At 46.7% G+C, this 480454-nt stretch overlaps 9 protein-coding genes and 1 long non-coding RNA gene across 57 annotated transcripts; 3 read left to right on the top strand and 7 right to left on the bottom strand.

Moving 5' to 3' along the window:
- Positions 1-10133: 10133 nt before the first annotated feature.
- Positions 10134-46668, bottom strand: LOC106739882 (uncharacterized). 28 transcript variants are annotated; one of them, XR_009455989.1, is made up of 20 exons: positions 40668-40868; positions 39625-40273; positions 35459-35525; positions 27157-27260; positions 26188-26544; positions 25934-26005; positions 25147-25309; positions 24965-25060; positions 24637-24718; positions 23779-23936; positions 23572-23674; positions 23279-23410; positions 16774-16971; positions 16622-16690; positions 15864-15990; positions 15690-15778; positions 15344-15407; positions 14147-15215; positions 13461-13540; positions 10134-13255 (listed from the first exon to the last, which is right to left on the bottom strand). It is a non-coding gene; the product is annotated as an uncharacterized LOC106739882 (long non-coding RNA). The 28 variants fall into 28 exon arrangements; XR_009455991.1 differs by lacking the exons at positions 39625-40273; positions 40668-40868 and adding an exon at positions 46546-46668; XR_009455993.1 differs by lacking the exons at positions 39625-40273; positions 40668-40868 and adding an exon at positions 37619-37650.
- A 32095-nt stretch (positions 46669-78763) lies between these two features.
- Positions 78764-196127, bottom strand: GARNL3 (GTPase activating Rap/RanGAP domain like 3). Of its 9 annotated transcripts, XM_059715786.1 has the most exons (31): positions 196042-196123; positions 193903-193963; positions 193620-193805; positions 165808-165877; positions 146452-146526; positions 138000-138099; positions 131089-131207; positions 129869-129933; positions 127451-127514; positions 126668-126694; positions 126230-126305; positions 124948-125046; positions 120207-120310; positions 116277-116385; positions 113282-113327; positions 111241-111347; positions 109430-109545; positions 104740-104844; positions 102771-102845; positions 102139-102250; positions 101382-101480; positions 94058-94174; positions 93439-93614; positions 92925-93083; positions 88642-88708; positions 86024-86131; positions 85318-85436; positions 83582-83717; positions 81068-81277; positions 80504-80615; positions 78764-79211 (listed from the first exon to the last, which is right to left on the bottom strand). In XM_059715786.1, the coding sequence occupies exons 3-31, from the start codon at positions 193706-193708 to the stop codon at positions 79055-79057; spliced, it is 3018 nt and encodes a 1005-aa protein (XP_059571769.1). In that variant the 5' UTR covers positions 193709-193805; positions 193903-193963; positions 196042-196123; the 3' UTR covers positions 78764-79054. The 9 variants fall into 9 exon arrangements, with proteins under 9 accessions (XP_059571769.1, XP_059571770.1, XP_019350860.1 ...); XM_059715787.1 differs by lacking the exon at positions 193903-193963 and having other exon boundaries at positions 196042-196127; XM_019495315.2 differs by lacking the exon at positions 196042-196123 and adding an exon at positions 185515-185814 and having other exon boundaries at positions 193620-195993.
- Positions 196128-196929: 802 nt separating this feature from the next.
- SLC2A8 (solute carrier family 2 member 8) lies at positions 196930-208530 on the bottom strand. Its single transcript, XM_059715774.1, has 10 exons — positions 208396-208530; positions 208092-208254; positions 207270-207476; positions 205423-205522; positions 205010-205221; positions 203919-204065; positions 202284-202392; positions 199858-200031; positions 198441-198586; positions 196930-198290 (listed from the first exon to the last, which is right to left on the bottom strand). Exons 1-10 carry the CDS (start codon positions 208458-208460, stop codon positions 198147-198149), a joined length of 1467 nt encoding a protein of 488 aa, XP_059571757.1. The 5' UTR covers positions 208461-208530; the 3' UTR covers positions 196930-198146.
- A 171-nt stretch (positions 208531-208701) lies between these two features.
- Positions 208702-217994, top strand: FBXW2 (F-box and WD repeat domain containing 2). Of its 2 annotated transcripts, none has more exons than XM_059715775.1 (7): positions 208702-208807; positions 209499-210008; positions 211606-211800; positions 212642-212775; positions 213758-213844; positions 214871-215040; positions 216237-217994. In XM_059715775.1, exons 2-7 carry the CDS (start codon positions 209519-209521, stop codon positions 216523-216525), a joined length of 1365 nt encoding a protein of 454 aa, XP_059571758.1. In that variant the 5' UTR covers positions 208702-208807; positions 209499-209518; the 3' UTR covers positions 216526-217994. The 2 variants fall into 2 exon arrangements, with proteins under 2 accessions (XP_059571758.1, XP_059571759.1); XM_059715776.1 differs by having other exon boundaries at positions 208704-208807; positions 209591-210008.
- LOC132244498 (uncharacterized) lies at positions 208954-225030 on the bottom strand. 4 transcript variants are annotated; one of them, XR_009455977.1, is made up of 4 exons: positions 224511-224812; positions 218655-221356; positions 212839-212894; positions 208954-209418 (listed from the first exon to the last, which is right to left on the bottom strand). XR_009455977.1 is itself a non-coding variant. In XM_059715781.1 (2 exons), exon 2 carries the CDS (start codon positions 221291-221293, stop codon positions 219989-219991), a length of 1305 nt encoding a protein of 434 aa, XP_059571764.1. In that variant the 5' UTR covers positions 221294-221356; positions 224899-225030; the 3' UTR covers positions 218645-219988. The 4 variants fall into 4 exon arrangements, 2 of the variants coding, with proteins under 2 accessions (XP_059571764.1, XP_059571763.1); XR_009455978.1 differs by lacking the exon at positions 208954-209418 and adding an exon at positions 210004-210703; XM_059715781.1 differs by lacking the exons at positions 208954-209418; positions 212839-212894; positions 224511-224812 and adding an exon at positions 224899-225030 and having other exon boundaries at positions 218645-221356.
- A 1659-nt stretch (positions 225031-226689) lies between these two features.
- Positions 226690-256511, bottom strand: LOC132244499 (uncharacterized). Of its 3 annotated transcripts, XM_059715783.1 has the most exons (3): positions 255923-256511; positions 235319-235368; positions 226690-232398 (listed from the first exon to the last, which is right to left on the bottom strand). In XM_059715783.1, exon 3 carries the CDS (start codon positions 232351-232353, stop codon positions 231052-231054), a length of 1302 nt encoding a protein of 433 aa, XP_059571766.1. In that variant the 5' UTR covers positions 232354-232398; positions 235319-235368; positions 255923-256511; the 3' UTR covers positions 226690-231051. The 3 variants fall into 3 exon arrangements, with proteins under 3 accessions (XP_059571766.1, XP_059571765.1, XP_059571767.1); XM_059715782.1 differs by lacking the exon at positions 235319-235368; XM_059715784.1 differs by lacking the exons at positions 235319-235368; positions 255923-256511 and adding an exon at positions 234129-234217.
- Positions 244124-255406, bottom strand: LOC109285056 (uncharacterized). 2 transcript variants are annotated; one of them, XM_059715779.1, is made up of 4 exons: positions 255009-255406; positions 252847-252944; positions 248874-249010; positions 244124-247065 (listed from the first exon to the last, which is right to left on the bottom strand). In XM_059715779.1, the coding sequence occupies exon 4, from the start codon at positions 247008-247010 to the stop codon at positions 245664-245666; it is 1347 nt and encodes a 448-aa protein (XP_059571762.1). In that variant the 5' UTR covers positions 247011-247065; positions 248874-249010; positions 252847-252944; positions 255009-255406; the 3' UTR covers positions 244124-245663. The 2 variants fall into 2 exon arrangements, with proteins under 2 accessions (XP_059571762.1, XP_059571761.1); XM_059715778.1 differs by lacking the exons at positions 248874-249010; positions 252847-252944.
- A 1993-nt stretch (positions 256512-258504) lies between the features above and the next one.
- RALGPS1 (Ral GEF with PH domain and SH3 binding motif 1) lies at positions 258505-475760 on the bottom strand. Of its 6 annotated transcripts, none has more exons than XR_009455975.1 (23): positions 475665-475756; positions 463709-463786; positions 457546-457633; positions 442621-442746; positions 436749-436856; positions 434128-434178; positions 419047-419130; positions 415422-415511; positions 411887-411979; positions 394743-394869; positions 315052-315189; positions 311173-311266; positions 295657-295724; positions 275255-275381; positions 274124-274275; positions 271887-271938; positions 268894-268974; positions 265830-265935; positions 264761-264853; positions 264500-264605; positions 263372-263463; positions 261546-262836; positions 258505-259139 (listed from the first exon to the last, which is right to left on the bottom strand). XR_009455975.1 is itself a non-coding variant. In XM_059715769.1 (22 exons), exons 4-22 carry the CDS (start codon positions 442675-442677, stop codon positions 262807-262809), a joined length of 1749 nt encoding a protein of 582 aa, XP_059571752.1. In that variant the 5' UTR covers positions 442678-442746; positions 457546-457633; positions 463709-463786; positions 475665-475756; the 3' UTR covers positions 258505-262806. The 6 variants fall into 6 exon arrangements, 4 of the variants coding, with proteins under 4 accessions (XP_059571752.1, XP_059571753.1, XP_059571755.1 ...); XR_009455976.1 differs by having other exon boundaries at positions 261580-262836; XM_059715769.1 differs by having other exon boundaries at positions 258505-262836.
- On the top strand, positions 359589-385637 carry ANGPTL2 (angiopoietin like 2). Its single transcript, XM_006262394.4, has 5 exons — positions 359589-359707; positions 371442-372302; positions 381996-382189; positions 382829-383099; positions 383481-385637. The coding sequence occupies exons 2-5, from the start codon at positions 371495-371497 to the stop codon at positions 383678-383680; spliced, it is 1473 nt and encodes a 490-aa protein (XP_006262456.2). The 5' UTR covers positions 359589-359707; positions 371442-371494; the 3' UTR covers positions 383681-385637.
- On the top strand, positions 459282-463201 carry LOC109285055 (uncharacterized). The gene is made up of 2 exons (XM_019495310.2): positions 459282-459489; positions 460724-463201. The coding sequence occupies exon 2, from the start codon at positions 460728-460730 to the stop codon at positions 461511-461513; it is 786 nt and encodes a 261-aa protein (XP_019350855.2). The 5' UTR covers positions 459282-459489; positions 460724-460727; the 3' UTR covers positions 461514-463201.
- Positions 475761-480454: the final 4694 nt, after the last annotated feature.

Below are 480454 nucleotides of genomic sequence, written 5' to 3'. Positions count from 1 at the left end.
TCGGCACGACACGATGCAGGGCCAGGTTCTGGACCAGGAGCTCTCAAAGCAGTTGCGGGAACCACACGTGCCTGGCCTGGGGACAGAGATGGAAGGCCGCCCGCCAGGCCCACACCATGCTGCGGTAGAACGGGAAAAGAACCGCCCCGTTCAGGAAGGTGAGGTCCAGTTGAAACAGCTCCCGGTCAAAGCCGAGGCCCCCCACTCGCCACAGGAATCGGCACGCCACCTCTAGCCACGGGAGGTGGCCTTCGGTGTACACAAGCCACTGAAGAGCCTCCAGCCGATAGGCGGCCACCCTGCTCGCCAGATCGATCAGGCCCTGCCCCCCTCACCGGTGGGCATGTAGAGGGCAGCTCCTGGGAGCCAGTGGCGTCCGTCCCACAGCAAATCCACCAGGAGTCCCTGCAGTCTATCCAGTAGCTCCACCGGAGGGTCCAGCACCACGCAGCGGTGCCACAGGGTCACCACCACCACGTTGTTGATAACAACGACGCGCTACCAGTAGGAAAGGCTGGGCAGGCGCCAGCGCCACCGCTGCAGGCGGGCCTCCACTCCCTCCTCGAGGCCGTCCCAGCTACACGCCATGAAGGGCATCAGCCCCAGGAACACGCCCACGACCTTGATGCCCTCGCAGCACCAGACAAGGCCCCCAGGCAAGTCTGGGAGAGGCATGCCACTCCATGCGCCAAGCAGCACAGTATCGCTTTTGCCCCAGTTACTGCGGGCGGAGAAGACACACTCATAGGCCCGCTGCCAATCTGCCAGAGCCTGCACGTCTTCCCGGCTGTTGAAGAAGACGGTGACATCATCCGCATAGGCCAACAGCCGGAGACGAGGGCCAGCGGACGGGCCCGTGGCCGATGGCAGGGCCATATCACTCAGGCGGCGGCGCAGCACGTCTAGCACCAGCTCGATGGCCACAACATACACCATGCCCAACAGTGGACAGCCCTGGCAAATGACCCGGCACACGGGAAACGGAGCGCAAAGCACCCCGTTCACCTTGAGCAGCCTGGAAATGTCTCGGTGCAAGACCCAGAGGGCCCCGGTGAAAAGGGGCCCAAAACCAAAGGCCTCCAGTGTCCGGAAAAGATAAACGTTGCCCACGCAGTCAAAGGCCTTCTCCTGGTTTAGAGAGAGGAGCCCGACGTCAAGGCCAAAGAACTCGCTAGCCATGAGTAGATCCCGCAGCAGGAACAGGTTCTCTTCAATGATCCTGCCCGGCACACAGTAGCTCTGCTCGGACCCCGAGAGAGAGGCCATGACCGCATGGAGGCGGGTGGACAGCACTTCAGCCACAATCTTATAGTCCGCACACAGCAGGGATACCGACCACCAGTTCTTCATGTAGACCAGGTCTCCCTTCTTAGGCAGCAAGCTCAGCACCGCACGGTGGCAAGTGATCGGCAAGACCTTCTCGGCAATGCTCTCCTGTAAAACGCGCAGGAGGCTGGGACCGAAAAGAGGCCAGAAGGTCTTGTAAAACTCAGCAGGCAGCCCGTCAAGGCCCGGCGCTTTGCCGGAGGCAAGGCCGGCCATGGCAGCCAGTAGCTTTTCCAGGAACAATTCCCGCTCAAGCTCACCAGCCTCCAGGGCATCGAGACGCAGTAGGCCCTGATGCAGTTCCCACGTGGCCTCGGGGCACGACGGCTCGGCCGTGAACAGGTCACAACAAAACGCGACGGCACGTTCGTGTATTTCGCCCGGCTCTGTAATCACCCGGCCCTCAGGAGTCTTGAGATGATCCAAGACTTTGCTTGCTGCTCTCTGCCACTCCAGATTGAAAAAAGAAGTAACTCGGGGCATCAGTTTCCACCAGCTCCTGGCAGTTGGCACAGAGCCTTGCGTCATGGGCCGCGCTCTCCGCCAAGTCGTGCAGGCATTTCCTGTGGAGCCGGAGGCTCTCGCTCAGTGCTGCGTCGCTGCCAGCAGCCAGCAGAGCACCCTCGAGCTCCGCCACGTCCTCCTCCAACTCCCGGATACGGCGGCGCGTCTCGTTTGCGGCCAGCTGGCTGTATTGCTGGCAGAACGCTCGGATCTGTACCTTGCCCACATCCCACCACAGCTTCCAGGAGAAGTGGCTCAGTCTCGCAGCCTCCCACCTCCGCCAAAAGTGGGCAAAGCAGTCCCGGAAATAAGAGTCCTGAAGCAGGCTGACATTGAAACACCAATACGGTGCCCATGCACAGGCTCTCCCCGGCAGGCTCAGTTCACTGAACGCCAGGCCATGATCTGGTAGACCCGAGGGAGCAATGCGGCTGCTGCACACAAGTGGTAGGTGGTGCCTGGTGATATAAAGTCGATACAGGCGAGCTATGGTGAGACCACCGGTACCCATCTTGCCCTAGGTGTACTGGCGCTCATCAGGATGCAAGGCTTGCCAGATGTCCATCAAGTCTGCCCCCTCCAGGACAGCTTGCAGCTTGCGAGCAGAAGGCAGGTGGGGCTCAGGCCCTGTGAGGTCAAGGCACAGAGCAGTGGTGCAGTTGAAATCCCCACCGAGCAGGAGCGGGTCATCATCCTCGCTAGTATCGCACAGGAGGCCAGCCAAGGTCTCGCAGAAAGCGACTCTCTGCTAGCCATCGGAGGGCGTGTAGATGTTGACGAGCAGCAGGCAGTGTTGTGCGAGGGTGACGCGGACGGTCAGCAGGCGGCCGGGGACAACCTCCTGTGGCACCGCCGTGTCAAGCTGCAGCTGCGGTGATAACAGTGTCACGACCCCAGTGCTGAGGTTGGTACTCTGGCTCAGGAACACCTCTCCTCGCCAGGGAGCCCACCAGGCCGCCTGGTTGAAGCTGTCAGAGTGCGTCGCTTCTAGGAAGGCGACCGCCAGCCTCTTCTGTCGCAGGAGCTCCAGGACGGCCTCGCGCTTCACCGAGTCTCGACAGCCGTTGATGTTGATGGTGCAAATGGTTGTGGCTACCGTGGGTGTGGGTGTGGGAGAGGAAGAGCAAAGCAAAGTGCGGGTGGAAGAGCGAACACCCAAGAGCAGAGCAAGGCAATACAGACAGCTCAGGGAAGGACTACCGTGCCCTACTCTAGTCAAGCAACATGCCCAGGCCCCACTCCACTCTCACCCTCTAGCCAAGCTTGTCCAAACGGTAGGCCATCTGTCATCTGCCGCGATCCTACTGCATGAGCTTGACTGTTGCCCTGCCAACCTTGACAAACACTTTGGGACCCACACACCACTGAGTGATGCGCCGCGCTACGTTCTTCTGCCCCATAGTTAGCTTCAGCAAGGTCAGCAGTCCCCCATAGTCAAGAGGGACCCAGAGGGGCTCCGCCAGCTTGGCGTGGATGTTCCCTACGGAAGAGCGGCGTGGTTGCACCCCAGTGTGGGAGTTTGCCCACAACTACAGTGTCAACACCCTCAATGTCCACGCACATCGCCCGCCTCTCGTCGTCCAAGGCAAGGACCAGCTCCGTGAGCACATTCCCTCTCTTCTTCTGGGGGGGGGACAGGCCATCCCGCTCACGACGTCTCTTGCAAAACTCAGAGAGCTGGATCTCCATCTCGCTAACTTCCCCATCTGATCCGCTAGGCTAGGCCGTGACCAAAGGGGGAGCAGGCTCTCCCGCCACCCCCGGCGCCAGGCCATGGGAAGAGAGACATTCGCCACTATCCCTATTCTATTATATTCTAAAAAAAAGAAAACAAAAGAAAGAAAAGAAAAAGAAATGAAAGATAAAGAAAAGAAAAAGAAAAGAAATAAAAAAAGAAAGAAAAGAAAAAGAAAAGAAAAAAGAAAAAAGAAAAAAAAGAAAAAGAAAGAAATAAAAGAAAAAGAAAAAAAATAACAGAGAAAAGAAAAAGAAAAGAAAAGAAAGAAAAGAGAAAACAAAGAAAAAAAGAAAAAGAAATAAAACAAAAGAAAAAAAGAAAAAAAAAGAAAGAAAGAAAAGAAAAAAGTAAAGAAAGGAAAGAAAAAAGGAAAGGAAAGAAAAGAAAAACAAAGAAAATAAAAAAGATAACTAAGAAACAAAAGAAAAAAGAAAGAAAACAGAAAATAACAGATTAGAAAGAAAAGAAAACAAAAGAAAAGAAGAGAAAGAAAAAGAAATAAAGGCAAGAAAAGAAAAACAAAAGAAAAAAAGAAAAAGAAAAAGAAACAGAAAAGAAAAAAGAAAAAGAAAAAAGGAAAGAAAAAAGAAAAGTAAAGAAAAAAAGAAAAGTAAAGAAAAAGAAAAAAAGAACAGAAAATAAAGAAAAGGAAGTAAAAAGAAATGAGTAAAAAAGGAAAAAAAAGAGGAAAAAGAAAAGAAAAGAGAAAAAATAAAAGAAAAAGGAAAAAAGAAAAAAAGAAAAGAAAAAAGAAAAAAGAAAATAGAAAAGAAAAGAAAAGAAAAAAGAAAAAAGAAAACAAAAGAAAAGGTAAAGTAAAAGAAGAGAAAGAAAAAGAAAACAAAAAAAATAAAACAAAAAAAGAAAAGAAAAAAAGAAAAGAAAAAAACCAAAACAAAGCAGAAAAAAATAAAATAAAAATAAAAGAAAACAAAGAAAAGAGAAAAAAAGAAAAGACAAACAAAAGAAAAGAAAAAAGAAAAGAGAATACAAACAAAAGAAAAGAAAAAGAAATAAGAAAAGAAAAGAAAAGAAAAGAAAAAATGCAGGGAGCTTGGAGAGAGAAACAGAAGAGGATGCAGGGACCTTGAGCAGGCCAGAGGCACATTAAGGCACCACACTGCTTGAGGGGACATCCAAGAGGCTCAGGGAGCCAAGGGGGGAACTGCACAGGGGGCTTGACAGGACATGGGAGGAGATGCCAGCACCTTCAGGGGGGAAGAGGGGGATGCAGGAACCTTCAGGGGGGAACAGGGCAGATGCAGGGACCTTTAACCGGTGACAGGGAACATGCAGGAGCCTTCAAGGACAAGGACGGGCGATACAGAGGGCTTCAGGACCAAAGACAATAAAAAGAAAAGAAAAAAAAGAAAAGAAAAACAAAAGAAAGAAAAAGCAAAAAAAGAGAAAGAAAAAATAAAAAGAAAAGAAAGAAAAGTACAAGAAAGAAAAGAAAAAGAAAACAAAAAAAGGAAAGGAAAGAAAGAAAAGAAAAAAGAAAAAGAAAAAGAAAACAAAGAAAAGAAAGAAAACAGAAAAGTAAAGAAAGAAAGAAAAAGAAAAGAAAAAAAGAAAAAAGAAAACAAAAGAAAAAAGAAAAGAAACAAAAAAGAGAAAAAAAAAAAAGAAATGCAGAGAGCTTGTAGAGAGAAACAGAAGAGGATGCAGGGACCTTGAGGGGGCCAGAGGCACGTTAAGGCACCACACTGCTTCAGGGGACATGCAGCAGGCTGAGGGAGCCAAGAGCGGAACTGCACACTGGGCTTCACAGGACATGAGAGGAGATGCCGGCACTTTCAGGGGGAAAGAGGGGGGATGCAGGGACCTTCAGGGGGGAATAGGGCAGGTGCAGAGACCTTCAAGGGGTCACAGGGAACATACAGGAGCCTTCAAGGGCAAGGACGGGGGATGCAGGGGGGCTTCAGCACCAAAGACAATGAAAAGAAAAGAAAAGAAAAGAAAAGAAAAGAAAAGAAAAGAAAAGAAAAATAAATAAAAAAAAAGAAAAAGAAAGAAAAGAGACAAAATAAAGGAAAGAAAAGAAAAAGAAAACAAAGAAAAAAAAAGATAAAAGAAAAGAAAGAAAAGAAAGAAAAGAGAATAGAAAAGAAAAGAAAAAAGAAAAGAAAAAGAAATGCAGGGACCTTGGAGAGAGAAACAGAAGAGCATGCAGGGACCTTGAGGAGGCCAGAGGCACATTAAGGCACCACACTGCTTGAGGGGACATGCAGGAGGCTGAGGCAGCAAAGTGGGGAAGTGCACAGGGGGCTTAACAGGACATGGGAGGAGATGCCGGCACCTTCAGGGGGGAAGAGGGGGGATGCAGGGACCTTCAGGGGGCAACAGGCAACATGCAGGAGCCTTCAAGAGCAAGGACGGGGGATGCAGGCGGCTTCAGCACCAAAGACAATGAGATAGACCGAGCTTGAGGAGACCAGAGAGGGGTTACCACACCAGGACACTTGAGGAGTGATGAAGGAGGAATACAAGCAGGTTGAGAAGGAAAGGTAAAGGGGGGGGGGCGGGATGCAGGCAACTTCAGGCAGAAACACAGGGGAATGTTTGAGGGGACCTTGAGACGCCCGGAGAGGAGGACATTAAGGCAGCAGGGGGTTAAGTGAACATGCAGGGGCCTAAACAGGAAAGAGGGACAGATGCAGGGGGCTTGAGGGGCAAACAGCAGGATTTAGGAACCTTGAGAGGGCCAGAGGGTGTTAAAGCAGCACGGGGCTTGAGGGGACATGCAAGCAGCTTGAAGGGCAAAGAGCAGGGATGCACAGCGCTTGAGGGGGAAACGGGAGGATGCAGGAACCCTAAGAGGGCCGGAAGCTTGTTAAGGCAGCACGGGGCTTGGCGAGACATGCACAGGGCTGGAGGAGCAAAGAGGAACAACGCACAGGGCTTGGAGGGAAAGCAGCGGGGATGCACAGGGCAGTTAAGGCAGCAGGACGCTTGAGGGGACATGCAGGGGGCTGGGGGAGCAAAAAGGGAATGCAGAAACCTTGAGGGCACACAAATGTGGATGCATCATGCTTCACAAACCCAGAGGGGGAATCCACGGCACTTGCCAGAGCCAGAGGGGGATTAAGGCAGAAGGACGCGTGAGGGGACAAACAGCACACTTGACAAGCAAACAGGGGGGGGTACAGGGAGCTTGAGGGGACGCAAGGGGCAATGCACAGAGTGTAATGCAGAAACAGAGACTGTGCAAGGAGTTTGACAGGCCTACAGGGGGATAAAGGCAGCAGCAAGCTTGAGGGGACATGCAGGAGGATGAAGGAGCAAAGAGGAGAGGTGAAGCAAGGTTAACAGGACACAAGGAGGGATGCAGGGAGCTTCAGGCAGAAACCGGGGGGGGGGAATCCAGGGACCCTGAGGGGGCCAGACAGGGGTTAAGGCAGCACAGTGCTTGACACGGCATGCACGAGGCTTGACGCGAAAACACAGGCAATCCAGGGAGCTTGAGGGGGCCAGAGGGCACTTAAAGCCCAGGGGGGCTTGAGGGCACATGCAGGAGGCTGGAGGAGCAAAGGCAACGCTCCAGGCAGCTTGAGGGGCCACAAGGGGGAATGCAACGAGCTTGAGGCAGAAAAAGTGGGAGATGCAGGGACCTTGAGAGGGGCCACACACACGTTAAGGCACCAGGGCCTTGACAGGGGATGCAGAGGCCTGCCGGAGCCTTCAGGAACACAGAGCAGGGATACACGTCGCTTGAGGGGGCCAGACAGAGCTTAAGGCAGCAGCAAACTTCAGGGGCAAAAAGACAGGATACATGGAGCTTGAGCCAGAAACACTGGGAGATGCAGGGGGCTGGAAGAGCAAAGACAAGGGATGTAGGGAGTTCAAGGGGTAAATACAGGGGATGCATAGAGCTTGACAAGGAAACGGGGGACACAAGGACCTTGAGGGCACAAGAGAAGGGTTGCAGCAGCAGGGGTCTTGACAGGACATGTAGGGCACTTGAGAGGCAAAAAGAGGGGATGCAGCGGGCTTGAGGGGGAAAGGCAGAGAAATGTAGGAACCTTGAGGGACCCAGAGCACAATTTAAGAGAGCAGGGGGCTTGACAGGGCATGCACAAGGCTTCAAGAGGAAAACACAGGGGATCCAGGGGACGTGACAGGCAAACAGGAGGAATGCAGGGAGCTTGAGGGGGCCAGAGTGGAGTTAAGGCAGCAGCAAACTTGAGGGGACTTCAGGAGGCTGGAAGAGCAAAGGGGGGGGGGTGCAGGGGGCTAGAGGGTACACAAGGGGGGATGCAGCAACCTTGAGGCAAAAAAAGTGAGGGATGCAGGGACGTTCAGGGGGCCCAGACACAGCTTAAGGCAGCAGGGGCTTGAGAGGAGATGCAGGGGCCTGCAGCGGGCTTGAGGGGCAAAGATCGGGGCTTGCGGGGGCAAGAGGCAGGTTAAGGCAGCAGGGGGCTTGACAGCAGATACAGGTAGCTTGAGGCAGAACAAGTGCGGGCTGCAGGGACCTTGCAGTTAAACAGCAGGGAAGCTAAAGGCCTTGGTGGTTAAACAGCTCTTCCACTTTACAGAGCCAAGGGACACTGCCAGTAAGGAACAAGGAGTGAAACAGACAAGGGGCAGGGTGTTAAAGGGCATTGCAGACGGTTACAGGGATAAAATAAACGGGCCTTAAAAAGGCACACATGTTATGGACTGGCCACAGGCTGGCTGGCTTAGTGCAAAAAATGAAGCAGCCAAAACCGGCCAAGTTCACAGGTCAAGGCAAGCAGCAGGACAAAGGGGGCAACTGGTGGGGGGCAGCAGGGACAGGTTGGGTAACAGAACAGAAGCGGGGCAAGCAAGCGCAAATATATGACCTTCGCCGTCGGTCTCTGTGGTGTCCGGTGCTCGGTCCAGTGTCAAACGAGCCAAAGAAACCAGACCTGTGTTTTATTAAACTGCAATATGCCAGGACCCAGGTTTTCAGCTCCCTGCACGTTCCTTCGGGCAGCCCTGAGGAGCACCCCTGAACTTTCACTATCCATTTTCTACTTCGGGAACAGCTTTGTATCTTTTGAAAAAGTATCGTATCTAACCAAGGGCATAGAGTAGGTTGTTTAGGCAGGGGGAGATCGCTTGTTGCTTAGTTGCTAATTGCTGGCCTCCCTAGTAGGAAAAGCTGTATCATCAAAGTCCGGGGAAAGTTGGAAGGGGGGTTACTTGCTAGGCTGGCTGAATACCAGGTGCTACATGAGCAAATTACGTATTAGGAAGCCCAGTTCAGCTGGCTAGGGGTAGTCTGTACCTAGGGGGCGAAGTGCGCATGGACCAAAAGAGGCAACCTCTAGTGACTGTACAGTGTGTAAGGCTAGAAGAGGCTATATAAGGCTGATACCCACTTGGGTGGGTGTGCTTGCTTTGCAAACGATTGCCAAGCACTGCTTTCTGTGCAGAAATAAAGATTAAGTTGGATCCTTCACCCCTCTGTCTTTACTGGCACAAGCGCACCAGGCATGAACTCACTGTCCTTTGGCGACAACAGCCCATTCATGTGCATGCACGCACACAAGCACGCACACACACAGGGCACACCAGCATTCAGGCCCCACCAGAGGAAAAGTGTCAGACAAGGCTGCAGGCAGGCATGCATGGGATCCGAGGCAAAAATGTGCAGCCAAAGGGCGGGGACAGGGAGCAGAACAGAGCCCCAGGCAGCTAGATGGGCGGGGGGGGGGGACTCCCAAGCACAGCACGGGGCACAAGACCCCCGCATGTATATGCCAGGCAGGCACAGATGCAGGCTGCCAGCTGCAAGTGCATTCCGCCCCACCCTGCACCACACCCGGGACAGGAGATCCGAAACAGAGCCCGGGGGCGCCAGTCTGCTCGGGGCTCCGCGGCCCGCTGCACGCCCCCCACCCACGGCAGGGACCGCCGGGAGAGCGAAGCAAGTGGAGCCGGGTGCTCCGGCCGCCGGGAGCGCCCCCAGCAGCCTGCAGCACCGTCACCTGGGCAGCACGGGACACGCGCGGGGCCACCGGCGACCCCGGGTCTCCCCCCACTGCACAGTGAGTGGCCACGAGCCGGGGCGGGACACGCCCGGAGCCGCGATCTGCTCCCGCCCCGGGGCTCTCCCCACGCGCCCCGCGCAGCTTCCGGCCCCGCCGCCGCACCCACCACGGGGGGGGAAACCTCACTTCCCCCCCACCCAAACTTACCGCACGGAGCCGCTCCCCACCGCCGCCCGCTTGCACGTGGCCGAGTCACGTGACGACCCCCCCCCCCCCCAGCCCCATGCAACCATGCGCAGGAATCCGCGCTCTTCTCGCAGCGACCGGAAACCCCGGACGGGGGGGGGGGGGGGGGGGGGGGGGGGAGCAGCCGGGATGGACCGGAGCGAGCACCGGGAACACAGCCTCCGCCCTCGGCCACAGGGCCCGCTTCGGCCCACGACCCCTCCCCACCTCGGGGACCCAGGGCCCAGCCACGGGGAGCGCCCCTGCCCGGACCCGTGCGACCCCCCTGGCAGCGCACAGGACACGAGCACCCAGCCCTGCCCCTGCCCCCCACGAGAAAAGTAATAAATACAAGAAGTAAATAAACTCAATGCAGCAGGTGCCAAAACCATTTCTCCTTTATTTTATTTTTCCTGGTTGGCCCACAAGTTCCTCTACATGTTAAATACAAAAAGCTCAGCAGACAGGAGGTGAGCAAACAGCCATGTACAAAACAAACCACCAGGAAGAAAACATTGCCAGCCTCACAACAAACAGGCAGAACACAAACACCACAAGGACACACACAAACATCACCAAACAAAGCAAACAAGCAAGGGATCAGAGCAAGATCCCACCACACCCAGGCAGCTTCGCACCCCTCTCACCCCACCAAGCACACACCAGGGCACAAGCCACACCCCACACATCCTCCTGGCACCTCTTCCACCTCACACTCAGTGTGATGGGCAAGTTTGTCTTTACACTGAAATAAAATAGTTTTCTGTAGTATACTATTAACAATAATTTAGATTATTAAATATTATTAGCTTTGTAGCTAAACACTAGGTATGACCTGTGGCCTAGCAATCTTGCTGACCACAAGACAGAATGATCTCTAAGCCAACCATTTTCTTATATCAAGTGCCTTAACCATTTTGTTAGAAAAAAGCAGAAATTAAGTCTGTGTACTGGGTACCAGCTGCAGCTAGGAGTGAGATAAGATAAGGGGGGGGGGGCCACAAGGAAGAAGATGGTACAGCACAGCACAGGAAAACAGATTGGAATGTGTAAGGTAACACTAACTTTTTTCCTCTGGAAAAGTATTGAGATTTGTAATGCACCATGTAAGGAGATGATTACCATAAGTATTGCATATTCAATAACCTTGTAGTTTCTTTCTTAGAAAATGTATACAAGACAGCCTCACCCTTAAGTCAAGGCCATTTTACCTCTTTGCTGTTTTATGCTCTTTACTCGAGTAAATAAACTGCAGTTACCCCTTCACCCGTGTTTGTCTGGTCTCTAAGCCTGCTAGACAACGAACACCAGGGAGTTTTCTCCCACGACATCAGCCCAGCACCCAGGCTCTTCGTAACTACTTCTGCTTCTCCTCCCCTTCTCCACAGGAGCCATCACCTTGGCTGCACACCCCTCACACCCCCCCCCAAAAAACACAACGACCAGCAACACCACACAGGCCCAAGAGGCACTACAAGGCAGGGGCCTTGGACGGACGAGAGGGTGGTTAGGCTGACAGGGGGAGGGGGGTGCTTCCCTGTTGTGCCTCTGTTGCACAACCAGCTAGATTCGTGTTTCTGGAGGCTTTTTCCATATACCTCAAGAGAGAGTTATACACACTTAGGCTGGATCCATTTCAAGTATGTTTGTTTGCAAACAGATCGACAACGGAGCTCAAAGCCATGTTCACCCCTAGCCATGCCCGACGATACATTTTTATACCTCTCCTGAACAAGATTCCATTGCGGCAATCTGTCATTTGCTACAGTTTTCTGCAAAGTTTGTGCGCAAAGCAGGCAGTAACTAATCTGTGTTCCCACAGGAGTCAGCCTTATCGTGAAGCAAGCATTGTACAGACTATTCTCGCCCCCTAACACGACCCCCCCCCCCCACAGTGATGGGGGAGAGAGAAGAAGAAACAATTTGCAGTTTACAGTTTTCAGCTGAGAAGCCTTTTGTGTAGTGAGATGATACATTTTTGCAATACCTCCACTAGGGGCAACAACAAAACAAAGCTGAGTAACAGACAGCTCTGCTTTCGCCTGTGGGAGAAATTGTCTGACCAGGCTCCCAATCTCGTAAGGCAACACCTGCAGACTCTCTTAACCCAAACAGGGCTCGTTTCCCAGCTGAGACTCCAATAAGCAGCAGATGAAGGTGTGCTCTTTTCAGTTTATTCGGCCGAAGGTCCCCTGTCCTCGTAAGGGCAGAGAGAGACCCTGACTGCAACTCAACACATATATTTATAAACTCTGGTTACATAAGCTTCTTCATAACACACGCGCAAAACTCAGAGAAAAATCACCAAGATGGCTTGGCTTTGCTTACCCCGCATGGTTGGGCCCAATCACCTTGTTTGCCTGCCTATATTGACAGACCTTGGCAATCTTACTGCAAGGTTGCATCAGCCAGCATTGACCAAAGGTCATACAAAGGTCTCACTGATTTTCCAACAATATTTTCTAACCTAAGTAACAGTAACATTATGATATGTTAGCAAAAACTTGCACAGTACTAGATACTTCTTAAGGACACGATCACTGTACTTAGAACAACGGCTTCTTCCTCTTATCTTCTTCCTTGCTGCATCTGGTTTACAGCACGCAAACACAGATTCACTTGCTGCATTTTACTCAGAAAATAGTCAACACAGTTAAAATGATTACTTAACATAAGCAAAGGCTTAGCTATCATTCTGCCTTGTGGTCAGCGGCATTGCTAGGCCACAGGTCATGCCTTGTATTCAGCTGCAAAGCTAATATTTCTTAATAATCTAAATTATGGTTAGCCTAACAGTAGGCTATCAGAAAACTATTTTATTTCAGTGTAATAACAAACATGCTCACCACACTGCTCAGGGACCAAACCAGACAACCACCCCGCCCCAGCCAAACACACGCTGCTACGACAGGCTCCCAGCCCTGCAGGACACTGTAAACATGGCAGCCAGGCAGAATAAAACCCATTGCTCTGACCCAGCAGAACCAGCACCCCAACACCAACAAGAACCCTGCACAAGCAGGTCCAAAACCTCCAACCCCCCAGCACTGCAATTCTCAACCTCACTAGCACAGAAGCCACAGAGGCAGCCCGGGCCCTGCGCCCGGCCAGCCCTTCTGCTTCCATGCTAGCTGGCTCCAGAATTGCCGTGCTCAACAGTTGGAAGCTCTGGGCCTGCTTGGCCAGAGGTTCCTGCAAGTGTCTGGGTGCTGGTCCAACTGCAGGGTCACAGGAATGGATTTCACCTCTGGTCACCCTAGGTCCACCCACAGCACACACAAACTGACCCAAACATACTACTTGCAAACCCCTGGCTCCAGGATCATAAAGCTGAGGACACTCCCAAACCCACCCCACACCCCCACGCAGAATCCCAATACAGAAGGGACATTCCAACGTAGCGGGCAACATCCGGCCGGTCCGCGTCTGTCATCCAACACTGTCCCACGGCTCTTCCACGATGCAGTCCTCTCACCTACTTCCCTCCGTGCAGCCCAGGACCCTGGCAAGAACACAGAACACGCTTTCAGCACAAGGGAAGCAAGGCAAGCACTACACACACTGCGCATCCCAACACCACCGGCCACTGGGCTCTGGCAATTTGTTCCACTTGCAGCCAGGAAGCCGCCTCGACAAGGCAACTGCAGGCTCCGCCACGCAGCCGCTACCGAGAGGCTCCAGCCCCAAGAGTCAAATACACGCCGTACCTGGCCACACGGCTCCTTTTCCAGGCCTCCAGTCATTGCAGCCCATCCTCCTCACCACACAGGGAGCAGCAATCCAACATCTACAGACACAGAGGGGAAAAAAAAGAAAACCCCTCAAATACAAATGCAAAGCTAGACACATCAAAACAGAAGAAAACCCCGCCCCCCCACACCAACAAAAATGCCCATGGAAAAAGCTCCCCGCAAAACAGGAACAATGCCCCACACGGCTCACACCACAGGTCTCCCAGCTCCGACTGGCACAGCCACAGGACTCCATGCAAGGCGACTCCAAGTAACCTCCCGATTCCTCCAACATGGCCATGGCACCAGGTCTGGGGCTCTTCACCGTGAACCCAACACCTCATCCCACACCACAGGAGCCAGCAAAGCAACACACAGCTGCACCCTCCCATCCCCAAAACAATAATACATCTATTAACACTTGCAGAGCACTGAGACTACAGCACCCCCCCACCCCCTACGTAGGGCGCACACAGCAACCCACATGCCCACCAAGGAGACACGAAGCATTAAGACCCCTCTGAACTTCCCCCCCAATTAAGAGGGCAGAACTTCAGCACTACAGAAAAGTCCCCTCCTTTCAGTCCGGCAAAGAGCAAAGACAGGCAGCAGTGAATTCAGGCACAGTGAACAAAGATGAGACAGGCAGAAACCACACAAACCATTCCCAGCACTGCGAAGGCCCTCTCGCAACAGCAACAGGCACGCCAACACAAACCCAATCGTCTGGCCCAAAACAACCTAGAAGTGCAAAACCAACACCCAAGTGCCACAGGCAAGCACAGTCTGACAACCCTAAATACACCCTGTGACCAACGGCAGGAGCCCACAACCCTTCCCTCTACAGGACCGTCACCAGCACCACCGAGGGAGGCCAAGAGATGCTCCCCCCAAGCCCGCTCAAATCCACCTCCCAACTTCCACGGACCAAATGTCTCACACCGCTCCGATTCAGATCTCACGTATCGCAGGCTTCACGCAACAAGGCTTCCAGCCCAGGGCCACCACACGGGCAGAAGTCTCACACCCGGCAACCGCAAAGCGAATGCGCCGACATCCATTTCTTTCACCAGTTTCCTCAGGTCACAGGCGCTGTCTCCACCTCTTCTTCCCGATGCCCGCTTACGAGCCTTGAGCCTCAGCCAGATGACTCCCGTACATGTCACCAAAACAAAAATAAATTAGGAAAAGTCACGCGGCACACGGGACTCACAGCCCTGAGGGCAAAAGCAACCCCCGAGAATCCAAAGGCAATACCCCCACCCAGCCTAAACACGGCACACGGGGTGCAGTCAGACCCCTCCCCGAGGTGGAAACCATTTTAGGTGGCAGGAAAAAACCCACCACAGCCTTCCCTCCAGTCCTGACAAGAGCAGAAAAAGAACAAGTGCTGCAGACATTTTGCAAAGACGTAGAAAGAGAGAGACACCAGTGACACCCCCAGGCACACAGGACATAGCACTGTTCCCAAGACTGAAGGGAGGCCTGTAGCAACAGCAAGTCAGGGGCACGAATGCAAACCCAGAGCTCACCCTCAACACACCCCAGAGAGGGGCCAGGCCTGCAACCCAAGTGCCAGGGATGAGCCCGGATCAAACACCCCACAAGCTCCTTAGACATCCGTCGTTTCTCCTATACGTGGAGTCCGACAGACTCGGACCGGCCGGCCCAGCCCTACACCAGATTTCACAGCAGCCCTGGCCAAAAAAGCCTCCCGCTCGACTTGTTGCCCTGGAAGCAAAAAGCTCAGGAGGCTGTTGCAAACCAGGGCCGTCCTACCCCACCCACACCGCCCCCAAACAAAATACAGCCACCACCCGACCCCCTCCCCACCAACCACTCCCCCATCCCTTTTCTACCTCCATCCTGCGTGTGTGCTGCACGACTCTCCTGGCTCACATACTTCACGCCTGACCAAGGCCTCTGGGACAGGGGAAAAACCACACGTACCTTGTCAGCCCAAAACACGGATGATAAATAGGTGCAAAGCAAAACGTAGGCGGAAGGTCCTCCCCAAGCCCCAGGCAGATGCAGCCAACCCACCTCACCCACAGACTCATAGCTCACAAAGGCTTCCCTTGGGCCTGCCTGGGCAGGGTGTTCAACATCCAACCCGAGGAAACATCTACTTCACAGCAACCAGACCGTTTGCAGGACACGGCCACCACAGAGAACACCTCATCATCACCAACATCTACTGCTCACCACAGCCATCTTTGTGGTGCTCCTTCTCCAGCTCTCAGCGTGTCACTGCCCATGCCCCGCTCCTCACAACAGAGCTACAGCGCAAGCACCTGTGAACATGCACAAGTAAAACCTCGCCAAAATGTGCCAAGGCAAAACCAGGCAGCAACAGCTTCCCCCAAAGCAAGCTCTCACCCATCACATGCTCCACGCACCAACGACAGGCAGCTCCATGGTTCATGACTTCAAGGTGTCTTCTCTTCTTCTGCCCAATCTCCACTTCTCCTCCCTGCCCCAAAAGTCTTGGTAAAAAGACCCCCCGCTGCAGATAAAGCAGCAATTACCACAAAACAGCACAACTCGCAGGCCTCACAGCACTGGCGGCAGGGGCCCCTTCCACCCAAAACCACCCTACTTAGCTCCCACAAAGCTGACAGGATGCAGCGAGACCTGTCTCACAGCTCTCCCCTCCCAACTAAGGGAGGCCATTTACATGTGCACACACAGGCCTCCCCCTTCACTTCTGGGAAGAGCAAAGAAAAGGACAAAAGAGGCAGAAATAGTGCAGTGATGTTGACTCCAAGCCATCAGTAACACCCCCAGACAATTCCCAGAACTGAAGCAGGAAGCTGTGGTAATGGCATCAGCAAGGCAGACACCCAATCCTCTGCCCTGCTAGAGCCTAGACAGAGTCAAGATCTGCACCCATGCCAGAAGCAAACCCTGCTCAAAGGACCAGAAATCCCCCACAATGGAGGGGAACGATTCCCATTCTTTACACCGAGGCAATTGTGGGACTCCCAGGTACACCAGCACAGCCTTGCACCGGTACAGAGAGGGGCCACCCCTTGTGCTACAACCTCCTGCCGGAGCATCGCTGGCCCAGGAGCGTGAAGCTCAGTACACCAGGGACTTGTCACCCCACCCCACCCCCCTTCCAAAACAAAACACACCTTGCACCATCCTCTCTACCTCCATCTTCAACCCTTCTCTGCTCAAACTTCTCTCCAAGGACCAGGACCCTGCAAACAGAAATACATTCAACAGCCAGGGACTCCAACAACGGAAGCAAAGGCACAATGCCATCCCATCCCCTGGTCCACACCTCTGAGCTCTCCAAGGCTTGCCTCTGTTGGGACCACAGCACAGCAGCCACAGCATATGCTGGAGACACCACCACAAGAAGGACCTTTTCTCTGACATCCAGTACTCTCCACAGTCAGAAACATGGATCCATCTCCAGTTGTCTACCCTACCTAGTCAATGCCCAACACCCAGGACTGGGCTGGAGAAAAACAGAAACCTGCAAGATACAGAAAATCTTCACCAAAACACAAGAACAAAAACATGGAGGCAACTGGCAGATTAGAGAGAAGTCCCACGCTGCTCCAAGTAAGGACTCGCCCACCTACCACAGGGACCACAGATGCATAGGGATCCAGCCAAGAGACACCACAAAGCCAGAGGCCTCAAACCAGGCAACCAGGGACTGACCGCACCTCCTCCAGCACCTCTGGGACACTTCACCCTCTTCCCACAGTCTGGTGCACATCATCGTCCTCAGAAACCTCAGGACAAACACCAAACAAACCCTCCGCCCGCAACAGAGAAGCCGTTACTGCCATCGGCGCAACGCACGCACCTCACTACTAGCACCCGCGGCCCTCCCGCCCAGGGCTCCGACACCAGCCTGCTTTGCCCCGCAGCGCAGACGGGGCGCAGACAGACCCTTCTCCGGGATTCCCCCTTCCTAGCAGGGGATTCTGTTTGCACCTGCCAACGCAGCCCTCCCGCCTTCTCTTCTGGGAAGGACCAAACTAAACACCCCGGTGATTTCACTAACAAACGTAACAGGACAGACACGCACGTGCAGACACGCAAGCAGCAAACATTGTTCCCAGCACTGAAGGGGAGCCTGTGGCAATAACAATGTCCAGGCAGAGACGGACCCAATCCTCTACCTTAGCAAAATCTATGTAGGGGCAAAAATCGACACCCACATGTCAAAAGTTAATCCGCTACAAGTCCAAAAACTCCCTACACAAAAGACAGAGGCTTTCCTCAAGCACAGCAAGACACAACACCCCGGCTGCACCCACCAGCACCAAAATCACAAATCAGACACCCAAGGTGCCTGCCCCGCATACTAGACAAACTGACCGGCAAGCACGAAGCTTCGGACACCATCCCACACAGGGGCCTCACACACAACTCACAAGCAAAGGCCTCCCACACAAACTGCCAACACACCTCTGCCTGCTTCAGCCTCCATGGGCATAGCTTGGCTCCACTCCCTGAACCAGCATTCACTTGCATCCACACAAGCCACAACCCTACAAGGCACAGAACAGACCGTAACCCCAGGAGAGACAACCAAACACAAGACAGGACCCATTGGGAGAACTCCCACTCCACACACCCAGCCCCCACCTCAAAGCTCTCCAAGGCAGGCCTGGCCAAGGTGCGCCCCATCCAGCCCTAGGAAAGGGCTCAGCCCCAACAGCCACACCTGGCATCACGCTGTTCCTTCTCCACCCCTCCCTCATCCTGCTCACCATCCTCCCCACACAGGGGACACAGGCACCGCCCGAGGGCACACGGGAAACTTCACTACCAAACAGAAGGGCAGACCGCAAACGACTGCCTGACCGGAAGACAATCCCACGCCGCTACGAGTAACATCTTACCTGCTGCAGGCTCTGTCCACGCACACAGCTCCACCCAACAGGCAAAGGCCTTGCTCAAGGAGAACCAGAAGTGACGACAGGGACACAGCCACCAACTTCTTCCACCTCCTTCTGCCTGGTGGTGGCACTAGGTCACTTCACCTCTACCTGATCTCTTCCCCGCTCAGGGTCCAGATATTTGCATCACCCCCCAAACAACAAGCAAGTACTACACGAAACAGTATTCACATCTCATAGTACTAAGGAGAGAGATGCACCCGCCCCAGTCTCCAAAAGCAGCACACAGCCGCCACCCCCACACAAGGCACAGAGGGTACAAGCAAACCCCTCCCAAAGGAGGCGACCAATTTACATGCAAACACTCCCATCCTTCCAGCTCTGGGAAGAGCAAAGGAAGAACAAAAAGTGCTGCTGTGATTTTCAACATCAGAACAGAAAGAAACACCAGTGACACACCCAGAGAGACAACACAGAGTACAACTCCCAGAACTGAAGGGAGGCCGGTGGCAGCAGCAACACGCAGGCAGAGCCTGGAACCCCCCCCGAATATCACCAGAGCAAGCCAGCCACTCCACCCCGCTACTCTAAACCAACCCACTTTTCAGCACCCTGTTCCTCCATCTTCCATCACTACAGCACAACATGCCCTCACATCCTTCTCCCCCACAAGATCAAAGCCACTGGAAAAAGAACAAAACCCTCGTCACCCCAAACAGGGGACACAAGGGAACCAAGTCAGAGCCAAGGCAAGCTCCTCTCCAAACCTCCAGCACCACAACCCACTACCTGAGCTCTCAAACGCTTGCTTCTGGCCAGCCTGAGCTGGATATTCACAGGCAATCAAAAACCCACCTAGCTTACACAGGGCACAGCCACCACAGGACAGCCCTCATATCTCCAACAGGCACTGCTCACCACAGCCACAGCCATGCGGCTCCTTATCCAGGCATCCTCACAGCCGGAAGAGGGACTGGGGACACACCACCTGCACAGGTACACGCACAAAACCTACTGGAAACGTGAAAGAATAAGCGTGGAAGAAGTGACGAACCAGGAAGACAAATACATCGCGCTGCTCCAAGGGAGCTCAGACCCACCACACACTCCAGCCAGGTGACACCGTAGAGGTAGACGCCTCACACAGTGCCAAATTGGGAAGTCACAACAGGCCTGCCCACTTCCTCCTCCACCATCTCTGGGCTCTTCATCTCATCTTCCCAGTCTCTGGTTCATAGGCCTGCAACCTTCACAAGATGGCTCCTCCACACATGTAAGAGAAAGGCAATTGGCACTATCAACAACTCCAAGGCTTCACAGCACTGGGGACAACGGCCGCTCCCTGCCGAGACGCCGCACACGACTTATTCCCCACACCCCAGCCCACAGCTGTCACAGGACAGCCAGACCCCTCAGGCTTTTCCCTTCAATAGCAAGGGAAGCAATTTAGGTGTGCAAACGCAAGTCTCCTGCCAGATCTGGGAACAACAGAAAAAGGCTGCAACAACTTTCAAGACAACAAGACAAACAAAGGCACACGCACAGAGGACAAGCCAGTCCCAGCACCGGTGGGAGAGCCTGTGGCAAGACAGCCAGGTAGGCAAAGACGCACCCAACTTCTGCCCCACCAAATCCTGAAGAGGGCCGGACACCGGCACCCAAGTGTTGTAGCAAACCCAGCACAAGGAGCCAAAAAACCTGCAGGCAGGGACAGGCACGCATTCTCAAGCCACGTGAAGAGCCGCACGAGGGACCCCTGGCCACAGCAGGCCACCGCAAGAGATGTGAGGAAGCTCAAATGCTGCAACACCCTGCTCCAGCATCACTGACTGGGATCACCTAACACAGACACCATGCCAGACCAGGGCCTTCCCACCTCACAGCATCCAATTCCTCCCCCGCTGCTCAGCTCCACTCCCTGAACCAGCATTCACTTCCCTCCACACTAGACAAGATCCTACAAGGGGACAGAACAGGCAGTCACCCCTAGGGGCACAAGTGAACAGACAAAGGGACCAACGGGTACAATTCCCACCCCACGCACCCAGCCCTGAGCTCAAAGCTCCCCAAGGCATGCCTGGCCAGGGTGCACCCATCCAGCCGTGACAAAAGGCTCACCCCCAGACGCAGCACTCGCCCAACCTGGCATAACGCTGCTCCTTCTCCAGCCCAGTCTCATCCCTGCTTGCCTTCCTCTCCACACAGGGGTACACAGGCACCTCCTGAGGCCACACGGGAAACTTTGCTACCATACAGAAGTGCAAAGCACAAGCAACTGCCCTACTGGAACACAATCCCACGCCGCTCAGTGTAACATCTTACGCACTACAGGCTCTGCCCCCAAGTCCAGCAAAAGGACAGAGGCCTCCTTCCCGCTGACACAGAAGTCACCATAGGTGTACAGTCGCCTAAATGGTTGCGGCTCTATATCGCTTCACCTCTACCTCAAGCTCTCTTTTGCTCACGGTCCAAACATTGGCATTACCCCAAAACAACAAGCAATTACTACATGGGACAGTATTCATATCTCATAGTACTGAGGGGAGACACCTTCCCCTCCAAACCACTCCCAAAACCAAGTCGGCAGGGTGCAGTCAAGCCACTCCCCAAAGGGGGAACCAATTTAGGTGCCAACATGGCCTTCTTTCCAGGTCTAGGAAGAGCAAAGGAAGAACAAAGGAAGTGCTAGAGTGATTAAAACAAAAAACCAAAACGAAGAAAAGCCACAAACAAACAAGGAAGGAACACCAGTGACAAACCCAGAGAGACAGAACAAAGTGCAGTTCCCAGAGCGGAAGGGAGGCCAGTGGCAGCGGCAACAGGCAGGCAGAGGCACAGACGCACACATGCGCTCCTCTACCCCCGCACATCCAAGGGCAAGATCTGCACCCAGATGCCAGGGATAAACCCTATATAGCCAAGGGCAATTCTGAGACTTCACACAAACACAACAACTCACAACCAGGGTAAAATCTAATCCAGGGTTATACCACCCAGCTCTAGAGCACACTTGGTGCCCACAATCCCCTCCGTCACCATCACTGCCCAGGAAGCATGGAGCTCCAGACACTATCCCACACTAGGTATTACCTCCCCCACCTGAAAACCACCAGGGCAAATCCCACCCCTGCAACTCTAACCCAGCCCACCTTTCACCATCCTGTTCCTCCACCTTCCATCATCACGCCACAACATGCCCTTGTATCCTCCTCCCCCAAGATCAACGCAGCTGAAAAAACAACAAAAACCTCATCAGCTCTAAGAGGGGACACAAGGGCACAAACTCAGAGGAAGAAAGCTCCTCTCCAAACCCCCACCACACACATTCATCCCCACTACCCACCAACTGAGCTCTCAAAGGCTTGCCTGTGGTCACCCGGAGCCACCTATTCACAGCAATCAAGGAGTCACCAATCACAGCAACCACCACACATACGGCGCAACCACCACAGGAGACCCCTCATCTCCTACAGGCACTACTCGCCACAGCCACAACCGTGCGGCTCATTCTCCACTCAACCTCACAGCTGGAAAGGGGAGGGGGTACACCACCTGCAAAAGGTACACGCACAAAACCACCTGGAAACATGAAAGAGCAAGTGCGAAGAAGCGGTCCGACAAGAAGACAAATACGTTGCGGTGGTCCGAGGAAGCTCCAACCCGCCACGGGCTCCAGACGGGTGACGCCACAGAGGCAGATGCCTCACACGAGACAAAATGGGAAGGCGTGAAAGGGCTGCCCATTTCCTCCGCTGCCACCCGTGGGTCTCTTCACCTATTCTGCCAAGTGTCCGCTTCACAAGCCTGAAGCCCTGGCAAGATGGCTCCTCCACACGCACACGCCCAAAAAGAGGCAATGGCCACTATCAACAACTCAGAGGCCTCAGCACTGGGGACAGTGCACCCTCCCTGCCAACACTCCCAAGCAAATTTATTTTACCACCGCCCCCCCATAGCTGTGAATATCCAGCCAGAGCCCGCTCAGGAGTTTCCCTCAGCAAGCAAAGGAAGCAACTTTAATGTGCAAACGCAGGTCTCCTGCCAGTTCTGGGAAGAGGAGAGAAATGCTGCAGCGACTCTCAACGCAACAAGACAAACGAAAAAGCACACGGACACAGGACAAGCCATTCCCGGCACTGGTGGGAGAGCCTGTGGGAAGACAAACGGCTAGACAGAGACGCACGCCCAACTCCTGCCCCAACAAAACCTGGGAAAGCCAGACACCGGCACCCAGATGTTGGACCAAACCCAGCCCAGGGAGCCAAAAAAGCTAGTGGCAGGGGCAGGCGGGGATGCTCAAGCCTCACGCAGAGCCAGATGAGGGACCCCTGGCCACAGCAAGCCACCGCAAGGAACGAGGGAAACCTCACGTTCCGCGACACCCCGGCTGACCGTAACTGCTTGCACTAATTGAACTCATTACAACGTCCCACACCAGGGCCTTCCCACCACACCCAGACACCCCCACCATCCCACAGCACCTTCTAGCATCCTGCTCGTCTTGCTCCCTTACCACTGCTCTGCTCCAGTCCCTCGCCCTCTCCCTTCTCCTCAGTGGCTTCCTTCTCCTGTGTTTACTTCTGCTCCTTGGGCTGAACTCCAGTCCAGGGTCCTGATTTTTGCGGAGGCATTCCCACCCTACACGTCCAGCCAAGGGACCACCTCTCCCCACCACTAAGGGCACACACAGGGTACACAGGCACAAGGGGAAAGGCCTCACCCCTGACTGCCAGCACTTGCCACACCTGGCATCACTCTTCTCCTCCAGCCCTCAAGCATCCTTGCTTGCCATCCCCTCCCCATACGGGAGACAGGCACCTGCTGAGGCAGCCAAGGAAAAACCTCAACACAACTAGCAACAAAGAGCAAAACAAAAACTAACTGCCAGACTCCAAAAACCCTAGACCGCCCCACGCCATTTCGTACCAATTGCCAGACCTGCCCATCCGGCACCGACACGCCGTGCGGCATCGAGTTCCTCCTGCTTCACCCTCCGTGGGCGCTGCTCAGCTTCACTCCTTCAACCGGCAGTCATTTCCCTCTGCACAGGTCAGGACCCTGCAAGGGACAGAACACGCAGGTCACCCCAAAGGGGACAAGTGAACCGAAGAAGAAACCCACAGGTACAATTCACACCACACACACCCAGGCCCCAGCTCACAGCTCTCCAAGACGTGCCTGCCCAGGGTGCACCCATCCATCTGTGAGAAGGGCCTCACCCCAAGAGACAGCACTCATGGGACCTGGCATCGCGCTCCTCTTCCTCCGGCGCACTCTCCTCCCTCCTTGCCATCCTCTCCACACAGGGGAGGCAGGGACCTCCTGAGGGCACACAAGAAACGTCACTGCAAAACAAAATGGCCAAGCACAAGCAACCGACCCGTGGGAAGACCACGCCACACCGCTCCAAGTAACATCTTACTCACTGCAGGCTCTGCTCGTGCACACAGGTCCACCGAACAGGCAGACGCCTCCCTCCAGCTGACCCAGAAGCGAGCATGGCTGCACGACCACCTGCTTCCTCCACCCGCTTCTACCTAGCACTGGCTCTAGGTCTCTTTGCCTCAGCTCTTCTCCACTCACGCTTGACATATTAACATCACACCCAAAACAACAAGCAATTACTACACGCAACAGTATTCACATCTCATAGTACTGACAGCAGAGACAACGCCCCCCACCCCCAGCAGCCTAGGACACCCAAAGCATAACACCCCCACTCACACACGAGGCACACAGGGTGCAGTCAAAGCCCACCCAAATGAGGGGATCAATTCAGTTGCAAACACACCTATCCTTCCAGCTCTGGGAAGAGCAAAGAAAGAAAGAAGAAGTGCTGCTGTGATTTTAGATATCAAAGTAGAAAGAAACACCAGTGACACACCCAGAGACATAGGACAGAGTGCAATTCCCAGAACTGAAGGGAGACCAGTGGCAGCAGCAACAGCCAGGCAGAGGCGGACACGCACTCACCCGCTCCTCTGTCCCAACACATCCAATGCTGTCACCTGCACCCAGAAGCCAGGGGCAAACACTGAAACCCCTAATATACTCAAGGACAATTTCCAGCCTTTACAAGGAGTCAGGTCTCACCACCAAACTAAACCCAATTCAGGCTTACACCCCCTGCTCTGCAGCATCCCTAAGGGCCACAAGTCCCTGCTTCAGCATCACTTCCCAGACAGCACGGAGCTCCAGACCCCATCACGCACAAGGCGTTTCCTTCCCCACCCAAACACGACCAGGGAATACGCAACCCAGCCTCCCACTTTAACCCAGCCCACCTTTCGGGATCCAGTTCCTCCATCTTCTACCACCACCGCAGAAGCCTCGCTTCTATTCCTCTCCCCCACAACATTGAGGCCACTGGAAAAAAAACAAAAACCTCATCAGCCCACCGAGGGAATGCAAGGGCACCGACTCAGAGATAAGGGATGTTCCCCTCTCCAAACCCCCAGCATACATCCAGCCCCCCTATCCACTAACTCCGCTCACAAAGGCATGCCTGTGGCCAGCCTGAGGTGCATATTTACAAGCAATCAAGGACTCAGCTAACCGACACAGGGGACAGCCACCGCAGGAGAGCCCTCACCTCCAACAGGCACTACTCACCCCAGCCACAATCATGCTGCTGCTTATCCAGGCATCCTCACAGCAAGAAGTGGGAGCGGAGACGCACCGCCTGCAAAGCTACACACACAAAACCTCCTAGAAACATGAAAGAACAAGTGTGGAAGAAGTGGTCAGGCAGGAAGACAAACGCATCACACTGTTGCAAGACAGCTCAGACCCACCCCAGACTCCAGCCAGGTGATGCCACAGGGGAAGAGGCCTCACACCACGCAAATCAGGAAGTCACAACAGGGCTGCCCGTTTCCTCCTGCACCACCTCTGGGACTCTTCACTTCATCTTCACAGAGTCTGCTCCACAGCCCTCAAGCCTTCAGAAGATGGCTCCTCCACACACATACAGAGACAAAGAAAAGGAAATTGCCACTATCAGCAACTCAGAGGCCTCACGGGCTGGGGACAGTGGCCCCTCCCTGCCAAGGCCCCATGGGCACCCTTTCTTTTCCTTTTTTTTTTTAACCCCCCCCCCATAGCTGCAAGGGTGCAGGCAGAGTCCTCCTAGGGCTTTCCTACAGCAAGCACAGGAAGCAATTTAGACATGCAATCACAGGTCTCCTGCTAGTTCTGGGAAAAGCAGAGAAACGCTGCAGCGACTTGGAAGACAATACAAATAGAAAGGCACATGGACACAAAACAAGCCGTTCCCGGCACCAGTGGGAGAGCCTGTGGCAAGACAAACAGCTAGGCAGAGACGTGCACCATCTTCTACAGCAGCAAACCCTGGGCAAGGCCAGACACCAGCACCCAAATGTCAGACCAAACCGAGCTCCTGAAGCCAAAACAGCTAGTAGCAGGAACAGGCACAGATGCTCAAGCCTCATGTAGAGCCAGATGAGGGACCCCTGGCCAGAGCATGCCACCACAAGACAGGAGGGGGACTTCAATCCCCACAACACCCTGCCTGAGCCTTCCCACCAGACCCAGATACCCGCCATCCCAAACACAAAACACCTTCTCGCATCCTGATCCTCTGGCTCCGGTCCCCATGCCCCCTCACCCTTTCCTTCCACGCACACCAGGACCCTGGAATACAGAGAACAGGTATTCACCCCAAGTGGAAGAACAAAACACAGTCAAAGGGAACCACTGGGGGAACTGCCACCCCACACATCCGTCCAAGGGAGCACCTCAACACACTGCTATGGGCACGCACAGGGTAGGCAGACAGCAGGGGGAAGGCCTCAGCCCCGAGACCCAGCACTCACCACACCTGGCATCAAGCTGCGCTTTCAGTCCTTGTGCGCCGTCAGTCCTCATGCTTGCCATCCCTTTCCCAGATACGATGCAGGCACCTGCTGAGGACGCAAAAGAAAAGCCTCAGCATGAAAAACATCAAAGGGCAAAGCATGAATGTCTGAGTCTAGCAATTAGCCCCACACTGCTCCAAGCAACCCCTTACCAGCTGCAGGATCTGTCCATCCAGAGCTGCAACCTGCAAGAAGCAAATACCTCGCTCCAGGTGATCACATGAGCATGGCTTCGGGCCGTCTCCAACTCCTTCCACGCCATACCAGCTCCAGGGCTCCTCAGCTCTTCTCCACTCAGGACCAGACTTTGATCATCTTGCCAAACATATCCACACCACCAAAAATGAACAGCAATTAACATTTGCAGCGCTATGCGCACGTCTCACAGCACCAACAGGACAGCACCCCCCCCCCAACCAGGGGTACAACAGCAGCTTGGACTGGCCCCACTAACAAACCGCAGGGGGCTGCAGCTACACCCCTCCCAAGTGAGGGGATCAATTTAAATGCAAACACAACCCTCCTTTCAGTCCTGGGAAGAACAAAGTAACAAGTGCTGCAGTGATTTTTAAGAACAGAAGTACAAAGACAGACACCAGTGACACACCCAGAGAGATGAGACATAAATGCAATTCCCAGCACTGAAAGGAGGCATGTGGCAACAGGTACAGCCAGGCAGAGACCCAATCCTCTGTCCCACCGCAACCTGGAGACTCCCCATCTTTGCACAGACTCAGAGCAACTCTGGGCCAAGCCAGCCCAGCCGTACACCACTCATCTCAGAGGCACTCCTGGGTGCCATGGCCCTCCGCTTGAGTAGCCCTGCCCTGGGAGCGTGCAGCTCAGGACACCAACCCAGAGCAGGGACTTCCCAGCCCACCCAGACACCCCCACTCAAAACACCACCCCCGCTTAAGGTAAGTCCACCTTCCATCACGCTACTCCTCCTGCTCTATCCTCCAACACCATGGCACGCCTCCACTTCTTTGCATCCATCTCCAACCCGAAGTCTCTCCACAACGGCCAGGATCCTGAAAGAGAAAACAAGCCATGAAGCCCACAGAGTCAATCAAGACCAGGCTGAAATCCCTCCCAAACAGCATACACAGGCATCCAGGCCCCACCACCCAGTGTCTCCAAGCTCCCAGAAGCCATCCCTGTACCTTTCAACAAACTGACAAATCAAAGACAACCCCACACCGATCCAAGGAAGCTTGCACCTCCCCCAGGCTGTGACCATGTCCTGCTCCAAGGCAGCTAAGGGCACAGGGGCAGAGGCCTCACCACAGGGAATCCAGAAGCACAAACCCAGCCTCTTGGCTCCCTCCTCTACCCTCCACGACTCATCAGCTCTAGGTCTCTTCATTACACTTGCTTCTCAGACCCTAGAAACTTTGGCAGAAAGGCCAACCAACCCCACCACAACCAAAAAAACCTTACAAGCAACTCCACTTACAGTCCTCACAGCACCGAGGGCAGAACAACTCCCACCCAAACAGGAACAGAAGCAGCTCTATTCCACCCCGCACCCCCTCCATAGGAACCAGTCATCCCCTCTATAAGTTTTCCCTTTCCAGAGGCTTATTCCGTCTCTCCAGAGCGCTCCGACGGGTTATCTCGGCAGCTAATCCCAATGCTTAACGAAACAACCAGAGTGCTCTGGAGCCTGCACTCAGGCTGGGGGAGGGGGAAGAAGGGAGATCAGGCCCCTCATTGCTTCCCCCCGCCACACCCCTCAGCAGAGCCTGCCAATACGAGCTGCTGGGCATTGCACAACCCCCGAGTTGCAGGGGGCGGGTGCTTCCCTCCACAGCAGCCGTTTCCCTCAAGGCTGCCCAGGCAGGGTGCTAGCTGCACGGCTGCAGCCCCAGTTCACAGGCTGCACCTGCTGCATCCAATGGTGCACCGGTTTCTGGAAGCCTGGCTGTGCTCCGAGAAGCTCAGGCTGGATGGGTTTCCAGTGCCCCGGGAGCACAAGAGTGACTCTTGAAATAAAATTACTGCTTTTTTTTTTTTTTTAAATAAAATTAGTCGTCGTTGTAGATGTTCTCTTTTTAGAATATAACTCAGTATTTTTCTGCTTCTGAGATGACAAAACCCCTTCCTGAAGGGAGTGTTTCCAGGGAGCAAAGAGAGGGACTTCCAGTGGCAAAGGTCAGGGTTACAGGATAGGACTCGCAGCCACAGGAGAGTGACCAAGGGGCAAGGCACCGAGCCAGGGGCAGGGCTGCAACAGGTGCCACCACTTGGTGAGTGGCCCTGCACCTGAAATAAGTGCTGATGCTTTGTTAAAGTACGCACTCAAAGGGTAACTAAAAATCCTGGACTTCAATAAATACTTTTGGAATAAAAATGTAATTCCTAGCGTTTTGGGGGCTGCAGCTAGTAAACTAGCATTAAACACAACAGTTAACCCAGCACAGCACAAAGGAGTTTAGGAGCGGCTGACACACAAGGGCAGGCGCTCTCTGGGGCCACAGGCAGAAGCAGCCCCGGGCACCGCAGGCCCCTGCTGCAAAACCGCGGCCTGCGAGCGCAGAGCTCAGGACGCCGCCCCACAGCGGGACCGCTCACCCCCACCCCGCACGAGACGCATTTCTGCCAGGCCCCGACACCAGCCGGCCGCAGCTGGCTCCCGGCACCCGCAGGGTCAAGCCTCCCGCGCCCGCCCCCCGGCAGGACAGGCCAGGTGCGCCTGGGGCACCTCGGGGAAGGCCCAGCCGGCACAGGGGACACTCCTCGCACCCAGGCCCCGCGGCCCCCTTCTCCTCGGAGACCAGGCACCGCGGCGGAAAGACCCGCCCCGACTCGAGGCAATTAACGCGGGTAATTAACAGCACTCCCAGGCCAGGACTCGGACCGAGGGCAGGTCTCAGCCAACGGCTCCCAAAACACCCCCGGCCCCAGCAAAGCAGGGCCCCAGGCCCCCGAGGGACAGCACCCCACGGAGCAGCGCGCCCGCCCGGCTGGGAGCAGCGCAGAGAAAACGGCGGTTTAACAACACGAAAACGGGGACGGACAAAGCGCGGGGACACGGGGCAGCGCCGCCCCGGCGCGGGGGACCGGGCACGCCCAGCCCGCACAGGCGGCCCCGCGCCAGGCGCTCCCCGCAGCGCGGCTCCTTCCCCGGCCCCGCCTCCAGCGCCCCTTCCGGTCACGTGCCGCGCCGGCCCGCGCTCGGCTTTTCACGGGACGAGAGCCCCGGGCGCGCAGGGAGGCGGCTCCGCACGGGCCGCCGGGCCCCGCCGCACAAACCGGGCCCCGTGGCCGCGACCGCCCAGCGCTGCCCTGTCCCGCCCCGGCGGCACCAGCCGCACCTCGGCTTCCCGCTGCCGCGCCGGGACCCGAGGGCGGCCCGGAGGATCCCGCCCAGGCCCCCAGGAAAAGCTCCCGGGCCCCAACCGCCCCCCGCCCGACCGCAGGGCAGTGCGCGCTGGGTCTAGCTCTGCCCCCGGGGCGGGCGGAGGGACCGGTACTACAGACTCTGCCCTCCCCGTCCGCCAGCGGCGTCCTCAGCAGCAGGCAGGGGCCGCTGCGGCTCTCAGCGCACCCCAGCCGCAGGCAGGTACGCGGTCCCGCAGCTGCCGGGCTGCGCAGGCCCCAGGCAGGTCCTACCTGGGAGGAAGCGCTAGCGGGCATCAGGCATCACCGCAGCAGGTGCTGCCTTGTCTTGCAGAGCTGCGCCCAGTCTTGTTCCTTGGCCGTGTGCGACAAGCACTTGTTTCCAGCACCTGTCCCGACCCCGGCTTGGCTCTAATGCCATAGCCCCCAAAACCTCTGCCGGTGAGGCACCTAACCCACTCAGCCAAGAAAGAGCACCTGGCCCACACCACACTACCTGGCAGACGGCTTTAAACCCAACCCCCAGGTGTTGGCACCTGGCTCCCACCCCAGACCTTTGCTTCCGGTGTCTGCAGGATGGGGCGAGCTGGAAGGTAAAGGCGAGAGAAACTGCACCAATTCCAGTCCTGCTGCCAGTCAGACCCACCACCTCCCACGCCGCGGGGGAGAACGTGCGTGGTGCTGCACTACTGCGTGGGGGACCTTTGGGGTATGACAGGCAAGCTCAGGCTGCAGCTTGGTCTCCTGCCTCTTAGCTGCCTGGGTGGCCACTGTAGTAGGACCTGCCTTTTGCATTTCAAGGGTAATCATAAAGGGAGCCGTAGCTGCGTCATTTCTGTGCCCGCGTCGGCCTGCGAGGTTCCGAGCGCAGACTGGCCGCAGTCTCCTTGGCCGAGGCCCGGCGGTAGCGAGCTGTTAGAACACGAAATGGGGGAAACTCAGAAACCAAAACAGTATTGTGACACTAAGGAAGCAAGCAGCAGTATGGGGAGGCCTTGCTGAGCCTCAACTTTGCCAAAGTGCTTTCAGCAGTGCCATGCCAGAGCCTGTCCTTGACCCGACTGCCTGTTGGACGACCCACCCGCTCCGCCCACAGAAAAAGCGTGGAGAACAGGCCGGGGTGTCCACCGGACCCTTCTCAGCAGGCACGACCTTTCCCATTTGCCCAGGCAACAAGAACTCAACTGTGCTCAGCTCAGTCCTCGTCCTCAGGTCCAGTGCTGAAGCAGCCTCCACTTGCTGCACGGGGCCCACGTCCATCTTTATACCCTAGCTCTGCTCACTGTGCCTCCAAGATGGGAGGACAGGAAGAGGCTCCCTACCTTCCTCCCTGTTATCTACACCACCAGCCAAAGGGAGCAGAGAGGTTCCTCTGCAAGATTTGAAAGGGTCACAGCAAGGTAGAGAGAAACGCTGCGAGGCTGCCTGGGGGCAGGGTAAAGGAACAGGAGGGAGGGAGGGAGAGACTCTCTGAATCACAGACCAGGATGGTGGGGGGTCCTAGAGTGAAAAAGGGCTAGAACCACCGCTTTAAAAGTTGGCCAGGTAGCAGTGAGAGGGGCTTGAGGCTGTACCTGTGCTCAGGGAGAGAGGGAGGAAGAGGGCAGCAAGAGCCAAGGTAAGCAACATATAGGACTCAGGCACAGCATTCACCTGGCAAAGCTGTGCAAGTCCTGCCACTCCTGGTTTAGGAAAGAGCCCCATGTTCCCCAGCCTGGTTGCATGGCCTTGTGCTGCTATCGCTGACCACAAACTTTCTCCTGCCGTCCGCTTCTGAAAATGATGAGGAGCATGCACGAACCCAAGTGTGCTTAGCGCTCCCCTCTCATCTTAGAGCGATCTAGGGAAAAAGCTGAGAAATGATTCCAACACCTCCCTACTTGGGTACTCCTAGCAATGGCAAGGCCAGACTACCCTACAAATGAGCATCTCGCTCTGTGTCCATGCTCTGCTCTGCTCTGCTCTGCTCTGCTCTGCTCGCTTGGAGTTAGGTGCAATCTTTCCTTGCAGGGAAGGGCCGTTCTTTTGCCGTTGTGCACCGTTGCCGACGGGACAGGTTGCTCCCCAGCAATCTCCACAGGCTGTGAAGGGACTCAAAAGAAAAAGGCAGGGGCCGGGACCCTGGGGAGGCTGCTTCTGCTGCAGCACAAAGAACAAACTGAACACAGTGGCAACAGGCTGCTGGGGATGTCCCTGCTGCTGTCACCATGGCAGTGTGCTGCTCCTTGGTTGAACTGCTACAGGCTAGAACCAGTTTCTTCACAGGCTGGATCCAAACCACAGGCCATAGGTTTTTTGACCCCTGTTTTACCAGACCAACTGTAAGATGGGCATAGATACAGGCAACCTTTGGGGTATGACAGTACCTTTCCTCAGGATGCTGGGAAGGAACCAGGACTGAAAAAGGGGACTGGGATGCCTAAAACCTTGCTTCTGTCCGTCCAAACCGTGCTGTTGTTGCCACACAAGACATAACAAAAAATCTTGCCTCCCCCATGGTTCCTGAACCTTCCCAACAACACTGCCGCCACCACCACCACTTGCATACTTAAATCATTTGGTTTCCTTCTGTCACCTGTTTGGAAACTTCCTTTTCTTACTGGACCTGCCAGGTGCTTTGTTGGCAAAGTACATGGGAAAACAAATAGTAGTAATAGTAAGAATCAGAACAGGGATAATATTAGTAGTACTAACATTACTTACAGAAATATGCTGAACAAAAGATGCAGGGCTCATCCATGCCTCTTCCTTCCATTCCCCGCCCCTCCAACTATCCTGCATGGACATACAAGAAATAAGCCCCTGGGGGGTCTCAACAACAGGGTGCAGTCCCACAACTGAAGCCTGTACTACAAGGCTGTTTGCTTTCTTACCACAGTCCAGAAAACCAAGGTGTCACAGCCCACATCTGCCAAGCAGTGCAGGCTGCTTACAAGGGCCTGCCAACTGCTCCAGACAGAGTCACTGCCAGTAGCAGGTAGCGCAGCCCTGTGGGAGGCAGGGGGAGACCTGGCCAGTCCGGGGTTGCTGAGCCTCCCCCTCCCTCCTAGCTCTTCCCCCAGGCACTTGGCCAAGCAGCCAAGAATGCCCCCGCCCCCAACCCTGGTCCTTTAACAATGACAGTCAACACACAAGCAGTGAAGGAGGGACATGCACCCCCTCACCCCCAATCGCTGACCAATGCACTAAGACTCTAACATGGGCCCCTGCTCACGTCCTTTTCTTTTTCGTGTCCTTGTGATAAGCTACATGTGAGACTTGACAGATTTTGTTGGAATCTGACAGGCCACACTCTGAGCGCTTCCATTGCAGCCTTCAACTTGCAGTCTGGGCTGTCAACCAGGTATCTTGGCCCCCCTGCCATGCCACTTCCCCTGCTCAGATGGCTCAGGTTTGGACAGGGGATGTGATGTCTCACAGGTATCACCCTGTAAAGCTCAGTAGTGGGGAGCAGAACAATTTTGCTTCCCTTTGTAAGCGACATCTCCAAAGCGTTCCTCTGACAGCTGCGGCTCACACGCGGCACACCCCAGAAATAGCAACACACAGCTGCAAGTCTTCATTGTAAACCCGTGACCACAGAGGACTTCTGTGAGGCCCTCCGTGCAACTCCTTAAACCGGTCCTCCACCACGTACAGGAGACAGGGTGGGTACCCGGGGAAAGCACCAGGGAACAGAAGCACTGGCACACAACAGCTCCTGAAATGAGCAACAAGTAAAGAGGCAGGGATGTTACGAAGATGGTGATGAGAAAGGGGAAGGAAGGCTATGGGCAGATTCCCCTCGGTGTAAACTGAAAATATGGTCAGGGCCTGACAAACCACGCTCAGTATTGCAGACTACACACCTACCAGAAGCCTAACTTAAGAATGACACGTGCTTAAGCTGGCATACAAGGAATAGGCCGTGAGCCTACACTTACATCCCAAGGAACGGCCAAAAAAAGTGGAATAAAATTCTATTTCTCAAGACTTTAATACCAGACAAGACCAAGAGCGAGTAGCTGCTTTCTGGAACGATGGGAAACAGCAGCTACGAGCAGCAACTGGCATTTGGTTTTGTGACCCTGTTACAAGTTAAAATAGGTCTAAATGGCAGAGTCTAACAAACACAAGGCAAGGAGCGTTCCCAGGCAGGCAGGGAGAGAGATGAGCAGTGTTCCTCCCTTCCAGACTCGGAGTTTCCCCAGGGACACGGGCCCCAGCCATCGGCAGGTCCAAGTGCACAGGAAAATGGGTTCGGTCCCGTTCCCAAAGTTTCAGCAAAACGAGTCTACGTGATGCCCGTCAAACTATCGACTTAAAAAGCCCACATAAAAATTAGGTTTAAACAAAAGGAAACTACAAAGACCTTTGCAAAGTGGAGACAACCTCCTGTTAGCCTCCTCCTCCCTCCTGCATCTCCCCCAGCCGGTAGACTGGACAATCTGTATTGTGGTGTGACAAGTCACTAGGTAGGCATAGCACAAAGGGTTTATTCTTATGCCTCGAGGTGTGATCAATAAAAGTGCATATTCTAGCCCTGTCTCTAGCTGCTTTATCCAATTTGGAGGGTTGTAATCCTTTATACGCTAAGAGCATCACTGGCAAATGTCATAGCGTCTTCACTTCACGTACAAAAAGGGTAATTGGCAGGGACCCGGGTTTTGCATTCACCAGGGAAAAATGCAGTAAAACCCAATATGTCACCTTAAGGACCCCGACCCAGTAACGACTGAAAATCATGTAAAGCTTGGCCCTACTCACAAAAGTTAAAATACTGAATAATAACGCTAACTGCATAATGCAAGACAATGCAATTTCATGGCCAGGCCATCTAAGAAAGAATTATTGAAGTCTCTTCCATCTTATCGGGCTATATTCAGGATGATTTCACACAGACTCTTAGTTGTCTGGTATGTAACGGTATGAAACGTCTATCCTCAATTAATTAGCACGATAAATATCTCTTTTCCGACTAAGTCGCGTTTATATGCTGAAACACATTCTCCGTATGTAATAGATGTCTCCTCCTGATTTAGTATGTTTTTCCTAGCCGTTAATCGGTTTCTCGATACGTTCCAAACTGAATAACCTCTCGTTACCGAAGAAGCTAACTCGTTCGCATTAGAAATTTCTGATAACCGGTACTTGGCAGGTTTTTCCTGTCGGTTACTGTTTGGGACTCCATCTTAATTTACACAACTAAAAGAATGCTTTAAAGATGCTAAAGTAAGGGGATAAAAAGTAAAACAGCACACAGCACACGCACGCTTCAGGAGTGAAAAATCTCTCTGACACGGCTTGCCGACGCGCCCAACTTACTCTACAAGGTGAAGGGAAACAGACCGCCTCTTTGTCGCCTGTTTGGCGAGAAATCATCACCTTACAGCTAATTACTGGACTTTGATTTGGTTTGGATTCGCCTGACTTGATCTTAAATACTTGTAGTAAATAAAGCCTTTCCGTCACTCCTCAAACCGAGTGTCGTGTCAATCCCTGGGCTAGTCCGGAAACCTAGGTTTTTATTTGCTGATACCCAGCGCCCCCAGATTTTCTCCTTTAAATGAGAAAAATCCAGATTTTCACCTCTAAAGGGGAACAGCATGACCAATGGTGGGTTTCTCCTTGCAGGCTGCCAGACTTCCATCCTGCAAGGTGCTCAGGGAAACAGGAGGAGGGGTCACAAAGGGGTGCTATGTGCATGTGACCATGTACACAGGTACATGCCTGCCCACAGGCTGGAGAGTGGGTCCCCACATGTAAGTCAGGTGTGGCGGGAAGAGGTGAATTGAGGCCCCCATAAATGGGGAGTGACACGCAGATGATGCACCTCCAGGCAGAAGCCTAAGCAGCTGCGGGTGCATTTTGCCCGATGAGAGTGTTTAAGGCAGAAACTCACACTCACCTGTTACCCGTGGTCCCTTGGATATTTCCAAGTCCCACTTCTTTCACGCTGCAGCTCCTCGCTGACACTGCTTCCATGAACAGGTGCACAAGGAGCAGTTGGAAAGAAAGGGAAGACCCACGTTAGACCGTTTCATTAGTGAGAAGACACGCACCGTTAAACGCACCGCAGCGGATGAAATGACCCCCGTGGGCCAGCCCAGCACATTCCCGTTCAGACTTATCAAATGACCACACACACACACAAAATCACACTTTTCTACATGCACTACTACAAAAAAGGTTTCCAAATCACCATGCATTTTCCCTCATACAACATACCCATATTTCCATATGCTTACCCCACCGCCACACAATTTTCCACAGGTCGCACAAAACAGTTCCCAAATCACCCTAAAGTTACCACACTGTTTTCTAAAAATTAAATCACCATATTTCCACGCAAAACCCCTATAGTTCCAAACAAATGTCCTATATACCTGTAGGTCCTAAATTCCACAACAAAAATCACATTTCCAAACATTTCCAGTAAAAAGTTCCCAAAGCACCACAGAACTCTCCCAAAACCACCATATTTCCCCAAACGTTTCTACAAAAAAACTTCCATATCGCCACACAAAATGACCAACCTCCCACTCAAAAAAACCCAACACCCTACCACACTGCCAGAAAAAGGGTTTTCAAATCAGGGCCAGTTTTCGACATGGAAACCACCACGTGTCCAAACACAGGCGCACACATGCCCACAAAAATTTTTCCAACCCCTGCCTACCATTTCCCTCACACAGCACAAGCATATTTCCACACTTACCCAGTCACCACAAACTATTCCACACGTCCCACAACACACAAGTTCCACAAAAACGGTTCCTAAATCACCCTAATATTACCAGACCATTTTCCACACACACACAAAAATCACCAGATATTTCCACTCACATTTCCACATACACCTGCCAGATCATCAGTTTTCCACGCAAAAAAAAAATCACATTTCCAAAACAAATCCTTTTTCACCACACACCATCACATCTTCCACAAAAAAGCACATTTCCACAGACACGCTCCCCAGTCCCCACAGAATTCTCCCACACGTTTCCCCACACCTTTCCACCAACGCATCACCAAATTACCACAAAATGACTCACCTCCCACCAAACAAAATCAGCACTTCCAGATAAAAAGGGGGTTCTCAAGTCACCACACAGAACAAACTTTTCCACACAAAAGTCGCCACATGCCCTCAAAAAAGGTTTCCAAATCCCCACACCGTATCCCCCACACAACATAACCATATTCCCATGCACACACATTTCCACAGCTCCCACGAACATCAGTTGCACAAACAGTTCCCAAATTACCCTAAAACTACCACACCATTTTCCACTGGCATAATCACCACATTTCCACAGACATCTCCACAGAGTTCCTAAATCACTAGTTTTCCACACAAAAATCACATTTTCCAAGAAACAACGTCCTTTAGTACCACACACCATCACCAGTTTCTCACAACATTTTAACATTTCCACACACTCCCCCAATAAACGTCCCAAATCCCCACAGACTTCTCCCAACATCACAGAACATCTCCAAACATTGCCACAAAAACGCCTCCAACTCACCACAAAGGATGTCTGGTTTTCCACACGCAAACCACCACAAGCCCACACACGAGCCCACAAAAAGGGTTTCCAAATCCCCAGACCATTTCCCCTCACACAACACAGCCGTATTTCCATACAGTGAACCAATCCCCATACAGTTTGCCACAGGTCCCACGACACACCAGTCACACAAACAGTTCCCAAATCACCCTAAAATTACCACACCACTTCCACACAAAATCAACAGATTTCCACAAGGTTCCCAAACCATGACGTTTCCACACAAAATAGCAGTATTTCCAAACAAGGCACTATATCACCACACACCATGACCAAATTCCCCCCAATCACGTTTCCACAATTTCCAAATGAAGGTCCCAGCTCCTCACACAATTCTCCCAATACCACCATATTTCACACATTTCCACAAAACACCTCCAAATCGCCACACTAAATGACCAACTTCCCACCAAAAAGATCATCACACTGCCACAAAAAATGTCTCCCAAGCCCCCCACACAAAACAGGCAACATGAAAACCCCCCGGGGCTCACACAGCTCCACGCCCCTGCTCACAGGCACATTTCCACCCCCTCCCCCGGGTCCGTCCGGCGCCGGGGCCCGCCCGCCCGCACCGCGCTGCCCCGCCGCGCAACGAGGCCGGGCGAGGCGAGGCGAGGCTGCACCAGGCGCCCCACGAGAGCGGCGGCTCCGACCCCGTGCGGGGGGCGCGGGGCGAGCAGCGCGCCCAGGGCCAAGCGGAGCGGGGCGGAGCAGCGTCCCGCCAGCACCAGCTCCAGGAGGAAGGGGCCGAGCTGCGGCACCGCGCACAGAACACCCGCCCGCCCCCCCCGTGGCCACGGGGGATCCCGCCTGCAGCGCTGATGCCTCCGCTGGGCAAGCGGCTGCCTGACAGCCCCGAGGGTCGCGCACAGCACCCCGGTCTGCTCTGCCCCGAGCCAGCCTTGCAGACGGCCCCACACGTGCCGGCTCAGAGCTGCCCCTCGTGTCCAGAGCGCACGGCAGCGCCGGAGCCCGGGTGCTGCTGCGGAGCGTGCCCGCCACCCACCGGGCTCTGACTGACACCGGGAACCGCGTGTCCACCCCACGCCTGATAACGCTGCAGGCCCTGGCTCCCACGTGCTGCTCTAACGACGAGGCATCCTGCTTTTCCCAGATTAAAAAAAAAAAAGCAAAATCTCTGATAGATAACCCCACTAATTCTCAAATAAAAACACCAAAATGCCTGATTAAAATGAAAAGCCCCTCAACTCCCCACTCCGCCCAACCTCCTGGCCCCCAGCTCTACCAGAGGGGGCCCCAGCTGCCAGCACTATGGGGCCAGGGACCCGTGTCCACGGCGCCCTGCCCGGCAGGAGACAGTGGCTGCTGCAGCAGACCAAAGCCCAGCTCCCCCCACCCACTGCCTGCCTGCTGCCGGCTCAGGCTGGGTGGGGGGGTTCCTCACAGCTGTGCGCATTCCCAAGGGGCAGCGGGAACCCGTGCCCACAATCCTGTGTGCAGGGCAGGGGCAGGCTGCCCACTGCAGACTCGGGCTCCCTCCCTGCTGCCCTCGCTCCGGGGCCTCTGCAGCCCAGCAGGTGCAACCCGTTGCTTTCGGGAACAGTGGGACCACATCCCCAGCCCACACAGCACCAGTGAGGGACACAACCGCATGCCACCGTGCACTTAGGGGACACGTTGCCCCCACTCCCCCACCAAACCCAGCCCTGGATCACCTGTTCACCCACCTGAGTCGCATTTGGGACTGATCTTTTCCATGGGGACAAGGCTGCAGGTCAGGAGTGAGGGCAACAGAAGACAAGCAGAGGCTGCGGGCTGGGAGTCAGGGGCACCAAAGCATCCCAGAAGCACGGGCTGGTGGGCAGCAGCACAGAGCACCCCCAGCACCGGGCTCCTCCCCCACTAGCCAGAAGCACAGGGACCCCCCAGTGCCCTGGCCTGCCCTAGGACGCTGCCACGGACCTGCATGCACCCCTCACCTGGTCTGGAACACATCTCTGACACCCGTGCATCCTGGTCCCTGCTCCTTTGTAGTTCAAACCCAACCATACCATCAAGTCTCCCCCTGTCTCTACGCTCAGGTGACTGGGCCTGCACAGGCAGTGTCATGTCACCCAGGGGGAAACCTGCACCCACACCCCATGGGCATGGAAGAAAAATGGTTGCGCTGCCCTGCCACCTACATGAACCGCACCCTGCCCCAAGTGTTTCCCAGGAAGCTCACAGAGGGCAACACAGTGCAATTCCCTCACCTCTGTGCCTTACCCCATACACCTTCTACCGCTGCAGACCCGGAGGCACTTTGCAAGATGCTCTGTACAGCAGTTTCAGCTTAACTCCATAGAAAAATTGGTCCTTCTTAAGGGCAACTGTGCACCCCCTTACATCACCTTCCTACATACACAGGAGGCAGAGTGGCTATACAGCAGAAGCACAGACAGAGGAGGAGAGAGAGGAAAAAAAGGCCCTGAGACAAACAAACAGCTTCAGGCTGAAACAAGTAAAGAGTACGGAGGCATAAAACTCTCTTTCCCACCTCCCTTGCAACTCTCCACGTGCGGCTGGGAAATACCGGTGGAGCCAACCTGCAGACTACGATGGGACAAGGGATTTCATGGGAGGCCTTCAGGGGAAGGGTGAGACAGAGGCTGACAGAAACATTAGGGTCACGGGCTCTGTGGTGTTGGCCACAGGAGGACGAGAGGTTAATATGTGCTGAAGCTGCCAGAGTTCCAAGTGCTCGACACCTAAACCAGACACCGGGAGGTACAACAGCAAGTCTCTGGGTCTCAGCCACTGGTATCAGCCTGGCCCAGGGGCAGGCCATTGCTTTTGCAAGGCTCTCCTAGTAGTTGGGAAGCAACAGCTGCAGCCGCTGGAGGTGCTAGCTTTGGATGCTTGCGAGCGTGCGTCCGGTCAGAAGCCGAGGCAACTGCTGGCACGTTGCGTTCCCTGACTGTGTCCGAGGCAGGAACGCACAGGCGCCTGCTGCCAGGGCTGGCTCGGATGTTTCCGAGAGACCGGTGCGGGCCCCAAACGCTCGTTTCTCAGTAGCTCACGCAGGGACCCGTTGCAGATGCGACAGATGTCGGGGGCCCTTCTACTCCGGGCCTTTTGGTGCCGAATATCACGCTGCGCCTCCTCGCCGATAAGCTGGTTCCAAGGACAGGAGCGCAAGGACTAGCCTGTGAGAAAGGGCAGACACACTTCAGACACTTTCACGCAAAGTTAAATGCTCACACTGTTAACCCCAGAACAGATAACGATAAGATGACCCCGCTGCCAGCCTCGGCCATTTTCAAGGTGCCTAGGCTGAGCCGCACTTACGCTGTTAAGCACAAGGGCCGAGCCTTTGTTCTGAGTAACCGCAGCGTGAACCTTCACAGTTGTGACAACTAACTTGGGCAGCAAGTAAAGGAAACCATCAAACACAATTAAACAAAGCACAAGGCCTAAAAGGAGCTAACAGACCATACATAAATGATCCCTATATGGTATATCATAGGTTTATCTTTAGCTAGCAGTGTGGCAATTGATGTAACTAAATATACTGCATGTTATTTTCTATAATAGATATACTTTTGCCCTCCTCTGAACCCTCACAAGGTTGTCCACATCCCTCTTGAAGTGTGGCGTCCAAAACCGGACAGAGTACTCCGACTGCAGCTTGACCAATGTTGCATAGAGGGTAAGCATCACCTCCCTAGACCTGTTTGTCCTGCACCTGCGAACACATGATAAAGTGCAGTTAGCTTTACCAATCGCTTTGTCACGTTGACAACTCACGCTCATCTTGGTATCAGCGCTGACTCCCGAGATCCCTTTCCGCTGCTCTGATGCTGAGAAAGCCCTCCCGCAGCCTGTAAGCGTGCCGGTGATTCCTTCTCCCTAGGTGCAGCACTTTGCACTTGTCTTTGTTCAACTGCATCCTATTCTGGTCTGCCCATTTTTCCAACCTGTCCAGGTCCCCACAGATTTGGTCCCAACCCTCTAGTGCACTGGCTCTCAAACTTTGTTTTGCGTGGACCGCTTGAAAATTGCCGAGGGTCTCAGCGGACCGCTTAATCTCCGTCACCAGAAAAAAAATTAATCAACTGCAGGGCCAAATGCAGAGATTCTCAATTGTTCTGCAACCTTTCTGAGGACCACCTACATGGAGCTTGCGGACCAGTGCTGCTCCAGAGACCACAGTTTGAGGACCTCTGCTTTAGCATATTAACGTTACCCATAAATTTGGTATCATCTGCATATTTGGACAGAGTGCTTTCCACGCCCTCATCCAAGTGACTGATGAAGACATTAAACAGCACAGGTCCAAGGACCGAGCCTTGTCAGACTCCACTGCCCACATCTTTCCAGGTCGATACCAACCCATCCACCGCCATTCTCTGGGTATGACACTGAGCCATTTTGCCACCCACCTGATCGTGTAATCATCTACGTGACAGCGGCTCAGTTTATTAATTACATTAGAATGAGATACCATATTGAAGGCCTTCTTAAAATGCAAGTAAATGACATCTACCTCAATTCCTGTGTCTAAGCATTTTGTGACCTGGTCATAAAAAGAAACAAGGTTAGTCAGGCAGGATCTACCTGCTATGAATATGTGCTCACTGCCCTTCAGCATCCCCCCACCTTCCAGGACTCCCACAAATGTGATCCTTAATGTTTTCAAACGTTTTCCTCAGAATAGAAGTGAGACTAACTGGTGTCTAGTTACCCGGATCCTCCTTTCCCTTCTTAAAGGTAGGGACCGCATTGGCCCTTTTCCAGCCCTCTGGGACCTGACCCGAGTGCCACGAATGCTCAAACAGCTGTGCCGGGGCTCTCCTATAATGCTGCCAAATCCTTCAGCACCCTTGGATGAAGATCACGTGGGTCTGCTGACTTAAACACACCCAGTCTTTCCAAGTGCCTCTTCACCAAGTTGGCACAAACACCTGGTGGGCTGGTGTCCCTTTTATGCCTGTCTAGCATCCAACTGGGAGATCTGTACTGATCCATGTTCAGGAATACAGAAGCAAAAAACTCACTGAAGAGCTCAACCTTGCCCCACTCACCCCACCTATCACTATTTACCCTAGTTTGTCCTGTAGGGTTCCTATGCTACCATGGCACCTTCTTTTTACTCCTCATACACCTAAAGAAACACTTTTTAGTTGTTTTTAATTTTTGTTGCCAGCCCAAGCTCCATTTCTGCTTCACCTTTCTAACTGTCTCCCTGCAAGTGCAGGCCAAGTAGGTATACTCCACCTTGGTAAATCTCACATGCTTCCACTGTCTATAAGCCCCTTTTTTGCCCCTAGGTTTTCCTGCATTTTGCTGTTCAGCCAAGAGGGTTTATTGGCCTCTTTTTCCCCTCTCCTGTGCAACGGGATCATCTTCTCCTACACTTGTAGGATTGATCCCTTTAGGAACAACTGCCCTTCCTGGACTCCCATCTTACCAGTGCTCTTGTCCTTCAGCGCCTCGCTAACTAATCTCCTGACCACACTGAAGTCTAGCACTCCTACCCTACTGGTTATCTTTCCCACCCTGTGACTGATAGTGAATCCAATCAATGGATGGTCACTGTCCCCTAGGTTACCTTGTGTCAGTCGATTCCCTACCAGGTCATCCCCTGTAGCCAGCACCAAGTCCAGTAAGAGGTCCCTAGTGGGACCATATACCTCCTGTGTTAGATAAACATGCTCTTTGCAACAGTTAACAAGTAATAAGCCTGCATTTACATCACAAGCAATGGCCTGAGAAAGTACAATAATAATCTGTTTCTCCAGCCTTCAATACCAGGTGAGACCAAAGATGAGTAACTACTTCCTGAAAAGGTGGGAAAAAGCAGCTTAAAACACCAACTGATTTTTGGTTTTGTGAACCTTTGTAAATTAAAATAGGTCTAGACAGCAGCTTAAAAGAAACAAAACAGGGCAAAGAGGCATTCCCAGGTGGGCAGGGAAAGAGATGAGCAGTGCTCTTCCCTTCCAGAGTTGTATTTTTTCCAGGGACACAGGCCCCAGCTCATTGGCATCTCCCAAGTCCATGGGAAAATGGATTCACTCCCATTCCCAAACTTCCAGTGACACCAATCTGCTTGACATGTATCGGAATATCCATTTAAAAAACAAAGCACAAACCACACGTAAACATTAGACGTGAACAGAGGAAAGTTTTAAAAGACCTTTGCAAAGTGGAGACGACCTGTTGTTAGCCTCCTCCTCCCTCCTGCACAGGTGAGAATCTGTATTCCAAACATCTCAAACTCCCCTGAAGTTGAACTGATGCCCTGCGGTGCTTCCTGAACAACAACAGGTTTTTTCATTTCTTTTTCTGCTTAAAAAATTAAAATTTGGTGCTTTGCAAGCTGCTCTCTAGACAGGTTTCGGCATCAGCATAGAAAAGGGGAACGAGGGGCACTGGCCTTGAGGGGGGTGTAGCTTGGGAGGGAGGGAACATGCCATGGGCAGGGCACGAGCGTATTATGGCTGCTCAGCACCACAAATCCATGTGGGGAGACAGCTGCAGGCAGACAGTTTTTCAACAGTAGTCCTCCTTCCAGATACTCTGCTCCTAAAACCTGTTCCATATGAAACACCATGAGTAGCATGGGCAGATGTGGACCATGGAGGGACTCAGTCTGCCCCTTGGCAGGTACATCAATCCTGTCTTGCCCAATCACTGTCTAGCCTCTAGTGCATCCCACTGCCTCTGGGCATGCAGCGGGGTGTGCCTGGACTGCCTTTCCAGGCTGTACAGGAAAAGACAGCTGCTTCTAGTTTCTCCCGCCACTGCCCCAAACCCAAGCTACTGGCAAGGACCCACACGCACAGCTTCAACTCCATCCAGCCAGTGCCCGCTCAGGACTAGGCCCGGCAGAGTAGACGAGCACCAGCCCAGCCAGAACCCGTGCACACAGCCCAAACCGCACTGCACCTCCTCTACACATGCCCACCCACACTGAGCAGCGGCCATAGCTGCTGGAGGTGAACAGAAGATCATGCTTGGCACAAGGGACAAGTGGCCCCACACCCTTCACAGCTACCAGGCTCTTCTGGCTGCAACCACTACGAGCCTGAGGCTGGACTGCGCTACGGTTCCTTTGCACAGCCGCCATGGCCCTGCTGCATGGCCCGGAAGCAGCAGTGATGGCAGTGGAGACAAGCCCCAGGGCAGGCCACATGTAGACTCTGCACAGCTGCAGGAAGAAGGGACTGACCACCGTGACGAGGAGGAGTCATGTTTCTGCCATGTCAAGCAACAGCTACTGCTGCTGCTCAGTGTGCACGGGTTGTCTGGAGCAGGGGCACAGCGGGCCAGGGTTATGCACACAGGTTCCATCTGGTCAACTTTGTCCAGGGAGTCCAGAGAAGGTGCAGGGTGAGCTGGGGGTCGGGGCTTAGGCTGGGCACTGTTGGCAGTACAGGGAGGAGCCGTAGGGCACACGGGATCTGGGCTATTCAGGATCGGCACCACTGACCGGCCCGCGTCACCTCCCCAGTACCGCCTCTGTGGCCCACAGGCCCAAAGAGCTGCCGGCCCCTGCCTTACACCAACATCCTCCATATGCGCAAGACACAGGCAGCACAGAGGAGGGGAGAAAAGGAAAACTGAAATACATAAACATCTTAAAGCTGACAGAAGCAAACAGCAGGGGGCAAGGAAGCACCACCCCCACCCTACAACTCTCTAAAGCAAGCTGGAAAACATTGGTGCAGGCCTGCTGCACGCTGGGACAGAAGACGGGATTTCATGGGAAGCCTTCCAAGGAAGGATGAGACTAGGAGAGGCTGACAGAGGCTGTCAGGTAGGACAAGGTCACAGGGGTTGGGTGTGACGCACATAAGGAGCGGCTAACAAGTGCTTAAGACTGCAGAGATCAAAGGGCTCAACACCTCCCCCAGGCACAGGGGAAGAGAATACAAAGTCTGTGGGGTCTGGGCCCCCAGTATTCTGCAAGTCAAGGGGCAAGCCATAGCTTTTTGAGGGTGCTACCAGCAGTTAGAGGCAAGAGCTGCAGTCAGTGGAGGTGTTCCCGTTGAAGCAGGGCACGTGAATGACGTGCCTCCAGGCAGAAGCCTAGGCAACTGCTGGTGCGTTCTGTCCGCTTGGCGTGTCGAAGCAGAAACACGTACTCACCTGTGGTGCTTTGGCTATTTCCAAGGGACCGCCACACCCGTCTCGGTACCCAGAATGACCCTTGCAGACACGACAGCTCCTGGGGGCCCTTCTGCCCCAAGTAACACTTCTGTCACACTGCAGCTCACCACTGATATGCTGGTGCCAAGGACAGGTGCATGAGGAGAGCCTCAGAGAAAGGGCACGCCCATGTTAGACCGTTTCACACGAGTGAAAACGCACACGCTGTTAACCGCACCGCAGTGGATAAGACGACCACCATGGGCCGACCCAGCACATTTCCATTAAGGGTACCCAAATCACTACACAAATATCACCACTTATCTATACACATTCCTACAAAAAGGGTTTCCAAATCCCCAGAAAATTTCCCTGACACAACCTGACCATATTTCCATATGCTTGCCCAATTGCCACACAATTTTCCACACATCCCACAACAAACCAGTCCCCTAAAAACCCTCCCAACTCACCCTAAAATTACCACACCATATCTCTAAACACATTTCTACAAACTACTCCTAGAGTAACCAGTTTTAAATACAGAGCCACTGTGTTTTCAGGGAAAGGAGCTATCATCACACACAATTCCCAGTTTCCCACAGCAAAACACACATTTCCACATACATCCAGAAAAAAGGTCCCAAATCCCCAGATTTCCCCAAACATTTCCACAGAAACGCCCCAAATCACCACACTAAATGACCAACTTCCCACCCACAAAATCACCGCACTGCCAGAAAAAGGTTCCCAACTCACGTTTCCACACAGGACACATCCCCCACAGACACCCCCGGGTCCTGCCCCCGCCGCTGCGGAACGACGCCGGGCCGGGCGCCCCAGGACAGCGGCGACGAGCAGCGGGGCCAGGGGCAGGCGGCGCGGGGCAGCGTCCCGCCAGCACCAGCTCTGAAGCTCCCGGGCTGCGACACCGCGCACCCCGCACGTGCCCCGCTCCCACGTGGGTGACAAAACCAAGGTCCCCCCGGCGCCGCACCACGGTTCGAAGGAGAGCGCGCTCCGTGCTGCCCCCGGCGGCTCACGCCGCGCACTGCAGCGGGGAGGGGGGGGAGAGTGGGAGGGGGGCACGGACGACTCCTGAGGATGGCTCAGTGCTGCTCTCCTGTGGTCACGCCGGGCATTACAGCCAGCGGACAAGGACAGGGACTAAAGCGGCTCCACGTGTCCTCCTGTTCCTGCAGCCGGGCGCGGAGCCGGGACACAACGGCGGGGAGGGAGGAACCGCTCAGTGCTGCCGCGGGGCTCCCGCATCTATTCTACACGCAGCACACGCACTGTATACACATCTGCACACGCATCCCACCTCCACGCATTTCTGTCATGACAAGGACGTAGAATACGAATAATACGGGCAATTCTTCGCTCCCCCGCACCGGGCTCAACATGGTACTTATGTTAAAACAAGGACCCCCGGCCCCGCACAGCCCACGCCGCGCCCCGCCAGCGCAAACCGAGCTGCTGAAGATCAGAGTCGGACCAATCAGCGCGCAGTTGAGCCTACTCCTCCTACCAAACCCAACAGCCAATCAGACTGCGGAGAACGAGACTTCCTCCTGGACCCGCCTCCACCGGCAAAGGCCAATCAAAGCGAGGAAGGGCGGAGTCTTCGAGACCCCACCCATACAGCTCTTCCACCCAATCGCGGCTCGCCTCAAGGCGGCCAACGGGAACACGCGCCTCTGATGCCGGCCCTGCCGCGCGCTCCAGGACACGCCCCCAGCCCCGGCTCCTGGGGTGATCGCTGCCGGGAGCCGCACGCGGGACCGACCTTTTCCGTGGGGACAAGAACGGGGAGCGGGGGCTGCGGGTCAGCGGTGACGGCATCATAAGACAAGCGGAGACGAAGAGCTGGGAGTCAAGGGCGTTAAAGCATCTAACTAGCATGGGCTGCGGGGGCAGCAGCAAGGGGCACCCCCAGCACCAGGCTCCTCCCCCACAAGCCAGAAGCACAGGGACCCCCAGTGCCCTGCCCCAGGCATGTATGAAACCCCTCACTGGTTTGTAACCCAACTCGGACCAGTGCATCCTGGTCCCTGCTCCTTTGCATTCAAACCCAACCATACCATACAGTTCCCCCTGGCTCTGTGCTCAGGTGACTGCGCCTGTACAGGCAGTGTCATGTCACCCAGGGGGAAACCTGCACCCAAACCTCATGGGCTAAAGCTCAGGCATGGAAGAATGGTTGTACTGTGACCCACTCGACTGCCCACAACAACGTGGTTCCCTGGGATCTCACAGAGGGCAACACAGAGCCATCCCCTCACCTCTAACCCTTACCCCATTCGCCTTCCACTGCTGCAGATGTGTAGGCACTTCGCATGATGCTCTGTAGAGGGGTTTCAGCTTAACTCCGTAAGTAAATAGTTCTGACTGGAGGCCTAAGTACACCCTCATACACCACCTCCCAGCATACGCAGGAGACAGGAGGGCTACGCAGGGGCAGCATATACAGAGGAGAACAGAAAAGGAGAACTGGGACAGACAAGCAGCTCCAAGCTGAAAAAATGAAGGAGCGTGGAGGCAAGGAAGGCTCTTTCCCACCCACCTCACAATTCTCATTGCAGCTAGGAAATACTGTTGCAGCCCCACTGCACATTGTGATGGGACAAGGGTTTTCATGGGAGCCAGCATGGGAAGGCTGAGACAGAGGCTGACAGAGACAGCATGGTCATATGCCCTCTGGTGTTGGCCACAGGAGAATGAGAGGCTAATACGTGCTGATGCTGGAAGAGGTCCAAGTGCTCAACACCTAATCCAGGCACAGCAGGAAACAACAGGAAGTCTCTGGGTCTGGGCCACTAATATCAGCCTAGCCCAGGGGCAGGCCATTGCTTTTGCAAGGCGCCCTAGTAGTTCAGAGGCCAGAGCTGCAGTCACTGCAGGTGGTACCTTTGGACATGTGCAAGCAAACAACGTGCATCCAGTGAGAAACCAAGGCAACTAGTGGCACGTTGTGTTCCATGAGGGTGTCCAAGGCAGGAACACGCACTCACTTGCTGCCAGGGTTGGCTCGGATCTTTTCAAGAGATTAGTGCAGGCCCCGTAACCCTGTCTCTCTACAGCCTGCACAGGGACCCTTTGCAGACGTGTCAACTGTCGGGGGCCCTTCTACCCCAGGCATTTTGGAGCCCATTGTCACACTGAACCTCTTCACCAATAACCTGGTGCCAAAGACAGTTGCACAAGGACTAGCCTGTGAGAAAGGGCGGATCCACATCAGACACTTTCACACGATGTAAAAAGCTCACACTGTTAACCACAACACGGATGACAGTAACAGGATCCTTCTCCCAGCCTCGGCCATTTTCAAGGCACCTAGACTAAGCTGCAGAAGTGCTGCTAAGCAGAAAGCTCAAAGCCTTCTTCTCACTGAACGCAGCATGAACCCTTGCAGATATGACAACTAACTTGGCCAGCAAATAAAGGAAGGGCCCGAGAGGGGAGTGGGCGGGGGCCTGACTCCCTGCCACTGCACACACTACCAGGGAGAAATGGGGGCACATGCCCCCCAGATTTGCACGTAGGGTGGTGGCAGGCTGCCGGCAACATGCTGTATCTTCCCAGACTGCTGGCCTCTCCTGGGGTCCTCTCTGGCCCAGCAGGGCACACCCAGCATGGCAAGGCAGTCCAGGGTGGGGAACATCATTGGCATTGCTGCGAGCCCTGCATAGCAGTGACAAGGAGCCCCCTGCCCACCAGCCAGCAAGGGTGGCAGTGTGGAGGTGCGGTCCTTGGTCCTGGTGAGCAGGCATGGGGTGCCTCACCACACTGGCGGAGGGTTCGCAATAGTGGCAACAAGCTTTGCTCTGCCCTGCTGTGACGGGTCCTACCCACTGAGGCAGGAGGGCAGGGTGCCCAAGCCCACAGCAGGCAACCCCCATTCAGCACCCCCACCTCCCACAGGGACCAATCCAGCTGTGCAACCCATGAGAGAGGGGAAGCTGGGCTCCACACTCTCCGCTCCACTCAGGCCGCAGCAGCCACCACCTTCTACATCCGGCAGCCAGGCACAGGTGCTGCTGTGGGGGGCAGGAGCCTGCAGATCTGGGTCTCCAGTCATCTAGTCTGGGAGCACCGGCAGGGCCAAAGGGGCTGTGGGTGGAGAGTGAGGGGCTTGGGGGGGGGGGGGGGGCTGCAGCATATCACAGATGCTCATCGCCACAAAGCCAGGCAGGGGGACAGCTCCTCCTGGACCCGCGTCCCAGTGAACAACAGGGGCAGGGGGAGCTCTGATGTTCCATGATAAAAAACCCAAAGTCACATGCCAAGATTTATAGCTATTTAGAATTTATTTTATGATAGTGATTGAGGCACTGGTAGGAGTCCCAATTACTCAACACGCACATGCACACACACACACACACACACACTTCATTGCAATAACAGAAAAAGGAAGGTTTGGGTGGGGGTTTAAATCAGAGAACTTGTGATTTTTTAATTTACTTTTTAATAAAAAAACCAGCCTGCCTAGTAATAAGTTAAAAAAAAAATGCTATTTTCCAAGAATTCTGGCTCTAAGCTTGCCAAATTGTTCCAACCATAAAAGTGCTGTAGTCCTGCCTCGCAAAAGACTGAACGGTATACCCGGCTCTTAATAGCCTGCATCACTGAGTAAAAAACCCTCTATGTAAAGGGTTCCATCGTACACAGGTGAAACTGTATAAAGGAAAGCCAGCTTTTAACCTGCCAGTCTTTCCAGTGCTAAGCAGCAATGGCTACAAATGTGGCACTGAATATGCTGAGATCAGCCAAGGAAATCCTGGGTTAAACTCACTGCTAGTATCTAAAAGGTAAAAAAATGTTCATATTTCATACCCCCATTCATACTCTCAGAAGCAATATCTGGGAATTTTTATCTGGAATGATTATACAGCAAAAGCTTTGTTAACCCGCATGAGTGGGGGTGGTGGGGAGGGTGGGGGCGGAGCAGGTATCTAAAATGTCTGGTTATCTGAGACAGGGGTTTTCATCTTTTTTGAAAACCCCTGAAGAGTGGGGGGAGGGGAGATGGTGGCACCAGCAGTACAGGGTGGCAGGTGGCAGCCACCACGTGCGAGCTCTCCCTCCCATCTCCTGCAGCCAGCCAGGAACTCTGGTTAATAGTGTATTCCAGATAGTGAATGCTGGTTAACACAGCTTTTACTGCACTTAGGTGTCAAATGAGGCCCCTCAATGCAAAGCCATATTTCGTGACTGCTAAAGTACCAAGAGTCTGTATTAGTCCATGGGAAAGAGTCTTAGGGAGTCCTGAACAACCCGCCCCCCTCTTTTTTGCTACACTACATTACCCCTCCTTCCACATTCTCTGAACCCAGAAACAGTTCAGTCTATCACATCAAGAGTAGCATGTCAGAAAAGATTCAGGGGAGCTGAGATGTATAGTCCAATGATGACATCCAATGCTAATGGGGTGACTTCAGGTAAGAATAAAGGTCCCAAGCCCTAACTGGCTTTCCCTGCTCTCTACAAAATGGGCCAAGAAATCCTTATCTCAGAGAAGGGGGCTGGAGTACAGAAATTTCAACCTGAACTCTACAAAATCTCCAAAGGCAAAGATGTGGGATTCTGGAACTGGCTTCAAACCTGAAGGACAGATTGCAAGAGGCCCTGGCACTCGCCCCCTGGTACTAAGTAAGTCTATGTATTCTTTGCTGTATGTAGCTGCTCTGGCCAAAGGTCCCTGATTACTAACGTCCCAATAATCTGGTGTACATTTTATGGAGGAACTTGCTTTGCCTTGTCTTCTACTTCTCCAGAGACATCCTGGGTGTAAAACGTGCATCTGATTATGCCGGGGTGGGCAACATATAGATCAGAGTCTGGATGTGGCCCATGGAGGGACTTTGTTTGGGCCAGGGCAGGCCCTCAGTCCTACCCGACACAGGCGTTGTCCAACCCAGGACGCAACCCGCCGTCCCCTGCCCACACAGCAGGGCTGCAGCTGGACAGCCTTTCTAGCTCTGACGCAGCTCTGCCCCCATCCACCCTGCTCCTGCTTTGGACTTGGCAGACAGGACCATCTCCAGACCAGCCAGAACCCACGAGCACAGCCTCAACCCTGGCCTGCCCTACACATGCTCCAGAGTCATCTACCCATTGTGAGCAGCAGGAGCAATAGCAGCGGCAGCCAAGCAGAAGCTGCTACTCAGCACAAGAGAACAGTGGCCCCACACACTTCTCAGCTGCCAGAACCTTCTTGCTGCAGCTGCTCAAAGCCAATGTCCAAACTGCCCTGCAGCTCTGCTAAGCTGCCACCGCTGCCCTGCTGGGCAGCCTAGATGCGGCACTGAGGAGCCGCAGGGCAGCCCAGGCGGGGACTCCTAATAGCTGCAGCAAGAAGGGCTTGGCCAGGGTGAACAGGAGGGGCCACATTTCTCCGACGTGCAGCAGCAGCTTCTGCACTGCTGCTGCCACTCCTCAGCATCAGCAGGCACCCCAGAGAAAGTGCATGAAGGGCCAGGATGAGGAGTGTGCATGCAGGTTTCAGCTGGTCCACCCTGGGTAGGGAGAGTTTGGAGTGGGCTGCAGGCCAGAGTCGGGGCTGGGACTGTGCACTATTGGCGGTGGCGGGGAGAAGGCACTGGGCGCATGGGCTGCAAGCTATTCAGAGTGGGCAGTGCTGACCAGCCCGCTGCAGCTCCCCAGAGCTGCCTATCTGGCCTGCAGGCCCAAATACTGGGCCATGCTTGGCTTACACCAATGTCCAGCATATACACAAGACAGTAGTAGCATAAGGAAAGGTGGAGGGAAAAAGGGGAACTAAAACAGAGAAACAGCTTCAAGCTGAGAGAAGCAAGGAAGCTTTCTCCCCACTCTCCTGCAACTGTCTGAAGGAAGCTGGGAAACAGGGGTGCAGGCCTGCAGCAGACTGGGACAGAACAAGGGATTTCATAGGAGGCCTTCAGAGGAAGGATGAGACTAGGAGAGGCTGTCATGTAGGACAGGGTCACAGGGGCTGGGTGCCTAACAAAAGGTGAAGCCTGCAGAGATCAAAGTGCTCAACACCTCACCCAGGCACAGTGAGAGAGAATACAAAGCCTGTGGGGTCTGGGCCCCCAGGATCCTGCGAGCCAAGGGGCAGGCCATTGCTTTTGGAGGGTGCTAACAGCAGTTGGAGGGAAGAGCGGCAGTCACTGGAGGTGTTACCATTGGAGCAGGGCACATGAATGATGTGCGCCCAGGCAGAAACTGAGGCAACTGCTGGTGCGTTCTGTCCGCTGAGTGTGTCAAAGCAGAATCATGAACTCACCTGTTGCCCGTGGTGCCTTGGCTGTTTCCAAGGCACCCCCGCAGGACCGCACACTTGTCTGAGTGCCCGGAGCGACCCTTGCAAACATGACAGCTGCTGTGGGCCTTTCTGCCCCAAGTCCCGCTTCTGTCACGCTGCAGCTCCTCACTGGCTGTTGGAAGTTGCTGGCTCCAAGGACAGGTGCACGACAAGTAGCCTGCGAGCAAGGGCAGACCCACGTTAGACAGTTTCACATGGGTGCAATCACACGCCGTTAACTGCACCATAGTGGATCACATGACCACCATGGGTCAACCTAGCCCATTCCCACTAAGGGTTCCCAATTCACCACACAAATCACATTTTTTTTTTCTTTTTTACACCTATTCCTACAAAAAAAAGTTTCCAAATCACCATTTGGGTTGGTCTAATAAAAGGTATCAACTTCATCCAAGGAACCTTGTCTGCCTAGGTCCTTAGACCAACACGGCTACAACCTACACCCCTCCAAATCACCATGCACTTTCCCTCATGACATAAGCATATTTCCATATGCTTACCCATTCGCCACAGATTTTTGCACAGGTCCCACAAAACAGCAATCGCACAGAACAGTTCCCAAATCACCCTAAAATTACCAAGTAATTTTTCTATGAACAAATTGACCATATTTGCAGAGACATTTCCACAAGCATTTCCTAAATCATCAGTTTTCCAGACAAAACCCCTATATTTCCGAAGAAAGGTCCTAAATTCCACAACAAAAATCACATTTCTACACCTTTTGCACAAATAAGTTTTTAAATCAGCCTAAAATCACCACACCATTTTCTACTAACTCACATTTCCACAAACAGCTCCCAAATCATCAGTTTTCCACACAAAATCACCATACTTCCGCAAAAATCCCTTCAACACCACACACAATCAGGTCTTTCACAAAAAACAAACAAACCCAAAAAAACCCACCCAAACATTTCCACAAACAAGTTCCCAAAGCCCCACAAAGTTCTCCCAGTACCATATTATCCCAAACCTTGCCACAAACACATCTCCAAATTACTACAAAACAACCAACTTCCCACCCAAATAGTCACATTTGCCAAAAAAAAACAAAGCTTCTGAAATCACCACACAAAATGGCCTGTTTTCTACAGAAAAACTGCCACATGCACATCCAAAAAGAGTTCCAGATCCCCACGCAATTTCCATTACACAACAGAGCCGTATTTCCACACACTTACCCAATCACCTCAAAATATTGCACACGTTCCAGACCACACCAGTTGCACAAAAAAGTTCATTTATCACCCTAATACTACACCATTTTCCACACACAAAATCACCATATTTCCACAAACAGTTCCCAAATCCTCAGTTTTTTCCCCCACAAAAATCACAGTATTTCCAAGAAAAAAGGTCCACACACGATCCACAAAAAATTATCACATTTCCAGATAAAGGTCCCAAATCCCCACAGGACTCTCCCAACGTCCCAACACTTCCCCAAACATTTCCACAAAAACACCTCCAAATCACCACACAAAATGACTGACTTCCCACCAAAAACATCACGGCACTACCAGAAACATGTTCCCAACTCACCACACAAAACGGCCGGTTTTCCACACACAAACCGCCACGAGCCCCCACACGTGCCCACAAAAAGGGTTTCCAAATCCCCAGACAATTCCCTTCACGCAACATAACCATATTTCCATACACTTAACCGATCCCCACACAGTTTTCCACAGGTCCCACACCACACCAGTCACACAAAGAAGTTCCTAAATCAGCCTAAAATTACTACCCCATTTTCCATACACAAAACCACCATATATTTCCACAAACGGTTCCTAAGTAACCAGCTTTGCACAGAAAACCCTGTATTTTCAAGTAAAGGTCCTGTACCACCACACACAATTAACAGTTTTCTGCCCCCCAAAAATCACGTTTCCACACATTTCCAACTAAAGGTCCCAAATCCTCACAGAATTCTCCCACTACCACCATATTTCCCCAATCATTTCCACACAAACACCTCCAAATCAACACACAAAATGAACAAAAGCCTACCAACAAGATCACCACACATCAGAGAAAAAGGTTCCCAGCTCACCACACAAAATGGCCAGTTTTCCACACACAAACCTCCTCGAGCCCACGCGGCTCCACGTCGCTGCACGCAGGCACCTTTCCACACGGCCCCCCATGACTCTGAAATTCACACCAAGCTGGGGCCTCCTCACAAAACCTGGAAGGCAAAATACTGATGCCGACTGCGCAGTGCAAAAGCCTGCGAGTCCATGGCTAGGCCATCTGGGGAGAAATAACAAGGTCTCCCTTCCAGCTTATCTTACGAGATTCATGACCATTTCGAGCAGGCTCCTAGCTGTCTGGTATGTAACCCTGTGAAATGTCTATCTTTGATTACTTAGTATGGCAAATATTTCTTCTACACTTAACTTGTGTTTCTGTGCAAGAAGAGACATTCTCCGTTTGGGACACGTGTCTCCTCCCAATTTAGTTTTGTCTCTGCTGTTTTTCCGTGAGTTACCTTGTTTTCCAACGACACTTGTGTTTTTCTTGGTGGTTAATCAGTTTCTAGATACGTTCCAAACTTCATAGAAATGGATAACCTCTTGTCCCTGAGGAAGGTCATTCATTTCAATTGGAACTTTCTGATACCTCTTTGGACCTATTCGTCATGCATCTGCTGATGCACAATAAAGTGCCATTAGCTTTTCTGATGGCTTCGTCACACTGCCGACTCACGTTCATCTTGGAGTCCGCTAGGACTCCAAGATCCCTTTCCGCTTCCGTGCCACCCAGCAGGTCATTCCCTAGGCTGTAGGTGTGCTGGACGTTTTTCCTCCCTAGGTGCAGCACTTTGCATTTCTCCTTGTTGAACTGCATTCTGTTGTTTTCTGCCCATTTGTCCAACCTGTCCAGGTCTGCCTGCAGCTGTTCCCTGCCCTCCGGCGTGTCCACTTCTCCCCACAGTTTTGTGTCATTCGCAAGCTTGGACAGAGTACACTTCACTCCCTCGTCCAAGTCGCCAATGAAGACATTGAAGAGTATCGGTCCCAGGACCGAGCCCAGCGGGACCCCACTGCCCACACCCTTCCAGGTCGAAACCGACCCATCCACCACGACTCTCTGGGTGCGACCCTCTAGCCAATTCGCCACCCACCGGACTGTGCAGTCATCCAAGTCACAGCCTCTTAACTTGTTCACCAGTATGGGGTGGGATACCGTATCGAAGGCCTTCCTGAAGTCTAAGTATACGACATCCACCCCTACTCCTGTGTCCAGGCGTTTCGTAACCTGGTCATAAAAAGAGACTAGATTAGTCAGGCATGCTCTGCCTGCTACAAACCCATGCTGGTTTCCCATCAGCATAACTTGTCCTGCCGGGCTCTCGCAAATGTGAGCCTTGATAATTTTTTCAAAGACTTTGCCCAGGATGGAGGTGAGACTGACTGGCCTATAGTTGCCCGGGTCCTCCTTCCTCCCCTTCTTGAAAATGGGGACCACATTGGCCCTTTTCCAGTCCTCCGGGACTTGGCCCGTGCGCCACGAGTGTTCAACTATTCCTGCCAGTGGCTGTGCAACGATGTCAGCCAGTGCCTTCAGTACACTGCAGGTTTTTCTTTTCTCTGGCTTTAAAGCCCGGCTGCTCGGCGCAGGTTGAAGGGCAGAGAGGGCGGGACGGAGTCGGCTTTGTTCCTGGCCCTTGTCTTCGGGCTCCAAGCCCCGCGCCAGCCCCAGGCGGGCAGCGCGGAGCCGGCTTGGGTGCCTGCCCGGGTCTCCCCGCCGCAATGCCCGGCGCGGCCACAGGAGGGCGGCTCTGAGCAGGGCTTTTTCTGCGCCTTCACGCGCTGGATCAAGGCCCCGCCGGGACCACCGCAGGGCAGCACCGAGCAGCGGGTTGGTCTCCCCTCCTTGACACCGATTGCGAGGCAGGAGCCAAACGCAGCGCAGAAGCGACGTGCACGGGGTGCAGGCGGGTCCTCATGCATCCCTCGAGTGTGGCGGTGCACCCCCTGCAAAAAGGGGTCCACGATTGCCCCCGGCCACCGCTCCTGGAGGTAAGTGGTGGGGAGCTGGGGAGGAAGTGAGGCCCCCATCAGGAGGCAGGGAGTTGGGCAGGGCTGGGGCTGCAGCCCAGCTTGGCAGTGCATGGGGCCGGGGGCTGCAGTCTGTGGCTGCAAGGCCCTGGTGGGGAGCAGGAAGGATGGGTGGGGCCGGCTGGCTCCCCACGGCTGCGCACATTCCTGGAGGGCAGTGGGGACCTGTGCCCCCAGACCTGTCTGTGGGGCAGGAGTGGCACCAGTGAGGAGCGCAACCCTGCACCGCTACCCCCACGCATGCACTGGACATGTTGCCAGAACAGGGCGGAGATCATAGTGGCAAGCAGCTTCCCTGTGTGGCTCTGCTGTTCCCTGCCATGCCAGGTTGCACCCACCAGGCTGCAGAGGCCCCGGGGGGAGGATACCAGGGTGGGAGCACACGCCCACCCTGAGCACAGATCTAATGGGCAGGAGTCCCCACTGCACCCCAGGAGTGCACACAGGAGCGGGGAGCTGGCCTCACCACCTGCCCAGTCCCACAGCAGACAGGGAGCAGGGGGGAACCAGGCTCCATGCTCTGCTCCACTGCAGCAGCCGCAGCCTCCTCCCAGGGACAAGAGGCATAGTCCTGGCAGCTGGGGCCTCCCTCTGGCATGGCTGGCAGGACTAAGGGCACCAGCAGGGCTGGCAAGCACGAGGGTGGAGGGGACTGAGGGGCACAAGCAAGCGTTTCATTGTAATAACAGGAAAAGGCAGGTTATAATTTGTGAGTTTTAATCAGAGAATTTGCAATTTTTTTAACAGAGAAAACCAGGAACCCCAGTAATAAGTAAAATAATTGCTACTTTCCAAGAATTCTGGCTCTAAGCTTGCAAAACTCTCCCGCCCATAAAGGGGCCATAGTCTTGTCTCTGAAAAGACTGAACATTACTAGGTTCTTTCTAACGTGCCTCACTGATTAAAAACCCCTCTATTTAAGGGGTCCCATTGCACACAGCTGAAACTGTAAAAAGGAAGATCAACTTCTAAGCTCCAAGTGATGACAGTGCTGAGCAGCAATGGGCACAAATGCAGCACTGGATATGCTGAGATCAGTCAAGGACATCCTCAGTTAAAAACTTACCCCTAGTAGCTAAAAGCAACAACAACAACAAAAAATGAATACATTCCTCCCCCATTCCTATTCTCAGAAGCAATATCTGGGAATTATTATCTTGAATGATTATCCTTAGGTGTCAAACAAGGCCCCTCAATGCAGAACTATATTCTGTGACTGCTAAAGTGCCACGGGTCTGTCGCAGCCCATGGCAAGGACCTCTTTTTTGCTAGGCTACATTCCACAACATTACTCCTCCCTCCAGGTACTCTGATCCCAGAAGCAGCTCAGTCTAAAAACGCCAAGAGGAGCTTGGCAGAAAAGTTTCAAGGGAGTAGGGATATATAGTCCAATAATGACACCCACTGCTCATGAGGCGACTTCAGGAAAGAACAATGGTCCCAGGCCATGACTCAGTTTCCCTTCTCTCTGCTCAATGAGCCAAGCGATCCTTACCTCAGAGAAATGGGCTGGAATACAGAATTTCAACCTGAGCTTTATAAAACCCCCATAAAAAGGCAAAGATGTGGGATTGTGGAACTGGCCTCAAACCTGAAGGATATATTGCGAGAGGCCCTGGTACCTGGCCGCCCCAGTTCTGAGTACGTCTCTGTATTCTCTGCTGTAAGTAGCTGCTCTTGGCAAAAATGCCTGATTAGTAATGTCCCAATAATCTGGTGTACATTTTATGGAGGTTTCATAGTAGGTAGGGTTGGAAGGGACCTGAGCAGATCATCAAGTCCGACCCCCTGCCATGGCAGGAAAGAGTGCTGGGGTCAAATGAAGTGAAGTAGCGCCTCCTGATGTCTAGTCTGAATCTACCCTCTGCCAGCTTGTGACCGTTATTTCTAGTGACTCCTGGTAGTGCTCGGGGGAACAGGGCTCCCCCAATGCCTGCTGGTCCCCTCTGACTAGTTTGCAAATGGCCACTAGATCCCCCCTCAGCCTTCTCTTGTGGAGGCTGAACAGGTTCAGGTACTTGCTTTGGTTCTCTTGCACTTCTCCAGAGACATCCTGAGTGTAACACCTGCATCCCATTATACCAGAGGTGGGCAAAGTACAGCTCAGAGGCCAGATCTGGCCTGTAGAGGAAACTCTGTTCGGCCTGCGGCGGGTCCCTTGGTCCTACCTGACCCAGGCACCATCCAGGCCATGGCGCATCCCACCACCCCCTGGCCATGCAGCAGGGCAACCTCGGTGGGGACTCCAGGCAGCTGCAGCAAGAAGGGCTTGGCCAGGGCGAGGACTGGCCACGTTTCTCCCACGTTGGAGCAGCAGCTTCTGTCCTGCTGCTGCCACTCTTCGGCATGGGCAGGTGGTCCGAAACAGGTGCAAGGAGGGCTGTGGTCATGGGTCTGTACGCAGGTTCTGGCTGGTCTACCCTGGTCAGGGTGTCTGGAGTGGGCATGGGGCAGGCCAGGGTCAGGGCTGGGACTGTGCAATATTGGCAACGGCAGGGAGAAGAAATAGGGGACACAGACTCCAAACTATTCAGGGTGTGGGGGTGCTGACCAGCCCGCTGCAGCTCCCCAGAACTGCTTATGTGGCCCGCAGGCCCAAATACTTGTCCACTTCTGGGTTAGACCAAAGCCCAGCGCAGACAGGAGACAATGGCAGCACAGGCAGAGGAGAAGGGAAAAGGGGAACTGAAACGGATAAATACCTTAAAGCTGACAGAAGCAAAGAGCAGGGGATCAAGGAAGCATTCTCCCCCACGTCCCCTCCAGCTCACTAGAGGAAGCTGGGAAACTGGTACAGCTCTGCTGCAGACTGAAACACAAGGCATTTCATGGGAAGCCTTCAGGGGAAGGATGAAACTAGGAGAGGCTGACAGAGGCTGTCAGGTAGGACAGTCACAGGCGCTGGTTGTTGAGCACATAAGGATGGGTGGCTAACAAGGCCTGAAGCTTGCAGAGATCAAAGATCTCCACACCTCACCCATGTGCTGAGAAAGAGAATACAAAGTCTGTGGGGTCTGGGCCCCCAGTGTCCAGCAAGCCAAGGGGCAGGTAGTTGCTTTTGCAGGGTGCTATGAGCAGTTAGAGCAGGGGGTGGAAACCCCAGCATGCGTACCGAGCATGGCATGCGAGGCCATTTTGCTCAGCACACCACAGCCAGCCCTGGCTCTGGGTGGCTGCTGGAGCCTGGGCTGCTCCCAGCAGGGCTTGCAGTGTCCCAGCTGCCTGCTGGGAGCAGCCTGGGCTCTGTGGCTGGCAGCAGTTACCTGGAGCCAGGGTCGGCTGCAGCCGGGAGGCTCCAGACAGCTGTGCTGGGCTCTAGAGCCAAGGCACGAGCTCTATACTGGCACGTTCACCCGCGCATCAGAGCGGGCAGTGGGGGAGGGGCCTGAGGCAGCGGTCTCTCCCCCACTCCCAGCACAGAGCTGATGACTGAGCTCCCGAGCTCCACGCAGCTGTTTGTAGCCAGCCTGGGCTCTGGGCAGCTGCAGCAAGCAGCTTCTGGCTCCACAGCTCTGGCATCAGCTCCATGCTGGCAGCAACTGCCCATGCACCTTGGGGCAGACAGCAGGGCAGCACAGCCTACCCCTGAGTTAGAGGAAAGAGCTGCAGTCACTGGAGGCATTACGGTTAGAGCAGGGCGTGGGAATGATGTGCATCCAGGCAACTGCTGGTCCATTGTGTCTGCTGAGCGTACCTGTCGCTCATGGTGCCTTACCTGTTTGCAACGAACCACTGCAGGCCCCGCACACCCATCTGAGTGCCCGGAGTGACCCTTGCAAATATGACCACTCCTGGGGGTGCTTCTGCCCCAAGTCCCACTTCTGTCATGCTGCAGCTCCTCACGGACACGCTGGCTCCAAGGATGGGTGCACGAGGAGTCGCCTGTGCGAAAGGGCAGAACCACATTAGATAGTTTCACGCTAACCACATTGCAGTGCATAAGACAACTCCCATGGGCCGACCCAGCACATTTCCATTAGGAGTTCTCAAATCACCACACAAAATGGCCAGTTTTCCCACACACAGACTGCCACGTGCCCTTAAACAAAGTTTCCAAATCCCCATGACACAACAAAGCCATATTTTCATATGCTTACCCAATTGCTACACAGGTCCTGCTACACATCAGTCCCACAAAAAAAAGTTCCCAAAATGACTCGAAAATTACCACACAATTTTTTACACAGTGACAGTATGTCCACCCACATTTCTACAAACAGTTCCCAAATCACCAGTTTTCTCCCCCCACAAAAAAAAATCACATTCTCACTGATTTCCAGAAAAACGTCGCCAGGGCCCACCGCACTCCCCCAGCACCACCATGTTCTCCCGAACACTCCCGTGCCGCACTGCCCGGAAAGGGTCCAAGCGACCCGCCAGGATTTCCACGCTACGCCCGCCCCGTGCCCGCATAGCCCAGGCCCACTTGTACAGTCACTGGCGGCGCCTGGGACAGGGTACAACCCCCCGACCCCAAGGAGGGCAGGGCAATAGCTGGGGAGGTAGCAGGGATGCCCCTCCCCTGTCAGCACAGCGCTCAGCCACGACCAGCCCGGGGCGCGGCGCTGCTATGCGGGAGCACGTGTGCACCGTTCCATCACTGGGGGAGAGCCAGTGCACATGCGCGGCACAGAGACATCATAACCACGCGTGCGCACTTCGGCACATAGATTCATAGGTTGAGTCAGAAGGGACCACAATGGATCATTGTGTCTGACCCCCTGGCAGGAAAGAGGACTGAGGTCAGACGACCCCAGCACCACCTCTCTTGGAAGCCCATTCCAGATTCTGGCCACCCTTACTGTGAAAAATTTCTTCCTAATATCTAACCTAAATCCACTCTCAACTAGTTTACACCCATTATTCCTAGTCACTCCCTGGGGCACCTTAGTAAACAGCGCTTCTCCTATTCTGCATTGACCTCCCCTAATAAATTTATAAGCGACCACAAGATCTCCCCTCAGCTGTCTCTTGTGAAGGCTGAAGAGATTCAGCTCTCAACCTCCCCCTGTAGGGTCTATCACAAAGGCCACTAATCATGCGAGTGGCCCATGAATGGGTAAAGAAAGTAGGCATGCGCTGGTGGGATTCATGAAACCGTTTGCGCATGCGTTGTGGGAATGAGGGACCGTTGCCTCGCATCAAAATTATTAATGGGGTGCCATGGTTACACAGGCACTGACAACAAGACGATCGCCCAAACTAATCGAGGCACTGGTCTCTCAATGCTCACTGGAAATGAGTACTACACAGTTCCCGCCACGGGAATCAGACAAGGTTCCTTGGGTGAATCTGTTATCTTTTATTAGACCAACCCAAATAGTCGGAAAATAATTATTAAGCAAGCTTTCGGGTTCAAAAATCTTTCGTCAGGCTAAGGAAGTTTCAGCAGTTGGTGTGTGCTCTTCCTGGATGGAATGAAAAGTCAAGAAGCCAGCAGCTGGGCTGGTCTGCACACAGGACAGGTAGTCAGTGAAGATGTAGATTGAGGAGTGAATGGGTGAGAAGCAGGCGGGGGGGGGGGGGGGGGGGAAGAAGGGGGATGAAAGTGGAGAGAGACCTGGGGAGTCAGATGTCAGGCAGGTTATAATGTGTCAGAAATCCAGTGTCTATATTTAGTCCATGATTTTAGTATCCAGGAGGTTGATGAAGTGGAGTTCATAGGCTTGTCTCTGGGAAGTGTTGTGTAAGTTTCCTTTGAGGATCAGGACTGAGAGGTTGGAGAGAGAGTGGTTTTCTTGTGAGAAATGTGCCCCCGCCGGTAATTGAGTGTTTCTGTCTTTGATAGATTTCCGGTGTGCGTTCATCCCGGTGCGCATTTGTTGTTTGGTCTCTCCTACGTATTTTCAATTGGGGCATTTGGTGCATTGGATGAGGTACATTACATTCCTGGAGGTGCAGCTGTAAGATCCAGGGATGCTGATGGCTCTGTTGTGGGGTGTAGTAATAGTGGAGGTGGTGGAGATGTGGGGGGCAGGTTTTGCATCTCTTGTCCTGGCACAGTCTGGATCCTTTTGGTGTGTTCTGGGCTTGCGGAAGTTTGCTTCTGGTGATGAGGTTGGCGAGGTTCGGTGCTTGTTTGAAGGCTGGGATGGGTGGCTCTGGGAGTCAGTGAGAATCAGGAGGCTGTGCCAGAGCAGGAGTTATGGGCGCGTTCCTGTAGTTACAGGGCCAGTGATGGCATGACTAGCGCCGAAACCATCAGGGCCCGACTCTAAGTATGCATGTGGACTGGAAATGAGCCCTACAATTCCCACTAGGATCAATACTCCTGGCGGCGTACCCCCACTACGTCTCTCCCAGGCGGGACCACAGCCACGTGGGCCGTGAAACCAGCGTTGGGAAAAGCGGCCCTGGCGTTAAAAACAGCTAGAGGTAACCCAGTGCGCATGAGTTTCACGGGCCAGGCTCGCAGTGGTGCAACGAAAACATCGATGAGCGGCCATAAGCACGCATGCGCACTCCGGAGGAGGCGGTCTATAGGGTTTGCCCTTCGATGGGGAAAGCAAGTACGCATGCGCATGGAACAACACCTTGATCCGCTGAACTCCCAATTCATCGATGGTACCACAAGGAGCGCATGCAGCCTAGTCGCAGGCAAGATGTCGATCGCCGATATCCTGGATTGTGGCACATGCATCGTGAGAGCGGGAGGCATGCTTGCATTCCCATGGTTACAGAGGCAATGATTGCATGACGAGCGCCGAAACTTTCAAGGCGCGCATCTCAATGTGCATGCGGACTGGGAATGAGCGCTACAGTTCTGTCTGGGGCGAATACTGGTAGGGAAAGGTCAGGGACACTGCCTCCCATCTTATTCTGCGCCCGCAGTTGCAGCTAACGGGGTCGCGCCGCCGGTACCTAAGAAAGCGGCCGTGGCGTTAAACTAGCGTTTGTCGAGACTCAGTGCGCATGCACCGTACAAGGCACACTCCCACTCAAAGACCACTAACTAGGGAACGGTCACGCATGCGCATTTGGAAAGGCGAGCTGCATCGAGTTTGCCCTTGAATGGGCAAAGCAAGTACGCATGCGCATGGCTACGAGAAGCTGAACGTGGAATTTAACAACGGGGTGACTCGCGCATGTGCGCTGGCCACAGCCAAAATACATCGAACGCTGATGTTGCAGATTTGTGGTATACACGGCGCATGTGTAGTGTGAATAAGGGATACAATCCATTCCGAGTGGGGAGCAATACTTAGGGAAAGGGGCAGGGTGTTCCCTCGGTACTCCGGACGCACAACCTCAGCCAGCCCGAGGTGAGAAGCTGCCGTGCGTGAAAATATGTGTGGCTTTACCCCATCGCTGGGGGACACCCGTTGTACACGTGCAACAGGATTGGCGCCCAATGGAAATACTGTCAGCATCGAGGCGTGGCCATGAGTACGCATGCGCACTTGGGAACAGGTGGTGCACAGTATTTGCCCCTCAGTGGGCAAGTGAAGCACGCATGCGCTGCGAGGGGAGAGCCCCGCCCCCCCCGTTCGGTACCTAATTCATCCATTATACTGCTTAAGTGCGTATACGCTGCACTTGCAGTAAAACGCATCGACCCCTTATCATGTGGAATGGTGAAGCTGTACGCCCATTCGTCCTGAGAATCAGGGGCCAATACCAAGTGCAAATACTCGGAGAAAGGGGCAAGAACGTTCCCTCCGGGCCCGGATCCGCGGCCGCAGCCACACGGGGCATGGCATCGCTGTGCTGAAAAGCGGCAGCGTTTTCAAACTCTGGCGGAGACCCAGTGCGCATGCGGAGTAGAACACTAGCTCCCAGTCGAATGACCATTAGCACGCATGCGCACTTGTGTACGGGTGACACTGCATTTGCCCATCAATTGGCAAAAGAATTCCGCCTGACAGCCCACACGGGTACCCACAAAAAAGTCTTCCAAATCCAGACAGTTTCCTCTCACACAACATTGCCATATGTCCATATACTGAACCAATCGCCACACAAATTTTCCACAGGTCCCACAAAATACACCAGTCACACAAAAAAGTTCCGAAATCACCCAAAAATTACCACACCATTTCCACACACAAAAATCACCATATTTGCACACACGCTTCCACAAACAGTTCCCAAACCATCACTTTTCCACACAAAAACACCATATTTCCAAAAAAGGCACTATATCACCACACACAATTACCAGTTTCCCCACAAAGAAATCACATTTCCACAAATTTCTGAATAAAGACCCCAAATCCTCACACAATTCTCCCAATACCACCATATTCCTCCAAACACTTCCACAAAACACCTCCAAATCTCCACATTAAATGACCAACTTCCCACTACAAAAATCATCACTGCCACAACATTTCCCCCCCCCCCCCAAGTCCCCACACAAAATGGCCAGTTTTCAACACAAAAACCACCAGGCGCTCACACAGCTTCACGTCACTGCTCACGGACATTCCCCCCCCCCTTGCACAACACTACCGAGACACCCTCTCCTCCCCGGTACATCCGGCGCCGGGTCTTGCCCACCCCCATCGCCGCAGCCCTGATGCGCAACAAGGCCAGGCAGGGCCAGGCTGCACCAGGTGCCCATCCCCTGCTAATTCTCTGATAAAACCCCCAAAATGTGTGATTAAAATAAAAAAACCTCCCAATCCCCCAATCCCAGCTGCCAGGGCTATTGCTCCAGGAACCCAGGTCCACACCCCCCTGCCACTGGCACAAGGCAGCAGCTGCTTCAGCAGAGCAAAGCCCAGAGCCCCCACACACTGCCTGCCTGCTGTCAGCTCGCGTGGGGAGGGCCGTCTCCCCGCTGCTGCACGCATGCCCAAGGGACAGGTGGGACCCATGCCCCCAGATCTGTGTGCAGGGTGGGGGCAGACTGCAAGCTGTGGGCTCATGCTTCCAACCTGCTGCCCTCCCCCAGGGCCTCTGCAGCCCAGCAGGTGCGACTCATTGCTGCAGGGAACAGCAGAGCCATGTACACATCTTGCCACTACAAGCTCCACATTGCCCTGGGAACATGTTCCCTGCCCATGCGGCAGCCATGAGGGACACAACCCTGTGCTGCTGACCTTGTTGCTGCCCTGCACTCAGGGACGCTTTGCCAGGGCAGTGCAGAGGTCACAGTGGCAATGTAGTAAAAAGACGTTAGCCCCCATAATTTTGCAGTAATGCTTGAGCAACAACCTTATGATAGAAGTGTCTTATGACCATCTTATGACCCTTTTGTGTAAAGATCAGGAGGTCTAATGTCCAAGCTGTGGTTCTTACTGCTTGCCTTGCATTTTTAAATCATCTCTGTCCAGTGCCTTAAGGTTACGTTAAGATAAGAAGTTACTAAAGTTTAACTAACTTTGTTGAAATTGCTCTTTTCTTCTGAGCATGCTGCAATTCTACCTTTGAGTGCGCACGTACTAACCCTGATAAGTCACATTAACCAATAACTAGTTAAGTACAGCCTACAAGATAAGACGTCACAATTAGGAACTGGTACTGCAGCCAATAAACTTCTAGTACGTCAAGACTCGGTTGAATGTAAGCTATAAAAATGTGATTCCAGGCCGGACTTATCGTCGGCCCTGATTTGAGCTCTCTGCTCCTCGGTCGAACTGTTTGCAAACAATAAACCTAGATGGACCCAGCCTGTATGTGTGACTCTTTCCTTGAGGGTAATTGAACAAGCCTCCAGGGGAACGAAACTAGCTGTTTTGGCAACAGCAAGCAGCTTCCCTGTGTGGGCTCACTCTGCCCTGCAGTGTCAGGTTGCACCTGCTGGGCTGCAGAGGGCTCGAGGGAGGGTAGCAGGTTGGGAGCCTGAGCCCGCAGCTGGCAGCCCATACCCCACACACAGATCTGGGGAGCATGGGTCCCCCCTGCCCCATCACAGGAGAGCACATAGTGGCAGGGAGCCAGCCTCAGCCCCTGCATAAGCCACCCACAGCCCTGCCCCACTCCCTGCTGGGGCCATGCAGCTACACACTGCAGCCCTAAGCCCCATATACCCCCAGCTGGGCAGCAGCCCCAGCCAACTCCCTCCCTCTAGGGGCCTCAACCACTGCCCCCAACCCCCCGGGCACTTACGTGCTGGAGCTGCTCTCCAGGATGCCTGGTGGCCCCCTGCCTCACCACCCCCCTCCCACCCCTTTGGGGCTGGACCTCTGCCAGTCTGCAGAGAGCTCTTTGCAGAACTGGAAAATCTGTGGGCTTCTCCACTAAAATGAGAAATCCATGTTTTCCACTGGGAAAGGAGAAATCTGAGTTTTTCTCCACTTTTCTGTGGGAAATGGAATCCCTGCTAAGGACACACAGAGCAGAGTTTTTTTACCTTTGTCTCTTGGCTGCAACGCACAGCGTAAGCAACGGGAGGGCAACACTGAGCAGCCTTTTCTCCCCTCTCTGCCTTTATCTCCAGGCTTCATGCCCAGCTTGAAGGACCAAACAGGGGGACAACACAGAGCTGGTTTTGGCACCTGCCCTTGTCTCCTGGCCCAGGGGCAGAAGTGATGGTGGCAGACAGGAGCCCCAGGGCAGCCCAGCTGCAGACTCTGGGCAAGTGCAGCAAGAATGGTGCAGTCATGGTGAAGTGGAGGGGCCGTGCAGTGGCAGCATAGACAGAGGAGGAGGGAAGAGGAACAAAAACAGATAAACAGCTTAAACCTGAGAGAAGCAAAGAGCAAGGGGCAAAGAAGCATTCTACCCCCTCCCCTACAACTCCCTAAAAGAAGCTGGGAAGCAGAGGTGCAGGTCTGCTGCAGACTGTGACAAGATAAAGCATTTCATGGGAAGCCTTCTGAGAAAGGATAAGACTAGGAGAGGCTGAAAGAAACTCACGTAAGATGGAGCCCCAGGGGCTGCGTGGCCAACAAGGGCTGAAGCTTGCAGAGATCGACGTGCTCAACACTTCACCCAGGCACAGGAAGGGAGAATAGAAAGTCTGACGGGTCTGGGCCCCCAGTAGCCTGCAAGCCAAGGGGCAGGCCATTACTTTTGGAGACTACTACCAGGAGTTAAAGGGAAGAGAGGCAGTCACTGGAGGTGTTACTGTTGAAGCAGAGCACAGGAACGATGTGCGTCCAGGCAGAAGCCTAAGCAGCTCCTGGCACGTTCTGTCTGCTGAGCGTGTTAAAGCAGAAACACGTACTCACCTGTCGCCTGTGGGGCCTTGGCTGTTTCCAAGGGACCCCCCCACACCTGTCTGAGTGCCCAAAGTGACCTTGCAGCCACGATAGCTCCTGGGAGCCCTTCTACCCCAAGCCCCGCTTGTGTCACGCTGCGGCTCCTTGCTGACATGCTGGCTTGGAGGATGGGGGCACGAGGAGGAGCCTGCGAGACAGGGCAGTTCCATGTGAGTGAAAACGCACATACTGTTCATACACCGCAGTGGAGAAGATGACCCCCACGGGCTGACCACAGCACGTTTCCATTAAGAGTTCTCATATCACGACACAAAATGACCAGTTTTCCATGTAAGAACCGCCACGTGCCCTGAATAAAGGTGTCCAACTTCCTACACAACTTCCCTTACGCGACATAGCCATGTTTTCATATATTTACTTCATCGCCCCACAGTTTTCATGAAATGTCACACAAAACTTTTCCAAATCATGTTAAAATAACCACACCACTTTCCACACACAAAATCGAGGTATTGCCACACACATTTCCACCAACAGTTCCCAAATCACAAGTTTCACACAACATTACCCTATTTCCAAAATAAGGTCCTAGATCAGTGTTTCCAACCAGTGCGCCGCAGTGCTTGCCGTACGCCCCCGCCCTGGTCAGCCGGTGTGCCACGCGACAGAAAAGGTTGGGAAGCACTGCCCTATATCACCGCACACAAGTTCCGGTTTTCCACAAATAAATCACATTCCCACAAAAAACCCTTCCCCAATCCATACAGCACCCCCCCAGCACCACCACCTTCCCCCACACAAGCGCCTCCGAATCGCCACACAAAATGACCGACTTCCCACCCAAAAAAACCCTCCCCACGCTGCCAGACAATGTCTGAAATGCCCGCATGGCCCCCGGGATTTCAACACCAAACCCGGCCCCACCCCGCCGGCACCCCCAGGCCCTCCCGCAACGTCACTAGTGTTGCCAAAATGGCTAGTTTCGTTCCCCTGGAGGCTTGTTCAATTACCCTCAAGGAAAGAGTCACACATACAGGCTGGGTCCATCTAGGTTTATTGTTTGCAAACAGTTCGACCGAGGAGCAGAGAGCTCAAATCAGGGCCGACGATAAGTCCGGCCTGGAATCACATTTTTATAGCTTACATTCAACAGAGTCTTGACGTACTAGAAGTTTATTGGCTGCAGTACCAGTTCCTAATTGTGACGTCTTATCTTGTAGGCTGTACTTAACTAGTTATTGGTTAATGTGACTTATCAGGGTTAGTACGTGCGCACTCAAAGGTAGAATTGCAGCATGCTCAGAGGAAAAGAGCAATTTCAACAAAGTTAGTTAAACTTTAGTAACTTCTTATCTTAACGTAACCTTAAGGCACTGGACAGAGATGATTTAAAAATGCAAGGCAAGCAGTAAGAACCACAGCTTGGACATTAGACCTCCTGATCTTTACACAAAAGGGTCATAAGATGGTCATAAGACACTTCTATCATAAGGTTGTTGCTCAAGCATTACTGCAAGATTATGGGGGCTAACGTCTTTTTACTACACTAGCCGCAACCAGAGCAGGCTACGAGACCGAGCGCATCGATGCTCTAGACCCAGCGACTGCCGAGAGGATCAATAGGCGCAGCCGACGGAGAACGGTGTCGAGACAGGGACAGGTGGAACATACTGCGCATGCGTAGTGGGAACAAGGGCTACAAGCCCCCCCCACGGTGGGGGGAACGGTCAGGGAGTCACTGCGGGCCCGCAGCCGTAGGCGCCACTGTGCTGCAACACGCGTGCAGCATTCGAACACGAGGGGGCGACCCACTGCGCACGCGCACCACAAGCACGCATGCGCGCTTGGGAACACACGGTACATGACGCTTGCCGGCAACTTAGTACGCGTGCGCTGGGAAGATTCTTGAAGCCGCATGTGCATGAGTCCTGGGAATGAGGGTCCGCTGCTTCATTTCTCTATCATTCCTGAGTTTCCATGGTTACAGCGGCAGTGACGAAAGGACGAGCGTCGAAACGATCGAGCAGTGAGCCTCAATGCACATGCGCACTAGGAACTAGCACTACAGTTCCCACCCCGCTCCACCAATATTCAGGGACAGGGACGCCCCTGCCCCTCACTCTCGACCCGCAGAGGCAGCCACTACGGGACGCGACGCCGCTATGCGGGAAAGCGGAGGCCGTATTAAATAACCGCTGGGGCAGACCCAGTGCGCGTGCGCTGTACGTAACAGGCTCCCAGTTGAACGAGAAAAACAGCGATGAGTGGCCATGAATACGCATGCGCACTTGGGAAGAGGCGGAGTATCGCATTTACACACCAGTGGGCTGCCCGAGTACGCATGCGCACTGCTGTCAGGGACGGATCACCCGAACTCGGGGGGGGGGGTGAAGCTGGCGCATGCGTAGTGGTTGCTGTCAAAAGACGTCGATCACCGCTAGCCTGAATTGGTTTGGCGTATGCGTTCTTGGAATTAGTGGTCGTTGCGAGCAGGAGCCATGAACGGATTTATATGGTTACAGAGACCGTAACGACCGGACGAGTGGCGAATCTATCAGGCGAGAGTCTTAAAGCGCATGCGCACTGGGAATGAGGCAGTACTCAGCGCACAAGCAGCGGAACCGGAGTGGGGGTCTGCGGCGTTAAGCCATCCCTAGGGAAAACCCAGTGTGCCTGTGTGGGACAGATTGGTCTCCAGGTCACGCGATGAAACATCGATGATCCGCCCTGAGCACGCATTGGGCGCTTGGAAAAAAGGTCACGTCGCGTTTTTGGCATGGGCAAATGGAGTACGCATGCGCGTGGCGCTGAGGCCGGTATCAAGTTAACAAGGCTACTGGTACTCGCGCATGCGTACTAGTTCCAGTAAAAACATCGATCGTAGAGCAGGCTTACAGTCGTACGAAAAAGATATCGATGAGCGGCCATGAAGACGCATGCGCACTTGTGAAGCGATGCATCGCGCTTGCCTATCTACGGGCAATATGAGCACGCATGCGCAGCGCACTGACCGTTTTACTTGAATTTAAGGCGGTACTGGGCCGTGCGCGTGCGCAGAGGTCGCTGTCTAAACACATCGATTACCGATATTCTGGATTGCACATGCGTCTTGGGAAATCGTGGGCGCTGCCAGAGGCAGAGCCGTGAATGGGTTTCCATGGTGATAGCGGCAGTGACAACAGGACCAGCGCCGAAAGGAACAAGGTGCTATTCTCACTGCTACAGTTCCCCCGCGCCCTTCAAGCCAGTCCTGGGGAGAAGGAGCAGGGACGCCCCCTCCACTCCCACTCCGGGCCGGCAGCAGCAGCCACGGGGGCGCGGTGCCGCTAAGCGAGAAAGCGGCCGCATTGTTAAACCGGCGCTGGGAGACACGGTGCGAAACCGCTCCGCTGTATACGGATGGCTCCCGGTCGCACGATGAAAATATCGGTGAGCGGCCATGAACATCCATGCGCACTTGGGAAGAGGCGGTGCATTAGGTTTGCCCATCAATGGGCAAATCGAGTAAGCATGCCCGGGGCCCTGAGGGGTTGGCTAAATAAGCTCCGAATTTAATGGTAGAGTTGAACCTTGCGCATGCGCAATGGTCTTTGTCAAACTGCATCGATCCCCAGTATTCTGGGTCAGCTAAATACCGAATTTATCGATGGCACTAGAAACCGCGCTGTACGCCCAGGCAAAACACCGAACGCAGCTACTATGAATTGGCGCGTGCAGGCGTCCTGTGATCAACGCAGGAATCATGAATGGGTTTCCATGGTTACAGAGGCAGAGACGGTAGGATGTGCTGCAAAACCAGCAAGGGCCATCTCTTAATGCGCATGCGCACTGGGAATGAGCGCTTCAGTCCCCTCTGGGACTAATACTGGGGGAAAGGAGCAGGGATTAACTCCCCCCACGTCTCCCCCTAGCCGCAGCCACGCGAGGAACAGAGCCTGTATGCAGGATAGGCCACAGACTTAAGCCATCACTTGGGGGCGGGAACCCTACGGACATGCGCGGTACAGAGCTGGCTCCCAGTCTCGCGATGGAAACGTAATGAGAGGACATAAGCACGCATGCGCACTGAGGTTTGCCCATCAATGGGCAAAGCAAGTACGCATGCGCGGAGTTGTGATGGGCTGATCAGCTCAACGCCGAGTATCTTGTGCAGGTGCCTCGGTCACAGTCAAAATACATGGATCTTGGATATTATGGATCTGCTTGTGCGTCTTGGGAATCAGAGGACCTTGCCAGCGTAGGAGTCGTGGATGGGGTTCCATGATTATAGAGACACTGACGACAGGACGAACGCCGAAACTATCAAGGCGCAGTCTCAATGCGCATGCGCACTAGGAATGAGCGCTACAGTCCTTTTTGGGGCTAACGCCCGGGGTAAAGAGCAGGGATGTGCCCCACCCCGGGTCACTCCGGACCCGCTGCCGCAGCGGGCGCGGAGCCGGCGTGCAGGAAAGCTGCAGCGTTGTTAAAAACCCAGTGCGCATGCGCTGTACAGAGCTAGCGCCAGGTCGCCAAGTGTCGGTAGCGATGAGCGGCAATAAACACGCGTGCGTACTTGGGCAACCTCGATGCGCACCGATACCCAGCTCTAGGTAAAGAAAGTACGCATGCGCATCGCGGGGCAGGCTGACCAGCTGACTACCGAATTCATCGATGAGCATGGGCAAGTGCGCGTACGTACTACTCCAAGTCAAGACATCAATCGCCGATATTATGGATTGGTGCACGCGCCTTGGAAACCAAGGGGCGTTGCCAAATGCCGGAAACATTGATGGGTTTCCATGGTTACAGAGCCAGTGACCACAGAAGAAGCGAAGAAACTAGCGAGTCGTTAAGTCTCTGTGCGCGCTGGGAACAGGTTGCAGCAACATCATCGATTCGTGGCTGGAAGGGCAAGTGGGCAACAAGGCTGAGTGCTGAAAGTATCGATGGGCGAGACCAAGTGGGCGTGGCCGGGCCGAGAGCAGGGAGCACGCGGCCTCTCCCCTCCCCCCCGCGAGCCGGTCGTGCGCCCCGCGTGCCCTAGACGCGCCCGGCCGACCCCCCCCAGAGGGAGCAGGAGCCGCTCGCTGGGCGCAGCCCCCACCAGCTCGGATCCAGCGCACCGCCCCCCGGCGCAGCAGGCGGGGACTTTCTGAAGGCCCCCCTCCCTGCCCTGCACCACGTCCCTCCTGTTCCCCCACCGCCCTCTCTGCTTGCAGACAGGAGACCCAGCGCCTGCCGCCCCCGTGCTGTAGGGAGCTGCTGCGCAGAGCTTCTCTGGCTCCTCGGCCACTGCTTCTTGACCAGACTCTGACCAGAAACCGTGCTGGCACGGACCTAGGCTCTTGGCTGCAGCAGAGGTGTTTTTAGATAGCAGCTCTTGGGCGCAGTCTTGCGGGCGCAGACATTTGGTTTTTCAGGTACGCTCTTTGTCCTCTGTGCAGACAACCTGATCCCACACACCTTCTTCCAGATCCCTTTGCCCATCTTCATGTCCTCTTCTGCATACCTTGCAGACGCACCGATTAAACACTAAATGAGAAATCACACAGGAGGGAGACCTTATAGCTCTGTGTTCTGATGCTTTCTTACTTAAATGACAACCCTAAAGCAAAACGGCACCACTGTGACTTCCTACGCAACATGGGCCATAGACCTCCATTCAGTGATCTGTGCACCAAACCCAACAACACGGCCCTAACTTTTTTTGTGTAAAGGTGTGCTGTCCCCTCAAAATTGTTCTAACCACTAACACTCTTCCTGTTACAAACACGTCCTGAATTACCAGTTTAAAACTCATCTCGTTTCAACATCAACCTTCTCCCCGTTTACCTCGGGTGATGCTACCTGGGAGCCACCCAGCGCTGTGTGAGATCACGTGCAGAATTCAGAGGTTCTGTGAAGGTGAAGAAAACTAACCCTTGGGAAATGCCACTTTGTGGCTACTGTGTTTCAGCTGTTCTGATCTCTGCGCTGCCCCCTCCCCCAGGCCTTTCCAGTCCCTGGTGGATGGAAGACGCCTTGGTTTGTTCAGGCCCCTCAATTTGCCTTTTTAACTCCCCCTGTAGCGTTGGGCTCTAGCCAACTCTCCGTGATTCACAGGCTGCCACATGTGGACCATGCTACAGCAGTGGGGAACAGAGAATTGTGTCATATTGAATGAAATAGTTTGAATGTTTGTAATAGTTGCCCATGAGCCAGTTTAGGAAGAAGACAAGATACATCTTCTTATCTAGGCCATTGTTTTGGTCTATGTGCAGAAGGTCCTGACTTTGCTCAAAGTCTTAACTTGAATTTTATCTTTAGACGCCTTTAACAAAGTTAACCTAAAAATGACCCTTAAGCAAACATCCCACATTCCAAAAAATCAAACCCTAGGAGCCTTTTAAAAGCTTGGAAAGAAAGGAAATTCCTCAAAGTAATTAAAATGGTCAAGAAAAGAAACTGAACCCAGCAGAAATCTGTTGAGTAAGATCCGAGCCCAAAGGCTCGGAGAGTAGTGACAGGTTTGGGTAGGAGGGGCCCAAGACGGCAACTCACTCAATAAAAACTGTAACCTACTCTCCCAAATTGGAGGTAACCTCACTTGCAGAACAACGAAGGAAGAATCGCAAGTGTAGGCCAGATCAGACTGATCACGGGAACCACCCTCTCCGTGAACACGAATCTCTTAGTTCACGCTGAAGCCGCGGAGCGCCCGAAAGGGACTGAAGGAAGGGGACTTAGTCCTCTCAGTATTGAGGCCAGCCCATTGAACCGTACTACTGAGGCCAACCCATTAAATTGTACTACTGAGGAATGCAAGCATATTTAGGTGTTTGGCTTCTCGGAATTCTAGGATTGTAAGTATATTATGAAAATAATAGTACAGATTCAAATTTAACTTTGAGTTGTAATTGTAGTTGTTTTTGTAATACTAATTCTTACAGCATTGTTTGGGAAGGAAGTGCATTTGGAGCATTGTTTCTGATATATGTAGTTATTGTGTTCTTAATGTTTGTGGTATTTCTTGAAGCTAAGCAGTGTTATATGCGTAGCAAAGAATTTTAAAATAAAATTGTGTTGTATGAATTAAGTGTGCAATCATTGTGAAATCGTGCAAGTAGCTAAAAATTTCCCCGGCCAGTGCATCAAACGAATCAGTAAGTTGTGTGGGATCTTCTCTATTCCATAACCCACTAGAGACATGGTGTCATGAACAGGATGCGCTGGTTGCCCATTTCAAAATGGGGTGAATGTGTTGCAGCATGGCACGTTCCACAATGATAATGAGGGAACTTGGAAGGTAAATATAAGGGATCTTAATAATGAGGATGAAACAATCATGTACAGTTTTGTGTTTACACAAGAAAGTTGAAGATGCTGTTTGGGAAAAATTCAGAAATCATATGGTCCACAAAATTGGAGCTTAGAAAACAAGGAAGTAAAGCCAGAAATAAAGGTGTGTACGAAGAAAGAAAGTAGAAAAGAAGAGGGAGGTTTTCGAGAAATAACGCATTTAAGGGCAGGAGAGATACTAAGAGAGTTAGAAGTAAGTTGGAAACAAGCATCAGGAGGTCCTTTGAAAAAGCCTAATTACACGTCCCTCTTAGGAGAGGCAGCTTGGGGAATCATTCACTTATTGCATAAGGTAGAAAATTTAGTGGCAGAGAATAATGCTTTAAAATTGGTTATGAACCAGAGTAAAGTGAATGAAACAGAGGAGCACGGAGAGAAACCAGGTAAAATATCTGCAACCTACTGCACCCTCTTCAATTGCTCCATCCATTCCACCCCGTATGGAGAAGTTACAGCAGCATTGAAAGAAGTAAAAGCTGACTATGAGGTAGGAGAAGTAGCTAAAGGTAAAGCAGAGCCAATACTGGAGGCATGCCCTATAGTAACTACCACTTGGAAACAACAAGGGACAAATCCTGCAGTTAGGCAGAATACCTATAGAGAAAGGAACAGGGAGGAAATAGAGGATTTGACTAGGAGAACGGCACGACATACTAATAAAAATTGCTGTGTGTGGCTAGGAAGGATTATAGAGGAAGAAAATGGAATAGGGACCCTATTAAGTTCAGAGGAGGCCCTTCCACTAATGAGAAATTCGGGATGGAGTAAGGGGGCAATCCTCATAAATACCATGAATATAATTCTGGGAGGCATATCCCCCATAACTTTAGCTGGATTAATTGCCACCGGGGTTAAAAATCATTTGGGAGCTCTAAACTTTCATCAAAATTTAGAAGGGGGTATGAATAACATCAGGTACATGATATGGGGAATTAGTTTTGCCCATTGGACAACACCCCCAAACACCCTAACAGGGGTACAACAGAGATTAAGGAATGATTGTTTGTTTATCAGCACTCCTGAACAAGTAATTTGGAACAGGATGTCGTTAGAGGTAGCAGCAAATGTACTGAAAACCCCAGGAGTAAAAGCCTGGTTACTACCACCGGTGGGGCAGACACCCTGGGAGGTAGCTGATCAAATAGGAACTATAGTGCAGGAGGAAGAAATCAAGAAAAAGCCCAAATTAATAATATAGAACACCATGTGCACACTCCTTACCATCCACAATCTAATGGGGTTGTGGAAAGACATTGGTATTTTGAAGACACAACTGAAAACAAATTTAAAATCAATTTCCTTTAAAAATTGGGATGCAGTATTGCATGTAACCTTAATTCAGGGCAATAATGATAAGACCATGTGGTTGAAACACAAAAAGAAAGAATCTCCAGCGTGGACATATAAGTGTAAAAAAAGTGGTGAGGTGTGGATACACTTACCCAAAGAAGAAAAAGTAACAAAAGGTGCAATTGATCAACTGGGGAAACATCCCAACACTTATTTTTGTTTAACTGAGGAAAATCAAACATTAACCTCAGGAAGCTAGGTCTCAGGAGGACCTAAGCAATCATTTAATTTTGTTACAGGTGTCAAGGATTGAAGTGGCAACAGTGGGAGATCAAGAATGAAAATGATCCCAGAGATGAAAACTGGATGTGGCTAACCAATGCAACATTATGCAGACCAGTACCTAGACCACCCAACGTGATTCTGGGATATAATGCTGACGTATGGAATCTCACAATATATCGTTTAACTTGGAAACTGGACAATTAGTGATGTTGTCAAATTGCACAATCTTTTCCGGTCTACAGTCTAATATTTTAACATTTCAAAACAAAATTTCCAATTATAGTTTAACTAAAGCCTGGGATTGCAGCACATCAATACAGGCTTCACAACGACTAGAACATGGACACATGAGCAACATGGAAGTGGCACAGTGCATCCAGAGAGGGATCCATGGAGTAAGTAGCAGAAGATATTGTTCCAGCCTTCATTGGCAGCTGGTAGTGCAATTAGTTTTCCTTACACGGGTGCAATGAGCCCACCTGAGGGTCAGATGACATGTTCACATAGTTTGCCCTGAATGCAGTTACATAAAGAATCTCTTGCACAGAAATGTTACAACAGGCATTGACAATGTTTTTGGGCAGCCTGCCAAAAACACCCCAAACCCTGACCTGTAAGATGCTGGCATGCCAGGGGCAGATGGGGGAGCCACAAGGGGCCCAATCCTTGTTGTGGGAGCACAGCCCCTTCCCCGTCATCTGCCCCAAGGCATGCGTGCCAAACAAAATGCTTTGGCATGCCACACGCTGGGACTTGTGCCTCATCTGGCAGTTTTCAGCTTGATTGCTTAGCCTGAGCTGAACTGGTAAATGGCACAGGGTGCATATAAGCTCCTTCCAGTCAGTGTGGAATGGAAATTTGTGCCAAAAACATTTAGCTAGCTTTTGATGTTTTGTCTTAATAGTACAACCTACAGGTTTACAGTTTAAAAAATGTTGTGATCGTAACCAATCGCAACAGCAAAAAGTATTACTTCTTTCCTTGGCCAGCTGCTACAACCAAGAAGAAATCATCCTTTCCATTAAGCTAATCTTTTAAGGGAAGCAATTACGACTACATATATGTTAGGAAAGGGGAACAGGGTACTTGATAGAAAACTATATATTCAGATACACTGAATAAAAAGGCAGAAAGTTGCAAATGTTTCTGCTTAGAAGACACAGGAAATCATAGCATAAGGATGACATCACAAAAGAAATAAGGGGTGCAGAAGTATTTCTAGTTACAGAGCCAGAGGTAATTTGCAAACAGCTAAAATCTTAATTTTTTAATAGGATAAGAACAATTCATTTTAATTAAAAAGCCTCTCTAATTTCTTCTTGAAATAATTTTGCTTTGTTTTATTTAGTTGGGTTTTTTTTTAAATACAGGAAAGGCACCAAAATCACATTTTGTTAACAAAACCCTGCCCTTCCAACAACCCATGTTTTACTTCCATTATTCCACTGTAAAAAGATTGCTGCTCCCCACCTGACTCTTCAGCCTGGATCTACTAAACAAAGTATGGCTTTTAGAAATACTCTATCATTGTACCTTTCATATATTTGATGCACACGTACACAACATCTACTACTGATATCTGCCTATTAACAAGAGATTTACCTGTGAACTCAAATATTATGGACCATGGAAGGAGAAATCAGATCTTGCTCCTACACGTTATTTATTATAAAGTCTGTAGGAACACCAAAGGGATAATATTCTGGCTGATGGGTAAACCTGATGCATTTCTCTTCTTGCTCTGTCCCAGATTATTCATTTTTAAGTATAATTTGAATGTATGTGGTTTTAAAAAATCTGCATTTCAGGACATTTGCACTCAAGCCTGTTTTCAGGTTCCTCTAAGAAATTTGTGCAGAGAAAGATCAGCATGAAGGAAGGAGTATACTCTTATCTTACCTGATGTCCTTGGTTCTTCAGTAAACGTAACAGAACAGCATCACATCAGGGATAGTGGATCTTGACTGAAAAGAATCTAGTTACAAGGTTGACATTTTTTAAAGATAAAAATCATAGAGGTGGATTTCCTTATAAAAAAGTATCTTACTAGGTGACACTGAGGCTGTACTGTAGAACAATTCAGAATCCAGATGGTTGCAAGTCACTTAGTTACATTTTACTTTCAGCCAGGTGCTTGAAAGGTAGTAACTGTAGAGTAAGTTAGAATGAATACTTTTATTTACTTAAAAGTTTCAGCCTAAACCTCGTGTTGTTATCTACCATCTTATTACAACCAGAACCACTGGTTCTTTAACTGAGAGAGACAAAAACATAAGCATCACCAATTCAGGCCCAGTTCACGAGAACAAGTTGAGTTCTATGGAGGGTAATCACCAATACATTCCATTTCCAGGTCACATTTTACCACTGGAAACAGTGCTGTGACATTCCTACATGGCCTATAGAATTATAAGAAAAGTAAAGAAAAGAACAGGGATCTTTAGATTGTCTTCACTTCAAGTCAATGATGTCTTCATCAAATGAAGCAGTAAGCTGAAACAGGTAGCTAGATGATGGACTCTCTTCCCTGCTTACTGAAGTATCAGGATCCGAACTGGTGGAAAGGTGGCGGCCTTCAGAATTTCTTTCAAAGGAGCTTGAAATTATCCTGGAAGGAGGAAGAGAGTTGCTGTAAACATTTCCAGATGAAAGAGAATAGCAGTTTAAGTGCCTATCCCTGGACTCAAGCAGGTTAATCTATGGGCAGAGTCAAAGCACTTGCTGTCCTGAGAATTGCAGTTCATTCCTCCTCTTTTGAGAAAAACAAAAAAACACTTGATTTTCCACTCATACTCACTAACTTGGTCAGTAGGAAACGGTAACAAATATCACATTCACAAACTTTTAATTTTACTCAGTAGCCAGTGTGGTAGAAGTGATCTTTTTTATTAGGCCAACTAGACAGTTGCACCCAAAAAAACCCCCTTTATTTGCAAGCTTTTCAGGCACGTGCGCCCTTCTACAGACATCAGAGAATGCAAAGCCTGTAAAATTTCTACCAGGTAGAAATGAGAAATGTTACAACCTTTGCAATCTCTGATGCCTGAGGAAGGGTGTGTGTGCCCAAAAGCTTGCAAATAAAGAACATTTTTTTTGCAACTGTGTAGCTGGTCTAATAAAAGGTATCACACCTCTACCACACTGACTGCTTGTACTTTTAGACCAACATGGCTATAACCTTTATCGGTAAATTTACTCACATGTTCAGTTGCCCTCTCCCCCCCAGCCCAAGTATTTTTTTTCCTTCCTTTTCAAGGTCCTGAAATCAGTTTCATACTGTTTTAAATAACAGAGAATAAACGTAATGAAGCATCATTAGTAATGAGTCAAACCCTGCTGCCTCTGCCCTGAATAAGTAAGGATTCCATCACGCAGAGTGCTATGGCATAGGATCAGATGAGGAGGACTGGACAGACAAATTCCGTACATGCAGCTCTGCCAAATATCTTTGCGGCAACAAGGCCTGTGGGAAGGAAGGAAGTGGCCAATAAGTTCATACCGTGTGGGTCTGCTAGAAAAATCCCTATTGATGGAGGTTGAGCCACGATGCCAACCATACAAAGACCCACTTCTTTGACTGCCTGTTAGGTTCAGTCAGATGCAACATACAAGCCTTTGTTATAAAACAGCAAGAAACCCAAGATGCATCTTAAAACGGCAACAGAAGCTTATCCAAAAAGTCGTGGACCAGTTCTGACCCACCAAAGCAATGTGAAGAACAGCCTCTTACTTAAACAGCTCATAGGCTAAATTCACTGTAGAAGAACAGCTCTGAGGTCCAATTTAAGCCAAGGTGATTATGACATGCGTTGTGTACATACCATTAGGACAACTCCGTTTGCATCCCAAGGACATAATGCTTTAATTTAGTGAGAGTCTTTTAGAGGTCTCCTTATTTACCTGTCACTGCTAGTTGACCTTATTGCTCCATGCTTATGGTCTGACTGTTTTCGAGGAAGTTTCTTTTGCTTCTGCACTCCTTCTGACTTAGGAACTGGCTCATCCAAGAGGCCTCAAGGAAGGAATAAAAAGTTTAGTTGCCAAAAGAGGCTAAATGTTAATTGGGATGTTATAGCTATAAATCTCTCACTGCCTTCTATCAGTGACTAGCTACATTCCGATTGGCTTAAAATACCAACCTACTGTGTGGATTTCATAGGATTATAGGAAGGAAGGCTGGGAGAGACCTCATGATGTCATCTGGTCAAGCCCTAACTCAAGGCAGGATCATCCCCAACTAAACAGTCCCAACCAAGTGTCTGTCTAACAGAAATCAGATAACTTATCCAAGGATTTATGTAATCTATGTATACTGAGGCTGGTTTTTTTTAATTGATCCTGTTTCATTTTTTTAATATTGTCTTCTCAATACCAATCTATCTCCAGAAGCAAGTGGGTGACCCAGAATTTCCCAGTGATATAAATAGCAACTGATCACTACAACCAAAAATAAGGAGATTCTACCCAGTAGTTCTTTGCGTGTCCTGATCGCTATTTCTTTAATTTCCATACGCGATAAGGATAATGAATGAGTAACAGGGACAGAGGTGATTCCACTTGGCATTGGGGTAGCGATGACCTTAGGGACTAAAGGCGACTTCAGAGGACGTTCAATGCTCCTACCAACCAGGTTACTGAGAGGAATTTTGTACAAGTTTTTATACCGCACTTCACCTGAAACGGCAAGAAAAACAAACAGACAGATCCTTCATTCTTTCACAGTAATTAGAGTTTCTCGTGTTAGTCTTTACCACTTGAGTGCTGACAGCAGGCACCACACTGCTACATGTAATCTAAGATACTGCCCCTTTCCCCGCAAAGCTTGCAATCTACATAGATAATTACTGGCCATAAATACGTACTGGAGTCAGACAGATAATACTGCTAACAGGACTGGTGTTATAGCAGAGTAATGACAGTATTTTTCAGTCACAGGGTGAAGCTGAGGGAGAAACAGACATGCACAATGCAATTCTAAATCTCCACAGGACAAAACATATTCCAAAACTGCGCCAAGAACTGAAATTATACAGCAATACACATGCTATCTAGGTGCCTAAAGTGAAACAGTATTCTGTCCTAAGCATCCATTGTTTAAAAAAAAGTTCTTAGCTGAATGTGAGGCAGACAAGGTTCTTTGGGTGAATCTGATCTCTTTTATTAGACCAATTTACGTTGATCTAATAAAAGAGATCAGATTCACCCAGAGAACCTTGTCTGCTTTTGTCCATGGACCAACATGACTACACCCTACACCCCTGTAACAGAATGTGATAAACTATCCCCCAATTCACACTTTTTCATGGCCCAAATCTTCTATGACTCTACCCCTAGAAGGCCAAAATATAGCCTGTATATTTATGCATATACTTGTATGCATCCACCAGCTCTCTTTTCTGAGGGTCTGCCTCACATAGTTTTCTGCTTTTCCTCCACCTCAAAGAAAAACCATGATTTTCTGAAACATCGCTACTTTACCTTTTTTTTTTTTTTAACAGGCTCACTTTGCTTCCTTTATATCTCTTTAAATTCCACAGTTAATCTCACATAATCTGGTCAATTGTGCCACCATTAAAATTATCACTCTCTCACACTTTTATCTTTTTTACAAAAAATAAAATATCAGCACTCATCAAGAACGAGCTAAAGAATGATATGGAAAAATATTATAATCCCAGACTGTAAATTAAAAAGGACGACTTTAGCACTAAAGATGGGCAGAACTGCATGCTACATTCCCTTGGAGGTGTTTAGGAAAATAAAGGGGGAGGGGGCAGACAAAGGAAATCAGCCTGAGCAGGGGCCCACAACAACCCTTGTATGAAGGCAGACTGGAGAGATTGAGGTTGTTTCCCTAAGAGAGGTAATGAAAAAGCAGCGACAAGATAACATAAAAGAACAAATGATAGAAAATTTAGTGGGGCCTGGGAGGCTGCAACTGGATGTAAACAACGGAGCTATTTATGGGAGCGTCAGTTTTACAGAACCATAGTTAAAGCTGTGCTTAGATTCCCATTAAAAGACCCATTTTCAGTCATTAAAATTTTTGAGCACAGAAACCATTTTTGTAATTATCCAGCAGAGACCAAGTGGTATTTTGAAAGCTTCTGATTAAAAAAAGTCTTAAATAAAGTCAGTCAGAATCACTCCCCAAGATGGGCATGCAGCACTCCCGCTACCATAGCCAGGATCCTATCGGTCATTTTTTTTTTTTCAGGAGCAGCAGCAGCAGACTGTCAGCTTATACGCAGCTCCTGGGTCCGCCATAGCCCCAAGGTACTTTTCTGAAACGCACAGGACAACAGGACTGGAAGTAGCCTCCTAGACCACTGTGCCCAGCTCCCTATGTTGGCAGACTTTTGTTACCCAAGGGAATCCCCACAATCATAAGTTCAGACCCTTATAACTCCAAGGGGAACTACCCAAAACAACAACACCCACCTCTGGCATGCCAGAGGTAAAAAGCAAAGGAGATGAGCACTTATAACTGATGAGTTCACTGTTTTGCCAGGCCAGTCTCTTATTGCACATCCCATACTTCCTTTGCATCGGGGCAGCATGCTCTTGCACCCTTCATACCATATTTTAAGGTGCTATTAACTTTTCTTCTTTGACCTGGGGTTAGGCATCTCTTAAGCAAAACGTATTCTGTAGATTGGGTATTTCAGTTCAGCCCTTTGAAGGCAAGTGTCCCCAAAACTGGTATCTCTTGTCTGCAACCATAGCCACAGCAGTGTCAAAGATTCACTAGACCACTGAGACTTATCCCTCACCCCAGAGAACAGGCAATGGAAGAGAACATTGGCAAGAAGTAGCCTAGGCATAGCTTCCACAGTCACACATGCTCCATGATGGAATAGAAAATTCTAGTCCTTGGGCCTCACAGTTGCAATCAATTTAAAGTCTTTCACACTGCAAATGTGCTAATTTTCAGCATAAGCCAGTACCCAAGCCCAGTTAGGCCCCGTACCGCTTTACCTTCTGTTGAGGACAGAGGGAATTCTGGTGTTTCATGAGCTATTGGTGTCTGAGGAGAGCTCTTTGAACTGGTCTCCTTGGAACTGCTATTAGATGATCCAATTGCCACCGCAGTAGCTTTAAAATAAATGTCCAACTGAAATGACAAGAAAAACAATATTAGCACAGCAAGTCTTTCCAGTCACTTGCTGAGATGCAGCCCAGGTTTCCTCTTTCCACATGCTACAGTGGTTGCACAAAGGCCTCAAAGTCACTGAACCCTGACATGGAAGGCTCCACCACAGCAGCTGGTCTGTATACAACGTCTCGACCATATTTTAACAAACCCCTGTGGCATGCTAGGGTGGTATGCCTTGCGGCTGCGTGACAAGACTGACCGTGTTGTTTTACTAGTAGATTAGACAAGGATTTGTATGGTACGGTTTGGACAGGGATATGGATGATCGTGTCTCAGGCAGGGGGCTGGACTAGACGACCTCCAGAGGTCCCTTCCAGCCCTGCTTTACTATGACTCCGTGGGCGTGTCTACATGAGACATTTACTGCGGAGTAGGCTAATTGGCTCCACAGTAAATGTCTCAGCATCTACACATGCAGCTCTATCAGGTTGGAGTCAACTAATAAACTCCACAGCAGGGTAGTACTTGTAAATACACAAGTACTATCTTGCTGCAGATTTATTTTTACTCACCCTGCCCTATTTTTTACTAGCACTGAAGAACCCTTGTGCCCCAGCCAGTCACTCCACAGCACATTAAGCCAGGTTGCAGCAGCCCCAGGCTGGCAAGCTGACCCCCTGGGCCTCTTGCCAGCGAGGCTGCTCCAACCTGGCTTAATGTGCTGTGGTCCTGGACACCCATGTAAACACAGCACCTGGAAGCAATAAACTCCAGCACAATAAGCACTGGAGTTTATTGTGTCACAGTAATATGCACAGGTAGACACGCCCTGCGATTCTAACCCTACTCCATGCAGCTAGAGGAGTGAGAGTGGGCCTGTCAAGTCCTGACTGATGTACAGGCATAGTAACCAGTGCACATCAGAGCAGCCTGAAAGATGGAAAGTGGCCCTCTGGTTCTGGGTTCAGAACTAGGGGAAGGGCAAAAATAACATACAGCTACCTCTGCACTCTCTCCCCAGCCCCAGGGATAATACATGTCGTGTTCCTACATGTTCCACACGCACGTTAAAGGATCTGGGCTAGAATCCCAAGGTTTGGTACAACAACTGGTGTCATAAGTGAGGTATTGCTGCTGCTTATTGCTTTCTTTTATGGCTGTCAGTGCTTGTTAAAGATAGATTCTCTCTTTTTCCGGGTGCAGCATTAAGTGTCCATCACAAAACACATAAGTCATCCTCCACCCCTACAAGACACTCACAAGCAAACAATTCCATGCTCTTCTTTACCTTACGTTTAATTAGGGAAACGTCCAGTGGGGAATGGAAGGGACATTTCTAATTATGTAAAGAATAGGGAAAGAGCTTGGAGAAGGATCTCTGTATGAGACATGGTAACAGACAGAAGAACAGTGCTGCCCCTCAGTGTCAGATCAATACTTGAGCAGGAAAGAAGCTTGTTATCACCATTCTTAGGATCAGCTATTTTTGAGATTTTTACCAGGTCCTCCTGAGAAGGTTTGTCTCCATTCACAGCTTAAGTACCTGGGAGCCTGCATCACATATGCAGGAATCAGACCTCACACAGGGGACCAGATATGCTTTTTTCCTGTGTCTTACCCTTGATGCTACAAGTTGAAGCTCAGGCACTACAGCTGTGTGGACTAGGTTCCCATTCACCACTAACCGGATCTCGATGGAATCAGTAGTGAAGGCCAGGATGTAAGGAAAAGCACAAACTACAATGAAACAAGAGTTAGTTTTACTGTGAAAAATAATAAAACCAATGATCTGTATCAGCAGTTTTACTGACATTCCTCCAACTTTAAAACCGTTGTAGAGGGCTTGCCTAGATGACACTTGAGGTCCCTTTCCCTTCCAACCCTATGGTTCTGAGTTCAGAGGCTCCTGGAAACCTGACCTGCTCTCGTATCTCTCCTACCTCACCCATAAATGATTCAGCAGTTTAGAACAGTCTCTGAAATACTAGCATGTGTCCAGATGCATGAAGTCTGTAATTGCCTGCCTCACCATGCCTGTTTGGATGTACACTTTGTGTCTCTAAAAGGGAGCAAAGGAAGTAAATGAGCTGAGAAAGGCAAGAAAAATAAGGCAGCAATTTCAGTCCTTCCTTCATGCACTGAGAGAGAGAGAGTCAGTCCCCAAGGTTCCTTACTGTGAGCTATCCCATGCAAAACTAGTTGGACTGGCAGGACACCACTTTGTTCTTGTAACACTCACTTGTGCTTCCCAAAGGCAAGTGTGATTCCTGACCTAATGAGAAAAGGTAAGCCCATTGAAAAGGGCTGCTATAGTTTTGTCTTACCCACAGAATAAGGAACCTGGTTCCAGCTAAAATGAAAGTCAGATGCTGATGGCTGGACCAAAGGCGAACCCCCATTAAAGGGGCATAACTTTCGGTAGCAGCAGACATCTGCAATGAAAAACATCTGTCACCTCACACAGAAAATGATGCACATGCTGACATTCAAGAAAATGGCTCAGATGCCTGGTTACATATACAGTATAGATACATGTGTGGAAATTCCTATATATCTGCTAAAACCATTAAAAATGTGAGTTTACTAACTGACTACAGTTTTTTAAAAGACCAAATGGGGCTAGCATAGCACATACATACACTGAGTCCCATCTACCAATCCATGGTGCACCCACATCTTGATTTATTGTGTACAGTCCCAGTCTCCACAGCTCAAATAAAGGTGCAGTATAATTGGAAAAGGTACAGAGAAGGACAAGCAGTGCAATCAGGGTTACGGAGCAGTTGCCATACCATGAGAAACTAAAATTGCAAAGGCTCTTAAGTTTGGAAAGGAGAAGGCTAAGGGAGGATATGATAGAGGTCTATAAAACCATGAAGGGTACAGACAAAGTGAACGAGAGACTGTTATTCACCAAGTCCCAGAAAACGAGAAGTAAGGGGCACCCACTGAAATTAGCAAAAGATAAGTTTAAAATTAACAAGAGAAAGTAGTATTTTACACAGTGCATAGTTCATTTGTAGAATTCATTGCCACACGAGGTGGCAGAAACATACCATAGCTAGGTACACTAAGGGACTAGGGAAATTCATGGATGATAGATCTATTAGTAGCTGTTGAGCAGAACAGTTGGAGATACTTCCTCTGATATTTCTAAACCAATAGTGATGGATGCTAGGGAGGGTAATGAATTGAGGACAGATGTATTTAATTTAATGCTCTCCCTCTAAAGCTTCCACTCCGGCCACTGTCAGAGACCGGATACTGGGTAGATGGCACTTACGTTCTTCTGGCCCTATATGGCACTTCTTTTGTTAAAATCTAAATGTAAAACTACCATCTATCTGTCATTTATAAGTATATGCCTGTTTTACAGTTCATAGGCAGACAAGGTTCTTCGGGTAAATCTGATATCTTTTATTAGACCAACTGAAATAGTTGGAAAAATTCTTCTTAGCACACTTTCAGGTTTAAATACCCTTTAAACCTAAGTTTGTCTGATAAAAGATATCAGATTTACCCAAAAAACCTTGTCTGCCTGTGTCCTTAGACCAACACAGCTACAACCTATACCCCTGTATTTTACAATTCAGGAATATTTATGAAATCATATGTTCACCTACTTTCCCAGTTCTCTGTTACTTATCTGTGGCTAGAGACAAGTCAGGAAAGATACTGTGCCACTGAGATCTCCCTCAGAATCAGGCAGCAGTAATTGCCTTTTCAGAAGTTATACACTGGCACAGTTCACATTCCACAAAGACTGTGCCATATATGTGAGATATCAGGAATAGAGGTCAAAATTCTATCGTCCTTATTTTTTCCAATCAGCAAGTGCTTTCATAGTCCCTTACTCTAATAATTAAATGACATAAATTAGTGCTACTACTGAACTAAAAATAATGTTAGTTTTCAATAGTAAAAAACTACAGAATCAAAGAAAGGATAGGGCAACCAGTAAGAGGCAGCATTCCATTGACTGCAAAAAGTGTGACTTTTTTAAAACATGGTTTCATAGACTGCTGAAAGAAAAAAAATTATAGCAGAGATTTCTCAGTTCAGGCTAAATATCACCAGCTAGTTCCTAAATTACAGGATTCATTCCCCATGGCAATGAATAAGCTAAGTCAAGGAATGAAATGTACTTAAAAAGGATGAATGCAGCTACAATGTCAAAGTTTCAATCAGGGAAGAAATATTTTTGGTAGGTAGAAGCATTAGCATATTGAGAATTTGTATGAAACTGAAAATTAACCTGATATCCCCAAACCTTTCTGTTTACTCCTATTGTTTGATTGAACTCTCTTGAATTTTGGCTGAAAGGTTACCAGCATTCACTCATGTGGTTAGTTTTTGCTAGCAACAGACCTCTCTCAAGTTCCTCATCACATAAACATATTAGACTAGAAGTTGGCAACCTCTGGCTGTGGGGCTACTGGATTTGGCCTGCGAAGCATTTGGCAGCAGGGGGGCTTCGCTCGCACAACATTGTGTTGTGGCCATGCAGCCAAATGGTTGAGAACTTTGCCCATGCCACACCACAGTCAAGCAGCAGGGAGAAGCAACGGTGGTAGCAGCTGGGTCTTAGCACTAGCCTGCTATGGACCAGAGCTGGGTCATTCCAGTCTGTGACTGGAAAATGTTGCAGACCACTATATTAGACTGAAAAAACATCACAAAGACCACATTTGGTCTTGGCAAGGGATTGTGAAAGGATCATGGGATGCTAAGAAAACAATGATCAATGTCCAAAAGTATGACAACAATTTAGGTATGTCCATGCCCTTCGAGTCTATGTCACACATCCTCTATTGGTTCTGTATTTTGCTTGGTCTGTCATCTGCGTATCATCTTGTTTTCCTTGTTGTTTTCTATTCCTTGATAATATTAAGACTAAGGCCCTAAGCAGGCTAATGCCCAAGTAAAATCAAAACATACTTACAGTTATAGCACAACAGTAAACCAGCTTCTCCATCTTCATATACATCAATAACTGCAACAAAATTAACCTGCAATGATAATGGGTAAGAGTAGTGGGCAGATTGGAGACTCTGGTCACTACAAATTGATTTTGAAAAAAAAATGCAACACTGTGTCAAAGGATTGCACACCTGAAGGTAGGAGTAAAGTTTCACCTTTTTAAATGCAGCCTTGAAAAACTAAGACTTTACTTTGCATTCATTGTAAATGCACTCAAAGCAGGGAATTCAAATTGTTTTCCACTCAAGTTTTTCCTATGCCTTCATCATCATTCAGCATAGGAAAGATTTCAGCAGAACTGGCTTGTGTCACCCCACAGGACTAAAAATATTACTCTAACAAAGAAACTTGTCTAAATGAAAAGTTAAAAAAAGAAAAAAACACTGCACATCAGGACAGGTGGGGTGGAAACAACATAATCAGAACCTCTGTCACAAAGACAAAGCATATCAATAAGGAAGTTCTTTCAGATTTAATGAATAAATTATAATAAAACATTACTGAACTGACCTGATGACTTGGAAAATAGTCTAGAATTTAGAGGTGGAGAATTCCTGGAATGAAGACAATATGGACACTGGAAAGAGTGGTTTTGTTTTTTTTGTTGTTTTTTTCTCCCCCCAGTATGGATGACACTAGGGCAGCTAACTTCTGAGAAGCCAGGGGCTGTACCTGCCCAGGTGTCATGTCTAGGTGGGAGCCCACAGGCTACAGTTCAACCCTTTGTGGCCAGGGAGTCAGACAGGCCTGGGTTGCACAATCCTCAGACTGGAACCATCTAGCCACCCTTTTCAACTAAACTATGACATCCAAACACTTACAAAGAAGCTTCCCATAAATCTACCACATGTGATGATGTGCAATGCAGTAACCAGGAAGAATGAAAATCTACAAGCAGCATAATCAAAACTATAAATCAGGCATAATGGATATGGACTGAAATTGGACAGTCTGGGGATGAGCCTGAAGTAAATCCCTTGATGGACTAAAATTAGTTTACATAGATACTTTCCAATTTCCACTACAGCATGGTACTGGATTAATAAAATAAACTGGCAATATAATAAAAGAAAAATACTATAAATAAAAGAGAAAAAAAATCAGTACAATGAGGACTGTCTCCTCAACATTCCTTTAGCCAGAAAATCTCAGATCATCCTGGACGCTTACATTGGGTTAACGGGACTGCATGTCTTAGGAAATGGGTAACAGGATAGGGAAGCTTACATATCAATGCCATCACTAACAACTGACAGGTGTTACCAAACAGCAGCCGTTTTCTAATCTATGTGAAATGATTTAACGAGTGTCAGTCCAATTCCTCAAAGCCATAACAACAGTAACTGGTACTAACTGGCAGACTAGTTGGTATCCCTAGCATAAAAGACAATGATTAAATGGACCACAACGCATGAAGCGCGTTTCTCATTTTCTAGAGCAAGGTTGTCAAACTCATCGGGCCCCACGAGCCAGATGAGTAAGCTTGGAGCTAGTCTATGGGCTGAATTAGGCCCACAGACCTCATCCCCTGCCCACATGTGTGGGACCTGGCCCCACTGAGTGCCACCAGCACACATCCAGGTACTAAGCATGGGGAGGGTCTGCACAACATAAGGGGCAGCTCCAGGAGCCAGATCACAGGGCTCTGCAGGCTAATTTTGACCCACAGGCCATAGGATTGACACTCTTGTTCTAGAAGTAATATGTCCAAAACAAGCATTCAGTAAATTGGCAGGGTTGCATGAGGAAAGTTCACATTGCCATCCACTATGCTGTACCTGCTCCACACATTACCGTCCAGGGCTGTCAGTCCTGGCCCCTCTTCTTTTGCACCAATACACTAGCACAAAACATGTAAAAGATAAGCCACTAACAGAAAAGAATTCAACCATCTGTATTTTGAGCAAGACTGTCAGTTCGAAAATGGCTCAAATCTGAGTGTCTAAAGTTGGGCACCTAAATCCATATGTAGGCACAAACAAGAATGTCCTGATTTTCAGAGAGCCTGCACTTCCTGGTGGTCTATACCAGTCAGAAGCTGTCAGTATTGAACAACTGAGAAAACTCAATTCATTTATTTAAATGTTTGACTTCACACCTAATTTAGAAAACTTTGGCCACTTTAATTACAATACGGATGCTGCTTGTTTCTCTGTTTCATTACTGTACTGGACAGCAACTTCTAAGATCAGACTAAGAGCCACATAAAAATGTTAGTTCAAAAGTGGTGGGTAACAAAAAGTTGAGTCTCCTACTAGAATATGAATCTCAACACACTTTGGGAACATGCACTAAAAGGGAGACAAGCCTTTTGGCCAGAAAGAAGAGAAGGAAGTTTGTGCCTACTCTGCACACACAAGGCAAAGGCTAGGTGATATTCCAGACTCCAAGGTCATGGATACATACATGCTTAGAGAACTTTCAAAAGGCATCAGCTAGTATGCATTATCTGTTTATGTGGGAATGAGCTGAGAATGATTCCAGTGTAGCAAAACCCTCCAACTTTATCCATGGATGAAGGTGTGCTAAAGCTAGAGGGTTTTGCTACATCTGAATGATTCTCAGCTCACTGACACACAACAATCAGTAGGTACCACCTGCTCTCCTTGTGGTTCCCTTTTTGAAAAGTCTCCAAGTATTTGTATAACCACGTTCAAGAGACAAGCATTTGTATAAATCACATCCACTTGTCTCTCTACTGAATAGTGTTCCTTTTAAGTATCTTAATGATTACCTCTCTTGGGGACAGTTACTTTATTTACCTAAATCCAAAATAACTCTGCAGTTATAATGACCCTCCAATAATTAGTTTGTATCCATGGAAAATTATAACAAACTTATGAATCTTCCAGGTATAGAATCTAAATACCTCGGAGGGCGATCCAGGCTGACATGGACAGGCTCAGCAAATGGGCGGACAAGAACCTGATGGTGTTTGACACTGAAAAATGCAAGTTTCTCCACCTTAGGAGGAAAAACCTGCAGCATCCTTATAGGCTTGGCAGTGCTACGCTGGCTAGCACTATGCAAGAAAGAGACTTGGGGGTCATCATTGACCACAAGATGAACATGAGCCTTCAATGCAATGCTGCGGCTAGTAAAGCAACCAAAACGCTGGCTTGCATCCATAGATGCTTCTCAAGCAAATCCCAGGACATCATTCTCCACTTGTACTCGGCCTTAGTGAGGCCGCAGCTGGAGTACTGTGTCCAGTTTTGGGCTCCACAATTCAAAAAGGATGTGGAGAAGCTTGAGAGTCCAGAGAAGAGCCACACGCATGATCAGAGGGCAGGAAAACAGACCTTACGATGACAGGCTGAGAGCTATGGGGCTCTTTAGCCTGGAAAAGCGCAGGCTCGGGGCGATCTGGTGGCCACCTTTAAGTTTATCAGAGGTGACCACCAGTATCTGGGGGAACGTTTGTTCACCAGAGCGCCCCAAGGGATGATGAGGTCAAACGGTTATAAACTACTGCAAAACCACTTCAGGCTGGACATAAGGAAGAATTTCTTTACTGTCTGAGCCCCCAAGGTCTGGAATAGCTTGCCATCAGAGGTGGTTCAAGCACCTACATTGAACGCCTTCAAGAAAAAATTGGATGCTTATCTTGCTGGGATCCTATGACCCCAGCTGACTTCCTGCCTTCGGGCGGGGGGGCTGGACTCGATGATCTTCTGAGGTCCCTTCCAGTCCTAATGTCTATGAAATCTATAAATAAATCCCCCCACCCGTCCACAGTGGAGGAGGAGAAAGCGGTAGGGAAGTCAAGTAGCCTGACACTGCTCCTTGGCTCCCCTACACCTTGCCCCCTGCTGCCTGTCCCACCCACTACTTGCTCCCCCACTGCCTGCCCCTCCCCTGCCCTCCCCCCCACATGCTTGCATGACCCAGCACCTGCCCCTACCCCAATGCCTGTCCCCCTGCCACTTGCTCCTGGTACCTGGCCCCCCACCACCCATGTTAAGTAAAGGGGGGGGAGGGGGGGGGACACACACGATGGACCCTAGTCTTAGATTCAAGTAAATGAGGTATTTTTAGGTACCCCAGAAAGAACTTATGTTTCAGGCTGAGTGGAAGCACAGGCAACAGCTTGAGAACTGAAGTATAAAGCAAAGGAACTGAGAGAATCCTTCCCAAAGGATGCTTTGAATTTGGCCGAGGCCACAGTGGATGCAAGAACTACAGAATGTTTTGGTGCTATTTGTCCTCACATCAGTAAGCCATTTGTTGATGCAGAAAACTTACCCTGCTTGCTTCAACATGATGCAACCTGTAGGATTCTCCCGTACTTTCATTAATTAAATCAAACTGATGCCGATATGCTACACAGATCATATTATCATTGTCTCCAGTCGGTCCGTCCACAAGAGTCATAATCACGGGAGTGTCAGAGAGACAAATCTCCTGTAATGCAAATCACTTTAGATTAACATGGAAATAAATGAGAGAAATTATTCTATTGGTCTGCATTCTTCACTGGCAGTAGTTTATACGAAAGGTGGCATCCCATGTTCTGTGCTTTGGAGTAGGCGGCATGCATGTTGTACAATTGTAAATGTCACTAATGAACACCCAAGAGCCCAAGTAAGAAAAGGGAGGATTTCTGTTAAAATTTCTCAAGTGCAACTCTGGTGCTGGGATTCTTCCCTGAACCAGCCCTACGGTTCAGAGGGTGAAGTGTACCCCTACAGAAGCATGCAACACTGGTGAATGCTGACTAGTCTAAGAAGATAAGTTTTAGGATTTGACTCGCACATACCCTGATATACTGGAATTCCTCTACTGGTGATTCAGATGGAGGTGACATCAAAGAGGCGTTGGTTAAACTGTTGCAACGATTGTATTTCTTTGTGATGAGGAGCAGTTTGTTCCGAATAGCCGCAACAATCCTCAGCTCACTGCTGTGATGAGTGTTAATGGCATACAAATGACAGCCTGAGGAGAAAATGTTCTAGATTGTAAGTTCTTTGGGGCCAGGTTTGCTTTTTAGTTCTGTATTTCCACAGCACTTAGTACAATAGGGTTTTGATATGTGATTAGCGCTCCTAGGAACTACAGTAATAGAAATCAATGAATGCATAAATAAATAAATAAAGACAGCAAAATTCATTTAAAAAAGCAGCAAACAGAGTTCATTATGAAGCGAAACCTAATTATTTTTCACTCGGAAATTTGCAAATTAACAATTTCTTATTGAGTAAAGGACTAAACGCACAGAAATTGGGATAAGTCTAAACCAATGTCCGTGTAAAACCCAATGTAGAACTGGCTTTTCAGGGAAAGAGGGCTAAGGGTCAGTTCCTGCATCAGCGCCAGGGAGCCTGTGAGACCTCCAGCACAGTGGCTGCACTGGGGCTCCAAAACAACATTCCCATCACCTTTGGTTTTCTCCAGTTTATTCTCTCTGCAGTCATACTTGTTCTTTGCCATCTGCTTTGTCTCAATGCCTTTCTGTACAGCACTCAGCCTGAAGACAAGAAGTCGAGAATCCTTCCCTATCAGGTTGGAGAGAACCAGGGAAACAGGAAGATAAAACAACGAATGAAACTTGTTTTTCCAAAGACAGTATTATTGCCAAAGCATCAGTTCTGAACATGGAGAGCCACAGCCACAATCAATCAGCTATAATGAGGCAATTCTCTCCACACGCGCTTGGGAATGAGCAGAATAGTGACAGGAAGGAAAAGATACTTATGAATCCTACTTAAATTATAAAACTGCCACAGGGTGGGGATCTCTCCAGTTAAAGCTGCACAGAACTATCATTATCGGTCATGGTATGAAACTAAATCTAGCAACATAAAAGCCAATTCCAGAGACTAACGGATTAATTCAAATCAGAACATCAGCTTTCCTTCATCAAGTGCCGCAGTGAAAAACAAGGTGAGAACTGGAGATAAAATGAACCTTGGTTACTACAACATAATGAAAATTCACATGGAATAAATATAAATTATAGCATAAGACTGAAGCATTACCTTTCTGTTTAGAAAGAATCTAATGAGTCTATGATTACTTGGTCCACTGCATATTCTGAAAACTTAAAACAAACTCAGCCTGCCTTAAAGAGCCATGTGGCAATTTTAGCAAATTTATATCAAATAATTAGTATTCAGAACTGCAGAAATGAACACACTGGGCATGTTTACACGAGATGCTACGACACCGTAGCAATGTGCTCCCTCGCTATAGCACAGTGCTACAGTGACATAGCAGCTAAAATAACCATGTACCACCACAGTGCAGCGCAGTATGGGCTGTTACTGCACCGTCATTTAGTACTTCCAAGAGGAGTTGTAGGGGCACGTGTAGACGCCCGTTCACTGCCACTTCTAAACTTTCAGTTTCTAACAAAGAGAAAGTGTTTGAAGTTCAGTTATATAAAGCAGCAGCTATGATCATTTAATAAAATGGATTTTCCTGCCACCCAACTGGAAAAGAATGATTATTTGCCTAGCAGGTGTAGTTTTTGAGATGGTGTAGTCAGCATAGATCCAGCTTCAGGTGCACAGATGCACACGAACAGCAGAGTCAGTCAGGTCTGCACACAAGCTTTGTACCTCCCTTGTGTTCATGTGCAATAGCATACAGTGGAAGGGCTGCAACCCTTCTTCCATTCCACTGGAATCTGAAGCTCAGGTTAGCCGAGGACTCAGAGCTGGATGGAGAGATCCACACCCAGTACACAGCATCTCAGAGACCCAGTTCCTGTAGTACTGCAAGAAACGATTCTTCTCTGACTGTGTCAGCATAGGTCTCACAGTAGACTACCAGCAAAGAGCATCCCATTGGACTCCAGGAGAAGAGACGTCTCAATTGCGCAGGCCAAACAGGGACTGCAATGCTGCTCCAGTGGCCGTGCAAAAGGCATCATGCTTATTGAGTCACTCCACAGGACTCCTGCAAATTTAACAAAATGGCCTACTTCGAGGCAGGCAGAGGATGTCAGCAATCACTGTTCGAGCAGCGCTTCATATTCAGCAAACTGGCAACAAACATGTACAGATCGTCTCTGATGAACAGAGCGTGTCTTTGTCAGAAGGCAGCCTGACCTCTGGAACTGCTGACTGGAGCAACAAATAACTGCTAAGACAGTCTGAACAACTTGGTTCTGTCAATGCAGCAAAAGTAAGGCTCTAAAAACACACATCTGTAATGTAATATGCAGCCTTGGGAGGAAAACAGGTAACCGGGGGTCATGGACAAACATCTGTTTGGAGTGGCTTCAAAAGAGAAAGAGGGTGGGGGTCGGGGGGCTCTTGTTCCAGACTGCTAACAAGTGGGGAGCAATACAAATGCAGCAAACAACTCCAGTTTTAACCCTTCTCCAACCAGGGTTAAAGTTGAAGCACTTTTGCCACATTTGTATCACTCCTAGCTCCTGCACCCCTAACTGTTAGAACCTCTCAACAGCAGTTCTCCTCCCCCTTCTGAAACTGCTCCAAATGTATGCTTGTCCATGCCCAAACTGACTGATTCAGATAGAAATTTGAGACCACCTAAGAAGACAATCATCTATGTAACACCAGTGGGACAGACACTGATGCATGCCGGGATTGTAATCATTCTTCTGGTTCAACTGACAGCAACTAGGAAACCCATTTTAAGAGTAACATTAAGCAACATTCTGAAAAGAGGTTCAAAGGGGGACCTGATGGGTCCCAGAGGATGATATTAAGATCCCAAGTAGAAGTCAACTATCTGGTCCATAGGTACGTAACAGGCTCTTGAGAAATGTCAAGATTGTTGGGTAAAAGAAACAGAACATGGATGAATGGCAAGCTGAGACTGCTGTAAGACCTACCTTAAATACAGCTGAGCAAAGGGCTGGAGTGTTTTAAATGCAGCAGGTAGACAAGGGAACTTTGCATCAAGTTATGTTGGACTATCCACATAGAGAATACAGTATAGCCAACATTCAGTCAGTCAGATGGAGCGAATTTGAGGTATGGATGGAGTACTTGATTGAAGTGCGATGAAATCACAGGTGGATGCCTAAGGGTGAAGGGCACAGGGGCTCAGGTGGTGTTCTCAATCCTCCCAGTCAAAGGGAAGGGCCTGGGCAGAAGTGGATGCATCCTACAGATCAACGCATGGCTGCACAGAGGGTGTCGCCAGCAGGGCTTTGGCTTCTTTGACCACAGGATGTTGTTCCAAGGATTGCCAGGAAGTGATGGGATCCACCTGGCAAAGAGAGGGAAGAGCATGTTGCAGACAGGCTTCTTAACCCAGTGAGGAGGGCTTTAAACTAGACTTGCCAGGGGATGGAGTCCCAAGCCCTGAGGTAAATAGGTAAGTGGGTGATCTGGAGGAAGCAGAAGCAGGAGTGGGAAACAGGGGAGGCCTCCTTGTTCTTCCTGAGAAGCTAGGGCTATTGGTTAGTTGTACCCTCAGTCATCTGTACATGAATACATGGAGCCTAGGAAACAAGCAGAAGGAACTGGAAGTCCTCGCACAGTCTGAGAACTATGATGTGATTGGAATAACAGAGACTTGTCAGGAGCTCGCATGACTGGGCCACTGTCCTGGATACATAAAAACTGTTCAGGAGGGACAGAAAGGGAGAAGAGGAGGAGGAGCTGCACTCTATATAAAAGAGCTGTATGATTGCTCAGAGCTCTAGTAAGAAACTGGATATAGGCCTGTTGAAAGTCTCTGGGTTCAGGTCAGAAGGGAGAGCAACAAGGGTGATGTTGTGGTGGGGGTCTCCTATAGACACCAGGCCAGGAGCATGAGGTAGATGAGGCTTTTTTCAAACACCTAGCACACGTTTCCTGATCACCGGCCCTGGTTCTCATGGGGGACTTCAATCACCTTGACATCTGCTGGGAGGCCAATATAGCAGTGCGCAGGCAATCCAGGAAGTTTTGGGGAGTGCTGGTGACAACTTCCGGGTGCATGTGTTGGAGTGGCCAACTAGGGGCCATGCTCTTCTTGACCTGCTGCTCACAAACAGGGAAGAATTGGTGAGGAATGTAGTAGTAGATGGTAACTTGAGCAGCAGCAACCTTGAGATGATCGAGTGCAAGATCTTGAGGAAAGGAAGGAAGGAGAGCAGACCCTGGACTTCAGAAAAGCAGACTTCAACTCACTCAGGGAACTGATGGGCAGGATCCCATGGGAAGCCAGTCTGACAGCAAAAGGAGTCCAGGAGAGCTAGCTGTATTTAAAAAAAAAATCTTACTGAGGGCACAGGAACAATGTGCAGGAAGACTGGCAAGTATGGCAGAAGACCAGCCTGGCTTAGCAGAGAATTCTTCAGTGAGCTAAAACACAAAAAGAAAGCTTACAAGTAGAAACTTGGACAAGGGACCAGGGAGGAGTATATAAGTACTGCTCAGGCATGCAGGGATCAAGTCAGGAAGCCAAAGCACAATTGGAGTTGTAACTAGCAGGGAATGTAAAGAGTAATAAGGAGTGTTTCTACAAGTATGTCAGGAACAAGAGGAAAACTGGGGAAAGTGTGAGTCCCTTACTGAATGGGGGAGGCAGCCTAGTGACAGAGGATGCAGAAAAGGCTTAAGTGCTCATAGCTTTTTTCATCTCAGTCTTCAAAGGCAAGGTGAGCTCCCAGACTGCTACACCAGGCAGCACAGTTTGAGGAGAAGGTGAGCAGTCCTCAGTGGTGAAAGAGCAGGTTAGAGACTACTTAAAAAAGCTGGACGTGTACAAGTCCATGGATCTGGATGCAACGTACTCAAGGGTGCTGAGACAGTTGGGCAATGCGATTGCAGAGCTGCTGGCCATCAACTCTGAAAACTCGTGGTGGCTGGAAAAAGTCCTGGATGACTGGAAAAGGGCAAATATAACTCCCATCTTTAAGAAAGGGAAGGAGGAAGGTCCAGGAAGCTACAGAGCTGTCAACCTCACCTCAGTCCCTGGCAAGATCATGCAGCAGGTCCTCAAGGAATCCATTTCTAAGCATTTGGGGGAGAAGAAGTTGGCTAGGAACAGTCAGCAGGGACTCACCAAGGGCACGTCATGCCTGACCAACCTCACTGCCTTCTAATGACGAGATGAATGGCTCTGTGGATGTGGGGAGGGCAGTGGGCGTGATATACCTTGACGTGAGCAAGGCATTTGATATCGTCTCCCACAACACTCTTGCAAGCAAGCTGAGGAATTAAGAGCTGGATGAATGGACTACAAGACAGACAGAAAACTGGCTGGACTGTTGGGCTCACAGGGTAGTAATCAAAGGTTCTATCTCTAGCTGGCAGCTGGTATCAAGTGGAGTGTCCCAGGGGTCAGTCTTAGGGCCATTTGTTATCAATATTTTCATCAACGACCCAGAGGATGGGATGGAGTGCACCCTTAGCAAGTGTGCGCATGACACCAAGCTGGGGGGGAGTAGTAGGTCTGTAGGAGGGTAGGGCTACGATTCAGAGAGCCCTTGACAAATTGGAGGATGGGACCAAAAGAAATCTCGTGAGGTTTAAAAAGGACAAGTGCAAAGTCTCGCACACAGGATGGAACAATCCCATGCACCAGTACAGGCTGGGGACTGACTGGGGCTTAGAGTGGATAACAAGCTGAATATGAGCCAACAGGGTGCCCTTGTTGCCAAAAAGGCTAATGGCATCCTGGGCTGCATTGGTAGGAGCGTTGCCAGCAGGTTGAGGGAAGTGATTCTTCCCCCCTATTCGGCACTGGTGAGGCTACATCTGGAATTCCGTGTCTAATTTTGGGCTCCCCACTTCAGAAAGGATGTGGACAAGTTGGAGGAAGTCCAGCACAGGGCAACAAAACTGGTTAGGAGGGCTGAGGCACATGACTTCTGAGGGGAGGCTGTGGGAACTGGGCTTATTTAGACTGGAGAAGACAAGACTGAGTGGGGATTTAATAACAGCCTTCAACTACCTGAAGGATAGTTCCAAAGAGGATGGAGCTGGACTGTTCTCAGTGGGGGCAGAGGACAACACAAGGAGCAATGGGCTCAAGCTGCAGCAAGGGCAGTTTAGGTTAGCTACTAGGAAAAACTCTCACCAGGAGGGTAGTAAAGCACTGAAACAGGTTACACAGGGCACGTCTACATGAGACGTTTACCGTGCAGTAGGCTAATCAGCTGTGCAGAAAATGTCGTGGTGTCTACGTGTGCACCCCCATCAAGCTAGAGTAAACTAATTTACTCTACAGCAGGACAATATTTGTAAATACAGTACTATCCTGCTGCAGAGTAAAAAAACTCCTCAGTAGTATACGTATAGATGTTGCCCTGGGGCTGGCTGCCTGCTGGCTAGCCCTGCACTGAAGCACCCTCGTGCCTCAGCTAGCCCCTCTGTAGCATGTTGAGCTGGGGGGGAACAGCCCCGGGCTGGCAGTCTGACCCCTCAGGCTTCCTGCCAGCCAGGGCTGCTCCAACCTGGCTTAACATACTGCACTCCTGGGCGCACGTTCAAGCAGCAATAAACTCTGGAGTTTATTGTTCCAGAGTTTATTGCTTCACATTAATTGCGCATGTAGATGTACCCTCAGAGAGGTTGTGGAATCTCCATCCTTGGAGGTTTTTAAGACAAGGCTAGACAAAGCTTTGGCTGGGATGAGATAGCTGGGGATAGTCCTACTTTGAGTAAGGGGATGGACTAGATGACCTCTTGAGGTTCCTTTCACGGCTATTTTTTTATAATTCTATGTGGAAATATGTATCCTATACATTTATCAACCACAAACCCATCGTGAATCTGAAGAGAGAACTGGAGGTAAGCGTCACCATTCTGAACCCGACGTGGTATGTTTCTGTTTAGTCTCTACCAGGTCCAAAGCAAAATTAAGCTCCCCCTTTTTCAGGATGTGACCATATCTGGAGTTGAAGTATTACTTTGCTCACCTGAGTATGCCTCCTAACAAGGCTACTTTTTATAACAGGTTCTTGTGAAAAGGGTTGCTTGAGAGGGGTGGAAGAGGAGACTGGGTAAGGTGTAAGGTACGGAACTGAATATACATTACACACAGGCACACAGACTTATTTTGACAAAAATAACTTTGGCATGCTAGATATTTTCCACGTAGCAATTTGCAAGCATGGCAGGTCATTCTAAGGTCCAAAGTTGAAAATTAACTGACTTGGTTTTGCCCATTAATACTACTAGACACTCCCAATTAACTGCATATTGGCATCTCATTTTTAATTACTGGGATCTCTTCTGGCAAAAATACTAACTACTGAACTTGTTCTTGCATCAGTGGACCAGAAACTGTCAAAGCAGAAGATTTGGGGAAGATTCAAAGAAAGCAATGAAAGAAAGATGCAGCTACCTGTGCTAACCACTAATAAAGATAGCAGGGGAAAGCAAAATACACAAAACCTTTAGAAGACAATTACTGCCAAAATGCAACAGCATTCTCAAAGCCAAGATTTCAACTGTTACCATCCACTGACCACTCCATCAAACACACACCAAACACATTCATGTTAGAACTGAGGAACTGTTAGGGCAGTGGTTCACAAATAATCCTGGGCTACGTGCTCCTTTTCTAGTTTGCTCTAATGCTGTGCACGCCCCTTTAATTCCATGATATGGCTAATAAAAACCAATGCTTTATACCACTGACTACACTGTAATCTCGTCAGCAACCTAACAACTACTGTACAGCTCTTCATTTTTCCTTCCTCTTCCTTTTTCTCATTTTATATTTCTCATTTTCCTGCTTTCTTCCCCTCGAGTACCCCAGTCTGGGAAACAAGGGATTAGAGAGTCCTACCTCTGTCTGCTCTGGTAATCAGAAGATCCAAAGCTTCCAGCACGTGCATCTGCTTTACTTGGAGAGTTTTATCAAATACTTGTATTGAAGGCTGGCCATCTGGAAAGAAAACATGACACTAAGTGTTAGAATGAATTTCTTTAAAACTCTACACTGTCTGGACCAGTAATATTAACGGAATGTGTTGCTTACAGCAAAGTTTGTTGTTGGTTTTTTTAATGTGAAAATAAAGCAGCAGTGTACAGCTGTTTCCTGTACAGTACCAGAGACAGTACTTTCTTCCAAGAGGAGCATATCATGCATGCCTAAAAAAGGCTTTTTTTCAGAAAGTTTGAGAAAAGTCCCTGAGAACCAATGGCCCTTGATGTAATTCCCTGCCATATATGGCACACATGGGAAAAGGAGTCAGATCCACAAAATCAGTGATAGGAAAAAAAGGATCGAGGACTGAGAAGTCCAGGCAGGTCACTTGGATGCTGTTTAAACTTGGACTTGGCTTAAGAAATGATTTCAAACTGTCAAGACTATGTTCAGAAACCTGCATTAAAAATGGATTAACAAAACGACCCAGATTTGCCCAGTTTTTGGTGTGGAGCAAAATTATGCTATTAAATTACAAAGCCCTGACAGTAAAGATGTTTGAAAATACACATGAAATGTTAACGATCTTCATTAGTGATCAGCTGCTAACATCTAAATAGGGGCTACTGAGTCAGTTTTAGTAACTTGTTAGACAAGTGTTGGATCATTCACTGACCATCTATAAGCAGAACGCCAACATCTGTAGAAACTAGCAAGGACTGGCCCCAAGAATCCGCACAAACAACTTCATAAGGAAAATTATTGCAGAAACACTGGGACTCCCAAGGCTGTAAAACAATATGGGTAGGCAATAATTATACTAGGAAGCACTAAGTTTATAAAACAGAGAAAATGCAAAAAACATTGGCTAAAACAGTAACATATGGACACTTTGGTGGGACAGAATAAATTAATCAGTGTTGTACTTTGTGGAGGTAAAATTTCAGGGCTTGGTCTGTTCCTTAGAGGAGGCAGTATTCTCTACAACTGGTATAGCAGATTAATAAATGCAAGGTACATTTCTGGGACTCTAAGATGGAATACCCTTTGGTAGGTCACATCTTGCAACTGCAGAGTGAGATAACACTTTGTATACAACACGATCCTTCGCTTCAAAATAGACCACATATGGTAAGCTCTCAGAGGTGTAGAAGGTGAACAGTTTGACTTTCCTGCATTCAAGTGTGCAGAAGCAGATGCTTTCTCTTTGCTCTTATTGCATCCAATTACAAATACATTGTAAATTGCATCTGGAAGGCAAAGTTTTTGAATGACTTTACACTGCATCAAGTACAAAGGTCCACTTACCTCCTTTTTACACAGGCCTGTCGCAGCCAAACTAGTTGGTGCATCCCCTTTTACAATGCTTTTCAGTTTCAGTGCCTTAACCAAGATAGAAATTTTATTTAAAATATGTTTCCTGTCAGTAACACCAATGCATAAATACTAAAATATTGGGAAGCCGAGAGAAGCAAATTCAGATTAATTAAAACAGTTCCAGTTCTTGACTTTCTGGATGACAATAATTTCTACATGAGAAAAATAGCTGTTTCATGTGTCTTAAGCAGAGATTAGTCCAGTTACTGAAGGGTTAGAACTACTATATATATCTCACTGGAGAAAACTTCAAACAATAAAAAATTACTATGCAGATATCTTTTATGGGACTAGCTACATGTTTGGTCCAATAAATATGCCTCTGGGATATTTCCAGGACCACCATGACTACAATTACACTCCAACATAACCAAAAATTCTCAGCAAGCTAACTGGAAGCAGGCCCTTCACTTGGAGAGTTGGTGCTATGCCTGCAAGGTCACATTCCCAGAAATACATTTTGAGGTACTAAAAAATCTTATATAATCAATTTCATATAATGATGAAAACTATCGTCATGAACACAATCACTACACAAACTCTTCACTATACAAATGGATAGACGCACAGTGATTGTCAGAAATACTTAGCACACAGTAAAGAATGCTACAGCAAGGCTTTGCAAGTATTAAACATCAGTGTGATGAAAAACAAGAGAATTCAAATAAGCTTTTCCTCCTGCATTATCACGGACAAAGAACTTCACAGCTAAATTAAGAAGCAGTGTTTTAATGCAACAGATGCATGAAACCAGTGTAAATTAAATAAGGCACTTATTTTTTAAAGTGCTTCTCTGTGGAGTAACTTCCTTTTAATAATTTATTGGAAAACTAATTCTAAGCAAGCAATACAAAACGCTTATTTGGTCTGTTAGATTCCCAAGTTCAGTATGTGTGTGTAACACATCCATATACCTTTGCACCACTTTCTCCTGGGCTGTATTATTGAAGAGTGGGTACCTCAGCCAAAGGCTAGGTTCTAAACCAAATATTCTATCCTATAGAAACATACTTATCCCCTTTGGTGTTTGTTTTAATCATTGTTTTCTGGTAGCTTCCTAACCTCCTCTATTCATTCTTTCCCCAGAAACAAACCTATAGTAAACATCTTAAACTCATTTACGTATAATTTTTATTGTAATCACCTTCCTTAATAAGTGGTCCACTAATAATTATCCTACATGTAAATGCAATTGTGTTTGGTTTCCAATTTAACCCTGCTTCCCTCATTTTATGTTGTTGCCTATGCAACTGATTAATTTTCAGCCTTCAAATTCCCCACAGTGTGTGTTCATTTATTTTAAAGGTAAAGTAAAAAGCAAAGACTGTAAATTGAATCTGTACTTGAACACTATACAATTTTCCCAATTATGTGTACTCATCAAGGTCTCACTTGCATCAATTTGAGTTACCAGAACCATTTTTGTAACTGTTTCTCAAAATCCAATTTGCCAGTTTGTTAAATAAAGGAAATGATTTAGATAAGCATTCAATGCCTTCGTAGCTTAAAATAGATTAAACACAGTTCACTTTCCTCTGCCAGATTGAGTCCTGAAAGTATAGGAAAACCTGGATGTTTTGCAAAGGGATGATTTGCAACCCGCTTAATTAACAGCGAGATGTCAAACAAAGGATGAGCCACTCAACTGTTTGCTGCAGATTTTACATCAAAGGACACTATTTCTCCAATCAGCAGGACACCACCAAGATTCAGAACAGCAAAAACTGCAGCCAACAGCTTGGTTTACTTCTATTTTTCTACTTCAGATAAGCTACACAACATGGATCTAGCAAGTTTGTTTCTGACCACAGAGAACTACGCTCATCTTTGCTGTAATTACACCCACCAGCCAACTTGCACCAATGATGAATTTGATCCATAATTTCTAAATAAAGCCTACCTGACCGAGTCGGACAAATTCCGCTTGACGGGCCTCCTCCTTCTTCCGTGCTGATTTTGGGGACTCTGGTAATACATCGCTGAAGGACCTCCGATTAAGCATGTTCTAAAATAGAAAGTATTACCAAACCAAGCATTTTATATTATTTTTCCCACAATTTAATTTGACGTTACCTGATTTTGCTATGTTCTTTCAACATTTTTCTGTTGCATAAACTTACCTTAATAGCAAAAGTAACTTTCCTCTGAGTGCAAATCTTCTGATAAAACCAAGAGCATGTAGTTTAACCTCTGCAGGTTCCTATGGCCAACCTTAATTCAACCTCACACCAGAGTTACAAAGAGGTTTAACATACAGTTCCTTTACCAACACAGAACGTGCACAGCTAGAGGATTCCATTCATGGGGAAGGAAGGGACATCACAGAACCTGGGTATCACAGAATCATAGAAGTCGGGTCGGAAGGGACCTTGTACATCTTCAGGTCCGACCCCCTGCCTGGGCAGGAGGCAAATTGGGCTCAAATGACCCCAGCCAGGTAGGCATCGAGCCGCTTCTTAAAGCCCCCAGGGTAGGAGCCAGCACCACTTCCCTTGGAAGTTGGTTCCAGATCCTAGTCGCCCTAACTGTGTAGTTTCTACGGATGACTAATCTAAACCTACTCTCCAACAACTTGGGGCCATTATTCCTTGTTATCCTGGGGGCGCTAGGGGAAACAAGGTCTCCCCCAAATCCTTCTGGTCCCCCCTAGTGAGTTTATAGACGGTCACAAGGTCCCCCCTCAGCCTTCTCTTGTGAAGGCTGAACAGGTTCAGGTCCCGTAGCCTCTCATTGTAGGGCCTGCCCTGCTGTCCCCGGACCATGCGGGTGGCCTCCTCTGGACCCTCTCCATGTTGTCCACATCCCTCTTGAAGTGGGGTGCCCAGAACTGGACACAGTACTCCAGCTGTGGCCTGACCAGAGGGATTGTGCACAGCTGGATGCACAACACTCAAAACTTCTCAGAGAACAAGAGCTAACGTAAGAAATTTCTCTTCCAGTAATTACTGTATGGATCCTTCTCCAGGTGACTGACAAGCAACTCCTTCTAACGCGGTTGATGCCAGGATGTATTCTAATATTATAAAAGCCTTAGTCTGTGTGTCTGTCTGTCCGTAATGCTTTATTCACACTCCGACTGGTTGTCTGAAACAACTCATCAGAGTGCTCCAAGAACATTCCAGACAGGAGGGGGCAGCAGCGGTGGCGGCGTGGCGAAGCACTGCCACAATAGCAGCAACAGAGCGAACGGAGCAGGGGGGCAAGGCCAGCAGTGCTGGCTTTGCCCCTCCCCCTCGGCCCTGCTCCCCGGAGGCGGCAGCAGCAAGGGGTGCTGCCCAAGGGGGGCAGAGAGAACAGTGGGGAAAGCATGAGTGATGTATGCCCCCGGCAGCTGGGGGGGCATGGCAGTGGCGGGAGTGTGGCGGGGGTAAGCGGGAGCTCCTGCAGACACTGCTGACGCTGTCAGTGGGTAAGGGGGGGCGGGGCAAGTGCCGAGCCGCCAGTGGGGATCATGGACTGCCCACAGATGCCACCGGCGGTGTCGGTGCCAGGGTGGCGAGCAATGACTCCCCTTTTTGTAGGGGATGCACTGCCACACTCAGAGGGTGCGCATGCACCCACACTGACCCCCTACGCATCGTCGCTGGGGGAATGCTTCCCTCCCCCTACCCTGGTCCTGGCAGACAGCAGTGTGGGGTGCTGGTGGCGCAGCACTGGCCTCACCCTGCCGCTTCGGCCTTGCTGCCACTGCTGCTGGGCCCCAACAACAGCCGGCAGGGAGCGGGAGGTGGTGGGGAGGGAAGCGGGAAGGGGAGGGGGGGCGCGCAGTGGCAGCACCCCACCACTGCAGGGCCCTGACAACAGCAGGGAGGGAGGGGATTGTGCACAGCTGGATGCACAGCAGTGGCAGTGCGGGGTACTGGGTGGTGGCTGCAGCCGCCACATGCAAGCTTCTGCCCCCCCCCCCCAACGTCTAAGAGGCAGTGGCACCGTGGGGTGGAGTAGTCGGGGCACACGGAGCTGGACTGGGTGGGGGGGAACATGGGGCCAGAGGCAGGACGGCACTCCATTCCCCCCCACCCCTCCACCGCCCATCATTCTCAATGGGCAACTGACTAGTAGTTAAATAACAACTGTTAGGCTGCCCTACCAAATCATGCAACAGAATTAGAGGCCAACAGCAAACAATAATCATTTATAAAGTTATGTATGAGGCTCTCTGTAGTAGCTCTACAGATGTCAAGTGTAGAAGAAATGTCTCATTAAGAGGAAAAAGTTCTTGCTAAAGCTCCTATAAAATGCAAATTGTCATAAAACAATGGAGGCAACAGAGTCATTACCTAATACATTCTAAGACGGTACGGTTTCTATTTTGAGCATCTCTTTGCTAAAAATATTTATTACCAAAATATATGAATAATCCTGATTATCTGCAGAATGCTTTTGCCTGGCAGAAGTAATATAAGATGCCCTTAAAATATCCTGTTAAAATTTCTGGAGAGGATGACTGAGGTCTTGGGGGGGAACACTAACAAGTGAACAATTACATCTGAGACCAGTTCAGGCCAAAAAAAAAAGTCAGGCCAGGACCAAAGAGTGATTCTTTTCTTGTGGTAGTATAAGGTGGTCCTGGCATGAATTTCGCTCATAAGGCCATTGCTGCAGTTTGAACCTCTTTTGCAATACCTGGTGATTGGAGTCAAAATGCTCTAGAAATGGCAACTACAGCTGCTACTGATACTGTGATAATGCTGGAGATGTCCTTTGAAACTTGCCAAGAAATTCAGACCTAGAACACCATCCTAGCATTTTGTCCTTGGATAATAAGCTCTTCTTCCACCCTGACAAGAAGTCTCCCTCACAAGCTGAAGTCAGTCAAAATAGAGGGGATCAGTGAGCATGAGAAGCTTGTATTATTATTTCCTGTACACACATGCTATGTCCTACATTCAGGACCTAAAGTCCAATGCAACCATTCATAAATTTCTTCTCCCATAAATCTCCAATCTGAGTGTCCTTTCAGTAAACTCAAACCTCTTTATCAGCTACCTCTGAAACCTGCCAATAAAACCCTGATCTGTCTTCCCAACAATTTTTCTGACACGCACCTAACACCAACAATTTACAGGCTCTCCTCCTACTCCTGACCTGCCCCTGCCAATGAACAGTTAAGAACAGGCACGAGTCTTCTCTCTCGCTCAAGCATCACCCACTTCTTTAGGGCAAATTTTTGATAATCACGTAGCAAGCTTGTAAATCCTCTTTCTCAGGTGACAATCAATGCTGTTTCCCAGAACCCACCAGACCCATTTGTGCACGCAATGCAGTGCAGAACCAACACCCTACTGCTTCTAAACAAGCCTCTTGTCCTGAGATGCTAGCACTCTTAATGTTCCCAACATTCAAACACTCACTGGGAAACGAGGCAACAGACTAAAATACTTATTTAAAGTCATAGTAATGGTTGTGCTGAACAGAGAGCAGTCATTCCATTTTGTAGAAGATTTTGAAATTCAATTTCATTCCACTTCAGAATGAAACATGAAAATTTCAAAAGTCTCTACAAAACAGAATCACCATTCTTTACCCAGCTCTGCAGAGACCCTGTGGCAAGCCACATCAAAGCAAGGCACCCTGCAAACTGCAAGTGACACGGCAGGCAAGACCACCCACCCAACTGACCTGGACTAAATAACCATGGAAGCCCCAGCTCTGAGGGGCTGTCTTGGAACCTAGAGAGCAGTAGCCTGGACTGTAAAGCAACCAGGAGCCTAAAAGAGCAGGAAGATACAGACCTGTCAAGGAACTGGGAACTTGGAAGCCCAGCCTCCCCAGCTGTCCACGAGGTGAACTACCCAGGAGCTGAGCAAGCCAGCTAGCAGCACACCAGGAGAGTTACTGATGGGAACATGCCAGACAGACAGAGCTCAATTAAAAACCTGCCCGAGTGCAACAGCAGAATTTTGCTGAAATTGATTAATAAGCAAACTCCGATAAAAAACTTTTGTCAACAATTTTCCGGCCAACTTTGACGGGCACACTTTTCCACTGACTCTCTTTAAAAGTCATCCAATTTTCAAAGATTATCATTCTTCATCTCCCTCATTCCTGCAGACTCCACCTGAAATAAAGATGGCCTTTTGATAAACAAAATACCCACTCTCTTAATCTCTCTGCATCTAAGATTGTAAAAATCTGTTGCGCAGTTTGTGGATATGGAAATATAAAACTGCCTTGTTTAGCTAAACTAAGAGAAATAAATGGAAGAAAAAGCCCTCTGATTTTGTACATGTTCAACGCACAATAAGGAACCATTTATAGTCACACCAGAATGAATGATTTTCCTAGGATAGGCATTATATACATCTGTGTGCAGCTGCAGTTCTTATAGTAATTAAAACCTGGTCTGCACTCCTTTCCTATTCCTTTACTAACGTAAAATTATCCAGATTACAAGAGTCTTTGATATTCAACAGTCACAGAGACGATCCTTTCCTAAGAGACATAAAATGGAAAATCATCTCTTTCTCATTCAGCTTAGTGTGGAAATTGAGAAGAATGTCTTCTTGAACAACAGGCCACCCTACATGCCAACAAGGATAGGAGGCAACATATGAAGTGCATAGAGATCGCTCAGAGCTTGCATTTACCTTGTGTAGGTCAGGCATGAGGTCCTGGTATAAAGAGCGAATCAGCATGTCCAGAGTGCGTTGCCGTTTCTGAGCAAATGTTGGAGTTTCCAAGGTGGCTTTTTCCCCATTTATTACTAAAGCACAGTGAATAAAAGGACTCATGTTACTTAAAAGGGGTTTCATATCCTTTCACTGAATCCAAGTTCTCTCTTTACAACTCACTTTATTGTTACTAATTTGGATTAGCTGCACATTATTACACAGTTCTGAACTAGAAAATGTGGTTGTTTTGTCATCATGACTACAACCAATTTTTCTAAAGCCTGTTTGTCGTTGAGCTTCTAAACTTTATCTAGCTGCTATCATTCTTTCTACTTAAAAAGATGCCATTGAATCCTGAAATTCCTGAAAAGTACCATTTCAAAATCAAATAATGTAAAATTACTCATTTCCTGGATCTCAAACACGCTGAATTCCTCAGATAATATATAAGAGTACCACAGAACTGTTAATGTCACGGACAGTTCGGTTTTCCTATGTTTTAGAGTCACAGTGAAGAGATTACCATTCTTTGTGGCTCTACTGAAGTCACTGCAATGCCTGAGCACATTAAGTACTGCTGTAATTGGCAAAACAGTTTCCTAAAAGCTAGGTAATCTGCCATTTTCTAACAGGATTGTTCCTAAGTAATTAGAGTTATTTGTTTAGTTCTAAAGGCCAAAAGAGCAATAATAATTCTCTACCAAACATCTCAATCTCCTAACTAATCTGAACAGTTAAGTAACAGGTCAAATGAAATGTACATACCAGTTCAGATCTGGTAACTTGGGAAGCACTGATTGCAGGGCGTTTGGTTCTTAGAACTAACTGGAAATGTTTGAGGACTGACATAGCACTGATATTAACACAGTTAAACTTTTAAAAGCCTTTATATGGATTCACTGTGACATTACAAAACTGAAATCGTATGTAATCTACATTATCCCAAACCGATTAAAACCAAATCCTATTTCACCACTATGCACTGAAATAGCATCTACACAGCTGTGTAAGTGCCAACGCTGGCATTTACGCAGCTATTTCCTGATTCTGTTTTCCTGTCTGCCCAAAACGAGGCAGCCACAGCAGCAAAAGACCTTTCATCCCAATCACCTAGCGGTTAGGGCCTTGCCCACAGAGTACAAAACCCAGATTTCTAGACCCGCTCACCAAGAGGGAGCTTGAAGCTTCACCTCTCACTTCCCAACCACCAAGCCGTGAGCTAGGAATTATCCAGAGCATGCGCCAAATTGTCACAGGATTGCCAGGGACCTACTCAAATTGAGGAGGAAGGCGGCCTATTTTGCAGGTAGATCGTGGGGCCGGCCGCCATTTTTGCAGGCTTATTCGGGCAGTGCCCCTCCCCCCACCATGCCTCTGATTGGCTGAGGGGCCCTGTTGGCCTCACTGCTGATGGGCTGGGAGGGCTGCCTGTTGTGTGGGCCCACCCCTCTCTGCCAATCAGTGGTGGGGGCAGGGCTGCAAAATGGACAGGCCGCTCAGCCAATCAGCGGCAAGGCCACTAGGGCCCCTTAGCCAATCAGAGGCATGGGGGAGGGGCACCCTGCCACAGAAAGCCTACAAAAATGGCGGTTGGCCCCATGATGTACCTGCAAAACAGGCCACCTACGTCCTCAATTTGAGCAGGTCCCTAGCAATCCTATGCAAGAGCCGGCACAGGAAAACAGGGCCTTCTGAGCATACGCAAGCGCCACATGGGCCTGTCAAGGTGAAATAGGCTTTGACCCTAGGAGTTAAAATTACTGTTAGCATTAAAAAGACTGACTTACATTTTACTAGCACAAAGTCCCTGAATTCCTGATGATCTGTAAACACAGGTGGAGATGGAAGAGGTGGCCCAAAGAGAGGTACACTTTCTTCTGAAAATATTTTCAGCCTAATGAAAAAAATAAAACAAAACTATTTATTTGGGTTGAAAGTTACCTACAAGAGACATCAGATTTGAAGAGGCATGCAAGAGCTAGAAACTGCTATTGGGAAATGTCAGCCTTTCTACAGAGCTATCAGATGTCAATACTCATGTGGGGTTAAGTTACGTTATATCACCCTTACAAGTACCTTCGTCTACAAGTACTTTAAGTGGGACTCTTCCAGAACAATGGACAGCAGGATGACCTGTGTCCTGAGTCAAAGTGGAAGCCAGGCCTGTCCACCTAGACAGAAGTTGGGCTGACACTACAGCACACTGCAGTCCTACAAGAGCAGAACTGGCCATGAGGTGGTTTCTCCATCTGACTGTGTGAGAGGCCTTTTTCATCAGTGTCTCTAGAAAACAACTGCCCTTTTTAGCTGTCAAGGGCGTGCGTCAAACAGTGCTGCACCGAGAACAGCCCTTGGGCACGTGACCCATTCTAAACACAATAAGGCTCTAGAATAGACACCATCCCTGGCTTTTGCCTTATCATATGAGGGGCATATCTTGAATATTGTACATTCCATACAGTCATTTTGGGCTTGTGTACAGGAGATGACAGCAAGGTGTGGTGGAAGAACCTTACTGCCCTGTTTCTGAAGGGAAAACTAATTTAATTTTAGTTAAAATGTTGTGCATAATTAGCCTAATTACAATTAACATAACATCCTTGATAGCTATTAGCTAACAATTAGAATAACAATAGTTCTAGCTCTTCTCTTTCACAAGACACAAGGATGGAGCAGGGTTCTAGCGTAGAGCTGTAAACAGTAAGAAAAAACTGAGGGGCAACTGAGACCGTCCTTCCCCAATTTGCTCAGCTACAACAGTCATGAGGGCTCCCAGCAAGCAAGCATGGCCCTAAAAGACCCAGGATTCTGTGAAGAGCAATCTTGCATGCCTGTAGCATTTGTGCCTCAGAGGCATAATTCATGTGGACAATCGTATGAAAAAGCTTAACATTTCATAGTCTAACTTTAAGATAAAATATACATTGCCTCCTACACCTTACTGACTGCACCCCTCCCCACCCCCCAACATGTTAAAAGAAAAGCCTAGGTCCACATATCAAAGTAGACAAGGAATGAAGTATGACGATATCCTACGGTTAGTATATTGGCTTCTTCTGGGAGCCTACATTTAATCAGGTAAGGAACAAGCAAACAAACAGAACGATGCTAGATTCCTCTAACATTGTTGAAGCAAGACTTAATTAAGTTGCCTGCTTAGGCAGTACAGCACAAAGTATATGTGATGCATTATTTACAGGGAAAATAACCATTGGTCATGGACCCCTGGTGGTCCACAAGCTATGTCTAAGGGGTCTGCAAAAAATGACTATGATCAATCAAAAGTATGTGAATACCACCATTTGCAATTCAAAGGGGTCTGCACCTCCACTCACAATTTTCTAGGGGTCTGCAAATGAAAAAAGGTTTAAAGCCACTGGTCTAAATGCTTTATGTGCAGGCATAGAACCATTAATCATTCACACTATGATGATTTAAACTAAAACAGTTCATGAATTTAAACAGGACCTGGAAGCAGCATCCTTTGGTGTGAATCCGGTCCACTGTTACTGCAGAAAACTATGTAGTGTACTCCCTTTAAAAAACTGATTACGCACCATCTTAAAAGCAATGGATATTCCTCCCTCTTCATCTTCTCCCACCCCATGTGTATATGAAGACTATTCCAGAATCTGATTCTTCTGATGGTAATAAATCTTGTTTCCCTGGATTTCAAACGTAAAAATGTATTCACAGCCAGTTTATGCCCCTTTGTGTGGTTCTTTTCCCTTACTGGTAGTTTGATGCATCAGCAATAAGGAATAATCTGCTGCTGCTCCTGTCACATCAGACTAACAAAGTGAGCAACCTGATTAAAAAACCACCTACCTGTAACTATCATTTTGCTTATTATATCTCACTAAGGCAAAAATATCTGCCATGAAAGTTAAAGAAATTAATCCACTGTTTTCATGGATATGAAGTTTACTTGCATTTTGTAAATGTCCACTTTGCTGAAAGTCAGATGGTATGGTTAAATATAAAAATCACTTTATTACTTTTTATATCATTCTATACTATGCATGTATATTATTCTGGGAGGGAAAATGTATTGCATTTAAACACTATTTTTGGCAATCAAGCTAACTAATACAACAATCACCACAGCACTCTCGTCAGCAGAGACAAAGACAAGTTACACTCATAATCATGTTAGCTAATCATGCTTGGGTTTAATGATGAAGAAAAACTTTCCTTGCCCACAGTGACCACACAGGTGATTGATTTAAAAAAAAAATGTTTCAACGTAACATTTCCCTAACAAACACAGCTTTCCTGACATTCTTCTGGCCCAAGCTTATTAACATAGGTCCAAGTTGGATAACAAGATAAAGTACCAAAACTGCAGTATGATCTACCACCAGTGTTGACTCATGACATGGGGTGAGTTCTAAACACATGCCCACAGAGCACTGTGTAGCTTTCCTGCAAGTCTTACTACTACAAGAAGTTTCTTCAAGCTGAAAGAACCTTTGCATTGCTCAGTCCTTCTAAACTATAAACGGTGGCAAGGGAAATAAATCTGATGCAACTCTAGGGGCTTAAGGAAACTCTAAATAAAAAGAAGGGGCCTTTTTTTTCCAACCATGAGACTCTGGAATTTGCCAAAGCTAAGACAATCAGGACCTGTGGAAAGCTTCTATAGCAGCTTCTGGAGTCTGTCATAAAGACAGGACTAAAGTATTTTACCTCTGTCTCTCCTAGCCCTGCTAAGTATAGGATCATTTAACCCTGCATACACTATAGAACCCAAATTGCTACCAATAGTGAAGCTACACACCTACATAACTGCATTTTTCACTTTACTTAGTGGAAATAGGAACAAGACAATGAGCCATGTGAAACACTAGCACCACTTCTGGAAAATAACGTAGGGCATATCTGTAGCTTCAACTTACCTTGAAAGAATTAAGTATAATACAGATCAGAACCTAGGCCTTGATCCTAAGAGAAGGTAGTAAGGTAGATGCAGTTGCTCAGCAAAATATCAGGATCATGCTCCAACCCTGACAGTTGAAGTTGCTTCCGTTAGGAAAACACCTTTCCCTGTAAAAATTCTGACCTAACTAACATCAACTGGCTCAACAGCTTTCAGCAGGTCAGCCAGGACCACGTTAATATCATACGAAGGAATCTTTTTAACAAGTTTTTCATGAGTATTAAATCAAATCCCATATGATAACAAAGAGCTGTAGACACAGGGTCCTAACTTCAACACATTCCCTGAAGGCAAAAACAGCCAAGTCAAGTGACTTTGGAGGGAAGTGCCAGATATGGACTGGAAAGGAGGGGCCCACAGAATTTTAGACCAACCCAAGAACATTTTTTGAGAGACAATGTAATTTAGGACACCTTCATGGAGTAAGCAAGACTCCCATCTCTCTTTGGGGAGTTATGCCAACAGGGAAATAAATCCCACATTGCATGAGGAGGTACCTTGCTGTGATGTAATCACATATGTTCAGACTCAGCTTATTAGGGTGAGTAGTACGCTAATACATTCCAGAACCTATTTATCTCATTCTAAAAGGTACTGTTGTAAGATCTGTCTCTCCTCTGCTAACACTATAATGAGAAGAAGGGTGCACGTTAAGTTTTCAGTATGTAAGGAGGTGGAACACAATTACTACCCACGGTCAGAAAAGAACTAGCAGCTTCAGCACCGGGGCGTGTCCATATTCTATAGTAGATTCTGGTGCAAGATCAGCCTGCTCATTGAGACACAAGTGTGATCTGTATCTCAAAACAAGGGATAAATGCTGTTTTCAATGTTTGTTAGCCAACTTGTCCAATGACAAAGCAGCAAGAATCAGCATTCCCACTGTGCAAATGTTGCAACTGAGGCCTGGAAACATGCAATGACTTGCCCAACGCCAGCATCATTAATGTTTATATTATGGAAGTATCTAAAGATCTCTAAAAAGTAGGATCTCTTCTGCACTAGACACCTTACTGACCTACGATAAATGAGATTCCCTCACACAAAGAAATCTAAAAGAACAAAACAAAACCAAAGAAAAATCCCCCATAACAAATGGATGAAACAAACAAGTGGACCAAGCAGTAAGAGATAACAGCAATAAACCACATGAGGACTCAGAACTGGAATTCCTGACTCCCTGCCTTGCATTCATTTCTATAAACCACAACGCCATATCATGGCATAGAAATGTCACTGATAATTCTGCATGTTTTACTTCAATGGAATGGAATACACAATTAAAGCAAACAGCTGATCTTTAGGTATTATGGGACAGCATTTAGCAGATACTGCAAATTATTTTCACATCAAAATTTATGAACAAATATTTTATGAGATACTAATAGAATTTTCTTGGTGAATCTGTCTGAAGAAATCCCCAGTGACACATACAAAACCATTTGTACAACTTGAAACCATCAAATATGAAACATTTTAAACCATCTGTATTCAAACTACAGAACTCTTCAGTGGTTCTGGAAAAATTTTCCAAGGTCAGCTTGGGAATATAAAAATCAAGAGATCTGTAAAGGTTGGTGGGGAAGTCCTCCTTTAAAACAGTTTGTAAAGTCTGTAAATGGCACACACTGGGGGTCGGCAAACTAGTCTGCAAGCTAAATCCTTGCTGTACCGCTGCACCCATCCCTTCTTCAGCAATCCCCTCTGCTGCACAGCCTGCTGTTCCGCCGTGTCTGTGCTTACCCTTGCTGCAGAGGGGATGGGATCAACAAAGTGCAGCCCCCCACTGGTGGCTGAGCTCTGCAATCCATAACAGAGCCAAAGGCGGCTTGTACCTGAGCTGTAGTCATGTAAAAATACAAAAAACAGAAGGAAAAAAGATACGTGTAAAGTGAGAGCGAATCATGGATGGTTTAAATGCTGAAGAAGATTCATCCCCTTCCTGGAACACAATAGTGACAATGTCATTTCCAATATGCCGCTTCCTTTCTACCTGAAAAAGGAAAGACACCATCACTAGAATGCAAACCTAAGCTTTAACAATACAGCAAAAGAACGATGATTCACAGAGAAACTGATAAAGATTATGGGTTTTTTTTCTATAATGAGAGTTGGCTGCAAACTGAAGTCCACGGAGGAACCTTTTATAAAAATACACCATTCTGTTCCTTTCCTTTTTTTAACTGAGTCAAAAATAAAATGAAAACTCCAACACCGGAGAAATGCACAGGATTTACATGAGGTAGGAATTATTACACATCTACAAAAGAAAGAATATGCAGCAATAATTATAACTTACCTGTACTATCAATATGTTCATATATGTAAATATAACAATCATTAATATTCACACAAGTTGGCTATAGGCACTGGCTTACTGGCTGGTGAATATATCATCTATGGAAACAATGAAGTAATTTCAGAGCACCGGGAGCTTTTTTACATTTTAGAATAATTTTCAATTCCATTTGTAAGGACAAGAAATCATGACATACATCCAAATACATGGAATATACGTGTGCTCAATTACTTCATAGAGCATTACGATAAGTCTAAACAAAACGAGATTTCATTATCTTGAATTGCAGGACCATGCATCTAAACTTAAGCAGTCACTGCTGAACTTCAGACTGAGCCACAAGAGATGCTGCAACCCAATTCAGATCTTGCTTTACAAAGATTAGTTACTGCATGTTCTCACATCCTGCTCCCCAGGTAAGTCATGCAGCTTGTCTGGAGACAGCACAATGAAAAAACAAAAACGATTTTTCCAAAGCCATTGTTGAATACTGGCCATAGGCAGCAGGGACAGAGGCTACTGGTCAGCACCACTAGCCCCTCCCTTGCTGCTCAGCAATTGCCCCCGTCACAGCTGCTAATGAAGTTTCAATCTGACAGCTAAACCTTTAGCTTTTGGCTAAGCAGCAATGCTGAGGGATGGGCTCCGCCTGTCCTGTGTGCACCCAGGAAGGTAGCACAGCCTCCAGCAGCCATTCTAGGCATCAGAAGTGCATTGCCTGTATGGAGCTGTTCATATGCAGATTTGCCTAGTGCGCAAGAGCTCCATAAATGCTCAGTCTTGCACTGCAGGAAGGTTTCTTACTGGAAGTATATGACACTAGTGCTCTCTGATCTACACTAATGGTTCTTGGTTTGCAGGTGGTTTTCAAGATACTAGTTCTAAATTCTAACCTCAACCATTAAAAACAGTCTGCTCTGTAGATTCTTTCTCCCTATATCATATTACTTTGTGGTCATATGAGGTGCTCAAACTGTAGTCTCATTAACAGAAACAGGAGCTGGTGGTAGAAGAGGACAGTTATCTGTGGCAAGACAGGAATTCAAGTTAAAGCCTTCTTAGGTTAGTTCTTAGCACACTGCTGTTTTCAAATATATCAAGAGATATCCAAGGCAGGCGGTTGATTTTTTTTATGTCACTAAAAATGAAAATAAATAATACTGGCTTCTGACATTAGCCAACTGGGCATCATAAACAGCTCTTGAATCGAGCTTTGTTCATTGCAAAGCGCTTTGGAACCTTCAGATGAAACATGCCACGTAAGTGTAACCATTCTTATTTGGCAGTCATACAATCATAGAAAATCAAGGTTGAAAGGGTCCTCAAAAGGTCATCTAATCCAACCCCCTGCTCAAAGCAGGACCATCCCCAGCTAGATCATCCCAGCCAAGGCCTTGTCTAGCCAGGTCTTAAAACATCTGGGGATGGAGATTCTACAACCTCTTTTGAGTAGTCTGCAGATTAAATAAACCCAGTTCCCTCAGCCTCCCCTCAGAAGTCATGTGCCCCAAGCCCCAAACCATTTTTGTTGCCCTCTGCTGGACTCTCTCCAATTTGTCCACATCCTTTCCGTAGTGGGGGGCTCAAAACCAGATACAGGACTCCAGATGTCGTGTCACTCATGCAGCCCAGGATGCCATTAGCCTTCACCACAACAAGGACACACTGTTGGCTCATATTCAGTTTATTGTCCACTGTCACCCCCAGGTCCTTTTCTGCAGAGCTGTTGCTTAGCTAGTCAGTCCCCAGCCTGTACTCATGAATGAGACTGTTCCATCCTAAGTGCAGGACTTTGCACTTGCCCTTGTTGAACCTCATGACATTTATTTTGGGTCAATCCTCCAATTTGTTGAGGTCTCTCTGAATCCTAGCCCTACCCCTCAGTCCATTTACTACTCTCCCCAGCTTGCTATCATCTACAAACTTGCTGAGGGTGCACTCCATCCCATCCGCCAGGTCCTTGATGAAGATATTGAACATGAGAGGCCCCAGGACTGACCCGTGGGGCACTCCACTTGATACTGGCTGCCAGGTACGCATCAAGCCATTGATTGCTATTGTTTGAACCTGATGATCCAGCCAGTTTTCCATCCATCTTGCAATCCATTCATCCAACCCGCACTTCCTTAGATTGTTTGCCAGGAAGTTGTGGGAGACCATATCAAAAGTCTTGCTATCGTGTCCACTGCTCTCCCAACATCCACAAAGCCAGCCATCTCACCATAGAAAGTAATCAGGTTTGTCAGGCATGACTTGCCTTAAGTGAATCCATGCTAACTGTTACTAATCACCTTCTTCTCCCCCAAGTCCTTAGAAATGGATTCCTTCAGGACCTGCTACATCATCTTTCCGTGAACTGAGCTGAGGCTGACCGGTCTGTAGTTCCCCCAATCCTCATTCTTCACTTTCTTAAAAATGGGCACTATATTTGCCCTTTTCCAGTCATCCAGGACCTCTCCCTATCACCATGAGTTTTCAAAAATAATGGCCAGCAGCTCTGTAATTACATGGGCCATCTCCTTCAGCACCCTCAGGTGCATCCCATCCAGTCCCATGGACTTGTTTATGCCCAGCTTTTCTAAATAGTCCCTAATCTGTTCTTTCACCACTGTTGGCTACTTACCTCCTCCCCAAACTGTGCTGCCTGGTGCAGTAGTCTGGGAGCTGACCTTGCCCATGAAAACTAAGGTAAAAAAGGCAGTAAGTACTTCAGCCTTTTCCACATCCTCTGTCACTAGGTTTCCCCTGGCCCCAAACCCCCATTCAGTAAGGGACCCACACTTTCCCTGATCTTCCTCTTGTTGCTGACATACTTGTAGAAACCCTTCTTGTTACCCTTCATATCCCTTGTTAGCTGCAACTTCAAGTGCACTTTCGCCTTCTGTGCATATTTTTCTAACTTGGAGAAACATTCCTGCTAAGAACAACAAAGACTCAGATAAAAAGTCTATGTAATTCTGTATTGTGTGTTAGACAGATGCTTCAAAAGAAGATGCAATATATTCTACAGACAGTTATGATTAATCCAACTGTTCAGGCAAATTGTTCACAAATTATATAACCTAGAGACTAGGTTATACTCTAAAATCAATCCAGTACATACACACACACACTCTTATTCCAGCTAATATAAACAGAATGCTATTTATTTAAAGGTCACATTTTTAACTCTATAAAGCTCTTGACTTGAAAGACATTGGGGCAGTATATCCTATAACTTATATGTGTGCTGTGTATAAAAGTGACATGAATTTTTAACCAGGTTTTTTTTATTCAATGTGCCATTGTATCTTGTACTAGGAGCCATATAATGTAATCCAGTGCCATGATAACAATAACATAAAATAACTGTTGTGCATCAGGCATAAGTGTGGTTGCCTGAATCATGAAGAGATTTTAATCTTACATTTCAAAAACAAGTATCACTGAGAAACCAAAAGAAAAAAGAATACTAAAAAAAAAAAAGTCTGTGGTGTTGTGGTTCACTAAGAAAAATCAATATGAAAATTGCATACTTGCTGCTTGTTCTCCTTAGAATATGGTAACATTGTTGAAACATGAAACATAATCTCATGCCCTTGGTACACTGTGTAGACAGAGCATATTCCTGTTGTATCATCTGCAATAAAAAAGAAGTACTCTCAGCTGACTTATGCAATACTGGCAGCCAAAGGGGAAAAGGAATTTTCGATCCTATTACTGAACATCCTCAGATCAGTTCCTTTTCCAATTCACCCTCTCTCACTAGTTTATTGTCTTTTTTCAAAATAGGTTGAAGTCATTTATGTTTTTCCCCATACTAAATAACTTAAATTGTACATAAAGGCAAACTATCAAAAGTAGAGCTTTATCAAAATGAATATGCCTGCTAGCAGGTCCAGTCGACTTACCCTTACAGAATATTTCAACCGGAAAAATACTACTGTACTTACCAGTATTTTCAAAGAAAGAACTTTTTTTCTTCATTCTGCCTTTCAAAAAAAAACAATCAGTGCATCTAATTTGGGGGCATGGTGAATGTAAAAAAATATGGCAGCTAAATCTGAATCTTTTTAGAGTGTGCAAATCTGTTATCAACCTGGATTCTATTACCATAACATAAAACATGGGCCTTGTTCACAATAGGAAAGACACAGTCCAGGAGGAAACAACACAGATTTGCAAGACCTAAAAAGGATGATAGGCAGACAAGGTTCTTTGGGGAGATGTGATATCTTTTATTAGACAGACCAAATAGTTGGAAAAATTGTTCTTTGCAAGCTTTCGGGCACAACCAACACTTCTTTAGGCACAACCAACAACCCTAAAAAGGATTAAGCTTTTATCGTAGAAATACTTCAAATTCTAGACAAGGGGTTGGCAACATTTTTGGCCCCAACCATGACCCACCCCAACCGTGACCCACGCCTTGACTTGGCGTGCCACAGACAGACAGCAGGGAAGCAGCAGGGGGACCGTTCCTCAATGCTGGCAGCGGGTACACGTGCACCTTCAGGCAGAAAGCAGGGGAGGAGCCAGGATTGTGCTGCCCCAGCCCCTTCCCCACCACACGCCCCGAGTTGCATGTGCACCTGCCACTGCTACGGAGCTGGTGACGGGGCTCCAGACCCCAGTGCAGCTGTTTGCAGCCTCCCTACTGTCTGCTGCAGCTGCCCAGAGCCCAGGTCAGCTGTGGCAGGTAGCCAGGAGACTTCAAGTGGCCGCAGTGGGTTCCAGAACCCCAGCTGGGCTCCATGGCAGTAGTGGCTGCACTTGCACCTTGGGGCACACAGCCAGGAAAGGGCCTGGGGACGCGCAACCCCAGCCCCTCTCCCACCGTCTGCCCCAAGTCACGCGTCCAGCAGCCACAGAGCTTGGTGCAGCAGCTTGCAGCCTCTCAGCCGCCTGCTCCAAGCAGCCCAGGCTCCATAGCCAGTGGCAGCTGCCCAGAGCCCAGGTTGGCTGTGGCACGCCTAGCAAAATGCCTCATGTGCCATGCTCTGGCATGTGTTTTGGGGGTTGCTGACCCCTATTCCAGACAGCATGAGGAGGTATAGTGACATATTGGGATAGGAACGCATGCTATACCCATGCTGGAGGACAAAAGTCTAATGCATTATTTCCTTATTAAAGGCAGTGTGGTGTCATATTAAGATGCTTGTCCACGCTTGCCACCCCCGCCCCCAACACGGTAGAAGAACAGTATTGAAGGAACTTTTAAGGAAGTATAAAATAGCAGCCATGGGAGTGTAAGAACAAGAACAGTGCTGCTTCCAATTCAGGTGTAGGGGAAAAAACAAAGGGTCTGAATACAGAGAGAAAGAAACAAAGAAACAAAAATATTTAAAACTTATTTTTTAATTATCATAAAAATGTATACCATATTCTATAAAGATTACCAAATATTCCATCCCTGAAGATCTTAAAATGGAAATAGACCAAGTCAAATCACTCTGCAGTAATTTGGGGGAGAGAGATCTAAGGAAAGGTAAGAGGAAAGGGACTGCTGGTGGAGGTGGATTAGAAGGAAAGGTAGTTTTCTTGGCAGGCAAAGGGGAGTATTTCAAGTAGACAAGACAGAATGAAAAAGAGCTCTAAGTTGAGAGTGAAAAAGCAGACAAAACAGCAGTAAACTAAGGGATTCAGAAGAACATAGCAGGAAGCAAGAAAAAATTGAAGTAGAGAGTATAGCTGTGGAAACTGACTACAAAAGAGTTTCTAGGTAAGGTTCTTACAGCTATATAAACCCTGAACCTGAGGCTACAGATCTGTAATCCCTGTTTAAACCAGATTTCACGCCATCTAGTCTGGCGATTCCTTGTCCTGCAATTTCCCTTTCAGGTCAGTTTTTAAAGTTTTGCTGCCTAAGAACAACAATGCTGAGGTCAGCAATGAAATCTCCATTCTATATGCTGCTCAGTGCACCCTTTCACAGCATCTGATGAAGTAAGCTCCAGCTGCCCAAAACTTTATGCTACATATATTAGAGATATAACTAAATGTATCAATCTATAATGATAGACAGAGAGAGATGGAAACGACTAATTTAGTCTATAGGTGCAAATCTACTCTACCTTCTACACCAGGGGCGGGCAATTATTTTGGCTGGAGGGCTGCTTAACAAATTTTGGAGAGCTGTTAAGGGCTGCATGGGTAGTCCCGCCTCTTGACAGTTGCCCAACCCCCTCGTCGCCATATTGGGACCAGAAGTCTGCCCCACTAACCCCATACCTTTGCCACCAGAAGTCCCTCCCCTTGCCCCCCCAGAAATGGGAGGGGGTTTGCCATGTTAGAACCAGAAAAAAAACACAAATCATACACTAGACGTCAAACACATACTATAACATATTTTAATTTTATTACAAAAAGTATCTGGCATAATTTGTGTACTGTATATAGAAGGGATTGCACAGTAACTCAAAAATAAAGTCTCACTCTTTTATATTGTGTGTCAGGGTATATGGTGGGGTGTGTGTGGAGGCATAGGGTGTGTAAATATGTCAGTGGGGGATGTGAGGGCAGGGTGTGGGTGTGTGAGATTTGTGGGGTGTGGGGAACTCCCCCACATTCCCCAACATGGCACACAGCCTCTGCTGCCAGCAGCAGCAGCAGGTAGGGGGGCTCAGGGAGCTCATGGCCAGCGCAGGCACTGGCGCCCAGCAGGATGCGGGCTCCAGGCAGTGCTACGCACAGGGGTGAGAATCTCAGCCTGTCTGGCTGCCTCTATCATGGGGGCTCTGTGTCACGCACCTGCAGCTCCCGCACTCCCACAGGCGAAGCCCTGTGCTGGACTCCACAGGGAAGCAGGGGACAGGACTCCCTCTACTCTGGGCAGTCTGGGGACCTGTGCAGCAGGAGGCAGGGAAGGCAGCAGGCTCCAGTGTGGGGTTTCCCCCACTGCAAGTGTGGGAGCTGCAGGCACGCTGCGGTAGAGGCAGCAGCAAAAGCAAGCTGGGAACTGCAGGCCTGGGCTGGCTCCTACTGCATTCTGTGATCCCAGCGTTGCAGCCAGGAACCAAGCAACACAGCACAGCTGGGCACCTCCCGGCAGCATGCTGTTCCTGGCTGCTGGGCCATCCCTGGTGGGGTGCGAATCGGGACAACTGTCCCAGGCCCCATGGAGCTGGGCGGACCAGCAGCAGTGTGGACCTGGGCAGAGCGGCGGCTCCACATCCAGCCACTCGCTGTTCCCCCCCCGCCCCCCTGATGCCACCGATGGCAGCAGCCTCTTCAAGTCTGGAATCAGAGAGGGGTGGGTCCCTGCATGGGCAGATTTGCCCCGGGCCCTGCACCCTGCTTAGGTCACCTCTGCCTGGCTGCAATGCCAAAACTGCAAAACGCAGCAGGAGCCAACCCTGCCACTGGCCCCGACTCCCAGGGCCCCACACTCCCACCCACTGCCACTTCTCCACCCCTCACAGCCCCCACACCTGCCCCTGCTGCCTTTCCCCTGCCGCTTTCCTTCTTTCCCTGCCCACCACCACCACCACTCCCCCCCGGCCACAGCTCTGGCACCACGCGGTTCCAGCTGCAGGGTTGGGACCATACGATGCAGCAGGAGTACCACACAGCTGCCAGCTGGGAAACATATGGTGCCAACTGGGCCCAGCTGGCTCTTGTTGCGTAGGTGATCCTCCATGTCCTCATGCCATTCTTACCTGAATTTCCCTCTCAGGATGAGGGAGCCAGGGAACAGCCCCAGGGTCCCAGGCCAAAAGCCTCTGCTAAGGCAGAAGCTTCTGGCTGGGGATGGGGCAAGGCCGGTAGGCCTTGCTGCTATTGGGTCCTGCCACCAAGCTCCTCCTGAGCCCTACTGCTGCTGGCTCCTGTCATCTTTGACAGGCAGTCAGAGGCAGATAAATATTCATTAAAAACAAAATTTAGGGGCCCCAGGGGCCAGACAGAATGGCCTGGTGGGCCAAAACCAGCCCACAGGCCATATTTTGCCCACCTCTGTTCTACATGATATACACATGCCAGTCCCGTGACCAATCTGAAAAATTTAGTCCATACTTTAATAGCTCCTTCTGGTCTTAGGCATCATTTTACATGCCCATGTGGATGTTTGGTTGCTGCTGAGGAGCTCTATGGTTTCTGTACATACTTCACTGAGGATTTTTAACTCCTTTCAACACAGAGAAAACACAAAGCCTTCTCCCTACAATGAGTCCAGTCCTAAGTCTATTGCTATCACTTCTTACCAATTTTTTTCTTTAGCATTTGAATAAAGTAACAATACATTTAAAATGCAACCATCCACAGAGTCTGAAATCTTACTTTTGGTGTCCAACCCTCCTCTGTAGCCTGTCCAGCCCTTCAGTGTAATTGTGTCACCCATGAGACTCAAAAATCTTTGAAAACTTTCACTTCCAGTTTCTACAGGTGAAAGAAAAAAAGTGTTAGAGGAACTAAAAACTTAATTGGTGAGACAGCTACAACTGCAGATTGTCCACAATACAGGACACTGGGTCTAACCCCTGGGCATGCTCTGGCATGCAATATCAGTCATGTGACCATCTGATCTGAAGTCATTACATTGGGAACACTTGCATGTCCTGATTTACCATGACCAGAGCCTCAGTTTCTCTCCCTACAACTCAGTTGCATTTAAGGCACTGGCCCCAAAGTAGAGTAATACCCCCCTGAGTATGGCCATGAATTAAAACTCTGGTTCCCTACATTTTTCTTCATGTCATCCAAGTGGGTAGCTATAGAAAAGCAACATTTTCAGCCTTGTTAAACAACACTCCCCACTTGGTAATTCTAGAGCAAGATGGGATAAAGATAGCCATCATGATGCACACACTTGCAAATCGGATGATAAAATGGGAAATGCAAGCAACCTTTTGGTTCCCAATAGCCACATCTTTAAATCTTTGAAAACTTATGGAGGTTTTGTTTACAATTTGGCTTGTGTACTTAAGAATACAAATTATAAACAATAAATGAAAACAGCACTGAGACCAGAATCTGGTCAAAATTTCAATCTTACAAAACACAATATTTTTCAACTTAAAATTTAATATAAACATATAGGCCTCATAAAAATATAATGAAAGCAACACCCAAAAGCCTGGCAAGTGATGAATATAAAAATGTACAGAAATACTTAAAAAAAATAAGTTTCAGAAATTAGAGTTATTTGTTATAAAACTATTCAGTAACCATCTCAAGCTCTGAAAATTGGATCTAGCAACTGTTCTACTGAACCAAAGTAATTTACAAATATCTTCAGAGCTTATTGTAAATAAAGTACATTTGCAATATCAGAAATGTGTTTTTGTGCCAAGATAACTGAAAGTGTCAGACATTTTTGCCACTATTTTAAGATGTGGGAGTAGTAAGGCACATTTCACATAAACACCAGCTCATCCTTACAGTGGTTTAATTCTGCAGGCTACTGCAATACCAAGCAAACCTACCATGAGCATAGCGCTAATGACCACCTCTTTTCTGGCTCCTCCATGTTCAATATATAAGTGTGCTCCTATTGTATTTCCAAGTTGGCAAACCAAAATATTCAGTTATCTGAATAAAAATGAAAAAAATGCAGACTCACCATTGCTGAACATTTCATCATCCGTAAGCTGCCCATCTTTTGCATAAAGAACTCCAAACTTAAAATTTACAGAGCCCTGAGAGGGGGGAAAGAGAGACAATGTGCAACACAGAGAATATTAAAAAACAAATCTTTATGATTTTTCCACTAAAGATTTGTATATAGTTCTTCCTTGCAGAAGAATAAATCTGTGCTACACCACTACTCAGATTTGTACTTTACTCTCCTCATTTATCCAAACTGCACATCAAGATTCTACTCTGCACTTCAACATGCACAAGGGTACTTACAAAAATCCTCAGTTTTATGCCCAAAGTACTTCATACTACTGTACTTTGTGCATGAAATAACTGATCTTTCTAAGTCATTGTAAACAAATACAAAGATAATTTCCACTAAGTGGGTTTTGTGAGCTCAAAGCAATCAGTCTGTATTTACCTCTTGCTCTTCTAGAACCAGTAGATCCTGTAAAGAGAACAGCATGTTTAGCATTATGATCTACAAAGGTATAACTGCTTTATTTTCACTACCTTTAAATTTAAAACTATTTTTTTCAGGACAAGTGCAGTTCATGCCATACAGAAACTTTGCAATACCACAGAACAAACACATCATGAACTACTGCAACGGAGTACCGGCTAGTAGAGTGCATGTTTAATGGCTTATTTTTTCTTCTAAACCAAGGCCATCCAACTTTAGCGGCTGGGGGCCACATGGCACACAACAGGGGCCACTTGCTGTGGGTGGAGGCCAAACCAGCACAGGCCCCTGGCCTTCCTGCATTGCAGCAGGCACACTGGGACTCCCCTCCTTCCCTCACTGCTCGTGTGGGCACTTCTCCCTCCCCCAACATTACATTGCACATGTGGGCACTTCTCTGCCCCCCACTGCACTGCACGGGTGGGCCCAGGTACCCCAGCCCGACCTTCAGTTTCCTAAGCCACACCCATGTTCCCACACAACAGGCTTCTCTGGGACTGTAAGCTGTGCCAGACTGCTCTGCCCCACCCCTGGGGTGAGGCAGGAAGTAGAAGCCAGAGGGAGCGGGAGCCTGGAGCCTGTGGCTGCTACTGCAGCAGCCAGAGGTGGAGGGAGCCAAGCCAGGGGCCAGAAACTAATCCTTTGTGGGCCACATGCAGCCCATGGGCTACTAGCTGGACAGCCCTGTTCTAAATAATTTATAGTCCAAAGTATCAAAGGAAAATATGAGCTCTCACTTACCTTTTGTATCTCAGGGTGAAGAATTTCTCTAGGGCTTTTTTCAAATTTGTCAAGGCTCATGGCACTGAAACACAACAGAAATAATTTTTGTAGAAGGGCAGAGATATTTTCAATACTAGGCCATTAACGATGTGCTCCTTTGCACAAGGAATTAAACAAATCATTATCTTTGTGGAACCACAGAAAACAGGGATGGAAGGACTTCCAAGGGACATCTGATACAGGCATGATAAAGTATACCTAAACAATTTCTAACAGATCATTTTCTACTCTACTCTTTAAAAACGTCTCATGGTGGTGATGCTAAAGACTCCATAAGGAAGCCACTTAACTAGCACAAGTTTTTTCCTGACTAAAGATCAAACCTAGGCTGCAGCAGAAAGAGCACCAAATTGTAACTACTAGACCACCAAGGACTTCTGGGTGATACATACCAAAAGTATGTCATTTTATCATAGATACTTATCCCTTTTCCAGAACAGATTTGGGTGGCCTTACCTTTAGAGAAAGATACTAGTAAGGTATTGTACTGTCACAAATTTAAACCTTATTTTGTTTGCAGGTAAAGTTCTAGGCTAAATGTTACCACACTGATCCTTTTAAGGCAGCATAATAATGCATATTTTTGGTAAAATAGCATTTGGAAAGTTCAAAATAAAACCAAAAAAATATAGGAAAAGATAAAAATAGTAAGCTATACTATCAATGAAACAGAAGAAACCTCAAAACAGAAAAATATAAAAGTTATGTTGTTATCAATACCTCTCTATGCAATTTTATACATCATTTCTAGTTTTAATTTACCCAACCAAAAAGCATTTCAATACACATGGGATGAAGCCCTGTCAAGGCAAAATGAACTAGTTGGGAGGAATAGAAAACATAGGGCACAGAAAGACTTCACTTGTGTTTTTTAGAACCTCATCAGTTCCTATTTTTTTTTAAGTTACTTTGTAGTTCAGTACTTCTCCACCTTTTCCAACTCAAAGCACCCCTTTGAAAATACCAACTCTTAGCTTTTGCTCACTTCTTGACTATAGAAAAATAACAGCAATTAATCTGTTGCAAAAAAAATATTTTTGACACCATATTGAACTCTCTGGCTTCATCTTGTGAATCGTGTAGCTGTTTGCACAGCTAACACTGCTATTATTGCAAGACATCTTTAAAAGGATTCCATGACACCCTAGTTGAGAATCATTGCTCTAGCTATTGTGGCCATGACAAAACAAAAACAAAACAAAACTTTAAAATGGCAAGTATACTTAATGTAGTAACGTTTGCAGAGAACCTGAAACAATATAGCAGCTCTGAAAGACATGAACTGCCAAGGTGTTAATTCAGATAAAATATATATTCTAAACAGTAACACTATTAACTAGTGCATCGCAGGTAACTAGGTGACAGGCTGGGAATGTGGGTAGGAGACGCATACATTAAGATGGTTAAGCCTATTAAAAGATGCAGGGTGATTTTTGTAGAGCTTGCAACTGATTTAAATCCCTAAATGGAGATTCAACTTTCAGAAAGTTGGTAAGTGCAGAAAAAAGTCCCCAAATGCCAGGTGATATCCCAGAGACTGTTTGGTTTTCTGATAATGGTGAAGTCTTGTTGTAGCCATGAAGGTCACAGAATCATAGAAGTCGGGTCGGAAGGGACCTTGTAGATCTTCAAGTCCGACCCCCTGCCTGGGCAGGAGGAAAACTGGGCTCAAATGACCCCAGCCAGGTAGGCATCAAGCCTCTTCTTAAAGACCCCCAGGGTAGGAGCCAGCACCACTTCCCGTGGAAGTCGGTTCCAGATCCTAGCCTCCCTGACTGCGAAGTAGTTCTTACGGATGACTAATCTAAACCTACTCTCCAACAACTTGTGTCCGTTATTCCGTGTTATCCCTGAGGGTGCTAGAGGAAACAAGGTCTCCCCCAAAAAGGTCCAGGAAATATGGTCTCCCCCCAAAAGGTCCAGGAAGTATGCGAGAGGCAAGGATTTTTGTGGATATCTTTTATTGGACAAGCTGCATGGCTGGGATGGACTTAGACAAAGTTTGTTTGCCCTGGCCCTCCACTTAGCTACAACATAGTCTGAGTCCTCCCCCAAACTGCAGTTTCCTAGGCCTGGTTTCTCCTTTTCTCTCAAACATCAACTTTCAAATTTCAGTTTCTAACTGGAAAATTATCTCTCTCCCCAAAGAAGGAACTTAGAATTGGACACATCTACTACCATGGAGACACGATTTTGCATTCTTCAGCACTTATAATGAAAGCTTTTGTATACGTGCGTACCTTCACTGATTAAGAACTGTGTTCTTTGTCTCACTGAATTCTACATTTATAATGAAAAATATATTAACAAGAGTTTTTGAATGACTGAAAGAAAACACCAACATATATCTTTAATAACTCATTGGTGAATACTTACCTTAAAATAGATTTCACTGATAATGTTTTTGTGGGACTGTAGGGTAGGCATATTTTCTGAGTACCCTATAAAAGGAAAAAATACTAAGAGAAATTAGAATCAAATATATTGACATTTTCTATACATTTAACGGTGAACATTACTAAAGTTTAGCAACCTAAAAAAAGGAAAATAATCATGAGCCACAGCAGCTTTGGTTTTACTTAGATATCTTTATTAATGATGTGAACAGAGGTAAGGAAGAGTAACATGCCAAAAATGGGGATGGCACAAAATGGTTTAGGCAAGTCTAGACTAGAGAGAGATGCAAAGAACTTCAGACACAACTAACAGCACTTGATGGCCAGCATGAGGGCTGATGAAATTAAACTGCAGACAAGTTCAGGCCAATGGCCACTGGAGGGAGCAGCTTGAACCATGAAGTGTGTTCTAAAGTAACTAATTTGGAAACATACTAAAGCATATATGTAGACAGCTAAATTAATATGCTCAGGTGCTTCTGTGTTGCCACATAATACAAAGAAAGAGAAAAATCAGTGATAAGACATAACTAAATATTTTACATCATTAGACTTTGGCACTCAGTAGTACAAGATCTGAGGGCTAGAAGTTCATCATGAAGCAAAAAAGAATAAGCTTCTTGTCATCACCTTCAGGGCTCTTACCACCTACAATTCCCTTCTCATCGACTGTGCCCCCTCTTCCCACACTGCCTTACTAAACACTCTCCCTGTGTCCTTCCCATTTTACTCCTTGAGTGCTGCCCCATAAGCCCTCCTCTTCATTCTTGTCACTGAAGCCACACAGCATTCCTCTGCACATTCAAATATCTTTATAATGTGTCCACTTATGCTTGGACCAAAACAGTTTAGACCCTTAGTATTATTTACAGATCTAGATGGAAACCCTTTGGAGCAGAGCATCTCTCCCCTCTTCTGTTTTATGCACTGTTAACCGTAATGACAGTGCTTGGACTTGAGGGGACTCAAAGGCTTCCTGTAGGTGAACTTAACCAAGATGACAGAAAAGAAATATTCGTAGCATGGTTCCTTCAGAGAAAGCTTTTCCATATTTCCGTTGGGGTTTGCTAGTCCAGTATCTGTGACAATCGCTACATGGTAGCTAAGGAGTAATGTTAAGGATGTTGTGATACAATGGAAAAGAAGGAGATGCACTGTAGGGGAAGTTCAGACAGGCAGTCATTAGGATCTGTTTCTTACTGTTTTTTTCCAGAGAATTGAGCGGTATTGAGGAACACGTTGGTTGTTTTGGTCCGAGAGTACAACAGACAAAAAGAAAGGGTTCTTCTCTGCATCTGTACCTACATAATTCTGATGAACTGTAAAGAAAACATGACAAATGTTATCAAATGTGAAAAAAATTATAAGGAAAACTTCCTTTTTACAAAAGGAACTTTATTATTATTAGGATTCCAGCAGTATTTTGCACAAATCCCCCTAGTCATAGCACCACTGCTGAAACTGCTGTACAAATCTCTTCACACGATCAAAGCAAACTCTTCTCCGATTTCCTGCCATTCACCTTTCCCCAGCGTTCTGGGGATAGTCACTTGCCACTCGTTCTGCCCCACTAACTCCACCGTTTTCTGACTACTACTTCTTTTTTAATCCAATTTGTTTCCTCATTTCACTTATATCTATGGTCTCATTTCCCTCTAAAACCTATTGCCTTACTATGCCACTTAGAGTCCCTTTCCTCATTTATTTGACTTACATGCCACCCTGCACAAAAAAGGATCATAGAGGCTTATGATAAAAGGCAAAATAGCTTATTAAACCAATAAAAATATTAAAACAAGATAGCATAATAAAACAAATTATGGGCTAGTAACGGACAGTATGATTATGATTATTAGACTTTAAAAACTGAGAGGGGCCTACTGATTTATCCAACTACATCCTTACAATTCCAAGGGATTACATAATCCAATATAATTCCAAAATAAATGAACCTAAACTTTGAATCAGTTTTAAAACGAAGCTCAAACTTTTGTGAGGTGCAATTACATTAGTTTTTAACAGGCAAGGGTTTCAAGCGCATGTCTTTATTCTGTTAGGGATCTGAAGTTGCAACAAAACTTCAAAATCCGTTCATAAAACATTTCTACCAAAAGGAAAAGGGGTGGTACCAGAATTACTGCAGAAAAGTCTGATATAAGCAATAAGGGGCCCTTTGGGAATTGGAGCTGGGGGGCAAAAAAGGCACCAGTAGCAGGGCTCAAGTGCCTATATACTAACGCTAGGAGCATGGGAAACAAGCAGGATGAACTCCTGCTTGCAGAAAGCCCTACTAAGTCGTAGGTGTTATCTGAAACCTGGTGGGATTCTTCCCACGACTGGGCAGTACATATTGAGGGTTACAGGCTGTACAGAAAGGACAGGGTGGGGAAGAAAGGGGGAGGGATTGCGCTCTATGTCAATGAGCAATATACATCGACCCTCATCAAGACGGAATCGAAGGAGGAGAAAGTAGAAGGGTTGTGGGTTAAGTTACATGGGGGGCAAGGAGAAAGGAATTTGGTGGTAGGGGTCTGCTACACACCCCCACACCAAGGGGAAGAAATAGATGCGGGGCTCCTGAGGCAGCGCTCAGAGACCATAAAAACTAAGGAGGCAGTAGTCGTGGGGGACCTAAACTACCCAGACATCTGCTGGGAGACACAGACAGCAAAGTCCCACCATTCACGCACGTTCCTATCCTGCGTACAGGACCTCCACCTGACACAGGAGATACATGGTCCCACTAGGGGGAATGCCATACTGGACCTGGTATCGGCAACGGGGAATGATACGGTAGGGGACCTACAGATTGGTAGTCACCTGGGGGACAGTGATCACCAAATAATAGAATTCACCATAAGACGTCAAGTGGGAAAGGTAACTAGTAGGGTGAAAGTGCTAGATTTTAGGAAAGCTGATTTCAATGAATTCAAGCAATTAGTCAAGGACGCACTGCAGAGTAGGAGTTTTGAAGAGATGGGAGCCCAGGAAGGGTGGCTGCACCTTAAGGAAATGATCCTTCGGGCACAGAGGGAGACGATCCCGATGCGAGGAAAAAGAGGGAAAGGGGCCAGGAGGCTTCCCTGGCTGACCAGAGAAATCCAGGGCAGCCTGCGGACTAAAAGGGGAGCATATAAAAAGTGGAAACGGGGAGAGATTACCAAAGAGGAGTATACCTCCTCTGCTCGAACTTGTAGGGAGGCAGTTAGATGGGCCAAAGCTACCATGGAGCTGAGGATGGCATCCCAAGTAAAGGATAACAAAAATTTGTTTTTTAGATATATAAGGAGTAGAAGGAAGGCCCAGGGAGGAATAGGACCCCTACTAAATGGGCAGAAGCAATTGATGACGGACAGGGGGGACAAGGCTGAACTCCTCAACGAGTTCTTTGCCTCAGTGTTCCTAAGCGAGGGGCACGACAAGTCTCTCACTGGGGTTGTGGAGAGGCAGCAGCAGGGCGTCAGACTGCCAAGCGTAGACCCTGAGATGGTACAGAGTCACTTGGAGGAACTGGATGCCTTTAAGTCGGCAGGCCCGGATGGGCTCCATCCGAGGGTGCTGAAGGCACTGGCCGACGTCACTGCACAGCCACTGGCGGTAATATTTGAACACTCGTGGCGCATGGGCCAAGTCCCGGAGGACTGGAAAAGGGCCAGCGTGGTCCCCATTTTCAAGAAGGGGAGGAAGGAGGACCCAGGAAACTATAGGCCAGTCAGGCTCACCTCCATCCTAGGCAAAGTCTTCGAAAAAATTATCAAGGCTCACATCTGCGAGAGCCCGGCAGGACAAATTATGCTGAGGGGAAACCAGCACGGGTTCGTGGCAGGCAGATCATGCCTGACTAATCTAGTCTCTTTTTATGACCAGGTTACAAAACGCCTGGACGCAGGAGTAGGGGTTGACGTCGTATACTTAGACTTCAGGAAGGCCTTCGATACGGTATCCCACCCCATACTGGTGAACAAGTTAAGAGGCTGTGACTTGGATGACTACAGAGTCCGGTGGGTGGCAAATTGGCTAGAGGGTCGCACCCAGAGAGTCGTGGTGGATGGGTCGGTATCGACCTAGAAGGGTGTGGGCAGTGGGTCCCGCAGGGCTCGGTCCTTGGACCGATACTCTTCAGTGTCTTCATCAGCGACTTGGACGAGGGAGTGAAGTGTACTCTGTCCAAGTTTGCGGATGACACAAAACTGCGGGGAGAAGTGGACACGCCGGAGGGCAGGGAACAACTACAAGCAGACCTGGACAGGTTGGACATGTGGGCGGAAAACAACAGAATGCAATTCAACAAGGAGAAATGCAAAGTGCTGCACCTAGGGAGGAAAAATGTCCAGCACACCTACAGCCTAGGGAATGACCTGCTGGGTGGCACGGAAGCAGAAAGGGATCTTGGAGTCCTAGTGGACTCCGAGATGAACACGAGTCGGCAGTGTGACGAAGCCATCAGAAAAGCCAATGGCACTTTATCGTGCATCAGCAGATGCATGACGAACAGGTCCAAGGAGGTGATACTTCCCCTCTGTTGGGCGCTGGTCAGACCGCAGTTGGAGTACAGTGTGCAATTCTGGGCGCCACACTTCAAGAGGGATGTGGATGACCTGGAGAGGGTCCAGAGAAGGGCCACTCGTATCGTTAAGGGCTTGCAGGCCAAGCCCTATGAGGAGAGACTGGGGCACCTGGACCTCTTCAGCCTCCGCAAGAGAAGGTTGAGAGGCGACCTTGTGGCTGCCTATAAGTTCATCACGGGGGCACAGAAGGGAATTGGTGAGGCTTTACTCACCAAGGCGCCCCCGGGGGTTACAAGAAATAATGGCCACAAGCTAGCAGAGAGCAGATTTAGACTGGACATTAGGAAGAACTTCTTCACAGTTCGAGTGGCCAAGGTCTGGAATGGGCTCCCAAGGGAGGTGGTGCTCTCCCCTACTCTGGGGGTCTTCAAGAGGAGTTTAGATGGGCATCTAGCTGGGATCATCTAGACCCAGCACTCTTTCCTGCCTATGCAGGGGGTCAGACTCGATGATCTATTGAGGTCCCTTCCAACCCTAGCATCTGTGAATCTATGAACCTACGAATCTATGAACAAGACTTTGCAAATTTTAGGATTCACCCTACCTAGTGAAGCATCAGCTTTAGAAGTTCATGCTGTATAGTCTGTACAGTGAATAATTAGTTGCTGTGACAACATACTGCTCTGTGTGTGTCCCGAACTGTATTTATGGGATGGGTACAAACTGTTCAGGAAGAACAGGCAGGGGAGAAGAGAAAGAGGAGTTGTGCTTTATGTAAAAGAGCCATATGATTGCTCAGAGCTCCAGTACGAAGCTGGAGATAGGTCTGTTGCAAGTCTCTAGGTTAAGCTTAGAAGGGAAAGCAACAAGGATGATTGGGGGGGGGGATGTCGGTCCTGCTATAGGCCACCAGACCAGGAGGAAGTAGCAGACGAGGCTTTCTTCAAACAGCTAGCGCAAGTTTCCCGATCACAGGCCCTGGTTCTCAAGGGGGACTTTGATCACCCTAACATCTGCTGGGAAGGCAATGCAGCAGTCTGCAGGCAATCCAGGAAGTTTTTGGGAGTGTCAGTGACAACTTCCTGGTGCAAGTGTTGGCACGGCCAATTAGGGGCCATGCTCTTCTTGTGTGCTGTGCTCTTCTTGACCTGCTCACAAACAGGGAAGAATTGATGGGGGATGTAGTAGCAGATGGCAACTGAGGCAGCAGCAAACACGAGATGATTGAGTTCAGGATCCTGACAAAAGGAAGTAAGGAGAGCAGAAGAGTAGAGGACCCTGGACTTCAGAAAAGCAGACTTTGCCTCCCTCCAGGAACTGATGGACAGGATCCCATGGGAAGCCAATATGAGGGGGAAAGGAGTCCAGGAGAGCTGGCTGTATTTTAAAGAAACCTTACAGAAGGTGAAGGAATGAACCATTCTGATGTACAGCAAGAATAGCAAATATGGCAGGCAACCAGCTTGGCTTAGCAGAGAACTCTCCGGTGAGCTAAAACACAAAAAGGAAGCTTACAGGAAGTGGAAACTTGGAGATGACTAGGGAGGAGTTATAAGAATATTGCTCGGACATGCAGGAATGAAATCAGGAAGACCAAAGTGCAATTGGAGTCACAGCTAGCAAGGGACATTAAGGGTAACAAGAAGGATTTCTACAAGCACATTAGCAACAAGAGGAAGGTCAGGGAAAGGATGGGTCCCTTACTGAATGGGAGAGGCTGCTTAGTGACAGATGAGGAAAAGGCTGAAGCACTCAGTGCCTTTATTGACCTCGGATCTTTACAAGCAACATCAGCCCCCAGACTACTGCACCTGGCAGCACAGTTTGGGGAAGACGTAAGCAGAGAACAGCAGTGAAAGAACAGATCAGGGACTATTCAGAAAAGCTGGATGTGTACAAGTCCATGGGGCTGGATGCAATGCACCCAAGGGTGCTGAGGGAGTTGGCTGATGTGATTGCAAAGCTGCTGGCCGTTGTCCTTGAAAATCTGTCGTGATCAAGGGAGGTCCCAGGCAATTAGAAAAGTACAAACATAGTGCCCATCTTTGAGAAAGGGAAGGAGGGTCCAGAGAACTACAGAGCTGTCAGCCTCACCTCAGTCCCTGGAAAAATTATGCACCAGGTCCTCAAGAAATCTATTTCTAAGCACTTGGAGAAGAAAGTGATTGATCAGGAACAGTCAGCATGGATTCACCAAGGGCAAGTCATGCCCGACCAACCTGATTGCCTTCTATGACGAGATGACTGCCTCTGTAGATGTGGGAAGAACAGTGGACGTTGATATCCCTGGACTTTAGCAAGGCTTTTGATGCTGTCTCCCATAGCATTCTTGCAAGCAAACTGAGGAAGTACCGGTTGGATTAATGGACTGTAAGGTGGATAGAAAGCTGGCTGGATCGTCAGTCTCAACAGGCAGTGATCAATGGCTCGAGGTCTAGTTGAAAGCTGGTATCAACTGGAGTGCGCCAGGGGTTGGTCCTGGAGCCTGTCTTGTTCAATATCTTCATTAACGATCTGGAAGATGTGATGGAGTGCACCCTCAGCAAGTTTGCAGATGACACACCAAGCTTGGGGGAGTAGTAGATATGTAGAAGGGTAGGGCTAAGATTCAAGGAGACCTCAACAATTTGGGGGATTGGGCCAGAAGAAATCTCATGAAATTCAGCAAGGACAAATGCAAAGTCCTGCACATAGGATAAAAGAATCCCATTTACCACTACAGGCTTGGGACCAACCAGCAAAGCAGTTGCTCTGCAGAAAATGACCTGGGGGTTACACTGGACAGTAAGTTGAATACGCACCAACAATGTGCTCTTGTTGCCAAGAAGGCTAACGGCATCCTGCACTGCATAAGCAGGAGCATTGCCAGCAGATCGATGGAACTGATTCTTCCCCTCTATTCAGCACTGATGAGACCACATCTGAAATCCTGTATCCAGTTTTAGGCCCCCCACTACAGAAAGGATGTGGACAAGTTGGAGAGAGTCCAGCGGAGAGCAACAAAAATGATTAGGAGCTGGGGCACATGACTTCTGAAGAGAGGCTGAGGGAACTGAGTTTATTTAATTTGCAGAAGAGAAGACTGAGGGGGGCATTTAATAGCAGCCTTCAACTCCCTGAAGAAGGGTTCCATAGAGGATGGAGCTGGACTGTTCTCAGCGGTAGCAGATGACAGAACAAGGAGCAACGGTCTCCAGCAGGAGCAAGGGAAGTTTAGCTTGGATATTAGGAAAAAACACTCTCACTAGGAGCTTTTGAAGCACTGGAACAGGTTACCTAGAGAGGTTGTGAAATCTCCATCCTTCGAGGTTTTTAAGGCCCAGCTCAAGAAAGCCCTGGCTGGAATGATCTAGTTGGGGACAGTCCTGCTTTGAGCAAGGGGTTGGACTAGGTGGCCTCCTAAGGTCCCTTCCAACCCTAATTTTCTATAATTGTATGTGGTGTGTCTTCAGATTATAAAGACTTTGGAAGACAGGCCTGATATGGTCTGCCAGTCCACCTTCTATACAACACTGTTCAAGTCTCCTTAATACAATTAAAGTTCATACCATGCACTTCTAAATAATTACAATTATTTAAGGCTACTTACAAAAGTTTAATTACCTTTTCCTAGGAAATATTTAAAATACCATCTGGTGTGGTACTCTGGATTTTCCAAGTGCACATCTGTTCTGCACCATGTACCTGGGGTATAATCTGTATTCTGGAACAAAAACAAAACTGGAAAATTATTAGCCATTAACATCTCAACATTAAAGGAGGAAAAATAATGCAAGAAAAAACAAACAAAAATTGTTCAAATGCCACAAAGGAGTTTGATCATTTTGCCTACTCTTTATTTGAAAGCACAAGGTTGATTTAGGAATCAATTTTTTTATTCAACAAAAATAAACATTTCTTACGACTCGTCTAAAACCAAACATTTTCTCCATTCCTTCAGCCTTTCCTCCCTGGCTCTCCCCCTTTGTACAACTGAGGTTTGGATGGCCCCTTAATATTCCACGGACAGTGACAGTAAGTTTGGATGCAGGAGTTATTGCTAATTAGTAGATTTTGAAAACTCGTCCAAAAGTTCTGCCTTGGGATTTTTCTCCCTAACACAATCCTCAATGCTTCCTGTTATGGCAACCCATGCTTCTGGGATGAGGGAATCCCATTACAGCCCTGCTGGCAGTAACAAGGGGTGTGTGAGTGGAACATAGGCCCCAGGCATTGATTTAACTGGGGTGCCACAACAATATAGCCTGGGATGCAGCCTCAGCAGGAACAGCAGCTTGTGTGCCATAAGACTGATACTTGGTATTCCTTCTCTCCCTACAGCTCTCATTGACTGGCTGCGTAAACCCCCTAAACTCGACCCTCAGCAGGAGTCCAGTGCAAAGTAGTTATTTTGCTTTAAAAATCATACCCTATCAATTTTAAATTAATTTCCCTATGAATTTTCCATTTTAACAAATCCTTGGGGAATAATCACGCTACCTCCACTGCAACCTGAAAATAGATGTCATTTTAGCCACTGTCTCTTGCCATGAGGACCTTCGCTCCATATTCTGCTCCATGATTTTAGACAGAACAACCTACTTTCAATTTTAAGTACAGGCAGTCCTTGGACTTACGACACAATTGGTTCCTGAAAACCGCGTCTTAAGTCGAAACGTTGCAGCTTGGAACCAATTTTCTCATAAGAAACAATGTTATAAAGGGGGGATTGGTTCCTGAACCAAGGTCCCATACCGTTTTCAACAAAAATACCCCAGGATTTTGTACTCGAACAATTATAGATGAGTAATATAGCTACATGAATGTATTTATATTGTAAACAGCAATCATATTGATTTGGAAGGACTTCTTTGAGGTCACTTTGCTGAACTTTTTGAAAGGCTCTTGGTTGGACTTTTTGAAGGGTTCTTGGCTGGAGTCTTCTCAGGAGTCCTGGCTGCAGGTTTTTCTGGAGTCTTGTCTGCTTTCTTAAAGAAAGTGTCCAAGGAAGTTTGGACAGATGTTCTCCAGGGAGATGAGCAATGCAGCGAACTCGTTCGCTGGTGTGGCGTCGCATTGGATCAGGCATTGTAAAGTCGAAACTGATGTCATAAAGTTGAAACAGGGTGTCAATTTATAAACCTTGTAAGTGTGAAACACTGCAACTCGAAACGTTGTAAGTCAAGGACTGCCTGTATTTTACGGGGTCTTGGGCCCAGCTGTGCCTGGCCTTGTACATAGAGAGCAGGGCAGTTAAAGGGACCTTATTATTTCTTTTTGCACACCTATGAATAAATAAGCACCACGGCAAACCTCACACTTCCTTGGAAACCAAGACCACTTGGGTCAAGGCCTCAAGCAGACTGGTGCAGTAACTGGAACTACATGTGCAGAGGAAGTGGACCTGTCTGACCAATGCTTTTAGGAGGTCCTACTACTATCATGGGTCACTGCCACAGATTAACTTTACACTGTAGCAAAACTCCAGATGTTTCTTCCATCATTCCAATGTGTTTTCAACACACAGTCCTTTTACTATTTCATGGCTGCAATACCATTTGGACACTTGATATAGAAATATTTAATCTTTTCTCTGATTCTCATGTGCAGCTGTATTATAAGCTATTTATATTTAAGAACAAGCACGGCATGCCAAGACCAAGGTTCTAAGCAAGGAACAGCATCCAAGTTTATCCCAGATTACCTTTCAGTACAGTAATAACATATGGTAGTGATTCAGCTGCTTTCCAATAAGAAAACATAAGCACTGCATGTTAACATTCAGTAATACTGATACTGATCGCTGTCTTATAAGGAAGCATGAACTACTCTGTGCCAATGAAGCTAGAAATGGCCTGAAGTCGCCTGTTGAGAATGCAAGTAACGCATGTCACTACTGCATAAGAAAACCTGGCGGCAGAGACACTGTCACACTTTCAGCAGCAATTCTAAGGCTTGGCCAAGTCATAGCTACGAGGCCAGTGGGTAGATAAGTTTTTATCTTGTGGATCATGTAAACTATTATGAGCCGATTTTCCATTTCTGCAGCATAAAGCCTGTTATAATTGTAATCATTTAATCTCAGGTGTGCCTGAATGATGTGAAGAATGTTGTAATTCTAATGTTTAAGAGCTTACAGCTGACCAGGGCTAGGTATACAAGCAGAATTCAATCCTGCTTGGAATTATGTGAAGACACAATGACAGAGAACAGACACAAAAATGATGATGGCAAAGAGATGAAGGCAAATTTTATGGTCAGAATCTTAAAAAGCTTAATTTTTTTCACTTCTTCAAGAGTTACAGACGGATCAAGCCACCTTTTATGTACCTACATAAGGAGAAAAGAGCCTTCTGCTATCAAAAATTATTTAGCCAAAGACCTTATCTGAACCAATGTCTGCAAGCTGAAGTAAGACAAGTACGCACTAAAGTAACATGCATATTTCTACAACAGAACTTATCAGAAGTCTTTAAAAATCAAGAGGTATAACTTTAAGATGTACCCTGCCATTCTTCCATAAGTTATTGGGCATATTGCAGGCGTTCTTTGGTAAAGATCTATGCCTTGTGTTATGTACACATACAGCATACAATTGATGTTTTACAAGGGAAAGTTTCAGAAAGCTAAAAACAATGAGTTTGGAAAAATCATTTACATTTTTCTGTTTAAATTCTAACTCGGAGTTTTTTTAAAACATTTACCTATCATACACTTTTCCGTAATTGAGGAAACAAAAGGTCCCACTGGTTAAACCACCAGCATGAGTTAGTGGGAAGTAAAAGCAGCTATAAAAACAAGTCATATAACAGGGTCAAACTCACCCGGCCTTGTGTGCTAGAGGAGTAGTATGTGGGTGGTCTGTGGGCCAGATCAGGGCCACAGACCACTCCCCAACCCCCACACCAGATCCAATGCATGCAGCACCCACTCAGGCTGGTCTGGGATCCACACTACACATAGCGCCAGGCCAGCCAGAATGCTGCAGAATGTGCAGCTTCCACCCCAGCCAGTCTAGGATGTGCACTGTACATGGTGCTCTGAACCAGCTGGAGTAGGCACCACACCTGGTGCAGTCCTGAAGCAGCTGGGCTGGGGCACAGGGGCATGCAGTGCAGTTCGCAGAAAGGGCACCACAAGCAGCACAGTCCAGATGGGGCAGGCACTGGATGCAGCACGGATCCCTGATCTACCAAAGTACGGGCTGCATGTGAAACGTGTCTCGGACCCTGCCCCTGGAGCTGATCCAGAGCATGTCATACATGGATTGACTCAGATCCAGGGGCAACAACACAGGCTGGACAATGGAGCTCCACAGGCTGGGATCCAACTCATGGACCATATCTTTGACACCTCTGTTAGACACTAAAGGAAGAAAGAGGAAGTAGGTGATCACTGATAATGAATATAAAATAAGAGCCAGGAACTGTATAAAATAAGGGAAGAAAAAACACACAATGAGAAATCTACAGTCAAAGGGAAATGCAACAAAGAGCTTGTTTGTTTGTTTAAAAGAGATTTATTGGCCCATTGCCTGACCAACTTGATTGCCTTCATCATATGATGAGGTAACTGGCTCTGTGGATGTGGGGAGAGCAATGGACACGATATACCTTGACTTTAGCAAAAGAAATCCTTTTGCCTCTAGACCAATAAGGCTACAACCTGGATACCTGACTTTAGCAAGGCTTTTGATACAGTCTCCCATAACACTCGCACAGGCAACTGAGGAAGTACAGGTTGAATGAATGGACTGTAAAGTAGATAGAAAACTGGCTGGATTGTCGGGCTCCGAGGGTAGCAATCAATGGCTCGATGTCTAGCTGGCAACTGGTATCAAGTGGAGTGCCCCATGGGTCAGTTTTGGGGCCTGTTTTTTTTCAATATCTTCATCAAGGTCCTGGAGGATGGGATAGAGTGCACCTTCATCAAGTTTGTGGATGACGCCAAGCTGGGGTGAGTAATAGATACGCTGGAGGGTAGAGCTAGAATTCAGAGAGACCTCAACAAATTGGAGGATTAGACCAAAAGAAATCTCATGAGGTTCAACAATGACAAGTGCAAAGTCCTGCACTTAGGACGGAGCGATCTCATGCACTGATACAGGCAGGGGGCTGACTGGGTAAGTAGCAGCTCTACAGAAAAGGACCTGGGGGTGACAGTGGACAAGAAGCTGAACAGGAGCCAGCAGTGTGCCCTTGTCACCCAGAAGGCTAACAGCATACTAGGCTGCATTAGTAGGAGCGTTGCCAGCAGATCAAGGGAACTGATTCTTCTTTTATTTGGCACTGGTGACACCACATCTGGACTCGTGTCCAGTTTTGGGCCCCCCACTACAGAAAGGATGTGGACAAATTGAGGAGTCCAGCAGAGGGCAACAAAAATGGTTAGGAGCTGGAGCACATGACTTCTGAGGAGAGGCTGAGGGAACTGGGTTTATGTAGTCTGGAGAAGACAAGACTGAGGGGATTTAATAACAGCCTTCAACTCCCTGCAGGGGGGCTGCAAAGAGGATGGAGCTGGAGTGTTGTCAGCAGTGGCAGATGACATAACAAGAAGCAATAGGCTCAAGCTGCAGCAAGGGAAATTTAGGTTAGATATTAGGACAAACTTTCTCACAAGGAAACAGGTTACCCAGAGAGGCAGAGGAGTCTCCATCCTTGGAGGTCTTTAAGACACAGCTAGACAAAGCCTTGGCTGGGATATAGTCGAGGATGGTCCTGCTATGAGCAGAGGGTTGAACTAGATGACCTTTCGAGGTCCCTTACGATCCAAGTTGTCTTATTATTCTACTAGATGGAAATAGTAACATTTTCAATTATAATACAGAAAATCAGAATCATTCATTCATATTTTTGTTCCATATTTGGGGAAAATACCTGATTATGTATCCAGGTTATCAAATGATGGTGAAATGCTTCATTTCCACAGTAAAGCCAGACACTTTCACATCAGCACGTCTACATAATTTGCACTTGGTTTTAAAAGAGGTGACGAAGGAGCCCTTTGGACCATTAATGTTGATATTCAATAAGTATGGAGAACTGGGAAAGTTTTAGAAGACATAGCACACCTACTATTGGTCCAATAGTTAAAAAAGTAAAAATAGTTAAAAAGATAAATCAGACTGCCTAGGTAGATGGTCCACAGTGTATTTAATGTCAACCTGATACCAATCCCAGGTAAAAGAATAATGGATTAGGACTCAACAAATTAAAGGAATACAATACAATGAAAGTCAATCAAAATGTGCTGAAGTAAAAAAGATATCTTGCTAAAAAAGCTTAGTACTTTTTTCATGAAATTACCAATTTGTTTGATAAAGTGTTGGTGTACCATACTAGATAAGGTATTTTACTTCGAACTGCACAACATTTTGATAAAGAAGCTGAAATAATCTCTATTACTTGGGAAGTCAGGCACAAGCAAGCAACGTGCATGATCTAATATAAAGTCATGCTTCCAGGAAGAAAGAATTCTGACCATACTTACAGGATAGGAAAATGTTATCTTGGGAAGCAGCAATTCTAAAAAGGACATAGGGGTCATAGTGCATAATCATATGAAAATAAGTTTCCACTGTGACTGTGGCCAAGAGGGCTACCTTTTTTTTTTGGATGCATAAACAGGATTATCAAGGAGAAACGGGCAAGTTATATTAAGAGTGTATTTGGCATCAGTATGGCCATTACTAGAATGCTATGTTCAGGCCTGCTGTCTACAGCTGACAAAGAATTTTGGACAAGATTTAGGAAATAGTCACAAGAATGATAAAGGATTTTAAAATATGCCATACTGTGATTAAGGATAATTTGATCACAGTCTGTAAGTACCTATCCAGAGAACAGAAATTTGACAGAAGGCTTTTCGATCTAGGAAACAAAGCAGCTAGAAGGATTAGCTAGATAAAAACTAAGCTACAGCCCCTGGAACAGTTTATCATGGGTTTAAATACATTTGCCATCACAAGGAAATTTTAAATTAAGGTTTAATGTTTTTGTCAAAGATGCACTCTAAGCCAATAAAGAATTAATTTGGAGTTCTCTTGACTGTGCCATATGGGAGGTCAGACTACATGGTCATAATAGTCCCTTTCAACTTCAAAAACAATATAGATATGATATGTATTCTGCCCTACGAAGTAAAGAAACCAGAATAACCACCAGGAAGGCTACTACAGTTAATTGAGAGTCTTAGAGTTAAATATTTTCCTCACTTTAAGTTAACTGGATCAGTCTGAAGGCCATTTGGTTTACTATGAGTGAAATGATGCAAAATACAGAATCAGTAAGATATTTTAGACATCCCCTGAAGTCGTACTGAGCTACCTTTCTGTAAGACGTGACATTTGCAGGACATACTATTATTAATGTGATTTGAAGATTGTATTGGTAGTCTTTTGGAATGACTTGCATAGACCATCAGGACTTTACTGTTTGTGCAACTGCTCAAAACCCATTTCTTGCCTGCAGACACTAACAACAAGCCTAATTTTCTTCAAAGTCAAATGTATACAGCCTCAAATCCTGTCTCATATGCTTTAAGTATGTAGAAGACTTAAAGCTTATTTGTTAATAACATCATAAATCATACAGAGATTGCAACTTTACTACACTTTTTGAATAACATTTTTTTTTCATCTCTGTGGATTGTTTGATACAGAGAGGCAAGGATTTTTGACGATATATTTTACTGGAACAATTGTATAGTTGCAAGAGATGTTAGACAAAACTGTACAGCTGTCCCAATAAAGTATATCACCACAAAATCCTTGCCTCTCATTTTCTGGATGATGACAGCTATATTACTCCATACTTGTTTGATGCAACATGTGCAACTGCATTATAGTGCATTCCCATTCTGTTTTAAGTTTCAAAAGAAAGATCCATTATCACACAAAGCTGTCAGAGAGCTCAACAGAAAACTTGCAGTATTATGAAGCCCCTTTTTCAGCTAGCGCAAGTACATTGCTAAAGACAGGTAATGAGCACTATTTCTAAATATTCGGGCAGTATTTTTTTTGTTGGACAGGTAAGGAACTTGTGTAAGCAACAGATCCAATACTTATATAAAACTGCCCATATAAAAATGCCCAATAATTTATTCTTGAAAGTTAAGCAGTTACAAACTTACCACATTTCCTTACTTTTATAATTACTTTCTTACACATGATGCTTGGACAATGTTCTCCAGATATTTCCACTTTTCATTACTTGATAAAATTAAATGTTCAAACTAATTAAAGAAAAGTTGCTTAAGCCTGTCTTTTGCCAACCAGTAACAGGCATAAAAAGTTATATCCTGACAAAGGCCTTAATTTTCTGACATCTTGCCACCTAAGTGAAGTCCACAGCTTCAAAATTTAGCCATTTATCTTGTCAAAAACATAGGAAAATAATTTTAGAGTAAGTGCATGTTCCACATGCAACGATACTGAACTAACTCAGTTGCTCAAATCAATCAGTCCTTTATTCTGATTCTGGCAAGAGTCAATACCAAATGCTTCAATATACTCCTAACCCACAGCACTACTCTGTTCTGTTAATTTTGTAATGATTGTTGGGGGCTCCTTTCCAACTGCAAGGTCACCACATTGTGTTCTAAAGCAGGGGTCAGCAAGCTAGGGCCTGCACACCACATCTGGCCCACAAAGCCTTTGATTCTGACTCTCAAACGTGGGGCTTTAGCAGAGTTTGGCAGTGGGGGACTTTGGCAGCAGTTGTTCTTCCAATGCCGCTGTGGAGAGAAGTGACAGCTCTGGGAGCTCTCATCATACCACCACGGAGAGAAGCACTGGTGGTGGCGGCCAGGTGCTAGAGCTGACCCATCTCTGACTCAAGCGGGGTCATTCCAACCTGCAATCTGAAAAGGTTGCCAACTGCCATTTTTAAGTGCTGTTTGGTTTGACCAATACATATGCACGTGAATACTTCTGAGAAAAATACCCTGAAAAAGTCCATCCAGAGCAGCCAGAAAAACATCCTACTATTGAACATACAGCACTTAGCTGATTTAATTGTTAATATTTGCAACCGTAAAAGGAAAAAACAATAAACAAACAGAGATCTTCTCTTACCTCGTCAGAAGAGCCATTTTCTACCCGGAATCGTCCAGCTCTTTGAATGGCTCCATCAGCATCACTAGATATAAGCTGTAAAAAAGATCTTAAATTACTTGTTCTAGTTTCAGAAGCCCCTGCCAAATCAAAAATTAAAACATGATCACCCAAGTTTGGCTTTCCCCATCACAGCCAATGGCATGTAACTTCAGTGGAAATCAGGTCAGCTTAGAGCAGCTACTACCAGGGATTGGGGAAAACCAACTTCCCTCTGAAACAAGTTCACTGCAGTTCTAAGATCTCTTACAGGAAAAAGAAGTCTTTTTCTTGCCTCATGGAGCTGCTGCCCACTAGTGAGAAGCTTTATCTCAATTACTGACTGGGCTGACATGTGAGCTGCTTATAACGAGGCCTGAACCATCAGAAACGTTGTTCTGCTAAGTGGGTATCAAACAAAAGATAGTTTTATCCAGCACTAGAAGGGTAAATTGCCTGGATTATGGCAACATGCAAACTACAGAAGGAAGAAAAGGAAGAAAAGGACATTTACAGTAGGCCCAACTTTAATTCAAAATAAAGTAACCACAATATGTGTTATCATTTAAAGCCAAATAAGCAATGGGCTTCCCTCCCTGTGAGTGGGGCCCCAAGCAGGTATGCTTGGAGAGGAAAGCCAGGGAAGGAGAGTTAAGTGCTCTTCTAGTGGACAAGGTCCCCTGCTGCCAGGTCTAGGGAAAGCACGTTGGATTTTTAAACCAGGACTATCCAACTTCTAAATGACCAGAGACCACATGCCCCACAGGCTGCAACAATGGGCCCCCTGCTGCACTGTGTGCAGGCACACCCCTAACCCTGAACTCCCCGACTGCTGGCTCCCCCACACCCTGGACAGTGCTGCTCAGGGGCTCGAAGTGAAAGCCAGAGGAGGGAGGCTGCTGCTGTAGCCAAAGCAATGGGAGCAGCAACGGCTAGGTGGAAGCTGGGGCTGCATGTTAAACCCCCAAGGGCTGTCAGTCAGACAGTCCTGTTCTCAGCAGTGCAGTATGCCCTCATTCCTTTGCATAGCCATGATACTACAGACTGGTGGGGCCACCAGCCAGCGCTGCTATTTTCCCTCATCAGGCCCTACAGGACTCAGCAGCAGGCTTTTAAAATGCAAGGATCACCTCTACCTGGACCAGTTTATTTTCTCTGGCAGTGCTAAACACCCCTTAAAATCTCAACAGAAAATCCGTTTTGTCAGACCGTGAATATAGCCTACAAATTTCCAAGCACAACCTGTAAACACAGACAGCCCCAGTTTCAGCAGCTTCTGCCTTTCCCAAGGCCCTTCCTCAGTCCACTTTGTCAAAAAGCCACGTCAGCACTTTCTGATGGGGTCCTTCCTTGTCCCTACCAGCAGCAACTCCCCAGACTTCCCACCTGGGAAACATTTGTTCTGTCAGGCACTGGTCATGGTCAAGCACCTCAATACTCTCCTTGGTCCAATAGTTTCCGCTATCTAGCGGAATGAGTTTTAGTTCAAAGTGCCCTTTAAGTTAGCAGGTAAGCCCCTTCATACCTACAGTCTCTCAAATCCTCTCCAGCTCCCTAGTCTAGGGGCATTTTTACACTTGCTCCGGGAAGCACAGGGGGAGCACTTTAATTAGCGAGTCATGCTAATTAAATGTGCCCGAGCGTCACGTTATCAGCATCCCCCACGCTGAAAAATGATGGCGGGGCTAAAACCCATTGAACAAGCTTTAGTTCAATGCTCCCCACCGCCATTTTTCAGCACGAGGATGCTGATACACATGATGCCAGAGTCTGCTGAAGCGCGTTTATTTCCGTGACTGAATTGAGTCTGCTCCGACGCACTGGATTTCCAGTGCACCGGAGCCAGCTCCCTGCACATGTATAGGAGCCCTAGGACACTCCTACACATCTGTCCAGGGACCTTTCAACAGATCCCAACTGGTCATCTCCTGGAACTCCTACAGATTTCTGCATCTTCTCTATATTTAGTAGTCTTAAGTGCATGCCCTCTAACTCCTCTAACCAGGTGCAACAAGTATGTACTATGTGGACTACAAGGAACTAAACAAAACTCAACAGCTGATAACCGACACTCAGGAGAAAACCAAACTCCTTAACGAATCCTTTGTGTCGGTATTTCACCAGTCCAAGGGTGTTAGCCTGCTTGACAGGATACAGGATGAGTGAGGTGGGGGTGATCACCCTCCCATAGCTGGCAAAGATCTTGTGGGAAAACATCTAGAGGCTGGATATCTACAAAGTCACCAGGACTGGATGAACTACACCCAAGAGTGCTGAAAGAATTGGCCAACATCATCGCACAACCTACGGCAAAGCTATTTGAGGACTCGCAGCACTCAGGAGAGATCCCAGAAGACTGGAAGAGGGCCAATGTGGTGTCTACCTTCAAGAAAGGGAGAAAGGACCCCCCGGGAAATTACAGACCAATCAGTTTGACCTCTACCCCTGGAAAAATACTGGAAAAAGTTATCAAAGAATCCATTATTGATAAGCTAACTGAAGGCAGTATTCTAAACGACAGCCAACATGGCTTTATTGTGGGCAGGTCATGCCTGACCAACTTCATTTCCTTTTATGATCAGGTAACTCACCACCTGGATAAGGGAAATGAGGCTGATGTCATATATCTGGATTTCAAAAAGGCCTTTGACTTAGTCTCCCGCAATGTCCTCATGATAAAATTGGGAAAACGTGGCCGTGACTACTTTATGGTCCAATGGCTAGGTAACTGGCTCTGAGGTAGGACCCAGAGAATATTAATAGGCGGAACCGAGTCAATATGGCAGAAGGTGACCAGTGGCATCCCACAGCACTTGGACCAGTGCTTTTCAACCTGTTCATCAACGATTTGGATTCAGGTATTAAAAGCGACTGTCAAAGTTTGCGGACAACACCAAATTATGGGGGAGCACAATCATGCTTGAGGACAGGCTTGAAAGGTGGGCAGATCAAAACCTGACAACGTTTAACACAGAGAAATGTAAAGTGCTTCATCTGGGGAGAAATAATCCACAACAGACTTACAGGTTCGGCACTGCTACACTTGCCAGCACCACAACTAAGAGAGACCTAGGGGTCGTAATAGACCACAGAATGAACATGAGCCACCAATGTGATGCTGTAGCTGGCAGAGCAAACAAAACAGTGGCATGCAACTACCAATGCATCTCAAGCAAGACTAAGGATGTCATCCTCCCACTCTAGTCAGCCGTGGTGAGACCACAGATGGAGTGCTGCAATCCAGGTCTGGGCACCACACTTCAGGAAGGATGTGGAGAAGCTTGAGAGAGTCCAAAGGAGGGCCACGCATATGATTAGAGGTCTGGAGAGCAGGTCATACAAAGAGAGACTGAAAGACATGGGACTGTTCAGCGTGGATAAAAGAAGACTTAGAGGGGACTTGGTGGCCGCCTGTAACTATAAAGGGTGTACACATCAGGGTCTGAGGGAACATCTGTTCACCAAGGCACCTCAGGGGAAGCCAAGAACCAATGGCCACAAACTGCCTGAAGATTGCTTCGGCTTGGACATAAGGAGAAACTTGTTTACGATTCGAGTGCCTAGTAGGGATGTGCGAAGCGGGCCCTATTCGATTCGGATTCAGCCCAAATAAGGGACAGTGATTCCATTTGTTGATTCGGACCGCTGCCCCTGATTTAATGCAGTCAAATTCAAATCTGAAGATTTGGAGAATCAGCGATTCGGACACAGACACAGCTTTAAATGTTTTTTCTACATACCTTGAGGTAGCAGGCATGGCTTGTGAACGCTGCAATGATGGGACGGATAGAGCATCCCACAGGAGTGCAGGGCAGCCCTCCACGTGCTCAGCGGCAAACCCAGAAGTGAACTGGAAGTACTTTCAGTCCACTTCCAGGTCAGCTGGGGAGCAAGCAGGGGGAGGGGGACGGGTGCCCCCCACCCGAATTCAATTCGGAGATTTGGCCACCAAATCGGGCCAAATCAAATCAGGGACCAAAGTTTCACATAGCCCTAGTGCCTAGGGTCTGGAACAGACTCCCACCCCACAAAGGTGGTACAATCACCTACCCTGGAGAGCTTTAAAAAACATCTTGATGCGCACCTATTCGCACCAACGTTCTCTCCCAAAGAATGAAAGTCTTTAAGGCCTTCTAACCTGGCATCACTGCAGTCTATACTCACACTCTATACACTCTGTTGCAGGTGACATTGTCTTGATCATGCAGTACTATAGTCCTGCAACCAGGGAGAAAATTTGTTCCCCCTCTTCTTTGGGGCATCCTTTTAGATATTTGAACACTGCTATCACATACCCCCTTAATCACCTTTTCTGCAAGCCTAACAGGCCTAGTTGTCAACCTTTCCTGGCACGACTTGCCTACCAACTTCTTTTCTGTTTCTGTCACCTCCTTTTGGAGCCTATCTACCTTTGCAACATCCTTCTAAAAATGCAGAATCCAGAACAGCCCACAATACTCTAAATGAAACATAACCAGCACTGGATAGAGTGACACTATCGCTTGCCATGTCTTCCGTCAAATATTCCTTTTGATGAAACCCAAACTTGCATTTTCTTAAACAACTGCATAAAACTACTGATTTATGTTGAGTCTGTGATCCACCAAAACCCTAAAATCCTTCTCAGCAATGCTCCCTTCCAGTCAGGTAGCTCCCATCCTGTATTTGTGTTTCTGATTATTCTTCCTTGGGTGCAGCACTTAGCTTCTGTCTGCACTGCCAAAAGTGAATACTTTTATAATGGATTCCACAAGCTCCCAGTTTCTATGGCAGAAAGTCTCTTCTTTAGCTGCTGAAGACTTCCTAAAAATACAAATGATAAGATAAATGGTCCCTGTCATTCTTCTGTATGGTCAGCAATGGCTACCTCTGTGCCATGGCTCCAGCATACCACAGCTAGGACATTCTCAATTTATGTCCTGCCTACCACTTCAAATGTCTTTCAAATGCAGTGGCGATGCGTAGGGGGTGCACGGGGGTGCCTGCGCACCCCCTGAGAGCGCCAGTGCACCCCCTGACCAGCCGTGCTGGGCAGTCAGTCCCCCGCTGCAAGTGCCAGCAGGGGTGTGGGAGTGCCATGGCTGCTTCGCAATCGGCTGGGGGAACCATCCCCCCCCCCCCACCAGAGAGACTGGCCACGGGGAGACTCCCTCCAGTCACTGACTGGTCGCTGTAGGGCAGGGCACGTGCCCCCACTGACTAAGGTGGCACCAGTTGCCCACGTTCAAATGCAAAACATTCTTCTTCAGGTCTGACCAAAAGAATGCCTTGCAATCAAAAGCTTCTCTAAGGCTACCCCAACTGGGTGGCTGATCCAATAAATAGCGGTACACCAACAGAATTTTGGGGCCGATTTTTAACGAGCCATATCGGCCAGTACCAATCCAATTGCTGATATGCAGGTCCGGCTGGTATGTCTGTTTAGGGGGGAAGGAGGGGGAGGAGGAAGGGGCTTGTGGGGGGGAGGGCAGATTGAGGCCCCCACAGTGAGGGATGGAGAGGGGCTAGGGCTGAAGCAGGGGCAGGCTCTGCGCAGCCAGGGCAGGGTGTGGGATGGAGCCATAAGCAGCAAATTCAGGGGTTGCGGGGGCAGCTCCCGCCTCTGCACGCACCCCAGGAGGGCACGGGGTGCATATGCCCCCAGATCTGCGCCTAGCGCGAGGGCAGGCTACCACTGCGGGCTGGGGCAGCATCAGGCTCTTCCAGGGCGGACACTGGGTTGGGCTGCACTCGAGGCAGGCAGTGGTGGTGCTGGGAGTGGGGTATGGTGCGGCTACAGCCACCCTAGAATTTGCCATAGCGCCCCCCCCTTGGTGGCCGGTGGCCTCCCCTCCCAGTGCCATAGCCCCCCCCCCCCCCCCCCGGCCTCCCCTCGGTGGCCGGTGGCCTCCCCTCCCAGTGCCACTGTTGCCACTCACCTCCAGCACAGCCCTGGCCCAGACCCCTGCCAGGAAAAGGCCAGTGACACCCCTGGCCCCAGCGGCAGCCCACCCTCACCCCGCATGCAGATCCAGGGGCACATTCCTCCATGCCCCCCCAGGGTGCATGCAGCAGTGGGAGCCACGCCCCCGCCACACATTTCCCGAACAAACCACTCACAGCTCCATTCCCCAACCTGGCTATGCAGCACCTGCCCAGTCCCAGCCCCACTCCCTCCCTCACCATGGGGGCCTTGATCTGCACCCCCCACTTCCCTCACAATAGACTTACCAGCCAGACCTGGCTACTCTCCATGCCGCCAGGCTGCGCTCCTGGCTACCTGCATGCTGCAGCTGCATATATGCACAGGGAATTTATCGGCCACATTATCAGCCACATCAGCCAAAAAGGCTGATTGCCGATACTGTCATTTTCCCTTATATTGATGCTGATACAATATGGGACCCATGTATCAGTGCACCTCTATAATAAAAGATATTATGCTAAGAAATCCTTGCCTCTCACACGACTGGACTGACAGACTAAAATGACAAATCAAGAGTTTAAAATAAAACAGCTAAAATCACTTTGCATTTTTCATATATAAATTGCTGTTTCCCTTGCTACAGTTGATATCATCTCACATACAGTAAGGAATGAGGTTCAGTAATTAGTGGTGCAACTGCTATTGCAGGGTAAATTAAAAATGTGAACTGAATTAGCCTTTAACTAAACGTGGGCTAAGTTCAAACATGGCACCCAGAAGCAATACATTCCGCGGCACGATATGCACCCGAGTTTATTGCTTTGAATTAACTGCATGTGTAGATGTGCCCAGGTTGAAAATAACTGGCTGACCATCATGATCGTACAGTCTGCAATGACAGCATACAACACTACTGATTTCAACCATTCTATTAACCTTCACAGCACTAACAATAGCTTTAGAGCAGGGGTTGGCAACATTTTTTGCATGGGGCCAGAATGACCCAGGTTGGAGCAGCAGCAAGCTACCACTTCTCCCAGCCACTGCTGTGACTTCTCCCTACTGCCCAGCTTCCCTCAGCGCAGCACAGGGAGAGCTACTCCCCATCCCGGAGCTCCAGGCACTCGGCAGTGGTGCAGCACATTGGCAGAACCTCCTCCCGCTGAAGCCATTGCTCTGCGGGCCAGATCTAGCCTGTAGGCTGCTGACTACCAGTTTAGAGTTTTTGGTTCTGCAGCATCTTTTCTTCACATCATGTTATCGCCCCTGCCAAGAGCTCCATGAAACTGGTAATAAAGAATTTATATATATCTATATATATATCACTTTCATTAGCCTTAAAACACTGTTGTCTTACTAAACAATCTCTCTCATACCCCATCATACCAACCTACTCAACTTAGCCAGGCATTTCCTCATTGATTACTTATTCCTGGTTAACTATCCTCTATTTCAAGAGAACCAAAGTGGATGGCATTGTGACCTAAATCCTATTCCACCTTTATTCATTTCAGTGGGCCACAGAACTCAAACTGTGTATCTCCATGTGTGGCAACAAAAGATTACCCCAAGTCCCTAAGTACACATGTTCCTCCTGGAAGTGAAATGGCAGAGGAAAGTGGCCCTCCTACCTTGTAGCCAACAGCACTGCCGTTGGGTCACCTGCCCAGGGAACAGAAGAATCAGTTCTTCTCCATGTCCCTCACCTAGGAAGAATGGGTGTTGTACCTACATCTCCTACTTCCCAGAAAAGAGCTATATAAATCACCAGGACCCCACTATCTCTCCTCCTAAAGTTGTTCCCTTGGGCAGTTAGAAGGGGAGGAGCTGAGTAAGCCAGAAATAACTTGACTCAGGAAGATGGACATTCCCTTAAAAGGGCGGGGGCCCTGGGTTCTGGGATCTGCCTCCCAAAACTTTTCTGCACCTTGCATTTAAATATCAGTTACATCAGCATTTCCCAAACCTTATGAGTTTATGATCCATTGCAGTTAAAGTCAGTCATTCTCACAACCTCCTACTGCAGTTGCCACTTCCTTCACCACAGATTCCTCTCACCAGCAGGAATCAACAGCAACTGGCAGTGAGGGGAAGCAGCTGAGGTAGGGAGGCATCACCGAGTACCAAAAGCCAGTACTATAGGCTTCCTAAGGCCAACGTGATTAGAAGAGCTACTGCCAAGAATTAAATCATTTGAATTCCAAGCAATGAAAATGGCAGGTGGCCATGTATGAAATCATAGGTTATTTAATCCACACCATACTGCTGCATGCATCCTGTTGCACTGCATGGAAGCTCCATAAAAGAACCTACATGCAGTTGCACTATCAGCTGAAGGACCCATAAGTCAACTATATGCACCAGGAGATGCACCACCTTTCCACAGTGGTGCACTGATCATGCAACATCATCCTGGAGGAGGTGGGGCAGTCAGCAAGAGCAAAGAAAAGCAACTAGATCACATGCAGTACTTTTTTTCTAGACTCTATTTTGACTTCAGCACAGTACTAGTAATATGACACAATCAGTCAATTAAACACATTTACAGCACCAATTAGCTTAGTAGTTTGAAAGAAGGCTCTTCCTATTACCTACAGACAGCAAGAGCATACCAAGACATGCTGGATCAGAGAAATAATGCAGGTAATTTTTGCTTATAGAGAATGGGGGAAGGCGGGCGGGAAGAGCAAGACAGAAAAGAAAAAGAATAATAAAAAAAGAAACCAGTAAAAACCCCTTTCCACAGATCTGAACAACAGTAAAAGCAGAAATCTCACTCACATGCATTCCATTATCCCAATTATCTAGCTACCACCAAGCTTTTGCCTGGATAATCCTGATTACACATTCCTGGTAAACTGTTAAAATAAACAGAATATATCTGCATATGAAATAGCAGCAACAAGTCACTAGATAAATGTGTAGTGTACTCACTTTCCCTGTTATAAGATGCGTGTTGGGAATAGTAAAATTTATTTCCTCCCATTCTTCAGAAAATTAGGTAATGCAAGAGTCCTGTTCACAAACTGTGCTGCATATATTAAGCTTCAGCCATTTCTTGGTTAACAACAAACTTTTTAAAAATTGTTTTAAAAAAAGTAAAAGATATAATGCATAAACTTGAAATTCATCTAGAGTAGAGCACAATTAGGTATAAAAGACTAACTGCATATGGTGCATGCCAAGAAATAAAGGACACGTATTTATCATGAAGAAAACTGAAGTCCTTTCCAATTACACTAGGTTTTCTCAATGCACCTGAAAGCAGGGCTTAGTTTTTCTCTGCTGCAGCCGCAACGTAAAACAACAAAAGTTAAGATTTTTAAATTCAGACAAACTGAAAACCACCTTTTAATTGTAAGGCTGTATTTTCATTCCTGCAGCACAGAATATACTTTTGCCAATCCTGCCTCAAACTGTATCCTAAATTTTCTACCTTGGAATGAAAAGTCAGCATCACACTTACTCAAAGGACACGAAAATGAAGTGAGGGATGAACGGCACAGCAGCCATTCCAATTAGAAAGTGCTTAAGCTGTTTCCTTTTGCATAACCACAGTTCTGCAAAGACTTGCAAATGTATAGCAGCCCCATCCAAAGCCTAACCTGATTTCAACAGCTGTGCAGTGGTATGATGGTAGCAGGACTACTAACAGTCAGGGTCAATAAAAGCAAAATCATGAAAAGCAATTCCATTTAACTGTAATATGCTCCAAATGACCAGAAACATGTTAAAAGTCATTGTTACAAAAAGAATGGATTTCTCATGTATCACTAACTGGAAAAAAAATTAGTATGGCCAGCACAGACTTCACTTGCTGTCCTGAGCCACTTTTGAGTTACAAGACAGGAAAAATGATACCTAAAAAACTTAAAATACCTTATCTATGCATTTCTATAATTTTAACTGAGAAAACTCTAAATGTTTTAAATGCTGTTTTAAAAATGAATCCCCTGAAGGCAGCACTTCAGTGAAGAAAATGCCAACTCAACCTTACTGTACAATTAATGGGGGAAAAGTTGCCTGCATTCAGTTAAGGTTGCTCATACTGGTAATTGGTTTTTTTTTAAACCAACAAGAGTCATTATTTCTCATTTCATTAGTAGCCTGCACAGATGACAGAGACCCAGTAGTAATCTGCTTTCCTCAGTGTGAAGAAAGAATCACTGGCTGCCGCTAACGTAAAACACAAGGCAGAATGATCCACAAACTCACCACCTACTGGAAAAGAAGGGGACACTGACAGGAATTAGGTTGGTGCTGAGCCAGTTGCTACCCTGCAGGAGTGAGATACCACTGCTGAAAATACACAGCAGTGCCCTGCAATAAAGCAAAGCCCATTAAAGAGTGCAAAAAAGAAAGTCTGCACTTTCTGATAACCTGTGAAAGATAGGGGGAAAAAACAACTCACGTGCATAGGTACTACACTTCCACTTACTGGCGAAAAGAGGGCAAGGGGACAACAGCAGCAGATGGCAAATGGGCAGCAGAAAGAGGTTAATTATCAGGCTACAAATGAATAATGGAGAAGCAAAAGTGGTACTAGACCTAACAGCATCAGAATTAAACTAAAGCAGGGCTGTCCAACTGGCAGCCCACAGGCCACATGTAGCCCCACAAAGGACCAGCATTCTGCTTGAATGTAAGTCTACCTGCTTACACCTCTCCCACTGCCATTCCATGGGGAGGGTGTGTAGAGGGGCTGCATGTTGCCAGCGTAGCCCAGGGGGCCAAACACCACTGCACTGCCCATGTGGCAGGGAAGCCCCTCCCGCCCCCTACTATGCAAACAGTGCTGATGAAGGCCGTGCCAAAGTTGGGCAGCCCTACAATACAGCAAAGCCCATTAAAGAGTGCAAAAGAAAAGAAAAGAAAACAAAAGAAAATCCTGCACTTCACTTTAAAGGAAGCAACTAGGATTGTATCCATGAAATAACATGGAGTGAGGGACAAGTCAGGTGTTGCCCCTCCAGAGTCTGCAGAACTGATAGAAAGTGCCCTAAGCAACCTCATGGACCTCAGGAACCAGAAGCAGAACAAGAACCACCACCTTCTCTGTCCTCCCCACTGCTGGGAAGGAGCTGGCTGTGGGGAGGTGGCAGCAGGGGACAGAAGGGTGTCACCTCCTTAGGTCCATTCTGGCAACCCTCCAGGGGCAGTGATCAGAGCTTGCGCCTCACTTATCCACCCATTGTTATGTTATTGACTGAAAGAAAAGGGGGTAGATTCAAAGAACTAGACTCCATGCCTTCAAGAGGCAAAGCTCTTAGAATACTGAAGGACATGGGGAGGAGGACTAAGTCTTCTCTTTTGATATCCTCAAACTTTCCTCCTGGGTTTCTGATGAACAGCACCATTATGCTAACTGTTCTGTGCTCCAGCATGATTCATGGGAAAGAGGAATCCCTTGACAATTGCTTTCTTCATTACAGAGGTTCAATTAAACATCTCCTTCTCTGTGGCAAACTAAAGTAGGGTGGCCAAGGCAAATGCCCAAGGTGCAGACTTGGGGGGGGGGGGAAGGGTGAAATAAAACAACTGCACCAGCAGCTACACAATTATGCCAGTGGCACAGCAGCAACTGGAAGTCACCACTGCCCCATGTTCCCAGCACCTGGCTTCACTGCTGCTCCCTCTCCATAACATCCCTGCACTTGCTGCAGGACACTGAATGAATTGGGTTAAATGCCAATCAGTCCATACGTCTCCTGACTATAATCTAATCCTGTTGGAGCTCAACATATTTATTATACAAACATGCCAAACTTCCCATTAATAACTGTAGACCAAATACAGTTACACTTCTATGGCTACAAGCACAAGTGGACTGTGTCTACAAGATGGGACTCAGGTAACTACTGGGACTAGGACGTACTCAGAAGAACTAAGCTCACCTCTCTTTTCTTACATTTAAATGGCAAAGACACGTATGAGGCAAGGATTTTTTTGGTGATATATTTTCTCGGACCAACTGCACAGCTGGAGAGGTGTTAGACAAGCTTTTGGGCACAGACTGCCCATCGTAATGTCCTGAAGAGCATAAGGAAGGGCTTGTTCCCAAAAGCTTGCCATACATCTCTCCCAACTATACAGTTTGTTCAATAAAGGTAAGTAAATCCTTAAATAAGTAAAATACATAAAAGATAAATAAAATCCAAAAAATCCTTGCCTCTTGCATATTTTCTGGACCATCACAGCAACAATATCGCTCTAATCCTACTGAAACTATATATAACATTTCTTTTTAACCACATAAAGGTCCAACAAGGGCCCACAGAATTGAACAATTAAACCGTATACCCTATTTCTTTTTCATTCCACTGGTTCAGTTATTTACCTTCTTCTTAAAATGTACTTCTTTCATAGAAGGCAGTTGTTGTTCGAAATATTTAACAACAAAACCAAGCCTCTACACAACAACCGTCAAGATCAATTACACAGAATATTGCTTTGAATAGACCCCATTCATATTTCTTACAAAGCAATGTGCAGAAAAAATTGCTAACCACATCTAAGCATGTTCATACTACTATGGACAAACTGCTGTGTGCACAGCACCTTCTACAAAGGGGTCCTGTCCATCAAAAGGGTACAAAGGTGCCACCATACTAAGAACTCTGGATTTGGTGGGGGCTGCCTTTCCAAGAGGACATCCACTCAATCCACGTCACACCACCAGTCACCAAACACCACAGCAGCACTATGGTCTCCTGTGGAGGAAAGGCAAGGGGGAAGAGGGGATGGAAAGGCATTCTGATCTGCCCTGCTGCCCTGTCACCACAAGACAGACACTTCTTGACCACCTCAAAGTGACAAGTCCTCCAGCAGGTTTTAAAGCTAAAGCTTTACTGTTTTGGGTTATATTTTTTTTGCATTTTTAATAAGTCTAATGAAGATACCTACTTTGTTAGCTTGGTGTGAAAGTTTAGCATGGTATTTTCAAAAGAAGCCCAGAGAAGTTAGATACCAAATTCTCTACGCTCACTCTTAGTGCCTACTTGGTCTACAACAAAATTTTCTCTTTTTGAGAAAATTATCCTGGTGCATGTCCATGAGTGGCCAGCAGAGGAGACTATGCTTAGGGGCAACCAACATGGGTTCATTAGAGGCAGGTCCTGTCAGACCAACCTGGTGGCCTTCTATAACCAGGTCACAAAATCGCTGGATGCAGGTGTCGCGGTGGACGTAGTCTTTCTGGACTTTAGGAAGGCCTTTGACACAGTCTCTCACCCCTTTCTCATTAAAAAACTAGGGGGCTGTGGTGTCGATGCCTACACAGTCAGATGGGTCACTAACTGGCTGGAGGGCCGCACCCAGAGAGCGGTGGTGGACAGGTCATTTTCGACCTGGAGGGACGCGGGCAATGGGGTCCCCCAGGGCTCGGTCCTTGGGCCCACACTGTTCAACATCTTCATCAGTGACTTGGACAAAGGGGTAAAATGCACCCTGTTAAAATTTGCAGATGACACTAAGATGTGGGGAGAAGTGGGCATGCTAGAAGGAAGGAATACGCTGCAATCGGATCTGGACAGGCTACAGGTTGGGCAGAAGAGAACAGGATGGGTTTCAACACTGACAAGTGCAGGGTGCTGCACCTGGGGAGGAAGAACCAGCAGCAGACCTACACGCTGGGGAACTCCCTTCTCGTCAGTGCAGAGGTAGAGAAGGATCTAGGAGTCATTATTGAGGCCAATATGAACATGGGCTGATAGTGTGGGGATGCGGTTAGGAAGGCCAAGTGTACCTTGTCATGCATCCACAGATGCATCACAAGCAGGTCCAAGGAGGTGATCCTCCCCCTCAATGCGACACTGGTCAGGCCGCAGGTGGAGTACTGCGTCCAGGTCTAGGTGCCATACTTCAGGAGGGATGTGGCCAGCATGGAGAGGGTCCCGAGGAGGGCCACTTGCATGATCAGGGGGCAGCAGGGCAGACCCTACGAGGAGAGGCTAGGGGACCTGAACCTGTTCAGCCTCCACAAGAGAAGGCTGAGGGGGGATCTAGTGGCCGTTTACAAACTAGTCAGGGGGGACCAGCAGGGAGAGCCCCTGTTCCCCCGAGCACTACCAGGAGTGACAAGAAATAGCGGTCACAAGCTGGCAGAGGGTAGATTCAGGCTAGATATCAGGAGGCGCTACTTCACTGTCAAGGCAGCTAGGATCTGGAACCAACTTCCAAGAGAAGTGGTGCTGGCTCCTACCGTGGGGGTCTTTAAAAGGAGGCTGGATGAACACCTGGCCAGGGTCATTTGACCCGAGTACTCTTTCCTGCCATGGCAGGGGGTCGGACTTGATGATCTGCTCAGGTCCCTTCTGACCCTACCAACTATGAAACTATGAAAGCACAAAGAGTTATGCACTAGGTGATAAACCAGGTGTTAGCAACCCCCGGCATGCGTGCCGAGCATGGCACACAAGGCCATTTTGCTTGGCACACCACCGCCAGCCTGGGCTCTAAGCAGCTGCTGCCAGCCACAAAGCCTGGGCCACTACCAGCAGGCAGCTGGGAGGTTGCAAGCAGACCAGGCTCCATGGGCCGGCTACAGCTGGGAGGCTGCAAACAGCTGCTCTGGGCTCTGGCATGTCGGCACTCCGGCACCTTCCTAGGTAGACATTGTGGTTTTTTCGGCACTCCGGTCAAAAAACGTTGCCTACCCCTGTGATAAACACTTCCTGTTAAGAGGTCACATTCCATCCAGAAGTTACTTCTGTTTAACTTCAAACACTGATCATAAAACAACACAAAAGAATAATTGTGCTTCAAAAAAAAAAAAAAACTCACAAAAAGCCCTACAGGCTAAAATGCTGATCTTCATTAGGGACTCATGTCTCAGGTTGATTTTAAGTAAAAATGGTTCAGCCATTTCTCAAGACAAGGTTAGGGGAAAAATGTTGTTTTGAGCAAGGTAAAGGCATTTTTACCTTTCACTATGAAAGCTCAGGTGCTTCATACTGTGGAGTTGAAATGTGAAATATGGCATGGACACAGCTTTTGCCATCCTCATGAAAATTCACATAAAATAGTTCAAGTTTTGAGTAGATGAATATCTCAATTCACACATGCTCAGTATTGACTACTTATAATTTGACAGCTAAGTTCTATGAGCCATGGGGGTAAGATTCCACAGGAAGGAATTTAGAGGAGGGGAGAAAAACACCTAGGAAATGCACACAGAACTGACATGAAACGCTTTTCATCCTTCGTGTTCAACACTCAGAAGTCAAATAATATCAAGAGAGAAGTTGCTCTGGCAACCTTACTTTGGCCCCCTTCTATGGATCATAACAGTACTGAATGATATGGTCAGCTACCACTTTTTCATATGACCTCCGTCTCACTCAATGCACATGATGAATACTGCTCAGGAAATTAATCAGGTTTGGGTTATTAAGGAGACTGTTGCCTGTAGATAACATCTTCATTCAATATAGAAGTTGGAAAACGGGCTGTGAATAAGGCCTGAGCAGGCAAGATGAGAGAGGGCGTTTGCATGCTTTTGTCAGTGCCCATTAGGAAACTGGATTCTGTTTATGCCCCTGCTATTAACTACATGTTCCTCATTTTCCGAGTGCCCAACTTCAATAAAAAAGGTCCAGTTGGCAGAAGTGCAAGTAGTCCCAGCTGTAACTCTAGTCGTTGAGAGATACAGCCTGGGCAAAAACATGCTGCAAGTCAGTACATTCTACAAAAAATTAAAATCAGGCCATAGACTTCTCAAACTGAGCACTTGCCACATTAATGGATCCTAGTTCCACATCTGTAAAAGGGGAACAGTACTACCGTATTAACTCACAGATTCTTCTGATATTAAGTTCATTGTTTATGAAGAACCAGATATAACGGTGATAGCCACCTTAGAAAACCCAATGAGGAAACTGAAATTTCTGTATTCCAAGCAAACTAGGAATAAGTATGCAGTAATTCAAGCATGGGACATGCACTGAAAATAACATTCTAAATAGATTCAGCAAGTCCCACTGACCCAAGCAGATGTCCTGTGGAAAAAATACTATTATTTACAATTAAAGACTGACTCACAATACCTACACATAGGGGACCATATTAGGGTTCTGCAGGTAACTTTAATTCCTTCACTTCCTAATTTTGAGTGTTTTAATAACTCTGCAGTTTAATGGTCTTTCAATGTATTGTTGTATGTCATTGCATATGGGTTCTCATCCCACCTTCATCACCACAATATCTGGGTGTCTACCAGGACTATACCGGGTGCATCTACACGTGTGCTTTACTCAGGAGTTGACTAATTAGTTCTGCAATAAAGTGTCACCATCTCCACAAGCACCTATATTAGGGTGCAGTAAATTAATTAACTCCACTGCAGGATAGTACCATCCAGGACAAGTACTAACCTACGGTGGAACAATTTACACTGCCGCAACACATCTAGATAGTGACTAGGGCTGCCTGGGACATAAGGGTACTACAGTGTAAGGGCTGCCTACTGGCTAGCCCCCCTCACTGTAGCAACCTTGTGCTTCAGCCAGCCCCAATGTTGCATGACACCACCACCTGGAGCCTGGGGCTGAACCCCAGAACCTGCTCCCCGCCCAGGGCTGCTCCACCCTGGCCCAATGTGCTGCAGTCCCAGGCACACTTATAAGCACTGCTCCCTGGAAAAATAAACTATGGCATGAACTGCACCAGAATGTATTTCTTCACCCTAATTGCACATGTAAATCCACCCAATAATTAACAATTAATTTCTTCTCCTGGGGAAGAACTGCATGTAGTGTTACATACAGAATTTTTTTTACGTATCACACACTCCTTTCTGTTTATTTCGCGCTTAAGAATGCAAAACCAAAAAAGTGCACAATGTATTTGGTAAAGACCGTTGGTTGAAATTCGGAGGCCGTTGGTTGAAATTTGCTTCCCCTCTATTCAAGAGCCAAGAGGTGGGATTTCAATGTGGGTTAGGCCACTTTCACAAATCGCATACGATGAACATTTTTAGAACCATGGTAGAAAGCCTCAGAATGAGCCCATCATTGTTGAAAAAAGTTTACCATGAAACATGACCAAAACTAGATACAGCCAGGCAACTGGACCTGTGAAAGGTAGTTTCTGAGCCAGACTGTTAAACCTGTCAGTCCTCTGGACCAGGAACTAACAATACAGACTTCATCTTCCTTCAAAGGGCCGTCTTCTGTAGGGTAAGGCATATATATATATTCACCTGTTTTGCATAGCTGGTAACAACTAAATTCAGAAATAAAGGCAGCTTCCTTAGATCAAAAGATAAGGTGGGTAGGGAGGGTGGAGGGCAGGCTAAGAAAGGGAAGATGTTATTCCCTCCCCACAAGAAAGCAAGAAGTACTGACAGGCTCAATGGGGTCAGTCGATATAAGCTACTCAATTTCCCTCACCCTCACCCCCTGTAATTGAGCACAAAAAAACCCCTGCTTTATCTAGTTTGACTTTAGAAATGTAAATCTAGTTATATTAAGTAAGCCATTTTTTATTCTATTTTCTTTGTTCATAAAATGTTTTTTGTTAAGGCTTGGTTATCTCATGAAAATTTGATTTAATACATGAAACTCATAAACATGGCAGCTCTGATCTGTGTGATGATCTCTAAACTCCATTTACTATGCATTAGTTAATTAAGCTGGATGTATATTTAGAAATGTGTAATACTTAAGTACACTGAAAGAAGCAGTGGGTGTAGCATTAAGTTGCAACAGGAAGTCATGACTGCTGGGTTCTCTACATTCCATACACAGCTCATTGTATGGCCTTGAGAAAGTTATTTGTCATCTTTGCCTCAGTTTACCCCTTTATTAAGTGCAGAAATAATTCCTTCCTGTATGAGGGTATTGGGAGAATGAATGTTCATAGAATTGGATTTAGACACATCATACAAAACCAAAGCAGAGCAGGCCAAACTAGCATAGCAGTACAAAGACTAGCAGCTGCTTGTACATTGTCCGGGGAGGACCTTCCACCCCTGGTACCAGCAGAAAAAAAAATAGGGGAAAAACTCAAGGGTAGACCAGGACAAATAGATTCACTGCAATAAGATTTAAAATCATTGTCTCAGTGTTTTTGTTTTCATCTGGGAAAGGAGCTTAAACAAACCGTCATTCAATATTTTGTTTGTATAAATTTGAAGAATTACATGCATTTTTTCTAAATGTTAAGGGGAAAAAACATTAATACTAAGCCTAGTATTGTCCCAGTTTCAATACTAGATCTGTCTTTGTTTTAACATTTAAAATCCATTACTAGAGAAACAGAAGTCTACTACACAGAAAAGGTTATGATTTCACAGGAAAAAACAGAAGTTTTCTTACTCTCATGCAATACTAGTAGATTTTGCAGCATATCTTAAACAGATCAAGTATAAATAAACCAAAAAGTAAGGTCATTTGTCATAAATAGCTGTTGTATAGAACCATTAATAAAATTCTGCATTTTTTCCACTAAATTCACTAAATGTCTAAAGTATGACACATTACCTGTTAGCGGACAAGAAAGCAAAACGAACCATTGTTATTACCTTGTTAATACATTCATTATTAAGTTACCAAAGTATAAGGACTCCAATTACTAAAGAATTTCTTTTTTAAATCTGATCCTTGGTCTTCATACAATGCTAATGCTAAAAGCATAATCTGCTAATCAATGTAGGTTATCTAGATATTTCTTAACAAATACACTTTCTAATGCCTTGAGATTACAATTCTATCTAATGCCTAAGATGTTAGAGATCTCTTCCTATAGTAGTCGAGTAAAAAATAAATAAATAAATAAATAAAAAAATTGAGATCCACCCATTCTAGTTTCCCTGTAGTCAATTTGGACAATCTCATTCTGGCTATTCATAGGTAGCAACAGTTTTTCAATACCAGATACATAGTTACTGTATGCATTACCCATATTTTTCTTTCATTAAAATGCTTATTTCAGACCTGTGGTACTAAGAAAAAGCTTATAATAAACCAATTTATTTCTGGGCACAGATTTTTTTCATGATCAAATTCGGTCTTCTTTTTCTTCAATACGAACCCTCCCACCCCTGAATGTACACACACATATTTTAACATATCAATCTGCCACAGTCAACATAAAATTAGAGTCATGTTTTGTCAATATTCAATTTAAATGAAGAAAACAGATTCAGTTGACACTCTTCTGGCTATCTTTTGGGTATTTATACACAATTTTTCAACAGACAGGCAGAAAAAAATAAGAACTGAGATACGAGATCTGCAAGCAAAGACATTTAATAACCCCTTAAGAACAGATTTAGAATGTTATAATGGTCAAACCCTAAGTATCTTGTTTTTCCAAGCTATTTCTTATGCTTTTATTTCACCTGTCAACAAAGAAGTATAGATTTTGTGAGCTCTCCTTTACAAGCTGCTACAATTTTAGTCAATTTAAAATCATAGAAAGGACTGTAAACTTACAAGTTCCACAGATCCATAATGCTTTCTGCTGAACTCTCCACGTCTACAGCCCAGATCTTCGGAGACAGAGCTGGAACAGAAGTGCTTCATCAGTATACATAGTTAACTGGCCCTACAAGCTCCTGCAATACTCAGCTACCATTGACAAAAATCATTCCTGCTGAACAAGGTTTGCACTGCACAGGCTCCTCACTGCAGGGGACCCTCCTTACAACATGCACAAGCTCTAGCAGCCATTGCAGAGTCTGGCTTTCATATTACCCTGAAAGGGAAAGAAAAGCATGAGCCCTGATTGGAAGGAAAAGCCAAGATTAAATTAAATATTTAGTCATGATGTAATCAACTAAGGGTATCAAGATAAAAGGCAGAGAATAATTGCATTCGAGATCTCTCCCTAAGCTAACAGAAGAGAAACCTGCAGTAAACCGAATGCCTGGAACAGGGTAACCTCACTGAGCTATGCTCAATCAACACTTGCTCTGCTGCAATTTATGCAGAAGATTCTCTCTCTACCCTAGACACTCCTAGAAAACAAAAACATCATCATTCTGTTTCTGAAGTTTACAAGTCCCTCCTCCTCCAGGCTTTAATAAGAGAACTAAAAATCTCCTACAGAATAAATTAAAACCCAAGTCTCAAGTACATATATATGTTCATATGGTGTTATACAGAATTAAGCATAAAGTACATCAATTCATGCACTTGGCATAGTTAAAACAAATTGGCAAATATATATTCTGTCAAAACCTATAAGAAAAATACAGTGAGCCCCAGATAAGTAGGGTTGATATGTACACAACAAGTAGAATAAAAGTTGGGCTGTAACTTACCAGTCTTTGACCTGCACTTTGCATCTAGCCCATCTCCACAGCACTCACCCCGGCAAACTTAAAACTAGTTTTCAACACCCACTACAAAAAAAAAAGACCTGCCACTAAAATGTTACCCTCCATAAATCTACATTGGTTTAATGCGTAGGATGGGAAATAGTCAATCCCAGCTCAATAACAGATGTAAGGTTATTTTGAAAATCAGCAGTGCTAGTAACTGTAGCTTTATCCCACCTAGCAGGAGAAATCAACTTTTAGTGGGACACATACCTCTTGCTCCTGGAGCATCACAATATGGTGGTCTCTGAAGTCATTATTTTTGTATACAGAAAATGAAATTATGTTTTAGGTATTTTTAAAAAATATATTAATTACAATTATTTCCTTTTGAATTCTGTTCCAAATCCAAGACATAGTAAAGCTGCTCCAGTACAGGTCATAAAAATGAGTTGCTAATACTACCCATTTTTTCTGTTGAACTTGTGTCCAAAACATGTCAGAATTGTTTTTGCTGAAATTTTTTTTTAAATCAACCTCTGACAAAGTTCAAACATGAAAATGTTCATGCTAACAAATTTAATATTGGCATAGTTATAAACAACCAAAGCCAGAATTATGATGGACCACTTTATGCAACATTAACAACAGGATTTACTAACAGCCACCTATATAATATAAACAGTCACTCCCCACTGGTTCTCTACCAAGCCACTGTCTACAACTTCCCACATGCTTCACAGAAAAAAGTAGGTTTTAGGAAGGATATTTTTATATAAGGATTATGGCCTTACATTCTAATTCCACAAAAAGGCAGAAGAGCAGACGGGCAAGAAGGGCAATATGAAAACCTTCATGGGTTGACAAGCTGGGATTTGATGTGGTGGAAAAAAGGAGGAAGTGGAAGGCTAGAGAGAGGGTTATGCAGGAGTATCTGTCAGTGGAAAGGATCTTTGTGCTTGTGTATTGAATGCACTGTAGGGCGCAACGTGTTACAGGAAAGGCCAAAGAAAAATAAGATGCTCTGGGTCAGAATACAAGGGGGTCATGGGGGAAAGGGACTTAATGGTGGGGGTCTACTACAGGCCACCCAACCAGGGGGAAGAGCCGGACCAGGAATTCTCAGGTCAAGCTCACCAAGGCAGTTAAGTCAAGGGATGTGGTCATCATGGGTGACCTAAACTAACTAGACACCTGCTGAGAGGAGCAGTCAGCCAGGTCTGACTGCTCATGTAGGTTCCTAGCCGAGTTACAGGACCTCCATCTAACCCAGGAGGTGTACAGTCCCATCGGGGAAATGCCTTGCTGGACCTGGTCCTGGCCGTGGGCAACGACCTGGTGAGTGGACTGCGGGTGCTCCACCACCTGGGCAATAGCAATCATTGCCTGCTGGAATTCACCTTCCAGCGCAGGGTGTCAAAGGCCTGCAGCAAGGCAGCAGCCCTGGACTTCAGGAGGGCAGATTTCAAAGAGATAAGGAGACTAGTCGGGGAGGCACTGAGGTCCCAGAGGGGATGGGAGCTGGGAGTCCAGGAAGAGTGGTCATTCCTTAAGGAGACGATCCTCCAAGCCCAAAGGGTGACAATCCCAATGCAGATCAAAGGGGGCAAGAGTGCTCAAAAGTCCCCATGGCTCACCAAAAGCATCAAGGATTGTCTCAAAGCTAAAAAGGAGGCGTATACCCAATGGAAGGGAAGGGCCATCACCAAGGAGGATTATACCTCCATTGCTCAAGATTGTAGGGGGGCTGTTAGGAAGACTAAGGCGGAGATGGAACTGGGACTAGCAACCCGGATCAAGGATAACAAAAAGTACTTTTTTAAATACAAGGGGGGTAAAAAGAAGGTACCAGGTAACGTAGGGTCTCTGCAGGATACGCTAGGAAATCTGGTGGTCACACCAGACGACAAAGCTAACCTCTTTAACAATTTCTTTGTCTCCATCTTTTTGAGCAGGGACTGGGGCATCCCCCCCACCAGGATCCCAGACAGACCCAGGGGAGGCGCTGCCAGGCCCAGGATCAGTGAGGACCTAGTCAGGAAACTTCTGGTGAGACTAGACGTGTTCAAATCAGCAGGTCCTGACGATCTCCAGCCCAGAGTGCTGAGGGAATTGGCAGAGGTCATTGCAGGACTCCTGGCACAGCTTTACAAGCACTCGTGGTGCTCTGGCGAGGTGCCGGAGGACTGGAAAAGGGCCAATGTGGTCCCCATTTTCAAAAAAAGGGAGGAAGGAGAACCCAGGAAACTATAGGCCCATTAGTCTTACCTCAGTCCTGGGGAAGCTCTTTGAGAAAATTATGCAGGAGCACATCTGCAAGGTCCCAGCAGGGGAGATCATGCTTAGGGACAACCAACATGGGTTCATTAGAGGCAGGTCTTGTCAGACCAACCTGGTTGCCTTCTATGACCAGGTCACAAAATCCTTGGACGCAGGTATCACGGCGGACACAGTCTTTCTGGACTTTAGGAAGGCCTTTGACGCTGTCTCTCACCCCATTCTCATTAAAAAAATAGGCGACTGTGGCATCGATGCCTACACAGTCAGATGGGTCGCAAATTGGCTGAAGGGCTGCAGCCAGAGAGTGGTGGTGGACGGGTCTTTTTTGACCTGGAGGGACACGGGCAGTGGTGTGCCCCAGGGCTCGGTCCTTGGGCCCGCACTGTTCAACATTTTCATCAGCAACTTGGACGAGGGGGTGAAAAGCACCTTGTTCAAATTCACAGATGACACTAAGAAGTGGGGAGAAGTAGGCATGCTAAAGCAGAGGGACAGGCTGCAACTAGATCTGGACAGGTTACAGGGGTGGGCAGATGAGAACAGGATGGGTTTCAATACTGACAAGTGCAAGGTGCTGCACCTGGGGAGGAAGAACCAGCAGCATACCTAGAGGCTGGGGAAACTCCCTTCTCGTCAGCACAGAGGCAGAAAAGGATCTTGGAGCCACTACTGACTCCAAGATGAACACGGGCCACCAATGTGAGGACACGGTCAGTAAGGCTAACCGCACCTTGTCATGTATCCACAGTTGCATCACGAGCAGGTCCAAGGAGGTGATCATCCCCCTCTATGCAACACTGGTCACGCCGCAGCTGGAGTATTGTGTCCAGTTTTGGGCACCGCACTTCAGAAGGGATGTGGACAGCATCGACAGGGTCCAGAGGAGGGCCACTCACATGATCAGGGGGCAGTAAGGCAGGCCCTACGAGCGGAGGCAACGGGACCTGAACCTGTTCCACCTCCAGAAGGGAAGGCTGCGAGGGGATCTAGTGGCCGTCTATAAACTGGCCGAGGGGGACCAGCAGGCAATGGGAGAGTCCCTGTTCCCCCGAGCACTACTGGGAGTAACAAGGAATAACGGCAATAAGTTGACTGAGAGTAGATTCAGGCTGGACATCAGGAGGTGCTCCTTCACAGTCAGGGCGGCTAGGATCCGGAACCAACTTCCAAGGGAAGTGGTGCTGGCTCCTACCATGGGGGGTATTCAAAAGGAGGCTAGATAATCACCTAGCCAGGGTCATTTGACCTCAGCCTTCTTTCCTGCCCATGGCAGGGGGTCGGGCTTGATGATCTGCTCAGGTACCTTCCGACCCTACCAACTATGAAACTGAAGATGGAGGAATCAAAACAGATCAGGAGTTGGCAACCTACCGTCAGCATCTGGCCCACAGAGCTGATGGATCCAACCCTCAGAGCTTGGGCTTCAGCAGCATCTAGCACTGGGGCTTTGGTGGCATTCGACACCTGTCACGTGCCTGGGCAGGAGCTTTACTGGTGCTGTGCTGCAGCCAGGCAGTGGCAATAAGCAGTGTCAGCCAGGGCCCAGAGCTGGCCCAGTTCAGACCTGAGCTAAGCTATTTCCAACCCACTGCTGGGAAACATTGCCGATCACTGAACGTGATAATAAAGAAATGGATAAGAATAGTTGTGTGGCCAGAAAAAAAGCCATCTCTTCAAAACATTACGCAGAAAGAAGTTGTAAGATGTGGAAATCCTGGGTGAATGTAACGAGAGAGAGAGAGGAGTAAAGATGGATGAGAATGTTAGGCTACAAATGGACACCGCATTAGTCTCAGTGTGGACCACTTTATCCCAAGACAAAGTGCACTCATTCAGATGTCCATGTCCATTGTCTCAGGATAAACCCTAAAAAGGTTCACAGGTATCCTAAGACAACAGATGTGAATGAGGTATCCCAGGACATCACATGGTGCATCTGAACTATTATCCCAGGATTGCATCATTGAATCAATGGCAGTAAAGCCATACACTAAACCTTGATTAGAAGGGCGATGTCTATACACAGCAAAACTGAGATATTTCTGTTCTGGGACAAACACAGGGACAACTGGGGAGTTTGGGAAATGAGTGAAAAGAAAAAATGTGTTGTTCTTCCCTCCCACATAAACCTCGATAATTATATTCATTTAGAAGAGGAAAAAAGTGTGCTCTGCTCTGCCTATTAATTTCAGCCAGAAAAGAACTGTTGGGTTATTATTCAGTAAACATTCTGGAAACTGATGGTCTTACCGGTTAATGTTAAATTCTTTAAATTTCCCTGTAATTGGAGAAAAAAAAAGTTACAGATTTGCTATTGAGGCAGCAGCTGTGGCAATTTCAGAAACCTTTAATTTCTTTGACAACAGTTCATCCATTTTTTAAGCCTGGTTACTATATTGAGACTGCAATTATTTCATTGATAAAAGAATGGATTTTAATTTATTCTGCTGTCTTTGATACTGTTGACCACAAGATGTTGCTGGCACAACTATCAAATCTGATAGAGATGGAAAAAATAGTTTAAGTAGCTCATTCTTTTTTCCTTGGAAAGTTCTAAGGTTCTCGTGTTTGCTTTATTATTTGGTATTTGTACCTGGTATTTACTCAATCTGCCTCAGAGGCTAGGGTGTCTATGGTATGAAAACTGAGTTTGTTTCAGTAGGCCTAGTTAATAAGCTGTCCCTATTGCCTCGGTCAGATCAGAACTTGTTGAGGATGAGCTAGTCAGTGGTCATACGTCAACCCAGAAAAGATTCATCCAAAGAAATTACCAAGTGGCATGCTAGAGATAGCAACTGCTTTCTCTGACAGAGAAAATTTGCCTGCCTTTTTTATTCAGGTTAAGCAATCCTCTTGGGCCTCCAAATGCCGCTCAAAGCTCAGCATGAGAAAATGGGCAGAAGTATATCAGGAGTAACAAAAGACTGGCCAACAGGTTGCATCCTCTTTGCCTAACCCATCACTTACTTCAGGTCCAAAACTTGGCAGCCCATTTCTTGGAATAGAATTTCTTACAGAGAACACCTTATGCTCCTAGATCTGCCCTGTCTATTCAGTTGTTGCAGAGTGAAATTTAATATTTTTTAAACTTCTACACTTTAAAAACAGTTGTCTCCCAGACTACTCATCTTTTCAGGTAATATCCCCATGCCTTGTTTGAAAGTAAATATGCAAAAGGCAGAAGTTCTAGTGAGACAAACTAAGAATTAGAAAATGTTTCACAGGTTTCATAAACATTAGGGCTGGAAGGGACCTCATAAGATCATCGGGTCCAGCCACCTGCCCAAGGGGCAGGAAGTCAGCTAGCGTCAAAGGATCCCAGCAAGATAAACATCAAAATGTTTCCCAATTCCAAAGCCCAAGTACATTGTCTCACAGGTCATGTAATAGAAATATATACTGCAGACTTCTTAGCTACATGGTCTGCTTTGAAAATCAAAATAAGGAAATAGTTGGTCCCAAGAAAAGATTTCTTCTTCTCCTGATCTGGATACCTGTCTATTAGTCAGTGAAGTAAGATTCCTCCTACACTAACCTATCTGAATATAATACATCAAACATGTATTATCTGATAACTATTTGATCAATGGCAACTCAACCTGGACCAGACTTCGCAGCCTAAAAACAAAATGGTCTGCTTCCAATTGCCAATTCCTTCAGCTAACTACTTCCCCTATTGCCCTTATTGTTTATACAATTTATGAATCTAAATATAATTAAATCACTTCTATATGGAAAAACAATGTTCTAATCATTATCAGCATGCATTTTTGATGGGTACTAAGAGATTATTTCAAATCATTTAAGATTCTACTTAAGCAAAGAGTGATACCAGCCTCCTAAATTCAACTCTAAAAAGCCTTATCAGGCAAGATTTAAACAACTCTAAACAGAAAAGGAAGAATGGGACCTTTCACACTTCCTTCAGTCATCAGGGGACTATAAACAGGCAGAGACTCCAGATGATAGTTGGGTTAAAAAAAATACAATAAACCTGGAAAACATGAAGCATATTAGCATGCTATGTTGTTTGTGCAGAAATACAAGGGGCATAGAAAACAAGCAAAATTATAATTTTTTTGTGGGAGGCTTCTCAGCTGTACAGTCAACACAGATGGATACAATATGAGCAAGAAAGAGAGAGAGAGGAACAGGCAAATCTAACAGCCACGTTTATTTACATGGGCATTTGTCAGAGGAATGTGGTGGAGATAAGTTTTGGAAATACAAATTGGGAGGAAATATATACAAAAACGATTAATCATTTCCTATAGGCATATGCTTTAGGTCCTCTGGCTCAAAGGAGAGAAAAACACAAAAGGCAAATTCCAAGGAGCTATGAGGCTGTAAACAGACATCTCATTTGAGCCTGCCTTGCTCATGGGATCAAAACATGAGCCATGCAGCCATTTACATTGACACAGCCTTCCCTGCTACTGCCCCTTTGCCTATAGCCAGCCAGCAAGAGCACACCGCCTGACAGGACTGTCCCTGGAATGACTGACCTGCAATTAACTTGAATGACCCACAGTTAACGCAGACATACACAGCACTGTCCTGGGAAAAAATTAAGTATGCAAGATAAAATGCACTAACACAGGTCTGGAAAGCAGAATAATGGGTTTGTTTCTCTGTAGGATCCCAGTACAAAAGGCTGTCTCCAAAGATACGTGACAGTTGCTTACACCTTAAGGGTGAAAGCATCATATAGGTGATCAAGGTTCTTTGGGTAAATGTGATATCTTTTATTAAACCAACTAAATAGTTGGAAAAATTGTTCTTCGCAAGCTTTCGGGCGCAAACACCCTTCTTCAGGAATAGGGAGAGTCTGCTGGTTTGTACCCGACAGCTTGCAAAGAACAATTTTTTCCAACTATTTAGTTGGTCTAATAAAAGACATCACATTTACCCAAAGAACCTTGTCAGCTGTGTTGGTCTAAGGACATAGGTAATAACCAACAACCCCTCATTTAGAAGGTGGACTTTAACAGCCCAGACAACTGATGGCCAACTATGCCAAGAGAACATAAGAGCTGTTACTAGGATACATAAGAAATTACAAACCAGAGGCCAAAGAAAGACCCCACGCAATAAAGAGGTCATCCAGAATGTATTGCTACTTAGGAACTGTCTGAACATTTCAAAATAATAAATAAGTAAAGTATACACAGAAAGCATCACATTCAACTGTTTTAGAGTTCAAAAAAAAATAAATTTTGAGGAACTAAATGTTGTAGCAATATGCAAAATAAAATATTAAAATCCTTCAGAATGAAAGGCAGCCAGGAATCCTAAAAGCCACAATACACTACTGGTCAAAACATCCTGGAAAAAAGAGGAGTGCATGGAACAATGCATTCAACAACAAATTGCTCAAGTGTCTGGAGTTAAAATGTTACATTCTGATAAGCAAAAGAAAAGGGAAGTTAAAAAAAAACAAATATACTTCCCAAGCCTAGACAAAAGTTGTGAAAAATTTCAACAAGACCTCAAAAAGCTAAGAGAAGAGAAAACAAACCTGGCATGATAGCATTTGGAATAGTCTTAGCTAATACAAAAGACATGCAGATGAGGAAGAAAAAGTTGATTTATGCATTAGTGGTTCTCAACTACTTGTACCCATTCTGAAAAACTACTTAAGTGGGCATCATTCAAGTTAAGACCACTGTTCAACACACAATAGTAAAAAAAAATTAGCATATACAATGTGATTGCAAAGATTATGCACAAAGATCAATTGTACACCTTCGCCTGAAGAGGCTGTGACTTCGCCTAAGAGGCTGTGACTTGGATGACTACACAGTCCGGTGGGTGGCAAATTGGCTAGAGGGTCGCACCCAGAGAGTCGTAGTGGATGGGTCAGTATTGACCTGGAAGGGTGTGGGCAGTGGGGTCCCGCAGGGCTCGGTCCTAGGACCGATACTCTTCAATGTCTTCATCAGCGACTTGGACGAGGGAGTGACGTGTACTCTGTCCAAGTTTGCGGATGACACAAAACTGCGGGGAGAAGTGGACACACTGGAGGGCAGGGAACAACTACAGGCAGACCTGGACAGGTTGGACATGTGGGCGGAAAACAACAGGATGCAGTTCAACAAGGAGAAATGCAAAGTGCTGCACCTAGGGAGGAAAAATGTCCAACATACCTACTGCCTAGGGAATGACCTGCTTGGTGGAACAGAAACGGAAAGGGATCTCGGAGTCCTAGTGGACTCCAAGATGAACATGAGCCGGCAGTGTGACGAAGCCATCAGAAAAGCCAATGGCACTTTATCGTGCATCAGCAGATGCATGACGAACAGATCCAAGGAGGTGATACTTCCCCTCTATCGGGCGCTGGTCAGACCACAGTTGGAGTACTGCGTGCAGTTTTGGGCGCCGCACTTCAAGAGGGATGTGGATGACCAGACAGGGTCCAGAGAAGGGCCACTCATATGGTTAAGGGCTTGCAGGCCAAGCCCTATGAGGAGAGACTGGGGCACCTGGACCTCTTCAGCCTCCGCAAGAGAAGGTTGAGGCGACCTTGTGGCTGCCTATAAGTTCATCACGGGGGCACAGAAGGGAATTGGTGAGTATTTATTCACCAAGGCGCCCCCGGGGGTTACAAGAAACAATGGCCACAAGCTAGCAGAGAGCAGATTTAGACTGGACATTAGGAAGAACTTCTTCACAGTTCGAGTGGCCAAGGTCTGGGCTCCCAAGGGAGGCGGTGCTCTCCCCTACCCTGGGGGTCTTCAAGAGGAGGTTAGATGGGCATCTAGCTGGGGTCATCTGAACCCAGCATTCTTTCCTGCCTGTGCAGGGGGTCGGACTCGATGATCTATTGAGGTCCCTTCTGACCCTAGCATCTATGAATCTATGAAGTAATCCATCCTATGTAGCCACCTTATTTCATCACCGAGAAGACACAGCATGTGTCCTTATATAACAAATCAGAGCCACAAAGTAAGGTTTGCATGAAGAGAGAATGGAAGCATTAAGAGCTGTGCTTTACTGGGAGGCATTAGCCAAAGCATGGTAGCACTGGGAGATCTGTGGTCTCTTTTCATATGGCTCTGGTGAAGATAGCTTTCCATGAGTGGTTCTAATTCCTATTAAAACATTACCTTCTATATGGTACAGCAGCAATGTTGCTTCATGGTTGCTAAGGCTGTTTTACCCTGTTATCAGTTGCGTATAATTCACAGATCCATGTTCGGTGTCTCCAGACTGATTCTTTTTTTCCCTTAGCATTTGACCAAACAAAGGTATATAAAAACCCAGAAAAATAAAGTGCACAAGCACATGCTAGGATTTGGTTTTGTATTACAGGAGAATGCTTAATTGCACTCTGACCAATTGCCTTTCATATCTAAAATTAACCCTATCAGTATTTCTCAGTAGTATTCTCTGGCATATGTGACCATGAAATAAATAAACCTAACCTAGTGACATAATATGGCAGTTGATTCGCTCAACATTTCGTTTTCAATGGCATCCGCTTCTTCCTATATTCCCTATATTGCTTCATTCATTTGAAGCCCTCAGTGTCAAGTTCACACCAGACAGAAACATACAGATATGACCAAAAGGTTTTACCCAACATTCTTTGGCTAGACTTACAGCACCAAAAATACTTCAAAATGACAACTACATTAGAAATCAGACTGACAATTTTTCCTACCTGTTATCTGTAAAGCTACAATAAAAAGCCAAAGAAAACATTTCAAGAAGTATTTGCAATGTCCACATAAACCCAGAAACTACCACCAAAGTGCTAAAAAAACAGGAAAAAAAAAAGGCACCTGAACTTCAGGAATACGCAAAAACCTTGGTAGAGTTTCTGAGCAGGAGGAGTGTTTTACTCCAGTGGCTCTTAAAATGTTCTCTGTGTACTGTAGATTTTTTTTATCCTTTTTAGAAAATGTAATCATGGATATTTTGGTATTTTCTTTATGCACAACTTTTTCTGACATCCATTTATTTGGCTGGGTGGGCTAGTTGCCTTGGAAACTGATGAAGAAGCAGTTCTGGTTGGGTGGCTATCAGTGATGTGGATGTAGTTTTCAGCCAACAGTAATCAAGACGGATTTTTTGCAGTTGTCCAGATCAGAAATGTTGAGGAAGCAGGTGCAGAGATACAGTCAAAATGACATTTTAAGAGGGAACAGAAAACAAACCATATTTACTGAGCTATCGGTTTGTCTAGCACTGCCAGAAATATCAATCAGTCATAGCGATCTATGTCCAAAATGTTGATAGCGTCAAAACAGGTTAGAAAACACATCACTAACTTACTACACACTGAAGAGAGCTACTTGTATGGTGACATTTACCTACAGACCTTTGCAGAACCTCATGTTCCAGCTCATCAAAAATGGACACATTTAGACTGAAAATTATAACTGAAAAGCTTGCTAGCATTATTTCTCTCAAAATGCATGAAGAAATAGAGAAAAGAAATAATCTTGTGAATTTGCTCTCTAGAACTAGAAAGTTTTTATGGAGCCAAGGAAGAGCATCTCTGCGTGTTTAAATTAATTCATCTTTATTCCTCAAATTTTAACTCCATAGGTACTCAGAAAGGTGACAGAGGACAGAGAAAATAATTGATATAAATAGAAAGCAGCAAAAGGCTTTAACCACGGGTCATATTTAACCTGGAGGGATCTGGGCAGTGGAGTCCCTCCAGGGCTCGGTCCTCCAGCCCGCACCGTTCAATTTCTTTATTAGCGACTTGGACGAGGGGGTGAAAAGTACCCTGTTCAAATTCGCTGACATCAAAATTTGGGGTAAGGTGGGCACATTAAAATGGAGGGACAGGAAACAGCGGGCCTGGACAGGTAACAGGGGTAGGCGAATAAGAAGAGGATGGGATTCAATAGTGACAAGTGCAGGGTGCTGCACTTGGGCAGGAAGAACCAGCAGCATACCTACAGGCTGGGGAACTCCCTTCTCAAAAGCACAGTGGCAGAAAGAGATCTTGGAGTCATTATCGATTCCAAAACGAACATGGGCCGCCAGTGTGAGGATGTGGTCAGTAAGGCCAACTGCACCTTGTCATACATCCACAGATGCATCTCGAGCAGGGCCAAGGAGGTGATCCTTCCCCTCTATGCGACACTGGTCAGGTCGCAGTTGGAGTATTGCATCCAGTTCTGGGTGCTGCACTTTAGGAGAGATGTGGCCAGCATCGAGACGGTCCAGAGGAGGCCGCTCGCATGATCCAAGGACAGCACAGCAGACCCTATGATGGGAGGCTACAGGACCTGAACCTGTTCAGCCTCCACAAGAGAAGGCTGAGAGGGGACCTGGTGGTCTATAAAAAAAACTTACCGGGGGGGACCAGTGGGGAACAGGAGAGACCCTGTTCACCCACGCACCTCCCGGAGTAACAAGGAATAACGGCCGTAAGTTGCTTGAAAGTAGATTCAGGCTGGGCATTAGAAGGCACTACTTCACAGTCAGGGCGGCTAGGATCTGGAACCAACTTCCAAGGGCAGTGGTGCTGGCTCCTACCTTGGGGGTCTTTAAGAGGAGGCTTGACGATTACCTAGCTGGGGTCATGAGAGCCCAGTATTCTCTCCTGCCCAGGGCAGGGGGTCGGGCTTGAAGATCTGCTTAGGTCCCTTCTGACCCTACTTCTATGAATCTATGAATCACCTCACTGTTAAACAACTTGCCAAGCACATTTAGCAAGTCTACATTTCCAGAGCTGCAAAAGATGCAATTCTTGGTATATCCAAATGTCCCACCTACAAAACTGATCCAAAAAGAGATACATTTTCTAACAGCAGCAAAGCAGGTTAATGCCTACAAAATAATGTCAAACTCAAATGTATGATGAGAATAAAACCAAAGAAGCAGTAGTGGTAAATAAGAACCAGAGATTAAATTAGAGTTCAGCAAAATAAGTAGTAAAGCAAAAGATATGACAACAAAACGCCCAACACAATTTTGGGCTGCATAAAAGAACTTGTAGCTCTTCATAAAGTGCCAGGAGAACTTCATCGTTCTCTGTAGGCACAGGTGATTTTACTAACTGGTAAAACTGCTGAAAGAGCTAAATTATGAGGAAACATTATAAAATGGCATTAGAGCATTGGGATAAGCAATGACCAAAGATACTGCACATGGGAACACAGCAGTTGTACACATCAAGGGAGGAACAAAATGTTAAATTAGGAACAAAAGACATGAAGGAAATCTTTTTTTTCTTTTTAAATCAAAATTAAAAATCTACATTGGGTATCTATGAAGGAGACTCTTCCTGATTTAAAAACCTCTGGAGTAGACTCCAACAGAAAGTGACACAGCAATATTGCCATTAAAATCAGGTAGACAAAGTGACAGTAGCATACACTAGACAAAGTCTGTTGTACAAAAGCTGCAGTATAACACTGTCAAGAAGTTGGACTGTATGACCTAATAATTCCCTTCCATCTTTAGATTTTCATATCCTGCAAAAGCGTCTAGAAGAGCTTTTCATGAGATCTTTAAAATTTACACAAAGTGTACAAAATGAATATGCACGTCTCGTCCTGAGACAGCAAATGCATATGCAGCTTACTAAATTTGAACGAAAAACTGTCAATTTAGCAAGATTGTCTTTCATGGCACTTGACAATACCACTAACTTATTGCAGGCCCATTCTCCTGCTGTTTTTTTAATTTGACAACATGCCCATTCTCCTGCTCTGTCCACCTGCACAGCCTACCAAGGCACTGGATGTCTCACAATTGGTAATGGAATCCAAAGCCTCTCGACTCACTGGGTCATTAATTTGAAGCTGGCCCAGACCAAAACTACTGGTCCAGTAGTTAAAACTGGATAACTTTTTGATAGCCTTTGTTGAATAAATTAATAGCTTCAGCTGAATTCATAGTGGACGTGTACCTACACTGTAAAAACTGCCATCTCCTGGTAGATCCCCCGTTAGTATTCTCAGTAGGGACACCAACAATAGAATGGGTTGATCCACGGATGAGGAGCTGTCCCCAACTCTGCAAAGCAAGGCCTTGCACTGCAGCTGGTTTTACCACACCTCTTAAGTGAGAGGTCTTCAAGCCAAAGGAGGTCACTACAGTGTTCTGAATAAGTACTCTACATATCAGCACCTAACAACATTTCAACAGGTGTCCTGTAGCATCTGCATCAGAATGCAAAAAATGTCAACAGTAGCCTGGCCTGAATGAAGTTTTTAACGTTTGTTGTCTACTAGACTTACAAATAGTCTCTCTAAGGCAAGGGTGCTCAAACTTTTTATCTCAGTGAACTGGATGGGCAGTGCCCCATCTGTCTGTAAGCCAAATCCTGCCAGTGGTCCCAATCCAACACTGGGGCTGGCACAATCCACACCATCCATCCACACAGAGGGGGCACGGGGCAACCCAGCCACAAACCAGCCCCATGGAGGAAAGGGAGCATGGCTTGCCCCCAACCCAGCCCCATGGGAGAAAAAGGGGCATGGCCTGAGCTCGAACCCAGCCCTGCAAAGGAGGAGGGAATATGACCTAGCCTTGATTCAGATGCACAGGAGGGGCAGTTGCCCAGCTGCAACTGCCAGTGCAGGGCTTGGGAATTTGGTAGGGGAGGGTGACTCTATTAATGGCCACTGCTCCCCCGCCACCAAATTTCCCACCCCATGGGGAGCCCCTGTGGGCCAGATGAGATGGCTCTGTGGGCCACACTTGGCCTGGCCCACAGGCCAAAGGTTGGGCACCTCCTGCTCTAAGCTGATTTGAACAAACAAAATCTGTTCAGTCATTTTGAGGTCTGAGTCCTTCTGAAAGAAAAAAGGAAGTTTTCTACTTCAAAACATTCAGATACAAACTTACTGAAAAACAACTTAACTTTGAGGTTTTGAATTTGGCAGGTAAAAGTTCCAGAATAAGTGGGCACTGTGTGAAGTTTGGAAAAAAAATTATGGGCAAGTACATCTATATAGCAAAGTTTATCTGAAATGTTATCATACCAAAGGTTGCTAGAGATGTGAGCAAGGCTGTCTGTCCTGGATCACTCTTTGCCTCGCCCTTTATGGTAAGTCCCATACTTAATGGTTTAAGCAGCTGAAAAATAAAAGAAGTCACCCCTGAATATGAATGCTTCTTACCTGATGACGTCTAACAGCTAAAAAGCCCTACTTCCTTCAAAACAAGCAACACAAAGTCCCTGAGTGGAGTTTAGGAAGCATGTGGGCAGTTGCTAGACTGTTTTGCAATAATCCATTTTAAGTTTCTCCCTGATGTGCAAGGAATCGTCTCCCCCATCACCGACAAAGCAGTGCAAAGGCAAAGAACAAAACAAGCCCTGAAATGACAGTGGCAAACTATAATTTCTTCTGGATGTTGTTTACCAGTCACAAGTAAAGCAATCATCACCTCCAGACCATGAACTTGGCTGTTCTTGTCTCAATGGTATTTCCTCAAAAAGCTATCCTAATGATTTGCTAAAGGGTTGCATTGTCAGACACAGGAAATAGAAAGGAAATTGTTCTCACATCAACCTCACCACAAGAAAGGGAGAGTAATGTTTGACAAATGGAGACGTGGATAAGAATACACTGGTTGAATACGGGACAAACAATTACGTGAGGACTGTTATCAACTCCTTCGATCGAGAACGTTGTCTATTAGATGTATCCTAGTTCATAAACTGAGAATCTGACTAAACCGACAAGCACGATTAGAAAAACCAGGGGAGCCGCGGTGCGGAGAGCACTGAACCCCGCGTGTCTGGACAGCACGAAACCAGCTTCTCGAGCTGACACACGTCTCACTACTAGTGCTCCGCGTTCTCACTGCCGGAGGACCGCGCCGCCAGTCCGTTCAGGAGCTGGGACGCTCTTCTGCCCCGGTTTGAAGTCGCTGCGTGCCAGCTTCAAGCGCGTGCTGCAAGACCTAGACACCTGGCAGGCTCCTGAGAAAGCGGGGGCGCCGAACGGCAGGGGGCAGGGGGCACGGCTGCCTGGCTGAAAGGGCAAGGCCAATAAATACACGCCCGCTGGGTTTTTATTATAAACTGGAATGAAGTTGTTAAAATGTGTTACACAAACAACAACGAGTCCTTCCGCTCTGGGGGAAGGCGTCCAGAGCTCGGGGCCAACAGGCCGGCGCAGGGCTCGTGCTGAAGACACGCGGATACGAGCTCTCCCGTCAAACACGACCAGCACCCGCAGCCACACGGCGACAGCTCCCCACGTGCCTGCGGACGCTCCCCCCCCGGCCGCCCGCCCCCGCGGGGCCGTCCACAGGTGCGACTGACCCCAGCGGCAGCAGCGGCGGCGGCCCCGGGAGGGATCTGGCGACCCGCCACAGCGCGCGGAACCGCCCGGCCCGGCCCGGCCCGGCCCCGCGCGCAGACAACGGGCATCCCGCAGCCCCGGCCCCGCGCCCGGGGAGGGGCGGGGCGGGGCGGGGCGGCACCTCTGCCTCAGCGCCCCACCCCCGCCACCCGCCCCGCCCCGCCCCAGCCCCAGCCCGGCCCGTTACCGGCGGGCGGAGGCCGCCTCAGCGCCGCTCGGCTCCATGCGGGCGGGCGGCCGCGCATCCCCCCGGCCCTCCCGCGCGCGGCGGCGGCGGCCAGCATCCCCGGCGGGAGCGAGAGCCGCAGCCCGAGCCCGCGCAGACCGGGCCAATCAGAGCCCGCCCCCCAGCTCGCACCAATCCGCCCCTCAGAGCTCGCACCAATCAGAGCCCGCCGGCCCGCCCACCCCCGAGCTCGCAGCAGTCAGAGCCCGCCGATCCGCCGTTCACATCCCCGCCGCAGGGCGGCTCGCGGCTCTGCCCCAGCAACTGGCCGCTAGTCACCGCCGCAGGGCCCCGGCCCGGAGCAGCTGCCAGCCCAGCCCAGCCCAGCCGCGTGCCCCGCCGGGGCCGGTCTCCGTGGAAACTGGCCCCACGCCCTCACGGCGCCGCCACGGGGTTTCCATGGAAACTGGCCGCAGGGGCTGCCGGGAAATGGAGTCCGGCTCCGCCATCTTGCCCGCCCCTGCCCTAGAGCGGCTCTAGCCTCGCGCAGCGCAGAGCCGGCGGCGGCGGACGACAGGGAACCGCCCAGAGAGAGCAGGGCTCGGCGAGCGGCGCACGCGGCTTGTGGCGAGTGCGAGCTCCTGGCCGGTCCGCAGCGCCGCGCTCTTCTCTCGCGCCCGCAGCGCGGGGCTCCGCGCGTGCGCAGCACAGGCTGCCCTGGCCCGCTCCTTCCCTCCCTGCACGGATCAGCAACACGAAACAATATTTGTCTCACGATTTGCGCGTTCTCACGTCGCGGGTGGGAAGGGCCGGGCCTTCCAATGTCACTTGCAAAGTGGAACAGGTTTTCCAGTCCCAAAAAACGCTTGCAGGTCTGAAAATGCAAAGCAAGTCCAGTGGCGAGGGGGCAGCAGGCCGCGGGGCGCAGGCTGGCGGGAGAAGCGCAGGAGCAGGCGTCGCTGGACGGTCGCCCGCCTCGCGGGTCGTCGGCGCTGCCCAGCCAGAACGGCGACACGGCGGAGTGGGAAGTCTGTCTTAGCGCACGTTCACCCCACGTCCCAACTCCTAGACGCTCAGAGAAAGGGCGAGATTTGGGGAACGACGCAAACACCCGAGAAGCAGCTGAACGCGCAGCAAGCACAAACGTCCTTACAAGTCCTCGTCTTTGGCCTGCTGCCTGCTTCTCCGCACAGTAACAGTGGCCATGCCGCAGCCATCTCAGCGGGGGCCGCTCCGGCACCCCTGCTCATCGCTTCTGACCTCTTGTTTATTACAGGCATCGTTTGCCACTTGAGCTAGAAAGGATCGCTGCCCCAGAATTTAAGACAGTCGCATTCAGTAATAACTATGGGAACAATCTCTCTTTGATAACTGTTCTCTCGTTTGAGCTAGAAAGGATCGCTGCCCCAGAATTTAAGACAGTCGCATTCAGTAATAACTATGGGAACAATCTCTCTTTGACAACTGTTCTCTCGTTTGAGCTAGAAAGGATCGCTGCCCCAGAATTTAAGACAGTCGCATTCAGTAATAACTATGGGAACAATCTCTCTTTGACAACTGTTCTCTCGTGCTTCAGTTCAACACAGAGAAGTCAACCATGCTACCACTCAGTTGCCAGCCCTGGGCTGAGCGGCGTTTCTACGCAGCGGCCTGTCAGGACACGATGCCCTTGGCGCACAAGTGTGACGGATCTGCGCAGCAGCTGATTATCCTGCTGGACTAAAAGAATCTGAACTACAAAAGGTCACAAGGGCAGTATCTAAAGGGTTTGGTTGAAAGCTACACCTATGGGCAAAAAAACAACAACAAAAAAAGGCCAAGGAGCTCTTGGCACTAGGTAACTGTATTACTGAGCACTGTTAAAATCATTATTGAAATCTTCTGTTCCATGAGTAGATGCATCTGTTAGTTTTAGGAATCAACTCCACTAACTGATTTTGGCCTTGGAAAAGAATGCAACTGTGGCAAATCCCGACAGCAACATTTGTTACACTTCACAACACTGATTCATTTAACCTATAAGGTGCAAATCTACCTTGCCCTCTTCCCAACTTCAGACTAACAAAACTAACTACCTCCGTTTACTGAGCTCGCAATACCATTTTCATATAAATGCAGTAGAAATTTGCCTTCAAATGGCTCATTGTTCTGTACACTAAACTCTTGAGTAATGCACCTATCGGATAACTTGTCATTGTTCCAGTTTCCTCCCCCATTTCCCCAGGATCAAGTCCTGATAATTGGTTACTACTGGATAGTTTGTCACTGTTTGCATTTCTCTTGGAGAGGTCACTTAGCCAGTATTCACTGTACTCAACTAATAATTAAGTTCAAGACTGTGTGCACATTCAGAAACAGCATGGCTTATATACACACAGAAACAGCAAAACAACTAGAGGAATCCTTCCATATACACTACAAACCCAAACACCACTGTAAACAATCATCCTACGCTGCTTTCTGTATTAAAACACAAGGTTTCTTATCTCCAAGTGCATTGCAAGATTATAGTCATACAAAGACTAACTTTTCTTGTTCTTCCTAGAAAGCCTACTTATAACTAAGTCATGAAATAAGAGAAACGGCATTCTCGCTCTGAAACATTTATTTTCAGCTTAAACGCAGAAGCTGTTATTTTCTTTTTTGCTACTGTTAGAAATGAGAGTCAATGGGTTTATTATCTGCATTGGCTCAAACTTTGATATTTACTCTGTGGTGCCCTCTTGTGATCCTGCAGCAGAAATTTTAGCTATTTGGCAATGCCCACCCCTTTCAAACAGCAAAGAAATCCACTCAGGTACAGCACATATCTTTGGGACTGCAATATCACTGCAGGTTTTTCTAATATGGGTTTGCCTCAAACCCCCACGCTCTCCATCCCAACTAAAGGATACTAAAGTGAAAGCTAGTTGAACGATTTCTGGAGAGATCTCAGCTCTGGGCCTGTTTGCTTTTTGCACTGAGGTCTAACAGTACATCCAAATCCTCATGAGGCTGGAATGCAAATACGTACCCTCTGCATGACAAGAAAGATCGGCACATTAGATTTCTGCATTATGCCACCGTTTCAATTCTGCAAGAAATCCGAAAGGCATTAGAAAATAAAGTTTATAAAGATGGTCTCCTTTACACAAAGGGTTCCTTCCCTTACCTCATGCTGTCACAATTCTTTTCCCATTTTACCAAACCATAAGCAAAAGAGACAGCAAACAAGGTGGTAAGCACAATCAGAAAACAGGGCAGCCTAAGGAGGCATGCTCTGAAAATTCATTGGCCTGGATGCTGTCAAGCTTAAATCTAGGATTCCAGTTGGCAGTCTGCAGGAGTGATAGATGTTGGGTGTTGCAGGATGCAGCATATCCACTGCAGCGCTAGCCTGGCAGCAAGACACAAATAGCAGACTACCTCAGCTCTGTTTCGAACTAATGCTGGATCTGAGCCAACGTTTCCTCTAAAAGGGATTGAAAAGAAACCCTTTAAAATACAAATATGCCCCTTCTATAAAAATAAAAACATGAGACGATGTTGAGAAATGTGTAAAAGGATTATAATAAAGAATAATATAGAACAAGAAAACCCACATAATATTTAAAACATTAAGAGAAAGAGAGGAAACAAAAATAAGTTTCAAAAGCAGAATCCAAAACTAGATGCTGTTAGGAAAAAGGGAGAAGAATACCAGAAAAGATGAGAAATTAAATGAGGTTGCAGGAAAATCACCAAAGGAGAAAACAGAATGAAAATCAAAAGTAGGATTCGTGTTTATTTGTTTTCCTCTCTGAATTACATTATGTGCTTAGATCTCTTTCCATCTCTTTAGCATTACAGTATTTGGTTCAAATAAGGTTTTCTTTTTTGTCTGAACTGCAAGAAAACCAATGTAGGGCTCTGCTAAGAACTTCTGCACTGCCAAAATTCACATGGATTTAAAACAACTTTTGTCAGTGTTTTACGCTACAACAAAAGTCCTGTATTCCAAACAAGCTGTACTATGGATCAAATTCCTGTGCTATCATTAACATGCAGATATTAAACATTGGAAATAATTGCAAAACATAAGCCACAAATATATAGCTGGGGTGTATCACAGCACATGTCTGAAAATTGAGTAAATACCACTGTAGGTATGGTTTCAAATGCTCCAATCATTATTATCTCTCAAACTCTCTCAAGAATTCACTTTTTGAACTGATAAATTTTCCACAAATGACTGTTGCACAATTATTAATTAACTTGAAAAACTCTCCTTTAGTGTTTTGGAAATATAGCAGAAAAAAGCCTGAAGTGTCTTTCTCTCTAAAAAAATTAATTTTGAGTTAATAAACTAATAACGTTCAGAATGAACAAGTACACCTTGTAAGCATGAGAAATTTTAAAGCTCAGGTTGGGTGCTCAACCGTAACTCTGCCTCCTGGCATATTTGCATATTAAAGCCTTTAGTTATGAGATCTGCATCACAAACTTAGCTCTAAAATTTTGTAACTGTCAAGTGTTTAACTTTGCACTCTATTTTTTCATTATTTTGTGCTACTGGAGACCTGGAACCATATTTTCAGCTGTGCCCATTTTATGTCCTGTAACACAGTTCACAAACATCTGTAAGGTTCACTACATGTAAACCCTTTGTTTGTCTGACTATCAATCCTTGCAACTAAACCATTAAAATCCCCTATGAATAAAAACAGCTTTCAAGCTGCCAGGGAGAAATTTGTATAAAGAAATGTTCTGCTGGTTCTGACAATATTGATGGATAGCAGACGAACCAGATAAAATTCACTGCTTTCCTGGATGAAGTTCTTATAGCCTGTCCAGCTTCAGAGCACACACGAGCCACAGGCCCCCAGCTCCCATGGCCGTGTGGGCTCCCTGGCTCCAGCTGTGCAACCCTGCCCCAGCAGTGTGGGCAGGAAGCTGAATCTGGCAGAGGGCATAGGAGCCTGCAGCCTCTGGCCAGCTGCAGCAACAGCAGCAGGAGGGGGAACAAGGGGAGGAGTGGTGTGGAGGTAGAATTAACCCTGCATGAGCCACATGCACAGTCTGCCAGTTGGCTAGCCCTGCCCTACTTCAACAGCGCAGAATTAAGTATAATATCTCCAATCCCCCCCTGCGGCACCATCAGGCCCCCTGCCTGAAAATATGGGCCTCTGTCCAATTCTCCTAGTTTTAAAAAACGTTTGAGCCTAGAATTAAGCCTTGTGCCCTGGATCTTCACTATAGTGTTTTTAAAGGACTGCCATTTGGAGGGCAAGAACTGCAACACAGCACTCAGGATACACAGTAGTCACTCCGTATTGCTATTTTAATGCCTCTACTATAACTTTAGTAACTGTTTCCACACTGAACAGAGAAGGCTACTTTGTCACTACTAACAAGCCACTGGTATTGGACACAACCTAACTGCTCAGTTAGACGGTCTACTGGACTGACAATTTTCCACATATCTTCATTTTCCAAGATTCCTGTAAACCCAGTTGTACCCACAGGTACTCCTTCACAGATTTTAACTCCATCTTCCTTGAATCCCTTTCTGGCAGCCATCCCACACTGCTAGTGCTCATTCCCCATCCTCACACTCCCCTTTTTTATATTCCGATATTTTCAAAGATAGAGTCCTTCTTGCAAACGCAGAGAGGTCCTGCCTCAGAATGGGCAATCAACCATCCTTGCACAGCCCTCGTGCACTCCTATTCACTGACTATTCGAAACACAGAGTCCCTGTGCAACTGATAAGGAAATGTCTCATTACTGTGCCAACTATGTGGGCACTAATGGACTTCTCATACATGCTGCCTACAAACTCATCAGGGGAGATCATCAGCAAATAGGAAGAGTCCTGTTCTCCCCAGCACCACCTGGGGTGACAAGGAACAATGGTAATAAGCTGATGGAGAATAGGTTTAGAGATCAGGAGGCAATATTTTACAGTTAGGGTGGCCAGAATCTGGAACCAACTTCCTAAGGAAGTGGTCCTCACCCCTACCTTGAGTAAATTAAAAAAGAGGTTAGATGATCACCTGTCTGGGGTCTTGTGAACCTAGCATTCATTCCTGCCTGTGGCAGGGGGTCAGGCGAGATGATCTGTTCAGGTCCCTCCTGACCCTAGCTACTGTGAAACTATATAGCATGCTTTTAAGCCCCATCGTGTTCTCTTCTGCCCACCCCTGTAACCTGTCTAGGTTCGATTGAAGCCTATTCCTCCTTTCTAGCGTGCCCACTTCCCCCCGCAACTTAGTGTCGACTGCAAATTTGAACAAAGTGCTTTTTACCCCCTCGTTCAAGTCGCTGATGAAGATATCGAACAGTGCAGGCGCAAGGACCGAGCCCTGGGGGACCCCACTGCCCACATCTCTCCAGGTCGAATAAGACCCGTGCACCACCACTCTCTGGGTGCAGCCCTCCAGCCAGTTAGTGACCCACATGACTGTGTAGGCATCGACACCACAGTCTCCTAGTTTTTTTAATGAGAACGGGGTGAGAAACCGTGTCGAAGGCCTTCCTAAAGTCCAGAAAGACTACGTCCACTGCTACCCCTGCGTCTAAGGATTTTGTAACATGGTCATAGAAGGCCACAAGGTTGGTCGGACAGGACCTGCCTCTAACGAACCCATGTTGGTTGCCCCTCAGCATAATCTCCCCTGCCAGCCCCTTGCGGACATGCGCCAGGGTAACTCTCTCAAAAAAACTTACCCAGGATGGAGGTGAGACTAACTGGCCTATAGTTTCCTGGGTCCTCCTTCCTCCCTTTTTTGAAAATGGGAATCACATTGGCCCTTTTCCAGTCCTCCGGCACCACACCAGAGCACCACGAGTGCTCGTAAAGCCGTGCCGGGGGTTCCGCAATGACCTCAGCGCTCTGGGGTGGAGATCGTCAGGACCAGCTGATTTAAATACATCCAGTCCCTCCAGACGTTCCCTGACTAGATCCCAAGTCAAAAAAGGCTCCAGTGTGAGTAACAAAGAGCAATGTATGCAGGTCTAATTATTTTGACTGGAATTGTGCAATTCTTGTGGTATTAACCAAAGAGTAATGATGCCTTCATAAACTGTACACAAAGCCTCTCCGGGTGCCCACTTAATGTTCCTGAAGAATTAAACTTTAGCCCTGAAACATCGACACAGCTGGAGGTGGGACAGGGTATGTTTAAGCCACGGGAGATTCTAAGACAGTGATTCTTAATTAGGGTGCAGACCACCCTGGGGTGCTCCAAATTTTTTTCTGAAGGGTGCCCCAAGGTGTGAGGAGATAAGAAGGAACGAGCAGATAAATGCAGGCTTCTCCCTCCCTGACTGCTCCCCTGCCCCCACAGCCCAGCCCTTCTGGAAGGAGGTAAGCATTGGAATAAATATAAGAGCTCAGGGATTCTCAACCCCTGGAGGCCCCCTTTTTAATATGTGTGCTCCAGGGAAGGGGGTGGCAAGCAGGGGAGTCTGTGCAGCCCTGCTTTCACTCTGGCCCTGCTCCTGTGAGGCAGCAGCGGGGGGTGGCAGCGCTTCATCCCTGCCTGCCCCAACATGCCCCCTGGGACCTTTCAAAGTACCCCCAGGGGTACACATACCCCCAGTTGACAACCCCTGTACTAGTTCTTAAAAGAGGGTGCTGGCTCACGCACAAGTTACAGACTGTTTCCTCAAATCAAACAAAGGGTACCTCAAGTCCAGAAAAGTTGAGAGCCACTTCTCTAAAGGATCATCACTGGGTTCCAGCTCTCAAACAGGGGAAGCTAGAAAGAGGATGTACACCCTGTGAAATGCCTAGAGACCCTGAGCTAAGGGTGATGCCAAGACTATTTGGATTCCAGAGACTTCATGCTCCCCAAAATCAATGGCCTGAGACCCAACACAGCAGCCTGGTGAACGTCCGTGAGCAAGAGTTCAATGAGAGCTATGTCACCCAGTCTCAGGGCTGAAGCTGTTAGGCTCACCTATACAGGCAGTGCACCCAGAGGCTCGCTGGAAAGGATCACTCAGATTCAAAAATCAGGGCAGCAAACTCCATGTAAATCTGTGAGAAAGGTTTAACAGAACCGTCAATATCCCCTAATGTTATATAGCTTAGAAGTAACAAATGTACATGAGATAGGAATCCCCTAAGCAAAGTTTTGCTAAACATACTTCCGCTTTAAAGACCAAATGTTTAATTGATTGGTTTGCTACCCCAGGGATTCCCAAAGTTAGGTAGGAAAGCCAAGCAAGACCGCAGACTGGGAAGTCAGACAAAAGGGACCTCCATCTACCAAAACATTCACTTGGTCACCTAATAAATGCCACTTCTGCACCCCTGAAACAGGCCTACAGTGCCCCCAACCCCCTAGTTCACATAAATCAGTCAGTGCACAATCCCCAACACACAGATCCCCAGGCTCTGGGGACTCCAAAATCCCACGTATGTCACTACTACAAACCACCACTTTTGTAAATCTGCACTGAACAGCAGCCTGTGCTGAGACTGTAGACTGGGTGCTACAGTAAGACTTAGGTCCTACTGTGCTGCTACCAGGCAGCTGGAAAACCCCAGCCCAAGGATAATACCCACCTCATGTGGTGCTGGCATACATGGCTCTGTGTAGAGGGAAGGACAGGGTAAGCGAGCATTATGGCTGGACTGCACAGTGCAGCACCCTGTCTTTTGTAAGCCAGTGGCAAGGCAGAAGCACTTAGTCCAGCTTTTCACTGTTCTAACTTGCACCAGGAGCTGGCTCAATACAATTAGCCTCATGACTGGGGACACAGAAAAATGACTCTGAATCACCTCTGCCTCCTCCCCAGCCTCATGTTACTGGGCAGGAACTTGGGGATATTTGAGGATCCAGTGCTGTAACTTCTGTCACAACCAATTAAAATACTGCTCAAAAGACAATGTCTCGCTGGGGAAACAGTGTGTCAAACTGTACTTAACATACAGTTGTACATCTTCAAAGCTCAGCAGCATCTCACAGGTGTGCAAGAATGTGGTCTGAATGTGGCGTCTCATTTAGCTTTTGTTGATCTCTGTGTGAGTTACTAGGATCAGCAATAGCCTTAACTAGTTACTTATATGAAGGACATAATTTTGTAGTGGCATATATATTTATCTCTAAAGTTCAATTAATAGTTTTCATAGTAGCTTGTTTCTGTTTGGCATACCAAGCCATTAACTAGGACACAATAGTGAATTGTTAAAGTATTTACAATTTATTTAAAAAATAGCAATAATACCTGTAAAATGCAAGAATGAAAGAAATAAAGTGATAGTAGCCGGAGAGAGAGGGAACACTGTAAAAGGGATAAGCAGGGAAGGAAATTAAGAGTCAAGCATAAGCAGCACTAGTAATGGGATTACAGGAACCAGAAAGAGAGAGGGAGAGAGAAAATGGTACAAAAATAAAGAAGGTGCAAGAGAAAAAAGAATAAAGGGCAATAGAAAAGAAAATTACTGGGTGAAAAACAAAAAGCATCAAGGGCAGTTTATTCTATTTAATATCATTTAACAGGTGATTCCCCCCCCCAGATTTCTCTAACCTAGTAGTTCTAAAAAGTTACCACACTTACAAAAAAAACAAAAACAAAAACCAAAACTATTATGAACCTATGGTATATACCATTTTTGTTTAATTCCTCCTGTGCCTCTGCTTCCTACCCGTGTCATGGAAACCTACCTTACAGGAGAGCTGGGAGGAAAAATAAATACATACAAATTAAAATCAGTGCAACTTCTGTCCTAAGGGACATTTCAGAAGTGCCCACCTGTATCTTTAGGTATCCACCTACCTGTTATTTAGAAAGCAGCTGTTAACTTATGTAAAACTTTTTTATTCCAATTAAGATGATCACTTAAAGTACTGTATCAGTGACACAAAGATGTAGCTGTACCTATAAAGTATCACACAATTGTGCTAAGATGTTACAGCAACAGATAAGACGTTAGGTCTTACCATCTGCCAGGTGGACACAGGAATCCTAGTGAGAACATATTTAACTTCTGCATTTCTTCTATTAATTAATATATTTGGTTATACTCTTTAATTTCCATGGTTCTAAATAAAGGCATTGAATTCAAATTTCCAATATTGATAACTGTGCAGCTGTTTTCTGTAACACAAGCCTCAGGCTGCAAAACCACTTACTGACTTGTGTTGCGATTTATAAACTGCTCGCTAAGGAATCTCCAAAAAGGCCTTTAGCTAGTACTACAACATGGCGTCCTTTGAGATACCCCAATTCTACAGTAGAGCATTTCTGACTCTATTTTCTCTGGTGCTGATTCAGTAGGCCTTACCGAAGTAAGAAGTATGTTATTACTAGAGGTATGGAAAGACTCTCTTACCAGAAGAGACTAAAAAGATTGGAACTACTCTCATTTAGAAAGAAGATGAAGTGACATGTACAAAAGAATGAATGGTGTAGCAAAAGCAAGCCTAGCACTCTGCATGGTTTCCCATCATTCAGAAGGAAAGAGACATTTGTTGATTTTAAAAAAGCAATTAAAACTAATAAAAGTAAGCATTTTTGCTTCTTTACATTGAACATAATTAACCTATACCAGGGGTTTTCAACCTTTTTTAAGAAGTGTGCCGCTTCTGGTGGCGGCAGCTGGAGGAAAGGCTCACATACAGCAGCCACTGCCACCACCCACCACCCTGCGCTGCCACCACCATACCCTGCTTTCCCACGGCCAGGTGCACAAGCGTCTCCACGGGCACCCAGACAATCGCATGCCACCCGTCAGCAGCCCACAAAGCCACATGTGCGATCGGCCATGGGTAAGTGGCACATGGCGGCAGCGTGGGGTGGTGGGTAGCGGTGTGGGGTGGTGGATGACGGCAGCCGCCGCCACGTGCGACCTCCCCCCTCCCTGCATGTGGCAGAGGGGCGTTGCTGCCCTTGCCCCTGCCCCTGCCCCAGCCCTGCTTCTGGGAGGTGGCAGCACAGGGTGGTGGCGCTCCATCCCCGCCCACTCAGGCATACCCCTAGGGCCTTTCCAAATACCCCTAAGGGTATGTGTACCCCCAGTTGACAACCCCTGACCTATAGAACTGACCTCCACATTGTACCCATAGGTATAACAGTCAAAATCTCCTTGCAGTGAAGTCCATTACAAGTAAAATTTTAGAGCAACCAAAATATTTCTAAGCCCCAGCTGCTTGTCTCAGTAAACACTGTCAAATCAATCTGATTAAATTAAATTAATTATGACAAAAAAAGCATTACAACAAGCACCGTTTCCAGTCCTTGTATTAGTCCCTCATTACAGTGAACAAAAGAAATAGCTGAAGGTACCTGTAACACCAAAATTTCATAAACATGCAGAAATGTTGTCCACATAGGCAAGGTGCAGCTGAAGCCTTTTCACTGCTTCTGTTTTCCATTTCCCCCCTCAGCCATGATGGCAGGGTTCAGGAAGTAATGTGGAGCACAGACACGTTTGTCAGCCAAAAAGAGGTACTAGGTCACAAGTAAGGGTACCTGTATGGACAAATGAGAAATCAACCATGAAGTACGAGCAGGCACGGACTTACCTGGCATCAGCTGCTCCACAGGAACTTTGTTTGCCCACTCTTACCCTGAAGTAAGCGAAAGCTAAACCAGATCAACTCAGCCCTGGTCCATTCAGCTGTTTGCCTCTTTAAAAAAACAAAAAAAAAAAAGTGTGACGTCTTAAAATGTATAGTACAGCAGAATAAACTAGGCACTCTCCCTCCCCCAGCTGCATTAAATAGAATACAGATAAGATTTAATGCTTCTTGCCACAGAGCATAAAGTGACCACTAACTGATGGGATATAGGAGGACATTTTTGGTAAGGGAAGGGTATTCTGGAATTGACTGTGTATGGCAGGGATGTCACATTCACTGGGTCCCCTGGGCTGGATCCTGACTACCAAGAGCCTCACAGGCTGCTGCAGCAGTGGGACAAGGGTTAATCCAGTCACTGCTTGCTCCACTCCCTCTAGGCTTGTAGACCAGGTGAAATGGCTTCAGGATCCATGGTACCACCTACTACACCACTAGACACCAGTCTAGCTAGTGCACATGGTTCTCCTGCCTGAAAGGAAAATTGTGCATCTGAGTGTGCATGACTTCCTAAATGCTGCAAGCTTACAAGAGGCAGGAGTATACATGGAAAATACTTGCAAAAAAACTCCACAGAAAATCTCATAGCACAAACCACCAATTCAAGTGTGCTGAAGTTGCTAACTTGAGAAAATGTCAATGAAAAATTTGGGAAGGTGGATTTTTTTTTCCTAAAAAAATCTTGCCCCAGAATCCACCGTCCTCTTGCACAAAGCAGACGAGCCCCTACTTGCCTTTATTATGTTCAAGGTGTGTAGAAACTTGCCAACTCACCCTCTCCAGTCAGTCTCTGTCCCACCCACTGGTCTCGTAAACAAACTAGAAACGTGGGCATGCACAGAACGTATCCAGAAATGATTTGTAGTTGGCCGAGTAACCAAGCACGGAGTAGCTATAAATGGAGCGAGGTCAGAATGGCAGGGGGTTTCAAGCGGGGTGCCACAGAGGCCTGTTTGGGTGCAGTGCTATTCACTTTTATTAATGACCTGAATGCAAAAAAGCAAGCACTTCCTGATCAAGCTTACAAATGACAAAACCTGGAAGACCTCGATAACTTGGAGAACTGAGTGTATGACAACAAAATGCACTTCAGCAGATGAAAGCAAGATGCTACACCAAGGCAGGAAAAGGCAAATGAATGAATAGAGCAGGAAGATGACTGCCCAGGCAGCCGCGGTGCTAAGGCGGAGTGGTCCGTGGGTGGCTGGTGGATCACAGCCTCAGTACGAGCCAGTAACACCATACCGTCAGCATAACAGACCCGGTTCGGACCCCGCATCACAGGGATGTGGCGGGCAAGACACAGGAGGGGACCATGCTGCTCTACTCAGATCTGGGCCCCGCAGATTCAGACTGTGGAGAAGCTGGAGAGGATCCCAGAGCAAGCAGAGATGATAAAGGCACTGAGGAAAGGCTGCAAGAACTAGTCGTGTTTAGCTGGGTGAAAAAGGAGCTGGGAGGGGGACATGATAGCAGGGTCCAAATATTTGAAAAGCTGCCTTAAAGAAGAAACGATAACAATTTTTCTATTTTGCCAAAGAGGGTTCGAACTACAGCAAGCCACTTAAATCCGGGAAAAAGCATTCTTCCCATCAGAGCAGTGGCACAAGCTGCAGAGCGCTCCTGCCGGAGCTCAGGGCAAGCCCTTCCCCAGCAGGACCCTCCGGAAGGGCAGGGAAGCAGCCCCACAGCCCCGGCCCCGAGCTGAGCCCGCCGGGCCCGGGGCGCACCCGGACTTCCCAAGCGCGCATTTGTACAGAGCGCGCCTGGGCCGCCAGTCGCCGGCCACCCGGCCCGGCGCCAGCGCGAGGGCCCGCTCGAGCGGGGCCGGGGCGGTCAACGCTCAGACGCGGCGGCGGCGACCCCACATCTCCTCTCGCTCAGCGCAGGCCCGGCTCGCGGCGGGACCGGCCCGGGGGCAGACGCGGGCACAGCCGGCCCCGGCCCCGGCCCCGGCAGCAAGGAGCGCTGCGCTGCGCCGCGCGGATCCACCCCCCACAATCCCGGGCAGCGCGCGGCTCGGGCGGCCGCCGGCACCCCGCCCCCCGCCCGGCTCAGGGCCGGCGCTGCCCCGCCGGGAAGGGCGCTGCCCCGGGCGTGGGCCGGGCCGAGCCCGGGGAGGACAGTACCTGCGCGGCCGAGCTCCGCAGCCTCCGTCCCGGGCAGCGCAGGGCAGGGCAGCGGCCCGGCCCAGCGCCGCCCACACCGGAGACAGAGATGGAGACGGAGACTGACGAGGGCGGGAGCCCGGTTGAGGCGCCGCTAAGGAGCCCAGGGCGGGCGGGCGGGCGGATGCCGTGCTCCCGCCACCACCGGCCGCCGGCTCCGAGGGCGCAGCTGCTGCAGCGTCCCGCCCCGGGACCAGCCCGTCTGCCCGCCCCGCCCCCGGGACCAGCCCGTCTGCCCGCCCCGCGCCCCCCGCTCGTCCCGCCCCGGGACCAGCCCGTCTGCCCGCCCCGCGCCCCCCCGTCCCGCCCCGGGACCAGCCCGTCTGCCCGCCCCGCCCCCGGGACCAGGCTGCCAGCCCCGCCCCGCCCCGCCCCCGGCGTGCGGTCCCGGTGTCCCCGCGGCCGGGTCCGGGTCGAGGCACGAGCCCGGGCTCCTGCGCGGCTTGACGTTACAACCGCGGCCTCGGCCCCCGGGCAGCAGCTGGGTCCTTCCGGGGGGCAGGGCCCTGGGGCACGGAGTTGGGATTGTTGGCCCAGGTCCCACAACCTGCACTGTGCAGTGCTAGCCACCCCGTGTGCACTTTAACTGTTGCAGAAATAGCCAATACTGAGGTAAATAAATATTAAAGAAGAAAAGAATGACAACACAGGGTTATTCACACCCGAAGGTACACCTTCCTCCTTGCACACTGCAGGCTAGTCACAACCCATACTGTTACAGAACTGTTTTGGGCTGCTGCCTGCTAACCCCACTTTCACTTTTGTACGGGAGTTAACATAACAGTGACTCTTCCAAGTAGCTCTACCCTATTCACAACCAAACAGGAAAAAAAGTGTGCTTTACCAGCATTAAAAAAAAAAAAAAGTTTATTTTGTTAGTGTCTTCTTGAAAGTCTGTTCAAATTGTGCAAATATGCAAGGCCCTATTGGAAAAGAATCAGCAGCTATTAATCAAGTATTCACTCAATTAACTTAAACTTGTTTAGTGGAGAAGTAATTTCAAGTGGCTGGTATCCATCCTGGAGGTCAGTTCTGTCACACGCAGAGGGCTCTCTACAAAACACCCAACTGTTAGACTACCAGCAAGAGCCCAAGACAGAGATGCACAGTTTAGCAGGGCAGCAGTCTTCACCTGAACAGATGACTCTTAAAGTATCAAAATCTTTCAGTGTCATAATAGATTTTGGCTGGGTAGTAGTATTGTAGGTTTTTTCCAAGACTCAGATACAGCTTATTCAGTTAAGGGAAAGGCCTCTACACAAGATACCTGCTGTCCAACAGGTTCAGCACAGCTAGAAGTGACAACCCATTTAAGCACAGGAAGAAGGCCCTCTTTATCCTTCTTCCAACAGATTAGACCTCAGCAGGTCAGAGCCATTAAACCAGTTTTCAGATGTTCTAGTTCCTGGAGGCTTCTTCCATCCTTGCTGAAGTTAATGAACAACTTTAAACATTTGAAATAGTTCTTGCACTGTATACAGAGGCCTTCTGCTGCCAAAGGGCCTAGAGTTCATTTTGTTCAGCAGCTGTGGATGGTGGACCGAAGTAAAAGAAAGGGAAGCAAAAAATTCAGTGGTACTGAATGGGTGCTGTTCAGAGTTCAGGATCAGTTTCACTTGCATCACATACAATACAACAGATAGCAGAGTGTCCTTGGACAGGGAAGTTGCTGTGTTAGCTATGCATGTTATGGAGTGTAGGAGAGAAAACAGCATACTTCCTGAGTTACAATTGCCTATTCAGACTTTATGGCTACTCTGTATTAGGCAACACTGCAATGAGAAGCAGAATTGTATGACTAACAGACATAGCTCAAAATGCATCCCTTTTCCCAGGCCTTAAGTGAACTGGCAATAGTTGCTTCTGTGACCTTTGAAGATGCTGCTACACAACCATATGTATGCATAGTGTCATCCCTTCCAGTTCATTAAACACGGATTAGAAGTTGTTCTGAACCAAGCTCAACCACATAGAAGCATTCACAGCTAACCCAAATAGTCACCTCAGTTTTGTCTGACAATAAATAACAAACAGTACATCTCAGTTTCCCACTGAATTCAAGAACCTCAGGTGTAAGATCTTTGGAAATAAGCCTCTATTTGTTCTAATGTCCTTCCTTTTGTTTCAGGAACACAAAGAACAGTAAACATTACATTTAGGATGCAGAAGGCAGAGAAAAGCCAGAACGTGCCATAGGAAGTCAGGACATCCTGAAAGAAAATAGAAGCATCATTAAAAAGAGTTTAAAGCTATATTATCTGTAATGCTGCATGCCCAGGGAAAGTGTAACCGAATGCTTCACCAACTGCATCTATCAGCTTTACCTACAAAAATTCCAGCTGGGGTCATAGGATGCTTACCATAAGATCATTAAATTCCTTTGTTACCAAGAATGCCATCAGCCAGTTTGTTAGAACACAGGCACCACTGGAAAAGCCTCTAGCTTTAAGTGGGAATATTTCAGACATCACCAGCCATGGAATGGGACCCCAACCAAGGGCAAAACCTGAAATTGAAGGAGAAAAAAGTGAAATGATACTATACTTGAATAGGAATACTGGGGGGGGGGGGGGGGGGGGGGGAAGCATCAAAGTGTTCCAGGTGAGGCATTTACTTTTCCCCTCCTCTAGGTAGCTTTGATTCTGCAACACCTCTAGAGAGAACATTTTAAAAGGCAATTATACATGCCACACTAACAAAACCTCCATACTGGAGCATGGATAACTGCTTTTCTTGGTATCTCTAAAGCAGGGGTGGGCAATTATTTGGGCCTGCAGGCTACATAGGGAGTTCTGGTGAGCTGTTGCACACACTCTCAGCTCATCAAAACTCCCTAAGTGGTTCTGCTCCATGCACAGCTGGGGTGGGGAGCAGCGGTAAAGCAGGCACAGAAAGCTAAAACACAGACAAGGCTGGGAAAGAGACATTCCCAGAAGTAGCCAACAGACTAAAGATTTGCATAAAAAAAGCTAGCTTAAATTAGTGCAAGAACAATACCATTACAAAAAGGTAAGCAGGTTGGTAACATCTGTAGGGTGAAGAGACATTAAAAGACAGGAAATCAAGTAGATTGCAATGAGCCATGAAATAAGTGTCTATGTTCAGTTCTTGGTTCTTAGTGTCCAGCCAGCATATGAATTTCTATTTGCAAGCTCACCTTTCAAAGGTGTTTTGTAAGTTCCCCTTGAGCGCAAGTCAGAGTGAGTGGTTCTGTGAAAGACAAGCAGGAGAGAGTTTCTCACAGAACCACTCACTCTGACTTGCTCTCAAGGGGAACTTACAAAAACACCTTCAAAAAAGGTGAGCTTGGGAACAGAAATTCATTTATCCCTTCATTCAGATTAGTAAGGGGGCTCAGAATTCCTGAGAAGCAACTGCATGAGCAAAACCACTACAACGCTAGTGTTCTTGCTCATGCAGTTGCTTCTCAAGAATTCCAAGCCCCGTTACTAATCTGTCACAGTACGTTACTGAGCTTCTTTAACAAGGGCCCAAGCCTTTAAATATCAGCTAAAAGATCAAATGTTGTTTGTAATAACAAGAATAATTTGGTTTAAAGGAGGAACATATAGACCAAAGGAACAAGGCCTTGGAGCGTAAGTCAAAGAGGTTCTGAGCTTCCATAACTTTTGACTCAATTGATAAAAGGCTGCAGACACCTAGTGCAACTCTGGACCACACAAAACTTCCTCTGTATGCAACACTTCAGTGTGCAGTGCTACAATACTGATGACAGGGTTTCTGTGCAAATCTTCTGTACAATGCCAGTCAACTCACCAGTGATGAAGAGCCCCAGGCTCACTACCGCCAGCCAGGTTAGGTCATGCTCTGCTACTGAGGATATGCAATTTGGAGTGGTCAGTAAGTCAGGATGTGAAGAGTTGTTTTGATTTGGAAGGATCATTTTAAAGTAAAATCCAAATGCTGCAGTGCTGATAGCCATGACAATCCCTGCAAGAATAAGAGGAGAGGACATGCTGATTTATTGCCACTTAAAGATTTGAATCAGACACAGTCCAGAGCTAGTTAAGTTTGATATTAAACAAAATCTCAGTGCTCATTTTGAGTGTTATACCTACAGTGTATATGCAAGAGCATCATTAGAAACTACTTCAGGAAAAATTTTTTTTTTTTTTTTTTTTTTTTTTACTAAAAAGTTAACAAATAACAAAGATAAGAATTCTTGAATACTCCTGATCGACATCAGTTGTCATGATTCTGCATGCAACCACAGAATTCAGATGCATATAATGCATGTTGGAGCATATCAACCACACTTAAAATAAAAAAATCAAAACTTTCATATTATGCAGACAAAAAACAAAACACCAAGACGGTAGTATGCACTATACAAGAACCAGAAACCCCCCCTGACATTAAGATAGCAGAAAAACTGAAAGCAAAACTATTACTCTGAAAAAGCCTCCCTTGACAGAACCTTGAGACGAGTACTCTTCTTCTCACGTCTCTACACCACATCTGACCACTGTTAAAACAAGCTTGTGCTTGTTTATTGCACTTTGCAAAATCTTTCATTGTACAGCAAGCATTACATAGTCTAAGGCTCTGTGCCAGTCTCAGGTGGTTGAATGAGTGGTATAGCTCCACTTGTTCATTAGTTCCTTGGAATATCCAACTCCAGACAAGTACTTATGGAAAAGTTAATCTTAAAATGCAAAGACAACTAAAGACACTAAGAGCTGGTAATTTAAGAGTAAATTACAACCAGTGATTTGGGAAAATTCAAGTATTAAGCAATTGTTTTTTAATTACTATGTATATTGAAGAGGTTACTCTCCTATCAATGTGTACATCTAAATTCCAGTGGTGCAAAGGTGGCAGTTTTCATCCTTTTGAGAATATATTTTTTGTGCTCTGTGTATGCGCCATGGTCAAATTCTTTTGATAAAGAAATCAAAGTCTACTGGTGTTTCACATTAGTTTTAAACAAGCCACCTAGTTACACAATTTCAGATTTAAAAAAATCCAAGGCAAACCAAGATAGCTTTCTTACTGCTGTCATTCTTAGATAAAGAAGTTAAAGAATACAGGGAATTATTTCTTTTTAAATTTTTTTTTTTTTTTTTTACACAAATCTAAGTCTGGTTTGGCATATACAGATGGATTTGCCAGTTGCAGCAGTGATTTTTGTCTCTCAGCCCATGGGTCAGTGTTTTGGTAGTGCGCCAAAAATACCCGCAACCTTGACTTACAAGCTGTTGGTGTGCCAGTGGTGGATGGTGTGGGAGCCACAAGGGGTCTGATCCTTATGGCAACACAGCCCTGGGCCCTTCCCCACTGTCTGCCCCAAGGTGCACATGCACCTGCACCCACCACCAGCAATGAGCTAGGCTCTGCAGACCCCGATGCAGCCACTCGCAGCCTCCTGGGGCCCCCGTTGCCTGTCACAGAGCCCAGACTGCTCGTAACAGGAGGCTGCAAGCAACTGCACTGGGGTCCACAGAGCCCTGGTCCAGCTTGCTGCCAGTAGTAGGTGCAGATGGCAGGGAAGGGGCTGGGGCTACACTGTTACAACAAGGATCAGGGCCTTCACAGCTCCTCCTGCCCCCCCCAAACACACATGTCAAACAAAACACCTTCATGTGCCACTCTGACACTTGTGCCAGGGGTTGCCTGCCCCCGTCCTAGCTTTTTACTTAAAAGGCTCGTATAAAAAAAAAAAAAAGCCCTCGGTACCCTGTTTGGATTTTTAAATTTTCCTAGGAGCTGGTATCATGGCATCAGCAGTTCCACAGAGGAAGTTAAAAGTAGCAAAACTAAGAGCCCCAAATTAAGACAAAAAAACCATGTGTGACAGTAGAAGAGTCTGGAACAGACTGATTGGATTGGATCCGATCAGGGGCAGGCAATTATTTTGGGCAGAGGGCCACTTACTGAGTTTGGCAACTCATCGAGGTCCACATGACAGGCAGCCAGGGGCAGATTAATATTCATTTTCTAAATGTTTTAGGGGCCCCCATGGGCTAGATGGAATGACCTGGTGGGCTGCATCCAGTCCCCAGGCTGCATTTCGCCCACCCCTGGACTGGATCCTTTGTAACATTCCTCCAAGGATACAATGTTATAATACCTTTGAAGCAGGGCATGCAACAATGTATAAAAAGAGTTTCCCTGGCCTTCCACAAGGATTCAAGCCAGCTATTTCTAGGTGAACAAGCACGCACCCCAGCTTGTATTTTTACCTGATACACAAAGCAGTACTTTCCGTCCCGTTTTATCTATGATAAGTGCAGCCACAGCTGTAAAACACACTTGTATTGAACCCACAACAACTGAAGCCATCCTGCTGTCCTGAAAGAGGGAAAACATTTTTAGAAGCAATTTCTTGGTTTTCAGCAAGTGATTATATATTTTCTTCATGCATTTTTGTATTGTTCACATTATAGGAGTGGTAAAACAGCTTGTATACAATATGCTGTGTAGAAGGATCTCAGTGATTTTCAAACATTATTGACTATGGGGTACTATGCATAGAATATTATATTGAATTATTCTGTTTTGCTTGTCATTGCTTTTATGGAATACAACTAAAACTGCTTAACTTTACAAGACCCATGTGTAGCTCAAGTGACAGGGGCCAGTGCCTTCAAGCAGGACATAAAATTACCACCCAATAGCTAGGAATCTAAATGGCTATACTGTGCAACTACCTAGGGTGCAACAGATACATAATGTGAGTTATATAGCTTTACTGAAGTCAAGCACCTGACAAAAAAAAAAAAAAAAAAAAAAAATAATTAGATTCCTCCCAGTTTCCACTCCCTGCTCAGACTGAACTTGCAGCCTCAAAATCTTCCTGCTTGCATTCATTAAAAGAACAAAAAAAACCCTCAAAAAAAAGGTGTGTTGCTAGCAACTATTCTTACAAGCTTCTGCCATAACCAAGACTGAAATATCTGAAAGAGAATCAAGTAATAAGAGAAACTGAGCTAGTGAAACCAACAACAAAATACCCCACACAGAAAAAGTAATAGTTCAAGTTTAAAATGCAGGGCATTCTTTTGCATGGGAACTAGAAACAGAGCAGGAATACATAGAGAGCGAGGTATGAAAGAAGACAAAAAAGAATAAATTACAAAAGAAATAAAATCAAAAGATGGTAATTATTCTCCCTGACCCACTTCTCCCAATGCAAACAAAACTGAATCCCTTGTCAAGGTTACTATGCATACCTACAGTTCTCACAAAACTGTTTCTGACAGCTTGTACTTTACTCTACTTCCAGGAAACAGAGGCAAAGTTTAAGACCAAACAGCCTAAAATATACTTCTTCACTACCAACACCCCCCCCCCAACTTAAATAGTAAGATCAACCAAAGTAATACTTGCATGCAAAAACAAGAGATGTATTGGAGCAGAGACCCACTCATGATCCAGCTGCAAATTAAATTTGGTCTGGTTAGGTGCTCTGAACCAAGAGTTTGGGGGGGATTGGTTGTAGCTGTATTGGTCTAACAATGTAGGCAGACAAGATTTTTTGGGCAAATGTGATTGATTTTTTTTTAGATTAACTACATAGTTGGAAAAGAAAATTGTTCTTTGCAAGCTTTTGGGCACAAGTCAGTAGACTCCCTGGGCCTGAAGAAGGTTGTCTGTGCCCAAAAGTTTGCAAAGAACAGTTTTTCCAACTATTTAGTGGATTAAAAATATAAAAATAAAATACTACTACTATAATAGTAAAAAAATATCACATTTACCTAAAGAACTGTGTCTGCCTGACCCAAGAGTATCATGATCAAAGCTGTACCTGATGTTATACTTGGCAATTACCTTTGGGGAAAAAAAAAAAAAGAAAAATGAAAATGCACCATGCTTACCTTAAAGCTAGCTTCTTCAAAGATTGTTTCTGCATAAAACATAACTGCATTAATCCCTGTTGCTTGCTGGAAAAACATCAGTGCCACACCAATAAAGAATGGCTTGTAGATTGATGGACTCTTAAATTCTGCTAGACTTAGTCCATGCTAAAAAAAAAAAAAAGAGGAAGTAAGACAATGATTCAGTGAGAAATTGGTCAGTTTCTATAAGTGAAAGAGGAAAAGCTACCACCTAGCTTTAGAGACAAGACTGCAAACACTGCAAGTCTCCCATTTAAGAAATCTGTTAAATTCCTTGGTAGTATGAATGTTTGCCACTTTTGAAATAGCTTCAGATGCTGTAATCAAATATTGTGGATTTCTTCTACCTTTCTGTTGTATTTCCTAGGCGCAGTAATTGAACCACAGCATCCGAACACCAGGGGAACAGCACTGAGGCTACAGAAGACTTCAGATTTCTTCCACCTCTGCCACCCAATTTGGCCTCTCTGGCTCCTCCATACTCCACCTGTCCTTCACAACACAACCCATACAGACCTTTTATAGCAATTTTCTGCAATGGAGGTCCTGATATTTGCTTAAGAGCAAACTCTACAGGCCTGTTCAGCAGCCTACTCGAACTCTACACCAAAGCCCAAACTATTCTGCTTTACAGGGATGTAGAGGAGCCTTTTCATTTCCTCTTAGCTCTTTCTGCATTGTGCAGATATCTAAATTGTCAATATGTAAGTAAGAGACTGAAAAGAAACTACATATTATTGGAGATATAACTGGGGCCTGATCCAGCACTTCCAATGACTGCAGTGAGAGTTTTGGCTCCTGAAAATACGGGTTCAGACTACAGGAAGTAGAGAAACAAACAGTCTCCAATACCCCTTGCCTTTTTAAACCCGATTTAATTGGGGCGGGGGGGAGGAAAGAGGTCAGATGTAAGTTTGTAAGTAAGAGGTCAAATAAGTCCAGTCCTGATAAGGTTTGTCTGAACATAGAGTGTCTAATCATCTATTTAGATTCAAATTTCTTCTTTACTCAGCCGATCTTTGAAATAAAAGCCAAAACTTAAACAAAAAACCAAGAAAACCTCTTATCACCTGCTCCTCTGCACTAGTTTCAATCTGCCTGAGTTCCCATTCATGGTCCACATGTGGTCCCCGTAGGAATTTTAAAGCAGCTATGGCTTCTGGGTGTTTGTTTCGATTCAGCAGGTACCGAGGTGTTTCAGGCATGAAGGACATGAATATGACCATTAAGCAGGGTGGGAAAGAACAAAGCACAGCCAACCAGCGCCATTCAAGTGCTATTCCTGGGGAGGAAGGGGAAGGAAAGAGGTTATAAGCACAACTATCAGCCAGTTCTCTCAGTGTTGAGCCAGCACTACTAATAAGACAGAACATGCACTTCCTCCCTTCCCCCCCACCCTCGCAGCTCACATGCCTGTGCTCTTCTTGATTTCTAGGAAAGTTCCACTAACCCTGTCCACCCAACAAGTAACCAAGTCTAGTACCTGCAACATAAGCTCCCAGTATGCCAGTTACCACCATCAGTTGAACACACGAGCCAAGTGTTCCTCTAACTTTTGAATGTGATATTTCTGATATATAAACCTAAGTGTGGAAGCAGAAAAGATTCAGTTGCATCTTTCCATTCAGTGTTAAACAAAGGATTTAATTCAGCTGCTGGGAGGAAAGACTGAAAAAAAGCCACAGCTATTAGCCTACTAGGAACTGCAAAGGACAGCCGAAATGGAATGACCAGAGCAACTAAAGCTAGCAAGGTCACTTTGAGGGAATCACAGTGCCCCCCAAAATACTGAAAGCTATTAAACACCACAAGTAGAACATGAAGTGGCATATTTTCCTTAAAAAAAAAAAAAAAATGACTAAAGCTTGCGTAAGACAGTAACTCTTAATTTACCCAGGATGAAAATTAATATCTTAAATTTTGCAGGCAGACACTGGTTGAAACCCCATTGACTTCATCCAGGGTTCTGGATAAGCATGAAGATTTACATGTATACACATCTTTGCAGATTAGGTTTAAGACTGTAGTATTTTACCTCAAAGAAACCCATGCCTCCCAAGGCCTTTCAAACTCTAAAAATAGGATGTTAATTGGCCCCAGCCCAGCACACGTTACACAGGTAGGTCATACCTTGCATAACCCCTGCCCCACACACATTTAAGAGCACCTTATACGGATCCAATGTTATGGAAATTGCCTTTAACCTGAGCCAGGAAAGCCAAGTCGAATTCCATCTTTAAGGCCATAATTCCTCACCTTTATGCATGAGGAATGTCTGACCTTCCCCCAAAAGAGTTATAGCTCTTATAACTCCAGACAGAAGTTTTGCAACTCAGTCTTACCTCAGAAAGAAGTAATTTTCACAAATTCTTAACATTGGGCATTTTGGTCACAGAACAGATCCTGCTATATTTGTGATGGGAAAGTTACATAACAAGTCTAAGGAAAGTCTCTTTGATGAAGACATGAGTGTTCTTTCAACAAGTTCTGTGAAAATTTCTCTTTCAAGGCCCCTGCAGCCTATGATCTCAGTGGGACCAAGCCCACAGGCTATCCTTAATTGATAACAGTCCAACAACTTTACATACAGAAGTTAAAGTATCCTTCTGTTTTGAAGCCTATAATAAATGATGGGCCCTTTTATATGTCAAGCGAGTGTAAACTAAAAGTACAAGTGTTGGCAGTGATACAAAACAGCAATAAGCAAAACAGTTAATCCCCCAAACTGTTATAGACTACGTTACCCCAGAAATCGCTCACCAAAGAGTACAAGAAAGGAGGGGAAGGGTCCTAAGCACAGAAGTACGAAAGGGTGGGAAGCAGCAGCAGCTAGTGTGTGCACAGAAGAAGTTGAAGTCAGGCACTAACAGTAAACTTGGATATAGTTGCACTACACCTTGCACTGCTCCAAGTGACAAAGCACCCACCACCTAGCAGTGAATGAGAACTTAAGAAGTTAAAAAAATATCATGAGTAAATGTAATATATAATCAAACTTTAATAGATACTGTTTATCTTCAGATACTTAGAAGCAGACAGTAAGTGATTGCTAAGAGGGGTCTTCATGTAAAAGAAACAAAAAACAAAACTCTAAAAGGATAAAGCAAAGAAATTCCTTAGACATAAGATAAGCTAAAGGCAAGTTCAGAGTTGGAAGAAATTCAGGTTAGATCAAAGAGAAAAGAAATCTTGATGTGTTCCAATACAAAAGGTGGATTAGGAAAAACACAAGCCCAGACAGCAAGAGAACGCATTTCTAGGAGTCACTTTAAAATCTAGAAGGGCATTTGGATGCATGGGCACTGAAAAGAAAATACACTGTTCACTTACTGGAACAACAAGTGAAGTAACTCCACTGGCTAAGCCAGTCAGTATTCGTCCGCAGTAAAGCATCCAGACATTGTGGGCAGAGATGATGATCATAAACCCAAAGATGTACGGTACCGAGCACAGCATCAGACTCAGCTTTCGCCCAAGCTTATCCACAGCGTAGCCTCCCAGCACTCCTCCAGCAGCAGCTCCTAAGGTTACTACCGACTGGGGAAAGGAGTCGCACGCGGGCATGAACGGCGCGTGTCCCCAGCCGCGCGGGGGCACAGCTGCGCTGGTGGGGGCTAGCTAGGAGCTCCTGCAGACGCCGCTGGCCTTGGCGGTGACGGGGGGCAGCAGCAGTCAGGGGCGATGGCGGACTGCATGCAGATGCCGCCGGCCGGCCGTGTCAGCAGCAGGATGGCAAGCAGCGACCGCCCGCAGGGGTGGTGCACCGCCACGCTCAGGGGGTGCACGTGCACCTGCACGCACCCCCAACGCGTCACCCCCACAAGTTGCTGGAAAGCTCCGGGACGCAACCGCTGCCCGAGCAGCCCCTGCCCTGCGACTCCTGCGCGGGAGCCATCGCGACGGGCAGGCCCAGCGGGTGCTGGGGACGAGCGTGACCGCCTCAACCCATGCGGCCAAAGGGCAGCACCCCCCCCCGCCCGGGACACTCCACACACTCAGTTACTGCGCAAAGCAGGGGCGGGCTGCCGTCGGCGAGCGACCCAGCGCGGGGTCGCGGAGCCGGGGCAGAGGGAAGGGCCGCGAGCTGGGCCCCCGGGCCGGCTCCGTGCCCCCCGCGCCGCGCCGCGCCGCGCCCCGCCCGGCCCCGCTTACCCCGAACCACGACGCCTGGCCGCCGTCGAGCCGCAGCGCCGGGTCGCTGCTCCGCCGCAGCGCGGGGATGGCGGGCGAGCTGTAGCCCAGCACGAAGCCGAAGCTGAGCGGCCCCAGCACCGCCGCGAACGTGGCCAGGAACAGCCCCGCGTCTCGCACCTGCCTGCGGGGCGCCGCCGCGGGTCAGCCAGGCCCAGCCGCAGCCGCCCCCCCAGGTCCCCCCCCGCCGCCCCGTCCTCGCCCCCGGGCCGCGACCCCCCGCCCGACTCGAAAGCGCCCCCGGCCCGGCCCGGCCCGGCCGCACCTCAGCGGGGCGGACGTTGGCTCCCGAGGGCCCAGCAGGGGCCGGGTCTCGTCTTCCGCTGCCATGGCACCGCCCGCTCTCAGCCACGGGTGCCGGGTCGGGCCGGGCCACGCGCGTCTTGAAGGCGGCCCCGCCCACACTTCCGGCCGCTCTAGGCCGTGGAGGACTCGCGACTCGGCGGGCCTAGCACCGCCCCCGCCGGGTGTCGCCGTGCGGCCCCTTTAACCGGGGCGGGGCGGGGCGGGGCCGGGCGCGGTGCGATGACGTGGCGGTGCGCGCCGGAAGCTGCGGGGCTGCAGGGCGGCCGGGACGAGCGGGGCCATGGGCGTGCGGGCTGCCCCGCGCCGCGCCCCGCGCCGCCCCCACCACAGCCCAGGCCGCGGCCCGCCCCGCGCCGCCGCGCCTGCCTGAGGTCGGTGCCCGGGGCGCGCCCCGGGCCGGGAGGGGAGCGCTCCGCGGGGCACGTGTGGGGCCGCGCCAGGCGGCCTTGAGCACGGCGCTGCCTGCCGGGCCCTTGCCGCGCGGTCCCGGCGCTGGGGTCCCGCAGGGCACGGGCCTGCAGCGGGGCACGCGAGCGCCTGGGACGGGACGAGGCCTCGGCAGTCCCCGGGCCCTGGGCCCAGAGCGGCGGAGGGCGCGCAGCTGGGGGTGTTTCAGCCCGGCCCGCTCCGCCCCCCTCCCGCGCCCCAGCACTGCGCTTCTCCTCCCGCTCGTGCGAGCGAAGGAGGGAGGGAGGGAGGGAGCGGCAGCGCGGACCGAGTCGCGAGCGCACGCCGACACCTGCCTCTGGTGCGGCGGCTCTGAGCAGGCCTCGGGCCACGGTTCGTACGGCCGGGGTGGGCTTTGGGCCGCGCGGCGGGACTGGCGCTCAGTGCTGCAGCAGCGCTGATGCCTCGTCCCCGCCGGTGCGGTGGCTGCTGTCCTTGGCGAGACAGCCGACACGCAATCTCCCCCGTGACGCTGCAGGTGTTGAAGACGTGACAGTATAGTTAACTCGGACGGTCAGCGTTGGGCCTGAGAGTGCTGATAAACCAAAATGTAGAGATGAGATGATGACATTTTCTTTTTGAATAGAACTAATACGCTATTTTGATGTACCACAGGTAGATTTTTCCATAACCTTATGGAGAAAAAGGACTTTGAAGCATGGCTTGATAACATTTCTGTTGCATTTCTTTCTCTGACGGACTTGCAGAAAAATGAAACTCTGGATCACCTGATTAGCCTGAGTGGAGCAGTCCAGCTCAGGCACCTCTCCAATAACCTAGAGATCCTCCTCAAGAGGGACTTCCTCAAACTGCTTCCGCTGGAACTCAGTTTTTATTTGCTAAAATGGCTCGATCCTCAGACCTTACTCACATGTTGCCTCGTCTCTAAGCAGTGGAACAAGGTTATAAGTGCCTGTACAGAGGTGTGGCAGACAGCTTGTAAGAATCTGGGCTGGCAGATCGATGACTCTGTTCAGGACCCTCTGCACTGGAAGAAGGTTTACTTGAAGGCTATTTTAAGGATGAAGCAACTGAAGGACCATGAAGCCTTTGAGACCTCCTCTTTAATTGGACATAGTGCCAGAGTATATGCACTTTACTATAAAGATGGACTTCTTTGTACAGGTAGGAACCTCTGGATATTTTATGATGCTTAAGTATTTCTCATTTTCCCCAGCTTGCCATTTACTTCACAGCAGTATGATGTGCTTTATCCAACCTAAAACAACACCATTGGTGTAAAGTAAGTTGCGTAAAGGTATCCACAACGATCATGGAGGCATCTCTAAGTTTACCGGTCCCTTCAGTAAAAAGGAGCAAGGAGATTTAATGCCCTTGTAATTATGTTCAGCAAGAGGGTAAAACTAACAGAACTGCGTACAGTGCTTGGAAATGGCAACTGCATTCAGGAATACAAAAGTGCTGTTCTACCCCACAGAAAGGGAATGCTGTCCCCGTTCAGGTGCTTTGCTCAAGTTAACCAGTTGGTGTTTATAACATACAGTCACCATAAAGGGGGCAGGGTGGAGGATGGTCTGCTTCACACAGTGGAACATGGCAAACTGTTATGATGTGCGTTATGTCTGTAGGCCAGTGCAGTCCTCTGAGTACCTTAAATGTCTGTTTCAAGGCTTATAAACTACTTACCGTGACTGCTTGCCTGTATCACTCCCTGGTGGTGCTGCCTGCCCCTTCCTTCATAAAGACTGCAGCCACAAAATGAAGGAATTTAGCAAAAGCATCTCAGAATGTCGAGCTGCATTTCTGTAGGAAGATCGGAACCAATTCCTGTTTCATTTGTTCCTATATTAGATACATAACTACAAGAGTGAAGAGTAAGGAGGTTAACATTTACTGCTAGAGCATGCAGCAAAGAAATGTTCCCAGCAGCAATTCAGAAACCCATTGCTATAATTGTCGCTTACTCTTTAATGTTATGAACCATAACAAGTGTGACACTAGTCAAATAAGTTGGGAGGACTGACCCTACTTCTGGGTTTGATCGGTACATGAAAATTGCCACAGTAGCTTTGGTTCTCTTCTCTGGTCTAGTCTTTCACTACCTTAGCCAGCAGAACTAAAAGTGATGAAGAGGAGGAGCACGTTGTTTTCCTCTGAAGCAATTAGTGTTGAAAACGGATGTAGTAGGCTCCAGAGTTTTGTTTGGCTCTCCAAAACAGGTAGGTCAGCAGACAGTGTAGGTTGGCTGAGGTATTTTTGGAGAAGACGGGGAGGGAATTGGAATTGGCAGGTGAAAAGGAAGGAGCTAGGCTGAGGATGGCTAACTACCACTTCCATCTTCCCTTTCAAAAGGATTGGATGCCTCTTTCCTATTTGAAGTGGAACTAAAAGTCCTAGCTGCTTCAGAGTGCAACAGAGTCTGGAGCTTTCCAAAGCTATGCCTGTTCAATCAGTCTATTCAATTCCAGAACATCCCTGTGCACTTCCAGAAGACATTGGCATATAGGAGGGTTTGCTCTCAACTGGGACAGGACTTTCTGGAAGTTGTGTTAAAGAAGTGGATGTAGGATGCTGGGAGGCCAGGCACCCAGCAACCCAACTGAAAACAGAATGTTTACTCTCCCACTTAGGCAAGGTAGAGCAGCTACTTACTTGGTCAAAAAACATGACATTTAAGATGTAACTGGGTGAAACCCAATTTTATAATGGGGAAGAGATGCCAGTTCCATGCTGCCCCCTAGCCTGTTCTTTCAAATTCTAGGTTCAGATGACTTGTCTGCAAAGCTGTGGGACGTGAGCACAGGGCAGTGCATATATGGCATCCAGACACACACTTGTGCTGCAGTGAAGTTTGATGAACAAAAGCTTGTGACAGGATCCTTTGATAACACGGTAGCCTGTTGGGAATGGAGCTCAGGGGCCAAGACGCAGCACTTCAGAGGGCACACGGGTGCAGGTATGTCAAGCTCTCCAACTGAAATCCACCAGTCAAATTAGGCTTGAAGTCATGTTTTCACCTAGAGTCCTAGACCATTGCATAGCGAGCCCTTTATTTCTGCTCTAAGCCTGTTAATTCAGTATTTTGGATTGCTTTCCATCTTGGCTCTTTTGGGGTAAAACACTGCCAAAATAGACTTGGAAATAGGGATGCTGCTCTGGCACCTCTCCTTGGCAAAGTCAAGGCTTAGCCATGCTGGGCCATGGGCATGATGCACCTTGTGCTGTTCTAGCAAAATAACTAAATAGTTGGTGTCTACTCCAGTAGTGGAAACCCAGCATGACAGGCAACACATTCCACTGTAAGCTCCATATGTCACAGCGTGCAGTAGGTTCTGTGGGAAAGCCACCAGTTTTTTTTCTTTAACACCCCCCTTCCCAGCTGGAGACTTCCTTCTCCCCAACTCTAGAGCCTCTCCTATGTACAGGTTAGTTATTTGAGCTGGGAAATAGGACCATGGTTTGTCCCTGAGTCATAGGGTGTCTGGAATTTGGAGCAAGGTTCTGGACCACCTGCAAATGGAACTGCCTGACTAGGTTTACTTTCATGCATAGATTAATCGTGCGACAAACAGGTTGAGAGAGGCTACAGGCTTTGTACAAGAATGAGTAACCTTGTGATACAAGCTTTTGGGGACCAAAATAACATTTCTGTATGCAAGTTTAATATAACTATTAGATCTATGATGATATTCAAAGGTTGAGGTTACTAGTCTTGGCCTAGCTATCAGATGTCCCCTCTATAGTGATGGGCTATGTGGACACTAGTGCTACTTAAATCAAATCCTTTTTGCTTGTAGTTTTTAGTGTGGATTACAATGATGAACTTGATATTCTGGTCAGTGGCTCGGCAGATTTCACTGTGAAAGTATGGGCCTTATCAACAGGAACGTGCCTGAATACACTTACTGGACACACAGAATGGGTCACAAAGGTAGGGTTGGATTGATTTTAACAGTATTTTGGAAAGCATTTGTGAAATAAATTTGTTACATACCTGTACCGTGTCTCAAGCATTATGCTTTCATAGAGGTATGTGGACTGTTTGTAGCCCTGCAGAGAAGAGATAGCATAAGGTTTGTGGGTTATGGTCCATCAACGAACACTGATATTATCAAATAACTGTTCAGCAGAAGAGGCACTTGCACAGCTATACTGGAACCTTCCCCTTAAACATGCAGTTCCTATTGCAGAGTGAATAGAGTGATGTTATGTGTCAGGGTTTGGTACAAAGAACAAGTGCAAGGTAGTGAATCCAAGCCACTTTTAAGGTGTAAGTACAACAAAAGAGCCAGTGATCTTATTTAGTGCGGCTTTTTTGTGACTGGCACACCAAAAAAATACAATGAAAAAAAAAGTAAAAAGGAAAGTGAACAAAATGCCCTCATATGGGGATACAGAAATGCCAAACTCTGTCCTTTGCTGTTCAAGGGGTTTCTGGGCTGATGTCTAACGTAAGTGGGATGTCTGGCACAGTGAGTTGTTAGCAGAGGGAACAGGAATAGTGTGGTGTTCAGTTTCTGTGTCTTGACTAATGGTACTCCTACACTGCCGTCACAAAGGTTTCTGCTGTGCAGGGTAGATGCACACTAGCTTTAAACCTAATTTTACTGCCTGGCGTTGATAGAAGTCTAACTGCAGTAGCACAGAGCTCAGTCTAGGCTGACTTACACTGCCAAGAAGTTAGTGCCTTTCTACACTATGCTGCACTAACTGCTGTGACTGCAGTATGAGCATACCCTAAGTGTTCTTCCTTAAGAGCACTTGCTCTCCAAAGCAACAAGTGACATACCAAGTAACTGAAAAACTGAAATATATACAAGAGAAAATTTAAGACTAGATTTGGGTAGGTAATTTGCCATCAAAATACCCGTTGTATGAATTTTAGTCCCATTTAATTTTTTTTTCAATTGTAGGTGGTTTTGCAGAAGTGCAAGGTCAAATCTCTCATGCATAGTCCAGGGGATTATATTCTTCTGAGTGCAGATAAATATGAAATCAAGGTATGTACTTTGTCTAAATGCATATCATGACAAAGGGGCATAGAATGCTTTATACACCTAGGGCATCTACTGGAGCTGCTAAAGCATGCTGACTTCTTCGTACCCTCTGCATACTCTGCGAACACGTATTCAAGACAAATGCCTCTAATGGCTAACAGATGTTTTTCTTCACACATTTGGACCAAAATAAGTTACTAGTACAGGGATGGCTGGGCTTGCTTGAGTGGCAGCCCTGGTGTGCAGTAGGGCAAAAGAGCAAGCACAGGCAGTGGTTGCCCAGTGTCCCTACTCCCTCAAGCAAAGGACGTATGCAAGCATTTATGAGAGGTGGAGGACTCTAAGTGGTCTGAGGTTGCACAGTGTTCATGTGCTTATTGGAACTACTACTGCAATACAAAATTAAATGGCTAAGACAGATTTTTGATGAAAAACATGTTGTTGCTCATGTTCACTTTATCTGAACACAAAGGGGCAATATAAATAAAATCCTCTGACATAAAAAAGACTTCAGTAAGGCATACTGTATCAATATTGCAGAGCAAGCCCCTCTGAAAATGCAAAAAAATCTGAAATTACTTGGTTAATAACACTGTCCTGATGGTCATGAGGATCCACTGTTAACGAAAGAGCCACAACTTAACCACACCTCTGTTTGAATTGTGATAACACACAGCACTTCAAAAGAAAAATACTACAGTATTTGTACCATGCTTGATAGAGATAGATGACACCTGTGTTGCCATATTCCTGATTGCAGGAAAGACTGATTCGAGGCATTTGGTGAAACACAAATGCCACAGACTTTGATAACATTTTCTGTTAACTGAAGAGCCAGCTGATCAGAGTCTCATGGTATTTGGTGCTGTCTAGTCAGGAGCTTTAGTTCCAGAAGATAATTCTGAAAATATGTATAACTAGTCTAAATTCACTAACTGTTCCTGGTTCAGAGTGTCCACTTTATCAGCATGGGCCAAATGATCCCTGTGCCCTTTGCAGTCTGACGTGCTGTTTTGTTTTTGATTGTAGATTTGGCCTATTGGAAGGGAAATAAATTGCAAATGCTTAAAAACCCTGTCAGTGTCTGAAGATCGCAGCATTTCACTGCAGCCCCGACTGCACTTCGATGGCAAATACATTGTGTGCAGTTCAGCTCTAGGATTGTACCAATGGGACTTTGCCAGCTATGATATTCTCAGGTAAAAGTTTCAGTTTGAGACAAACATGTACATGAAGTTTAGTATTGAAAGATAACAAGCAAGACTACCTATATAGCTTTTGAGATGCACATAATACCTTATACATCAGCTACATAACTAACAACCCTGATGAAAGTTCTTCAAATGTGCACTTTTAGTTAAACTAGGACGAAAACTGCTAAGCTGAAGTTGGTATTGCTACATAAATGTATTATTAGTTTTTATCTTGGCACCAGGACTCTACTACCCTTTCACACCTGGAATGGTTTTTCAACCAAAATCACTTACCGTTTAGTTTTGAAAAAAAGACTTGGTAGCTGACGCAAGTTCACATGGGAAAGAACGGTAGTACTTTGTTGGTTTGTAGCAACTCGCCTGGCCACATGAAGAAGTCCTCTAGTAGTATAAGAATGTATAGAGACTGTCGTATATAGTCTTGGGTGTTAGTAACAAGTAAAGGAATAATTTTACTTTGAACCACCTCACACTTTAGGTGGTTCATGTTGACACTCCAAACTAAACATTTGTTACAAATGAGCTGTATTTCTGCCCATGGTCATGTGGGGGCATTATGTTCTCAGGTTTGACTTTTGCAAGATAGCACAGTGATCATGCGATAAATCTATGCTGTGCTTTTCTTCCTTATTTCAAATACAAGTACTCCGGGTAGTTTGTGCCCTTTAATCTGAACGACAGTTGAGCCATGGCAACTTCAGATTACATAGTAGATTTTCTGGATGGGTAGTAGACTTCCAGCAAGATGTAGTTTGGATTTATCCTAAGGTCTAAATTTGGACACTAATACTGTGCATCCACCTAGAAAATCAATATGAGAACATAAGAAATGCCATACTGGATCAGACCAGTGGTCAGACCAGTTTCTTTAGATCAGGGGTTGGCAGCCCACAGTCCATGGAACGTTTGGATCCTGCAAACAGATGTGTGACTTTGCCAGCATTTGGTGGTAGGTGATCTCGCTTGGACACAGGAGACTAATGGCAGCTGCAGATGGTCCTAGTACCTGCCTGCCGTACTGTGTCCTGGGATGGGTCATTCCAGCCTATAGACAGAACAGGTTGCCTACCCCTGCTTTAGATGTTTTCGTTCCCTTTACACTTGTGTGTAGGAAGTGCAGTTTCATGCAAGGCAGGCTTGCTACTGTACAATGAGATAAATGCTTGTTTTTCCCTCCCCAGGGTTATCAAGCCTCCTGACCTTGCAAACGTGTCCTTGCTGGGCTTTGGAGAGATATTTGCCCTGCTGTTTGATAACAGATACCTGTATATAATGGATTTGAGGACAGAAAAACTGATTAGCCGCTGGCCTCTGCCAGAATATCGAAAGTCAAAGAGAGGTTCCAGCTTCTTGGCTGGTGAAATCTCCTGGCTAAATGGACTAGATGGTCAAAATGACATGGGCCTGGTTTTTGCCACCAGTATGCCAGACCACAGTATTCATTTGGTATTATGGAAAGAACATGGCTGAAGAGATGGCATATGCCAGGATCTTCATGAATCCTTGAACTATCAGCAGTTTGTCCATGACAGAAGACTTTGCATGAACCAAAGTTGCACACCTAATGGTATCATCATGCAATGCACAATCATTTACCTTTTATTTTTAGGGCATTTTTCAAGGGTTTCTTTGACATAATGCAACACAGCATGCTAGCAATATTCACCACTGAATTTTGTCTGTACTCATGTTTAAGTATCTATATTTGGGCTCTGAAGTATAGGATGATAAAGGTTAAAAATCACTCAAATCTATTGATCAGGTCTACATTGATAAAGTACTTGCTCTCAGACTTCTGCCCTATTTTTTGGATGAAACAAAGGAGATGATGTTATCTTGGCACTCTAGTCTCGTATATGCAGCAGCAAAGGCTGGTCAGCAGTGCACAACCGCACAGTTCCCTCAAATGAAACCAAAATGGCCCTTTGAATATTATCTTCTTAGTGACATTGACTTTTCCTTATCAGAGCTTTAAACCATGACTCCGTGGAATCAAGAAATGAGGTGGAGTTTTTTAAGCATTGTTAGATTACTTCTGGATGACACCAGCAGCCTCTCTGAGGCTGTGTGGAGGTGATACTCCTATCCCTGGGTCAGACTGAGCCACGTTCTCTGTTATTATTTGACCTAATAGTTGTCAGATGTGAACTGGAGAATTTGTGGCTGGTGTCTATTACACTTCTCTTTTTGAAGTCAAGTTGGGACAGAAGCAAACAGTCTTTCCGTGGACACTAAGTTGACAGCACAATGTGAATAAAACCATCTTGCTGGTTTAATGTTTGTCCCATTGTACTACTATTGAATGAACATGCTGGGCAATGTCTTGGTCTTCTTTCAGAGACTGAAACATGGAATGCTTGTACAACTCTAGAAGTCCGCCCTGCATGGCTTTATCAGCAATGCACTGTTAATGTTTTTCTACAGGCTGAGGGTCAGAGCACAGTGTGCTCCAGGGATTTAGGAAAAAAAATAATGGAAGGGAACAAGGTCACCCTTAACCCATGGGCTACTGGATTTGAACTCCTACATTGAGCAGATAGTATCCAAAAATTGGCTTCCCTTGCGAAGTAACGGTCATATGCTAGTGGGTATGGAACTACCTGTTCCAACTAGATTGGAAAGTGGGAGCCAAAACTGTGATACCATGAACATAAGCCCTTGAAAAAGGAGTTTTAAAATTTAAAGGATAGAATTGGCAATAGCTCTATTGTAGTCTGATATGACCAGCTTCACTAGACTTGACTAAGATAGAGAGAAGATTTAGTAAATATTTAATAGTAAGCATCCATCACAAGTACTATCACTGAACCTGACTTGTATTTAAAAACTGTATCCATCACAACATGACTCACTTTAGAAGTGCATTTTTACATTTGGAAAATAAAGTTGCCCCCCTAGTGTCTATTTTTACACAACTTCTAAATATAAGGTTGCTTGAAGATTGATGACTCTGTTCTTTATTTAAGACACTCAATATTCCCCATTATCTTAACATGATGATCCCTCCCTACCCCAGGGTTGTGGACAAGGAATGAGCTACAGATTCTAGGAAGTATTCTTGTACAAAAACATCAGTAGAAATTAGGCATTTAAGGCCAGATTTTTCTGAGATAGTTAACTGATCTGGCAAAGGTCATGCAAGGGATCTGAGGTCTAGAGTGCAGCCCTAACCACTAGGATACCCACCTTTCTCATGGAGAAGTTACACCTTCAGTCAAGAAAGAGCAGAGTACCTGTAAGTGACAGGTGGAACCAATGAGCATGACACTGCCACAGGACAAACAAATGCAAGTCATGGATGAAGTGACTACTGTAAGTTATCAAAGTGTAGCATAATTAAAAGATCCTTAAGGGGGGACACCAGAGATGCAGCCAATGGATTGTTTTCCAGGCAGCTGACAACTGCCACTCAGGCTAGGAAAGTTTCCATTTAGCTTTTGACTCGGTCACCTTTAGATAAGTGGCAAGGGAGGCAGAGTCAAATGTATGTACAAGGAAAAGTCTGGGTATAGTTGAATTTTAAGAGGGTTGCCTGCCAGGTAGAGAGATTTATCATGCAGTTCAACTTGGAAGTAAAGCAGCAACAAAATAGAACTTACCCAGTTTACAAAGAACAAGACCTGGTATCCACCTCATGTCTGATTTTGGCAAATGAAAGAACAATCCAAGTTGAAAGGATTCAAGATTGTGGAAAATTACACGATAAGCAGTCAAGAGCCTCTGCTTTCTTCCAGCTAAGAACAGTCTTCACTCTGCTAACATGAGCCTCCTCCCTTATCAGCCTTTATAACTGAGCAGCTTTTAAAAAAAATCAACCCTCTCCTCTTAAGTAATTCAGAGCAGCTGTGGGTGGCCACCCTGAAAGCCTGCCTTCTAACTTTCAGATTATATCCCCCTTCACACCTTCATCCACGGCCTGTTTGGGGTTTTTTATTGCTTATTCAAACAAAGTGAAGTATTTTTAGTGTAACAAAACATAGCGACCAGCATTTGTACAAATGCTGCTGTTTGCAAGAATAAACATGGGCTTTGTTACTTTCACACTTCTCTTAACTTTCTACTCTTATTTTGATATGAAAAATCAAATTTGGATATTTTTTCCACAGGTTTTTAAATGCAAACTAGGAATTATTTGGCAGCACAGATGTTAGTAGCTAAATTACTGTAGTTATAATTCAACCCATGCTTGAAAATGTTTGGAAAGTTTACATGATAATCAGTTGACCCAAATTTATAACTGGAACAAGTTTACTGGAAACAAATCCAGCTTTGGTGTTTTCAGAATAGCCTCCATTCCCTGTGCCTGATTTCAGCGTCATCAACTGGCTGCCACTCTACTGCAAAGCCTGTGTAGCAAAAAGAAATGCCAGGTCTTGCAAGTGCATTGCTTTCTCTGCTTGCATCCTCAGCTTCTGTGATCTGAGCCTTACTTGCAGAGTTCCTTCTTTTATTGCCAGGGTGGCTGCTATCTAAGCCTGGGCGTAGTAACCACCTTCAAAGGAACATTTGTCCATACTGAGCACCACAAACTCCATCCATTTGCTCTTTAGCCATCACAGATAGAGATTTGCAGATATGTCATGATGGAGCCATAAGTGTATGTCGCAATTCAGTACCTTTCAACAGCTGCAAGCGTATGGAGCTGCAAGACCATGTCTGCCTCTTCCTCACTATACCAGGTGTCTTAGTATTTATCGTATTAGAGAACTCATTGAAATATTCTTTACTATGGTTTCATATTTTATTGTGTATTGTAAACAGTTACCACAAATTTAGGTCATGGTTAAAATGCATTTCCCTATACCTGGTATGTTCAGGGACTGTTCTGGCAGATCTGCATGGAAATCTTTACATGTAGTTATCTATTATCATAGTGGTTCCTACCTGTCCCTTAGGAATCTAGCAGCTTTTCTACCATAGCTATAGTGTTGCCCTAAAACACAGTTTGCAGTAGCACATTGTTAACATTCAAGATTAAGGAGGAGTTGTATTTCCAGAGCGTCGTATCCCGAATCAGCGATTCTCTGGGAAGCTGCCCTTGCAGCGGTCCCCGGCAGTGGTAGACAAGGGCAACCTCCAAAGGAACTTTCACACTGTCAGTGTAGGCCCTCAGGACAGAGTGGACTGAAGTCTGAATCACCTTCCTTGGATTAACTATCATTTTCCTAGGGTTGATGACATCTTTCCGGTCAGGCTCCCTGTGCATATGCTGCAGTATGTTCACTCCGGGCACAGCATGCCACGATGAAGTGTCCATCTGGTCCGTGGAGGTGGCAGTGAACACGGTGCTGGGGAAGATGTGATTCTCAAAGAGGAAAACGCCCGTTTCTGGATTCTGCTCCTGAAGACTCCTCATCATGGTTTTCCAATCCGGGTGCTTCGCGGGCAGAATAATCTCATCGATATCATTGAGCAGCACAAACCTGCTCCGGTACATGTTGCGATACACGCAGTCATTGAGAGCGGTGATTTGTCCGTAGTAACCGATGTGCGTCCCATCCTTCGGGAAGCGCCAGTGAGGAGACACCTTGAGGTGGGAGGTGATGGGCCAGGGAATGACCTCGGCGGTCCCTTCTGCAATGTAGAAGGCCAGGACATGCTCCATCAGGGGGCTGCAGCTGTTCTTATAGATCACCACTCTCTGGGCCCCAAGAATTTTGTACATCTCCATGCTCTGTATAAACTGTAAGACATTGTTGTAGTTTCCAAACATGGTTGAGATGCACACGGTGAAGTCAGCAGAAAAGGGCTCAGGCTTGCGGTTCTTTATTTCAAATCTGGGCAGCTGTTCAATATTTCCATTAGAGAATGAGTGAATCGACACATAGCTCGGATCACAGGTGGGGGGTTCTGCACAGAGCAGGTCTGCTGCACCGTACGGGAAGTCAAATCGATCCAAATGGACATCAATGTGTCCCCTAGATACGTGTATTTCCCCTTCGGGCTGGCAGCAGAACCAGCAGTAAAGTGCCGTCACCTCCTCATGGTGAACAATCCCAATCACTCGGGTGATTTTGCTCTCTCTGTTATCAAAGTACGGGGCTACGATAAAGGTTCTGTTATCCTCCAAGGCTGTGATCGTGCTGTTGACAGTGCGTCCTCTACAGTTGCTGCCTTGTATTATTTTTGGGATGGCAGAGTGTCTTGGTGTACTTAGGTAAGACAGCATAACCACGGAGATGAAGGTAAGGATGCAGGCAGCAGCAGGGAGATACAAATTCCTCCCGCAGAAGAACATCTCGGACTGATGTCAGTTCCCTGTGAATGAAGTCAGCTCCTTGGCAGCCCTGCACAGCCACGCCTGCAAGAAAGGACAATGTGAGAAACCAGATGGGATCCCAGTTCTGTCTCCCATGTCTAGGTGGTATCTGGCTTCCTGCGCTCTCAGTCCTCCTGTCTGCTCTGAGCCAGGGGGCCACACACTGGCCTGGACACAGACTTGTGCATGTCTAGAAGCTCTCCCCCAAACAGGAGGAATGGTCCCTTTTTAATGCATTGAGCAATCACCTCCTGTGTATTTAACTAAAGCTTCTAGTTGCAATACACACTTGTAACCCTGTAAAAACTGGGCAAGAAGAGCGGTCCTAAAGTTCCTAGCAATCCCTTGTTCTAGTGCTTCCTTTTTGTGACTCTCATTCACCACAGCTGCTAAGAGGAGGACTGGGTTGGATCTTCTGTGTCCTAGTGAGTGATGATAGGGCAGACATTTGGGCTTCCACTGTACCTGCAGGCCTTGGGCAGATGGTGGCTTTCCCACTGCAGAGGGGGTCCCCCACTGTGCCAAAGGCACAGTCTGGCAGAGGGAAATCCTTAAGGTAAGACGGCAGAGAAAACTTGGTTGAAGTAGAGCAATAGGCTGAGTTCCTCTAGATGCATCAAGTGAGCATGAGTAGCGCACTTCCCTACCTGGTGTGAGGAAAAAACGCACTAAAATAGCCAGGTGTGTAGGTCATAGCCATGTTGGTCTAAGGACATAGGTAGACAAGGTTCTTTGGGTAAATCCAATACCTTTTATTAAACCAGCTTAAATAGTTGGAAAAATTCTGTTTTGCAAGCTTTCAGGTACAAATACCCTTCTTCAAGCAGAGTGGCTGTCTGCAGTTGTTTTGTGCTCTTCCCATCCAGGAGAGCACAGAACAACTGCAGACCCTTCCTCTGCCTGAAAAAGCATGTTTGTACCTGAAATCTTGCAAAGAAGAATTTTTCCAACTATTTTAGGTGGTCTAATAAGCTATATCAGATTTACCCAAAGAACCTTGTCTGCCTTAAAATGGCCATGCACTCAGGTACTGTAGTAATGGAAACTGTCCTAAGGAGGCAGTTATACCTGTGCGCACACAGTCGGTGTCAAACAGTGACAAAAGCCAGAAGTTTGACTCCTTCTATCTCTAAGCTTGCTCAAGACTTCTCCTGAAGGAACATCTTGCCAGCATTCAATGCATACCTCACCTCCACACCAGATGATCACAATTCACTGCAGCTGGGAACAGCTGTGGATACAGTGCTCCAGGTCACGCAGAACCCAGCAGCCCCCTTCCCCCATGGGAAGGGCTTTGGGAGTGTGCGCTGTGCTCCAGCCTCTCCTCTGGCTCCCAGTGTGTTTCTGGTACAAGATGAAGGCCTCTGCCCTGACTTCACAGCCATTAGCAGGACTGCAAAGATGTAGTTACATCAATAACCATATCCCAAACCATGCTTCTCTGAGGACAGGCACAGAACAAGGCTTCAGCAGTCAGACCGCCCATGCCCTTGGACACACCATCACTACCACTACCCTTCCATCAGCCCCCACGAGGAGGTGGCACTAGGAGACTGTCCTTGTACGCATGGACGTGGAAAGCCAAAATGAAGCACGTAGTTTCATAGTTGGCAGGGTCAGAAGGGACCTAAGCAGATCATCATGGGCTTTCCTGCCCATGGCAGGGGGGGCCTCCTGCCATGTCAGAGCTGCAGAGCCCCGCAACAAGAGGCAACACTGTCAGGCACCCTGCGTCTGGGCGGTCTCGCGCATGAGGCGAGAGTAAGCAAATACTGAGTTAAGAGCTGTATTGTCCACAGCAGCGAATGCTGGTGGGGGTCCACACGGATTCAGGACGTTTTCAGTTTCCTGTCCTCTCCACGACCAATATATTCCTCTGCCTTTTTATCTTGGCATCTTCAGGGAGTGCCTTTGCGTCAGTGCCCTCACAGCACATGTTCTCAAAATGCTTTAAATACAAAGTCCCTGTAAGGCCCAAGGGCCCAGTCCCAGAGTCGGGGCCACAGGAGCTTCCCCCGGGGCTAGGTTTAAGCAGTCCCAAGCACAAGACAGGTGGGCTGGGCCGCTCCTCCCAGGCACGTGCCAGCGTCCGCTCCATCTCAGGGCCCGACGTGGACGCAGCCCCTTCTGCATCACCACGGTGGAGGGGCCAATTCCTCTACTACCGCAGGGGAAGCTCAGGCACATAACGCTGGGACCTAAAAGCGAAGTGTTGCAGTCGGGCCAGCATAATGAAGGAGGGTTAGACCATTCCCAATTTAAGCAGAGACCAGCCTCACAGAGCGTCTCTAGCCCACAAGCAAACCTGGATTCTTTGAGGATTATCAGCTCATTAATTATCCATTAGTTTTGGAGTTTAAAAAAAGGGGGGGAAAATTAAAATTAATGTTGCTTGTTTATCTTTTGCCAGGTCCCTGCAGCTAACAGCACTAGCTGCTAGCTCCCCTTCTCCCTTTCAGATAGTGAAAGCTAATGATTAATTTTGCTTAATTGTCAGCTAATTTGTTCAATCATGAAAAAGTTAGCCCTTATAGTCAAAATCTGGTGCCACTCAAAATGGCCCCCAGTTTCCATAGTTTATAATCCAGCTGCAGGCACTGCCTGCCCTTTGGCAGGATGGCTCAGTAGGAGGGAATGAGACTGACCCAGGTAGGAATGTCCCTGCTCTTCCAGTACCCCCACTGGGATCAGACCACTTTGGCCTCAGAAACACCCCCCTTTTTGCTGGCACTGGGACCTAAGGTCACACCTACAAGCAATAGCTACTGACATGCTTGGTCAGTCCCCCACCACCCCGGGCAGGGAGCAGAGCACCCTGCCTGCCCTCCCCTGCAGTCGCTCGGCAGGACCTGCCGCTGACTCCAGAGCATCTACAAGTTGCCCGGCCAAGCATTCCTGCAGCACTTCCAAGGAGCCGTTGCCTCACTCCCAACTCTGAGCTGTTCAGCCTCCTTCGCTTGTTTGTGCCCTTGCTAGAGGTCTTCTTGAACTAGCCTGGCTTGCTGAAAACACCAGGTAGCTGCAATCCTTGCAACACGAATAATACTCCCTGAGGTCGTATTGCAATAGAATCAAAATGGTCAGCATATCACATGCATCTCAGCTTTGTTTCTGGCTACTACTACCAACCAAGAGCTTTTAAAGTTCGTTTCACATAAGAAGCAAACCCTGGAGAACAGGAGCGTGGCACAAATACCTTGCGGAGCAGGCAACGGGAAGGTGTTGCTTGGGAGGCCTGCTGGCTTTCAGGGGTTCTTTGGCTCACCTGGATCTAGTCAGTCATCTGTTCCTTGCTTAAATTTAGCCCAAAATAATAAATCACTCAAGCGGCAGTGTGATAACTATGGGTAGGGATAGCAAGTCTGGAGGTAGCAAAACCAGACCACACCCACAGCAGCTTATTTAAAGCACCTGGGGTTGCCTAATGTGATTATTAGCAATGACACACACCATACAAACAAGTTTTCCTTCTTCCAAGCAAGGCAACAAGCCTCCTATCAGGCCTTGAATCCCATCCTGCCAAGGGCAAACCTATTCCCACAGAGCCCAACCACCTCGGTTGAAATAGCTTTTTAGGAGTTTACCTGATGTCATCAAGCGTCTTCATGAGCAATCCTTTTCCACTGCTCAGGGCAAAGGGCGAGGCCGTTCCACCCACCTCCTTCCCCCAAGACTTTTGGAAGGACCTGCCCCAGCTTGGAAGTGTAATAGCTGGTTTTCCTTTCCAGCTCTTTTATTCGGGCAAGAGATGCAGCCCTTCCTCCCCCAGCACCTGGGTCCAGAGCAGCAGGCCCATCTCTCTGCAAACTGCTCTAATCTTTAACCCTTGCCACAGTGAAACCTTTTCCTTTTTACATCTAAGTGCCCCCATTTCCCCTCCTGCCTCCGCGCCCCTGCAGGGAACAGAGATCACACCTTGTTCCATCCTGGGCTGCGCTGGAAGGCTGCTTTTGCCAGCTGGCACAGTGGCTCGGCTGCTGCCAGGCCAGCCTCCCACAGGAGCGGGGAACTGGCAGCAGCGCTGGACTTGGACGCCTCTTGCAGCAGAGCCAGGCTCCTGCACTGCCATAATCCTCCACAGGAGACGGAGCTTCACAGGGACACTCCAGCCTGATCCAGCTGCACAACTTCTCTGCCTGCTGTGATCCAGGTATAACAGGAGGCTGGGATCATTACAAATGATTTTTGGTTGGGATCTGGGCAACTAATGGGCTCAATGGAATTGCTAATGTGGGTGTTTGTGTGGTTGATGCGAGTGGTACAAACACCTGAGAACATTTCAAAATGTTTTTGGAATGGGTGAGACCTGACTATTTAAAAAAAAAAAAAAAAAAAAATCAAGATCCCTAACTTCCTTTCAGTGGTGTCTTCCACTTGAGCTCAGTGCTTTCCAGCAGTTACCAAGGTGTTTTGTATAGCGAGAATGAACTCACGTGTAAATTCTTACATCAGTGTTCATACAAAATAACTGGAAAGCTTGGTGCACAGGAATTGCTGCTTGTTAGGTTTCCAGCTGCATTAATAACCCTGATACAGAAGAATATGGGGGTCAGGTGGGAAAATGGAAAGGGAGCCTGTCAAGCCATAACAGGAAATAGATCATAGGACAATAGGGGAATAAGACTAGAAGGGATCTCGCAGGGTCATCTGGTCCAGCCCCCTGCCCAAGGCAGAATGGTCCCAGACTTCACTATTTCAGCCAAGTGTCTATCCAACCTGCTCTTAAACATTTCCATGGATGGAGACTCCGCTGTTTCTCAAGGTAGCCTGTTCCAATGTGTGACCACCCGCTTAGGCCAACAGTTCCTCCTAATCTCCAGCCTAAGATGCTTCTGCTCTGGCTTGAAGCCATTGCTTCTAGTCCTGTCCTCGACTGCCACAGAGAAGCCCATCTCCTCCTCTCTAATCACCTTCAGGTATCCGAAGACTGTTATCCAATTCCCTCTCAGTCTTCTCTTCTCCAGCTGGCAGATCCTTTTTCTTTAAGGCCTGCAAAAGTGCATGGACCCTCCGTGGGAGCAGCCAGAAAGAGGCAGTAATTTTTGTACACCTCCAAAGGCAACCTGCTATTCACACACACGCAAGCATTCGAGAACAGAAGGAAAAAGCCAAGACGGGTCAAAAACAGAGTCAACTAAAATATATATTTAGGTGAACCTAATTATTCTCTACCCTCTGATGTGATTTTTGATCTCTTGAGGTAGGCAATAGTAAGATCTGAAAGATTGTCAACTGGAGACCATCCATACAATCCTTTTCCTGCAGAAAATACTTCTGTTCATATGTTTAAATATAAAAACATGGTTATGTAAACTTGTAGATCTAATATATTTATGGCAATTTTACATAAGCCAGCAAAGAACAACTTCAAAACATTGTTTTTGTGCATTTTTAATTCAATACCAATTTCCACCCCAACGTAGTTTGGAAGAAATCCCAAGTAAAAGATTAATTCCCAGCTAGAGGAAAAATACATAATTTATATTTTGGCATGTAAGAAGGTGGTAAGCATAATGAAGCTGAATACACGTACTGTTTTGTTGACCATTTTTCCTCCAAACGAGACATCAAAGAGTGCACCTAGTTTACATGCAGTTGCTTTATAATCAGGCTCCCAACAGTCTTAATGTTTAAACTTGCAGTATTTTTTGTACATGCAATAAAATTGTCCAGTCACGGTTTTTTTCTGTGCAGCTTTTCCTTTAGCATTTTTGGTGCATTTAACCCTCTGATTCTTTTCCTTGGTGATTTGATTCTGTTGTAGGATTGTGCAATGGCAACAGAAGCCCTAGGTTTTTATCTATAATAATTTTTCAGGGAAAAAGCTGATTTTTCCTAAAAGCAAACCTGAAAATGTGGGGGTGCTGTATGTGCAGGCCTAGACTTATCATCAGAACAGCATGGTAGGTTAAGCTACATAATTCCTGTAGTCAGTTTTTTTGGGGGAGATGCAAAGTATTTTCCAGTTTAGCAAACTGTGTTTAGTTGCAAAATCAGTTCTTTGGGGTTACCAAATAATGAAAACGAACCTCTCTTTTGATGCCAGACAAAATCACAGACAACAAGGGCTGGAAGGGACCGAGGAGGTTGCACCTAGTCCAACCCCCTGCTCCAAGCAGGACCAGCTCCAACTACATCATCCCAGCCAAGGCTTTGTCTAGCTGGGTCTTCAAAACCTCCAAGGATGGAGATTTTCAACTTTTACCACCACCACAAAAAGTGGACGGAGAAACTAACACTGAACCTCTAAGTCCAGGTTTCTTGCTTCAAATCACTTCAAAGATCAGCCATTAAAATCACCCCACCTGCCTCTTGGAACCAGATTCTTATGGGCTGGGGAAAAGACAAGAAGTGAAGCTCGTGTGGACAGCTGATGAGTAAAGGTGTCCTAAACACTGCTGCTATCGCCACCACTTACCATCCTGTGCTTGAAGCACGGGGCCACAACCTCCACCTCAGCTCATCCACCAGAGCCATGGCCGCAAGCTCCCCTGCCAGGCTACCTGCCCCGACCCCGGGTCCGAACGCCCGCAGTTCATCCGCAACAGCCACGGAATGGGGGCCCGCTCTCCTCCCTCTGGCATGCTGCAGGTATGAGCACAACGCACTCTTCAGTCTCAGCAGCCAGACGTGACTTCAGAGGCTAATCCACCAGCGCCCAGACACTTCAACCAATCTTCACAGAAGACTGTCTGGGATCACCCCTTAGGTTGCCTGCTCGCCCCGTTCTGCCTGTGCCACGCACAGTGCTGGAGCATGGCTCACGCACAACTTCTCTCCCGCTCCCAAGTGACCAGCTATGTGCTTTCACAAACCCCCTTTCACTTTCCTGGCTTGGAGCTGGTGAAAGCCACTGGGCTGGTCAGTCCTGAAAACCAGCAGCCCCAAACAGGAGCAACACAGGCGAGCGTCCTCCTCAGCAGCACTCAGAAATCATCCCGGGTCCGGAGACCCTCCCTGTTCAATCGCCCGCTCCCAGCTGCCCGTGTTTAACACAGCGTGGAGTCCGACAGGACCGCAGCCCAAGCTTCCTGTGTGTGGGAAGCTAAACCACGGAAAGGTACAGTTCCCTATACTAGCCCTGCTTTTCCCAGCCAACATTTACCATCACCGTGAAGTGTGCTTTTATGTAGCAGCTCCATAAGACCTTATCATCAATCTACAAATACATTTTAGTTAATCCCTGAGACTCCTGGATTTGCAGGGCTCCCTTGAAATGCTGAACCTGTTAGTTGGGACAGTGCCATGTTGTGTGGCTCATTTGCCTTAGTGTGTTGTCGCTGGTGCCTAACTGAGGTCCCCAACACCATCCCCCTCACGCCGCCGCTCCTCCTGGGAGCTGGGGAGGGGTCACCCAGTCCTCTTCAGTACGCAGCTGCCCGGGGTGGCCATCTAACGACACTTCAGGCAATCTTAGATGTCACAACTCCTGTTTGTGACCAGTGATTTCCATCACAGATGAATGATGCATCCCGTTCAGGAAGTGGTGGCAGCTCCACGGGCTGAAATCACACAAGTTGTTTGTTCATCTTTCTCTTTATACGCCTACAAATCCTGAGTTCCTCTGACCATACCAGGGATTACTGCAGTCCTGCAGCTCTGGCTCTTCCCAAAGCTGCCAGAAAGCTGTAGGCAGGCTTTGATTCTCCTCTCCCCACCAGCGTTGTAAACCTTAGCCACCAAGTCCATCACTAAAATTAATTAATTTGCTGGTGGACTACCCCTGTACCTAACAACACCAAGACAGCGCAGCAGGACCTGATCTCCTGCGGGGGTGCTGAACGAGCACAAATGCATGCCCAGAGCCCGGACACGTCAGCTGCAGTACAGTATCTGCCAGCAGCCCCACGATCTCGCTCCTTGCGGGTAAAGGAAAAAGAGCTCTCTTGTACGGAAGTGATGTTTCCTTTTTCGCCTCCCACAGCATTCAGCGCCTGTCCCCACTCTTGTCAGCCTCTGCGGTGCCTTCCAGCTTCTGCGCCAGGACAAAGGGACTTTCTGGGCGCCCGGGCTGTGGCGGGGTTTGTCCTGTCCTCCGGTGCATTCCAGGCAATAAGGAACCTGTGCTCACACTCCTCTGCAACTGCTCTGAGCCCTCCTTAGAAAGCAGTCACAGACCTAACATGCTTTTAACCCAATACTAAGGGAAAGGTACTATTAAAATTGATCCAGTTAGTCATTTACTTGTGCATCCAGTTTGTCAGCATGCTTAGTGATGGTGAGCTCACTGTTGTTACCCTTGCTTTTCACGACTCGTGGTTTTCCTGTTGGTGCTATCACCATTGTTTCTGGCTATGTCCTGGACTGTTTTCCACTGCCCAGCACTGCTTAGCTGAAAACTTAAAAATAGCTCTTCAGCCATGGATCCATCACAAGCTCCGTCACACCCGTGACTGCCAACGTCTGTCATGGCTGACTGCCACACCGAGTGCCGTTCTCACTCGGTGTGAGGTAGCTCCATAGTTAACCTCCCATGTCTGTTGGAACGCACTAGCATCCGAAATGAAGATACCTGCTGTCTTCTGCTTGGAGAAACAGACTCAGGTGCAGTTTACATCTGGTCCACGTTTCTAGATCGTTTCTCATAGCTTTGGTGGATGTAATTTTAATTGATAACTTTTCAGTTCCTCTTTACTCTGTGGTATTGACTCTGCCACAGGTTCTTGGAAGAGGTCTTCACACACAGCTACAATGGCTTCAGCTTAACATGAGATTTTTGCAGTGCCTTGGCCGAGTCTCTCTCTCCCTGTCTAGGGATTGCCTTGGCTCCTCTTGGCACAGCATCACACCGAGGGCTCACGTTGCACTGCTTGGCTATTACTCCTACTACATCCTTTCTGAGTTGCTGCTTTTCAGGGTATGGCCCGTGTCCCTTGCTCCTAGCTGTCTGACCTTGCCTTTGGGCTGCAGTAGCATGTTCTGTTTTAAGGACAGTGCTTACAGCGACTCAAACGATCTGTAGGACTGCCCTGACACCTCTTCACCATTCTGATATTAGCTCTGCTATCTACATAGCTTTTCAGTAGCGTTTCTAAAAAACACAAATGGAAATGTTGAATAGCCTCAGGCTTAGTTCTGATCCCACTTCCGAGATGATTCCCTGTCAGCAGTTACTTGGACGTGTGTTAATATATTCTTTGGTATTGCGCAGTGCTCAAGTCCTGGTCCAGAGTACTGTGCAGTGTCAGTCACAGAATCGCAGAGAAGCGGGGTGGAAGGGACCTCCAGACTGCACATCTAGGCCAGTCCCCCGCCCGAGACAGGATCAGCCCTGTCCCCTCGCATTATTTACAAAACACTAAGATGTGACATCTCTGCCATTACCTTTATCAACAAGCACAGGAAAGCACAACAATGACATCAGATTCATGTGACAAGGCATATTTACCATAAAACCATTTTGACTGGCAATATGATGCCGAATTTTTAATTCTTTATTAATTACCATATCTGTTTTTCCATTACTTGCCTGACCAAAAAGCTGACAACTTATAATAGAGAACTCATTGGAGTGATAAGACGCTTTGTATTGGACGGCATTTCCTTACAAAATCACAAATGCTTCAGCTCGCGATGAGTGAATTTCTCCTTTTTATCCCAGATGCTCAAGGAATGTTCTCCCAGGTCCTCATGACTGAATATGAATATTCACATGTACCTTAATCATGGTCGTCTCCACATTGCTGTTCGCAGCACCCTACACTGCCAGTCTTCCCCTTGATGGCTCCAGTGTTGCCCTAAAACACAGTTTGCAGTAGCACATTGTTAACATTCAAGATTAAGGAGGAGTTGTATTTCCAGAGCGTCGTATCCCGAATCAGCGATTCTCTGGGAAGCTGCCCTTGCAGCGGTCCCCGGCAGTGGTAGACAAGGGCAACCTCCAAAGGAACTTTCACACTGTCAGTGTAGGCCCTCAGGACAGAGTGGACTGAAGTCTGAATCACCTTCCTTGGATTAACTATCATTTTCCTAGGGTTGATGACATCTTTCCGGTCAGGCTCCCTGTGCATATGCTGCAGTATGTTCACTCCGGGCACAGCATGCCACGATGAAGTGTCCATCTGGTCCGTGGAGGTGGCAGTGAACACGGTGCTGGGGAAGATGTGATTCTCAAAGAGGAAAACGCCCGTTTCTGGATTCTGCTCCTGAAGACTCCTCATCATGGTTTTCCAATCCGGGTGCTTCGCGGGCAGAATAATCTCATCGATATCATTGAGCAGCACAAACCTGCTCCGGTACATGTTGCGATACACGCAGTCGTTGAGAGCGGTGATTTGTCCGTAGTAACCGATGTGCGTCCCATCCTTCGGGAAGCGCCAGTGAGGAGACACCTTGAGGTGGGAGGTGATGGGCCAGGGAATGACCTCGGCGGTCCCTTCTGCAATGTAGAAGGCCAGGACGCGCTCCATCAGGGGGCTGCAGCTGTTCTTATAGATCACCACTCTCTGGGCCCCAAGAATTTTGTACATCTCCATGCTCTGTATAAACTGTAAGACGTTGTTGTAGTTTCCAAACATGGTTGAGATGCACACGGTGAAGTCAGCAGAAAAGGGCTCAGGCTTGCGGTTCTTTATTTCAAATCTGGGCAGCTGTTCAATATTTCCATTAGAGAATGAGTGAATCGACACATAGCTCGGATCACAGGTGGGGGGTTCTGCACAGAGCAGGTCTGCTGCACCGTACGGGAAGTCAAATCGATCCAAATGGACATCAATGTGTCCCCTAGATACGTGTATTTCCCCTTCGGGCTGGCAGCAGAACCAGCAGTAAAGTGCCGTCACCTCCTCATGGTGAACAATCCCAATCACTCGGGTGATTTTGCTCTCTCTGTTATCAAAGTACGGGGCTACGATAAAGGTTCTGTTATCCTCCAAGGCTGTGATCGTGCTGTTGGTAACTTTCCATTCGCAGCAATTATCTTCCTTCATTTCAGTTTTTGTTAGAAATCTGTCAATATACATCCAGCTTTTAAAGATAGTCATTAGTAAAATGCAGAGAACAAAGCAGAGAGCAGCATAATATTTTCTCGCAGCAGTCATCTCAGACCAGTGCCGTCAGCTTTCTTCCACGGTTCTGGAAACAACCTGTACGTGAGAAGAAAATAGGTTCGGGTTATCGATCATCCTAACAGGCCCGTTTTTTTTTTCAACTTTTGTTATTACTATTATTATGCAGAGAAACTCCCCTTGGCATGACACATATGTAGTGACCTGAGATACAGGGTTAGTGGGACGACGTGACCGCTGAGAACAAGATCGGCATCAGTAACTGCAGAGGAACAGCAGGACGGTCTGACGTGGCAGGAATGGAGATATTCTGGACCTGGCCATTTTTGAAAGGGAAGTTGAACATAAATTCTGGAGACTGACGTACCTTTACTGTGACTTTTCTGAACTGGTAAAAAGATTAGTTATCTACTCCTCAATACGGTTCTGGTCTCTCTCTCAGCCCTTCAGGGTTTTTAACACAAACAAACCCACAAGTCTTTAAAAATTAAGAAATGTTTAGGTGTCACACAAGGAGAAATCATGAAATACAGTGCTTGCAGCTGCCTGCTGAGTCTATCACACCAGTTCAGGGTGATTTACTGAGAGACAGCTGCAGTCAATGACAGTTTCTCCTCATCTTTCTGGAAGCAAAACTTACTATGTTCCTTTACCTGTCTATCAGAAAGGCTTTGTCAAAGGAGCCTGTGTTAAACTACACCATTTTCTCTGTTTGAGCAGTTTGCTACAGTGAGCAGCTTCTGTATTTTATGTTAGATGCTCATCTGATAAAATTCAGGAGCCTGGGAGCAAGATCCAGCACCCAATACCCCCTTCTTTCAGTGACAGCAAGCCCAAAGGCACAGGGCAGAAGGGTTTCCACCCACTGGGGCAGCTCGTAAGTCAGGTCATTCTTGCCAGGATGAAAACGCTACGAGAACAGCACTGCTAGCCCGTGTGTGGTTGGCACTACAGGCATGCCACAAAAGCAATACCAATGTCTTTGTGGGGGGTTCAGCACACATACTGTACCCCCGCAAGACCGTGGTCACTCAACGTAACATCTAAAGAAGGATGGGCTGTAAAGCCCTTGGCAACCTTAGGCAACCACACTGGTGCAGAACCCACAGCGCAGAGCTTTTGATCCGACTGCCCTGCCCTGCCCTGCCCCTGCCCCCTTGAGCTAATCAAAATGCATTGACATTTTTCTGTTTTCTATGCTAAAGAATCAGCACTGCAATAATTACGCCTCTCTTGACCCTCCAGTTCTTCTAGCATCACACTGGAAGCAGCCCTAAGAAACTACTTTTCCTGCCTGTGAAACTGTAGTCTTTAACATCCCCCCTGGCTCCTCTCTGCATGTTTCGGATTTGTCTCTCTCAAAAAGGAAGAGCTCTGGTACAACACAAAACAGTGTCATTACTACTGTTATTTTACTGGCCCTCCCTTTATAAAAATAGCACTAGCTTGTTTTTAAAGTCTTACCTAAATGAACAACCCAGCCTGCAAAACAGCTTCGCCAAACGTCTCTACATGCACTTTACAAGAATAAATGATGGGCTCTTACAAGGCTCATCATTTGTAATTTGTGAAGAGGGTATTAGATTTAAGGCACAGTGCAAAGTGCTTCTTTGCAGACAGGATTTATAATACAAATAACTCATAGAAACCCAAAACATTTCTATCTGTATTTCCTCTTGAAACACACTAAGGGCTGGGGTGGCCACATGCACTAATATCCTTCCTCTTTTCTCTACAGCACAAACACAGTGTCTTGTCACCGCTACACTGCATCCTCCCCACCCATTGTTTTCTGTGCTGCACCTCACCTCTTTGGCTGTAATCTCTGTCAGTGCCCAGGGTAGGAGGTTCACATGCTGATGTGGACTGACGGGTGCTACAGCAAGCAAGCAAATTGCTGCGCTGCACTCAGCAAGCACTGGGTGGCTGAATACAGAGCTGCTCTCTGCCATCCCTGACCTCTCGACAACCCATCTCGTCACTATAGCTGGAAAGCAGAGATAGCCCTTGCTTCTGACTCATGCTTGTGCAATTCTGTCCCCGGAGGAGCCGACACCCGGAAGTCTAACTGATATGGTCGGGGAGGACTCTGGCCCCTGCTGGAGACCAACGCCAGGTTTCAGCCCCCAAACTCCTGGCCCACCTGTAGTGAGACCAAGCTGGTGGCAGCTGAATGAAGTTTCCTGGCAAGTACCTGGAAGGCTTGGATAAAAGCAAACAGGAAAGAGTAGGAGAAGAATTCACATCTGAGAGCACCGCAGACCGCTGCTCTCGGCTTCACCCAGATGCGTCTGTGCCGAAGCACTGACATCTTCTCTCTACTAGGGACCCACACTTTTAAGTGCAGCAGTAGGTTTGCAGCACTGGCAAGGAGCTGCCCTGACGGGGCATAGTGCTTCCTCCCGCCATAGGACAGACTGCTGCCTGGCTTGGTGTCACTCCTTTCCTAGTCTCCCCCACGTTTCCTGGAGCCAGCTGCTCCTGCTGGGGGCCTGTGGATTTCTCTCCTGATGCTAGGAGCGTAGTGCAAGCAGGCGCTGGTGCCAGATGCCCACCAGCATCTCGCCCATGCTGCCAGTCAAGGCTGTGTTCCAGTCACAATAGGCAGGAGCTGTAATTTCCAATCCAATCCCCTCCCCCAACCCCAACCAGCATTCGGGGCCATCATCCTCACAGCCCCCCACACCAGCAATGCTACTGCAAGGTGACGGCATTCCCTCTGCCCTGGGCTACCAGGAAGCACCACAGTTTTCAGGACAATTGAAGTATATCCAAGGATCTAAATGTACTTTGAAAAAAAATCAGCCATTAAACAAAGCCATAGGCAGTTTTAACTACAATCACTACCATTTCTTCACAATAGCTGCAAAATATTTTCCTTCCAATTTAAGGAAGAAAGGGGACAAATCCAAATTAACAAACAAACAAAAACTGCTAAGAGTTGGGTGGGATGATCAAATCCCCGGTGACCTTGTGAGAGGTTTCCTGCTTGACTCACCGCTTTCCTTCCCTGGGACGGCGCTTGGGGTCTCTCTGGTTCCTGAAGGACTGCAGAGAAAAGGTAAGAGAGAAGCGGGAAAGTAAGCTATGTCCAGCCCTAACAAGCTTGAAGCACTTCTGCCATAAGGAGGAAGTGCATGTACCTCAACAGACCGACATCTCCGCCACCCTCTCGAGAGTGGCTGGGAGACGAGACAACGAGATGACGTGCGACCGTGAGTCAACTGGGCTACCTCAGACCCTGCAAGAAACTACGTCGCTGTCTCAACAGGGTGTAAAAGGGCTGAGCAAAGTGCTCTTGCATTTGCACGTCTCCAGGCCTACAGCAGCCTCACCAAAGCAAAGCCCTCGGTTCCACTTTTATAAACCACGGACCCTGATCACGCCCTCAATAGCAACCCCTGCTTGCGCAAGTGCACAGAGCAAATGGGGCTGTCCAAGGGGTAGACAAGACCACCGCTTGGGTGGCCGTCCCTCCAGCCCTAACGGCAGCACTTGATACGCAAAGAGTCGCCCAGCCCTTTCAGCTGGGGGGGGGGTTTAGCAAACAAAATCATATCCTACCCTGAGATCCGAGATGGGAGTCAGCGCAGCACAAACGTACAGTCACTTCCTGAACTCAACCACACAGCAACCTCCAACTTTTACTGCTTTGCACCTGCCCATGTTACACAACAGCTTCACAAACTAGACGTCCCATGTGCGAAAGAAGCACTGACGGGTCTCTGAAGGGAAGTGAAGATTTGCCCATACAGGCAAAGGGCTACTGTTTTAAAGCCCATTCCCCAGCATGGTTCGTTTTGTGCCGTGGCTGGTTTCAGCAAGACATGCCTGTAACTGCTATGGCCGTCTCCAGTCACAGCCCTAATTAACACCAGTCTGGGACTGACACAGGAAGAATTTCTGAAGCTCCTCAGCGTTGAGCCACGTGCAGATGCTATTAAAAGGGTGATATGAATATCTATGCTATCACATACAAGCCAGTGGGATCATTGTGGCAAACTGCCCTAGTTTCTGTGACTACTGATTTAAAAAAAGCCCAGAGGAACAAGGTAACAGTAAGCACAGATGAGAACTGGTAGCTTCCAAGAGCACTTGAAAGGGAAGTTAGATTTTCTTTTTTGTTTAAGAATACATCACTTTTTAATCATCATAGCAGCAAAAAAAGAAAGATGTATTTCCCTGAGCAAAAGTGATCCAAAATGCAAATGCCTTTTACAATAAACACAGGTGTTGATGACAAATCCTTTAGACTTTTTCCAAGATTTGTCTTGGAGGTACCCTACAGATTTTAAATGAGTGCTAATGTCTTTGACAGGATAATTATTTTGAATATAATCCTTGGGAAATACTTCTGATAAAATGTCAAACTATATCAAATATTTGATACCAATCTATGAACACTTTTATTAAGTAACAAGCCTTAGAGACCCAACATACCTCTTTGGTAATACATTACAGGAAAAGCAAGAAACATAAACGCATTTATAGTTACATTATTACAATTCTGTATTAGTGAGTCATTTTCACAGTACAGCATTAAGGTTGTATTAAATTCGTACTGTCCTAAGTCTTTCCAATAAGGAAAAGACTAAGGAAAAACTTCTTCACAGTTCGTGACACCAGACTCCCGGCGGGGTGGTGCAGGCGCCCGCCCCGGAGGAGACTGGCCGCGCAGCGTGCGGCACTTATTTGGCCCCGTAGCCTTTCCTCCCCAGAGCAGGGGCTGGGCCCAGCGATCACACGAGGTCTCTTCCAGCCCTAAACTTGTGTGAACCTGTAAATACTGCTCCATCTCACTGCCATTTTAGTTATTTAAACAGTGTGAACTTATTTCAGTGACTGAAAAAGAGCTGTTATGATTACAACTTCTGTGTGCATAAAACTGCATCTAGGCTTATTTTTCAGCACTTACATTTCTTGCATTTTTCGTATTACTCCAAATGATATATTGTTACTCAACACAGAACCTACAGAAAATCAAATTAACTACTTTTCCTTCCAAAATAAACTGTGGAGAAAGACACAAAAATTCACATTAGATCCAACAGGGAAAAAATTGTTCAACGGTGACTATAAAACTACAGTACAACAGAATTAGAAATATGATGCCTACAATACAATTACCCATAATAACTTCTGTCTTTGTACCGGAATGATTTTAACAAAGTACCTCTAATGTATATAGTATAAAACTCATAATTTATTTAATAAACACATCTCTGAAATAATTTATACATTTTCTGGGGGAGACACAAATCCTCATTTACTTGAATTGGAACAGATCATTCACCTGGAATTTATACAACCCAAGGCGGGTCTCTCGTAAACTGGGAGCAGTAAGGTGAAGGTACCTGCCAGACTCATGTTTAGACTACAGCAGATTACACCTTATCCTGTGGTGAGATCTAAATTTATCTCAAAGAAGAGTTAAAATTATAGCCCAAGGTGTCTTACAAAAGGGAATTACTTGAAAATAAAATAAACAAGAACATATTACCTGTAATTTGTTCCATTCTGAAGGAAGAGGTTTTGAAATCATCATGTTGAAGAAAAACAAGTTCATTGCTTAAAGGAAGGTTTTACAGCAGGGATCGGCAATGTTTTGGGCCAGGCGCCAAAAAACCCAGTAAGCTGGACTTGGCGTGCCAGGGCTGGATGGTGGAGGAGCTGCGAGGGGCCCGATCCGTCGTGGCAATGCAGCCCTGGCCCCTTCCCTGCCACGCTCCCTGAGGTGGCGTGCAGCCGCTGCTGCCATGCAGCTGGGCTGGGGCTGCAGAGCCCGGTGCAGCCGCTTGCAGCCTCCCAGCTGCCTGGCTCTGGGCAGCTGCTGCTGGTTGTGGAGCCCAGGCTGCTTGCAGCAGGGCTTGCAGCCTCCTGGTTTCCTGCCGCAAGCAGCCTGGGCTCCACAACCAGCAGCAGCTGCCCAGAGCCTGAGCTGGCTGTGGCATGCCAAGCAACATGGGCTCACGTGCCACGCTCTGGCCTGCGTGCCGGGGGTTGCCGGCCCCTGTTTTACAGGATTCAGGAGGACAAGCTTCTGGAACGCCGGTCACCTCCGAGCCTCCCGGCGCAATGGCTAGGCCATGACACACACTAGACTTGTACAGCTGTCCAGTTGCCTTCCAATGCCCATAGCAGATGACAGAAGCAGTTACTGGTTACACTTGCCATGATGCTACATTGCACCTGATGCAGCTGCTAAAAAAACATCGCTATGAGAGAAATCTCATGAAAAAGATGACCAAAAGACTGTCAATCCTTGTCTTTGCTGTCCGTGGGATTTATCAGAACAAAAGCAGCTCTTATAAATAAAGCTTTTCAAGTCAGTGGTGACTCAGAGGGGGTGCACATGCACCCCTGAGAGCACCGGTGCACCCCCTAACAGGCTGCGCTCGCTGCTTGGGTGACGGGCTGAGGGGAGCACTGGTGCCCCCCCTGCGAGCACCGGCCAGGGAGTGGGAGCACCATGGCCTCTTTGCAATCGGCCGTGGGGGCCTCCGCCCCCGCCCCCCGTCAGTGGGAGTGGCTGCGGGGGGACCCTCTTGCTCCCCGGTTGTGACTGGTTGCTGGGGGGGGCACATGGCCTCCTGACTAAGGTGGCACCAGTCGCCCATGTTTAAAGTTCATCATTTGAAGAGCTTTTCTCTGAGTGAACAGACTGCTAATGAACAGCCTTTTAGCCTGCAGCCATTACCCTTGATGTTCATACTTTTGTTAGATCTACAATAAAGCAGAGTCAGCAATGTCCAGAAAGACAGACAGTGCTGTATACAGTCCTGCTGATCACAAGGTAAGGGCAATACTTTCCTTTGCTGGTGCATCAAATCAATGGCCCCATATATCAGTTCAGGGAATTGTGCTGTTGGAAGGGCTGTTTCTTGGATGGGAATGGAGTCCTCCTCCTTCAAGCTCCTTTTGTAAGACTGAGGTAAAAACTTCAGTGTTATGATGAAGGCTAGGGACAAACATAACACACAAACCGGTTTAAGTGATCAGAAACTGGTTTAAACCTGGAACAAAACACATGTTCAGCGCACATAAATCAGTTTGAAAATGGCTGAAACCTGTTTGAGGTAAACCTGGTTGAATGTAGTATCAGACTTAAATTATTTGGGTCAAACTGGTTTATGCAATGTCTGTCCCAGACCCCTTCCTGGTTTAAGTTAAACCAGACTCCCCCAGCATCCAGGCATGCTCTCCGGGCTGCGCAGAGCCCTCTGCTCCACTGCACAGCTGGCCCCTCCCCTCTGCTCCTGGCTGCATCTCTGGCAGAGACTGCAAGCATCTGCCCGGCTTCCCCCTTCTTCCCCACTCCCTGCTAGGGAGGGATTTCCCCGTTCCCTCTGCCTTACGCAGACACCTCTCAGCATTAGCTAGCAGACTGCACGCTGACTACAGTCTGTGCTGTGGGAGACAGGACCAAGGCAGACAGGACTGTGTCCGCTTAGGGCTTTTTGGAACTAATCAACAGGTAGCTGGTAAGTCCCTCCATTTCTTCCTTCGAAAAAGTGGTTTAAGAAGAGCTTGAACTAATGGAGAAGAGATTTTGTTTTCTTTATTTTCTTAGTGGGCTGATAAACACTTAGTAAGGGGTGATAAACACTGTATTATCAACTCCCTGCTGGGCTGCTGCGGGGGGATGGGACGGGACGAGGGACCCCTCCCTAATCAGAGCATCCTGCCAGGGCCTGGCCATGCCCCCCTTCAGGTCAGCACTGTAGAAGGGAAGGGAGGGCTGCGTTAGTGCCCCCTGGCTTCTAGCGTGAGCCACTGCAGGCATGTACTTGCTTTTCTGGGATCTTGGTGTAGTTACAAAGCGTTTTGAATGTCTGTGCCTAGCCCGAATGGCAGTTTACACAGCAGGGACATAAAAGTCAAGTAGAAGGCAGGGTAGTTTTACATCTTATAGACTAGCCAAAGTGGATACATACCTAGGACTAGCTTTTATGAGCTGTAGCTCACGACATCAGATGCTGTGGAAAAATGTGCAGAAAGCAGAGTATATAGAGAGAGAGAGAAATTAGAATACAGAAGATGAGTGTGGGGGAGGGGGCAACGCTGAGGGAGAGAAGCAGACAAACATTAGGAGGGGCAGGCTGAAGTGCTCTGGGTCAGAATACAAGGGGGCCGGGGGAAAGGGACTTAACAGTGGGGGTCTACTACAGACCTCCCACCCAAGGGGAAGAGCTGGACCGCGAATTCTCGGGTCAGCTTGCGGTGGCAGTTAAGGCAAGGGATGTAGTGGTCATGGGTGATCTAACTACCTGGACATCTGCTGGGAAGAGCAGTCAGCCAGGTCTGACCGCTCACGTAGGTTCCTTGCTGAGATACAGGACCTCCACCTAACCCAGGAGGTGCACAGTCCCACCGGGGAAATACCTTGCTGGACCTGGTCCTGGCCACGGGTGACGGCCTGATGAGGGGTCTGTGGGTCCGCGGCCACCTGGGCGATAGCGATCATCGCCTGCTGGAATTCACCTTCCAGCGCAGGGTGTCAAGGGCCTGCAGCAAGGCAGCAGCCCTGGACTTCAGGAGGGCGGACTTCAATGAGTTGAGGAGATTGGTAGGAGAGGCCCTGGGGTCCTGGAGGGTAGGGGAATGGGTTGCCCAGGACGAGTGGTCATTCCTTAAGGAGATGATCCTCTGAGCCCAAGGGGTGGCAGTCCCAATGAGAATCAAAGGGGGCAAGAGTGCTCAAAAGCCCCCCTGGCTCACTAAAGGCATTCAGGAATACCTGAAAGCCAAAAAGGAGGTGTACACCTGGTGGAAGGGAGGGGCTATCACCAAAGAGGAGTATACCCCCACCACTTGGGTCTGTAGGGGGGCTGTTAGGAAGGATAAGGCAGATACGGAACTAGGGCTAGCATCAAGGACAACGAAAAGTCCTTTTTTAAATATATAGGGAATATGAAAAGGCACTGGGTAATGTGGGGCCCTTGCAGGATACGCTTGGCAATCTGGTGGTTGCACCAGAGAAAAAGGCAGACCCTTTTAACAATTTCTTTGCCTCCATTTTTTTGTGCAGGGACTGGGACATCTACCCCACTGAGATTCAGGATGGGCTTAGGAGAGACTGCCAGCCCCAGGGTCAGGGAGGACCGAGTCAGGGAACTTCTGGAGGGGCTGGACGTGTTCAAATCGGCCGGTCCTGACAATCCCCACCTCAGGGTGCTGAGGAAATTGGCAGGGGTCATCGCGGGGCCCCTGGCACGGCTTTACGAGTGCTCGCGGTGCTCTGGCCAGGTGCCGGACAACTGGAAGAGGGCCAATGTGGTCCCCATTTTCAAAAAAGGGAGGAGGGAAGACCCGGGCAATTATAGGCCCATTAGTCTTACTTTGATCCTGGGGAAGCTCTTTGAGAAGATTATCCAGGAGCACATCTGTGATGGGCCAGCAGCGGGGATGATGCTCAAGGGCAACCAGCACGGGTTCATTAGGGGCAGGTCCCGTCAGACCAACCTGATTGCCTTCTACGACCAGGTCACAAGATCCTTGGATGCAGGTGTCGTGGTGGACGTAGTCTTTCTGGACTTCAGGAAGGCCTTTGACACTGTCTCCCACCCCATTCTCATTAAAAAGCTAGGGGATTGTGGCGTCGACACCTACACAGTCAGATGGGTCACCAGTTGGCTGGAGGGCTGCACCCAGAGAGTGGTGGTGGACGGGTCTTATTTGACCTGGAGGGATGTGGGCAGCGGAGTCCCCAGGGCTCGGTCCTCGGGCCCGCACTGTTCAACGTCTTCATCAGCGACTTGGACGAGGGGGTGAAAAGCACCTTGTTCAAATTCGCAGACAACACCAAGATCCGGGGCGAGGTGGGCACGCTAGAAGGGAGGGACAGGATACAGCTGGACCTGGACAGGTTCCAGGGGTGGGCAAATGAAAACAGGATGAGATTCAACACTGACCAGTGCAAAGTGCTGCACCTGGGGAGGAAGACCCAGCAGCAGACCTACACGCTGGGGAACTCCCTTCTCGCCACTGCAGAGGCAGAAAAGGATCTAGGAGTCATTATTGAGGCCAATATGAACATGGGCTGATAGTGTGGGGACGCCGTCAGGAAAACACACCTTGTCGTGCATCCACAGATGCATCTCAAGCAGGTCCAAGGAGGTGATCCTCCCCCTCTACGCAACACTGGTCAGGCCGCAGTTGGAGTACTGCGTCCAGGTCTGGGCACCGCACTTCAGGAGGGATGTGGCCAGCATGGAGAGGGTCCAGAGGAGGCCACCCGCATGATCAGGGGGCAGCAGGGCAGGCCCTACGAGGAGAGGCGATGGGACCTGAACCTGTTCAGCCTCCACAAGGGAAGGCTGGGAGGGGACCTGGTGGCCGTCTATAAACTTACCGGGGGGACCAGAATTTCCCATTCAAATCTCTTTTTTAAAGTTTGCTGGCTGAGACCAGCCACCCTGAGGTCAGCACTGGAGCCTCCAGGGAGGTTCAAGCGTTCTGCCCAGGCTCGGCGTCTTGCTGCAGCTGAGGGCAGGGCAGTGCTCAGTCATTCTGCACTACGGGGATCACCCGGTCTGCCAGGCCGGCAGCAGAGGGGACCTGTAAGCGGGTGATGGCACGTATGACGTTGGCGGAGTTGCAAGTGAATGAAGCAGCTGCAGAAAGGCAGGCAAGCCGCGGCAAGACACTGTAACCTCCTGGATACTTTGTTGCTGACCTCAGACAGATGCCTGAACTGTTCACACTGGACCGCTTTAAAGGCATAACTTCGGTTAAACCATCACTCCTTAGTGAAGAAAAATACATCCCCGCCAGAACCGCCTGAACCCAGTGGAAGGACAGAGAGACTGGCACGAGCGCGTTCCTAGGACTTGGCCAGAGAGGGGCACTAAGCGCTCAAAGGTTTTCTAACACTGCCTTTTATCCGAGTCATCGAACGTGAGACCGAAAAGAGAGTGTAACTGTGAATGCAGGGATATTAATTCCCCTTTTAAGACCTGCAGTACAGGATAAAAAGTAGGTGTAGCTAAACACTGCAAAGTATAAGAGAACTCAACTTTGTGTCTTTAACTTAAGTAATTCACCTGACAAGGTTCAACCGTTACATTTGTCCTGATGAGGATTTCACACGTTGTATCTGAATGTGGTACTTATAACTGTCAATGGATAAACTTACAATGTGCTTGGTACAATTTCAGTCAGATTTTTCCAGTATACTTCCTATAAAAATCCACAGAACCACGCTTGCCTAGTAAGAACGCTACTCTGAAGATTGGAGTGAAAATCCCTAAGACAATTTCTGAAGACCGTGTAGAACAAACGCTAGCACAATCTGTAAACCAGTGAAAAAGGCAAAGAATTTGGGTCTAGGGGCCGTATCTCTCAGGAAGCGGATCCCAGGGGTATAGTTTTGCATACCAGCAGCTGTGCTATCCCAGCTAACAGAAATGGAAGATACGCATGAGAAACCGTGACAACTGAAGAGAAAAAAATGTTAAGATAATAATGTTTTCCTATAAGGTCAAACATTCTTTACATATGAAATAATTCTTATTAAATTAATAGAAACCATAACTTGAATAAAATTGCAATTTTTATAAACACCTCTTGCCCGTAAACACATGCCTGTCTAACAGAAATCCTGAAATGTCTGCTGGCTGAGCTAACGACTCAGAGATTATATGACAAAGAACCTAGCTCTTCTTATGAGGCTAAATGTACAGTATAAAGCAAAACCATCCCTTTCCATGTTTGAAGTTAAACACACCACAATAAACTATCTTTAAAGTTCACAGATTAAATTTACACAAGCCTATTCAGGCAACAAATCTGCTACAGAAATGGATGAGTTAAAAGAAAAAAAGAATCTTACTTTATTTCTGTTCTAATTCAATCAATTTATAATAGCGCATTACAATGCCCAAAGAAAGCAGCTGCTGGGCTCCTGCACCTGCCCTGGGCCCTGCTTTCCCACTGCAGTGCTTAGGCAGGAGCCCCCAGGGTATAAGACCAGAGACACGGATGGACAGTTATAACAAATATTCCATGTGCAGCATCTGGCTCTTAGGAGTGACTTGGTCCCGGGACACTGATGGGTCCTCTGCTGCCCAGCGCCTCTGGGAGGCACCAACAGGAGCTCCAAAGGCAAAGCCCCAGGATGCCTCTTCTCAGCAGGCAGGAGCAGGAGCAGAAGCAGGAGCAGAAGCAGTGCTGGCAGCAGCGGGACCCAACATGCAGCCACCCCGCTTGCCCTCCCGCTGCTGGGCAGGGATGCATGTGCAGCACCCAGCATGAAGGTGGTGCAGCCGGCCGGGCCCCGGGCTCCAGCAGCCATGTGGGGGGACAGGCTGAGCTGCGGTGCTGCTCTGACCCCAGGGATCACGGAAACCACTCCTGGCAGCGCTGCAGGGGAGGCCGCATGGGTGCCTCTGCAATGGGAAGGGAACAAGGCACTCGAGGTCTCAGTCCTGGGGCCCCACTGCAAAGGGCTCGTGCCACCGTGCACCATGAAACAAGCTTCTGCGAGAGCTGGCAGGGCCACGTGACTCTTCCTCTCAGGAGTGAGGGCGGGAGGCAGTGGCTGTCCAGGGAGGGGGTTTCTGGGCACAAGCGGAGCAGTCCTGCAGGCAGTAGATGTGAGCTGTGGTTTATTTGGCCATCTTGCCTTCCTGATGCAAACACAGCCAGGCCAGGGGAGGGAGGCAGCGCTGCGGCCTGCGCAGCACACTTGCAGCCAGGATGCCGCTACACACCGTCATTGAAGCAAATCTGGCATCCTGCTCCTGCCTCCCCGGAGAGCTCTGGGCCAGCGTGAGCAGAGAGCACTCTCAGCCTCTCCTGTGCAAGCTGGCGTGTTATTCTCTGCACACAAGTCATTTGGCTCAAGAGGGCACCAAGAGAGGAGCCTGAGGCCATAGCCCAATGGTTGGATCACCTGGCTGCACCAGGGGAGCGAGTTGTGTCCTGGCCAAGCCTCCCAGACTCTTCCTGCATTTCACCTGATGACGGTTTCACACACAGTACAGGAAGTTCCACCCTCACATGTTCAGAAAGAATCACATAAAAGCAGGGGGGAAAACCCACATACGAGTTTGGAATAGAAAGCAGCAATAACAAAGTTCAGAGGATAGCACAACTTTTTCATCCTTTGAAAGTCCAACGGATATGCAGTAAAGATCACAGTTGAGACATCTGCTAAGAGTTAACTCGTTATTGCAACACTACCATACAAGGCACTTTTTCTTGTGATGTCTCAGCTCGTTCTTACACTGAAGTCTCTTCTACAGAAAATCACTCTTTATTATTCTTTCCAGTATATTACTCGGAAGGACCTAACACTTCTTAAGTGCTACTGCCATCACCTTATGTGAGTCTTTCAGCATCTATTATGGCTTCAACATTGTTTTTAAAATACCACTTTTATGTAACACCTTATTAACATTAATAAGCAAAGATGCATTATACCTCCAGAGTGTTGCATCTCTTATCAGGGTTACCTTTGGCACATCTGGTTCATAGGGTTCCCTGCAATGAAATGTTATGGCAATATTGTTGGACACTGTCAAGCTGTTGCCATACATCTTCAGAACAGAGTGGACTGAAGTCTGAATCACCCTTCTTGGATCAACTATCATTTTCCTAGGGTTGTATCTGTCTTTCCTGTTGGCTTCTCTGTGGATATGCTGCAAAATGTTCGCTCCAGGCACTGCATTCCAGGACGAGATGTTGAACACGGCTGTGGCAGCGAACACGGTGCTGGGGAAGATGTGATTCTCAAAGAGGAAAACGCCCGTTTCTGGATTCTGCTCCTGAAGACTCCTCATCATGGTTTTCCAATCCGGGTGCTTCGCGGGCAGAATAATCTCATCGATATCATTGAGCAGCACAAACCTGCTCCGGTACATGTTGCGATACACGCAGTCGTTGAGAGCGGTGATTTGTCCGTAGTAACCGATGTGCGTCCCATCCTTCGGGAAGCGCCAGTGAGGAGACACCTTGAGGTGGGAGGTGATGGGCCAGGGAATGACCTCGGCGGTCCCTTCTGCAATGTAGAAGGCCAGGACGCGCTCCATCAGGGGGCTGCAGCTGTTCTTATAGATCACCACTCTCTGGGCCCCAAGAATTTTGTACATCTCCATGCTCTGTATAAACTGTAAGACATTGTTGTAGTTTCCAAACATGGTTGAGATGCACACGGTGAAGTCAGCAGAAAAGGGCTCAGGCTTGCGGTTCTTTATTTCAAATCTGGGCAGCTGTTCAATATTTCCATTAGAGAATGAGTGAATCGACACATAGCTCGGATCACAGGTGGGGGGTTCTGCACAGAGCAGGTCTGCTGCACCGTACGGGAAGTCAAATCGATCCGAATGGACATCAATGTGTCCCCTAGATACGTGTATGTCCCCATCGGGCTGGCAGCAGAACCAGCAGTAAAGTGCCGTCACCTCCTCATGGTGAACAATCCCAATCACTCGGGTGATTTTGCTCTCTCTGTTATCAAAGTACGGGGCTACGATAAAGGTTCTGTTATCCTCCAAGGCTGTGATTGTGTTAGAGGCAGGTTTCCCTCCACAAAGCTCGAGCGTCTGATCAGTGGGTGCTGGTTCAACATAGATTATTCTTGGTGTATCATTCTGGAACATAGATCTTTTCCAGTAGTGGGTCAAAAGGATCACAAACGTGAAGACAGATGGCACAGCAACAAAACAAGATTTTTTTCCACAGTACAACATGGTTGAATGGCATAAATTCAGTCTTAACGTGTTCCTTCCTGGTCAGTATTCCTGGCTAGAAAGGAAAAAGTTCTAAATAGAATAGGTCAATAACTTACCACAAACTGCACATTTTCTGTTAAACTGTTTTCTGTTCATTATTATGTTTATAAATAGGCTTCCAAAGTGTAGTATAGATCCTAACTCAATTAAAGTCACTTTTTGCACAGCTCCAGCAAAGATACAGCTAGGTAAATCCTGCTACCTTACTTACCTTGAGTACTAGTGTGTCTTACCTTGCAATTGGCCCCAGGGCAATCGCTAGAGTTTTTCCGGACCTCAGGGAATGGGAGCAGAACTGACCTGACAGACCGGAGCGCTTGGAAGCCTCAGACCCGTGAAACCCCAGACGGTCTCACTTAACTACAGTCGAGGAAATGGTTGAAATATTGATCTGCTCCTCTGAATAATTACATTCCGGATGAAACCCATTGCTTGCCCTGTCCTCACCCACAACAGTAACTTGGGCACAACTTCTTTAGCTTTTGTCTCTATTTCAGACAAATCACTGCCTTTCTCTGCTTTCCCAGGGGGGCGACAATACTTCCATCAGCACTTTCACCCCGGGAAGTGTAATCGTGCAACATCGAATGTACGAAGAGGGGGAAGTGTCTCCGAGGTGCCGGGCACTCTAGACCCTCCAGGTGCCTGAGGAGGGTGTCTGACCATCAGCCCCAGGCAGGAAAAGAAGGACTCCCCAACCTCTTTCTTCCCCCGTGTTGTGGGGCAGGGGAAGGGGAAGGGGAAGGAAGAAGGCTTTCCCCATCTCCACGTCTCACGTGAGCTGAGGAATCCCAGACTCTGACTGGAAACCCGTGTTCACCTCTTAGGTGCTCTGCATCCCAAACAAACTAATTCCTTCATTACAAACACATTTAGCGTGAGTTAATTAATTTGCAGTCATTAAAAATTATTCATAGGCCAAGGGTTTGTATTTTGCCACCCTCACCCGCTCAGAGTAATCTTTCAAGCTGTGGGGTAGTCTGTGGCACTATTTGCAAAGCAGAAATTATGAAGCAAGAGCAACAAGGTCCTAATTAATAAAGCAGTGCATTTGCTAGCAAACAGCCTGGCATGTTAGTTTTAGACAAGCTTTTGTTCAAAAGTACTCCAGGCACTAGTTTTTAGTAAAGTGGGACTTTATCAATGTTGGACAACCATTGTATTTCTGATTTCATTGCTTTCTCAGAAATAAGTTGCTTAAACATAGTAAGTCAGCCCTCTAATTAGCTGATGTGGGTGGTTTCTCTTAACTTCCACAGCAAATTCAGACTAAACATAATCCTTTTCAAAAGGCGGGATTTTTTTCCACCAAGTGACTAGGGGGAGATGAATGAATCGTACCAGAACAATGCTTAGTGACCCAACTCCTTTTTAAAAAAGACGGCCTGAGCTTCTGTTCCTTTCCTAAGTTTGAGCTGACCTGCACAGTGCCAACTGCGGCCCCCGCTGCCAGCTCTGCACCAGGCTCTGCCGGAGCAGACGCCTGCACGAGCTGTGCATTTCAACAGGCGCCCACCTCGACTGAAGGACTCGCCAGGCTGTCAGCTACGCCCAAGAGGGAGGTACCAGCCCAGATCAAACAGCGAAGAGCCTGAATATGCAACTACAGTTTAATAATCACACATACAAAAGATGCCAGAGGCCAAGCAGGATGAAAAAGCCTAGCCAATGTATTCCATGAGCTCGGATGGTGGTATGAAGTACACAGAATTGCAGTGCAGTAATTAAGTGGCCTTTCATAGCTGTATGCTGGTACCTGGCTCTTCTACCCCCTTTACATCTATTCAGTCAAATATTAGCTACTACCCGCTGGTGACTTACACACACACGGTTCTAGGGCCACAACCCTGACCTCAGAGTCCAGAGTTTGAGAAGCACAATGAAAGTATCTGCTCCTGGTGCAACGTCCAGACTGAAGAGTGGTAATGACCAGAGCCAAATTCTTCCTCCTCTCTGGCCTAAAAATGTAAGCATTGCATTACTGAAAACAACCGCATTCCTATTTAACGCTCACATCCACACGCTCGCTTATTGTCTCTGCTCATCATCAGGCGATCACACACCCTGCCCTTTCCCCGTCACCTGAGGATACAAACTTTAAACCTTGGAAAATTATGCTGTGCTTTTCCAAACGCTTATGTAACTTCATGGTTAGAAAATTAGCAAAGAGCAAAATCAACTAAGACATCCCAGTTTGTGGTCACAACTTATCCCTTCAAACTGCACGGCATCATTACCTCCCTTTCATCACATCAGGGGCAGGCAATTATTTTGGGTGGAGGGTCACTTACTGAGTTTTGGCAAGCCACCGAGGGCCGCATGACAGGCAGCCAGGGGCAGGTAAATATTAATTTTCTAAATTTTTTAGGGGCCCCGTGAGCCGGATAGCATAGCCACATTTTGCCCACCCCTGCATTACATGGTACAATTAAAACCTGCAATGTTCATTACTATCTGACTGCTATCAAAACAGGAGCGCCCAGAACACTCTTGTGCGGCGCAGCTGAGAAAACCTTGGACCAGTTGGGAGTAGTGGTCCCAAAACAGACCTTACTACTCCTTGTGATAAATCAGCATCCAAGGTATTTATGTACTCGTTTTAATTCTTTCTTTATTGGGCTGGAGAACACTTAAAATGATTAATATGTACTAACTAGCTATTAATATTGACACATGTTTAATTAGAGAGCTAAAGATTTTCTCACAAAAATGTTGACACAAATGTAGGGCTGCAAACTTTGTGTGTCATGTTTTCAGGGAAAAAAAAACGGGAAAAAAGCATCTAGAAAACAGCTCATACCAAAATAGAGCATAAATAATTGTCCCAAATCCTACCCATTATGTCCAAAACCAGTTTTATTTTCCAGAGTTTTTTCCCCTCGATTAGAAGCAGAATTCTAACTAATTTTGTGTCTGAGAAAGGCAACAAAAAGCTTGGTAGGGAGGAGCGAGTCAAAAGTAATGGGGATTGAGGATGTGGGATTCAATTAACTGGGAGAAATAGTGGTGTATGGGCTCCTAGCTCTCTTCAGTCCACATTCAACCATTGCACTGGGAGAGAAGGAGAGAGCATTTGAATTTAAATGTCTTCAGGGAAGAACTTATTGCAGAAAAGACTTGGGTCAATTTAGAGAGAACGACACGCAGTGAGAGCTTCTCCTCAGTAATGGCTGTAATCAGATGCACTTGCAGAAACAGCGTGCCTGCGGGTCTGTTCCTGGAACATGGTAAGGGGAAGAAAAAGAAACTCCCCAGGCAGTTTTCTTGCTCGAGGTCCACACACTACAACCTCGTCCTTGCCACAGAAGTTTCTTGTTGGATCAGGGTATGAATCGTGCGTTGATGCCACAACTTCACAGCCTGGGAAGTACCGAAGTGGATTTTGAGGGCCCTGCTCTACCACTCAGGCTGGACTGCCCTGCGCAGTCACCGCTGCCCAGGCCACTGCTGCCCCATGCAAGAGCAGGGCGGTGAGGCAGGCCACAGGAAAAAGGCCACTGTACCTTCCCCTCACCCAACTTCTGAGAGCGCCGTGTCGTCTGGCATCGCCTCTACCCAGCGCCAGGAAACCCCAGTGCACCAGTTTGCTTTCCATGGATTTCATACGTGAACGTGACTGACTGGCCAGCGCATTGCCTATTTTGAGCCCAACAAGACAGCCAGGGAGGAGCTAACATCTGACCCCCTCCTCAGAGGCAGCAGGTACCAGCATGCCATGAAATGTGTGCGCCGTGCCATTAGCCGGAGGCGCAGAGTAAATCAGAGACCAGGCAGGAGCCGCAGGTCTCCTGGAGCACAACAGCAAAGTGCGTGCCATTTGACAGCAGCAACAAGCAGGGAAAGGGAGTTTCGATTTCCTAAAGAGACAAGTGCAGGTACCAAGATGCCAGTCGCCGTGAAAAGGAGTCCTCATACGCTGGTCATGCATCACCTGCAACTTCAGTCCTGCAGAAGCCTTTGAAACCACCAGTGGAGACAGATGGCAATCCACTGTGCTACAGCCTGCCCTCTCCCCCAGCTCTGCTGCGCTGAGATCACAGCAAAGGCCTGACTCTAGTAGAAGAGACAGTCGGCCACTTCTTACATTTGCCGTTTGCAGTGGTTTACTGCCCTCTCCCCAGAGGACTATTTACAGTACGCGTCAAGTTCTGTGTCTGGCTTTCCCGCAGAAGACAGAGCCCTGGAACCGCTGGGTTGCCGTCAGGCCCAGCCCCCAGTGCCAGCTCCATAATCCCTCCGGACCAGGAAAGAAGGTGCCCCGGGGCCAAGGGGAGTTTGGTTTCAGCAGTAGCTGGGCAGCGGCAGCAGCCAGGGAGCTGGGATGGAAAGGAAGCAGCCCCGGCTGGCAAAGGGGCAGCAGTAGCTGTGCCAGGAGTGGACACGGGCAGTTGTAGGGACAGGCCCCAACGAGCCAGACATGGACTGTCTGGACTGTCATCTCTCAGGCGTGTTGTTCCTGGGGGGAGAGGGTGGCTTCGGGGTGTAACTTGGCCATGGGGACACTGCTGTGTGCTCCTGTGGTCTGGGCCACAAGCAAGGAGCTATTGGCTCAGATTCTCTGTGCTCAAAGTCCCAATCTGTGCAGCGCTCCGCGAGGGCTCGTCAGCTAACGGTGCTTGCAGCAGGTGTGCTACTTGAACCGTGCATGCATTGCACTAATTGCTTCATTTCTGCAAAGACATTTAGGGCAGCTGTGTTGGAGCAGGCGGCCCTGACAAGGCCACAGAGCCTGGCAGCCTGCAGCTGTTGTGCGCTAGTGGCAGTAGTTCTGTGCTTCCTCGACCAGGTTGTCACTGGTGAGCTGCTGAAGGCTGCCGTGTGCCTGAGCCTGCAGCACGCCCAGGGCTGCCCCAAGGGCCACCCACCGAGCAGCCTGGAGCGCTCTGCTGTGGGGCTGCAGCGGCTCGAGCTGCTGCGCGTGCATTCAGGTGAACAAGGCGATTTGTGATGAGCGACAAACTGCTGCTCCTGCACCCTTCAGTGACCAGAAACATCAAAAAGCTCCGTCTGCTCCTGACACCTGGCTACAGCTTTGATACACACAGGGCAACACTGCTACACAGGACTCATCGTCATTTGCTTCCATATAACTGAGGTTGACTTGTCTTTAAGAAAGCATCATTAGACACTTTCTACCCTCCATCCAACACTGGACCATGCTCACAGCCAGGCCAGCAGAGTCTCTGGGCAAGCGCTTCCAGACAGGCGAATGTTAAAAATGCCTGGCATTTAAAAATAATAATGGCACTAAGAAACCTTCATGGCCCTTATTTCCAACAGCAGACTCTGACTTTGTGCTTGCAGCTTTGCTTCCACAGCATGATTTATTTTCTGGCAGAAAAGAAGGTCTGTTTTGTCCCTGGTTTCCAGTTTGCTGCTCGCACTTCCTGCCCTGTTCAGACCTGACGGAGAGCTCCGTGGATCTTGCGCTTTGCGCGCGATGTAACCCTTACTCCACTCTGGTCTCTAGTACGTTTCCTCTTGAACAAAAAGCAGCTTTCAGATAGACTCTGTCCAAAGAGGCTTGTGCCAGACTCCCTGAAAACAATGGGATCAACCTCTCCCTTCCGCAGCACGCTTGGCGAACAAGAGGGACGTGCTGCCTTACTCTGCCAGCAGCCCCTTTCTTTCCCTCTAATGGCATTATTTTAGGGACACATTATTGTTATGGGAGGGCTATGTTCTGGCTTGCTGATTAAGGGATGTTTGGGGGAGTTTCTCCCTGGGGGCCATCTACAGAAAGCCTGGATGCAAGAACACATAAAGCACATGTAAGGTACATCACGTGGCTCACCTCCTGACTCCAAGAGGGATTTCCAAGGTCCAAACAGAGAAGCTGGGACAGGGATGTGCTAATCCCTTGCTGTGTGCAAGCAGAAGGCTGCGTGGGCTCTAGAGAAGGGGGGGGGGGGGGGGAGGAAAAGACTGTTACTTCTTGGGAGAGGCGATGGGTTTTGGGCTGCCTTGTCTGGCCTTACAGTAAAGGGATCTCTTTGGGCAGTTTGGTTTCCTGGCACCGCAGCAGAAGCAGCAGCGACTGGCACGTGTCTGAAAACAAACAACGGCATTAAACGTTTCATCTTTACACTATTCCCGATTTTGTTGATGCAGAAAGCGCCCTGCAAGCCCACACTGCTGACTGCTGCCCACCCAAAGGGGAAGCGTTGTTATTTTTCCTTCTGTGTGTTTGAGCGGTAGACTTTGGGATTTTGATTTTTGGCCACGGCTAGTATCGTTCTTTCTCTGGGGTGGACAGTGGCTGGCACTCCCTGGGCAGTACTGTGGCAGAACTAATCAATCGTGTTACTACTGCTCGCTGGACCCATGCCAAGGGTGAACTGTTTCTATAAGAGAACCAGAGCTTTCCTGTGTGTATATACACACATCTCCAGACTTTCCTCTCTTCTCTGTGCGGCTTGTCTTTGGTTATTTGAGCATGGAGGACTGTGTGCTGCACGCAGCCAGCTCCGAGGGACCTGCAGGGAACAGCACCAGCCACCTGTTTGCACTGAACTGTTCTGCCAAATGCAGAGACTTCAGGTTTCTAGTCAAGCAAGGGTGTAACTCTGCAGGAGCCAGGACTGTCCTCACTAAACCCGTTTTACTTAGAAAACTGAGCTTCTCCTCTGCACCACAGTTTGAGATGTAATGGGAGACTATCAATTGAATTTGGCCCCTGGCTGGGGTTTTCTGAAACTAAGCTGTTATCAAGTCTGATGCTCATTTCCATGTGTATATTTGTTTAATGGAAGTGGAAATACAAGGTTTGATCCTGTCACATCATTCACTGTGTGTGTGGGCCCGGACAGCCTGGGACAGGGACCAGCTACACGTGTGGGCATGGTACCACGGCCCCGGCTCCGTGTGGGTCTTAGGCTGAACAACGAGCCCAGTGATAAGCAGTCATTAAAACCGGTGTGGGAACAGGACAGGAAACCTTCTTATGCCCCTTCACACTTAGATAATTGAGAAGTTGGAAGTCGCAGCTAGTCGCAGCAGGGCTCGCCTTTCTTTGGTTGATGCGGTTGCTTACGGTATTATCAAGAAGGAAAACGCAGCATTTCCACGTTTTCCTGCTGCACTGCTTCAAACTAATTTAGGAAATTAGTGCCCTGGGATGTGACCCACATTCCCTACCCCCACTCTGACACAACTGAGGCTTCCTGTAATAAGCAACACCCTTCCCACTGCTCACGTGTCTCCGAGCTCTGCTGGCTTAGGCAGTACCGTTTCTTTACTGCAACGAAACTCAGGGCCCCTCCAGGGAAGAGGCAACCGTGGTGCAGAGCTCATGACCTAAGTAAGGCATAGGTGACAAGTGCGGCCCGGCCGGAGCCAGAGCCTGCTGGCAGCAGTGGGGGTGGAGGTGGTGCAGGACTGTGCCCCCCCACTGGTGACACTCGTGCATCATCTGTGCCCTAAACCCAGTTCTCCAGCTGTCCAGACTAAGCCAGCTACGAGGGCTTAGCCAGGGGACAAGCAGCTGGGTGCTGGAAAGGGGACTGGCGCCTGGGGAACATTACCTACATAAAATGCTGATACACTTAAGTCCCAACATGTGAATTAATTCTGAGGTCACCATGGCTCAAACCACAGCGCTTCAGTCAATAGTTCTGGTACCTTTCCCAGCATGAAGCCACCTGGCCTGATCCCTCAGCCCAGCCCAGGAGACAGACGGTCTCTTTCCCTAGGGCTCCTGGGGCTGGATCGACCAGGCAGGCAGCAGGAGCGGAGGGTTACATGTTGCAGACGACCCCCGCCTCCTGCTCAATGAGGACTAGACATACATCCGACCTAGCAGGCAGGCTTGCGTCAGGCTGCAAATGCATGCTCGCCCTTGTGAGCTCTGCATCTGGCCAGTGCAGCCCCAGTAGCTCTGCTGCGACCTGCTGCCAGAGCCTCCCCTTGCAGATGCAGGTGTCAGGCTGCTACCCAGGGAAAAATATTAATACATACCAAGAAAAATGAAGCTCTTGGCAGAGAGGCTCGTCAGACTTGTTCTGGTGTCCTGCTGGAGCGCCCAGGCAGAGCTCACACCGCGGGGGTCTGCTGGTCTCGAGCAGGCTGCCCCACCTGAGGCTGGGTGGGGGCTCAATGAGCCCGTTCCCCGCACGACCGGGAGTGCAGTCTCTCGACACTTACTCTGCTGGGGTGACCAGCTGCTCAGCACTACAGAGCCACCTCATCTCCGCATTGAGAAGCCCCTTCCCGTGGCTTCTCCAGGAGATACAGCCACGTTTCTAGTGCAAGGGCAGACCGTAGCTCCTGGACACAGAGCAGCAGAGGGGCACGGCAAGCTCCCAACAGAGGAAGCAGGCAGTAGTGGGCCACACTGCAGGATGGACTTCCACACCTAACACGGGGGCCCTACTAGCCAAAGAAATACGCTGGACATTAATGTGTTACCAGATAAATTACTTATTAACTAGAAGGGAAAAAGTGCTTAAACCCGTAACAAAAGTACAGAATATAATAGTGAGGACACCACATTGCCACTGCCAGAATAGGCTTGCTTCCTCATCCTACTCTCTGGCCACTGTGTCTAAAGCAGGTTCCAGTTCAGAGACGGGCAACACAAAAGATGAAAGGCCTGGACACAGCCTGATACGAGGAGCGTGACAGACTTGGAGAGCTGGCAAAGAAGCTAGCTCCTAAGACAGACATAATACCATAACGCCTAGAAGAGGACCAATAAGTTCAGGGACGCCCTATTTCCGCTTCCAAAGTTCAGACATCGGGAGGAATTGTCTAAGACACAAACTGTCCACTTGGTGTTTAACTACGACGTTCCCCATGAGCTGCACAGGCTCCAGCGGCCGACTGCCCCGCCATGCCACGCCACGCCACGCCACGCCAGCCGGACCACGTACCTGAGATGCTGCTCCTGGCCAGCAGAGCCAAGCTGGTCCTGCCTGGCGTCCGGAAGGCACACGACAAACTCCAGTTCCAGCCACGGCACTGGAAGCAGTCACCACTGCAAAGCCATTTGGCACAACATTCACCAGACCCGGCTGCGCTGTAAGATGAAACAACTGTACCAGAAGGCAAAATACACAGATGAGAGAAGCGGTAACACCCCTGTGGTGCGGGTCTGCTTTGAAGGCCTTCCTAGTGCGATAAGCATATTACTGTTCTCCGCAAAAGGGCAGTAGCTTCTCTTCAGGAAGGAAGTGGGGAGGAGGCTTTTGCAGAGCCAAGTCTTTGTGAGCATGGTCACAGCACCCCAGCCTGCAGCAAAGCAGAAGCAGTCCACTCCTCCGGGAGCCCTTGGAGAAGTTGCCAGGGAGCTATGCAGCGAGCCCACGGATGCCCCCTCAGCACAGGGCACAGGCTGCCTGAAGCCTTGGCCAGCAAGTGCTTTACTATCCTCAGGAAGGAGGAAGTGTCCTAACGGGGCAGGGGTTCCTGGTGCACAGCTGACGAGTGCAGCGAGGGGGCTTTGGCATCCTCAGGACGTCGGCTGGAAGCCCTGGGAGGGACTCCCACAGCACTGGGGTCTGCCCGGCTCTTGTCCGGCCTCCCCAGGCCACGTCCTGCTGACGAACCTGCCCTGCAGGGAAAAAGACTTAGAAACCCAGGCCACGCAGTCAAAGTCTTGCCCTGTCACCATGTGGCTGTTGCAAGCCCAACAGCTGTTGCGTAGTGAGATGGTGCAGAGGCATGCCGCACCTTCACGAACGTCTTCTTGTGCCACATGGCTGCAAGCCGCCTTAGCCGTGCGCACGTAGAAAACCTTCCACCAAAGCAAGGCTGTTGCTTAGCTAGCAAATTACAGGGACCCTTTTGTTGAACAGCCTTGGGTATGTGGAAGCCACCAGCACTCGGTGCCGTCCTCGCCAGTCTGCTCCTATGGAAGCTGCCCCAAGCCCGAGGGGGAGGGAGGGGGCCGGGCAGCGGGCCAGCGCTCTGTGCCAGGGCTCCGGTGCCCGGTCACCGCGACACAAATCAGTCACTGAATCCTCCGCAGCAAAGGTCAAACTTTTCTTCTTTCCCCGTGGTGGTGAGTTGGGGGAAGGGAGGGCAGGGAGGCCAGGCTACAGGCACCATTTGGATGGGGGCTTCTCTTCCTTATCTTTCCCCTTGCTAGGAGAGTCTGTTACTTCCTTTTGCTGCACCCCTGGTTTTCTTTTGATGTGGCAGACAAAGGGTAATGATGTCTATTAGCTCACTACCTGTGCAGCCATAAATATTGGAACAACTTAAAACACTTTTGTAATGGCACAAATGAGACCTAAGGCGACATCTGTTCCCGCCAAGAGGCTGGTTCACAACACAGAATGAATTCCTGAGAGCACGGCTCATGTAATCAGTGCTTCTGCATGTTCCTTTCCAGGCACAACCATGTCTGGGCTGTAATTAAAATATCCCTTGCACAAGGCTCACGGGAGCTGCCTGAGCTGTCACCACCTTTCCGGTTTCAGTGTAACGATGTGGGAATCTGTGCAGCCTTCTCTGCGCTAGGGCCCCCTAGCTCGTTTAGTTTCCTACCAAGGCTCTAAATTAGACGCTAGCAAATCAAGAGCAGGTAACAAGCTGTGCAATACACATCTTTGCCCATGTGTCTTCCAGGCCAGGACCTTCTTTTTAGCAGACTACTTCCGTTCAGGAAAGACTCCTTTTGGAAAAGCAGCCGCCTCCCCCCGTGGCACTGTCCACAGCACAGCTTGGCAAGAACGCCGTGGGCACTGGGAGCTGTCTGGAAAGTGCTAGGCAAGGGATGGTGGCAGCCTGCAGTACACATTAGACCTCAGCAAGCATTTCTCAGTGTGCGGATCTGACCCGTGCGGGCATCTCTAGCCCAGCAGGGAAAATCCTGGCAAGTTTCCTTGTGCCATCCAACCAGACTGCCGACAACGGGAAGATCTACGTTTCAGGAGCACCATGTACCCCTCAATACCTGCACCCGACAGCTGCAAGCATCTCCTGAGGCTGCAGAACAGGAAGCAACAGGAAGTGACTTGTTTGCCGATTCAGGAAGAGAGAAGGAAAAGGGAGGAAAATCTGTTCCAGGAGCGGGGTGTTCTGTTCAGCGCCAAGGCAAAGCTATTGCTATTGTTCCCAGCCTCCCGCTAGACTCTTCGGTGCTCCTAACCTGTCTCGTCTCTTGTGCACAGACCGCAGCAGCCTCAGGTCCGGACTGCAGGCAAGCAGGGAGAGCAATCCCACTTAGCAAGTTTGGAAGGACTTCTTTCCTGGGCCAGACTTTCTGTTCCTGTCATATCTGATTTACAAGTGACCATGCTTTACTCACCTTTGCGTCTGCTGGCCAACGATGTTACTGTTTAATCTCAAGCACAACAGATGGATGAGCATGACCTCAGATGGTCCAGTTCCTTCGGTGTCTTTCATGTCCGCTGTCAATGCATTTTACTGTTAATGATGCAAATACTTTGCACGTGCAGCTTAGAGCCCAATTCACAACCAAATGCATTTGTCCATCAAAGTAAACAACTTATTTTTTTTTTTACATTAAAGTATTTAATTAGTGAAACAATCATTATCAATGTAACAAGCTGAAAAATACAGCAACTTGATACAAGACTGAGGTAACAAAATACTTTGCCAAAAACCTAAAGACTCCCACACAAGGGTTAAAAGTTCAGTGGTTATTATGGGTGAGACAATTCACAAGAATTATAGAAATAGTCCTTACACAAATGGCATGCAGTGGGCTGCTGGAAAATACGGCCAAAAATAGTGCAACAGGTTTCACACGAAACAAACTGAAATATAGAAATCGATTTACTATGTAATGTGACAAAGAGATCATCATTTGAAAACTACTGCCTATGCCTCAATTGAGTGCTATTCAGAAAACACGCATTTTGGCACTAAATTACTTTAAAGTACACACACTAATAAATTAATAAATAATATTGCCTATATATATTCCATCTGAACGTATTCAACCTCAAAAATGGCTACCAAGGTCCATTTTCTGCACAACTTCTGCAGCTTCCTTGTTTGATTGATGCCACTTGCCTGGTTTGTGATACCCTTTCATAGCGGTGATATTTTGACCAGTACCAATGCCTATTACTTCAGTGGTAGCTTTCAATTCACAGTAAGGGTGCCAGATACTGAGCACTAAAAAGAAAAAAAAAAACAGTAGCTAATTATAGCACTAATACTTTATTTATATTTAATAAGAATTCATTGGAGCCTGGACAGGCTACCATTAACTTTCCTGTAGCATCATACCACTGTGAACCTTTTCACCTCGTCAGACAGCGGGCAGCCACATCACAATGATCACAGTGTCCTGCAAGGCATGTCCTCTCTGAACGCCCTAACAGCGACCAAACTGGTCTCTTTTCAGTGTGGCACTTGAGCGTGTGTCAGATGCTTACGGCAAGGATTTCCGTATCGTTTGTGAACCAGGAACCTGCACAGGGGCATTGCCTACATTAGGGTAAAAGATCAGGACAGGGTGGGTTTAGCTGTCAGGGTCTCATCCATGCATTAATATCATATCCCTTCTGTGCAAGCTGGTTTCTGAACCCATGCTGAGCCATTCGAATTTGCTGGCTTCAAAAAGCTAATGTTACAACTCCTGTTTGCACATGTTGTTGCTATGGGTAATGTGTATTTTAATCCTGGTTGCTTGAGGGGAGAGTTTATCTACATGTCTGCTGTCCTCATCCTTCTACACACTCTTATTAGGCAGCCTGGAAGTACCAGTCTTGTAGGAGTTGGCTGCTGGCTATGCATTTATCGGTCGCTCTTTGAGTTTTGCATTATGTGACAAGCAGCTTTCATTGCCTCTGATCACCGAATGGCTATTTATTCAAGAGAACCGTTTGGTTCTTTATAACCCACCTTCCAAAGCCATTGTACTGGGTGGACCTCTCCTCACTGTAATCCCAGAAGCTCCAAAAGCCTTTAGCAAAATGATATCCTTTAGGACAGTTAAGACCCATGTTTACTATGCAAAAGGGAAGAGGTACTGTATTTAAACACAGGTGAGAAGAAGCCACCAAGCTCCATGTAGCATTACGTTCTGGATCTGCCTTAATTCCAGCAATGCAAGGACAGGTCAGGGCCATGGACAGCTCTGTTTTACTAGCGGGTGGTGAGTTAGCGAAGGGTGAAGATCTTTAAGCTAAGTACAGACAGTCAAGAAGCCTGAAATGGAATAGAATCAATCTTTGCAGGTTAGTCAAAGCTCCACGGGTTGAACCGACAAGCAGGTGAACAGACATTCACTTTGAATTGTGGAAATGCAGCCACGCGCTGCTGTGGCCCAGGCCAGAAGCTGGGGGTGCCAAAGCACACCTCCCTGCTGGGCTGAAGCAAGCAGACTGGGCCAAGGCTAGCCTGCCCGCCCTGCAAGGGAGGGTTTGCTGGGAAGGGGCAAAGCAACCTGGGATGCTGACAGACGGTGAGTTAACTTGAATCTGGAGGGGATCTGGGACAGAAGGTCAATAAACCGAGTTAACCTAAATCAGTTAAATCTGACACTACATACATCCAGGTTTATCTTAAACCAGTTTCAGCCATTTTGAAAGCGGTTTATGCGCACTGAACTTCTGCTGTGTTACAGATCTGAACTGGTTTCCGATCACTTACACTGGTGTGTGTGTCATTTCTGTCCCTAGTCTTAAGGTTCTGGGTTTAAGACAGAACTAAACGTGATAAGAGTGCAGTCGCAGAACGCTGCCGATTTCTCAGATATGTCTGATACGTCAGCGCACACCCCGTACAAATATATTCCGCTTCGCTTTCGCTGCCTGCGTGCTCACGAACAGTTCTAATGCGTCGCTCGCTGCAGCCATCCGCACATCTTTGTCTAAGAGAATAATTCACGAATGGTCCATCAGTAGTGACACGCTGGGGACAGGGCCTCACCCTTGTCTCCTTAAAAATCTTCTGTTAGACCTTACTTTGTCGGCAGCCCTACTCTTGGGTGGACAGCAGCTGCTGGGTTAACAGCTCCCTCTTACAGAAAGTTTCTGAAATGGCAAGAACCTAATGTTTTTGTCACTCCTCCAGCTCTGGCATCTCTTGAAGCCTCATAGATTACTTATGCCCAGATCTGTGCGAGTCCTTACACCCATCCTATCTGTCCACACAGGAGCTACTAGGAGCCGCTTTTCTTCAAAAGCTGGTCAGGTATGTTTAATTCTCAGGATGATAATGCTGTCAGTTAAAACAAAATAATACTTTATAGTCAACAGACATCCTGAAATGCAACATTATAAATACGATGTTTGTAAGAGAAGCACATTTAAAATAAAAAGCTGCCAAAAAGTCATGATTGAGTGATATCAGTAGAGTAACCCCGAGACAGCATTTGTTTTAACACTGGGCTTTGTTCACCCAGGATTACCTCTGACTGCCCATGGATTAAGAGGTGATGATGGTGGCTTTCAAGGTTCTCCCACCCAACCCACAATTTCAGCCCGTGCACGGGGAGCTGCAGGGCACCAGGGATCAGGAACATTTGGGAGCCCAGCCAAGTGCAGGATGGAGGATTTGTGCAATGACTTTTACCTTGGTCCCTGTTCAGCGAGGCCTGAGCACTTACTTCCTGCAGCAGAAATGGCAAGCGTTGGAAAACGGGCTGAGCTCTAAGTGGAAACAGCAGAAGGCTCTGACCAGCAGGCTAGTGTCCGGCACATGCGGGGAAAGCCCTGATGTGAGGAGGGTTTTTCTAGGAAAGAAGGCTCTCGAGAATTTCAGTTTACTTTCTCTTTTCAAGACACTGGCTTGGGGGACTCCACACTCCGGCAGCTGCTTCACTGTCCGTCTGCCCTGCTTCGCTCTCATCTCCACCATCCTTTCAGAAGATCAGAGGGCTTCATGACAACAGGTGCCACTGCCTGGGGTCTGCATGCCACTGACGCGGTGTCAGTGTGGAGATGGGGGCATCCCCCGGGGCAATGCTTAGTACCATGCAATTCAGAAGACTTGAACTGCTGCACCCCTGGAACTAGAGACTTCAGATGAACAGCACCAGAATAAAAGGAAGCAAAACACATCTGCAGGCAGTTACAGCACTAGTAAGAAAGCCCAGGAAAGGCTTCAGCACAAAGTGAATTTAAATAGCAGTGGACCCATCACTTGTCTGGGCATTCCTCAAAATTATACTGAAAAGCAGCACAATCAAACAAAAGAAACACTAGGTTTAGTCGATTATCCTGTGCCAAAATACACATTTCCCAAATAGGTCAAATGTGAACAGCAGAATCGTCCAGAGATTTGATACAAAATTTGAGGCAGCCACATTGCCAAGCAACTCAGTGCACTTAGGTTATAAAAATGTTGTTTCACAATGTTCTATTCTAATTGACACTTTGCAGCAAGTTAACACTGTCAATCGTTTTGTGCATTAGAAAGAATTGGAAACCCAACATGGGCTAAATGTTCTTCAGTCACATAAAGCAGCTCAACAATAAAAAGAACAGTCTAAAAAAAGAATAGGCAGAAGATGTGATGCACAGTCTGTGGTCAAACATTAGTCCAGGGCAGTCTGTGACCACAGGGTTAAAGTCAAGGGCTCGAGGGTCCTCAAATCAGGACTTATCTTCAGTCTGTCTAAACTCTACTTCTGTTCAGTGCATGAGACTATATCTGGTCCTAAGGACAACATTCACTTCCTCTGCTTGTAAAAGCTGTGTCCAAATCCCTTTCAAGTTACATAGGAAAGTGCAGAACGGGCAGCTGGCTCACTTCAGGGACTGCCGCCACCTCGCAGAACGACCATCCCCTCCTGCAGTTTGGCACTTGACGTCGCACAACAGACCAGAGCGAGTTACTCGAATGACATAAGGTTGGCAGGTACCTGGAAGAGAATCCAAGTCAGTCAGCAGTGGAGAACTCCAGGCCCTGCTCGTGACAATGAGAAATGGTGTCAACCCACTCCACGTTGCATGTACTGCCGGGTGCTGACAGCATGACCGACCCCAGAACCGGCTCTGCTTGGGGCTGACCTGCAAGGCAGGCACAGGGCACTGCCCTGCAACCTGGGAGGGAGCCCCAGGCTCTCAGGTGACCCTCCTTGTTCAGTGCACGCTGAGGAGTTGCTGTGCTCAGTCCGGGGAAGCAAGGGAGGCCTCACATCACACCTCAACCACCACAGCTCATGGCCAGACTGGCAGAAGCTCACCCCTGCCAGAGATTTCTGCAGGTGTCCCAGAATGTGGACTCTCACTTGTCCCACTTTGGTCAACGAGCAAGATGAACTGTTGTGAAAATAACCTGACGTGCCTCTTTGTGCAGCCACAAGGCTCTCACACGGGCTGGAGGGAGGCACCCCCACGGGCAGGGGACTTGGGAGAGAGAGAGCCGGGGAGGCAAATAGATGTTAACGGCTTTACCTGAGGCCTGTTGCTTTTGCAGGCATCATCCAAATGCTTGTGCCACAGTATTGCATGAAACCTTGAACCAGTCTGAAATTTGTAAACATTGCCTACAAAGTTAAAGAAAGCAGAGCCCTAAGTTTGTGACTGGCAGATGTGCACTTTCACCAAATTATAACCTCTCAGCACAGAAGACAAGAGTTTAAGTAAATACATTTGTTTGGGTCTCAAATGCCCAGAACTCCTAGTTTCCACAGCAAGCCCTGGAGATAAGGTGGGGCTGGGGGAGCGTGCGAGAGCAGGGACGTGCAACAGACTTGGCGAACACATGGGCAGTGGGGCCACGTAACACTGAGGTATAATCAAACACACCAGTCTGACCTACCTCATGGGGTGCCTGGTTCACTTCCCCAGGGCATCCAGGCCCACCCTCTGGGCTGTTTTCAGGGATGCACCCATTGTTTGTGAGCCCATCTCCTTTGACAGGCCGTTATCAGTTTTGTCAGTCATCTGCATTTCTCCTCCCCAAAGCTCCTCTGCAAGTCAGAGACAGAATCCACTCCCTTTACGCTGCAGGCGCGTAGAGCAGGTCAGGGGATTCAGACTCCGGAGATTTAGCCCCGCTTCATTCAGGCACGAGCTGCCCCACCTGAGTCGCAGGGGGGAGGCACAGGGGCAGACACCACAGAGCAGCGAGGGGCAGTAAAGCCCTGCCCTCAGTTAACTGCATACACTGGGGGTCGCTGTCGGCCTGAGGGAACAAGAGCCACAATGGGGCTCATGACCCCACTCAGACCTTCGCAACTACCTGCAGGGACACCACTCCACGCTGGGAACTGCTGATTCAGAGGTCACGTAAGCCTCTCTTGGAGGGTGACTGACTGAGGAACCACATGAAACCCACAGACCTGCAGGGATGGGCAACGCTGGCAGCAGTGACATGCTGTGGCTTCATGCTGGCAAGTCATTTCTGCACCATCTACAGGACCTCACCAGAGCACCCTTGTGTCTCCCCTTGAATATCTGCTTCTTTATTTCCCAGTGTGGCACATTGCAAATGCTGTAAACTAAAAGTGCATCAAAAGCTATTGCTCCAATCCCTGCCACTAGCATGTAACACAGAGAAGGGACATCACAGAGCACTACCTTTATCAGGGTTGTTGAGCTGGAAAATATCCGGGTGTTCAGGATCATCAGGCAGGGCCACCATCCAGCCCACAATAGAGACTTTTTTACCAGGGGTAGATTTATACTGCAAGAGGCAGACAAGAGAGATGCAATTAGCAGTCGTGCAGTCAGGCACTGGGCGGCCTGCAGGGAGATATGCCAGCTGGGAGCAACCATGTCTGCTCAAATGCACACTCCTAGTGCTACTCGCTAGAACAAATTTCGTGTTTCTTTACTTACATGTTTTCTTTCTGTGCCTCTTAATGACTTTGCTCCGAAGTAAAGAAGGGTTGATCCTGAGAGTGTAACCCAGTATCTAGTCCATGAGGAGAGCTGAATAAGGAAGGAGAAAGCGGGAGGAAGTATTAGTGTGCTTAGATGCTCTGAATGCCAGCAAACTATGAAGCACCAGGAGGATTGCCTGTACAAAGGGCAGGAGTTTTGGGGCGGGGAGTGCTAGGCCCTGAGTCTCTGCCCGAGTACTTCAGCATTGTTCCCTCCGTGTTGGTGGTTATAAGACTGCCTGACGGAGCAAAGAAAACCCACACTGTCCAACTGTCTTTTGACAGAAACCCCAGGACTGATCATTTCGGAGCAGCGCAGTGCAGTGCAGTGCAGTGTAGTGCAGTGCTGTGCTGCCCTCATCTGGACACAGCTGGCACCTTCCCCTGCCGCCTGACCAACGTAATTCATCATGCGGCTATTCTACAGCTCGGCAGACCTTCTAGGCTTGCACACAAACCCTGTAAGCATCCAAGGCAATCTGAAAACTCCTAAGACTGGAGTCTGCTTGGTTTCCACTGTACTATTTTCTCCTGCCCTGCACAAACCAGGACCAGGGAAGAGTCCCTTGAATTTGGGCATGTGAAGGGCCTGAGTGCTTGGGCGGAGAGGGCCAGATCTCTGCAGTCCTCCGTGAGCCTCCTGAAGAGCCAGTCTGTCCTGCTTCACTGAGACACAAGCCCTTGGTCCCCAACAAGGAGAAGGATCCTATAGCCATGGATGCTAACAAGCCCTACCCACCCAGCTGATGTTACAGAGCTGCTGGCCTCTGCCCTTCTGTCCCAGCCCAGCAGCGTCACTCCCAGGCTCTCAGAGAGGCCTGCTGCAGGGCAAGCACTAGGGGGAAGGGGAAAAAATCTGGCCCTCACTCTTGAACAGCAAGTGGTATTGCAGCAGAGCAGAGGAACAACACAGTGGCCTGCTTCCTGGAAGAAAGTTGACTGTGCTGCCTGACCTGGGCCAGCACTACAGTCTGGAGCCAGCACAGCCGTTATCAGTGTAGGATCACTGTGAAGGTCCAACTTACAGTAGGTTTCTTGCCTTCTTTCAGCAAAGTTTTCCTCTTCAACGGCCCTTCCATGGTAATGACCCCTGTGGAAGTCCCTATCGTGCAGCTGCAGGCTCCTGTTGGGCTGAGAGACACATGGCATGCACTGAGGTGAGCAGACGGAGGATTGAGTTGTTTTCCCTGGCACTGGCTTGTCTACACAGCATCATCCAACAACGTGGCTTGGGGACACCTGCTTTCCAGAACTATCGAAACCACCAGAACTAGTACGTCTAAAACTGGCGGTGTACTGCAGAAGCCTGGCGAAACCTGGAAGCACCACACTACGCTGAGCTACGGGCACATGGCGATCAGTCCAGAAACAGGGAACCTTTCCCCAGAAGCTCGGGCTCGTACTGTTACTGTGCACAGCACACTTACGTACGCTTGCATACGGGGACACAAACGCCCAGTCCGTGCAGTTCTGTTCCAGCAATACTATACAGCAGTTCACCAGTCTGTGCTGGCCTTTCCCACAACCACCTCCCAGCTGCCATCTCCTGCTCCAGTCTCAGTTTCTCCATCGTCTTCTCTCTGCTGTCTGTCTCAATCTCTCCCTGCCCAGCCGGTCCCAGACCTCATTCTGCCCCTCAGTTCCTTGCCAGGTCCATTTTCTCCACCTTTCATACTGGCTCTTGGTTCCAGTTTCCTTCCTTTCCTTCCAGCACTGCCCCTGATCTGTTCTTGCAGGCATCGTCCAAATGCTTGTGCCACTGTATTGCATGACACCTTGAACCAGTCTGAAATTTGTAAACATTGCCTACAAAATTAAAGAAAGCAGAGCCCTAAGTTTGTGACTGACAGATGTGCACTTTCACTACATTATAACCTCTCAGCACAGAAGACAAGAGTTTCAGTAAATACATTCGTTTGGGTCTCTGTGCACACAAGCCAGGGTCTCCCCGGCTCCCCGTTGCACTCTGCCTGTCCAGCCAGTTCTAGCCTCCAGCCCCAGGCCCTAGCTTGATCTCTGTCCTCCCTCTCTTCAAAGCAGCCAGCCTCCAGCGTCACGCTGCCTGGGTGCCGGACTGGGGCAGCCACTGAAAGGAGAGAAGCACGGGAGAAGCAGACTCCTTTGCTCTTACTTCGAGCACCCAGTCCCACCTCAGCCCAGAGGAGCTGGGAGCAGACAGACGCTACCGGGAATATTTTGTTCTGCCCCTACAGCTGGTACAGGCTCAGTCACACCATGGATCAGCAGTATGCTCTGCCTGAGCACACGCAGGAGCCATCGGAGGCTGCAGCATGCCTAATGAAGGCAGAATCATCAGAGTTTTAAGTTGTTTAAATCAGACTTTTCTTCTGAGCCCATGTGAATCATGACTTTTTTAAAGTTTTGTATGTAGGCCAAACCCAGGCAGTTTCGCAGGGACAGATCCAAAGCCTATAGTTTTCGAAGTAGACTTTCTGGAACAGAAGCAGATAATGTTCTGGAAAATGGCTGAACTGCTTTGGGTGAAAATTAAAAATAGTCAGCCAGAGGCATGCATTTGGTATGGAAATTTTCTGCTCAAATGCTGTAATTTTGGGAAAGTTCTAAACAACTGAAAACACTTGAAATGAGAACTGTTGGGCAACCTTAATTACAGGCACTGCTACCAGCCCTGCCTATTAAACCATAAGGGATTAGACTCCATGAGATACTATATCAGCTAGTTGACTTAGCCACTGTGAAACGCAACTACTTCAGCTGTGGATTTTGAAGCGTACAGACCCCTACACAGTGGGACTGATTCTTCACAGCCTTGCAAAACAGTTTTAAAACATGATCCAGTAGCATTTTCCACCCACTTTGCACAGATTCAACTAATTATCCACAGTGTCAGGCTGTGGTGATTTCAGCCTGGAAAAGTGACGCTCAGGTTTTGTGGGCTGCTTCTACAAAGTACCAACCGCTGGAAACGCAGGAAAGGGGGAGTGAATGAACACGGGGAGTGAGCAGTGAAGCTAACATCTTTCAGAAGGTCATGGGACAACACAGATTTTGTAGCTTTATCCTGACAGAACGCAAACAAGCTTCTGGCAACGCTGAGCAGAAGGCAGGTAGATCTGCACCTTCTAGATAACTGCCAGTAAATTATATATATGAGCGTAAGCTTTTGTGAGCTGGACATATGGGCAGCAGCCCTACCCCCGCCCCCTTCAAATAGCTCATTTTGGGGAGAATTACAATGCACTTCCTCTAACTTTGCATTTTGTCACTTTAAACTGTAAGTGCAGAATTTTTCCCCCAAAAAAGTCAAGGGCCTGAACCTGTTTCCATGGAAGCAATATTTTACCATTTTGCTATTTTATTTCTCTTACTTCTTGGACCATACAACTCAGGGTAACAGAAGCACTTACAAAACTTGTGGTTTTGACACTAGAAATTGTGGAAACAAAGAAATCTAGTCAGACCTGCTGCATCGTAAAATAAGCGCAACATTCATTTTATAACGGAGGACATCAAAAAACCACTTGTGAGATACCCAGCATGTGGAGACCACCACTGATGAAGAGGCATTGGGAGGGTGCATTCATACTGTGTAGCACTGGTTTCATACCTCCTACCAGAGGCCAAACCTTAGCATGATACACCTACAATCTCTCCGACTTTACCAGACAATATGGAATTAGTATTTCTAGTTTAAATCAGGAATTGTGACAGTGAAGGGTCAAAAACCCACCCTTTCAATTACTCTGTGCAATTAATGATTTTCTAAGAGCTAAATTCAGCAAAAAGAGCATCCAATTTTCATGACAAACCTGCTGAAGAAATAGCATGAAAAGCCCTAACCATTCACGTTCTGCAGCATGGACGCTGGACATATGTACTAGCTGAATCAGCACCTAAACTCCCCTCCTTCCCCTGGATAAGAAGATACGAGTCCTACTACCATTACCAGAATCTTTGTGCAGAAATGAAAGGGAAAAATAGACCTCTGAGGGTTACCACAAGCACACAATAATAGTTTTAAAGAGAAGATGCATTTGGTTTCCTGAAGGAAAACACAAGGACAGAAATGACTGCATGCAAACAAAACAGACCCGCACCCAGCCGTACCTGTAGACACAGCTTCGACTTCGCGGAGAACTCCGAATCGGTACCCGCCAGTTGGGCCCCAGCGTGGCGTACAGCCGACCCCTGCGCGTAAATTCAAAGGTGAGGTCTTTCCTGATATCAACTTTACGGTAAGCACCACCAAAGTAGCACGTGACAGAGGCAGAGGGAACAATGCTCTATGGACAGCAGCACACCTCGGGAATGGAAAACATTTCAGTTGCGTATCTTCAATTAAAAAAAAAAGCGCATTGTTTCCCCTATCTGTAAGTTCAAAATGTGTTTATGGGAGCAAATCTATGTGCATGGACCAACAGGTTCAGATGCAGGTTGGGATTTAATATGGCACATGCAGTTGACATTTAAGAATGGAAAATAATTCCCTGCCAACAAGTTTGTAAAGCTGTTGTCCACTGCTCAGACTGCACATTTCCTTTTACTTGGATGTATTTCTGCTTTTATGTCTAAGAAGCTGCCATGCCAGACGCTCTGTGTTATCCATGTGTTCCTTTATATTTTATCTTTGTAATGATATAAGCAATGAGACATACAGCTATATGTTACTTAGGACACCTCAGCTGCTATGTGAATATATGCCATCCTCAAAATGGTATAGCTCAGTGACAGCTAGTGAGGTGGCAGTTCATAAGGAGTACTTTGGACACGTATGAAATGTGTAACTGGGGACCCTTCCTGCTTTTGCCTGAAAAGTGTTATAAACTTGGGGGAGGATATCTTGCAAGAGTTCTGAAACGACTGGGCACCAAGCGGTGGTCAGGGGATTTAGTCATTTTAGCTTCTGTATCTAGCATCAAGCAGGAAACAACCCTGACTTCCTGCAACATCTTATCTGAAGCTGGAAACTGGTTCCTTGTATTCAGTCTTCCTGTACCATCTGTACTGAAAGCAAGTAACTCCAGATCAGCTCAGGAGCACACATGAGCTCTGATTATAAGGTTTGTTGTTTTAAAAATATATATATACATGAAAATGTATGACTAGGATTTAAATCAATACTAAATATCCTCTTGGAATATTTAATATCTCTGGCATCATTTCAGTCACTTGTGATCACAACATTTTGTGTCTGTCTGGGCTTTGACATTACCTTCCTCCTATAACTACACATTAATGCACGGTTGAGATTACTTCTAAAAGCACAGCACCCAGGCAGAAGGCAAAAGGTTTCGGCAGAAGCCCGAGCTCTTTCCAATTTAGGAATGACATTTCCTGAGCTGATTTTATGATCTGCAGAACGAGAAGGCTCTAAGCTCTTTTAAACCACAACACGGGAGATTTGTTGGGTCAAATACCCACTCCTCTGTGGTCTGCATCACTGTAGTATCAACACCTAGGACACTTCCTCTCATTAAGCCAACCAAGAGCCCCATTCAACAGAGGACTGGGGGTGTATAACTAGAGGAACACTGTCCTTCTCAGAACTAACCCTACAGCTGGCTATACAAGGCAGTTACACAAAGGGCAAGTGAAGTACAGAGAGGAGGCCTTAATTCAGATCTTGCATGTCCTTCTCATGGAGATTCTGAGAATAATGTAATTTTTATAGGACAGTTTAAGGAAAATGGAATAAACAGTAAAATGAAGTCTGCTATTTTATAGGAGCAGTGCAATACAGTCAGCCTTGGAAGGCACATGGTAGGCATCCTTCTTGCCACACGCACGCACGCACTGCTGCCCTGTACTGATATAAATGCCTGAGACTCATCTGCATCTACAGTAGTCACTTTGGGAGTTCACTTTTAGTTCACCAAGCAGAAGCCTGTCTAGACTGCTGAGTTTTGTATTCTGCACTGCACTGAAGTGGCTAGTTTATAGCCGAGGCGACCTGCAGCAATGACAAGTCACTCATTGGCACCCCTGGTAGATATGCTACCCAGAACTCTGTAGTAATGCAGCTTCACCAGGAGAGCTGTGCAAATAATTCATTTTTCAGTTTATTCAATATACTAAAAAACTGGAAATCTTTTTTCCTTCATTCACCTGGCGTGCAACATTTCAAGGTTTTTTCATGCCAAAGTTAAAGACAAGAATCCCAAAATGCAACAATTTTTCCCAGGGTGAATAAAATATTCCGTTTGACTCAAAATGAAATGTTTACAGCTGTTGGCTCAGGTGGTCCTATCTCCTGCTTATGTTAAAATAAACTATGCTATAGCTTTCATTTTTGCACAAAATGCAAGCTTAGTAAGCTTAGTATAGTAAGTAGTAAGCTTACTAGCTATACTTTAGTAAAGTATAGCTTACTAAAGCTTAGTAAGCTATAGCACTTACAGCATTTCCTCCACAGGCGCAGGCTCCACAGCCAGACACAGGATAGCTGTGTTTGTGTGGCTGGGTGCTTGCATTAATTAGCTCCGCTGAGACGTGAGATTGGTCAGCTCCAGCTCAGCACTGCGTGAAGGTGGCTGTCCTGTTTCCGGCTGAGAAACCAACACACGCAGAGCTTGCTCGGGGCTGTGGCTGTCCCTGCACTGGTTGCCACGCTCCATGTAGACATGCCCCCAGTTTGATAATAGGTGCCCTCATCCCTCTAAGGGTAATGCTCTGGAACAGCACCCAGCAGCAGCTCTGGGGGCAAAAGCCCTGGGGGTTTCAAGATGCAGCTTTGTCAGCTCAGGGAAGGGATGCAGCTGGCTGCCTCTGTCAGGACTTCTGAGGTCCCTTCACTTTGCCTTACTAATGAGGCAGTACTTAGGGAGAGCAGATTCTGTTCCTATGACTACCACCTACTTCCCCTTACTGACCATGACTTTAATTTTGAATGGTCTCAGACTAAACTATGATACTTAGGTTGCATTTGTTCCAAAGGCTTTCTATTTCTAAAATTAGCTGATCAATGATTTGATACAGAATTTCCTGTTTCAGACATTTTCACATTACTGAAATATCCCCATTCTGGCAGTTGCAAAATAGCGTATTAGCACCAACATAAGCTGCAATTCTACGTGATGTGAAGACAATGAGTTATAACTCACCTTTCAAGCCCTGAAGACAGCTCCTCACTAAATTCTGAGCTTTCACTACTACCTAGAAAAGGAGGAATACAGGTAAGTGAACTGGTTAAGGAAATTTAAAATCCAAGAACCTGGATTCCTTGGAAAATTGTTACATGACAGCGTGGGAACTGCACATTCAAGCTATGTCTGAGTGAATGCAAACTTTCAAGATGAAGATAAAACCTGACACAGGAAGAAGCTTGCAAGCTCCTTTCCATTTACAATGCAGTTTTGATGAACAAGGTGGCTGCTGCTGCTGTGTTTTAAATATCAGAAATTTCAATATGTTCCTTTTTTACTTTTCCTTTCAGAACCTCCACGCTGCCAGGAGACACATCCGATCGTGCCTGCAAAGTGACTTGCGATAGTTTCAAGACCCCGACACGTAAACGAGCAGCTCTAGGAGGCGAGACCACGGCTTTCTCTCTATCAGCTGGCAGAGCGTACAACGGGGAGGATGCTCAAGCCATGTGTTCTTGTTTGAGGCACTGCAAATTAGCCAGAGCCCATTTACAGCTCTGGCCCCCTTAAATCACTCCTCTCTTGTACCTACCCTGGCAGAGCCCTGTGGCTGAGATACATATACAGAAACAGGCCTCGCCTGTCCATGGCTGACCTGCTAATGTTTAGTATATTCCCGAAAATCTGTCTCTCCACCCCACATTTATCTTTTGGTCAAGAACTTAGAAATAATTCTAGTTCCAAGATCTTATTGCTTGAGTGAAAGTCCTTCAGTCTCCTCTCTACTATACAGACAGGCTAGGTCACATAAGAAAGTGGCTTTCTATTGCCAACCCTACAGATTATTTGTGATGCATTCATTACTGCAAGACCCTGCTGACACCATTCTCTCTCCTGCAGAGTCCTATTGACCCAGATGAAGTTTCACACCAGTCAGAGCTCCTTGCTGCTAGCAAAGCTGCACGTGGAGGTAAGCAGAGTTTGACGAGTTAGCCTCTGGCTGAAACAATACAGACTTCCAGTTTGATGGGGTCATGAGGTGGCTTGGCAGGTGAATCTGGGACTGTGCCCACCAACAGTAAGCTTAAACCATCTGCAGCAGCACAGTGAGAAAGTCAGTTGAAAAAGAAGGACTTTTCAGCTTCTGCTTCCTCTGACTGTTCTCCCAACCCAGAGCTGGGACTCGGCTAGCAGGCCACACTCATGAATGCAGATGAGATGAATTAGGGTGGATGTTAGATGGAACTTTCTTGCTCTGAGGGTGGTTCAGCCCTGAACAGATCGGGGCGGGGTGGCGGGGACTGCAGTCTCTCCCGCGGGGGAAGGTGTTAAGAGAAGGTTAGACAAGGTTTTAGCCAGGGAAAACCCTTCCCTGGGCAGGGGGTTGCACTAGATGACCTCTCGACAGTCCTTCCAGCCCCATTTGTCTGTGATTCTAGGGCTAGAAACAGGGACAAAGCTTTTTATTTTGGGATCCTACAGTCTGTTGTCTATGTGAAATCTCCCAATTAACACTTTGTCCCAGGACAACAGCAGCTAATTCCAGTTAACTGCCTTTCAAGTTGAGTGTGTAAACGACTGTCCCACACCCGTTTTGATACTTGTCGGAGCCTGGGAGAATCAGCCCCAGGATAAACCCAATGTCTGTTTTTAGCTCACTGCAGATGGCAGGCTTTGGAAGGCACGCTGGTTTGAGGGAGTAACTTCCTCAAAACTGCAAAGTTTAATAAACCCCAGGTTACCTCAACCATAAGAGCATCTCTTATCAATGCTGCTCTTTCCCCTTTTTTGCTGCAGTTTGCTGAGGTGATGTTAGTTCCTACCCCATCGTGCCTTCATTATAAGACAGACCTAGGTTGACCTTAATTTGTTTTAATGAAAGCTAGCAAAACTTGCTAATTTTACTGTACTTTCTAAGCAGGTCTTTGCAGTAGGGGCATTCCTTTTGCAAATACAGCTCTTGGGCTAATCCTCTTTCGGCTGATGAAGAGCGTTGGACACACACGGCCTGGCCACGGGCAGAACACCCTCCTGCCATCTCCATCCTGTTCTAGCAAAACCAGCGCGAGGGGTGAGCATAGACCGACACTGCACAGAAGCCGAGCGTGCAACTGAGAAGCAGTTCAATCTACAGCACGGCCTGTCACAAAAGTACCGGTCTTGGCTCAAAAGCTTCTGCGCTTCTGCAGTGTGAGGGGCACCCCGAAGCCACAGACACGCAGGAGCAGGTACTTCGCCCGCGACACTGCTCTTACCTATGGAAATGCCGTTGGTGAAAACGGAGTTCAGCGTGTGGTTTCGGACGGGGCTGTGGGACTCGAGGACGCTGTCGTCCAGCAGGTGGCGAGGTCTCTCTGTCGGGAACGTCGCGCTTTTGCTTTCCACTACGCTGAACTGACACATCATGCTGGAAAATTGGGAGAGAAGAAAATGTGAATGCTCTTATGTAATCTGATAACATCCATTCACTCCTGCTTTTTCCACTCAGACTTTGTCCCACCACACAACGACCATAAATGTCAATAAGCTCTTAAGTAGCAGGCAGTTAAATGGGAGTTCTCACATTTTCCTACCACTTGTTCATATGCTGCTACAAATACCTTCACAAAGCCTTGGATTTCGGTGGCCTATACAGTCAATAAAGGTATCCGTGCAGATGGGAACGCATGCCTTTGCTTTTATTTGGTCAGGCCATTCACTGCCAGAAACTGTGTGATCTAGTGGTTACAGGCAGGTAAGGGCAGGAGACAAAGTGATCCTGAGCTAATCCATGGCTACACATTTCTCAGCTAACCTAACTAATGCGCAGGCACAGTGGGACCTGGGGACCTCCTCTTCCTTAATTCACCCACTTGTGGTGTACGTGGGAACCTTAACTGAAAAGCAGATGTTGTCACCAAGCTGCAATTTCCTGGGCAAACGGTGAAGAAAGAATATCTCTCACCCATACTCTTCAGCTAATGTAGTGCAAAAGGCCACAACTTTCCTGAACATCAGCGGGTGCCAAACAGACTGTGAATGTCCTTGGATGGCTTAGCTGAAAATCTGTTACGCACATCAGACATCCACCCAAGCCGAAGTGGAAAGGGTAAGAATGGCACTGCTGAGCTCTGCCAGCTTCTTCTGGCATTAGCAGAAGGCACAGCACCAGACCAGTGACAAACCAGTGCCAAGACATCTTTGGGGAAAACCCTGGAGCACACAAGCAACGCCTCAACCCTCCTGTGGCACTAGGAATGGGAAAGGGGGATAAGAGAGAAGCCATCTAAAATATCCACTAGCCTTCAAGATCTCGGTTTTGGTTTTTGTTTGGTTTTTTTTTGGGGGGGGGGGGGGTCGGGGGATTTTTTTCCTCCCTAATCTAACGGATGGCCGGTGGCACCCACTTGTTTCCCAGACTGTGGCTCTTCCGATGTCTTGGTACAGGAGGAGTTGGAAGGCTGGCTGCCACAGAGGCATCAGGACAAGTTGGTCTTCTGTTGAACCTCATGGTTGCTGACACCTCTAATGGGCCTAAAAAGAGAGATAAATGAACACTGAACTGATGCAAAGAACAGGAAGTCCAGGCCTGGCTTGTTTACTTGGGAGAAGGCTCGAAGACCTACCAGAGAGTCTCAGCAATAAGGGAGGAGATGGTAAAGCAGCCACCGCTTAAACCTGGGAGTTGCAGACCTTGTCAGGCAGCTGCATTACGAAATCGCAGTCCTGCCTGCTGGGGCTGCACCATCCAGTCCCACTGAGGATCCATCCAATTAAACCAAAATGGAAGTGGAAATCATTTTTCAAACAATCCTGTACATATTTTGAGTGACAAACTCCCACAAAATGTCTTGGCCCCTTCACAACAGCTGGATTCGCCAAAACATGAAACGTACGGCCTTAAAGCAGTTTGTACCTCGGGTGCAAGCAGGAATGTCTAACAACATATGTTCCGAGTTTGGTTCGCAGCCCTGTTTGACTGTAAACAGTTTGCTCATATTGACTCATAGCATAAGCATCTCAGGGAAAGTGGGGACTTCTCATGCAGCTTACAGCCAGACAGATGTGTTGCTTCTCAATTATCCGTAAGCTTTGGGGCTTGAGGAAGTCTCACTGCAAATTATTTTCTCTCATATCCCAGATTTTATCTGGGTCCGTGAAAGCCATAGTGACTTTGTCAAGCTGCTCTTGTCCCTGCTCCCAAGGCCTGTCTGCAAGCGGTCCTGGCTGGGCGGCGGGGAACACACAGCTTCTTCTCATGCCATTGGAGGTACATCAGTGCATTTGAGCCTGTTATTTGTTTCAAAGTAAACAGTTATACTTCACTCTCGAAATGTCTAGTTGAGCTTTAACACTAGTGACCAAGGCCAGTGATAGCCCTGCTTGTCCCCAGATCCAGCACAGCTTGAGCAGCAACAGGACAAGCTTTCCCACTGGTCACCAGAGAGCTCTCCTGGGGGGCATGAGCAGAGTTTAGCATCCACAGCCCTTTGCTCCCCGCTCCTTTGCCAGGACTGCCCCAAAGGGGTCAGTAGCAATGGAGGTTTAAGGATGTGAAAAGCCATGCCCAGCTGACCAACACCTAAAAAGCAACACCCAAAGCTTAGTGCCTCAGTGGGTGGCTGCTGGTTTAGGGACAAGACTGTGAGATGCGATGCACGGGCTGGGAACAGTGGGAATAGTCAGTAGCCATCAGAATCCACCTGGGGAGATCCTTTAAACACTGCTCATCTTGTGAGACGGGTTTGGAGAGAGGCTGGCACCAGGAACAGCCTTGCCTCTACCTCAGCCCAGCCAGTAGCATACCTAGGGGTGGGCGAGAGGAGCACCAGCCCCGGGCACTGACTTAGGAGGGGCACCACAACTGCCCCGCTCCTGCGGCGTCTGCCCCTGCAGCCACACGGCACTGCTCTTGCAGCGCAGCTGGTGCACGGACATGGCACGGCTCCTGCTGCTGCTGCAAGACCAAGAGCTGGGGTGGGCAGGGGCAGCTGGCAGGCCTGGGCAGGACTCCCACCCCCTGCTCCTGGACCCCAGGTATGCGGCCCTCCCTGCTCCCAGAAGTGCTCCCCTCCCCGCAGGGCACACACCCTGCCATGGAGCCCAGGAGCAGAGCCTGTCCCACCGCACCCCTCCTGCTCCGACCAGAGGACTCACTGCACAGACGGCACGTGAGCACAAGGCACGCTCATAACCCCTGCCTGCCCATTTCCAGGCTGCAGCCTAAAGTTATGCCAAACTGGTGCACTCCTGGAAAAAGATTATTGATATCTATATTACTCCATATCCTAGACTTGAAGACGTCACCATGAGCTCAGCTGTTGGTATTTCTACCTGCATTGGCTGCAACCCGTCAGCAACAGGGACACTGTCCCTTCAGTGGCTAATGTCAGCTGCAGGCCACGCTCGATTCTGTGGTTTAATGACCAAAGGAAGGTGCCTCCGGACAAGGGAGCATCGTAGAAGGAGAAACATGGAACACAGCAGAGAGGAAACGAACACACCTTTCAGACAGACCATCTAGATCACTGTCCAGTGGGTGAACACGAGAGATCTGCTATAGTCTGATTTTGTTTTCTATCTTTTCCCGTACAATCCAAATCCCTTCTCTTCGCATTTGCTCCTGCTACAACCTGTTTGCCACGTCCCTGAGAACTGGAGGAACTTAACACCCAGCTGGGTGAGGCACTCTGGCACATCACGGTCTTCTGTTTAAAGATCAAGCAAATCCCAGAAAATGCATTTTTAATCATTTCTTCGTCCAGAACTTCACCTACAACCACACGTGTAAGAAAGGTAGAAGGAAACAAGCTTTCTGAGTAGAAGGTTCTGCAGTATTTCAGCTAAAGGTTGATGGATTTGGGCTCCAAGACAACCAAGAATGCCTGCTCTGCTCCCAAAGTGCCATGGTCTCGTGTTCCTCCTGTGTCACAGTAGCTGAGGACAGATGGGAATAGATAAAGTACGTAGTATGTAACAGCAGGGCTGTGTTCTGGACAGGTCAGCATGCTCACACCTCTTTGAACAGATGGTTGGCCGACAGGCAAGGGCCAGTAGTCTGCTAACACTCACGTATGTTTTGCTACGGCCTTTCACATGAAGGCTCTGTCAGACTTTCCTGCAGTCAAAGCTGAAGCCAACAAGATTGTCCCAAAGGAGGCTCTGCATTGCTTAAAACTTTCTGATTTGAAAATTTCCCTCCACCCTCTTGTGGATGGCTCCACAAGAGAGCTGTCCACACATGCACACACAGATTTGCAGTGCTTTCCACCAGATGTTTCCAAATTATTGGCAAATAATAACATGCCTAAAAATGCTGAACTTTCCCACCTCTCCAATAGCTCTATTCCCTGGGCCGGGCCCCAGCACAGAGACTCAAAGCCCTAGAGGAGAAGCCCCAACTTTAATGTGCTTGTAACTTCAGAAAACTGAAGCGGGGTGGAAAAAATGTCTCAGCATAATTTCTAAGCTTAACAGAGCTTCTCTCAGGTCATGATCACGGCCTGTGAGGCACCAAAATCCCTACTGGCGTGTCCCTGTGCTGCCCTGCAGGTTTGGTGACGGGCTTTTCTTTCAGTTTTTCTGGTGTCACCTGCAGTCTCATTCAACCTTTTCTTTAGTACCAGTAATTGGGTAGCACACTGAGAAAATCTGATGCCTGTCATCTGATTATATTAAATACTCATAAATGCGTGAGCACACAGACCACAAAGTGCTGCTGAAGAAACCATAACACATGGCCGAAACTAGAATCAGGGACCTCAGTACAAAGTCCCCAAATGTTACTGGAGTACTGAACCAGAACTTCAGTGCAGATATACTGGTATAATCATTGTTCTCTGCCTTTATGGAAACGCATGCACGTGGGGAAGAACAGAATTCAATGCCTACAAATGCAATAAGGCAATGCACGTAGACAAGTGAATATTTCTGTAATGAAAAAGGGGTAGGGCTTCTTTAGGTAAACCTTCTCTCTGTGCTTATTACAGGCTGCCTGCTGCTTCCAGCCACGACACACTGCAAGCACGCCATCTCGCGCACCAGCTCGGGCAGCGGACTGCCTGGCTAAGCAGCAGCTCGACAGAAAAGGACCTGGGGGACAGGGGACAATAAGCTGAATGCGAGCCAGCAGTGCGCCCTTGCTGACAAGACGGCTAATGGCATCTAGGCTGCCTTAGTAGGAGCACTGCCAGCAGGTCAAGGAAAGTGTTTCTTCCCCTCTAATCAGCACCGGTGAGGCCACATCTGGAGCACTGTGTCCAGCTGTGGCCCCACTACAGACAGGATGTGGACAAGTTGGAGAGTCCAGCGGAGGGCAACAAAAATGGCTCAGGGGCTGGGACGCTTGACTGGTGAGGAGAGGCTGAGGGACCTGGGCTGACAGTCTGGAGAAGAGAAGCCCGAGGGGGATTTAACTGCAGCCTTCACCTCCCTGCAGGGGGGCTGCACAGAGGATGGAGCTGGGCTGTTCTCAGTGGGGGCAGATGGCAGGACAAGGAGCAATGGGCTCAAGCTGCAGCGAGGGAGGTTGAGGCTGGATATTAGGAAAAACTCTCTCACGAGGAGGGTAGTACAGCACCGGAACAGGCTCCTGAGAAAGGTGGTGCACTCTCCACCTGGGTAGACAGAGCCTTGGCCGGGATGATATCGTTGGGACTGGTCCTAATCTGAGCAGGGGCTGGACTAGATGCGACCCCCCGAGCTCCCTTCCCGCCTTGATCTTCTAAGATCCCACGAGAGAGTGCGACCGCTCAGCAGGGAGGATGCTTTCAAATAACGGTGCTTCTCCCCTGCACGGGCCCGGACAAGGAGCGAGCTACTTACTGTAACTATAACCAACTGAGCAACTCTTCTATTATGAATCTATGGCCACCCCACTATTGTTAGGATAATGGGGTGTACGTACCGAACATTTGGAAAAAGCCAAAATGGTCCAGCAAATCTGCCCCTCAACATACCTTAAAGTACAAAGTGACAACACAGTAGTTTATTGCCGTAGGAGTTTAACAAAAACAGATCTGATACATTTCCCTTTCAACCTGAGGAGCTAGGTACGTTTTATTTTCTGAGCATGAACAGATTTAGTTGTAGCCACAGTACAGCCATTCAGCTGAACTTCAACATTTATAGCAAGTTTCCTAAGATCTCTGGAAATCGTATGACAGCTGAGGATGAGGGCAGGTGATGGGGATTAGGAAATGGGTATGTAGCTCTTCACTTTAAGGCAGCAGTTTTAATTTGGCCACCTGGTTCATAGCGAGTGACCAGCGTTGATGTTTAATTGGTCTTGTGCAACGAGATGATGGTCTAATGCCTGTTCCCCCCCAAATGTCCATATCTAAGGGCACCATCGGTAGAGGGGGTCTCGAATGCACAGGAAACAACTTACCCTAGAAATAGGACAGGGAGGGGTGGGGAAGTCTGGGCAGTTGAGTGAGCTGTAAAGGTATGGACAGACATCTCATCTGACTTAGGACCAACTGTCCTGGGGTTTGACCCTGATCAAAATAGGAGCGACACAGTCATTTTAGGCAGTGCCCTTCAAAGCCGCATTGCTGCTGCTCTTTTGCCAGCGGGAGCGCACAGTCGAGCAGACTTGCTCCTGGAATGACCCGTAATAACTGTACAGACGTAAACAGGATGTCCTGGGAAAAAGTACTAACACATCCCATCTGGCATACTTCAGAGGGTCTTGAAGTGGGCAGGGGATGTGTACATCTGTATGCTCTGGGGACACAGCTTTCTCTAGGGACAAATGCAATGTCTGTTTATTGTCTAAATGTTCTGCGAACAAGCGGGGTTTTGTCTCCAGCACCTTTTACCACCACTAGACCAAATCAAGCATAAAAGAAAGTTGTGCCTATCTCTGTCCAGGAACCACATGGGAGAGGCATCCCTTCTCTTCTCCTGACCGTAGGATTTATATTGATAATTTAGAACCTTTTTGAGTAGAGGTGGTTTCAGTAGGCTTAGAAACAAAACAAAACTAGAAAATATTACTTTTTTTGTGTTGACTGTAGCTAATAAAGCTCATGGTATCAACCCACTAAGTACACATGTTCACACTGCCACGTTGCTGATCCTTTATACAGTGGCTAGAAAGGCAACACTTGAAAATCAAATGCACATTGACTTGTCTCCTCGTATTTCATCTGTATAGAGGAAAATACAAGAAGATAGACTTTCAAACATAGCCCATAACAAACCTGTTTTGAATTTCTTCAGTAATTCACAATGTATATATTAAATGTAACTGAAGCGATGAAGCCAGGAAAAGTTACATTAACTCTCCCTGTTTCGTGTTGGCTTTTATTTAGAGGGAATGTTTTCAGGGAAGCCCTCTGCTAACACTACTCTATTCAAATACAGTTACTGACAGAAGTAATACGAAGATGATTATCTGGAAGCAGGCACTGAAAGTAACACGCAGGGCCAGATTCCCTGCCTGGTAAGAGATGACACCTGTAATGAAGGTGCGTGTAAACAATAACCAAACTCGTCAGGGTGCGCTTCCTCTGCTTCTGTCCGAAACCAGAGGCACCAAAACTAACGGAAGCTTTTGAGAATGCCGAGCCTAGATTTTAGAAATGGATAATGGATTAAAATTTGCACATTTATTTGTGCCTCTACAAGGAAGAGCAAAAGCCAGAAACTTGCCTATGTTGCATGGCCGCTAGTACCGCTAAAAATAGCAAAGAATATCCAGTAGCAATATGACTTGTTGAATGTAAACTTTTTAACAGAACTGGAAACATGCAGAAGTCTAGGACATATCCAAAACACAAATCAAAGAATAAAATGCATCAACTCTAAACTAAAGCTAAATACAACCTAGAATGATACCTTAAGAAAGAAAAACTGCCAAGAAACTAGATAAGCATGTTAGAAATCAGAAGTTAGGAGTCTGCTCCATCTGATAGGAGTGTATCTGTATCTGTACCTGTTGAGAAGGAAAGGTAACATTACTGTTATATTTTAGCTGGGACAGGATGGCAGCTCAGGGGCTGACTGGCCCCAAGAGAACGGCGCTTCTCAACCTGTTCAGACTCGCAATAGCCCTTGCTAGACTCGAGGCACCTCAGAATATGCCGCTCTTATCTTTCACTTGTTTTTTGACTATGAAAAATAATAGAGCACTTCTGTTGAAAGAAGGTCAGGACGATCACAACGGGGCAGGACCACGTGTAGGTGTTTGCACATGCAAGAGCAATTTGGAACACAATTACCTGGGATACCTGAGAGGACTCTGACCTGCGCATAGATAATGTCTCAGCGAGGTAAGGAAACTGAGGCAGGGAAATGCATACGCTGTACAGAGTTTCACTTTTTTTGTCTGGATCTACGCACCTCATTACCCTGGAGGACAGACAGACAAGGCAGGAGCTCTGACAACGGATGTGCTTAGGCTGCAGGGAGCTCTGGGAAGTCAGCGCTGGCCCGGGGGGCCCCGTGCAGCCGCCGACTCTGACCCAGGGAAACGGGAAGAGGACACGGCGCTAGGATGCTGCGCCCCACAACAGCAGCTTGCTGCATGCTCCTATCTGCCAGGGCGGTGTGTAACACTGCTTCTCACAAAATTCCTGCCCTTAAATTTTGGTTGAGACCAAGTGATTTTTCCCCCTTGTTCCCCTTACATGAAGTCATCTGCTACTGAAAAGTTTCCTCTTTGTTCTCCTTGGCTCCCATCCTAGTGCATACTGTTACCATGATTGCTATTCCATCATTACGCCTTTCACGGGGACAAAGCACTTTTAGCAGGATTTTCCAGTTACCTGGCAAGGAGGAAGGCAAGTTTGGTTTTCATTAGTTCTCAGCATCATTGTCAAGACTATGCTGACATGTACAAGAAAATAAAATATAAAAATATTAAAACATTATTAAAAAAGCTGTTTACATTGGGGAGCTTGAGACAAACTCAGTAAAATGCAATAAGTGCTGTTTAAAGGACTGTGGCAAGAACATTTGGAAAAGTTTACACGTATCTTCAGTATCCCAAAGGATCACATTGGTTTTTCCTTTGCATAATTTTTCCATGAATAATCTTTCAAATGTTATAAACGAATGTTACTTTTGCAACCCTTTATTAGAACGTACGAATACTGAAGGTCTCTAGCATAAACAAGGAGCTGTAGTCCATTATTTTTCCTCCCTAAAATTCACAAATAATCCAGAAAAAATATACATCTAGCAAGACCGAAAGGTGAGCTATAAGCCCTACGCCGAAATAAGAGGAACAGTGATGAAGTTTTTAAGAAAAGAAGGAAACTCTCAACTGTCATTTTCAGCATGTGTTTAAGAAGTAAAATTGATACGTACCAACTCTGTTTGCTAAAACTTAGTGTTGGCATTCAAAGCCACACAGGTCTAGGCAAAATTTGGCCGTTGCAACTACAGCAAAAGCCAATGGACTACAGGCAAAACTCTCCAATATGGATCAAGGAACAGCTGCAAAGCAGGCTACAAGTAATAAATCTATTAAAATGGAAAAATGTCAAAGATGGCACAAAAGGTAAGTTGCCAAGGGTAAGTTATTAAAAACAAAATGAAAGAAGCCTGCCATCCCTCCCCAAAGTATTTCTTATTCCAGGATTTGTTAAATCCTGCTAAAGCATATGACAACCAAAGGGCCAGTAAGTTATGCCTAGTCTTTGAACAGACCGATCCAAGATGAAAACAAATATTCACAATCAACTGTCGATTAAAGAGGCATGTTTTGTTAGGCTCTTCTGAACTGCCTGCTTCATCCTAGAGGCAGCATGTCAGGGAGCCGTGACAGAGGATGGGCGAAGACGACTTCTGTTGACATCTGAGTCAGATGGCGGTGATATTTTTCTTAAAGTTATGTGATGTCCTCATTATACAGGGAACAAAAAAGGAATTATTGTTCTTTTCCCCATGAGATCTCTCTTATTCCAATCAATGGAAATCCGGCAAAAGAACAGTAGGAACAAAACAAATGCCATGAATCATTTGGAAATTTTCCTTACTATTTGTTTTTCCTCTAGGGATAGCAACTGCCATACACAGGATCTGAGCCGAGTCTCTTACTTCAACTTAACAGTGTGGCAAACACTACATGATGCAGGCCATGATGCAACTAATATATCAGTTTGCTATAATACTTCCCCTTTTGACATCCTAAACTTCAGTGGTTCCTCACCTTTTTAATTTGTTTTCATCTGAAGCAGAATAGGCTTGAACTCTCTCTTTCCAGCATCACAATGCAAATAGTTGAGTTTCCCAGAAAGAGCAGTTCTGCTCTTTCTGGTCTGATCCCTTTTCTCACAGGCAGGCTAGCGGATCCAATTTTATCACATGCTTCCTGCTTCTAATCTAGTCAAAGGCTGTCTTGTTACTGGGTTTTTTTGGTTCCCGGAACAGTTGGTTTTAGCCTCCCTGATTTCCAGACGGATTTTACCTGCTACAGTTAGTTCTGTTTGGTTGGCCCTTTTTTGTTTCTAAGTGATCCTTCTGCTTATCTATAGCCTTGGGTAGATTTTCAAGCAAAATGCATGGGTTAGCTTTCTGAAATAATCAGAAGGCCACTTCAAGAAAGTCTGGTAATGTTCTTATTCTTTCCCAAAGAAGATAAGTTATGATTAGTGTAGAGAAAGCATTTCCTTCCCCAAAGTCAATGGCCTTCATGTTTTTGCTCTCAAAAGAAAATTGATTTATCTTATCCAAGCAAAAAAAAAAAAAAAAAGAAGAAGGAAAAAGAGAAAACCTATAAAAGAAAAAACTTGAGGTACATGCTGTTCTTTTGCTTCACTTTAGCCTTCAATTCCTTTCAAATATGTGGCATTTAGGACAACTTCCAGATTCCATAATTTAGAATCTCTTTTATGTTCATGACTCCAGAATATATTTCCCTCCACATATGTTTATTAAATTATAAGACAGTCTATTTAGGAATTTCTCCACCGTCCTTCTACCTCTTGCACGTATCGCATCAATTTGTACTAAGACTATTTTGCACTAAGTTACAAAAAACGGTCTTTGCCAAGAACTTCTGGAATGGAGGCACAATAATTTCCAGCATGGTCCTCCTTCCATAGGCTCTTTGCATTATTTATACTCATACTAGTTAAACTCAGAAATTTAAAGAATAATCTCTAAGAACTGTAGATTTTTGTTTACTGCTGACATTAAAACTGGGCCAATCTTTTCTAATGCACTTAAGTAAGATGAAAAGCAGTCCCTCCAAAGGAAATGTAAAGTAATTAACCCCCGTGCCCCCTCCCCCCAAGATTCCAGGAAAAACGGGTTTTTTTCCATGTATTAAAGTAAATGTCACAGTCCTGCACTGTCCCTTACTGATCTCATGACAAATACAACACAGGCGGGGCAGCCCTGTTCACACCATGGAGAACACGTCTCCCAGCGTGACAAGGAAATCAGGCCTGGCTTCCCTGCTGAAATGGCCTTGCTGAACCCGCTGGCGCTTACATGAGAAACGTCAAACAAAATAGGAAACGGACCTCTGGGGTGTCTTCCAGACAGCATTCAACCTACCGGCCTGCAAGAGGAGGATCGTTTGTGTCACAACCAAATTAAGTAGTGTCCATGTCACAAACAAGTCAAACCATTCAAAACAGTTTTTTTCTGCACTAGGTTAACTAAGGGTTAACAATAATGATAGTAACCGCTTTTTTGCTGCGCATGTCAAAAAGAGATTTATAACTGCGACACCAACATGAACTAGAACTTAGCCTTCTGTGCTGTACGTAAATCATTGTAATTGGTCGGAATGACAGGGGAGTGTCCCTCTGAGAACACCCTAGCAAAGACCGCTAGATAATTGGCGATTCTAATTACATTTATGACGTGGCGAAAAGCAATTGGCTAGTACACAAATAAAACCTGTCTTCACTTCCGTGAAGAACGGGAGACCTCCGCACACACACCTGAAAAACCTCTGAACGTATGCGTGAGAATAACTGACAAATTGATCGCTTATCAATCTCCCCCGTCTCGACCTTATCAGACGTAAATCAATGACCTGCCGGCCCGATTTTTTCTCCATTTATCTGCCCGACTGACGAACTCTTATGCAGACCGACCCATGACCTACGAACCTTAAGCTGTAACTAACCAAGTATCTCTGACCTCCGCTATTCACCACCTTGACGGCGTGAGTAAATAATCTTGCTTTGCAACCGATCAGCGTCTGCCTAATTAATTCTACTCCAAGCATCACAAGTACCCGCCTGACGGCCTTCTAAGGCCCTGGACCCTTACCTGCCCGGGTGGGAGTCAGGGAGAGCTGCTGGCCGGCTGCCCTGGGTCCCGACAGTTTGCACAAGGACATGGTGGCACTGACCGGCTGGAGGAGCATATGCTCAGCCTTGCAGAGTTCCCACTGAGGCCTGTCTTGCTGCTGCCGCCTGTGAGCTGGACCACGGACCGATCACGTGCACCCGCATGTGCTGCAGAGACACCCTGGGAAATGTTCCCCTCGACTCACAGGTGTGATGTTTCCACCCTTCGATTTCAGCTCCAAAGATTCCAACAATTAATCCATCTTTGTCCTGGCCGCTCTTCTAAACACGGGGATCTTGTTTCCAGTGCTCGCGCCGGGCATTGTGCTGCTGCGCAGAGTTTGCTACCAGCCCCCAAGCTAGCTACTTTAATGTAAAGAAAGGGTATCTCCGTATCTGCAGTCACTAGGGGAGCAGATATGGGTGACTGGTGCCCCCTGAGACCGGGGGGGGGGGGGGGGGGCAGTTTGTGGGCAGCAGCGTTGGTGGCGGGGTGGTGAGCGGTGACCACCCACCAAAGCCACCGTTGGCGGCAGAAGCCAGAGGCAGTGCCAGCAGCTGCTAATCTTGGGGGGGAGATGTGTCCCCCATGCTCCCCTTACCAGTTGCCGACGAGAGCAGAGATGGCAGGAAGCTGTTAATCTGGAGTTCAAAGACATGCATTAGCCAAACTTGCATAAACTTCCTAAAAACAATTCTTCCAGGTGGTCACTATGACTCAAACAAGCATGGGATGGGAATCAGATCTTTTGCCCCCTTGCCTTGACAAATTCATCAAGTTCCCACGCTGCATGTTGGATGAACTAGCAAGTGAAAATGAGACTGGCTTATGCGGAGGAGCCAATTCCACGCAACAAAATGGTTAAAAATCAGCGGGGCCCTGACACGGCTTTGGCTATGCCTGCCTCTGCCGAATCCATTTGGCAACTCTGCTTGGGGAAGCTTGGGCCCCATTGAGAGAGATGTCAAAAACAAGCAAGTTCTCAGTATCAGACGCACGGACTGATAAAAGCACCCTAAGGCCCATGTATTTATTGATCACATTCAAAACCAGGCAAATGGGTGTTAAAGATCTGCAGGGAACAGAGAGCTGTGCAGGAGGTTTATGAAATCCCGTTCCAACCAAGGACGAAGGCTCCTGGCCTGGTCGTAACATTTGGGAACGAAAAGGGAGGTGGTGAGAGGTCATCACAGAAGCTGAACCAGTGCCACCTTAAAGGCAGCACGAGGAGAGCAGACAGCGGGCTTGGGAGGCAGCCACAGGCCCTGCAGGGGGATCAGACAATCCTCCTTCCTACACGGTCATTGGCTGCTAATGCTCAGCCCAAACTATTTATTAGTTACCGAGACAACCACTAAAACAAATGCAAAACTAAATGTCAGGCAAAGTGTTTACATGGAAAATGCTGCTTTCCTTTGAGTCTGAGGGCTGGGAGTGCCCTGCAGACTGCGTCACCGGGCAGCACAGCTCCCGTGCCCGGGGCTCAGGGCGCAGGCTGTCTGCACAGCCCAAGGTGCACGCAGCAAAGCAGGAGCCCAGCGAGCTCCCGCACAGGTCTGTGCCCACTCCCTGGGCTGGGCTGGGCTGTGCTGTGCCGAGTGCTGCCACCCCCCACGCCCCGAGCAGCGCCAGCTCTGCATCTGCCCGGAGCCGAGACAGGGCAGGTCTCCCTGCCTAAAAGCACGCACCACTGCGGAGCAGCCCTGTGGCAGACCTCCGCCGCCTCTCTGCGCGAGTCTCCTGTGCCAGGCCAGCCTGGTACTGCCCAGGTGCACGCGCGGGCCGGCCATGCCCAGCCCCTGCCTGCTAGCCCTGAGAGCAGATGTATGATGCTGCACTTGGGAGCTCGTTCCAGGGGTCTCAGATACTAGGAGCTGCAATGTGCCTGCTACACGTCAACCCGAATACCTCGTTTGGACCTGGGGAAGAAGACTGCATCTTCCCAAGCAGTCTGCCAGCTGGCTGCACCTTTGATGCTGGGCATCTCTTAGCCAGCACAGATGTTCAGAGCTAGGGCACTCGCCATACTGGAGAAGGTGAAAGGCCAGCATTTTCTAAACTATCCAGCTCTCTCTCTTTTATAAACCATGCCTTCCCGATTTTCAGGCAGAACTAATGGACTTAAGATGATCCCAACGACGTTGTATGAATCATAGGACTTCCTGAAACGCACATAATTGAACTGCTGGGAAGACACCAGGTTCTGAAGCTACTCGCAGCAGACAAGCCTCCTTATAGCATTCGGCAGGCATGCCGCTTCCCTGTGAAACCACTATTAACAAGTATAAATACATTTAGTAATGAAACAGGACCATCACTGCCAACAATGCAAAAACTGCCCTGTTGTAAGAGCTCACTTCAACCAAACATCTGCCCCTTGTGTTCCCAATTACTGGAAGGCTGGTTGGCTGTATCTATGGAAAGTGGACAGCTGGTTTTCTCCAATATTATGCACACAGGAATCCTGGAGAAGGGATCTGTTTTTAATGAGCCTCACACAACGGGATGATATTCCACTAAGAGCAAAAACACACTCCTCCTTGAAATGACCCCTAGTTTTCTTTTAGGGGCAGGGAAAAATGAGAAAGAAAGAGTGTGCAGGAAGTGGAGCGACAGCACCTTGCTACCATGTTCAAACCAGGGATCTACGATCAAGGACATGGAAAAGCACTATCCCTGGGTATTTTTTAGAGTTTTTAATCAATCATTATGACAACGCGAGACTTTGGCAAGTTGGGCAAATTGGTGGTTCATAAACACACTCAGAGTTTAGCACTGAAGCGGCTCATTCACGAAACATCTAGTATCTGCTGCAAGAAGTTAAAGGCCTTGAAACCACATTATGGTCAGTTGAAGGAACATGGTGCCTTCAACTACATGTGGACTGGCTCTCATCATTAAAAAGTCCTGGCTGTAAAGCTTTCATTCATGGTGCACTGGGATTCAAAAGAAGGAGAATCTGACTTGACATACAATTGCTGGAGACCACTGAAAACTATTATTATTCAGGCCAGAATCCCTTAGGATGCAGGACTGGCAACACAGTTAGGGATGGGGCCGGGCCGTCTTTAATCAAACAGGATTAACATTCCAGCGAGTGACATTAATGTGTCTTATTTTGAACCTGTGCACAGGGAAAAAAAGAGCGCAACTCAGCCGTGTCTTTCGTTAGTATTTTGAAATAAGAGTTCTCGTTCATCTACACAACTGCTCACATGAGTAAACTTAAAGAAAATACCACAGCTTTTAAAACGGGTAAAACAGTTCATTAGAGGGGAATATCTGACGCTGCTGCGGCTCTTCGGGGCACAGGAAGGAAATCAAACTAGAATAGAGATTCTTCAGAGCAGTGGCTGGCTACTGCATGCAGGTGACCCGCTTTCTCCAGGTTTCCTCCGTGAAACTGAACTGGTCTGTGTGACGGCATCTTTGCCCCCCACGAGAAAGACGGTTAGGGTCGATCACCTTAGCATCTAGCAGCGGGAGGCCGGAAAAGGGAGCAAAGGCACCAGTAACGCAACACACGATCCGTACAGAGCCTCCTTTAGCAGAAGGAGCGAGGACCTGTAATTCTGAAGGCGACTACTCCCCATGCAGTACGCCGGCAGTTCACTCATGAATGTGGACTGCGTGTGGGAAGCCACTGGTGTTAGACTTTCCTTGCAGCAGCTGCTACTCCCTCCCCGAACAACCTCCTAAATGTCTTTCCACACCTCGGTCCCTTCTAGCCACAGCTCTGCTGAGCTTGTTGTGGGCCAACAGAGTCCCAGGCCTTCACGGGAGAGCCGGGTTTGCACTTTCCCCATCTCCAGCCTGGTTCACCTTGTCGTGCTACCTCCCAATGACACGGTGTGGAAACAGGTTGTGCCAGGAGTGTATGCCCTTACATATGCTTTGTCCGTCTCCATTTGCCTACTCGCCCAAATTATTACATTCATTTAGTCTTCAGTAAAGCAAGCTGACGTCACTTTTACAGCACTTTATAATCACAAAAATGCAGGTCGCTGAAAATTTGACGTGGACGTTACAAAATACTGTCTGTCCAGCAACACATCAGAACTGTCCAGCTGAGCAAGAAACACAGCAGGTTGCGAGTGCCTCAGAAGTCCTTGTTCACAGATTCATTCGTAGACTGCGAGGCTGGAGGGGACCTTGCAGTACCAATTACTGAAGGAAATACTAGCAGCTGAATGCAGCAGTAGGAAGGCTCCCCAGACCTGGAGCCCCATCATCATGCTGGGTCCTGCTTGAAATGGTGCTAGCCTGCGGCACGTACAGGGACAATCCAAACCCACGTGCCATTGCTAAGCTCACAGCAGGATCGCACATGCTATCTGCTAGACTCAGCATGGTTCAGCATGTCTAGGTTTGGACATTTCTTTAAGGAATGATTTCTCTCCCTGGCATTCCAGCTCTAGCAGCCTGCATGAAATAAAACGGGAGGGCACCCACGCTGGGTTTGCACGGCACTTATAAGGGCCGCGTCTCTTGTTTTACCGAGTCTGCAGCCGGGCTCAAATGACAGCATGAAAGGAGGATGCGTTTCCCAAGTCACCATAACGGCACGCCGACCCAGAGCCCTCGTGGAGGCCTTTGCATGTGAGCAATGTCGAAGCAGAAGCCAGAAAGAAAAAAACCTCAACACAATAAAAACACCCACCCACGTTAAATGTACGAAATGAAATCACACAGGACAAAAGGGCTCAGTTGTACATTTTAACGAAGTAAACCACTTCTTTATAAACACAAAACCAGTCTTTGCATGTCCATGCAAAACTTAGACATTATTTTAACAGCTGCTTTTGCCCTTTCATCTACTTTTAAAAAGGTGCATTGTTTTAGTATGAACTGTTTCCTCAGATCACATCCAACAATACTGTACAAGTGGTAGGGCTGTGGGGTTTCCTGCTGAACTGTTTCCCTCCAAAACCCTGTGTGCAGGTTTTATTCCTTCTCCCCACATCTGGAACATCTCCAGGGTTAGGACTGAGTCCCTGAACTGAAATACCTTCTGCTGGAAAATTAAAATCAGCTTTCATCAAGTCAAGTAATGAGCTCTGTCTTGCAGCCAAAGTCCCATCTTGCATTTTAGGCACTGAATGTAAGAAACGGAAACTTAGAGAAAACTGAATGATTTTGACTACTTACAACCACAAAAGCCTGACCAAATGCTCCTAGTTATCCAAGCCACGCGCACAAGATTCGAACAGGGCAAAGGCAGCAAACTGGAACCTCGTGGACACCAGTTCACCAGCTCATCAGTCCGAACATGCTTGACAATGACGTGGGAAATATTATTTTGCTGCTGTTTATATGACAGCACAAGCATTTCATGGACATCATTAACAGCGTTTTACTGAGCTCCAAGCAGGGATGATATACAATGCTCTAAGGACACTAATCTTGATCTAAACCACATCTCTATATTTTTTCCCACTTCTGTTTGATTTCTGTCTCAGCAGTCAAGATTTTGGTCATAAGAAATGTCATTTCGAATGTAAAATAAAATGACTTAATAGACTGGGTCTGGGTTTTTCCCTGCTTCTTCCCATCCCCGCTTTGCCTCGGCACAGTGAGACACAAAGTTGGCAAATCATGATAACAGTTTAAAACAGAACAGGCTTTGCGATAATAGCTCCTATAGCAGTAAATATGATCTGTATGCGCTGATCTGTTTAGTCTGCTACAGAGAAATATTTATATTTCTCCTCATTTTCCAAAGTGAGCAGCCTAATTAGACAATGTTGCAAATGCTTCATTCCTTTTCTCATAGCTTGTAGCAATGTGGTGCCAACATAAGGCACCCAAATTCTTCAAGTCAACTGGAAACGACAAGGCCTCTTGCTCACTGGTGCGTGTGCTCGAGCTCTACGAAGCAGGAATGGGAGCTTATGCATAAACATCAAGGAGGGAGCAAACACAGACAATACTCATTTTACTCCTTGTTCATTATCTATCAAATCTTGGGTCCAAATGTTCAAACTGATGCCAGAGGATACCCCCTGGCCAAAAGCTGTTCAATTCTTCTAAAGGTTTCTGACAAGACATCCCATTTGCTGCACATCTCAGTAAGATGAGATCTATTAAAGCAACTCTTCTAGAGTTCATAATGAATCATGCATATTCCAGCTTCACTCTCAAATGTCAAAATACAGTCACCTTTTAGGTCATCTAGGGCAAAGGCCAACAAAGGGATTTTTTATAGTATGTTTACACAGCTTTTTGTCCAGTTTAGCTGTAAATGTTCCAAGCGATGGGACCTACCCCACTTCCTTTCCTTAAATTTTCCACAAAAACAAATCCCTCCTGTCCTGTAACTATTTTGGCAGTGTTTAAGAATTCCCTGCAGATTGACACTCTTTCTGTGAAGGGCCTCCCATCTTTGCCATACGTAATCTTTGTACACGCAGCTCTGACGCGCACTGACCTTTCGCTGGTTCCATGCCAGACCCATTTTATTACTGCTCAGAAATGCGGGTCGAGATGAGAGTACCATTGCCGAAGTGGCAGGAATTTTTCCAGTGGTTCGCTTGGGCATCGTACATTGGAAGCAGAAGTCGGCCTCATTTTTAAAACTGCCACTCACCCCAGTTTCTGCTGGGAGCCTTGGAGGTTCAGCACAACTGAAAATCAACAACGCAGCTTAGCTGGGCCTAACGCTGGGGGTCCAAATGCGGAAATGCATTCTGTGTTTGTATTTTAGGGGGACAATACATCTCGTGGTGCTACCCCAGTAAAAATGAGCTTGCTCACCCAGATAATATCTGTCTTTGAAACACCAGGCAAGCATTTACTTGGGAGCACATGCAACTCCAGCGTTATACTGCGAAGGCGGCCAGGGAACACTGAGAAACATTGCATCTGATAAAATGTTCCTTGTATTTGAAAGGATGCAGCCAAGCTATGAAGATGAATTTCAGTTTATACAAACACTTGCCCTCACTGACTAGAAAAGCCCTTTAGAAGCTCAGAACAGAAACCTGCGTCCAGACACTTCTCACCTGCTCGCACTGCATGCGCACACCAGCGTGAGACTGTTCCGGGAGCCTGTTACACACTCAGCTGCTATTGTCCACCAGGCCTGGGCTGCAAACACTGCCTTGTTATTGGATGGCTACATTTGCAATGCAGGCAGGCTTGTTTTGAAGAACTTGTTTTCCAAACCACCATTCCCAACTCCCAAACCCCCATCACAGGCAGAATGACATGGTTTCTGGAAACATATACCCTATAAAAAGGTAGGTCACATTTTGCGCCAACCAACCTCAACAGTGTTTCTTTAATCAAACATGTTTCCTAGTTTTGGTAAAACAAGGCTCCATTTCTATGACTTTAATTCATACTGCATAATATCTGTAGTGTTTGCTCAGTTACGTCAAGGAAAGCAGTGTCTTGTACCCAGGTTCCCACAAAACACTTATAAAGACTGTACGGTGCACAGATCCAACTGAAATACGGTGGCTTAATGAAGGTTGTTATTTAACCTTAAACCTGGTAAAAAGGCACTAAGACCAGCTGTAATGAAAGATCTGTGCTGTCCCAAGTCACTGAAACCAAATTCCTTCAAAGCACCGTGAACGGTGTGGTCTCCCTCTTCAGTCTGCTTCCAAACAGCGAGGATGAAATTGTGCTTGCGACACTTGATTTGCATGACAACGGAGGGACCCCATAAAACGCCCATCTACCCAGGACGCGCTGGGAGGAAAGAACGGTGGTGACTGAGTTGCGACAGGACGCAGTACTAGTCTTGGCAGACACTGTTGACGCTTGAGGGCAACGGGCTCCAGTCATGATCTCTGTTACATTATGAGCCCCTGCACATGCTAGCTGATCCCAGGAAGTCGCTACGCAATCCTGTCCCACCCAGCCATGATGGGATTTCCTTGCTTCAGCTGCATTGTCCCTTTACACGCAACTGTGCAGGAAGAACTTACCTCTTGCTCACTTACTGCACTTAATCAGACCCAGCAGAAGTGATGCAGTTCTGCTTTCTATTTATTTGATAGGCACTAATGAAAAGGCACAACTCTGTAAAAAACAGCAACTCCATCCACCTTCTCCATCCACTAGCTATTCCTCAGGAACCGGTTGTCTGCTTGCAACTTAGCAGTCTTGCTCAATGGCTCCTCTGCCAGAGAATGCCTCTTCGTTAGTGGGCCACCTGACAGAAACAGGTCTGACAAAGAAGCACTGAGCAATGCCACCAGGGATGATGGTTCCTGGCAGGTTCCAATGCGGTAACAAGGCCAGTGGGGAGACAGACTTGGCTGGCAGTGCTGGCACCCTGGCCAGCCTGGGATTAGCTCTAGAGACACATTGTGCTGGAATTTCTCTATACTTTCACTCATAAGTAAGGACAGAGAAAAATACCCCGCTGGCTTGCACAGTGGCTATTAAAAATGTGGAGTTTGCCAACTACTGACCTAAAAAATCCTCCATTTCCAAATTCAGGGAAATTACAGATAGATAAACTCATCCTTTCGAACACTGAATACAAGGTTCATCTACAGTCTCTGCAAGTGAAGACTTACTTCTGAAATCAAGCTACTTTCACTTACTTTTATAAAGTTAAGAGCATTTGCCATTCTACTGCAAATCCGAAAGGAAAATTCCCTTCTTGACCCCTGCAGGGAATCAGTTTGCAAACATGATATCTGAATCCCCAGATCTTAATTTGCCACTTACAAAAGGAGTTATATAAAGTTATCCAGCTGTTTCTGTAACATTGCTAAAATATTTGACTCTGTCCAACTCGGAAAGTGAATTCCTCAGCTGACTACACGATGAGCAACGTACTGTCCATCGATTGCCTATTTTACCCCGTGGTCACTTCTACATAATATTAGAAGCATACTGAGAGATCAGGTGCTCACTTTAGAAAATGATATCAGTCATAATTCTACCTCTGTCTCAGGAAACAAGACTGGAAATTTAGGCAGTTAACTTAGTCAAATGAAGGCTGACAGGACAGAAGGGTTTGTGTTTAGTATACTAGGGGGTAAGCACCAGTCAGAGAGAAGAGCTATTTAAGTGAAAGAAAAATGCTGGCTCAAAAAAGGTTTAAACAGCCACGGGTAAATTTGGGCTGGAAATCAAAACAAGGTCCCTAAAGGTCAGAGCAGGGAGGTTGTGGAACAACCTCCCAAATGCAGCAGGCAGAGCAAAACTCAACTGGTTTAAGGATGGAGTCTGATGTATTTATGTATGAATGGGATTATGTGACATGGTTCCCCCAAGCAACAGGAGACTGGACTTGATGACTGGCACAGCCCCTTGCAATACCTGTGTTCCTGTTATATTTTCTGTATCACCGATACCAGGGGAAGCTCAAAGTTGAAAGATTGCAGAGTGAGGCACCGATTTTCTAACAGATCTTTTAGCATACTTCTCTAATGACAATAAAAAGAAGATTTCCCATTGGAAATAAATTACATTCTCCCCCCCCACACCCCGAAAACCCAGAAACTCCAGTTTCACGAACTACAGGAAAAGATTTGCGTAACAGCAGATACAGCGCTCACAAGCAAGCATTCACAATCACTTTTTGTACCTGCAAGATCTTCCTTGGAGGAGACCAGTCGAGGAGAACTGTTTCCTGGTTCAATTCTTAAGGACAATCTGGAAAAGAGTTTTAGACACATCAGTGGTGAAGGGGCTCACTGAAGGCAGAGGGGCAAACACACATTTTTGTTTGTTTGTTTGTTTAAAAATGTATTTTTCCATGTTAGACTCAATTTTATAATCTTACAAGGACTATGACTATCCAGAGTATATGCTTGAACAAATAAACGCTAGCAATGAGTACAAAGTGAATGCAATAAGCAATCTTGTCTTCTTTCTCCATATCTAAATACAAATGGAGACCACCCTTGCCAGGCTTCCAGAGCCTGTGTTACTTTCTGAAAACTAGGCGATAATGGTATGAAACGTAACCGGCAAATGAGCTGTCAGTGAAAAGCAGAAATTCTAATCTGGTCTGAATAGTTATTTATTTAGATGCATGACAGAACAACTGCCAGGTTCCTAAAGTAAATCACTGATCTTTAAATCCAAGAGAGAAACTAATAGTAATGTTTATAAGAAAGAAAGACCCAAAACAACCCCTCCCTGCCCCTCCAAAAACCCCTAATTGAAGGTAAAATTCACTAGAAAACATAAAAAACTGAAAGTTAGGAAATGTAGACTGCATCCTAATGACTCTGTGAGAGCAGAGCTCATTATGTGATCCTGTAGTAATGTGCAGTGAGAAATATTTATTTTGCAAATATGTATTAATGGTGTATACTTACAAAAATAAAGCTTATTTGGGGGGGATTTGAGGGGACCTGCTAGAAAACACTGAATAATTCTAAATATTTAACAGTCCCTATGCTTATTTGGAACAAAACATGACATAACCCTGCCTGTCAAGACTTTACGCTGTACTTACTGCTGCCATACATCCAAGCATCCCCCGCAAACCTCTCTGGCATTTGTGCATCTCCCTCCTGCCGCCCACCGTTTTCACGCACACTCTTAACTTGGCATCCTCTGCTTTGAACGAGTATTTTTTAGAAGAAAATTCATACCAGACTGTAATTTAGAGCATCTTGTTTTGAAACCCACGGAGGGCACAGAACCGCTAGACATGCAGTAATTAAGAGGACTAGTGATTTCATACTTATTCATCTCAAAGATATTGAAAAACTAACATTAGAAACCCAGATTTAGTGGCCCTATAAAACTCAAGCCCTTGACTTTGTTTTCCTCTCGGCACCTGGCAAGGGGCATCTGTACTGCGTGGTTCTCCTCTCGTGGAAAGGCGGAGTATGTTCACCTTCCCATTCCTCACTTAATCCAGGAACAAATGCTGCTGCCTTTGTTGCGCTGATTCTTTCTATGAGATTCTGAGCTTTATACTAATTTATTTAGATATGTATATTGACTAATCATAAAATGGAAAAATATTGGTCTGATTCCTCCAGGCCCACAATATCTTTATTCTCAAAGCAAACACAAACCGTTGTACTCAGCCTTGGTGGAGCCGCAGCTGGAGTGCTGCGCCCGGTTTTGGGCTCCCCAATTCGAAAGGGATGTGGAGGATCTTGGGAGGGTCCAGAGAGGAGCCATGCGCACGATCAGAGTCAGGAAAACAGACCTTATGATGACAGGCTGAGAGCTATGGGACTCTTCAGCCTGGAAAAGCGCAGGCTCAGGGGCAACCTGATGGCCGCCTATAAGTTTATCAGGGGTGTACACCAGGATCCGGGGGAACAATTGTTCACCAGAGCCCCCCAAGGGATGACAAGGTCGAACAGTTATAAACTCCTGCAAGACCATTTCAGGCTGGACATAAGGAAGAATTTCTTTACTGTCTGAGCCCCAAAGGTCTGGAATAGCCTGCCATCAGAGGTGGTTTAAGCACCTACTCTGAACGCCTTCAAGAAAAAATTGGATGTTTATCTTGCAGGGATCCTATGACCCCAGCTGACTTCCTGCCTTCGGGCGGGGGGGCTGGACTCGATGATCTTCCGAGGTCCCTTTCAGCCCTAATGCCTGTGAAATCTGTGAAATCTTTGTTCAGCTGAAACACTCAGCAGCATATCCTTAATATAATGAAAATGTGCTACAGTCTGGTCCATTTCCCAGAATCCTCGTATTTAATCCAAAAACATGTATTCTTCACTTCTCTGGTCTGTGCATTCCTGCTTCCTTGGATTAGCCTGCCTGATGTCTGGTTTTGCAAAAGTGAGGGGTAACTCTGTGGTCTCCTGCAAAAGTAATGGGAGTTATTTTAACCACAGTGAAGAAAAAAGTGGGGTGCTGCACATACCAGGGAAAGGAAGGAGGGAAAATTATGGGGTGCATTGTCATAAAGAGAGCTAGGATTCAGAGGCCTTGTGTGGAGAAGAGTGCAATCCCTGCTCCCATGACAGACGTGGCTGGCACGGACCTCTGTAGAGCTGAAGGCTGCACGGCAGGCCCGCAGTACCCTCAATAGCTGCCGCCCCCGCCGAAGCACCCTCTCCGTAGAGCCGGGAGCCTGCTGTGCCCCTGCTCACTTGCCGTATGCCTGACGTGCAACTCGAAATACTGAAGCAGCAGCACTGAGAAACAAGACCACCACAGACAGAAAGAGTGCATGCTTCTTCAGTCTTGTGACTGCGAAAGATTTCAATGTATGCACTGCCGTTTTACAGAGGGGTAGTTCAGTCCTCACAGACGGTAACACTTTCCTTAATTCTTCACTGTCCGTGGGATCAGCGAGGTGCAGGAGGAAGGGCTGCCACACCAGCTCCTCCTGACTAAAGTGGTGTCGTATCAAATCCTGATTAGACCAAAGCGAAGTAGCAGTTTCACCACCTCTCAATCTAGGTAGCGAACAGGGGACAGGACTAGGAACAATGACCTCAAGCTGCAAGGAGCAAATTTAGGTTGGCGATTCAGAAGAACTTTCTAACTATGAGGGTGGTCAAGCACGGGACCAGGCTAGGCTACTTGGAGAAGGTGTGCAATCCCCATCCCTGGACATTTTCAAGAGCAGACCGGACAGACACTTGGCTGGGATGATCCTGCCTGGATCAGGGGGCAGGGTTCGCTGACCTCCTAAGGTCCCGTCTAGCCCTGCTTTCCTATGATACTACAATCACTAGTGGTACTCTTCATTCAGGCATGAGTCCTGACACAATTAACTCACTATGCTTGAAACACAGGATAGCTGAAAGCGTGGAAATGAACTGCTGCACAAGGAGATGGTCGTTTTGAAGACTATACACAACTTTTAATACTTTTTTGTAATGGGTTATTTTACCTGGCCAGAAACAGGACACAGAAATGACTTAATGAACCCAGAGACTAATCAGCTGCGGAGTCATTTATATTTAGCACCTGCCAAACTAGGGGCTTCAAAGTCTTGGTGTCACTATAATGCGAATAATAATCTGTCTTCACTTGCATACTACACACACCTTCCCCCCCAAAATTTAGCCATCTAAAATTGGGGGAGGGGGGATGTTTTAAGCAAGAAAGTTGATTTCCATGCCAGAATGGAGGTACAGGGACTCTGTAATGGCTGCTGAGGCTGAACTGCCTTCCCCAGTGCATGCAGGAGATGCAGACTCGGCATCTCTCACCCTCTCCTTGCAAAGTTCAAGCTTTAGCTGTGCCCCAGCTACTGCTGCATTTCCACATTCAGCCATGATAAGCCCATGCTATGGTAGCAAGGGCTCTGGGAATAGTTTTTCTTCATTCTGCCATCCCAAAAGAAGGTGTGTGTCTTGTTCGTGGGGGTGTGGTATGTGAGAAAACATGGTAATAATAATCTGCATATTGGCTTTAGCCAGTGTTGTACATCAGCACAATGCTCTTCATGCTGTTGTCTAATCCAATATTGGAAGTGCTGGATGGGATTGTATCATGATCCTTGAGCACAACCCAACATTTTATTCCAGACTAATTACCACTTCTGTGCTCCAAGCAAAAATGAAGTACTGGAAGCTTGAGAAAATACACTTGAGCTGATGGCACAGATATGCTGCACTAGCACAGAGAGCACTCCCAAACAGCTTTACCATCTTCGTCATTCCCAAAAATGGCTTTTTCTTTTGGCAGATTAACCTCTAGATTCCTCTTAGCACAGGCAAATTTGTCTTCACAGGAATTTGGGGCTCCTCCATGAAAATCTATTTGGATTTTTGTTTGATTTGAATTATAATTTGAATGCCTGCAGCAAAGCAAGCAGACTCCAGCTCCTGGACGGCAGCACTGCAGAAGCAGCACACGGCAGTAACAGCACAACACTTTGTTAGTTTGTCAAAGGAATAACTCTAGGGAGTAAAGAGAACCTTGTGAAGGAAGCAGGTAGGCCCTGATTCAGCAAAGCACTTAAGTATGTGATTAAAAAGTGCCTAAGTGCTTTGCTGAATAGCAATCCATTTAAGCAGATGCTTAAAGTTAAATACGTATTTAAATACCTTGCTGAATCAGGGCCTTTTAAAGGCAGAAGATGGTTGTTTCAAGAAAGCGCGAAGAGACTGAACGAGCTATTTCAGGCTCGGTTCTGGCCGTGGCGTTTGAAGGTTGCTTTGAGGGACTGTGTGACAGGGTGCAGGAGCATTCACTCACAGACAGCATCTGGAGGCTTTTTGTCAACATCTGGCACAGGACAAGCAATGCAATATTCTGCTGAAACCTGAAACAGTACACTCTGCTGTTTATTTCCCAAATGATTTCTGTTTAAACAGAATTTAAGGGGAAACAGTCAACTTGAAATCCTAGTCTATTTTAAGAATGAATTAGTTGTTTAAAGTAGCATGACTGCTAATTTTTGTGGTTTTACAATAATATTTTCCTATTTTTAAACATTCTCTTCTCTGGTGCTGAGAGCGACTCAGGTAAACAAAGGCAAGAATGACTAACGAGCAGCAAAGCTATCGGCACGGAAATGGGATGGTTTCGGGCTTACGAATCCCGCATCTGTGCAGAGAGCTGCCGACGCTCTCTCCAACCCTGTGAGTCTATCAGACTGCTGTCAAAATGACACATGCTTTCTGTCCTCTCCATGTAAAGTTACCTTAGTTGACACTCATAACAATGCTAGGTACAAACATCAACCACAAGAGTATCGTTTTTAAAGTAATTGTGTCCCTTCCCATTTAAGGCAAGATCCAAATTTCCATCCTAAAGTGTCATGCTTAAATAAAAATGGGCTCGCTGAGTTTTCCTGCTAACTTTAATGATACTTTCATCCCTGTCCAGGGTGTGTTGTTGGGGCTGGTCTGGATTTTTTTAAAAACAATTATAGCTTCTAGGGAGACACTGATTGCTATGGGATGTTACTTTCTGGAAGGAAATAAGTCTGGCTAAAATTTTCATTTTTCAGAACTATGAAAAGTTTCTGGTTTGGATTTGATGGTCTTTGTTGTTTCTGTAGGCAAGCTATTTTGCTTTCCATTTGCAAGCTACCACAGTGGCACCTATTATAACAGCGCACCAACAGATAGTCTAAGATCCCTCAGCGAGTGAAAGAAAGCTGGAATGAACTGATGATCTCTGTGATATGGAGGAAGTAATACCTTAATTACATTTTGTAAACACATTATGTTTTCAGTGCTCTGTTTCTGTGATCAATCGTGTGTGCCAAAGGGTAATGATTTCACCTTGTTTTTGACCACAATGACTACACACAATTTCTGCTTGTAACTGAGACAGCGATTCAAGACATGCAGATACAGCCATCATTTTCTGTTTGCAAAAGGACTGTTCAGCGGCGCAGAATGCTTGTTTTAACGTGACAGTAAGAGCGAGGCTAACCTAGCATATCCATTAACTCTACCACCCTACCATCTTCCTAACCCTATTCCTAAAAGCCTAATTAGTTTCCAGATGCTCTCTCTCTTCTGGAGACCATGATAATTAACAATACTAACACAGCACCGGTGCTCTCCGCTGCAGCTGACAAAGACAAGACGTGCTCCCAAACCAGCAGTGCTTCCCGTCTAATACAGGACAAAGCCTAGGCGGGGTGGGAAGCAGGGAATGATGTCTGGGGTGTGGAAACTGTGATGGGCCCTGCTCACGACCAGTACGCTGGGCAGAACATGTCTTGGGAACTCTCCCAGCTGATGTGACTTCAGGAATTACTGTGCATTCAACACAAGGCTCTGCAGGAGATGGGTCGGGGGAGGAAAAGTGGCACGAGCCGACAGAGCACTGGTGCGGGGCTCGGGAAGCAAGGACCTATCGGCTCTGCCCCGGGCTGCCGGCAAGCCAGGGCACCTCACTTCACTGCCCTGAGCCTCAGCATCCCCATCTGTGAAGTGGGGAACACGGCACTTCCTGCGTTGAGCCTCTAAGATCTCTAGAGAAAGGCCACTGCTCAAGAAGCAGGTGCTGTCTTCTGGCGGCTGGCGAGAGCCGAGGCCCATGTACTCAGCCAGGGAGGGGAAGCCTGGCCCAGAAGTCGCAGAGCCCCCTCCCCGCTGGACCGCGCGGCGTTGCTGGTGGCCCCCATCTTCTCTGGCCCTTTCCCTAAGGTGCCAGAACCGGCACGCTCACCAAGACTATCTCACTCGCTGTGTGGGTCAAGTTCCTGCTGTGAAAACTGGTTTTTCTCCAGTTTATTTTAGCGAAGGCTCACCGTGTTCTTATTTTTTCCAGAAACAAAGACAGCAGAAAGAAGGCTTAGAAAACCAGCAATGGTTGCTACTCAAAACCCTAAACACAAGCGGGATCAATACCCTTTGGTACGAATGCAAAGCAGAATTGGAGACTTCAGGGCAGCTGCTCAAAGAGAAACAGCTAGTGAGGAGATTTAAGAAGTAAGAGAATCCGCCCGGACCTACCAAGCAAGCGTTTAATCCCAGAACAGAATAAGAATGGGACCGCTGGTAAATCGGGTCCTGTGGGTCCCCTTTCCCCCCTTGGCAAGTGTATGAGAGGAAGGGATGTGGACTTCCTGGGCTTGGTTGTTAAGGGTATCGAGGCACCACACTCACTCAGCACTGAAGTCTCATGGGCCACAAAGCTGGTGGCCTGGCCTGCCTGGAGCCCAGGCGGTGACTGAAGTGCTGCTGGCTTGCTTCTGTGCCACCCTGCGGTCTGCACTGCACGCAGCCCCGGTCTGCAAGGTCCCATTTTCAAAGGTGACTTCGAAGGGCCCAGTGGTTTTTGGTAACGGTTTGGCTTCTAAACACCCAAGGGTCAGATCTAGCACAGGACCGGGTACTGGGTCTCCTGCAGTGGGATCCAGTACCCTGCAAGGTGGTCATAGTGCTCTGTCCCAGGGAAGGCAGGTGCCACAGGTTGGGGCCAAAATAGCCAGCTAGCTAGGGAGGAGCTGCTGGAAGCCAGCCACTGTTCACTGGCCAAGATTCAGGAGCAAGACTGGGGGCAGGGCTGGACCCCCGTCAGCACCGCATGGCGAGTGCTCGAACCACGGAGCTATTGTGGAAGTGGGGGTGGGAACCCCCTTGCACTCCAGCTGATGGAGCGGCAACTCACGGGAGCCTAGCACTGCCAGTGTGAACCCGGCGCGCGGCGAGAACACCTGCTGGATCAAGCCCAGCAGGCGACTCCAGCAGAGAAGCCCGAGACAGCTGCCAGGCTGCTCAGCCCTGTCCAAACCGAGGGCCTCCGGGCACATGCCAACACACAACCCTCAGGCAGTTGGGAAGCTTTAAGGACTGAAGCGGGGATGCCGACAGAGATCAGGTGCTGCCAGGGTGCAATGGCCGCTAGTGAGAATTTTCTGGGCTGCAACTTTATACGTAAGGTGCCTAAACCCATGCCAGCCCTCAGCCCAGCCAGTGTTTGTGCCCCTGTCCCTCGCTCCTAGCTCACACAACCTCTCTTCCTCTTCCAGGGCCCTCAAGATTTCCCAGTGTTTTAGTGTTCCCTGTGATGTCTCTCCTTTCGGCGCCGGCAAGAATAACCCACTCCATCATGGACGGGGTCAGCGAGGTAGTTCCTTTCCCAAGTCGACTTAGCCGCTTTGAAGGAGCGTAGAGGGGACTGGCTTGTCTTCACCGCTGTTTTGGTTCCTGGGTGTTTTTCCCTTTAACTCTGCAGCAAGTAACACTTCATGACTGCACACGCGGGTGTTGGGGGCAGCTGAATAAGAGAGGTGATTGATACAGGATGTAGCAAAGAGACAAGCTGCGAAGGTCCCTGAAGGTGCAAACTTGGGTTTGAAGTAATGGAAAAAAAAGAGCCAGTGGAGGCATGAACAAAAAGGGGCGACTTGTCCAAAGGACGAGCCGGAACAGCAATTTTTGCAGCAGCATTCTGGATGGATACGAAGGAGACAGGAGGGGAGCTGTCAAGGCCGGAGAAGAGGATGTTGCAGTAACTGAGAAGCAAGATGAGGCGTCTTAACCATGCTGGTGGACAGGAAAGGCTGTATCCCAAAAATGTCAGATGGGAAAACACAGTGACAGGTAGGCACAGTCTGCATGGGCAGAGCTGAAGAAAGAGCTGAGCTGTGGAGGACGCCCAGCTGATGAAGCCAGTGGTGCTGTCCACAGCAACGAACACAGAGGGTGAGGAGGACTTTCAGGAAAACCATTCCCTTTTACAGGTCTGGAGCGCAGCAGCCGTCATCAGCACGGTGACCGCAGCAGGCTCTGCGTTTGCAAAGGTAAGGGGCACAGGGAGAAGAGAAGGGGCCAGCCCAAGAGTTGGAGGCAGAAGGAGGGGAGTCCTCCAGATGACGCACTGAAGGAGCAATCGGAGACGGACAGCACAAGAATCACGAGTGGAACAAGTCACAGAAATCAAGGGAAGGTGATTTCTTGAGGACAGGAGCCGGGTCAATGGCCTCGGGGGATGCTGGGAGGCTGGTTATCCTGTCCATGGCCCACAGGGAGAGAGGGCAGCTATTTGCCTGTCCCTGCTAGTAATGTAGTGCCACCAGCCTGCATTAAATCTGGGCAAGCAACCCTTTCTCCACGGCACCAATGGTGCAAAGCTCATAATTCCCCGCCCATCGTTACGCAGACAGGGACTGGACAGTTGTACGGGTGTGTGTTGTTACACCCAGCTTTCTGGTCACTACAACAGGCTGAAAGCTAAGGTGGTTTCTTGGGGGAAGGGAATAAAGATTCTTGCTGGTAACGCAGGTGTTGAGGTCCAGCTGCAATAGTGTGCTGCGTTCTGCACGTGGAAAAAACTCAAAAGTGCTCTGCGCTCAGTGGCAGATGTGAGGAAGCTTAGACTCACTTTTGGTAAAGCAGTCATGGAAGAGGCAGGACTCTCCAGGACTATGACGGTCCCTTCCAATACTGTTCAGTCCAGCAAGGGCTCAAGAGCATGTTCACATTTTAAGCTCTGCAAACATAAGGTTCAGCTGGGAGCTAGGGGACACGAGAAATGGATAGAAACAAGTGTTGTAAGGTCAGCAGGATTTCAAAAGCTGTACTGCTTTATCCAGGCAGTAGCTAGTGATTTGTTCTGCAGCTGTTCAGGGACACCCAGAATATGAAGAGAGAAAACTGAAGACCTCCTAATGGCATATGGACTGTGTCTTGCATGACAGGATAGCTGCTTAAAGACATCTCATATAGTACAGGAAACGCATTAGCAGCATGCAAAGCTATCAGCAGCAGTGATGCACAGAGCTTGCATCTAGCCCTACTTGTCTTCTGAGCTCTTGCTAAAGATCTGCTCTAGTTTGAGTCCCATTTAAAATGATTTCAAGGGACACAGGAATGGAACGAGAAGAAAGGAAGAAAAGAAAAGAAAAAAGACCGGACATTTTTCCCGCAGCTGAGTAGGAGAGAGAGCTCCGGGAAGACCGGAGTGAACAGAACTGCACCCTTTCAACCAGGCAGCCCCTGATGGGGCAGGGGAATATATCGTGACCGACCAAAAATGCCCTTTCATGGAGACAAGATCCACAGACTGGCGTGCCAGCAGGCTCCCACCCTGGATGCAGAAAAGCAGGACCGCGCTGTCAGTCCCCAAGAGAAGAGAAACTCCCCGAAGAGTGAACCCTCCCTTCCATGCTGCGGACTTGCACTTGTTAGCACAGCGGTGTGCGTGCCACCTGGCTCCACGGGCTAGGTGAGAGGCTCGGGGCCAGCCCACAGGCAAGATCCAGAGATCGGAGCCGCATTATCCAGCCTACAGGGCTGGGTTTGGTGACCGCAGAATTAGCTGTCGCAGCTCCTGGAGTCACGGCAGCTTCTGCTCCTCCTGCCACACGAGACTGCTCTGCACTCTGGAGGTGGCGCGGGCAGCTCCCCCACGGGGCCAGCAACGTGGCGGCAGGATAAGCAGTGGCAGTGCTCATGGCTGTGGCTCCCGAAGCTGCAGCAATTCACGCTGCCAGTGCTTGCCACACCACTCAATTTCTAGACCTGTACAGAGCCCTGCAGGCCTGATGGCAGGGCCCCACGGCCAGGTCTTGGTCACCCCCGTTAGCAAGTCCATGCACACCCTCCGAATGAACTGCATTGCTACTGCACAAACACCACGAAGAATCAATTTTGAATGAACTAAATGGAAATGTTATCCATTGTGACAACATACCAATGCAAACCTACAGAGCCGGTAACTAAGGGAGAAGTCATTTTCAGTAAGCCAAGATAAACGTTACTATTTCATCTACAAGGGCCACACGTTGATTAACCACTAGGATTTTTAACCCGGCAGGCTTGGATAACTTGCACATAGAGGCCTAAGAGAGCTATCTGAGAAAATCTATGGCCAGCAATTTTAATTTTTAAAAAACCTTGAACACTGGGGAAATTTCAGAAGATGTGGCAAGTGTGGATGTAGGGTCAATAGATAACTAGATGCCTCTAGGCTGAACATTAATCCCAAACAACTGAGCAGAAAAATCTGATACAGGATTCACTTGACACAAAAATAAATTACAGGAATACAATTTACACCAGGAAACATGACTTTATAGAATAAATGCCATGCCAACAACTCCAATGTCATCCTTTGATGAGATATGGTTGTTACGGGTAAGAGCAACTGAACACGAACATTGAGTGTGACGCTGTGGCAAAAAGTTCCTATGGCCCTTGGGGCAAGAGTGGAGGACGGACCAGCTAGTGGGAGAAGGGAGACAATTCTGCCTCTGATCCTGCCGTTTACATGACTAGTACCAGAATACTACTTCGAGTTCACACGTTTTAGAAAGGATGTTGAGAAACTGCCCGATACTAAGAGCTCAATGTGTTTTACTTATTTAAAAAAAAGATGATCAAGAAGTGACTTCATTGCAGTGTTAATGACATTCACGGGGATGGAACAGCGTGTGCCGCAGGACTCATATCTAGAGGGGAGAGGCGTACAAAGAACCAGGGGCTGGAAACTGAAACCAGACCACTCACGGTTAGAAAAAAGATAGGGGGCTTTAGCAGTGCCCGTGCTCTCTCCTGTTCGAACAAACCGTGAAGGCTTCTCCAGGACTCGATGTCCCACTCGAGACTGGATGCTTCTCTGGAACATCACCGCGCTCCAGGAAGGGAAAGGGTGCACGTGGTCTCCTATTTCCTGTCTTCTGGGATTCTCCCTGAGGGAGACAAGCAGCCTGGGGGTTGTCAGCGCTTAGCTGTAGGCAGCAATGAAAAGCTACAATCCTAGGAGCACATCTGTTGTCTCCAGCCCCTTTGCTATCTCTGGTCCTGTCTCACCAGCAAGAGCACCAGTTTCTCCACCTGCGGACAGAGATGTCTGGGCTTATGAAGGAACGATCCCTTTGTATTCGGGAGATGACACAACAGCAAAGGTTTTGTGTACAGTCTTCACCTTCCCGCAAGTAGAGATTAAAACCAAACCTTTCAACTGACGCAACATATGTGTGTGAAGTAGATGCATGATTTTCCTGTCCTGGTCCTGGTCCGGGAAAGTGTGCATGCTGGGATCCTGCCGATGTATTTTAGGGCAATTTTCTGAGATTTTCTCTCTCAAAGTTGTTACTGAGCTAATCCCACCTTTCCTGCCAAAGATCAATGTTGCTCCCTCCTCAGTCTGCTCGTGCTGCTCTTTGGTCTGCAGGAAACAGCGCTGAGACCGAGAGAAGGTGCTTTTACTCTATAACGACTGAACTCCCGCGGCCTTCCCAGAACCCACAGGGCGCCGATACACGTGCAGGGAGGCTGCTCCAACGCACGGTAATTACAGCGCGTCGGAGCAGGCCCAATTAACTGAGTCTGCTGGAGCGTGGTAATTACTGTGCTCCTGCAGACTCCAGTGTCGTACCAGCGTCCCTGCACTGAAAAACAGTGGTGGGGTGCTTCAAACTAAAGCTCGTTCGATAAGCTTTAGTTCAAAGCATCCCACCGCCCTTTTTCAGCACAGGGATGCTGGTACACATGACGCTCCAGGCACTTTAAATTGGCGCAGCAAGAACTGTGCTGATTAAAGCACCCCGCCATCTCCCAAAGCAGGTCTGTAAATGCCCCCAGTTCTTGTTGGCACGGAAGGAGAAAAGAACAGGAAACCTAAGATCTGTGGAGGAGGAATATATTGAGTTAAATTTCTATAAAGAAGTCCATAACCTGTCCTCAGATTCAGAGAAAGAAAAAGACTGAGCTTGAAGGACTAACATGGGCTAGATTTTGGATGAAGACAAATCACCTTGAGGTAAGACTTCGTTTCGGAAGAAACACACATGGCAGCACAAGGTCTGAACTCCCCATGAGCAGCTCCGAGAAACCACAGACATCATTACGACATTAGGTATCAGGTTCTGCCCTGGTTTCCTTTCATTCTTAAGGTTCTCTCCGTATTTAGTGAATCTATCCCTAGACATGCTCCGGCTTAGAAAGAAAACAAGCAAAAAAAGATCTGCTCAAAGAATGTACTTTCCCAGCTATCCAGACCAAGGGAAAAGGATTGAACGCCCTCTAAAAATACACATAAACACCTCTCAATGCTGTGAGGAAACCTCTGCTGGGATTAAAATGACTTTCAAAAATGTTATATTGGAATTACTCATGACTTGTAATTCTTCCAAGTATTATGTCATGGTACTAAATATTTATAAGGACCATTTGTTTTGTTCCTTTTTTACAAATATATTGAAACTAATGAAAAACTACCATCTATATCTTTTTAACATAGTTGCATGGACAGGAAAGTCTGTCCAAGAATTAAAATTAAGCAATGTTTTCAGTCTCTTGGCATTTAGTCCAGAAGCTGTAAAGACCACTAATAACAACCGTTCACCTTTTCCTTACTGTGCTCTTCATGCCTTCATTTAATGAAGTATGCAAACACATGAGATACAAGTAAATAAAATTCCTGCTTATTAAACCCTAAGATGCAACAAAGATCTGAAAGGCAGACTGTAATGCAAAGCTCAGACTGCACTTTTCTTTTACACGGGAGCATAATGTACAAATGTTGAGTGTGAAAATCTCTCTCACTCTGCAGAGCAACTCTAATACAGGGAGGGAGAAAGATGGAAAAGCACACGTGTTCGCTATGAGTGCTCCGGTACAAATTCAGTTTCTGTAGCAGATAAGTTGCGGTTGAGAAAAAAATTCTGTAGATACATTTTTTCCGTTTGGAAGACAGTGCCATACATGAAACAGGATTCTGGTACAAAAACAGTGTTCCTAAAATCTGCTTTCAGTCTGATCCAAAAATATAAACTTGTCAAAACCGCAGACAAAGATGATCCTCTGCAGTGAACAGGCTGACACTGCCTTGGCTTCCCGCGCTGGAGGCTTACCTAATCAACAGGACAAATTATGAGAGAGTCCCTCCAGTTGAAGTCTGTCTGACACTCAATGCAGCTCTAATATCACTTCCAGAAGGACATCTGCTCCGCGTGCTATCTCCTCTAGAATAATTCTCAGCTAAAGCAGAGTAAAATTCCAAACACGTCCATGCCCTACGTGGCTCCGCTCTACGTCAGTAATTATGCCAGAGTTTATCACAATTGCCTCATTCCACTTACTGTTTTTGCCTGAGGAACAGTAGTATATTTGCACTGCTCTAAACTGAAGCTGAACAGAACAGCTTTCACAACTTGATGTGATGTTTGAAAGTAGACAGAAAGGGTAATTAAGTGTCTTCAAATCCGTCTGCCTACCGCCTATTCTAGAAGGCCTCTTCTGGGTGCATCTACACGTGCCATCAAGGCAACGTGCCAGAGTCAGCGCTGCTGCTCTCGGGTGTCGTGTCTGCCCACGTGCCTGGGACTGCACCAGTTTGAGCAGGGACGGAGCAGCCCCAGGCTGGCAGGGGACTTAGGGGTCAGGCCCAGGCTCCAGGCAGCAGTGCTGGATGGTGGAGGGGCTGGCTGGGGCACGAGGGTGCTACAGCGCGGAGCTAGGTGCAGGCAGCCCCCACACTTTAGCACCCCCGAGGCCCAGCCAGCCCGTCACTGTCTACATGTGCGTTTCAGCGCACGTAATTACTCTGCCATAGGATAGTACCTGTGCTCGACAGTAGTATCCTACAGCGCAGTTATTTAATTTACTGCACTCTAATACCAGCGCAAGTGCAGACTGTGATGCTTTACTGCAGAACGAATTAGTTGACCCCGCAGTAAAGTGTACGTGTAGATGCATCCACTCTCCACAACCTATTCTAAAAAGACACTACTTTTCCAACCTAACACCAAAACAGAATAATCTCTTGTTAGTTTACCATCTATTTGGTGAAGAAAGCTGTTGATTCCCACAACTAAGAGTACATGTGCCCTACTATTTTTAACAGTATTTGTTCCCTAGTGCTGGGAAGCTAGTCTCCCATAATGACACAGTTCAAGTAGTACTTTTTATTTCCTTTGGTAACGTTACCAAGATCTCTGTCCATATCCAAATGCAACCCCAGGAGGCTACTGCTGACTCAGCTGTAACCCGGAGAACCTCTTTGACCACCGTTCCTGGAAGCAGCTGGCTCAGTTCTGCTCTCTCCATGCTAGCTTAGCTTATTTCTTTATGCTCTATTGTACCAAAAAGGTAAAATCCTCCTGCAATCACCTTCACTTTAATTTCTGTCTTTCTTGAACAAACACACACCCTTCAATACATGTGCTCTGGTCATGATGGCTATTCTACCACGATTCTTTATGTCTCCTCTGGAACACCGACGCGTTTTCCTGCATGCTGTACGTCACTTTGAGGCTGGTGACCAGGTTTGCTCTTGACATCACCGTAAGTGTTGCTTTAGGTTTAGCTGCAGTCTGACGACATCAGAATCACTGATGGTGTGTCAGCCTAGCATAATTATTCACTTGCATTTACAAATGGTTCACGCTATTCTAGCAGCATCAGGTAATTTGACCTGAGTCGTGCAGCGTTCCAATAGAAACACCAGTTTCAGGGTTCCTGAGTATTATTCTCTAAGGAGGGCTACAGTGCAATGAAACAAATGAGACTTTTATTAGTTTTTGCCTTTAACTTTTGCAGAGGTCTCATCTTGGAATGACATGAGAGTCATGAGGATAACATCCAGCTGGGGTTTTACTCAGGCCTTGACAATATTAACTCTGTTTAAAAACGTTAAAAAAATACTTACATTTTTGCCAGAGATTTTCTATGCGACTCCTACTCAAAACTAACAGCCAGGCCATCTTTCTATTAAATTGTCTAGAGGTAGAGAAGGAGGTGGTACTTACTTGTAGTTGTCATCTTCAACAAACTTTTGAAGTTCTTCAATGTAGCGAACAGACTTTAAATACTTCTGCACATGGGGTAATGTTGTGAGGTGATCTACAGGGTATAAAAAATGGCCAGGATGAATTTCCACAACTTAAAGAAATAAAAGCAATTCTTCTCTGGTTTCCTCTAATTCTCTTGACTATATTAACAGAAGCAAAATGAGAACTTCAACCTCCCCAGGGAAAACGTGTCTAGGAATATGATTCTGTTAGACAGTCTGAGAACGTCAGGGATTTGATCACATATCGACTTGATTATTGCGCAGTCCGTAGCTGAGATTCAGCTGCAGACCTCAGCCTGGAGCAGCCAACCTACAGGAGCCTAGCTCAGACCCTGCTCTTGCATTTTTCAAGGAACCCATTATTTAGGAGATTACAGAGAGGAGTTGCTGGTAATTTATTTTAATCCATTTATTTGAAGGAAGGCATTACAAAATGAATGTATAGAAATAGTGGAGGCCACTGGCGCAGACAAGAGGACCAGGAAAGCTACAACACATCCTTTTATCACTTAAGATGTTAAAAACACCATATAACAACAAGAGCAGTCTGAACATTGCCAATATCTTCCAAGTATATAACACTCAAATTAATAACTCATTCCCACATGCAGTGGTGCCCAATGGTTTTGCTCTGCGGGCTGGATGGAAGGTCCCAGTCTGTCCATGGGCCAGGTCCGGCTGGCGGGCCCCATCCAGTACGTGGGGCCGATGCAGCTGTGAGGGGAGGGGGTGCGCCGCCCGACCTTGATCCATCTCCTGGGGGGAGCAGGGGGCAGTGGCCTGGGCCTGGGACATGTGGACAGGGTGGGGATGTGGAGCATCTTGGCCCAATCCAGATACGCGGGGGCAAGCCTGGACCTGATCCTACTGCGTGGAACTGGCCTGGGCGAAGCTAGGTCCAGGTGCGCAGAGCTTCTACCACTCCCCCACCACTGACTTTTCTGATCCGTAGGGATCCCTGCCGGCCACAGGCTGAGCACCCCTGCCCTAAACTGGAAGACTGATAAATGAGTACACCAAAACATTTAGCAGTGAGAATAAAATCAGTCCAGTATGAAAAGTAAAATCATGCGCAGTTCTTATTGACTGACTCCTCTTTAGGCCCCCGACAGCTGCAGCCCCACTGACACGCTGAGATTTGTCAGGAAGTTCCTTCCTTACCCTGTCAATAAATTACTTTCAGCACTCCTGACCAAGCCCATTAAAGTCTGTGACACGGGGGGCAAAGATCAGGGCCCGATGATGGAAGTGCCAGGCCTGGTCTACACAGGCACACACATGTGGCCTCCAGCTAATTTTTGAGTCCTAAAAAAAGGTAGTTTTTGAGTTAATTCTCTTGCATTAACTCTCCCTTCAGCCCCAGAACAAGAAAACTCTAGTGTTAAAGATGCTGTGATTTTAGCCCATTAATTCTATACATGCTCTCAAGGGAGCTTTAATGCTTGCTTCTGGTTTAAACAATGAGAGCTCATGATAAAGTAACAACAGCAGGCTCCATGTTGGCCAAGACCCAAGAAATGATGAATTTCCTGTACAGAGGCTTCACAGAGGGCTGGAATCATGCATTTAGCAAGTATGGGTTTTAGGATAAAGACCTAGCTGACAGCAGAGGCTAAGGGCCCAACGTCAGGGACAAAAGCAGCAGGCTTACGCCTCACACGAGACTATGGGTTTGAACTGTTTCCTTCTATGGGCTGGGCTATATGGGCCCACCGAACAAAACCTTGCTCTGGATCTGTTCCAAAGCACAGTGCTTTACCTCTTTTACAAGCAAAGGTCTTTAACTGCAGAGCATGAAACACTGCTGTCGTCTGGACCTCTTCGGAGGACCCGAGCCTGGAGGCAGCAGCTCTGTGCACAGGAATGGCTCTTGCAGCAGTGTCTGACGCATCTAATAGGGCTTGCAAAGCAGGCTTTGCAAAGACTGGCCCTATGAAGCTGATCCCTGGAGACCTATAACAGTTATCCAAGAGACTTACCCCTGTGACCAAACGGTCATATTTGTTGGGTGAGGCACCAGGAGAGAGATTTAGATGCTACTGAAAAGGAAGAAACAATGGGCAGGGGGGTCTCTGGCCCCAGTGTTTCCAGTAGGTCTGTAAACGTGCTGACGGCAGTAAATGCTGCTGAGGCTGGAAGCACCACAGGTCAGGTACCAACTGCATCAGTACCAGGAAAGTCAGTCCTACGGATATCAGACTGGTCTCTTGGCAGAAGGCAGTATACCAAGGTCGCTGAAGTCTGTGGTGAAGAAGAGGATGATGCAAGATAGAAGCAAAGATGACCGTCGAGGTGGAACAGCCCTGAGTTGGAACTGAAGTCACTGAGGTTGGGAAGTCAGATTTTAGAGGACAGTGGCGCAGTTACATTTGTGATCTGGCTGGTACCAGGGATGGTGACTGATGCTGGCGCACAGTTTAAAAGTGGTGGTCTTTGCTACTCTGGGCAGTAGGTGTCAGGGGTCTGATGCACTGTATCAGCCGTTTGCAAGGAGATGCTCAGTCTCTGACCTGCAGACTTGAGAACCAGGAGTGACCGCACCAGTCGCTGGGGCAGTAGCTGCCAGAAGCTTTGACATGGAAGCACCGTCCTTCTTCCAACTTGCCTGAGAGCCATTGCCTTCCTGCAGGTATCTCCCCCGCCATCTGGGTGCACTTCAAGAAGTTTGCAAATGGAGCAATTTTCAGGCTCATTCTACTCTTCAGAGCAGAACTGATATATTAAAAGTCCATCATTTAAGAGAACTGAAGATTTAGAGCCTGGCAAGTCGTAAAGCCTTAGACCTCGGCCTCAACTGTAGGTGTTGAGCAAAGATTCCTTGAAAAGATTAAACGTTTTTCTCCTCACATGCATATGTATGTTCATGTGTTTATTTTATTTTGCAAATGAATTAGCAGGATACTAATTAACTACAGACATGAAGCATACCAAAGAAGCACTAATGACAGGGGTGCAAAGGATGCTGAGGCAGGCAAAGAAGAGACCCAATTTAACTGTCAACCCCAAAGCAAGAGCCTAGACTGCCCAAACCCTTCACTTTTACCTTGTACAGCAGTTGCATTGGTCTAGCAGACCCTAGGCACTATTCCCTATTCACAGGGAATACATGTTATGTTCGTTCGAGCTGCCTAACTTGGTACAGGCAACACTCGCTTAGCTCTCTTAATTGGGTCTGGAAAAACTGAGCGTTAACCGGAACCACGTTAAGCGAAATGTATTTTCCTACAGGAATTAATGTAAATAAATAGCATTTGTTACCAGGGTGCTGTTGGTCCCCCCCGTGCCGGGTGGTGGGCTCGGGCGGTCACTCCAGGCCGGCTCCCCCTTCTCCCTGCTGGTGCAGCCCAGCCTGGCTCCACAGAGCCCCTGCCAGCCCGGGACCCGTGCTCCTGCCGCCCTGCCCTGGGTCCCTGCTGGCCCTGGCCCCAGGCCATTGGTGCGGGCCCTGCACTCGTGCCCGCTCACTCGCTTCCCCACCTGCCGTCGCCATTTCCCCCGCTTTCCTGCCCACTGCTGCCGCTTCTCCCCACCCTGCTGCCCGCCTGCTCGGCGCTGTCACGACACTCGCTGAGCGCTAAGTGGAATCGGGCATGAATTTTAAATGCATGCTATAGCAAAACTGTACTAAGCGAAACAGCGCTAAGTGGGGGTTGCCTGTATTAAAACTGAAGTTAGACGGTGGTGGTAGCTAGCAAGTCGGTTGTGTAGAACCTTATTTACTTATATTATCCGCCTGAGTCCTTCTCACAGGAGGAAGACATCTGCTAATAATTTACCATATTACAGAAATATCAGTAAAGATTTTACAATAATCAACAAATGGAAAATGACCAACCATAGTTACAGGAGACTTGCAAATCAGCTATTATTCGAAGGATATTGTTCATTTGATTGGATCTTTGTTCATTCTCCATGATGCTGCCTGAGGCAGGATATGCAGAATCAATGTAGATTAAGTCCAAGAGATAAATTCCTGAAATTAAAAACAAATGAAACAGGTATTTTATAAAGAAACAGTTGCATAAGTGACAATAACACAACAAGAACGAACCACCACCTGCCCTTCTGTGTCTGTCCCATTCAATAATGTGGGGGAGGATATTACAAGCAAAGAGCTCGAGATTCGTCTAATCAAAAATGTAGGTGTTGGACTTCAGTTCTGAGACTCCTTTGTAAATGCAGGGAAAAGCTTTAGACAATGTGCACCTGCATGAGGCAGTGTTTCCAAAGACGGAATGGGCAGGATTTCAGGGTTTCCGCTCACCAAAAGTGACGTTCACAACGGAAAATACAGTAACCCAAATGTGGGGGAGGAAAGCAGAAAAGTCCCCACACCGTTTGCCACGTGCCGCTGAGCCCCTACAGCTGCCCCTGGCTCCACAGGAAACCCGACGCGCTCACTGCCCAGCACGGCTCTCCAGATTTGCCACCCTGCGACTGATTTGTGCCACCCTGCATTTCTGGTCACAGCCAATGGTTAGAGTCTTTAGAAAGATTAATGAAAGCAATGCTTTAGCACTGATTATGTGACAAATTCAAGGTGCTTCTACTTGTTACCTTTTAAAAGGGGGTTAATTAGCAGGTCTGGTACTAATCACTGAATTTCTCTACCGGAAAATAACATCTCACATGGGTTTTGCTAGTGTCCTGGCATTTCAACAAGCACAGGAAGGAGCATTATTTACATTTGACTGGGACATTTCACCCAGAAGGATGAAAGGTGCCTTATGGGATGACAGCTAGACAGACGGGATCAAACAGTGAGCTGCAGTGAGCCTCTGCTACACGGTACGAGGTACATCTGGAACAACCTTCAGTCATCTACTGTCACATTATAGGATCGTGTTAAACATCTTTTGACCAATAAGCAGTTTTTAACAACAAACACCTGATACAACAACACTGGTGATAACAAGGAAAACCAAGTCACCAATAAAGAAACTGCACACCACCTACACCTGTTATCAGGAATAAAACCCCGGCTTCTCTATGACCAGTTGAAGCAGCTCCCTAAGCTCTGCTCAGCAGCAGTGTTTAGTAATGAAACAAGGCGCTTGAAAAGTAAAAGCTGCTCATCTTAGATACGTGGCTAACCAGAAGCCTTGGCCTTCCTGCTTTGGAAACCTTAGTTCAAAGCTTGTGAAAAGAGTCTGGTAGTTTTCAGCGAGTTGCTATAAACACCAAAAAACGCTGTGGTATTTGGTACCATCAGCTGGTCTGATCACTTTGGCTCAGTTCAGGCTCTGTAACAAAGAGCATGGCATAAGCCGAAGTACGTTCACAGACCCGTACGGGGAGGGCAGCTTGCAGAGACTGCAGCATCCCCGTCACTAGCAGCACCGCAGGCATCTGGCTGTCCTGAAAGTGGCCGAGATCAGGACCGTGCTGCTCCTGCAGTACTCAAGAACGTGCCGGCGACAGCTACAGCTACGGCAAAGTCCTTGCCGCGTGCAACAGAGAATCAACACGCAGGGGGAGAGGATGGAGAGGAGGCAACAAGGGAGACAGCAGGGAGGTCTTGTAAATCTCGGATCTGAACTCTGGAAAACGGACAGCCGCAAGCACGAGGAGGGGCCTTGTTCCAGCAGCGCCAGAAACTGCTCCAGCAAAGCCCCCAATTACTGCACGCAGAAACACGGTGCAAGGCTCACTTATTCACCCAGCACCTCAGCAACAACTGGGATGGGCAGCAGGATACTGCTCCTGCCCTTTCCAGCCCATCTGCATCATTTGTTCCCGTTAAGTAACTTTGTCCAGACGGGGAATAATTATTCGAGGGCTTCTTGGCTGTAACAAGATGCCTCTGCTGGAGAGCCGTGTGCCCAGGGAGAAGACCAGGAGGCACACCGCTGCCAGCTGCGCCGCGGAGCGCGTGGCTTCAGCACGTGGGGAGAGCGGCGCATCCTCCGCTGGGAGCCTGCTCCGCTCTGCCAGCACGCGTGGCTGTGACAGCGGGGGACTCTAAGGCTTCAACCCCGCAGGCACTCTGGGGCAGTGGCCGTGGAGCGCAGCCGTGCTGCCAGAGATGCGTCTCAGCCCTTTCTCCCTTGCACACTGGTGTAACAGCTGCACAGAAGCTCAAGCAAATACAATAAATGAGGCTTAAATTCCCTCCCTTCTTAACAGAAGATGCTACTGGGGACATGTAACAGCTATGCCCGTTCACAGCCATCTGCGGAGTGGTGTAACTGGGGCCGGGCAATAGGGGCAACTGCTCCCGGTGCCAACCTGGGAGGAAGGAGGGGGGCTGTGGCCGGCAGCTGTGTGGTCACATTATCAATTCTGATCCCCAAGTCGCTGCTTCCACTTTGCCCTGGGCACCCAAGCTGTGTCCCCACGCTGCTCATCCACACAATCTTCTCTATGCTTTTGGAGATCCTTCATTCAGTGTTAATTTATCAGCAAATATACCTCCAACGCAGGCCGGAAGTACAAAATCCCTGAGAAAAAATGGTCTTCTGTTGACACTGAAAAATTACCATCAGTTCAGGAGTTGTGGAAAGGGAGACCACCTGAAAAAGGACTGCTAAAACAATTGTTTTAAATTAATTACTCTTTCCCCCAGCTTTCCATTATGATGTTCCTATACAACTGAACGCAGCGAATGAATGAGCACAAAAGAACACACCTAGCGAGACCGCAGCAGGTTTTCCTACAGCATCAGCCCTCACATGCAGCCTGCATTTCCCTTAGCCAGGTCCTAGCACACCGCCTCCAGAAGTTTTGGATCATATGGGACAACGTAATAAGAGCAGAGGGGGAGCGGGCCTGCAATGGCACTTGTGTTGACTTTTCAGGGTAGGAAAGGATCCCCCCGACGGCTGATGGCAATGTGCGCAGCGTGAGGAGGGTAACAGCAATCTCTCCTCTTAGGTTCCCCCCAGACTGAAGGCTGAGTTTGGTGCAGACTGCAGCATGGTTGGTTTGCAAAGGCCTGTGAAGTATCCTGTTCATGTGGATGAGCAGCTGCCATGCTCAAAAGAAAAAGTCCATTAATTGCTTCTTTAGTCTTTGCTTGTACCTTAAAAATTCTTATTTTTGCATCATTTACAGGTAAGCTGCAAGTCTGAGACCTCCATGAATCATATCGACCCATGCCAGGGGAACTAACAGCACCTCCTACCTTTAGGTTGCCAAACACGTTCCATCGCAAAAGTTTTCTGTGGCCTGTTTTTGAGAAAGTCTAGTGCCTTGATACAAACTTAGTTCAACCTTTATTACAGGATCAAGCGCTTCTTTGTTTTTCCCGGAGGACCTCTTCCTGTATAAGGCTCAGGGCTCTGATTCGAGGTACAAAAGGAGACTTATGGTTGCACACCCAACTGTACTTCTGGATTTTTAAACTTCCAAGTGCTTCGGTTTGCAGCCTACGTAACTTGGAGTATATTTTGTATGTAATTTATACATGCAACATAAGACCCTACACCCTTATTAATGGCTGGAAAGTGAATACAACCCAATGCCTATAAAACCACTAATAATGGAAACCTTTGACATCAAACAGTCAGCAGTTTTTCACTTCCATGGATAAAAATAAAGCGCTCTGTTATTAGCAGATCAGATTCTCCTGGTTGCTATACATTTAGAGACAGAAACCGCAGTTCGTATAGTACTTGCTTAGTGCAAATACAGTTGGGAGGCTCATGCTTAGACTGCATTTTTTCCCTTGTGTCTAGTAGAGACACTCCCTGTTTGCTAGTCAAAAGGAGAAACAACAATTGCAGGGGGGAGGAATTAAGCACAGCTGGATGCTCGTATTTATCTGCTGCTGTTATTTATTTAACATTTTGATTACAGGAGCCCCAGAGTTGTAACGGCTTGAAAGCTGAAGGTAAGTGGCATAGGTCGGCAGGCAGACGAGAAGACACGCGCGCACACACATTTTTACATATGCTCGTTATTTCTATTTGTCTTGCGGTTACAGAAACACACAAATGCCGACTTCACTAGCTGCCTGTCAGATACTGGGGCAGAAACTGGTCTTCTGCAGGCTTTTGAAAGGTAAATCATGAACTACCATCGGAGTTCAACCCAGGGAAGCCACCGACTCCATTGCAGGGGTCAGCACGGAGGGAAGCATGGGGCGTATGTGAAAGGGCCATACTTGACCCGTAGACAACTGAACAGATGCATAACTGCTGGAATTTATCCCACTTCGACATCACCATGCTACTGCAGTTGGCATCTTTCCCCACAGCTGAAAAGCAAATCAAAATGAATTAGACAGAGGTAGAAAGAAAGGGAAGGATGGCCAACTGCAGCTGAAATCGCCAGCTGTGCTTTTCTGAGATGAGAGCAGGGGGTATTGGCCAACGGGGTAGTACAGACCGGCCCTTTCTAAAAAGCCTTAAAATACTCCGGTAGCTTACACAGCTTTGGAAATACAAAAAGTGTAGTGAATTTTAGAAGAGGAGGTGTCCTTGCACACGTTCCACCTTCCTGACGCGTTCCTCCAATAACATAAGATAAATATCAAAAAAGGCAAGTGTACAAGGTAGCTGTGAAATCGGATTGCTGGAGGATGAAAACCAGGACTCACTGTTCACATGTTTGGATGAAAAATATGAAATAACCAATTAATAATACTTTCCTTCAGCAACGATGGTAAGTTTTTAAAACAAAATGGTCTGCAATTGCTCAAGTCCTCTGAGGAAACCTGGAAAACTGGTCATTCTCACAAAATAAAATGGCTTGCCAGCCAATTGCAAGCTTTAAAACCACTGATCTCATCTCATAAAAAGCAGCAGGAGATGCTCTGTGTGATGCTCGAAGAAGCTGGGTGCCAAAGTGCACTCGGTGCACTGGTCTCTGGTTTCATTAGACCCTTTCTGGATACAGTGGAAGGTCACACGGACAATGCTGGAGTCACAGAGCAGGCCTCTGGGCGGGGGGGAAACACTCGACACGCACTTCTGTTCCCTCAGACGTTGAAGTCTGTGTTCATAACAGCAGCTTCAGCAGACGGGACCACAACTGGTTACCAGCTCCGAACTCACGAGCCACGGCAAGCTCTGTGGCCAAATAGTCTTTGCTTCCGTGGAGCGGTAAGAGCCTCCGAATCCCCCCGGCACGCACCCCTACCTCGGTCAGACACACACATCCATCCTTCAGATCTGCGACATTCAGTCACATCCTGGAAGGAAGACAAAACTAAAACACCTATCTTTCATTTCTGCAAGTATCTCAAATTCAGTGATGATGATGAAACCAAGAACTGGAGAGGTGACCATGGGCGGATCAAATACAATACTACGATTTGAATTACCTTAACTAACTCCTCTTACTTCTTGTCTTGGCTTTGGATCAAAGCAACGATTTTCATTGTTACTACAGTTTGTTTTAGGTCAAGCTTCTTTCAGGTTTGGCCTCAGTTCTCATTCCAGGCAGAAAATGGCACTGTGTATGATTCACCTAAAGAGCCGCCTTAAAAAGAAGGGGTTTTAAAGCACAGTATTTGTGGAAGGGATCCTCAGCCCAAGGACTCTCTTATCTTGCTTTCAGATGAGGTGAGTCATTGCAGCAGCCACCCAGTCAGATTCAAAATAGCTTTTCCATTAGCTTTAACTAGTTCATGCAGCAAAGCTCCCCCACCTGCGTCTGATCACGTTAGCAGGCTTCAGGATGAGCCCAGAGAGAGTATCCAGGACTCCAGAGTTGACAGAAATAAACTGCCTTTGAGCTTTTTAGCCTCACAGCAGCTGAAAATAAAATAAAGAGGGACCGGTCTGGTGTTAACTGCTATACGTAGGGCGCTCTGCAGGAGACGCTTAATGCGCAGTGGCCTAATAACAACGTGCACTAGTGTGCTGGGCACAAATCATATTAATGTGCTACTGCGCAGTAGTATTAGAGCACTGCACAGTAAGCGTCACTAAAAAACCATGTGGCGGAGCTACTGCGCGGTAACTGTAGTTACTTTGCTTTCAATTAGTACTTCATTAAGCAAGTACTAAGCTAAATGCACAGTAGCTACTGCACATTAATGAACATGTAGATGCAACCATAGAGAAGCAACTTGCTGACCTCAGGTTTCTGCTCGGATCAGGTTTGGGTCGGATCAAATCAATCTTCCTCCCCCTTCGTTTCTCCCCCTGCCGCAGGCTTGCAGAAAGAGTGGCAAAGCACAAGGGGAAGTTTGTATGTATGCGAGACCGATCGTTTTAGACTCGTACAGACTTTCGGACATTGTACTGTACTCTCTACAATGGGGGATGCATTTCACGACACAACGTGACTCTCTACAAGGCCAAAAGCCACGAAAGCAGGAGCCTGAGCCAATGAAGACACAAGAGGATAGCTGGTCTGGTCACGAGGAGTATCAGCACAGATAAAACCAGGTCCCTCTTACCTCTAGCACTTCACGTAATACATTTCCCAACGAGGTGCAAATTCCAGAGTGAATAAGACGACAGCGAGGCTCATGCTTGTGCCTGGGCCTAGCTGTCCTGGTAAGAAATGTGCAATGAATTTGTAACAGCAAGGAGAGGAAATACTGTATTCATACTTTCTTGAACAAAGTCATTGTATGCACTCGAGGCAACTATCTCATCCTTTTGGGCCTGTACAAAAGCAGACCCATGTATTAGATGGTGTGCAAACTTCATATAAAAAACATAATATACATAAAGAATTAGCCTTAACTACTGATCATTATCCTTCTCTGGGAACTGCAGCCAGCAGCATGACAGCCAGGGAAGGAAAGCCTTGTCTGAGCCCTAAGCAAGGTCTGACTCTGCAGGACAGATTCAGTGATAATGGTGTGGTGCGCACATGCACATGTACACACACACACACACGCACGTGCATGGACGTGTGCACGCAGACACCACCCCCCCCCCGGACTTAAAGTTAAATCCTACACACAGATCACTTGGCCTGCCACAGGAATGCAGTCACCCTTGCTTAAAATGCAGAGCTGCACGACACGACCATTTTGAACTGGAAGTGAACTCCTTCCCCAGCAGAACTCACGCCGTGCCTGGCTCCACGCGTGGCTGCCGCTCCACCTAATCAGCACAGATTCAGCACCCAGCACCAGCAGCTGTTTGACACGGGGGCCACAAGGAATTCACAGATGCAGCATTTTTTACAAATCATTTTGCTCAGTGCTTATCAAACATGAAAAGAAGGCAGCCCTGGGGTGAGATAACTTCTTGTCTGAAAGACTACAGCACGGGTTGGCAACCTGAGGCCGGTAGGCCAGGCTGGGTTTGTGGGACCGCTGGATACAGCTGTGGATGCAGGACTTCGGTGGCCTTTGGCGGGTGACGGGCACTCTCCCTTTGCTGCCACGCGGTGCAGTGGCGGTGGGGGCCAGGTCCCAGTTCTCGCCTACCCGTCTACCTCCAACTCGGGTGGGCAGTTCTGGCCTGCAGTCAGAAAAGGTTGCCTCCCCTGCGTTTGATGAAAAGGACTGCAGGCCCCGAAAAGCTCAGAAAAAGACGATCTCCGAGTTACACTTTGTGAGCGTTGCTGCAGGACAGAGCACCGCTCGCTGCATCGGCAGCCTCGCTTCCTGACATCCCCGCTCCTTCTGCACGGCCACCCAGCTAACAGCGCACGGCTTGCGCAGTCACGGTGCTGCTGCGGCTAGAGGGTGCCACAGTACTGAAGGCATTTTGTGTCACGTAACAGCCAGGCCCTTCCTACTTCCTACCTTATTTGGGGTGGCCTCCCATCTCCCATAAAGCTGTCTCTCGGATTTGCACATGCCACGACAGATGGCTGCACTGCAGGGGTGGACAAATGATCGCTATGCTCTGTGAAAGGCCACAGATCCTCTTGCTTGAAAGGAGCTACATAACCTAACAAGACTGTACCAAACTGTTACTTATAATAACCATGGCAGAGATTTTTCCCATTCCTTTGCTATTGAGATCCCCTTTAAATGGCACCTTTAGAGGAGAAAGCAACTTCTAAAACCTTGTTGAAGTCTAATAAACCTAAAGGCACAGCACAAGAAGTCTATCTAAACATGCTGATGGCATAAAAGTCACTAGAAGCGTGTAACAGTCTCCTGACAATGGACAAGCAACGCTAAGTGTTACACGTAACGTGCCCATAAAGGCTGATGAATGCAGCTCTGTCTTAGGTGACAAACAACCGAACTGCGCCGTGGCCAGGAGCTTCTGTAAAACATGTTTATACAGCAGACTGGATGGACCCTCACAAGTTCAAACCTTGCACCGAGTAATCCCACTGACTTCATCGGTTACAGCAGGGATAAATTTAGGATAATTATGGTGTTAGAGAATTTTTATTTTCCTATATATGTCACTCAATAAAACTCTGTTCAATGAGCCACACAGACAGGCTGAAGTGTTGGGTCTGGGGATGGCTGGAACATCAGCATCTCGTTACAGATATCGCATATCAGCGTCACAGATTACCAGGAGTGATGCCTGTAACCATGTTATTGATGTTTTTTCCTAAACAAAGTATATAAACCTGTAGCTTCTTTAGCAGGCACAGATCTTTTATCCATTTGAAGTTTGGGCTTTATGAATTTTCCAATAGCTCCTCCATCTGTGCATGTCCTGACACTCTTATTAATACTGATTTCCTACATGGATACAATCAAGTTACTAGTCCACTGTGTTCCATCAAAAGCAACTTAACTTTAAAACACAAACAAGGGGAAATATTTTAGTTTTATATTAGCCCTAAAATATGATAGTTATGGAATTACGTAGCTAAAGAACGTTCCAGCTGGGGGAATTGTACAACGTCAGCCAGTCTATGGAAAGAAGAAAGCACGTGGTATTTATGATGCTGGAGACCCTGAGGCAGCCTTATAACATAGCCTTTTGTTTTCCACGGTGCTGTCACACGCAGCAATGACTGCACAGAGCTCTCACCGAACCGGGAACTCTAACACTCCCAGTATCGGCACGTGGCCTGAGTAATGAAACAACAGGAACTTGCAGGGCGCGCACGCGTTAACTAACATTTTTAAGTAGCAGCTGGGAAGAACACGCTCAAAAGTCCCCAGAAAAAGAATAACTGCAAGGAACTGAACTGGGGCGGTTTCGAGGTGGGGGAAGGGAAGAGCGGAAGGTGAGCAGGGAGTGTAAACACACATGGTGGGAGATGGAAAGTAGGAGAGGTGCTAAACATTTGCACGTAGACATTGCAGAGACTTGGTACAGTGCTCTGTGGCCACCTGAAAAGGAGTCTGATCAAGAGCAGTTGATGGACTTTGCAGAAAACGCTTTTCATTATTAGCAAACTAGGGTTATGGAAAACTAGTCGTCTATTCAAGTCCAAGTACTTCTGCTAAGTTGTCTTAAGTCCCTTGTTTCTGGACATGCCAGATAATACTATATTTAGGAGTCAGATCTCATAACCCACAACCCCCATGCCAAAAATTAGGGCTTCGTTTTCATGAAGTGCTTTTTACTCACAAACACTTCCTGCAGGTTTGAGTCTGCAGAACAATAGATGGGGGAAGGCAAAAAACAGACAAAGACAACTGGCAAAAAGCCAGGCTCTCGGTGCCTGTTGCCCTTCCCCTTGGTCACTCAGAAATGGAAACTGCTCGTCTGAACAGGAGGCTGCGAGTTCCAGTCCTCGTCGCGCAAAGCCAGATGTTTTCAATGGGTTCGTCCTCAGCTCTCAGCAGGCACCTACAGACCCTGGTGCGGGCAGAGCACAGCGCGCCCCGACGCCTTGCCACCAGCCCAAACACTGCTTAGATTGTCATTAGTTCACATTTGGCAGTTGTGTGGAGGGTTTGGGGAAAGCGCTTTGCTTCCTTCGCTGACCATTCACCCTCTTTCTAAAGCTCTTGTGTAAAAGAAGTGTGTTAGGGAGACATTTATGGATCTGCTGATTTTGCAGAACGGTTCACCTGGCCAAGGAGAAAGCAAAGTTTATTAAAAGTTAAATGATCTCAGTTGTGCAATGCAATTTTTGAGAGAGATCTGTGGGGCCCGGCTCTCGATTATCCTGCATCTTGTGTCATATATAGATCCCAGGAAAAGACAGGACTGAACACCGAGGGACTTATTCCCCTTTTCATTAGGGCCAGTTCATACCAGGTTGGCAATGTAAAAGTGGCCTGAAAGTGGTAATGAACTATGCTCACACGCTCTTCACGCGTTCTCCACGGGAGCAGTATAAAGGAGAATCAGGCCCTACCCTTCTGATTTGGTGACTTTTTGTACATGACTAGGCAAGGGGCATGGGGCACCACGGGAGGTCGAGGCCACGCAACCAGAAATCCCAATGTCCTTTGCGTCGGAGAAAAGCTAGCAGACTCATGGAGAAGCAGCCCTGCAAGACGCACACTCAAAAATGTCATCTGACCAGTAGCCAAAACCTGGCAGTCATACAATTGTTGTACGTGTCAAAACACAAATTTGAAAAACCGAAGAGGAGCAGAAAAATTATGATCAATAAAAGCAGCACATAGAAAACCAGCTATCTCCACTTTGCACTTCCTGAAATGCTTTTCAGCACAACCTGAGTATCCAGCTATGCCCCCCTCCCCAAATTATTTTGATTCCCGAAACACCGTCTAAGCTCCTAGAAAGCATACAAACTCCTTGAGCATCAAAATACTCAGACTTGGCTAAAGGCACAGCAATGCTCTCTCTAATTACTGGCAGTTCTGTCTTCCATTTCAGGTGTCAAACTGACAAGAAACCGTCCTGGGAACTGTGCAAGCGAGCACGGATCCTGCAGCAAGACCTGCGCAGCAATGCACGCATGCAGGCCGCGCAGCCCGAGCCTTGCGGGAGCTGACGGGACTGTGCTGGGGCACTGGGCCTTCCTGGTTTTTAGGGCAGAATGAGACCTAAAGCATTTCCCCCCAGCGCTGTGCAAAACCAAGCGCAGCTTCGCAGGAAGAGCAAAGTAATTTCTTGCAACTTGTGTGTGGCAACACACACCCTGGGAAGGTCCGCTCCTCAGAGGCTGTGGAAGCAGCACCACTACGCTCTGTGACTCCAGAAGGAAAAAGTACCGAAAAAAGTTTGGTGGGAAACTTGTCTTGCAGTTTCCTATACTCCTTTCCTTCTGTTACAGTGCTGAATTTTTAGTGTTATGCTAATATAATCTATAATCCATTTGGATCATCTGAACAGTCTGCTAGTCATTTAGACGAAATTAATTGGCAAAGAGATGAATTCAGCAGGGTTCACGCAGTGGTCACTGCAGCTACTGCTACAACGTGCAGCAGGCACCCGAAACGACACACAGTCACTGGTATGTTCAGGGTCACTTAAAAGGTGGAATTTATTTGCCATTTATTAGTAGGTTGTCCTATGTATTAGTGCCATGGCTTTATCTGTTGCATAACAAAGAAATAGTCTCCTGGGCAGGAAAACAACTTGTGCAGAATAAAAAAATTGCCACATTTCCATATTAAACTTTCCATTTTCTTTTTTGAGATCATTTATGATTAATGACATTTTTTCCATGTTTTCTTGCCCTGCCTTGGAAAGAGCACTCTAAGGTTTCAGAAACGTAGCTTGCTGGCTCACGTAGCTGAACTCGTGCGGTTTTATCGCATCAAACTGTCTCAATAAATTCCAGCCATTAAAGTAACAGGAAATGCAGCTCTGCTAGTAAAGGATACTTTTCTCAGGGAGGGAGAAGCAATCCCAGTATATTGCAGGGTTATATCTAGAGTGACAAATACTTCCCCCAGACAAGAGGGGAAGCTTTGCAGTTATTCATTAGTAAAGGGAGTGACAGGACTAGGCAAACTTGTGGCGAACACAAAAGCTTCTGAATTCCTTGCTTGGGACAAATTACATTAGTGCAATCCACTGGTACTGGAACCAACTGTAACCATTACTTGTTTAATCCAGATGCAAGAGAACTGGTAATCACAATTCCATCTGGGGAAACGTACATTCTTTCCTGCAGACTCAACGTCCTCATGTGCTCTTTAGTCTTCAGCAACGTCTCCGTACTGTCATCTACAGCCGTGAATTACATAACAGTACAAGCGGTAATGGGAACTGAAGACAAGCGGTGCGGCTGGCTGCAGTTTCTCTCTCTCTCGCTTTCCAGAAGGGGCAGGCTGGCAAGGTGATTTAGCTTGAAAAGGCACCGAGTATCAGCTTCTCGTTCACATGTCTGGTACACCTGATGCTGGGTTATTCTGGTGTTTTACGGCACAGATTCAGACTCACGGCGCAACTCTGCGTACTCCAGCCGAGGCCTGGACGATCTCCTCCAACACAGCTCCCGCTCCTCTTCACACTCCCCAAGGCCAGAGAGGACGGTACCTAATGGGACCCTCCTCCTTCTGCAGCTTCCTTCACGCCACCCCGAGCCCCTGCCAGCCTGAGAAGAGAGGTCACATCGAAGCATAGGAACTGGTTCTCAAGGGTTGCCCTTCATTGTTAGTTTTCTTCAGAACTTGCCAGGGCCTTTCCCAATACTAGCAAAGCCCCAATGCATTTTGCAAAACTCTTCTGATGCTTAGAAAAGAACGGGCGATGTGGTGAAAATACCACGGGTGCTCTCACACAGAAGGGCTGGGCTGGAGGCACAGGGCCAGTGAGCGGCAAGGAGGAACCCCTTTCAAAGATGTCTTTTAAGCAACTGAAAGGCGAGGGACGTTTAGCTTTCTCTGAAACCCACTCTAAGATGTGCACTTTGGGCTAAGAAAAAGAAAGGGCATGTCATGCTTCCTCTTGGTAACACTCCCCTGAGAGATGTGCCAACATCTTACACTGCACACCTCCCAGTGCTGCCACCGGGTAAAGGATGCTCTTCTTTTTTTGCAAGGGCACAAGGACCCAGAGCCCCGTCAGGGGCGCTGGCAGCACCTGTGCCACGACAGTACAACACGGGCTGCCGTGAACATAAGCATAGCAGAAAAGAGGAGTTTGGGGAATTACTAAAAAACCCAGTCTGGTCTGTAACACTCTTCAGGTGGCCCAGACTAGTCTTTTAAACATTTGCTTCCCTTGCTACAATTGTCCTCCTTCCCAAACAGGAGTTACACGGCACGGGCCTATTCATTTTAATGTGGGTATATACATATATGCACATGCATATATACATACATGTGTTTGGTTTGGGGGGAGAGGGGAAGGGCCAAACGACCTTGGTGCCTTAACACTTCTAGCTGACAAGTTATTTGGGGTATTTATTGCTTTCTGCTGAAAAGCACTTCCTAATAACCAGTCTGGGTTTATTTTCATTTTCACCTACAGCCTGCTCTCCACACACCTGTGGAAACAGTTTCTGGGGCTGAACTCCACACCATTAAAACTTCTGTGTACTTTCAATAAATCCCTTCTTAACTGTTCTGCTTTCTATTGAAAACAGCCCCCGTTTTGTAACCTGTTTTAGTAGGCTCAGGGTTTCAGGCCTGCGGATTAAGTATGTTGATCTACTCTTTGCATCTCCCAAGTTCCATAATTCAGGGACCAAATACTGCAAGCTGCAAATGCAGAGCAGAGAAGTCAGTCCTCGCCGGCCCTCCTGACCGAGACTTCCTCACAGTTCATTTTCTGCAGTGGCTGTCTACCATATGTTCAAAAGCTATGGAAAAATAAACCATCTCTACATAACAGTGCTGGGCAGACAAATCGGCACAGTCTGCTTCAGCCTTCGTTTTGGTGCAATCCCCACTACAGTGGGTCTTTCTTAAAGATCGCAGACAACAAACTTCCCCCGTCCGCAGGCGAGGAAGAACCATGGTGACGTAGGGTACGCCTAGGCAGTGCCAGGCAGCACCGTGCGGAGACGCATGCTGTGCTCGCTCCACATGTGCAGGCTTGTGAAGTCTATCAGCCAAGCTTGTTAATGTGCACATGGCGTGAAGGCACACGGTTACGCGGCCTCCAGTGCTGGAGGTGGCATGAGCTGAATGCTGCCTTGTGTCCCCTCCAAAACCTGTCTAGGGTGGCTCCCCGTAAACGCTGGTGTGTTTACAAGAACGACTGAGCAGCGCTCTTTTCTCCTGTCTTCACATTTATCTACCTGTGCTCACTCTGTACGCCCAGTACTAGTCCAGTCCAAATCCCCCTCGGTGGGCTATGCAGCTTCTCTGACACATTGAGTGTGCGGCTGCTCACAGTGTTCGGTGGATTACACAGACCGAGCAAAAGGCTCCTTCTCTCACCACGACCTGCGACTGAAGGAGATCGCAACTCCAGATCATCTCTAGAATCTGCAAGGAAAACTTCTCTGTTAGATTTAATTTCTCTTCACTTGCTCCGACTCCCCACAACAGCTCTAGTTTAGACTGGATTGCGAACTGGCTGGAGGGTCGTACTCGGAGGGTGGTGGTGGACGGGTCATATTCGACCTGGGGAAAGTGGGCAGTGGAGTCCCGCAGGGCTCGGTCCTTGGGCCCGCGCTGTTCAATTTCCTTATCAGCGATTTGGACGATGGGGTGAAAAGCAACCTGTTCAAATTTGCTGATGATACCAAGATTTGGGGTGAGGTGGGCACGCTAGTAGGGAGGGAAAGACTGCAGCAAGACCTGGATAGGTTGCAGAGGTGGGCTAACAAAAACAGGATGCGTTTCAATACGGACAAGTGCAGGGTGCTGCACGTGGGCAGTAGTAACCGGCAGCACACTTATAAGATGAGAAACTCCCTTCTTGAGAGCACAGAGGCAGAAAGGGATCTCGGAGTCATCACTGAGTCCAAGACGAACACTGGCCGACAATGCTAGGTCACAGTCGGCAGGGCTAACCGGACCCTATCGTGCATCCACAGGTGCATCTCAAGTAGGGCCAAGGAGGTGATCCTCCCCCTCTACGCGACACTGGTCAGGCCGCAGCTGGAGTACTGTGTCCAGTTCTGGGCGCCGCACTTCCAGAGGGATGTGGACACCACGGAGAGGGTCCAGAGGAGGCCACCCGCATGATCTGGGGACAGCAGGGCAGGCCCTACGAGGAGAGGCTATGGGACCTGAACCTGTTCAGCCTCCACAAGAGAAGGCTGAGGGGGGACCTGGTGACCGTCTACAAGCTCACTGGGGGGACCAGAAGGGTTTGGGGGAGACCTTGTTTCCCCTAGCGCCCCCCAGGATAACAAGGAATAACGGCCACAAGTTGTTGGAGAGTAGGTTTAGATTACACATCCGTAGGAACTACTTCACAGTCAGGGCGGCTAGGATCTGGAACCGACTTCCAAGGGAAGTGGTGCTGGCTCCTACCTGGGGGGCTTTAAGAAGAGGCTTGATGCCTACCTGGCTGGGGTCACTTGAGCCCAGTTTCCCTCCTGCCCAGGCAGGGGGTCGGACCTGAAGATCTACGAGGTCCCTTCCCACCCGACTTCTGTGATTCTATGAAGACTTTCTGGGCTTGGTGGTTTTCCCCACTCACATTTCTATTTCTGCCTTTGTATCTATTTCACTGGCCCACCTGGGGCAAATTCCAGGCTTGGGCAAGCGCTAAGTACACGTCCAGGCTGCAGTCACCGCTAGGACTCCGGCTCACAGACCTGCCCAAGACAACTCCAGAGCAGCCAAGCTCAGGCGCTGCTAGCAACACAGCTACGGCAGGGCAGATAGTATCTACCTAGATCCTCGAGTGGGGTTTGCAGCCTGCACGGACTTTCCCGCTGCCGCAGCTACACTACCCGTTCCACCGTGGATAGTTTGCCGTTAGCCCAGATGCGTCCGCGTGAGCTGCAGTGGACGCACACCCGTTGTCCCAAGCATCTCAGCAACCGATTTGACCGCACGTGTGAAGAGTGATGTAGGGGAAACGCTCCCTCTCTGCTCTGCTGCCGCGTCGCGACAGTTTTTGCTGGAGCACCGTGCAGGGCTGGCCTCCTCCTGCGTGACTGACACCTTATATCGTTCTGGGGCTTTTTAACGGGGCGCTCCACACTCCTCACGGCAGTCCTGCCTTGCTGCCCTGGCTGGGATTTGTTTGGTCTGTTTTCTATTGGGATTTTGAGAGTAACATGGCAAGGCTAAAAAGCAGGCAATTAAAAAAAGGGAAGTCTCCTCTTTGAGAAGAAAACTCCACACAGGTTTCTTAAGATTTTCAGCAGTCAGTCTTCCCTTGTGCCTGCTATTCCTCTTGCGAAGGACAGTTAGGTTAGGTATCAGGAAAAACTCTCTCGCCGGGGCTGCATCCAGATGCGCGGTATGTGGCGCCGCGGACACATCTGTGGCGCCACACACCACACATTCAGCTGTTCTCCATGCTGCAAGGGAGCAGCACAGCTTGACCCCTGGATATACAGGGGTCAAAAAACCCCGTGCAAAAAGAGGAGCAGCACATGCCACTCAAAACTGGGGCTGCGCTGGCCGGAGCCACGCTCCAGCTGCCAGCCAGGCTCCAAGGGGCAGGATCGCTGCTCCTGCAGCCCCAGGAGGCCTCTGGCCCTCAGGACAGGCTGCTGCGGTCAGCCCAGTGCTGGCCCCAGCCACCCCCGTGCGCCACAGGGCTGCGGCACAGGCAATCCCAGGGTGCCGCTGCTAGTTGTCTCCGGAGAACCAAACCTCCATGCTCATGTGGACACGGCCTAGGAGGGTAGTAAAGTACTGGAACTGGCTACCCAGAGAGGCTGTGGACGCTCCATCCTTGGAGGTGTTTAAGGTTTGGGTAGAGAAAACCTTGGCTGGCATGACGTAGTTGGGGCTGGCCCTGCTTTGAGCAGGGGGTCGGACGAGATGCGACCTCCCGAGCTCCCTTCCAGCCCTCACTTCCTATGCTTCTGATTCAGAAGGCACTGATATGCAAACAAACGCAGTTATTACATCCCGCTTGAGATCGAGTCTTTCTGTGAACAGGGAAAAGAAACAGCCTGGTAAAAATGGCACCTGGGTGCTGCCTACATCCACTTCCCTTACACCTTCTCAGTCGTATTGGTTTCCAGGGAAAAACAATTGGTGCTTTCAGCCTCACAGCATTTATCTTACTGCTAAAGGAGCCAGCTATAACTAATGCTGCCTTATCCAGCCTGCGCCATACCAGAACTCTTATCATCCATGTGTACGTAACACCGAGAGGGCGCTAGGCACAGCACAGACGAGAATGAAGGCCCGTGTCAGCACTGCACCACGCCAGCCCAGAGCTGGGAAATTAGCCCCTGCAGAAAGGGGATCCACAGGGATCCCACACTGCTTTAAGACCGACTGTGGCACAACTACACCACCCTTCCCGGCAGCTGGCAGAGGGAGTGTGACTGGGGAGGAAGCGCGTGCGACTGGCACAGTGTGAGGTGCCCCAATCCCTAGGTCTCCCAACAGCTCCCATGGGCCAATGGCAATCTGCAACGATCAGAACAACTTTTGCATTATTCTGAGATATGCCAAGGGCTGATGATCCTGCCAAGGGAGCTTACTATCAAAACAGACAATATGCAGATGAGGAATCGGGTACCACTGCAGCTGAATGAGCAGTGCAGTTGGCATGCACCCTGGTAGTGCCAAAGAGAAAGAGGATGGGTGGGCAGATGGAGGGGTTTACGAAGCAGGCAAAGATACCAGGTAAGTGGGCGACAACATGCGGGGACGCGACCAGCTCTCTTCTTGGTAACTGTACACCAAACTGGGGTTGACTATTCCTCTCCCTCCCAGCACTGGTATACTGCTTGGCCCGGAAGGTCCTGGGAGCAGCGGGAACCACGTCTTCACGGACATTGGCACGGCTGCTAGTGCAATGCAGTCCTCACCCTGACTTTGCCTCTGTTGTAGCCCAAACACAAAGCGATAATATTAGCGGGTCAGAATCCATTTCTTCTCTGAGAAGAAACACAACATTAATTCCCCTCACTCAGCGAAAGACTTGGAGACCAACCTCCCAGAGGACAGGTCCAAGCCTGCCAGTGTGCCAAAGAAAACACACTGAGTGAGCTTTTCAAATTCTGGCTCATGCCTCTGCTACTGTGCACAAGAAACTCCCGAAAATGTGAAGCCATCAGGATACTTTCCAGGGAGTGAGCTCATGGGCAGCTGCTTCCATAGGCAAAACATTTTCCAGGGATACTGACATTTATTTCTCCATTGTCACCGAACCAGCCTGCCAGCTGACGACATGCGGACAAGAACAGAGCATTCATTACTGTACAACATAATGGAAATAATCGTCTAGAGCAAGGAAGCAGCACGGCCAAACAATGCACAGTGAACCAACCACTGGGATTTCCACTTCGAGGGGCAGAGCCCTTCAGCTCTGGCAAAGGAGCCGCAGGAAGAGTTCCCAGCTCATACAGCACGCTTGTCCTCACACCACCCCCAAGCCTCCTTCGCCATCATTCCCCTCGCACAACGGTGGTGCGGTGTTACCTACCCTAGGGTACCTGGCAGGCCAGTCACGGGCTGGGAGCACAATCTGGTCTCCTGACGGGCAGCCCAGCGCCCAGCCCAGGGGGCTGCCCCAGGTACGGGCCCAGTTATTGCCCAATTCAATAGGGAAGCGGAGCGTGAGAGCGCGGTGCTCAGTGGGAAGCTGACACACGGTCACTTATCTGCACCCTCCGATTCCCTCCAGAAGGCCTCTCTATTTTCATCCTTTAATTTGATGTTCTTGAGCAAGAGAGAGAGCAACATGGGCACAAGGACAGGCCCCTTGCTTAGGCACCGCTGCCCAAGATCGGTGACGGCAAAACGCTTTTCCAGGTTCCCAGCCAGGGTCCACAGACTCAACGGATACTCTTCCACTGACCTGAATGGTTCAGGCCACAAAGATTTGAAAACGTCATGCGTGCCTGTGGATGATTTACTCCTCCTTAAGGGAACGGGGGACGCTGAGAGGTGTAGCACCATACTTCTGCTCCAACACACCCACCACACTTCCAGGATGCTGCCACTGGGGAAGGCTTTCCTCATTATTGGAAAGAAAAGAAACAAGAATATTGTGATGAACTGTGCATCTTCACGAGGGACCTACCGAAACTGTGGTTTCACAGATTTCACGAAAAACCGCATTGTCTGCGATTCTCACAATCGCAGGGAAATCTGGCACGGGCTGCAATTCCCTGTCAAATCAACTAAAGGGAAAAAAAGCAGTAGTGATGTAGACTGAGTGAAGGCACCCTCCTCCAATCAGCAATGAGGGGCGGGGCTGCCAGGGGACCTCTGCCAATCGGTGGCGAGGGGCAGGGCCGCCACAAAATGCATGCAAAAATCGGCTCTGCATGCTGCAAGTAGGCCATGAAAAACCCGTTGTCTTGCCACGACTTAGGTAGGTTCCTAATCGTCACCAGCCAGAAGGACGGCGCGCTGCTGACAGCACGGGCTTGCCACTCGGGGCACTCGGCCTCCTGTCAAGAGACATCCTGCGTGATCTGGGCCAGCCAGTCTCTTTCCCATCCGCACAATGGGTTTGACAGCACCTTCCTGCTTCAACCTGGCACCGGGAGCACGACTGTCACAACTGTGAGGTCGCTCAGACGCTCTGGTAACGAGGGCAACGCCTTTTAGATGCAACGCACACAGCGTACGTGCTGCTACACCTAGCAGGGCGGATTTTCAAACGTGCTTGTTTGCAGTCTTTCTGCGACTTGTGAGCACACGGAAATTCAGTTCCCTGAAGCATCCAAATCAGCTCCAAAGTGATCATTTTTACAAAACTGCAGCAAAAAATCTAGGTCTGGTTAAGAGCAGGCTGAAAACTGGGATGACTTCTGTGTTGTGCCTCTCTCCCCTCTCCTGGATGTAAATACACAAGGTCAGAAGAGGGGGCTCGTGAATGCTGGCGTGGCACGAAGCACAGGGGATGCTCGGACTGATTAGGCCAAGGGCTGCCCTGACCCTTCCACAGTGGTGTAATGCCAACAAATTAGTGAGCAGCTGCTGCCTATTGTTTGTGTTAGCTAGGAGTCCACTACTACTTTTTCTGCCTTACTAGAGCTGAATAACATCAAAAAATTAGAAAAGTATTGTAGAATGGACTGACCATGATAATTGATTATTCTTACTTATTCTTCTGATTAAAGAGGGTAATCCTGAGTACTTGTTTGGTAAACTGTGCTGTTACCGTGACAACAATTATCACTAAACGAGTGCTATAAAAGGAGCAGAAGTTAAAGGTTTTCACGCGCAAACTCAGCTCTCCACACGTCCTCAAGTATATGTGATGCTTTTATAGGATACCAAGAATTGTGTGTTATTCCCGTGTGCTGCACTTCTACACGCATGCTTGGGTACAGCACATTCAGTAGCAGAGGAAGTGATGTCTGCTGGGCGCACAGTAACTGGCACATACAACAAGAGGAAACCTATGAAAAGTAATATTTTCCATTGTTTTCTCCCAAGAAGTTAAGTAATCACAATGATTTGATAGGAAAACCAGAGAGACAAAAATAGTTTTCATTTTCCAGCAGACTGCATTTATGAAAACCTTTTCCACATAAATCTGTGAGGTTGAATCATACTAAATCAAACAGAGAACACCAAAGAAAGCAACTTATCAATTTACTATTGCATAGTAAAAAGCCCAAATCACTGCAGTCAGCAGTCTGCAAAACCAGAGACACCATTCTCAACAGCTTAGCTCACAGGCAGAAAGTAGCCAACAGCTCTGTGGTTTGGCTGGTTTCAAGCATTTGGATGAAGTGTTCTGCGCACTAACGGCTGGAAAGCTTTTCTGCTGAGATGAATGTGAATGTACATGCTGGTTAGCCTTGGTAAGGCTTGGGACATTTTAACAACAAATTGGAGATGAGTTTTTGCCAAGCGAACACGAACAGGCAACTTGTAATGCACAATGCCACCCCAGGGCATCGCAAACGGAGCGCGTCCGAGGAAATGCAAAGACGCAATTGCGACCAGATTTCTCACTTTCATCTGGCACGGGCCAACCAGAGCGGCGCACGCGAGGAGCCGCACCACGTACGCAACCAGTTAGAGGGCAACGGAGAGGCAGAGTTAAAGGGATAAGGCTTTAGTTCTTTCCTTTTGTGTTTAAAGTGAAAATAAAGAATGAACATATCATTAATACATGTTCTGCAGCTTCAGGTTCTAGCAACTGGCTCTTGAGAAAGCTACTGAATGTCTGTATTTAGAGAAAACCATCCATTTGTAAAAGCCCCATCGTGCTTGAAGCAATGGTGATCACCCTCTGCCTGTGTGGCTCGCTCTCTTCTCATTAGAAAGCCTCTCCGACATCCAGTGCGAGCCCCGCGGAGGCCTGCTCCATGCGCAGGGGTGCTAAAAACGCCAAACGACTGAAAATCATCGCTGCTATCATCCTTGTTGCTGCCTCTTGCTCCAGTCATTTTTAATGTAGTTTTAAACCCCACAGCTGACCCCTCACACCTCTCCCCTTCTCACGACCCTCCACAGCCAGCGTGTTCCCCATTTTATGCCATTTAATTTCTTAACGCCAGACTCGTCGTTATGCTTTCTTCATATGCAGCCTGTGTTCAAACTGGATCTACAGGACGGGGTGATGTCCCGGTTGTCTGTACAGCACCCTCAGGATTTCCACCCCATAACAACATGGTAAGTTGCTTTCTAAATTCCTGCACCTAGAAGAGGTACACCAGCAAACTAAATAAACCTTACCCTGGTTGCAGCAACAAAGAGGAGTCACAAATAGCTACAATAAACACCCTTTGGATCTATCTCTTCTGTGTCTTTCGCTCATCTCTTTCTCCTCATTTATATGGTGCCCTGGGAACCAAGGGGAGGGAGTTCGTACCTGCCAGACTTCACACGAGCGCTCAAGGTTATTAAATATAATGTTTAGACTTTGCAGTTCTAAAAGCTGCCAGCTCTTTGTAACCACAACTGTAACAAAAGAGGAGCCTGGCTTCACGTTGCATGGCCTGCCAAGGCTTTTGTGCTGTGTCTGCAGTTCGACTTGCCATTCATCCCCCAGCTATGTGCTACTCATTGTTAAAAGACCAAAAAATGTTCCTTTGTTACAGCGCCGGTATTTTCCGAGCGCACTTCTGAGTATGAACCCACTAAGAGAGAGCATCTGGCGTGTGAGTCACAGCAAACAGCTGCCCTTCTTTATCAGGTGTCCTTTTTTCCATATTTACTTTTCATTCCCATCCTTTTGTTACTACGGCTAACACTGATGCTTAACTGAAGCTATCACAGATAGCGCTTACTGGATAGCAAGTTCCTGTTTGCTTCCAAGACAGCTGATATCACCGCCTCCTCCACAGACACGAAGCCCGTCGTCTGCACTGTGCCTATCCTCCACCAGCCCACGTGGACAGTCTCTAATCAGGCAGAAAAAAGCAGTTCTCAGAAATGACCAGAGCAAAGTAGCCTGCAGGTCTGTTCTTCATTTCTTTCGACCTGGACCAAGGGGCTCACTTGACCGGTGCAAGTGGAAAGAAAGGTCATCAGTCCTGTCCCGAGACATACCGCCCACACTTCGCTGACGGGTCGGTAGTGTGGGGTTGTGGCAATAACATAACACTGTCCAGTGCTGGGCATCATCCCGGTCGCACAAGGTTTAATTCTACCCCATGATTCAAATGCAGCGTCCATTAATGTTAATGAACCCTCTGTGTCCGCCGGAGGCTCCATGAAGCCCTTGGTGAGAAGGACCACAACAACTGTCATTTTAGCATTTTTAGCTTTGAAATTTCAAGCAAAATAATTCATCCTGTTTACTTTAAATGATGGTTTTCTATTAAGGCTTGTTTTGCTGCTCTCAGATTTTAAAACCGAAAACAGTACAAGTTAGGGAAATTACAGGGCTCTAAAGTAGATTTGCAGAGAAGGACTTTGTTTTTAGTTTCTGCCTGAAAGTACATACATAAAATTACTTGGCTGCTTTGATAGCTTTTTAAATGTAAAAGCAGAAACAAACACACACTTTGAAGGGAGAAACATTTGCTCGTTAGAGCCCCCGCTTGTAGGAGATGGGAGTTTTTTTCTATTTATAGAAAACTATCATAGCTCTCAGTTGTCTTAGAATTTGACACTGCAAGTACTGTTAAGACCCAGCAACAGCAAGACAATCCAACTGCACAAAGAACTGACTTTAAAACACAATAGGAAGCGTGCAATTTTACTTTTCCTGATCTTCCATTTTACTTATTTTCATAATTGATTTTCACTGAATTTACACTAAAAAAATCAGTCGATCAATCAATCAACCAACCAACCAATCAATCAAAATAACCCCAAATCCACACAAACAAAACTTCTTCTATTTGAATTTAGCTACTTTTTGGCTTCCGTGGCTCGAGCCAGCGCATATGTTTTAAGGATAGAAGACAATTAATTAGTCAGACATTGTATACATAGAAAGCTATAAAGTCATTGGAAATTTCTGACGTGAATTTCCAAGATGGAAAGGGTACAGGAATATTTAAATGCACTCGAGAAGTAGCACTGACATTAATCACTGGTGAAGTAATGTTTAAAATGACCTGCAAGAGGAATGCTTCAGTCTGTTTCACATAGATTCACTGACCACAACTGTTCCAGAAGTTGGCTGCTTTCCCCTCCTGATTTGTAAAGCAGAAATCAGAAAGCTTGCTAGGACTGGCCCAAAACCTTGGATCGACACTGTACCTTATCATAGTCAGGTACAGCAGTGACACAAAGCGATGTACATTTACTGAATACACTTTTTACAGTTCTAGAACAATGTGTATTATTGCCACATTTAGTATCTCATGTAAAGTGCTAGGACTGAAACCACTTCAGTGAAACGGTCATTGTAGTAAAGCTGTGAGAAAAAGTGAATTCTCGTAAACCTCCCATTTGTATAAATATTGCACATTCCTGCATGTTGATTACCAGCGACTCAGAGGGGCCAAAGGTTTCAGCAGGAGGAGTTGAAAAAAATGGTCTGTACAACCTAACGTATACGCATGTATGTCATTTTGGAAAAACTTCTATTTGGTAATAACGTATAACTATAATTTAAGAGGTTAAAATGTATATTTTCTGAGAAAATGCCACCAATACCAGCAGAGGTGTTACAAGAGTGTTTTAACTCAACCTGACCAAATCCAAAGCCTTGTACAAATAGCAGGACATTAAAAAAAAAAAAATCTTGACCTTACTGCAGGGCCACTTATTGTGCGGGCTGTACCTGGGGATGAGACCGAACAAAGAGATAAGCGCGCACTCTGTTTGTTGTAACCACAGGCCCACCGGGAAACCACAAAAGGACAGTTAATAAGAGGAAGAGCCTGATACGATGCAGGCATTCATTCTCTTAGAGAAGAGTGCCACGAATGGAAATGCCAGAGTAATGTCAAAGAAACCTGTGGACAGATCCACAGTGCCAAGCAACCTTAAGGCTGGCCTGACAAGCCCGTGGAGGTTTGCTCATCACATGGGAACCTCAGCGCACGGGCCATTATTCACTGCTGCAAACTAGAACAGCCTCGTGCACTACCGTGACAGCACGTGCATCAGGACCCCTTTACACTTCCGCTGCCCCAGACACTGAATGGCAGCCCTCATCATCCAGCGCTACAGCGTAAAGCACTGCCGCAGAGTTGTACGGATAGCTGGAATGTAACTGAGCGTCAGATCTTCATTTCTTTTTAATTTATTTTTACCTGGAACAGATTTCAGAAATATGAGCACAGCTGACAGAAATGGGAGGAAGCGGTTAGTTCCCCATCAACCTGAATTATTTCATCTGAGGCCTTTAGCATTTCAACACAGTCCTCTCTTGGAAAGCACTCTCTGGACCCTAGGGATTTTCCAAGCTGTGCTCTCCTTTCCCTGGCAATCAGTCGCTCATGTTTCCGAGAGGATGCACATTGTGCTAGACCCGCAAAAATACCTCCTTTTCCCTCCAGCTTGTTCACGTGGAGAGAGAAATAGCTTGCAATACTGGGAAAGGAGCTGAGCATTTCCCCCCTTTGGAATGGCACCAAAATGCTAGATGTGCTAATAGAGAGGCTTGGAGTTTCTCTGCGGCACGAAGTCAAACGAATGTCACCTAACTGCTTTCTCTCCAGACTACTTGCATACATGGCTTCAGAGGACTTCTCCTCAGAGGTGGAGAGAAACATGTCCGGAAAGGCAGACAGAATTCTGAAAATGCCTTACAAAGCTTGAAGTCGGTGAAAGTTGTCAAGGCTTTGCTGTACTGCCGGCCTAAGTTTCTTCAGCAAAAGACCTGAAGTAAAAATCACTCGCGGGGACAAGCTGTCTTTTCAACCTTGCTATTCTCTCTCTCATTTTGTACGAGTTGATTTAGTTTGGTCTTAAAAGAAAAGGCCTAGACTTCAAACCACATGATTATGTAAATTAATATCTTCTTCCCAAAAAAGAGAGAGGATAACCTTTAATACCATCCAGAAGCCTATCATAGAGGCTTTCCTTACAGAAGGCTTTATACAGGTACGGGAAAAGAGATGAGGAAAACTTCTAAAGTGAAAGCCTTTCACTCTTTAAGTTTCAAATGCTTACGTGGCTTTCTCCTTGTTCTGTATCTTTAATAAAAGATTTAAACCCTTTTAATAAGAGTTTTGACTGTGGAAGCCACCAGCAGTTTTAATGCAACTGCAGTTAGTAAGTTTACTGGCAGAAACGTGGCACGGGGGCTGTGGAGGTGGTTTGCTACTGTAGGATTATGCATGAGAAGCGTGGGCTGCTGGTATTTGTTTGAAAAAGAGGAAGCTATTGAAGCTTCCTTTAAACAAAACACATAAGAAACTAAACAGATTTTACAAAAAGATGCAAGTAGTAAACAGGAAGCCAAGTTGGGCTCCATCAAGCTCACCAGTGTTACTAACAGCCTTCATCTTACCATAATTCATACGGTAACAAGTCATTTGCTTAGAGAATAGCAAGTGCTGAAACAATTACATTTAATTACCTCAGAAACTGCATGGAAATCTTTCTCCAGCGCGTGATCTAGCACAGCCGTCTGTGATCAAAGACTAACATTTAAGCAATGTAGGTTAGTTTATCATTGCATTTCATTTTGTAAGACGTGGATCGGGACTGAAGTGACAAACAGCTCTAACCAGCATCAGAAAAACAGATGTGGAAACCATTCTGCACTTTGTTACTCTGGTCCGAGCAGAAACTAAAAACACATTATAGCTATACTGCAAAAAATTGGATGCATCACAACATAGCATTAAAAGATTTATAAAGTTCATTTAACCCAGACACAAAAGGCAAAATGCTCTTTATTCACAAGGGAAGGAAACAGTTGCTACAGAAACAAAAAAAAAGGATATTACAATTTGTGCACAAGCCTAGAAAAGAGTCCTGCTAAGATGACACGCTTACGAGGTCTGAAACATGGACAGCAATAGCAATTACACTAGTGTGTGTTTTAAACGTGTCCGTCCAAAGCGCTGAGCGTTCTGAAAACGGGCAGCCCACGCAGCATGCCCGCGGGAACACAACCCCACTCCCCCTGCCAGAATCGAACCGTCTGCTCCACCTCTGCTACGAGCCCGAGACAACACATGGCACAAGGAGAGAGAGCGTGCCCTCCACACCAGAACGCCCTTCCAGACGACCCTCCTACTGCAGTCACGAGCAATTACCTTGAGCACCCCGAATGACTGCAATGCTCACAACGCTACACAGACAAAGGACAGCCCTTGCCACCCTGGACTTTACAAGACAAAGGCAACACCCCCAACTTCAGCTAAAGTTCACATAGTAGCTAGGGCAGTTTGGGGATCCCAGGTGCAACATGAGCCCCAGTGCCGGACAGCGGGGCAACCACACCTCGCGGCTACTCCTATTTCACGGTGATGTCCAGGGGCCCCAAGTCAGGGTCTGGCTCCATTCAGCTAGATGCCCCACAAGCACAACAGATGGGGCGTCTCAGTGACTTGATGATGTGGACGCAATCACTTGGAGGAGGTGCGTTTACTAGGCCAACCTTGTGCTAAAAGCATTTTTCAGGAATAAAATGGACTTTTTCCAGCCACAGTTCTCTAGTCCCCTAACTACACAGTAATTGGTCTGCAGGCTTTTCCCAATACATGTGCTGACAGCGCATACAAATTAACACACAGGCATGGCTATGGGGTTGGCTGCATTAGTTGATTATTTCCTCCTCGAAATGCATGGAAACAAGGTTTCTGTATTTATGATGTCAGATCTGTCAGCGGATTTCAGTACCATTGCTCAAAACGTTTTGATTTGCTTGTGCACCTAGCAGGGGAGGTTGGCTGCTCTTCAGTATTGTATCCTTACCAAGATGGCAATTCAGAGAGCAGCTGTGGTAGCCAGGCTTCTGCCCCACAGCTACTCTCCGGCCGGACACCACGTGAGGCTGTGCGGTCACCCCGGCAGAATATGCCACAGGGCTGTGGCTCCCACTCCAGAGCAAGGCAGATAAAAGAGTCCTTGATACTGAGCATTGTGACGCCCAAGTTCCTTTGTCCATCTACAGTCTGGTGTCTTGAGGCGGCGGAGAATTGATAAGAGCAAGATTCCTAACGTTTAAGCTACATAAAAGTAGGTGGACGAAGCTCAAGTCTAGGTGCTGGTGCCCTGACAGAGAAAGCATGACTGCCACTTCTTAAAGTTCAAAATTTGGCTGGGTACCTGGATCTTGGCCAATTCTGAATGTCTAAGTGGCAGGGAGCGCAACGAACACTTTTTTGCCTGTGCGTCACAAATGATCTGGATGATGGGACTGAGCGCACACTTAGCAAACCGCTGGACAGGCCTGCGAATGCTCCGGAGGGCAGGTCTAAGCTCCGGAATAACCTGCACAGACTGGAGAAATGGCCCACAATCGACCAGATGAGATTCAACAAGGACAAGAAGTCCTGAACTTGGGACAGAATAACCACATGCACAACTACAGACTGGGGCATGCCTGGCTAGGCTGCAGCTCTACAGAGAAGGATCTGGGGGTTACAGTGGACAATAAGCTTAATCTGAGCCAACAGTGTGCACTTGTTGCAAACAAAGCCAACACCACCCTGTGTTATATTAAAAGGAGTGCCACTTGCAAATCAAAGGAAGCCATTCATCCGCTCTACTCAACGCTGGTGAGGCCTCAGGTGGAGTGCTGTGCCCAGTTTTGAGGCCCACACCTCAAGAAGGATGTGGACTATTTGGGAAGACTCCAGTGCCGAGCAACAACAATGATTAGGGGCTTGGGAGGCGAGCCTTATGAGGAAAGGCTGAAAGAACGAGGGTTATTTAGCCTGGAGAAGAGAAGACTAAGGGGCATTTGATATCAGTCTTCAAATACGTATAGGGCGATTACAGAAAGGATGCGGGTGGGCTTTTTTCTGTGGCTGTAGGGGACAGGACTAGGAACAATAGCCTCAAACTGCAGCCATGGAAATTTAGGCTGGAGATTAAGAGGACCTTTCTGCCTGTGAGAGTGGTCCCGCGCTGGGCCGGGTCAGCTAGAGGAGCTGTGAAATCTCCATGCTCGGAAACTTCCCGGAGCAGGCTGGACAGGCACCTGGCTAGGCCGGTTTAGTCGGGCAGGGGGCTGGACTACGTGGCCTTGTGAGGTCCCTTCCAGTCCTACTTGCCTGTGATCCTATGAAAGGTGCCTTTGCTACATTTTCCCAAGCCACTGACGCCATGAGGCAAAGTGCTCTGCCTGGACCCGCACCACGAGAAGATTCAGGGTGGAAGGGGTGCAGAAAGCTGCAGCTGCTTAGCTACGTGGCATTTCATTTAAGGAGCAAATATTACTATGCTCCAGGACATGCACTGGTTCCCACTGGCTTGGGGTGGAAGTCCACGCGTCACTGTACAAAGCTCTAAAGACCATACGGTCTGGTTAGCTCAAAGAGCACCTCTTCCTCTTAGTCAAATTCTGTAGATGTAATCAAAAAAGATACTTGAGCTGGGAGCCCCTCCGATAAACTGCAGGGAGTCCGGAGAGAACGCTTTCCACTGCGCACAGCCCACCGGAGCCCAGATCTGGTTGTTTTCATGCACACTGAAAAGTCCACATTCAGGCCCAGGCTTTTGGGGAGAGAAAAGGCTGCAGACGATATTGGTTTATTACCCTCATATTACCTAATGGATAGTAATATTCATGTCAAGCTGGGGAAAAATGACCTTCTGCATTGTATTTTGTAGTGAAAATGTTAATGTGGAGGACAGATCTCTCTCAAGGTTGTTTTCAAATCTTTAAAAAAAGAAAAGAGTCCCGATTCACTGATCTGACTAGAAGGGCCGCTTGGCTTAACTGACACAGCAAACAATAATACTCCCTAGCCATAAAATAAAATGACAGGTTATTAGTTTTTTAGAAAACGTTCTATGGTCAGATCACATTTTTTCCACGATGTTTATGAGCACTGACACTACTAATACTAGATGCAGCTTCCAAAGAGTTACTCAGGCACATTAATATGTGATTTTGGTTTAGGCATCCCCAGATATTTTTTGGAACCTTTCTCAGTACAAAAACCAAACCTGGTTGCGGGGACACGCACAGTTACCCATAAAAATGCTGATCCTTCAGTCCTCATTTCAGGACAGCATAGAGCTTGTGTTAGTGAAATGCAAAAGGCAGTAACTAAGCAAGAAGCCAGGACAAAAGCAGTCTACGGTACCCATAAACGTATTGGCTTTATGCGTCTTTGCACAAGCACACATGCACCTTCACGCACTCTCCACCTCTACTTGCAGGCACTTCCTATTCTTCATGGTTATTCCCAAGATAACTGATTTATAAAACTGCTATCCCATTTTCTTTTCCCCTGGCCTCTTGGTTTTCAGTCAGAGCCACAGCAGATATATTCAGCGGAAGGGAGGGTTGTCTCCGCCCAAAATGAAGTGACAAGCTCAAAACTGTACCCAGTCTGTTATGATGTCATTTGCTTCCAGATGACAACATTTGGAATAACCCTACATAGCATCCTCTTGCATCTTGTTCCTGCTGATCACACCTGGCATCTCGCAGATGTGCTTTGCATTGTATCATTCTGAAGAAATGAAGCCAGTGATAAAGAGGGCACAAAGCCGCCTACTGTAGTCTACAAAGGTCCAGCATTGAGAAGCAATCAAAATGGCTTTTCAGTTCATTACAAACTGGAAAAGTGTTTTATAGCTAGGGTAATCGAGGAGGTTGCCTTATTCTCAGCAGAAGCTGATTGCCCTTTCTGCATAATTGCAGAAACCTACTTGTAAAACTTTTGAGCAGTTGTCTTTTACTAAGCACATTTGTTCATATAGCTACAGTAACGATTATTTCAGAATTACCATTATGAAACTTTCATGGAGTTTACAACTTGGATGTAAAGCTAGTTTCAAGAAGAAATGCATCACAGAAGATGTCAGCGCAGGGAATCAGAAATCCATAGCACAACTTCATTTCGTAACTACAGTTCTTATAAGCATGGAGAGCTCAATAACAGGTGAAATGCCTTTTGCCTCCAGGACGCTGGGTTAAATTGGGACTGGATTCAGTAATGTCTGGATAGTCTTTTCACCTGCTGATGATTTTATGTTCACTGTGAAAGAAAAAGTGTTGTTTGGGTCACAGCAGTACGAGTCCAAGAGCCAGCACAGCAAGGCCTTCAAACTTTCACTGAAGGGTTGAAGTTTCCACGCTTGCTGCCTCTATTTTGGAAATGCAACAAAAACGGTTCCACTTCAGCAGAGCTGGCCAGGCACTTTGGAAAGTGGAGCAGAAGGCAAAGTAATGGCTACGGCCATCTGCTTGCGAGTGGAAAGTATCATGTGCAGCTATGATTTGAACTTACTCCCTACCGCTCTCCTGTGCAGTTACTAAGGGTAGTCAGAGCCCACCCCTGGACCGTGATAATCTTCACCTTCTTCTAATCTGAAATCGAAACAAACTACATCATGCGATGAAGCGGGAATCAACTGTAACAGCAAAGCAGTAGTCAACACTGGCACAAGCTGGCCTTTACCTGGGCAATGTGGGCCCTTTAAACAATGCCATGCGCTTCAAGAAATATTCTGGCCTGCATGGCTGTTCTTGCAGGACTCGGTTTCCATACAGGTGGCAATCACGAGTTCTACCCAGACAGCTGCCCTGAGTTATGGTGGCTCATCAGTGTTTCCAACCTTATTTAGGAGAAGGAAAACTACTGTATCGCATGTTTGAAATAAAAATGCATCTAAAGTGCATTTAATTGTTCTCTCAGTGTGCAGCAGGTGCAGAACACACTCATCAAATTATGAATGCAAACCTGCAATTTGCACATCAGTGCAACACTATATGACTTGAGTCGTTTCTATAAAAATAGTTGCTCTCTTACCTCGTCACTCCTGTATTTTAGCGTCAGAAATGCCAACAAAAGGACACAGTTTTCACAACAGAAAAAGTGTAGGTAAGATGTTACTCATTAAAAAAAAATAAGCCAACCAACCAGTAAAAAACCACACAATCTAAAAACAACCTTCTCCTTACCATACGTCGTCTGTGTCCCTGCCAACAAGCAATTTGTGCATTTGCTCCAGAGCAGCAATTGGCTTTGCTTGTGTACATTGTATATTCTGAAATCTTTTACGAAAAATGCTCCAATAAACAGTTCTCTCATGGCTTTAATGTTTATTCTGAGAAGTTCAAAAAACTCATTATAACTGTACAATAATTCAATTACATCATCTGTTTAAAAATATAAGTGAAGGATTATAAGAAGAACAGGATGAAGCAAGAGAAAAATATAAATCAGGTTATTCATAGATTTGCTGGACCTACACATGCACACGTGCACACAAAATCGGCACGTTTTCCAGCACAATCTTTACTCTGAAGAAACTGGCAAAGTGGATACGTATAGGCATTCAAGATATGAGTTAAAACATAGTCGAGATGAAAAAGGCGGCCTTTGCCCTGGTCCAAATGTGTACTTGACAGCACACTCCCTCGTTAGAGCTCTCTCCAAAAACGCGGTTGTGCAAGTTTTAATTTTTTTTGTGAATCATGTCTCCATTGTGTCCTCTGAGTCATAAAGACAGGATACAGCGTAAAAACAAAAACACATGATGAGTAGCTGCATCTCAGATCCTTCACATGAAACCATAGTTACCCTTTCCCCCAATACGGTTTCAGTCGTCTCAAAACGATTTGTGAATAAGAGTGGAATTTGCTGAATAATTATGGCTGGAATTGATTTTTATGAGCAGGAGGTGGCAGCGATGGGGTCGGCATCATTCCCCATTTATACAACACCGCTAGTTTACAGCGGTCATTTGGGATGAGGGAGGCCCTGATTCATTTCCTCCTCTGCTAGAGGGGATTTGTTGCCACATCTCCCTCCCCCCAGGAGAATGCCCTAAAAACCACACTACAAAGTTTCAGGAGGAGGCGGGGGTCTCAATTTCTCTTGCCAATGACATCTCACTTTATATAAAATAATTCAGTATCCACTGGTACACACGCTGCACCTCCCTGGAAAAAGTCCTAACCACCAGCCCCTCGCTCTTGCCGTCCGGCTGGGCGACTCCCCGGCTATTCTACACCGAGCGGAACAGCTGCAAGGCCAAGTGGGATCTACCTCTCCATACCTGGTAATTCAGTGCTTAGGACGCTCGCGTGGGTAGTGGGTGCCCCAAGTCTGAGCTCGCTCGATTCAGGCATTAATCGTGTAACACTAATGTTTGATAGAACGTAGACATAAAACCACCCAAGGTGCAGAGTTTGAGACTTAAATACCAGGAAGACCACAATTTATCTAATCAGCGTCATCCTCTGCTAGGGAACGTGCAGCAGATTTATAAGGTACTGCAATAGAAAAAACATATTTTTTCTGTATTAGCCAGTTCTTTAGAAATTGTTCATGAATGAAACACTCTATTCACAGGCCGTTCTGATGTCATCCATGGCACCAGGGCACAAAATGCCCAGATTAATTTCTATCTCCACGAGAGAGAGTTTTTTGGGGGTGGGGGAAAGCAGGGAATCAACACTTGCCCACCAAAGGCAGCAAACCAAGTACAAAACCTATTCTCACCTTTGTAAGAGACACCCTAAACACCAGATGGCAAAACCAAAGTCTCAGTGCTTAACTGCGTCACTTTAAACAGCAAAACCTGTTAGATGGGAAAATACAGTCATCTTCATAGACTTAGATATTAATGATGACACTGAGCCATTTGGTCATGAAAACTATATGAATATAAATGGATGAAAGTCAAAACTGCATTAAAATGGAAAGAGTGACTAATATTCCACAAGAAAAAAGTTCCAAAATTATTTCATAAGGGATTAATAATTCATTTAATTGACACCAGCAGCATAAAGCGAGATTTAAGAGAAGAGACAGTTTTCTTACAAACTGGTAATGTTGGAAAACACAGTAATTGCATTCTCATTCCTGTTCCTGCACATCTGTGTCTCCACAATTTAAGTCTAAGAGTCTTTAACAAAGAAAACCTATAAGTTTGAGAACCTGAGCATCCAAATTGGTACAGAACCCTTACGAGAAGCAGGCCAAAAGAGCATTTCACTCCAAAGTGGTGCCACAAATAACTAGGACGGAGAGCAACCAGCCCGCTGCGAAGTTAAACACTGCCCTTTCCTTTGTGTGCATGTACCAAGTCCCAGAACCGGGGCCCAGCAGCGAACGCTACAGCCCCCACCCGGTGCTGGGGCCCAGCGTGGCCTGTGCTGGCAACGCCACACCCCGCCTGCCCGCAGCACAGAGTGCAAGGCCGTCACCCGGGTCTCTGCACATTACTGCCCGGTTCTGGACAGCTCTGGGGGATCCACCAGGTGAGCGCGAGTCTCAGAGCCAACAGCACGACACCAGCGGGCAACGAGCAGCCCAGGGCAGAACTCACCCTCGGGAGCATTTGCTAGCTTCTGGCCGTCTAAATACTTAGCTCAGCTGTAACACTTACACCCTCTACAACACCCTGAGGACAGAGCCGCTATCAAGTTACCAGACGCTTTTTAGAAGTTTGAAGTTTCAGACAAGACCAGCTAAAGTGACCAGCCGACCCCAGTTTTCTGGGAAAGTCTCAAAATGTTGGGGCTGCATTGCTGAAAAGTCCCTGAAGAGAGTCCGACACAAACTTCCCGGCAGTGCCTTGCAGCTTCCTGCTGCGTCTGCTGAAAAGGCGCAGCGCTACGCAGCCTGCAAACGTAGCTAAACTACGTGCGGTCAAGCGCCATGCCTCTTGGAGCAGAGCGCATTCATCCACCTGCAGCACTGCACCACGCTGCCACACCAGCTGGAAATGAAGGTGTTAGAGAAAACTGCCGGTTCTGGAGGTCCGCACAGCATCCAGGGCTGCGTCTCTCACGCCCAGGGGCTTCCAAGAAAACCGTGGGTGCTCAGCCTTTCCTGGGGCTTACTCACCAGCCTGCGGGGCCAGGCTCACAGATACCACATGCGACCAACGGCCAGAAAGCAAAACCGAGCAGCAAGAGGCTGGTCCAGATCCCACTGGAATCAGAGGACAGGCTGACCCCTGTCTCCCTGGTCTGTGAATCAGGCCTTAATCCTGTGATGAAGGGAGCACTCAGTTACTTTTCCTCCTTTCGCTGAGCTACAACAGGATGCAGTGACAGTGACTAAAATGTCTCACCGTGGCACCAGTTGTGCGCTGGGGCCTCACTCCAGGAATCATGCGAAAGCCCATCTCAGCTCACCCATCCGTTATTAGGAAACAGACTGCTTGGGCTGGAAAGGTTGGATACTCTTGTACAGCAAGCTTTGAACTAGGTTCATCGAACTTGGACGTCAAGCCAGGTGACGCGAGCAGGAACAACCCAGGTAAGCGACAAGGGCCCGGGAACAAGAGGGCAGCACGAACACCCAGAGGAGGGCTCATCTGCCTCTACACAAATGCTAAGAGTATGGGGAATAAGCAGGAGGAACTCACCTCGCCCTCCTGCTAGCCAGCAAAAACCCAGACCCGGCTGGGCTTGCAGAAGCCTGGTGGGATTCGACCCACGACCGGGCAGCGGACAGCGAGGGCTACAGGGTGTATAGACAGGCTAGAGTAGGAAAAAAAGGGAGGGGGCCGTAGCGCTCTACGTTTAAGAGCAGTACACATCCTCGATGATCAGGGTGGGTTCAGAGGAGGGGCAAACTGAGGCGCTCTGGGTTAGGATACAAGCGGGTCGTGGGGAAAGGGACTTGACAGTGGGCGTCTACTACTGACCGCCTCACCAGGGACGAGCTGGACCGGGAAGTCTCAGGTCAGCTCGCGGAGGCTGTCAAGTCAAGGGATGTGGTTGTCATGGGTGACCTAAACTACCCAGACATCTGCTGGGAGGAGCAGGCAGCCAGGTCCGACCGCTCGCGCAGGTTCCTAGCCGAGTTACAGGACCTCCGCCTGAGCCAGGAGGGGCGCAGTCCCACCAGACAAAATGCCTTGCTGGCCCTGGTCCTTGCCCCAGGCGACGACCTGGTGAGGGACCTGCGGGTGCTCGACTACCTGGGCACTCCTTTGGTAGGGGAGGGCCGTCTATACGTGCTGAACTTCTGTTGTGTTACAGACAGACTGGCTTTGTGTGCTGAACTTCTTCGGTTGTAGGTATAGACCAGTTTCCAATCACTTATACCAATAAAACGTAATGTCTGTGCCTGGCCAATGAGTCAGACAAGTGTCAGAAAGAAGGGATTACTGCAGTTAAGGACTTAATTAATGGCAACTGTTACAAAGCTGCACAATATATCAAATTCCATTGCAACACACGTCTGTGACCACACACATATATCCAAAGCCAGAAAGAGAAATATCAGCTGGTCCACAATAAACTCTTGGTAGAAGATCGTTTAGAGAAATGTTCAGAGACAAGGGTAATCTGTCAGAGGACAAAAGCCATAAAGCAAGTCTTACCCCGTTAGAGCAACGTTTGGTAAAAGTGTCTGCGGTACACAGCGTTAAGCGTCGTTACGCCGAAGCATCTTTCCTGGCGCTTGAGGGAAAACCAAAACTAACCTGACCGCAACAAATCCAGGAGAACCAGACCGCTGCAACAGAGGAAGGTCAGTGTCGATGCAATCTGCCACCTTTCTGAAGGGCTGCTCGAGGCAGCGGCAGAGCAGGTGGTCTGGCAGCACGATCTGTGCGGACATCAGAATCAAGTGTGCGTCGGTCGAGGAGAAGACAGTTGTCGCAAGCCTGACTCAGGATTGTTGAGATTTACAAAATGAACACTGAGGTTTTCTAACATGCTTTCTGCTTTTGGAGCCACTGGGTTACAGGGGATCAGATTTTCAAGTTTTTCTCCATAACCATAAAAATCATCTGAACCCAGGAACTGAGGCCTTCAGAAAAATCCCAAGCTTATGACACCTGTGATAAACCTGTGAGAACTAGTAACGCTGACTCTGGGCTGCTGAATTAATCAGACTGTGCAGAGAGAGCAGCACGAGCATAAATTACAGTCCGTCTTCATGAAGACGGCGCACATATTATGTTACTTTGAACAACATATAAATGGGTTTCTCTGCAACCTTTGTGTAAGCCTCTCTTTGAACCAAGTTCTGAGCAATTTCCATAAAGAAAAACAAACCCCCCCTAAACTTGATTATTCAAAGGGAATCCTACAGAAAGTCAAGAAATGACGCAACACAGGCCATAACCTTTCCCACCACATTTACCAAAGAAAGGGATTAAGAAATGACTTCAATGGAAGTGCTTAATTCACTGGCAGGAAGTCTATTTCTGCACGGAGTTACTGGAATGCTCATTTAAAAATTCCTCTTGTGAAATGTTTCTGCACACGTGGACGCCCAGGCTGTTAAACGGCACTCTTACCGAACGAGACTTGGATTTGAATAGCACTCTACATTTCTCTGAAAATTCTTTTGAAAACAAAAAATGATGAAGTCTTGGGAACTGGCAGGGGGAGAGAGACACAATGCTTAGAGATGAACAGCAAAAATGCACGCTCCAAACATATTACCTTCTGGAGTATGACAGATGCACACCAGCTCAGCCTGATAGAAAGCACCAATCCTGATCCCCAAAACAGACTTGCCCTCAGGAACACGGCACTGCATAGACATCCTCTGCTCCAAACACAGGTTTAACAAACAAGCAGCATACATACTTTCAGGAATAGGAATAATATCGTTTTAGCTCAACAGGACCAAGATTTTCTACAAGCACCTGTAGAAACGTAGACAAGTAGCAATGTGAGTGCTCCTGCTGGGACATAACAACACTGGGCCACAGTTGTTAATTCATGAGTTATAAAGGAAAACTAAATTGACATGATTTTATTAGGTTTTACGGTAACAACCAACCTTAAAAGGTTCAGAAAAAAAGGAGATTCCTTCGAAACATCCTGTTTGTGTCTGTACTTCCATGAAGTGGCAAGTCATCAACTGAACAGGCTAAAACCACCATCGCTGTTGTTTGACACACGTACAGCGACTGTGGCTCCAGAAAGTTCTGTGCTTTTCTTAGTCCCGGTGCCATGCTGATACTACACGAAAAGTCTGGGTTAGAGGCCAAGCCGCTAATACGAGCGGCGGCAAAACACCGCGCTGCTTCAGCCAACAACAGTGCTTCCCTGGAGTAGCAAAAACCAGCGCATCACCTAAACGGACTGCCATCCTCTCCTTTGTATTTTTGCAAAAGAAAGGACAAGCTGTCAGCTCTGTATTTACCCATCTCGAAACTGAAAGGAGGAAAAAGCATTAAGAGCAACACACTCCCAACAGTGCTCTCTCTCCAAGTGACCTTGGACCGAAACCCTTGGAATTCATAATTTAATCTTTGTCACTGCAGCAATAAATCTGCCATCTAATAAAAACAAGAACTAATGGGGAAATGTGAACAAATAAACTTGGGCCTGAATCAGACAATTTTTTAAAATAAGATTTTTGGGTTTCAAGGAATAAGCAGCAGCTCCCATATATTTAGCTGAAATGATGATTAATATATTTTTGCACTAAAACTAATCTGTTGGTCCAGATTCTCTCTTTCCACTCCAGCGATGCACAGGGGCCAGGGGCTGGCCGCAGCTTCATCTGCAGTGAGCACAAAGACACTTCAACACCACAGTAACCCGCGAGCGTGGAATGGCCCGGCGGGGTCCCCGAGTGCCGGAAGGCCCGCTGGGAGCGGTTTACTACCACCGAGCAGAGTTTAACACAGACCTTGGAAGAAGTAACTCTGGTGCTCGTGCAACACTGTCCTAAGCATTCAGCCATCTCATTCATGTTTTTATTCGTCCCCCTCCTCAATCCTGGCAGCAGCCACTGGGAACTAGGAGCAACAGAGAATTGTGTCCAGTGTTTGGAAACCGAAAATGGGGCCGACAATATCAGGACCTATTATGAGGACCTGCGCAGCTTTGGAAGGCATGAAGCATTACCAATGAACAAGGTCCTAAGTCAACAAGAAATGCAAGATATGATGCACAATTCATGACTGACAGATTTTCCATCCACTCTATCAAACTGAATGTGGGGGTAAACTGCAGCTCGTGCCGTCAGATAACGGTGTCGTTATTGATGGTTTTCAAGTTCTGTGACTGCTCAGCGCTCTGCCTGTTTGAGATTCCTCTGTCATTATGGTTGTTAATTGTTCAAGGCAACAGGGTCTTTGCGAGAGTGTAAGAAGCAAATAAGTCCCTCTAGGACCAGGGCCAAAAACTATAAAGTTACGCCTTACAATTCAGTATAGATTTATTTTTGTTCTGTACCGAGGGCCTAAGATTGCTCATTGTTACAAGAAGTCTTAAAAACTTACAAAAAGCACAAGAAAGCCCTTGTTGGCATCTTTCATACACATCTCCCAATACAGAACAGATTAGCATTTCATACATGGAAGGCACTAGGCAAGTGTCTTTAATGACACAACATTTCCTATGCATTTACACCGAGCATTTGCATGCTTTATCCTATCAGGTTAACACGGCTAGCCATTTCCCAACCAGACTGAACCTGTGGTCCTTCTAGTCCATTATCTTAGAATGATCTTGCAGTTTGAATGACTGAATCTTGCATTTTACACTATTGAATTTCACTTTATTTCACTCCAGTACTAACTGTCAATACCGTCCAGGTCTTCCTGCATAATACTCCAACCCTCCCTGCACTGCTGCCCCCCACTTTGCAGGTGCTGCAATTTCATTAACCTGCTGCCACTTTGGTGCCAAGGTTATTAATAAAAATATTTTTAAAAGATTGCTGCCCCAGACCAACACTTAGGAAACTCCACAAGTGACATTCCCCTGGCCTGACTGCTTCCCTTTCTACAGTGGCTGCAAGTTCCCTTTGAGAGAGGTAGTTAGCTATTTTAGTCTGCAGTCAGCCAGAAGGCAGGGTAGATACGGGCCTTTACAGACTACTAACTAACTAAGATATCTATGGAGAGCTCAAGCTTTCGTGAACCCACATTTTGTAGTCTTCCTTTTAGCCAGTTCCTTTCCTACTTTAAAATTCTTGTACTAAACCATATCTTCTCCAGTTTAATCACTTTTTACAGGGCACCATATCAGATGGTCTTCTGAAGTTCAGCTATATTAGAGCCACTGCATTCCTCTTAATCACAGAACATCGCTTATCAAATACAGATACCAGGTGAAAGTGTCATGGTACACCTCTGCTAAACCAAGGCTACATTTACATTTGATCCCTGCTCTGTCCATCCCCATGTCTTTAATTAGCTCACCTCTAAAATTTCGTCTAAAACTCTGTATACCCTTGATGTCACACTGGCATGTCTCTAGATCCCCAATGCCCTCTCTTAAGTACAGGTATTATAATCACTGTCCCACCACTCAGACGGCAGGACCCCCAATCGGTTAGATGTATTCTGCATTTCCACGTGCCCTTCTTGCCAGTATGTAGGAATGGAGATTATTTGGTCCTTCCGAACCAGGAGTATTCAGCTCTGAGCTTCTCCTTGTCCTCGGACATGGCAATTGCCGTTTCCACATGCTTGCTTCCATTTGCCATCCTGCCTTTGCTCCACGGCTCTCCATTACCATACTTAGCAAAAGCACATTTAGATTAGATCTCAGGAGAAACTTCTTTTCTGTCAGAGCAGTAAGACAGTGGGCCACACTGTCCAGGGGAGCGGCAAGATTTCCTTCGCTGTCAGTTTTCAGGAGGAGACAAGACAGGCACTGACCGTGGGTCACTGATGTAGTGCTCGTGTGTCTGTGCCAGGGTTAGACTGGACGGCTCTCGTGGTCCCTTCTACCCCTAAGATCCTGCAGTTTTAGTGTCTGGGCCCCATCTAACCGATGTTTAAATTCTACTCTATCCTCAGTGCAGAATGGCTCCACTTCTTTCCTGGTTCCCTCTTCGTTCGTATGGCTACACAACCTTTTGCTGTTAGTGTTAATTTCCTTTGCAAACTCAAACTCAACTTGATTTTCAGCAACTGACTTTATCCTTACACTTCTTAACCTCTAAAATGAAGCCGTCTTTGTTGATCAATCCCTTTTTCCACACTTTCTAGACTTTCTGCTTATACGTAATGGTCTTTCTGAGACATTTATTCAGTTCCATCTGGAGAGCCTTCTTACAAGTTTATTTTCCCCTTCCCTGGGATGCAAATTCCAGACAGTTTTTGCACTTGCAAGTTAAAGAAAAATCAAGTCTTCTCCACATTAAAGCCTTTCAGCCCAGACAGCTTCACTAGCCAGTTCCCTTAATTTCTCAAAGTCTGCCCTTTTGAAATGGAAACATAGTTACTGAGCTGTTCTTATTTAGCTTTCCATGTATTTTATATGGAATCAGCTTGCCATCACTGGATTCAAGGTTATTTTCTCTGACCAGTTCTTACAGTGTCCTCACCATTTACTAAAAGGAAGTCTAACAAAGTAAAGTAAAATCAGCCTAAGTTCCTTATGAAAAGAAAGGAGATAAATTTTACTTTACAGCTTTGCAATTCTAAATTAAGCAAATTCCCTTTTTGTCCAAATGGAAGCCACACCATGTAAAATAATCAATTCAAGTTCCAGGTTGCCTCCCTAGGACGCAGAAGTGGAAGAGTCTGCCAAACCATTCTGATTTTCTGCAAACACGGCATCTCCACATAAAATTACCCTGACCTCCAGCACGTAGGGATGCTTTTCTCATTCCCCCGGATAAGCAGATTTTAAGAGACGCGAAGGAAGAAAAGCTCCTCAAATCCCATTTTGAAAGATCCGTGTAGAAAACACACAGACCGTTGCTGGAAGCCATAAGCACCGTGCCTGCGCTCACACATCTCATGGGTCGCTCAGAAAGCGTGCCTGCCCAAAAACCAAGGCCGAGCAGTTTCTGTTCTTTCCCGTCTCCTCTCTTACCTCCTTCTACTGTTTCTCTGAGGTAGAAGAAAAATCAACTGGTTTTAATGTTGTAAAAGAAAAACTCTGCCTAAGAAAGTCTCACCTCAGCCTCTACAGGAAACTATGCTTCTTTTACGACCTCAACTGTATAAAATACTTCAACTTGTGCTTACCTAAGCGTGTTCTTAAGTACCAATAAAATCAATTATATATCAGAAGAGGTTGGAGGGCTCTCTTCCTAAGAACGGTTTGCTGAACAGGTTCCAAAGCCGGGCTGGGCAGGAACGGGGAGTTCCTTCCTATGGAAAACTTTGCATTTCCAAAAAAATTCTCCTGAAACGGACCAAAAAGTCAGAAATGTAAAACTCGTAGCTGGCTGCCCAGCTCCCTGCACGGCTTGGGGCGCTAGCTGCCATGCAGGGAGCTGACCGCCAGCCCACAGAGCCCCGCGAGCTGCGTGACTATAAGTTCATCACGGGGGCACAGAAGGGAATTGGTGAGTATTTATTCACCAAGGCGCCCCCGGGGGTTACAAGAAACAATGGCCACAAGCTAGCAGAGAGCAGATTTAGACTGGACATTAGGAAGAACTTCTTCACAGTTCGAGTGGCCAAGGTCTGGAACGGGCTCCCAAGGGAGGTGGTGTTCTCCCCTACCCTGGGGGTCTTCAAGAGGAGGTTAGACGAGTATCTAGCTGGGGTCATCTAGACCCAGCACTCTTTCCTGCCTATGCAGGGGGTCGGACTCGATGATCTGTTGAGGTCCCTTCCGACCCTAACATCTATGAATCTATGACTTGCCATCCACTCGCCTGCCTGGGGGCAGCTGGAGGCCCAGGCCAGCCCGCCTGCAGGTCTGTGCGACGAGGAGGCGCTCGTTTCCACAGCATGCCTCCGTTCCAAGGAGCGGGCGAGTTCCTGCAGACGCCCGTTTTCCAGAACGTTTTAAACCTGCTCCAAGCCTAGCTGAATGAACTTCGGTGGTTCTTCACGCCCCGCTACCAGGCTCTTTTGGACACGTGGAACCGGTAAATATTCTCAAGTCAAACTGCACAGGAGTGACAACAGCGGCCTGCGAAGTGCCAGCTATACCACGTCCCGCAGGAGCCACAGGCCACATCCACTGAAGGAGTAAGGAACAGTCCCAGCGAGCTAATGGCAAAATACACTACGTAGCGTGCAATTTCTGACACGCTATGCACTGGTTTTCTACAAACAGGGAAACTGCAGAATCTCCACTAGAATGGCACACGGATTTGCCTACATTTTAATTTTACTCAACAGAAATTCATCTTTTCTATTGAATCACAAACGTCTCTCCTTATTTGCCCGTGGAGAGGCAGGTAGTCTCAAGTCAGGCAGAGGGCAGGGTGGGGCGGCACCTTAGAGGTAAACTGGCTCAGAGAGGCACGAGCTTTCACAGGCAACAGCCGGCTTCCTCAGATGCCGGGGCCTTGGAGAACTCATGCCTCTCTGGACCGGCGAGTCTCTCTAAGGTACCGCCCTGCCCTGCCCTGCCTTATTTTCCCTTGGATGACTCCATCTTACAACAGTCTACTGCAGGCTTCCTCAGCTCCCTGCAAGCACAAGGGAGATCTTGTACAAATCTGACTGAAAGATTAAGTAAAAGCTAAGAAATGACTTACATATGTAGGAGCTTTTTCAGATGGCTGGGATATAAAACAGTGTGCGAGAGGAAGTGAAGTAATACTGTTTTGTTAATTGCCGATTTTTAATTCCTCTTTAAAAATCAGAATTTAAAACTTAGAACAAAAATTCCAACGTTTATTTTAAATACAATCTGTGGTTATTGACCATAAGTAGATACCATTTATCTAAAAGTTAAGTAATGGGAGATTTTAGGATACATCTGTTCTTCTCATCAATGGATGGAAATCTTAAAGAAGAAATAGCGAGCAAAGGACAAATGAGTTCTGCAATACCGATCACCATCAGCAGCAGGCAAACATTTATAAAGCCGCTGGAATTCAGCCAGCTTGAATTAATATATTATTTCCTCGAGCATTATTAGACTACCTTGAGAGCTTGCTTGAGTTTCACCTCCCTCTTACCTGGCAAGCATAGGGAAACATTAAATGCTCCGAGCTGCGCCTCCAGACTGAAGTGGTACGGAAGTGATAAACCAAGAAAACATCTCTGATTAGAACAGTCCTTTTTATTTGGTCGTATCTCTATGCATTCGTTATCGAAAAAGCAAATCTGGTTTTTAACTTCACACTAAGCTAAGAGGGAGAAACGCAACCAATGTCTTAGTAAGAACCTCAGATACGTTTAGGGGCTGCTATACAAAGTGTTCTAAGGGCAAAAATGCTCCGTCTCACCTCCGCACATCAACAATTATACTGTAAAAACTATGCTGGAGAGAGAGGCAGACCTGCAGCTCCTCCAAGGGAGCTTTCAGTTGAATCTGCTCTAAAATTTAAAAATCCTGTTTCTTAAACATACAAGAGACTCCAGAATATCTCTGAACCAAAGCATATTATATACTGCAGATAAATAACACACTTCAGATTAACATCAGCATTTAATCAGTAACTCCAGAAAATTTGAGTCTAGTTTCAACTTGCTTTTAAGTACTGTGAACAAGGGGTCAGAGTGATTCAGACAAGCTTTACTATAACAAACTAACTGCAAAAAAGCTACAGAAAAATGCAGCTAAGAAACACGTTGCATAATCCCAAAGGTAAAATCCTGGCTTTTTGTTGTTTTTCTTTAACCGAACGTTTTACAAAGCATTGATAGCTTTGTATGTAACGAGTAGCTTTCCAAGCTCAGCTACCCAGAGGAAAGTGCTGCTAATGCTCCCTGCCAAAGGCGAGGAGACAGCCCGCTGCACGCCAGATTACTTTGGACTGCTGCGAGCTGTGACATCACCGTGTTAAAGTTTGGTTTCAGCCAGCCCTCCCCTCTACTGTTTGCGGTCAGGGGGAGGCCCCGCGTGTCTCTTGCTGGTGGATCCCTCGTACTTGTGGGAGGGGGAAAAGGGCTTATCCAACCAGAACTTGTCTACAGTACTTGCTGCATGCCTGGTGATTTTTTTCCTCCAGGATGTAAATCCACCACAAAGGAACTGAAGTTCAAATAAGGGTGCTTTAGTCTTGCATGAAACGATGGATTCAAAACTTTAGAACTGAAATGCTGGCGCTTCCTTTCATCAGCCACCGCAGCCCATTGTACCTCTCTGCCTATAGCATGGGGATGTACGGCTTCCATTTAGCAGCTGAGCTGTGTCGTCTTCTATAAAGAGACTTGAATCAATGAGGAAAGCAGGACTCTCTTACAACATCTAGGTATTTACTCTTCCAATTACAGTATTACATGTACAATCTCCCAAGCAGCACAGGCTAGGCAGCAGTCACAGAAGAGACGTACTTTTGATGCAGCCCGCTACATGAAATGTCAGGGTTCCTGTGGATGAGCTGTTCAGCAAACCTTTGATGAGAAGCACATTAAGGACTGAAGAAAGAAGCCAAAGGAAACGGTAAGAATGTTGCCATAATACAGCTGGTTTACATTTAAGACATACAGATGTTTTCACATGGATTACATTGTTCCCAGCAGACAGACTGACTGATTTAAAAAGCCAGGCTTTCGTTCGCTGCTTTGTTTTGTTATGAAAGTTATTACAATCTCTGTAACAGAAGTTTAATTAGGAAGTGCATAATGTCTATTAAGTGAGCAAACATATGTGACTGGTACAAAGGTGGCCTTGTATAATACAATATGGGCTGTAGCCACTGATTTCTCTTGTGTTTTACTTCAAATATAAAGAATGGATATTTGGTATGACTATTTTTGATGCATTTGATAGAGTCAGACAACCCAGGGCTTCTTGCTTAGCAATCAACTCTGAGAACATGAAGCTAACTTTACTCTCCTTTACTCTGCATTACTTTGTCTTCTTCTGAAAGTGACAATAGAGATGTAAAAGAACTGTATGCTTTCCAGCAATTTTTTGACAATAATTCTGTCATTTATGCCTGCTTTTTGAAAAAAGCTGCTGTATTAAGTCAGGAATCATGTATTCTCTCTCTCCTATATTTCAGTCGGATAAAGCAGATAAAAATGTTTCTGAAAGTAACAACAGATTCTGTAAAACATCCTGCTTAACCAAGCCTTCACTTCAAAAACAGAAACTAGCATTTATATGCACTTCCTTGTAAATGTAATATATACCGCCTTTATCAATTAAATACACATATTTTTACAAGGAAAATAAAAGTCAAAATTATTCTGATCTAAACTCTCTGGCAGGTCTTTATCGCATACTAGTAACAGGCTGAAAGGGAGAGCTAGCTTGTTACATGCTTTTCAGCAGAGATTGGATTATGTGGAAAATAAGGTGAGGCCAGCGTTAAGGGAAGCAAGAGCAAACGCAGCGCTCTCTTTCAGTAGCTACATTCCCAATCTGTGACAGCTCACTTCAGTGGGGCACAAAGAACAACCTATTAAATGATGCTGCCTCCTACATTTCTTAGTGATCCAGAAAAGAAAAGCATTTTTTGCACTTAAATGAGCTGTTTTCTCTTTGGAGGATAGAAGGCACAGGACATGTAATCCTTTGAAGTTTCTTGAAACAATTCCTACTATTTCAAAACAAGAGTTCTTCAAGAACTAATTAAAAACTCTCACTGCAGCACTTCATTAGTCATCCATTCCCCCAGCAAAAACACTTGATATTTTAAGAATGAAATAATGTTTTTGGAGTTACCGGCAACTTGAGCTAAGTGGAAAAAGTTGAACCTAAAATGTATTACAACATGTTTATCTGAAGTAGTTCATTTCAGCCAAAAGCTTAGCATGCCTTACACGGGAATTTAATAATTAATGGCACAAAACACAAAGCAGTTCTCCCCAGCAATGCGTAAGTTTGGTGGCTGCAGCTTTTCCAGTTCGTCAATACATCATCTTTTCTGTAATTAAACTGTACTCTACAAATTTCAGAATTCTTGTTCGTTGTGAACTTTTTTCCATTTTCTTTAAAGAAAAGCTGAAATAATAAGCTAACATGCTCTATAATTCAAAAAACCCTAATATTCCAGAAAGATGATTTGTTTGATACATAGGGATACCATTCCCCCAGAAAAGAAAAGAAAAGAAAAAAGAAAAGAAAAAGAGTTCACTCAATCAGAAAGTCCAAACCAATTAATCTTTCTACTCTTGGAAAGCACAGAAAAAAATATCACACTAGCCGTGACAGAGCTAAAGGACAATGAGATTTTGCTATCATAGCTTCACACCATTATACAAAAGAATTGCTGGAAAAGGAGGACGTAATGTCCAGGAATCTGGACAACTTTGAGAAAAATACAGAAAACGAGTTGTGAAATACAGATCTAATGTTTTTACCTGGTATTTGGAAAAGGCAAATGATCGCAAGGATTTCTGTAGTCACTGACTACCAAATTTTGCAGAAACAGGAATTAAGCTGATTCTTCTTAAATAAATGAGTTGGCACCCTAGTTCTATTAGCTTTTACACTCCAATTAATGGGTAAAATGTCTGCTTACTGCAATCTAAAATAATGCCACCTCAGTGTGATAGATGGGAAAAGCTTAGAAGATTTTACAAAAACATCCATTGCAGCTTTGCTGCCACTTCTCTTAAACTTCTCTTCTCCAGAAAGGCCCAGGTAACAAAGCTGTTATCAGTCTAGCATGTGAACACATGGTCACCTATACAGGCTTATTTTTACAGGCAGATATACCATCTGATCTAACGCTAAGCCTTTCATGAATTTGCCTTCATTTGTGTGCGTACATGATTGTGAGAGCGTCACAAAGCGCTGCATAATGTGCTGTTCAGCTCAGGAGCCTTCCCCCCCAAACCTAAGAATGTATCAGTAGCTCCACTGCAGTAAGAGCAGCCTATGGGAAGTGAGTGGTTCACCTGCTGACTAAACTTCAGTCATTGAATGACTTAGTAATCTGCTGCAAAATTAATCTGTTGGCATCTATACAGCTCAGAATGCTGTTTTTTCCCCCCTCTTTTGAAGCAAATATTTTAAAAGAGTCAATACCAGAACATTATGTGCTCTTCAGTAAGTGGTCATCTCCTCCTGCTTGTCACCTTATCTTTAGATGTTATCAGCTATCTGGAATACTTCTGGAGTGCCAAGTTAGCAATTAAGTTATGTGCACTCAATTTAAAAGCCTTGCATCTAAGGATGGATGCTAGACTGAAAACCTTTTTGAGGCAGCAAAGGGTGAGAATAAGCTGGGGGCACTTGAGCATATGTTACCAGAAAGGTGAGCGTATTGCAGTTATATAAATAAAACCACATTATAGGGATGAAGAGAGAGAAATAGGCAATAATAAAAAGCAAGTTTGGGACAGGATCTTCCCAATGCAATTATAGTCCAGGTATTGTGTTTTGCTTAAAGAAATAGAAAATTATCTCCCTTGAATGCTCCAACCATGCAAACTGGGAATCCTGTTTTGTTCTACCCGGCTGCTCACTCCAGAGGTCCTGCTCAAGTGCAAACACTCACTTAAAGAAGCTTTCTTTTTTAAGATTTATCAAAACGCCATTATAAAAAGCTGCCTCCTCAACTCGTAACCCAACTTCCACATTCTTTTTAACACTTAGTGAGATGAAATGCTGATTCCTTCATTTCTGAATTGGAAATGTATTCTCAGCTCCTGGCATTAAGCAGTTAATGTAAAGCAGATTTACTTAGCCAGGCTCTCTGATGTACAGTTATTGTACTGCAATCTGTAATGTCACCAAAAGTCACTGGAAATCCCCTTGTGTAGTATCTTGGCTTAAGGAAGGAAAATCGCTGTCCCTGTAAAAGCAGCCCCCTGGGGTGGATACGGCGTGATATATCACTCACACAAAAGCAGCATTTATGCAGCCCAGTGCATGAGGCTTTCATACCAGCTTGTCTCTGGTTTCATAACCATACACTGCACGTTTAAAAAAAAAAGAGCAGCAGAAAGTAAGTCAGCCACCCCTGCCTACTGGCACATTTTAGGCTCACTGCCTACAGCATGAAGGTGAAGATGGATTGGTCTCCCTTGGTATGAAACCTGTGGCTGATTCATTACACACAGTATTGCCTCAGTTGAAGTTTTCTAGACAATGGTTATATCAACTCATTATTTTCCTTTTGCATTGCTCTGAAGGCTCACAGCAGACAGTAATTAATTTAAATCTTAAAATGTTTTCCCACTTGCATGAGTGAAAATGATTTGTGATTCTTATCCTATTCAGTAGTATACTAGAACTCAGTGATAGGCATGATCCATCCTTCCTGTGGTCTCCGCTGGTTTCTAAAGACACTGAAATTTAAACTGTGGTGGGAAGACCAGAGTTAGACTCCATAAAAATGTTTCATGAAATCCTATTCCCTCATTGGCTCAAAGTTTAGATGGCACAAAAATCTTGTAGTATTAGATATGTTCCAGCTACAGTAACAAAAATACATCTCAAACTTATCTTTTTCTTCTTGGAAGTGCATTACAAATACTAACTGATTAATTAATGCCACTAACTATTTGATCTATATGCTGCACTCCACTGTACTGTGGGGTTATAAATATGGTAGTTTTCACAGAATCTCAGGGCTGTAGAGAGCACATACAGTGAGGAAAAGGAAAAAAGGGAAAACATCTGTGTATGTGTATTTTGTAAAAATGAGAAATTGAATTCTGAGGGGCATTATCATAACCATCTGCTATGCAAGGGAACAGTTTAAGTACAAGATATGCCTTATTCCTATAAGTAACGTCTAAGAAAACACCCCTGAGAATGTCAACTTTAACGCATCTTTTTAGGATAAACTGAGTGACAAAACGTGTAACGTTGTAAGTTGTGACACAGGTATGCATGCAACTTTGCGTAGAAAAATATTACAACCTCATTACCATAAGGTTATGACAAAATGCATGAGGCGAAATACCTACTTAGTTTCAGATGGCAAACTGCTCAAGACTTGTGGAATCCCATTTGTGTGTTTTCAAATATTCAAAGTAATCAAAGTGCAATATATTTTGACTGAGCTAGAAAGGTCCTACAGAAATGCAAACAGCACAATATGGAAAACAATTCCCAAAGTTTTTTTTTCTTTACATGCAACTAGTAAGTCCAAAGAAAATACCTTTTATTTGCTTTTCCTTTTCAGGGACAGGGAGAAAAAAAACTGAAAAACATATAGTATCTTTTTCTGGAAGTTTGTTTTTTCCTCATCCCTCAGATGAAATAAATACTCTTCAGTTGTTTCCTTCCCCTGAGGTGCAATTAGTTTAACAAACAACGAAGGAACAAACATAAACCAATTCATTATTAACTACTGCAAACCATCCAGAGAGCTACACTAAGGCTTGGTCTACACTGAAAAGTTTTGCCTGCATAACTATGGAGGATAGGAGAATACCAACACAGCTTTGCTGGCAAAAGCCTCAACGCAAATAAAATTACACTTTCAAAGCAAAATAATCCTTTGCCGGTATTCCTTATTCCATTCGGGGAACTGGGGTCAGTTCTACTGGCGTAGGAGCGCCTCCCATGGCTCAAGCTGCTTGCAGAGGAGTTCACATCTGTGTGGGACAGGACATATTGTCTGACCAGGTGTGTTTGGAAGCAGTTATGGCAAATCACACTGAAACTGTGGGCAATGCCTGCCTTTAAATACTGTGGCTTTGCATAATAGTGGACTTTAGGTTCATGGAGTTAGGAAACAAGGACAGCACTTAGAAATTCCTGGCTTTCAAAGGCAGAATCATTGTAGTTTAAGAAACCACACAGGAAGGTGCAGCAGGAAATAAGATGCTCAAGCAGCAGAAGGGCCCTTGTTCTTGTGACCAGGGCTAGGATACAGGTAAAGTGTCTGGATGGGGTGGCCAGATACCAGAGGGGGACTTCTGTCTGTGTGTCCTGGGTCAAGTGGTGCCCAACCCTCGCGACCCAACAACGACTGACCGAGGGAAACATGTTGGACTCGGCAAGTGGGGGGTGGCCAAGATGCAGCTCTGCTTATGGGGAAAGAGGGGCAACAGCTAACGCAAATACTTGGCAGGAATCCAAAAGCATATATAAATGCAAAATCTCACAACAAATCTAGATAAAAAGTGAGTGAGTTTCTTGTACACAAATAAAATATCATGTTCGCTTACACAAATAATTTGAGGTACTGACGACTGAAGTGTCTTGCCCTTCCCTAGGCCTGTCTAGACAGCATTCGCTCGTTTGTCCCGTTCCCTGCCTTCTCCTCGCCGAGCACGTCCTCCTCTCCGAGAGATTCGTTGCACGAGGTCTGTTCGGCAGACATCTTGCTTATAGAGCTGTTTTCATCCACTCCGAGAAGTCCTTTGACTCACGTAACCCATCTCACAGCGGTAGCAAAAGCTAATAGTCGTCACTCGTTCTACACAGTTATTCACAGACAATTTTCATTGAAGAAGTACAGGCAGCAACAGTGAAGAAAAAACGTGATTTGTGGAAAGCCCACAGAGAAAAGTGTGTACTTTGTAAAACTAGTGTCCAACTGCTGAACAGTAGCTACAATGAAGGAACATGAACCATATTTAAGGAAGTACCCTGAGGGAAGGCACAAGAGACACAGTTTGGGTCTTCTTGTGTTAAGATGAAGACAATGTACTGAATTCCCTTTGCTCCCCTACAATTCTCCAAAAGGGAGAAAAGAATTATTATTGGAGAATATCAACAAACTCTGAGAATTTGCTTCAGCCTGAAAAAGGAACATTTACCCCAAATTCTGCAGTCGATTAAAGCCATGAGGCAAGAGGGACACAAGGGAACTCAGCAGAAAAAATGAGTTTCCTTTCATGAGTCACAATAAATAGAGTTTGCGAGGAAAGAAGGCCTGCAATTCACATATGGAAATAAAAGCCTTTTTTACACCTACCACGCTGGAGACATTTGCAAGAATAGTTCATCTGTGTGGAAATACGAGTCCTGGAAAACTGCCAGGGTCACTAAGTGTGACCTGCTGTGCAAATGCTGGTTATGCAAGTTAAAGCTGTCTGGGGTCATTTTAATTTATGTTCCCAATTTTTCTAGGATTTCAAATAACTTTGCCTTAAAGAATACATGGAACTTGTCTGCAGCAGCCAGTTCTTTTCCCCTTTGGGCACGCTGAACCCCAAACTTGTCTCTGACAGGTTGTCAAGACTCCTGCCAAACACACATGGAACAATCCCTTGCTAGTTACAAGAAATAAGAGCGAGTTTCATTCAAATTCCACTAAAATTGGAGAAATGTCGGGTATAAACACCTTTCAGATGGATCGACAAGGATCACAGCCGCTGACATTTGCTTCAGTCACTACTGAAACTACCGAACACATCCGAGACTCCGTCAGCTCTTCGGTTTATACCAGAGCAACATTAATGACTGACTGAGCAGTCGCTCACGATACCTGGATATGAGCGCACGCACAGTCTCAGCGAGATGAAAGCAACCGTGCCACAGACCTGGAGCACCCCCTTACAGGAAATGACCTTCTGGAAAACGTGAAAAGTAAATGTTATGTATCAGCGCAATACATTTTGGTAAGTTGTAGCTCACAAAACTAATGTCATCAGATGCTGTGATGTGAGGCACCTGATGAAGTGAGCTGCAGCCCACGAAGGCTTCTGCTGTATATACATTTACTTTGGTTGCTTTACATGGTGCAGACCTACCCTGGCTTCAGACTAGCACAGTTAGCTACGTCTCTCTGCTCAGTTCGAGTGCCAGGCACCCAAGAGCACCCAGGAGCAGGAAAAGCCTTGCTTGTCCCCTACAGCCCCAAATGGTACCTTCTTACTGTAGATAAAATGTTTAGAGTAGGCATGCTTAACCTCCAGCCCACGGGCCAAAAGTGGCCCGTGAAGCCATGGCACCCGGCCTGAAAACTCCCCAGGGGTCAGGAAACTTGGCAGCAGGGAAGCAGTGGCAATTAATACTGCCACCCTCCTCCCCTGACAACCCCCAAGCCCCACCACAGGTTGGGCTGAGTTAAACCTCATTCCCCCAATGGATTTGGGTCGGGGCCGGGCCACGTGCCCCTCCCTCACACAGCTGGCTGGGCCCTGCCATGACTGCCTCGGGTGCCAGACTGGGACCACTGACCAGATCCAGCCTGCAGATATACTGGGCACTGCCCATCTGGCCCGCCAGCCTAAAATCTTGAGCACCACTGGTTTAGAGACTCTAACTACCAAGTCTTTAGCGAATACGTACAAGCTATGATTCTGGCAACAGAACGGACGGCAGCAACGGTGATGGTGCTGCACGCCTGCCCGTAGCTGGGAAGATCCTCACCCGCGTTCTCTTCAGAAGACCCGCTGCCCTTGCTGGGGCGATTCTCCCCAAGCCCCGGCATGCTGTCAGGCCACTCAGAGGTGCAACAGATTTGTTGCTAGACAGCTGCAGGCGAGCCATGAGCAACACAGATCTTTACATGGCCTTCACTGTCCTGAATAGAGCCTTTGAGTCAATCAACAGAGAGGCCCATTGGAAGACCTTGATGAGATCTGGACGCCTGACAAAATTCGTTACCATTATCAGATTTCTTCAGTATGACATGACAGCAACTGTCCCAAGTAATGGCTTGGAAACGGACCCCCTCACTATTAGAAACAGGTCAAGCACGGATGTGTAATTGCACTAACACTCGTTCATCTATACCGCAGCTATTTCACATCTCACTGCTGACAGAATCCATCTGGAGTCAGCATCCAGTACTGCATGGATGAAAATCCCTTCAACATCAACCAGTTACGCTCCAAATCCAAGAAAGCCAACATCTCCATTACTATATTCAATAGGCTGACGACTGTGATGCATGTGCCCACACAACTGAATGGTCCAGGTCACTCTCGATTGCTTCTCTGAAGTATATGAAATGCTTAATTCACTTTATGAAGCTAAGATACTTTAACAACTCACCCCAAACCAACCAGTTGCTCCTCCACATACTGCAATTAGAGAGCAATCCTTGGAGTACACTGAGCACTTCCCCTAGCTGGGTAGCCACCTTTCCCAAAAAGTAAACACGGGTGTGTCTACACATCGCCATACGGCAACACTGCTATAGAGCTGTGCTTTAGCACTTCCTTTTGGAAATACGAGAGCACAGCGCACGGTTAGATTTTGCTGCTGTGTTGTCAAAGCAGCACACTATCCCGGGGGAGTGCACCACTACAGCGACGTGTCTGGAGATTACATGTAGACTCATGTGATTGCTACGTCACCACAGCATGCCGCGCAGTGATGTAGCACCTTGTTATGTCGCTGTAGGGCGATGTGTAGACGTGCCCATAGATGACAATATTTAACACCGGATAAAATCAACCAGGCTGCCTTTGGATGTCTCCGAAATCATGTCTTCAGTGATCATGACATCTGGATCCAAACTTCTCATCTACCAGGCTGTTGTCATCCATACCCTACTGCATGGGTGTGAAACTTGGATGACATAACAAACACCTGAAACGTTACCATCAGCAACGACTTCAGAAAATCCTCCATATTAATGCGAAAGACAGAAGAACGAACGCTAGCGTTCTGGCTCGAGCGACACCACCGGCATTGAAGCCATGTTTATATGGCACTAGCTCTGTTGGGCAGGACCTGTCATAAGGATGCTTGACAACCGGTTCCCAAAACACGTCCTATACTCTCAACTCACTGACGGTCACTGCTCTAGAAGTGGGCAAAAGAAGAGATTCAAAAACACCTTGAAAGCCAATCTGAAGAAATGCAATATTAACATTAATATGGGGAGACTGAGCCAATGAACCATCCCCAATGGGACTGTGATGTATGACAAGGCACTGATCGTTCAGGTGAAACCTGCCTCACTACGGGAGGGAGAGACAAAAGCAAAGGAAAGAGATGTGACCCAATGCCATTACTCCTTTTTCCTGCAACTATCTACAGTGTCTGCAGTCAAATACGTGGATCTCAGATCAGCCTCCTTAGTTATCCACAGCCTCATCAATGACTTCCTTATGTACTGGAAGAACGCTCTCCCTGTACCAAGGGACGGCTGATGACTACTTGGCCAAATTACTGAAAACAAGAGCCACACCACTCTGACCGAAGGGCCGAGGTACTCCAGAACAGGGGGAAGAACTCTGTAGGACAAACTCAGCAGGTCCAAAAGGCTAGACGAATGATGTGGGGCTGGTTTGCAGGCCAAATCAGGCCCGCAGACCAGCCCTGCACTCTGGACTCAGTGCTCAACCCTACCCCAAAAGCCACAGGGAACAGCAGAGGTCCATGTCTTGAAGGATCAAATCACAGGCTTCCTGAGGAACAGGTCCCTTTACAACATGAAAACCAAGCCTGGCCCCATAACAGTCATTTAATTTTCCAACTGTTACTATACCCTTGCTTAAAAATGTAATGATTTCAGTATACTAAATCTGCCCCTCAGATAGACTGTTTTTGTCATCCAAGTTATGAATAGTTACCTCGTGTGAAATGCTTTATATGTATACGAAAACGTAACCACAATGACATATTGGTAAAGAAAGGAAATCAAACCAGGCATTACATACTGAACAAACTTCACGTTGTATTATTCTCATGTAAACCAGATTACCCATACACACATATTCAAATGCAACATGTTCTCACAGTACTTTCCAAGGTTTTCATTGTTCTTTAGGCCCCAAAATATCAGCTAAAATACAATTTTTTATTCTGACTTTGGTATGTGGTGAAAAAGACCAACAGACTTTTTGTCTCTATATGCCTATTAGAAGTCATATAGTCCTTTTAAATTCATCACAGTCCTAACGGGAGTTACTATTTGCACATAGTGAAGCAAGAATCATTCACAGAGGCCAAGAAAAAAATCCTAATTTCATGAGAAAGAAGCCAATTATCAGCTATGTGCCCACATGAGAATAATACAAGTTCATGAAAATGAAGTCATGCCTGGGCCTATGAAATACACAGGGCACGTTATCTGCTGCAAGGATTTCCAATGAAGATCACTATTCTTCCTTAGAACGCAAAGAAAAAACAACCTAGAATATCATAGAAGCGTCTCGATTGCTCACGCATTCAGGGCAAACTGGTTTTCATACAGATTCCCTAGGAAAAAAGAAAATAAAAAGCACAAACTGTGATACTGTAAATCAGGTGACTTAGCCTATAGATGACAATGCATTTGTGGCATACATTTTATCCATCTCTAGCCCTAAAATACTGAGTTGTAAATTACTATAAAATCGTAATAAATAAGTAATGATATATATATACACTTTAAGAACTTTTACACGATTCCAAAAGCACTATAGACTTGGAGATCTTTTTCTCTTTCACCATTAGAGAGAGACATAACATGATAAATGTTCAGAAAAATATGCTATTTAGCAACAAAACACTGGTACAGATTTGCAGTATTAAAGAGCCAACTGGTTGCACAGCTGAAAATGGAATCGCCTGAGGAAAGTCTATCTGTCCGAGTGATCCCAGCGCACACGGCCGAGAGGCTGCTGGCGACAAGCATTTGGCAGCTGAGGCAGTACAAGAGGGACCCATTTGGGTTAGCTTGATGCTTTGAGGATTAAAAATCAAATAACCCCCAAATGATATTATTAGTGGAAAGGTGAAATATTAATAGGTCAAACTGATGTAAGAGGGCAAATATTAATGGGTAGGACTCTTGAAAACAAATAAGTTAGTAACTACTGTTAAGGCAGACTGCTATTAGAAGGAGCACAAAGTGAGCATCGCTGTCCTTGTGAGACTCGCAACACACATTTCAGATGAAAAGAAGTTCCAGTTACTCTGACCTGTAAAATCACCAGTCAAAAATGTTCAAGTTTAATGTACACAATGTTCAGAGGTCCAAGTTTCTAATGAATAAACGTGTGAAAGATAAGTAATTGTGTAGAAATTTCTCTGGTTCAATACAGTTGTGGTTCAAAAATTGTGGTTTCAATTTATCCAAAACTCTGCAGTTTGAGGTCGAAGGCTACTATTTAAGGTAAAATAACACGTAGTGGCCATACCGTGTCAGGCTGCACGTCATGCGAGTCCTGCATCACATTTAGTATCGTTAATCAAGTTCCCGCTCGGAGCTTGGGAACGCAGACCCTGGGCACTGTTGTTTATACTCGGAGGGTTACTTTTACTGTAGCGTGTATTTAGGTTTATTTTTGTAGTTTACTTTTGATAAATGCGCCGGTTGCTTATCTTTTTCTTGGTATTATTTCCTTTCATTACTTATTGTTTGTCTATTTTTAAACAGATTTTTTAAAAGGGCCTTTACAAAAGAAAAATATCCCCCCAAAATAAAGGATCATGAAGGCAACAAGACTGACCTGGTTAATCTTAATTGCTATCGTGGGAGCCACGGCAAGCAAGCCACAGGAATTTGAAGACAACGAAGAGGGCACAGAGCAAGAATTCATTTACATGAATAGGTATAAGCGGTCTCCCGATACACAGGACAAATGCACTTACACCTTTATTGTACCTCAGCAGAGAGTGACGGGTGCCATTTGTGTCAATTCAAAGGAGCCTGAGGTGCTACTTGAAAACAGGGTGAATAAACAAGAATTAGAATTACTTAACAACGAACTTCTAAAGCAAAAGAGGCAAATAGAGACTCTTCAGCAACTGGTGGAGGTAGATGGTGGGATAGTAAATGAGGTTAAACTCTTAAGAAAAGAGAGTCGAAACATGAACTCTCGGGTCACACAACTGTATATGCAGCTGCTGCACGAAATCATCCGCAAACGAGACAATGCATTAGAACTTTCCCAACTTGAGAATAAGATACTGAATCAAACTGCTGACATGTTGCAGCTTGCAAACAAATACAAAGATTTAGAGCACAAATACCAACACTTGATGACAATTGCCAATAATCAGTCTATAATTATTGCACAACTGGAAGAACACTGTCAAAGAATGCCATCCACAAAGCCAATACCCCAGCCTCCCCCCCCACCAAACAGAGTGTATCAACCTCCCACTTACAACCGTATCATTAACCAAATATCTACCAATGAGATTCAGAGTGACCAGAATTTAAAGGCTCTACCACCAACTCTACCAACCATGCCACCAGTTACAAGTAGTCCAACTTCAACTGATAAACCATCTGGTAAGTCATTATGGGAATCACTGGATTTTAGCTATACTAATATACAGTGATTAACAGTGTAATTTCTAGGGGGAGGAAGTGGGGCTGGGGTGGCATGGGCACTAAGGCACAAGGTTGACAGCCCTGAGGTTGCAAATTTGAGGCCATAGCAGAAGCGCTCATGGTGTGACCCTGTCAGATTTCTGCAAATTCTGCTAAATACTTTGGCATGCAAGGATATGAACAAGGAAGGTAAGAGCACATTATTTTATTAAACAATAATGCAAGCGGAGGATGTGAACTGGTTAGAGCTCACCCTGAGACTAGTAATATTCAGAATATTGGGCCAATCTACTGGGGGAATCCACAGGGGAATTATCAATCCTTTTCTTAGGGGTTTATACCTTCTGTTACTGGCTTTGCAGCTCGGGACTAAGACTGGACCTGCAGCTCCTCTGCGAAGTGCAGGTAGTGCCAGCAGCTAAGAGTGCTTTAACATTCGTGTTTGGAGACACGAAGAAACCTTGTTATAGTGAGTCGCACCTCTTCACTTGGATCATTACCACCACTGTACCCACATTAAGACCATTCAAAAACTTCAGCTCTTGCTGTAGCCCAGTTTTGAGGCTGCTTCTCATGAGTGCTTTTGTAGCCCAGTTTTAAGTGCTTTGTTCTCTGAGAGTTGCGCTACCTCCCAGTTTGTTTTGGGTTCAAGGTCAGGTATTAATTTCACTGCAAAAACCTTAAAAGATAGGTTGGGTCTAGGATATCCCAGAGATTGGCCTTTCTTGGAGCCTCTGGCTTTGACTTCTAACTCACCTTGTCCTAGCCTGAATTCACTGATCTTTGGGGTCAAGCTGCACCTTATTCATCTCCCCAGGCTTTTTCCAGGGAGATGATGAACAGAGAAAGACAAGCATCTGGGTGGGAGAGTTTTGTGAGGGAGGTGGTGTGATTTGGGATTATGATGTTTCTTAGGTGTTAGGAAAGGGTGGCCGTATTCTAAAAACCAAAGTCCATCATCTAACAAGTAGTAATGACCAAGTTGCTGTTTGACACTGGTCATATGGGGCCAGATCCAAAGCCCATTAAAAAAAAAAACACTGGCAAGACTCCCACTAATTCAGATGGACTTGTGATCCAGCCAGGCACTCAAAAGGTTGGTGCCCGAGACAAAAACACACCACTTTCCTGTCCCTCTTGGGTTGCTACCCTAGGAATGTAAAACAGGAAGAAGTGACTTCACTTCAAACAGCATTTGATGGTTGTTTCAGTTTTTCCATTATTAACTTCTTATTTCCACGCATTTCAGTGGCTTCAGGCTAAAACATGATGCACAAAGTATTAACCTGGGAGCAATTAAAAGATGAAAACAAGAACAGCCAAAACACTGTTCAACTTATAGTACTGGGGCAGTCAGTTTCTGAAACACTGGTCTCTGGCTGTTCTTGAAATGTTACATATACTACAGGTCCTAAGATTAAAATAAACTGGATTGGGACCACCTCCATTTACTCCTGAGTGCCTAGACTCTTTACTTTTAGCCACAGTTATTAAGTGACACTCTCTTTTTACTAATACAAATAATACTAACAAAATAATCCCAGGTGGTCTCCTTCAGACCCGCATTCTGCACATGCATGAGAGAGCAAAGGTGCCGAGACCTACAGCTGTAAAACATCACACCAGGTTTAGTTTGCACTTGTGTTAATTTGTATTTGCTGCAATCACTGACCGCTTTAGGAACTTCACCCAACATTACTCCCACAAATGGGTTAATTATTGTAAGCCTGAGGCTCAGGACCAGCGGTGCTTAACCTTCTGGTCCTGTGGGCTGGAGAAGTAGCACAGGGCTGGTTTGCAAGCTGGATCCCGCGGGAGGCATTGGTCCACGGGCCAGATAAAGCATGGGTTTGGTGCATGGGGGTCAGTCACCCCGCAGATGTGATCTGGTACAGCAACCACAGGAAGACAAACTCGTACACAACAGCTCTGATCCCTTTTAACCAGTTCCCCACTCAGTCATCAGATGTAAAACGGCCTCTGGGTGAAAACACGGTCCCTCGTGACCCCAGGCTCCTTATGACTGACCAGTGACACTGGTGCAGCTTTCAACTGTAGCTCTGCCACAAGCCGAGTAACCTAAGTAAGAAGTAGTGAAAATCTCCACTGCCTCCAGGAGCAGGTAGCAACTGGGTGTTTCTATCCACCTGTTGTCTCTTGACTGACACTTGGATTGTAAGCTTGTCGGGCAAGGCCTGTCTTGTTCGGTGCTTGCGGAGCACGCAGAACACGGGGGCCAGGGCAATACCAACAGACAAACAGTAGCAGATTTGGCTCAGAGCACAGTCCCCGGTTCCTTCTTCCACCGTGAAGTAAAGGAAGCTACTGGCTCCAACCTTTGGGCCAGTGGTTTCCACTGGCAAGCTGGCTCAGCTGTGCTGTCTAGCATGTGTGTAGGAGGGGTGTGAGGGGCTCACTGCCGCCCCCACTCTCATCCCCATCTGCTCCCATTCCACCACCACTGTGGGAGGAAGCAGAACAGCTCCACAAAGCTCTCCCCCAAGCGCGTGTCTTGTACCTGCATGACAGGCAGGAGCACAGGAGGCAAAAGGGTCCTGACATGTCCCTTAGGGTGTTCTGGGAATCCGGCAATAATTCTGATTCCCTTCATGTGTGAGAGGAGCAAGAATGCATGCACCGCTGAACACACACGCGTTACAAGCATAGAAAAACGATCAATCCTTAAGTCGGCCAAGTGTTCCCAGAGCGTTACACTTTCAGCTTTCGTTTTCAGAAACAACCAGTGATTTGTGTGTGCCCAAGATGATCCACCTAAAAGGGACCTGGTTTTCAAAGATGGGTAGTTAAATATTTTCCCCAAAATAAGAGGCTTATTTGGGTGTCTGAAGCCTGGCAGTCAAGAACTGCAATATGCCATGAGCACAGGAGGTGCACACTTTTATTCCCAGCATTTTCTGGAGGGGCTTTTCAAACCCTTTGAGATCATCAGGTACTCTCCAAATTAACTGACAACACAAGGAGACTCGCATTCCTTTTAGGAAATAATTAGGCCAGATGATGCAGTGGCTTTGGGCAGATGTTTCGTTCTAAAACCCATTTCTAACAACGTATTGCTACACAGCAGATGTTCTTGCAATGTGCCCACAAATGCATGGACCTAATGGCTATGCACCTACTTAATTAGAAAAACCTGGCTCCAACTCAATGGGAAAAACCAAAGTTGTTTTACTATGCACATAACTGTCAGTAGAGGAGGAAGGTCTTATTAAAAAAGTAAGTCTTGCATTTCGACTGGCCATGCTCAGTGAAGCCTCCTTTCATGAAGTACCCCATAGCCAGGTTTGTGTGTCCCATACACCTATGATTCCAGTCCATCTCAACTTCTTTTGGGTCACTGTACATAACAGAGCTTGAGAGATTGATTTTCATTAAATATTACAGTGATATAACCAGGAAGAAAAAAAAGAGAAGAACTGGTAATTAAGTAAACTAGTCAACAAGGAACAGTTTTCATTTACGGTGCCAAGAAAACCCTACGGGAATCAGCAGCATTTCCAGAAAGGGCGCAGTGGCGCAACTGCATCCCACTTTCTGACCACGTGGCAGGAACGGCAGCTGGGTGCCGAGTTTGACAATCAGTGCCATTCTGGAAAACAGATGATCTACTGCCATCAGAAGCAGCTCCAGGATTTTGCAACGTGGGCTGCAGAAGCAGCAACCGGTGCTGCAGGGGTGGCTGTTCAGCCTCCTTCTGGGCATGAAATCTAATGTTCCCCCAATCTAGCCATTTTACATAACACTTTTATCTAGCTTTCTCCTGATAAGCCTACTGGCGTTTGTTATTCCACTTTGCCAATACTTCTTTCATTTCTGGCACATACTTTCAACATACAAAGGAAGAATATTTGTCCAGAAAAACAGAATTAAAAGGATATATTTCACAGATGTGAGGAGCAGAGAAAACATGTTATATTAAATGTTGGAAACAATGAGTTAGTGGGCATAAATCAAAGTACCAGAACTACACGGTGTTATCAAGATAATAACAATGATACACACCTTATATGCTAATTCACGAAATTCAACATTGTCTAGCTTGGCAAAGAATCTACCAAACAACCTCCTGGTGCAGGACGCTAAGATCTGCCCAACTAGGACAGTCCGGTTCCTCAAGCCTAATGGGGAATCCGAGCACAGTTTTTCAACTGGAAAATTATCTGACAGGTAAAATAATTTAGGAAACTGAATCTAGCAGTCTCATTTCTCCAGGAAAGGAGAAACAAACTGTTGAGTACAAGAGTATGAATACTATATCTGCTAGCACTTGTGTGGCACCGCTGAACAAATACCAAAATAGTACCCACATTGTCCATCCATCCATCCATCCATCCATCCATCCATCCATCCATCCATCGTCATTCTGATGTTCAGTGATCTCCAAGGATTTGCTTAGGAAAGGGACAGCACTTAAAATTAGCTAACCTTTAAGATTATATTAGCCATTGCCAACTGAAGAACGACACACTGAATCATGGTGCTTGCTAGCCATGCAGTAGTACAGCATTAGGCAGTATGGTAGATCTAGAAAGGAGTCCCTATTTCACAGAATGTAAAATGTTATTCTCCAGAGAGTCAGGTGCAACGCGTCTTCCTGGTACCCATCTGCTCGCTGTGCAACGGCCTACTTGCGCGTTCTACCAATAGTCCATGCACGTTCTGTAAGAGACTCTTGCAGTGCAGTTTCAGGTAGTAAAAGTGAGTAAAAAGGATGAAAAAATAAAGAAACAGAGAACTGCGACAAATGACTACAGGGAGGATTTAAACAACAGACCAGTTCCAAAATTATTTCTACTGTTGTGCTATGTGAGAAAAGGATTAAAGCCTACAAAGGAGGATTAGGTGAACAGTTAACTCTATTTCTTGGTTACAAGTGTAAGAATAAGATACTCTTGCCCAGCAGAAACCATTTTTGTGGAAAAAGGAAAGTTGCATGTTCTGAAATACAGATTTTGAGATTCCAGATCCCCTCATTTATCAGAGAAAGAAAGAGGTTTGTAATGCATCATCTTATCGCTAAAGACGACACAAACCAGTTGTGCCAAGACTTCGCTAGAGTTGAAATAAATTAGTAGGCATAATTAAAGTCACCATGAATTAGAAACTTCTGAGCTGTGTCCATATATGCTGGCAGGGGGTATTAGTTCTAGGTGGAAAGAACATTGCCAACGTGATGTAGGCATTTAGAAGAAAGGGCAGTACAAATCTGTAGTTCCACATCCTTTAATTTCTTCTTCTTTTTTAATTTACATGATATACAAGTTTAATTTCTGGGAAAGCAATTTCTACTTGGCACAACTTTCCTTTCCAAGCAAGACACAGGAAGTGAAATAGCACTAGAGGAATACTTCTATCCACTTTTACACAGCATGCCTTCCCAACTAAGAATCAGTATTCCATCAATTGAATCCACTTTTCAATTTTAGCCAAGACTCCAAATTAAAGCAAAATAGCTCATCAACATATTAATTTATTATATTGTAGTAGGATAAGTTAATTTCTAGTAAGATTGCACTTTTTCAAAAATAGTTAAGTAATGTGATGTAAGAGTCTAACTTAATGCATAAGCAAAATCTAATGCTTATCTGTGTGAAAATGGATGCGAATGCAAAAATTGTTTGTTCAGTTAGTAACTGAGGCCCCCTACATGTTGCCACAATACAAGTACATAATAAAAGTACTACTTTGACACTTTAAAAACATTTTGCTGATAGTATTTGAAAATAATGGCATAATTCTACAGAGACATGGATACAGTATACCAAAATGAGACCGAAAATGCAAGCTGGGTATTTTTCCCCCCACATTCATAAAGGGTAAAACATGGTTTCTATATACAAAGAATGCGCCAAAATTTAAAAGAGAGATGTAAATAGGCTTGACTTAGGTACTATATCATACATTTACCAGGAAAGGTTTGGGTTATATTTCAATAGATACATCATAGTCTGTTTTTAGCTCCCATCATATTTTAGGGGAATGAAAAGTGATGGCTGTATAATGAACAGCACTAGCAGAATGCACTGGAAAAATGTTATGTAGATATATTACAAAAAAATTGGTTAGCTCCATCATACAATAATAAGCCACTTCTAAAAAAAGAACATTTGTAGATGTTGCTGTAAAAATGTACACGTATCTTTGGAGTTCAGTAATTCGAGTTACATGAATTGTACACTGCACAAATTAGGGTCACATGCTTTGGTTCATATATTTGCCAAAATGGTCATATTTTACCGTAGAGCAGTTTATATAAATTGCCCTGACACTTTTGCTGTCTGGTTCTTCAGGGAAATAAAATGTGATAGTTTTGTTGTTCTGCTCTGGTTCTGAGGAGAGCAACTAGTAATTATAAACATAAAACAGCACGACCAATTTTCTCCTTCAGTCTCATCTACGCTTCCTTCCTTTTCATTCCTAATCAGAAATGACAGCAGTTGGATAAAACTACTTCTCAACCCGCCGGATATGCAACAAATGTACAGCAATGTGAAGTTACATACAGAATGAGACAACTCTCTGTAAACCAGGGAGGGCCAACCTTAGAGGCACTAAGCCACACGCTGTCATATTATTTGATTTACCATTTTACTGTCCTGTTCACCTATATAAAAACATGACTATTTCCATTCTCTCATTTGACTTCTTGCCAAAGCGATAAGGTGCTCACACAAACTGCCAGAGGAGCTCTTCCCATGGGCACACCGTGAATCCATGGTGCTGCAGCCTACGCAGCTGAAGGGCTCAACCCAGTCTAAGAGGCAGAGGAACGTAACGGGTCCAGAACAACTGGTACTATTTAGTCTGTCCACTGGGTAAAAATGCTAATGTTCAGTAAAAGCTTCAGACCTTCCCAAATGAAAGCGTGCAAGCAAACCTCCCTCCCCCTCCTGCTCTTGTGTGAATTTGTTAAAATCCTTTGCTAACGCCGCAGTACGTTTTGGCCGGGACTGGTACCTTCGCTTACCGCACAGACCCCACTCCACGTTCACTTACTGAGTGTCATTTAAAACAGCGACTGCCAATATACCCATACTCGCAACGTTTTCCAGCATTAATTGTTCGACACCATTTAGCAGAAGTTTTCAGTGACTGCAGAGATGCAACTGTGAGAACAGTCAGTCCCCTTCTCCAAACAAATTAATTAAAAATATGCTTGCTTTGGATAAAACCCTCATTTTGTTACTGAACTGTACAAGAATGTGAAAAGGAAGTCTAGTAAATCCTCTATCACTATTTCATAAAACTATTAAAAGATGGAAAAAGCTGTGTATTACAGCTCAGGCTCCCAACACGAACAATAAATAAGGTCCGTTTGAAAGAGATCCAATCCTTTGAAGACCGATATCGAGGCAATACACTCCATGCCAGCCCACAGCTCTGTGCTTCCAGCAAATCGGCAATGACAGCGTTTCTCCGAGTCGGAAATGCGGAGCAGAACCCCTCTCCCTCTCCCCATGAGTTAAGACAACACAAAGCGAGAGTTGGTTTCTCGGGGGCTTGGCTAGTACAGGCAGTCCAGGCTTTTGTAAACTGACCAAAGTTTCCAGCCAGATCGCAAGCACAGAGGGCAGCCCAGGCTCAACATGCTTAAGAATACGTAGCAAGGTCAGATTTTTTATCGACAGGCTTCACATTTCTTTTCACATAGAAGCCGAGTGTTTTCATATCAGAAAACTTTTCTTTGAAATGATTAAAGTCTTTTCAAAAGACTCAATTCTGCAGAAATTGATGCCTTACAGGCTCCATGAAATGCAAAACATAATCCTGTGTTAACTCCCAGCCAATGGGTTGGCTTTATCTGTAATTTCTATGATAACAGAGACTTAAATCAGTTTATTTATCCATCTAACATCCCCCTCCCAAGTACATCATGCTACATATCTGAATCATCGTTTTAGCTTGACTTCAGATGTCAGGTTGACTGTGCTAAATGCCTGTGTTGGCATTGTGCTGCTGATTCTATTGTTAATAGCCATGCCAATGTTATTTCTGGCAGCTGCTCAGATGGAAACCCATAATGCAGAATAGAAGCCAAAGTCAACTTTACCCTTTTGTTTTCTAAAGGAAAAGAGTATCTGTTTGTGGAAACTCAGGTCTGTTTTCTTTACAAAATATGATCAACACTGTACTTCAGTAATCCTTCAGTACCTTAAACCCCACCTGGACTACTTGAGCACTGACAACAGCTTGACCATTTTCTTGTGTCAGCTGATGAGGTAAGACTGGCAGCAGAAGAAAGCAGTTTATCTAGTACTTCCACCTACAATCTGTGCCCCGAGTGAGTGGGTCCTGAATTCAGGAATGCTTGTGATATGCCTTTTGCAACACACTTGACTGTTTTCATGGGCTAACTTACAAAGGAGTTTTGTAAGAACATCAACGAAATATAGGACTCTAATAAAGAGTAGGTGGGCACTTTTTAATCACTCAAAGCGTTTTCTTGGACGTGAGCTCAAATCCTGCATCAAGCACCATGTTATAGGAAAACCTTTCCACACAGGTTATTTTTTTCCTGCTGCAGTTTTTCCTGCTTTAACTTCTAGTCTCTTTTATATGTTCCAGATATAATTATGCTGTGGTTACGCTCACGTTTTTATGGACTTTAAATTAACTTTAAAGTACAGGAGAGGTTTTTACCCTGTATGCAAGTCCCAGTTTCATTTCTCTTCCCATTCTGAAAGTCACGTTTAAAAACCCCAGCTGCAGCCAGCTGACATGGGAGCACGGACACTTGTGCTCCTGTGCCACTCCAGATGTGTTCAGAGATCTCAGCTTTGATGAGGCCTTGGGGCGCATATGTGTACATCCCAATACACCTGTTATGAATCCTTGGCTATTAAAGGCTGGATGCTAGCAAGGGCCAAGCAAATAAACTACAGGGAAATAGGTATAAGACTTCCTGCTTCCCAAGCTGGAGCGGCAGACAGGAGGGCCTTTGGATCAAGTCTGTAACAGAGCAGGGTCTCTCCACAGGAGAGAACCAGAATGCGTCTTCTCTTCTCTCTTGGCTGATCAGAGCTGGGACAGCCTAAGGTGGAGAGGACCCAGTACTTCGAGTTTATTTACTCTAACATATCAAAATTAAATCAGCCTCGATGAACGTGGCTTGATATAGACTTTTATTTTACCGTCCCAGAGGCAGAGTTTGCTTTTGGGTTTATAAATCACAAAGCAGTAAACCCCAGCTATGCCGTGTGTGCTCCATCTCAGAGCATGACTTTGCTAAAACAGAAAGAATTGGAGTGGATATTTCAAACCCTGCATGTTTAAGGGGGTTCAGCCTCCCTGACCAGGGGTGCAATAGGAAGGATCTTCCCCATAAGCAAACAGTCAGCTGTGATTTCCAGTGGTTTTACCTGGCTACTCTGTCACTCTAAGGGTGAACTTATATGTTACACTTAGACCACACTAAGGGCACTTTAAACGCAAGCACCTGTATGTCAAAAAGCTTGTTAACTCATGCTAAGTGGCCTCATGTCTTGTATCACCTGAAAGCACCCAAGACTGATACATTAATGCATCGTATAAAAAACATACATAACCTCTTTTGTCAGTGAATAAGTAAAAGGGCTTAGGAACCGACAAGAGATGTTCCATTACTTTGTGACTGCAGTGTTTGTTCTGGAACAGGACCATGGAGAGACTGTCTGCAAGCTCTGGAAGATGGCCATGACACCAGCTCCATCTATCTGGTGAAACCTGAAAATACAAACCGACTTATGCAGGTGTGGTGTGACCAACGGCATGACCCCGGTGGTTGGACAGTCATTCAGAGGCGGCTCGATGGATCAGTTAACTTTTTCAGGAACTGGGAGACGTACAAGGTTAGGACAAACAAGACTAGTTATTTCCTCTTCGCAAAAACCTTCTTGAAAACACTGACTTGAAAAGGAACTGTAGAGCCAGGCCTTAGCTTAGCGGGAGTGGGGAAAAAAGGGTTCTAGTTTCATAGCAGTTAGGGGTCAGAAGAGACCTGAATAGATCATCTAGTCTAACCCGCTGCCACTGGTTGGAGCACACGCTGGGATCACACGACCCCAGACAGGTGATCATCCAACCTCTTTTTGAATTTACCCAAGGTAGGAAGGAGCGAGGACCACTTCCCTAGACTTCGACACCTAGTGAAAGAAGTACTTTTTATAAGGGATACACACTTGTGTTACTAAAGCATGCTCCAAACAAGGACTTTGAGGGAGCAGTAAGAGACTTCTGGGTCAGGTAATTCCAGGATTACTCGCCGCATGGTCTCTTGCACCTCGAGACGCTTGTAACGGCTTCAGCTGCAGCAACACGTACCAGGCGTGGGTGAGGTTGTGAGAAGGAGACTTGGAGCTGGGCTTACTCTTTCAGATGCGGTCCATGAAGCCATTACGGGGCTACAATGATTCTATAGCAAAGGCTACACTGAGGTTTACACTTAAAACACATACACAACAGTAATCCATTTGTCTCTTCCTTCACAGCAAGGATTCGGTAACATAGATGGAGAGTACTGGCTGGGTTTGGAAAATATTTATTGGCTAACAAACCAAGGCAACTATAAACTGCTTATAACAATGGAAGACTGGTCTGGTCGAAAAGTATTTGCTGAATATGCCAGTTTCCGACTGGAGCCGGAAAGTGAATATTACAAGCTGAGACTGGGCCGTTACAATGGCAATGCTGGCGACTCTTTCACTTGGCACAACGGGAAGCAGTTCACCACTCTGGACAGAGACCATGATGTATACACAGGTGAGAAGTGCTAAGAAAGACGGCAGCTCATAAAATCCCGTAATAGAAAGTTAAAATCTTATCATTAAAAAAAAAGTTACAGAAGTCAAACATAAATCATGCATAAATTGCTCTGGTAATTTAATGACTTTCATGAACATTGACAGCATGACCAAACAGGAGGACTAATTGACCTGCACTTGCAGGGATTCAGATGCAGGATAGAAGCTTCTAAGAGGAAGGCTTCATCTGCTTTGCCTCTCACTACAGAAAATAAATAAATGTAAACATTTGATACATTTAAAAATGTGTAGACCAGAAGTCTGGTTTATTAAGTTTAGCTAGCTTGTTTGCTGCAAGACCGTGCTTATCCTTGTACTGACCAGCGGTCTCTCTCCACAGGTAACTGTGCTCATTACCAGAAAGGAGGCTGGTGGTACAATGCCTGTGCTCACTCGAATCTTAATGGAGTCTGGTACCGGGGAGGACATTACCGCAGCCGATACCAAGATGGTGTTTATTGGGCTGAGTTCCGGGGGGGCTCATACTCACTAAAAAAAGTTGTTATGATGATCAGACCGAACCCCAACACATTCCACTGATTTGTTTTCCCTTCTCTTAACTTCCCTTTAAGACGGAACGATGAAATATCAGCAGTAGCTGCACGCGCCATCTGGAAGACAGGCGACCCTCGCCATTTGCGGGGGATACGACAACGTATCCCCCGTGAATGGCGAAATCCACGGACGAGGCACTGCGTTCATGAACGCCGTGTGCGTTCATGCACTTAGTGCCTCCGGCGGCTGGGGGGGCACGGCTCCTCTGGTGACGGTGGGAGCGGCAAGCGCAGCGCTCCCGAGGAGCTCCTTTAAGTGTATTTAAGAAGCGGGTTCGGCATTTGCAAATATTTGAAACTGCCAATGCCAAACCCACGAATAGTGAGGGTTTCCTGTACATCTTTTCAACTGCAAGGAATGTAAGAGATTGTATATTTACTGATACAGTTTGAGGACTTGTATATTGTATTTTCAAGAATCATTCCAGCAACACACTACAGAACTTGCAGAACACCTCTCTTTGTGACAAAATTAATTTAGGTTCTTGCTTTTAGAATTGGCAGTTGAGACGGACTGTAGATAACCTTTGTTTTTTATTTCCTGTAAATTAAGTTTTGATGATTAAAATTCTGCCACAATAACTAAATATTTTTGTATGTTATATTATGTATAAATATTCTCGAATGCAGGAGATACTACAAACTGTACAGCAAGAGTTTTTATTATTATTGATAGGAATCATTTGACACGGGAAACTGCATCCTTTGAAACTAGATAGCTGGTACATGTACTGTAGGACATTAGTGTGAGTATTCCTAATTTAATCTCTGTTAACTGTTGTCATGAACAAAGGGAGCAGCAGCGATTTCAGTTTGTGAGCAGGCACCCAAACAGTTACCACAGATCAAGGCAGTCTGCTACACTCACTCCAAGCTGATCTTTCATTCAAGGAAGGGAAATCAGTGTTGCTACGCAGAACTGCTGACTGTACATGCATTTGGAAAGGTAACCAGATTTGTAACGGCTGTTGTACCTCTCAGCCAACGCCAAGAACTGTGTCACATAAAACAAGAGCCTCTGGGTGTTTAGAGACATGTGTTGCGGGGAGGAGGCGCTTTAATTAGAGCGGTTCCAAGAGCTGCTCTAAATAAAGTGCCTGGAGCATCATGCGTAGCAGTCTCGTCATGCTGGAAAACGGTGCCGGGGGCGCTTCATTGAACGAGCTTTAGTTAAAGTGCCCCAGCTGCCATTTTTCAGCGTGGGGACACTGATACACATGACACGCTGTAATTACAGTGTGTTGGAACAGCCTCCCTGCACATGTATAGGTGCCCTATATTTTTTTTAATTAAATTTGAGTCATTTAATTCATTACCTAAGTCAACCAAACCTAAGTCATTACCTATTGTGTAGCCACTACAATCAGAAAATGGCTGGACACAAACTAAAGTGGCTATCCAGCTTTGCAGGCAAGTGGCAGATATTGGTACAGCACCTAGTTAGTGTCTCTAGCCACGAGATGAACATTCTAGAAAGTAACTATTTGTAACCAAGAACAACTATATTTGCCATATGTTACAATTCCTACCACGTATACTGTTTGCCAATGTATTGCACAAAGTTATTCACCTATATTTATAAATGACCGACTTGGAAATTTTAGTATTCTGCTGAGGTAGGTTTCTAGAGTTGATTATATAGCACACGTTGCAAATTAGAAACTACCATGAAAACCATAACATTTAGTGAAAGAATGTATGATAAAACAGTTCAATGTGCTTGATGATAAGCCTGTGAGATTTTCACTGAGTATGTATGTGTGCGTGTATGCTTTTTCCCCTTATTACCTCATCGTTTCTTTACAAAATGTACGATATGCATTAAACTGACATTTGATGTAGCATGTGTTGTATATAAATGAAAGTAGGGTCTTAATATATTATCAGAATATCTTTGTAATATTGCAAATCTGTAATAAAGCAACAACTGCTATTTTGATGTACTTTGATTTCATTCTGATTTAATTCCATTGAAATTAACTTTATTACAGTATAAGAAATGACCGAGTTTCACAGAACTCCACCCTATACATTCAAATCAGATCAAATCAAATCGGACTTCTAACCTCTGTACAGTTCAGGTTCTGAGCACATGCATTGTCCAGACGTTTTAAGCCCAACAAGCAGCAGCAGCGCTTCACCCGGTATGGGTAGTGACTATATTCCACGAAGGTCACTATTCCCATCTCAGTAACAGTAGTAGGATGCATCCTGAGCTAGTCCAGCTAATGGGTGATAGTGACACGTAGTTAATTAGCTCGGTAAAGACTTCGTTAATCATTTCTGTTAGGTCTAGTCTCTGACCATTAGATATCCTGATGTGGATCCCACCTCAGGCATGCTTTAGCTGTGTGCAGGAGGTACCACAACAGTTACGTCCCTCAGGGTCACGGTTGGACCCTCCGCCTCCTCAGGCTCCCGCGAGAGATGGTAACGAGGAGGCCAGGCGGGCTGCCACCCTTCCGCACTTCTCTCACAGTCCAAAGCAAGAAGTCACTGAAGACTGAGCAGTGAGGACACAGGGTGCCACAGCATCTCGGAGAACTACAGGGCCTGTAAGATAAGTAAGTATCCTCTCTACATGGTGGCAGGGAAGGGTATTAGCTGAACCAAACACAGGTGGAAATACTGCTCTCCTGAATTTGGCATCTGCCCCAAGTAAGGTATAATGCTTCAAAAAAGACAGCACATTGTGACTCCTGCAGATCTCTGAAACATTAAACGACCAACAGAAGAAGCCTATATTTTGGAGGGCCATTTCTTCACATTCAACAAGACAGACTTGCCAACCAGATGACCACAACTGGCAATTTACTGCACGATCCACTAAGGGAGTCCTTCAAAAAGATGGCTTGGCTCAGTCCTTTTAAGGCAATTACCCCAAACCACTGGATACATCCAGGGCATGCTGGCTGTCCTCTCCTGGCTGTAAAACGTGGTTTCAGGAAGACGACTGGAAAAACACGTGATTGGTTCTGTCAAAAGTCCAAAACTGCCCTAGGAACAAGTTTGTGGTGTGGCTTTAGCACCACCGCTCTTCTACAGAGGGCAGTCCTATCACAAGGCGGTGAAAGGAGCTTTGACAGTGGCTAAGGGGGAGACGGCACACAATCCATGACACCAACACAAGGGCCCACAAACGGAGCTGTGTCCTTAATCAGAAGGCAAGGGCGAAGGAGGCCCTCAAGGAACTTTGTTTCTGTTGGATGTGGAAAGTCTGGGTGCAATCCCAGTGCGCTGCAGGCATACGGCGACAAGGTGGACTGCGTGAAGCGAATTCCCTGTTAGGATGAAGAAGGTCAGTGCAAGCACTAAGAAGGAAACCAGCTAAAAGGGAAATGACAAAACTGTTTAAAGAGGGAGGGAGCATCAGGCTAGAGGGAAGATATAGTAGAGTTCTCCATGGAACCATCTTATTTCATATTTTTATTAATGACCTTAAAATCTGCTCCCTCGCAAAGCTGGGATGCATCATCAAGAAGAATTAGAAAATAACCTAAAGGACTAGAATAACAGAAATGAGATTACACTTACGCACACCATGACTTTCTGCTATAACGTGGGAGCTCATCAGTTAAGAATGACTGAAGAGGATAAAGACCTGATGATCAGAGGATGACTGAGCCATCAGTCTGGTGCAGCTGTGAAAGAGGCAAATGCAACCTTAGGGTATATCAGACAAGGTATTTTCAGTAGAGATAGGAAAGCATTAATGCAATTGTACAAGACACTGTACCTGGAATATTCTGTACATTTCTGGTCACTCATGTTTGAGAAAGATAAATTTAACTGGAGAAGCTGCAGAGAAATGCCTTAGGACAATCAGGAGAATGAAGACCCTATCAGATAGTGGAGGCTAGAAGCGGTTGGCATTTTTTAGCTTTGCAAAACAGTGGTTGGTAGGAGTAATAACTGCTTGGTTTGAATACCGGGGAGGAGTATAAACCAGAGAGGCAGAACTATTTAAGCCAAAGGACAAGCAACAAAGGAGCCTCTTCCAGCCAGCCACTGCAAAAGTTTCTTCACTTCAGAGAAACTTTCTTTAATAAACCATAGTTTTGTCTTCAGTGGTGTAACTAGGGAGGGGTGACCAGGGTAAGCCCCTGGGTGCCAGACTGGGGGCGTGCCTGGACGAAAACAACTGCTGCCAGCAGCCACACAACCACGATCAGGCTGGCAGTATGGCAGCACCCGGAAGACACCGCTGCCCCTGCGCCGCCAGCATCCAGCCATGCTGCTAGGCCGCTGCTTGTTCTGCTTCGGTCGAGTTCTCTTAAACCGAAGCAAACGAGAGGCAAGTTCTCCAAGTTGGTCAGAACATTTGTCTGACTTCATCCGGCGAGGTGGCTCTATCAGATAAAACGGGTGTACTTACACCAGCCACTTAATCACAACAGGAATACAAGAGTTATGATACAATACACTATAGACATTTTAAAAAGAAAAGGAGAGTCATTAGGTATAAAACCTACTGAAAATAAAGAAACTGTTAAGATGCTGTGTATGCCAAAAATACACCTGGGTCAAGGAACCTATTCACAAACTAGACTTGCAACTTGGTTAGGGAACAACCACGTTGCAATTTAAGTGCATCTGAACAGTATTTCAAACCTAGGCTAGACAGGCCCAGATGAAGCCCTGTTTTGTACAAGCTGAAGCAGCTGCACGGAGCATAATGCACATTATATGTTTACAGAACACGTTTACCAGCTATGGTAAGATTCAAAAGTTGGCATATCAAAAGAATAACTCATGCCAGGAGTAAATACTGTATTTACCCGAATCCCAGATGACTTCAGATTCAAGATGACCACCCAATAATTAGATTCTACACATGGAAAATTATAAATTTGTATATTTTCTAATAAACGTATAATTTTCCATCTATAGGATTTAATCTAAAATTCGTCCCCTCCATTGCTGCCACAGGGAAAGCAGCAGCAGTAGGGCAGGCGGTTAGGGGGTCTTGCAGGAACAGAGATGAATGTATTTATAACGCTTTCGCCTTGGAAGCCCTATATTCAATTTCACTAGATAAAACTTTAAATCCAAATCCAAGTCAGCGGAGCCATATGCGGAATGCATTTGCACGTACATTTAAATCAAGACTTCCCCTCGCAGACTATTGTTTGGAGTGAAAATCTCATGGTAAATAACCCTAAAGCTCATTTCAAACAAGTGCAGTGCATAACGGGTACCAGAGCCGAAACACAAATGACTGATGTCTGAATTGTTGCTTAAAGATAAGTAAAACATGCTAATGCTTAGAGTCGAGGTCAGTTCTCCCCATTCAGGCACTGCTCCCACTTCAGGATCAACCCCCCCAGGCCCTTCTCGATAATACTGCCACCAAGCCAATTTTAATTCTGCATTTGTGCATCCAAGTTCTCCTCCCTCTCAAATGATGCACCTTCCACGTGTCCCTTGCTGAGCTGTATGTTGTTGCCCAGTGGCCAGCTCTCCAATCTACCCAGATCCTTTTGCAGTCTACTCTCAACGCCGAAGTATTTGTAACCATTCCTAGAACTGTGTGTGGCAACTGCAGACTTGACCAGGAAGCTCTCTATTCCTGCATCCAAGGCATTGAAGAAACTAAACATCACCAAGCTTAGAAGAGGCCTCTGTGGGACCTCACCTGAACCCCCCTGCCATTCTGATGTTGATCCATTCAGTTGCTCTCTGCCTGTATTTTTCAAGCCAAGTATGTATCCACTTAACAGTAATTCTATCTATCCCACATTTCTCCAGTTTTCTTATAAGACTGTCATGTGGCACCAATACAAAGGACTTTTCTTAATTCTGCAGTAACATTATGCTTGTTGCCAACAACTATTTAAATGAACAGTTAATAAACAGAGATGACATTAAAACATCACAAGAAACAATGATGAAGAGGCTCATCTTTTTCCTGGACACAAAATAAAATCCACCAGACTGAATTTAACAAAATACTTTTTGTGTTTTAGATGCCACTTACCAATAAAAAAGATGCCCCAAGGGACAGGCAAGAACTGATGTATAAAGTCAGTTCACATACATGGGGAAAACACAAAATCATACCATCTTTTACAAAACAGGATAGGACATGCCTGCACCAATGCATTCTCAGCAGGCTAGGAGCTGCCTGGATGAATCCTGCATACTGTGCGCTGAGAAAAGGCGATTCCTCCTTTATCAAATCAAATTCCTTGAGAAAGAAATCCTTCGCTCACGAAAACACTATTGCCAAAAGGTCCTTTCATGACACTTATCTGTCATCACTCAAGGCCTTCACTACTGCTCCCATTGTTATACCTCCAGAAGAAGGGAGATGTGTTTGCACTTTATCTGCAAGTGGAACGTGCGATATACAGCAAACAGATCAGCACACTCGCACCTTTGTCCTTCTAAGATACACAGCGCGAAAAGACCACCTGCAGCGAACGCAGGAAAATCCAGTGGCCAACCACAGTACCCATACATTTTCAAACAAGACTGTTGCTATTTTGCAGACCAACCTGTGGCTAAATGCTTCCAGCACTCCAGACCACAGTCCTGCTGATCTCAAGCTTTCTGTAAGTTGGAAGACCTTTCTAAAAAGGGAAAAAAACCTCTGCTGTAAAGCTTTGAAAATAGTAGTTTGAGGCATGGAGGAGAATGTACCCATTTAACATCATAGCCTGTTAAATCTTGCATAAACTATGCTTTTTAAAACTTGAAGCAGAGGTTTTTCTTTCTAATAGTGTACATCCACACCCAGTTATATTAAAATGAGTTATGGTTGAGAGTATTCATCACTAATTTAGGGTAAACAGCATTGCTGGCATGTTGTAATTATCCCCAAGCCAATCATTATAAAATCAAAAAAATTAACAGCTAAGGTAACATTCAAAAGAAATGCAAAGTAACAGCAGCATAATAACCCTAACTCTCCATTACCCTATGACAACGGAAAAGGAATCCAGCGTGCTTTAAAAACAAAAACCAAAACTTCATCTAATTGCAAACACAACGGAACAAAGAACCACAAGACTGCAACTAGTTTATTATTTGGGAAGTGTTATTAAGGAGGTCCCCTCCGCCCCATCAATACCACTAGGGGCAAAAATAAAGTCCTGATATAAGTACTAAAGTTCTTAATTATACAAGTACTCTACTGTTTTACACCCAAGAGCCACGGTAGCTCTTTTTGCTGCTGAACTGCAGAAATGCCTAAATACCTCTGAGATTCTGGGCCTTAGGTCCCAAATGGGGCTTTGATGTTTCACCTGAAGTTTCACAGGGATTTAGCACACGGACTTAATGCACAGTGAATGCCTGCCTGTAAGATGCCACCAAACTGGTTGTGAGATGGAAAGACAACAACCAAGCGAGCAAAGCTCATACTCTGCTGAACAGGAACTGCTGCTGGTGCTGAAATACACGTTTCTCTGAGATTAGAGACACGTTCATAACAAGGATTTCACCTTCAAAGGAGAAACAAACAGTATGTGAAGGATCACTTCAAAAACAAACACAAGAGGGGAAATGAATAACCAAACCAATCTGATTAAATAACATCGTATCATTAAGATTGGGCTTCAAACCAAAAGAAATCTGAAATTGAAATTAAATAATCTTTTCCGTCTCATATACTGAGGGATGGATACAGATTTATAAAGCTGATGAGGGTAACTGTCAGGCAAAAGGAGATACATGTGTTAAAAGAAACGCATTCCTGCAAATTTGCATGTCCAACCATTATATACATTAACTCCCTTAGGTAAGTAAATACAGTGAAACATTCTCAGTAACTGCCCTTTGCCTCATCATCTGAATCCAGACCTCACCTGAAGTTGGTTCCTTACTGAAAGCTCCCTTTAGTTTCCAAAACAGGTTATCCAGGATCAACTTACTTGGTTAAATGAGCAAACGGCCCAGCCTTAGCAACGGCGTGTTGCTTCGCTGTTATTGTTTTGTGGAGACAGGTAACACGTCCTGCCTGTAAGTCACAGCTTGGTAAGGATCTGACCCTGATGGGTACATACCTCTTGGATTTAAAACAACACTGCTACAGACCATTACTTAGGAGTAGTCCTTTAACAAGTCACTTAAAGTAAACACAGCACCCTGCATCCTGGACACAAGCCAAAGTACATACAGTAAATCCACAGAGCAACAGTGAACAACAACGAAACCGAGATACTGGAAACCTGCGGCACACAGTAAAACTCAGCAGATTAGAGGCTTATGCAGATACACAGTGCTGCCTATCTTGTAGGGGATTCCCTCCATATTTCAAAGATATACAGGCCCATGCAAGACTAAGCCATGACTTTATCTGGGGTTCTTGTAGTCTACAAATCCCTGTTTGTTTACACAGGGTAAGAAGTGGCACCAGGCAGGATCGGCACCTTCCTGGGAACCCAAAATGGTATTCCCCAAGAATCATCACCACGAACAGACTATGTTAGGAGTCCTTTGCTGGGTATCCCACAGTTATGGTGGTAGGTGCTTCCCAGTGTCCGCTGGCAGTAGGTTCTATCTTTTTGGCCTACGCAGTTATAATTGCCCGTTATTAGTAAGATACCTGTGTAGGTAGTAACGGCCAACAAGAGCCGGTGCCACAGCGACTCATTGGCACATGCTAGTAAAGGTTTGTTAGAACCGAAGAGCAAAATTCTGCCACTGTCTGGTTTGCAAAGAGCACGTTCCAACTCGCGGCGGCTGGGACAGACCAGTCCCTACTCCTGCTCCTCCTGCTTGTGGGGCTGATGCACACTTTCCTGTGACCTAGCAAACCAGCTCTCCTGGACTTTCAGATATTGCCCCAACTGCTGCCCACCCTCCATGGAGGAGGAAGATGAAGCCTGACTAGATCGGGAGCAAGGAAGAAGAAAAAACTGGCTCCAGGCAGTTTGGGAGAGGAACAGGGGAAGGCAGAGCATGCTGGGGAACAGATTCAGGAGCACACACTGTTCAGGAGCCTGTTACTGAACCTCGGACTTCTAAGTCACAATATTCCTTTAAGTCCAGCAAATAGTTGCACAAGAATCAGGGATGGGCAGTGAATGAGGCTATTGCTCGCATGAGCCAGCTTCACGTAGTACAGAAGCTGGAAGGTGAAAACCAGAAAGGATGCTCTCACACTTAAGGAATTTGAATAGTTCTTCAGAGAAGAGTTTTATCTCAGTCTCTGCCTGACGAGTCCTAAGCAATGCTGGTCACAGTTAAAGCAGACTTGCAGGCACGCATCCAGCAAATACCTGTTCCTCTTTCCTAGGGACCCATCTTGGGACACCCAGCGTTAGCTTTACAGAAGTGCTGAACACGTGGGAGATGCCTGGACTTGTGCATCAGAAAGTACTGTAGAAACATTAAGTACTCTGAACAATCAAGTGGCCTCGAGTTTGCCACCCAAAATTGGTAGCCCCTTGACAATATGGCTTTAATACCTTTGTTCCCCATCTGTAAAACAGAACGAATACCACCTCTTCATTTCAACACACACTGAAGTTAAATTATATGAAAATGAGAAACAACTCCCTATATTCACCGTGCAGAGTCTGCATATTTTGCGGTAAACAAGACATAGGGCTACACACTGATTGATGAGGGGGATAAAGGAATATTAAATAGTTATGCATTGATGGAAAGCTACTTATTTTACACAAGGAATGGAACAGGGTTCTACAGAAGAAACAGCATACACTTATGTAATTAAAGACTGAATCAGAAAGCATGTGCAGCGAATTGTACTAAATTTGCTTTGGCCACCTTGGCTTTGGCATGTTCTTATTTTTGACAGCTTAATTTTACAACCATCACGTACTCAGGATGTCACTTCTGTCTGTAGTCAGGTATGCAGGCCATGCTACCTAATACTCAGCACAGTCCCAGTGCAAGAGCAGATGAATTTGTTACTTTTGCTTCTGTAAGCAAATTTTCTATTGCCACTAAGCATTTACTTATATAAAGGCATGGGATCTATAACAAATATTGTTAAATTCAGTGAAACTCTAGTCCCATTTAAGTCAAAGGCAGAACTCCCAGCTAAATTCAGCCATGCCAAGATTTTATCCTGAACGCTAATCCTTAAAGCAGAAAGAAACAAGACAAAAGACAACCACCTTACAAAACCCACGCTAAACTTTCAGGTGAAGGTCTGTACCTGTACCAATAACCTATGGACCCCTCTTTCTTGCTCTTTCTGGTTTCCATTCACACCTCTATGCTGCCACATCTTCATTTACATTGTAAAATCCTTTGCGCGAGAAACATGCCTGTTTTTGTCTCTGAAGATAATTTAGGCATTAGAAAATAAATACCCAACCCAGAAACAAGTATGCCACTCTTAGCACTTCTGGCAAATAACATGGTTAAGTACTTTACTTTTAGATTACATTTAACAAAAATCCACCTTTAAGAAAAGCTCTCCAGTATATGCATTGTCTTGCCAAGCAGGAATCTGGAACCTGCAGCACCTGAGGAACCAGCATAATTCAGGTACACCCAGGGACGGTACATTAGAGAGCGTGCTGTACAAAAAGTTCTAGGAAAATAGTGATAAAGAGCAGTTATGACAATGGGGAGCCCTGCAGGAAAAAAATTCCCTTGAGATTGTGTCTAATCTCCATTTTACTCACTGAAAAGTAGTCTAACTCCATTCAGCAAAAATTTGGGGGATAAAATTGAAAAAATATTCTAAAATACTTGCTCCAGCAAGTAAAAGGACAAAAAGGTATTCAGTGTCTCTCTAATCAACCCACTTTTATTTAAACCATTCCTGAAACTCAATCCTCTTGAAAATTATAAAGAGCTCCAATCCACAGTAAATAGTGATGCAATTATGTTTTCAGATTTAACGAGAAGACAGCAGTTCTCCAAGTACACAGTCATTTTAGACAGTATTACTGCCTAAAATACTCCCCTAGATTTAATTTTCCTGAACATCAAACTAAATGAACCACATGTTCAATATGTGGTTTGCTTCAGGTACACACAGTAACACTTGCCAGTCAGGAACAGCAAATACTTCTTTGAAAATAAATATATTTCTACGTACACCGGGAGCCAGTTTTCACACTTACCTAAATAGGGAATAGTAGGGACCATCTTTAAGCTTCTGATGTATTCCCGTGTCCTCTTATAATTATCTTCCTTAGACAGTAAGTAGTCCAACTTCTCAAAGGTGGCCTTGTCTTTGCGATTCAGAAGCTACAGAGAAGAGATGAAGCAGACTTATTAAAATGTTGAACAGATGAGACTGTGCAAAGATAAACAGCAAATATTAGCTGGAGAGACTGCCACAGAGTACAGAAACCCATAGCACAAATATTAAAAAAACCCAAACAAGTGTTTGAGAATTTGTTACTGTTGACATAAAACACAGTTTTAGCCTTAACTTTGAAGCTGAGTACAGATCCTTAGCACTATTTCTATGTACTTTGTGAGGGGCCTGTTGTATTATGACAGTAACTTGAAGATAACACCATCTCTGTCCATTAAAAGAAATATGTACAATGTTACTCTGCTATTAATATCCTTTGATAGTTTAACATAAAGTATTATATACTTGTTCAGTTTGAAAATTAACCCAACACTGAAAAAGCTCTATATAAATGCAAGTCACACCACTGCAGCAGCTCCTTTTTAAAACAAAGGTGTGCCTACACATCTTAATAGGCTTGCTAAAACCCTGGAAGAAAATGCCTTGAAAAAGCATTATGATATTTACATTTTGGTTAACATTACTGAACCGTTGCTACATAGCCCTGCAAAGACACACAGCGAAAAGCAAATGATCCTGAGGTAGCAGAAGACAGGTTTATAGATTATAAACATCCTATAGCTTTTCCAAGTTGGTTTTATATACCGAGGGAATGCTTTTGAATCGGAACGAAAAAGCCGGCTGGACACCGTGTGAAGCAAGGACTGTGACGCTGCCGACTGTTCAGCTTTGGGTCCTTACCCTCGCACTCCCTGACACCAGAGAGCTGCACGGTGTACTCCGGACAACTCTCACCCAGTATTCCTACTTGTGAACTTAACAAAGAACTTGCAGTCTCCTTTCTTACAAAATCGGGAGACTGGCTTCGGTGCCCAAGGGTCTCGTCTTGCAATGGACAGTGCACAAGTGGATTCCCTCCCTTGGGCAGAGCCCCGGTCGAGTCAGAGGAGCTGCCGTGGGCGGCAGTCGGCCTGCACGTTGTCAATCGGAGGAGCGAGACCAACACAATTTAAACATGTTACGCTTGACTAATGAGAAACAATAAAACAAGCCCCAGCTGGCAGTGATGTAACTCAAGGGGTGCCAGGAAGAACACTGAACAGAACACAAATATTTCTCCCCTCCAAAAAGGCTGTTTTCCTCTTCAAAAGGCTTTCACCCAGCAAGGACATCGCACGTTTGAAAGAGCCACCCGGATACCACGTGAAGAACTGCTGCAGCACAGAAGAAAAACACCCACAAATCGCACACCGCTGGTTATGACCTATCACCCATCCCTTGAACCTGTACGGAAAATCCTCAAAAAATTGCAACCCATATTAGGAAAGGACCCTATTCTTAAAAAGATCTTCCCAGAGCCACCCATCCTAGCCTTCAGACAAGCACCGAACCTCGCTAACCTCATCACCGGAAGCAAACTTCCTCAGCCCCAGAACACACCAAAAGGATCCAGACCGTGCCAGGACAAGAGATGCAAAACCTGCCCCCACATCTCCACCACCCCCACTATTACTACACCCCACAACAGAGCCATCGGCATCCCTGGATCTTACAGCTGCACCTCCAGGAATGTAGTATACCTCATCCAATGCACCAAATGCCCTGATGGAAGAGATGCAGGAGAGACCAGACAACAACTGCGCACCAGCATGAACGCACACCGGACATCCGTCAAAGACAGAAACACCCAATTACCGGTGGGGGCACATTTCTCACGGGAGGGCCACTCTCTCTCCAATCTCTCAGTCCTGATCCTCAAGGGAACTTTACACAACACTTCCCAGAGACGAGCCTATGAGCTCCATTTCATCAACCTGCTGGATACTAGAGATCAGGGACTAAACACAGACACTGGATTTATGATGCAGGGGTTTAGGTTGTAGCCGTGTTGGTCTAAGGATATAGGCAGACAAGGTTCCTTGGATTTATGACACATTACAGTCTGCCTGGCACCTGGCTCCCCAGCCCAGCCCAGCCCAGCCCCTGGCTTCTTCACTTTTCACCCCATCCAGGAAGAGCACACACCGACTGCTGACACTTCCTTAGCCTGACGAAGGGTTTTTGAACCTGAAAGCTTGCTTAATAACTATTCTCCAGCCATTTAGGTTGGTCTAATAAAAGATATCAAATTCACCCAAGGAACCTTGTCTGCCTGTTTTCCTCTTCGCGCTTTGAATATTCATAAAGCTCTCATTATTTTTTACGCAGGGCCCTGATCCTACGTTGTGACTCATTCAAGAGGCTTGCTGCATCTCCAGGGAGCTGCACAGACTCTAGGGCTCCACACAGACATACGGCTGCCCACATGGATCAAGGCCTAATTCAATCCAGTGCAAAGTTTCATTTCCAAGCTGGCAAACTTCAGTAGTGCAAAAATACACTGGTACTACAAAACTTTACTAGCCCTTTGGCTGAAATTAATTACAATAAAGTCATTTCTTACAAGATGTTTCTGATTTTAAAAAAAGCAGGATTAGAACAAAAATTGTTTTGCTTTTAACAAATGTCTGGAAACAGGATTTTTATTCCAGTTATATGATTTTTCACCCCACCTCCCCAGCAGTAGCAAATCACAGAGTATGAAGACACCAGTTTTTTAAAGGATTGGAAACAATGGATTCTCTCAGGAAAAGAGGAATTATTTTCTTTTTCTTTAGTGGAATTCTAAGCATTTGGCATTCAAAATTAAAATCAGGGTTATTCACATCTCTCATTTGTTGTTTTTCTAAAAGGCACCGTGGACTCTATCCACGGATACTCTGAAAACAAGTGCTAGCAAGCGAGGACTTCAGATGGATCTGTACTGCACACTGAGAAACTTCTTTGGTTGTAGCCTTGCAATCAGTTATGCATGCGTCCAGTTTTCTGTTTGAAAAATCATCCCATTATTTTAGTTCCCATTTTTGTACCCTTCCAGGACAGATTTCTAAAAGGCTTAATTTTAACACATCACACCATAAGGACAGTGCCCGTAAAAAATAATAATAATCAGTGAATAATTGAACACAACTAATGAGTAGGTAAAAGGCAAGTGCAGATTCACTGGCAAGGAACCAGCGAATGTCAGCTCATTCTGACCATTTGCCCTGAATATTAGCAAGCATTTCATTTTCTCAAAAATACCGACTCAATCCTTAGTTTCTGCCATGACATGAGAACGGACACAGGGCAGAATAACCCACCCAAAACCCTCTCTCATCCAGTCTCTTTCTGTTCACAATGTGCAACTTTAACCTGAACACACACTGCATGACATGGCGTGCAAAGGAGTGTGCAAACAAAAGCTACAGAAGGTAGCTTGGTAGTAAGGAGAACCCACCAAAATGAGTTTCAGACCCGGCCTGAAGCTGGCATATTTCTGACAGGCACAGGGAGCCATCTAAATGTGCCTGTTACCCTACCACTTACTTTGGCCAAAAAGACACATTTTGACAGAAAGAGTCCTCAAAACACACCCAACTCCCTCACTGTCACCCCAGGAAAGGCAGATGATGAATATCATGGGGACAACATCAAAATGGGACTGCAACCTTATTGCTGCCATTCGCCCCCAGGGCAGCACGTCTGAAAGCTACAGTCAAGCATAAATGTAATATCTGAACCTAGAAAATTTTCACTGAAGGAAACTGAACTTCGTTTAGGAGTGCACACTGTTCACCTGTAAAACAAAAGGCATTATTGGTCCTTGAATATTATCCTTTGATTTGAGGAAAGGTCCCACAGAACATTTCAAAAAAACAACGCGTGGGCAGTTCACAGTATTTGCAAAGCTTTACTGGGCACTGCACCACACAGATTAAGAGCAAAGCTCTTAAAATAATTAGTTATGCCATTCTTAATCTTACTAATTTAGTTTTATTTCAAGGTCCCATGGGCGGGGTATCTAAAATGGACACACATGGAGCATAGCTCAGACACTTCAGGCAAGTCGGACTTGGGGGTAAAAACGTTCAAAATACTTCTTGGCTCAAGACAGACGAGGTTCTGTGGGTAAATGCGATATCTTTTATTAGACCAACTAAATAAATTCTTGGCTCAATGCACTCAGGCGTTTTTATTTAAAGAATTACAAACTCTGATCTGTGAAATCCTTTCCTCTTGTCTATTGACTTGATTGCATCTCTCCCCTCTCAGATCCCTCCATCTGCTACGGGATCAGATTTAAAAACAGGCCATTTCCTTTAAACCCGTCTATAAATTTGATCCTCCTGACTTGTTTCACATGGCTTTTGTTCCCCTGGGCGCTGCCAACACCCCATACTTTCCCACCCACCGATGTCAATGAACTTCTCCAGGATTTTGTCACAGGGCCTCCTATGTGTCATTCAACTGCCCTGACCTCATAAATTCATAAGATGTAAGGTCAGAAGGGAATATCAGATTATGTGACCTGGCTTCCTGCATATCTTTAGCCACAGAACTACTCCTGGGACTCTAGCACTGAGCCCAATTACTTGTGTTTTCCAGAAAGGCATCTAAGTCTGGATTTTAAGATGGAGGGATGGAGAAGCCCCACTCTCCCTGTGGTTAACTGCACGCCGTGCCTTGTTTCCCATTACAATGCATCTCATCTCAGCTGGCCACCAGCCTTTAGTTCTTGGTACCCCTCTTTCCATTCCAGCCTCTGTCCAGAGCCCTTTAGCACAACCACAGAGCGGCAGGCTAATGTGGGTTCCTGTCCCAAGGCGCACCTACACCCACGCAGAATAGTTTCAAAGGTAAGTTGTCAGACTCCCTGGGAACTTGCTCCTCACAGATGGCACTGCCATCCAGTCCCACATCTGTCTTCTTTTTGGCAAGTTAAACTGGTCAAGCTCTCACTAGGCTATAAACAGATGCTGTCTTCCGAGTGGGATTATCCGTGTCAGGCTTTGTCCCAGCACAGCTGATCTGCTTCACTGGCATCTACACACATCACCTGGGGCTTCAGGGGCCTGATCCTGTCGGACAACAGCCTTAGGTGTCATGCCCTGACCCCGTGCCCATAGGGGCTTCCCCGCTTGCAGAGGCGTGCCCCAGGGTGGGGTGCAGCAGAACGATACACATGCCCTGGGAATCCCTTGCAGGGGGTTCCTGGTGCACGTTTCACGCTACCATGCCCCACATCTATAAGTGGGGAACCCATAAGCAAACAAAACAAGCGGCTGCTGCGAAAAGGCAGCACAAACTATTACTGCAAATTGTCAGGGCCATGATTCTGCACATTTGTGCCCCAACAAGGAGCCCAGATGTCTGTTTGCTTAGGGTTTTGTGCCACCATAAATCTGTTATGGTGGCACAAGGGGGTGGGGAAGGCGTCTCATTGTTGGGCATTTTCCCCATTTCTTAAATAATTTTTCTGGCTCCTCTCCAGTTTTTTCTTAAGATGTGAACATCAGAACGGTGCAGTGTGCCAGCATCCACCTGACCAGTGCCGCTGCCAGTGCCGTAGGTGGAAAACCACATTGCAAAGTTCTCCTGCAAACCACAGTCCAAAGTATTTTGGATTATACGATGCATCTTCAACAAAGAGGAAAACAAGAGAAATCTGTACATTTGGCAACTGATCTTGTGCACACCAATGATCAAAGTCATGCCACATAATGCTACAAATCAGAACAAAAACAAGTAGTTTGAAGAGTAGGATTACTTCAGAATAGAGCAAATGCTTTTTACTCAAAACAGCCTCTCTCTAAACACATGCACCAAAGAAATCCCTACAACTTGGGTTTAGAACTGGCTCTCAATATATAACAGACTGTCTTGAATAACTCATTTCAGAAACTGGGTGATCCATAGCTGCAAATTCTAAGAAACAGACTTCTGTTTTCATTACTGTGTTTTCCAAACTGTAATGTTCGTTTTTTTAATTTTTAATTTTTTTGGGGGGGGGGGGAGGAGGGAAGGGAAAGGGAGGAGGAAGATGGAGGGGCAGGCCACAAGGAAAGAAGGTTAGCATTCACAGATTTTTGGTAGCTTGTACTGCTTCCATTTGTATTTAATGCATCAGGTTTCCAGTTTCATTGCACTATCAGGGAGTTGTGTGACCACCTGTTTTATACAATAAATCAATGAATTGTTCTAAATCCTAAGGCTCCTTAAGTGGTCAAGTCCTCCTGCGTAGCTGAGCCAGCTGCTGCACTCTTTGTGGAGTGTTAAAGATAATGCTCACTTTGCTTTTGAGTTTAAGTGTTTGCATTTTTAGTCTACCCTGCTTCCTGCATTTTTTTAATGAAGAGCAAGACGTCCCATTTCCTTTGAGTATTTTCTGGAGTTGCAGTATTTCAGAGAAACTCAAAGACAGGTGAAAAGTAGTTCATTTCTTGGGGATAATGGGGCAAGCTGTAAAATTACTATACAAGTTAAACAGTTTAACTGTGGGTGACTCCCTGACTTATTCAGCATACTGAAACAATGCAAGTCTTCTTCTGTCAGTGTCCATCTTTCAGAAAATACACACAATGGATCTGTAGATGATTTTATAGGAAGCTGTGCAATTTAAAAGATCTTTCTACAGATCCATTCTGCGATGCTTTCATCTTCTTTTCTTCTTCCTCTTTACTCTTTTCAAAGGATGCAATTGGTCCGTCCCTTCCATTATTTTATGCTAGCTTGAATGTTGAATCTTACACTGAGAACCCTGATTCGTGACTTCAGCCTCTTTAATAGAGAAACTTCCTAATGGCTAGCCCTCCTTGCATTACTAAATAATTGGGCAAAACCCTCTCACACACGCACACCTTATGAAGTATGCACCTTAGATCAATGGAGTCTGCACGCATTGCCTGATGCACTTACAAAGCGCATACTGAGCAAGGCAGGGCTCTTTCACTTGATTCAATATACATTAAAAACAGTGTTTAAAATTCACCGCTGGAAGCAGAATGAATAAGGCAGGTCTGTGCGGAAACCTTTTCTAACTGAATGCGTTCTATAAACGCTACTGATTCAATCAAATTAAAAGTGATGCTTGTCAGAACACCCAAGGGCAGGAGCCTTTGGGCTTTCCACGTAAGTGCTTCAGCACGAGAAATTATTTTTCAAGTTTAGGTGCATTTGTTTTTGGAATCTGCTCTTCACATGAGAGTTACCTGGCCTAATTAACCTGAAATCTATTTCCAATTGAGTTTTGTTACCAGCAGCATCAGGAGCCAGGGCAGCAAGCAGGCTATAGCCCCAGCTGGCCCTGACTGCCAGTGGCCTACCTACCTGCAGTCAGCCAGCCACCTGCGTGGGCGCGATGGCCTGCTCGTAAGCAGTAGCTCCCTTCGAGCCCAACCAGCTACTCAGCAGGACAGATGCATCTGTCTAGCCTTGGGCTTCTGGCTCCCAGTTCCTGCCTGCAGCCTTCGACCTCCTAACTTTCGGGTTCTCTTCTGCTGGCTCCTTGCTCCAGTTGGGATCCCTGTTTTCTGAGTGTCAGCTCCTTACTCCCAACTCCTACCCTCCTGGATTGTTAGCTCCTAGTCCTGGTTCACAATTCCCAACTCACGATGCTGGTCTGGATCCCAGCTTCTAGCTTCTGACACCCTGGCTCGCTATTCTCTTGTGTCAAGCCCCGAAGTGCCAACATCCTGATCGTTCTCTGATAAACAGAAGAGAAGAGCAAGTTTCAGCCCCATGAGTAGTGTAAGGCAGGTCTGCAGGCTCAATCCCAAAACTGGGGTCGGTCAATGGGCCAGATCCAATGTGGGGTTCGTCTATGGGTGTAATCCAAATACCAGCGCAACCCTGCGTGCTGGATGCAGCTGTGGCCTGGCTCCTTGGGCCAGATGCAGCCATGGCTTGATCCCACAGGCTGACCCAGCCCCCGGGGCCAGATGCGGCTGTGGTGCGACCTACGTGCCAGCACGATCCAGCACGTAGGGCCGTGTCATCTAGCCTGCGGAGCTCTCCACAGGTCAGGGAATTGGATGATCAGGGAGCTGTGGCAATTAATGCTGCCACTGCTCCCCTGCCCAAAGTTTCCAGACATATGGGGAGCACTGTGGGCTGGATGACACGGGCCCATAGGCTGAAGGCTGAGCACCACTGTCTTAGAATAAATGCACACAACTGTTGAGGGAGCACTAAGGGTCTGGCTTCTAGCTAGGTATCCACGGACTCTACACAGAGCCACTAGAGACTAGACCATACAGCATATGGTTAAGAAAAAGGGAGAAGGAGCAATGAAAATGCATAATTGGTGAACTCGCAAGAACAGCCACATGTTGCACTCTTGCAAACACAGCACAGGTGGGCAAGCACAGGGCACGTACAGATTATATCTGTATCTAGAGTTGTATTTCACAGAGAGCTAGAAAGGCTGGGACACAAGCTTCGTCCCGCTAACCTAGGCACCTCTTGAGATCAGCTGCCCTGAACTCAGCAACAACCGAAGTAGCAGCCACCCAGCCACTATTACTTGCTGTCAGTGGAAATGTTCTGATAACTGGGAAACCGATAAAAATAAACGAGACTGAAGTGGACCCTGACCCATCAGCAATTGCACGAGTTAAAACGATTCAAGTCCACGACCCTTTGTGTGTCATCTTTATCTCCCAAACAGACAGCTGTAAAGAGTCTTCTATTGGGTTTGATCCCAAACCCTGTAAAATAGTTTCATAGTTTCTGAGAGGATTCTGACCATAAGCAGAAGGAATAACTTAAAACATTCAAAGCCAGAAAGCCACAAAGAGCTTTAAAACTTTTGTTAGAAGTAAAATGACCTTTATGAAACAATGTTGTCAAGCAACATCCCTGAAAAACAGAAGAATACAATACAGCAACAAACTCAACCCTGACTAAGATATAAAGAACAGAAGCAAAACTAGATAAGAGAAGAGTATTCAAATAAAAAATGCTAAAATAAATAACCGTGCACAAATACAGATTGAGAAATGCCTGGCTGGGCTGCAGTACTGCAGAGAAGGACCCAGGCATTACAGTGGACGGCAAACTGAATATAAGCCAGCAGTGTGCTCTTGATACACAAAAGCCGACAAGCCCATCCTGGGTTGCGTCAACAGGAGCGGCACTTGCCAGTCCAGGGCAGTGATTCTTCCACTTCATTCAGCACTGGGGAGGCCTCACCTGGAGCACCACGTCCAGTTTTGGGCCCACACTTCAAGAAGCATGCGGACTGTTTGGAAAGAGCCCAGCACAGAACAACAGAAACGATTAGGGGCCGGGGAAGCCAGACTTATCAGGAAAGTCTGAAAGAACGAGGGTTATTTAGTTTGGAGAAGCAAAGACTGAGGGGGGATGTGATAACAGTGCTCAGATACGTGAAGGGTGATTACAGAAAGGATGCAGACGGGCTTTTTTCTGTGGTTGTAGGGGACAGGACTGGGAACAGCAGCCTCAAGCTGCAGCCGTGGAAATGGAGGGTGGAGATCAGGAAGAACGTTCTGCCGACGAGGGTGGTCGAGGCCTGGAACAGGCTACCTGGAGTAATTGTAGTCTCCATCCTTGGACGTTCTCGGGAGCAGGGTATGCAGACACTGGGCTGGGAAGGGGATGGTCCTGCTTTGAACAGGGGGCTGGACTAGATAGCCTTGTGAGGCCCCTTCCAGCCCTACTTTCCTGGAATAATTTGCAGGCAGCAATGCAAATGGTGAGGAAAAGTAAAAGGGAATGAGGTTTACCACCAGACTGTGGTTTCCTTGTGAACGCAGGAAGCAATTGCTGTCATTGGCATATAAACATCCTAATTTACAGGGCATCTAAGAGGAAGAAAAACTACTAGCTGGACATTGCCAAATTTGTATTGGCCAGGTACAGTTCAGGATGTGGTTAATTACTGCCACACCTGTGAGCAATGCCAAAGAATAGGGAAGAGGTATGAGATAAAAAGCAGGCTTAATTCCTCTGCTTGATATACGATACATTTAATAGGGCACCCTAGGACCACTTTTTTAAGAGGATAAGCTATGACCATGGTGGTAATATTTCACACTTCTGGAAGCAGAATGTATTTTAGCAGTACAGCAAACTTCACCGCTGCACATTATACTGTAACAACAAGAGACAAATTCACTTCTCAACTCTAATCACCCGAACTCTGGCCATGGAGTAATCAACTCAGTCCCTAGCTTTAAAGGGGTTAAAATCATACAACAGAGGGGAGGGAAGAACGCGTTCCAAATTCTCGGTCCCCCTGTGGGAGATGCGCGCGGCAAGGTAGCGCAGTCTCCATGTGTCAAGTTAATGGGAACGAGCGAGTGGAAAGAATAAACGCAGCGTCAGTGATTAAAGGCAAGTGTGTAATTACAGGCAAGCATCCTGAGACTGGGACGACTGCAACCCAAGCGTCAGCGCAGGCAGAAATTGCAGAAGTTAAATATCTAAGTGAATAAAATAAGGCTGCTGGCCATTGCTGACCAGGACTCCCCGGGGACAGGAACTACAGCAGCAATACGACTGTTCCCTCAATTTAGCTCCTTGCACAACTTGTAGCAAGTCATGACAGGAGGAGTCCATGGGGACCGCATCACAAGCTTCCCGTTTAGTTTCCTCCTGCTAATTCAGGTCGTTTTGCTTCAAGCAGCAAAATTCTCCTCCCTCTGGGTCCCATGTACCCGAGAGACCCATTACAAAGGTTGCCTGGCACTTCCCATGACCAGATCCTGTTTTCTATTGCGCAGAACTTTGCCTGACAAACTCAATGAGTTGAATTTTTTCACACTTGGGTGTTTGGCTTGGGCTGAATCTCTGTGGAAAATTTCAGTCAAATGAATGAATGTTTCCAAGAAACAAATAAGAAAAAATATGTTGTTTTGCCCCTATGAAAAATTATGGAAGCTACTCCTTTTATTTGAGCGGGATCCCCCTGCTTTCGAGCAGAGACTGAAATCTGGCAAGGGAGATGGCCTTTGAGTCAATGGTGCGACTCCTGGGCATCTCCACCCAAATGCTGTGCATTCAGGAGCCACCTCTCAGAGCACGACCGCTAGGGCCCCGTCCTCACTGAGCATTCAGGCTCCTCGCACTGAACCGACTGTCCAGGAGCCACCCTGAGACAAGCTGAGCCTGCTCCAGCCAGGGGTTACAGGTCCTCAGAGGAGCTACTGTGGCTGCTGCAATCCTGGCGTCAATAGTGAGAGCAAAAAGTCAGTCTTTTCTGTATTTCTTCCCTTTTTCAATGACTTCCACTACCCTGGCAGCACAGAAGAAGAGGCTGTGTGATCTGAATGCAGAGGACAAAGTGGGCCCAAGGGGGGAAAGAAGTAGACTAAACCAAAGAAGCCTGGGTCAGACGGGACTGGGCAGCAGGGGAGAAAACCCACTTGGACTTGGAGGGGAGGATGCCCAGGACTAGCGCTGGGAGCCTGTGGGAGGGGGAGGCTGGGACTGGTTCAGAAACATAAGGAATAAACCAAACTATTTCAAAGGATGTGCTTCTAGGAGAAAAACAAAAACAAGCAAGAAGCCCCACAAACCCTCCTTTCCCCCTCGCCTTCAGCAGGTCAAAAATTAGCCAAATCAAATACAAAACATCTCAGAAAGCAAGCCTCCAGGCAACAGAGGAGTGTGGGCAGTTCGCTATTGGAAACTTGGGATTCCTCTCTATAGCAGCCAAATCCAAGACGCAGTACAGAGAAACAAGCTGGCAACTGCCCCACCGCTGTCTTTAACACAACACATGAGGCTGGAAACTGAAGCCATCCTGTTTAAGGATGCAAGAGCCACAACACAACTAAGGAGACGTGCCAGGTCAGGCTAGCCAGAAACACCAGGTGACAGCAGCCATTTGATTGCAACACAACCACAACTATAACAATCTGAGCGACTCTCAGATGCCTTGGGCTCCTTATGTCACAACTGCGAAAACGGGGGAAAACATGACCCCCAGGGACTATCTTCAACGTAAGGGTACGGAGCTCTTACAAAAGCCCTGTTCTAGCGCGCAGCCAGCTCCTGGGGTAGGGGGCTGCATGACAAAGTGCTCTGGCTGTGCGCACCTGGGACACTGCCCGTCCTGAAATGCCCCTTGCCAGCCTGAGAATGCAGGTAGCGCAGGTGTCCCTGCGCTCATCCTGCTACTGCCGGCTGGCCCCGCTGTATATCATCTCCAAAGGCCTCTCTCGTTGGCTCTGCAGGTGGATAAAAGGACTGTTCAGAACCTGACATCTACTGTAATAAAGGGCATCTTCTCTGTGCATTAAATAATTGTGTGTTGATCACATTCCATAATAAGTTATTAAATACAAATTAAAAGGTTAAGCAACATAAGCAATGACTCATTTTAATTAAGACACTTATTCACTGGACTCCAGATGTGAAGAAGATACTCTGCTTTATTGTGTAGAGAAGCATAAATCTACTCAGTTTAAGTCACGAGAATGGAATGTATCTGATGATCAAAATTCAAATCAGATGAGCCTCTGAAGCAACGTAAAGCGAGTCAACCAGCCATTATCACACTGGTCTGACTATCCCATGCACTGTTTTGTCCAATTCATTTTTAGCCTTTACCGGTACAAAACAAAGAAATTCAGTAGCTTTTAAAGGAATGCCACAAGGAAAGCATGGGGTCACATTTGGGCACTCAGGTCCTGCAAGGGAAACCCACCCCCAACAAAAATGACATTTCTTAGGCCACAATTCTGCAAATACTTGCACAATGTGGTTAACATTAAGCACGTGCACAATCCCACTGGGGCCTTCTACTGCAAGAGTTTAGTTTTAAATACAAAGAAACTGGGAGGGAGAAGAACAGATTTGTGAGAATTATTTGTGTCTCTACACGCATGCAGAGCCGACAACAGGGAATCTGTGGGCACTCCTGGCTACGTACCCAGAATGAGGGTGCGGTACTTAGTAAGCACACTCATGTACATCCTTAGAGTCATACAGAAGTGGGGCTGGAAGGGACCTCCAGAGGTCACATCTAGTCCAACCCCTGCCTGCAGCAGGGTCAGCCCTGTCCAAACCAGCCCAGACAAGCACAATCTAAACTTTACATAAAGCTACTCTCAACCCTGGCACAACATAGACCTAGCACCCAAACTGCCACAGGTAAAGCAGAGGGACCACGGCAGCCAATGTCCCGCTTCTATACAACGTCGTCAATACATGCTCAAGAAGTCCAGGTAGAGGGCCATGCCCCCTGCTACAGAGGAAGGCAAACCCCCTCCCACCCCCACCAATCTCACCATGGGATAAAATTCCTTCCTGACCCCAAATATAGTGTTGGTCTGACCCCGAGCAGAGGGGCAAGACCCTCTGGCCAGGAGCCTCTGGCTTTTGTCCCACCAGGAGCATTGGCACAGCCTTACTATTCACAGTCTGAGAACTGAGCCCAATCAGAGCGTGGGGGGATACAGACACTTATCATACAGACATTACAGAGAGCTCCAGCAGCCACGGAGGAGGAACAGCAACGCGCGACTACAACTGCTGCTGCTGGGCTCAGCCCAAAACCTGCAACGTTCTGGCTGCGGGCAAGACGCGGCTACAGCAGCTACAATGCAGAAGAGCCCTCCCCTCAGTCAGAGCAGTGCATATGGGTCGACAAGCAGGTATTTTATTAAAAGACTTAAGAAAAGAATATAGAAATTGCTAGAATGGAGTAAAGGATGGAATCCCGAATCCTGTCTTTGAAGAGATGACAAATGTCAGAGAAAGAGCTGAATCTCCCATACTGAGCTTAATTTTGCAGTTTCCTATAGCAGGGGAAAAGTTCTTCTCATCTTTATCTGACTGCAGCCTTATGCCGCAGTACAGGGCTAAAGCCCCTACCATATTACCTTAGCTACTTTATGTGCAGGTGCTATTTCAGCCCCAGTACTGCTTGGCACAGATGGGTGCTCATGCTTACAAAGAGCCCTGCTGAAGCCTCCTTGCAGGCACACGTTTTGCACCAGTGAACCCAAGTTGCAGGTTCAGGACAGAAGTCTAATGTCAACATCTCGTGCTCCTTATTAAACTATTTGCCTCAATAATAGCAGCCTGGAGTCCAAGAGAATATTTATTTTTAAATGTAATGAAGTAACACTAGATAAAGTACGAATGAAAGTATAAGCAAGGACATCTGAGGAGCCTTCTCTATTATGGGCTGTTCTCTATAAATACCCATCCAGTTTTTCCCCTTACTCTCTTGTTTTCTACTCCCTTACTCTAAACATTAGTTTGCATTGCTAGTGAAAATTCATTATTTGAATGAAAAACCCCAAAAGGTTTTCAGCAGCAAACAATCATCAACCACTTTCACAGTCCATTTGCTCTTCACTCACTGTGTTGAACTAGAGGCATTACTGAAAACCCTGCTGAATATACTCTATTAAACAGGAGATGAAAACACGAGCTAAATATAATGCAAGACCTGAATACCTACAATATGTGAGTAACCTACCTCATTTCATAAACCCAGTTGAAATGTTCATGCTTCGGCAGTGGTGACAAACTCCCTTATTCACCCTCCAGAAGGCAAGCTAGTGGCATGAGAAGCTGCAGAAATTACGTATTCCCTAAGCTGGGCGGAGCAGTAGATACACACTGGAGGACGGGGCTAGGATTCAGCGAAACCTCAACAAATTGGAGGACCAGACCAAAAGAAATCTCACGAGGTTCAACAGGGACAAGTGCAAAGTCCTGCAACCAGGATGGAGCAGTCCCATGCACCGGTGCAGGCTGCGGGCGGGCTGGCTGGCTGGGCAGCAGCTCTGCAGAAAAGGACCTGGGGTGAGAGGGGACAAGAAGCTGGACAGAAGCCAACAGCATGCCCTTGGTGCCAAAAAGGCTAATGGCATCCTGGGCTGCATGAGTAGAGGCGTAGCCAGCAGATCAAGGGAAGTGATTGTTCCCCTCTACTTAGCACTGGTGAGGCCACTGTTCTCAGTGGTGGCAGATGGCAGAACAAGGAGCAATGGTCTCCAATTCAGCAAGGGAAGTGTAGTTTTTCCTAATATTTAACCACTCTCACCAAGAGGGTAGTAAAGCACTGGAACAGGCTACCAAAGAAGGCACGGACTCTCCATCCTAAGTGGTTTTTTAAAACCAGGCTAGACACAGCCTTAGCCGAGATGATATAGTGGGATGGTCCTGCTTTGAGCAGGGGGTTGGATTAGATGCCCTCCTGAGCTCCCTTCCAGCCCTCGTTTTCTATTATTCCATCTTGTGACTGGCGGTCAAAACAGACACCAGGAGCAGAGCCTCAGTGATGTACGGGAACCTCCCATAAAACCAAGCAGAATCAATGTCTGTAATATTTCTTTATTTTCCCATATTAGAAGTATCACATGGTGCAGCTATTAGGAGGCATCAGCCTCTCATACCATGATCTGCTAAAATGATTTATTAATTAAAGTTTCTTTAGAAGTCTGCATGACATAAGATTTTGTCTAGTTTTTAGCAGGCCGTCTCACTCTCCTTCCCCCATGACATTTTTAGCACAATGACAGTTAAGATGATTTAGTAGCGTCTTGACACCTATTAATCAAACTGCCAAATCATCTTGCAATTTGTAGAAAATCTGTGTGGAAACTAAGGTATCATTTCTCCAAGGCAAGTTAAAAAAATGCCCCCCAAAACAGGTTCATTTTAAGCTTTCAGCATTATATATTATCAAAAGGGGATCAAAAAAACATTCTTTTATCTCCTTAGCCAAGGATGGTTTTTTTTGCCTATTCTTCAAATATGCGATCTCTTCTGGAGTACTTCCACAGCTAATGCAAAAAAAATGACAAGAGGAAGAAGCAGATAAAGATACTGATTCTCTTCCCTCTTGAGCCTAATGTTTCAATAAGGTCACGCTCCCATTTCTTTTATGCCCAGAAAATCGTGTCTGGTTCCAAGACGGGAAGAAAAGAAAAACATACATCCCTTTTGGAGCTGTGAGCAATTCCAAGTACGCTGTTTCCAACAGACTGTTGTATTCAAGGAGTCTATTCAGGGACTACTTAAACATATGATCTTTGGTGCTAAGTGATTTCAATACATCAGTTCTGCATCTGCATACTTACAGCTTTAATTATCCACCTGCTAAGTGTGTCTAAGCTTCCAGGGGAAAAAATGCTGTTTACATAATAAGTCCCATTTTCCAAGTAAAGCAGCTGAATTTTCATAATAGGCCATTTCCTGGTCTTGCTAGATGTTTAGGGTGTTCTCTACCCTTCTGAACACTGGCCATGTCAAACAGCCAGTTTAAAATGATTTGACACATCTGCGCACTAATACAAACAGCATTTTCGCAAATACTTATACAAACTCTGTAAGTACTTTTGCAACTGAGTAAACGGTCTCTGAAAAAGATGGCAGAAATATGGACACATACCACAGTTGCTTACATCCAAGTCTCGGTGCAAGTCCTGTGTGTATGCACAAGATGGATGGCACTGGGTGAGAAGTAGATTTTTAAAGCTTTTCAGACCCAGAAACTATTTGGCTGTCTTGTATATTTTTTCTACATACACCAAAAGGCAGAACTGGAAGTAAAAGTCTCCTTACTTAAAGAAGGTCTAATGCTTAGGGCTATTAACTTGGACATAGTTGTTTGGAGCAAGCTTTCAAACCTTTTATGTCAAAATTGTGTTTGACATGCAGAGAAAACTATCACCACTGCTCGCCTGAAAAACAGCTTAACGGGATTAGTGTTTGTACTGCAGTAATATCTAGCTGGCTTAACCAAGAATAAGGGCCATACTATTTCAGGTGGTGTTCAAGCACACAGTAGAGACAGTCCTTGCCTCAAAGAGCTTGTAATCTGTCATTACAACTAGTGAATACGACTAACAAATTAGGTAAAGAAAGTAAAGCAAGTAAATTAACATCACCATGAAATTAAAATATGCAATTCAGAAATTGTAGAATAATATACATTTCTCATCCAGGAACCAGACAGTTTTAGATTTGCAGCTATTTAGACTCCAACTTTATAATGAACACTAAAATTACTTCTGAACCCATGATGAACATGGCAAAGCCTTGCAGGTAAATCACTTCCCTTTAGCCTGCTTCAACTCAAATGAAGTGCAAAAAAGGCTCAGACTGTTTGAATCGTGCAACAGAAAGGAGAAGATCTGAAATAACGGGAGGTTAACTTACAGCCCAGGTTTTTGTCAGCCTGAAAATAGGTGCACTTTGTAACGCGGATACCACAGACATGAGGGAGTGAAGGTTGTTCAGTTCTAGCAGTTTCTGGGAGGGAAAAAAAGAGACAATGAAGTGGGATGTTATTTTTTACGCCGAGATGAAAAATTAATTCACGCTCTCACAGCGATCTACAGGCATCGCGTTAAACAGACTGCAATTACAGGTGTCATTTTTAAAAATGAAAGCAAACATCACTCAGGGGGTCTCTAATTTGTGAAAATCTATTAGAAACGGGGTAAAATGTTGATCTTTAAAGTACCTGCAAGTTTTCCATGTTTACCCCTCAGTCACCGCAAAATGCATTATGGTCAAATTACAGTTTGGTGCACAGGTTTGTAAGGTTGTCGCCCTTTCAGGAGTAAAAAAGACTAATTTTTCAATACAATTCTGGCATTCCCCTTGAAAACAAGTTCCAATAATGTGGTAACATAGTTTTAGAAAGAACATGTTTAATTGGGACACAGGTATCAACTTGCGTCTCCAGCGGTTACAAACGATATTCAATGACCAAGCTAAAAGTAATAGGATGACTTTATTTTTTTAAATGCCGTTATTACTTTAAAAAAAATATTGTAAGAGACAATAGCGCCTCCCTTCCTGATGTTTTCAAATTCAGCCTGTGTTTGCAGTCGGTCACACATTACTTGCTTTAAGCCACCTCCCAAGTGAGAACACGTGGAAACAAACCCCTCTTAAATAAACACGTCTCCTGCAACGAGGTACCAGAAACAAAGAAAAAGAAGAAATATTTTGACAACATAATTGTAAAAAGACTCTAAATGAGGCCATGTACTCCTTACTTCCAGCATTACTTATGAACTGCAGAGCTTTAAAAAAGCATGAGAAACCTAGGTAGCAGACATCTGTTTCTACAGGACAGATCTCCTTTACACGAGCTCTTACCGCACGCAAACAGAGAGTGCTGGCATGATGCTAAAGCATGTGGGTCATCACGAGCTTAAAAGTTACTCTGCTCTCGCGCTACGGAAAGCCAACATTTTGCTTCTGCTCCCTCAATCCCAGAACCAGGAAATACAGTGGCCACGACGAGGGCGACTCTTGGCAGCTCTCGGAAGCGGAGCACGTGGACAGCTCTTTGGGAAGTTAGCACGTTTTGCAGAAGGGCTTTTGACGAGAGACTGGCCAGTCGGCTGCCTAGATTTGGTCAACGCGCCCGTTAAAACACGACTCGCATTCTGCGGTCTCAAGGACGAAGGGCGTACGTGCTCGGTGGCCAGGACGATCCAGAGTGATGTCAACAAAAAAATCAAACCTCTCCAAGCCCTTCTACAGTGGGCTGGCTCCCCCAGCTGCAGGGAAATACACAACCGGGGGGAAACTACGCGGGACAAAAGCGCGTGCCCACGTGTGCGCGCAGCCAGTTCTCTTGCTTACAAGCACAAAACGTTTTAAGGCCAAGGGGCATCATCTTCACCACAGAACAGCTCCTTCAATTACTTCTCACTAGTATTTTATTTCATACTCAGTCTATAGAGCGCATGTGGTATGTATGTTGTGGAGATATAAAAACAGCATTGAAATGCCTTAGCTTTTACTCCACTTCCAATCCTCTATTCACCCCTAGTCTTGCATGTGAAAAATCGTATCCAGGATCTGGCGCTTTCAAAGCTCCGTCTTCCTTCTACCCCTTTTGACATGCCTCAACTTAATGCATCTTCATCCACAGATGTGCTGACAAACAATAAAATCAGGCTCATACAGCAGATCCTGAAATATTTATGGGATATACAGTGACATCTGTGGGAACTGTGCATGCCTCTCTTTCACATGGGTTTGGGATGCCACAGTGCACTCCACAGAATGACAGATGTTCCCGAGTCTCACATTTTACCTTATACATTATAAGAGGTTCCAATACCTTCCAGCAGGAAAAAGAATGATATTTTTTTAAAACTGTATATACAGTAGGATTTGTAAGAAAAAAGTATTAAAGCACACCAACATAACTGCTCAAAGTCTGCTACAAGCAGGAATGAGAAATCCACAACAACTCAGCAAACAGCTGTCAGATAGCCCTGGACATCAGGCAGCTGTGCTTACAAAAAGAGAATGAGAACGAGGCTGCGCATGACTTTGCAAAAGTTATGGGGGCTATATTTGCTTTTGTTTAAAAAAATGCCTTAGAGCTATTTTAAAATAAACTACACAACACACACCTACTATTACGTAGGCACAGAGTACTAGGACTACTCTTGAAAATACAATGTATAATGTGCGCCTTGGGGCAACACAATTGGACAACCAGTGTGCAAATATTCTAAAAGGCAATGAATAATACAATTGAGCATGCTGTGCAGTGTTATATAATACGCTATTCAGTGCAAACATGAAGCTGTGCTGGTTTTATATAATAAGCCTTTCAGTGGAAACATAATGACATAATCTTTAGTCAGTTCCTTTTACAGGGCGACATGCTTTTCAGTGCTTGGACAGTAAAATATGATTTATCCGCTGTATCCATTGGCGCCAACAGCCAGAGAAGTTTGAGGCAAGTCAGTGAGTTTCCATAGATATAAAAAGCACCATTAATGGCAACAACCCTTAAGTATGATATTAGACACTTTTGCTAAGTTTGCAAGTCATTTTTCACTATGCCAGCATACATCATTCCAATCCCAGCGTGTCACTCCAAGGTGAAATTGTGGGCTGATCACAACCTTTCTCTATTACAAATTACTTGCTGTAGCCCCGTGGCACATTCCAAAATCCAATTTTCAGAACTTTCACTACAGCAAATAAAATGTGATCTCTACATGAAAATTACATTGCAATCATACATCCTTCTTCCCTGCCATGCATAAAAGCAGCCTGAAAAAGGTGACACTTTGTCTTAATGTGTTTTTCAGCAGGGTTTCACTGATGCCTGATACTGCAGCAATGAGCTTAAGTTGATAAGAACAATACATCAGAACTACAATTCAACAAAAGAATGCTTTTTAATCAGACTCTCTCTCAAATAGCTGAGCAGCATTCGGGAGCAAAAAATCCTAGATTAATATTAAATATCGCATTCCTTCAGTGCAAAATGCATCCCAAGCCTCCAAGAAGTCACGCAGCACTACCAACACACAGATAGTCTGTCCTGGTATGTCTAAGATGAAACCAAACACAAAGCATGTTTGAGGCCACCTTTTCTTCATAAACAGTCAAGTCAAAAAAAGGCAAACTTCTTTTTAACGTGGAACATCTAGACCTGCGACCACTGGAAAATCAGCTGCCCACTGTACTATGCCATGGAAAAGCAGCAGGCGTCACTTCCTCACCAGGATAAGCCGTTCACGCTGTGCGGCACAACAGCCGAGCACCCGGTGGGATGGTAGCTGGCAGCTCTAAAGACCTCTGCAGTCCACGGACAGTCAATATGAGGAGTGAAGTAACACAGAAAGGGAAAAAAACAAACCCAAAACCCAAAAAAGCCCCTCTAAATGAAGATACATTAGTAATAAAAAAGAAAACTCACACTTACCTTAGCTATTTTCACAAAATGGCTCAATATTTCTGCCCTTATTTTTAAGGTTTGTGCTGTTAAAATTTCTCGTACAACCCAGAAACTAACCTGAAAGGAAACACAAACACCTAAGTATAATTAATAAAGAGGCCGACTGAAATGGCATCTGTACATTTTCCAGGTACTCTGAGGAAAGTACAAGCTCCTCCAAACCCCCACCTTTCAAAGGTAGCAGCACTGTAGCCAAGGCTTGAGCAGGCTGGGCTCAAAGGCCATGTCCACTCTGTACCCTTGTGTCTCTAGGGAGGCATGCCCACTTAGCAGCCTAAGCCAGGACCGCGGAAATGAAGCTGCTCTGTGCTACCCGTTATGTCCGCCCGCGAGCACTCTGCTCCAGCATGCTTGGCAGTGACAGAGGACAGCCCTGGAAATCCTGCCTACGTAAGAGAACAGGCAAGTCCCAACCTGCTACGATCTGTAGCCTGGCGCACGTTCACAGTCCTAGTACTTGGTTTGGTGCCTGCGGGCAGGAGCACGCGGGCGGCGGGTGCTCGGGAGCGGCCTCCTCGGGACCACAGGAGTGCGCAGGGGAGGCAGCGTTCTGTGCTCGCAACTCCAGCACGTGGCCCGACCCAACATCGCTAAAGATCAATGCTAAAGCATCAGCAGGGACGCTGTCGCCGACACGCTCTGGCCTGGGCTGGAGAACGAACGCTCGGCTTTGCAGGGGTGGTGCCAGGGAGCTCGGGTGCACAGAGACACTGAGGGGCTGGGGCTTGCTCAGTGAGAGCTGAACCTCCTTGGAACAACCAGCTACAATCTCTGAAGCCTCAACTGGGCCTATGCAAATACATTTTTAAAGGCTTAAGAACTGGCCAAATGTGAAAGGATTTTCATGGAACAGCAAGACGCATCCCTGTCACAAGGGCCACTTTCCCTGCCAAATTTCAAGTCCCTGCTCCAAAGCATAGGGGTGCTACAACTACTCCGTGACACAGCTGTAAGAAATGTTTTAATGGGCAAAATACTATTTTCCTTAACCTCATTCTTGGAAATGGCTGAACTGTTTTGGCTGAAATTCCTCAAAACTATACTCAGCCTGTGGCAGATATCCAGCATGAAAAATCTGAACACAAGCAATTACAATTTGGCAATTTTATAAAGCATTGAAAACACAATCTTGTAACAAGAATTTTCAGGAAGCATAAGAAATAGCGATGTCAGCTTTACCTTTAATAAGACTAGCACAACAGATCATGGTATTTCTATATTTATCAATAAAAGCTGTCAAGAACTTCCGAAGTCCAGAAAAACATTAACAAAATTAATGAAAATAAAGCTGTAATTTTAAATATCTTGGACTTAATTTGGCAAAGTTCTTGAGATTACTTCTAATTAAAGTACATGAAAGGAAGGGAGCCCTATTAACTTAAACAGAAAAATTAACATGTTTTTAACATACTTCAAATCAGGGAGCTTACTATATCAGGCAATAAGTAAGAATTATACAGGCACACTGCAACATGCTCAGTAAGGATAACAATCACAATATTTAGAGAAATAAAAAATAAAAAAAAGGAACAGGCTTATTTTAATTATTCAAGGCTGCATTCTTGCCATTACAGTTGTTCTACAGCACATTTTTTCCATTGACTAGTGTAGAACAAGTTCAAATGGCATGCTAACTAGCTAAAAAAAAGAACTGCTGACAGCTTTTTAAAAGCACACACAATTCCTTGATTACATTCTTACACCAGCATAATCTTTGCCCTTTAAATGAACAACATTTTTTGTGATGGACTTAATTAAAGAACAGATGATTTACATATGACATAAGATACGTGAGCAGCTGCGTGTGATCATCCCATCTGATGAAGCGCAGCACCGTAAGAAACTCTGACTATTGCAAGTCTTGTTGTATTGGGGGCCAATTTCTTACAGCCTCAGCTTCTGGTGTCTTGCAGTTACAGCCCGGCAAACACGTACACTGTTGGCTCATGCTCAGCGTACGGTCCACTGTAACCCCCAGGCCCTTCTCTGCAGTACTGCTGCCTAGCCGAGCATGTGCATGCACAACTACAGACTGGGCAATGCCTGGCTAGGCTGCAGTACTGCAGAGAAGAGCCTGGGGTTACAGTGGACCATAAGCTAAATATGAGCCAACAATGTGCTCTTGATGCAAAAAAGCTAACTGCATCCTGGGTTGTATTAACAGGAATGGTGTTTGCAACTCAAGAGCAGTGCTTCTTCCCCTCTACTCAGCACTGGTGAGGCCTCACCTGGAGCACTCTGTCCAGTTTTAGCCCCTACACTTCAAGAAAGACGTGAACAGATTGGAGAAAGAGCCCAGCACAGAGCAACAAAAATTATTTGAGGCCTGGGAGGCAAGACTTGCAAGAAGAGGCTGAAAGAACTAAAGTTGTTCAGTCTGGAGAAGAGAAGACTAGGGTGGGGGTAGGTAAGTCTCTGAAGGACAAATCACACAGAGGATGGGGATGGGGGTTTTCTGTGGCCACAGGGGACGGGTTTCAGCAGGGGAAGTTTAGATTGGAGATTAGGAGGAACTTTCTGACTTCGAGGGTGGTCAAGCACAGGAACAGGCTACCTGGAGAAATGTCCTTCATTGGCAGTTTACAAGAAGAGGCTAGACAGAAGTGACTGGGATGGTTTAGAAACAGCGCATCTTGCATTTCTGCAGGAGACTGGACCAAGTGACCTCCGCGGTCCCTTCCAAACTTTAGCTTCTATTATTTGATAATGGGTGGTTTTGATTCAGTGGCTGATAGGGGTGGGGGAAATTCTCACATAGGTGCTGGCATGCAACAGCAGAATGCACAATATTTCTGAGCATATTTAAGGATTTTTAGAAGGGATAATCCTAAAATTAGCCTGTCCTTGATCTGCGAGTTGGATTTAGGTCCTCGTCCAATTAAAAGAGAACTGCTCTGAGGATGTGCTGGGCTTTGTATAACACTGCACTTTGAAAAGTATTAACTTATTGCTAATTTGTATTAATGGATACAACCTGAACACACAACGCTGTCCACAAAGTAGACTAAAACAAAAAAAAAGAGACCAAAACAAAACAATTTTGCCAAACTGACTTTGTTTCTGTGTAACGAGGATTATATCAGAATCCTAGACAATCTTAGGGTCTGGCAGAAAACCTGCTGTTTAAGAGCGGGTTGCTGAACTGAAATATAATCAAATATTCTTCATCAGAAAGAAACATAACTCTTTGGTACCCAGCAGACTGCTTTCACATCTATTAAACAAGTAAATAACTTAGATAAAACAAATACAGTACATGACATTAAAAGAGGTGGCCAAACCAAAACTAACAAACAAGGATTGTTTTTCCAATCAATGTCATTTAACATTTACATTTGGCCTTAACTTCAAAAAAATACAATGCAAGTACAATCAATAAATCATGTGCTACACCCAGACTAGTCCGTTTTAAAGCCAATGACTCTCTCAAGAAAAATGTTGTTCTAATTACTTTCTGATTGCTCATCTATGAAGGCAAATGTATTAATAGGATTCAGATGTGGCACATCTAGCTATATTTGCAAAGTAACTAATTCAGTCCTTGCATATTGGAAGACAACATTTGTTCAGTGAATTTAAATAGATTATTTACCTGGTTAAACCTCCTGGTAAAGGCAACAATATTAGGGGCGAGGATGTGTTTCTCCTTCTTATTCCATCCACAGCTTGCTAGTTCCTGGAGAAAATATCAAAGTGTTTCACTGTTTAAGATTTGTTACAGGGCAGATACAAGTAAGTGTCCTTTTGTGATACCGTGTTCGAAATATTTAGTTATTTCTATACCAACTTGGTCAGCCTAACCCTAACCCTCTCATCTCCAAACTCCTGACTCAGGAATTTAACACAACTGGGTTCTTATTACCGTACCAGTGGTATGGAAATGCCTTTACCCACCACTGAAAGTTTATAGAGGTAGTCAGCCATGTTAATCAGAAGTCAGGCAGAAGGCAAGGCAGACATGCACCTTACAGATTAACTGAATCAGAGATGCATAAGCTTTCATGAGCAAGAACTGACTTCATCAGATGCATCTCTGAAATGATCAAATGGACTTCATCAGCTTTTGCTCATGAAAGTTAAGCAACTCTGACCGAGTTGGTCTATATGGTACATCTCTACCCTGCCTTCTAAAAGCTTAGCTTGTTTCTGATGTTGCCAGACTGAAGTGGTGAAGACAATGTCTATTAATAGCTGAAAAAGGAAGATAATAAGAGACAGTGTTCAGCACAGATTGTGTATTGTCTTATTTTAGCAACACTTTGAAAAGCTACAGTTTATGGTCTTTTTGTTTTTCAACATTTTATCTTTCTATGTTAAACTAAGAGGAACGCACAACCTCTGTTACACCCCCCTTCCCACCCCAAACAACATCAACAGGAAAGCAAAACCCCCAAAGCCACTCAAATTGAATACTGGAATACAGGAAACCATGGCAGGCAAAAATCAATGATGTGGCACAGATCAAGATAGCCATCCTAGTTCTCTCAGCAGTTTATATGTGCATCATTTTATCTTGACCTACAAAGTACTTAAAATCAGTATTAAGTGGCCGAGGGCACGTTTGCTTGGATGTGGCTCTGGCATGGAGCTGTATTTTCCATATCTCTGACTGCAGAGTTGAACTGTGCAGCAGATTAGTGAGCTGTTGAACACCTAGTTTTTTCTGCTTTTTTGAAGACTGTCTTTTACGATAGTTCACATAGGTTAGTTTGCATGTCACTGGCTGTTACAGAGGGAGCCAATTTATTCTAGTTATTTTCTCTGTTGAAATCATGCCTCAAAACATCTCACAAAGAAAAAAGAGGATTTATACACTTTCTAATCTCATGGGTTAGATTACAATACTAATGCATGAAAGCTTTGTTTATTTTTGGTCAGATGCTGTTTTCATACAGATTAGTATAATTGGGCATTACTATTATTTGCATTATTGCTCACTTTGCTATGTATTGCTTAGATCCAATAATTACACGGTAAACCCAGCTAAAAAAGTCAAATAGTACTTTAAACACGCCACCTTTTTAATTACAGCAGTAGCTGCAGACCTAGACAGGCAGTGTTTATTTCAACATGCTCCTGCCCTCACACCACCGGGTAATATCAGAAACAGCTGTCAATGCGCTGCGGAAGCCATTTGTAGTGGGCAGCTCATTCCTCTTCATAGATTCATAGATGTTAGGGTCGGAAGGGACCTCAATAGATCATCGAGTCCGACCCCCTGCATAAGCAGGAAAGAGTGCTGGGTCTAGATGACCCCGGCTAGATACTCGTCTAACCTCCTCTTGAAGACCCCCAGGGTAGGGGAGAGCACCACCTCCCTTGGGAGCCCGTTCCAGACCTTGGCCACTCGAACTGGGAAGAAGTTCTTCCTAATGTCCAGTCTAAATCTGCTCTCTGCTAGCTTGTGGCCATTGTTTCTTGTAACCCCCGGGGGCGCCTTGGTGAGTAAAGCCTCACCAATTCCCTTCTGTGCCCCCGTGATGAACTTATAGGCAGCCACAAGGTCGCCGCTCAACCTTCTCTTGCGGAGGCTGAAAAGGTCCAGTTTCTCTAGTCTCTCCTCGTAGGGCTTGGTCTGCAGGCCCTTAACCATACGAGTGGCCCTTCTCTAGACCCTCTCCAGGTTATCCGCAACCCTCTTGAAGTGCGGCGCCCAGAATTGCACGCAGTACTCCAACTGCGGTCTGACCAGCGCCCGATAGAGGGGAAGTATCACCTCCCTGGATGGAAGAGCATGTTAAATCCTCTCCCCATAAGCAGTGTACTTCAAAACCAGCAAGGTGCAAAATGCACACTCACAGTACACAAACCCAGCAACAGAACCAAGTCCCTATACATTTAGATTATATCCCAAGTTATTTCCACTACACAGGAAAAAGAGTCCTTTTTATTTTAAGGAGTCAAGGGCATCTATACAGTTCTTTACATAAGGATTATACAAAACTTGATTCATGATAATGGAGACAACAGCATTAAACTAGGTTCTTAAGTGGTTTATGGCAAAAAAAACCAGTATTTCACCTAAACAAGAGGCCAACCGTACAGAACGTATTGCATCATAAAACACAACTGCCTTTCTAGACTCCAGGCGGTTTTCAAGCTAGAAAGTAAAACTTAAGCTTCAGTACTTAAACAGTTTGACAACCAGTACATAGTGGCAAAAGCAAGCCAACCGGGAATACTCCTGTGCCTACAGGCACCCAGCTCAGGCACGCGCTGAGCAAGCGGACAAAACTGCAATGCTGGGGAGCATCCAAGCAAGTTGACAAAGAAAACTAAAAAAGAACAAAAAACAAAAAAAAACCCACAAACAGAAGTTGGAGGGGCTGGAAGGGCCCTGCTCTCAGTACTATCACTTATGAAACAGTTTCATTTTTACAATCTGTGTTCATTATTCACTGCCACAAATGTGCTTTGTGCTGACCGTGACAGAGAAAGCCAGTCTGTGCCCCAAGCTGCGTCCAGTTCCTTCCAAGGTCCGTAAAGGGGGAAATGAAACAAGAAGCATCTGCCCTCCTTGACCAAGCACGCCTCTCGGATGGATCTGGCGCAAAACTACAGGATCCTGCGAAGGCCCTGGATGTGACAGTCAAGTGCTGAGCGCGCACAGCCCCCAGTAAAACCAGCGAGCACAGGCGGCACTCAGTACTTGGTAACATCAAGTCCACATCCCCACGGCAGTCACTTGATGGGCTAGCCCTGCCCCGCAATGTCCAGAGCCAGCTGTGCACAAGAGGCCTGCACTCGGCATCCACTTCACTTTGCCTCCTACACCCCCCGAGGGGAATCAAGGGGCCTTCACAGAGCTTTGAGTTAGACGAGGACGACAGTTCAGCCTCGCCCCGCTACTTTTTCTTAAATTAGCTGTACAAGCAGCTAACAGGTTTGCATTAAAAGAAATCCAAAATTATAAAACAACGGGTTCAATTTTACAAGGGAAGAGAAACCTGACTATTTTTAAGTAGTTGTTTCATGACGTTCCAAATATACTAGACAGCCCAACTCTCTCCAGTTACAGGCTCAGATTACCACGTATCTATGCAGCCTTTCTATTCAGATCTAGCAAATGGGGAATATGCACATGCTGGAAATGAGTTCTCCAGAACAGCAACTCTAAATCATTCCTGTTTTTACAGGCACAGACTCTCAAACAACATTTTGTGCAAGTTTCCAAATGTGAGTTATGCACTGCAGAGGCCAGCAGGAAGAGCAGAATCAGCCAGAGGTGCCTGCCTCCAGAAAGCATTTTACACACTTTGAAAAACTGAACTATTTTCCCCCAGAAAAGAAGGCTCAAGTTGGAGCAGCAGGAGCGTAGCAACAGGGCCAGTCCTGCAGGAGAGCGTTGGGGCAGGGGTGCACAGCTTTGCTCGGTGTCCTTGCCTGCTGCCCCTGCTCTGCACGCGCTGCCCGCCCCGGCTCTTGCCCGTAAAGCAGCAGCAGCGGCAGCACAACCGCGGTGTTCTGGCTCCCACGGGAGAAGCAACTGCGGGACTGCTCGTGCTGCCAGGGTGGGCTCCACGGGAGTGGGGGACGCATGAGCGACCGGTGTCTCCTGAATCTGGGGGGGCACCTGCAGAAGCCACTGACAGCAGCAGCCCTGTCAGGGGGGGCACCAGCTCTACCAACAGCATGAGTGTTGGCCATTGAGGGGCACTGGTCTCGCCGGGGGGGCACGTGCTCCCCCTACCAGTCACCTATGGGGGGACAAGTCCTGGTGCCCCTCCTCAGTCAGTGCCCTAGATATGTTACTGGGGAACAGCAAGGAAAACACTTCCAAGTCTCTATCCACGCTCCATGACAGAAGCCTCCAACATGCAAGGCTTCTGATGCTGCTGCTGCTAACTCACACACGCTCCATGGGATTGGCAGATGTCTGGTTTAAGAGCTGGAGTTTATACGATCACATGGGAAAAAGTTCTGCTGTGGGAGACAGCAAAACTTGCATTTAATAGAACAAGGGGAAAAATTACAGGTACCAAGAAACTGTTGGCCACTAACAAAGGAAAATCCTATACACAAATTAATTTGAATGGGTTTAATTCAGACCAAGTTTGAGCTTTTGATAGAAGACCAGATTTTAAGAACAAATGAGGGAGCATTTATTTACCAAGTTGTCTGGGCTTTTTCTACATTGCTAAATCACACTTCATTTCCATATGCACAAAAATAAAGATGATTTTTTTGCCATGTTAAAGCAGTGATCCTCAACTGGGTACCAGCAGCACCTTGGGGTGGTTGAAAGGATCTCAGGGCAACTGCCATGCAATGTTAACATTGTTAGGTGGGCAAACACGATTCACAAATTAAACCCAGATATTTCAAATAGGAACCTACTGTATTAAAAATATGCTGACCAGTCGTGGTCCAAGTTCTTTGCAATAGAAAAACTGCTGTTATTTTTCCATAGTCAAAAAAACAAATGAAAGCAAAGAGCTGATATTTTCTGAGGGCTGCTTCAAGTCTCATAAGAAGTGCCTTGAGTCTGAAAAGGTTGAGAGCTGCTGAGGTAAAGCTATAAATATAAATGCATCTCAGTGAGAGTACAAAGAAAAGAAGTTAGAATGTAAAATAGGAATAGTGCGCACTTTGAACAGAATTTTTACCCTCAGCAACAATATGGTTTCACATGGCCATAATGAGTCAAGGTAAAAGTCTACATCTCTGTGCAAATGCAATGAAATGTGATATATACTTTCTTTCCAGGCTCTTACCACAGTACTATGCAAACACGTTTTAAATTATAGCTGAATGAGCAAGTGGAAAAAAAGACAGCAAGCATCACCTTTAAAGGATGTTCAAATGTTTAAAACTTGGGATTTTATTTTGCCAAAGTGCTAAAACCAATTTCTCAAAAAATAACTAATTAAAATCAGAAAGAGAAAGACCCCCCCCCAATTATCCTTCTAAAGATAAAGCTGGGTGATAACATGAGCCTAGCAAGCAGGGGGGTATAATGCAAACAAAAACTGCATTACAGCATCATGAGACACCCTCTCTCTCACTCTCGTGGCAATACACTGTACTACAACTTCCTGTGTACGTGGGAAATGACGCACAGATCCTGGTTTTCTCTGTTTAAAATTGAAAATTCTCTGATAAAAAAATCCCGAATTCTCCAATTAAAACCTCAAAATCTGCATTTCTCTGCAATTAAAATGAAATGTCACTATATATATAGATATATATATATATCTATATATAAAAAAGCTCAATTGAACACAATGTTTTATTGATGTATTTGCAATCTTAAAACAATTTGAAAGCCTAACAGTGTCTCAATCATTATAATAAAATAAATTCTAAATACCTATATATTTTGACATTGCCTGTGCCCCACCCCTCAGACTTGCCTGCGGGGAGCTATTCTCCACCACCACTGCCTGCCTGCCACACACGTGGTGCCCCCTGTGCCCGCTCCCCCCAGCCCAAGGGGTCCGCTACAGGCTGGAACTCTGTCAGCCTGCACGGGGAAACCCGCAGTTCCTGCATTTTTCTGCTTCTGCTTTAAAAGGAGAAAAAAATCCACATTTTCCCATGGTGAGTGGAAAGCCCAGATCCCCGCTGAGCTCTGAAGAGCCCCACGACTCCCCCTGCGTAAGCAGGAAATAATTCTGGCAGCAAGACAACACTTGGTGTTGGCACGTCCGAAAAGTACTGTTTCTATTTCACAGATTCATAAGTGGCACACGCACCAGTCAGAGAGAGAAAAGAGCCACAGCAGCAAATCTAGGCCCTGATTCAAGAAAAAACCCTATTTCAGGGCAATACATAGGGTCCCTTTACACATTACATTTATGTCTTAATTAAGACATTAATCACAGCCTAATTGGCAGGGGTGCTACATGTGCACCCAATTTCAGGTGCCCTGAAATGGTAAACTAGCCATAAAAGTGTTCCACACACAACACAGAACATTTTTATGGCTGGTTTGCATGGCACCATAACTGAATATGTGGCATGCCTGGGACTCCCCAGGGCCAGGGCTGACTAGGAGCTGACTGATGGTCCCAGCCCTGGGGGTCTCGGACTGCAGTCCCGAGGCTGATGCTGAGAATTAGCTAGTTGTCAGGACTGCACCAGGGCATGCCGAGTTGCAGGCATGCAGCCTTCCATCTCCTGGGATCCTGATGCCAGGCTCCCTTGTGCTGGCCAGTGGAAAGGCACAGCTGGGCACTGGTCTCCGATTCCACAATCACCCCTCCTGTCACGCACCTGGCATGGCACAAAGTGCAATTGTTGGGTTAGCTTGGTCTCATTCCCTTTCACTGTATGAAGATTGACACTTCGGAGTACTTCGGACAGAAGACTGAGCTACATCCAGAGGCAGAGATGACAGTTTAAATCAGGAAGCTTTATTTACAGTGCCATTTGTTATTTCTGTCTTTTAATACATTTTCAAAGTTTAATGTATATAGTCATCCTGTTGTTTCTAATTAGAATTTGAAACAAAATTCTGCCTTTATGCAACTAAAAAAAAAATCCATATGTATTTATGAACTGGCGTGTGATTTGTATTTTCTGGATCTTAAGCTTCTTCATGGGCTTAGCTTGACAGCCAGTGCTTTGATAATTGCATATAATTTTTTTTTTTTTTTTTTTAAATCAGAAGGGTGTCTGCTAGCACCATTAAATTAAAAAAAAGAAAAAAAAGAAGAACCTTTCTATTACATACACTCATATACAGAAAATTTAAATTCCCCTGTAATGCAGTCACTTCAGGCTGATTTTTTTTAAATCCAGGATCTCTAACTTACTTTTGGAAATCTTTAAAAAAAAAACAAAAACACAGCTCAAACGCCTGCTCAATTATTAAACTGCAGGAAAGCAATATATTAGACCTAATGCTAAGAAAATATTTTAATTAATTTTTCCAGTGACGAGCATAATGCAGTTGTCATCATTAAGAAAACCCAGCAGCCTCATTTGGTGACGGTAGTCAAGACTCCGCTGTCCTTCCCACTCTGAGAATACAAAGCAAGCATGGTAACAGCTGGCAACCAGTGACTTTTTAAATGCGTGAAATAAATCTGCAAATCTCCCAGGAGAAGGGAAAGTTTGTTTAGTTAAAAGCCATCCTCACACAGTCATTAATTGTTCTTAAACTATCTATGAGTATTAACAGAGAATAACAGCCGAACAACCGATTCCTGACACAGGTGTTTTTGTCTGAACAAATTAGCTCTCATCTCTATTGTGAGGTTTGACATGAAGAGGTGAGGCCTGTTATTGTTTCAAGTAAGCCCATCACATCCCTGGGCCACGGCTCATCTTTGCTTCTACTTGGACAGAGAATGTGTTTAAACACTTTCCTCTAGAGTTACTGGAACCGGTTTGGTTTTAGAGCTCTCTGAAGAACACTGTCCAACATCAACTGCTTGGTTAGATGCTAGGATTATCTTTGGACATGAATTAATGAATGCTATTGGATCCTTGGCTGTTCCTGCCTATTCCATCAGCAGCTGTAGCAGTGTTTTATTCATTTGCTCAGGCCATGTCTGGAGGGAAAGCACTCTCAGCCATCCATAACCACTGCCTCCAGAACAGAAGAGTGCAGCGAGCTCCAGATGGAGCCATGTCAGTAAACACTGGGATGTGTCCGATACAGGAGTGCCTGCCTACTTCGATACTGGGCAACAGAGCGTGTCCCCAGGGTGCAGGCGGGGCCTGTTGGCTGCACATGCATCGCACCCAGGGACCTGGGGGCTGGGAGAAGCACCGGTGTCACTGGGACTGGACGCCTGCAACCTGCTGCCATCACGCCCTGCCCGAGCCCCGGGGACACGACCACACCGCACGCCTCGGCACCGAACGCCACACTCCGCCGCAGCCACGACGTGCCCCTGGCTGGGGGGGAGGGGGAGGTACATGTCCCCCCTTCCACTACATTTCTGTAGATTTTACTGATTTTGTGGTAACCTGGACTGGAGCCACTAAAACACAAGATTTATTTTTGTTTTAAATCATTTGAGGAGAGAAATACAGGGAAGCCACAGAACACTGTACTTCCAAGCACAATAAATAGCTCTTAACAATACTCATTAATTCGGGGGGCAGGCGGACGGATGGACACGACCCAGACACAGCATCTGTGAAAATCCACATTTGCAAACAACTAACTTCCAGCAATTGCTGCTTAGAGAATTATTAGATAAAGTCATAGTCCACATTTTTATTAACGATGTCCAGCTTAATCAGTGGAGTTTGCAAAAGGCCCATGTTGCTAGCTTAACTTTACTTGCCAATCAATCAATAAAATAATAAAGCTGGAAAGAAACATGCACACTGACAAAGCAAAGCAAAAGCAACTAAAGAAGAAAACAATGAGGAATAAGATGAAACAGGATTTTAAAATATTGTCTTACTGTAAAAGTTTCTCAAACAGTCATTACAACTGATGTAAGCAGAAAATCTGCATTTTAAAAAATGCCCATCTGCTCCAATTTTAAAAGCAACTGTTTTGATTTTTGGAAACAAGGGCTGCTGTTTTTTTGTGTTTTTTTTTTAAAGCATACCAACTATATTTTATCTTTGCCCTCTGGACTGCTTCAAAGTAGTATTGGTTGAAAGTTTGCTTATGGCACATTTTTCCACCGTGCAATGCTAATTTGTCCAAAATGGAAATGTTCCTACAACACATTTCAGTTTTAACAAAACTGCTGAATGAAAACAAGGGATTGCGGCAGATCACCCATGTGAGTGTCTGATCTCACAGACTGCTGTAGAGGCAGGACTGGCCCACTAGCAGAAACATCAGATATTTCTCAGAAAGCAACAAAAAAATAAAACACACCCAACAAAAATGAACAAAAAGGAAGCCAAGCATCACTTGATGACCTATTTGCAATTGCCTACTTTTTAAGCATTATAAAAGGAATGGAAAAACAAATCGTGGAGGTCTTTGAACCAGACAGTAGGCGACTCTCTTTATTGTGAATTGCTAGAGCTACTTGATAAACTAGCTTTGTCATTTGTTCCAGGGATGCTGGATGTAGCCCATGATGGTCTAAGGATATACAAAGACAAGGTTCTTTGGGTAAATGTGATATCTTTTATTAGACCAACTAAATAGTTGGAAAAAAATTATTTGCAAGCTTTTGGGCACAAACACCCTTCGTCAGGCAGACACAGCATCTGCAATTGTTTTGTGCTCTCCTGGATGAACAACTCTCATCCATCTTATTTGTACCTGGAAGCTTGCAAAGAAGAATTTTCCAACTATTTTAGCTGGTCTAATAAAAGTTATCAGGTTTACACAAAGAACCTTGTCGGCCTTTGTCATTTGTTAATACGCTCTAGATTAGAAAAGGCTTTTCTCATTTTGAACCTGAAGTTCTCTATTTGATTTAATAATTATCTCAATTTTTTCCCTTTACATATTTACTATAACATATTTCCATCCTGCCCATGACAACAAAACAAGACAATTTGCATACACAGAGATTAGAGAGTTATGAATATGTTCTTATTTTTAAAAACTTGAAATTAAAGAACATTTACAGATGCTATACCCAGTCTCAGACATCTAGATGATATTACAATATGTGCAATTTTGACACTTTCAAACAGAGAAAGTTGCTTTTGTCATTAATGGCAAAGACAGTTTTAGCATATTAGAAAGATGATTTTTTCCGCAAACATTTAAAACAGTACCTGGGAAATTGGGGAAAAAATACAGATCGATTGTTTAGACACCAACCTACAAATCTTCTCCAAAGAATATACATGCCAGGGTGATGTTATAATAGTGTGTAGTCAATTCTCACCTTTAGCGATGTTATCTGTTACAGTCCTAGTGGGACCAAGAATCAATTTCATATACTTTTTAAGTTAAACACAGCTGAGAGCAATTATATTGCCAAGCTGTGTCTGCATTAATGGGCCAAGTCTTGATAAAATTAGTCACTTATTATAATCATCAGGGAACAGGGCAGCTATGTGTGATGTTTGCAAACGTCCATTTTCCTTTCACCCTGCCAAACCTTTACTCATCGTCTACATGACTTCCTAGAAGCTCAGTGTTTTCAGAAGCTATTTTGGCTTCCAAAACAGGACTGAATCAAACCATTTTTGTTTTAAAAAAAAGTAATGTCAAACCACATTTCCATTTTCTGTCATCTGTCACACAAATCTAAAACTCAACGAGGACGACGCTTGTGAACGACGTCCTAAGCTGCTGACAGTATATAGACATTAGTGGCAAAACAGAACGTTTCAATAATTCTCACTCAATTAAGTGTATATCCAAATAATATTGCTTAAATACACCTTATTAGCCACTTCTAATAATATTTCCTTTCTCAGGTCATACCACTTTCACACTCCATAACCCGACGCAGAGTAAGCCACTATGAAACTGAAAAAGGAAAAACATCTGCCATTTACAGACTCACAGATGTGTATGTATGGGAGGGAGGTGTTAGTAAATACCCTTAAATTCATGCAGAATCAAAGGGTTTCAAAAGTTTAGGCAGATCAATGAGCTATAGGCAATTAATGATATTCATAGAATCCGAAGTTGCATTTTCTGTATGTGCTGTTCTTTTCTCTACCCTTCTATGCACACTTTTCTTTCAAAAAAAGGGATCAGTCTCCAACACCATCTCTGGAATATTTGGATTTGCTTTTTCTGTTACCCTCAAAAAAGACAGCTAACACAATCTTTTCAATTTTCTAAAAAGTGATAAAAGAAGGGATTTCTTTAAAAAAATTCTCTACAGTTGTGAGTTCTCATTTTCTCCTTTCCCTCTGTAAATACTTACAGACCATGAACAAAATCACCTCAAACTTTTCTTTAAGCTAAACAGACTGCGTTTCTTCAATATTTTGCTGTCAAGACTTCCAGGCCTTATGTCATTCACATAGTTTTCTGTTGTATACTTTCCAATCTGTCATCATATTTTTGAAGTGTGGAGTCCAGAACTGGAAATATTCCAGTAATGGTCTCATTAATTCTGTATGCAGCAGTAACACCTACCCAGTTCCATGTGATTACATTAACTTTCTCAGCCATGCCAAAGTTCATGTTCAGCTGCTTATCTACCATAACCTGAAATTCTTTTTCAAGTGACTTCTTGCCAGAATACAGTGCTCCCTCTTAAGCATAACCTATCTTCTTGGTTCCTAGATGTATGATCTAGTATTTAGCTGTATTAAAATGCATGGTATTCAAGGAAGCATAGTTTGTAGTGCAAAGTAGGTAGCTCACTGGAAGTGACCATCCTTATTTGCCATGTATTAACTTTTGGGTCATCTGCAAACGTTGTTAACAACAATCATTGTTTGAGAAAGTGAATGGTATTAGGCTAAGAACTGCAGGACCACTCTCTTCTTTTAATCAGAAAGTCAGGCAGTGCATATTCTGATGCCTTAACTGAGCCTTCCTTCAAGCCACTTACCTGTGCCAAGCAAACTGAAGAACTCGTCAGAAATGCTAATCAAGTCTCCAAAGACCCTATTTTCCAGTAACCTTGCTTTACTGGCACTACATGCCATCCTTGATTCAGTAATGGTTACTAACTGCATCCTGCTTTCATCTTTACATGATTTTATCTGGGATCAAGGTTAAGCTAACTGGCTTGCTTTACAACTGGAAAAAGACTAATGTCTGGGACGCCACCAGTATTCCAGTATTGTTAAATAGCAACAGCAATGCTCAGAATGCTCTTCAGTTCAGTTTAAAATGTTTTGAACATAACTATTTGACCATGGTGAGTTTAACCTTACTAGATGTAGATTTTACACCTTCACGCTTCTTTTAACATTTACCTGAATTTAATTACTGATTTATAGTCACTATTATCAAATCTCCCTCATTTTCTACTTGTTATACATTTTCATGTTTTGCCCCTTTTATTACCTTTTCTAACTAAGATGTTATTTTAGCCAATCAAGCTTTCCTATGCAATTACAGAATTGGGATTTTTGGACATTTAGTGAAGTTTGCTTATGCCCCATCAAATTGTTATGCAGATTCTTAACTCTTTCCTTGTAGTCTTTCCTAGTGCTTGTAGGTGTTTTCAGCTTCAGGATGCCAATCATCTTGAAGTCTCCAATCTATGCCATATTTTCTCACATACAACATGCATCTAGTCCTGCCAAAACCATCCCTCCTACCCACCCCAAATTGGGCTGAGTGTATTAAACAAGGAAGCTATTTTGTTTGCTTGAAGATGCATGCCTCGAAATACTGTTCATGCCATGCGGCTGTCAAGACAGTTGGTTGCCACTTGTGTTTGGTTTAGAAAGCTGAAGAAGCAGAGTCCTGTGTTGACCCTCTTTCAGAAGTAGCTACTGGCCAAGTATTGTATGCCTGCGCATGAGCTGCTGGCAGTATCCTGATAAGGTGTATGATGTGAAAACAGCACTTTATTTACAGGTACTTATACAAAGTACTATTTAGATTAAAGAAGTAACAGCCTTGCTACTGCCATTGTAAGAGTCCTCCCAGGAAACAGTGTCCAGGAAGTGTGGCATCCCAGGAGACAGTCTGCCACACCGGGGAGTTCCTGCTACCTCTAACTCCATGTCATACAGTCAGCCATGACTCTGGAAATATCTTTTTCTCCATGTTCTGCCTTCCAAAATCAAGGTGTGTGTTTTTTTGGTGCGTCATCACCACCTGTGCTTGGGCTATCCAAACACTTAGCTCAGGGGTCAGTTACCTCTGTCTGTTGGAAAAAGGTGTAACATCAAATTACCAAATGGTATATAATATTATATTAGAAAATTATTATGTAATTTTTAGAAACTCAAAAGGAAGTTTTTATTAGTAGGAGCACAGGTATCCCAGCTTATTAAGCGATTAAAATGTATTTAAAGAAGGTCAACATTTGCCAACTATTAATGCACAGACTTCTAGGGGTGCACTGATACAGATTTTTGGGGCGGATACCGGTATCCGATTTTTGAGGCGGCGTATCGGCTGAAGCTGATCCGATTTCTGATACAGCATGGACAGCTGTGTGCAGCTGGTAAGTCTATTGCGGTGGAAGGGGATGAGAGGAGGGAAGAGATGGGGGGAAGGGGGGGGCAGATCAAGGCCCCTGTGGTGAGGGAGGAGTGGGCAGGGACTGGTGGTGCCCGGCTGTGGCAGGGTGGGGGACAGAGCCATGGCTCATCCAAACGGCACAGGGGCGGGCGGGCACGGCAGCAGCACAGCTCCTGCACCACTCCCTCCCTCCCTCCCTGTGGGGGGTGCAGATCTGCACCCCCATGCCCCTTCCCTCCCCCCTCCCCTGCCACCACAACAGACTTACCAGCTGCATGCAGCTCTCCAAGCTGTTGGACTGTGCTCCTCGTTGCCTACATGCTGCGCTGTGGCTGCGCTCGTGCACGGGCATTTATCAGGCAAATTATCGGCCCCATCAGGCCAATTTCCGATACGCTCAGTTTTCTTTATATCGGTGCACCTCTACAAACTTCTTATTCTAAATGTAGGAAAAAACTCCTGTAATCTCACCTACCACAATGTGGAAAACTTGGAAAATGCTGGCCTTTTGGTGATCCCTGTAGCCAAAATTGAGAAATTTTATTTTTACAGACGTTAGCCAAAGGCAGTAGCACACATGCTCCTTTTCTCTGAAGATCTTCAAAAGGATGCAAAGGACCTTCAGTCAAAAATGTTTAAATCCTTTTAAAAACTGACGTGTCAACTGGGTTTGTCCTCCATGTCAATCAAACTACCAAAAAGTCAAAAGAAGGGATATTTCCTACAGAGATATGTTGCAAGATCTTTCTCCCAAGACTAACTTCTGTAAAAATACTTCTATTTTGTGGTGCTGCACCAGCTCTGCACCCCAAGTATAATAGCGACGGCAGTGGCTCCACGCCAGTAGCAATGGGGAACTTGAGTTCCTGGGGCAGGTGAGATGAATCCTCCCCACCCCACGCCACCCCCAATCTCCCAGTGGGGTTTTGCTGTGAATACCATGCTTGCTAGCTATGCCTCCGTGTGCCCAGCAGAATGAGTGCCTGACTTAACATCACTTTTCTAGGTCCTATCATCACAGCACGCTGCTGACAACTAAATGGCAGGTACAAGAGAAAAAGTTATAATCGACAGAACCAGAACAGACCCTCTCCTGTCTGCAGAGAGATCCACCAGATCAAGAGCAAATGTCAAACAAATGTCACATGAATTCAGCACGAGTGGCTTGCACTTCAGCACACACTTCTTACCAGCACCATGTTGACAGTTTTCAGAGGAACTGAACTCTAATTACCTATGAGACCCTTGTAACAAAACCTTGTTTTTTCAAGGGTCCTCGAGGGCAAGGTCTACCAGGGTTCCCCAGACTGCCAAAGCCTTCCACAGAAAAGCTGACAGCTGTGCAGGAAAGTTAGCACGCTTGCCTGATCTTCCAGAACGAGATTTGGAATGCATCATGAAAAGAAGCTAAGCTCTGCTCATGCGTGTGGGTGTCTTGAAGCATGAGCTTAAGAAACTGAAGTGAAATACATTGAATGCAAGTGTCATCTACCTCCCTGGTCTATTCTGGTTATGTTAAGAGGCATCCAGAATGTGCAGGCCCAAGAACTATCGTTCAGTGTTTATATACATTCACAAGATTAATATCCTCATTCACATTTAAAGGCAACAAATTATCTATCTGATCAGTCCATTATACCCCAACACACCACATACATTAACAGTTAGATTAAGAAAACATACCTCTGGCTGTATAGCTTTAAATACTGGCATATCCATTAATGTAATCTGGCTCTGCAACAGTAAGATTAAAAATCGTTTAGTGTAAAAAGAAAACTATTACATTTTTCCATCTGCTTGTTACTGGTGGGTGCAGCCTTCCAGAAGCTCCGACTCATGCATATGGCCAACACTTTCCCCATGAGCAGATTCACTGCATAATCAGAGAAGTTAAGCTTTTTGGTGATATTCTTGTCCTCCCCTGAAAACCAACAGCTAAGGTGGTCAGCCCCCGTGTCAGCAGGTTACTGCACTCTGCAATGCTTCTTACTGAAAAGTTTTGCCCACAAAGGGTTCATTTGCATCTTGTAATGGCTATTATCCAAGGCGAATGCCTATTTTCTCTACTGGCAAGAACTCACCAGTATGAGAAATTTCCTCTCTCATGCTGTTTCACATTTGATGTTTTTAAAAGAAATTGCTCAACTTTAGGAAATGACCTTTACTTGGTTGCACTCCATTTCCCTGGGAATCTAACTGTAACACAGCAATTCTAGCCTCCGTTGACTTACAATGCCATGGGTTTATTTCGCACAGTACTGCCAACAATCAGACCAGACCCTCTGGGCTTGCTTTGATAGCTTCCTCAGTTAAATTATATTAATTCAAGTTACTTGAAATACTTAACAAAGGGAATAGTACATGCCTGAAGTCAATGTAGTGAAAAAGTAATCTGTAATTTACTGGCTATTATTAATTATAGTAAAGATATAATTATCTAGTTCTCTGCTGGGATCAGAACCAGCAGAGATATTTCAGTTGCCACCAGTCCTGTACATCAGTGCTTCTCAAACTATCCGATGTGGTGGACTGGCAATTTTTTTTTCCAGCAGGCCAAGGACCAGTGCCTGGTTCAGCTGGTGGCAGCAACTGCATGTAGCAGCACTACACAAATGCACGACCGGCTGTTTCTTTCTCTTTCCTCACCTCGCACGACGTGACGTCACCTGGAGTGTTGGAACGTATGAACTGTGGCGCCATGACATATCAATGTTATGCTTCTGAAAATATAGTTCTTTCTTTCCTGGCAACTTGCTGCAGACTGGCAACCGGAGACTCGCGGACCGGCAGCGGTCCGCGGACCACCACTTTGAGAAGCACTACTGTAGACCACGGTATTCAAGTAAAGGGGTATGAGCAGAGCACAAGAGGGCATCAGAGAATGCCTCAAACTAAGAGGTTTTGTGTTTGTTTTAGTTTTAAAAGTTTTCCTGCCTGTGCTTTAAAAAAATTGCATTTAGTAAATGGGATTTGCTTTAGGTATCTTTGCAAATCCCACAGAGGCCCTTTCTATTTTAGTTGTTGAACGTTTATTCATGGTTGTGGATGACATCTCATTTGGTGGTAAGCCAGAGGGAAGAAACCTTGTAATACTTTTTAAGACATCTGGGTTAGAAGACTCGTGACCATCAGAATATTCTTCTACTGAAATTACCAAAACAGATGGAGTTTTGCTAGCATGGAAAAAATGGTGAAATTAATTAATGCCGTGTGATCATCTTAAAATGGCTGTGTCCTGACCTGTCTGAGGGCTTGATTCCAGTTCCCTCTTAAAAGGATCAAATACTTGCTAATTTTTAATTGTACACTTTTATTAACTGTTTCAAACTTCACTCTATTAAATGTTGAAGCTAATTCTTTAGCGCTTGCTCATTCTGTTTTAAGCAGACATCTCAAGTCCTTTTGTAAACTAAACTGTTGCAGCTATTTTAATATTTTATATCCAGCTCTGGTCCTCACACTTGTATGATGATTTGGTGCAGGAAGACAGACTATCAAGATTTATTGCAAAATGACAAATTCACAGAAGTAATGGTGACACGGCTCCAATGTTATAGGGCACTTGCTTCCAAACATGGCATTTTAGGAGCCAAAGCCTTGAGGTACCAATCCATTTTAGGTCCTGTCGCACTGTTCAGGGGGCTTGGAACAATTATGCAAATTTGGAGTCCATTTCACTACCCCTCGCTCTTTCACCTTTATGTTTTCTGGCAGAGATTATTAAATATGCAAACGTTTAAATCTGAAGCAAGCAGCCAAACAATACAAGAGCTATATTGGGCCCTTGCTAGCAAAGAACTTTTGCTTTCAGTCTGGTACCAAGACCTGACAGCAAGGGCATTTGACCTGATGCCCTTTGCCTAGCAAGTCTTCATCCCTGGTTTCTGAGAAATACCTGCTTCTGTAGGAAAGTGAAAAACTGTGCTAGTAGATGTCCAGGTAAGAAAAGGCTAGTGAGGAGGGCTGTGTCTGCCTCACCGAGTGTCGTATCCTAAAAGACTGTGGACATTCATCACCATCTTAAAAACCATTTTAGAATTTTGGAGGAAATCCAAACAGCTTCGTAGTTTCTCCTAAACCTCAAAATCCCCAAATGCTGAATCAGCTCAGTGATGAATACTTCAATGTTGAAGCTTTTGGCTCAAAATGTATATGGTCAGAAACTTGCCTCAGAGTGCTGAAAGTTGACTCGCTTAAAAGGTTTTATTCTAAGACAGAAAAAAGAAATGTTTTATGCTATTTTTATACCCTGCTAGTCTCAAATATTCCACAAGAATAAATTCAGAAATAACATTTTTACTTACAGCAAACTCCTCAGGAGTTACTTTCAATACGTCAAATACAACCGCATCATAGCTTTTATTGGCATAGTCCGAGCTCCGTCCCTCCAGAGAGTCAGAGCTGCTACTACCCTTCAAAAAGAAAAAAAAAAATATAGGAGGGTTATCTGGAAAAATTACAGATTTCAATAAAAACAGAAAGAGAATTATACTGATGCATAAAAATAACTTTTATAAGAACTGTCCAGCAGACAGACTTCATAAAGAACTGTCACGTTTTACTGAAATTCTGTTCTTTGAACATATTTAGTCTAATGTGTCTCATGAATATCAGCTGCATATTTTTTCTGTACTTGTATTAAACAAAGGCTAATCAATACTGGCACTTAGTTCTAAAATGCAGGGGGGGGGAGGAGAATAGGACATCTTTTTTAGGTAATAGAATGCAAGTTGTATAAAGTTTTGACTGAAAAAAAATTAAAATTAGCAAATTAGGCAAAAACCGTATCAAATAAAGAGAAATCACCTGGGACTTCTGAGTTCACAATCAATGGGATACCTTTAACTTGGAAACCTAGAAATGTGGGAAAAGGGGGAGAGGTGCCATGTCTAAACTTTGCTGCTGCTTTAGAGTCATAGAGAAGTAGGGCTGGAAAGGACCTGCAGGGCTCACATCTAGTCCAAGCCCCTGCCTGAGGCTGGATCAGCCCTCTTCAAACCATCCCAAAGAAACCAAAAACTAAGTTCTGCATGAGTAATAGCCTATTGACAATCCAAAACCTGTCCCAACCTAAATGCAACCCCAGTGCTTATTTATGTCCTGATCATCCGTCATTTACCTCCCAGCTCAATGCCTGGGCTACAATGCCAATGCCTAGCCTACAGTGCTCGACAAATCAACCGACTTCTGAATGCCTACGCTGTCACCCGCTACATCGGCATTTAATCTTCACAATCTTGACTTCAAAGCTCTGCAACAGTTCTGTCTACTCCACCTAGTGAACTTGTTCCTTCCTGCAATCCATCACTAGCAGTAAGCCTACATAAAAGAAGTAATGGTCCCATTCTACTCATTTTTTATTTTAGACAGCACGTGTTCACAAGTATAAAATCCATATTTCAGTTGTCTAGGGAAGGGTCACTTGGATGAGCCAGAATACCAGAAGTTTTGACCTCATCTTTCAATGACCGGTATTTATATTTTTGTGCCTTTCACAAACGCTGTTATGGGGCATGGCCCAACTCTACTACCTTAGAAGGCAATCAAGTATTTGCTCCGCTTTCCTTGAATGACAATAGCAGGTTTAAAAGTTCATTTTAGGCAGTCATAATAATAGCATTAAGGTTTCTAACGCTGCAAACTCAAGTCCCATCTATAATATATCTTTCAGCTTGAAACACTGTAGTCCTCCATGTATACCCTACGTCACTAGACTAGGCTAGTTTTATAGTTTGCCCACGTTGGCATTTCCTAATTATGACAGACAGCAAAACTGAGATTTCCATTTTGGTCACTTGTCATTTTCATTTGTGCGTGTGTTGCACAGGGGCAGACTGGAAGGTTGAGAAGAATCGCTAATAAGCTTTTTGGGATATGAACTATTTTTTTTGTATTTGTCAAGTACATTGCCAAGCATCTTGTTTGTTAACATTTTGCCTGTTCAGGAGATGATGGGAGAGACAGGCTAACTGGAGACTATGGTGAAATGCTACTAGAACAATGTGTGTTAACAGGATTACAGTGAACACTACACTTCACAAGAGTCAAAATCCCATTTCTCTATAGAGGAAACCAAGTATCGCAAGTCTCAAGGACTAGAGTCTCCTTGCGGCTGATAAAACGGTCTCAAATTAATCTAAATGTTTGAGTACTTTGAATCTACACTGAATCAAAGGGTTATTTTGATTAATAAACTTCTTTATTTCACCTACACGGATGTGTTAAGTTTTTGTGGCTTCTTCCAACCTCATGAACCTGGAAATATCATCATGTACCAGAAATTCTGATATATACTTTTTATTGATTCTTACTTATTTCAGCCTTCCCAAGATGGCAGTGTCTGGAAAAAAACTGTCCACAGAGTTACTGGAATTTACAGTATATTCAAGCCAGTAAGGAAACCAAAAAGGTCAACAACAGAACTGTGAGGTCAACTTTGGGTAGTAACAAACCAGCTCATTTAAATAATCCTGCAGCATTAATTACAGGTCTTGAAAAATGCAGTCGTTATATTCTACAAAACTGAAAGAGGACAGAGACTGGCGACTGTGTACCCTGTGGTCAGAATTTCCACCATGTTCAAAAAAATGGAAGACCCATGCTTATTGCCCTGCATTTGTTTGGCATCTTGCATAATCATCTTATTCAGCAACTACAGTTAATTCAAAAAGTCATTTTAGAAACGGTTATACAACACTGTTAGAGGATGGTCTTGTGGTTACAGCACTGTACTAGGAATCAGGAGATCCGTGTTTAATTTCAAGTCTACCACAAACTTCCTTTCCTGTGCAACCCTAGGCAAGTTGCTAACATTAATCAATAATAAAATCATTGACTCCTCAAAATGACACAACACTCAGATAGATGTGAACAGCTTTGGCTTGGCTAGGAGCAGAGGTAAAAACACCTCCAAACAGTTGAAAATGACACAAATCTCACAGGAAGAATCATGAGGTTGGAATGGATCCAGTCTAACTCCCAATTTAGTATTCCTCTCTTTTTGCACTTAAAACTTCAGTCTTTAAAAGTAAGACAGAGACCATTACAGAGTATGAACACTAGCTGAAAACCTGACAAAGAATTAAGAAGTCATTTTCCTTGCCCAATTCAAATACTGCACTGCTGGATAATGAAGAGAGTAACAGCTCCCTAGTCTGCACCATGATTCATTCACTATAAGCAGTGATATCTTACTCTGAACCAAGTGAAAAAGTATAGTTCTACAGATAAGACGCTGCCCCAGGACTCAGGGGATCCAGGTTCTGTCACTTACTCTACCACAAATTTCCAGGATGACCAGGGACAACAAATTGCTTAAGAGCTGCTCTGTGCTGCAGTTCCTCACTTGCAAAATGTGGATAATGCTTCTCTACTTTAGGGGGAAACTTTGGAGATGAATTCATCAACGTTTGCAGGAGCATGCAAGTACCAGCATAGGCAGATTTCTTTAGAGGTCACAACCTTCCCAATAGCCAATGTATGCTTAGCCAGAAAAGATGTTCCAACTGCGGCCACAGCTATATACCAAAGGCCGTGGCTTCAATTGCAACCTGCTGCTAAGAACAACCCATAAGCTGCGACCTACCTGCCCTCTGTCTCCATCACTCTGAGTGATCATCACAAGGCTTTGTCTGCACTAAAAAAAAAAAAAGGACAATTTTCTGGTAAAAAAAAAAAATCTGCCTACAGTAGCAAAAGTTTTGTTTTAAAAAAGTCAGAGCCTTGTGTATACAACTGTTTCTACTGTTGCTACCATTCATGTCACCGCACTGGTGATGAATTATGCTTCCAATTTTCTTCCAAGTGTAGATGCAGTCCAAGAATCTGGCCTGTATTTTCTGAAGCTTAATTAACTTGGATTGGGAAAATGCAAAGACTTCAAGAGGTGTGCATCTGTAGAAAAATACGTGGTTTCTTTCAAAAGATCTCTAAAGCTGCCTACTGCCTTTTCCTTTTGAAGATGGCAGAAGAGTACACACTTTGGACTCCATAATTGACACCGAGCCAACAGAAGAAAGTCCCCATCTTATTTAATATTTTATCTATTAAAATAAATAACTTTAAAATAAAGTTATTTTGTTTTTTACTGTAAGTTGCCCTGAGCCTTTTTTGGGAAGGGTGGACTATAAAATATAGCTCTACCCTCCTTTAAGATTCCAAACCTAATAGTATCAATAACCCAAATGTGTGAAGTATCTGAGGATCCAGACAAGGAAAAGGCACTGGAAAGCCTCCATCTCATAAGTGTGTCTTTCAATAAAGACCTTTTAGAGCCTGGCCTACTGTTAGAAGAAAAGGAATGTAATAGCCCTGAATAAAAAAAGCTCAGTTTATAAATGTGACAAAGCAGCGTAATTACTACTACAAAATTCAAGTTAATGTAACTGCAGCATGTTCCTTTGAGAATGAACTCTTGAGTCTGAATTCTGGCATGTGAATTTTGGATGTTTTGTAGGGCCTTTAACATGATAATATTGAGCAGCTCACTGCTGTGTTTCTCTTGAAGGTTGAAGTACCTACCAGAGGGTATGACAGACATTCAGAAACAAAACTATGGGGTCGTTCCAAGAAAACAAAAGGGAAACGGTATAACCAGATACAGCGGGTCACCGAGTTTACAGAATTATATCGTAAGAAATGCAAGAGACCTATCACTTCACTCCCCGAAACGAGGGCATGATTCTTCTCGAGGCGCTATGATACAGCGACTGCGACGACGCACTTAAGGTTCTGTTCCAGTTTGCACAGAGCAGGGAACTCTACTTGATGTGGAAAAACATGCATTAGCTTCAGTGTTTTACCACACAATCCATCTTGAAAAGCTTAAATTTAAAAACCTAAGATAATCAATTCATTTCTAAATTCTAATAAATTAAAAATTGTCCTAAAAATAAGTATTTTGAATCTCATGATTATTCTGGACATGTTAGCTTGATGATTACAAACTGAAGAAAATAAAATAATGACGTTATCCTAGAGCCACGTATACATTTTGTTTTATTAGTTCCAAAACCAAGATTTATTATGATTATTTCCTTTCTACAGCGTTTTACGGGGAAGCTTTTTTTTAACAATTTAGAACAGCAATATAAAATTGTGTTTTGACCAATACTTTTTAAAGTTCTTTCCTGGAAGGATAAAAAATGGACTGTGTTAGTGTCCACAGGCTTTGGCCCTGTGATCTTTTGCATCTTATCTTGGTGGATTTTTTTTTATTTTTATTTTTTTTAAAGAAAAAGCCCCTTTGAAGCCATTCAGTTTACTCCTTAACCAGCTGAACAGAATCATGGAGACCAAGATCTCAAAGTGTTTCTCTTCTCTGATTAAGATTAAATTGTGTATAAGAGGAGCCACTGCTATTTAAAAGATTTTATACTTGGCTAAGAGGGCCAGCTGGTTTTAAAGGCTTTGCTTTTCAACTTGTAAAACTGATTCAAAGTTTTCAAATCAAAGCGTTTTTGACAGGAAAAGGGCCTAAAACCAGAAGAATTTCTCAAAGCTTAAGTTTTAATTTTCAGATACTCAAAACACATCTGGTGTTTTGAAATTTACTGCTCTTTTGGTTCAGCACAAAACTCAAACATTCAGTAGTCTCCACGAAAGGGAAAGACGCCCAAGGTCTCGAATTCCAGGGCAGTCTGCCTAGAGCTAACACCCTGGAAGCCCTGGCTGCACTGGAGCGGGGAGCCCAAGCTAGAGGATCTAGCAGGAAACTGGACAATTATTGCAAGTTGCATGACAGGTCCACTTGGCTTCTAGAAAAACTGAATCAAAATCAAACCATGTCTACACAATATATTGTTTTAGATGAATTGACTATTTCCGCTGAAAACGTAGTCACCATTTTTTCCAACCAACTGTTTGGATGGGACTTAGCATTCCCTCATTTGGGCTGTGTAGCTTTTCTTGTGAGTTGAAATAAAGGACTTCAGCAAATAAACAAAGACCATTTTAGATCTATCTGCTTGTTATAACAACTGTGAAAAGCATGGAAACAATCATTCTGGATGGGCTGTGAATGTTCAGAATTACAGCATCCAAGCTGACTTTGCTGTCACAATCCATCCTCTTCCTGAGAAATGAATCTGGTAGAAAAGATTTCTATGGAAGCCAAAATAAGCTACAGCTTCTGTTCTGAAGAAGTAGCTAGTAATGAAAATAAACATGTTCGTGTACCTCTGGAGTGGCGGAGGTCACCGTCACACTGGCCATGAGGCCATCCCTTTTATACATGCTCTCCCCAAGACGCAGGAATCTCAGCTCAGCCACCACCGGTGACGCAACATGATGGATGGACAACTCCTGCAAAACAAATGCATTTATGAATAAAAAAAATCCATTAGAGAGATTTAAATAGTCTCCCGTGCAAGGAGTGGTGACTCTATGGGACAGAAAAAGGCCTTCTGAAGGTGGGAAAAAGTACAAATTAAAAAGGAGTAGTTCTGAATTTCTCATAAAGCTACCTCAGTATTTTCTCAAGTCAATACAGAAAATAAGCTTCATAACTTATCATTTGTCTAGATTCAGGTTTTACACAAGGTACACATGCAATGGTGTCTATCCAGGGCTGCCAGGACTCACGACTAACATACAAAAACCAAGAACAAAGGAGATACAAAGTAAGAACTGACCAAAACTGCTATATTTCCTGCTCCTGCTTTATCACATACCATTTGACCATGAATTATGTGACTGATGAAGCTTTAAAACCCAGGAGACCTTTGGCAGTTCCCCAATATACACGTCCTATTCTCAACTACCTGAGCACTCTGCTAACGCCTTCTCAGACAGGCCTTGCAGCATCCGGATCGGTGGGCAGATGTATTCTCCAGAGGCGGTCTGCCCCGTCCCTCGACAGGTAGATCAAAATCAAGGCCATGTGCAAAGCACAAGTGGCCAGGAAGCCAAGCTGCTCGCAGATTTATAGATCAAAACCAGGAGCAGGCAGTGCAAAACACACAAAACCCCCACAGAGCACTGATAACATACGGTGTCACCATGAGGCACCATTTAGTTTGTTTCCGTATGGATCTAAGGCAGTGGTTCTCAACCTTTCGAGGCTCGAGGCACCCCTTGGAAAATGCCAGGTCTTAGTTTTCACTCCTTTTTTTGCCTGCAGGAAAATGATGTTTTTTTCCCTACAGCAATGAGCTCAGGAAGGCCACAACTATGGATTTCTATTTGAAATGTAAATCATGTTTGTAAACCTAACAGTGCTAAATGGTGTGGCACCCCACAGCACCTGTGAAAGGATCTCAAGGAACCTCAGGATGCCCCGGCACCCTTGTTGAGAATCACCGATCTACGGGGCAACCCAAATAGTGCACGCCACTTCAATCCTGCTCTGAGGCAACAAAGATGGGGGCAGAGCAGGAAGATTCTCCCGCAAAACGGGCATTTACAATCCCTGGCAAAACACAGACAGGAACAAGACGGCCAAGGATCCTGGGCTCTGACAGACGACTCCAAAAGACCACGAGACGCTCACCCCACTCCTGACTTCCAGAGCAAAGGGAGGGCAAAGATGTGACCTGCAACTGGGTACCCATATTAATTAGCATGCTTAACCAGCAGATGATTTTCAACACAGAAAGCCTGGTCTGCTATTCAGAACATAGTATTTAAATTGGCTCAACACACACTTTAATACGTTGTCACCTGCATAAGTACTTGATTAGTGTATCAAGTCCATAAATTATATTAAAAATATAAAACAGATTTGCAAGGCACTTTAAAAAAAAAAATAATCGACCATACAAGCAAGATTACAGGGATTTCATGGAAACGTGGAATTTAAATTTACACTTCTCTCAGTGTTCGTAAATGTGGGACTACATTTCATTTTAAAAAAGAATCGGAGATTTATCAGTCTAGCTGAATAGTGAAGATGCAGAAGTTTCATGTTTTATCATAAATGTATACAGATGAAAAACATCTTCTCGAACAGTTCTAATTTTAACCCATGCAACGAAGTCACCGTGCTGAAGTTTCAGTTCTAACAAGCCTTGGGCACCCTTCACGTGCTCGTTCTGGTGCTGCTCAGAAAAAGGCTACCAGCGTGTACAGCAGAGCCGTCATCTCATTTGGGGCCTCTCTGCGCCGCAGCAATACGCTTACAGTCATTCAGTGCTGCGATAAAACAGGGACGAACTGTTCACCATGGATAGGTTACAATTTACAATGACACTCTTCATGTTTACCTGCACCACAGATTGAAACCAACTGCTCATTCAAATTCTGTTCTCAACCAGAATCAAAAAAATCTGCTTTATATAGACAGTCACCAGAGCACCCAGGACAATCCTGATTCTCACCGATAAGTTAACAGCTTGAAAGGGAACTCTCATCAGCGGTGCAACAAAAAATGAATTTTTGCCAAGGTCCTCTGTTAAAACGTTTTAGACAACACGGTACACGCCTTCCTTTCCACCCATTTACTGAAAATACTGTCACTTTAGGCCCTGCCATCACCTATTTCAAACTGCCAGTTTCTACAGGCACAAACCAGATCCGTGTTTTCTACAGAGCCAAGAACACTTTTGTTCTGCAAATAAATCTGCAGAAATATGCTAGCAGACAGTTCTGTTGGCCAAACCAAGTGCCCAGAGTTAGAAAAATACCAGAATTTATCTGCTCCTTGTGCTGATGATTTATGTTAGGAACCTACTTAAAAATCGCAGTTTCGCAATTTTTGTGGAAACCATGAAAAACAGCGTTCTCTGTAAAAAGATGGCATGTCCCAGAAGATCAACCAACCCCCGCACCCCTCCCAAAACACAACTCAATACAAATGCAGTGCTGTCTCCCCAGGGGCACCAGTGGTCCTTGCTGCAGCCTGGCCTTGCAGCCTGCCTGGGACCGGGAGGCACCGGCCCGTGGGGCGCACAAGGGGCAGCAGCCCCCACCTCCCTCTCTGCCAATCAGCACCGAGGGGCGGGGCTGCGCGAAGGGCAGCCAGCAGTCAAGATGGTGGCCGCCCCCTCATTCCTCCTCCTCCTCCCAGGGCCTCCCCGCCAATCAGCACCGAGGGGCGGGGCTCCCCTGTCAATCAGCACGGAGGGGTGGGGCTGCCGCCACAAAAGGCTAGTAAAAAGCTCAGCTCTTCGGGCCACGACGGAGCTGTGGACATTGCTCTCTCCCGGCGAGTTTGGCAGGCCCCTATTCATGCTGCACTACTGCACACCAGCTCTCCCACAGAGCAGCCTGCCTCGCTCGCTGCACACATCGCACACAGGACAGCGAACGAGGCATCTAGGTCAGCATTTCTTTTCTATCCTCAGCCTTGAGAGTCTCCCACACCTTCATGTATGGTATGGCACCAAAACGCTACGCTGTACCGCACTCATCATGACATCGCTGTCCAGCACCAGGACATTTGAATGCCTCACAAAATTAATTCAAGGCACTTCCTGAGCAGTAAGGAGGCACTGTTATGCTAATCTGTAAAAATGAAAACTAAGGCACAGAAATCACGGACCAAACTTTCAAAAGCATCCACTCAGTTTGGGTGCTTCCCATATTGAGAAACCTGGTATCCACTTTTTCAGAGGGGTTCTGCTCCCGAATTTCTCACCGACTTCAGATCCAATCGAGCCCCCAGAACCTGGGCACGCCGTCCCGGTCATCGCTCAGCCGAGGAACTCGGAACACGGCATCAGCGGACACGTGGGGACGCAGGGACCGGAGTGCGGCCCGGGCCTGGCGAGCGCCGGCCCTGCGTCACCCTGCCGTTCACAAACGCGTCGCGGACGGAAGAGACCCCCGAGGAAGGGGAGCGCGGCCTGAATTTCGTGCTGGCGTTTCGGGGCTTTCTGGCTCTGGACTTGGCATCAACCACAGCGCTCGTTTAGACAGGGACTTCCCCGTGGAATTTCCTAGGACCTGCTTGGGGCGTCTTTTGTTTTTAAGAAGGCGGCGGAGAAGGAGAAATCTGACTGGATTTTTAAGCCTTCCTTCACCTGGGTCATCGACAGGGCTGGTCACCACAGAGATCTTTTCTACTGGGACCAGTGAAGCAACTCCATCAGCCACGTGCGGCAGGAGCTTCTCAGCCTCAGCCGTGAGGGGACGGGCGAGAGACCCTTGGCCGTGGCTTGTGCAGCTCTCAGTTAACAGGGGAGGGGGCTTGGATTCAAACAGAGGTTTTAAATTGCATCTTTCCTTTTATTGGATTAGACGGTTAATTGTGGTCTATAGTTGTGTGACAAGACACAAGTGGCTTACTTCTATGGCAATGACCACTGTTAAAAATCTTTCTTCTTTTTTAAATCAAACTTAAAGGGAACACTCTTAAAACAGCTAAAGCATTTGTAATTCTGTAAGCACGACTTTATTTCCCTTATTTTCTTTCCCATGGTGAAACAGTCTAACAAGCTGCAAAAGGCTACAATTTCTATCCTGCTTCTTATCTGTAAATTGGAAAATACACATTAGAGTTCTGAAAATAACATGTATTTACGATTTTGCTTACTGAAGGTCTAGCTACTGCCAAAAACCGAGTAATTTCTTGAGAATTCGCAGATAAATTTCAGATGCACGTATACAAGAGCACAGAACAAGAAAACCCGCTCTCCACTGGACATCAATTGCCTCTCTGTTACTTCGACTAGAAGTCCTAGCCTTGGCTATTCTAAAGCAGGAAAGAATACAGAAATACGGAGGAGTAAGACCACATGATCCAATGGCCCTTACTGGAATTAATTTCTATGAAACTGCTGTCACCAGGAAAGCGGTAGAGAGAATGCACACCTGAGTAATTCCACTGATTGTTTGTTATTCATTTGCTCAAGGCATCTGGGAAAGGGAAAAGCCAAACCAAAGATAGGGGTAGTTAAGATACTAGCCGGAAAAGCACATATTTATCCAAAACAGAGGCTTGGTGAGAGGTAGACAGACTTTGCTGCTCCTCACACAACAGAGAACAGAAAGAAGTAAAAATCCTGATCACACCCAAGTCAGCTATACTTTACCCACTACAGTGCCTGTAAATAGAACCGCCCTTTCTTAAAATGTCTTTTTAAACAAATCCTCTCTTTTTCAGACTAAGGCAATCAATGCTGTGACAGGCAGGAACATAGGGAGGACCATATCTATTGCAGAGAATTAGACAAAAAGCGTCTTACCTAGTGTCCTACCTAGTATTTCATTTTCTGGCTTGAGCAGATACTGCAAGCAGATCCCTCAAACTTTTACAGTAAAAAACACACCACGTCCTTTCCATCTCATTCCACTCAACAGATTCTAAAAATGCATATCTGTACCAACCCCTCCCTCTGGACCATATGAAATATCTAGACAAGAGACAAGATGCAGGGTATATGGCCTTATCACCTACCCACATCCCAAATAAAACCTTACTAATTAAAATCTTGTGGACGCATTGGCTGAGTCACAGTTTGTTTTTGCCAAGAGTTTCCATAATTGGAGCCAAGCACACTGCTGTCTAGCTTACTGAAAGGAAGCACTGCCATAACATTACACGTTCCTTTGCTAAGGCCTGGTACACAGTTAAAAAGGTCACCAATTTAGTTAAAATCTGCTTACAAATCAATCTAGTTAAGGTAGTGCAAATTCTAAATATAAAACACAAATTGGCCTTACATAAGTTTTGCTTTCATTGGGCGCACCTACGTGTGCTGTTACGGTGAGGAAATATACTCTGTCACAGTCTGAGCCAGAGTCAGATGCTCCCAGGCACAACGTCTGCACATGCATCCGGGACCACAACACTTTGGTCCAGGGTGCAGCAGCCCCAGGTTGGCAGCAGGCTGGGGGAGTGGGGTCACCCCTAGCCATTGGGTGGCAGAAGGGCTGGCTGGGGCATGAGGGTGCTAAAATGCAGTACGAGGCAGCAGGCAGCCCCCCACACTTCAGCACCTCATGGCCCAGCCAGTCCCTGTCATTGTCTACACATGTGTTTCAGCATGCATAATTACTCCTCTGTATGACAGTACTCGTCCCCAGTATTACTATCCTATGGTGGAGTCAATTTACTGCGCCCAAATACCGGTGCAGGTATAGACTGTGATGCTTTACTGCAGAGCTATATAGTCAACTCCGCAGTAAAGCGCACATATAGATGTACCCATTGGTTGCCAAAATAACTGGTTCAGACCAGTTTATTTTAAGCTATAATTAGGGTTTATGTCCTCTTAACTAGGCTAATCTATATACCAAGTCAATTAAGTGATTCTTCTGATACAAACACAGAGATTCATGCCCACAGAGAAGGAGACCTTTGTACCTGTACAGTGTCCCTTTCAGTTCACCTGTAAGTTCTCAGCAACTAAGTACAGCACAGGACCCTCCTTTCCACCAACTGAGTGGAACAGCAGCTGACACTGCAATCAATGCAATATGCATGATGCAGCTGTTTTCATACCCTGAACCCATTTGCAACTATGCTGTAAATAACTATCATATATAATTTTGTCCTTCTGGCCACCAAGTTCTAATTCCTGCTTTTTCTTCTTGCTGGACACAGTAAGGCACAAGCTATGCAGGCACCCAGGACGGTGCAAAAAACCGACTGTCAGAGTATCTTTCACATCATGGACCCTCTCTAAGGCCAAGCAGGCAGCAGCAGGCAGGCTACTCTACCTTTATACTCTTGGCTTGGGAGCATAACAACATTCAAGGTACATGCAAGACCCCAACGGATGGCACTGACTCCAATATCAGGCATCAGTCAGTTGAACTGCCAGTTAACCCATCTGAAATCAAGCTCTGAGAAAACAGCATTCTTACGCTTGAACCAAGAAGTAACTCTTGAAAGTTAAAGTTAGAGATCAGTTATTGTAGAATTTGCCCACCTCAAAGAGATGAACCACATAAAACCACTTTCATATGCCCACACAAAGGTACCTAGTTCAATATGAACAAGTTGCACTGCTCCATCTTCTACACCTGCAACATGAGAGCCTCCACCCAGAGACCCCTTGCCCCTCTTTGCTAACATTTACCAGCACAGAACAGGCAAGCAGCTGGGGTACTCCTGGAGACAGAGGTGGCCTCCGACTCACTTGATCACACTTCTAGTCTGTGCATGGACAAACCAACCTCTCTTCCTCATACACCAACATGAAAAAGCCACTATACTTCAAACACCACTAATATCTTCTCATTAAGGTAACCAAGAAGCATCTTCCTTACTCCTGGTTCCTCACAGAGGGAGCTATAATCCCTGAGCACTGGTAGACAGCAGTGTATCTCCAGGTCTGGAACTGCTCCTCTTAATGGTCCTTAAGAGATACTGAAGTGGAAAAGCAATTCTCATGATGTAATTTCTGGAAAATGTGGCATTCATATCAGGTCCATGTCTCTTCCTTCTCCGCCTTCTTGACTGGGCTTTATGATGTGCGGGGGCTCAAAAATGCTCTGAAATGGGGAAAGGAAAAACCCAGATGTGACCTTGCATCATATCCAAACTGAGTTTTACTGCTGGTTTTAATAGGAAACAAACTAACAACCAACAACAAAAATAGAGGGAGTTGCTCTGATTCATGCAGTCAAGTTTTTTTCAGCATTTTAGCACATTGGGGTAATTGGGTGCCGTGCCTTCCCTGAAACTGCCCTATCTGTAGGATACTTTCCACAAGCTATAGAAGGGTGGTTATATTGAGCATCTGCTACTTGAAGTGGTGCTTCTCAACCAACAAACAAAATAAGCCTCTAAGTCCCTCTGTCTTGAGTTTAATGAGTTGGTTTCCTCTAGATTAGGAGAGTCTGGTTGGTCTCCAGATGCAAGTTGACGATATGAAGACACCAGAGTCACCTCTGCTTTCCCCTTTATCTTCTGAAAGACTCAGGAGAACATTGCTAATGGGAGATAAGAGCCACACTGCAATCCTTTTCCTGAAAGTGAAAATGTCTCTCTGACCATATGTTAATCTCTTCTTCTAGAGGAAATGTTTATTATCTTTGCTTCCAGACTAAGAAGTCACACCTCCTATATTTGACCTGAAGACTTAAAACAGAAATTGTGTTTCAAGCCAGCCCTTCTTCTTTCACTTTGCTGCAGAACTCACTCTCCAACGAGGAGAATCAGATTGTAAGCAAACCATCTATAACAGAGAATAGTCTTCTCCCCTCCCATCATTTCCAGATATTTGCATAGTATTTATTCTCCCTCACGTTTAATTTTTGGAATGTCACTGTTAAAACTTTCCAAGTTAAATGAAGAGGTTTCCATGCTTTTCTGGGGTAGTCAGGCATGTCTATAATTACCGTTTTATAATAGAAGTGACACACCATGGCAGCCGAGAAATATCCAAAGAGGGGAAAGTCCCTAGATACAGTCTGTAGCAAGTGCCCATCTGAAACCTGCCTGGAAGGAGGTACGTTGGGGACACTCAGGCACGTCTGGGCGAAGCCAATGCAGTCTCCAGGAGGATCAAACGGTAACAATTTAAAGCTACTTCATTCCTTTCCACTATGTTTAAATTGCATTGGCTTTACTCCTGTAGTTGATTCTCCTTAACCTTGCTGAGTTCCTAACTTCCGCATCCAATTATCTCTCTCCAAAGTCCGTTTTCAGAGCGCAAGACTTCTCAGCTCCTCAGATATTGATTCCACAAAGGGGAGATGAAAAAGGTCCAAGCCCTGCATGGTAAAAGTGATGATTCATACCACACTGCTACTTGTGATACTTCAAATTTCTTTCCGATATCCTGCCTAAGTTTATAAAGGACTACCATAAATATCATTGCTGAGCCTCTGTTCATTAATGAATAATCCCTTGGACAAGAATATTAGCTATGCTTTCTAATGCAAAGTAAGAATCTCTACACAGCAATAATAAAATAGGTAAAACAGCATTTTCCTTCCCAAAATGGAAATGCCACAGGTCCTTTCCTTGTAAAAAATTGGCAGCCACTATTTTACATCTTCTGTATATAAAATTATAGAAAACAGGACTGGAATAGATCACCTAGCCCATTTTCTGTCCCAAGGCAAGATCAACTACCTAACCCTTTTCCTGACAGGTTTTTGTCTAAACTGTTCACAGACATCGCTGATGACAGAGATTCCACCATCTAAGTAAACTATTCTGGTGCATTCCTAATGTCTAAAGTAAGTCTCCCTTGTTGTAATTTTAGCCCAGTTACTGCTTCTTTGAACTCCAGGGGATATGAAGAACAATTTACTGCCTTCCTCTTTACAGCAACATTTTACACAATTGGATACTTGTTTCCCCTTAGCCCTCTCTAATAAAGTAATAAAGTACTGCTCAGCCATAAATAGGAATTATAGTCAGTAAGTGCAGAATAATGGGTCTTTACATTTATATTGCAGAAGATCCTACCAAACAAATGACTGTGTGAAGTATGCATTTACAGCAAGCTTTTCACTGCAAATGTGAGACACATTCTAGTCTGCTTTATGCAACAGTACCACCTAGTGTCAAAACTTTATGAAAAGCATAAAAGAAAGTTCCTGAGACAATGTCCTTAGTGTGGCTAATACTGAGCAATGAATAGGCTAAAGAGATAATTCTGTAATATTTCACAGCAGAGAGAAAGAGAGAGCGCGCCACCCTCTGTCTCATTAATAGTAATGAAGTTGCATGTATGCTGCAGGAAAACTTTTTTTTTTTTGGTCAGCTTACATATCTAGTTGTGGGCGCAAGTACAGAATTTAAAGAATATCAGCAATTAAGCACTATAACCACAGAAAGAATTGTGCCAATTTTACCTGGCACTCACCTGGTAAAGGTGAGCGCCAGGCATAGTTGCAGTGTATAATTCCTAATTGTGCCAGTTTTTCAAAAAGGAAAATCAGGATGATCAAGGTAATTATGCTTGTGAGCCTAACAGCAATCCTGACCGTCGTAACTGAAAAATAGGGAACATGAAAATGATTAAGAAATAATGGGTGATTTAACACAATCAACCTGTGTTTCTGGAACACAGACACTGTGAAACTAACTTGCTCTCTGATGGCATTACAAGTTGGCTTGATAAAGGTCATGGTGCTGATGCAATATAAACTTCTGTAGGCATCTGGCTTGCTAAAACAACACAAAACGTATATTAAAAGCTGACTGAGAGGTCTTAAAGTGTAATTTTGAAGAGGAATTGCCATCAAGTGCATGCATTTCTAATAGATACCATAGGGATCAGATTGCAGTCCTATGTTATTTCACATATTTCCCCATAACCTGGAAGAAAATCTAAAATCACCACTGATGAAGTTTGTAAATGACACAGAAACAGGAGACTGATAAAGAAATAGAACAGTGCCATGTTCTCCAATTTATTCATCATCCCTTTATTTCTGTATAATTTTCCCTACGATTCCATTTAATCAGTATTGCTTGGTAAACAAACAATCTCTTTTTAACACAGCCAAGCATGAAGCCCTACCTCTGGGAACTAAGACCACAGCTCTACTGCGAGGTTAGCAGGGGGGACACTACCCAAGAAAGCAGCAACTTTGAAAAGGATCTGAGAGGTCAGGTGCATACTCAACTGAGCAAAACGTTTCTGGGACAATGCTCCAGTCTCAAAGGCTTATGACTGTACATCAGGTGCCACTCTACCCTGCCTTCCACCAGCTATTACCTCTGTGCACACCGCTGGTCTTGCAACACACAAAATACAACTAATTAATAGTTAAAAATCAAATTCCAACTTTAGCCAGCTTTATTACTGACACCGTAGATATCAGAAACTAAAAGACAATCTTGTACAGAAGTCGCTACACTGAGGTCTCAGTCTGAGAATGACCGAGTTCACAATGGTGGGTGGTGCTTTCCTCTTAGCAGACTCGATATATATTCATAGATGCTACCAAAACAAATAAACAATCAAAAAAATCTGTCATAGCAAAGAGCTGCAATTTTTGATTATTAGTAAAATCAAGTTCTGGTATAACAGCCTCTAGCAGGTCTAAATGCACTATACTCTGCATTCTGAATCATAATGCTTGCCCCAAGTCTGATCACATCAATGGAACTAGCAGGTCTACAAAAGAACATGTTACGATCTTTCTTAATGAAAACCAAGTCCAACTCCTGTAAAAGCCAAAGCAAACACCTGAAAATCTATGATAGGCAAGGCCAACCTGGGGCACAGGAGCCACAGGTGGCAATAACCTGTGTGTGTGCTAGGCAGTAGACTGGGGAGGGGACACGCAGCAGAGCAAAAGACAGGGCAAGAAGCAGAAAAGAGAGCAGCAGATTGGGTAAGGAGCACGTGCAGGGAGCAGAGCAGCAGAACACAGTGCAGCTGATTGGGGAAAGGAAGGGGATAAGAGTGACACCTGCCAGAAAAGGTTGGCCCCAACTGATTTATGGCAAGTAAATGCTTAAGGACACAGTATGCACACTGTTTTTCCTCCCAAGGCTCAAGCTCACTCTCATCAACATCCTACCTCATTACCCAGGAACAAAGTAAGTTTTATTCATGCTCCATGCCGACTGCTTGAAAATCAGTCCGAGTCCTAGCCAAGGTGGAATGATACAAGAGGCTACACTTCCTCTGACAGCCTGCGCGCTTTGCTCCGATAACCTTCCTAGGTCCTGCTAGCTTCAGCAAGAAATCCAAGGTTTTTCCTTTGTTCACAGCATCCAAGTGGACGGCATTTGGCATTTTCTTGGTTCTAATCGTCACAAGAAACAAAATAGAGGGGGTGTTTCTACCCAAAGCACACTGCCTTCACAGCATGTCCTATTTTTTCCAAATCAGATGCAATGCAAAGGCTTCTCTTTGTCCTCAAGGCTTCAAAATATTTTACATGTCTGCATTTAAAAAACGTAGACTTGATGAACCGACTACAGAAAATGCTATGCTAAAACCAAACACTGAACATACCACACATGCCCCCACCCTCTAGAGATTCCCTTCAGTGCAAGCTTTCTGAAGAGCTCTCTTTCGTTTGGGCGCTCTCCTCCATTCCCCAGCTGGTATTTCGGCTTCTGCACCCATCTCTGGAAGTACATTTCAAAGCCTTTCTGAACATTCCCATGTACGCAGCATCCCTCTAGGTGGCAGCCATCCTTACATTATTAATGAGATGTGCTCAAAATCCTGGCATGCTTTAACGTTTGAGCTTTGAAATGTTCTTTTAAGCTTCTGCCAAAGGGAACACCTTTAAAACCATATTTCACAATGTAAAAAAAAGTAATGATACCATATTTACTCAAATGTAAGACAATCCTCAATATAAGATGACCCCCCAATAACTAGATTTTATATACAGAAAAAGAGTTGGCACCAAAGGGGACTGAGTACAATGGGCACCACCACGTCTTATTCAAATTGGCTGCACTATCCAGCCCAGTTGATTTTACTTGCTTGGTAGGAGAGATACCATGTTCTAGCAGGTGGTTTTCCCTGCAGAGGTCAGATCACCCCGAATGGTATTGTATAGCAGAGAGTGCAGACCTGCCCAATGCACTACAGACAGACACCTTTGGGTTGTTGGCTAAGGGCAAGCAAGACTCGGGGGCATCCAAACCCTAAGGCCTCTGGGGTTGGGCTTACACGGAGGATGCCTGCCATTGATTAGGGAGTATCTGAAGTCCCAGGCTGAAGAGTCTGGCAGGGAGGATGCTTGCTGGTGGTAGCTCCACATAGGATTTGAACAACTGAGCTCAGCCGAGTCAATGGAATTTGTAATAGATTTGGCTAATTTGGACCGAGACACAAAATTTAATTAAAAAATAAGTCGTTTTTACAGTGATGACTAAAAGAACGAGGAAAGAAAGAGTCAGGGGTATGGGGTGATCTTAGGGTATAGGAAAGGTCTCCTTGTGACAGGCATGGGTGTTGGTGATGGTCATGCAAGCACACAGACATGGAAGAGCATAGGTGTGTGGTGCAGCTATTGTGATGGGAAAGCATACGATGCAATGGCAACGATGTGTTTTAGACTATCAGCTGAGCCACAGTGGCCACAGGACAGTTTTGGCAGAAGCCCTGTAATACACATACATTTTTTGCATATATTTTGCTATATTTATGTAAAAAATGTATCTATATTGCAGGGCTTCTGCCAAAATATAAATATATGAACATATATTTTTGCAGATAAAAAAAGGTGTTTTTATTTACCCGGCACGGGAGAGCCCCTTCTTGGCTTTGAATGACTTGGTGTAGTTAGAGGGCGAAGGCCTGTCCCTTGCACTGTGAGCCGGCTGACCCCTGAGAGAGTCTACAAATGCCTACCAATGGGAAGATCTCAACTATACAATTTATGGTGATGGGGGACTTCTCTCTGGCTTTGGTTGTCCAATATGGGCCACGCACTTCAAAGTCATGTTCAGGGTTGGCTGTATTTAATCAACTTCATAGTTGGGTTCCATTACTGAGTACACGCTGCTTATGATAGCACAACAGGCAACGTATTTAATGAAGTTTCTTTGTATGAGAATGTAAGATGAGGAGCTTCCCCCCTGCCCACACTGGTTGGGGGAGGGGGCACACCTCATGTTATACTTGAGTAAATACAGCTGGACACCCTCATCTTCCCAGTCACAACACTGCCAAAAGAACACCTCAGAACAAAGTATACAATCATGACACTCTGCTAGGAGAAGTGGGTTCAGGCTCCTGCAGCCAGAGGAGGGAACTGAATCTGGATATGCCACATTCTGGGTTAAGCACTTGGTGTCCATGGCATGTCTTGGTAAGTGGGAAAAGCCAGGCAGGAGCTCCCAGGGCTTGAGGACCCAATCCTTCATGGAAATTCTGGGGTTTGTAGGACCAGGCCCCTTAAGTCCCAGTACAGCATGTTGCCCATTATTCTGAAGCATCAATGGGTGGAACAACAGGTGATGGGTGTTTTGCCCAACAAAGTGGATCAGTTGTGCCAGGACTGACTTAACAGGACGACTTTTCCATTACTAAAATGTCCCAAACTTCTTGAAACCAGTCAGTGATTCTAAGGGTATCACTTCTCTTTCAGATTTTTGCAATGTAATTCTTGAGGCCAATAAATGATGAGTGATCAGTTCCCTATGACACCTGTATGCTGCAGATGTCTCAGGAAGTTTCAGTAAGAATTCCAGGGGTTATCTGACAGTTGGCATCCTTTTAATTCCCTCAATAGTCTCCAAACTTCTTCCAGAACAGTTTAATTTCCAAAACAGCTTTGGTGCCATCAGGAAATTTAATTAGTTGTTTCACAGCTGGTAGGGTCAGAAGGGACCTGAGCAGATCATCAAGTCCGACCCCCTGCCATGGCAGGAAAGAGTACTCGGGTCAAATGACCCTGGCCAGGTGTTCATCCAGCCTCCTTTTAAAGACCCCCAGGGTAGGAGCCAGCACCACTTCTCTTAGAAGTTGGTTCCAGATCCTAGATGCCCTGACAGTGAAGTTGCGCCTCCTGATATCTAGCCTGAATCTACCCTCTGCCAGCTTGAGACCGTTACTTCTTGTGACTCCTAGCAGTGCTCGGGGGAACAGGGACTCCCCCAATGCCTGTTGGTTCCCACCCCCTTCCCGACTAGTTTGTAAACTGCCACTAGATCCCCCCTCAGCCTTCTCTTGTGGAGGCTGAACAGGTTCAGGTCCCATCGCCTCTCCTCGTAGGGTCTGCCCTGCTGCCCCCTGATCATGCGGGTGGCCTCCCCTGGACCCTCTCCAGGCTGGCCACATCCCTCCTGAAGTGCGATGCCCAGAACTGGACGCAGTACTCCAACTGCGGCCTGACCAGTGTCGCACAGAGGGGGAGGATCACCTCCTTGGCCCTACTTGAGATGCATCTGTGGATGTATGACAAGGTGCGGTTAGCCTTCCTGACCGCATCCCCACATTGGTGGCCCATGTTCATCTTGAAATCAATAATGACTCCTAGATCCTTTTCTGCCTCTGTGCTGACGAGAAGGGAGTTCCCCAGCCTGTAGGTCTGTTGCTGGTTCTTCTTCCCCAGGTGCAGCACCTTGCACTTGTCAGTGTTGAACCCATCCTGTTCTCATCCGCCCACCCCCATAACCTGTCTAGCTCCGATTGCAGCCTATTCCTCCCTTCTAGCGCACCCACTTCTCCCCACATCTTAGTGTCATCTGCATGATCCGCCTTACTATTTTATTTTATATCCTGTGTACATTGCAAAAAGCAAACCAGAAACAAAACAATAAATAAAAGCAGAGTAACTTACCCATATTAAATGTTTACATCCAAATTGAAATCCAGGAATTCAAACACAAGGATGGTATTGTGACTTTTTTTTCTTAGAATGGCAATTTCTGTAAGTCAGATAAAGCTACATGTTATATAAATGAATTTTTCAAATTCTTACACCTCACACTCTTTCAGTTGAGTTTAATATCCTATTTGTTTCTATCAAAACATTCATTACCTATTGGTAAACTCTATGCTATTTATATATTAAATTAAACTGGAAGTAAAAATTATAACATTTAAATCTTGGAATAAACAAAACTTTCATATTACTGAGGATTAATAAGCTGCTGTTACATTTTCAAAATTACTAACCAGTGACTATTTTTTGATCTTCTACTGCTTTAATTACTTAATATTAATCCAGTTTACATAAAAGTGCCTCCAATACTTGTCAAAAGTAGTACTATATAAAATGCATTACTAAAAAAAGACCTTTACACTGAGAGGTTTGATTACGTGATGTTTAATCACAAAATATTCATTTTTTCCAGCTGACAGGTTTTTTTGTTTGTTTTTTAAATATTTTAGTGGGGGCACACCAATAGAGATTTTGGGGCCTGATACCAATAGCCGATTTTTAAGGAGGCATATCAGCTGATACGGATCCGATTTCTGATACGCAGCCCGACCGCTTGAAGAGCTGCGTGCAGCTGGTAGATCTGCTGTGGTGGAAGGGGAAGGGGGGAGGGAAGGGGTGTGCAGGAGACAGTTCGAGGCGCCTGCAGCGAGGGAGGGAGCGGGGCAGGGGCTGGGGCAGGCGCTGCCCAGCCAAGGTGGGACGCAGGATGGAGACACAACTCGTCCAGGGGTGCAGAGGGGGGTGGGGTTCTGCTACTCTGTGCACCCCGGGAGGGCACGGGGGGAGGAGGGTGTATGCCCCCAGGTGTGTGCGGGGCAGGGAGGGGCACCTGCAGGCTGGGGCCAGCGCCGGGCTCTTCCCAGCGAGGGCTGGGCTGCATTGTGCTAGGGGCAGGCAGTGGCAGCAGCGCTGGGATGAGGGGTTGGCAGGGAGGGGCTATGGTGAATTTTGGGGTGGCTGCAGCCCCCCCCCCAGTCTCCTCCCAGCATTGCTGCCGTCCACCCCAAGTGCAGCCCCATACTGGGAAACCGTTTTGCACTTTTTTTGTGTGGTTTCAGAGGCTCATTCAGAGACCCATTACTAAAAACAAAGGCTGCCGCCACCACCTGTGTAGCTGGGCACAGAATTTAGGATCACCAGGTTTACTTGGGGTTTTTCCCAAGTTATCCGCATAATTAACATCCATGTTAAACACCACTCACAAAAGAAAAATGTAGTTTGAAGGGACTGCAGCATGTGTCATTGTAACCTTTTATCTTCTCTGATTACAGTACAAAACCAAAATGCTAGCTTATGAGCAAGTGAGTTTGTTCCTGGATGGCAGCATTTTGTATCCACATCTTAGCTAAATTTCTTTCAATAGAATCTTTTTCCTCTCGCAACACTTCAGATACAATAGTCCATTGAGTGAAACTGCATTAGGGTGCAAAACATGAATCAGCATATCTAGCTTATCAGGGAAAACTTCAATGCCTGCTCTAAGGAACGTTAAAACTGGTTCTACCCAATGGTTTTGCACACACAAACAGCCCAATTAGGCAACTCCGAGCTAACCAGAGGTATCCATAAACAGCAAATACCTACAAGCTTCTACCACATGCACAGTTGCCATAGTAGCTCCAAGTTGTAACTAAACAGACGGAGAGAAATCGGTGAACACTGCTTTAAAGGAAGGGAAACCTGAGCGTTCGTTACAGCGCTACAGAAGGCAAAGGAAAGTTTCAAATACCTGGGGCTTATTCTATGAAAATTACTGAATTAAGATAATGAGAAGGATCCTTTTCTATCAAGTCATTTTCTTGGAGGATACAGAAACAGATCCATCCATCTAAAAAGAAGGTAAATGTGAACTTATATGGCTTGTTGTAGATCAGCAGAATGAAAATAACCAAAGTAAATGCATACCCATCATTGGTCAATGGAAAGGATAAAATGAGGAAGTTTAACTATGATTTACTTGAGTACGTTCCACTTAAAACATTTTTATAATGATTTCATATTGCAGCCAGAAGTTATGTATGTTGTACAGTTAGCTATTGGTTACAAAAATATTGGAAAAAGATTAGGTTTGACCAAAAATGCATTAGTGTAAGAGAAGAGCAAGACCTTCCAGGAAAGCACAGAGCAGTGGTCTCCAACCTTTTTATGGTGAAGATCTCTTTTTGGCACCACAGGATCTACAGCATCCCCCCCCCCAAATCTTTGCCCTGCCCCACCCTCTGCCCTGCCTCTACCCCCCCTCCGCCTCCTGGACAAGCTGCCTGGGCACTGACCCCACTCAGCCAGCCCAGTCCGGGCGGCCGGCTCGGCTCAGCCTAGCCACATGCTTCCTGCTGCTCCCAACTGTGGAGCCTCTGACAGACTGAGATGGACTGTCAGAGGCTCCACGATCGACTGGTCGGTGACCACTGGTATAGAGTATTTCCAAACTCCTCTGCTGTAACTACAGAACAGTACTGTAGGGAACAGAAAACGTACAGCCTTTCCCTGCACTCTGACCCAAGTTACAGGAAACGATCACTTCTTAAGGGCTGCGGACCAGTCTAGTACATGAAGTCGAGCTTCTATTCTGTGCAGGCACTGTTACAAGCATAACCTTTTTGTGGCATTCACTGCTGTGGCATCTGAGCACATGATGAATAGTCATGAGTTTATTCTCAGAGCTGCTTGTGATGTAGAGAATTATCATCTTCCCCAAACCACAGTGAGTGCTCCTCACATGCTTGCTTCTTAGATAGAGCTGGACTTCTCTCAGAGACAACTAAAGCTCAACTCTGTATTTTGAAGAGCTGATGTCCTACCTCTCAAGATGGAAAAAAAATCACATTAAAGTGATGCAGGACCTTGGGTGTACAGGTACCATGCCTTAGCTGGGGCAGACAGTGTAGAGCTCAGCGCTGAAAGGGACAGATTACTTTAATTCTTCTTTCTAGACGAGACAGTATGGGAGTTGGAGTGGGCTAGACAAAAATATTACCACTTTCTGAGGCTTCCCATTACCAGCTATAAAGATGACTCTTAAGGAAAATTAGTAAACAAGTTACTTATTTTAAATAAAAATTTCCTCTAACAGGGAGATGGCAGCGACAAAGAATGAACCCAAAGCCCATAAGGTCCAGCTCCAACAGAAATACTGGCTAAAGGCCACAAGTAAAACCAAGCTGCTGCAGCTTCAGGCAACATGCCTGGATAAGGTTACTGAGCAAGAGCACTACTATGACACTGCTTTACATGAGCTCGCTATGACTCAAATCTGGCTTAGTCAAAAAAATCAACAGTGGCATCTTATAGTGGCTTCTCAGAAGCAAGAAACCAGGGGCAATGCATCTACCACTGAATTATCTCCCAAGATGTGGAATACTCTGCACCTGGATACAACAGACGCCAGCCGTGTCAAGCTCCACACCCACAGCCTCACCAAAGAGCTCCCAGAGAACGGACTGACAGGATCAGCAAACATGAGCAAGCGTGATGAGCTGCATTTTCATTCCAACAAAGCAACCAACGGAGGCATTCATATGGAACGCACTCCAACTTATGCTGAACTAGTAACAGAAAGAGAGATAATTACGTATCTGGCACACTTTCTTCACATTGGTTTGACAAAAGAGGAAGAAAGAAATATGACGGTAAACGACTTTTTGCAGCTAGCAGGAATACAACATTATGCAAGCTATCACCATACCAAACAGGTAACATACACACTGTACGGAATTTATACCATTATTATACAGATGGATGAAAAGACTTCCAAGGAGTCAGCTACTATATTGGTGGACACAGATATTCTTAACGTAGCCAAGTGTTTTGAAGAAATAGAAAAGTTAGCAAGCGACCTGGAGCTGCAACGTCAAACACCTTGAGTCAATAAAGACAGACCTGGCATCAAGTCATAGAACCTTTAAAAACAAGGTCAAGTTCCTGCAGGATCAATATTTCAATGAATCAATTATAATAAAATGATCAACTTGCACTAAACAACACAAAAGAACTTAAGAAACTTTTATCCTTGGAGATTTTTGAAATCATGGTTGTCAAGCCATCCGATTTACCTTTTTTCCAGTCTTTAACTCCCTCCCCCCACCCCACCCCACCCCACCCCCCCGACAGCAGAATCTTATAAACCAATTCATGGTGGCACCAACAGCCTCTTTAGTGTAAGCACATGTTACTAACCCCAGAAAACCTAATACTATAGGAACAGTTTCACAGTTAATTTTATTTTCATAAGATTACTTAAGTACTCAGATATTATGTTTTATATCACCTTTTCTCTCTCTCCTGGCATTGAGACCTTGCAGGAACAAGATGCCTATCAGCCCTCTTTTTAACATTCAGACAGCTTCTGTTTTTTTTAAACTAAATAAAAAGGAAGGATCTTCTTCCATGAAGAGCAAGAACACCTGTATCCTATCACCCTAAGAAATCTTTGTCTCTGCTCAAACACAGGCATTTACCATGTCAGACCACGGCTGTGTAACTGCTACTTTTTCAGAAAGTAAAATATGGCCACGTCTTCCATATTTAAACCATCTCGCACACAGGCAGAACTTGCATGAGACAGAGGCAAAGCACAGTAAATAAATAAAATCACCATATCACCTGCACCCTCATTATTTGGTTCATTCAATGCCTGCTTATATTCAAGCATTTCTGGGCAATTCCTAAAAGAGACATTCAAAAACAGCCTTCCTAGATCACAAGGGAGACTCACAAGGGTCTCCTTGCTGCTATTCTACAGCAGTCTGGGATAACCTGGGATAATAGGTTCTGGATAAGAGGAATTTAAAAGTTGTTAAATGACTACAACCCACTAAAAGACACAAGCATGCCAGAGATGCAAACAAGCAGAGGCCGATGACAACACGCACACTGGCACTAGCCGTCTCACGTGCTGGCACACTTCCCCCGTTTCTTCTCCGTGCCACCACGTGGTTGAGAAGTACAATGTTTACCTGCTAGTTTATTCAGCCTCCAGCTTGAGCCTGAGTGACTGGGACAGTATTTTCATGTTAATAGCAGTGAAAATACTGGATTTTGACCTCAAGTGCTTAAAAAGGTTGCAGTCTTCAAAAACGGTGAGAACTGTATTTCACCGTAAATTTTTCCATCTAGTTTTTGTCTTCTGATAGAAAATATCAATAAGATATCAACTTTATTGAAAAATACCTGGAATGACCAACTTTTAACTTTCATCCTTATTAACCAGTTTGAATGAATAGTTTTAATATTCTCAGAGTAAAATTTCCAAAATTTTTGCTTCACAATTATAACATTTTGATTATTTCATCCAATCCAGGAACAAAAGGAATTGTGAAATACTAGATTTTCTTGCAGAATGAAAATTCTGAGTTTTGACCATGTCTAGCCAACTTGAAATCTAGGGACCTTCAACAAAGAAGCACGATGCCTGCCCACAAGCTGCTCTGCCTGTTTTCGCAGTTTAGCACTTATTCCTATTTTTAAAATGTATGTTTTTCACTGCTGTATGCGAGACAAAAAATGCAATGTGAAAAGAGGTGTCAAATGTAAACTAAAATACAGAAAAAGAGTTGGTTTAGTCTCTCTCTTCCAAATCTAGTAGTCTGAGAGCTGCCTAAAACAGATGTTTACAGACAACTTAGATTCAAAGCATCCATTTAACATAAAATATGTTAATTCCTTTTTCATCCAAGGATATGCTACACAACTCAGTCCTCTGTCTAGGAAAGAAGAGAGACTGTGGTCCTTCCAGGAGCAGTTTATTCTGAACAAATACAGCGGGTGTGGCAGGCTCACAGCAGACGCACCGCCAGGTAGCCAGTTAGCGGGGAAACTGGCTGGCACCCCGTGGCGGGGTGGCCTGCAGAGCGGCCCAGCCCTGGAGGGCTCTCAGGATAAAAAGAGCTCCTTAGTTGTGGCTTGGGGGAGGGAGGGAGGGAGGGAGAGGGAGCACGGGAAATGCTGCCTGAGACCCTCCCCGTACCCGGAGCAGAACCAGCGACCCTGCAGGAGCTGGCCACTGGATATCGCTGCCAGAGCCCAGCCCAGGGGTGGGCGGGCCTGGGAACATGCTTACCCATGGCAGTAGAGCCGGGGGCCCTTCCTAAGGCAGGAGCCCCTGCCGAACCAGAAGCCACCGCAGATGGCCGGGAACCTGTGGGAAAGAGAGCTGGTATCAGTGCAGGAGCCACCAGCGGCGAGGCGAGGCGAGGCGAGGCGAGGCGAGGCGAGGCGAGGCGAGGCGAGGCGAGGCGAGGCGAGGCGAGGCGAGGCGAGGCGAGGCGAGGGACATGTGCCTGTTCAAGCAGCCGCTTGCTCACCACAACACCAACAGGTACTCTGAGGGCAGTCAGGACGGGAAGCAGGCTGTCTGAGAAGGACTCGCGGGACCCACAAGAGAGGGTGCTCATCGGGTGCCCACAGGGCCCTGTGCATCATGTATGAGCGAGCCCAGTCAGAAATTCCTGCAAGGGCAATGCCGGCCTGCACCTGGGGAAGTGTGGGAGCCAGGAAAACGCCGTCTGCTGAGCCTAGAGCGGGGCGGGCAATTATTTTGGGAAGAGGGCTGCTTACTGAGTTTTGGCAAGCCATCGAGGGCCGCATGATAGGCAGCCAGGGGCAGATTAATATTCATTTTCTAAATGTTTTAGGGGCCCCGTGGGCCAGATAGAATCACCCAGCAGGTCACACCCGGCCCCCGGGCCACATTTTGCCCACCCCTGGCCTAGAGCATGGAATTGAAGTGGTCAGAGGCAGGTAGCATCGGTGCCCTGCTCACCCGCACTGTCAGGGCATCTTGTGTTCAGTATAGTTAAGTGGTACACTCATTAAGGCGGGGGAGCCTGGTCATACTGCTGTGTGGGCAGGAGTTCCTGTGGAAATGAATGGCACCAACGTCTGGTTCCAGAGGGACCACCTGAAGCAGACCACCCGACTGGAAAGAGGTGAGGTACAGGGGAGGAGGAGCCTCACAGAAGAAATACTGGCAGAGACCTCGGGGTCAAAGAAAAGAAACACTGAATGACACCTCCAGGCAGGTAGGCCCCAAGGTAGTGCCCAGGTGGGCAGGACATGCTAGTAGTGGTGCTGTGGGCATGGGCCTGCCACAGTGGGACTTGAAAGCAATCTATTCATCCACTAGTCTGTGATAAAAGTCATAAGCTTCTGCAAAAGGTAATCTTATTAAAAAAAAAAAAAAAATCAGCTTTCTGGTCTATAGGATTAGGAAGAGTAGCTCCCAAATATGCACTGATTGTAAGTAATGGTGAGTTTTTTCCTAAGTCTGCAGGCAGCTCTAAGACTGCTACCACTGCTCAGAGTTTTCCAAGCTGCAGTGGAAGCAAAACTGACTTGTCTCCTCAGGTTTCATTGCTGACATTCAGAACAGTATGGAAAGCAGCTAAATTGATAAGAACTGGGTCAGTTTTGCAGGAACTATTCAATCTCCAGTCCTTGGTTTACACCTTTTCACATATTAAAAAGTCTTTGAGTTAAAATCTCTGATTCTTCACCTCAATCCAAAAAGGCAATTTTTAAACGCCAAGGGAAAAAAAGTCCAAGGAAGATAGAACTTTGCAAAGATATGACCCAGTAAAAAAAAAAATATACATTTCTTTTGTTAAGAGATTTGTTCTATTCTTCTCTCAAACTGTTAAAAATCCCAACAGAATATTAATATTTCACATGGACAAACACAGTCTGTGCCTTCTTATATACACAGTGAGCCCTAAAGTCCCCCCAATACAGCAAAGAGCTGCAGGGTTCCAAATCTCAGCTGAAGGCCGGCATGTGCCTCCTTAGTCCATCTGAAGTGTGCTTTAATTGCGTCTGCCTGTCTGTAATGTAACTTTCCCTCTCATTCTTGTTCTCCTCTCTTCCCTTCCTACCTTCATTCCATTCTCTTCTGTTCTCCAATAGATAGCATTTCCTGAATTCACTTCTCTTTTTCTCAAACGGAATGCTCTACCTTCCAAATATCATACTATATTTTTCCTTTTTTCACTTGGTCCCTCAATTTCTCCTGTGTGCTCGTACAACCATCCCCTTGCATGCACCTTGGAAAATTTGCCAGAACATAGCCAAAAAACTAAAACTAACAGTCAGGGAACAATTTCACAATTTTGAGCGCCAAAATGTAGGCTTTGTTCAAAAAACAAACAAAAAATAGTTTAATTAGACTCAACTTTCAAAGTAATTATTTTAATAATTATTTTCTTCTTCTATCTCAATAAAACTATTTAGATTTAAACACCGTCTTGGACTGCTTGCAACACAGTATTAAATCACTGTGCTAACAAAAGAGAACTAGAAAATAAAAGACTTCTCTTTAGTCACTGCTCAATCTCAGCTGAAACACAAGCTTCCCACTAGAAGTTCCTTTAAAAAAATCAGCCCCAGTATTTAACGTGTGATTTTGAGCCTAATTGCTTTCCATACTGAACAACCTGTGTTGTATAAATGGATTAGTATTAACTCTGTTGTATTAAGGCATGCATTTTATACCATAAACAGAATGCAGAATTTGTAACTCACTTATGAAAATTCATTATAAAAAACATACTGTCAATGTAACACTGTATTCATAGTATCACAGCTGCCATTTTGAGCAAGCATAATACAGGTTCAGATTCTGTGGCCTTATTTGAAAAAGTACTTGTGTAACTCTGCAAACTCTAATTGTGATGCATGAAAGAAAAGGGCAATTAGTGCGTTACAATGATATGACTAGAGGTGCCTCATTCTGTCTGTCAGCATGATATTGAGTAAGCCTAAAACACCTCTTTATTTTAATAACTCTCTGCTAGCAGGCAAAGCTTGTAAGAGACTATCATGTCAGATCTGCAATTCAAAGCAAACAGCTATAATAACTAACCCTCAATTACTATTCCCGTAAGCTTCATCATAACTGTTATTTTTGATGACACTTTTGGTGATCGATGATACACATTTATAAACGTTCCAATTCCTCTCCAACTTTATGCAAAGCTGTGTCTCACATCAGGATTTCTTCTCTATATTGTTAGAAGGGGGAATTTTAAAAATTGAAGAGGCACAAAAATTATCAGTGAAAAAGCAGGTAAATCAGAGGACTTGCAAGAAATAAAGCTTTCTACTGCTGGGCTATCAACGAGAATCTGATCCTGGCTGTACAAGCCTTTACAGTCTAACCCTCATTTTGTGACATTTCAATGTCACATGCATCAATGCATCACCATATGTGCGCCCCACTGTCAACCTTAAGAGATCAAAGAACTGCTGCATTATGGAGAACCCGCCTTGCAGTCTTCCAGGAGACGGCTGAAGCACACACCTGGTGGCAGTGGGGAGAGGCAGATGTCAGGTTATGATTTAAGAGCAATCTGTACCTTACAAAAACTGAATTTGCTTTAAGAAGTCATTGCACACACAGGCTCCTCATACTATTTAAACATGTTTATGATAATGTCATACTATCAAGACGCTGCTGCAAATTACTGATAAGTAATGCATACACCCCTGAAAACAGCAACCCCCCAGTGTATTTCAAAAGGGCATTTGGAAATAATAATACACACACAACTAGCAGCTGGGAGAGTGACACTGCCTAAAGCATGAGTCGTAACAGAAAACACACTAAAAATCTTATTTGACTTGTTTGTGCTCTAACACTTGCAACAAACTCTTAGGAAAGCTTGACAGCACCTTTGGACAAAACGTAATTAAGATATCAATCAGATGTTTGCTACTGCTTCATTGCCAGTCTCATAATTTTTAGAAAATTATTATTTTTTAAGTAGTTGTTTTAAAACAGAATGCTATTTTCCTCAGTGTTATGCTTAACTAAAGTCCCCTCACCCCCATTTCAGTGATACCTATTTCAGCTAAAACAATAAAGCTACTTAGGAAGCACTGACAAACAAATAAAAAACAAAATTGTTTTGCTGCCGATTTCTCCCAGTCTTAGCAACTAAGATTTAACTGAAAACCATAATATGGACAAAAATTATAAGACAAAAACTGCTTTTCGAGTTGACAGTCTGACTCTAACAGTGGCACTACTGATTCCAGTGAACTGGACTAGAAGCTAGTGAAACATGTACAGATAATCTGGAAACAGATCTTCTATCTATCATAATCAGAGCTGCAAAATTGTCTGTACTTTAGAATCTGGATTCTGTAGCTGGGAATACAGTAGTTCAATGCAGAATTCTGTGTATTGCTCAGCACACTGCATCCAAATTACACAGCGATATTAATTAGATTAACTCGCTGATTTTTATAATACATTTCTGAGTACCCTTGGGAGGTGCAGAAACAGCTTTACTAAAACTCTTGGGTAAATTAACAGTTATTCCAAAGAAGACTAGCTGTATAAAGCCATACAGAAATGCTACATAACTCCCGTGGGAGTGTGGCAATTGATGAACCCAAGAATCCTGTTTCTGACCCTACCTTTTCTGAGCAGCAGAAGACGATGCATTGTGTAGCACATTCCCTTTGTGAACAACACTGACCAAAAAAAGATGCAGCCTGGTACTGACCGGGGTGCCTGAACCATAGATGGAGCGAAATCACAGATGCTGGGCCAAAACAGCACTCCAGGCTTGCTTGTTCTATGTTCACAAAAGTGCAGAATACAAAGGGCTCTGACTGAGTGTGCCAGTGTTTGGTCCTGGATCCAAATATCTGGGGAGTATAACAAGGCTAGCATTTACAAATGAATGAGTTAGTTACCCCGAGTTAATTAGCAATTAGTTAAATATAAAGCAAGACCACAAACACTAGCCTAAGCAAACCTTAAAGGACTGGAAGATTAAGAATTCTAGTATGCACTGTTACATAACAAGGACTACAACAAAAAGGAAATACTTCTCATATGAAAACAAGTTATGATGTTAAGACTAAGGGCTTGAAACCAAATATTAAATCAGAAAAAACAAAAAGTTAAGAACTCCATATCACCTTCATCAGCACACTGATGAAGTGCCATCTCTCCAAGTCTCCGTTTTCTTCAAAGGCACGTCTCTCCAAGCAAAGCTGGTGATCAAAAGGGGCCAGTTACAGCCCAGCTCAGGCCAGGTACAAACATTACACTTTTACCGATATAAGTGACCGGAAATCAAAACATACCCATAAGTGAACAGAAGTTCAACGCACGCAGACTGGATTAAAAATGCTGGAACTCACTCTAAGATTTGCCCCCACCCGCACCAAAGAGCGATTGTGTGTTCTGCTCGCTACCGACCCATCTAAACTACACCTCTTTCAGATAAATGCATAAGTTACACCGATTCCACCTCAGGTTTTTTGAATGTCTGTACCTAGCCTCAGTCTCGAGACAGTAGCTGCAGGACAACAAGGTCGCTGTAGCACAAATCCAGGCGCTCTGGGAAAAGAGAGGCGGGGAGTTGTGAGCCCCACCGTTCTAACCTGCAGCCCTGAACACACACAGGTGCACTTACACCCACTAGTATTAGCCACTTGAACATCTGCGCTGGCATTTGGCCAAGTAAGGCTGTCTTGCATTCCTTAATGTACTCTGCCACAAGCTCTGTTCACCACTGCAGGGTCCATCTCTGCCTGCCAAATTGATTTGTCCTTCAGATAAATACGCTTGTTAATTAGCAGAACCCACTTAGTCAATCCCTCTTCCTTTCCCTTTGTTCCTACTTGAACACCTGCACATCCGAGCACTTCTTCTGGAACTTACTGGGGAATGAGGAAACTTCATCTGCATAGGCAGCTCAAACTGATTTCTTCCTAGGTCTAAATTGGGTCCCGTTACATTGGTGTTACTCTAATTTGTTCCCCTCATGTTAATGAACTGGTAACCACTGTAAAGCCAGAATCAGGTTCTTAACAATTGTTACGCTATTTATACAGGGGTGTAAGTTGTAGTTGTGTTGGTCTAAGGTCCCTTCCCCACCTCCCCTCCTATCTCTACCCACTGCCTTCCAGCCGTATGAATTTTCACAAACTTCTTCTTGTAAATTGGCTTATTTTCTACCTTGGAGAACACACCAGCAGTCTCCCTATGCCTGACGCAGGGTGTTTGTGCCCAAAAGCTTGCAAAGAACTTTTTTCCAACTATTTAGTTGGTCATATAAAAGATATCACTTATGCTATTTATGTTGCTTTTCATTTACCCCCCCCCCCCCCACTAAGATTTTGTGTCTTTGCTCTTAAAAGAAACCAATTATTGGCAACTATGTGACTGAATACTAAAACACACACCTCAGGAATGGGAGGGGGATAGAGCAAGCAAGATGAATTTCTTGGTCTATTAGGTATTGTGCTAACTGTATGAGCACACAAATTATTAAACGATTCACAGGCAGTCTTCGCTAGTGTTGGATTAAGGTTGTAGATGCTCAGCACTGTCCTGAGCTCCTCCTGCCGTTCCTGAACGTGAAGGTTTAATTCTCGGGGGTGTAGACTGTAGCCATGTTGGTCTAAGATCATAAGCAGGCAAGGTTCTTTGGGCAGATGTGAGATCTTTTATTAGACCAACTAAATAGTTGGACAAATTGTTCTTTGCAAGCTTCTGGGCACAAACACCCTTCTTCAGTTTAATTCTCAAAATTCAAACACAGACAAAACCTGCCCAATCATGACAGCTAGCTTTGTGCCATCCAGATACATTTTCAGAACAAGAATTGTTGTGAAATCAGAGAGCCTCGCAGTTGTACCTCTGCTACGGTCCCTGTCCTCTGTCTCCTATGAAGGAATATTCGAATGACTAGAAAAGTGATTCTTCTTCTCTGATGAGTGTGCAGGTCTGGTAACTAACACAGCTGCCTGTTGCTAGGATGGCGGCACTCCCTATTTTCTGCGCGCACAAACTAAACGGTCCACCACATTTCTAAATCTAGCAGGCTTCCTGCCTCCAAGACCCCAGCTCAAAAAAAGGTAACAGTTTGTAAGCCAATCTTCAAATGCTAGTAAGTAGCAAGTCGAAGTTACAAATGTAATTTATAGCCACAACTTCACCCAATAACATTTCATTTTGGCCATGGCTGCAGCACAGGCCATACATATGTTCCTTGTTCTTCTGCGCTCTGGAAAAAAGGAGCGTCTCTAAGGTCAACTGCCCAGCTCATTTTTCTATGCAATCGATCAGGTTGCTTTTAAAAACCCCAGAAGCTGCAAATCTAAAAACTTGTTTATATTAGTTTTTGTTAAAAGACAGGGAATCGTTTGATTAACTATTCCAAGCCACCTAAAGTAAAGAGAAGTAACCATAGAAATAACCCGCTGATGGCAACATATTCTAGCTATGTTGCCTAACCAGTCTGTTTACTTTGGTAAAGAGTTACCTACTGCAGTAAATGAAGTCTCAACACTCACGCAGGAATTGTGTAACTTTTTGCTTAAATTTACTTATTAGATGTATTTTATAACAATTTATAACAACAATGAAAAAAGGAATAAATTAATCAGTTTGCTGATATAAATTGATCTTCTGTTCTCTATCACTTGAGGACAGTGTTTTCTAGATTTCATAGATTTTTTGGGTTGGGAGGGACCTTGGTAGATCATCGAGTGATCGTGGGCAGGAAAGAGCGCTGGGGTCAGGCGACTCCAGCCAGGCGCTTGTCCAGTCTCCTCTTCAAGACTTCCAGGGCAGGGGAGAGCACCACCTCCCTCGGAGCCCGCTCCAGACTCTGGTAACCTTTACCATACAGACCTTCTTCCTGATGTCCAGCCGAAATCTGCTGTCAGTCAGTTTTTGGCCGGTTTTTCTAGCTATCCCAAGGGGCGTATCTCCTATTCACAACCTGGAAGCAAGCAGGCTACCTAAACTACCGAAAACTCTTAGCATTTAGGTTGGGGAGTAGAGCATATGTGCCAAAGGGAAACTTAGTGTTGGCCCTCCGTAGGTAAAATGGATAGAGTATATTTCAGGCTTCAAAGGTGCACACAAACTCACACACTGTGCTACACCACAGCGAGTTTTAGTTAACTCTGTCCTGTATTGCCACCGCACAAATAATGCTTTGATGAAGAATAAGGCATTTACTTCAGATTACTAATTCCCAGATTGTTTTAAAAATCAGTTTAAGCCACACTAGATTCCTCCCCTCTCCCCTCCCCCTTCTCCCCCAACCATGCCATTTTAGGGCACAGCTAGAGCTGTTTGAATTCCTGAGAGTCAATGTCCATACCCTACTACATCTGGTTTTAACTGAATACACCAGTTTGTAACTCTTGATTCGGGCATAATTGTAACATCCCTGTAACATTTTAACATAAAATTAATCATAATAGATTCATAGCATTTCTAACAAGAAGGAAAAACAGATCAGCGGTGCATAGTACAAACGGCACGGAGGGCCACTTCCAAAGTGCACATCCCACGGGAGGGCTGCCACCAGTTGGACCCGTCCCGATTAGATATCAGACCTAAACAAGTTTGCCAGTGGTGCCTGCACATGCAGCCCAATGAGCCACGATGCAGCAAGGACACCGATCTCACTGGCTTGATTTTCAATCCCTTTTTTGGTTTAATGAAGTGGAGTTACGGTGGAGGTCTGAGAGTGCCGCGTCAGGCCACAGGCTATTCAGCTCTGCATTAAATCCTCTAGTCGGACCTTCTCGATATGTACCATAGCCATTAAATTCCACCCAGTTACCCTGTTATTAACTGCAATAATTTGTATCAGTCTAAAACAGCTCTTCTAGCCAGGCATCCAGGCTTGACTTGAAGAAATCAAGAGACTGCGAATCCACCACTTGCTTTGAAAGCGTGTTCCTGTCTCCCTCCCTGTGAAAATGTTGTTTCCATTTTCTAACTAGAGCGTCTCTAATTTCTGATGCCAGTCATTTGTTTTAGTTTTGCCTGACACTCCTAAATTAGAGAGCCCATTGGCATCCTGCGTTTTCTCCCTTTAATCAAGTCACTCCTCACTGTTTCTTTTGATAAACTAAACAGATTGAGCTAAGTCTCTCACTGTAAAAGCATTTACACCAGCCTTCAAATATTTTTGTTGCTCTCTCCTACACCTTTTCCAATTCTACAGCTTCCTTCTTGAACTGGGAACTCGAAGTGCTGGTCTACTTATGAGCCCCAAGATCACTTTCAGGATTCCTGCTTCACTGCCTATAGGCCCCAATCTAAAGATCTGGCCTGCAATCCTTGCTTCTAGGCACAAATTTCCATTTGCCAGCATGAAAGCACTGGACATGCTTCAGCTACCAAGCAGTCCAGTTGGCTCTGTAAGACCAGCCAGTCCTCACCACGGTTTATCACGTGGTCAGGTGGCACCATCCAGAATTTGATTTACTGCAATTTTATGTTCCTTTCATATTGAATTGATTATATCGTTGAATGCTATCAAGCCCAGTACCACTTCCTGCAGAATTAACAAGATGCACCTTCATTCAATAACTCCCCACTGACAACTGGTTTGGAGACCTGTCAGTTAGCCAGTTCTTAATTCATTAATCATTGTTCTACTTATATTGTACAAATGCTCATTTGTTTTCAGAATATCAGGTGGTACTGACTCGAACACCTTGAGATAGTCTGTTAGGCTAAGTACAGACAGTTAAAAACCCTGAGGCGGAATAGAGTCAGTCTTCGCACGTTAGTCTAAGCGATGCAGATTGAACTGATAAGTGGACAGACATTCACTTTGGATTCTGGAAATGCAGCCACATGCCTGCAGTGGCCCAGGCCAGAAGCTAAGGCTAGCCTGCCCACCCGGCAAGGAGGAGTTTGTGGGGGAGGTGCAAAGCATCCTGGGATGCTGGAGGACTGAGTAGACGTGAATCTGGGACAGAAGTTCAATACACCAATTTAACCTAAATCAGTTAAGTCTGCTACTACATCCATCCAGGTTTATCTTAAACTGATTTCAGGCATTTTGAAAGTGGCTTACGTGCACTGAACTTCTGTTGTGTTACAGATTTGAACCAGCTTCTGATGACTTTTTTCTGATCTCATTTCTCCCTTTTCCCCCAGTTTATTTTCTTTTGCCTCTTGTAAAGTTAGCGTGGCTTAGACTGCCAAGACACCACCACCTTTTGCAATACTGCTGTGAGCCTGTGACCACTGAGGCAGCTCAGGATGTGTCCACTCAGCGCAATGCAGTGCAGCACCTTCGCTAGTTCAGGTCTTGGAAACAGGTACACCTGTATTTGCATGATGCTCTTCCCAGGCTAACCAAACTTGCTTCTCAGCGGGACTAGTCAGCCAAGGCAAAGCAGGAAAACCAGTACCTGGGTGGCCCTGCTGAAATCTAGCTTAGGCTTTCCTATGGCACTGCAGTATACCAAGTAGATAGATCCTAACAGGATTGCAGGCAGCTGCCCAGGTCCTAACTATTTCAGTCTCAGAGGGGCTGTACGCTGTGCCTGTCTTTTCCCAACAGCTAGCTTGCAATTCATAAAGACAGACAAAGAACCAAGCTTAGTTTTCCACCTTTGCTGTTCTTGTTTCCCATCTTTCATGTGCATTCACCTTCTTTTTTTAAAGACAAAATGAGGATCATGCGTTAGTCTCAACAGCAGTGGGGGGAAAGTATGAGCTCGAGAGTCAATTCAGTGAAAGAACAAATGGGTGCAAACAAATAAATTAAGAGGTTTCTAACATCAGAGGAGCAAAGTTCTGGAACAGCTTCCTACGGGAGTAGTGGAAAAGAGAAACCTTGCTGGTGCTAACGTGAGGTTTGATAAATGTGCGTGTATAAAGTTGTGGGCAGCACCTGCAACGGCAGGAGATGGGACTTGGTGGACACGCTACGTCCCTTCCAGTCCTAAGTCCCCAAAAACTAGTAAAGAAATAAAACATCCCTCTCTCTCTCTTCCCCCTCCCAGAACAGACGGTTTGCAAATAGGCCTTTCTTTAAGGATTAAAAGGGAAAAGGGGTAAATCATACCAATAAGCATCGCTTTACAAGTTTTTTCTCATCTAAAATACAAAAACCACCGAACGTGTCCGATAGGAGGTTTCTGATGGAGGTTTCCAGGAGCCACCAGAGACGACAGGCAGAGCGCCCCGGGGAGCCGGCTGCACGGTCAGTGCTGCACGCGGCCACCCGACCGCCGGGGCTCGGCTCTGCCCAGCGCCGGGCACGCGCCACGCGGCACCCCAGCCCTCGCCCGAAACGCACTCAGCCAAACCCCCTGGTCGCTTACGCTGCTCGCTGAGACCACGTCCGGGAACAGAGAAGAATAGAACAGGACTTGCGGTCTAATAGTCTAAGGCTTGCGAAACGTGAAAGCATTTTAGTGTGATGTACATCGTGATCGCTCGATTCAAATTTTGTATACAAAACCAATAAAGCGTCTACCCCGTCCTACAAAGCCCTGGGGGCAGGCGCGCCGCAACACAGCACCGTGGGGCCGTGCTCCAACGCTTCGGCGCCGGGCCGTCCACGTCCCGCGGCCCCGGGTGGGCCGCGGCTCGCACAGGAACCGAACCGAACCTCCGCGCAGCGCAGCGCAGCGCAGCGCGCCCCGTGCGCCCTGGGCCCCGCCAGCCCTGCCTGGCGCACGCGTGCGGTGCGGTGCGGTGCGGGGCAGGCTGTGCACGCAGCACCGGGGGCGGGGGGGGCAGGGCAAGCCTGGCATGTGGCACCCCGCTGCACCAGCCCCGGCCCGGCTCCGCGCTGCTGCGTGCGGGGCTCGGCGCTGGGCCCGGCCCGGCCCGGCCCGGCCCGCCGGAGCAGGAGGGCGCGGAGAGGCGAGCTGCGAAGAAAGCGAAAGCGCGGCGGGGCGCGGCACGGCACGGCACGGCACGGCACGGCCGGCTCCAGCGCAGGTGTCGGCCCCGGCCCCGGCCCCGGCCCCGGCCCCGCCGCGCCCCCGCCAGGGAAAGGGAAAGGGGAAGGGACGCGGCCCGCGGCGGCGCGCTCGGCACGGCCGCCCGCCAGCGAGCGCCAGCGGGGCCGACACCTGCCACTGCGGCCTCCGCGGGGCGCGCGGGCGGACGGGCGGGCGGCACCCCGCGGGCCCACCGCGCACGCGAGGGGCCGGGCCGGGCCGGGCCGGGCCGGGCCGGGCCGCGGGAGCCGCCACGCGGCGCCGCTCGCACCTGCCGCCGGGCTCACCTGTCGCTGCCGCTGCCGCTGTCGCCGCAGCCGCGGGCCCGGCCGCTCCCGGCGCCGCCTCCGCCCGGGCCCGGGGCTCCTCCCACGCTGCGCCCCGCCCCGCCCCGCCCCGCCCCGCCCCGGCCCCGCCCCGCCGCCGCGGACGAGGACGAGGACGAGGACGAGCCCCAGCCCCAGCCGAGCCGGCAGTGGGGCGCGCCGGAGTGACAGGTAGCCCAGCCAACCGCCGCCCGCCGCCCGCCGCCCCCGCCAATGGGCGCGCCGCGGGGGCGGGGCCGCGTCACGGCAGCGACCGCGCAGGGCCTCGCCCCGCCCCTCCGCCCCGCCCCGCCCCGCCCCCCCCAGCTGCGCCGAGCCGCGCCGCGCCGCGCCGGCCGGGAGTGTGGCGGAGTGGCGGCCGGGGGGGGCGGGGCGGGGCCGCCTCGGGCACCGCGGCGTGCACAAGAGGAGCGTGAGAGCAGGGGGCGGGGCAAGGTCCGGGGCCCGACGCCTCTGCCGGCCCCCGCGCCCCTTCCCCGGCCCGGCCGCTCGTGGCGCTGGGCGGCGGCGGCGGGAGCAGCGTCACGGTCTCCCGGCTCCCTTCGCCGGACAGGTCTGCGCCGATCTTCACGTTCATCACCGAGCGCGGCGTGTGGCGGCGGGTGCACGCCCAGGACCGACATGGCGCGGCGCGGCGCGGCGCGGCCCAGCTCGAGGGCCCGCGGGCGACCAGGCGGCGCCGGCGCCGGCACCTCGGGGAGGCGATGCCACCGCTCGCCCCGCGGCCCACGTGAACCCCGCGCAGAGCGCGCCCGCCGCCGCCCCCCTCGCTGCTCACCCCGCCACGGCGCACCGGGCCGGGCCGAGCGGAGCCGGGCGCTGTGGCTTCCCGAGGGCAGCGTCACGTTTCTTTACAGAAGTGTTCAGTTCAGCTGCTGCCCTGGTCCCGTCGCGTCGCCGGAGGGGTTGAGGACGACGCAGGTCTGCGGTGTAAGGGCCCTCGCTGGGGAAGAGCTGCGCGCTGCGCGCTCCCAAAGCACCCCAGACCGACGTCGTGCGACAGGCAGCAAACACGGGCAGCCGCCCGTCGGAGACAGCAAGCGGGAGAGAATATCCCGAGTCCGAAGCGCGAGGCACGAGCCGTGCGGGTCCCTGAAGCCGAACGGCGGTTTCCTGGCTCGCGCCCCGTGCTTCGGCTGTTTAATATTAATTTCCTTGCAGGCCCCTTTCCAGTGCAATGAGAAAATGCCGTTTCATGCCCGTGATTTAAATGTCACGACCGTTAGGCTGCAGAGAAAGCCGCCGTTGTCGCTTCACAAATCATTCGCTGCGAGAAAGCAGAGCGCGGCGCGGAGGAAGCCCAGGTGCTCCGACTCCCGCTTCGGACCCCCTCGTGTCGTACGCCGCCCTCGCCGCACAACCGAGACCCCGGTTTCACGAACGCTGAAGCTGGCCTCGGCCCGAGCCCTTTTGCTCTGCCGCCTTTCTTGCCAAGCAAAATACACGGGGCTCAGCGCGCTTCTGTGTCGGCGGTCGAAAAGCGCCAGGGCCTTGGAGCTGCGGGGCACCTGGAAAATCTGCTCGTGATTCAAGGGGTAAAAAGCCAAGCAAATGAAGTGGCTTTGTGTTGTAATACCTATGTCAATCTATAGCATGTGCCAGCCAACACTATTTAAAAATCAGTTAAACATACATAAATCTTTCAGGTTTTATTGAGCTGGTTCTTTGGAAATAGGTTTTCTGGCCTGTTCAATACACTTGTTTGCTGGTATCTGCTATAGAAGCGGCCCAAAGTGCTTTTGAAAGGTAGTGAACGCGTGGCCACTGTTACGGGGGCCCTGGCTCTTGAACAAAACAAGTAGTGGGGTTGAAGTTTAACCATGCATACTGTACTCTGGTACCGTAATTATTGCTATGGATTGCAACTTTAAACAAAACCAAAGTGCTCAAGGTCAGCGGTCTGTCTGCGCTCCCTTCTAGGCAAAGCTAGAATTGTAAGCTGCAAACATCATTGCTCCTGTGAACTAGCCCTCTTACTGTATCCCACCAAATGGGTATTCTCAAAGTACTAAAAATACGAAAGATAAATACTAAAGCCAAGAAATGCTTGTGTCATTCTGTTAGATGCTGCGTAGTGGGAAAATTAAAAAAAAGATATTTCCTATAATACTCTGCGCACCCATCCCTGAATCTGTCTCCTGCGTTGTGCGTCGGACCAAAGCCTGCTCCAGGAGTCGTGATGGGGTAGCGGTGGGAGCGAGGGTCGCCTGTCGCATTGCACCAACGTTTGTCTTCAGTATCGCCGCTCTGGTCGTGCTCGGCAAGAGTCGGCTCCAGCCCGGCTCCCACTTTGATCGTGCTGAAAGGACAAGAATCCTTCCCGTGCCTTACTGCTCTGCCGCAGCCCTTTTCTCTCCTGATCCTGTCAGCTGCTCTCCCCTCTCATTGCCTTCATTTTCAAGACCCTGGACAGCCCTTCTCTCACCCTCTTCCTCATGTCTCATATAAACAAGTTAACTCCCCCCGACCAGCCAATGATTTGAGCCTCCGCTGTACACTTCTTACGTCTCCAAGCAAGTCTCTTTTGTCCCTCTCGCATGCTGCCTTTCACAGAAGGAATCCTCCAGAAACAGATGCAAAGCGAACTGCTTCACTTTTCTTCACCGTCCTCTCCTGCCATCATGTTTGCAAAAAGCTTCACAACAGCTAGGCAGTACCTTGCTGATCCCCGCTGTTTCCCCTTTGTCAACCTGTGAGATGTCTCATTTTCTTTACCCATCCTCTTTGGAACAGGAAGAGTTCTTTCGCTCCGTGCCTGTATCTACCTTGCACAATGGGGTCTTGAGCTACAGTCAGGGGTTTTAAAGGCTATGGATAATACAAAAAAAAAGTAGATAAACCTGCATTTAGCATTACACTAGTCAGCTGGGCACGAACACTTCCCTTGCTTGACCCTGGAAAGCTTGCTTTTACACTTAACAACATAAGAAATGGGGGAGGTGGGCAGCAGAGAACACCGAGGTTTCTCTCGGATGTTTTTGTGAAACGAAGAGGAGCGTAGCACTAAGTTATGCTTGGCAGAAGGCAACGCGTCGTGCTTCGTCTAATGCCTGCTCACCACCCCTGGCTTGGGCAAACGTTTGTAGCTCTTTCACTTGTAGTTCCACCCCTCTTATTTTTGCCTTCACCAATACCCTTTATACAAAGTGTGCTGTAATAAAAGCAAATCACTTACCAACGTCACGCGTGCACCATCACGAGACTCGTACAGATTGCTGGGGTGGCGAATAGGCCTACACCCCATTTTCACTGACAGACTTGGAAGCTCACCACTCGGCCACTGTAACTCGTATGGGAAATGACATGCTGCTTTCCTGAAGAAACTCCGGGAACCTAAAACAAACGTGGTGGCTGCTGAGAAAGGAAGTAGTAAGTAGCATAAGGTTCCACAGATTGCGTCTTGACCAAACCCACTTGGAACGAAGGCTGGTGAACGTAGCAGAGACGAAAAAAATGCGTATATGCTAGAGTTTTGCTTTGGAACCCAGAGGGAACTTGGAGACTATGGAGGACAATTTTTCTTGAGGAATTTGCTTAGTACAAGCTTAAAGAGCAATGAACATGTTGTGGTTATGGGAAGCAGCTGGCAATCGCCACTGCTGAGAAGGAAGTCTGTCCTCTCACCCTGAAAGGCCAATGAAGTAAGTAAGAGGTACTAGGATTGCAACCATTGCTGCATTGCAGCCCTGTGTACGCTTGTGGGCCAACCGTGATTTTTGCAAACTGATATTCATTGTGAAATGTCAGCGCCAGCTTCCTGAACACGTTCTGTGTACACAGGATGTGTCTGTAATGCACAGTATCATAGAGTGGAAGACAACACATGCCCTGTGAGTGACTCCCCTCTCCTCTCATTTCTGGGCTTGCAGTAACAACTGTGACTGTAGCCCAAAATGGCTGTTCTGTCCATTGAAGTTTAGTAAAGGATCGGTGGCAAATATTTTCTGAAGAAACCGCTGAACAGCAAAGCTCTACCATGCTATGTACACAGCTTTGAAAAGTTGTGCTTCCATCTCACTGGGCTCAGGAGGTAGTATTCAACAGCTCAAAGTCTAGTTGGCAGCTGGTATCAAGTGGAGTGACCCAGGCGTGGGTCCTGGGGCCAGTTTGGTTCAATATGTTCATCAATAACCTAGAACATGGGATGCAATGCACTCTCAGCAAGTTTGCAGATGACACCAAGCCAGGGGAGTAGTAAATACGCAGGAGGGTCGGGCTAGGATTCAGAGAGACCTCGACCAGTTGGAGAATTCAATCAAAAGGCATTTCATGAGGTTCAACAAGGACAAGTGCAAAGTCCTGCACTTAGGAGGGAGCAGTCCCATGTATCAGGGCAGGCTGGGGCTGACGGGCTGGGCAGCAGCTCTGCAGAAAAGGACCTGGGGTGACAGGGGACAAGAAGCTGAATGCGAGCCAGCAGTGCGCCCTTGGTGCCAAGCCAAGAAGGCCAATGGCATCCTGGGCTGCATCAGTAGGAGTGATGCCAGCAGATCAAGGGAAGTGATTATTCCTCTCTGTTTGGTACTGGTGATGCCACATCTGGACTCATGTCCAGTTGTGGCCCCACTACAGAAAGGATGTGGACAACTCGGAGAGTCCAGGGGAGGGCAACAAAAACGGTTGTGGGGCTGGGGGACATGACTTGTGAGGAGAGGCTGAGGAAACTGGCCTTATCTAACCTGCAGAAGAGAAGACCGAGGGGATTGAATAGCAGCCTTCACCTCCCTGCAGGGGGGCTGCAAAGAGGACGG

The sequence above is a fragment of the Alligator mississippiensis genome, chromosome 12, assembly GCF_030867095.1.
Source record: "Alligator mississippiensis isolate rAllMis1 chromosome 12, rAllMis1, whole genome shotgun sequence".
Lineage (NCBI taxonomy): Eukaryota > Metazoa > Chordata > Crocodylia > Alligatoridae > Alligator > Alligator mississippiensis.
The sequence above is the reverse complement of the archived record's forward strand: the minus strand, read 5'-3'. Positions and strand labels throughout refer to the sequence as shown.

Coding starts and splice junctions, on each gene's coding strand:
- GARNL3 (XM_059715787.1), bottom strand. CDS start 193,708: ATGGAAAACAGAAGCAGTGAAAAGGCTTCAGCTGCACCTTGCCTATGT. Junction 125,047..126,229: donor TGATGAAATGTTCAGCAATG/GTGAGTCTGCAT, acceptor TTTCACCTGTAG/AAACTGGAAGTGAAAGTTTT. Junction 80,616..81,067: donor GACACGCAAAGAACTACTGG/GTAGAATCTCCT, acceptor TCCTTCCTTGAG/GCCTCTTGGATGAGCCAGTT.
- SLC2A8 (XM_059715774.1), bottom strand. CDS start 208,460: ATGGCAGCGGAAGACGAGACCCGGCCCCTGCTGGGCCCTCGGGAGCCA. Junction 208,255..208,395: donor CCAACGTCCGCCCCGCTGAG/GTGCGGCCGGGC, acceptor GGCGCCCCGCAG/GCAGGTGCGAGACGCGGGGC. Junction 205,523..207,269: donor TTACTTCACTTGTTGTTCCA/GTAAGTGAACAG, acceptor TTCCACACTTAG/GTTTATATATCAGAAATATC.
- FBXW2 (XM_059715775.1), top strand. CDS start 209,519: ATGGAGAAAAAGGACTTTGAAGCATGGCTTGATAACATTTCTGTTGCA. Junction 212,776..213,757: donor ACACAGAATGGGTCACAAAG/GTAGGGTTGGAT, acceptor TTTCAATTGTAG/GTGGTTTTGCAGAAGTGCAA. Junction 215,041..216,236: donor GCCAGCTATGATATTCTCAG/GTAAAAGTTTCA, acceptor TTCCCTCCCCAG/GGTTATCAAGCCTCCTGACC.
- LOC132244498 (XM_059715781.1), bottom strand. CDS start 221,293: ATGTTCTTCTGCGGGAGGAATTTGTATCTCCCTGCTGCTGCCTGCATC.
- LOC132244499 (XM_059715783.1), bottom strand. CDS start 232,353: ATGACTGCTGCGAGAAAATATTATGCTGCTCTCTGCTTTGTTCTCTGC.
- LOC109285056 (XM_059715779.1), bottom strand. CDS start 247,010: ATGTTGTACTGTGGAAAAAAATCTTGTTTTGTTGCTGTGCCATCTGTC.
- ANGPTL2 (XM_006262394.4), top strand. CDS start 371,495: ATGAAGGCAACAAGACTGACCTGGTTAATCTTAATTGCTATCGTGGGA. Junction 372,303..381,995: donor TTCAACTGATAAACCATCTG/GTAAGTCATTAT, acceptor GTTCTGGAACAG/GACCATGGAGAGACTGTCTG. Junction 383,100..383,480: donor AGACCATGATGTATACACAG/GTGAGAAGTGCT, acceptor CTCTCTCCACAG/GTAACTGTGCTCATTACCAG.
- RALGPS1 (XM_059715770.1), bottom strand. CDS start 442,677: ATGTATAAAAGGGATGGCCTCATGGCCAGTGTGACGGTGACCTCCGCC. Junction 436,857..442,620: donor TGACCTCCGCCACTCCAGAG/GTACACGAACAT, acceptor TTCTTTTTGAAG/GGTAGTAGCAGCTCTGACTC. Junction 315,190..394,742: donor CCCTACTATTCCCTATTTAG/GTAAGTGTGAAA, acceptor TTTTAATTTCAG/GAATTTATCTCTTGGACTTA.
- LOC109285055 (XM_019495310.2), top strand. CDS start 460,728: ATGGCAGCGACAAAGAATGAACCCAAAGCCCATAAGGTCCAGCTCCAA.